The sequence below is a fragment of the Mustela lutreola genome, chromosome 9 (assembly GCF_030435805.1).
Source record: "Mustela lutreola isolate mMusLut2 chromosome 9, mMusLut2.pri, whole genome shotgun sequence".
In the NCBI taxonomy this organism is placed as follows: Eukaryota; Metazoa; Chordata; class Mammalia; order Carnivora; family Mustelidae; genus Mustela; species Mustela lutreola.
Genome location: NC_081298.1, coordinates 44,527,974 through 45,104,689, shown reverse-complemented (window position 1 = coordinate 45,104,689; position 576,716 = coordinate 44,527,974). Strand labels below are relative to the sequence as shown.

The 576,716-nt window shown below is 41.6% G+C and overlaps 5 protein-coding genes and 1 long non-coding RNA gene across 13 annotated transcripts in view; 3 read left to right on the top strand and 3 right to left on the bottom strand.

Annotated features, from left to right (window-relative positions):
• The window catches only part of RALGAPA2 (Ral GTPase activating protein catalytic subunit alpha 2), a 322,357-nt gene extending 103,951 nt beyond the window's left edge, over positions 1-218,406 (top strand). The window contains exons 13-41 of one of the 4 annotated variants that reach the window (XM_059134173.1): positions 1,861-2,009; positions 6,480-6,591; positions 12,200-12,437; positions 14,635-14,799; positions 18,321-18,461; positions 24,643-24,777; positions 26,244-26,302; positions 31,201-31,273; positions 32,709-32,885; positions 44,568-44,761; positions 45,595-45,693; positions 45,928-46,083; positions 70,477-70,605; positions 75,899-76,027; positions 76,886-76,944; positions 88,745-88,853; positions 95,017-95,127; positions 96,830-96,898; positions 97,249-97,386; positions 99,741-99,924; positions 103,918-104,689; positions 105,508-105,579; positions 109,775-109,898; positions 112,024-112,179; positions 117,935-118,093; positions 135,388-135,515; positions 195,147-195,268; positions 211,664-211,703; positions 215,051-218,406. In XM_059134173.1, the coding sequence (XP_058990156.1) occupies positions 1,861-2,009; positions 6,480-6,591; positions 12,200-12,437; positions 14,635-14,799; positions 18,321-18,461; positions 24,643-24,777; positions 26,244-26,302; positions 31,201-31,273; positions 32,709-32,885; positions 44,568-44,761; positions 45,595-45,693; positions 45,928-46,083; positions 70,477-70,605; positions 75,899-76,027; positions 76,886-76,944; positions 88,745-88,853; positions 95,017-95,127; positions 96,830-96,898; positions 97,249-97,386; positions 99,741-99,924; positions 103,918-104,689; positions 105,508-105,579; positions 109,775-109,898; positions 112,024-112,179; positions 117,935-118,093; positions 135,388-135,515; positions 195,147-195,268; positions 211,664-211,668 (4,164 nt within the window). In that variant the 3' untranslated portion in view covers positions 211,669-211,703; positions 215,051-218,406. Of the gene's footprint in view, positions 1-1,860; positions 2,010-6,479; positions 6,592-12,199; positions 12,438-14,634; positions 14,800-18,320; positions 18,462-24,642; positions 24,778-26,243; positions 26,303-31,200; positions 31,292-32,669; positions 32,886-44,567; positions 44,762-45,594; positions 45,694-45,927; positions 46,084-70,476; positions 70,606-75,898; positions 76,028-76,885; positions 76,945-88,744; positions 88,854-95,016; positions 95,128-96,829; positions 96,899-97,248; positions 97,387-99,740; positions 99,925-103,917; positions 104,690-105,507; positions 105,580-109,774; positions 109,899-112,023; positions 112,180-117,934; positions 118,094-135,387; positions 135,516-195,146; positions 195,269-211,663; positions 211,704-215,050 lie in introns of all 4 variants that reach the window. The other 3 variants (XM_059134172.1, XM_059134174.1, XM_059134175.1) reach the window with 3 other exon arrangements.
• A 15,448-nt stretch (positions 218,407-233,854) lies between these two features.
• Positions 233,855-236,797, bottom strand: INSM1 (INSM transcriptional repressor 1). Its single transcript, XM_059134171.1, has one exon. It carries the CDS (start codon positions 236,535-236,537, stop codon positions 235,002-235,004), a length of 1,536 nt encoding a protein of 511 aa, XP_058990154.1. The 5' UTR covers positions 236,538-236,797; the 3' UTR covers positions 233,855-235,001.
• Positions 236,798-243,939: 7,142 nt separating this feature from the next.
• On the bottom strand, positions 243,940-540,136 carry CFAP61 (cilia and flagella associated protein 61). 5 transcript variants are annotated; one of them, XM_059134154.1, is made up of 28 exons: positions 539,937-540,088; positions 534,332-534,727; positions 532,421-532,572; positions 524,543-524,693; positions 520,944-521,020; positions 520,007-520,074; positions 519,644-519,770; positions 496,956-497,088; positions 480,674-480,833; positions 458,626-458,717; positions 451,833-451,907; positions 448,311-448,489; positions 446,435-446,474; positions 443,660-443,799; positions 417,353-417,479; positions 412,669-412,746; positions 407,373-407,579; positions 404,163-404,297; positions 374,841-374,968; positions 355,997-356,095; positions 350,290-350,458; positions 337,709-337,883; positions 325,911-326,203; positions 315,811-316,138; positions 314,361-314,452; positions 306,722-306,927; positions 252,325-252,415; positions 243,940-244,422 (listed from the first exon to the last, which is right to left on the bottom strand). In XM_059134154.1, exons 3-28 carry the CDS (start codon positions 532,561-532,563, stop codon positions 244,222-244,224), a joined length of 3,714 nt encoding a protein of 1,237 aa, XP_058990137.1. In that variant the 5' UTR covers positions 532,564-532,572; positions 534,332-534,727; positions 539,937-540,088; the 3' UTR covers positions 243,940-244,221. The 5 variants fall into 5 exon arrangements, with proteins under 5 accessions (XP_058990137.1, XP_058990136.1, XP_058990138.1 ...); XM_059134153.1 differs by lacking the exon at positions 534,332-534,727 and having other exon boundaries at positions 539,937-540,089; XM_059134155.1 differs by lacking the exons at positions 534,332-534,727; positions 539,937-540,088 and adding an exon at positions 525,065-525,140 and having other exon boundaries at positions 532,421-532,536.
• Positions 326,079-335,707, top strand: LOC131808179 (uncharacterized). The gene is made up of 3 exons (XR_009344708.1): positions 326,079-326,165; positions 330,967-331,101; positions 335,315-335,707. It is a non-coding gene; the product is annotated as an uncharacterized LOC131808179 (long non-coding RNA).
• Positions 540,137-540,157: 21 nt separating the features above from the next.
• On the top strand, positions 540,158-555,463 carry CRNKL1 (crooked neck pre-mRNA splicing factor 1). The gene is made up of 14 exons (XM_059134169.1): positions 540,158-540,316; positions 541,669-541,821; positions 542,882-542,973; positions 543,787-543,945; positions 544,400-544,566; positions 546,216-546,394; positions 547,557-547,727; positions 549,037-549,228; positions 549,931-549,990; positions 550,697-550,777; positions 551,803-552,042; positions 553,264-553,365; positions 553,836-554,084; positions 555,109-555,463. The coding sequence occupies exons 1-14, from the start codon at positions 540,266-540,268 to the stop codon at positions 555,274-555,276; spliced, it is 2,064 nt and encodes a 687-aa protein (XP_058990152.1). The 5' UTR covers positions 540,158-540,265; the 3' UTR covers positions 555,277-555,463.
• A 2,167-nt stretch (positions 555,464-557,630) lies between these two features.
• NAA20 (N-alpha-acetyltransferase 20, NatB catalytic subunit) lies at positions 557,631-572,016 on the bottom strand. Its single transcript, XM_059134170.1, has 6 exons — positions 571,861-572,016; positions 567,737-567,761; positions 564,916-565,006; positions 564,151-564,286; positions 558,582-558,727; positions 557,631-558,148 (listed from the first exon to the last, which is right to left on the bottom strand). The coding sequence occupies exons 1-6, from the start codon at positions 571,911-571,913 to the stop codon at positions 558,063-558,065; spliced, it is 537 nt and encodes a 178-aa protein (XP_058990153.1). The 5' UTR covers positions 571,914-572,016; the 3' UTR covers positions 557,631-558,062.
• Between the last annotated feature and the right edge of the window lie 4,700 nt (positions 572,017-576,716).

Below are 576,716 nucleotides of genomic sequence, written 5' to 3'. Positions count from 1 at the left end.
AGTATCTCCCTAAGTTCAGGAGATTGTTAATTTGTTTTTTGAAAGGATAAGTTACATCTACTTGGACAAACCAAGAAAAAAATTTTTCCACGTGATTATCGCACAACAGTGTTCAAAATGTTTAGTTTGGATTGTAGTAGCTGTTTTTGTTCTCTTTGGATCTAGTATCTTTGGTCCTTTCCTTAGTTCATTAGGAAAAAGTGGCCAAGTACAGGTTGAATAAGCTAATATTCTTTTCCAGTTGCTGTTGACAGGTATAATTTGGACATATAAATTTATTTTTATCTTAACCAATACTGACATGCTAGTAAGAAATATTCTTGGAGCTGGCACTTTGATCCTCTTAAGAGGATAAAATGAAAGAAGTATATAATATATGAAGACTCCTCACTTTCACTTGGGAATGTGCAAAGTTTCAAATTCAAATCAAGAAACCAAACACACTGAGTTAAAGATCTGTCTTGCAATGGATCATCTGTGCCATATGTCTTACACAAACTTGGCAAGTAGCAGCACATGGGTGGCTCAGTTGGTTAAGCCTCTTGACTCTTGATCTCTCAACTCAGGTCTCTATCTCAGTCAGGGTAGTGAGGGAAAAAAGGACACTAAAATTATATTAAAACTGCTATAGTTCGTTAGTCAAAAAGTTCTTTGTTTTCGTCTTTCCCACTTGAAGTAAATTCTACACAATCGCTGTTTTCATCTGTTAAAGTGTTTATTTAGTAATTCTTTCTAGAAAATTAAGCCATGACACCTTTTTAATCTTACACAAGATAACCTTAGACGCTTTCAATATTTTAGTTCATCCACTTGACTTTTGAGCTTGTTTATTCTAATTTCTTCAGTCAGTTTATATATCTATTTTAAGATATATATGTTGTGTTAATGGATTTCATTCACCGGTGAAGCAGAGAAGATCTGTTTGTTCCCAGATCCTTTGAATTTGTACTATTGAACACAAGGGAGACTTAAGCATAGGATCCAGGTAGATGGTGCACATCCACCTTCATCACTAGACTGACAACTCAGTCTCCTCTGTTGAGGGGTCACTAGTGTTGTCAGTAGTAACTCAGTAGTAACTCAGTGTTACTCTACTGTAGTGCCCCTAAACAGTCACTTACTACATAACAGCCTACATCTGTGCTTCCCACAATTTTCTACTGAAAAACCCCAACAGTGAAGGACAGTGAACCTGGTATCCTAAAGGTCTGAGGTAGAATGTAGAGCGGTCAGCTGATTATCTAAGTTTTTTTAAATCAGTTTTTATCACAAAAAACTTCATAATATAGTTGTCTTATTAAAAGTATATGCACCTGGAAGCTATGTGGCCTTGCCTATTTCCTGGCCCCCTATATCTCCTAGAGATCTTATAGAGATCTATACCCATGTTGGGTGGTGCTGGCCATGCTTTATGTCAGCAAAGTTCATATGCTGGGAGATTCAACAATTATCAGGTGGTTTTTTCCCCAGTCAGTGTCCAACCGCTGCTCCTCTTCCTGACCCTGAAATTTCTCACCCAGAAGCAGTGATCCTATCTTCTTCCATTTTCCCCTCTCCCTTTGAGGGGATGTCAAAAAGAAGTCTTCAAAAGCTTTTCTGATTTATAAATTTTCTAAAGTTGCATCCCTTAATATGTGTTAATAATTTTTTTCTAGGAAAGGTTTTTCAGGTGTCTCAGGTGATTCTAAGAGAAGCATTTTTTAAAAATCTTGACTGTTGGTACCTCTTGCTTTAGCTGAAATAATTCAAAGGTGATCTTTGGTAGAGGGAAATTAATATCATTGTCTTTAAGAAAAATTTGTTCAGATCTATATGTTCAATTACATTTATATGTTTAATGTAAAATTTGTTGATTTCAAGGTATTTTTGACAAATGCAGCAAATGTCTTTTTGCTGGAACCATGTCCTGAAGTTCCCATGCTCTTGAAAGAACAAGTTGATGCCTGTAAAGCTGTTTTGATTATTTTTAGGCGCATGATAATGGAGCTTACAATGAATAAAAAGACATGGTAAGTTTATTTCAAATTAATTAATACTGTAAAACAGATGTTTCTGTTTTTCAACATAATAATTAAAATGTTAAAGCCTCCACTTACTAATGGCTTTACAAAGTTAACAGTAAGGTGATAATCAATCTTTTGTAACAGTTTCTGTGAATTATGAAGAAGGTAAATATCCAGCACTTTGATAGTTTATTTTTATTTTTGGTTTTAAAAATGTTACTGAATTATAATTAGTCATATTACTTAATAGTAGATTTTTCCATTTTAAATTGTCATCAGACTGCTTTGTGGAAAAGCAATATAACTGGTGTTTTATATCATTCTTTGTAAGCCCAGGAGAGGTTGTTAATTGCTCTGAAATGCTGTTAACTAATTTTTATTGCTTCAAATTTGAAGCTTTAAATTCACTTTGGAAAAACAATTATATTAAATGACATATTGTCAGAATGACCAAATAAATAGTACTGTCATACATATTGTGGCGTCATGAAAATGTGCTTATGCAAAATATTTTTATTTTACCCTTTGATTTTGTTTAGTGTCTGTGTGTTTATAATATCCCTGAAAGGAAACAGTGCTGTAGCTTTTTTTTTCCCCTGCTCTTGTCCCATAATGAATGCATCACTCCAGCTTAGGAGATATTTTCAGATGTTCTCAGGAACAGAGACCTCAGAGCCACTTTGTAATCCTCCTTCCTCATGTCCCTCAGTTGTTGTAAAATACCTCTCCTGTCTGTCCTTTGCATGTTCGCCCCACCCAGTGCTGCCCCAGAGCAACGTCGCTGGATCAGCTGGTATCAGTGAGCTTTGGCCTCTGTGCTCAGAGCAAGGGGCCACTACAGACGAGCTCCGGTGGCCACTTCCCTCATGGAAATCCTCGGTGGGGTCCTGTTACCAAGCCTATGTTTTGGATGCTTTTTCCTGGGTGTCCTTGAATCAGCACTAAGGGGGCTTTGGGAAGCTCTGTGTAGACCTGGTAGAAAGCATAGAAATAAGGCAGGACTGAGCTGGCAGGGGTCCCTGCGGCTGTGGAGTCCGGTCTTTTTCTTTCTCCGGTGAAGGGAGGGTGGGCCTAAAGGAATCCTGTCAGGCAGCAAGTTCACTGGTTCAGAAACCACAGGAATCAAAGGGATTATTTTAAGGCAATTCCAGGGTCATCTTTCTCATACTGGAAATACTACTGGGATGAACAACATGATTTAAACAAAGTTAAATGCTAAGTCTGTAACATTGAAAGTAATGCAAAATGCTGGTATGCTCGCAACAGAATCATCTACTCCTCTGTAGTATAGCAATAGTATTTTTTTAATTTAATTTTTTTTAAGATTTTATTTATTTATTTGACAGAGATCACAAGTAGGCAGAGAGGCAGGCAGAGAGAGAGAGGAAGGGAGGCAGGCTCCCTGCTGAGCAGAGAGCCCAATGCAGGGCTCAATCCCAGGATCCCGAGATCATGACCTGAGCTGAAGGCAGAGGCTTTAGCCCACTGAGCCACCAAGGCGCCCCAGCAATAGTATATTTGATGAGTTTTTTCTTTGAAGACTGTGAATTCAGTTTACCTTTATATCAGTAGTATTTTGATCATTTTGATAATCTTTTTTGGTGAGCATTCTAAAATAAAGTTAAGCAAATCTTCTCTGTTCTTTAATTCAGAAATTTCCAGGTAAAAGTATTTAAGAAAAAACCTTATAGAAATAGATGAAAATACCAAAGAATAGTCAGTAGCACATCGGAAGGGATTTGGTTTGTTTCCCTAGCAGAATTTCCTATGCATCTTAGTGTAGGACAGTCCCTGGATTCCTTTCCTTCCTTCTTTTATTCAGTACATAACTACTAAGCTTCTGCTGTGAGGATATAAGGTGAACTGGACAGACAGAGTTCCTGCCCTTGTGAAGTTTCCATCCTCATAGACAGAGGCAGAATGAACACAGCAGTTTCAGTGGTAGAAGCACATTGAAGCTGGGTAAGAGGAAAAAGTGAAGGGTGAGGGAGTGTTTTTCTATGGGTGTCCAGGAAGACCTTTGTAAGCAACACCTGAGGACAGGGACGGGGAGGCCAGGGGGAGGTCTGGGCATAGAGCTTCCCACAGAAGGAACAGCAAGTACAAAGTGTGGTGTGTCTAGGCCACTGTAGTGGAGCAGACAGGAGAGGGAGGGTGGGAGGGGATATGACAGGGACCAACCAAAGGGGTCTTGCTGGCCACAGGAGGGATATTAGCTACTCCTCTATATGTATGCAAGAGTGTGACACAATCCAGTTTATGTTTCTGAAAGATTTCTCAGACTTCCTCTGGAGGAGAGACAGTGTGGGGTGGGGTTGGGGGGAGGGGCACACAATGTCTGGGGCCATAGCCAATGGCAGCTTAGACTAGGGCTGTAGCCAGGGAAGTGCTGAGAAGCAGTCCTGAAATGGTGAGCAGCAGCATTGTGTGAATGGTTAACCGCCTGTGTGAGAAGATGGGGACAGCGTCAGAAGGAAAGACTGCAGGAAACCCTGTTCTTCAAGGCAGGGACAGCATACATGCATAATTTCCCATGTTCCCATGGGAATTTTACACTCTTGGAGCATTTTTGAGGAGGAAGGACCAAAAGTCAGTGTTTCACAAAATACAAAGAAACAAGCTGGAGTCAACTGTTAGGAAGGACTTTTCTAAACTGGAGATGATTTTTTCACCCTCATTTTCTTCCAGAAAACTGTGTAGGAATATCATGGCTTGTCAGGCTTTCTCATAGGTTCAAAAATTAAACCTGTGTCTTTGTCAGTCATTACTTTGGTCAGGTTTGCTTTTTTTTTGAGAGAGAGATTTATTTATTCACTTGAGAGAGAGAATGCATGAGTGGGGAGAGGGACAGAAGGGAGGAGAGAGAAAGAGAATCTCAAGCAGATACCCTGTTGAGTGTGGGACCTGATGCAGGGCTCAACCCCATGACCCTGACATCATGAGCTGACCCAAAACCAAGAGTAGGATGCTCAACTGTCTTAGTCACCCAGGCACCCTCAAGTTTGCATTTTTTTATAGCAGTTCCCATGACTGAGGTTTTATTTGAAAATTGTTATATTTCTTGTTCTTGCCATGTTCATAAGATGAGTAAGTAACCTTTCATGTGGAAAGGATTGTTTTTTGTTGTCTTAAGCATCACATAAATGTGAGCAGGCAGTGGTGATGCTGAGGCCTGCAATGGGCCTGGGTACCCCACATATGGTGAGGGACATGCTCTCCCTAAGTCTGCACCATTTCTTTCCTCATTGTCCCTAAGCTGTCTGCTCCAAACGCATGCACCCACATCTCCCATGACTTGAGAGCTCTTGTTATTCCATGCTTCCAGAAACCATAGATGGTATACAGCACACGCAAACAACTAGAACAAAGTTCCAGATGTTGCCAACAGATAACCCAGGGATGAAAATCAAATGGGGTTAGCTACAAATAGGGTAAAAAACCCTATTTGTAGATGTCATTGTACCATGAGAGAAGCTTAACTAGATTCCGCATCATGTTAAATAGAAAATACTGTCTCAATATGTACAAGAAAAGTATAAAGGAACTGTGATTTGGAGATTTCATCATCTGACCTGGACTGAATGACTCTGTCCAGTTCCCTATCTTCTCATGAGCAAGCATGTAGGCCAATGAGAAAGCTCTAAAGATGAACGAACTGTTAGTGGATAAAGCCTTGAAGGAGAAGTTAAAAGGTATGATTCCCCTCAAAACAAACAGACCTCCCTTATATACAAAAGATATATGTTCTTGGTTTGCATGGAATTCCAGAAAGGGAAAAGTAAGCAAACACTATGAAATGAAGAATGTAACTTAGTTGTGCCCTTTGGCTGTTCTGAAGAACTTACCACTATTAATATAATTAGCAGTGTTACTTTGTGTCTTCAGTGCCCTCTTGCAAACCCAGCACCTTCCAGGCACAAAACTCCATGCCTTAAAGTGACCAAAAATGACCTTTGCAAACCACCCTATTTGTGAGTTCCTCTGGAGTTCAGTCATAGTATGATACCGACTGCATACCTCCCCAGAATGAGGACCAGAATGTCCGTTTTATTTCCTACCACAAAGATAAATGGGGAGACCTCACAGGTTAAGTAAAATAATGGATGGGAAAATTAAAGGTTGCTGCGTTCATTTAAATGGGCACAACTATTCACTGAGCAGTTTTAAGGACTGGTGTAGTTGGAGAAACAGTCTTGCCTCCCTGTTGGAATGGGATAAAATTAGGCTAGGTTGATACCTGTTTTATCCTGCCTATTGATGTGGTTGTAGGTCACATATTTTTAGAACTTTTGTAACATAAGTGGTTTATTTTGATAAAATATGGTATTCTGTAATTAGCACTCAGATTATTAATGCTTTTGAGTAATACATGATTATCATTGTTGCTGAATTCTTAAAAGAGAATTTCTTGTACCTATAAGTTAAAGTGCTTTGAAAATGTGATTAATAACTTGAGCTTTTATTTTGGGTGGCCAGGGAACAGATGTTGCAAATACTACTCAGGATAACAGAAGCTGTCATGCAGAAACCAAAGGATAAACAAATAAAGGACTTGTTTGCCCAGAGCTTGGCAGGGTTGCTGTTTAGGGTAAGTCTTTTTTATTAAAACACTGCAAATGCAAGAAATGAATCAGATTTTATAGAAGAATAGTTTTAATCATTGAGAATTTTGAGAGTGAAATTAAACTCTAAATTTCAAGAAATTTCATTTTAAATTTTCATTTTTGGCTTTGTCTTAAAGGTTATAATCTATTCTTTACAATTAGTGCTTGACTTCTTCTAGGCCTTCCCACCTGTCTGCCATTTACTTCCTCTTTTGACTTGCTTGAGTTTGGTAGAAATTAGGAAGATAACAAGAGCTGATGTCCTTGGTGGAGGGCCAGGAAGATTTGAGGAAGTAAAAGGTAAATGGAAGCATGGGAATGCGGGGGATAAAGTCAGGGAGTGATCAGGCTAGAAATAAAAATGTAAGAGTAATTAGTCCAAGAGTCATTGGGCGATGTGTTTCAAGCCATAGATGGAGAGATTTTGTGTCCTAAAGAGGAGAGGTCCATCTCCATGATTGATAGAGGAGAGGAATCATCTGAAGATGGCAAGAAAAGGTGGCCAGGGAACTGGGAGGGAAACTAGAGAAGCATGTGTCTAGACACCTGGAGACAAGGACTGGGGAAGAGGAGAAGGGCCAGTTGACATTTGCTTTGACAAGATGTTGCTGATTGATAATATTCTAGGCCCACTTGGAAATGGATGGAGGAGAAGACGAGAGCTGGGCAGTAGAGGTAGCAAGTGTAGTTAAGGCTTTGCAGAGGTGGAAGGGAGGAGGAAAAGATGAGCTAGCTGAGTGGACAACATGCATGGAAGCCACAGTTTAAGGTGGGTGGTTTTAAGGTCTTTGCTTGCAGTGAGAAGGGTCCAAGGAGGACAGCCTGGGGGAGAGAGAAGAGAAGTAAAGACATAAAGTCCTGGATAAGGTGAGCAGGACTGGGCTGGCCTTAACAGGGAGCAGAGAGCCAAAGAGATGGTTATGTTTCGTACATCTCACATAATGGGAAGGGTCAAGAACCTGAGTAGTCTGACATCAGACTGAGGGGAAAAGAAGAGGACTTAGATGTTGAACTAACTGCATAGGAAGTAGAAGTTTTAAAGGGTCCTGAGGGTGGTAGCCTATTGCAGTGTTTCTCTAGAAAGCACTAGTATTTATGGGATACACAGAATTTATGGAGCATTTCTGAAGGAGAACAGTGTGAAAGGACTCTGGAAAAGTGTAACATTTTATACAGATAGAGACAGTGCAATAAATGGGCCTGCTTTAAGTAATCTGGTAGAAGATAGTATGGTGGATCATGAGCTAGAAGTGACAGTTGTAGGAAGGAGAAGTCAATTTCTCCCCTCAGTTGACTTGAAGTGATTTTGGAGGATATATACTGAGAGCATATGTAAAATACAGGTAGGAAATAGAGGATGACACAAAGAGAAACTAGTTCTTTAAATAATGGTTATATATTCCCATTGTAACGCAAGAGAACCCAACTCTTCATATTAATTTTTAATAATTTAATATGACTGAATGCTCTTGGCTCGATGAAAAATATATGAGAGGCTACAGAAATAATTGACATGTACTAACTTGCATCCTGAATAGTACAGTCACTCTTACTCTGATTATCTTGCCTAGTTATTAGATACATGAAGTGGTCTATACATCATTTTGTATGCGTCTAACCTTTTGCTAGGGTGGTACTGACCACTTGCTTTGCTTCCCACCTGGAGTACAGATACTCTGCTCACTTGGCTCTGACTGTCCTGGAGAGTTTCACCGTCAGCACCTTCTCAGTCTCCAGCCCTGAGGGGACTAGAGCGCCAAGTGAAGTGGACTGAAGCCAGGCTCAGGCTAGTGGGTGCTTGGCCCTCATTCCTCACCAGTTGTCTGGCCCTGCATGCATGGGATGTATTGGAATTGGAGCAAGAACTTGTCATTGAATTAAACAAGAATCTATTGTGAAGTTGTATTTGTTGGTTTGTTTGATTTAGTTTGGGTTTGGGAGAAAAAGTCCCCTTTATTAATGGAGAATCTTGTCAGATCTTGAAAATTAGTTTTAAGTTCATGATTATTAATGCTTTTGATGTCATCCTTATTATTTTAGCAGTGGTTAGATGGATCAAGAAGAATGCTTAAATTAAGAAGCAGCATAAAATAGTAGATAGAGAATGAGCTTTTTTGGAGGTAGACAGATTCTGGGTTCTGATCTCAGCTCTGGTACTTCCTGGCTCTGTGGCCTTGAGCAAATCACTTCACCTTCCTGAATCTCTTCCCTAATTTGTCACTAGAAGTGACAGACAGAAGGAAAGGATTCCTTCTGACTCTGCAGTATTGTCATAAGAATCAGAGTGGGTTCATCTGGGATTTATGATCATCTGTTGACCTCCCGAGCCCTTTCGTGAGATCCAAGGTGGGGAGAAAAATGTGAAAGGTCTGGACAGCTCAGCCAGGCAATCAAGTGGGCATCATCTTAATTCCGTACTAAAATTAAACTTGCCATCAAATTGTTTGTTCATGTAGACTGTCTATAATTGCCAGATGCTTGATTTTTAAAAAATTTAAATAAGGAAACTATTAAAGGGGACAGGAAATTTGGAGTTGCCATTGTCCATTTCTCTTTTTGAATTTTTCCTCTAGTGTTTATAGTTTCTTCTCTCAGTAGATAACTTGGGTTGGCAAATTTTCTTTAAATGATAGTTGGGTTTTATTTGGATATTTATCAAATAATGGTGTTTGCCATAAGTGATGTTTTAATCTGTTATCAATGCTAAATAAGACCTTATGCTTAAAGCTCTGGAACTATTATCAAGAAACCTGGACTATGGTCCTTCTAGTTACAGTACGGAATTATAGAGTTCCCTAAGTGTGGTGAGTAGAGGAGTGCAGCAGGTGGTTGGTTAGGGAACGTTTTATGAATGAATGTGCTTTTTAATACAGCTTATTTGCCAAGATATATTTGGTAAAACATGAATTTCAGTGCTGGAGGAACTTTGGAGATGTTCTTTTCAGCTTTTTGCTTTTGACCAGAAATGACTCCAAAATAGCTCACAAATCAGGTTAGTGACAGAACCCCGACTGTGGGGCTCCCTGTTTCCCTCCTCTTAGACAAGGGTAACTTGCCGAGAGAGCAGCCTGCATTCATGCGCAAATGTGTCACCCCTGCCACCCCTCCTCTGCACACGAGGTGCCATGGTTTTGTTCTGGATGCAGGTGTGTATAGCTGTGATTTATGATAATGATAATGATTTGCCAGGTCTGTGCACATGTTTCTGAGATTTGCTAAGATAAATTTAATAAACTGCAAGAAGTCTGTGTTCTGTCCTTGTTCTATAATTAGTCAGGAAAGTGAAGCCAATGAAAGATTCCCAGTACAGGGCATCTTCTACCACACGAAAATTCTGCTTTTAACCTGACTGTAATGAGACGTGAGGCTGAGCGCTGGTAGCATTACCAGCCTCTCTTTTCTCCTCTTACTCCGTTGGGATTCTCTTTATTAATTTTATTGCATATGTGCATTTTATGGTAATGCCCTCAAACTCATTTTGAAAACAGGAGTGTAAAATGGAATAAACAGAAGATGGCATTTTAGTCATTAAAATATATGTGATAAGGTCTTGGTAAAAATGAATGATAAAATTATTTTAGCTTTTTCTTTTGCATTGTATTTTTGCATTCATCCATCTTAGAATTGGATTTTCAGTATGAATATTTAAAACCTTGTTTTCACTATATTTAATGACTTTAGCTCAACTTTCACATTTTTACCCTTTTAAAACATGTGGAAAATGTGAGTTAAAACGTAGAGAACAGGTACATTGCATAAGGGTCACTTTAAATATGATTTTTCAAGTGTTTGGAACAGATCTGCCTGATTACTGACTGTTTTCTATTTCTCAAAGTTTTCCTGTGTGTATGTTAAAGAAAAATTTCTCTTGTAATTAAAACACCAGTTTGCCCCTATCACATGCATAGGACAACTCCCATTGATTGTGGGAGTCTATTTGTATCTGGGGTGGGCAGAAGTATTTGCAGGTTGGCACCTTAAGGAGCACATTTAGCTCTGATAACAGATCAGGGAAGTTAACACAGACTTTGAATATGACTATTTCCTCTAGTAAGATTAGGAAAGCCTTTGGGACTCACCTGTGAAGGACTTGGCACTTTTTTCAAGGCAGATATATTTTGATTTGGATTTTAAAGGATGTGGAACATTTTGGTGGAGGTAAGGAACTAAGCCATTTCAAGGTAAGGAAATATCCAGAATATATGTATAGTTGTCTGGTAGGGTTGCCCATGTGACTATTTATACTGCCTTGAACCATAAGGCTAGAAGAGGGACAGAGAAGTAAATGGACTCTTAAGGAAAGAGCTCTGATAGGGAAATGCAGAGAGTGTGGGAATGGAGGCTACTTACTGGTGGCTGGGTTGGGTAGCAGTCAGGGACACCTTGGAGGAAGTAATATCCACACTGTGCCCTGAAGAATGAGAGTTAAAGAGTTAAAGTTAAAGCAAAAAAGAAGGGAAGAGAGGAAGGAAGACTACATGCAAATGCCAGGAGCAGGAGAGACCAGGTCAGGGAACTGGAAGAATCTCAGCAGAAGCATTGAATTCTTTTTACTCTTATGCTATATTAACAGGTACCTGAAGAACATGCAGCTGGAGTTCTCTAGTATGTATGTAGACAAGGTCAGGAAACCAGAGAGGTCTGGGCTTAACATGGAGATTCAGAAGTCACCAGTATATATATATAGTAATTGGAGCCATGAGAATGGAGATCAGAACCCCTCAGGCAGAGGTGGGGTATGCAGGAAGGAAGAAAGCCAGAGCAGTTGGTTGACTGGGGAATGAGGAGGTGCACATGCAGTGAGTGTGGAATATTCTTTCAAGAAATTTGGCTTAGAAAAAAAATTTTTTTTTGGCTTTAAAAGTTCTAGGTTGAGGGGAGAATCTGGCTGAAGGGAACTTTTTTGTTTTTTGTTTTTAAGATGAAGTAGACTTGGAGCATGTTTAAATACTGATGGGGAGTTGCTGGCAAAGTAGGATAGACTGAAAAAGGAAAGGCAGGGCTAATGGAAACAAAGACCCAGGAGGAGGTTCAGAGCAGAGATGGGAACAAGCATAGAAGAGTAGGAACTCCTCTTCACTTACAGCCTGCAAATAAGGAGAAGCTGGGCAAACACCTGTGCCTTGTGGGTAAAGGTTGAGGGCATTCTTGCTTAATGGATTCTGTTTTCTCTGAGGTCTGCAGTGAGCTCATCTGCTAAGAAGCAGGGAGGAGTTGGTGGGGCTGGAGGTTTACGTATTTAAGAGGAGGCTAGAAACAGCCACAGTAGAGAGTGCAAGAGAGAGAACTGTCTCAAGAAGTAGAATAGTTGTTCTGAGAGCTTTGTCTTCTTCCCAGTTACAGCAGAGGACTAGCCGCAGGCACTAGAGGGATTTTGAATCAGTAGCTTTGTTCATGATGAGAACTGATTTTTCTGTAGCTCAGATCCTGGTTACAGTTGATCAAATGAATTTTGAGAAACTAAAAGAAAAACAAAATGAAGTGCTTTTTTATTTTAAAGTTCATTTTATTCATAGTAACTTAAAATGTTTTGTTAAAAGTCATTCTTCTTCCAAGTGAGGGTGATTCAATTCTCCTGTTGCTTGGTTCTAGACGCTCATGGTGGCGTGGATCCGAGCAAACCTCTGTGTGTACATTTCTCGAGAGCTCTGGGATGACTTTCTTGGTGTGCTGTCCTCCCTCACGGAATGGGAAGAACTGATAAATGAGTGGGCCAACATCATGGATTCCTTGACAGCAGTGCTTGCAAGAACTGTTTACGGAGTTGAGATGACAAACCTACCTCTGGACAAACTAAGTGAACAAAAGGAAAAGAAGCAGCGAGGCAAAGGTACTTTCACTCTCACAGAGTACCACTGATGTCTGAGACCGAGGAGGAGTGTGTATCTATACATATAGGCATTTCATGAAATTTCATAAGAAACAGAACCAGCCATACAAGTGGTGTCTTTTTTTCTTTTTTTGGATTTTTATTTGTTTATTTGACAGAGACAGAGATCACAAGTAGGCAGAGAGGCAGACAGAGGCAGGCAGAGAGAGAGGGAAAGCAGGCTCCCCATGGAGCAGAGAGCGTGATGCAGGGCTCGATCCCAGGACCCCAAGATCATGACCTGAGCTGAAGGCAGAGGCCTAACCCACTGAGCCACCCAGGTGCCCCAAGTAGTGTCTTTTTAATGGTGGTATTGGATTGTGTTTTGTAGCACTCTGTCTTCTTAATGAGGATGATGAATTTATGAAGGAGCTTTGAATGAAGAAGAAAGATGAAGGAGAGTAGCAGTAGTAGCAACAATAATAATAATGGCTCGTGCTTGTATGTATTCTCTCTCTTCACCCTCATGGTAACTTCTGAATTACAATCCCAGTATCATAGATAGAAAAACTGGAGTACACAGAGTCCATGGTGATGGACTCATTCAAGTTACACAGCTCAGAAGTGGGAAAGCCATTAATCAAAGCTAGGCAAGTCCAGTTCCAGGCACCACACTAGAAAGACGCATTCCATTGCCTGCTTAGGATAGTTAGAAAAATTCTGAATGTTTCAGATGGGTGTCATTTTGGCCTTTTTTGTGTTTCTGGCTTAAAATTGTTCTGACACCTAGAGTCTGATCAAGGTGGAAAACATCAGTGGTGGATTAATACAGTTTTACTCCAATTTATTATGTTAAGATTTTGAGGCATATCGTAGAAGTATCTATAATACAATAGATAAAATGCATAAGGACACTGGGGAAAAATTAAAGGTGGTAGAGTTGCAGGAGTGGTTAAAATGCCAGAATGCATGCCAGAAAACCTCCTATGCTTGCTGGGCAGGGGGACAAGCTTAGATTTTTATCTTCACAGGGTTACAGTAGAGGATCATAGATTACAAAAGGGAAATATCCATAGCTTTTCCTGGTCCTAAGACCTGGGAGGAGTTTCTCCTCCAAAGATTCATAAAGTGTGCAATGCTTGTTGTGGGTAGATTTCATCCTCAACAATACCCTTATTATAGACTGTATCAGCTTTTCCTGTGTGACAGATCACCCCAAAGCATAGTGGCTTAAAGGAACAGCCAATTGTTTAGATCATGATTTTATGAGTTGGCAATTTGGGCTGGACATAGTTGGGCAGTCCTGCTGGATTCATTCCTGTGTTTGCAGTCAGCTAGGCTGTCAAATAATCAGCTAGGCAGCTCTAGGGTTGGCCAGCTGTCAGCTGGGGCAGTGGTGTGGGGACTTGGCCTTATACCTTTCACCACCCAGCAGGCCAGCTCAGGCTTTTTTTTTTTTTTTTTTTGGTGAGGACTTAGGGTTGTAGGAGCAGCAACAGGACAAGCCCAAATTTTCAAGTGTATTTCAAATCTCTGCTTGTTCAGTTTTGCAACCAAAGTAAGTCTGGTGATGAAGCCCAGGGTCCCTGTGGAAGAGGACCACAGAGGATGTGGATGTGGGCAGGTACAAACCAGTATGCTGATAATTTTGCAATACAGATATGTAATTAATTTGACTGATTCTTATAATATTTTTGCTGCAGTCTGTGAGTGGCTTTATTTATTTATAGGAAGATAAACAATCTGAAAAACATTATTTATGGAATGGTACAGAATGAATTTAATTATTTAATTAATGACCATGGCAAATATTTCTCATTTATCTATTATATTGCTTTATTATAAAAACCAATTTAAATATTCATTATGGAAATACTTGCCTTCTAAGCACAGGAATTGTGGAAACAAAATACACTCTCAGGAGCCTGGGTGTGAAAACAACCCACAGCGGGTAGCCACCAGCACATTACCTGTACAGAAATCTCTGTCTTATTCTCTTTTTCTCCTGTATTTCTTTTGGACCCTTGATCACTCGTTTGAAATATTTGACCAGAACTCTGTGAGAGGAAAGCAGAGAAGTAGTATCTAATTTTGCAACAAGAGAAGCTGCTCATTATATACAGTTGTATTTATGAAATTTGCTGAGCAACACAGGCTGTGGAATGAATGATAATGAATTCAGCCTTTAAATTATTTTTTTTGTCTTATACTTTATCAGGCTGTGTTCTAGATTCTCAGAAAGGAACTACTGTGGGGAGATCCTTTTCTCTCAGCTGGCGGAGCCACCCAGATGTGACCGAGCCAATGCGATCCAGGAGTGCCACCACATCTGGGGCACCAGGAGTTGAGAAAGCAAGAAATATCGTTCGTCAGAAAGCAACCGGTAAACATTTAACTATTTCTCTAAGGTCTAGTTGCTATCTGAAGTGGATCTATAGGAATAAAATGTTTTAAAAGTTTTAAAATTCCACTCAGAACTTAAATACATGGCCTTTTATTAAATGGGATATTTCCATATCTTTTAGTTGTCTGTTCCAGTTACTTCAGATCCATTTTTTGATACTTATTTCTGAATCTTTCATTGTGAAAAAGAAACTTGAGATGTTAGTATTGAGTGAGATATCTGTGCAAAAGAGAAAATAGATATTTTGTTTAAACCCTGAAGAAAATACATTCTCTGTCATCACACAGTTGCACCACTGTTGTTGTTGAGCACCATTAATCTTAGTGTGGCACTGTTCCAGCAAAGAAAAAGGGAATAATGTACTTCCGTTTGCAGGACTGGAGGGGGAGAGTTAAGTGTTTTGCTTCTTTGGGGAAATAGAGCTTTACATGCCTGGAGCTGTTGTCCTTCTAGCCTGTTAGAACTAACAAGAACTTGACCAAGAACCCACAGTCTTTTTGATTGGTTTGCTACACTTTTCTTTAAAGACCGAAAGAGAAATCTTTAAAAAGTAAGCTTATATCCCGTATTTGATAAGAACAAATAAAGGCCCTTCTCCCTTACCCCCAATAATTTTGAGGCTATAACTACATTTAAAACAAATTTATCTGAGTTTCCTGTGTTTTTTCATTTCAGTAATACCATGCTGCTATAATTGATATTTAGCATGTTGACTGAAGAAAGGCACGATATTCTCTGGTCATAAATCAGAATCATTTCTACTCAGTGATTTTACAGTGCTTAGTATAGTACAGATGGCTTGGAATCCTGTTGGAGTCTTTATGAAAATCTAGTATACCTAATATATTATAGCTTAACCCTAACTGTCTAATGCTCCTTGCCATAAAAAATTTGTTGATAATTATCACTTTATCTACATTTGCCTCCTATTCTACTTTTACTTTTCTTCATCTTCTCCCCTGAGGAGAGATTCATTTCCTAATAACAGGCAACTTTGAGGAAGGTTTACTCAGTGATTTCCATTCTTGTCCCAACTCCTAAAAACTCCTTTTTTCCATTTTAATCAGAGCAGAACTTTGTGACAAAGTGGCATCATGCCACAGCTGCCCAGACTCCCTGATACCCCTCAGAGCCCTAGAACTGTAATGATAATAAAAGTGGTCATTCAAAACACTGTGTAAACTCTACATTCACATTTTAATGAGCAACAAACTATTGTATATTGCATGCTCCTTATTCCCCTACTTGGCCAAAACACAGCTATAGATGAGATTGTATTTTAGTTTTTCAACAGGTTTCAGACCAACAATACAATAATGGCACCGGTAGCATTCTTAGTAATCTTTGGTGCATTTATGCCAGCAATCTTCTGTTCATCAGTGTTCTCAAAAAGCCATGGTATTGCAGCAATAAATACTTTTACAAAATCATGTTAAAGACATTTTAGAATATGTCACTTTAAAGTCATAAACCTGACCTTTTTAGGATTAATTAAATTAATTAAATTTAAATTAAATTGAATTTAAATTAAAAACATTTGGAACCATAATCCTTAAAAGATAATGAGATAAGAGCTATTGAGTTGGACGGGCCTATTACCTTTATGTATTTTGTACACACATATGTGTATCTTTTTTTTTTTTTAAGATTTTATTTCTTAGTAATCTCCACACCCAAGTGGGGGCTTAAACTACAACCCTGAAATCAAGAGCTGCATGCTCCACCAGTGCCCCATGCATTTCCTATTCTGTTTTACACATTTATCTTTTTAGTTGCCTGTGAAAACAATAGTCTCTGAAGATTTTATTATATCATGCTGTTTTATAAAATTAATTTATATAGACTAATAGTTACTATATAAATAAACTGGTTTTACTCAGTTTTTTTATTTATATATTGTGTAATAATTCACCTTTCTATCTTTTAAAAAAGGCCCAGAATACTTTCATGGTAGATTTTGACTTGTGTGGAGTCTCCTGTTAATGACCAAACAGCAGCTGAGGAAGTTAGTTTTCACCACATTTATTTAGCATTAAAGTGCTTATTATGAAAGACACGTTTGAAAGTGACTTTTTTTTCCTAATCCCAATACAAGAATAATTTAAGACCATTATAGTATAATCTGGCTCACAGACTACATGTAGATTGGGAAAATGTTAGTGATGGTGATAAGATGAAAATAATAAAATAATCAATTGCGGAGTAGGGAAATGGCAATTAATAACAGAGAATCAACTACTTTGCAACTTAAAGGAAACTGACAAGGAGAGTCTTAAAAAATTATAAAGGAAAACTTTGTTCCTGAGTGTGAATTATGCTAAAATTTTAGGTGTCTAAAATGAATGATTAAAGCAAGTCAGTTTCCACACAAAAAAGTTATCCTAAGTTTTATTATTTCTAAAATATCTAGTGACCAGTTTTGAGAAAATGTAGTCATTTCACTTATAAAAGGAAAGCTCTTCTAAACACCTCTGACATTGAGAGATGAACACATCTTTTAGGAAATTTGAAGTAAGTCAGTTTGACATTTGCATGGAAGTCATTGTCCCTTAAGTATTATCTTACCCATTCATGAAGTATACTATTAATCAATTTAGATGTGGGAGAAAGAACTGGGAATTTGCCAGAGAATGGGGCCCGTGAAGATGCAAGGAAGAAAAAAGTTTATTTCTCTCTTTACAAATGTATCATTCTTATTTGTATTTCTGCTTCATTAATGTGAAATAAAATCATGTAAAAATAATAAAACAGCAAGTAAACCTTTATATTTAGTTTTAAGAATAAAAGTGATCTTATTGATGGTAGTTTCATATATATGAGGTGTATTCTCTTCCTTTGTTTTCTTCCTCTGTTTTCTCAAATGGTCATTTCACTAGCAGTCTTTTGAAAACTTAAGAGCATTATAAAGTTCATACTAAGAAATTATGGATTTAATAAGCACTAAGTGTGTTATGAAAGGATGAGTTTCATGGAAATTCCAAATCTTTTGATGTTCAACTTGACTTTTATGTGTTTCTGAGGTTTTAGGACATTTAATTTTCTAAATGATTTGCTTTTGAATACAGTCAGCTCTCAGTAAACTAATTTTTGAATTACTTATATTTTAGAGCAATTTTAGTCTTAGGCTAGATTTTTCCCTCCCTCCCCATGGTCTTCTCATATGTGTGTCCTTTAGGAAGGGAAAACGGATTATAATGTCTTCCCAAATAAAAAACCCAAATGTGAGTCTGATACACAGGAGGAAAAAAGAAAAGCTAAACATGTAAAGCATTGTAAAATAAGATTATTTGTGAATTGCCCATTTTCCCACGTCATGGGAATGACTAAAAGTTGGCTGTATTTAGAGACTACGATTAAATACTCTGCTTTGTACTGCCTTCCTGTATGTATAAAATGACTTCCTTTAAATATTGAAAGAAAGACCAGAAAAATAGAAGTAAAAAAAAGTGAAAGATCCTGATGTGCTTTTGACATAATTGTTACTTTATCTCTCCTGGAAGCTAAGCGAAGCCAGTCTATCAGCAACTGTGTCCACCTTTCTGAGGCTTTGCCTGCCACTAAAAGCGTCCCGCTCCTCCTTCACACCGTGAGCGCTCTCTTACCTGGTCTCTCTTACTCCTCTTGCTCTCACAGGCTGTCAGGTACTGTAATGCTGTCTCTTGTGTCCGTCAGTGTCCCTGGGCTTCTCCTGCTTGCCACTGGGCCTTGCCTCCTTTGTTAAACCCCTCCAGTCCCCCACCATGCATGCGTGCCTGGCCATTGCACTTTGCACTTACTTTTAATGAATATTAATAATTGTTTTTATGTAGTTAGATGTTTAGTAGCAATTAAACAGTCAAGAAAATTTCTTTAACACCACTGTTCTTTGCTTTCCCAGTTAAGAAGGATACAGGATTTTGTGGCCCATAGTTTTTCACAGTGATGACTGCCTCAGTGTGCCTTCTGTACAATGCCTGCAGAACAAAAGTTTTGAGTGTGTTAGTGTCTGAATGCTTTCAGTGCCTCTCCGAAATGGATAAGTGGGAAAATTCATGTAGGCAAGAACTCCTTGGAATTAATAAACCATAAACATGTACAAAGTAATAATGTTTATGGAGATTCACACTGATTATTAAGATCTGAGTTTAAAAAAAGATGCTAAAAAGTGCAATTTTCAAAACAAGGAGATGTTGTTCTTGGGCTCCAGCCGATTAAAATTGAGTTTAGCCACATGTAGTTTGCACACAGTGTTCTTCTGGATTATTAAGACATTATGGCACCAAAAGTGGTGATTTTTGGCACAGACCCCTCAACAATGGATCTTCTTTGCTCTACAATGAATAATTAAGCCCATGTCGAGTTACTTTGCAATGATTCTGTAATGAACTGAATCTTCATGTTAAAGAGGGACATGTTTTCGTGTTCATTTTTCAGAAAGATGGTATTATAGATAGTATTTATTTAGTATCAGAGATAGCCTGCTTGTGACTTTTTGTAGCACTTAATCATGCCATACGGAAGTGAAGCAAAGCAGAATCAAATCTTCATTTCCCTGATAAGTGTGTAAGATACCGTATTATTTAATTAGCAGAATATGAGGGAAGAAGTCCATTTTATTGAGACTGAAGAGTACATTTCTTAGAAAATACTTTTCTGTAGTAAGTACCAAAGGTGAAACACAGTAAGAATGGTAATATATATGGTCACAGGTCAGTTAAATTACTCATGAGCATTAACTAGTTGATAATTTGGTTTTCAAAAAAGTACTACTGCCTAGAAATGATTAATAAAGCATTTTAAGTAGTTTGCTTTCTATTTGTCTGATATTCAGCTGATACGTACCCAAAAGGAGTTCTTTTCATGGTGGAAAGTTTTTGTTTCACATTCCATATTTTCCCCCATATAGTTCCTTTCATAAAAGTTTCTACTAGTGTGTCCAGAATATTTTCTCACAAGAAACCTATTTCTGTTTGTAATAATTTTAGAAACTTTTTTCTCATTCACTGCTACATTTTAGTTTACTCAGATTCTTGATTCCCATATATAGGTACATAGTTCCAGCAGAAATTAAATGTAGGGGCGCCTGGGTGGCTCAGTAGGTTAAAGCTTCTGCCTTCGGCTTGGGTCACAATCTCAGGGTCCTGGGATCGAGTCCCACATCAGGCTCTCTGCTCAGCAGGGAGCCTGCTTCCCTTCCTCTCTCTCTGCCTGCCTCTCTGCCTACTGTGATCTCTGTCTGTCAAATAAATATTTTTTTTTTTTTAAGAAAAATTAAATGTGGTTTAAAACAGTGGTTCTCAACTGGGGATGACTTTGCCCCCCAGGGAACATTTGACAGTGTCTAGAGTCCTGTTGTCACCGCTGGGGCAGTGCCACTGACATCTAGCGGGATGCTGCTAACCAGCCACACTGGCTCCTCAGGATGGCCCCCTCATGAAGAATTATCTGACCCAAAGTATCAATAGTGCTGAGGTTGGGAGACCCTGATTTGGAGTGAAATGAAGCAGGACATGCTGAGTCAGTATTTTCCTGCCTTTGTCGTCCTTATTTCTGGTTTTATAGCACAAAGGATAAAGGGACTTAGCAACATAGTGACATTGAGAACAATCTACTTTTCCCTGTGTTTCATCTGACAACTATCGTAGCAAGCTTCTCCTTAGTCTGATGCCATTTGTTCTTTACTATTAAGGTGATGCGTTTTCTTTTGGAATTGTCCTATCAAGAGACTAGGCCAAGAACAGTGTGTATCAGTCCTGTCTTACATTGTACATTCTCACTAGAGAATGTTGGCACTCTAGAGTATTAAATTTGTGTTCCAATTTAAATCCTAGTGTGTTGACATATCTTGATTACTGTTGCTAAGTATAGATGTGGGTAGATAGATGTATAGCCACCTATCCATAGTATGCAGATACTATGAATGTTGACTTTCTGGCCACAAGTTCTTTACTATAAAAATGATTACTAATTTTGTTTTCATTTGTTAACATTTCTTGTTTTGTTTCTAGTCTATAGGACTATACAACATGCCAGAGTTGCTTTAAATAATATAAATAGTAGAGAATTACTTACCTTCAGCCACTATTATATTTATTCTAGTCCCTATAGGGTTCTTTATTTGGTGGCATCAGACTTTTGGTTGGGAAAGTAATAACCACCTGTATGCCATTTATATGAATAGCTACATAAACATCTGGGAGGTAGAACTGACAGTTTCAGTGATTTTCCTCTTTCTCCTTTGTGGGAACAATTCTTTCCAGCAGTTTTACAATTTTAACTGGCTTTATGTTGGGACATTTATCAATCTGTAGTGCTCATAGGCCATGTAAATGATAGATTTTATTTTTGTTTTGGGGCCACTGTAATAGTAGTAATTAGAGGATCAATGATCTTACCTCATTCTAAAAGAGACTCAGTGGTACCTAAGTGAAAGCCTTGTTTAGCTGCTTCTGCTTCTGTTTCTCAGGCTTTCAGCTAGTACCTGTGTATGAACTGACTCATAGTTGGACCTCCTAAGAAACCCCAAGATGATGAGTTGATTTATATCTCTTGTGCTTTTTATAGGGCCAAGTCAGTATCATGTACCATACTTTAAAAGCAAATTACACTATTAATTTTGCCTTTGCAACTCTGTATGAGGGGTAAATGAAACCCAGAATTTTGGTAATTGAAGAATGACTCTCACACTTCATTTAATAAGATTGGTTAAGGAAGCCTTAGATTAAAGAGTGAGTGAAATTTCTTTGAAAAATAGTCAGACATCTGGAATAAATAGAAGTTTCTAAAGACTTTGCATAGTTAATTTAATCATGTGGATTTTTCTCTCAGTGGGAAAAAAATGAAGTAATTCTAATTTGGTCATTTTCCTGGTGTTTTGAATGGAGCTTTAGAAAGCAACAATTTAATACTAGTGTTGTGTAACTTACACTGTCAAGAAGCTAGAAGGTTAGTATTTTTAAAATTTGGGTTATTGGGTTAGCAGTGCTTGAGAGAAAGTGAATGATTTGGTGAGCCTGAGATAGAATTTAGCTCTTTGATATGATTCAAACAAATTGTGTGATACTCAAAAGAGAAAATTCATTAGACCTACCAGAATGTATACTGTAATTTTTATATAACTCAAATTGTTCATTTCTGTTTGATTATCAGATAATCCTATATCTTGATATTTGTATATTGGTGTTAAAATAGTCTTAATTTGTTATGAAAAAACGACTGCTCCCAGCTGGAATGGGAGCAGCTTTAACAAGCAGCTTTCTTAAATAAAAAGCCAGCAGAGGGAGCTCAAGAACTGTTTAAAAAAAGAAAAAGTACTAACAAAATGTTTTTGGTATTCATTTGTTCATTATGCAAGACATATATTGAGTATATACTTAGCACAAATTGTGAGAAAAAGCCAAGAAATGTACATTTGCAAATCAGGAGATTGAGTTTTAATTGTGGGATGAGAATTTATTTTTCCACACTCTGTCACTTAACAGTCAACTCTAGGAGTAGCTCAGAGCACAAGTGGCACAGCAGCCCTAACAGCACATTTGACACTGTGGTTCTTCTCTTCCTTTCCATTTTCATCATGGATGTTCCCATCCTTACCACTACTGGTGATTTCTGTTGTCTTGGACTTGTTCCATCTGAGAAGTCCCTACCAACAGTTTTACAAAAACAAAGCCTTAAAGCTGCATTAGGCCAGTCTGTTGGGAAGGCACACCAGCTGGTGATGGCAGGCTCTTGGCCCGTCTCTTGTGTTGAGAACCAGTGGGGACACTCGAATTTGGAAGCCATGGTGCTGTGGCTGTCCTGTATCCCACCAGATGGCGATGTTCTTTATCTTTGAAATGATGCTGCCAGTGTTGGCCTTGCTTTTATTTGTTTCTGCTTCTAGCCCAGAAGCCAACATCTACCAGCTTTTGGCACCAAGTTTAAGCGAATTAAACCAACTCTTCCCACTGTCCATAAAAGTTGACATTTGCCAATTATTTTTTAGAGAATTAGGAAGCTCTTGGGCTCCCTCTACTGATATTAGATTAACAAGTAGGTTCATTAACAAATATGAACACTACCCAGAAGGTTTCACTGTCTTGCATAATTAGAATAAACAATGAAGGAAGATAGCCGGAAGGGGCTGGTCCCATGGTATCTTTTGGCTTCTGTTGCCTAATGCCAAAGAACCTAGAAGCAGACCTGTGAAAAGGGCCTAGTCTGTGCTTGGGGCCATGTGGGGACATCACAGAAATGTACACATGTCTTGTGTCTCTCTGCGGGAAAATGAACAGTTGACTATTCAAGAGAAGAGAAGGGCAAAGACAACCTGGAAAAGCCGTGCTTTAATGGATCTGTGTGTTCTTGCTGCCTTGGCCTTTGTTTGCTCATGCCCTAAGTTCAGTTTCCCTTGGGTTTCTAAATTTAGACTGTGGCCTGGTACTCTGAATTATAAGTGAAGCATCACACAAATTTTATAGTTTTGAAGTCTCGTAACTTGTAAAAGTGTACTTTAAAATGGAATTTTTATTTGGATAGTAAAAACAGCAAGTCCTGTGTATTACAGTTAGAATCTTCTGACTTCCTGATTAGGGAGAACCAGCGCTTTGGCTTATCTTTGGAGTAAAGGGTTAAACTGAGGGTGGAATGTGGGCAACAAGCCTCATTTCAGGTGAGAAAGTGGGTAACACTGCCAGGTAGGATGATACGGGCTAAATTTGGGTCTGTCTCTTTTTAGAAGTAGTGAAACTTAAGTTAATTAAAATTTTTGGAAATATGTTCTAGCTATATAGACGTAAAGTTTCACAGTTCTCTGAGTGAGTGTGGAGTCTGCTGAGGGCTGCAGTGGTGGGGTTCATATGCAGGACCACATGGCAAGTCCAATAGGAGGGGCGTCCCAGCAGCACAGGAGGCAGGGAGGCAGGCAGTAACAGGTCAGAAGTTAGCATGGAGGAGTGAGCAGCCGAAGGAAGAGAGTAGCAGACACAGGTGAGCTAGCACTGCTTGAGACTAAAGTGAGTGAGGGGGGCCACCTGTGTGGTGTGTTACATGTGTAGGGGATCACATATGTAGGGTGAGGTCAGGGGAATCCCTCTATTCACTGTGTGCAACATAGGCTTGACTGTACAGTGATGGAGGACCACAGCAGGAGACAAGTGGTGCAGACAGATCTCAAGTTTAGAGGGACCTCCCTGGAGCCACATAGAGTATAGAGAACTCATTCTCTAGGAGCTTGTATTTCATAATAATGCTAGCTGACATTGTCCAGTGGTCGGTACTCATCTGTGGTTTTCTATTTTATGGCATTTATATATTGATTCTTTAAAAATACAGGTGGATCATTTTTGTACTTTAGTGATTAACTTAACTTTGCATTTGGTGGTATAAGCTATTGAAGAATTACCCAGTATTTTATTTTGGACACTTGTGCATTTATCTGTTAAAAGGAGTAATGAATTGAAATTCCCATTTCCTAGAGAGGGGTGTGTATGTGACTTTCTCCTCTCCTCAAGTGTAAATTACCTATTCCGTGTATCTCCTCATTCTCTCATTCCTTGGCATGCCTGTCCCTAAAATTCCAACTGACTTTTACAGTTCATAACCATTTCAGCAGATTTTTCTCTCTTTTTTTTTTCTCACTTTGAAAATCAAAATGTTTTGCAGAACTTAAAATGTATTCTGGGAGTGGAATATCACTGTTAACAAGTGTAGAAAACTTTACGATGCAAATGCAGATTGTCTTACTGTATAGTTTTTGTTGGGGGGTATCTAAAACTACTTTTTTAGAATCAGTTGGTTCAGTGGTGAAATTATTTTGAAAAATCTTGAAATACATCTCTGCATGTTTTGTGTTCACGCCTACAGAGGTGGAAGAATGTCAGCAGTCAGAAAATGCACCTGCAGCTGAATCGGTCTGTCTGGCAGTGGAGCAGCAGCACCTCACGCGGAGTAGCAGCACACCTGACGTCACTGAGCCGCTGTGCTCAGATTCTCCTCAGGGTATGGAGTAGCAGCAATTCCTTACACAGGGCTGCAGGTCCTGGCTGGGAAGGAGCTGCAGGCCGGACTGCATTCTACATTTATTCTAACCTGACTTCATTTATTTTTAAGGGAACTTTCTTTTTAAGTTTGCAATGATGTGACTTCTGGCAATGAAACATTTTCAGTTTATTTTAATACATTTATCTAAATTATATATAGTTAGGTGCACCTCTTTTAAGAGTAGCCTGTTTGAGGACTGGAGAGAAGTCCAGAGGGACTGCAATAGGTGGGATGTGAGAATGCTACACCACGGGGTCAGCAAGAGCAGCAAAGTTGGGCAGGGGGCGGCGAGGGACGCATGGGAAAGGGCTGTGTGAGGAGAGCCATAAAAGGTGACCATGAGCATGGAGACCTGGCCAGACTTGTGAGAAAGTTTATTAGCAGCTAGTGGACTCTGCTGAAGTTGAAACAATAACTTGGGATAACACACAGTGTCTCCAACACCTTTCAGCAACAGCAGGGCATGGACGACAAAGAGCCAGATGGCTAGACCTTTAAACAGCAAACAATGTATTTTTCAGTGATAGTGCGTGTTTTAGTTGTGTCAGTGAGTGTGCTTATTATCATTTAGTTCTAGTTTCATCAGTTAAGTAAATAAACCAGCTTCTTTATCAGTAAGTTACCTCATAGCCTCATCAAAAGAGTAGGCAAGTGTTCCCTCTTAGAGATCTTGTTGAAATAAGAAAATACAATTAAGAAATAACTTGAGAGATGTATTATCTGAAAGATTTTCTCTTCTCCAAAAGGTTTTGTGTAAGACTGCTGTGATTTTTTTTTTTTACCCCTGAAATATTTTGTAGATCCACCAGTTCCCTGGAGTTTTCTTCTAGGAAGATTTTTAAATACCATTCAAATTTATAAATCATTTTAAGACTATTGAGATACTTCCTTATTTTGATTCAGATTGAGATATGTTTTTCTGGGAGTTTTTTCCATTGATATATATTTTTTTTTTTTCAAATTTATTGGCCTCTTATCATTTGAATGTTTATAGGCTGTGTGGCAATACTCCCTTTTTTATTACTGATACTGGTTATTTTTGCATTTTCTCCCCAGTCTTTATTCTTGAGTAATACTGAGCCACTGTACTGCTCTATTTTCCTGTCAGTTCACCTGGCCAACTCAGGTAGCTTTCCGCTGAGATCCCTCTCTGAAGGCCCCCAGGAGAGGTCTTGCTGCCCTCCCTTGCACTAACATAATGTGCTAAGTGGACCTTGTTGGCAACAGTGAATAGCATTCAGTCCACTCCCCGTGGGGTCAAAGATTCTGTAGAGTAGGTTTGACCCGTAGGCTACCAGTTTGCCAGATCCGTAATTTCTGTTTTTACGTATCTTAGGATATCTAAATTTGATTTATTACTCATACATAAAAATCTTTTTCTAATTTTATCATCTGAAATTTTATTTTATAAATTTTCCCCTCAGAGTCCAAGGCTATTCAAGAAAATAAAGGACATGTGAAGAAAGAACATGAAGGAATAACAGTAAGATATTTTCGAACTATAGTTTGTTGTTAAAAATAAACATAAATTGTTGGCAAAATAAATTTTTTAGTAGCAGTGATACTTTAATTAATTAATTTATTTTAAAGATTTAATTTATTTATTTGATAGATAGCGAGAGAGGGAACACAAGCAGGGAGAGTGGGAGAGGAAGAAGCAGGCTCCCACTGAGGAGAGAGCCCAAAGCAGGGCTTGGTCCCAGGGCCCTGAGATCATGACCTAAGCTGAAGGCAGATATTTAACCTACTGAGCCACCCAGGTGCCCCAGCAATACGTACTTTTAAAACATTTCTCCCTTTGGATGGGTTATTGGCTATTGGTTATTGTGATTGGTGATCAGTTACTGAGATCTCTTAAGACTTGCTTGCTTTCTGTGTAAAATTACAGTCACATTACAAAAATAGAAAAAAATAGTGGGAAAATGGAATTTACCTTCTGGTCTGTACATATAGCACTCTATATTAAGTAGGTATCCTTTCCTGTCAAACATTTTCAGATTCCCTCTTCCTGATAACTGCTTTTAGTAGTATGTTCCACCTAACATGAGATGCTAGCTAAGTGAGTTTTTGCAAAGATCAGTTATGATTTCTTTTTTAGAAAAAGGTAAAATAGCATGTATTGGTTTGTTTTAGACTGAATATAAAGTATAAAGAAGAACATTGAAAAGTAGTCCATATCTCATGCACTCAGATAACTCCTGCTTAGTCATTTTTAAAAATATGTAGTATATATTAATGGAAAACTCAAACATTACAGAAAGGTGCAAAATAAACAGAGAAATCTGCTCCCTAGTCCTCCTGCATAGAAGATAACCAGTCTTTATTTCTGTCTTTATTTTTTAAAGGGGCATATACCAGTTTATGTATGTATATTCTGGATATATGTGTATGTATATTTCAACAATCAAACACCTACACATCCACCGCCCAGTTAGAGAACTAGAATTTTTCAGATGCTGTGCTTTGGCCTATAGGTTCTTTCCTTGTCCCCTCAGAGAGCAGCATTATGTTGGCTTTGTGTTTATCATGTCTTTGCTTTGCTCTGTAGTTTTTCTCTATATGTATGTATTTCCAAATATTATATCCTTTAGTTTTCCTTATTTTTTTAATGGGAGAATGTGTATTTTCCGAAGTGATTACACCACTTATTTTTTTGTCAGCAATGTGTCAAGAGTTCCCTCCCATTCATACAAATCAACACTTGCAATTGTCCGATTTAAAAATTTTTATGAGTCAGATGGGTGAAAATGGGATCTCATTTTATTTTGTATTTCTCAGACTAATAAAGTTTAAAATCTTTCCACATGTTGATTGACCATTGTTTCATGTGGTATCTTTGCCATTTTCCTATTGATATTTTGTCTTTTTCTCTTTTATTTGTACTAATTCTTTATACAGCCTAAAGACTGATCCTATTTTGGTTATATTTCTCCAAATACCTTTTTTTCTAGCACATGGCTTACATTTTCAGTCTCTCAAGGGTGTCCTGTTGATGAACAGAAGTTCTTTTTTTTTTTTTTAAACTGGGTATTTTTAACCATTTTTGTGGTTAGGTTTTATGAAAATCTTAAAATGCCAACTCTACAAGCATAAGAATACTTACAAGTATTTCAGTTTTGGTGTACACGTTTAGGTCTTTCATCCATCTGGAGTTGATTCTTGTTTATGGAGTGAGATAGAATCTAATTTTATTTTATTTTTTTCCATATGGATAACCACTTGTCCTAGGTCTCATTTATAACTCATTTTTCCTTCATTGATCTGAAATGATACCTTTCTCTCATATATATTTATCTTGACTCATTGGTACTTTGTCTCTGTGGAGAGTAGTATAACATCTTAATTACTATAGTTCCCCTATTTCTTTCTCCCTTCTGCCCACCTTCTTTTGAAAACTATTTTTCTACTATCTTCTGTCTTTCATTGTTGCTATTGAGAATTCTTCTGTCCACTCTGTCTAGTTGTTGTTCTTTGCTGTTCTTTGTCCTTGCCCTTCAGTCTTCCTACATTATATTTAGGTGCATTTCCTTTTGGTTTATACATTTGTCATTTTTGTATATGCTATATGTCATGCATCTGTGAATGCTTGTTCTTCCATTGTTTTGGAGAATTCTTGATAATCGTTTCTTCAAATATTGCCTCTTTTTGTTCTTTCAGCTCTTTTTTTTTTTCCCCTGGAATTTTGAGTAGAAATACATTTGGACTTTCTCATTTTTATCTTCCATGTTCTGTCTCCTTTCATATTTTCCACTCTTCTTGGCCCTCTTCTACATTCTAGGTAATTCATCAGATCTGTCTTTCATTCAGTTTGATAGTTCCTCTCTTTACTTATATGGAGTTGGCTATTTAATACTTCCCCTGAGTTTTTTAGTTCCAACATTATAACTTTTGCTTCTGAAAGTTTAGGTTAATTCTTTTTAAAGATTTCTTGCAATTTCTAATAAGTTCTTTTGCTTGCTCACTTTTGTGATTCCTATCTTTTATTCCTTTAAAACAGTTACAAATTACAATTCTAGATTCTTTTTCTGATTATCTGAAATCCTTAGGGGTGGGAATGGGGTATAAGCCTGATTGATATTTGTTGTTTCTGAAACTCTTGTACATGTGATTTATTTCCTTGGGTGCTTGGTGATCTTTTATTGGGAGTTCCTAGCTGATGGACCTTAATCCACAGAAAATCTGAATGTCTGAAGTGATGGAGTTTCACCAGGACAACAACGTGTATTTGTTTCTTCCAGGAACCAAGGAGTGCTACTTTAATCCTAGACTCTTGGTCCTTTTGCCACTGGCAGTGGTGATACTAGATTTACCCTTACAGCAGCCCCATTTCACTGCTCTGGTTTCTGCTCACTTTGTGGGAGGGGTTGGGGACAGAGTGTGGATCACTGGAAGGTTTATTCTACTCCTGTGAGCCTGAAATTTTGGTGTAAAATCTGTTTCTATGGCTGGAGGAAATGTAGTCAGAATCTGACGTGCCCGCATTCTGCTTTTTAGTTAAGGAAAGATCCTGGGTATATTTCTGTTATCACATTAGGCATATATTATCCTTCTTGTTTTTAAGATTATTAGAGAGAGAGAGAGAGATTGATTAAGAGAACTAGTGGGAGGAGGGGCAGAGGGAGAAGATGATTCCCTGCAGAACAGGAAACCTGTTGTGGGACTCGTTCCCGGGACCCTGGGATCATGACCTGAGCCGAAGGCAGACGCTTAACCGACTGAGCCATCCAGGTGCCCTGTATCATCCTTCTCTAAGGCTGGGTAATATTTTTTTCGTGTGGTGGTAGTCTTCTGAAAATTTAATCCATGACATACTTTTTTGTTTTAGCTTCATAATTATTCTGTTTTTTAATTATATATCTCTGCCCCTCTTTTTCATTTGTTTGCTTGTTTAGTGGTCTTCCCTTTAGTCAACTCATTGAACCCCAGGTTTTTTATGCACTTTGCCCTGGAGGACCTTAAATGTTACATCTTCATTCCTGAATTTCTCCTCTCTCTCACTAGTCCTAGAGTTTTGGTGCCCACTTACAATATATTTGCTTTGGACATTTAGTCCAAAATATCAAAATATCAGAAATCTTCTCAAGTTCCTTGGTTCTTACGCTTCCTTCTTTCCTTCTTTCCATCCTTCCTTCCTGCTGTTCTCCTTCCTTCCCTCCTTCCTTTGTCACCATCGTTCTCATGTCCCCCTAGATTCATACCCTTTTGTGATTTAATTTTCCTCCACTCCCATATACAGCTCTCATATAAGCTCTTGTCTGTCATTCTACAGCATTTTCTTATTTGTCTTTTCTCCTTTTCCACCATCAAAGCCTTATCCTCTCATTCCTTAGTCACTATAACAGTTCCATAGCAATTCTCTTCTGAATTTTAATCTATCCCACAGATAACTGTGGGATAGATTATCTTTCTAGTTATATTTTTAATCACAGTAAACTATTGTCTGGAACATACAGTTGTTCATTTTATCAATATTGGGTTGAAATTTGTAAGCCTGATGTTGAAGGCCAATTGGCAGCTACCTCTTTTAGAGGGTGGTCTGCATTTTCTTCTTAACATTTTCCTTCTTCACCTGACTGCCTTGCATGGCCTGCTATATAATCAGCTTCTTTTCCTGCACATAGAACTTGCTGATTACCACTCAGTGCTTCCTGCCTTGAATCCCCTCCTGCCTTCTCTCTACCACTTCATGTCTGTTGCCTTCTTGAACAGCTCTCCTGTAACTGTGAGCCAATTAAGGTAACACTTTATTCTGCATACCTTTTAGAGAGAGTTTACTTGCATATTTTGCTTGTGTACACTGTAATCATTTTGTGTAATGTGTATGTTTTGTCTCTCCAAGCAAGTTACAAATTGTGGAGCATAGACATTGCCTCCAAATGTTTTAGTCCTTTCTATTTAACACAGGGTTCAGTGTGGAGTGGTGCTCAGGAAAGTCTGTTACACATTTAACAAGGAGGCACTGAGTGACCTTTAGATGTCTGGGTGGAGTTTACACCTTTTCTGCCAGCACCCTCACCATTCCATGGTAACTTAGGCCTTCTTCAGAATTGGTTTCCTTATGTACATGTGCTCAAGCAGAGGTACAAATAAAACTTCAAAATAAATTACTTCCATAGAAACTGGCATCCCTTCTCAGTAGATCAATTTAATTGGATGTCACTTGACAAAGGAGAAGCCAAAAATTTCAGATCTTGAGTAATTTATAATTCAATTATAGTAACTTGTGAACACATATCCTTCAAATGGAAAACATCATTTAATTTTTTGTTGCTATTATTATTGTTTGTTTCTTTTTCTTTAGAAGTGTGGACTAGAAACTTAGCAGTCTTATAAAAATTAGAACTTTCCTATAACAAATGCATTATTTCTTTTTGTCTGAAGATCTTAGTTCGAAGAAGCAGCAGCCCTGCTGAATTGGATTTAAAAGATGATTTGCAGCAGACACAAGGAAAATGTAAGGAAAGACAGAAGAGTAAGTTCCAGGAATGGCAGTCTCTGTTCGTCCAACTTTAGAGTCAAATCTATTTTGTTTCCTTCTACTTTCTGACTTGTATGGTATCTTATCCTTTGAAGAGACATGGCTGTGGAGTGGGACATCTTTTTTCCTGGAATCCCAGGATTGGTGGATGGTTAGTCCACATATACAGTAAAACAGATCCAGTCCATTATATGTGCCATAGAAGCCTGTCCTTCCACCCTGGGCCTTCGTCCAAGTGAGAGCACAAGCAAGACCAGTGGCTGGTTGAGCAAACAGACCCAGAAGGAAAAACGATCGTCCCCAGGAAGTTCCCACAGGCTAGGGGCAAAATGCTTCAAAAGTACACTGAAGTCAATGGTATAAGTATTTAAAAAAATGAAATTTGATTCAAATCCTTAGAGATGTTATATACTGTATGCAATCTGTGCCCCTAATAATCTGTTTCCCTGAAGTCAGCTTCCTGCCTGCCCCCTTCTTAGAAGCGTAGAAACAACTGCAGATCTAGGGTAGTTTGGTAGAGGTAGAGGAGTTCCTCTTAGGCTCTACCTTCAGACCCTGTTGGCTTAGAGTTCTATGGCAAATGAAGTAGGGACCTGACAGGTTGGTTACTGGGGCAGCTTTCAGTTTACCTGGTGGCTGGGACAACTTGCAGCTGTTGGGACGTGAAGAGAGGACAGCAGATTAGAAGCAGCAAGGCTGAGGGACTGTCAGCAGCGAGTGCAAAGAGCAGACAGAAGAGTGAGCCGACAGAAAGGGTAGACACATAAAACTGGTAAGAAGTAGACAGAAGACTTGGAAGAGCAGACTGTCTAGGTCTGTTTTGTGTCAGACTAAATAACTCTATTAGGCTTTAATAGCCTTTGAAAGCATCATTGTATTATGACAAATTAGAACTTTTTAGTGTCTAAGGGGAAGAATTTCTTTTAGAAAAAGTCTTTTGCAGTTGGACACCTCAACTCCTATGAGCCTGGGTGATTCACTCTGGGTTTAGGTCTAAACCTTAAGCTCAAGGTAAAAAACATCCTTAGGCTATTGCGGCTGGTAGAATAAACTTGAATTTGTGGTGAAAGGAATTTCCATCTTCTCCTTCCACCTGTGCACATATCGTAGTTGAGTCGGTTGCAGTAGAAAGCTGAAGGACTTGATGTAATCTTTTGGGGATCTGAGATAATGGAATTGAAGCCTCCCTTGAAAAGACTGTAACTTCGTGGTAGGTAGGGGAGCTCTTGATGACCATTAGTGCCCTGCATCTGGAGCTTTGTTTTGTTGACCAAGATCCCCACAATGTCAGCTTTTAAGCCCCTAGACTCTGAACAGTTCCTGCTTGTCAGCTTAGTTTCATGTTGGTAATTGGGAATATTCTGATTTCCAGCTATTTGTATCTCAGACTTCGGTTCTTCCATTGTGCCAGGTGAAAGTATCAGTAGTGACACAGCTCTGGGCTATAACAATGAGGCAGAGCTGTCTATGAGCCCATGGCCAACCTGTGAGGAAGACCCAGAACTGAATACTCCCACAGATGCTGTGACTGACTCCGATGCCCGCCATTGGTTACAGCTGAGTCCCACTGATGCTTCGAACTTAACAGGTAACTGCTCTTTGAAAAAGAGTCACCAGTGTTACCAGTTGGGAATCCGAGAGTTTCCCAGTTGCAAGAATTTTAGTAATCCTTTAGCACAATGATGGTGGGGTGCTACCTCTGGCCAAATTGCTGTGGCGGCCCCAACCACCTGTTCATAATCAGTCATGAATTCTCAGAGTCCTATGTGGAGAAGATCCTAAAACAGAGGTCAGACATGGGAGGAAGCAAGCCATGCTGATGCCAACTGACCACCATGGGAGGGAGTAGTGAGTGATATTCATGCCAAGCCTTTGCCTTCCATGACCAAATTTGCTTGACTTTGGAAACAGAGAAGAGTGATTTATCCAACTAACACATATCACAAATCCAGAATAAGTCAAAGAGTCTGAACAGCTTATAGATTAAAATTTTCTTTAATTTTTACAATAAAATGCTGTGACCGGTATGTAAGTAATAAATGGGCCATAGTAATAAAATGATCACCAATGAGCTTACTACCCAACTTAAGAAATAGAATGGCTCCCACACCAGTTCTCTCTAGGCCCTTCTCAGGTCTCTTCACTTCTTTTGTCATCTGGTCACCCTAATTTATTCAGTAATAATTCCCTTGATTTATCGTTTAACCACATATATCTGTATCCTTAAACCATATATCATGTAATTTAGATTTTAGACTTCTAAAAAATAATATATTCTGTGTTTTTTTTTTTAATTCAAATGTACTTCAATTCCATTTGGCTTTATTATTATTCAATTTTTAGAACCCTAATGCACAACATCAAGATAATACTGTTTTTCAGTTCACAGCACATGTTCATTGGTCCACATAGCCCCTTTTATTTTACTTTGATCTTTCATCTTTTATCCTCAGTCCCTTTCCGCTTACATCACCCAAGCTAATGTGTTTACTATAGATTCATAGTGTGATTGTATTCTTTTTTTCCCCATTTTATTTTACTTCTTTTCAGTGTTCCAAAATTCATTGTTTATGCACCACACCCAGTGCTCCATGCAATATGTGCCCTTCATAATACCCCCCACAAGGCTCACCCAGCCTCTCACCCCCCTTCCCTCCAAAACCCTCAGTTTGTTTCTCAGAGTCCACAATCTCTCATGGTTTGTCTCCCCCTCCGATTTCCCCCAACTCACTTCTCTCCATCTCCCAATGTCCTCCATGTAATTCCTTATGCTCCACAAGTAGGTGAAACCATATGATAATTGACTCTCTCTGCTTGACTTCTTTCACTCAGCATAATCTCCTCCAGTCCCGCCCATATTGATACAAAAGTTTAGTATTCATCCTTTCTGTTGGAGGCCTCATACTCCATTGTGTATATGGATCGTATTTGCTACTTTTCTCCTGAGTATTATATTTTTAAGATTCAGAGGCATACTTCCTGGATCTGCATCCAGGCTTTGCCAGTGAATTGTTGGGTGGCCTTGAGCAAGTTACTCTCTCTGTCAGTTTCTTTTTTGTAAAATGTGGATAGTGATAGTCCCTATTATAGGGTTGTTGGAGGAATAAATATGAAAACACATAAGCCAGGTGCACAGAACAGTGCACGTGGAAGCACTCTGCAGTTTTAGCCACACACATGTGCATGCATGCACATACACACACACGTGTGCTCACACCCACATGCACACACACACACACATAATCATGCTTATGTGCAGTTATCTTTTAGGAAGACAAAAACAAACTAGAAAGCACAAGTTGAGTACAAAGTGTTATTAAAATGTTAAAAATCATTTTAAAATTATAAATGAAGGCTAAAATTTTGCCTCAGTTTTTTTTTAACCAACCAAACTTCAGTTTTCATTAATTATTTTGTAACATTTAACCAATTTCTAATGTTCTTGGAAATTGTTGATGGAGTAACATCAAAACCTTATAAAATTTACCTAGATTGTTGAATAAAATAATTTATCTATGAAATAGGTAAGACCAAGAAATATGATCTTAATGTGTATTTACTGTGTGCATTTTAATTTAGAATAGATCATGAACAAAGAAGAACAAACCACTTAGCCATAAGTGAATAATGCATTCATTGCCTTAAAATATTGCAGTGTTGTCCTTAAGAGACAGTGGACATCTTTGGTTTATATATTCAAAGCTGCCAATGGTAGAAGCTTTGCAGAGTCAGTGAGAAAATGAGCGACAAAATTTTGTGCTTAATTTTATAAATTATTGAGTAGCAATTTGTGCTTCTCAAATTTTTGATTCTTTTAAAAATGATTTAAAATTCTATATATATATAATGATATATAGATATATGTAATAATTTTAAATAATAATACTGTAAATTTATAAGTGATTTGACAGTTCACAAAGAATTTTGAGGCATCCTTCCTGATTCTGGGTGGTAAGCAAGCCAAGTCTTACAAATGCTGTTTGAGGAATGGAGAAACCGAGATACAGAGAAATCATATTGTCTGGCTAGAAAGTAATTACCAAAGTTGGAACTAGCTTCCAAAGTGTTTTGACTCCAGTGGTAGCGCTATGTCTACTCCTTTCTACTACACTACTGTTCAAATTACAACTGCAGACTCTTTTAACTATTTGAGAATTATTTATACATTATGGAATAAATGGCTTCTTTGGGTCCAATATACAGATTATCCAAGGGAAATCATCATTGTAATACTGTCAAAGGCAATAGTGAATTTTCAGTAAGTTGAATTTACTTAAACAAGAACAAGTTTTAATTATTTTTACTGAAAAGAAAGAAAATTGGGTGCCTACTTCTTTTGTCTGTCCTTTGGAAAGATTAGTTTTGATCCCATTTCAGAGTATGCATGGGATAGGTCAATTTAATAAACCTGTGTAAGGTAATTTTATATGATGCACTCTGTGTTGTGATTAACTTCTCCAAATACTTTGTTCTTCTTTGAAATACTAATATAGAGAATCAGTACACTCAGTTCAATAGTTCATCTTGTCATCTGTGAAAAGGACAAACTGTAATATGATAAGGTTTAAGGATTATCACAGTTCTGAATTTAACTTTATGTTCTTCAGAGAACAATTTCTTCATAAATGTGCAAAATAAAACTCACGTTAGCCTGATCTTTAGGACATGCAAAGAGAATGATCAAACAATTTCAGTGTATTCTTCTTTCTCGTTGAATAATCGTACAATCCTATCAATGTTTAAGATAATAAACTGCTTCTAAAATCTTGAATTCCTTCATCCCTGGCAAGCTAACAGTATTTGTTTTCTCATTTACATTATTACATGTTTGCTGAAAATAACAGCTAAATTTATTTTTCTTCATTTTAAAATGGGAATTTGTTTTAATCAAGTATGGCGAGACATGAAGACATGGAAATGATTGTTGTGAAAAAAGTTTATACTCATAGGTCCATAGAAAGAGGGCCATGGTATGCCTTGCTGGTAGAGGGGGATACATGGGGAAGCATCAGGGTTGGTCAGGAGAGGGAAGAGAGAAAGAAAGAAGGAGACAGAGGCAACAGCCTTTATTGTTGTTTCAAGGCAAGGCTGGTGAAGCACATTTAGGATTGGCTAGTTTGAATAAATTCAGCTGCTTTTGGAGCATTGACTGGTTGCCTGGTTCTTGATCCTGGGGTGCTTGGGCTTTGATGTGCAGCAACTAGATAAAGGAGGTAATTGGGAAGTATGAGTGTTATTTTGGTGGGTTTACATATGAAAGACACAGGAACTATTTGCTATCCCTAGAAGTTAGCTAACCCCGGGAGGGGCAGTCTCTTCCTAGTCAGGAAAACCCTAGGTGGCAGAGCATCAAGAATACAGAAAATAATAAAATACAACTAATACATACATGAATTTTGTTATGTCCAGGTAATGATTGTAGGGGGGAATGTTTATGACTTTATAGCTAGGAAGCAGTATTGCTATTGACTTCAATAATTTGCAATCTAGAAATACTGATATTTATGCTATTAGAAGTAAAAAGATGAATAAGTCATAGCCATGTCTGATTTAAGAGCTTACCAAAAAGACAGAAGACATTTATTCTGATGGCCACAAGCTGTGTGATTAAGTGTTAAAGAGTTTTTTAAAGAAAGTTTTAGTCACAAGGATAGATAACTAAAACTAATGGAATGGAATATAAAATACATATTGAATCCACACAGGCATGGAATTGTGAAATATGAAAGACTTGGCATTTTAGCTCTGACAAGGAAAGAAAATATTGTTGAACAAATGCCTGTGGACAAGGATTCAGCCACACGGAGAAAAATTAAATAGAATTCCTACCTCACACCATGCTCACAGATGGATACAATACTGAAATGTGAAAAGGTTTTAAAATTGTTAGAAGAAAACATTTTTCTAAAAACACGTCTAAGACCTTGAGTTAGGGAAGATTTTCTTAAACAAGATGGAAAAAGAAAAGCTATCAATCATTACCAATCGATATCAGTAAGATAAATATCAATCATTAAATTTAACTTTAGCATACTTAAAATTTTTTCATTATCAGAAAAACTTTAAGAATCCCAAGGGTTTGATGAACTCCAAAGGTACAAGCCATCTTTGATGCTCTTTCCAATTTCCAGGTTCCTGTCAGGTCAGCAATACATTTTAAGATAAGGTTTGTTCAGTAAGATATTGTATCAAACAGTTTAGTTTATTTGGAGGAGGCTCCTTGGTATCCCCCACTGGAATATAAGCTTTAGGAGTGGGACATTGTTGGTTGTGGTCACAGCAGATTCTTGGCTCCTAGAATGGTGCACTGCAGGAGAAAACATTCAGTAAATACTTGAATCAATAACTGAGTAAACTTTAAGTTGCAAGCTACTGGTTTATTTGTTTTGTTTTGTTTTGTTTTGTCTTGTTTTCAGTTAAAAAGAGCAATTAAATTTTAACCTTTTTTAAGAATAAAAAGTATGTAAGATTCAGTTTCTAAATCTTTTCCATTTTGTGTATTTATCAAGTCCTGCCTCCCAAGTGTTATGGAAATCTTTTCACCACTTGTACTTTTATTAATAGTTGTGCATGTGAATTACATTCCCTGTTACCTGCCACCAAAACTCTTCTCGCAGGAACAAGGTTTGTGAGCATTCTCTGCCGTTGTGCATACTTTCAGCATTTTCACTAGGCTTTGATCTACTTTGAAGACATGAAATAGTATAAAGAAAAATAACAGTGATAGACTATGATGGGGTTGGTTACTCACCTTCTAAAATCTTTAAAATGAACAATATATTCTGGAAAGCAGATGAGGAAGAAGAGGAGAGCCAGGCTATAATGGTGGTCAACAGAACGCCAACTTGCTACTTCTCCACTTTTGATCAAAATAGAGGCCTGATTTTTCTGGTCCCAGAATGAAGGTGTTTTATTCAAGCCTTTGGATTTGTGCCTTTTGTTTAGTTTTCAGATTGAAAGAGAAATTCATCTGTAAATTTCTGCTATGCATCTGCAAGTGTCCGCTATGTTTCTTCAACATTTTACCAAGTCTGTATAAAATTGCAACCATGTGAAATCTCCAAGGGCCCGCTTTACCAATTACCAGAACATTTCATGGCTAAAATCCTTTGCATATTTGCAAAGTTTTATATGAAGTATAGAACTCTGCTAAAATCATGTGTGTTTGGAGAAAGATGATATGATTTTGTTTGAGAGACTTTCCACTTTAATAAAAATTTTTAAATGGCTCTATACCATTTAGTAATAATGAAACAGAACAATACTAGACTAGCATGCTAGCTTACTCATAAAAAAGAAAATAAACTAAATGGTTGGTATTTTTAGGGTGAACATGAAATTTTCTGAAATCTCTCAAATCCCCATTTTTAATTAAATGCTGCTTCATTGAGGAACCATCTACATGTAAAATGTCAGCATCTGTTCTGTTACTTATGCCATGAGTGGAATAATTTGGGGCAAAAACATTTCAATTCTTTTTTCAAATTTCACAGTAATTTTGAGTGTGCAGTCACTCCAGATACTTCTAAGGGTCTCAACATACTTTAGTAATGTGGTAAAAGATGTTTCCTAGGATTTTATCACTGAGGTATAAATTTTTCTGAGAGCAGAGCAGTATTAGAAACTTTCTACATGGGGTTCTTTCATAACTGAAACTGTATTAGTTGGCAGGTAGCAGAGACATACAGGTTTTGAGGTACCTGGTCTACATTTACTTGGAGTTGTTACTCAGTTGGAGTTCCAGTGTGACTGGAATGCTGGGAGCTGATCTCTCTTTGGATGGCTGCATTTTGGTTGGTAGTAGAGGATGAAACAAAACTATAAATCATCTAATCCCCTTTCTTTTTTCTTTTTTTTCTTCTTATCCCACAAGAGATTAAAGACATAATGACATTCTTTATGAGAAAAATAAATGCCATATTATGCCATTTGTTCACTTGGGGGTTTATATTGATTTACAAGCATTCATTAAGGCTTCAGCATAAGTTCTCAGACTGACAGATGCACTTATTTTACTGATTAAACATTAGGAATGGGTCTTTCTTCTGAGGCTTTCTAGAAGTCAGGAACCTAGAAGGCCTATAATTAGGATTTTGGTGTCTCTAACTTCTGTCTTTCAGGCACAGTATGTAGGAATTCCAGCCTGGATTATATCTGCACATTGTAATGTGTCTCCTCAACTGATTATATATGATATCACTGTGGGGAAGTACAGATGTGTTTTCCTCTAAGAAGGAACAGTGCTTCTGTGTTCTGGAAGGCCTTTCCATGACACTGTGTGCCATCCTTATTAAATCCTTTGTTCAGTGTCTTGGGATCTTTCCATAACTAATATAATAAGCTATCAACAGCTGTTGTGGGTGCAGTGTTGGAAGGATACAGAACTGGTTTTGGATCTGCAGTGGCTCCTTGTCAGCTTCACTCCTTGCTCCTTGTTGGCTACTTGATTTCCTCATATCCATAGATTGTGTTTCAGTTTCTTTGATTAGGCCCTAAAAACACCAACAACTTATATACTGAAAATGACACTCAGTGGGTGTTGATAATTGCCCGGAAATCAGTCTGTCTCCACTTGGGTAAGGAACAGAACTTTGGGAATGATTACGTTAACGTATGTTGTAAGACAATAGATGAAGGGGATTAGTGGTGGAGGTGAGACACAACTCTTTTTAAACTCCCTCCAAAGGTTCAGAAGACAAGCAAATCGCGGAACTGTCTAGCTGGCTCAGTTGGAAGAGTGTGCTGACTCTTGATGTTGAGGTTGTGATTTCAAGCCCTATATTGAGTGTAGAGATGGCTTAAATAAATATAATAAATAAATAAATAAACTTAAAAAGAGAGAAAGTAAAGGTGACTTAAGCAGGAAGCTGAAAGTAAGCTGTTAGAAATGAAATCAAGTAAGTCGGCAACTACAATAAAAACCATGGAAACTTGCAGTTAAAATAGATTGAAGAAATAAAGTCCTGCCATATGATGTTTATGAGAGGTAACCCTAATACATGACGTACAGGAAGATCCTAAGTAACTAAGTAAGTAAACAAATACATGGGTAACAAGGAAGAAAGACAGACTGGTGAGCTAACTGTATGTATGTCAGTCACATAAACTTTAAGGCAGAAATAACTTATTAGAGCAGTAATTCTGAACTTATATGAACTTCATAGCCTCCAGATGCATGAAGCAAAATTTGAGAGAATTATAAGGAACTACTGATAAAACCATAATCATAGTAGGAAATTTTAATGAGTTCTTACTAATTGACGAGTTAAGCAGAAAAGAAACATTGGAGGAGAAAAGTACAAGATACAATTAATCCTGATTGAATGGATATATAAAAAACATTGAAATTAAATAAAAAATGTGTAATTTTTAAAAGCACATGGAACATTTACAGAAAGTGACCAATTAGATGATTAAGTCTCAACATATGTCCATGCTTTGAAACTATACCACATCCTGTGAATATGATGAAATAAATTAAGAACAAAAAGATAAAAGAAAATACATTAAGAAATTAAAAACTGCACTTAAAATAAATCCAAAAAGAAATTAAGTTGTGAATTAGAAAATATTTCAAACTGAACTACAGTGGAAGCTGCATACCAGTATCTCTAGATTGTAACTGAAGACTGATATGGAGGAATATTGATGGCCTTAGGTGTGTAAATGAGAGGAGAAAATTATTGATCTGTGTGTCCTATTCAAAAAATTAGGAAAAGAATGGCAGAGTAATAATATATAGAAGTTAATAAAAAAGGAACTAATAAAGCTAAGAGCATGCCCATATACACTAGAAAGCAAAAACAATCAAAAGCATTAATAAAATACACAAGTAGGCAAGATTAATCAAGGAAAAGATAATGAGGGTGAAAAGGAAACAGATCTATAAACTATAACTTTTTAAAAATAATACAGTAGGTTAATTTGAAAAGATTTATAAAAATAAGGGACAATTCTGTGTTTACTGAAGCTTCACATAAAAGAGAAACTATCGTTTCCTGTTCTAGATATTAGAAAGAAAGCTCCCTAAATTCTGTTACTTACCTTGACAATAAAACCAGACAAGGTCAGTATTGAAAAAGAAAAACTAATCCATCTCACCTTTTTTAAAAAAAAAAAAAAGATTTTACTTATTTATTTGAGAGAGAGACAGTGAGAGAGGTCATGAGAGGGGAGAAGGTCGGAGGAAGAAACAGACTCCCCGTGGAGCTGTGTGCCTGATGCAGGACTTGATCCCAGGACTCCAGGATCATGACCTGAGCTGAAGGCAGTTGCTTAACTAACTGAGCCACCCAGGCACCTGAATCCATCTCACTTAAAAGAGTATCAACAAAAGTCCTAAATAAAGTTTTAGCAAATGAAGCCCAAGAATATTGGGAAAACATCATACATACATCAGAACTAAGAGAAGTTCACTTCAGAAATGCAAAAGCAAATAATAATAATGATGATGTGTGTGTGGGGGAAGCCTATCATTGAGAAAGACAGCTGACAAATTCCAGTTGAAGAACATTCTACGAAATACCTGATCAGTTGTCCTCAAAACAATGAAGGTCATCAAAAATGAGGACTCAGCCCAGAGGACATGAAGAAAACATGACAACTAAATGTAGTGTGGTATCCTGGATGGAATCTTGGAACGGGGGTGGAAAAAGACATTAGGTTAAAAACTAAAGAGATATAAAGTATGGACTTTACATAAATGTTTCAACATTGAAACATTCAACATTTACACAATGTTTCAACATTGGTTCATTAATTATAGCAGATGTATTATAAGGGTGTCAGCAGCAGGGGATGTTAAATTAGACATTGGTGTAATGTTAAGTTAGACATAAATCCACAAGGACAAGGATGGCAAGAAAAAATACATAGTGACCAATGTGACTAAGGCATCAGCAGACCTGAGAATACCGAATCCTGTGTCAGTACTAGGGAAAGCCTGACTACAGCTATTGCCCGTTCCCTAAAAGGGTTAGAAAATTGCCTGTAAGAGGTCGCTATAGAAGTAGGAGGAATTGGTGGGGTTAAAACCAGGAAGACTAAGTCTGTTTAAGAAATAGTTAGAATTTAATCCTAGAAGGAAAGCAAATAAATTGGGAGGTTTCTCTCCTAGAGTCACCAATACTGAGCTGGGTGTAGTGGTGCTATCTTGAAAACCAAGGAACTAAATAAGAGTTTGCATACTCTGAGCAGTAGAGTCTTTTTCGTAAAATTTGAGTTCGGGGGAAAAAAAACCCCTAAAGATACATATGTCTGAGGTTCTCTGAGAACATGGTAAAACTCAGCAAATATCATACTTGTGCGCTATACTTCCAGTCAACTCTTTGTGGACCATTCTTAAATATGAACAGATAGCCAAGGATCCCCAGCCATTTGAAGAGGATGTTTAATATGAAAACTATGAGACAAATATAAGAATATGGGATGAAGTAGGGTGGAGCAGATCTTAAAAGGAGTCTGGAAAAAAAGGGGAGGAGAGTCTGTTCCATACATTCCTCAGGCAAAGGAATTCAGAGTGCACTTAAGCTTGATGAGCACTGAGTCATGTATAGAATTACTGAATTGTTATAATGTACCCCTGAAATTAATATAACACTAAAATTTTTTAAGATTTAGAATAAAACAAAAAAGGGAATATGGGAAGAAATAAAATTTTAAAAAGCTATTAATATCTTTAGAGAAGTAAGAATATATTGCATCCATGAAACAAGGATAAAGAGTATAAAAATGAAAAGAAAACAAAGAGCTTTTGGATATTAAAAATACGGCTGCAGAAATAAAATCAAGTCAATGGAAGTCAGTACAACACATGAGTATTATAGTTGAAAGCACCGATGAACTGGCAAATACAGTGGCTGGAAATAGATACCAGGGCACTTCTCAAGGCTTCTGAACACTAGGTACAAAAAAGAGGATACTAAAATTTTGCAGAGTTAATAATTCTTCATGAAATAATTTCAAGCATCAGAATGCTGCTGACTTTAAAATCACAAAGGAGACTATAAAAAATTGGAGCAAAGAACTTACGTCACAGAATTCTATACCCAACCAAACTGTGGACTGTAAGGGAACAAACACTTCGAGATATGTAGGGGCACGCCCTTTCTCAGGCACCCCTAAGACATAGTCCGCTTAAAGGAAGAAATATCAAAGAAATTCTGTCTGCCATTTTGTGATTCTGGTCTTTAAGAAGAGAATTATAAACATGCGTTCACATAAAATCCTGTAAACAAATGTTTATGGTAACCTTATTTATAATCATTAAAAAGAGGAAACTAGGGGCACCTGGGTGGCTCAGTAGGTTAAAGCCTCTGCCTTCGGCTCAGGTCAGGATCCTAGGGTCCTGGGATCAAGCCCCACATCGGGCTCTCTGCTCAGCAGGGAGCCTGCTTCCTCCTCTCTCTCTGCCTACTTGTGATCTCTGTCTGTCAAATAAATAAATAAAATCTTAAAAAAAAAAAAAAAAAAAAGGAAACTACCCAAACATTCTTCAGCAGGTGAATGGATAATCAAAGTAGGATACATCCATAAAATGGAATATTCATCTGTAATAAGAAGAAACCACCGCATGGATGGATCTCAAGTGCATTAAGCTATGTGACAGCCCCCAGAGTAAAAGGATATATATTGTAGGATTCCATTTATATGACATTCTGGAAAAGGCAAAACTGTAGGGACAGGAAACAGCAGTGGTTGCAAGGGGTGAAGAACGTGGGGGAGGGGACTCACTCTAAAGGGGGCACTTCTGGGGTGATGAAGTTATTCCTTGTATCGATTTTCATGGCAGTTTGTGGTAACAGTTACCTGATTGTATACACTTCTGAAAACTTGAATGTGAAAAGGATAAAATTTGTTGCAAGCAAATATACCCCAGTAAACCTGAGTTAATAACAGCCACCACAGATGTCACCCCAGCAATAAGGCCTTTCCTGGTCACCTATTTTTAATGGCCTTTTTCCCTATCCATCCTCCTGAAGGTTCTCCTTCCACTCCCTCCCCTGCTTTATGAAACCTGTCCCAGGATCTCCAGAAACTGTTTTATCATATCTAGGCTATTGCCCTTTTAGTTTGAAGAATCAAACTCATTTGACCTTTCTTCATTGATTAAGCTTTTCTATCCTTTCAAATCATCAGCGATCTGACACTTTTCATCTGCATTATTTTACTCTGAATACATAAATTGTCAAGCATGACTAATTTGCATTAAAGAGAAAAAGCTGTAGTGATGAAATCAAGATTGTGTTTGCAGATGTGTTTTTCTCTGTAGATAGCAGTGAGTGCCTTGCCGATGACTGTAGTATAATTGCTGGAGGGAACCTCACTGGTTGGCACCCAGACTCTGCTGCTGTATTATGGCGAAGAATCTTGGGAATCCTCGGGGACGTGAACAATATCCAGTCACCCAAGATTCATGCCAAAGTGTTTGGGTATCTCTATGAGCTCTGGTACAAACTAGCAAAGGTATGTCCTGCTCCATTAACTTTTATTCTAATGGAGGAAACTGATTTATCATGTAACATAAAAACTGTGTTGCAGTTGATGTATTCTGGAACACAGATTAGGTGTGTAGACAAAGTATGTTTTATTGGCAAAGGATAAATAATAAAGAACTTACAGTTTGGGCATTTTATAAATGCAGAAGAGTTATTTAATGCATATAGAGAATATTACTATAGGACATTAAAAGGTAGGGTGTTGAGTGGTTTTTTTTTTTTATAAAAGTGATACTTTTTATTTTTATTGTACAAAATTTGAAAAATATAGAAAAATATAAGAATAAAATTAACATCATCATCCCACAGAGATAACCAGTATAAATATATTGTTTTATTTTGTGGGTAAATACATTTACAAAGTAGAATTTTAGAATATATACAGTTTTCATTCTGGTTTTTGTTTATAAGGTATGATTTTTCTAGGTTATTAAGTTTTTTGTTTTTTACTTTTGTTTTTAAAAAATGATTTATATTTATACAGTATAACTTGTTAAGCCATTCCTTACCATGTAGAGTTCAGGACCTCCCCCAGCATTCACACTCAAGGGAAAACAAAGCCCTAATTTTGTATTAAATCTAAAACCATGTCCAATAAATGGAACACAATTGAAAATGTCAGTAGATCTCAGTAAAAGAAAAAATTGTTAATGTTGTAGGTTTTTACTCAGTGTACAAAAATTTAGTGAGAAGCAGCTCTTTGGCTGTGGAACATTGGCTACATTTGGCTACACAACATTGAAATATTTTTGGGATAAGCTAAGCATGGCCTTTACTAAAATTCTTCTCTCTGTGACTTAGATACGGGATAATCTGGCAATAAGCCTAGATAACCAGTCTTCTCCTTCTCCACCGGTCCTGATCCCACCACTCAGAATGTTTGCATCATGGCTATTTAAGGCAAGTGGATATGTGTTTATTCCTTTATTGCAATTTCCTCTTCCTTTCTGAAATTGAGTTTAAAAAATGTAATTGCCCAAGACTGCACGTTTTGAAGACAAACTGAATCTTACTAAAGCCCCTGCATCCCTCATCTCCATAAAAAACTCTTATGGAATACTAAGAAGTAAATGAAATGTTGAAATGCTCTGCATCTGGAGTTAATTAAATATTTAAGCCTCATCTCCTTGGCAGGCGACGATGTTGCCAAATGAATACAAGGAAGGGAAACTGCAAGCCTACAGACTGATCTGTGCCATGATGACCAGACGCCAGGATGTTCTGCCAAACTCGGACTTCCTGGTGCATTTTTACCTTGTGATGCACCTGGGATTAACCAGCGAGGATCAGGTATTCTGTGACTCTCCTATCACGGTAGCCCACAAGGTGGAAAGTGCATATGACTTTTTGCAGGTTAAATTAGGGTTCATGAAAATACATCAAACACAGAAATTCTCAGTAGTTTCAGCTTATCTATACACAGCAACCACATTGATTTTTCAAAATTGTAAATCAGCTTTCATCACATCCCTGCTGCTTTTCTCCATTGACCTTGCATTGTGCCAACCGAATTTGAACTTTATTCTGTGCCTTATATAGTGCTAGATGAGCTAGCCTCAGCCTACGTTGTCATATCCAAAAAAATGGTGTTGGGATTCTGCAATAGATATTGTTCCAAGAAAATTATTCTGGTCACTTAAAACTGTTTGAAAAGTATTGTTTTAGTAGTCAGGGTGTTTTTTTACAAGACCACAGTCATACATTAGGGGTCCTGACATTTCTAGATGAGGAGTTATCTTAATTTCTTCCAAAGAGGGGTTAAAAAGGAAACAGAAAGGTCAATGGAGCTACTAGTGACAGCCCATCCTTGGAGATCGTGGGTGTGCAGGGTAGGATGTGGCCAGTCCCTGGCCTGTCTCCGTTGGGAAGAGCCCTGCCTCTGGGCAGAGGGCAGGGAGGGGAACAGGAACTCAGTCGTGATTTGCTGTATGAATATCAAGCCAGGAAGTGATAAGATTGGTTTGTATTTCACAGAGATTATTCTGAACTCAATTTGAAAGATGAATTTGAAAATGTGACAGTGATAGGATAGAGTGGACGGTTGGGCCTGGAGACAGATTAATTAGGACGTGGTTAAACTTTAAAATGATGCGAATTAAGATGTTAGCACAGGGAATGGAAAGGAATAGGAAAGATTCAAGAAATTTCAAAGCATTTCATGTTGTTACTAGGTCTTTTTGACCAATTAGAGGTATGGAGAATGTTTCAGGATTTACCCTTGAAATTATACCTACTTACCAGTGACCCTGAATCATTCATGAACTACCAAGATGTCATCCTTTCTGTATTTGTTTCATTCTCTGAATGTATAATACAGACACACCTTTTTGATACCCTTGAGATACACGTAAGAGGTCATTCTCCAGAATACCTAGTTTTTCTCTATTGCTTCACAATATGCTTCCTGAAGCTTCTAGACCCTTCAGCCCTATTTCAAACTCTTGGATACATCCCCTGATATACGATGATGAGCTTTCATCATGGAGCTTTTATCTAAATTAATAACCATACTGTCCTACTGAGTTGTCTTTGTCATATTTGCTCTGATTCCAGCAGTGCATAGAGGACATTCTGTATAATAGACTGGACTTGGACCCACAGTCTCATTTATTTCCTAAAAAAATGCAGAAATAGAGATGTGAAAGCAGAAATGTTTGTACTCTGCTCAGATATTTGTAGCCATCATTGCAGGTGAAATCGTCTTTCACAGAATGATGTAACAGGGTGTGTGGAAGATTGAGGGATATAAATAGGGAAGAGAATGAACTCTCACAGATCATAATGAAATCCCTCAGTGACAGAAGGTTTAGTTAACACAGTACTTTAAAGAAGTATTTTGCTAAGATTTTATAGGGAAAAAAATTTAGTTGGAAATTATCAACTGTAGTTTTCTCATTCAATGAAAACAAGTTAGAAGTCAGCAGCAAACACTTAGTATTCCTGGAATGAGTTCTCTAGAAAGTGACATAAATAGATATGAATTTAAAACCCTCTTTCAAAAAATAAAAATAAAAATAAAATCATCTTTATTTTAAAGGCTGTTGGAGTGGAAATGAAACAATAACATGAGGTGAAATAGAGTTTGAGAACCCAAAACATAATTTCAAAAAATACAATTTTATAGTGTAGAAAAATGAAGTTTTCAGATTTTTATACTTAAAATTATTTTCATTTTAAAATTATTTTAATATATGCCATGTTTTGGTTAAGTTTGAGCTTTTATAGTTCATTGCAGAGTACATAAATCTTAAGTGTTGGTCCATTGCTAGCAGTGATCCCAATATCCAGACTCCTAAGACAAAACTGGGATGTAAATCTCTGTTTTATAATCAGCCTATTGTCTAGCCATTAGACACTTGAATTTTTATGTGTGTTAAATAGAACTGGCTGTTCTGATATAAACTTAACAATTATTGGTATATGTTTTAGAATCCCTGACTGTCTGCCAAACAGAATTACTCTAAATAAGCCTTATTTCTTTTCCACAAGAAAATTATACAGAATACCTTCTAATGAAAGAAACTTTCTCATTTGAGTAAGAAATGTCTCTGATAATTAGTTTAACTTTTGGTCCACATGCCTAAATGGATCATGGTGGTTTTTCCAGAACTTATATGTTCTTCTGGAAGCAGATATTATATTAATTATAAAAATACAAAAAAAACACTTACAGTAGAGAATACAGTTAAATCAGTTAAATTCAATTTTTTATTGACCAACTGTGCACCTGTGACTAGTACCATCTCAGGGCTTGTTTCCTAATTGTGAAAGCTCTCAAAGAGTCACTAGCCTGCCCCTAAAAGACTTTTTTCCTGCATGGAGAACCTTTTAAAAATTTTCCTTATTTCTTAGTAAAATAAGTAATAGCAAATAATTTTAAATGGTCTAACATTTATTAGTTTTGTCTTACAAATAAAATTCAAGGTGAATATCCTCCTTTCACCGTTAGGTGGAACACTTGTCTACACAACTCTCACCGTGTGGCTCCCTCCCTTCTGTTGGCCTTTAAAAGGGAGGCAAGGCCCAGAGCCCTGTGAGCCTGATGGTGTGGCTTAGTCATTTTACAAATGCTTTCCTAAATATGAGAGTATCGAAATTATGTCAGTAGTGGCTAATAAAGTGTTGAATTGGAAATAAGCTTTAAGATGTTAAAAATCTTTTTCTCATATGTAAGGCCGCTTCTAGTAATTGAAGACATTAAAAAAAAAAACAACTATTTGTAAAATAGATGTCTCACAGACTGTTCTGTGATACAATCAGATAAATCTATGGTTTCATTTAATATGGTAGCCAATTCATTATGGAAACAAATGTAGACCTTTCTGTATTTAAAAATATAATAATGATACATAGACTGAACAGCCAAAATGTAGCACATTCCAAGCCAGCTGTTTTTATTTGGGCCAGGTTTATCTATTCTAATAACTGAATAATTTACTATCTAAAATAATGACTTTACCAACTAGTATTTTCCCAACTACCTGTGCGGTTTGAGTTTATGGTTTATTAGCATGATTGAGAAAATGCTTTGAAATAACTAAACTTCTCCTACATTCTGAATTATTTAAAAAAATATTGCTACTGTTACTTGTTTAGAAAATATGTAGGATCATAAGGACTTTCAAAATAACTCTACATTATGAATAAAATTTGGGGTGACATGAGGAACTGATTGCTCAGCCTGCCTATGATGGGTCTTCCAGTTAGCTTCCACTCTGCCCAGCTGCTTCATGTCTGGTTGGCTGGTGAGGGTGGGACAGAGGGTCTTCAGTTCCCTAGCACCCACACACACACAGCGCCAGATTCTGTACTGGCACCTGCATGACGTTGTCCTACTGATTTTTCTCTGCAATTCATTTAGATTAATATCATGACCCATTGTTTAATAGCAAAAGTTCAAAAAATATTGAGAACTTTTGCCCAATGCCACATATTCAAAAGGCTGATAGAATTTACAGGCAAGACTTGGCTTATTCCAACAGGGTATGTCTTTCCCCTTGATCCATAGCCAACAGGCTGGTCAAGCAGTCCAGTCCTTGATTCTGTTTCTCTTTCCATCTTGTTTGACCTAGGCTCAAGCCTTGGCCCCCTCTCCTCAAACCCTTCCGGACTGGAGTGCCTTCCCATCTCCAGCCCCAGATAGCTTTCCATAGCTGCCTTCCCAGCATCTCACCATCTTCCAGCTGCCCTTCTAAAGCTGTTCCTGGTTGTTCTTAGTTTTTCCTAATGCTTAGGCAGCTTTTTCACCTCAGTCTTCCCCAAAATATTTGGACTTGAAAAGCACCGTGATTTGGGTTTATTGAAAGCAGTTCCTATTAATTTCATCATTATTTAAAACATATGGAAAGATCAATATGTGTGAAATGGAAAAGGACAGTTGAGGAAAGGAATTTTATTTTCATGTTTTTAAGAGCATATATCAAAGACTGGAACGTTTTCTTTGCTTAAAGTAAGTGAACTGTTTTTTTAACAATGACTTACAGATTTAATGTCTTTATGCAGTTTGTTACACATCAAAGTTAAAATTAAAGTCTCTTTTAAAGGCAAAGCTTACATTAATGTAAAATTATTGTTGCAAATTTGCATCTAGAAACTTTGGGATATATAAGTCTTTGTCATTTTCATCTGTAATTTTGTAACACAAGCAAAAAAGCATGAGGCCTCTCTCAGGTGGAGAAATATATGTTGTTTAGCCTGGAGGTAACTGTCAAGTGACAAATTAGAATCATCACAGTATAAAGTCATGGACTAAGTGTAATGCAGTATGATTAAAAAGTGTAATAGTTAAGTGCATGGGCTTTAAGACAGCCTGTCTGCGTTCTAGTCTTGGCTGTTCCTCTTATTAGCCAAGTCATTTGACCTCACTATGACTTCCTCCCCCTATATGTAAAATGCAGGAAATTAGGGTTCTTACCTCCAATAGTTGTTTGAAGACTTTGAGAAGGTAAAATATGTAATGCAGTCACCTCAGAGCCTGGACACACCAACCCTCAGTAAAGTGAGCCCTTGTAATGATACTAAAGAGTATGAGGAAAAGAACAGCAGCTTTAGTAACTGGGTGTATTTTATTTTCTGATATGTTAAGATGTTAATGTTTTTCTTTCCCCATATATTTTCTTACTTTTGAACGTAATGGTTTTACTGAAAGATAGAATTAGGCATTGTGAAATTTCAGAACACGTGGAGAAATACCCACTCCCCATGCTGTAGGTCAAACTTCACTAAAATGTTTATTTAATCCACTTGTGATTCATAAACATTTTTTGTGTGTCTCCTGCCACTGACTCACTTTCTAGCCATTCTTCACCCGGCTCGCCGTGCCTTCTCTATGATGGAAGCTAAAAAGCTGAACTGTATGTGTCCCAGCTCCTTGCAGCTGGGTTGACATCCACCCAGGTCCCATCCAGCAGAGGCACGGAGGTGGCAGAGCTGGAAAAGTATGCATAGGGAGTGGTGGGCGGCAGCTGTCATGAGGAGGTTCTACTCTGGAACCTGCATTACTGTGACCAGAGCAGGCAGCAGCATCTCTGCTGGAATCACTCTGGAAGATGGCTGGACGAGTATGCTTGCCACCTTGTTCCTGGCTGTGGAGGGTTCATGCTTGGTTCGCTGACACTTCTAGAAACTCTATAAGCCATCTCATGCCCCAATATAAATCCCCTTCGTCTTCATCCCCACAGGGTGGATTCTATTGCCTGCAAGTAAGAACCTGGCTCAGACAGTGGCTACTCTACAATGTACCACGCTGGGTGCTGGCGATACATGATCAATGTGGTTCATATTTCAGTCACTAAATGCACTTGTAGCATTTCTTTTTTTCCCCCTCTAATTTTAGCCACTTGTTTTGTAGCCAAGAATATTTAACTTGTTTTAGGAAACTTTTGCTTTCATTTGACTTCATATTTTAGTGAACTTTTTGCTACACCAATGTTAATACATAATTTTAAACAACATATATAGAGTAATGTTCTTAGAAGTCAAAATAGCTCATGATTTTCTTAACGGATGTTACAACCTCCTCTCATGAGGTATATGATGGAATAATATAATAATAAACAGTCGTTTGTAAAAAGATCCCAAGAGACCCCTCAGCGAGCATAAGACTCAGCAGTGAGCTATGAAAGCAAGGTGCAGGGGTGATACTTGTAAATTGGTCGTACCTGACTCTTTTAATAACCCCAGACAGCCTGTATCATGCAGTGATATGTAATAATTGCATCACCTTTTTCTCAGACAAAGAATTGTTCTTTGTTGAAAATTCAGACTTATAACTAAAACTGTGGGTTCAGTACACATAAGTTTATAAATATATTTAAGGCTAAACATAAACGAGTATTCATTTTCAGGAAAAGTGCAGAATTAAGATGGCAAATTAGGGACCTTGTTTTATCTCATGTCCAAGGAAGTAATTCTAATGTATCTCTAAAGTGCTTGTTCTGTACAGCAAGTGATTATTATTTTTTTTTTAAGATTTTATTTATTTACTTGACAGAGAGAAATCACAAGTAGACGGAGAGGCAGGCAGAGAGAGAGAGAGGGAAGTAGGCTCCCGGCTGAGCAGAGAGCCTGATACGGGACTCGATCCCAGGACCCTGAGATCATGACCTGAGCCGAAGGCAGTGGCTTAACCCACTGAGCCACCCAGGCGCCCACAGCAAGTGATTATTACCAAGGTTTAAATTCATGGGATTTTGATTCAGTGCTACCAGCAGGATAAAGTGCATATTTATAAATTTAATGCTCTAATTGATGTTTAGAGGATTAAATAATAGCCTTGATGTGTATCAGTAGAGGAACTCTAGAAGGCTAACTTAACAGCTTCATTTGCCTGAGCACAAGAGACCAATGAATGGGTTGGACCAGAGGACCTCTACATCCTTTCCCATTGAGCCTTCTTGGATCATCTAATCTATTTTTAAGCACTTATTATTAGGGTCACATTGTTAATTCATAAATATAGAAAAAGGTTAAATAATCTTTTCATATTCAGTATTTTTCCTCACCATTGTAACAACCTGTCGGGTTCTGAAGGCATATGTAACATCATGATACGCATGAGTAGATACGGTATCTATCACCTTGTGCAAAGAGCCAAATAACTGGTACACACCTTAGAGGATTGCACTGGGTTGAATACCTTTTTAGTTGAGTTTGAAAACAGCTCACAGAGGAGTTGGAACTGATTTGAGCAGAACTTTCTAGGATGAATAGGATTTAAATAGTCGGACAAGAAGCAGGTTAGAATTTCACATGTCAGTGATATAGACCTTCTCAGGCCATCCATGTTCAAGGAACAGTAACTGAGTGGTATGTATTAGTTCTAAATATGTGCCTGAAAATAATGTGCAGACATGAATCTAGGCAGCACTGTAGGGAACCTGATTCAGCATTGTTTTTATCTCATGACTAATGGGGAGCCATTGAACGTCTTGGAACACAGCACTCAACATTGTCAAAAAGCATTTTTAAGAAGCTTAAAGCAGCATACTTTTTGGGGCACCTGGGTGGCTGAGTGGGTTAAAGCCTCTGCCTTCGGCTCAGGTCATGATCTCAGGGTCCTGGGATCGAGCCCCACATTGGGCTCTCTGCTCAGCAGGGAGCCTGCTTCCTCCTCTCTCTCTTCCTGCCTCTCTGCCTACTTGTGATCTGTCTGTCAAATAAATAAATAAATAAAAGAAACTTAAACCAAGTTATATGGGGTAGGTTATAATCAGGAAGGAATGAGGGCAATAAGCACAGAGAGGGAATTGTTGAAACAATCCAGGGGCAAGGTAATGGGGGCCTAACAAGGACTGAAATGCAAATGGAGTTTATATGCATAAATTCATTTATTTATATGTGCATATATGAATATTTCTGTGCATGTGTATATAGGTTTTGTGTACTTCGTGTGATTGTGTGTGTGTGTGAGGAGTATTTTGGACAGATTGGGTATAGTGCTATGTGTAAGTGCCCTGAGAAGATAGAGCCTACTGGCAGTATTCCCATTATCTCTCAAAGCAGAAGTCAATTCAGAGAGGCAAGATGGGGATTTGAGAAAAGGTGGGAGGCTAGATAGGCTGGAACCTCTCTCTTTATTGTGGGCATGGTAACACAGGGGCAGGCAAAGCAGGTGTATGGAGGATACACTGAGAGGTGTCCCTAAAGAATTCTTAACTGTTAGGAAGTTGAAATGTGTTGGAAAGGTTTCCAGGTACATTTCTTCTCCACTTAAGAGAACATTATGTCTAACCCTGTTTAATTTTGAACAGTTGACATCCGAACTGTGAATTTTTTACAGTTATTAAACTAGATTTCTAAAGGTCTCTGTTATCTTATTTTTTGTTAGCCAGTTTTGTTACTATTTTTTTTTGAAGTACTTTGAAACTTTAAAAAATCTTTATTTTTCTAAAAATATTATCTGTGTGTGAATTTACTTTTTTTTTTTTAATTAGTGGGATTTTGTTGAATGTAAAGTTCTCCTATAGCAATAAATAAAAAAACTTACAAGTTTGACTTAGGTTTGATGGAAGACTAATGCTTTCAAGGATGAGTGGTATATATGAACCCTGTCCTAATGTGTATTGATAAACTAATAATTCTCACTGTGTCCTTACTGTACAAATTCAGAGTGATGAAATGTAGAACTTATCACATGGTTCGTGTTCTACCACCAGGTAGTATCCGGTGGTTTCTGAGTGTTTCCCATAAGGTTTCATGAGAATGTACAAACCAAAGGTTAGTCAAGTTTTACCAAAGAAAATTTTATTATACCTTTGCTTAACTATTAATGACCATAGATAGAGACTTGAGACAGATGACCACACCAAAATCATACCTGGAGGGTTTTTTTTTTCTTATATGGCTGAGTAACCAATAATTATTTTCATTAAGCTATAGACCAAGCCCACTTACCCCTCGAACACCTAAATAAGGAAAGTAGAAATATGTAGAAGGTAACAGATGGTAGAGATTTCAGTTAGGAGGTTTAACACATGTGCAGTGAACTTGTTTCACAGCTTTAGAAAGTGTAAGATAATAGCAGGGGAGGCTGACCTGGCGAGGGAGAGGTTTACCTGAGGCCAGAAACTTGAGTCTTGTTTGATTTTCCTTTTTGGAGTTAAAGCTATAAAGACTTTCTTTTAAATAAACACTGTCAGTGAAGAGTCTGAATTATGAATTTAATTACAAATTTAGCCATACATCTTTAATAAGCATATGCTACATGAAATAAAGCATAAAAATGAAATATAATAGCAACTCAGTGTATGTGAGTGTATGAAAGATTTTGTCCTTACTAAACTGTTACCATATGGTAAAGTGTATAAGCTGACCTACATCTTCCACTAGAAAAAAATGTTCTTTTGTGTCCCGAGGTCTCTCTTTGGAAGGAAATCCTACAGTGGCTTCTAAGAAGGCCCATGTCACCAGAATCTTCCTTAATAGACTCACTGGAGTCCATCATGTCTTTTCCCAGGCAGAGTAGGCACTCAATAAATATGTTGATTTATAGGAGTATAAATAGGAGAAAAAAAAGAGGAAGCCCTTCTCAAATCCATGTGGCATCATGGTGAAGAACAGATAAACAAAGTACCTGAGCCAAATCATTCTGGTTGAGACTGTGGCTCTAGTGATCAATTTCAGAGCTGACATGAACTTTCTGCTTTCTTTTTTTCTTTTTTTTTTTTTTTTAAAGATTTTATTTATTTATTTGACAGAGAGAGATCACAAGTAGACGGAGAGAGAGGCGAGCAGAGAGAGAGAGGGAAGCAGGCTCCCTGCTGAGCAGAGAGCCCGATGCGGGACTCCATCCCAGGACTCTGAGATCATGACCCGAGCCGAAAGCAGCGGCCCAACCCACTAAGCCCCCGAGGCGCCCGAACTTTCTGCTTTCTATAGTGGTGATCTAGCCATCATTCATTACCCTAGAATATTGATTCCTGGGATGGCAGGGGAGGTTGCCACACCCTCCCCTCTAGGGGCACTGGGCAATGTCCAAAGATACTTGGTTGTCACTGGAGAAAGGGCATATAGTGGGCAGAGCCCAGGGTTGTCGTTACACATCCTACAACATACCGGACCACAGCAAAGAATTTACAGTCCAGTGTCAGTAGTGCTGTGGTTGGGGGACCCTGCCCTTGAATAGTAGCACCTATGTAGATGACACCAGACTAGGAGAAGATTCGGGCGATGTAAATTAAATGACTGAACCCAGCAATCAAAACAAGTATGAAAGACTAGCTTTCTCAACTTAACCAAGGAAATTAAACCCCACAAAAATTTAACCAGGGAGATTAAAGAGAGGCAAATGTTTGAGGCCGAACATTATGAAAATTGCTAGCAGGGAACTCTTCTTCAAAAAGGGGGGATTCAATTTCATATGGTCCAATTTATTTTTTAAAAAGAAAAACAATTTTAGAACTCCCAACATGGAGTGATTACATTAATTCAGAGTTAACATGACAAATACCTAAGGTGCATTTTGTACAGAAGCTGAATCTGAATGAGTGGTGTGGCCTGCAGCCCCAGAGCCTGAGGCACTGCAAGTGTGTGTGGCAGCGGGGAGGGGTTCTGGGGGACTGTTCTCCCTGCTGCACGCTGTAGTGCACACTGCCAAGTGGCTGAGATGAGAAAGGATGGCGAGAGAACAGCTTGCATGGTGAGGAGTTGGCACATGGGCACAGATCATTGCTTCCTTCAAATATCTGGAGCCCTGTCTATGAGGAGAGAGAGATCAGGCTGTCTTACCTCCTGAGCAGGGACTGTTGGTAGACTCCAGCTCACCACCAGGAGCGCATTCTAGCCAGGTGTCCAGTTCAGACATGGCTGGTGATTGATCAGGGGTTTGTAAGCCTCTCCTGCTCTGTCATGTCTGTCCACAACGGCCTGCTGGTCTGGCCACCTCCTGGTGGCCTGGGCAACAGGGCCATTCACTCGGGACCTTGAACCCTGATCTTCACTGGAGTTGCTGTGTGCATCTTGAGTCAGTGACCACATAGCTGCCTCTGGCCTGAACTGCTTGTTCTGTGAAATGGAGTTGTAATGGCTGTCTTTGGGGCCCTGGAAAAATGAGGGCAGTTAGGCTTTCAGTAAGTGCTACTTGGATTGCTGCAGAAGAGATTCCCGTTGTTTGGAAAATGGCTTGTTGACCTACAAGAACTTCTCTAACCCTTTAGAATTCTATGAAGATTTTAAGAAAATTTATTTTTTTTCTTTAGGCAGAGAAGAACTGAGAGGCTGAGAGGTGGCATGTGGAAGCATTGCAAATACTGAATTGTACTTGGGGAAGGGGATACCTTAACTCCTATGTGGGAAGGATTGGTTTTTGAATATAAGAGATTTTAAATCATGACTGTGGTTTATAATCCATAAAGGATAGGTTTGGATACAAGGAAATAACATCAAGAAAAGCATTCTAAATTGCAAGTTTTGTTTCTGTGAGAAAGTGCTCTCCTTGTGGAGAATAATCTCTTTTTGTCTCTTGATTCCTTTTTAATACATAACAATAAGTGGGAGTGTGGTAATTGCAGACTGTTCAGCTATTAATGCTATTTACTGGAACACATTTTAGAGAGAACATTGTTTTCTGAAGAAACAATAAACAACAGTTTTTCTTTTGTTCTTCCATGGAAAAATATTCTTTAGTGGCTAGAGAAATTTTAGAAGAGGAGAACCTTTTAATAGTAAGACAAAATAAAATACCTACCTTCCTCCCGCCCCCAATACTGGAGTCTTGCATTGAATGTGTGCAGCATGGTTCTTTTGTTAAGACTCGGGGCCTTTGTGTCACCTATCTGCTTCTCTCCCTTGGGTCCTCATGGCTGTGCCCCTGGAGGAGCCCTGTGCTCTTGTCTTGCCCTCACTCTCAGCTATGTAGAGGTGTCCCCCACCCCTGAGGGGTCATTGCTGGAGGGCAAGGGCCATGCTTTATTCTGCCTCAGTCCCCTCACAGCAGCTGACATGGTACCTACAACCAAGTTAGCACTTAAGAACTTTGTCAATTTATTGTGAAATGTTTTTGTAGAAGACAAAATGTTTTTGTAGAAGACAAAATGATGTGGCTCTCATTTTGGACTCCTTTTAAATGAGTGGATTATTTTTAAACAAAAGGACTTTATTTTATTACTGTTATTATATTTGTGTATATTTTTTAGAGAGTGAGAGCATGAGCAGGAGAGGGGCAGAGGGAGAAAGAGAATCTTAAACAGGCTCCATGTCCAGCATGGAGCCTAACATGAAGCTCAGTCTCACAACCTTGAGATCATGAACTGAGCCAAAAAGAACGGGATGCTTAACTGACTGAGCCACCCTGGCGCCCCAGTGAGTGGATTTGAAATGAAATCTGTTTCAAGTCTTCTTTTTCAGTTAGCCCTAGAAAAATTAATATTTTAATAAGATCATAATTAAAAACGCTGCCATAATTTAATACAAACAATGATGTATGAGGCTTTAGAATTTACAAAATGCTTACCAATCAGTCTCTGTCACCCTTTGTAAGAGCACTGTGGGGTAGGTTGCATTTTTACAGATGAAATTGATGCTCAGGAGACAAAGTACTTGCCCAAGATCAGAGATCAAAGTAGTGGTATCTTTCAGGAGTCTTGTGTCCAAATCCATCCTCTTCCTTCTTCCTCCTTCGCTCCAACATCTGCCTGAAAGCAACTTTGTTTAAAGGAAGTACTTTTTAAGTCCCCCAAATAAATTTTATTATGTGTAAATCAGAAGCCAGAATGTTAAACACCTGTTCCTAGACTTGAAGCAGCAAGTCATTTGACCAGTTAAAGGTGGTTTAATTATTCTAGATGGTCTAATTCCTTGCCTTTACCTCTTTCCTTCCTCCTGTGGTGGGATTCACATCCACTGGGCTCTCCATCAGTGGAACAAGCAGGCTAGGGGATGTCTCAGTTTTGCCAAAACTGCTGCTTTCTTAGTGGTTCTAGCCTGAGCAGTGGGTTGAGATAGCTAGCTCCCTTTGGGAATTTTCTCTCAGACTTAAGCCGTTCTTGGGAGCTCATTGTCCAAACACATATTTCATTATAAAATATAAAGAAGACAATATAAGTCTTTTGCCCAAGATGAAACTAAAAATGTTCCCTGTTGGGATGCTCCACATATCGTGTCCAGACCTCCATGTTGGTAGGATGGGTTTGTAGAGTCCCAGAATTGGATGACCAGCACATTGCTCCTCTTTCTCTCCCCACCCTCCTTTTTTTTTTTTTTTTTGACAGAACACAAAATATGGGTAGCTTTGATTTTGCTCCCACACTCAGGTGGAGCTATTTTACGTACAAGGAAACAAACTAGAGAACATGTATCTTAGGTTATCCTAGAATAAAAAGAGTATATAATAATCATATTCCAAAGCCTATTTCTTCTCCTGTGTGAAAACACATGAGAGGACATGGGGGGCTCAAAAAGGAAGAGCGTTTCCTCTTTAACCTGTTCTTGGTCATGGGCTAGCAAAGAGCCCGGAGAACCAATTCCACCAAGCAGACTCACCTTCATCCACACCTGAGAACCAGGCTTCCCAATCTCAGTAAGGGAGAAGGAAACACTTTTAAATGCACCGGACACTGATCTTTAACAACATCAGAAGCTCTAAGTCTTTTAGCAATATTAAAACACAGAAGACACAAATGATGTGGGTTTTCTAGTATTCATTTGAGGGAAAAACAAGAATCCTCATTTCTTATTGGGTTCCTAGGAGATTTCTTGGTGTTTTTCCATAGAATCTTTCTAACTACCACCTCTACACACACAGTGCCTCTGCCTCAGGCATGTGCATGTGTGTATGTGTGTGCACCAGGACATACACACACACGTGTGCATGTGCAATTTCTGTCCCAGTTTCCTAAGAATATTTTGGTGGGAGGCTCATTTCTATTTTGAAGATAGCATTTTATGACCCAGTTTTTCATTTGATAGATAATATTTCTATGAGAGTGATATGTATATATTTTGGAAGCACATTTTTAAGCCAGAGCATTTATTGACTTTACTTGGAAGTATAGTTCTAAAAAAGTATTATTTGCATTTATAAATGATTATTAGGCAGAGTGAAGGGATGAAAGAGCTAAGTAATGTCCTTAGAATGATGCTCTGGCTTTACATGTGAGGCCCGCTATTCACCAAAGTCAAATGGTGCTTCACTGACCCTGCATTAACACTTAACTCCTTCCAAAGGAGGAGGAGCATGCTTTGGTTTGTGTGCAGACCTTGGGACAGTTTCTGGCCGTTGTCGATCTCCTATTCTATATGTGTAAATGAAAAAATTGAATGATGATCTCTTAGATCTTTCTTCTCTAGGTTTTCAAAGTTCCAAAGGAACACATTAAATATCCTTGTTACCCAAATTCAGTAGAAAGATGTTTCCCTTACTACATTTCTTTACTTCATTCTAAGGTAATACAAGTATGCAGTCAGATCCTAACCTGGATTCCAGCATGAGAGTGACTTGTGTATTCCACTTGGCATCGTAGGCAATGTTGACTGAACCTCACTGTACCTTGCAGCCTTGGCATTAGGCAGCATTTGAGTATATTAAGTCTATGGTTTCATCCAAGAATTTCTTTTTAGTATTCTAAGAAGAATATATATCCAGCTGACTTATTCCTGAAGCAGAATGAACACCATACCTGGGAGCAGAATGGCTGCCTGTTGCTGTAGTACCCATATTAATTATATGAGTGCATGTTTCTCTCATTGCAGTAATTCCTACCTTAATGATAATACTTGCATGATTATGCTCACTCCATAAGTACATTTCTAACAGTCCTGTAGTCTGTGATGCCAGTGACTCTTTGCCTTTGCTTCTGCTCCAGAATGTCATAAAGGCTGTGGAGGAGTTCGTGGAAGAGCCAGTGGAGAGGCTTGAGCTGGCTGCCTTAGAAAAAAACACATTTGAGTATCCTCCTGGCCCACCCCATCCACCCTGCTTCCTAGCCCTTATTACAAATGCCTTTCTGTGTCTACTGTCCCCGAACTTGGGCCGCCAGGTTTGGTCCCATTTTAGAATGCCGCATCCATGTCCTGCAATCTGAGTATACTCTGCACTCACAGAAGTCTGCACAGCCTCGACACTTTTGCTGTTATTACTTGCCAGCAGCAACTCACTAAAGCCCTCATTTGCTGAAGTCCAATTGTCAGGAGTTAATAACTGCTCTGAGCATCTGCATCAACCTCATTAAACCAGCCTGTTGTAGAAACTGTAATGTTTTAGATTTGAGGTTCATCAGGGTCATGACTAAGACAGTCATTACATAGTCAGGCCATGGTGTCTTCAAGGCATGATTGGTGCAGCTGGTAACTCACATCTCTCCACAACCCTCCAACAGTTTTTTTCATCTTATGGAATCATAAATGTGCCAGAATTTCCTGACGGGTTTGCCATCTCTCTGTTAGTCTCCCCAGTGAGCTGTGAAACGCCCTGTATAGGAAGCCCCTGTGAAAGTGGCTTCTCCTGATCTGTGGACTGCAAACAGGGTTTTGTTGGTCAGAGTAAAGGGGGTTGTATATTTCATTCATGTTGCTAAGGACTTAGGGCTGAGAGAATGACTTCATTCATATGATAGAGGGTAAGTTCTTTCTCAGTGCATCTGATCTCCAAGTACCCTGAGCATCCTTGCACTAATTTGCTAATCTCCAGAAATATTTAGAGAAAAGTTTGAATGCCACATCATAGGCTCTGGCTTTCTTCCCATCCCAGAAACAACATGCTTTCCATTTTTTCCTTTTCCATAAAACTTCCACAGTCTCCTTAAGATGAGGAAGGATGTTCATTCTTATAGCTTTTATCCAGTGGTGTACTGGAAATTATAGCCAGGGCAGTTAGGTAAGAAAATGAGATAAAAGGCATGCAGACTGGAAAGCAAGAAGGAAAGCTGTCTATAATCACAGACAATGATCTTGTGTATAAAAACCCTAAGGGATTGCCACACTCACTAAAAACTTCTATTAGAATGAAAACATTAATTAAACAAAGTTGCAGGATATAGGATCTATATACAAAATTACCTGTGTTTCTGTACACCACAATGGACAATATGAAAATGAAATTAAGAAGACAATTTCATTTATCAAAATGAGCAGAATATTTAGTCACAAATATAACCTAGGAAATGAAAGAGATACATTGAAAACTATAAAACATTCCTCTATGAAATTAAAGAAGGCACAAATAAGTGGGAAAATGTCCCATATTCCTGGACAATTAATTTTGTTAAGATAACAATATTCCCCAAGTTGATCTGAAGATTCAGTTGGATCCTTATCAAAATTCCAATGGCCTTTTTTACCAAAATGGAAAAGCTGATCCTAAAATTCTTAGGCAGTTGCAAGAAACCTCAAATAGCTAAGACAGTCTTGAAAAAGAGCAGAGCTAGAAAACTCACAATTCCCTATTCAAAACTTACTACAAAACTACAGCAATAGGAAGAGTATTGGTGCCGGTAAAAGATTAGATATATAGATCAATGGAATATAACTGAGTGTCCAGAAATAAAGCCATTTATCTCTGGTCAACTGATTTCCAACAAGGGGGTCAAGATAGCGAAGTGGGAGAATAGTCACTTCAACAAGTGGTACTGGGACAACTGAATATCCACGTGTAAAAGGATCCAATTAGATTCCTACCTCACACCATATACTGACTTTAACTCAAAATGGATCAAAGACCTAAATATAAGAGCTTAAACTATGAAACTGTTAGAAGAAATGACTAGATATGCCATCAAAAGCATAAGCAACAAAAGAAAAAAGTTCAAAAAATTATACTTCATCAAAATTAAAAATTTTGTACACCAGAAGACAGTATCAAACAAGTGAAAGACAGCCCACAAAATGGTAGAATATATTTGCAAATCATGTATCTGATAAGGGTCTAGTGCCTAGAATACATAAAGAAGTTTTATAACTCAGTAGCCAAAAGACAAACAGCTCAGTTTGAAAATGGTTGAAAGATTTAGACACTTCTCCAAAGAAGATATCATAATGGCCAACAACTATGTGGAAAGGTTTTAAACACCATTAATCACCAGGGAAGTAAAAATCGAAGTCACATGAGGTGTCACTTCATACTCACTAGAATGGGTATAATTTTTAAAAAACATGAAAAATAAAAAAATGTTGATGAAAAGTGGAGAAATTGGAACACTCGTATGTTACTGGTAATGTGAACTAGTAGTGCTGCTATAGAGAACAGTTTGTCACTTCCTCGAAAGTTCAAGCATAGAATTACCATATAAACCAGCAATTTCATTGCTAGGTATATACCCAAAAGTATTGAAAATAGGTATTCAAACAAAAACTGGTACACATATTTGCATAGTAGCACTGTTCGCAATCACCAAAAGGTAGAAACAACCCAAATGTTCATCAGCTGATGAAAGGATAAACAAAATTTGATGTATCAACACAGTGGAATATTATTGGGCCATGAAAAGGAATAAAGTATTGCTACATTCAAGGATAAACATTGAAAATCTATCAAGTAAGAGAAGCCAGGTTAAAAAAAAAACTGCCACGTATTCCATATTCTCAAATACTCAAAGCAGGTATATCCATAGAGAAAGAAAAGTAGATGAGTGGTTGCCTGGTGGGCAGGAATAGAGGATGACTGTTTGTGGGTAGAGTGAAGATGTTCTCAAATTAAATAGTGGTGATAGTGCACAATTTTATAAATATACCAAAAATGACTGAGTTGTATACTCGGGGCACGAGCAGGGGGAGAAGCAGACTCCCTGCTGAGCAGGAAGTCTGATGTGGGGCTCCATCCAGGACCCCAGGATCTTGACCTGAGCTGAAGGCAGTTACTTAACCAAATGAACCACCCAGGTGTCCCTGAGTTGTGTACATTTTAAAGGGTATGTGTGTGTGTGTGTGTGTGTGTGTGTGTGTGTGTGTGTATTTATTTATTTATTTGACAGAGAGATCACAAGTAGGCAGAGCAGCAGGTAGAGCATGGGGGGAGAGAAGCAGGCTCCCGCTGAGCAGAGAGCCCAATGTGGGGCTCGATCCCAGGACCCTGAGATCATGACTTAAGCTGAAGGCAGAGGCTTAACCCACTGAGCCACCCAGGCACCCCTAAAGGGTATATTTTATTACAAGTAAATTATATCTCAGTAAAGCTCTCCCAGGTGGTCTGGTGGTTAGTATTCAGCACTTTCAATATTGCTCTTACAGATAACAGAAAGAAAAAGAAGCAATTAGGATAATCTAGTGACAGGGCACCTGGGTGGCTCAGTGGGTTAAGCCTCTGCGTTCAGCTCAGGTCATGATCTCAGGGTACTGGGATCGAGCACCGCATCGGGCTCTTTGCTCGGCGAGGAGCCTGCTTCCCCCTCTCTCTCTGCCTGCCTCTGCCTACTTGTGGTGTCTCTCTCTCTCTCTATTTCTCTCTCTCTCTGTAAAATAAATAAGTAAAACCTTTGAAAAAAAAAAGATAATCTAGTGACATATCAATTTCAGTATAAACTAAAATTCATACAGTGTTTCTTAAAACCAGTCAGTCAACCAGTCAGTCCCCCATTTTTCCTGAGGCAGTTAGATAGTCTTCATCAGTTTGAAGGCTAGTAGAGTTCTTCCTCACAGATATAGGATTAATTTCAAGCAATCATAAAAAAAAAATTCAAGGCTCTCCTTAGAGCTGATGGTTGCAGTGACTTTCTCTGCCATCTGCCTGATGTTCTGTCACTTCTGAAATCGTGATTTCATGCAAATGGTGAGAGCAGCTCCTGTGGCCATCAGAAGTTCATTTCAGGTTTTTCACTCCCTTTATTCTTTGCACGCTGCTGTCAGGGAAACTCCATGTCTTCTCCATAGCATATTGCATGGTGAGAAGTACTAGATGACTTTGCTTCTCCAACTACAGAGCCCAATTACTCTGTCCTGACATATTTCTTCTGGCCTTGGTAACAGTTACACCCAGAGAGGTCACATTTGTCAGCATTCACAGAAGTCTCTGCTTTTTCTCCAGAAAGTTCATACCATACTTGGCCCTTTTAACATACAATGCATAGCACATACCACATACTCTTTGACTCAGATCTTGAAAGGAATTTTTAGCTTTCTTCTGCTGTGTTGTCTTTTCAGCAACTCTTGCAGAAGCACAGTGCTCGTGACATGATCTGCTATGCTTTTTTTAAAGGCTATAATCAAAAAGATTTTATTTTTATCAGCAAAAAGTCCTGTCTGAACCAATGTAGAGTATGAAGAGGCCAAGTAGCAGGTTGTGGTGTGTAAAGCATGTCTTTTACACAGAACTGGAGAAGCAAAGGCCTACTAGCAGAAGCAAGAGGCCAAGGTTTCGGGACCTGGAGAGAGCTGCTCTTCTGAAAACTAAATTTTTAAAAATGTTTTTAATTTTATTTATTTATTTATTTTTGGTCATTCGGCATTTCTGAGCTTCGCTAAGGAGGAGATAATTGATACTTACAAATATGTCCTCAAAGTACTGCAAGATTATAGCTGCCTTTTTAATTGTTAAAGTTTTGGTCATATCCAGAGTTACTGTTAAAAGTATCCTTTTGCATTCAAATATTTTGGTAATTAGTAATTCTGCGTGGGCGTGGAATGAGTTGAACCTTTTCATTAACTGGATTAATGAGATAACCAGATCTGTACATTCTCCCTTTTACCAAACAAAAGAGCTCCCTTTAGAATTTTCTGCATAAAAGGCAGGTATCTTCTCTGAAAAACAGTGAAGTGATTAATTTAGCATTTTATTTTTCTTAAAGTAAAAAATTAAAGAAGGATTTTGTATACATAAATTGTATTTCTTAACAATTCTGTTTGGCCTCCTGGAAGGTCTGAGTGACTTTAGGTGGAATAACCGGATCTGTTTGCTACTGAGGAGCAGGCACGAGTCCGCTAAGGAAAGGCGGGGAGACAGATGGTCGGCTATTGTGTTACAACCATCATCTGCTGGGCCCTGAGCAAATATTAAGTGAATAATATATATGTAATTGGTGTGAAAGTACAGTTGCAACATTTCTAATTCCGTTTGAACGATGGCTACTTCTTGAACATTTGTGTTTCATAGAATACTATATTGAAATGTTTTTGTTTACAGGGTTAATCCATTTTAAACTGCTTTAAAGTGAATATTTTCCCCCATTTTTGACACCACTGTGCAATATTTTGAATTGAAATGGCCTGTAATGGCCCTTTTTTTATTTTCCATAACAACACGAGCACTAAATTATAGCTGTGCAATTATGTAAACAATGGAAATGCTTCCAGAATGAATCCTTCCTTTTAAATTTTCATTTTGTGTAATTGTTGGAAGGTTTGGAGCCATAATAAACAAAATTATTTTACACATTTATCGTTCTAAAGGTCAATTATAAGAGAACTAAAGAAACAACACTATGCAAAATGAATAAACCAATTTCTGTTGCCATCACCATATGTTTTTCTTATCACTTATGGTTTTTCCAGTTACTGTGTACATAGCATTCAATTAAAGCGATTCATTTACCAGGCTGAATGCAGTTCGTGTTTATAGAACGGTGCTTTGGAGGAGAGGAAACAACACGCCTCTATTTGAATTACCTGATTTTTTGTAAGATCAGTGATAAGAGACAGATGTTCTCACCAGTTACTTTCTCATAAGCCGGAATCTTTTGATAAGCTGCAAATTCACAATTATCATCACACAATCCACTTTCACACTCAGTGTGTAGCATGCATGTGGACTTTTAATCAAAAACAGAACAAAAATACTACTTTGGTGGTCTCTTTGCTATATGTCAGCATTTTGCTGAATGAATTTTATTTCCTTTGAACAAAAACGTGTGGAAGAGTTTTGTCTGTGCCTTATACTGGTCAATTTTCAAGAATAAACTTGATTCCTGTTTTAGAGTCCATTTTTCATTGGACTTCTTGTTTAGCTTAATGTTTTTAGTCTGTCAAGAGTATGGAAAAAGAAGGTAATTTTTGCTCTCAGACTCACTTGTTTCTGGTAAATTCTAGAACTCCTTAGAAGAATGAAAGCTAGAAAATCTAAACATATCATTTTCCTGGTTTTATTTTATTATTTGCCTTAGAAATGATATACATTATAGCTAATGGCTAGAATGCTTTGGTAAGAATGTTACTTGAGAGCATTAATTTCAAGAGTTTTTTGATATCTGGGACAATGTAATCTGAGAGGTTTATTTTTGCCACCTTTGAAATCTTTTGCTCTTTTGAATATCAGCAAAATAATAGTCCACCGAATTCTACAAAGTAAACCTATAAAGTAAATTCTAGAAAGTAAAATCCTTCAGAGTCTTTCCCTTTTTGAAGGAAGTTTTTTATTTATTACTCTGTTGATTTTTGTATGGCCCTTTCCAGTTTAGAAAGACATGTGTTCACATCTATACCATTAGGTGTGACTCGTATCCATCTTTAATGGAAGAGAAACATGAAGTCCTAGGCATGACAAGATCTGCCTGCAGTCACATACAGAACTCTTTTCATCACGCCAGAGTTTAAGTACAGGGGCATTTCCAAACCGTGATCACAATGGAGGTTGCACTAAACAGCATCTAGTCACCCAGTAAGAACGATGGCCCCTTTCCTCACCTCCAGCAGTCCCTGCAACTCTCTCAGGTAGGCCCACTGGAGTAGGTAAAGAACTCTCACACAACCCTGAGGATAAAGCTACCCTTCATAACAAGGGGAGCCTCGGGATGCCTGGGTGGCTCCGTTAGTCCCGCATCTGTCTTAGGCTCAGGTCATGATCCCAGGATGCTGGGATCAAGCCCCATATCCAGCTCCGTGCTCAGCAGGGAGCCTGCTTCTCCCTCTCCCTGTGCTGTTACCCCTGCTTGTGTTCTATCTCAAATAAATAAGTAAATAAAGGGGAGCCTCTTTCAGGCTGTACTATTTAACAAAAATGCAGTAGCCTTGGCTTACTCTTATTGTATTCTATTTGTGACACAGAATACTAGTTTTCCAGAATAATCTTACTTAAGTTAAAAAAAAAAAAAAAGTGACTTGCTTTCAAAAACAGGCAGATAATGCTTGCTTTGGACATGGATATGGCAAAAGGCATGAGGTCATACATGAATAATTAACATTTGGGAAGCACTGTCCTATTCTATCTATACGTGAAGCCCTAGAGACAATGTAGGAAGTTTCAGAGTCTCCAGATTTTTATTTTCCAGTGATTTTACCATTTGGAGAGGAGGGTGAAAGAAAGATTCTCCTAGAAATGAGTGGAACCCTTATATCCTTAGTGGATATCCCTCTGTTGGGAATATGCATGGCTCTCTTTTGAGTACCACACAATTATTCCTAATTTTAACATGTTATCACAAAGATAGAATCTTTGGGTTGTCCCTTTTTCAGTGTGGATAAGCAAAATGAGTAGGCATATGGCCATAATTTGGCTGACTGGCCTTATAGTTCCCTCTTTGACTCCAACATTACCCCTATCCCAGTGCCGCCTTTAACTGGCGACAGCTACCCAGGCCCCGCTTCTCCTCAGGGCTCTGTTTTACGTGGGTGGCAGGGTAGGGTAGGCTAGCCATCTGTTATTTTGCCCTCTCTTTCCAATCTTCTTGCCCATAGAAACAGGTTCCGTTGAAGTGACTGGCCCGGATCCAGGGGTTGGGGAGCCGTGTGACTTTATCTTGGCTCCATGCATTTCTGCTGTCTTTAGCATCAGTGGTAACTTAGTAATTTTTTGTGAATGCCCCCTTTACAGGGCATTACCTTTATACATATAAATGAAGCAAAATGGATTTCATGTACAGATCTAGCCTTAGCTTGTTAAAGGATTCAGTTCTTAATTCCCACAAACTTGCCCCAGAAAAGCATTTTTTAAAGGTTAAAACTCTAAATTCCAGTGATGAAAATGGCTTATTTAAGTAGTATGCCCAAGATTTTTAAAAATTGACAGAGTTCAAAGCTTAGTTCCTCATCTCAACAGATGGAATTAGCACACACATAACAAAGTTAACATCATGGTTGTTTGCATTATTAATCTTCAGATGCATGGCATTCTGCTACCTTGCTGGCCAGGTTTGCACGAATCCTTTCACTGCAGCATATGTCAACAGAAATGTGCTCCCATCTGCTGCTGGGTAGCTTGATGCCTGATATTCCGAGACAAGGCCCAGCACAATGCGTACCTCTGTGAGTAATTACAGGTGTGTGGTGAGGAGCCCAGGGCATTAATCAGAGGCTTAATTATGAAAAAGGTGGATCTTTTGTTCCACTCTTGGAGCATGAGTTTACTACACACTTTCTAAACTGCAGCATCCATCTGCTGAGCCCCTTAGAATGTTTACTTTGGCTGATATGGACCCTAAAGTGTATCAAAGGACGTGATTAAAGCAGGGTTAAATATTAACTTAGGAGAAGTGTGGTTCAGGTTTTTCTTTCCTTCCTACCTTCCTTCCTCTATCTGCCTGTTTATTGTTGGTATAGGGCAAATTCTGCTGAAATGCTAAAACTTTAAATTAGTACTTGCTAAACTACTGACCATATTCGAGCTCTAAAAGAGTAAGCACTGTACAGTCATTTTAAGGATATAAACAGACAATTTGTAGAAACTGAATGAATCCACTGTGTAAAGGAAAAAATAAGTCTTGGAAAAATAATATATTGTGAACACATAAAAATTCTCTTTCAAGACTACAGGTTGCAAAATGAGGTTATTTTTGTCCAAAGTCCTTTGTTAAAAGGTCTTAACATGTTATCATTTAGCATGTTGCTACTGCTTTGCTCTAAATTAATCAAATTAAACCAGGATTATTTTAAAGGGTTTCTTAAATAGCCGCACTGAAATCTGAGAAAAGAAACCAGATTTTTTTTTTTTTAATTTTGCAACTAACTATAGGTTGAATAACTACAAAACACATAAAGTCTAGTACTTCAGTATGTTTGATTAACGTGCATGGCCTAGAACTGCATAAAAGAAGTTTGTGGTATTCTGACTAATCCCCCATGCACACACACACTTGCACAGATGGCTGTGGAGATGTGTCCTGGCTGTGGGTGGCAGAACGCTGTCCAGTAGAGGAGCCCTACTTTGCCACAGGCTGGAACATGGTGACTGCCTCACAGCAGAGTTGGCGGCCAGGCGCCGGCCTGCCACCCACCAAGGATGGGCCATTCCAGACACAGCAACACCAGGTGTCTAGGCAGTCAGTGGTCTTTGTGCTGCACCCATGTAAAAGGCAACTGCTGTATTTGCACTTTGACCTCACAGTCACACTTGTACCCAGAGCCACACCAGCTCCCTGAGCTTAGACTCCAATCGTACTCCAGTCCCATTGTTTTAACACAGAGTTATCTAAAGAGTGAAAATTTCCAGCTCTTTGCCTACTTGAAGACTTTTTAATGTATTAGTGTGCTTTAACTTTTGAAAATTGAAAAATACTGAAGTGATAGATGTTTGTAGACTTTATTTGTGTATCCACCTCAACACTCCAGTAACTTGTCTGAAGAGCTCAGACAAGGTGGAAAACAGAAGGAGTGTGTAGTCCCAATGCCATGTCTTAGATTTTGGGCATGTAATCTTACAACTTAGTGTCTGTTCTCTTACCTGTAAAGTGGGTACAATAGGCCTTGGACCAACTCATCTCTCAGTACCCCTTTTACTGAAAAATTTCTGTGACCTTTGTTCTCTCAGATTACCATACAGTGGCTATATGTACAAATGAGCTGACTACATTGTTGAAAATTACACTTGTGTTTTCTCATCTTCCCTTTTAGGATATCTTAAACACCATTATAAGGCACTGTCCACCCCGCTTCTTCTCCCTGGGTTTGCCTGGCTTCTCAATGTTGGTGGGGGACTTCATCACAGCCGCTGCCAGGGTCCTTAGTACAGACACGCCGGCGGTGAGTATGACAATGCTCAGCATCCAAACTCCCAGGAGGCTTCACAATCGCTAACAAGGTTCAGATTTCTCCACTCTTAACAGGTGTTGACTCATTAGTGCAATGTGAAACCGGGCTCTCGGGTAGATGCCCTGGCAGCTGATGTGTGAAATTGTAGGATAAGATGACACACTGGTATTGGGAAGGCGTTTCATCAAAAGGCCAGAGTGTGAAAAATCATATCCTCACTAATATTTCAGCACATTTACACAGTCAGAAGCAGGACTTGTCTCTTAAAGTCTATTAGCATTTTCCAGTAAATGGTGGCACAGAGGAGCCGTCTGTAGTAAAGAGAGCATTTTAAGTGTACATTATCAATAATTTTTCAAATAATTATCTTGCTTATTATGAGTTTAATAGAAAATATTTTTGGAAATATTGGAAATGTTAGAACACTTAAATTTTAAGCAGAGAGTGAGTATATATTATTAATGTGCAGTAAAACTCTGACAAAATTCTAGTATTAAAAAATTATAATCAAGTAGACTAAGTGAACATTTAGGGCTGCAAAAAGAAATTATTTGCAGTCTCCATATTTACCTCCACTATTAGGGCAATGTGTTAATGCCTTTTGAAAGAACACTCTCTTCTACGTTTCAATTTAAAGGGCCTCTCACTTTTGTGCTCTATACAGCTGTTACCTGTTCAGACTCTTTGTTTTCCTCTGCAAATGGTGTGAATGAAATTAGCTTTATTGTTTACCAGGGACTTGTACTGAAATCAATATGAGTAGCTAGCTATGTAAATTTTGGGGGGCATATTGTTACTTTTTCACTCCACTTATTTCTCTGGTACACAGTAAATTCAAACTACAACCCAGATTTTAAATTAAGTTGTTTTTTATTACTTTGTATAGTTGATATTTCACACAGGTATTTTCATGTGCTAACTTCTTGTGAGGATAAAGTAAAAAGCAAAGGGAAGGGAAAGAAAAAGCAAAGACAGGAGCAAAAGGGAGGAATGAAAGAAGAAAAGAAAGGTAGAAAAAAAGGAAGAAGAAAAATGTTGAGTTTGTTCAACTTTTTTTTGTAAGGAATGTGACAAATTTTTATGCTTCTTTATTTCCAAAAATGATTTTAGGATAATCATTCTCAAAGAGCCTTCAAATTTATTTTTAAGTATTTAGATTAGCATTGAAGAAACTCACAGGATACAGGAAGGAAAATCATACTTCTTTATTGATGATTTCCTTACTTGCTATTTGAGTCTCCTGTAAAAATGCCAGCACCATTTCTAGAGATAATATCATGCATGCCAGTCATTCTCTGAAAATTTATCTCTTGACTAGATAAGCTATTAAAGTAGCTTCCCAAAATTTTTCTTTTCAAAGAAAGAGAAAGAAAATAAGATCATGTGGAAGTGAGAGTTATATGAAGAAACTGTAACTCTGAATTACTTTGAGTTTCTCTCTTAGTTTCAACTTGAGATTTAAACTTGTAAGGGAACAGATGAGAAGTGTGTGAATGCGGCACACATACTCAGTCATAATTTTTGATTAACACAAGTCAATTACAAGTTTGAGTTACCCCCACTGTGCAGATCTGTCCCATTGAGGTAATGGGGAAAAGATATATACATACACAAGTCTCCAAGAGATGGGCAGGAACTTGTGCTCAGTAAACTTCCTTTGTAGTAGCCAAAAACTAGAGTTAATCCAAATGTCCATCAACACTGGAACAGATAAAGTGTAATGTGCCCATAAGATAATGTATTACATATAATTCCCTTCTCATGCTAGACCCTGGAACTCTGTAGGGTCAGACCTGGGTTCCATCCCAGTGTTGCCATGTACTGTACTGGTTCTCTACCCTAGGCAATATGCTTAGGCATCCAGGCCTCATTCTCCTGTGTGGAAATTGGGGCTCACCTTAGGCTCGGTGCTTAGACCAAAAAATTATTTAGATTTACCACATTCATTGAAAAAAGCTGTGTAATCCTTATTTTGTTTAAGATCTAATGTTTTATATCTGATTGTGACATAGTCTAGCATGCAATCTAAAAGTCCGCAGTTCAGGGGCACCTGGGTAACTCAGTTGGTTAAGTGTCTGACTCTTGGTTTTGGTTCAGGTCATGATCTCAGGATTATGGAATCAAGCCCCAAATCGGGCTCTGCACTCATCCTGGAGTCCTCTTGGCCCTCTCCCTTCTCCTCTGCCCCTCCCCACCCTCATAAATTAATGTCTTAAAATAAATTTCAAAAATTAAAGTCCACAGTTCAGGCCAGTCTTGCACATGTCACAATTGTTAAGGCCACTCAGAGAAAGGAATCAATGTCAGTGAAGTCTAAACCAAGATTGTCTGGGAATAAATGGCAGCATTTAGAGAGGACTGACAAAGCAAGGCTGTTTGAGAAACAGTTTCTGTGGATCCACTAAATGCTGGGACTTGGCCTGGATGAGTATGACAGGGGCCCTACCCTCAACAAATCAGCGGGGTAAACTAAATGTTATTATCTGTGCCTAAGTTTCTAACAGCCACAGTAGAATCACATCCAGACCCCAGCAGGACAGCAACAGAGGAATGGTTCATTCTGCTTGTGAGAAGTGAAGGGAAAGACATGCATTAGAAAGGTCTTCATCAGAGAAGTGATGCTGAAGCAGAGACCTGAAAGGCCCTCAATGTTCGTCAGATAAATGGGGACAGCAGCAGCCACCCCTTATCTTGAGATACTTATTGAGCACCCACTGGGATAGAAAAGTGCTGAAAACAATCTAACCCCCATCTTTTTGGTGTTGCAAACACAAAATAACTATGTAACATGTCAGAAAGTAATGTATGCAAAGAAAAAACCCGAAGCGGGGATGCTGGGTTCCATAGAGGTGGGATGACATAATGTCTTGAATTCACTTTAAAATATTGAAAGTGGAAACTTCTTAGTGATTTTTAAATACTGAAATGAAAAAAGTGAAACATACAGATAAAGCAAGAGTAGTAAAATCTTGAATCCAGGTGTTTGGTATTTAGTGTAATACTCTCTTTCCCTTTTCATTCCTCTTAACATAAAACTTGAGGAAAAGGAAAGCAGCAGATGAGGGGACAGAATGATGGAGGTGGGGTAGTGTTGCACAGAAAGGGCGGGACTCTGGTCAGGTGGAGCTCATGTGAGATGCCTCTGGACCCCTGAGGGGGCACGCATACAAACCCGGACTTCGGGGGTAGGGTGGGGGAGCGTCTAGTCTACAGAGAAATGATGGGGAGTCCAAAGTCCAACATGTAGGAGGCGTTGAAATCATGTGTCTGGATATCCTTTGGGAGTGAGTATAGATCTGGGAGAGAAGAGGGCACAGGACCACACTCAGCATCACAGTTTGGATCCTGAGGAAATGAGGCATCCCAGCATGGAGACTGTTAGATCGCCTCAGGTAGGAGCCACGAAAGGTGTCCCAGGGCCAAATGGTGAAAGTGTTCCCAGGCCCAAGAGAGCTAGCACCTGCGTCTGACACTGGCCAGAGGTCAGATAAGGAAAGGCCTGGGCAGTGACCACAAGGCTTTATGTGGTAAAAGTCACATAACAAGATACTGTACTCACTGACCAACTTTGGCAAGTCTTAACATTTTCATTTTGCCTTAGTGGTTTCAAATCTTTGTATTTTAAAAAATGAAAGAAACCATTAGGAATATAGTGACTTTATGCCTGATGCCATGGCTATGGCTACAGTCAGAGCTGCTGTCACTCTTGCCTGCACTGGGCTTCAGTGAGCACCTGACACTCTGCTCTTCCTGAGAGCATCCATCACCCCACACTACTGCTCCATTCTGATGGCACTACTGGTCGCCTGGAGGAAAAAATGAGATGGGCACTGTGCCACGTGTGGCGTGGGGGTTGCTACCTGGGAGTCCCAGTGCTTTTCTCCTGGAGCTCCCCTAGTCCCTGCAGCACACCTGCATGGCCTCTGGGCCCTGTGCACCTGCATTTTTTACAGGTCCATGGGTGCCCCTGGGTCTTCTGCCTTTTCCATCCGCACTGCCTGCACTGGCCTCTCGCCTCTTACCTCGCTCCCTCACTCTGCCAGCCTGGCTGGCTCCCCTGGCACTATGGGACTTCAAGCAGCAGTTTGTCTTAGTGTCCCTAACCATCCTGAGCAGAACAAATTATTGCCACATTTTGGGTTCCAGAGAATATCTCTGTGTTTTATATTGTCTTTTGGACCTGTGTGCTGATGAAAATGAAGTGAGATTAAACATGAATGTTCTGGGCTCCCATAACATTCCCACTCTCTGGTTCTCACAGCCATATCACCGAATGGTGTATCACCGCTATTTGCCTCTTCTCCCATACCCCACACACCACACCGCCATATCCTGGGGGAGGGAGACTCCCTTTCATTTCAAACCCAGAAGTGCTTAACAAAACAGGCCCAGTGCAAATCAGGGTCTGTCACTTGACAAGCCATTTAATTTCCCTGAGCCTCAGTTTTCTCACTTGTAATGTAGAAATGATAATAGTATCTACTTCATTGGATTGTTGAGGGTATTTTATGAGGCAGTGCTTGTATAGCATTTAGAACAGTGCCTAGCACTGTAAGTGTTAGCTGCCATTGTTATAATTATTAGATAATAGTAGACAGAAAGGTAGATGGCAGGTGGGTAGGTGGGCGAGTGGCAATACCTTTGTAATCCTGGTGCCCATTCTTGGCTAATCATAGCTGCTAATTGTTGGCTTGATTGAAATCTAGTGAAGTTGGCTAGATTGAAGTCTAGTAACGTGTAGTAAGAATTATACCTAATTCCAATAATAGACAAATAAGTGATTTTGTGTCTCCCTATATATCAAACATTATATGTTACTTTGCAAAATATTCATGATGAGATGGGAAATTTGGTGGATAGTGTCTGCTCTCTTTCTCTGCCTTTTGAAATTCAACCCAAACCCCTCTTCTTTATGAATTTTTGTTAACTGTCTTCACAGCAAAAATAATATTAAGTTGGTATCACTTACCCTGCTTTGTCAAGAACATGAAGACTAAAAAGATAAAAACAAAAAGTGAAAGTCATGATTGAGTCATTTGCTTTTCTGACCCTGAATGCATCTGCAGACCACTTTTCACAATGCTTTTTATACAAGTATAGTGATAATTTCCATTTCTTGGAAATTTGCTTTTTCATCTAGACAAACCTCTCTTGCTTAAATGGTTGCCTGGAGGAAAATAACCTGGCATAGTTTGATTACATCTTATCTAGGATATAGTAAGTGTAAAGATTCCCTCTCAAAATCATGAAAAAGTAAAGCATGTTTTCACTTCTTTGTGTGCAGACACCTCATTCAGAAGCTCTCACCATTCTTGGTTCTCTAGTCTGCTTTCCAAATACCTACCGGGAGATCCCTTTACTGCAGTCTGTGCCGGAAGTCAGGGAAGTCATCACAGGAACTGAAGATGTCAAGGTACCTCATGCATTTGATTGAATCTCAAGTTTAGCATTTTATAATTCTAGCTATATGGTCCTCTCTTCCATTATCATACAGTGATCTACTTATCCCTGAAAGTTCTGCTTTATTGTTTAAATCTTTCAATAGTAGTTGTTGTTGTTTCCAGAAGGCTCTTTTAGAGGGATTAAATGTATTAGATTCAGAGCATATGACAGTTATAACTGATAGGTTCCTCTGGTGTTTTTTATTAGATCTGTTTATCATGCCTATGGATTGTAATTATATAATAATTCATCCTTTGTAATAATTTTAGGTTTAATTGTGCCACATTAGTGTATCAAATGAGTTTATAAGAAATAATTAAAGTTAGCCAAATATTCAGTCCCATTGTTAATCTGATTAAACACTACTAATAATTTGAGATGTCAAGTTATTAATTCTTTAGAGAATAAAAGTAAGCATTTGTTCCCCCCCTTAACTGACTTTGGGGCAAACAAAAATTCTATTCAAATCTCAAAATCAATCTATCTAATTATGGTACATAATTATAATATATAATTTAGCCTACAATATATAATTGAAGTAAAAGAAAACTGAGCTTTTACTATCTGAAGTCTCAATGGCTTTGCAAGGTTTTTATTGCATGCCCAGAAACCCTCTTCTCTAGGCTGCCTTACTTGCCCAGGGAGGTCCTGGCTGAGACCACTACAGGCTGCTCCCTCAAGCCCTGTTTCCTTCCCCGCCTCCCAGATTCTCTCTGTTGGGACCAGAGTTCCCTGGTCCTTCAGTAGCTCCTGACTTCCTGGAACACAAAACATGTGGGAAACCAACTACTAAACAAAGTTTTTATTTTACTTAATTTTGTGTTTTTAGCATTACCTCATAAATATTTTACTGAAGAATGCCACAGAGGAACCAAATGAATGTGCAAGGTAAATGTTGACTAAAGGTAAACTATTTTAGGATTTTAAGATACAAATTTATATGTAAAAAGTTAATGTTAAAAAAAAAGCACTCTTCCGCATTACTTGTACAGATACTAAAAAATGTAGTAAGAATTATGTCAAGAAAATGCTTTACTTAATTTTTTTAGAGTGTGCCACTATTCAGTGAAAACAGTAAGATGCAGATTATAGCATGCTACATTTTGTAGAAGAGAAAGGATTTTGAATATATACAGGTATTCCCTGTTATTTTTTTAATGAAGAAGAAAATGGAAGGATAAACCAAAAACTTCTAAAAATTGGTATATGTATAAGGTTAGTAATTCTCAACCAGAGGTGATTTTGTACCCCAGGAGACATTTAGCAATGTCTGAAAATATTTTGGTTGCTTCTGCCGGGCATCTGAGTTTGCTAGCAGTCTGCTAACAATATAGAGGTTTTCTGGACCACCTGCATAATGAGAAATTGCATACCTGGCCTTCCAAAGTAAAGCCCAAAGCTGGGAGCAGTGGTAGAGGGCAACACCACTTTCTCATCATCCTCCTCCAACCTCATAAAGTCACCAGAAGCCTAGCTCAGTCGCTTGCTGCCTCCAAGGAATCAGCTCCTGCCCTGCTCTCTCTCTAGCAGCCTACCAACCATCACTGCCTTTCCAGCTCTTTTGATATTTTTAAGGGTTTCTGACTTGTGGGGTTTTGTTTTGTTTTGTTTTGTTTGGGGGGAGTTTGTATTTTGACTAACTTTTTCAGTGGTCTTCTGTGGGTGGCTTAGTCCACCTTTCTGGTTTCCCATTACCAGAAGCTATATATTGACTATCAATTTGTTCATATTAGAGTAACCTTAAATTTTGGGATAAACTCAACTTGGTTTATACAGGACCAGATCTTATTTGGCTAATATTTTGTTCAGGAAAGTTGCATTTATATTTATGGCCTATAATTTTCTTTCCCAATCCAGTTCTTATCAGGCTTAATTCAGGGTTAGATACTCTTACAGAATGATTAAAGTATTGTTTCATTCTCTGTAGTCATCAAGAATTTTTGTAAAATTAAGAGTTCATGCTCCTGTGTATTTAGACCTCGATGGTAAAACTATCTAGGTCTGGTCATTTATTTATGAGAGGTTAACCATTGACTTATTTTCTTCCAAGATTTTAGGAATATTAAGGCTTTCTTTCTTTTCTTTTCCTTTCTTTTACACCTTGGATAAACTAAACTTGTACACAAATTTGTCCATTTCATCTAAGTTCTGAAATAATATTGGCTATCTTATGTTTCTTTCACTCCAAGAGCTATATACACTTCTTAATTCCAGACGCTATTATGTATTCTCTGATTTTTGCCACTAGTCTTGCCAAAGATTATCAACTTTTCAAAGAACTTGTCTTTGTTCAGCCTCTTTATTCTAATTTGTTTTTTTCCTCCCATTCTTTTGTCTGCCTTTTAATTTTTTTATTTTTTATAAACATATAATATACTTTTATCCCCAGGGGTACAGGTCTGTGAATCGCCAGGTTTACACACTTCACAGCACTCACTATAGCACATACCCTCCCCAAAGTCCATAACCCCACCCCCCTCACCCAACCTTCCTCCCCCCAGCAACTCTCAGTTTGTTTTGTGAGATTAAAAGTCACTTATGGTTTGTCTCCCTCCCAATCCCATCTTATTTCATTTATTCTTCTCCTACCCCCTTATCCCCCCATGTTGCATCTCCACTTCCTCATATCAGGGAGATATGATAGTTGTCTTTCTCCGATTGACTTATTTCACTAAACATGATACGCTCTAGTTCCATCCACATTGTCGCAAATGGCAAGATTTCATTTCTTTTGATGCCTGCATAGTATTCCATTGTGTATCTGTACCACATCTTCTTTATCCATTCATCTGTTGATGGACATCTAGGTTCCTTCCATAGTTTGGCTATTGTAGACATTGCTGCTATATATTCAGGTGCATGTGCCCCTTCGGATCACTACGTTTGTATCTTTAGGGTAAATACCCAGTAGTGCAATTGCTGGGTCATAGGGTAGTTCTATTTTCAACATTTTGAGGAACCTCCATGTTGTTTTCCAGAGTGGTTGCACCAGCTTGCATTCCCACCAACAGTGTAGGAGGGTTCCCCTTTCTCCCTATCCTCGCCAGCATCTATCATTTCCTGACTTGTTAATTTTAGCCATTCTGACTGGTGTGAGGTGGTATCTTACTGTGGTTTTGATTTGTATTTCCCTGACGCCGAGTGATGTAGAGTACTTTTTCATGTGTCTGTTGGCCATCTGGATGTCTTCTTTGCAGAAATGTCAGTTCATGTCCTCTGCCCATTTCTTGATTGGATTATTTGTTCTTTGGGTGTTGAGTTTGCTAAGTTCTTTATAGATTTTGGACACTAGCCCTTTATCTGATATGTTGTTGGCACATATCTTCTCCCATTCTGTCAGTTGTCTTTTGGTTTTGTTAACTGTTTCCTTTGCTGTGCAAAAGTTTTTGATCTTGATCAAATCCCAATAGTTCATTTTTGCCCTTGCTTCCCTTGCCTTTGGTGATGTTCCTAGGAAGATGTTGCCGCGGTTGAGGTCGAAGAGGTTACTGCCTGTGTTCTCCTCAAGGATTTTGGTGGATTCCTTTCTCACATTGAGGTCCTTCATCCATTTTGAGTCTATTTTCGTGTGTGGTGTAAGGAAATGTTCCAGTTTGATTTTTCTGCATGTGGCTGTCCAATTTTCCCAACACCATTTATTGAAGAGGCTGTCTTTTTTCCATTGAGCATTCTTTCCTGCTTTGCTGAAGATTAGTTGACCATAGAGTTGAGGGTCTATTTCTGGGCTCTCTATTCTGTTCCATTGATCTATGTGTCTGTTTTTGTGCCAGTACCATGCTGTCTTGATGATGACAGCTTTGTAATAGAGCTTGAAGTCCGGAATTGTGATGCCTGCAACTTTAGCTTCCTTTTTCAATATTCCTTTGGCTATTCGGGGTCTTTTCTGGTTCCATATAAATTTTAGGATTATTTGTTCCATTTCTTTGAAAAAAATGGATGGTATTTTGACAGAGATTGCATTAAATGTGTAGATTGCTTTAGGTAGCATAGACATTTTCACAATATTTGTTCTTCCAAACCAGGAGCCTGGAACATTTTTCCATTTCTTTGTGTCTTTCTCAATTTCTTTCATGAGTACTTTATAGTTTTCTGAGTATAGATTCTTAGCCTTGTTCGTTAGGTTTATTCCTAGGTATCTTATAGTTTTGGGTGCAATTGTAAATGGGATTGACTCCTTAATTTCTCTTTTTTCTGTCTTGTTGGTGTAGAGAAATGCAACTGATTTCTGTGCATTGATTTCATATCCTGACACTTTACTGAATTCCTGTACAGGTTCTAGCAGTTTTGGAGTGGAGTCTTTTGGGTTTTCCACATATAGTATCGTATCATCTGTGAAGAGTAATAGTTTGACTTCTTCTTCGCCGATTTGGATGCCTTTAATTTCCTTTTGTTGTCTGATAGCTAAGGATTGGACCTCTAGTACTATGTTGAATAGTAGTGGTGATAATGGATATCCTTGCCGTGTTGCTGACCTTAGCGGAAAAGCTTTTAGTTTTTCTCCATTGAGAATGACATTTGCAGTGGGTTTTTCATAGATGGCTTTGATGATATTGAGGTATGTGCCCTCTATCCCTACACTTTGAAGAGTTTTGATCAAGAAGGGATGCTGTACTTTGTCAAATGCTTTTTCAGCATCTATTGAGAGTATCATATGGTTCTTGTTCTTTATTTTATTGATGTGTTGTATCACATTGATTTGCAGATGTTGAACCAACCTTGCAGCCCTGGAATAAATCCCACTTGGTCGCGGTGAATAATCCTTTTAATGTACTGTTAAATCCTATTGGCTAGTATTTTGGTGAGAATTTTCGCATCTGTATTCATCAAGGATATTGGTCTGTAGTTCTCTTTTTTAATGGGATCCTTGTCTGGTTTTGGGATCAAGATGATGCTGGCCTTATAAAATGAGTTTGGAAGTTTTCCTTCCATTTCTATTTTTTGGAACAGTTTCAGGACAACAGGAATTAGTTCTTCTTGAAATGTTTGGTAGAGGGGCGCCTGGATGGCTCAGTGGGTTAAAGCCTCTGCCTTCGGCTCAGGTCATGATCTCAGGGTCCTGGGATCGAGCCCCGCATTGGGCTATCTGCTCAGCGGGGAGCCTGCTTCCTCCTCTCTCTCTGCCTGCCTCTCTGCCTACTTGTGATCTCTGTCTGTCAAATAAATAAATAAAATCTTTAAAAAAAAAATTTTTTTTTAAATGTTTGGTAGAATTCCCCTGGGAAGCCTTCTGGCCCACGGCTTTTGTTTGTTTGGAGATTTTTGATGACTGTTTCAATCTCCTTACTGGTTGTGGGTCTGTTCAGGTTTTCTATTTCTTCCTGGTTCAGTTTTGGTAGTCTGTATGTCTCTAGGAATGCATCCATTTCTTCCAGATTGTCAAATTTGTTTGCATAGAGTTGCTCATAGTATGTTCTTATAATTGTTTGTATTTCTTTGGTGTTAGTTGTGATCTCTCCTCTTTCATTCATGATTTTATTTATTTGGGTCCTTGCTCTTTTCCTTTTGATAAGTCAGGCCAGGGGTTTATCAATCTTATTAATTCTTTCAAAGAACCAGCTCCTAGTTTCATTGATTTGCTTTATTGTTTTTTTGGTTTCTATTTCATTGATTTCTGCTCTGATCTTTATGATTTCTCTTCTCCTGCTGGGTTTAGGCTTTATTTCTTGTTCTTTCTCCAGCTCCTTTAGGTGTAGGGTTATGTTGTGTACTTGAGACCTTTCTTGTTTCTTGAGAAAGGCTTGTACCACTATATATTTTCCTCTCAGGACTGCCTTTGCTGTGTCCCGCAGATTTTCAACCATTGTGTTTTCATTATCATTTGTTTCCATGAATTTTTTCAGTTCTTCTTTAATTTCCTGGTTGATCCATTCATTCTTGAAAAGGATGCTGTTTAGTCTCCATGTATTTGGGTTCTTTCCAAATTTCCTCTTGTGATTGAGTTCTAGCTTCAGAACATTGTGGTCTGAAAATATGCAGGAAATGATCCCAATCTTTTGATACCAGTTAAGACCTGTTTTAGGACCCAGGATGTGATCTATTTTGAAGAATGTTCCATGTGCACTAGAGAAGAATGTGTATTATTTTGCTTTGGGATGAAATGTTCTGAATATATCTGTGATTTCCATCTGGTCCAGTGTGTCATTTAAGGCCTGTATTTCCTTGTTGATCTTTTGCTTGGATGATCTGTCCATTTCAGTGAGGGGAGTGTTAAAGTCCCCTACTATTATTATTGTTGATGTTTTTCTTTGATTTTGTTATTAATTGGTTTATATAGTTGGCTGCTCCTACGTTAGGGGCATAGAGATTTAAAATTGTTAGATTTTCTTGTTGGACAGATTCTTTGAGTATGATAAAGTGTCCTTCCTCATCTCTTATTATAGTCTTTGGCTTAAAATCTAATTGATCTGATATAAGGATTGCCACCCCTGCTTTCTTCTGATGTCCATTAGCATGGCAAATTGTTTTCCACCCCCTCACTTTAAATCTGGAGGTGTCTTTGGGTCTAAAATGAGCTTCTTGTAGGCAACATGTAGATGGGTTTTTTTTTTTTTTAATCCACTCTGATACCCTGTGTCTTTTGATTGGGGCATTTAGCCCATTAAAATTTAGGGTAACTATTGAGAGATAAGAATTTAGTGCCATTGTATTGCCTGTAAGGTGACTGTTCCTGTATATTTTCTCTGTTCCCTTCTGATCTACTACTTTTAGGCTCTCTCTTTGCTTAGAGGACCCCTTTCAATATTTCCTGTAGCGCTGGTTTGGTGTTTACAAATTCTTTCAGCTTGTGTTTGTCCTGGAAGCTTTTTATCTCTCCTTCTATTTTCAATGATAGCCTAGCTAGATATAGTATTCTTGACTGCATGTTTTTCTCGTTTAGTGCTCTGAATATATTATGCCAGCTCTTTCTGGCCTGCCAGGTCTCTGTGAGTAAGTCTGCTGCCAGTCTAATATTTTTAGCAGTGTATGTTACAGACTTCTTTTCCTAGGCTGCTTTCAGGATTTTCTCTTTGTCTCTAAGACTTGTAAATTTTATTATTAGGTGATGGAGTGTGGACCTATTCTTGTTGATTTTGAGGGGGGTTCTCTGCACCTCCTGGATTTTGATGCTTGTTCCCTTTGCCATATTAGGGAAATTCTCTCTATTAATTCTCTCCAATATACCTTCTGCTCCCCTCTCTCTTTTTTCTTCTTCTGGAATCCCAATTATTATAATGTTGTTTCATCTTATGGTGTCACTTATCTCTCAAATTCTCCCCTCGTGGTCCAGTAGCTGTTTGTCCCTCTTTTGCTCAGCTTCTTTATTCTCTGTCATTTGGTCTTCTATAGCGCTAATTCTTTCTTCTGCCTCATTTATCCTAGCAGTGAGAGCCTCCATTTTTTATTGGACCTCATTAATAGCTTTTTATTTCAACTTGGTTAGATTTTAGTTCTTTTATTTCTCCAGAAAGGGCTTTTATATCTCCCGAGAGGGTTTCTCTAATATCTTCCATGCTTTTTTGAGCCCAGCTAGAACCTTGAGAATTGTCTGACATATTACCAATGTCTCTATTGATTAGGTCCCTAGCCTTCAGTACTGCCTCTTGTTCTTTTTTTTGTGGTGAATTTTCCCGCCTTGTCATTTTGTCCAGATTAGAGTATATGAAGGAGCAAGTAAAATACTAAAAGGGTGGCAAAGACCCCAGGAAAATGTGCTTTAACCAAATCAGAAGAGATCCCAAATCATGGCGGGGAGAAAAGGGATAAAAAGAGGTTCAGGAAAAAAAAAAAAGAAAGAAACAATTAAAAAAGAAAATGAATAAAGAAAAAATATATATATTAGATAAATTAGTTAAAAAATGTTAAAAAAGAAAAGGGTAAAAGCTAAAAACAATTTAGCAGAAGAAGAAAAAAAATTAAATTAACTGCAAGACTAAAGAACCATGGGGAGAAAGCCATGAGTTCTGTGCTTTGCTTTCTCCTCCTTTGGAATTCCGCTGCTCTCCTTGGTATTGAACCTGCACTCCTTGGTAGGTGAACTTGGTCCTGGCTGATTTCTTGTTCATCTTCTGGGGGAGGGGCCTGTTGTTCTTTGCCCCAGGCGGAATTGCACTGCCCTTACCAGGAGCTGGGCTAAGTAATCAGCTCCCATTTGCTTTCAGGAGCTTTTCTTCCCTGAATGCTTTCCGTAGAGTTCCAGAGGACAGGAATGAATATGGCGGCCTGGAGGAGCCGAGAGCTTGGGGCCCCCCTCCTCAGTGTGCCCTCAGAGAATAGTACCCAATTACTCCCGTCCCCGTGGCCTCCGGCTGCACTCCGAGCTCACCCAGCCTGTGACTGGTTCAAGGTAACCCCGAGCTGAGAGCTCACTCCTCTGCTCTGTCTCTGTAGCCGGCTTCTCCGTTTTAATACCTGCAAGCTCTGTGGCACTCAGACACCCCTGATCCTTCTGTGACCCTGCAGGACCTGAGGCCATGCTGACCCCACGTGGGCTTCACCCCGGTTTAGCCTCTGGAGCGATGTCCCTCAGCGGAACAGACTTTTTAAAGTCCTGATTTTGTGCTCCATTGCTCCATCACTTGCCGGGAGCCGGCCCCTCCCCCCGCAGTCTATCTTCTCGTCGCTTTAGATTCACTTCTCCGCCAGTCCTACCTTTCAGAAAGTGGTTGTTTTTCTGTATCTAGAATTGCTGTTCTTCTTTCTCTTCGATCTCCCGTTGGATTTGTAGGTGTTTGCAATCTTTAGATACGCTATCTAGCTGATCTGCTACCTGATGTAGTCTCAGCCTGCTACTTCTCTGCTACCTTGACTCCTCTTCCTCTAATTTGTTTTTATTTTCTACTTTCTGCTCTTTTCCCTTTCTTTCTTCATATTCTTCATTCCTTTCCTTTTTATCAGCATGTTAATTCTGATATATTAACATAACAGTATACTAACTCCACATACTAATTCAGACTTTCTCTTTTACAAATGTCAACATTTAAGTTCATATGTTTATTTCTAGGTCCTACGTCATCTGAGTTTGGTACGTTTTGATATGTAGTATTTTCTCACTACAGATTTTTTTCCCCATTTCCATTATGATTCCATCATTGATTCCTTCATATATTTCTTTATGTAGAAATATATTTAATTTATAAACACATAGTTATTTTTATTTAACTTTTTGCTATTGACGACTTAAATCCAATACATTGTCTGTCAAGTGACAGTCTTTGAAATTGTTGAGATTTGCTTTATAGCCCAGCAGATAGTCAGTTTCTGCAAATACTCTGGGTGGGCTTGAAGAGCATGCATATTACCCTTTCTTCGGTAGTTGGGTGTACTGCTCTGGATATGTCCATTTGATTAATTTTTTTAATAGTGTGTTTCAAATATTTTACATCATTTCTAATATTTTTACCATGTTAGTCCATTTACTGAGAAAAATAGGTTAAAATCTCCAATTATTGTGGTGCATTGATTTATTTTTCCTTGTGTATCTGTCAATCTTTGTTTATATACTTTGAAGCTATATTATTAGCAGTATAGAACTATAGAATTATCAAATCTCTATAGAGAATCATATCTGTTAATTTACATAGTGATCCTATTTACTTCTAAGCATGATTTTTTTTCTCTTAAGAACCACTTGTCTCATATTGATTAATATATTTGTAAATAATACTTTCCATCCTTTTGTTTTTTTATTTTAAATTAAATTTTATTTTATTTTTTCAGTGTTCCAAACCTTTCTATATTCTTCTCTTTAGATGTCTTTGAAAAAATTGTACATTCTTTATTTTATAACATTTATCTTGTCTGATCTTGATCTTATAACTGAATCTTTAGTTCATTTCCCATTTACTGCAGTAACTGACATACTTGGATGTATTTCTTCCATCTACCTTTATGTTTTGTTATTGCTCCTTATCAGCATTCTCTTGTTTTGTCCCCATTCTTGCCTTTATTTTTCCCCTTTCCTTTTCTTCCTTCCTTCCTTTCTTTCTTTCAGATGATTTTTTTCACATTCCACTTAATATCTCTATTTTTGCAGAAGTCATAGATTCTCAGTTTTTTAAGAAGTTGCCTTAGAAATTTTAATGTTGCATACTTGTCTTACTAACTCTGAAATTAGTCTGCCTTTACCCTTTTCCTGAACAATGCCATTTCCTTAGAATATAATCTTCTGATTTTATTCCTATGTCACCATAGCTGCTCCTGTTCTGTCTCCCTCCTCCACCTAACCTCTGAGTGTTAGAGTGACTTGAGGTTTAGGGCTGGTCCTCTTCTCTCTCTGACTCTCCTTGGTGCTCTTATTCATTCTAACCAGACCTTAAATACTGCTGAATTTATGATACTGATGCTGCTGAATTTATTTGCCTAGCCTCTTCTGTGAATCCCGTATATATTCAGGCTTATGTATTAAGCTGCCTACTTGGTATCTCAGCTTGGATGTCTTAACACATGCAAAGCTAACACGACCACAGCTGAACCCTTGAGTCCCCTGACCGTCCCTCAGACTCCATCTCCATAAAGGTCACCATCATCTACCCAGATTTTCAGTCGAGAAACTTGGAAAAAATCCTTGATTTCTCCTTTTCACTTACCTGTCACATCCAAACCTTTGACATGTCTTGGGAATACCTCCCCCACCACCACCTTTTTCTTTACTGTAGAAAGCCAAACTTCTGTGGAGTGAAAAATGGAATAGAAATGTGTGTGATATGCTCAGTCTTTATCAGCCATATATAAAACATGAAATTGAGGTCACACAAGGGCAGATAAGCAGAAATATGACCAAGATTTCAAATAAATGGAAGATAATTAAGAGGGAAGTTAGTTATAATTACAAGTGATAATAATGTAGAAAACATAAGAAAAAATATTAAGTTTCTGTTACATAAACTGGAGAGGTGTGAGATGGCAGAGTAGCAAACAGTCTCCAGAGGGTGTGTTGGTATAAAAAGGAGAGTGAAGGTGGTGCTGCCATTAGCTAAAAAAAAATCTTGAGAGATAGAACTCATTTGGGATCACAAAGGACACATTTGGGACAGAGAATTTAACTGACAGAAACTCAAAGCCAAAAGGAATACCTGAGAATGCCAGAATATGCAGATGCTAAATGATAAATTTCAAAGGCATAAAATAGCATTGAAGACCTGCTATAAGCTAGTGCAGCTTTAAAACTCAAGGCAGGTGAGAGTAGTTCACATTATGAAACCATTTTATGGGTCACAAATGTTTTCTGTTGTGCAAGGCTAATAGTTACAGAGTAATGCAGGTGTTCCTAAGAAATGAGAGATCTTTGCCCTTAATAAATTACATTTAACAGATAGGTTAATGGGTTGTTTAAAAAAAAAAGTATGTATTAATATACACAGAAAGAGACACACACACACATGCAAGTCTGTAAGGGAAGAGAGTCTCTTAAAGTGGTATAATTGGGTATAATTCCAAGTTAGATTTTAGTGGGTTGAACAATCAGAGTCTGAGTTAAGCTGGAGAAGATAATGAGGCAATTGGAAAGCATACAAAATACATGACATTGAATGCAAGCTGAGAATATGAAGTACAGTTTCTGGACTGAGACTCAGTATAGGAATCAGGCAAGAGGAGATAGTTCTGTACAGTAAGGAAAGCTGAGGGTTTGAATTGTGTGTAACTCCTGTATAATGTTGCTGTTGGAGAATCCAAGAAGCCCAGGCATGCCTTGTAAAGGGGGCTGCACGCTGATCCTGAGTGCATTTTCGTAGAAGGTGACATAGTCTCCAAAGAGCTTTTAATAAACGTGTTCTGAAGCACTTCATCTATCCTAACTTAAAGAGGTGAGAATCCAGTGAAACATGGTGGTTTTAAAACCTCAAAATATATTTATTTTAATAGCTGAATTATACTGAATACAAAGAACTTTCACTGTGGAGAGCTGAACAGTACATTCAGTTTAATTGGCACTGGCGATGTGACCTCTTCTTACAAAGAACAACATATATATACCACAACTAATGTCTGGTTCAGAGTAGTGGCTTGAATCCCCTTTTGTTTGGGAAAGTGACCAGGTTTGGAAGTATTTTAATTTTATATATGGGCATTCAGAAAAAATTAACAGGAATATGACTTTTTGATCATTGTGAAAGATAGTAGGATATATCAGTTTCAAAGATAACTACCACTTAAAATTGATTTATAATTGAAGAAGGTAATTTTTAAAGTAATGTGCAACTTGAAGAAGGCTTTGTCCTAAAACATTGTTTAAAAGCAGTAACAGTGCAGTTGATTCTGAAAGTTGTATTCCGATATTCTTTACAATGGAATGTGGGGTTTGTCTTCTGTTTTAGTAAGTGTTGTATATTTTATTGTAAGAAAAACAATTACAAGCTTGATTTCCAACCATTTTCTAAGATTCATGGTTTTGAATCTTCTTCAAAACTGCCTTGAAGCAGTACAACATAATTTAAACTATCAGCAAAAATAACTGATATGTGCTTTGTGACTACTAACAGGAAATAGATCATTTATTTCATTAAATATGTAATTACTAACCAATATCAGTATTTCTGTTTGTCCTGAAAACTGAACTATTGAGGAAACCTTATCTTTTTCCTCAGGAAGACACTCTGTTAACATATCTATAATTTTGGCCACTTTGTAAAAGAAGATTTAAAATACTTTGTCACTTGAAAATATATTAAATTTTTTGAGAGTTTCCCTCCTTTTTCTTCTTTTTCAAAAGGTGCATTGCCATTTGCTCCCTCGGAGTCTGGATATGCGAAGAACTGGCACAGTGTACAAACCATCCGCAGCTGAAAGAGGCCGTCAATGTGATAGGTGTCACTTTGAAGGTATTACCAATTCGTGATGTGTATTCAACAGTAAACTGTATCCCAGATAGTCATCCAGTTCTAGTTTGAATTAGCCCCATTGTTATTTGTTTGTACATGAGAGATTTTGAATCAAAAATTATTTTTCTGAGAGCCATGTTGAATGTCCTGTGAGGCTCCCAAGAGAGACCACCAACAGCTGCTTCCCCACTGGTGGCTGCAACCTGCCATCCATCCCTGAGTGTTCCTCGACCAAGCCCTGCAGCTGAACAGGCTGTCTCTGGTAGCTGGCCGCTTCCTGTAGCAAGCAAAACAACTGTCCTTTGTGGGTAATAGTGACAGGAAGGTGGGATCTCATGCCCTGTCCTACAGTAGGACTGGGAGAGACCTGACAGCTCCTGGTTTTCAGTCCTGAGTGCTCACTGTCTGACTGGGTCTTGGCACTTTAAGGACGGCTTTCTTCCTTTGCTTTGTTAATGAAAGGAAGAGTTGCCATTCACTAAGTGGTTACGTGGAGCTGGATTCATGGTAGATTCTCCAAAACCTTCACAATGGCTGCTTTGCAAGGTGGATAGTATAATCCTGATGTCACACCAGAGGAAAGCAAGGCCCAGAGGAATCAGGTCATGAGCTCACAGCCATGCAGGTATAAGTGATGGCACCAAGAGCAGATCTGCTTACCGTGAAAAACAAAACCTTTATACATACTGTTAGGCCACTTTTCTAAACCAGAGCTCAAATCCTTCAAGGTTCTTTTCAGGCTCCTACTTAAAAAGGATGGTAATAATTAGCATTGTTATCATTATACCCCCCCCCCCCCGAATCAGTGAGTGCCCAGTTCCTACCAGGCACTGTGCTAGGATTTTATGGAAGTTCTCAGCTGTGAGACAGTTGTCCCATTTTACAGTGGAGGAACTGAGGTGCAGAAGAGCTAAGGAGCTCATTCCAGGCTCTAAAGCCTTGCCAAGCCAAAGTTCAAACCATGAACTGTTTGTCTGACACCAGAGTCCAGGCTCAGGCCTGGCCTTCTTTACTGCCTGATGTGTGCTGCTGCTATAGTCATCCCCATTGTAGCTGACAACTGGTACAGTCATCACCAGGCCATTGACAGCCCCTGTGTCACCTTTTGTGCTTCAGCCCACAGGATAACCAGCCGGGGCATCCCCTGCCCATGGCTTGGCATCCAGCTCTCTGGTCTAGCCCCTGCCTGCTTGTGCAGTCTGATTTTGTGTCAGCCCTCCTCACCTTCTTTCTGGCCAAAAGAAAGCTCTGCTGTTCTCTCTGCCTCCATACCTGGGTGTACCGGTTCTGTCATGAGAGCTGGACAAACACTTGCTGCTGATCCCTGTGGTGAGGAATGGAAAATTGATTGAACCAGGATCAATTAGGAGTGCTCCCTCTGTTCTGAGCGCGGCGATGACCTTTGATACTACTTTTAATCCTTAGAACCACCCCATGAGGTAAAGGGTTATGGCCACCTCTGCTTCATAGATGTGGGAAATGAGCTGATTTAGGGAGTAAAGAGTTGGCCAGGGTCAAACCCAGGACACCCTGGCCCCTTATCTGGACTTTGGCACAGTTGCAGAAGCTGCGGTGAAATATTCATATGTAACTATTAAAGTGAAAAAAGTTGGCAATTGTATATCTATGCAGAGTCTAATTTTTTAAATATTCTCTTTCCTCAATTCTAAGATCTGTTTTTTGAATGTTGAATGTAGTGTGGCCTCCCCACCTCTCCCCCTTTCCTGGAGAAGCTGTCAGTAGCTCAGTGGTATCCGAGAATGATTGAGATATGTAGATACAGTGATATAGCTATCCTTCTACCCTATATGGTTCTATATAGTACAGCAGGGAGATGGAAATTGATAACAAAAGTAGAAGGATATGAGGGCTTACATTTTGTCGTTGTAGGTCTCCACATTTTCAAAAATGTCTTTACTTTTGTGTAAAGATGAGGACGAACATAAGGCACCATAGAAAGAATACATGGAGCCCAGACTCTGCCGGAGGCATCCCAGCACAGTGCAGGGACTGTCTGGTGGAAGCCCCGCCCCTGTAGGTGCTCTGGCTCTCCCCATTTTAGAAATAAGAGAGAAGGCAACTAAAGAATGCCAAGAAACTCACTCCAGTTTGAATTGTGAAGAGATCAGAGGGCCAAGATCGGCCAAATCAGCCTCCCTTTAACTGTTAGGAATAGCAGAGGGAAACTCACAGATGTAATTCCAGGACCCTGGGATGAGCTGTCTGCTCGTCCCTCTGACATCTGTGTTCCTGCCTGCCTCTCTCTGACATCTATGTTCCTGTGCCAGTTGGCACTTTTACTGAAGGAGGTGGCACATAAATCTCAGAGAACTGAGGGCCTAGCAGGGAGAGCATGGCCACAAGGAACAGCTCTAGAAGAGGGGCCTCAGGGAGCCTCAGGGCCTGCTAGGAGGAGGCCCAGCCCCAGCAGCACGGGGAGCATGAGCCCTGCAAGGGCTTCCTGCCGTATGGTTTCCACATTGCTCTGGACACCACTCTGCTCTGACCCTGCCCTTCAGGAACACTTGACAAGATTGACCTGGATGTTCCATCTGATGTGGGAAGGCATGGTCAGAGAAGGCTGGGAAATGCTCCCCAGGGGGTATCAATGAAAACCAGCCTGTAGCTCAGCAGTAAATGAGAGCAGTGCACCACATAGGCACCTGCAGATTTCCACCCAGCTAATTATGTCTGGTGGGATATTGTTGTGGGCAGCACAGGTGGCAGGTGAGTGTTCTAAGCCTGAGCTGTAGTTACTTAGGTATCCCATCCTGGATGTTGGCCAAGGAGGATGTCACCTTTGGCTCTGGCTCAGGTGAGCTACCAACCTTGCCTCCCCAGCCCAGCCTGAGCCCCTACCCTCAGCCTCACCTGTTGTTCCTTCTTTTACCCCATCTTAGGAGACATCATTAACTGTCTCCTCCTCCTTACCCTAGCACCGTCTTGGGTCATAGAGTCCTGCTGCCCTAGGGCCATCCCTCACTCAGGCTGGCTACCTATGCTAAAAACTGAGCCTCTGGGTGTTCTCCAACCCCATAGCCCTAGTCTGGCCCCCACAGATCTGTCCTCCATACTGCCACCAGAGGAATCTGTCAGCACAAGCCCTCACCAGGTCACCCACAAACTAGAGTACTAAGCATGGCATTCAGGAATATACACAAATAGGTCCCTGCCTATTCCCAAGATTGTCAGTCTTTCGGAGTAGGGACGATATCTGCCCTGTTCATCTTGTGCCCTGTGCTTTGCTCTTCTTTTTTGGCTCAAACAACATGGGAATGTATTAGTTCTTATAGCCGGAAAATACATGGGTATGGAAGAGTTTGAGTCTGGTTGATCCAGGAGGTGAACAGCATCAACACTGACCTAATTGTTTGAGTCCTCTGCTCTGTAGTCCACAGAGATGGCTTCCTTTTAGGGTGGGATGCCCGCACAGTTGGAGGATGTCTGCCAGTAGAAGTCAGGATCCTGCGTGTCCTTGTTCATGTTCAGCAGGACTTCCCTCACAGCATTCTAGTAAGTGGTACTGAGATGCATTAGCCAAGGTTTCTCACTCATCCTTTTGCCAGTGACTGAGGCTGGGAATAAAATCTTTTGATTAATTTCAGTCAGTTAGGGCATATTCCTGGAACTGGGAGAGAGGACTTGCACCTGGAAAAAGATCTACTGTTAGTTAAGGAGAGAGGGGGAAATTGACACTGGCCAAGCAACTACACATGTTCACTTTAGAGAGCATCCAGAAGCAAAAGATCCTCTGTAGTGGGAGGAGGTGGCCTGTGAGTGCAGAAATGAATAGTGAGAAGGAGGTAGGCAGTGTCTGGGGAAAGGGCACTCCAGGCAGAAGGAGCATCAAGTACCAGGGCCCTGAGGTGCACATGAACTGGTATACATTCAAAGAGCAAGATGTTGGTACATGGAGCAGAGTGCGCTGTTGGGGCAGCAAGGGAGCTATGGCCTTAGTACTTGTCAGTTTAGCTGAGCCTGGACAGCATTTCCCAGAATTCTTTTCCCCTTATGGTTTTTGGAGGGAGTGGGTCTATTGCTCTTTTTCTTTTTTTTTTTTTTGAGTATAGCTGACACATAATGTCATGTTAGTTTCAGGTATAGAACATAAAGTGATTCCACAACCTGTGAGTTCTGCCGTGCGTACCACAAGTTTAGCTACCGTGTGTCACCATCAGTGCTGGCACATTGTCCTTGTTCCATGAGTATGTGCGGACTGAGTGATTAATTCCCTGCCCCAGCCCACAGCATTCGCATGGGACTAATACCACTCCACTTGCAGCCCTCCAGCCTAGCTTTGCTTGTCGCAGGGCCCTGCTGCCTGCTGCCTACACAGAGACACTCTTTCTCTACCTCCTTCCGAGTTAGGCTCAGCTCTCCTGATCCCCTCTCCCCCCACAGCCCGTCCTCTTTGCGGTCTGCCCCCTCTCTCACACCTTACCCCTCTCTGCTCAGAGGCTTATTGTCTGGTCTACCATAGCTCTCATTTCCTCATCATCCTCTTGTGTGCTTCCATCTTCTAGATGTAAGAGCCATGCCAACCTTCTGCTTCCACCCCATGACTTGACCACTGTGATGCAACAGAAACACACCCATTGCCTACTCATGTTCTTCGCTCCCTCGGTTCCATCTTCACCTCAGACTCCCCTTGTGCTACTCCTCAGGGGGCTGTGCGAGACATTAGGAATGATGAATGAGTGATATGAGATGATGAATGGTGAATGAGATGTGGAAAAATTAAACACATGAAAGAATAGGCATAGAAATACCAAAGATCAGCTTGATAGCCCTTAATGCCATAAGGGAACTATAAGTGGGAAACAGGATGAAGCTGAAGAGCTGGAGCAGGTGGGCTGCCACTCCTTTGGATGGACATGGTGGTCTCATAGAGGAGACATTTAGGGCCATGATCTGAAAGAAGTGGCAGTGCCAGCAACATGCAGACCTGGGGAATGAGTGTCCCAGGCAAAGCAGGGAGCAAGTACAAAGGCCCTGGGGCAGAAGCAAGCCAGAGTATTTGAAGGATTGAAAGAAGCCTATGAGCATCAAGTCCCCTGAGGCCTAGAGGCCAGGCTCTGAAGAGCCCCTTGAGCACAGACGCTCTTGCCCTGGTGCCTACCAGAAAAGGGCAATCAAGAAGTGTTTATCCTATTGAATTCAAATGAATCCCCTTTGCCCTAACTTCTTCCTTGTCCTATGTACTTACACTGAGATACTAAATGTTGACTTTTCTGTATCTGTGTGGTGCTGAGGTCAATTAGGATGTGTTTCTTGGGACTTGGAACTCCTGGCAAGGAAACAACTAAGCTACGTATCCAGAGGTTTCCCAAAGCCACATATCCAGAGGTTCCCCAAAATCAGTGACAAATCTTTTCTTTTGTAGATAATGAGGTATGGCTAGCAGAGTAGTCCCAGGTTCTGGCCAGGGAGAGAAGCACAGGATGCCTTCATCTGTTTCATCCACCCCAGCCAGCAGTCCTTGTAAGCACCATCCCTCCCCTATTGACATGCCATCTCACAAGAAATGGGAGCATCCAGAGGACCTTGGACACACTCCAGACTCCGAAAACATACTCAAAGTAATTGAATACACCAGAGCTTGTGAATCATGTTCTTGGAGTCATCAAAGTTTCACATTTCTTAGTACATTACATGTGGGCGTTCAGTTTAATTTTAGAAGACAGAAAGTCACTTGCTCAGTCCGTTTCTCCAGGTGCAAAATGAAGATCACGTCTACCTTGCAGAGCTGCTAGTGAGGATTTATCAATGCAGAAATGAGGAAAATTCTTGTAAAAGGTCCAGCACATAGGGAATGCTCAGTAGTCGACTGCATTTTAATTTCCTCTAGTTGTCAAAACTATAATTTATGCGATCTGCATGAGGCATCTGAAATTACAGTTTTAATTTTCCTATGACTGAACAACAGCTACTTGTTTCTGCAGAACATTAAGTTAATACAGCTAGTCTGGACGAGACGGAGTTACAGGATGATGATCATACACAAGCTATCTGGTACCAGGACACATTTTTCAAAAATTGAATGCCAGACAAGGAAACGTATCCCTAAACATCACTAGAAAGAAATGCCTCTTCTTTTCTTCCTTGGAACAAATGTACGTGTTAAGTTCAATCCTTTCGTTTGGGGTTTTGTTTCCTTTTATAGTTTTCTAACAAAATCGTGGCTCAGGTGGCCTGTGATGTTCTTCAGTTGCTGGTTTCCTACTGGGAAAAGCTTCAGATGTTTGAAACCTCTCTGCCTCGGAAAATTGCAGAAGTAAGTCTTTTCCTGTAATGCTAAAACATAAGCATTTCCCTCTCACTCTATTCGGTATTTAATGAATTACAGATACTCAGATAATTGTTAGAGAACTGTCTATTACATTGCCATACAAGTCATTCGTTTTAAGATTAAATCGCACTGGCTCTTCTCAGCTGTGATTTCAGGCACTACGTAAAGAAGCCACCAGTGTTCATGGCAGAGTCTCACACTTGGGGAGTTTGAAAAGCAGACACGACCACAACAAAGAGACCTTTTGTAGATTGGGCTTCATTCATCGAGAGTAATTTGGATGGTGCCAACAAGGAGTAGGCAGCTGGTTATGATGCCCTCCATGCAGGGGCGGGGGGCAGGGGGACTGTTGTGTGAAACAGGAGTCTCTTCCAGACTGAGGCCCCGGACCACGCTTTCTGCCATAGCATGATTACCCAGCTGTAATGAGATTACTACTCTAATACCCGCGGGCGGGGGTAGGAGGGTAGTTGCTGGGAGAAAAGGACAGAAGGAGCAGAAAGAATCGTCCCAGTGATGATATCCTGGAGGCCGGTTATATCTGAGGGTGCTTGCCTGTAAAGAAGAGGTACCCTCACCTCTGTAAGTGCCTGCATATGAGGCACATCCATTCCTGCCAGTTTTGAAAGCTGCCCTTTCTGAAACATGCCCTGTTCTTTACACATGCAGTGGTAACTTCTCAAGGAAATTTGACTTATCTCTGTGTGTTATTACAGGGAGAGAAGAAGTGATATTGACTTATTTTCTCTCCGCCCTAGGTAGATTTCACCAGTGAGATCACTTTGTTCTCTCAGGGAGACGTTAGGTGACCTAGAGTGGAACGGAGCTCTGGACATAGGAATATCAGATGCTGCAAGCTGTAAAGTTGTGTTCTAGGGCAACTATGTACAGTTGACCCTTGAACAACATGGGTTTGAGCTACATAAGTCAATTCGTATGTGGATTTTTTTTTTAATATAAATACAATAGAGGACTGTAAATACATTTTCTCTTCCTTATGATTTTATTTTCTTTTCACTAGCTTACTTTATTTTAAGTCTACAGCGTAGAATATATATAACAAAATATGTGTTGATCATCCATCAACACATGGATGATCCATTAACACATTGATGACACTTCTGGCCTGTAGTCAGCTAATAGTAGTTAAATTGGGGGGAAGTCAAAATTTATACATGGATTTTTACTGTGTGCAGTGGGGAGAGGGTACAATACCTGGGTTGTTCAAAGATCACTTACAGTTTATCATCAAAAGATAAATACCTTTGAGTATTTATACCTTTGGGTACTTTTACACCAGGACAAGAGATAGAGACATGAATGGTTTATAAGAAAATCAAATGGTAGTATTTTCATAGTTATTTTTGAAAATGATTTTTACTTTCATTGTGTAAAGTGTGGAGACTGATGAAAGGACTTGTGTGACCACAGAGAGAAATGTCCCTTCCTCTGGGGCCCCCAATTTCAGCACCAGTAGGGTGGAATGGAGACTAGGTGTGGGTTTGTCACTTTCTCTTGATTTTCAGGACCATAGGGAGCTCTAAACTGTTCTCTGCTTTTTAATCACCTTCCTCTAGCAAGGTGGCACCAAGCTGGGTTTAGTGCAAGGCCATTTTGGGAATCTTATCATATAGTTTCCCAGACTATTGCTATGGTCTCTTTCATTGGGGATTTGTCTTTTATGCAGATCCTTGTGGCCACAATTGCTTTTCTTTTACCAAGTGCAGAGTACTCCTCAGTGGAAACAGATAAAAAGGTAGGTGGCACATCATCTAAGTTTTTTCCAGAGGTTGGATTTTTTTTTTAACGTAAAACAAAATTATAAATAATGTTCTATGTAGGGATATCCTTTGTAGTTTTCTTCTCTATTGGTCCTAATGGTCTCCCCTGTGAAAACTTTATTTATTCATTAATTGTGCATTTGTGTGCCCACTGAATAATTATTATTGTGTAGGGACTGTTCTGTTGTTTGCTATTACATGTAGCAAAGTTTGAAGGATTGCTGAATAATTATTATTGTGTAGGGACTGTTCTGTTGTTTGATATTACATGTAGCAAAGTTTGAAGGATTGCAGTATATGTTACTGGGCCTGTTTCCTCTTCCAGTTTATTGTGTCCTTGCTACTCTGCCTCTTGGACTGGTGCATGGCATTGCCAGTGAGCACCCTCCTCCACCCAGTGTCCACAGCGGCCCTGGAAGAGCAGCACTCGTCGAGAGCCCCTTTGCTGGATTATATCTATAGGGTGAGTCTCTATTTGGGCCTCAGGGACATAGAGTATAGACTTAAGCATCAGAGAATTACCAAAATATGTTCTATACATTTACTTATTTGTACCCTTTTGAAAAGCATATTTGGGGGCTGAAACATGTTAAAAGAAAAGAATAATTTAAGTAGTGAAAACAGAGCAGATATTCTTGTAGAGAAGCAATGGTTACTCAGTGAAAGAAGCTTGCATTTTCACATGACTTCCATCTTTAAACAACTGAGGTTTGACCAGAAACCACCGCTCCCCACCCCCTGTCAATTTTCATATAACATGGTCTATCTGTACTTATTTTTAAAAAGAACTGTTAATGCTGTAGGAATATTTACAGCTGTAGTTTGACAAAATCTGCTTATCAAAGGAAGAAGAAGTATAAAGGACTCAGTACTCTCTTTGCTTTAAAAGATCTTAAGAAATAAATTTTTTTAAGGTTTTTTATTTATTTGAGAAAAAGACAGAGATAGTGAGAGAGGGCACAAGCAGGAAGGAGAGGAAGAAGCAGGCTCCCCCACTGAGCAGGTAACTCCACTCAGGGCTCCATCCCAGGACCCTGAGATCATGACCTGAGCTGACACTTAACCAACTAAGCCACCAAGACACCCCGAGTCTTAAGAAATAAATTAAGGAAATATATCACTTCAAAGTATTTAGCCTCGTCATTTTTATAGTACTTAAAATATTTGAATTTCACCCCCTACTGATGCCTAGGTTTGGTGTTTGCTCTGGACCCTTTATATTATCCTTCTGTATTGGCTTTACATTCCCTCCTGTGAAAGCCTTATTTATGAGTTTAGCGTTTGTGTATCATCGAATAATTACTACTAGGTAGAGACAACTCTGTGTATTGTTTTAGTAACAAAACTTTACTAATTTATAATCTTTACTTTTATAAAGGTTATAAATAATTTATACTTATAATTTATATTTACATATGTCTATATATATGCCAAATATAATTTATATTTATAACTTAAAACCTTTACTTTTTTTAAAGATTTTATTTATTTGTGAGAAAGTGAGCGAGAGAGCACAAGCAGGGGGAACAACAGAGGCAGAGAGAGAAGCAGGCTCCCCTGAGTAGAAACCCTGACGTGGGGCTTGATCCCAGGACCCTGAGATCATGACTTGAGCTGAAAGCAGATGCTTAACTGACTGAGCCACCCAGGCACCCCTACTTACTAATAACCTTAAAAAATATATATTCCAAGTCATTAACTTATTACTCTGTTGCCTTTTTTAAAAATGTATTAAACACAAGGGAAGAAGACACTTAACATGGTTGAAATTCTACTAAAAAGTATTGTGTATTTTTAAGTTGTTTCTTAAAAACAACTTAAAAGTTGGTCAAAACTTTTAATAACTCTGTTAGGATTCATTAGATACTTCTGTCATCTCTGTGGCTTATAAACGAGGCCTGGCTCAACCAAATAAAGTAGCCACAGTCATTTAAATTTATCTCTTTTCTAGTATTTTTTTTTGTTGTTAAAGATTTCTCTTAAAATTGTTTTACCAATGAATAAGTCACCTCCTCGTTAACACAATTCACAAATTTACTGAGTAATGTTATTTTATTTTTAAAGGACTCTTTTAATGAAGTATGATATGCATCCAGAAAACTGTATTAGTCATAAGCTCTGCTTGATGGATTTTCACAAAGTGGTTACACCTGTGAAACCAGATCCCAACTGCAGAAACTAAATAGTCTTGGTATCCCAGAAGTCCCCATCATGCCTCCCTACTAGTCACTATCTCCATACACACACCTGGGGTAACTGCTAGCCTGTCTAACAGTGTAGATTTTTTTGTACTTTGTATGGCTGGAATTATGCAGTATGTTCTTCTGTGTCTGATGTCCTTCACTCAGCATTATTTCTGAGTGATTCATTTATACTGTTGTGAATAGTTGTAGATTTTTCGCTACTACTGTTTGGTAATACACAATGAGAGTATGCCATGATTTATGTATCTGTCCTACTGATGATGTATATTTGGGTAGTAGAGCTTTGGACCCTAAAAAGAAGTTCTATGAACATTCTGGTAGGCCACAGCAGGACTTAGCTGTGTGCTCCCACCTAGAATGGCAAAATAAGCACTTTTTAACTTTCACTTTCCTTTTGTCTTGAGAATATATTTATTGGCATTGTTGTAAACGGAGCAGAATAAACTTGCAAATACCAAGAAGATGTTTTAGAATGGAAGGGATTCTATGTCTTCAAGTATTACCAACCCTATCAAGTATTACCTGCCTCCTAAGTGCTGTTGTGGTTTGGCAGGTTGTCAGGGACAGGGGGTTAGTCACATCCATGACACACATTCCCTTCTGTTTCTCACAGGTTCTGCACTGCTGTGTTTGTGGCTCAAGCACATACACCCAGCAGAGTCACTACACACTGACCCTGGCTGACCTGTCCTCCCCGGATTACGACCCTTTCCTGCCACTGGCAAATGTAAAGAATTCGGAGCCAGTCCAGTATCATTCTTCAGCAGATTTGGGAAACCTGCTCACAGTTGAAGAGGGTGAGATTCTTCAGAATAATAATTCTCATGGGTGGGAAAAGGAAAGATTGTAGCCTTTGCCCAAGCTTGCTACGTTATTTTCAAAAATTAACTTGTTTCTGCTTTCTAGACTCCTCTGTGATAGTAAGTTCTGCCTGCCTTGCTTCTTTTTTTCTGTTTCTTCGCCCCCTCTCCCTTTTCCTCTCTTAGTTGAATTTTGTGTTGAGGACCTATATGTTTCAGACCTATGAGACCCATAGAAAAAGTCTCATTTTCTACCCCAGAGGAACTTTACATGTATAGAGAGACAGGATTAATGCAGGACCCATTCATGAACCAGTAGCACTGTGGCGGGTTGCTGTGAGGAAGGACCTAAGCCAGACTTAGAAGGATGGGCAGACTTCGAAAGGATATCATGGAGGGTTGCAGACTAGGAGAGCATTGTAGAGAGGTGGGGATTTGCATGCCACAGTATGAGGATCACTCTGCTAATGGCAGGGGGACTATTTTAGAATATGTGGGTATTGTCAGGATTAGGAACTGCTGTATGATCTCCTCAACCATCTTCTTCCTGAAAGGACAAAAGCCTATCTCTGGGCTTTGAGATGTGAGTCCAAAGGTAGGTATATCACCTGTACATGTGAAATACTCACGAAATGCGTAAACTATGAATATTGATGAATCATATCAAATATGGCATATCATATCAAAATACCAATCAAAATTTCCTGATTGTGATACTGTACTATAGTTATGCTGTGTAAGATATTACCAGGGGAATGAAGGCTATTTGGGATCTCTCTGTATTTTTCTTACGAGTGCATGTGAATCTTCAATTGTCTAAAAGTTAAAAAAAATAAAATGTGGGTGTGGAGTTTTAGATCATCCATGAAAATGTTACGGACTTTGCAAGTTAAAACCTAGGTCCAAGGATGGAACTGTAAGGGGGGAAAAACACTGTAAAGAAAAGGAATGAGATAATTTCACCAGGTTAGTGGAAAATGCACATTTAAATTTTGGGACCACCTTGCTTTCAATGTACAACACTCTTGGACTTTATTTCCCAGAAAACCTCAGACCTTGTGCAAGCTGCTTGTCCTAACATAGTTCTGTGGTACTAAAAGTAACTGTTTGAACTTCAGTGGCAAAGGAGTTTTAAAATTCACTAACACTCTAACTAGATAAAAAAGCAAAGCAGCTTTAAAACATATTGGCATGCACAGACAGTCTTGTTGTGGGTATACAATCTTAAGAATGAGAGGAAAATTAAAGATGATAGCTGAAGTATTTTAGGTTAAACACAAATGTGCTTGTATTTGAGAGTTTTTTGTTTTCATTCAGTGTCATAATTTATCATTCATAACCAAACTGTTTTTTCTCTCATGTTTCTGGGAAGTAATACTGTATTTTTATCTATTATATTCAAGTGACTCTTTCATTCCCTATTATGTACTATTTGATATAAATACTACTTTCAAATAGTTGTAAGCAAGAGACACATTCAGTTGCCTCCAGCTGAGGTGCCTGCTGGCCTAGCTCAAGGAAAAGCCACTGATGGTAAACACAGGTGCTCAAATTTCTCATCATTAATACCTAATTGCTTTAAAAAGAAGGAAAGAGGGGAGCTTTAAAAACTGAAATTTAAAAGGCAAAACTAAAATTACTGCCTTTCTGTTTCATCTCTAAATTTAGCGAAGTAAGATAAATATTTAGATTATATTTTTCATAGTTTGTGGAAGCTATGAGATTTTCTCATGAATGGAGTCTAGTTTTCTCTTTATTTTTCAGGGAACCACAGGCAATAGATGCAGCTGAAGTTTTTCTGTCAGGAAAAACAATTTTTACTTCACAAATATTCCTTTCCTTACTTTTCAATACCAAAAATATTTGGAGTTTTTATTGGGTGTGTCATGGTTTATGGCTTGATTAGTGTGACTCCACTTGATTTCCCACTGTAGAATTCAAACACATTCCTTAAAATATAAATTTGTATGTATCTCAGATTAAAAGCACAACCTATGTAAGTAAAAGCAGAGGAAAGTTGCTTTTCCAGTTATAATTGTCTGCATTGGGCTTTACCAAATTGGACCTTTGTCCTCAGTTCTGTAGCCTGCTCTGTCGAGTTATCACCATGCGCTGTCACCATAGCCTCCTGAACCCCCAGCTGGCCATGTCTTTGTTGTTTGGGGCATTAACATTTCTGACAGAGCACATATTCATATGGAATGATAAGCATGAATAAAAAGCATCTGTAACTTTTGAAAAAGTTAATATGGACACAAAAGCAAAGGCATTCATAACTGTGATTTCAGGGGAATTAGTTGAGGTGCTTAAATTTCTCAGCTGTATGGAAATCATACACTTTTCTACAAGGGTCAGGAAGGACAGTTGAATTTGTCAGAGATGGATGTAAATGACCTTTGGTTATGAAAACTCAAGTTTTCATGTAAGATTTTATTTTGCATTCTTGCATACAGTGATTTCTTATTCACTGAATAACAAAAATTAAGAAGAAATTCAAGAAAAAGGACGATCTTGTTCATCAGTCATCACACTGAGGTTCCTACACTCTAGGATTTGATTGTTTCTTGGTAGGATTTATACATCATACAATTAATGTTTCATAGATAAGTTCATTGAATTTTTAATATCTGAGAAGGAAGTTGTTTAGCATCAGAAAGCATAATTTAGAGTTATTTGTGTTTAATTAATATTTGAGTTTTCTATTATGATTTTAGAAACCAAGTATTTCTTAAACCTTTAAGCCCAAAGTACAAGTCTTACTTAAATATCTAGTGATATTTTTTATTGAAATTAAAAGAGTTCATTTTCAGTTGTTCTTCGATTAATACACAGTTCTTTTCTAACCTTGGCAAATTACAATTTCTCTGACTACTCTGAAGCTTAAGTGGTTGTTTCCCTCCGTGCTTACCAATTGTTTCTCTGCTTCTTCCTTTACTCCTGCATTTCACAGAGCCCACCTTCACATGCTAATGTCAGTCTTCCTATACTTTTGAAGCCTTAAACATTTTGTAAGTCACTTGCTCTTAGGCCTTTAATCATCAACTGCAAATTCAGTTAAAGCCTTCTATTTCTGTGAGTTAATTAATGAATCAGATTCCATTAAATATTTAAAATGCCCAAGCAACAAAACATAAATTGTCACAAAGATCTTAAAGCAGATTTCGTCAATCCATCCGCAACATCACAAGCTTGATTCATTTCCTCATCAGCATCTGCCTTTACCCTGGTGAAGGGAGTGGAGTAACCTCTGTGACCTGGACCTCCAACCCACCACCTTTCCCACCGGATCCTCTCCAGCTGCAGGTTCCACCTCCCAGAACTTCCTGAACCATCAGCTCTTTCAGGACAGGGAAATTCTCTGGTTTACTGCTGTATCTACAGATTTTTAAGTGTCCCTAGAATGAGATCTTCATGGAAGTTGGTTCTTTTATCAATCTATTTATTTGCTTTCTTGTTTGTTTATTTTTTTAAATTAACATATAGTGTATTATTTATTTCAGGGATACAGGTCTGTGATTCATTAGTCTTACACCCATCACTCTGCCATAGCACACACCCTCCCCAATGTCCATCACCCAGGTACCCCATCCCCCCACTCCCCTCCCCACCAGCAACCTGTGGTTTGTTTCCTGAGATTAAGAGTCTCTTATAGTTTGTCTCCCTGGACCTTTGTCCTCAGTTCAGTAGCCTGCTCTGTCGAGTTATCACCAGATAACTGCATTTTTGTCTTGTTTCATTTTTTCCTCTCTTCCCCTATGATCTTCTGCCTTGTTTCTTATTCCACATGTCAGTTCATATGATAATTGTCTTTCTCTGATTGACTTATTTCTAGCAATCTATATAAATTGTACTTATAATTCACATAGAATTAGTGTCAAAAAAGAAAATAGATGAAAAAAATGCCCAGACTAAAACAAATTCAACATTCTGAGTACAGATTTTGACCTTCCTTCCCCATTGTCTGCTATGTTCCCTTATCCTGGCTCACAGAGCGGAAAAGGAGGAGTTTGGAGCTGATCCCCCTGACTGCCCGCATGGTGATGGCCCACCTGGTGAACCACCTGGGACACTTCCCGCTGTGTGGGGGCCCCGCCGTGCTGCACAGCCTGGTCAGTGAGAACCATGACAACGCACACGCCGAGGCCCCCGAGCTGTCTTCCGAGGTGTTCCGGAGCCCAAACCTTCAGCTCTTTGTGCTGAATGACAGCACCCTCATCTCCTACCTTCAGACACCCTCAGAAGGGCCAGCAGGTGGCTCACGGGGGGGGGCTTTGTCAGACGTCAGAGTAATCGTGCGGGATATCTCAGGGAAGTACTCTTGGGATGGGAATGTTTTGTATGGACCATTGGAAGGCTGCTTAGCACCCAGCAGCAGAAATCCTGCATTTCTGATTTCGGGCTGGCAACCTCAAGCTTTGGGAGCTCAGAAGGATTTTTCTCAAATTGAGGAGGGAGATGATGTCCTCGACAAATTACTTGAAAACATTGGCCACACAAGTCCCGAATGCCTTTTACCATCACAGCTAAATCTAAATGAGCCCTCCCCACCCCCACGGGGAATGAACCGTGACCAGGAGAAGGAAATCATTGAGGTCATTTTGCGCCAGAATGCCCAAGAAGACAACTACATCCAGAGGTGTAACTCTGACTCAGCCATGAAGATCACCAGCCAGGAGCAGCCCTCACCAGTAGAGCCACGAGGACCCTTTTATTTCTGCAGGTTGTTGCTTGATGACTTGGGGATGAATTCTTGGGACAGAAGGTAACAATCCTCTCTCAACCTTCACCTATTTTATCATTATTTTTGTGTGTTTGTTCTTGTTCTCAGTTTGGGAAGCAGAGAATAGAAATGGAGGTTTTTCTTTCTACTTTTACCGTTTATTCTCTGCTGCTAAGTTAAAGCTACAAGTGGAACTAATTCTGCTCTACTGATGCACATACTGAATTTCAAACATCTCTTACATTTTAAAGAGTATCAGATGTTTTCTGTGTGCATGTGTGTGTGTTTTAATTACTGCTCTGTCCATTATTGCTTCTGTTGTCACAAAAGATGCAAATGGACTCCAAAGATGAATAAGCCACCATCTCACCTGAGGTCTGGTGAAGGAGGTAGACTTGGCACAACTCTGATGAAAGATAGCACGACATGGGGGTCCAAGAGGAACAGTTAACCCAGTGCAAAGTGTGGGATAGTAAGGGAAGACTTTGTGAAAGGGCTGGGCTTGAACTGGATCCTGACTGTGGAGTGGGGTTTCTAAGGACAGATATAGGGAAAAGGGATTCACAGCAGAGCTGATAGTGAAAAAAGACACAGACAGGCACACACACATCAGTGACACACTTATTCACCTCCGAGCCATCCAGTGGATAGTGATGGAGTGTCATGGAATTTTGATGCCTTCAAATGTCTTAAGGAGAATGGAGCTCATTCTGTGGGTTCAGATCATAAATCTTTCATGAATGAAGAGGGTTATGCATAGGTATGTGGATAGATGAGTAGGTAGGTTTGTTGATTGATTAGAAAGGGAAAATTGGTCTGTAATGATTATATATCTTTTCTTCCATCTCTTTTTTTAATAGAAAAAATTTCCATCTGTTGAAGAAAAATTCCAAACTATTGAGAGAGCTAAAAAATCTGGACTCCCGTCAGTGGTATGTTGAAGTATATCATTCTACTTCCTTCCTGCCTATGAGAATATGTGCTTGGATGACAGAGCTGCAGGAATGAATACACCTGCAGAGACACCCAAAGGTCATTCTGTAATCAGAATCTGGTAACATCTGCACATGCCATACCTTTGGTGTTTTCCCCCTTGAGGAGTAAGCTTACATGCTTACTATGCTGAGAAGAAGTCATTGCTCCTATCCAATCTGTCTTTGGTTGAGGACCTTTTCATGGGGCAGCCAGTGGACATTCATTCTCGTTTAATCTCTGTAGAGATTAAATTCCTCTTTCTCCAGTGAGGAACAGAGGCTTACCAGACTCAGACACCTACCTGTGCTCACATGTAACCATGTTGTTTAAACCAAGCAAGTCTGACTGTATAACCTGTGTTGTGTCCCAATGCACTGGCTGCAGTCTCTGCTGTATAACGGGGGCAAGCTTAAAACCAGTGTGTTTCAGTTAGTAATTTCCTAGTAGTGAGGCTTCTTCTCAAAGCTGGTCAAATCTCAGGTGTGCCCTTTATCTGTACAATCTTGGAAGTAATTGTACAGATGAACTCAGGACCAGTTTTTGATTTGGGGGAAATGTGTGCTTCCAAAAACATCTTAGGCAATAGTAAGTGTAGTGCTTTGTACATAACAGGTGCTTCAAAGTCTTGAATAAACTGCTTGTTTAGTATTAGTTTTTAAAAAACTCATTTTCTAAAAAATAGCTTTTTGTTCCTCTCTTATTCCCCATAGAATATCATTAGGTATCTCATTACAGATGAAAAACCTGAAGCCATTATTCCTCACATTACCCTTCATCATATTCAGTTTCCCAATTGTTGTTATGCTTCTTTTTCTCTAGAGGCATAGAGACCAAATTCTCTGTGGAAACTCTGTGAGGGGTTTCTTGTGAAGGACTCAGGGGTTCACTTCTCTCTCCCTCTTGTCCTTCAGTATTAAACAAGCAGTCACTTGGGCTCCAAACTCAGCTTTTCAAGCATATGTTGAATTATTCCATGCTTCCTAGTATTAAGTGAATACATCGGTATCTTGTAATTGTGGCCAATTTGAGTGTTAATGCACTTTAGTTGCATGCGGTACCATTGGATGAGCTCCCTGGGGTGCTGTTGCAGTAAAATATGGCTTTGGAGAGCTGATAAGCAAATCTTATGTCCCTTGATTAACCTTTGCTTAAAATCCAAACTCCTGGATTTAGTATCTTCTTAATATCTAAAAAAGGTATCAATTTACTTTGTTAATAGTACAGGGTGTGTTTGAGGTTCTTTTTGGAAAAAAAGAAAAGTGGAAATAAGTTGGGGACTCTAGGTATGAGAAATCTAGACAGTCCATGTATTGGTTAGTTAACAGGTAAGAATATACCTGTCCTTCAACTTTTAGTTAGGGTGGCTGTGTTTATTTCTGATACCAGTTTATCTCCCTGCTGTCAAGGCATAGTTCCTGCTTAGCATGTTCTTAGGAAAAGTAGAGACTGCGTGGGAACTATCATCTATATATCGTGAAGATAATGAAGATGTAAAAGGTGTCATGAATGCACATGCAAATTACAGTGGTTTCTCTTTTAAATATTAATACCTCTTGTCACCACATGGTAAAGTGAAAGTTAAACTCATGGTTTTTTTTCTTTGTTTGGCTTTGTAATATGACAGCACAAGGAAACTGAGCTATTTTGGTCTATTCCTAATAAGAAAGAAAAATGCATTCTAATGAAGAAGAGAAAATGTTGATTTTATGTGCCTGCGTTCCTGAATTACCTGCTCCTTCATGCATTGGTGGTGCAGCTTATGGATATGAAGTGCTGTTGCTAATTATCATTTCAAAAGCCTGGCTCTAATAAGACCAGACACGGCGTCTGATCCTGGCAGGCTCTCTGTGGTGCTAACATTTTGGAGGATGTGAAATTTGATGAATGTTTACAGCTAAAGGTCACCTTTCCTTACACCTACATCAGTCAGGCAGTCACTGGGGCTTAGCTCTTGTGCTCCCATGTTGTGTTAATGAGGACTCGAGGACCTGCAAGCAACTACAAGATAAAAAGCTTGGACTTTGAGGAGAGTCAACAAAAATGTTTCAGATAAACCTGAGATGGTCTTGTTATATGTATAGAACAGAGAACAATCACATGCTGAGGACTTCTGAATATATAGAGAGAGCTACAGAAAGGAATTGAGTGACTATACTTTTTCTCCTTTTGTTGAAAAAGACAGTCTTTCAGGTCATAAGTCATGATCTCTGTCATCATCTGAGCCCCCAAATTATTATAGCTCTGAGAATAAGCTAGTCAAATTCTAGTGGGTGTGTCCTGCCTGTCACTCAAGGAATAAATGGTGTGGTAGTTTTAGGGCTCTGTACTACCTGAGAACAAGCTTTCTGACAGTCTGAGAGCACATGGTCTCTACTCTAGAGCATCAGTCCCCTGGATCAGTCACCATAAAACTTCCCTCTTCTCACAGCAATGGTTGGTTCCCATTAAGAGAGGTGCCGCCAACTGTGTGCTTGTGCCATGCCAGTCAGAGCATTCAGGATGTCCACTTTCTCCAGAGGTAGCAGCATAGCGCTCATCAAAAGCCTTAAAAGTAGGCAATGACCAAGATTCTTTTTCTATGAATGTATTCAAAGGACATATCAAAGATAATGTTATAGTGTCTTTAAAATTGGAAGCAACTTAAAGGTCCAATGATAAGGATTTGGGATAACGTATATTCATATACTGGAACGTTACACAACCATTAATAACTTTGTCATACAAACACGTGATATAAAAGTGTTCCCGCTCAAAAATGGTTTACATGGTGACTTTTATGTTATGCATATTTTATACAGTAAAAGTATTCACAAATATTTTGAGTTAAAATTATCAGTTGCAAAACAGGGTGTAGTAACTCACTTTTGTATGTGAAAATGCATCTTAAAATCCCAACAGTTGCAATTTCAACATAGAAGCAGAGAACATAAGTGAATTTTTATTTTTCTCTTTCCTTTCTGTATTTTCTAATTTTACTCATGAACTGTGGGAGAAATGAATCCTTGATTTATTTTTATGACTTTTTAGTTCAGTTTCATTTCATTCTGCTTATTAAGTAAAAACACAAGTCCTACAGAAGGAAATATTTGTAAATATGTTAAAATATAGAGCCTAAATTCCACTAGTATAGGTGTCTAATCAGATTATGGTGTTAAGATGTTGAACAATTAAGACTGTAGAAACATTTCTTTATGTTTGACACTTGGTAGTTTTTCCTATGAGGTTTTTCAGAATGCAATGCAAAAATAATAAGGAAGGTAGAACTGCTCTGCTGGTGATAATCCAAAATTTTAAAAAATAGAGACTTGAATAAAACTTGGATGATGGGGCCACAGAATGAGTGGTTCTTGATGAAAGCTCTGAATTAGCACAGTGCCTTCATCTCTAAACCATCACCAAATTGCCAGGTAAAAAAGTCTAGTTATTTTAACACTTTAGGGTATAATTTGTAGAAATTGGTTATTAATATATTATATATAGCATTGGGTCTCTTGTCAACAGAGATTTAACTGAGCAACTACTATATGCCAAGGACCAGGGTACATATACAAAAGGCAAAAAGGCAGGACTCCTGTCCTCAGAGTACAGATCATGCTAACTTGATTTAACAGTAAAGCACCCAAAATCCATCATGGAGGAAGTGGATGAATGGTACAGTTCCAGTCAGGGAGCTATCTAGTATCCTTCTTTCAAAGTGTATTAAGTAAAATATAGGCAGTCACATAGACCTAGTCTCAACTGGTATCTATGTGAAATGCTTTCACATATATTTTTTTTTTACACCGAAAATGTAGAGAGTTTGTCCAATAATGTGTTCTAACATGCTGTTAAATATGTCACATGTTCTGAGAGTGATCTCAAGAACCAGACTGCCCTGCTTCAATTCCTGGCCTCCCACTTGCTGTGTGCTTTTTGTTTAATTTTCTGTGCCTCCTTTCAACCACCTCTACAAGGGAAGTGATGATAATTGTCTCTTTAGAGTGTTTGCAAGAGTGAATGAGACTATGTGTTGAACCTTGTCAGAACAGTGACTGACCCCTAGTAAATTCTCCGTAAATGTAAAGCTCTGTATTAGGAATCATGCTGGTAGCTGTAGTGAAATAAAATTTTAAATATGAGAATTCTAACTCCTTTAAATTGAAAAATTTATAGCCGTGAAACGCACAAAATTGCAGTGTTTTACATTGCTGAAGGTCAAGAAGACAAGTGTTCAATCCTCTCTAATGAAAGAGGAAGCCAAGCATATGAAGACTTTGTTGCCGGACTTGGATGGGAGGTAATTCATTTCATTTGGGAGCTGTTTATTGACCAGCACTATTTAAGGATATATATAAACTGAACATCAATCATACAAGATTTTACGTTCAAATCCAGTACAGATAGTGTTACAGAGTTGATGCATGTATTGAATTTGGCATCTTCTGTTAGTTGCTTTTCAGTACTTCCATACATGAACTTTTGTTTCCCTTAACTTTTCCTTTAATGTTAAATTTCATCTTCTTTTTATCCAAAGCGAGTAGCCAAATTGACTCACCCAGCCATAGACAGTATATGGGAAGAGAAGATAAATATGGGCAGAGAAGCATTGGTTTTAGCTGCAGTATGAAGATTGGAGAAGAAATAAATGACTTGGTGGGTGAAAAATACGAAGAAAGAGCTGGATGAAGTCAAAAATTGTCATGAAAATAGAATAGAGTAGCCATTATGGTTTATCAGCCAACCTCTTTCCCTAAGGAAGATCCCAAGATGACTGATACTGAAAGAATTTGCTTTTTCTCTGCTGAATAATAGTCTGACAGACAGACATATACATTTATACACAAGTGTGCCTGCACACACACCTATCTGTCTCTTGGAACATAAATCTAAAGGAAATTATATCTCCAGAATCCAAAAGAACTCAGAATAGTTATAATGGAAATCAGCATATCTGAAATAGTTCCCTTACTTTTCCTTACTTTTGTTTTGGTTTCTTGGTTATCTGTGCTGTGGGAAACTTTCTAGGTACATAAATAAGACTTGTCTCTGAGAGTTAAATGTTAACAAGGAAGCTAATATGAAGATGGGAACAGGAGAACCCTACATCAAGGTCAAGACCATGTACTTTATAAAATGTCAAGTAGATTTTAGTCTGAAAGTGTTAACTGTACTCCAATAAGTTGTCCTTCTTACTAAGGAAGTGACTTTTTACTTATTGTAGAATATACTTAATCATTTTAACCAATATACTTTTTAAACCAACACATTCTTAACTGGAGTTTTAAGAAAAGACTAGAACATTAATTTAGTGTATATATTGATTGTATTTGGCACAGAAGAGATTCTTCTATTGCTTTTTTTCAGTTGTGTTACAATAAATGCTTTACTGAAAGAATACTAGTTCATGAAAAGTTAAATTTTAAAAAGGGGGTATGGGTCCTAGGCAATGACTAAGAAGTGATTATTCACACCATAACGTGAAAAAGAAAAATAATAATAAAAGAATGATAACTTCCAGACTTGTAGTAGTGGTGTAAATCAAAACAACCCCTTTGAAGCATAGTTTAGCAATGGCTGTTAAATTTTTTTTTTTAAGATTTTATTTATTTATTTAGGCAGAGAGGCAGGCAGAGAGAGAGGAGGAAGCAGGCTCCCCACTGAGCAGAGAGCCTGATATGAGCCTCGATCCCAGGACCCTGGGATCATGACCTGAGCCACCCAGGTGCCCCATGGCTATTAAATTTTAAAACATCTGGAATCTTTGATATAACATCCTACCAAAACATTCCTTTGAATGCTCCTTGTGATTTGATGATACCAGCACTGTTTGAGAAAGCAGAAAATCCCATAAATCCATCAATAGGGAAGCTCTGTGTGTGTGTCTGTGTTTGTACATAAACACATATAAATACACATACATACACACGTATTCATATGTCTGTATGTATAAGATGGAAAAAAGCTAGAGAAATGTGCATCAAATTTGTGATGGTGCTTTTCTTAGGTTAATAGGATTTTGGAGCACTTTCATTGTAATGGTTTCTTTTTTTTTTTTTTTTAAGGTATTATTTATTTATTTGACATAGAGAGAGAAAGAGAGAACACAAGCAGGGGGAGAGGCAGAGGTAGAGGGAGAAGCAGGCTCCCTGCAAAGCAGGGGAAGCCCGATACAGGACTCTATCCCAGGACTCCGGGATCATGACCTGAGCTGAAGGCAGTGGCTTAAACAGCCGAGCTACCTAGGCATCCACATTGTGAAGGTTTCTTTAATGTTTTGATTTTGTCTAATTTAGTATTATATTTGTTTGTTATCAGAAATCAAAATGAAAATAATTATATTTCTTTAAAAGAAAGGACATTTTTGCTTGGTAAAAACAATTTAGGGTTGACCCTCACTCTTCCCTCTTTGTTACCTGCGTCAGGTGGATCTCTCAACCCACTGTGGGTTCATGGGCGGACTTCAACGCAATGGCAGCACAGGGCAGACTGCCCCTTACTATGCTACCTCGACTGTGGAAGTGATTTTCCACGTTTCAACTCGGATGCCATCAGACTCAGATGATTCACTCACCAAAAAGGTAAGAAGTCTCTTTGAGGATTGAGGACCATTCTTAGCCACCATGGTTTATAGGTGAGACTCTTATAGTCCAGTCAAAGCCCTTGGCATGACATGCACCGAGACTGATTTCCTCTGGGTGCAATTTCAGTGTATTTCTTCTCAAGCTACAGTTGTAATTAATCTGAAATATCTAACTTGGCAAAATTAGACAAAGAAATAAATGAAAAGTTTGAGTCTTAAATCCTAAGATTAATAGGAAAAGGAAGGGTCTTAAATGTTGTTAATTTTGGATCTTCCTTCATCTGACAGAAAATAGCATTCTTGACCTCTCAGGTTGGCAAAGGTCTTAAGATGCAAGGACTCTGTCCTGACAAATTGCTGAGAAAGCAGGCACCTCCCAGGCTTGCTGGGGGCAATTGGGCAGTATCTGTGAAAATCACAAGTACAGGTGTGCTCCTGCCTAGGGGTCCCACCTTTGGCACTGACCTTGTTTCTCTTCCAACTTGGGCCCAGGAGGCAATTTTCTCTAGAATTGAGAGGAAACCTCCTCCACCTTTGAGGAACTCCCCAGGGGTACATGGCCCTAAACTTTCAAACCTGCAAGATGGTTACTTCAGGTAACCCTCTATTAGAGGTGAGGAGCACCTTAAAAGAAGAGGAATTTTAGTCTGGGAAGGAAGCCTAGAAGTCTGACCCACTTCTCTGAGTTTCCAGATGAAAGGAACAACTGCAGCTAGCCTGCTCTAGTGGGTGGCAGAGTGAGCCTGGAATCCCTACCTCACACCCACTCACTTCCTACAAGGATGCAATAAAACTACAGCAGCACCTCAGTGGATGGGAAAATAGCTCATTGAGGAACTAAAAAATCCATTAAAGGATTGAAAATAGCTCATTGAGGAACTAAAAAATCCATTAAAGGATTAAGTGTGGTGGTTATAGCCAGGGTCTAGAGACAGGCAGACGTGAGCTCAACTGTTAGTAGTCTGTGCCTCAGTTTCCCCATCTACTAAACGAGATTAAAAACAGTCACAGGGTTGTTGCGAAGTAAATGGATAATGCTCATACAACTGCTTAGCATGGTGCCTGGTGTAGGATTTCTAACATCAGCCCTCATCATTGCCCACTGGTCTAATCGAATCCTTTTTCTCCTGCCGCATTAGGAGTGACTAATATTGGCCAGTGGGCCCCACTGTTACCACCTCATCTCTTCTCTCTGCAGTTTTGCTTTTTCATCACTACAGCTCCAGATGTCTAGACCACCTATATCGTGGGCGGTGGTATTCATAAAACCTCAGAACTTGGGTCGCAGCACAATCACAGACAACGTATTCACAGTGACTAAGTGTCTGGGACATGCAGAGCATGACGGCCATGTGCTGCCTCCTTCAGGCATGGAGGAGCTGCCTCCATGGCTTAGGTTTTAATGGCCACCCTGGTGGCGATATTCTTATTGAAGGGGGACCCTGCTCTGTTTCAGATTATCAGGACCTTGGGCAGGGCTTCTATATCCTTTATACTTGCAGTGCCTTGTAAATTACTGCTAATCTGCAAATGTGTTGCCATATTCTATGACTTTTTTATGACTGAGAACTATTTTGTTAATAGGTTTATTTAAAATATTTTTAAAAATTATTTCCTAGATAGGATTCTTTTGGTTTTTTACCTCTCTTCCTTTTTCTCTTCTTTTTTTTTTTTCTTTCACGAAAAGGCATCATGTTTTCTTGATAAAACGCCTTGCCATAAATAATGTTGCAAGGCTTGGCCTGGTTGAAAGATTCCCTACTGTAATAATCAAAATTCAGCTGATACCTTTTGCAGCTCTGAGATTTAGCATCATTAGTGACAACTCTCTTTATCAGGATGTCTCACAGCCAGACTAAAAATCAGTCACAGTAACAGCAGCCCACAGTTCCTTGTCTTATTCTAACTAAATTGTCCCTAACAGCTTAAAAATGAGCTGCAAAATTCTAAAGTGATTCATGCTCTCTTCTGCCCCTGTCATGGGGGCACTTTTTCAATTCCACAATCCGGTTGCAACCCCATACTGAACTCTTGATCCTTCACTGCAGAAATTTGTTAGCTCTAGCTAGATTAGATTTTTCACAGCTAATCTAACTGCTGTAGGGGTTTGCAGAGTGGGGACAGAGCTGTGCTATTGGATTTGTCCAATTCATTTGACTCCAGGACTATAATTGCACTTATGTCTTACAAGGCTTTTATAGCCTCAGGCTGGCCAGCCGCATAAAAAACAAATTGGCAGTGATACAGTACGAGTGAAAAGGGATGAAAGGCCCACATTATCAGTCTCCAGGCAGCACTGTTCTGGCAGGAAGTTTCTTGGTTAATTTACAAATAAAACTTAGATTTTAGGATGGGCACACTGTCAGCTGAACAATGGGGATGTCAGGCCTGACTGTTACTTAGTAAAAGTAGCAGCCGGGCCTACTGAGGAGCAGGAATTCTTCAATCAAACAGACGACTCCTTCTGGAGCCAGCTGGCGATGTAATGCAATTAGTCGGGAAAGGAGGTCAGCCTATTAGGTGTGTACCATGACCAGTGTCACCAGTGCGTGCCGCCTGGCAGCAGCAGGCAGAAGGGCCCAGGCGGAGGGACTTTGAAACTCTGTCAGGACAAGAAGTGGCAGGACATGGGGTTGATTTCTTAAGACTGAAGAAGCAAGCATTTGTTCTGAGCCTGTTAAGCATCCGTGCATTCTGGAGCCTGTTGTGCAACTGAAGCAGTAGCGAGCATGAGTGACAGCTCCGTCCCAGGACGAGACTCATCAGTCTCTCCCAGACTATACATGAGTCATACCAGCTTCACTTGTGTGCACGCAACAAACTCACTGGTGGATTTTAGATAGGGGGCCCTCTGTTCAGAATTCTCCAGAACTCACAAAATGACATCTCTGTCATGAAATCCCCTTTACACTGAGCAACACATTGAAGCTTCCAGAGTATTCCTTCCTATTTTGACATGGCCGGGTTACCTTACTTATTTCACCTGCTTGTGTTCTTGTCTGAGGCAGAAGAGGGCATATTTTTGCTCTTTGCTCAGATCTACTAGTCAGTGGGTCCTGTGGCCTTAGCTCTTAGTTTTGTGAGTTAGCCAATTAAACTGTGACTTGTCCAGAGATCTGGAGCACATGATATTGAAAGCAGCTTTGAGATGATGAAAATTGTATCATTACCACACAGAAATAGCTTTTCCTTAATTACAGAAATGCCACACTGGGAGGACAGGTCTGTCAGTGTGATACTATTCTCCCTTGCTATGGTTCTGAGAACACAATCCAAACAGAATTAGGAGAGACTTATGTGAATTATATAATTGAGGAACCTAATTGAGGAAAGGGAAAGTAACTGGAAATTTCAGTAATCACTGTATTACCTCAGAGCAAATGCCTTGAGCAACTTATGCTTCTGGATTGAAAGGAGCCATCACAGGTTTTAGGGTGCTAGCATTAGGTGGTAGCCCCACATTTGAAGGGTGTTTAGTAGGTGTGTTGTTCCCATTGTGACTCTTGTGCCGGCATTATGTCAAGGGGCACAACAAAACCACCTGGCAGTTTGCCTCTCTTGACAGGGTGATGGCAGCCGTACTGTCACAATTTTCTTCTGCTAGGCTAAATTTCCCCCAACCTGCCTCCCACCCCAGCAATGTTTCAATTTGATACAATTCCTATTTCCCTTGAAAACCTGCCTTTATTGTGTTGCTGATAATGCTGACTATGTTTTCACTCCAAAACGATTGAATTTCAGGAGTGTGTTGTGAGATCCTGGCATGTTTTATTAAAAAAGAAAGAGAAAAGAAAGAGAGGTGGAAACAGATGAATATAGAGAGACATTCAGTTTTGCTATGAGAATTTGGTGTCTTTCTTTTTCTTTTAACTATTTATGGGTGGCGATGGCTGCACCTTTTGCCTACTACCCTTTTCACCTTTATATGTGATGGGGGAAGAGGAAGAAAGATATACTGGGTAACTTCACATTTAGAAAGTTATAGATGCTGTTAAATTGTTCTAGATCATCATGACTTGTGCTCAACACCCACAGTTGTGTTTATCCCAGTGCCCAAGCTCAGACACAGCTGAATCATGTGCCCCTCTCATAGGGGTTACCTGTAATCGCACCTGTACCTCACTGTAGTACAAAGGTCAATTTTTAAAAATTGACTCAAACAGTCATTCCCAGAAGCACAGAAGAGTGAAGAACAGGAAAGCATTGCAGCAAACCAACTTCCTTTGTAACCTTGTAAATGGAAAAGAGGCCATGTTGGGGGTCACCTCACAGTTTTCTTTTGTGGTCAAATAGTGTGTAAGGAAAATTTGCTTTATACTAACGTGTTTTAAATACATGGTACTCCAGAGCATCTTTTTTTTTATTTTTTTTAAATACAAAATTACATTACCTTTGGTGCAGCATCACTATTTTATTAATAGTGCCTCTGAATTTAGTCATTATTGGGGTTCGTCTATTAAATAAGCTAGGAAGCAAGAAATGCTTCCCCAAGTGATGGTAGATCACATTCTTCTGCAGCATGTGAGAGAACCAAACCTCAGACTTTCAACAGGTGTCAGAGGGCCTTCACCAGTCAGCCTTTCTGGTTGTAGAACTTTAATTTTGGCCAACATTTTAATCTTTATAATCTAGTCTGTTTAGTCACAGTCTCCGGCTTATCAGACAATTTCATGCAGGGCCTTCTCCAGCCCAGGATTCACAGTCAGTACACAGGACCTTCATCAAGGGTGTTCTTGCGGCCAAAGAGCTCAGCCCAGGAAGAAGTCTCAAAGAGTCTCTTCCTTGGAGGCATGCTAAGCCTTTCTTAGAGATCCTGGGGGTAGCTGACTTGTTTTTGGATTTTATGGCCTCTTTGTCTATAAAATGACCCAAAAAAGTGGGTTACGCTATTTGAGCAGTGACAGTACAACTGGCTTTTGTTGTCAACTTTGATGGCTGTGAACAGTAGAAATGACACTAAGTTAGAGGCCCCAGCCCAGATTTCCAGGCCTGCTCTGTTCCTTGCTATTTGCACACCTTGTCAGGTGGTGCCTTTCTCTTTCTGAGCCCCATCCCTTCCCTGTCAGATAGCACAAAGATGATGTCATCTGCCTCAGAGAGTAGGAAGATTTAACAAAACAATACATGTGAACATACTTTCTGGATAGTAAGACAAACTCTCTGAAAGCTAGTTACTATTGTTGTTATTAAATTTAAGTAATACTTATTAGTTTCTTAAACAAAGGTAATTTTATATGTACTTTTTCTTAAAGCTTTGTCACAAATCTAGTTTTTATACATTTGGTAACAATTGTGTTATAGTAGCTTTTGGTCTCATATTCATATTTTTTCTTAATAACCATTGAATTTAGAGTTTTATGAAGCTCTATTGTAATATGAAATAAAAGGCTCATGTTGTTAATTGTTTGGAGACATGCTCAGCAGTATAAAGCATAAGGCTTTATTTAATACAGGAGTAAAATTCAATTTAAAAAAATCCTTGAAAAGGTCTCATCCCCTTCTAGCAGTAATGTACCTGCCATGCTTAGATGCATCATCTCAGTGCCAGTGTATTTCCATAGAAAGTAAGTGGTAATGAAAATTTTCATGTGTTTATCTTTTTTTCAAATCGTCATAGAAGACAGTGGCATTGTACCTTTTTTTAGTAGTGAAATATTCTTGCCTCTGAGTATTATAATTCAATTTGTTAGCCACGACCCCTCATAAATTGCTGTTATCACTCTGATTAATAAAGAGCCAATTGGCCATTGCAGCTCCGTCACTTGGGGAATGACGAGGTCCACATTGTCTGGTCTGAACACTCCAGGGACTACCGCAGGGGAATTATCCCGACTGCCTTCGGAGACGTTTCAATCATTATTTACCCAGTGAAGAATCACATGTTCTTTATCGCGATCACGAAGAAACCCGAGGTACGTTTTCACCACATTATCACTCTGACTCATATAGCATTTACCATATGATTCACTGTTTTTGAAAAATAATGATATAAATATGTTAAAGGGGACTTTTTTCCAACTGGTGAATGTCTCACATATATCTGAATTACACATGCCATATGGAAATTCAGTATGAATTGGGATTTTCACAGTGTCTTTCCTCAGGAGCACAGAATTCTGTATTTTTATGTCTAGACTCTTTGGGAATTACAGTTTGAAGATATTCATGGTATTTGAAATGTTTTGAATTTAAATTTTTTTTTTAATTTTAAAAAATGGTAATTTTAAATTTGGGACATATTGATTAATAATTATAAGAGTTGAATGAGCCCTATGTCACATCTAGCGTTTTGTGGATGGCTGTGGGTATAGAATTCGACCTTGCATGACAAACAGGCACTGCTCACCAAGCCTCTGACTGCTGCTAATGGGGGTCAATCCTGAAGGATTGTGAGCATGGCTGTGAAGAAAGCTAGGCCTCTGCAGCACAGCCCGCCCATGTGATGATTTTTAACAATTGAAGCACCTTGCCACAGAATCAATGTAGCCACATCAATTGGTATTGATCATGAGAATGGCTGGAACAATCCAATGGTTATGTGCTGTGTACTAAATTGGCTGCACTTTCGATCCTTGCCATGCCTTTAGTGGTATTTTAGTGGTGCTTTATATAGGGACTTGTTTTTGTGTTGGAATTATTAGTAGAAGGGTTTGCTTTTACATTTTTTTTAAAGATTTTATTTATTTATTTGACAGACCGGGATTACAAGTAGGCAGAGAGGCAGGCAGAGAGAGCGGAAGGGAAGCAGGTTCCCTGCTGAGCAGAGAGCTGGATGTGGGGCTGGATCCCAGGACCCTGGAATCAAGACTTGAGCCGAAAGCAGAGGCTTTAACCCACTGAGCCACCCAGGCACCCCTGCTTTTACATTTTTAATTAAACATTTAGCATAGTTAAGTCACTTCTCGAGAAAATGACTTGGTGCTCCAGGTTGGTATTAAGTGTAATCTTCATTTTCATTCCAAATTGTTCTCTTGAAGGAACTAAAAGTTATCATTCTACATACTCTGTATTTTGAGCTTTAAAATAATAGGTAACTGAGATTTTCTGGGATTTATAGCATAATCAAAAGTGTTAAAGTCATGCAGATTAAATGAGCTAAGAAGTGAAAGGTAGTTGGTATTTTGGAGGTATTATGCATGTATTGCATGGAGCACTGGGTGTGGTCCATAAACAATGAATTTTGGAACACTGTAAAAAATAAAAGTAAATTTAAAAAAAAAAAAGTGAAAGGTGCTTCAAACAGTGGCTGACTCAAGAATAAAAGCTGTAAGTGTTAATTGCTGCTGTTGTTATTACCATTGCTGGTAATTTTTTAGTTATAGTCACTACTATGAAAATAGAATAAATAATAAATCATTTCTCAGACTAGACACAGTGTGGGTCACCTCCTGAATTCAGAAAAGCCCCACTCTGGCTGGTGAGAAGCCTGACATAAAGGGAACCCTCTTTTCTATTCAGGGAGTGAAGATGCCACAAGTTCTTCACACTAAATATTTGTGTTATCTTTGATTCGTGTCTTTTTTGTATAAAATTTTCATTCTTGTATAAGAAAATGGCTCTGAGTACTAATAATGTTTGTGTTTGTCCGGGAAGAACACTGACTTTAAGAATTAAACTGAAAATGTTGATATTAGACAACCAACAGATTTAGTGTCCTATAGCTTCCAAATCTGCAAAACATGATTCTTTATTATTTAGTATGGATTAACTGGCTTTATTAGTTCATTTTCAGTGTGGTCCTCTAAAATGTCCTAAAAATGTCACCATTATTTTTTGTGGCAAAAAAAGAACATAAAAGGTATTTCAATTCACTTCACAGTGTCAAAAGGGTCACACTTTTAACTTTCTTAAAAAGTGGTTTTTTAAAAAGGTATTACACTTCCAACACATGAAAACAAGTATTAACATACCTTTTCAAAATTTCTTTAGAAAATGTACGTTTTACAAATTTGGTCATAAATTTTGACAAGGTGAATTGAGCAAATCACTGTCTGAATATTTCAATCCAAAAGCCTTCCCTTTAGGGAAGAAGAGAATAATAGCCAACTGGAAATTTAGTGTTATCCCCACATTTAAAGTACAAACCATTACAATGTAATAAAATTAATCCAGACATTTCCAGGGCAAGTGTGGCTGACCTTTTGTTCACCAACCACTGACCCCAGGGTGAATGCAAGAGGCTTGTGGAGGGAAAGTCTGTTTGTTTGGCTTCAGTCCCTGGTATTTAAATTGCATTCCCTAATCAAATGAAAAGGCTGTCCTCTCTATCAGGTTACAGAATCCATGGCAACATTTGGCCTTTTATATCCATAATGTTAGCCTTTTTGTTTGCATCTAAGTAGAGACACCTGGAGCAATGTTAACATTAACCGATTTAGCATTAATAGCTTCATTATATAAGAATTTCTGATCAGATAGCTGTTACTTTTGTTATATTGCTTCAGCTTGTATTGTTGTCATTTTTTATCTCCCTGCTTGGCAACCAGGCAATGATTTGCAAATTTTTTTTGTCTTGATTAATTAAGCAATATAATTATCAGTAACCGTGATGCAGTCTTTGCTCAACAAAGCTTCTGAGAGAAAACAATGGTAAGTCTGTTAGTATGAATGCATTCCACGCGTCCCAGATGCATGAGGATATTATGGACAATGAGGGGAAAGGCCGCCTGTGAGCGAGGACAAAGGGTGCCACGCAGACTCGACACACTGCACATACCGCCAGGGACATGCTGCGGGCTCCCTGGGACACAGACGCCTCGTTAGATTACAGCTAGTCAGCAGAGATTAATTCTCAGCCATTTGGTGCAATAATTTACCCATTCCCCCGTCTTTTAACTAGTGCTCCTCACTTGGAAGTAAAGGCTTTGTACTCAAAAGGTTTATTTAACCTTGTCTACTTTTAGGGATCTCCACCAAAATCATTATTTTTGCTTAGAAATTGTATTGACGCAGCTGCTTGAAGTTGAGGAATATTCCTTTGGAGGAAGACAGAATTATGCACAAGTTCCATGAATTATAGGTAGATTAAAGGCATTCTTTTAGCACCTGTATATTTCATCTGAATATAGTATGACTCTGGTCTAAGTAAATTTATTTTACTGGTCTCTGGGCAGCCATACTTCTTTAAGAATAATTTTAATCCTTTTTTAGGAGGGGGGAAAAAAAACCTCATCAGTACACAAAAGTCCTGCTCATTGGGTAGAGTCATGCATATTCAAATTGTACTTTCATTCACTCAGCCTCATTAATAGCGTATGTAATAATGTAGGGCTATTTGTAATACATGCTCACAGGCAGCATTGCTTCCAAGTCCTTTGAAATTTAACATATTTCGCTTTTTCATTCCATACACCTCCCTTAAATATACAAATTATGTGCCTGGCAGAATCCGCCTCCTCTTAATAATACACAGCATTTGTGAAATGGTATGTTCAAGAAGTGTGGGCGTGCTGTATGAGCACAGAAAACCCTTGCGTCTGAGAGGGCCTGTTCACTTCTTGAGCTTTTTATTGAACTTTAAAAATAAATAAATAAGTAGATAGATAAATAAATAAATACCTGTGTATTCGGTAACGTGGTTTCATTGTGAAATTATTTTCAAAGTAAGTTCATCTCTGTAAATATCGACACAGTAGTCTTTGATCATGAAAAAGAGATGTACTGTTGTCAGATTGCTGGGGGCTTTTTATTTCTTTTTTTTATTACTAAATCACTAGTCAGGGAAGACTTGCATATAGAGCAGAGCATGAAGGCTTGAAAGAGTTTGTTTAAATGCCCAACTTATTCTGCAGAAAAGGGGTTCCTAGAGCTTCCAAATCACAGTGAGAACCCATGTTGCTTTTCTTTTTTCAGCAACTAAATATAATTTGGTATTCAAAACATTTGCTTTTATGAATTTGTGAAGGTAGGTTTTAGTGTTTCTGTCATGTTTATCTCCAGGTACATTAGCACGTGGCTAGTGACTGTCCAACCAGAGGGCAGACATGCCAAAGCAGCCTTGACCGGGTGCAGTTAAGACAAGAGAAGGCTGAGTTCTCCTTATCACCTCAACCAGAATGTCAGTTTTATAAGTGAAAGACCTGTTAATGTCCTCCAGACTCTCCTTACTTGGCCCTGGTAGATATGGGTAGGGGAGGAAAATAGATGATTCAGCCATTTCTGAGAAGTACAGGCAGGAAAGAATACCAGGATAGAGTTCCAGTTCTAGTTCTAGTTCTAGTTCAGGACCCCAGAGTTCTAGTTACAGTGCTGCCACGAGTGGATACAGGTCTTAGGCAGGTCTCTTAATTTCTTCGGACTTTTTTTTTCCTCAGCTATGGCATTCAGGTTGGGGACCAAGTACTCTCTGCAGTCCTTTTCAAGGATTCTAGGTACCCCTCTTAGATGATGGGCCCTGTTTGAGCCTCCTGTTCCTAGATGCTTGTCCTTTCCCTAAGTTGCTCCAACCCACCAGGTTGCTGTCAAGGTGGTATTTATCTTCCTTGCAGATTCACAACTACTGTGAGTGTGTGAGCGTGTGTGAGCGTGTGTGTGCGTGTGTGTGCGTGTGCGTGTGCGTGTGCGTGTGTGTGTGTGTGTGTGTATTCTCATCCCTCTTAAGGAAGACAGCTAGTCCAGGACCTTCACCTGGAGCCAGTACCCAGAAATGCTGGTTAAGGCTGATGCAGCAAAAATCACAAAAACATTTTTGCATGTGTAAGATGAAGAGTAGCCAGTATTGGCATCTCTGTTTGAAAGGAAATCTTTTACTAATGTGGCTTCATTATATATGGGGTGTGTTTGACTGCAGCATGGTTATGGAAATTTCTTTTTTATTTCCTCTATTCAATTTTCTTAAATATTTATCTCAACCCCAACCAAATAACCTTCTTGAGATAAAGCATATCCTTTAAAATATTCTGGGAAATTCTCAGGGAAAGTAAATTGTTAACTTTTGAATATGTGAAGAATCATTTATTCTAAAAGATAATTGAAAATGCTAAATAGCCAGAATTTACTAAAAGACATTATTTTTTTAAGTAATCTCTACATTCTACATGGGGCTTGGGCTTACAACTCTGAGATCAAGCATCACATACTCTACTAACTGAGCTAGCCAGGCACCCCAAAAATATGTTATTAAACCTATTTTCACAATATGTTGTTTGGGGAATTTATTATTGTTGTTATTGGAGTTCTTTTAGTAAAGGAATGACGTTGAGAACTCTGTGAAAGGCATTTGTCATTTGCAGATGTTATATCAAAAACAAATTTCTTCTCTAATTTATTGCCACTCCTAATTAGAGGAATTCCCTGAATACAAGGGATTTATATTATTTCTTTTGCCCAGTTTTTGAAAGACTACCTGAGTCACCCACAAGCAGTTGCCAAAGAATAATAAAGCACATTTATTTATAAGATAAGCCCCAATACAGATGGAAAAAATCTATAGCCTATTATTAACTCCTAGCTCCTATTTTATCCTTTACAATAATTTGGCTATTGAGAATTCTCTCTCCATTGATTCACCTCAAAAGTTGATATTGTTGGGGCGCCTGGGTGGCTCAGTGGGTTAAGCCGCTGCCTTCGGCTCAGGTCATGATCTCAGGGTCCTGGGATCGAGTCCCGCATCGGGCTCTCTGCTCAGCAGAGAGCCTGCTTCCCTCTCTCTCTCTCTGCCTGCTTCTCCGACTACTTGTGATTTCTCTCTGTCAAATAAATAAATAAAATCTTTAAAAAAAAAAAAAAAAAAAAAAGTTGATATTGTTTTACTTTTTTTTCAGTTGGCCTTTGATATATACATCTTTCTCTCCTTTGCCTTAACGTCCCTCCCTCGGCAGCCAGAGCCAGCCTGTGTAAATGCATGCTGAGTGGCAAAAAGTAGAGCCTACTTTGTGTCAGAAATCAAGACCATTCTCATCCTCCATCTCTGAGCTACCTCAGTAGGAGGGGCCTCTGGGTCAAGAAATGGGGTGGGTTCTCCTGATTGTTCCATCAGGGTGTCAGAAGTACACAGAACTCCTCTGCGACAAAGAAAACAAGGCCCACTGCCCCCCAGAATTCGAGAATTTCTCCTGAAGCGTGTATTTTCTGTACTATCCTTGATACCCATTAGTTTGTTGTTTGTTGTTGTGGGGTTTTGTTGTGTTGTGTGGTTTTCTTCATATGTACTTCCATCACAGCTGCATCTCACTGATTATGAACTGCTTCTAGTGTAAGTCATAGGAAGAAGTGTACTTATTGTTTTAAGGAATGTATTTTAAATTGTCCTAAGTGTGGTGTTGCCAAAAATAGGAAGAAAGAGCTATTCTCTCTTATTTTCCTTATTTGTTGGTTGTCATTTTTGCCTGGACTAGACAACTCTGAATAATTTTAGACTGAATAGCTCCTTGATTTTCCTCTTTGGAATTAAGGTGCCCACTCCTCCCACTTCCAACCCCAAGAGTACTGTCATAAGAGGGAGACACTCATTATTTTTCATAATTAGTGAAACTAACAGTTTCATCTTTCTTTGCTCTTTCCTGAGTCTCCTCAAGTGTGACTGTTAATCTGTGCTCTAGGTGCTGATCTCAAAATAGATTTAGTCAATCTTTGCAGTTTTTACATGTCTGTGTTTTGCCTGTGGAGCCTTTTCTCAATCCCACCAAACAGAAGAAGAAGAAGAAGACATATAACATCAGAAGTCTGTTCAGGATCCTAGGACTATACTGTCACCCTTTCATCCTGGCCTATCGAGCATCTCCATGAAGCAAAAAGATAGTCACAGCAGATCTCATTCTAGAAATGTTCAGGGGCTCAACAGATTTGGTTAATGTCCAGTGGTCAGAGCCTCAGAAGCTGGAGGTCTTTTCTCACTCATTCAGGCAATGTATCTATTGAGGCCCTTTCGTGCCAGATACTATGTCAAGGGCTGGTGGTCTCATGATCCTGGAATCTCAGTTTTAGTAAGGGAGACAGCCAGTAAATAAGTAGGTAAATGGTTGACTAGTTAGGAGCTTTGGTATTATAAAGAAGATAAAACAAATGGGCACCTGGGTGGCTCTGCCTTCAGCTCAGGTCATGATCTCAGGGTCCTGGGATCGGAGGCCCACATCGGGCTCTCTGTGCTCAGCAGGGAGCCGGCTTCCCCCTCTCTCTGCCTGCCTCTCTGCCTACTTGTGATCTCTCTCTGTCAAATAAATAAAATCTTAAAAAAAAAAAAAAAAAAAAAGATAAAACACAGCGATAGGATGGGCAAGAAGGAAACTTCTTTAATTCAGGTAGGGGAGATTCTAGTTTCCAGTCCAGCATGTAGGGAGCGTGGAAGTCATCACCCTCATCCTAACAACATGAAAAAAGCTAAACAAACTGAAAATCAACAGCTTTTCTTTGAGCCATCAAAGAATTAAAGTCACAAGGAAAACACTGTCCCCCAAATTGGAGAGACAGGCAGACACAGAGAATCATAACTTGCCATAGCAGAAACCCAGGAACAGAAACCCCTGGGGAATCAATAACAGAGTAGGAAAATGTCAACTGTAGTTGACCAATTGCTGGAGGCTCCATGTACACAAATTTGTGAATTAGAGTCAAGATGGGCCTGGTCTTTGGGAGACCCCCCACCCTTCTGTGTTTTCCCTCTGGTTGCCCTACCACTTTCTCACAGTGAGGATTGGAGGGGGGGTGGGACCCTCATGCTTCAGCAGAGGGAGGGAAAAGAAGTCATTTTGAAATACACCTGGAGTGTTCTGTTCTTCTTAACCAGGCCTATCCTCAAGAGGAAGTGTTTTACCAGAGCTTTTACCTGCTGGAGTTTTACCAGAACCAAGCCAAGCTGGGGGGAAAGGAAGCACCCAACTCGAGTTCCCTCTCACTTTGCTGTCTCACCTAAGGGGAAAGTGGGGAGGACACAAAAAAACAAAACTGAGAAGCACTTGTGGAGGTCATAGCCCAGAGATCCAGGCTCACTAAAAGACTGAGATCTGATCATAGGTCTGTGGAACACTTCTCCCCCATGCCTTATCACAACATCAAAGGACTTTTATATAGTAACAACTGAAAGAACTGCACATCTAAGGCCTTATTTAGGAGCGACAACAGGGAGACAAAAAAAGGAACATCCACATGCAGAAAAATGAAATTGGGCCATTTCCTTACACCACACACAAAAATAGACTCAAAATGGATGAAGGATTTCATCTCTATTATTAAGAATTATAGACTCCAAAGCCATCAAAGAAGAATCCCTGATAGGCCCAGTTAATCCATCAGCCTACTTTAAAAGACATTCATGGAGATGCCATGATTGTTCCCTAAGGGGACTTTCTCCCTATTTGGAAATTCTTTTCCTGTGTCTACCCCAAGTTCTGCAAAATAGAGTTTAAGTGTGTTTTCACTTATTTTTCGAGGAACTAGCCCAAGTCCAGTGAGTCATTTTTCCAGCTGGTCCCTCCTCAAAGAACATTGCCCCATTGGTGATCTTGTGGAGCTGTGTATTCTCAGAGGACACTGCCATGCCTTCCCCTTTCCATATCTGTGCATAAGGAAGGTCAAAACAGATTATCTTTTTTTTTTTTTTTTAATTTTATTTATTCCTTTGACAGAGACAGATCAGAAGTAGGCAGGGAGGAAGCAGGCTCCCTGCCGAGCAGAGAGCCCGATGCGGGACTCGATCCCAGGACCCTGAGATCATGACCTGAGCTGAAGGCAGAGGCTTTAACCCACTGAGCCACCCAGGCGCCCCCAAAACAGATTATCTTTAAGGGCTTTTCTATCTCTGCCATCTACAATTCCAGGACCAGCTACCGTTTCTCTCTCTGGGAAGTTCACAATCCTGTAGTGTGAACTTATGAACTGAAGGAGTATATCTGGACCCATAAATTTAATCTTGAGATGTCAAAATTAGTGACAATAAATCAATTAAAAATTTGCATTGAAGTACAATAAATTTCCCACTGGAAAAAAAATAGCAGTTATATTTGCTGGAAAGACTGAGGAGTCCATAGACTGAAAATTTTGTTAAAATTTTATAAAAATAAAATGTGTTAAATTCTTGGACGCCTGGGTGGCTCAGTTGGTTGAGCAGCTGCTTTCGGCTCAGGTCATGATCCCAGCGTCCTGGGATTGAGTCCCACATCGGGCTCCTTGCTCCACAGGGAGCCTGCTTCTCCCTCTGACTCTGCCTTCCACTCTGTCTGCCTGTGCTCACTCTCACTCTCTCTTACAAATAAATAAATAAAATCTTTAAAAAAAATAAAAATAAAAAATAAATTTAAAAAAATGTGTTAAATTCTAAGCACTCTCATGGGCTTTGTGGTTGCATAGGTCTTGTACAGATCAATTCTTCATGGAGAACCCCTTATGAAGGGAAGTCTGGCTTTGAAAGAACAAGTCAAGCCTCTCCAGAGGAATGGTCAGGACAGGCTATTACATGGAAAGCCAGCTTTGGCCAGCTCAGTCCCCATGGCTGTTCTTTAGTCTTTTCATTTGCCTCTGAATGGTAATGATGCTGCATGCATTTCCCTAGATAGCTGTGGCAGAGCTTTCCAGTCCTCCCAAGTATGTAGTCCAGCCTCCTCTCCTGCTTTACTCCCTTTAGTGGCCCTGTCTCTGACTTCCCACCGTGATAAAAAGTAAATCCCTCACCATCTGCGTGCAGCCCTTTGCCTTATTCCAGCCACAGTCTTTCTCTTTATTTACCTGTAATGCGTATAACACCAACTAATGCTTGCTAGATTGGCACTTCAAGGAATACATTGTGAGAACACTGCTTTAGCAAAGAGAGCCAGTGCCACCTCTGTTTCTTTCTTATTTTATACCATCTGCTTGGAGTGCCCCTTTCTTCCCACAGGTCTCTGCTAATATCCACAGTCATGCCCACCTCCAATACAAAGACATCTGTGGCTTCTCTCCACTAGCAGAGGACTCTCTGCAGCTCCAGAACATTATATCTGTACCTGAACCAAAACTTTTTTTCTCTTGTCTTTTTTTTTTTTTTTGTCTTCTTGAATACATATTTTATCTCCCCTACAAACTGCATACATATAAGGGTTCTGACATATTTACCTCTGAATTTCTTTACAGCCCTTATTGGAGCTTTGATGAAAGCAGGCAAATATGTAACTATTAGACTGATAAAATCATGGAGTGCCTGGGTGGCTCAGTGGTTTAAGCGTCTGCCTTCAGCTCACATCATGATCTCAGGGTCCTGGGATCAAGCACCACATCGAGCTCTCTGCTCAGCAGGGAGCCTGCTTCTCCCTCTCTCTCTGCCTGCCACTCTGCCTACTTGTGATATTCCTCTCTGTCAAATAAATAAGTAAAATCTTAAAAAAAAAAAAAAAAAAACCTGAGAAAATCTGAAATCTCTTCCATTTTTACCTAGAAAGATTTTACGTAGACTTCAAAATTTTCAGGAAAAATTTTAGAGTCCTTTATCTATTTTTCCCCCAAATGATCCTCTGTTATTTAGAGAATGAATATGTACAATATGAAGATTAAAATATACGGAAATAAATATTCTCTTTCTCAGAAGCATATCTTACATTTCTCTTAAAGTTTTTACCCTTGTCTCAATATTGTATGGTTTTTCTACCTTGTCTTGCATTAGGACAATAGTATTTGCAACCCACTTTAGGGATTAACATAGCATTTGAATGTTTCAGCCACTCTGTAAGGAGAGTAGGGCATACCTCATCTTTCCTGGGCTCCAGATACATCCATGTATGTAACTGTAGTAAGTTACCAAGGGGACTTGGTTTCTCGGCAGCCAAACCAAGTCCCAAATTTGAATCTCAGCAGTCTCAACCTGTTTTAAGAGTAGAAAGGTGTTCGTTTTCACTTTCACCTCAGTATGTGGATTCTTATTCATGAAAGCCTGTTTACATGTGAGTGCTTCTCTGTACACATCCTGTGTACACTTTGTGGCCATACATATGGAGTCCAGCAGAAACTTGAATGCTGGATCTCTGTGCTGTCACCCACCCCTTGCTTGATAAAGGTAATGCCAAAAAGCTGAGTGCAGAAATCCTAGTCATATCTTTGCTATGAACACACGCCCCCCAGTTTTTAAAGGGAATGCATTACTGGCCAAACTGGGTAAGTCAAGCCACCTGTTCTCTGCATTTATTGCTTTCAGTGTGGCTTGGATCTCAGGAGACCTGTATGTGGCAGTGTTCCGTTTCTGGAAGCTGGAGGTTATCCGTGAGGAACTTAAATGGAGCTCAGCTGTTCGTTACCTTGCTTTGGAGCATCCAGATGTCTTGACTGAGTCCATGAAAGATTAATTCCCACAGATCAAGTGGAGATTTCAGCTAGCTTTCTGTGTCCCAAGGATTCTCCTCTGTGCTGGCTTCCACAGCTGGACGCCTCCTTGTGTTGGCACACTAAGCAGTGTTGCAGCATGAACTTCAGTGCAATTCCCCGTTTTCAAAGAACTTTCTCTGCTTTCAAGCTGTCTGGGCAAGAGAACTTTGATGTGACAGTGTCCTGGTCTACACCCAGGCCTGATAAGGAAAAAACCATTTGGGCTGCACTTTCTAGGTTTGTGCTTCCTTCTCAGATGTGCTTCCTTTAGTGATGGGAGCTCCACGTGTGCCTCTTAACTTGCAGCTGGTGAGGAAATCTTACTAATCTCAGGCTCTGGTCATCATGCTAGGGGAGGCCAGTTGTGAGTCATCCAGGAACTTTAGTTTGTTGTGAACACACATGCTCAACAGGGATGAAATGCTGAGTTAAGGTTCTGATTATTAATTGTATTAGCCTTTCTCCTAAGAACCAACTTTTGGTCTTGGTTGTCTGTATGCTGTATTTGTTTCTATTTTATTAAAGCCTACTTTTGTCCTTACTATTTCTTCCCTTCTTGTCTCTTTGAGTTTATTTTTCTTTTGGATTTTAAGTATTTCTTGAGACAGAGGTGTGTCTCATGAAGTTGAGGCTTTTATTCCTTGCTAAAAAGAGCATTTAATCCCACATATTCCCTCTCAGTCTGCTTCAACATCTAATATCCACTCTTCTCATGACTTTTTAGCCTAACATATTTTTAAATAAGTATTTTTTTTGACTGCTGAGTTATTTAGAAGTATCTTTCTTGATTTCTAATCTTAGAAATTTGTCCTAGTTATCCTTTGGTTGCAAATTTTAACTTATTAGTTCTTTGGGCACAGAATTAAGATTGTATGATTTTAGCCCCTTGAAATTTTCAAAGACTTGCTTTATGACCTAGAATAGGGCTTAGCAAACTTTTTCTGTGAAGAACCAGGTAGTAAACCTTTTAGGCTTTGTGGCCCACACAGTGTCTGTCACAGCTACTCAGTACTTTTCTGTGTGAAAACAGGTATAAACAGTATGTAAGTGAAGGTTTATGGCTCTGTTCCAGCAATACTTTAGTTTTTGACTGATTTTGAATTTCATGTAATTATTATATGTCACAAAATATTTTTATCAACCATTTAAAAAAGTAAAAACCATTCTCAGCTTATAAGCTATACAGAAAAGTCACCAGGCTTGAAATCAGGCCTCATAAGGCTCTACTTGTAGATCCTTGGCCTACAATATGGTCATTATTTTTTTAAGATTATATTTGATTATTTATTTATTTATTTATGAGAGAGAGAGAGAGAGCATGAGAGGGAGCATGAGAGGGGAGGTCAGAGGGAGAAGCAGACTGCCCATGGAGCTGGAAGCCTGATGCGGGACTCAATCCTGGGACTCCAGGATCATGACCTGAGCCAAAGGCAGTTGCTTAACCAACTGAACTACCCAGATACCCCAAATATGGTCAATTTTTTAAAAATATTCTAGGCATGCTTGAAAAGAATGGGTCTTCTATAATTGTTGGGTGAAATATTTTGTATGTATCCATTAGGATGAGTTTTTTTGTGTTTTTCAAATCTTTTATATTCTTTTTTTTAAAATATTTTTAATATAACGTTAATCAAGAAAAGGGTACAAATTTAAGTGTACAGCTTGATGATGTTTTCAAAGCAAATGATTTAATGCTTCCCAGATGTAAACATAGGATATTGCCAGCTGCCAGAAATCTCTTTACACTCCCTCCCAATCACTAACCCCCCAAAAAGGTGGTCACTGTTCTGATGTCTGTCACTGTTGATTAGTTTTACGTGCTTTTGAACTTTCTGTGACTGGAACTACATGGTGTGAACTTCTTTGTGTTTGTTTCCTTCACTCAGCATAACGTTTGGGTCATTCCCATGATGTTACATGTAGTTATGGTTTGTTCATTTCATTACTGTGGAATTTTCTGTTGGTTAAATGTACCACAAATTGTTTCATTCATTCTCCTATTGATGGACATTGAGGATATGTCCAGTTTGGTGAATATGTGTGCCTTGCCTTTTCACTTTCATTATGAGCAGAACGTTTTACATTTTTATTAAGACCAATTAATTTTGTTTCTTTTATGACTGTTGCCTTTTACACCCTAAGAAACCCTTTCCTGACCCCAAATTGTGAAGATATTCTCATGTGTTTTCTTCTGGAAATCTTGTGGTTTTCGGTTTAATATTTTTTTAAGGTTTTTTAGGTTTAAGATTTTATTTATTTATTTGACACAGGGAGAGAAAGAGAGAGGGCACAAGAAGGGGGAGTGGCAGGCAGGAGAGGGAAAAGTAGACTCCTCGTGGAGCAGGGAGTCTGATGTGGGGCTCTATCTCAGAAACTTGGGATCATGACCTGAGCCGAAGGCATGTGCTCAACCAAATGAGCCACCCAGCACCCCTTAGCTTCACTATTTTGATCTATAATCCACCTAAATTTTTTTTGTGTGAAATGAGTTAGAGGCCAAGATTCACTTTTTAAAAATAGCTATCTGTTTGTTTCAGAGCCTTTTTTGAAACAGACTTTCCTTTCCCTATCAAATTGATACGCTGCTTTATTGCCAATCACCTGGATCTATTCTTGGACTCTATGCTCTGTTCTGTTGATATATTTGTCTGTCCTGGTACCAACATTATGATATATTAATTACTGTAGTTTTATAGTATCCCTTGAAATTAAGTAATATAAATCTTATTGCCTTGGCTAACTTAAGTTTTTTCATTTTAATATAAATTTAGAATGAGCTTATCTATATCTATAAAAACAGCTTGGTAGAATTTTTATTTGGTTTGTGCTGAATCTCTTGTTCCATTTCAGCAGACTTGATATCTTAATAGTATGGAAACTTCCTATCCATGAACATTGTACATCTTTCCATTTCTTAGGTTGTCTCTAATTTACCTCGGTCATGTTTGGTTGTGTGTGTGTGTGTCCTTTGTCAAATTTATTTCTAGGCACTTGATGTTTTTGATGCTATTATGAACAGTATTTGTAAATGTCATTTTCCAGTTGGTGGTGACTAACATTCAGAAGTGTAATTGATTTGGAGTGTATATTGTATCCTGTAGACCTTTCAAAATCCAGTTCTAGTTAAATTCCTTTGTGTTCTAAATCCAGTTCTAGTTAAATTCCTTTCTCATGTACATAATAATGTTATCTGTAAATAAAAATAACTTAATTCTAATCTTTATATTCCTCTCTTTTTACTTCCTTTCTTTTATTTTCTTTATTGTAATGATTAGGATATGTTGAATAGAAAAGGTGACATAGACATCCTTGCCTTTTCATATCGTAAGTGGAAAACATTTATTATTTCACCATTAATTATGTTACAATTTTTTTTTCCTTAAAGAGTTCATCAAATTGAGGAAGTTCTCTTCTATTCCCAGTTTGCTGGGAATTTTTTTTTAATCACAAATGAGAGAGGAATTTTATGTGTGCTTTTTCTGTATCTATCAAGAAGGCCATACGGTTTTTCTTCTTTATTTTATTAATGTAATAAATTGCACTAGTGGATTTATGATTGTTAGACCAACCTTGGTTTTTTATGCAAAATATGATTTGATCAAGATACAGTGTCTTTTAAATATATTTCTGGATTTAATTTGCCAAAAATTTGTAAGAGATTTTTATGTCTTTGTTTAGTATATGTGCTGCCGAAGCGAGCACTTTTACGTCTTTGTTGAAGGATGTTAGTTCATAGATGCGTTATCCCAGTTCCTCACATCCACTCCTTTGAGCAGAGACAGTCTTCTGTTTACCATTGTATCTCCAGCCCCTCTCCCAGTGCCAACCACAGAAGAGATATTCCACAAATAAATAGCCTTTGACACAAATTAAAAGACCTTGATGGAGACCTGCATTTATTAAATAATTTAAATTATTTAAAATAATAATAATTTCACCCATTAAACCAGTATTTGCTTTCCAGCTGTGTGCCAGGTACAGTGGAGGTTTCTCTCTACCATCTCCAACAACTCCTCCCTAGTCTTCTTTGCTAATTCTTCCTCATGTCTCCAACCTCTATAAACATTGAAGGGGCATGAGATTAGTCCTTGAACCTCTTTTCTTGCTCATCTGATCATCCAGTCTCATGGCTGTAAACACCATCTGTAACTCTTATGAATCTCCAACAGGAGCATCTCCCTTGACTTCCAGCCTGATCTGTCACCTGATTTGCCACCCCCATACATCAACACCGATATCTAATAGGCATCTCACACTTAGCATATTTAAAATTGAACTGGTGACCCTCCCTTTTAGTCTTCACTTCAGGAAAAGGTGGCTCCAAACTTCGAGTTGCTGGGCGTAAACCGTGGCATCAACCTTAATGCCTCTTTTTCTCAGTCACTTCATTAGTAATCCTCAGCAAATCCTGTCTGCCTTCAGACTATATCCAGACACCTACCACTTCTGCCTCCATTCTGATCCAAGCCATCGCCCTCTCTTGCCTGGATCATTCACCAACTCCCTAACTGGTTTCCATAATGCTTGCTTTTTGCAATTTTCCCAACACAACAGCCAGAACATACTTTTGAAATGTAGGTGAGATCAGATCTCCCACTTCCCTAAACCCTCAGAAGGCTTTTATCTTGCTCAGAGCAGAAATCCAGAATCCTTTAAGGCCCTTCTTATTAGCTTTCCCAACTTTATTGCCTTTTGTTCTTTTTCTTGCTCACTCAGCTCCAGTCTCTCTGGCTTGCTTGCTATTTCCTAACCATAGCAGTTACACTCCCACCATAGGGCTAGGTATTTGCTGTTCCTTGGCCTGGAATGCTCTTCCATCAGATGTCCTCATAATATGAGGTTCATTCCCTCATTCCTGTCAAGCTTTTACTGAAATGTGATCTTATCTTTGAAGCCCTCTCTGGCCATATGTTCTAAAATTGGAGGACTTATCCCCTCAGAAAGAGTCCTATTGCTCTTCCTTGCTTTTATCTTTCACCTTAGTGCTTTTCTACCTAATACATATTTTATGTATTTATACTGTTTATTCTCTCACACCTCCAATAAATTGTAAGGTCAATGAAATAAAGAATTTCATTATTCACTGTTGTGTGAATAAAACACAACAGAAATAGAAATGGTGACTAGAACAATGTCTTCCACATAAATATTTTTGAATAAATGAATAAACAAGTGAGAGAGTGAATAAATACAAGGGTTACAAGGCAGACCTAGTCCTTGACCTCATGGAACTGACATTCTCCATATTAATAAATGGAGTCGATGAATTTCTAATGGAGGAAAAAAAAGAGTGAGAGTGAGAAAGGACAGGCACCAGAACTTTGTGGCTTGCCCCGGTAGTAAAAGTGGGTCCAGTGAAGGAAAGTCAAGCCTCTAAAAAGGAAGCAGAAAAGAAATGAAGATAACACAGTTATCTTAGAAGCAGAGGAAGGAAGATTCAAGAATGAGGACTATAAGTAGGATCTTATAGTTGTTAACATGATAGTCATCATCTCCTTTAAGAGGCCTGGTGTACACACCAGGATCCATGCAGAAATATTGCCAATTCCAAACTGGTTTTAGAAGGATGCAAGGCTAGGAGGATGCAAGACTAGGAGGTGCACAGTGAGACACGGCTGTATAGTGTGCATAATCCACACAATGTAGGCACCTAGAAAGAATAATGCTATTTCTGTAAGTGGCAACATAAGGGAAATAAAGAATAACCTAGTGATAATTGTCATGAGAAGTTTTGCTGAAGAGTTCAAGGTAGAGGAGTATTGTGGAGCAGACCTGTGTTGCTTGATTTGAAAGCCCTGTACCCTGCTAAGGTTAGCATCACTTCCGTGGGTGATAGTCTAGGTGGTCATGACAGGTCTGACACATCAACCAGTTGTTCTCGTGTCTTTGGTTTGACTTTTACTGGTATTGGAAAAGTAAGTGTTTTTCTGTTTTGAATCAACAGGTTCCATTTTTTGGGCCTCTGTTTGATGGAGCCATAGTGAGTGGAAAGCTGCTGCCAAGCCTTATATGTGCCACATGCATCAATGCCAGCAGGGCCGTGAAGTGCCTCATCCCACTCTACCAGAGCTTGTATCTTTTTGCTTTGAGCATGTAAGCTATTAACCATGCCAGAATCCTGATTTCCAGCAGTTTGTCATGAGAGGTGAGTATTCACTGGGTTGAAGAGGGAAGAGAGAATGTTTTTTCAGTGCGTGTTGAAAATAACATTGTGTGATCTTTATACCATCTGTTAATTTATATTAAATATAATAATATTGTGCTTCACCAAACTCCAAAAGACTTTATTTTCATACTGTAGACAAATAAGTCTGTGCTAAGACGGTCTGTGACCGTCAAGAGAGGCTCATCCCTTCTCAGTGTTTTGCCTGAGGTCAGGTTCCCTGCTACCTATCCCTTTGGGTTGCAGTCTGAAGTGTAGAAGGTGGGATGCTGAGGAAACTGTAGTGGGGTCACCCAGAATGCCTACCCAAAACCAACAGCAAATGAAATGATTCTAATCTGTCAAAGAGTGGGACAAGTGCCACCTGAAGTTGAAATGGACTCCTAGGAGGTCAGAGGAGGGGTCAATTGCACCTGGCTGCGGGGACAGGGAAAGGCATCCTCAGTGAAGTTGCACTGGAACTTGTTAGTGAGAATGGCTAAAAGTCTTATTGTAATTTTTCCCATATCTTCACCAACTCTTGATCCTCTCTCTAAAACCAGAAGAAATTTCACTTTTGCAATTTTTTTCTCAGACGTCAGTTGGCACACTTTAATCTTTAAGTCCAGGCACAATGTCTGACTATAAGAAAAAGAAATTAAGGTGACTTCATAGAATTACTACAAAAGGCATCTGACCTCCTAGTAAAACTTGGAATCTCTTTTGTTTCTAATTATTATTGACAATGAGTATAAACAAGTGTTCGACTTCTCTCTATACTTTTTCCACTCCAACCGTAGGGGATGTTGCTAAAGGGTGGGGGTGAGGGTAGGTGAGAAATCTCATGTGTGAATAGATACAGTTCATGAAAAATACCTTTCATTAAAATCCTGGTCACTGCATTGACTGATATTCTGTCTTTAGATTAAAAAAAATACATATGCCATGTGGCAACTTGGAATTATCATAGAAATTAGTAGTAGAAAAGAGCTATTAGGTCCCATCTGGTCCCTCCCTGGGGGCCAGGGCAGCATTATTCCCTTCTGCGTGCTCCCTCGCGCTTTGTCCAGGCCGGTGGTACATGTTTGGGAGATGGCATTCTTCGAAGTGATATCCGCAGCACTCTAGTTTTACTCTTAGAGCGGATGTCAATTCAGCCTTCAGCATGGGGGTTTTATTTCACAAATGCTTGAAAGAGGTTCTTGGCAGAAATGAGAAAGACCTATTCAGCAGTTGGCTTGTCAGTTTGCATGTCAACGAGGATGAGCTGGACACTCATCAGTCAAGTATGTTGGACCAAGGCAAGGAAAAATCATCTGCAAATGAGAGAATTCTGCTTTCTAGAAGTCCATTGTGATTTCTGTCACGTCACCTTCCCCACTTATCAAGCTTCTCATTACAAAGGACATGCTTTGTTATTTTGTTCGACACTGCTTTCTCAAATAAGAATGAATATAGCACCAGAATAATCAGGTTCAGGGAAAACAATATTGTTACAAGTTCAAAGGATAAGATTCAGCATGACTTGAAAACTTTTTGACAAACCACATTGGACTGATGTGGATGCCAGCCAGGGCTACTTATACTAATGTGGGTGAGTAAATACTGTATTCTCCGGGACTCGTGAAGTAACCAGGTTGACATCTCAGAGTTCAACTTGGTATAGAAATTAAGAAAGGGAAAGTAACAAAACCTATCATGTCGATATTATAAAAATTTAAGTATTTTTCTTTTATCTTATACCTTGAGAAGATTCAATGCATGCTGTTCAAATAAATTACTTAAAACAATTTTTATAAAGATGTTATCAGTAGGGAAAACTTTGCAATCACTGAACTACTCTATTATTTAATTTCTACCTGCAAAAGTGCTCATGTAGGCCAGAAACCAGAGTATAATAAGAAGAAAAGTTGAGAAAAGTAGGGCAAAAAAAGAAAAAGGAAGAGTGGGGTTTGGGGATTTTTGTTGTTGTTGTTGTTCTTTAGAACATTAATAATGAATAATTTTTACACTTTTTAAATAATTGTGTAGCAGCTGATGTCTGGAATTTGCTGCTTCATTGAGATAAGCCTTAGATCTGAATTTTGAAAAACACTGAATAACCTAACACATCCTAATCACAGGTGTCTTCTTGCATTCTCATTTAGCAAACAAACAGTGTGGACTGAGCACCAGGAGCTTGGGATACACAAGGGAGCAAGGCAAACAGGGTTTTTGCCCTATACTTCAGAGAAGATACACAAACGAATAACGTTGTATAAAGCAACTAAATAGAAGGTGTGGGTAAAACAGGGCCAGGGAAGAGGCTCTCTGCAGAGAAAGCAGCTAGGCTGAGTTGGAGGGATGACAGGGAAGCTGTCCCCAGGGAGTTGGGATGGCGTTCCAGGCCGCCTGCACCATAGCAAGAACAGGAGTCTGAGTGTCCTCAAGTGGGAAAGTTGGGCTTTTTAGCATTTAATGCGTGGTCAGGCCCATCAGGGTACAGACAGGCACAAAACCAAGCTTCCAGCAGAGGTGGTTTTCTGGGTGATTCCTGAGGAAGCCAAGCTTCCCCAACCCTGTCACCTCATGGCCCACCTTGAAAGTTCTAAAATTAGCCCAGCATCAAGGCTGCTTGATGCCAGGGGCAACTATCTCAAGCCTCTGTAGATCCCCCCAAGGGCTAAGAAGACACATCTAAAACCAGGGCTAGGACCTAGGGGTCCCAGAAGAGAATGAAAATATGGGGCCCCTTGTTCAAAAAGTAAGGAAAGTGCCTTTAAACATGCTACAGTGTGAAGCTTTTTCCATTCTTTTGTGCTTTTTCTCTCAGCTTGTCATGGTGTTTTTTATTTGCTTATTACTGTTACTTTAAGTCAAGAAATACTAAAAATTTAGGTTATTAGCATTAGTTTTATCAGTCCTTATGTTGTTTAATAGACAAATAAAAAGCATTTAACTCATATATGGAATCACCACAATGACACAGCTCATATTTTGTAACTCATACATGGATATTTCTGTTCTTAAACAATGAAAACACCACACAAACTAACTTACCTGTTTTTATCTTATTCTTCGTACGTAGATATTGTACCAGGACTCTTACTTCAGTTTACTGATGAGTAAGAAAGGACTGACAGGAAACGGAACTGTGAGTCCCCTGTTTTTCCCTCTCCTTCTCTGTCATCATTTTCAGAGTGAGTTGGTGGCTAACACAGGGAAGTAACACAAGTAAGGATATATAGGATTTCTTGGTTATTCTTCTTTCTTAGGACAACGCTGCTTTCTTTCTGCGCTCATAGCAAGTTCTGGTTCAGGTAGAGTATGGCCTCTCAGGATAGTCTCTTTCCCCACCTACTCAGTCTTCCCCGTGTGCTCTCTCTGAGTCTCTCTGACCTTCCAGGCATTGTGGCTCTACCATAGCCCTGTCCTTGGGCCTCTGCTTAAGACTTATATACAAGGAATCAGCAGAGCACATGTTCTGTACATTTCCTCTATGCATGCTCCATTGCCTCATCAGACTTCAATTGCAAGACACAAGATCAAAGATAAAATTATTAAGAACTTCAAGAGAGCAACAGCAGAGTATTAAACCAAGCAGGGCCCATTGCGAGCACTGTGCAGCTGCTCAGGTCACATGCCCATGAAGGCCTCCCTGGAACCCATTCCAAACCCTCCCTCTACCCCCAGTATGAGCTTTTCCCCCCATGAAATATATTAGATTTTTTTTCCTTTCCTAAAGCCTGACAGTATACCCGGGCAACATTTTATTGTCATATGAACCAAGACCTAGTAAGGAATGAAGCATCTTGCATGCGTGGCCCTAGAAGACACAATTCATATATGAGACCACATTTCTGAGAAAGCATTGCTCTTACCTGTTACCCTGAGATATTAGGTATAGTAATGAATGCTGACAAAGAATGGTAAATTTATTTGTCAACACCAGTCATTATATGGGCAACCTTGTATCCCCATTTTCTTTCTAATATTGAGGTCACGTTGTTAAATAGAACATTGCCAAACTGTTCACGGCATCCAAATGTCACTCAGGTATCAGAATTACTATTGTATGAACAAAGGACACATTGTTTAGTTCAAACCTTCTTTCAGTCCTTTAGAGAGGAGTGCTTGTTTTTTCTGTATTGACCATAGATAGCCAACCATTGAGCCTGATGACAAATAAAGAAAAGAGGTAGTTTGCATCTCTTGTGCCCTCCCCACCTAATGACCAACACTTCAGTGCCCTAAAATAGTGTCAGTTGCAATTCAATATTTAACTCGGAGTAAAAATGTGAGCAGTAAACATATCAAGTTTGTTCAGTAATGTTCAAGAAAATAAAACATTTATGAAACAGAGGAGTGGGCACATTGTTAGAACGGATTTGCTTCTCTGCAATCTTTTTGAGCAGTAAATCAATATCAATGGAGAATCAATATCAATGGAGTTCTTGTTTGGGGTACCCTTGGCTAAATGATCAAACAGTTGGAACTGTGTAGTGACGGCTCACAGAAGACTGAAGAATATACTATTGTCATACATGATCCAAAAAAAAAAAAAAAGTGAATACAGTAGGGATGTGTTTGGAAAGCACCCTCGGTAACAGTTCAGTCCAGCCCCTTTGTCCTTCCTGGGTTTTCTGGTAACTTCCTCAGCAGGCTAAATCAAATCTGTCAAGTGGAGCCCTTGTCCCGTGGCCACTGCTCTTCTGAGTGACAAGGGACAACTCACCTGCCATCTGCTTTTTCTATCCCTCGTGGGCAATCAGGGGGCCAGTCCCATGCCTAGAGTGTTGTAAATGGGAAGCTTGCCACATGTTATGTTTACAGTTCCCAAGCCAACTAAAGATTCCAAAATCAAATCATGCTCGGCTGGTAGAAATTCCCCAGATCGTCAGAACCAAGGCTCTCTCATTCTCCTCCTCAGCTAACTTGTTTCAGGGACGAGATTGCCACATGATGTGCAGCGTGCTTGTTAGGAGGAGCTCACCCTGAATCAAACAGATGGTGGCTTTTTAAAATCAACGTCCACTTCAATAGAACAATAGCCACAGTGGCATTTGCCATCTCTCCTCTCTGGAACTATCAGCATTTGATGGAGAGAACTGAGCTGCCTAAGGAAAACTAATTTTGTACCTCTTCCTTAAGTGAAATTTAGTTTCATTTTCAATTAATGGATATAGTTGATAATACTCTAGCTTCTCCCTTAGACTCTTGACTTCCTAATACCATTGCTAAGTTCTGGTCTCAATTTATACACCTTCAGAAGTGGCCTCTCTCCCTAAAGCTGTAACAATTCTGTTTCTTACTTTTCTGGTAGGATCTTTGGTTCATTTTCCTGGGAAGATCTTTAATTTCCTCTATTTGGTTCTATCTCCTCAAGAAAAGTTTATGAAAAGGAGTCAGACAGTGCCATCTAGTTTATTTTGCCATGCAGAACGAGTGGAAATATGAATAAGATATTCCAAGTGATGGGTCAGTATTTGCTGTTTTGCTCTAAAAATGCACATCACATCTGAGAACCACAGAAGCTTCCACATGGCAGAGAGGACACACACACACACACACACACACACACACACACACACGGTGGGGGTGGGGGTAGAGGTGATGGAGGCATTAAAGGGGCAGTGGGAGGAGTTCTGAGAGAAGGGGAGGGCCTGATCTAAGGCAATGAATGGGAATGGCAGGGGGATGGATGGGATTCCTGTGTAAAACTGCTAGACTAAGTCAGAATGGGGCCTGCTAGATTTGCTGGGGAATGGAGGGTCGTGAGAAGACAGTCAGGGACAGACCTTGCCGGAGCATCATGTTTGAGGAGTAGGCTTAGGAGGAGGAGGTAGAGGTAGAGAGGGAGGCAGAGGAAAAGGAGAGAACAGTGTCATAGAAAAGCGAGGAGCAGAGAAATGAAGAGTTACCTTCAGCAGAGTGGTCAAGCAGGACACACCTTCCTGAAGGGTCTTCTCCATAGCTGATTCTAGCAGTCCCATGTCTTCATCCAAAGCATTGAGTATGATAGGAGCTAGAACTGAATTATCTCAAGAAAAGAAGCAAACATATCATATGATAACAGCTCCGAGAAAAAGATGACACTCCTGGGTGCAATGGAAGTGCTTGAGAATGGGAAAAGCATGGGAGGGGGCCAGAATTAAGAGCCGCCATCAGAATGGAATCATGCCCCAGATGGGAGGGCATAGACGTGCTTTCCCAAGCCACACTTCTAAACAGGCCCAAAGGCAAAATGTCATTGTGAAGGGATTTGCACCACCCCGTATCAGCTCCCCCATACATTCTACTAAAGGCAACAAGTGTACGAGAAATTTGGGGTAGGTAACAATATCCTCTTCTCAGAAGACAGAGGAAGCAAAGGAGGGAAACTCTTGCTTTAGATCTGTTCCTTAGCAGTTTGAAAGATGAGATTTGTGACTTTGAATATTGCAGAAGGTAATGACTTTTTACTAGATTTCATGTAAGAGCAGGAGAAAAGCAAGTAGACCTGTACCTTGACGCTTGGGAAGCACGTTTCAGAAAGTAGGGTTCAGGTCAAGGAATGGCAAATTCCGATGGGTGGGTTGAGACTATAAAAGGGAGTAAGAAATGAGAGATTTTTTTTTTTATTGTGAGGCTTAAACTGTCTCTGAGAGAGAAGGGGAAGCACAGAAGAGCAGCCTGTGTAAGTGCCAGCGTGGGTTCCGATGAGTGCATATTTAACACCGGTGCATCAGTACTGAAACAGGAGTGCCACGCTGCCCTGACAGAAGCGTGCCCTGTTAACCTTTACCCCACTTGTCCTCCCATCATCTTCAAATGGCAAGGGACAGAAAAGAGTCTGAAAAGTGTCTGATGAAAACTCAAATCACTGAGAACACAGTAAGAAGGGAAAAAAAGGAAAAAATAACTGGGCCCTGAAAGTAAGGTCCAGCCTTTAAGGCCAGTATATGTCTAGTTGTAGAACAAATTTCCAACAATGGTCTCATATCCATGAGAACTATTTTTTTTTCTTTTGAGAAATCAAGTAAAGTAAAGGATGCACCCGAACTGAAAACAGGAAAATGTTTTCCTTATTTTCAAATAGGACTATATGGATGAATTTTGAAATGTTGCATGGACCCCTTGTAAAGTGTTAGACTAGATTATTAAATAGCTTCTGAGCCTTCAGAAAAGAATGAGTATACAAAGAACAAAATATCCCCAAATATACTCATGGTGTTTGATAAAATTACTATTTTTAGAGAGTAGAGAAAGCTATTTATTTACTTATTTTAAGATTTTATTTATTTGAGAGAGACAGACAGAGATAGAGCATAAGCAGGGAGGAGAAGGAGAAGCAGACTCCCCACTGAGCAGGGAGCTTGACCCCACCTGCCAAAGTCAGACACTTAACAGACTGAGCCACCCAGCAGCCCCTAGAGAAAGCTTCTAAATATAAAATATTAATTTCAGTAAAACACAAGATAAAGTATTACAGTCATCTGGCAAATGGGAGAGAGAAATCTGGGCCCTGGGAGTTGGGTGACTTCACTCTGGCCAAACATGCAATGCATTAATTCATGGACCACTAGTCGACTGGGCCTTTGTGTCTCTGGTACTGTGTGGGCACCACAACTTTGTCCTACCCTTCTGCCATGCAACAACTTTTTTATCAGTAACTCTCACAGAAGTCTAGACACATGTTTATCAAAATACCATTTGTCAGAAAGCTAAGAGGGTTAACTCAATTGATACAAGGCAAAATAAGAAACTGGGATTATATCAAAAGATGAGACTTGGAGACCTAAACCAACAAGGTGAGATTTAGCAGGGTAGACTAATGCCATGCGCCTGTTAGATGATCAGCTGTGTGTGTACAGGATGGGGATGATGGGGCATGACAGCAGTCCCCGGGAAATATCTGAGGATTTTGCTTAAGCACAGACTTGACCTCAGAGGTGATGCAGTGGCCTACCAGTGTTCTCTCGGACCACAGCCTGAGACACCTGAGGTGCGGGTCACAGAAACAAAGGCATGGTCCCTCTGCTCCTGCTGCCTCAGACTGCACTGTGAACATGGCGCTGCTCCGGGGCCCACACTATCAGGAGAGACCTTGACCAACCTGAACCATGTCCACATAGATCGTAACCACTGCATCTAGAGGTCTCAGGGAGCCACTAAAACAAGAAGTTGTTGTTTCAGGAGCGTGTGGGTTTTTTAAAAAGGAGACAATGCTACAGAACTGGGACCAATAAACAGAGGCAACCAGAAAGCAGCTTTTAGTTGAAAGCCAGTGTTCAAAAACCAGAGCCGACAAACCAGCTGCCTGCAGGCTGAATCCAGCCCCCAGATGGGTTTTGTTTGAACTGCACTTGGCCTCCAAGATTGAGTTTGTCAGCCTCGTTGAAAAATCAGGAGATTTTACATTTTCAGAAATTTAGGATTCTGACTTCTCTTCAAGAAATAGAGCTTCTGACCCCACCGGGCCGCCTTTCTTGCTGGCAGCAGTCAGTCTCCTTATAGGCTGTGTGCTCCCCCCCGTCACCATAGCTCGCCCGGTCCACATGTGGCCCAGTGCTGAGGCCTGGTGGCAGGCAGCACCCCCCAAGCCCAGCTGGCTTCTGTCTTCAGGATGGGCCAAGCAGGTAGCACGGTGCCTCATCTTTGGTGAGGAATCCGTAAGTGTCACCCTGATGTTTATTACATCACTAGGCTGGAGTTTTAAACCTCTGTTGTCAGAACTGGAACCACACAGCTGTGGACTTAGGTCTCTGGAAGTACTTCTTTTTTCCCATCACAGGTGTTAAAGGTTGGAGACTGTCTTCCCTCCGTGACATGTGGCATGCACTCCTCCTTGTTAAGGCATGGCTCCCTGTAGTTGGGGCTGACCCCCACCTTCGTGCCTGATGGGGCCTGCAAGAAGCACATGGTGTGGGGAAAGTCTTCAAGAAGGGGGACCAAGAAGCCATTTTGCACTTCTTCGCTATAAAGTGACTTATCACTATGAGACAAAAGACCATCCCTTGCAGAAAAGTTAATGTAAATCTCACAATCTGTGCAGAAACCAGGCTGGTGGCAGCGTGATTAGGGAAATAACTTTCTGTTCTGCCCCTCTCAGTTCCATGGCTGTGGGGTCACAGTGTCTCAGAGCCAGTTCTTCACAGGCCTGTGCTCCTTCCTACAGCAGGACCTAGGGTGAGCTCCGCTGACCCCAAACACTCCCTTTGTGTGTCTCCTATGGCACAGATCACTAATCCCCCCACCCTGCCCCCCAACAGCCATCTAGGCTTCTGACACTCTCTCTGCCAGACAGGGCCTCCCTCTATCCTCTTCTGTCTTTTGATTATACTACGAGCTGCCAATAGGGACCTTGTCTCCATTTGGTTGATATCTCTGTCTCATATACCTCCTGGTACATTATGACTCTGACTGTGAAGAAAGAGAGGGAGGGAGAGAGATTGATTTGATAAAAGAAAAAAAAAATTGGTACACAGAAACAAAAACAAATCATTATTTTACAAAACTGAATTTTTTCAAAATTGAAAACCTCATTTATCCAAGAAATATGGCTCTACAAAGAGAATATCTGTGTAGGTTTATATAGATATATCCTCAAAAATCCCTTTTATTCCACTTCTGCGTGCTTAAGTTTACACCCATATCCCCAACACTCAGAAGAACACGTGGCTCATAGCGGGTACTCAGTAACTAGTTTTTGAGCAAACCATATTGGCAAAAATACATACATGATAGTATTCAAGAGAAAAGTGTTAGAATTTTTACTGAAAAACTGGATTCCATGTGTATTTTTCTTTTTAGTGAATGATAGTGTTTTGTGCATATTTTGAATTCCTTTGCATTCAAAGTAATAATCCATTCATCACCACCCTAAAAAGGTATTGAAGAACATCATGTGAAAATCCTGACAATTAGAATGGTGACTTTATAGTTGGTCTCAAAATTAATGGAATCTTCCGGAGAACCATGAAAAGTAGATTTCCAAATCCTAGGGATGTAGTTGTGGGGTTTTTTTTTCTTTTTTTTTAACGTTCTTAATTGTATGTAAATTTTATACACGTAAATAAAACGCCTGCAATGCCTAAGGGAAGCTTTCCGCATGTCTGAGACCTGGAGCAGGCTGGGCCCTGGCTGCACATGCAAATACTGACAGCTGAAGTCACTTGTTGGAAAGTCCGCAAACTCTGGTTACAGCTGCATTTGTCAGTAGCTTTAAGGGAAGTGTAATCAGCCAGAGAGATTAATTTGCATCTCAATTAGAAAAGAGTAGAGAGGAAGCACTAGGGTCTGGTGCTGGAAGGTTGTGGAAGAAATCTCACCAAGCACAAAAGCCTCCCTCGCTCCGTCCTCCAGCTGAGTGGAGGACAATATCTGAGGTTTCGTTTCCATAGGGACCAGAAGCCTGCTGGGCCCCAGAAGAATCTCCAGTTTGCACCGTAATCATTTGGTCATGATGACACAAATTCCACTGTTGTTCCCAAATACATTTTGCTATTAGAAAGCTGTTAGAAAAGTGGAAATGGTCATCATGTCAAAAGCATGCAAGAGGGTATTTGCTGACCCTATGTACCTTTTTCCATAGTGCTGCTACAATTTCTAGGCATTTAACATTTGTTCATGTCTGAATATTCAAAGAGCAAAAGGTCATTCCATAAATGGCAATATTTCTTTAGCATTCAGATGGTTACTTTGGGAATGACACAGCTTCAAAGGGAGCCCATTATTCCTGATTCTCCCACACTCTTCAGTAGTAGGCAAACAAGATTATGAATTTAAAAACAAGGCGAGGAAGAAACATAGAGTCTTTTGGCCATGGAGCACAGAAAACTTCTGAAAATTAATAGTCCTTTTTATAATCCTGGCGAAACAGAAAGAGGTAGCCCTAACCTGAACTTTAAAGAGCATACTGCAGTATTAATTTAAAATTTTTCCTTCAGATATTATCTTGTCATTTTCACAAGCTTCTACGTTTATAGCCAACAGGTCCTTTGTTTTCAGAGAAGTTCATCATAATTTTCAAAATTCTGTACTTGAATCTAGTAAGAGCTGAGACTGTCTGAATGATTTATCTATGCCAGGTTACTCTGCCATAACCAGGAAGGGCTCACCCTTGGCATTTTTGGAGGAAGACTTTTATTTCTAGTTTATTTTGTTCTGTCTCAAATAGTTAATTCATTGGCTCCAGCTTCAAAGTGAGAAAACAAAAAAGTGAGGAAAAAACTGAATCCTACATTTCAAACTGTTGAATGAAACTGAATTCTTAAAAAAAAAAAAAAAAATCAGGGTTTTAAATTAATCTTCCCATTTTGGAAAGGGGAAAGAAGCAAGTTTTCTAAGGACAGTCTCTTCCAGTGCCCACAGACTGAAATAACACATTGCAGCGAGACATCAGAACCTCTTAATCCAACATTAATCAAATTTCAGTTTACTAATTATCAGTCCCATTTTGAAAGGAGCATAATGCCATAAACAGCATCCGCAGAACATTTAGTAGACTCTGGGATTATAAGCAATATATTTGAAAGTGAGACTTTCTGTTATTCAAATCTCCAAAAAGGATAATACATGCCTTATTATAATAAGAGATTGTGCAAAGCCAAAGAAGGACAAAGCAGGCAAGTCCAAATGGTGATCCCTTCTGTGCCCGTCTGCCTTAGTGTATGCAGCGAGCTCCCTGCAGGTTTCTGAGCTAGAGTAATTTGCAACACACTCAAGTAAATTTTTTAATCAAAGCAGAATACTTTTTTTGGTAACCTGTGGGTGAGTGCAAGCCAAATGCCATCATTGTTAGCTTCCAAAGGGTGTTTTTTCTAGTTTACTAATGTCGAGTTTTACCAAACTCTAAAATTTGTACTTTGAATGTTATACTTTAAATATGTTCCTGGGGTCCTGTGCTTTGAAAGTATTTGACTTTATTCTCTGAGACTCAATATATTGAAACCAGTGGGGCCGGGGGCCAGGAAGGATGGGAGCTCTGAGGATCAGTGCTAATGCCCGCCCCTCTTCTCTTCCGCTTCCCCTCCCACCCCTGTGATCAGGTGTCCAGTGAGCAAGCCACTAGGGAGTGAAGATTCATTTTAATGTTTACGTTGTATTTTGCACATGCCTTTAACCTAGCCAACTTGAGAAGTACACAACTGCTTTAGTTTCCAACTGAGTGGCATGTTTCCAAAATGCCACGGTATTTTAAATAGACACCACCTTGGACGCTGCTCCTCATTACTTACAAACCCACATCGGATATTATGTATGTCCAGATGATCTTGTCACTTTTATCAGAGTCACAAAAATGAAGTAAATACAATACTTAGAGGCTTATGATGCTTATCTCCAGCTGATTTCTTCTAACACTTAAGTTCAGTTTTCAGTCTTGCTAATTTGGTCCTAGGACATACAAGAGTACAGAATTTGTGTCCCTCTGCCGTGCCCTCATTTAAACTCTCCAATACAAAGCTTTGGTGTTAATCCATGAGTGATCAGTGAAGGGGCTGCCTTCTAAAAACTGAGGGTCTGCTTGTCATGGGACAAGCCAGCCCTTAAGATGCCAAACCCCTTTGGTTTTCCCTTCATTTGCCTATGAAGTGGGATATAAGTATATCAGTGCATCCTGGCTTTGAGGCAGATGTGTGCCTGGAAGTGCAAGTCTCATACCTCCACAAAGGGTAGGCAGGCTCACTAGCTGATGGGATTCTGAATTTATAAGCAGAGTTCCAGAATTCCCCCAGGGCCTACTTTTCAAAGGCAAATTAGTATGTTTGCAACTTGATCCCTAGGCAACTTTTGACAGTTGTTCTAAGAATAATAAAACAGATGGACAGAATAGATTTTGGGGTCTCCATCCAAACTGCCATCCTCAGTGGAATTTAAAGAAGGCGTGGAATTGATGGGGGGAGCTGCTGCTACTTATCATTATGTTCTGCCTTTAACATCCCAGAACCATAATGTTCTCCCAGAAGAAGATGAAAATTGTCCTCACATTATATTTTCCTGGTGAGAGTTCAGTTTCACTGTGATAAAAAAAAAAAAATATATATATATATATATATATATATATATATATATATATATAGGATGTGTGTTTCCTTCATATATTCAGAATTAAAGGATTAAAATTAAATGAATTGAAATTACATTTATACTACCAAGAAACCAATCTTAATATGAATATGAGAAGAAATGTAAATGAGCTTTAACTTTAGCGGGTATTTTTACAGGATTTTTGACTCCTTTAAATAAAGAAGAGCCTCTTTAGAATGTCTTAGAAATACGGTCTTCTCATTAATTTGGGAAAATAGAATTTAGGCCTAACAGGATAAACATTCTATGCATATAACAACATATGTGCACACCAGAGGTCTGTATCAGAAACCAGCATTTAACTTATCTGCATGAAGATTATTTCTGTATTTATACAGTCTAATTTTGTCAAGCAAATGTCTCTCTCTATAGTTGTGCAGATACACTTCACATAAAGTCCACTTTCTGTAGAATTTCAGGCTTCTCTTAGTGTTGGTTTTAACTCACATCAGGTCAGAATGGACATTCTTACCTTCTAATATATTGGCATCCTCTGAGATAAATTTACTTAATCTTTTCATTGCTCCTTTTCTCCTTTCTCTGGATTCATTAGCCCCAGGTATCACATGTTAGGCGGTAAAGATTAGATAAGGGAGCAGATCAGCTGTGTTTTTGGGGTCCCAGAGCTGCTCCAGCGACATGCACTAGGGGCCCCCCAATTTACTCAGTGGGTTGTCATATTGACCACTGTTTTAACTACTACGGATCATAAAGGAGAGCAAACTTCCTTCCCCCACCCGCCCCCCCCCCCCAAAGCCACTTGAAAGCACCTTAAACCCTTTGTCTAGATCTCCTGTGAGGCAGTTACCAGTGACACAGTGGCAGGGGACCCTCCAAGCTTCTGTTTTCACTGAGAAGCATCTGAGGACATTCTCTCTCATCTGTCCTCAGCAGCAATTTTCCGACAAGCACCCAATAAAGTGTAAGGTGTGTCTTGCAGTCATAGTGCTCAGATTAGCAGGTGATGTATGGTAGCCAGCCTCAGACAGACGTCTGTTGGGTAGTTTCAATTTTATTTTAAATAATAACTGGTTCTTTGGCTTTGAACAAGTATCTTTACCTCTGGCAGTTTCCTTAACTCTAAAATGAGGACCATAATCCCTCACAGACAGATTATTATTAGGATTTATGGAATGAATATATATATTCATTCCATTCATACACACACACACATAAAATTAATCCACACAACATAATGGAAATGTAGCTGTTTCTTACCTCCCCATCACCCCGCCCTGGTCCAGGCACCCTCTTCGTGGGCCAGTGTGGCAGCCTTCTAGCAGTCTCCCTGCTTCTCTCTGCTCTCCGTGGAATACTCTCCAGTAGCCAGAGCTCTCCTCCTGAAATAGAAATCAGAGCATGCCAGAACTCAGAACTCTCCAGTTACTTCACCCACAGAAAAATCCGGAATCCTTACAAGGATCCACAAACATATTCCAGCCTCAGGAACTGCACACTGTGCAAGGAATTATCCCTGCTCCCCACAACATCTGCACAGTTCACCCTTTCCCTTCCCTTAGGTCTCTGCTCAGCAGTCACTCATCAGAAAGTTTTCTGTCAGCATGCCCTCGGGCAGTCTCACCAGTGTCCTCCTCAGCATTTATCGCTTACTTAATGCCTCTTTCTCCTACTAGTATATAAAGGGCATGAGAGCAGGAACTTTGTTTTGTTCTCCGCTATCTCCCCCACCCCTAAAGGCCAGGATGAGACCTGGCAGGAGAAATGCATGCATGTTGCATGGGCAAACTGCTAGGAGAGGAGGGCCCGCACCTGCATATTCTTTATATGCAAGAGCAGCCGCCCCATGCTCCCAGCAGAGGAGAGCAAGTCAGGTCCAGACTGCCGCTGGCACCTGGTTAACTCCATGTTCCTCCCTCCACCCACGCTGGTGGTGTGGCTGTGGCAAGCGCTGTAGGACGCAGAGATGAGTGGCCTTGCCCTTAAGAGGCTTCCCAGCCAATACGGCAGTTGTGACTGTGACAGAGGCTGGAATGTGACCCTTGCTCTAGGAGAGACCTGCAGTTAGTGCCCAGTGTGTATTTGTGGAGTCACTGAACACAGAAAATCAGAAGGTCATGGGAGCTCTGAGGGGAAAGCTTATTTCTGGTAGCATCTTCAAACTGTTCACATAGTTTTGCGTATCTCTTCATATGTATGCCATCTACAACTCGAGGCCAGAAATTGCAGGTGTTTTTTTTTTTTGCCTCTTTTACAGAAAGATGGCCATAAGCTGATTAGAATTGATTACATAAATGCCCATAGCCTTATTCCAGGGTGCGGAGGCAGTTTTCAGTATTTGAGGTTCTTGGTGAGCAACCTTTCATTGTCAACCTAGACAGCCACTACTCAGTCCATCGCAGAGCAAAGGGTGGTGGTCAGCCTGAACGGTCCTCCCTTCAGTGGCTGAGGATACCCACCTTGAACCTACTTCTAACTCTGTCATCTCTCATCTTTTTCTTACTACATATCCCATCAAAAGACAGGAAGGAAGGAAGGAAAGGAGAGAGAAAGAAAGGAAGGGAGGGGAGGGAGGGAGAAATGAAGGAAGGAAACTTGTAATCATGCCATTGAACCATATGCATATTGATTTATTTTAAAGTATGCACAGGTTCTACTATAATATTTTATGACATTATACTCAAATGAGAATTTGAAAGGATGTGCTGAAGATGAAATGGATAATAATTTGAATTATTTTATATTTAATAGTATAAAATTATTTTACTTTTATTAAGATATAAATAGTATTTTAGTAAGAGCAATGGGATTAAATGTTATTTTTATAACTTTGATTTTATAATAGTTCTGTGATTCAGGGATTCTGAGGAGTCCCTCTAAACTCAGTTTGTTTTAATACTTGGTTTTATAGCTGTAAACAAAACTTGCAAAGATACATAGGCCTTGGGGAGCAAAAGATCATTGTCTTGGCCTACTGACGCTCAGTCTTAGCCACTGATTCTGTGAAGATATGTATTGGCATTTGACAGGAGATTTCCACCTTCCATGAGGTCATATTAGTTGCTGATTATATTTTTCAACAAAGAGATTGAAAATGCAGTCAGGTCTTCCTTGGGAAAGTTAGACACAGCTCATGAAATTGTGAGGTTTTTGGTAGTACAGAACAGAGAGCTTTCTGGAAACAAACCATCTTCAACAGTAAACTCCCAGGCTGAAGGCATCATTTTCCAGCATTTCTTGTCAAGATCTTCTCTCTATGACATATTTCCTTTATAAGCAGTGACTCTCTCAATGTCAGAATGTTACTTTGAGGGAAAGGTAGGGTCATTTTTCCTAGAATAATGGCTAAGGATGTACTGTTGACCAACCATAGCCTCCTGGCTTTGTTTCCTGCTTCCAGTCCTGCCTCTGCCCAGGAGGACAGTCAGCCCAGCAGCCAGAGCCAGCCTACTAAAATGTGGGTCAGGTCATGTCACTGTCCTATCCACAGCCTCCAGTGGCCCCCTACCTCACTCAGAGTCAAGGCCTGAGTCCTGCCAGCAAGGCCCGAATGCTCTGTGCCCTCTGCCTGAACCACTCTTCCCCAGATGTCTACTGGGCTTCTTCCCTCATTCCCTCTCTTGTGCCTCTAGCCTCTGGGGGGGCATAGTGGCCCCACACCTGCACATACCTGCCCACCTTCTCCCGCAGCACACCTGCACCCTTTATTTTCTCCACAGACTTCATCATCCACTAAGCTACTGTATAAGTCACTTACTCATTGTACTCATTTTGTACCCCCTGCATAAGGGCAGGGATTTTTTGTCTGTTTTGTTCCTTGATGGCTCCAAAGGTGATAGTTGAAATATTTGACTGTGGGCATCACAAGGGCAGCAGCAGACACTGGCCAGGATGCTGCCCAGGCTGGTGCTTTCCAGTGGCGCTTTCCATCCAACCCTGGATGCAGCCTCAGCACCTGCCACAGAATAAACATTTGTTCAATAAATACTTGTTAAATGAATGAATAAATTCAGCCCCTTGTCATTACAGAAGCAGTCACCAAATTTAGAACATTTGTCCTTCTATGAAAAAGATGAGTAATTCATCTTTATGTTGAAGAGCTTTAATAAGAACTTTCCTGTGAGATCAAGAACAAATGTTTGTATGGTACGAAAGATTTTCATGGTCATGACCTGCTTCAGTACAATGTATTTGAAAGGTGGTCCCATTTATAAGATAATAAAATTCAGAACTTCAGTATAAAGGGTCACGTAAACAGCGATACATCACAAGGTGTTAAGAGTGAATGAGGGAGTCCCCTCCCCCACCCCTTGTCTCACCCTTGGGACTGGTCCTGACCCTGGACCGTCTAATAGATGATGGAGCTAGAACAAGAAGGGAGCCAGGTGTTAAGTCTCGGTAAACATGAATATTCTTCATAATTTTAGATAAAAAAAATACATATAAATAGATATCTGAGCATTGTCTTGTCACCTCCCACTTTGGAAACCTGCAAGATAAAGTCTGAAGACTTGTGCAGAGTTTTTAAAATTTATTTATTTATTTAAGAGTGAGTGCTGCAGCACAAGTTAGGGGAGGGGCAGAAGCCGAGAACCCCAAGCAGACTCCCTGCTGAGTGCAGAGCCCACTCAGGTCTCCATCCCATGACTGAGGAGATTGTGACCCGAGCTGAAACCAAGAGTCAGACACTCTAACCGGCTGAGCCACCCAGTTGCCCCAAGTGCAGAGGTTTTTTAACGGGGAGATGGTAGAGAGAGGACCTCCCATGGGGCTGTGGGTTGACTGGGCTTAGCTGGGTGATTCAGCAGCCTCCCCATCTAGCTAGCTTGAGTCTTTTCACAGCAAAGTAACCAAGAGTGGCTACTCTGGGCTCCTAGACACCCAGGTAGAAGGCATCAGGTTTCACAGTTCAACCTTGGAAGTCCCAGAACTATTGGCCAAGGCAGGTCCCAAGATTCAAGGGAAGAGAATCCACCTGCAGAGGGGAGCAGCTACCTATCTATGCAGGGAGGGCAGGAGGCCAATGGACCTCTCTGCTGTCTTCCACAGTGGCTGTGTTGCTGACCACACAGGGCAAGGCCCATTCTGATGCACCTGCTCTCTCAGCTGGAGAGCATGCTTCTTGAAGGCAAAGATTGGTCTCACTTGCCTTTCAGTCTTCCTGCATCCAACATAATAAGAACTCAGTAGGGGTTATTTAAATCAAAATCTGAAATGCAAACATTTTAAGGAATTTCTAATTAAGGGAAAATAGACTCTAGCACCATTTATTTAATTACACCATAAGATGTCTTTATGCCTGCATAAGCGGAAATGACTTATAATGGATACCAAAAAGAGAGAAGTGATTTAAATAATGACTGCTTAGGCCAAAGAATTTAATCACAAAAGCAGTAAAGTTGAGTTCACTGTGCCTCCATGTCCACAGAAACATACATTTAAAGGTTACATTTTGTTCTTAGCTTGACTTCTTTGGGTACCTTATTTTCATTTTAATCTGTCCTTATTAATCTTTTATTTAATATTACATTACTTTTGAGAATCATGAACTATGATGGATCTCATAATTTTACTTGACTTTTGAGATGAGATTATGTTTTTGTGCCTATAGAAGTTTGTCTCCATGAAAATCTTTTGAGAATCATTTATATTATTGAAATTTCTTTACGTGGAATGTCTGCTTGGGCACCCCCCTCCCCTTTTTTTTTAAATGATCAACCATAAGTGGGGGAGTGGTCAACTCTTAGTGGGGAAAAAGTTTTTATCTTTTGTAGCAAGAGCTGTCCTTCTGGCTTTGGTGAACCTCTCAGACATTAGAGGGACATTTTTGAAGCTGCGTACACATTGCTTTGACAGTTTTTTGATGTGGCCTCTGGCAGCTCTCTGCAACAGTGGTGCATCATGCCCATCCTAGGCTTCAGTTGCCATGATTTTTTTTTTTTTAACCTGAGATTTCATGTGGCCTCTTTGGCTTCTCTGAGAGGTATTGTGACCGGCTAACAGGAGAGAAGGTGGCCTTGAGACTGGCATTTGGCCCGGTTCCCCTATCTCTCTGTGCCCTGATGCAAAGCAGAGTAACTCTCCTAGGTGGTGTGAAGGAGTGCTGACCCTCATTTGGAAGCGCAGCCCCCCCCCCCCCCGCCAGAGCTAATCAATACTGAAGCTGTCTGTCTCTGCCATTTACCTTCCTTTCGCACAGCACAGCGAGACCCTTCTGCAGGGAGCGATCGATAGCTCTAATCTGCGGCAGCCTGCAGCAAGTCATGCAAGGCAGAGTGCTTAGGTGACATTACACGGGACTGTGGAGGCGGCAGCTTTATGGCTCAGATTCATAGCACCCTTGCTAGGGGCACATTCCATTTGTAATCTGTGCATCTTACTATCTCTTACATGGATCATCATTCCTCTGAAACTTGATTCAGGAAGATGGACTACTTGGTACAGTGTGTGTGTGTGTGTGTGTAAATTTCAGGCACATATTTTGCTCCCTTCCAACGTCTACCAATTTTGTCCTGTGCTGATCCTGATAGTTTCATCTACTCTTGAGACTTGGGCTGCAAGTATTTCTTTTCTAGGAATTTTTTAAATATCCATTTTTTTTTTTAATCTTTGAAATCCCAGTGACTAAAGAGCATTCTTATTCTAGCAACTGCCTCCCCACAAAAGATCAGTAGAAGATACTAAACATTGTGTGTCACTCTAGTCTTTGGATGGCTCTGAACTGTGAGGGGCATAGGCCTGAATACCTGGCTCTTCCAGGTCCACTGAGGCCAGTGACGGGGGAGGGAGTGCCTCTGCCTGAGGGTCTGCTCTCAAACTGCTCATGGGCATCATCTGTAAGCAGGGTGGGAGTCAGGAAAAGCCCTTGCATTTCTCCACCTCGATTTCTGATTTTCATTTAGCATGTCAAGTAATCCTGATTTTGTCTGTGGAACTCTGGATGCAACAGAAAATCGAGAGCTGATGATAAAGAAAGCAAATATATGGGAAACAACAAATTCAAATCAGGGTCAAGACTGGTCACTGTGCAAGGCCACCCTGCCAGGAGCAGACAGCCAGTGGCAACAGAGCCGAGGGTCTAATGCCTGCTGCATGTGAGAGCCTCAGCAGCTGCCGGCCAGAGAACTACAATTTCCTCCATGAATGCACATTTCCAGATTAAAACGTTCTTGAAATCCTCATGAGTTCCATGCTGTATTTTGCACAAAGTTCCTTAGGATGTTTGTCATTGTCCTTCTTTAAATTCAAGTTTATCTCTCCTGGTCTGTAGTCTTTTTGTCAGTCTTTATAGCCCTTTAGACTCTGAGGCGGAGATCACTCTGCACTCGGCAGGCAACTGCATGTTTTGTATTTTTCAGAAAGTACTGATGTCACCTTCAGGTTGACACCCCCAGAGCTGAACTGAGCTTGTAGGAAGACTTCAGGGAGACAATTCTCCCGCTGTATATACACACACCCAACCTCAGGAATAGAGATGGAAAGTACATTCACTGCTGGAGATGATCTTGGAGCTTTTAAGAAAATCTTGGCAAAAAAAAAAAAGTGATCAACAGATTCTGATCATCTCATTCACACTCCCAAACACCATTTCTGAAAAGGACACATCTAAAAGCCATTTTTTTCCATTAGTTTATTCATTCAACCAAATATCTATTGGCCATTTCCTGTACACCAGGAACCATGCTGTTGCTGAGGGCACACAAATGGAGGGAAGGCACAGTCCCCATCCTCAAAGGGCCCTTTATTGAGAATGGAAAACATAAGGAAAAGAGAAGTCCATGCAGTTTCATAATGGACATGATGGAGAGTTCAGCCCAGAGCCCGAAAAAAGGCATCCTCAGCAGGGGCCTTCTACCTGGCATTTGGAGAGTCAGTGGGAGTCACAGGGACTTGATCAAAGCAAGGAGCATTCAGAGAAGTGAGCTCCTTTCAGCAGAACAGACCCTCAATAAGGATCTGGGGAGCGTAGATGTCAGGGCAGGCACCATACCTCGCTTTCAAAGGCCTCCCTACCCCCACTTCCTTGTCGCCACTGGTCCTACTGTAACTGCCTGTCCTCTGCTCCACCCCCACGTAGCAGGCCCTTCACTCCTAAGGAAATGTGCTGCATCTTACGCAGTGAGAGGAACAAGGCTAGGAGGTTAAGGAACTCGCCCACTACCATAGTTCTAGGAGAAGTAACGGAGCTCAACTTTCAGATCACCTGGAGAGTCGGTGGTTTGCTTAGCTTCACCCGCACTTGCTCCGTCCCGGGCACTTTGAACCTCCCACATAGAGTCACTCATCTGATCCTTGCCGCAATCCTCTGAGGAAGATATAGTGATTGTCCTATATCAGGTTGTTAAGCAAACACACTGTCTTGAATAAGATAACCTATTAAATGTGTTTTATTATATCTGAAAAATACAGTTGAGGGCACAGAGCCCCAGGAAGGTTAAATAAGCCACCTGAGGCCACACAAGTCATGTTAGGGGTGAGCTGGGACCACGACCCCATCGCAGCTGCTGCAGCTGCACTGTTACCCTGCAGCCCCCAACTCCCCACAATCGGTACAGATGCCCATGGAAATTGTAAGTGCACTTCGGCCCAACTTTTTCAAGCATGTTAGATCTGTAAGTTGTGACTTACAACTGGTTTTGCTAAACCACAAATACCAGTATTGTGTTTTAATGAGACTGAAGGCACGAACGAGCAGATTCTACTCTTGAGGCTGTTGTGGGGACATGCGGACGTTGCCATCCTCCCTCTGAAGGCCGGCATTGTCGCCAGGCTCATTAGCATCCGCGCTCCGCTCGGCCGTTGCTGCTTGCTAGCTTACCAGCTGTTCCTGCTGCTCCGTACAATGTCGGATGTGTTCAGCTCACTGGGTTCCTGTCCTCGCCGCCGGGAGGAGACAGCCCTTCCACTGGGGATACCCACGTGGCTGCCTGTCAGCGGTGGCACCGAATAAAGTAATAGGCCTTCGCATGGCATATGGTGTCTGGATTCATACAAGATGCAAAACTCTTCTGCTGCTAATGCATGATGACTCATAGCATTGCTAATTTTTCAAACAAAAGCTGACTTCCACACCCACACTTTTAACCCCTCCAGCTAAAAAGTCTTTAGTTGCAAGGCTCTAGAAAGGTGGCTTCTGGATCCTTATATAAAAATGTGGTACACTTATTGAAAGCATATGAACTGTCTTGCTTTGCTTTGGGTTGAAGTTATTTTAAATGTCTGGACTAGGTTTTCCCCCGAACTTCAGAGAAGGGAAATTTTTAAGCTTACACTTTGTCCCTTTCTCACAATGGGAGGGTTTAATGCTAGCTTTCTCTTAAAACTTCCATAGAACTATTGCCTGATAGTAGTACATCAACTCGATTGCAGACCATTTCAAAGCTCTTCACATTAGAATATTAGCTATAAAAGAATGTTGATTCTTTTGTGGAATATGATATTTCATAGTGTCTCCTAGTATACTAAATGCATGGCTCATTTAAATAATCTTATAAATTTACATTAGAATAACATTTTTTCAAACTGCAAAAATAAATATGGGGGGTCCTCTAAAAAAATGTTCCTACTAAATTATTTAGAATCAGTTGGGCTAATAGATGTCTAAATTCAATCTGAGATTTTATGTACTAAAATAAGGCAGTTATCTGCATTTGTACAATCAGGCCTCCTTTTGAATTCTTGATCAAAATATTGGTTCTTTTCATAAATAATCCTTTATTGAACATTTTATTTAAGCATTTCAGAGTCAAGATTGCCAACAGAAAATGATTAGACAGTTTCTAATTATGGACCTAATCACTAAGTGTTTTGTAGTCAGTCTGGCACATGAGAGCTCTTGCAATCAGATTTTGGCGAATACATAAATTTTTAAAGGAACTTCAACCTAGGAGGATAATACAGATTTTTTTTTTTTTTAACAGATTACTTTGTATGCCCCCAGAAGATTTCTTTGGGGGAAGGGACTGGAGACTCATATTCTCAATATTGATATTTCATTTTGGTTACATTTTCGAATCCAGAATTTTTGTTTTCTTACCAACAGATATGAATTCAAATGTACATCTAATCTCTTATAAAGGGTGTTCTTTTTCCAGATAATGAAACAAAATATATAAAATTCCTAAATGTGCCTCACTTCCCAGATCTTCATGTTTGATGCTGTTTACCCAGCATGTTCTCAAATGTTCTTGCCATTTGCCACTGGAAGTCAGCTTGTGTATATTCAGTGAGCCTAAAAATCCATTAGACACTTTTAACGTTCACCATGACAGTTCAATTAAAATTAAATTAAACAGATACCGAAGTTTTTAAAATGTTTTACTTGAGTTTACCAGGTACAGGATTTTCAATTTCCAGTGCAGGGAAATATCCAAATACAGAAGTAGGCACACCACTGAGACTGAACTCTCATCAGTAGTTAGTGTCCACATGTTAGCCATAAAAACGCTCTCTCATGAGCTGACAGACCAGAGGCTACCCTCGTCATCCAAAGGGCAGTTTGGGACAGCGGTGGATAATGTGCCAAGAAGCACAGGCTAGTCAAAGGCACACAGAAGAGGAGGGCCATTGGTCCATTATTCCGGCTCTTGGTGACAGCACTGCAGAATATCACAGATGGAGAGAATGAAGCTTCAGGAAACGGGGCTTAGCTACGTCCCCACAGCCAGGGTAGGGCCAGGATGGAGGCCCCCTCCAACCCTGGTTCTGAGGCTCCCATCCGTCCCCCCCGTTTCTCAAAGGTCCGCATTTCTGACCTGAGAACAGGAAGCCATCGAAATTACACAACTTCGAGAAAGTGAAACGATTCGATTACATTTTAGCCTATCCTGTCATTGTTCTTACCAAGAGGATATTAGCCATTTAAACCTTGATTTTATGAAATACACTTGATCTTAGCCAAAAGGCCGAGAAGCGATGATGATTTTATGAAATAAAGATGAAAGCAAAACTCTTGAAAATTGCAGTGGAAAGGACTCCATTTTGATATCACATATCCATCACTTGTACGTAATTACATGTGGCTTCCAAATTAAACACCAGTGAAAACATTCAGTATAAATATTCTCAATATCATTTCTCCCAACAGAGTCTAACTCAAAACAAGGACCTAAGGGGTATAACTCCTTGTGCTTTTGCCTTGGTGAATATTTGAGAGCACAGTTCCATCGTGATGGTGTTTCTGATCTTTGCAAACAAGACACTGATTTGTATATGTTGAACCTATTTATATTCTACCTCTTTCAGAAATGGATTTAAAGAAACTTATGGTAAAGGACATGTGTACAGAGAAAATCAAAGCCAAGGAAATCAGGCATAACGACATGGGGCATCCCAATGGGGGCCACAGGACAGAAGCAGGGGGTCTCTATTAACTACTGCCAACCTCTGAGCTACACTATAATACATGGCTATCCTGTGTTCTCTGGGTACCCTTGTTCCAAAGTTCTCAATTACTGTTAATGAGCTTATATTATGCCTAAACTGGAAACCATAACAGATCGTTCTAAAGAGGTATAGTCTTCATTTCAAAATTTTAAGTTCCAGAGAACAACAAATATTCATAGCAAATTTTTAATATCAAAATAAGCTTCTATTTTACCTATGAGTCTAAAAAATTTCTTTTGAGTGTGTATACAAGTCCATGTGCACAAAGGCTAATTAGGAGCTCCCCCGAAAGTTAAGGGTTTGAGATAGCTGAAAAAGTAAAAAATTTAATTAGTGATAAGAGAAAAAAAATCATTAAAAAATCATTAATGCCCACGTTTTCTGGATAGCTGCTTCTGCTAAGCCTTTTAGTTTAAAAATCCCAAGTACCTGACATTTTCATCTCTTTTTCTGTGAAGATAAAAGGAATCTTGAGAGTCTCATTCTCAATAATGCACTTAATATGTGACAAAAAGGTTTGTCTCCCATTCATTTTCATGGCCGGGCATTTTCATAGTCTTGCCCCACTGTCATTTCATGCTTAACCCTTTGTAGCCTCATACGGCTTTCCTCAGCCCCTGGAAGCGTCCTGTGAGTGAATGACCTCCGAGGTGTTTTTGTGTATTGGATACTTCCACTCACGTTGGTCTTCTTGTTACCATGTTGCAGGACTTGTTGCCCTGATAATCCCGCTCTCCTCGCAGGCTTGTTTACTTGTGATCACTATGTAATCATTCATTTTATGGAGCCTCATTAAGGACTGCAAACCTCTGTCCCAATTTAGCGTCATTCGACCGTAGGTAGCATCCATCTGCTTCACCCGCACTGTTTAATTAATGAACTTCGTAATGTGTTCTTTGCCTGTGAAAAGCGCTCTGTCTTCTCAGGTTGTTGAATGGGACTTGCATTCCAGGTTTTCCTTGTTGAGATTCTAGAAAGCCCGCCCGGGTAGGTGCTAATTATGGACTCAACAAACTTCTGTTAAGTCTTAACTTGAAAGCAGATTTACTTTTTCCTTCATTATATATTCATAAACTCAGAGTCAGATCACTTCTTAAGTAAGTGAATTATTAATCAGTTTTTATCATTTCTTTCTCTTAAGTGGGAGTAAAGATTCAAATTTTTAAAAAGCTACATTTCCTTTCAATGCAGTGAAAATATACCTGTTAGTTTGAGCTTCTTCTGAAATTAAAATTCTAGAAATGCTGGAACGTCAAAAATAAAATGTCATTACCATTTTCCAGTATCTCCTTTGTGGACTTGCCCAAGAAACTTTACAGCATAGATTTTATTAAAAGTAATGGAATAACAATTGAGTTTGTTTCTTCTGGGAAAATGGTAACACTCAAGACAAATACTTTTTAAACTTCCATTATCTCTTTAATTTTTAGTGTGTTGTAAAATTCTGTCCAGACATAGAGGTGATTTGTTATTATCTATTCAAGACCTGACAAATTTGATATTTTATGACACATGGTGTAAAACTAGCCGTGTTCATTCAAAAAATCTATTACAGACTAAGATCGGCTGTTTAACTCTGATCTTAAAAAACAATGCCTATGGTTCATGCCTTTTCTTAAAGACTATTTAATATTGGAGGTTAAATTCCACTCTACCCTGTTGGATGCTCCCAAGTCGTAGAATTTCTTTCTATCCTAACACAGGATAGAGTCCCACATTCAGCTTGTATTTCTTCATCACAATATTAACTCTTGTTCCTATAATGGTAAAATATGTATTTATATATATATATATATATGTATATATATATATATATATTTACCTATAATATAGGTATTTTAATATATTTACCTATAATGCACGTATATGTATGTTTGAATATTCATTTCCTCAAAATATTTTTACCCCATGAGAACTAGAAATTGTATTTGTGTTCCCATTTAACAATTATAAAGTTAATAAATTGAAAATCAATATTATAGTTGTTCCAAACTATGTTCCCCCTGCACAGTAAAGCATAAAAACAAAAAGGATTAAGAGAAGAATAAATGTGTAAAGGGCAGCTAGAATGCTGTTTAGATGTATGGGATTGCGACATTTAGAAGAGCACCACATGTTACCCTCCCGCCATGAACCTTTGTTGAGCAGAATGTTGTCTATAGTCGGGGCATCCTCCCTAGAGATACCATTAATAAGGGGCAGGCATCCTCTGATTCTGTTGATGTGGCCTGATCAGGAACTGTCCCACCCTGTCCCCTCTAGAGGTACTCTGAAAACAACTTTTTTTTTTTTTTAAGATTTTATTTATCTGTTTGAAAGAGAGAGAGAGAGTGAGCAGTGGGAGCAGCAGGCTCCCTACTGAGCAGGAGCCCGATGTAGGGCTCCATCCCAGAACCCTGGATCATGACCTGAACCAGAGGCAAATGCTTAAGCAACTGAGCCACCCAAGTGCCCCTGAAAACAGCTTTATGTTGGTGAAAAATGAGAGGTAATTGTGGGATGAACTTCCCACTCCTTGCTTTAAACTGGCTTGAAGTAAATGAAATTGTTGATATTTGACTATTTGGGGCCTAGTCAAAAATGCATTTTCATGTAGTTCAACCTAAGTTTTTGGATTCTCAAAATGTGTATTATATACTAACTCCATTAACTGTGCAAAGAAACCTGCGTGCACGGTGGTTTGGGGGGGAATGGGTGGGAGTGGGCTGTGAGGAGGGTTTAACTGCCAAACAGGACATCTGCCAGAGCTCAGGGCTGCGTCTGGGAGGCCACTTATTCCGTGGAAGTCCTAAGTGTCGACGTTGCCACGTCTTGAACCATTTTTGTCTCTCTCTGAGATCATCCTTTTCCTTTTGCCTTGTATTTGTATAGCTGGTTTCTCTGGGCATTGTGCCCAAAGAGTTATTTTATTATTGTTATTATATGCAGTGTTTCCAACCCTGTTTTGTGATAAGGGCTTTAAAAATCAATTCCAGAAAAAGGTTTATAACCTGCCACCATATGTTTTGAATATAAAATTAGTTTAGAGTTGCTTTTATTTCTCTAAATGGTTCTCACTTGTTTTTTTAAGTGAAACCCTCAAAATGTGGACATTGTGAGAGAACGAAAATCTCAGATTTTGTTGTTTTGTCCTCTCCACTTTTACCTTCGTTTTCCTGCTAACTAGAGACCTGCACGTCCATGCAACAGTCAGAGGAGCTCACAGGTTCGATTTCTATTATAAACATGTAGTTAAATAAAAATGTCAAATTTTACTGACCACAGCTCTTGTCGAAGGGAGGGAAAGGTCCTTCAGCAGGAGAAATACTTTTGGCGCTAAGAAGAAAATAGACTTCGCTTATAAATCCTCTCATTAAAAATCTTTTTTTTTCTACATCCAAAACAGAAGTTCATTGTTCAGGGCTAGTAGGCTGCATTAGTTTTAGCTGTGTCATGATTTCAGCTTTTCAGAAAATAACCTACAAATTCAGACCTCTGTATAGCGTCTTTCAAAGCCATTGCTGGATTTGGCCAGTTTTTCTTTTCTAGAATATAGTTCTTACAGACTGATTCTAAGAATGGTAAAGGCATCGGGCAAACTGATAAAAATCTGTTTATAATTAAAATCCCACTGAAATGTGAGTCTTAAACACCTGTTTGGTAGTTCAGGGTAGTAAGTGTTTCGGTGCTGTTTGTGGGGAGGCTCCATGGAGAGGTTCTTCAACATACCCCCACCACGTAGCCACGGGTAAGATAGCCCTGCCGGGGAAGAGGGGTTGGAGGTTGGTCTTTTTTGCTTTTGGTTTTTAAAACAAGCTTTTTTCAGGAGGAGCCCTTTCTGGGAGATGTAGAATAGTCAAGGCCACGAGCTGAGCCAAAGCTAGGATTAGGTTAAAGGCTCCCCTCAGCTTCCTACTCTAGAGCAGAGAGAATGTCACCCAGGGCCCTGCACCCAGAGCCAACCTCTGACCAGTGTGTGTGTATTTGTCCTGTCATCTACCCTTCCATCACCCTCACTTCAGTCCTTTGGAGAAAACAGGCTTCTCTCTCTTCATGAACCTCCTCTCGAAACTCAAACACTCCTAGGATGGCCAGACATTACATTAGAGCTTCTCACATTGGGAAACCGGGCGATGAGCCAGTTGGGTCCCATGAGAAGCCAAATGTATCTTTGCAGATTAGCAGCAGTACTGGGTGTTTAGTCATTTACAATATTTTTATTAACGTAAACACACACCAGGAATTTGCATTGTTTTTAAGATAAGAAATCAAACACATCTTACTCGCAGGTCCCTCCGGCCTGGCTTCTGGTCTCCTGAAGGTCCTCCCCTCCCATTCTGTGCCCCTCTGCAGAAGGGGAGGACTCCAGGGGAAATGTTTGTGTCGCACTGCCCTCGGCCCTGGTTCTCAACCCTAGCATCCCGTGGGGAAGGGCAGTGTAGACTGATGCCCGGGACCTGCTCCAGAGATTCTAGTGACTTGGTTTGGAGTGGGGCTTCATCAATGCAGATTAATCCCTAGATTATTCTCACATGTGGCTTGGAATGAGTGCTGCTGCCATGCGACATTAGCAGCTTCCATAATGGGGATTCATGGATGCCCAAGACATAGGAAGAAAGGCTTGTTGCTGCTTAGTGGGAAATGGGATCAGGAACTTTCATGGTTTCTTCCCAAGTCAGGAGTGGCAGGTAGTGGCAAACATCTGTCTAGGGCTTACGTTGTGCTGGCCACCGTACTAAGCAATTTGTATAGGATCACCGTTTTTACCCTTAGCCCACAAGGAGACTGAGGCTCAAAGAGGGGGATTGATTTCCTCATGAGCACACAGCTGGACGAGTGGTGATGCAAGATTAGAGCACCAACAGTCCGGCCGCAAAGCCTGGACTCCACTGGCAAGACTGTCGCATGAGACGAGGAGCTGCCTGGCAGGCGGGAGCAAGTGGGGGACTCCAGGATGCTGGCTGGAAACTGAAAAACAAGCAGCACCAACTTCACAACTAGGGCACTTGTTATGGGATACCCAAGACTCAAGAGGGACCCAGAGGTCCAAGGAAAGGAGAATGGAGATCTGAAGACACTATTTCATAGCCCCCACAACCCTCCCAAACAGCTCCGTGTGAGAAGAGTCACTGCTTGGATTATCTCCATTCCAAGGCATCTGTTCATCAGAGGACATTTCCCCCATTTCTACCCCAAAACGTGCTGCTTCTGCATCCTTCTTCATCCAGGAATTAATGTGACCCCCTTTGAATTACATCCCTATACCACTGTATTTTTATAAATCCTTGTGATAGTACCATCTTACCTTCTTAGACCTTTGTGAAATTGATCAAAGGGTTAAAAGTATAAAAACTATGCAGCTTTAAAGAAAGTGTGGATATTAATGCTATTCTTTAATCTATAATAATGAATGGTTTTAGTCAGAATGCTTTAAATGCAGCTATTGTAAAATCTCTGCCCTTGTATCAGTGGTTAAGTATCATGGCCCATTGATACAGCTTTAAAAAGTTCAAAGGCTATGCTAGCATATCTTTGTCTCCTTGTCTTTTAACTGTAAAGAAAAAGATGTCCTTGTTATCAAGCCTTAGCATTTATGTGAAAAATGAAATTGAGTTCAGTTTGTGCATAGATTTTGAGAGAGATTAAAGTGGACATCACACAATTTTTCTCCATAAAAGGCTGCCTTTGATGTGCTTTCTGTCTATTCATACAGAAGCGTCAGCCATTGTTTTTGAGCTGCAAAAGAGCGTCTGCTTGTCACCAGCACATTCTAATACCTTTGTGCTGGAGCCTTGTTCAAGGTGGATCTTATAATTCAGAGATAATGTTACTAGAACCGTACATTGTGACCAGACACCAGCCTGCCTCAGGAAGATAAATGCCAAGGCAAAGCCAAAGCGTTTATCGAAAATGATCAGGAAGCAAAACTAAAACATTTATTTCTGAGTGTCCGATTGTAATCTGTGCTCTTGATATTCCATCAGCAGTATTACAGAAGGTTATTCTTTGGTGCTTTGGTTCTGGCACTGGGTTCTAATTTGCTTTTGCTTCAGGCATTTGACTACAAAAGAAATCCATGCAGTGGTTACATGACAGGGCCGAGAGTGCCTGAGTGTGTGCTCCCAGCTTGAATAGGGCTAGGATGGCAGAGAGCAGAGTGGAGGCACCTCAGCAAACTGGAAACTGATGACATCTACTAGCCAGTCATCCTTACGTGAGTTCCAGGGTTGTGTGTAACGGCCGCACTGCTTTATGTGCATTTCATTGTAACTAGGGTGTGGGGTTGTTGCCCATTCTACATGAGAGAAAACTGAGGCTCAGAAAGACTTGCTTGTGGGGTGCCTGGATGGCTCAGTCAGTTAAGCGTCTGCCTTAGGCGAAGCTCAGGTCGTGATCCCGGAGTCCTGGGATTGAGCACAGCGTCAGGCTCCCTGCTCAGCAGGGAGTCTGCTTCTCCCTCTCCCTCTGCCCCTCCCCCACTTATTCTCTCTCTCTGTCTCAAATAAATAAATAAAATCTTTAAAAAAAAAAAAAAGAAGAAGAAGAAGTGCAGAGACTTGCCCAAGCATCTCAGCCAGTAAGTGGAGAGGCATTCACACCAGTGCTCTCCCCCTAAGCACTGTGTTGTCTCGTGCCTTCCTCCTCTGACTGTGCCTTGACTAATTGCTACAAATATTCTCACACAGTACTTGTAATTGCATATCAACTAAAATTTAACACCTTTCTCCCTAAATTTATTCAGACGTTCTTTTCATCTCTGAAAAAAGGTAGGGTTCCCCCCTTAAATGAAAATGAAATTCAATAGAATTTTTTTCTTTGCTTGGCTTATGTTCTTTTGGTACCTAATATGTACCTAATATCTAAGGCTTTTTGTTGATTTTTTAAAAAAATATTTTGTTTATCTGACAGATCACAAGTAGGCAGAGAGAGAGAGGGAAGCAGGCTCCCTGCTGAGCATAGAGCCTGATGCGGGGCTTGATCCCAGGACCCTGGAATCATGACCTGAGCCGAAGGCAGAGGCTTTAACCCACTAAGCCACCCAGGAGCCCCTTTTGTTGATTTATTTTTTTTAAATGCTTCCTCTGAGTATAAATAAATAAATAAATAAATGATCTCCCAAACAGCTAAGGCTAAATTCCTGGGAAAATATTATCTAAACAACTGTTAGAGCTCTCTGTACGTCTGTTTTCCTTATATGTCTTCCACTTCACCCTCTTCCAACACGCTCAGACTGTTGAGCTGTGTGTCCGAGGCTGTTGGCTCAGGTATCTAACCATCGGCAACCTAAAGCACCTGCCGCAGCAAGAAAGGAGGGCTCCTCCAGGGACCCTCTGTCGATAGGGGCGGTGGGGAGAAAAGCAAAAGAAGACAGGGCAGGGGTGCTCCCGTCGACTGCTATCCTGCCCGTCTGTCACGTGAGGCCTGCAGGGAGCAGCTCTGGTGGGTGGGAGGGCGCCCAGACCACACATCTAACTCAGTCACTGTGTGCTGTTCCATCTAGGCTCACCTCCACCTGAGCCTCGGCCACAGTTCCCTGACTGACAGTTCAGCGGCCATTCGAGGCCCCCCCCACCTCCTGTTTCCATCTATCTCGTTTTCTGTTATAAAAATGGTGATCATACAAAAAAGGAAAAGCATATTACGTAAATTCATGCCAATATATTTGACAGTCCTCCTGCAAAAGAAAATTGGAATATGAATTCTGAGTTAAAATGACACTGACTCTTCTGGCCAGTTTTCAATTCAGTTCTGCTTTTGTTTGTTTTTTTTTTTTAATTTGCAAGCGAGCATTAACCCAAATTAAAATGAAGGCAAAGGCACACTGTTCCATTCCAAAGAAACATTTGGCCACTAAATGAAAGAAGAGCCAGGATTCATGTATAAATTATTCAGAAATTTGGTAAATAAACGTGCAAACTTCTCGCTGGGGCTATCGCGACTGCATTATGCAGTCCAATAAAGAGAATTTAATTTAATGGATTTTCAGCAACATTGTTCAGTGATCAACAAAAGGCATACTGTCCTTTATGAAGAACTGATTTTCCCGGGGCATTCTGAAGAAAGTGGGTCCTCGTTAACCCTAGAATGGCTAGCTAATGTAATTGAAGCGTGACCACCTGGCAGCGAGGTTGCCCGTCAGCTGCCAAGGAAGGCCCGGCCGGGAGGACCAGGTGCTCCGCTCGCGCCGTCTGATTGTTACAGTGGAATAAACAGCGTGATTGCACAGTATGGCCGGGGGCGAGAATCCAAGACCGCTGCCAGCCAGAGAGCCTGCTTTCTTCCCTGGTTTTTGACGAAGCGGCCCAAGAGTGCTTCTATTCAGAGCAGGTAATGCTGACAAAGCTCCGATGCTGTCTGCTGCAATTAGGGGGGGGGGGGGGGGGGGGACTCAGACCGGCCTGAGAACGAAACAGCAGTGAGCCTCAAGTACCTGTTCCTGCATCCCACAAAGCCTCCGCGTTTTTAATACGGGCTCAGTGTAAAGGAAATCCGAGCAAAGGCACCCAAGTGCGGAGTGGCCACTGTTGCTTAAAGCATGTTGGCTTTATGGCTGCTCGTTTTGAAGCATCACACCGACTTCACACCAAACGATAAACTTTACTGAAGCCCGAATTCCATGGCAACCCAAATTCTGTGGTTCTTTGGTTATATTTAGTAAAATGCTAGGCCAGGTCTTTGCTCTCTCTGTCTTCTTTAATAAAGCCCTACAAGCATCGATCTTAACTCACTGAAATAGTCCTTCGCTCAGTGCTGTTGTTTGTTCCGGTAATTTTTTTTTTTTTTTTATAAACCACTGCTCCCCATGTGGAGATATAAAAGAAAATTAGCATTATTTGACTTTAAAAAAATTTAATTGGGAAATAGGCATTATGACCTTTCTAAGGGGTTCTGAATGTGAAATGGTTCATTAAGTTCATGTTAATAGAAAAGTAAAGAGCTCTTCCCCCCGAAACAGCAAGGAAGAAAAAAAAATCGCTCTCTCTTAAACACATTGATTTATTTCATTTACTGAGCACAGGAACCATGAAATGTTTCATCCCCAGCAGCACATTAAATATGTGCAGAAGTAAAATTACAGTCGAACAGTACCTTGTACTTTGTCCTCGTGGTGTGTACATTTCAATAGGCTGGGAGGAAAAAAACAAACTGTAGAAAGATCCTTTTATGAAATTAAATTACCTGTTTTGTATTGCTCTGAAGCTGAGCATGTGGCTGTTGACTCAGAGGGGCTGTAACTGTTGCCTGGAGCTTTTCCACTGGTGAATCTCACCCCTGCCCCCAGGGCAGTAGCTACCATTAGAAAACCGAAATGAGAAAAATGTTTCCAGCCCAGCACAGGGTCTGAGGGGTGGTAACTAGTTTTGAAGCACTACTAGGTTTGCTTAGAAGGACAAGTGTTATGGGAACCTGGGGCGGGGTAGGTGCTGTCGGTTAAGCGTCTGCCTTTGGCTCAGGTCATGATCCCAGGGTTCTGAGATGGAGCCCTGAGTTAGTCCGACTCCATGCTCAGTGGGGTACCTGCTTCTCCCTCTCCCTCTGCTGCTCCTTCTGCCTGTGCTTACTCTCTTTCTCTCTCTGTGTCAAATAAAGGAAAAAATAAAATTAAAAAAGAAAGAAAAGGACATGTTAGGTCTCAGGTGTTTCTCAGTATATTTATTATCAAATGGCAGTCAAGCTACTTAGATGTAAAATGGGAGAGCGACCTGAGCTGAGTTAGGTCATTACTCCTAGGCTCAGTTTTCTCATCTGTGAAAAGGGATGGCAAGTACAATGGTATGTAAAAAGCTATGAGTGCAGCAGGATCTGTTTCATAAGTGTTCCCCTTCCTCCTCCCTACACATCGGATCTTTCCCAATGGAAAAAGACCCAGGTCATGCCCTTTTTTCCTGAATAATTTATTTTTCAGGCTCCATTCTACATAAGTATTATGCAAGGACAAAATAAATACATTGAATTTAGTCGTTAGACAAAAAGAACGTGTGTGTGTGTGTGTGTGTGTGTTCCACTCAAGTTTAGAAGTCCATTTTGTTTTGCTCAAACTGCAGAGTCTTATGGGCAGCCCTTCTTGACACTGGCACAGGATTCTAGAGCTGGAAACCTAGATCTGAATCCTGCTTCCCCTTGGACCTCAGCATCCCCCCCTTTCCATGGCTGTTTCCACATCTGTACAATGAGCGGATGTCGGTCATAGATAGGGACGTTGGATAGATGTGACAGCACTGACCCATACTGTTAGTGGTAGGGGCTGTCACTCTTGTCACTCCCTCTGAGGACTCAACCTTGCCCGTATACCCTAGAACTTAACTAAAGGCTGTCCCACCAGCCGGGTCCCTCAAACTTCTTGGTGCCATGGACCTCCTGCCCTTCTCAGAATGTTTATAAATGCAGAAAACAAAAGACATAGGATTACAAAGTAAGTCAGGTGTAGGGAAATACTTTCTAAATCAAGCACATGTGTAGTCATATATTGCCGTTGTTATGCATGCATTAAATACTAAGCTCTAGCAGTGCACATCGTAACTACTGTAATTTTGAAGCAGTGATGAGCAAAGCCAATATTTTGAGACATTGGCAGCACCATGATGTGATAGAAAAATATCTGTAATTTCCGCTGGTGACAAAGTCACAGATAGTACCCCTGTGGTTCATTGTCCATATTCATAATGGAAAGAATTGCTTAATTTCAGTCAGAGGAAAGTGAAAATAAGGATGCAGTTTGTACCCTAAAAATCCAAGGGTCAATTCTGATCATCACCTGAAAGAGACCCCTGGAGTGTGTCCATAGACCTAGATTAAGACCCTCCCCCAACCTTTGAGGATTCACATGAATTGTGGAAGCAGACTCCTCCTCGCCCCAGCCTTATCTAGATGCTCTGAACAGGGGCAAAAAGCCAGAGTCAGTCACTGCCATGTTCCTTCAACCAGCCAGCCACACGTAAGGTGCTGTGGCTGCAGGTTGCAGGCCTGGGATAGAATGATGACCAAGACAGCCCACGGTGCCTGCCCTTCTGCAGGTTCTATCTAGTGCAGAGAGGCACATAGCCAGCAGGATGAATCATGAAGATGCAGAGCACAGTAGAGTGTGAGGAGTGTGGAGGAGAGAGAAGGGACTAAATCAGGGTGCCTCCCAAGAAAGTGAGGGGGATCTGGAAAAAACATTCCAGGCAGAAGACACAGAATGGTCCAAGGTGATTGATGGCAAGGGCCTAATAGGGCAGGGCCTCACCAACTGCCATAAAGACGTCACTTTTTCTGTGAGATGGTGTCATTGGAGGGAACGCCATCCCATCATGACCCCCACTGCCAGGTGCAGAGAGGCTAGCAGAGCAGAGAGAGGGTCGCAGACATAATCCAGGGACAAAGAGACAATGGCTTGGCTCAGGGGTTGCATGCAGTGGTGACAAGTGGCCAGGTTCTAGATTTGGATTTGTTACCTGATGGGATGTGGCATGTAAGAGGGATTAAGTAGAGTCATGGGTGTCCTAAGTCACCAGGTCTTTGGGACATTCAGGGCTGTTGGTGCTCACTAGTCTGACTTAATTTCCCCATTTGCAGAGGATAAGCATCTGTTTAATAACAATAACCAGAATTTAGCTAATGTTACATCGTACAAATTATGTATTACACATATATTAACAATCAAGTTCTATAATATGCCCACCTTACAGAGGCAACAGGGGTTTCAGGGAAGGTGGAGACCTTGCCAAGATCCTGCATGCAGCATTCAGAACCCTGAGCTTCCCATGAGCTATCCAGGACCTCTCCGGCGATCTCGCTCATGCACAGACTCACGGCTGTCAAGATATGGGTGGATAACTGCTCCCAGCCTTCCAGGGGTCTGGGACATAGACTCCCCGCCTTTCCTAGACCCGACAACCCTACCAAGGCCAGGGCTTTATTCCTTTTACTTGGATGACTCTCCCACCTCCAGTGTTATGGTGGCAGAGTCAATAGGGTCAATGGCTTATAGTCTTTGCAAGCAATGGGTGTTTGTCTTCTTGGGGGAGATTGGCCATGCCCTCAGCTACCATGGTGCTGTGTCTGTACCTCTGTGCCCTGGGCAGGGATGCTTTGCCCTATTACTCTTTCATCGTCGCAACACTTGAGTATACCTCCATCGGCCACCAGTTCGTTCTGCCTTTGTGTTAGGAACAGCATCAGAAGAGGGAATAAGTAAATATTATCTTGGAGCTAGGAAAGCTCTATCTTATTAAGTCGTTTGGCATTGTGGGGCCATTATTTACAAACAGCCTGAGATCTCTTCAGAAAACCCATGCAAACCCCTGAAGGTCTGGAATTGATTCAGTAGGACATGGAAGCATTGGGGATTTTAGCAGTGCTGAGGTGACTTTGTGGGGTGGTTCAAGGGTTCGGAGAGCAATGCATGCTGGGGACCATCCAGCTCCCTGGTGAGCTCATGGCCTGTGGCCTGAGAGGGAAGAAGACATACCCATGTGCAGGTCTGTGGCCCAGGCCGACGGGGAACTCACACAGCCTGTGGGCCTTCCAGAGTCATCAGTGAACACGTGAAATTTCCATTTTTGTAGGTCAAGAACCAGCCATTTTGTATGATTCAGCCTAATACATAAATCACCCCATTTTCAGACTTCAGTGGCTACAATACAATATTTCTGGGGCTATTCACTTCCACAGAATTCAGAGCAAGACATCTCCAGAAATTTTACTAATCCTGCCCACAGACTTCATCTTGATTCTTGTCCATGTAAGTTCCCTTCCGAGCGGTCCCTGAAAGGAGAGTGCTGTACAGCCCTGCCCACAGAGAGGACTGCAGACCTATGCTAGTATCGGGGTCCCTTGTTCCCCTGAGCAAGAGAACAGAGCCCCCGGATTGACTGTACCAGGACTCTGGCCGCCCTCAACAGCTCCACCATGAGCCCCTGGATTCCTTCTGTGCTAAGCACAGTGCTCTGACCTGTCTTTTCTCCCGTGGAGTCCTTCCCTTCTCTCTACCTTGGCAAAGGAGAGGGTGCTCAGCCCTCTGCTTCAACAGCCTCTAGAGCAGGTGACCCTGATCCCCTACTCTTCTCCCTCAGGTAGCATTTTGATTAAAAAGTTTATTCTTGGGGTGCCTGGGTGACTCAGTGGGTTAAAGCCTCTGCCTTCAGCTCAGGTCATAATCCCAGGGTCCTGGGATGGAGTCCCGCATCAGACACTCTGCTCAGCGGGGAGCCTGCTTCCTCCTCTCTCTCTGCCTGCCTCTCTGCCTACTTGTGATCTCTGTCTGTAAAATAAATAAATAAAATCTTTTAAAAAAAGTTTATTCTTCACCATCCCTTCCTTTTTGCTCTGCATTAGCTGCACGGGTGTGTATTGTCCTCCCTAAAAGATGGAGCCACTGAAAGCAGGGACTGTTGTTCACCCCCTTTGTCACCCCTCCCAGCAATGTCTGCTCAGGCATGGCTGCACAGGTGACACTTGAAGGCTTACTTCTGCCTCTCTGTCACGGCACTCAGTTTAACATTTTTGTACATTTCGTCTCTCCCTCCACTGCCTCCCAAGGCTATCTCTTCATCCTTGGCTGAGCTCAGTGCCCCAGATGCAGCCACCAACAGCAGTAAGCAGATTTGTCATTGGTACACAGCACCCTGGCATCAGCACTCAGGCTGCTTTGCAGGGGCCTCTTGCAAAGAAATGGAGCCACAGCATCCCCTGATCCCGGGTATCGGGTGGGTCCCTTTGCACCTCAAGTGTTGGGACAGATGGAATTCTGGAAGTGTAGATGAAGAACAGATGCACCTCCAGAGCCATCTCTCTGTGCTGTTTTATCTAATTTCTGAGCACAGGGTGAGAATAGCAGAAGAATAACTTGTGGAATTACTTCTTGTGTGTTCCCTTGGAATGGCTTTCCGTAGGAGGAATGTAAACATAGGACTCTTGCCTCATAAGATGGTATGAGATAAAAGACGACACGCTGCTTTGAAACAAGTGCACCCCATCAAGGAGATGGCCTTCCCCTGCCTCATCTTCACTTCAGAGCGTTTAGTCTAAAACATCTGTGTGCCTTGTGTGGGGATGTCTGTGACTTGCTCTTCAGGACTTTGGTCGGGTTCAGCTGAAACACCCCCAAGGAGCTTGGAGGGGTTGAAAGCATGTCCACTTGTGTGGACATGCTTTTATTTTTGCCTGTCTACTCTGGCTTTGAACTTCTTCCTTTAAAAGCCAGGCCCTGTTGCTGATGGTGCAAACCCTCAGTGCAAGTTGCTGCTGGCCCTTCTAGTAAATCCTCATGAGAGGCCTGTGTGCGGGATAGGAGTGACTTGTGTCACTGTTTTTGCACTTACCTATGACTTTGACACAGAGGTGCCTCTCCTCATTCTTTAAGAACACTGTCTTGGTTCTCAAGCAAACATCCAGACCTTGTAACTTCTCAGGTGACCTCGTCTCTGTAATCCTTTGCATGCGTGATGCCAACTAGATTTACAGTGAGAACACGTTAATTATGAAATTAATTAGTAAGAGCTTGCTTTCAGTGGGCTGAGGGGGTTTGTTCATGAATATTTGCAGTTGCCAGACCTCATGTAAAAAGTAGCTCAGCTCCATAAGATAGGTCAAACTGCGGATGGTGTAGCTTGTACAGAAATGTACAATGTGTTAAAATTGAATTTGTATATATTGCTTACATCAAAGAGCTTATTCCTGATTTCACAGACTAACAACCTCTGGAGATGGTCTCCTGTGCCTGGCCCCAGCTTCTCTCAGCTTCCCAACTGTCCACCCTCCAGCTGTGTTGAGGTGTATCTGCTCATAACTTCCACCTCTTTCAAATTATTCTATAGGAAGAGTGCAGGCTTGTTCTCTCTCACTTGTGCGCGTGCTCTCTCTCTCTCTCTCTCTCTCCTCCCTCTGGCTCAGGACACATTATTAGGTTGAACCTGAAGTTGCCAATGTTGGCCTAATCTTTAACTTCTCAGAGCCTTGCTTTCTTCAGCTTTAAAGTGAAAATAGCCAATCCCTTCTTCATAGAATTTCCTGAGAATTTTTCCAAATAATCTTGGCAATGATTGGCACAGAATAGGAGTAATAATTATGTTTGTGAATGGACAGGTGGATGAATGGGTGGATGTGGAGGGATGAATGGGTGAATGGATGGATGGATGGATGCATGCATGTATGGGAATGTCTGCTTCTTGGCATGAAGTGAAAATGGCCAAATGGATAGTCACTAAATGTGCATGGTGTTTTCTTAAAATACCGGCTCCTTAGCACTAGCGGAATTCACTTAGCAGATGCTGGGGGCATAGCAACAAACCAGATGTGGGTCACCAGCTGGAGCGGAGGTCCTGGCCATGCCCTGCCAGAGGGACCCTGACAGAGAGAAGCTGCTTTGCATGCTGCAGCTCCAGAATGGGCAGTTTGAGGAATTCATGCTTTTAACAATGATTATGATTCTCCCTGGCAGAAGCAGGAGGCCAGCTAACAACCACAAAAACAAAACACCCAGGGACAAGGCTATTTGGAGAGAGATCAGAGTTTGTTCTTTCATTGGTTTCCCAAGTACATGTACGTTGTGGGGTCGATTTTCATCATGGTGAATTAATCTGCTCTTTCGTCTCCTTTAAATCAATAACTCTACATACCTGTTTTCTAAGGAAATGCAGTGGACTTTTTTTTTTTTTAATTCTCTTCTAACCAAGGGAATTTTATAGCATTACTAAGTGATAAAAAAAAGTTCAAGTACTGCCTTTAATTTGTCCTTCAGAAAGTTCAAAGGTAAAAGCCCATTAGGTGGCTGATGGCTCACCTTTAATAATATTAGCATTGTCACAAAACTTGTGGGGAACCACTGCTCAGTAATTTTGACCTCCCCCCGTTTTTGTCCCATAGTATCTCTTGGCTCATGACACCAGGCAGCTAATGATTGTCACCCACAGAGGGCCCTGGCAATCACTCACGGATAGATTCAATGAGACAGTCAATTCTTGGACCATCCCTATAGAAAATGACACAGGCCTCTTACTCTGTAGTGGTCAGATCATCAAGGTGGGGGGGAGCTAATGGCTTCCTCTCATGGCGACTTCTGACAGTGACCAGTGATCCTGGCCCTTGTGCCACAATGGCTCCTTTCTTCCAGCCCTCAGAATGCCTCTCAGCAAGTGCTTTTTCCGAAAGATAAATGATTTCAGTGACCTACATATCATTTGTTATTAGTCACAAGTTAACCCATTTACTCTCTCACGAAATCTGTACAAGCAATATTAGTAGATTCTCTCCAATAAAGATGGCCTCCTCGGGAGCTGCACATGGAGGGAAGACCAGGACACAGTTGCATTCCAGGAACTTCGGCCACACCCAAAGGGGCACTGTAAGTGGCATTATGACCTGGCGACATACTGCCTTTGAGAATCGCAGAAACAAAGATGCTTAAAATTATTTTCCATGGTTCCGTCCCTCATCTCAAGAATATTTTTGGAGTAATCTATTGCCAGTTTGCAAAAATTCTTGCAAATTCAGTAAAACCCTTAAAAATTATAAAATGTGGTGCATGATTCAGTTTTCTCTGCACCATCCATTAGACCTGTCTGCTCTTTGTTTTTGCTTTTTTTTTTTTAAAAGACTTATTTATTTTAGAAAGAGAAAGAGGGCTCAAGCAGAGGGAGGGGCAGAAGGAGAGAGAGAGAGAAGTAGACCCCCCCCAACTGAGATCTGAGCCTCTCACAACCTTGAGATCATGACCTGAGCCAAAATCAAGAATTAGACACTTAACCGACTGAGCCACCCACGTGCACCAAACATCTTATTTTTTTTTTTTTTAAGATTCTATTTATTTATTTGACAGAGCGAGATCACAAGTAGGCAGAGAGACAGGCAGAGGGAGAGAGGAGGAAGCACGCTCCCTTCCAAGCAGAGAGCCCGATGCAGGACTCGATCCCAGGACCCTGAGATCATGACCTGAGCCAAAGGCAGAGGCTTAACCCACTGAGACACCCAGATGCCCCCAAACATCTTATTTTATTTAAGTAGGCTCCATGCCCAATGTGGAGCTTGAACTCATGACCCTGATATTAAGAGTCAGATGGTCTACCAACTGAGCCAGACAGGTACCTCTCAAGACCTTTCTGCTCTTTGAATATCCTCTACCTCTGTGGTTTCCTCTCTCTGTGCCCCGCTATTTTTCTCACCCAGAGGCATCCCCAGGACTGTTTCAGGGGCTTTCTGTGCCAGATGCCTGTGCTGTGTCATCTCTCCTTCCCCTCAGCCTGTCTGCCTGACTGCCAGACCGACCTCCCCGCATCATCAGTCAAGCTTCCTTCTTTGGGGGCCACTATCTCTTCCTGCCAGTCACATCTAGACTTCTCAATCCTATTCCTAAGAAGTCCTGTTTTCTTGTAAACTTCTTGTAGACTGCTCATACTGCCCCCACCTCCTCTTACTCCTCCTCCATCATTCTTACCCTGCCTATTACGCAGGCCATCCAAGTCTCAGAGCCATGCTGTGGAGAGGACCCTCCTCACAAAGCAACCCAGCTACCCCAAAGGGCCCAGCGGGTCCCTGCTCTCAATACCTGGAGCATTTATGGGCACTACCTGAGAAACGTATCCTGCAGGTCAGTCCTGCTGCACCATGTAAGCTGGAGAGAAAACAGGGACCATGAAGTAGATGTCTTTTATAGTCTCCATGAACTCAAAAAATAATTACTCCTGATTGAGGAAGTGTAGACTTTTTTTTCCTTTTAACATTCTCTCATTCATGCACTCTCCTTGACCCGTCAGGGGCCAAGTCAAATACATACCAGCACAGGGGAGTCCAAGGGCCTGCTTACGTGATGTCTCATGAAAGCAGTGGGACCCCATCTCTATGATCAACATGTGGCTGTGAGGAAACCTGGAAGGCAAGAGTGGTAGCCAAGTACCAAGGGAATTTCTAAAGTGATATTTCTAAGGAGTCATGGGGCAAGAAGAGTCAGAAACATCAGTTCACAAGTGAATCACCCATATATTTGATGAGATTCAGAATCCACAGTAGGCAGCACTCAAGTTTCCATAATTTAAAACAATGACTGTCCTTGTCCCTGGTCCTCCTGTTTCAGTTTTTAGTTGAGAATAACATTTCCCTTGAAATGTTCTTCCATCATTGGAAGAAGCAGTGGGACAAGGCAATGCCTTAGCCCTCATCAAGGCCCATGACTCTGGGCCAGATATTTGGCCGCCATACAGGCTACTGACCAGTCCTCAGCCCCAGTGCCATCCTGCCTTCCGTCCTCTGCTCTGTGATGCCAGGGCTCCCCACCCCACAGTTATCCCTTGCCAACTGCTCTTCAGTTCCACTAACAGGTGCTGCTATGGTCATGAACAGCATTCCACCTGGACCCTGGACTCCACACCCATATGACATCATTCCCCCTCACTGCAACATGGCCCTATGGGTAAGCCCTGAACCCTCTTTCCCAGTGAGGAACTGAGGGTCTCTGAGTCAAGCTACTTGCCTACGGCGACGTGGCCCTGAACACAGAGTTGGCTTAGACCATGCTATTTGGCACACACACGTGTCTCTAATCTGTCTTTTACTCAGAGTCCTTGCAAAGACCAGTGTACCCTCTTCCATGGTTTTTAATGACACCGAGTCATTCCAAAGTAAGAATTTGCCAGAAGTTTTATTACCTTTGAAAGATAACAGTTGAGGCTTAACAGTCCCTTCTTATTGCCTCTCAGTGTTTTGATTATGGAGCAGAAGCCAAATGGATGTTGCAATGAGAAACTGCATTGTTCTCCGGTGTTGAAGCATGTTTCAACTTCAAACGTATCTAAGTTATTTTCTCATTGAAAATATCCATTTGAAATAATTAATAAAACTTTAGAATTATATACTGATTCTCTTAAAGATGTGACCAGAAATAAGCAGAGTAAGATCATTTTTGTTTAAATGGACTCATTTAAATTTCCCAATCCCTCCCTGATCCATAAATGAAAGAATTGAATTAATACAATTTATTACTTGAAATTCTGGCCTCTTATATCAATAATACAGATAATAACTCAGCTTGGTATTTCAGTTTAGCTATAAAAATTGCCAATTTATTGTGTACTAGTCTTGGTTCTAGAGGGAGAGGAAAGAATCTAGTTTCCTTATTTTCACCTTCCCTGTCAGCAAATAAGAGTATCTGTGAATTAACTTAGCATGACAATTGCAAATTCTTAACTAAAGTAATATTCACATTAAACTGAGACTGCAAAAGAGAGTAGAAGGGGCCAACATTTGAAACAAATCAGCCTGGGCTTGAGTTCAAGCCCTGCTCAGTACTAACTGGGTAGTCTCAGAAGGATTATTTCTGCTCCCTGTCCCTGCTTCAGCTTTTATGGTTTGAGATTTCCAAGAGGACCCATGGGTTCATGGCTACAAAAGGGCAGAACAGTATGCCAACACCGGGCGGGTCATTCTTGTTTATTTCATAAGGATTGTCTTTTATTCTAAGTGAGGTTTACCCCACTAGAACTCAGGCTAATTATAATGTAAACTCAGAGCCATAATGTATTTTAGAATCCCCCACAAAATACTATAACACTTACCGTGATATTTAGTGTTATATATTATAGAAGCCAAGACTTAGAAGAGAATTGAAGAGCAAGGAAGTTTTGTTTGTTTGTTTGTTTGTTTGTTTACATCTGAAGGGAGAATAATAGATTTACTCTAGAAAGCATTAAGTAAGTATCGGCTGGGGCACCTGGGTGGCTCAGTTGTTAAGCGTCTGCCTTCAGCTCAGGTTATGATCCCAGGGTCCTGGGATTAAGTCCCACATCAGGCTCCCTGCTCAGCAGGGAGCCAGCTTCTCCCACTCCTACTCCCCTGCCTCTTTTGTCTCTCTCTCTGTCTCTCTGTCAAATAATAAATAAATAAAATCTTTAAATAAAAAAGTAAGTATCAGCTGGATGGTTTGGATGGATAGATGGTTAGAAGATTGGGTAGATGGAAGAAAGGAATGTTAGAAGGTGGATAAATGGATGGATGGATGGATGGATGGATGGGTGGATGGATGGATTGGGGAGTGGCAGGCATAGTGATTGGAAATAATAAGGAATTGTGGGAAGAGGAACCTGGGCTTTCTGTTATGGGGTCTATTTCACAGGGATCATATCTGCCTTCCTGGTCTGGGGACATGCCGTACAATTCTACTTCGTATTTGAATTGTGAAGAACATCTCCAGCTCTCTTTAAATAAAATACAAAGTGGCTCCAAAGGACATTTTCCTCATCTGGGCCATGTTTCATGCCATTAATAATATAAAGCTGGTGATTTAATGGAGCTGCTTTTGATCTATCGAGAAAAGACACACCTAATTCAATTTAGGTTTTTTTCAAGAGTAAGTATCTTAATTTGAAGGAGAATGATTTGATTATAATTTTAAGTAATACTGCAGTTTTATTTTTAGTCATGACAATGATATTGGGTGACTTTATGAGACGCAAATGTGGAAAGTCCCAGAGAATTGTGTGAGTTGGGAATTTGATCTTTACCAGCATTCAGGGCTGTTTCTGTTTGTAATGTGACAAATATATTTTAGTCAGAATGAACAGGATTTCTGATAGGGAATTTTGCATATAAAATATAAAAGCAGGCAGTTTTCATTTCAAGTGTGAAGTAGAATAATTTCAGACTATAGACAGATGTCATTTTTTATCTGTACGTTTTCTTTTTTAAAGCATCTGTTATATTATGAGAGAATTTCTAATTCTGATCTTTGCTCCCACTGGGTTAGCCTTGTTTCTTTATTTCCTTCTGCATTTTTCTGAAGAATAGAAAATTTCTAGACACTCAAAAGTACCTACTGAAATGTAGTATAGATGTTGAATCTGTTAGCCAAATGTCCCACTCAAATGGGATCGAATATTCACTACACCTGATAACATATATTCTCCAAGGACAGAAGAAAACACATAAAAAAAAAAAAAAAAAAAATCTTCCCTCCCACAGTTTACCCTGAGCCAGATTTAGCCACAGCTCACATAGAAAATTGCTTTCCTATAACTGACAACTGTGGGGTCGTTGACATGACACTATCCAGCGTCAGGTGAAAGCCATGGAAAATATCACAGCCCGTGAGTGGGAATATGACCAGAAGCACAAAGAATGCAGTGGTCTCCCCACACTGTCCACCATCAGATACAAGGTGCCAGGCCCTGGGGGGTGAGGACGCCAGCATACAGGGAGGCTGCCCGGGGTGGGAAGTAGTTTTAATCAAGAAATGAGCGACAGACCCAAGGAGGCATCTGCATTGCCAAGTGCTGCAGAAGTCCCACCCTGCAAGACAGAGGATTTGTACACCAGCGGCGTTTAGTGAAAAAGTCCCCATGTCCCTGTCCTAACCCACAGGAATTTCTCTCACTGACATGTTATAGCTGGAAATACTTACTTGAGAGCTAAGCACTGAGATTTATTTAATTGGCAGGAGGAAAAATCTTCCAAGATTTCTTTCCCCTTAAGTTGTTGGACAATAATGTTTGAATTGGAGGGGATAGGAAAAATCTCCCATCTCTTCCTTCAGGCTTCCATAAAAACACCAGGAAAGGGACAGAGCTGGGCCTTCTGTTCATTGTGGCTACACAGGGCTTTTCTCTTTGAGGGAGAATTCTGACCAAGAGGCAGGGCCATGGCTGAGAGTGGGGGCTCCAAAGTCAGGCTGCTGGGGTTGAGTCCAGGACCTGGCATTTACCATCTGAGGGTCCTGGAGCATGTTTTGCTCTCTGTGCTTTGGTTTCCTTCCCTAATCAAAAGAGTAATAGAAAAACCATACAGGATGGGATGCGATTCAGCCTATAAAATGTGCGTGGCCTGGGGAAATCATGCGATCATTGTAGTTGGCATAACTCTCTCAATATCATCCTGTGGCCGGTACCACATCAGCAGAGGTGTCTTGGGCCTAGGGCTGGCTTACACTCGGGATGCAGTCTGATTCATGTGTCACAAACAGACATCCCCCCGGAGGGCTGTCAGGACCAAGAATGCTTTTTGTAAAAGGGCATCCTGTATACGGTGTGTTTCTGATCATCTCTGAGACCATGCAGCCACTGTGCTCAACCCTCACGTCAGACTTTTCCCTGACACCTCTGCCAGTTTCCTTGTGGGCAGTTTCCCTTTCTCCCCAAGGAAGAGGAGTGGCACAGGAATGCACAACTGCCTTGCAGGCTCCAGGGCCCAGTGGAAATGGGTTGTTTCTCTACACTACTTTCATCTACACCCATGCAAGGGCATCTCCTGGTCCATGCAAAGCAGCTAGACCTTCATCCAGACAAACAGTTAACAGAAATGAAATCAGAGTCATTCCATCAGCCCCTGGGAATTCTTGTGACCAACCTCAAAAGCATAAAAGTTTGCCACTATGTTATTTAACTTTTATATATATCTATGGCCTTTTAAACTTAACACTGACCCAGTTGCTAGAACCGATGTTAAGAGGAGTAAAAGGTGCTTTTGGCCTTCCAGCTACTGAATACCCTTTCCCCTTTCATGAAACCAGCATTCTCTGTGCTCATCTGACCATTTGGGGGTTTACTGTCAACAGCCGTGGCCATGCCTAGGGTTGAAGCAGTTCTACAGTTCGCTGCATCCATGCATGTCCCCTCCCCCTACCCTCCATTGCCTCTCAGTGTGACAGCTTGACAGCCCGACTCTTGTGTTCCCTTGGTGTAGCTTCTGCTGAAGTGAACCATTTGTATCACTTGCTGTCTTCAATTGCCAGAAAGCAGTTGCTTTAATATTAAGTGGCAAACGTAGTTTTGCTCCTTCTGATTATGGAAGAACTTTGTATTTGTAGAATTTCCCCAAATTTCCAGTTAGGTTTCGGTAATTTTTTGGCTCTAACTGCTAAGTCGGTGGGTGTATTGAGTTTCAATATACCCTCCTGGGTTGGCAGTCATAGTTATCACTCAGGTGTGCTGAGGTGATGCCCTTTTTCACCCAGAGTCTGCATAGGCCAAAGGAGGCCACTTGGCACCCTTCATATGAGCTGATTTTCAGTTTCTGGGTTGCTTGCATTTGGTAACCCCCTAGCTTTTCTTGGAGTTTCTCTTTGTCATCTGATAACTGGTGTTAAGATAAGTATCTTCCTGGAAAACTCAGAAGCCATTAATCCATTGTAATTATGTTTATAGAACTATAGAAATATTCTTTTGTTTTCAGATGTATTTGTTTGTTTTTAAATGTTCAAAAAAAAAATACAGCTCAAACTTATAAACATAATAAAAAGGAGTATTTCACCCAAAGTATTTGCAGAAATGAAAAATTTAGAAAGCCCGTATAGAGCTTGGTGCAAATACTTTGGGCCAGGAAATTTAATTCTGCCATGCCTGAGCCCTGTCCTACTTCATCGTGCCCAGTGGGTTGTTGATGGGCAACTGGAGAGGATATTTCAAGAGAAGGAGAACCAGAATATCTGCCACAGATGATTTTTTCTTATCCTTGTTGACTTTATTCTCTTATTATCTATCATATATCATCATGAATCTGTTTTATTTTTAGAGTCAACCTAGATATAAACTAATCTGTTAGGTCACATGGAATGCACTTTCACCTCCAAAGCGAGCGGGCTTGAAGCATAAATACTGGATGATTCAGTTCAAATTACATTGTACTAAATAATACCTGTAATACCTGTAATGTATTCATAATAACTGTCCTCTTAAAATCAGTGACGATAAAGTAAGAGTTGAAAAAATCCATGTTTATTGCCATTTCAATTGTCTGCCCTTTCTCTACCTCACAACAAAGTACATTCCAGACTTCGAGTCCATTCTTCACTTCTCACTGTTTTACACTTAGTTGTGACTTCTACATGGATGTGGAATGCCAACAGTGTGAGAGGTAGCCATTTCTCCAGCTAAGGCTCAGAGTACGTTTTTTTAGCCCTTCGCATGCCATATCTTTAGGGTGAATGAAAATCTGTGAAAGAGAAATAGTTCAAGTGACATGGACTCCCTTCCTCCCAGAAACCACACTATTGGCATCAGCATGGCAGAGCGCTTGGGCTTCTCGCTGTTCATATTGATTCGTCACTTCTTGGGTGGTTTCCATCATCACTCATATTTTTACTGCCAGACACTTGGAGAGGCAGTGTCATGGGGTCCTTTCTCTCTTGGTGATTTGCCAAAGGTGTGGTGTACTCACAGCACCGGAGGAGACGGAAACGGCAGTGCTCCTTTCACAAATCAGTCCCCTGAACAGAGCTGACATGAGTAGAGATCCGGTCCATGGACCCCTTGGAGCATTGGAAATCCTGAGAGGGAGACCTTCCATTCCCTGTGCCAAAAGGATGCAGAACTATGGGAGCAGACCTCCAAAAGTCTGTAATCTAATTGCCTGAAGCAAACCTCTTTCTGTCCCATTTCCACTTACTCTTGTCATTTCCTCAGAATTATTCTTAAACCTGGTTATATGGATATTTTCTTCTTTCTTAGCAGAAGTAGACTGCTTTCCTCTCAAAGAGTGTATCATTAGAGTTTGAAACCTAATCGAATATCTTATACCTCCGTGTGTTTAATTTCCTTTTCCCGAACATCCATTTTATTTGGTTACATTGTTCAGTAAAGTCATCCTCTTCATCCGTTACCAGGCTGTGACATTTACTTTGAATGATTCATTTATTTGGGGTCTTAAACAGTCCTAGAATTTAAATTTGCATTATATTGAAAGACAAACAGAATCTCTGTAAAAAATGATGTATGCCTTTAGGCTGTAGCTGGCATCTGTTCCTGTCTTGATGATTATGGAATTTCATCCATTTATTTAGGATTATTGAATGCCAACCAGCCCACCTACGGAGTATTCCCCAGGGTGGCAGATACCGGGGAAGATGTTAAGGATAGAGAAGTGCATTGAAGCAGAGTCTCCTCCTTCCAAAAGCGCCCTTCCCAGGGCTCTGTGACATGGTTCTCTTCCCACTCCCTCCTCCATTTTCCTTTCCTGCAAATGTACTCCTGTCCCCCACCATGGAAGTGGGCAGGAAGGAGTTCCTAGCATTGCATACTCCGCTTTTCTCCTTCAAGAATGTCTCCAAACCCATGACTCATCACTCCTTACCTTCAGCCCAGGAGTCTCTGCCGGGACACAGTTGTCATCTGCCCAGTATTTCTCCCGTGACATCCCGTCTGGCCCCTCAGACTCCACTGTTCCCCTCATTGGTCACCTGAGCCCTGATCCCTGGAGTTCTGTCCTGCCTTCTCCCTCTGTCACCAAGCGTGACAGCCCTACAGTCTGACACCCCCTCTCCCTTCCCTCTACCCCTGCTTTCTTGAGGCCCATGTCACATCTCTCTCCATTGACTAGTTTCTCTTCCTCTAATCTCTCTCCCTTCTAGGCCCTTCCACACACCATAATGCTCTCCTCCGCCATTATCTCTCAAGTATCGGTCATATCTTGCTGTTCATCTGTTTAAAAGCTCCAGTGATTCTAAATGCTAGAGACTGTCCTTCCTCCTGCTGTGATGGGCTCTTTGCCGTCTGACCTAGCCCACTGTCCATCCACAAGCACTCACACATCCTCTGGGTCCATTTGACCCATGGGGTGCTTACCACCTCACAGGTGATGGGTGTTTGTCTTCCCAGATAGGTCACAAATGCTGTAATCTTTCATCTTGCCCCTTCCAGGTCTTAGAACATTCCCCGGCACCTGGTCTGCTCCTCTTCGGGAGTCTTCCATGAATAAATGACCCAGCAACAGTGCCTGGAGGGCTTAGTTCTCTGCCCCAGGTTACTGTCCATCTGTTCCAGAGTGTGGTCAGTGAGGACCTTTTTATTCAGAGACCCTGCCCACAACACCTAGTGTATACCGCATACCATAGACAGCTGGAGGGACAGTTTTTCATTGAGGTATAATTCACATACCGCAGAACTCACTCTTTTAAATTCCGTAGTATGGTGGTTTTTAATATATTCACCAGACAGTGCAACCATTAGCCTTGTCCAATTCCAGAATGTTTTCATCACCCCCAAAAGAAACCCTTTATCCACTGGTACTCACTCCTCATTCCTCTTCTCGCCGCAGCCTCTGGCAATTACTAATTTCTTTTCTGACTCTGGGGATTTTCTTATTCTGGACATTTATATAAATGGAGTTACACAATATGTGGCCTTTCGTATCTGTCACCTCCCACTCAGCACTGTTTTCAAGGGTCATCGTTGTTGTAGCACATTCGGTATTTCTTTTCTTTTTATGGCTCTCCATTGTGTGGATAGACCACATCTGTTTATCCATCAGATTATGGACATTTGGGGTTGTTTTCACCCTTGCCTGTTGTTAATATGAATAATGCTGCTGTGAACATTTGTGGACAGGTTTCTGTGTGAATGTACATTTTCAGTTCTCTTAAGGAACTGCCGAGCTCTTTCCCTCAGCAACTGTACCATTTTACGTTCCCATCAGCAAGGGATGAGAATTCCAGTTTCTTCACATCCTCACCAACACTTTCCACTTTCTCTTGTTCATTGTTCATTCTTGTCCTTTGGATTATAACCATCTTAGTGGTTTTAAAGTAGTATCTCAATGTGGTTTTAATTTCCATTTCCCTAATGGCTAATGATGTTGAACATCTTTTTATATGTTTGTTGGTCATCTGTCTATCTTCTGAATTGAAGAAATGTCTACTCAAATCATTTGCCAATTTTTTACTTGAGTTGTCATTTTATTATTGCATTATAAGAGTTCTTTATATAATCTAGAGATGAGGCCTTTATCAGATAAATGATTTGCAAATATTGCCCATGGAATGACTGGTGGGTTGTCCCTTCACTTTTTTTTTTTTTCCAGTCCCTTCACTTTCTTGATAAATTTTCCTATGTTTTTATTTGGTCGCTTGTGCTTTTGGTGTCATATCTGAGACCAGTGAACATTTTGAAGCTTTATCCTTTGATCACTGTTCAGAACACTGCCCAAGAAACAAAAATGGATTATCACCATCCTCCACATCCTTTCTTCCAAAAACTATTGGTGGTGGGACCAGCAGAGGAAATCGGATCATTAATTTCCTCACTTTGTAAGTTATTCAGTTGTCCCTTCTCTGAGCTCAGACACTCCGCAACTGCTAAAGCATCTTTTTGCTAGGTTTAAAGTATATCTGTAGATGTCTTTTAAGCATTTGATTCAGGGTAGCATTCTTCAATCCACCGCTGTCTTAAATGATCTTTTTTCTACCAGACTTCTGTGAACATAGCATTTGTCCTTGTGGAATGTGCCCACCATCTAGTTTATAACACTTTGTTCTCTGCTTCACCTGGGAGGGCTGCTTCCAACCCGACCTGTGCTCCATCTCCTCTTCCCTCCAAGTCAGGCACATCCCCCATCTAGACCCCTTGTCAGTCAAGACCATTCTCAGAGGTTATGGTCATTTCAGATCTGCAAGTAACCTTCTTACCATTTCCACGTGCTCAAAATGTACATGTCCTGGAAATAGGCAAAGAACAAGTACAGAGTACTGAGACATTTCTACAAGCCTATGGATTGATCATATAGACCAAGTCAGCATTGACCTCTTGAAACTCGAGGGCACTCTAGATTCTCCTTAGTGGTGGCAGATCTTCTCAGAGTGATCTGGAAACCTAAGTGAGGCCATATTGCTCCCTTGCCTCAGACCATTCAGGCCTCCTGTGACCCAGCCACAGCCAGTCTTTCAGCTGAGCCTCCTGCCCCCTCTTACTACACTGGGGTTCCCGTCTCCTTTCACTTCCTGAACCTCCCCAGGGTTCCCTCCAGCTCATGCCTCTCTGCACCTGAGTGCTCTTACAGAGAGGCCTGCCCCCACCCTCTCTTGGCTAACCCTTTTTTGGCCACCCCTTCTGAGGCTGCCGTGCCCTTTTGGTCCCTGCTCTCCTACCTGGCACTAATGGACGAACAGTTTCCCTTATTCGACATTTGTCCATGCTAGAATGGGGGTCTGACTAGGGTAGGGGTAGACTGGTACATCTGAGCATATTCAGCTGTCCCATTCCCCAGTTTTGTGCCCATTGCCAAGCACTGATGGGCACTCAGCATGTATTTCTTGAATGGGTGAATGCTTGAGTGAAAGTGGACTTGCTTTCTGAAAAGGGCAGATTCACTTGAGATCAAGTGTACTAAGCAGAGCAGGATGATCTATAGAAATTGTGCACACAGAATATGTGTATGTATGTGTGTGTGTGTGCACACACACACACATATATATACACACACATATACACACAGTATGTTGACTTTTCTCTAGTTCAGCCCGTTTCGTCATTCTTAGTGGGCGGTCATTCTAGCACAAGTATCTTTATAGGAAAACATTTTCTCTGAAGCAATACCCTCCTCCCCATGAATGGCATTTGTATCCAACGTTTTCCACAACTTTCTGAAAATCTTGAGCACTCATGTTTTAGTCTGTTTCTGGAACTAAGGCCTTAGAAATGGCACTGCCTCTTTTCTGCTTTTTCTGTTTCTGAGTCAGACGGACCTGCCTACCATTGTTATCTCTAACAACTAAACTTAAACCTTTCCTATCTGCCTTTGGCTTAGAGAAGTTCATTCTGTCCTTTGAATAGGTGAGAATAGATCTCTTTGATTAGCAGTATATTCCATTCTTATCAGAAGGTTTATTTTCATTATGAAATATTTTCTACAGACCAGAAAACCTTGGACATTTACAGAAGTCCTAAAGAACAATGAACTATGCCCCATCCTAACCCCCCATGTGTACCGACCAATGTATTTGTGACCCTTCCATGCACTATCTACCTCTCCTCTACCCCAGAGATAGTGTAGGTTAAGTTTCACTGCATGTATCTGTATTCCTAAAGCAGTACGTTTCACTTTGCCTCTTTTTAAAAAATGTTTGTAGTTAGAATGATCTTCAGTGAGTTACTTTTTTCATTAGCATTGTTTTAAGTCTCATTCATTCTAATAGACATACATAGCTATAGTTTATTTTCACTGCTGTATAGTATTCTACTGTGTGACTACACCTATCATTAGAAGTTAAAAATGGTTTGTCTCTCTTTTTTGACTTTGCTCTTGTCTGTAGAATATGATAAACATTCTTACCTGTGGAATTGCTGCCCTTTCCTTAATAATGTCAAATTGCCTTCCTGAGAAGTTAGGCCAATTATTTCCTACCAGTAGGCTGTGAGAGTTCCTCTGCCCCACATCCTCTCTGACACTTGGATTATTAGATTTTTGTTTTGTTTTGTTTTGCCAATCAGGTATATATAAAGTGATATCTCATTGTGGCTCTAATAATCCCTGATTTTTAGTGATGTTAAGCACTTTAACATCCATTCATAGTTTATGTTCTAGAAATGTTTATGTCTTTTGCCCATTTTTCTAATAGATTATTTGGTTCTTTTATTGATTTACAGGAGTTCATTATCTATTCTAGACATTTAGCCTCGGTCAGCTAGGTGATAAGACGACTTCTCCCACTTTGTGCCTTGTAGCTTTACCTTCTTTATGGTGTCCTGGCAAACAGTAGTTCTTACGTTGAATATGCTCAGATGTACCAGTCTTTCCCCTCATGGTTCATGTTTTTTTGTTTCTTGTTTAATAAATTATTCCATATCCCAAGGTCACAAAGCGTTTGGCCCATACCTTTTTCTAGAAGCTCTGTATCATTGGTTTTTTTAATCTATGCAGAATTTTACTTCAAATGGAAAACTCTAATTTCTCCTTCTACACTGCCTTTGCTTGGAATATATCTAGCAGTATCACAGCCCAGAACAGTGGGCACAAATCCCAGGCAGTATATTTAAGCTAGGTAGCAAGTAATGTAAGGATGAACCTGACTTACACTCAAGAAACATAGTGGGCTATGTGGTGGCCCCAGAAAGGTATGTCTAATCCCAGAGCCTGTGAATGTTAACTTATTTCAATAAGGGTCTTTGCAGTTATAAGTAAGTTAAGGATCTTGGGAATATCATTCTGGATTATACAGGTGGGCCCTAAATCCAATGACAAGTGTCCTGGTAAGAGACACACAGAGAAGAGGGGGGCAATATGGCCAGAAAGCAGGGATAGGAGTGATGCAGTCATCTGGAGTCTCTGCAGGGAAGAAGGCCCTGCTGACACCTTGATTTTGAACTTCTGTCCTCCCAGAACTGTGAGGAAATAAACTTTTGTTGTTTTAAGCCCCCCAGCTTGTGGTCACTTTTGGCAGCCACAGGAAGTTCATATAAGGATGTTGAGGAAGAGATGGTCCTCTACGGTAACTATAGCAGGTGGTTCTTTTCTCCCCCATCATATTCTCAAGGGAAAGAACAAGCAGCAGTGGCAAAATCTGCAAGTGCCACAACTTATCCAAGGGGCTGGAGGTTGACCAAAGCCTCCCAGATGGTGCCGAACGTGGCTTCCCTCCTTTTGTGGACCACTGCCATGGGAAGGGGAGTCCGCAGAGTCCCAAGAGGGCCCAGCTCTGGGCAGTCTTGTGTCAGCAATAAGGGACTGCAAGGATTTAACAAAGAAAACCAGGGACAGGTATGGGAACCACTGCAGAAGACACACATCCTGACCTCAGGAGGTGGCCTCTTCCAAGGCTGCTTTACTAGGCTGGGTCTGGTGTCCAGTCCCTGGAAATGTAGAGAAGGTCCTGGCAAGAAGAGTGTCAAGGGTTGAAAAAACATACAACCTGCGGTAGTGTCTTGCCAACAGTTCTCCCTTTTTCTTAAAAACAAGCAAACAAAAGATAAGGAGTTATTACAAAGAAGTTGAGCATCTTAAATAGCAGTCAACAAACACATAGCCTGAATAAGTTAAAAAAAAAAAATTAAAATGAAGTAATTGTTATTTTTTCTGAATTTATAAAGTCAGCGTAGTCTATGGGTATCAGTGCAGCTTAAACCTATGGACTCAGGTGGATTTTCAGACCTCTGTATAGTTCAGTTGCTTGATTTATTATCCTCACTGCTGGTTTAGTTCCCAACCTTGCATGGGATCCTGAACTTAATCCCATGGACCATAGAAATCAAGATACAATAGCCAAAAGCAGTAAAGGTTGGAAGACCTGGGTTCTGGTCCCAATTGTACCACCAAGTAACTGTGACTCTGGAAAATCACTGGACTCTTCTGTGCTTCCACTTGCTGACCAGTACTGTGGGGCCCATGGCACTCCCCTGGCTCACAGAGACCTAACATGAAGGAGGCATACTCGTCCTAAAGCCTGACACAGAGGCTCCTCCTACTTTATCCACTATGCTCTTTCCGGGAGAGGAACCTAGAAGCCCACATTAAGGGAGGAAGGAGAGCAGGCAGTCCACATCTATGGTGCTTCTCCTGTGTGCTAGAACCAGAGTTAAGGCTTCATTACACAATTGCATCTGATCCTCAGGGCAGCCCCAAGGGCAGGTGTCAGCATCACTGCTTTACATACAAGGCAGCTGGTGCTGGGGCATTGGAGCAAGTTGTCCTGGGTCCCCCAGTGGGTGGAAAAGAGGACTGGAATTCCAACCTAGACCCGTCTTCCTCCAAAAGGCAAGTTTCTTCCTCACATGCTCCTGCTGCTGTTTTGGAAAATAGAAGCAAATAATCATCAAAATAAAATTTGGGGGAGTTGGGTTTGGATTCTTGAGCTTTTGCAACCCAGCTTGAGTGTGTCTTGAGGGTCTCAGAAAGTTCTCTTGGATGTTTTGGTTAAAGTGTAAGCAGCAAAGATATATAGCTTCTTCATTCAAGTAGAGAAGCATTGGTAAATGATAAAATTCTTAGATGACAACATAGCCACAGTGGGTCACTGAAGAAGCTTAAAATACTTAGAAACCAAGAGGGGTTTCTAGATAGTAATTTGAATGCTCTCTGAATTGAGTAATCAAAGGGAAAATTTTCTCTTTAACAGTGTACTTTACTATGTGTGGTTTTGAATGAGATAGTAATTCAGGACAGCATTTAAGTTTTACATCTGTTAGTGGCCTTTTTAAGAGAACAGCAGGGCAAAAGCCAGTATGAAAACAGGTATTGAATGTGTGACCAGGTGCCTGTTTAGCCACCTGCCTTCAGCCAGAGGCACTGACCATCCACTCCTGGCATTATTACAGCGTTTGGTTCACATCTTAACATGTCTTATGCCTGAGAAGAACCTTAGAAGCATTTTGATGTCTAAGTTATAAATGCCCCCTTTTTTTTCCCCCATAATATATATACAAAGCAACCAGCCCTGAAGCCCTAAAGATGTTAGGGAAGAAAATGTCAGGTAATACTGCTCCTAACTGCCCTTGCTAGTAGTTCTAATACGTTCCGTTAAATCCCAGAGCTACGATTTTTAAAAGCTACTAAAAGAAATGATTTTTTGGCACCCTGAGCTCCTTCTCTGTTTCTAAACACTGCCAGGATTGGGGTGGTGTTTGTTTTCTTTTTGTCATGGTGTTTACATGCCCTGGCGTGGGCCACGAGTGAAAATGCATTTGGTGATCTCCTGGTCTCCCTGCAGTCCCTAATGGATGTTTGTCTAAATGACAACACCCAGTTTAGCACTGTTAACGCCCCCGTGACAGCATAGGACCAGCCTGGGGGTGGGGAAGTGTGTGCTACATGTCACAGTTGGGGGCATGAATGTGAGATCGGGAATCTTCTATGAGGTAAACACTTCCTCCTCTAGTATCTGGTTCTGGAAGCATCTTTTTGTGCTGTCTTCCATAGTGCCCTGTTTTAGGAGTCAGACCATAAATATTCATTGAGCCAGAGAATCTCAAAACTTGATTATCACCCCACTAACTCTAGCGCAGGACTTGCTCTTAGGCACCTGGATTTCTCCAGCCTGACAAGGACAAGCTTCCAAATTGGCTAGTGTCATCCTGGATGAGGATGACGGGCTGCTGTCTGAGGTCAGTCTACAGGGTATTATACATGGCATCTCTTTGTAGGATTGCCTGTGAGCTCGATTAACATAGCAGCCACTCTTCCAGATACACGGCTTCCAAAGCATATTTAGCAAAATGCATCCGCACTTCTATTTTGTTCGCCATTGTCCCGAGCACTGTATGTGGACGTGTTGGACGCAGTGGGGCCTTTCAGGAAACAGCAGGACCATTCTAGGCAGAGCATGACCGGTCTTTAGAGGGCTGCGCCGGCTCTAACCCGGGCCCTCAAGCAGACTGCGGCCTGAAAGGGGGAGCCATGAATTGCGCATTGACAGCGGGCCACGGCTGTCCTAAGGCTCAGGTGGTTGTCAGCCATAAGTTTAGCTCAGCTCTTTGAGTAATTTGTCACGCCTCGCTCGGCCCCTGCTGGGCCAGCACGTGCCAGCTTAGTGTCAGAGAGCCTGTTCGCCAGACGGCCACTCAGGCCTAACGTCCTGCTGTTCCCTGGACCCGCGGCTCGCTGGGGCCGTGCTCAGAGGGTCGAGCCGCGCGACAGCCAAGTGCTGTGCAGAATAAGCGTGTTCATAATGAGACGTGAATGGCATTAGTGGGTCCCTCTAGAATTGGGCCTGAGAGGACGCCTCTCACTGTGAAAGTGCGGCAGCCTGTTCATTCGTCAGGGTGTCACCCGGAGTTCAACGTGCATTTAAGAAGCCACTTCAGGCTCCCACCACCCAGGCCTTCAGCTGTGGTGACCTTCTATATAACGCACTGGGAAGCCGTCAGAGGGGTCGCTTTTGATATCCTCAAATGCATTTTGCTTTTCTCAAGTTGCGCAGAGTGACCCTAAAGAGAAATTCTGGAAGCGAGCTGCCTAGTAGCTCTTTCCACGACGAAAGGCACGTCCTCTGTCCGTGCCATCCAACCCAGTAACCCCAACTCATGTGTGTGTGTGGCTGCTGAGTGCTTGAAGTACAGCTAGTGGGACCCTGGAAGGGAATTGCTGGTTTTTGTTTTTGTTTTTGTTTTTGTTTTTCATTTTAATTAATTTAAATTTAAATTTAGATAGCCACATGCGGCTCCCCGGCTACCACTTTGGCGGGCAAGGCCCCAGGATGCCTCTGGTCTCACCCTGTAAAAACTCTTTCTCTGACTATAATTAAAGGAGGAGGAAAAGGAAGGGCCTGCATTGGGAAATCTGTGTGCATCCTTGGACAAAAAGAAAATAGAAAAATATTTTCCTATCTTAAATCACATACTTCCTACTGAAAGCTGATTAGAAAAGCATCATTTTCACCAACTTTGATTTGTGAAGAGGCCATTTTGGAAAGATAGTTTTAAAATCCAGCAAGAAATGCTAGAAATTACTTTGGCTCTTCCCAAGCAGCAAATAATGAACTGATTGATGGTGATCCATGTTCCCTGTGTTCCTGGAGAATTAGCATGATTTTCAAAATGACTCAAACACATCTTTTAATTTTTGCATTGATAACTGGGAAGGGGAAAATGAGACGTCATGCCGACTTCCCCAAGTGTTAATTCATAAAGTCATACGTGTGGGGCCTCCATCCGCTGTCGAATTGTTCTGACGTTATCCTGTTATTGGAAGTGCGTGATTCACCTTCTGAGGAAACAGAAGCCATACACAAAAGGGGAAGATTTGCTTTCTGCCCTGTGAAAGGCTGCCACACGCAGGGGTCCTATTAAGACAGCTGGAAAGTTGCTTCAGCGTGTTACGCTTGTAAGTTTTATTGGTGACTGGTTTTTGATTACACATTTGAATGTGTGTGTTCCAGACTGCAGTTTTAATTAAAAGGCAATAGTCTTTTCTTTTTTAAATTGCATTGTGCCTTCTCTGCTAGAATCTCTCACTTATTAGCTCCTATTTTCTCATGCTCTAGCCCATCCTGGCTGGAGGCACTGGTACCCTTTCTGAGCATACCTTCCCCGCCTCCTGCCTCCCTCTTCCCCAGGGAAGCACATCCTCTCACCTTTTTTTTTTTTTTTTTTCCAAGTGTGTCACCAATTCCTGCTTTAAGCGTTAACTCATTCTCTAGGAGACTGAGAAGAACGTTGTATATCCACTGACCCGGAAAGGGATGGTCCGACACTGTCCCACAAACGGGTGTCTCTGTTTTTGTTTGTTTGACTCAAGCTTAACGACATTTTGCTGTGTTTCTATAACCATTGATGTACATATTTTTCAGGAATGTTGCTGTTGGGTGTAACCATAGTCTAAGAGGGAGTTAGATCTCAATATCAGAATCTTACTGTTAATTCTGAGTCATATTTAATTCCCTGGCAGGATGGTAATGGACTTGCAAGGTACTTTTCTCCCTCTCCCCACTCACCCACGTCAAAGTTGCGTAACTGTATTCCAACCAAAGTGAGCTGTCATTGTTATGCATGTCATTCCACATGTGCACTTGCTTCCTTGACCGGTGACTGCAGCTACGAAGAACGAGCTCTGTACCTCGAAGCAATAATTCAGAACCACCGAGAAGTCATGACGTTTGAGGATTTTGCCGCCCAAGTCTTTTCTCCCTCACCCAACCCCTCCCTCGGCGGAACGGGTGAGTGTCTGCATTATTCTGCCCTCCCGCGCTTAGGACGCACTCGAGCAGCAGATGTACACCTGTTTTTCACAGATAAATGCTTGCAAATTTAAGAAGAGCATTCTCCCTCTGAATCAACTAATGAATATCAAAAGGAATGATGACATTCATTTTAATTTGTTTTGTATCCGAGCTGTTCACTCAGTGCTTTTCTTCAGCTATCCTGTTAACCCCCGAATCTAGCAAGGTTAATGAACTTTTTCTCAGTAATGTGCTCCAGTTCATTCAGGAGTGTGGGTTTCTTGCTGAGCTGGGAATATGTTGTTTAAAAGCGATGCCCAAATCAGTGCTTACTTATCAAAAAAGTGTTCCTCACAGTCGAAGCCGTTGCTACTAATGCTAAATGGGGATTATGCTGCCGAGATACTCGGGTCAGGGATTAATGCAAGAGAAATGGAAGGACAGTGTCCCCTGGTCCATCATTACAGCAGAGCGGCGTGCACGCTTTTCTCTCTGGAGTGGTCTGTGTCACATGGACAAGCTGCCGACCAGAGCAGCACCTGGCGTGGAACCTGTTTAGCAACTGGCTTTCAATCATTTTCATTTATTACGCCAATGGAAAATTTCAGAAATTTCCATACATGTCTTTGTTTTTAGGTTTTACTCTTCTTATATTTCTAGTTTGAAAAAAAGAATGGATACTACCACTTAAACTGATTATATGATTACTGTGGGTTTTTTTTTTCCCAAAGAATAGAATTACTTGTGAATTTCTGCATGTAATTACAGATTAATTGCCTTTCAGAGAGTAAATGGGATATTTAGTCAATGCATGTTGAAATTCTCAATGAGGGGCTTCCCTCTTCTTCCATCGGTGTAGACACAACTGTTAGCATGCTTAATAGATTTCTAACCTGTGTCAGTTGTCTCTGAACACCGCCTTACTTCTCCGATTCTGACTTGTTAACAAATATCTTACACACAAAGTGAAAAAAATTAAATTCAGTGAAATAAATCACTTACAAATAAAATCAGCTATGCATCATTGTTTAACATCGCTGGCTTCAATCCTTGCTGTTCCCGAGCTTTGTTGGGAGATAAGAGGGAGAGGCTTGCTCTTGCACAGGGAGCCAGGAGCAGCAGGCAGAAGGCCTGAGAGATAAGCAAGCTGGCCGAGGTGCGGGAGCCCTGCGATTTACATAATCACGCCTCTGCTTCCTGGTGAGGCGTCAAGAAACACAGGGATGGCCTCTATTGATCTTTGTTGAACTGGAATACTAAACAACATGAGAAAGCTTATAACTTAAAGCTTTGATTAATGTTTCTTACATTAAAAAAAAAAAGTAGAACAGCTGTGAATTGAATTCTTTTATACACTCTGCCAACATTCTATCTAAACCAAAAAAAAAAAAAAAAAAAAAAAATCGGTTTCAAGGGAAATGAAGATTTCACACCACTCTGGCTGGAGGTTTAAAATCATTTCTAGTGTGTAGGTGAAAGAACATGAAGGATCCATGGCAAAGCTAATTTTTTTTAAAGATCTTAGTCAGCTCTTTCTCCTCCTCATGAGGTACTAGGGCTTAATTTTTCTGTGTTGTTGCTGTTGGGTTTTTTGGTTTTGTTTTGTTTTGTTTTAACTCTTGAGAAAGCTTTGTTTCTTAAAATTAGAAGAAATTAAATAATAACTAGATATTGGCATTCCTTAGCTGCTACATTCTTAAGGCTCCAGGTTAAGATGTTCCTGAAACAAATATTGATGAACTTTGTTTCCTATGCATACTTTAGCATCTATATAAATTAATTTGATCTTTTCTTAAAAGTCACAATGACTTAAATCAATTCAAATGAGCCAGTGTGTAGGTAACACGTTAAGTGAGTCTCAAGAAGTGATTTGGGTTTTCTAAGACTTGCTATTTGGAGGCAATGGCTGACAGACTTCTTTAAGAGCATCACATTTGCCAAAGTCACTTAGCAGATAAGGGTCTGACAGCTCATGAGTGGGCCCTGGAAGCGGTACAAAGGGAACGTGAAACCAAAGATGAGATATCAAGACAAATGCTGGGCTTCCTCTTTCCAAATTATTAGCATCCGGGTGGCATTTCACAATGTTCAGGGTTTAGGGCATTCAGTGTTGAGTGATAAAATTTTGGGTACACATATCATGCCAATCCATGAACGTGATTTTAAGTCTGAACATAACGTTCTCTGTCATCACTTTGCATATATATGCCTACAACAAAGATTAGGAAGGAACTTGGAAAGAACTTGATGTGCACTGAAATTTGGGGGCCATGCAGTGAGGGTGGAGCATTTCCAGACCATAAATAGGCATGTTTTCAGAAGCACATCCTCTCCTCCTTTCCCTGCCAGTTTTGCTTTTGAGGAATCCCTATCCGGGCCTGGTACCACTTTTACAGATGAAAATATTTTTCATTTATTCAGTGTTAGCCCTATTTTCTTGGGACAAGTACAGTCAAACCCAGATGAGCCAGCTAGCTGAAACGAAGAAACAGAGGTAGACTCTGCTCTTCCAAGCAGCAAGCCAACTGGAAAAATTGACCCTGAGCGGCTTAAGCCCCCACAGTGCACTTAGGACCCAATCAGACCATCTCGGCCAGCAGTGCCATCAAAGCGGGGCCTTGGGCTCCTGCTCACATGCATATGCACAATCTGAGGAATTAGGGACTCCCAGGTTTCCTTTGTATCCTCCCTGCAAGGGGCTTTGTCGTTAATGCAGAGGGAGAATAACCTGAACCCTGTATTCTTTCCATACTATATTTGTAGCAGCAAGCAGCCCCCTTTCCTAGAGGGAAGGCTTATAATATCAGCCATGGAGTCCTATGCATAAGTAAGAAGTATGCTCAGTGGGAAGGGCTCATGCCCAAAGATGCTGCTGTGGGAAAATGCCTTCTCCTCAGACTCCCCCTGCCCCAGTGCTGTTACTTGTCACCCAAGGAAGCTATAGAGGGCCACACTGGCCAAGTATACATGCTTCTCTTCATGATTCACTGTCAGCCACCCATGAAGATGTCAGATCTTCAATAATTAGGCTCATGGGTGGGTACTGAGCTTTTTAAAAGGAGATTTTAAAATATATATATTTTCCCAGTCAGAAAATGTTATTTTAAAACACCACCTACCTCATACCTCTTCTGTCCACTATCTGTACTGGTAATAATACTCAGTGTATGATAGGCATTTGAGCTGCTTTCTCTTAGCCCTGTAATTTGTGTTCCTTGTGATTCCTTCCCTTTAGGCCAACAATTTCTATAAGGTAGCCAGTGTGAAAATATTGGCCACAATTAACACATACGTGTGTATGTGTGTCTGTGTGTTTGCATACATGTATATGTTTATGCATGTATATGCATGTGTTTAACACACACACGCACACACTTTGGGGTGAGAGTCTCAGCTTGTGTTTTCATGCACGTTTCCAAGGAAGGGGGGCCGGCAGAGAGGCCTTCAAAGGGTTAACTGGAATGGGCGCCCTTGACTGCTGGGCGGGACTGATGTAATCACTGCAGCTCACAGCCAAGTGCATCTGTTCACCATGAGGTCATTCTTCTGCATGCTAATGATTTGGAAAATCAAGTCTAATGTTTGACATTATCAGAAAGGATATAAATAGTATAAATCTTTACTTTGTGGAAGCTGGTCTTATAAACAAGAGGAAAAACAAAAAAAACTTGAGCTAGAACCTGAGATTGCCTCCCCCCCCTCCCCAGAACTGCTTTAAAGGTTGTGTCTAGACCTTAAAACCTTGGAGGAATCCACTTGTGTCTGTTGATAAATGAATCCTCACATCACGATTACAGTCACAGCTAGCAATTTGGTAGTGGAGGACTACAGGTATGTCGAATTTAATAACTAATTTTAATAATTTCCAAGTGCCTTGTTCAGACTCTCATAAAGATTAATTTTTTCCAAAGATTGTCCCAAACCAAATTAAACAAGTTGTTCCCAGTATACGCAAATCAACTGTTTGCCGAACATGCCAACACTGGTTTGGGTTCCTTTCTACTTTAATATTGCTATGGGGAGCCAGCAGAGGGAGCACAAATCTTTGTTTATTTGTGAGCCCTACATAAACATGTTTGATTTCTCCATGATATGGTCAGAAATACTTCCTCCTTCATGATAGGCCATATTGTAAAGGTTCCAGGATTTAGAACAAGTGGGAGGAAATTCCTCACTAGGGCTCCACTAGATTCTGCCACTTTTAATGTAGGTCATATTTGGAGCTTAACCCAGATTAGTCTGAGTCAGTCTTAGGATGCTGCTGCCAGCGCGACTCTTGTACTGTAAGCTTTCATCAGTCACACTCACGACATGAATGGTACCCTCTTGGAAAGGATTATTATGCTCACCTGCCTGATAAACAAGACTCCTGTAATTTTCTCCTACAGCAAAATCAAATTAAGTTCATAGAGACTATCAGAAGACTGGTGTCACTGGATCATTCTGGTGACCCTTCTAAGACTGCAGGTGTACTGGTCCCAAAGTGAATCGGGCAAGTTGATGCTACACAAGCTCCTTTTATAACCCACCAGCCTCTGGCAAGAGGAATAAAGCTTCTACTTGCCGGAGCCCTGAACCATGTGCAGTGCTCACCTGTGCCAGCACATTGTAGGCTTGCCCTTCTGCCCACAGATCCCACTGTGGCCAGTTTGCTGGCAGTTAGCCATCAGGTTGATTCCCCAGACACTGTACAAGGTAGCCTCTAACTATAACCCCCCAAAAGATGACAGATTTCCCCCATTCATTGAGGGTGGTTATGTTACAGATTCATTCCATCTCTCTGTCTCTCCTACTCCCCTCTCTGCCCTCCTTTCTCTGTTCTTCCCTCCATGGTAAAGTGTTCTTCATAAGGTTTTGATTGATAGCATTTCTTACGTGTTCATCCTCCTCATAAACTTGCTGAAACCAGCAAAGGATCATAGAATGTTCGAGGAAGCTTCAGGAGATATCAAGCCTAACCTCTTCACATTGATTTTGAGTAGGCTGAAGACCAGGCCATGAATGGACAACTGAAGGCCATGTGCAAGTTGGCAGTGGGGCCCTCACCCCTTGTTCCATACTCTCTTTTCTTCCCAAAGTGGAGTCAGGTGTCAGTGACGTCATCCAAGACTCAGATGGTTACCACCATCCCCTACTTCATAAGCTCTCGCCAAACATTGGCTGTCAGGCACATTGGTTGCAGAGTCCCTAATCAGCCACTTTCAAGAGTTTTTCAATGTCCAAAACCCATGTCGCCTCTGAGAGGAGAGAAGCGATACTAATTCAGTTTTTTTCCAACAGAGCTTGTTCAGGAAAGCTGTACCTTCCTCTTGTTGTTTTTCAAAAAGTCCTCATAGGATGAGAATGAAGTTTGGGAAATGATAGTGCTAAGAACGTAAACAGCAGAAGCTCAGATTACCAGAGCTGTTAGTATACACTGCTGTGGTTATTGGTCACTTGGGTGACCAGTGATAACTTCACTGGCCAGCACACCCATGTCATTGTGCCAGTCTGTGGGGTGGCCTCATAGCTGTGGCTGCAAAAGCCTCCCAGGGTCCTCTCATTCCTGCTTCTAACCAACCACAGGGAATGGATGAGGGAACCGAAGCCCAGGATATATTCTGACTTCATGTAATGAACAAATGTGCATCAGAGGTTTCCACATGTCCTGGCTATATCAGTCCCAAAGGTTTCCTAGACCTAGAGAGGCTTCTGATATTTTGGGGGTGCTAGAAACACAGCCGCAACCTGGGCCCAGAGCCCATGCACCCCACACTGCTACCAAACCATAGAATAGCAGCAGAAGGCAATAGCCATCAGCAAAGCTTTAATCCTTCATACTCCATGGCCAGCGTTTGTAGTTTCCTCCCTTGGTATTTAATACAGCCCAGGTTTTCCTTCTTTTGCTTGTCTTCCTCACATACAGCCACCTCAGTCTCTCAGATTCCACTGTCTTTCTGTCCTCCTTGCTCAACGTTAAGCAGAACCTTCTACCTGGCACCAGCCTTCCCAGCTGCCTTGGAGGCTCCTTGCAGGGAGGAGGGATTCCCCGAGAAGGCCGGTTTCCACAGCCGGATAGCTGGAGTCATCTGTGTTCCAGCATGTGGCCTCAGCCCAGTTAGCTGTCATTCTGTGGCTCAGCACGATTCTGTAAGATGGGTTTAATAAAAACCTTCCTTTAGGGTATTCATAAGGATTCAGCAAATTAGTATGTGTAAAAACAGATGAGCACGGTGCCCGGCCCACAGGACCCCTCAGCCAGTGTTTGCTGGGCTGCCGTGCCCACGTTTTCCCTCACTCCATACTATGCAACCCTCTACCTCTTCCAGCCAGTCTTGCTTCTGCCTTCCTCCTAGAACATGTGCCTCCTGAGTCTTCCTTTCTCATCCTGGAGTACACTGCTGCCTGTCCATTGGCCTGTCTCCTAGAAGGGGAGCACAGGCCAGGGACCATGACTGTGGAAATGCCATTGCAGCACCCACCCTGTGAGGACAGTCCCATTCATCAGAGCCATGGCTGCTGACTTGCTATTCATGTTAGCTAAAGACCCAGATGAAAGCTCAGAATTCCATTTAGATCATCCAGAAGTTTCCCTAAATATAAGTGCTCTTTTATCACTGTCTATTTAATAACTCAGGGCCACCTCCACTCAGCACCCTCAAAACACTTGATTGTAGCCAAGTGAGTGTTGCCACGTGGCCTCCAAATAGCTAACGACCCCACTCAATCGTTCCATCCCAGTAGTTCCTCACAGAGCCAGCCCACATCTTCTGTCCACATCACCAGCTCAACTCTGACCCCCTTTCCATATGACATATATATATATTTTTTAAGATAGAACTATTTATTTGAGAGAGAGAGCAGGGCTGAGGGACAGGAGAAGGAAAGAGAGAATCTCAAGCAGACTTCCTGCTGAGCGTGGGACCCGATCTCACAGACCTGAGCCAAAATCAAGAGTCAGATCAACTGACTGAACCACCCAGGCACCCCTATGATGTATTTTTTTTTTTAACTAAAAATGTATTCTTCTTGAAAATGTGATAAAGCATTCATAGGATTTCTTTAAAACACCCATAATCCCATTACCCAAGCCCATCTGCAAATCTCCTCTTGACCCTCCGCCAGAGAGGTGTGTATCTCGGTCTGGGGTGTGGCCTGGGCATGAGGACTTCCTTTTAAAGACTCCTGAGGGCATTTTACTATGCAATCAGGGCTGAGAAGCACTGTCAAGCCACCTCTGTAATGCTTGGTTCCTCATTTTAGTGCCATTGAACTTATCACTCCTATCTTTGTTTTCCTTAGCCTGTGTAAATTTGTGTGCTAGCTATAATGCGGTAAATTCTTTAGAGAATGACACATGTATGGCTTCTTTCTTAAAATATATGCAAGAGGTGAGAATGGGGTGGGATTATGGACATTGGGGAGGGTATGTGCTTTGGTGAGTGCTGTGAAGTGTGTATAAACCTGGTGATTCACAGACCTGTACCCCTGGGGATAAAAATATATGTTTATAAAAAATTAAAAAAAAAATATACACTGGAGTTGTTATGTTATCCAGGAAACCGCATTTAATAAAGTCAAGGTGATTTTATGACCATGCTCAAAAAAAAAAATATATATATGCAAGAGGAATACAATAGAAATGTGGATAGAAAGATTCAGACTGTTGTTTGTCTCCAGGTCACAGATGTGTGTGGGGCCTGAGGCAGAGGCAGCACGAACTCCTATGATTGTGTTTGGAGGCTCCCTCCCTTCCTAGTCTCCTAGTGACGGTGGACTGGTGATGAGCAAGCAATATGGCCAAAGCCTGGTGTGAGAAGGGGCGGGGGGAAGGGCCTGAGTACTCCTCAGACCACATGATGCAGTTTGAATAACTGAAATGTGTTGCAGGATACTTTCATAAGCAGTATTGTGGGTTTTAAAGAGAATTCTTCATTGTCCTGTTTAGCACCAGATTTTGCTTCATGCTTTTCATCCCTTTTTCCCTCTTAAAATGCTTTTATTCTCCTCAGTGTCTACTCAGGGAGGGGGAAGAAAGAAAGGAGACAGACATTTGTTCCAATAGGAAACGATGGCACTCCCTGGACCATGGGGCCATCTCTGAATTGGCCCTGCCCTCCCCCACCCTTGGGACTGTGCTGGGCACCTTAAGGCAACATGAAGGCTCTGGAAGCTTCATTTTCGATGTGTCCCCTATCCTTCTGGAGCTTGCAGTCTTGTTAGGGGAAAAGCAGGTATTTGAACTACTAAAACATGGCTACTTATGAATATGTCCAGATGAGTTACCTCTAAACTGTCACCACATATTAAAAAGATACAGTTTAAAGAAAGAAAGATACAGTGAGCCAATGATTTGGGTCATTTGGGTTGAGATTTCCCTGAGATGAGCTGTACCATCTATCTCCTAAGGCTGGAAGAGACGGGAAACTTATGAAATGTGTTAGATACACTACTAAGTCTTCCTGCCAGTCAATTTTCAACTTTCCCACATTGGCTAAGACTTGAGATGTCCGAGAACTGGAAGGCCATGGACAAGAAGAATAATATGAGGGACAGTCAACGTGGAAAGAGCACAGAGGAAGAAATGACTCCTTTCAGAGCCCGTGTAGGGACCCTCCTGCCCCTGGGGCTGGTACAGAGGTTAGGGTTGTTCACAGATTCCCAGAAAAAGAAGGGACCCAAGATGATTCATTCTTAAGTATTGACATCACATTTAAATTGTTCTTTGGAAGAACTTGAAGATGCTTCTTTTTCTGTGAAATGCCATCTTCAGTTTAGTTCTGATTTCTCAGTCCTTACAGGGTTTTAAATGCAAGTGGCATCTTCCTCCCTCCCTAACTGCTAATTACAGTACCCGTGACACTTTCGCAGTTGCCAAGAGATGGCCAGCAGATACCAAGAATTTTTCTCAGAGACAATTTTTGGAAATTACTCTTATTTAAATCTTATTTCAAATAATCTTCAAGATTTGTTTTAGAAGAACCTGGAGTTTTCCAACACCCCATGTTCATGTTCCTTGTGAACCACAGCTGTGATGGTCATGTTCTCCCAGTTCTAACAGGTGGAATAGGTGCAAACCTCAGCCCATAGGGTGGGTGCGAGGAAAACTCCATGGTTTTGCTTGAGCAACAACTAAACCAAAGCAGAGGCCAAATGGAATCTCTCTTACCAGCATTTAAGTCTGCTGATGGAAAAAAGAAAGAATATTTTATACTGTCCTTTTCCAGAAGGCTATACAATGATGACTAGGAAGTAAACCTCTGCATAGCATAATAGACAGAAAAGCTGGTTACTTTTCTCCAGTTAACCTTCAAAGACCCTCAAAAGGCCAGGGAGGAAAAAAATAATCCCTAAAAAATGGGAAACATGCCAGTCAATTTTGTTTAAAAATAAATAATATAAAAAACAGATTTACAGGGGTGCCTGCGTGGCTCAGTTGGTTAAGCAGCTGCCTTCGGCTTGGGCCATGGTTCCGGGGTCCTGGGATCGAGCCCCGCATCAGGCTTCCTGTTCACCAGAGAGCCTGCTTTTCTCTCTCCCTCTGCCTGCTGCTCTGCTTACTTGTGCTCTCTCTCTGTCAAATAAATAAATAAAATCTTAAAAAAAAAAAAAATACAGATTTACAGCATTGACATGGCCAAAATTCATTTCTCAGCACAGAAGAAACCTTACGACATCTCTGTAAAGAGTGCAAAGAGAGAAAGAAAAGGCAAAACCCTATTTTTCAGGCACTTCAGGAAAATGAGACAATAAAATCCCAGATGCATAGAGGACACATCCCATTGCCTATGTCCCCACACCAGGACCCTTCGGCGTCCCCCTCCACCATACCCCCCAGTGCTCAGCCATTACCTGTGGCAGCGTCCTCGTCCTACATAGTCACCCAGCCTCTCTTCTCTCCAGCAAGGTCGTCTGACCTTGGCATTGCCCGAGGTGAGGAAAGCTGCTGCAGGTCTTCCAGGACTCAGATGGCAGGGTCCTGTTCCCCCCGCCCTGATCTCAGGCAAAACCACAGAGTGCAGGTTCTCCTGCCATGGCTGCTGAGATACGTCCAGGCAGACCCTGAAGCTGATTTGCATCCCAGAGCCCATGCGTGGTAGTTAGGGAAACCCTGCTCCCTAGCTCTGTCCCCAGGGCTTGGAGAAGCAGCTAGAGAAACAGCCCGACTCCGGTTAACGGCAGAGCCCTGTGTAACATCTGGGCATGCAGCATTCTGAGCCCAGGCTCTCCTGACCTGGGGATGTTGGCCCACTCAACATCAGGGCAAGAGTCCCAGAGAAGAGGTGACCACAGAGAAGAAAGGAAGAAGCCAGAAATTGGGCTTTTCGGGTCACTGGGCTGACTCTGCTCTTTATTCCAGTTACCCAAAGCTGGTGACTTGCCAGACACCATATTTAGATATTAAAACTCAGACCACCTCAAGTCCTGGGGACACACATGTACCTTTGGTACAGCCTAGGTAGATGGGAACTGTAGCTTCATTCCTCAGAGCATCGCCACATAAGTCAGGGACTTCAGACATTCGTTCCATAAATATTTACTGTGCACTAATGGAGAAGGTATAGAAATGGGCAAAACAGCAGTCCACCCTTCGTGAGGCTTATCTTTTAGATGAGTGAAGATGCTGGTCTACTGTCAGGAGCTATGGGGTGCCATTTAAAATGGGGGATGAGAGAGTGCCTGGCTGGCTCCGTGAGTTAAGTGTCTGCCTTCGGCTCAGGTCATGATCTCAGGGTCCTGGGATGGAGCCCCACATCAGGCTCCCTGCTCAGCAAGTAGTCTGCTTCTCCCTCTCCCTCTGCACCCCGCCCCACCCATGCACTCTCTCGCTCTCTCTCAAATAAAATCATTGAAAAAAATAAAATGGGCCTCACTGAGAAGGTGACATTTGAGGAGAGGCTTGAAGGAAGTGAGGGAGCAAGCCATTTAAATCTTGGGGGAAAGCACTCCAGGCAGATAGAATAGCAAATGCAAAGACCCCAAGGCTGATGCTTTTCTGGCACAACTGAGGACAGTGAGGGGCCCAGTGTGATTAGGGTAGAGCCAGCAAGGGGGTGAGGAGGAGGAGGAAGGTCAGAACAGCCTCACAAGCCTAGAGAAAGACCTTGGCTGTTACTCTAGTGAGCTGGGCATCTCCTGGAGGGTGTTAAGCAGTGGGGTCACATGGTATGGTTCTTGATTAAAAAGATCACTGTGACTCCTGTGGGGAGGATATTCCAGGGGAGGGGCGGGAGCGAAGCTAGTCAGATAATATTTTGTTCCCCATGTATTCCCATCCCCTGCTACACAGCAGGCACAGAATATATGTTGAGTAATGAACGAATGTTGTGATCCAAGAGATGTTACCCCGAACATTCTCCATGGGGCCACTAGAGGGGCCCCTGATGACAATCCCTCCCCCTGGTGCCACAGAATGCAGCCCCTAACTGGAATGGAACAGGTGAGGGGAGCACGTGACACCCACCTCTTGTAGGGGAAGATTTGCGTGGTGGGAAGAAGAAAATGAAAAGGGGATGGGGCAGCACTTTGACCTGTGATCATTTGTCCCCCACCTGCTTAAGACTCGCCTCCGCCAAACTCACACCAGAATCCAGTAGTCAGGAACCCGTGGGCTAGCATGGAGAATCATGGTAGATAACCATCCCCGGTGCACAGAAGACACATAAAAGGACTTGCGTTGAGCCATAAGATCTAGGATACAAGAGAGAAGATTCCTTGGCATTGTTTTGCTCTGAGAAAAACAGTCTCTAGAACAATCGATGAGTAGTAAAGGCTCTTTACCTATATGTAGAAATCACATGACTGCACACTTTCCCCCACAGTCTGCCCTCCACAGAGCAAGATTCATCTCTTTGGCAGTTTGGGAACTGAGGAGTGTTGGTTTTTTTCATTATCAAGCGGCTGGTCCTGTCAAGACCAGGGCTCAGGGGCTTGGCCAAATGAGATTCTTTGCCCTCCTGGAGAGGCCCCGTGCTTTTTGGGGCCTGCTTGTGGCGGGGGGAGCCCTTCTTTTGTGGTAAAGGCAAAATGCTCCTCCCAAAAGGCCAAAAGGACTATTTTATAGGACTTCTGACCTCTACAGTGTGTCCAGTGGCAAATACACAGCCACTTCGACACAGATAACTGAGAAATGTAATTGAAAGTTACCAAAGTGTTGCCTACCTTAGGAGGCAAATGAAACACCACAGAAAGAATTCACATATAGAAAACATCTTAATTATGGAATAAAACTGCTTCCTTCCTGTCTGAAGACAACAGGGTGGCTTTCGTCAGTTTAACAACCAGACAGTCCCATTGTTTCTTTGATGTTTCCTCAGACACCTCAGACAGATACCTGGAACTCCCTGTCTTCCCTCAAGTCGCCACAGACAACACTGCTAAGTTTTCCTGAGCAGCTGATTATTAGAGAATATAAAAAGTTGTCCCAAGCTGCACACAGAATCCTAACGTGTCCTGAGGAGAATTACACTGTTGTCCTACCTCACCACCCGAGGCCACTCCTGGGTGTTTAGGGGATGGATAAACTCAAGTTATGATAAACGCAAGAGAACCTCGAAGGAAAGATTAGTGTGTGGTCTGAGAGACAGCCCCATTTTCTTTGCTCTCAGGATGGTGGGTTGAGAGTTTGTGGTGTGACACAGGAGGAGAGTTGCTGCTGGCATCCGCTAGGTGACCCTGTCCCCCTGCCTAGCTGGGCATCCACGGGGTGGTGGGGAGAACCTGCTTCTTCCAAAACTTGTAGCCACTTCTGCTGTATCACTTTGGGAAAGGAAGTGACAGGGCTGTTGCCCAGATCACCTTCTGTTCCTTTTTGCCATTTTTTCCAAACTGCATTATTGAGATATAATTCACCTACCATATAATTCATCCATGTAAATCCTTTCATCGGTTGATGGACATTTGACTATTCCTTCTTTTTGGCTGTTAGGAATATTGCTGCTATAAACTGTCTATACTGTTTTGCCACTTTCTGAGATGTGAATTCAGTCTGGTACAGTGAACAGTCCTATCATGGCTAAGATGTAACCAAGATCTTTGTATTCATGTTCTGTGAGATAGCAAGATGGTCTAGAAACCTCTGTCTCTGCAAGGGCCTGACAAGAAAAGCTGAAACCAAGATATTAATCTTAAATGTATAATTTAGTTCAGTTTAACCATGGAGCCATATAAGTACATTATAGCTGTGGAAGAAAAGAGAAGAGTGTTAGAGAACTCCATGGGCATCCCACTTGCTTGCTAAGTCCCTGCACAGGTGCTTATGCACGTGCAGACACACAGGACCTGCGCTCTCTGCCTGCCTGCCTTTTGGTCCAGCTGTCCCAGCTTTCTGATTCAGAACCAAAGTTGATGGGCAAGACCAACGACCAAAAAGAAGAAGCCAGAGCCAGGGCCAGGGCCAGGACACAGCCAATGCTGCTGGGTTGGAAATACTGGAAGCCATCCTTGGGCCATTTGGAAATGTTAATTAAGCTGGCTAATTCCCACTGGTCTTGAGTTGCCAGTGTTGAGTTGAGCATGTAGGCAGGCTTACCGCATCCATGGCTGCACCTGTTCCCTTCCTCAGAGCCATTCCAAGGGGTCTGAATAGCCCAGATAGCTCTCTGATCTCCCACTCTGTCCACCTTCCTGCTGGGAGGATACTTAGCGTGCGCCTGAAGCTGGAACCGCGGTCCACTGTCTCTCTCCCTCAGCCATGCCAGCTCGCAAAACCAGTCCCTTCCTCAATTATCTTGAACCAGTTCATCATTTTCCACACTGACTGTTCAATAATAAGGACCCAAGGAGAAGCTTTTCCTGTCCGATTCTGCCCACTGTCCTCCCAGGTGGCGGTCCCGGATGGCAGCCTTTCCTCGGAGATGAGAAGTTCCATTCAAATCCTTGCTCTTCCGCTCTCCCGGTGAGGCCTGCCCGAGTACACAAGCCTCAAAAAGACCACAAGGCAGAGCTGTGTGGAACACAGCTCTCCTCCAATCAAGACTATTGTTTCCTGTGTTGTAGCAAATCCTCGTTGATATCCGGAGTAGCCAAGAAGCTGCAAGAGGCCCACGAAGCAGGACATCTTTCTCTACGAGTGGCTTCTGGATTCTCCACTCAGAGCCACCAAATGCCTGCATTTTAGCCCCTTGGTGTGTCGTGACACGCAGAGGCTTCTCCCCTGCTCTTAGACGCGAACAGAGTCTCTCCCACCTGGTGTGGCTCCAGTCCCCACCGCAGAGGTCCCCAAGACATTTGGATTTCCTCCTTTGTCTCCTCTTCCCAAAACACCAGAAATCCCAAGTGTTTGTTTAATTGCCATACCTATATCTGGGCTTTCAGCATATAAAAAATAAGATCTTGCCGCCCACCCAAGGGGTGGTACCACTCTGCTAGAATGCAGGCCACAGCTCAGCCACCAAAGGCCCCCACAGGCAGGAGCTTCATCTGCTTTGTTCACGGCTGTAACCAAGAGCCTGGAACAGAACCTGGCACATCTCACGTGCCCAGTTGATGAAAAGATGAAGTAATTACGCTCTGTATCTCTCCCACATCCCCCTAAGCATCACAAGCCTACTGTTTCCTTCCCGTCCCTCCTCTCCACACCCCATGTACTCTCGACTGGTGCCTTCCAATGCTGCCCGGGCTAGCAGGTACCTCACGCTCACCCCCAGGGACGTATCAGGAAGCTGACAGCCCTACTCCTCTGTTCCAAGTGCAGGCCCCCACCCTTCAGTAGCACTGCCTGTGTGTCAAGGGCAAGTGACATTTGAGCCCCACGGAATAATTAAGGCAGCCTCCAACTGTCTCTGTCTTTGCATCTCCTTAACTCACCCATGGACTGGCAGTTACTGAGACATTCTGTTTGGTCCAGCACACCACACCAGGCTGCATCTGGGGACGCACTGGGGAGAGGAGCAAACCAGTCCTCATCAGCAATTACAAACAAGTCATCCATTGTTAGCTGCGCCATCTGCTTTCTTGGTACGCCCAGCATAACCAGCGCTGAAGAGGTTGCAGCGGAGGGAGGCCAAGGAGTCCCTTCATGAAGAGACCCTTTGCTCACACTGGAGAGGGTAGGTAGCGGGGGGCTACCCTGAAAAGCTGGGCCTCCCCAACTGAAAGAAGAGAGACCTTCGGAGAGATGTTGTACGCCTGCCATTTTCCGTGCACAGAAATGGGTGCCACACTGTGCACAGCACAGTGCATTGGGAGAAAGCAGGAAATCGAGATCATTGTGTTATCCAGGATCCATGGAAAACATTCTAGTCTGTTACCAGCAAGCAGCCAGTCGCAAGCACTTCCTCTGGGCTAGAGCACTATCAACGTATAGAGAAGGAGCAGGCCATTTATCCTGAAATTCCTAACCCCAAATAATTCTGCAAAGGGGATGAATTTTCAACAGATTGTAGAGGTGCACATTTCTTCTGGAGAACGCCACTTAACAGTATGTCAGTGGTCCTTCTGACAGCCTTCTGAACCATCGTCTTAGAAACTGGCCCTGCTCCCCGTGCCAACCTTGGCAGGCAGGATCAATAGACAATCCAAGTTTACAACTGCGGCTGAGCAGACAGCAGTCCATGTCACTGATGAATATCCTTTGTCCAGATTTGATGGTGGTCTAGTGACACTGAATTCAGGAGTGGCATGGGGGTTGGGGTGAGGAGCTATGCCTGGTAGAGAATGAGGCTGAGGACTTGCTAAGGGAAACCCACTAGGAAATATACTGTCTGTGGGAGGGGTGGGGGAAATTAAGAAAACCTGTCACCAAGTCCATAAAACTCGGATCCTATGTCGGGGTCAGCTTGACTACTGAGATCCTCCTGCTCTGGGCGGGAGGGTGAGCTTGCAGTCCGATCTCAACCACAGCAGGGCCCCCTTCCCAGCTGCCTACTATGCAGCAGGCTGCCTGCCTCCTCCCTGGGGACTGTCACATCACCGTTGACACTAGTACTGAATTAACACACTGTGTACACCTCAGAAACCTGTGAAATGAAATGAAGAGGCACACAAACTTGCACACTTAGAGCCTGGCAAGTATTTTTTTCAGGTCATCTACTGAATTCCAAATGCTCCTCTTGAACATTCTTATTTTTGATGTATTTTCGACCAAATCAGTCTGCAGATAAGGGGTGACAGGAAAAGGGACCTGTGGTCAGTGCTGCCTGGTGCCCATGGAGTTCCCAGCAGCATCTACACAACACATCCTAGAAACGCTATTGTCTTTCTCATTTCACATCTATAAATGTGATGGCAGCTAGAATTCTGTCCTGCCAAGGAGAATTTTAAGTGCCTTTTCAGTTCGTAATGATCTCCAAAGCTGTGACAACACCCAAGCAGCACAGGAATAAATGTATTATTAGCACTGTGTTCATTATCAGGTTGGGCTGTGGGTTTACTGGGCTTGTATTCATTTGATTTCATGTTCTCTCCTTTCAGATTAAAATATGTCAAGATCTCATTGCCATGTTTGAGCAAGGTAAGACTGAGGCTTGGGATTTGCCCAGCCACTGTGCTGTCGGGTAGGGGTGCATGAATTCACTAACCCGCCTCCATCCAGGGCTAACCCCGTGCTGAAATGTCCCCTCGAGTGCCTGCTGCCTCCCACCTTCCCTCCCGAGGGGCCCTGCCCACACTCCTGCCCCTGCATGTCTGTGCTGCCCGGGGAAACCCAGCCTCGCCTTTCTTCTGCCCGTGCGCTCTGCGGGGAATCCGACACCAACACCTGCCATCCCAGAAAATGTCTTTGTCACCCGCCCTTTTGTGTGCGGGGCCACGGGGAGCCCGTGGACCAAGGGGCCGCCCTCTTTTTTGTTGCCCAAGCCAGGAGGAGCAGGATGTTGAGATGGGCTGATAAGATGTGGCACGTGCTGGGCCGGCCTTTGACCGCTTGCCTTAATGGGCGCCTCCGAGGCCTCCGTGCAGGGAGGGCAGGTTGTCTGGGGGGCTGTTGAATGGAACAGCTGGGGGAGGAAGAAGACAAAAGCTGGGGGAACACAGAGGGTGGAGAACCGGGGATGGGCTGCAGTTGAGGACCCAGAGGGCAGGCTGGCGGCAGCAGGTGTGACCTCCGTGGGCTTCTCCTTTCTGCCCTGGCTTTGAGGTCCAGGCCCGTCCCGGTGCCACCTTGTAGCAGTGCTGGCCGGAGGCAGCCGGGGCTGCACCAACTCGTGGGCTCACAGGTGGAAGAGAGACCAGATGGTGATGATGTTCACAATAATACGGGAGGACACCAGTGAGCTGTCATTTATTAACCGTGTCATCACAGAGGAACGCATGGCACAGATGCCCATCACCATCTCAGGAGCTACGCAGATGGAATGTTAGCATCTAGACTTGTGGGTTCATCCACAGCATCACCCTCCTCCACCTGCAGAGCAGACGAGCAGTCCCTGCCACAGCGAGCCGACCCTACCGCCCAGCAGCCCTTTCTTGTGCCCTCAGCTGCAGCTTTGGCTCAGTCCCAGAACTGTTCCAAACCAGGGCAACTGGCTTGAGCTCCCAGAGGCAATGTGCCCCCACCAACCCCAGTGCTCGTGGTGGGTGGAGGAGAGTGGGGCTATCCAGTGCTCTCCAGAGTGGGGGCCTCCTGCAGAAGTCTTTATGGGCTGGGACCCCATATGCATGCGTCCTCTCCCGCTCCTACTACAGAGCAGCCAAGTGGGGCTTGAGTGCCCTTGGAACAGACCCCCGGCTTCCAGCAGGAGGAAAGGGCCGAACAGAGTGGAGCGGCTGTCGGCAGCTTGCGAGTGGAATTACCTCCTTTGTGGCCCACCAACCCATTCCCCAGCTGCCGCCTCCCCATCAATCACGGGGTGCAGTGGGCACGGCAGGAGCCATCACAGGCTGGGGATGTGCCAGAGTGGGGAAGAAGGGGACTGGAGGAATGCAAGGGCACTGCCACGCAGTCTCTGGCTGTGGGGGGGGGGCTCGGCTTTCGTTGCGGGGAGGGGGGGTGGTGGTGGTGTTCGTTTTGCAGAACTTCATGCATTCCTCAAAGTCCGCTGCCTGCCTGCCGTCCCTCTGTCTACCTGCTGTCCGTCTGTCTGCCTGCCATCCTGCCCCACTGCTGGAAAGCAGCATGCAACACCCCCCCTTTGCCCTCCCCAACTGGGGGTGTTCGATATTTCCTTCCCATCTACAATTACTCTTTCATTTAATATCATAGCTTTGAACATCATTTCATCTTTTTCATTTGCTAGCTTTTTATTTTCTTTTTCCTTCCCTCTCTCCCAATCGATCTGATTACAATACTGGGTAGAGTGGCTCCTAGTGAGAAATGCAAAATCTTAGACAATTCAAAGTGAAAGTGTTTCAAAATGGAACATCATCTAGGATTGAATCAGGTTTGTTCACCCCTGTGTCCAGAGGGGACAGAGAGAGAGAGACCTTTTACCAATGCCATCTCTGTCATGGAGGTCAGTATAGCTGTACTGCCTTTGTCAAAAGCAGCCTGTTTTTTAAAAGATGAGAACCCCAGACATTTCCTCTCTCTGCCCGGCCTTACAGGGACCAGACTGGCAGTCAAGAGATGGTAGAGCCGGGGCGCCTGGGTGGCTCAGTGGGTTAAGCCGCTGCCTTCGGCTCAGGTCATGATCTCAGGGTCCTGGGACCGAGTCCGGCATCGGGCTTTCTGCTCAGCAGGGAGCCTGCTTCCTCCTCTCTCTCTCTCTCTCTCTGCCTGCCTCTCTGCCTACTTGTGATCTCTGTCTGTCAAATAAATAAATAAAATCTTAAAAAAAAAAAAAAGAGAGATGGTAGAGCCGCCCCCCTCCACGGTGGGCATCTTAAGGCGCTGGAATTGGGAACCCACTAGGGAAGGCCATCTTCTCAGGCCCAAGCATGTTTGTGGGTATTGATTTCAGAGGCTCTTCCTAGAAACAATAAGGTAAGGTCAGAAAATGAGAAAAGATGTTGTCTGTGAATAAGACAACTTACATCAGTTAATCGCAAATGCCAATAATAATAAAAATTTCAAAGGCCAAAGCCCTGGAAGTGAAGCATGCTGGGAGGAGGACAGAGAGCCTGCTTCTGGGGTTTGTTTGGAGCCCGGAAGCTTGGGGTATAACACAGCCAGCTTAAAAATAGCTTGCGGGGGAAGAGGGGTGATGAAACAGAGCCTCTCCCTCACAGCCCGGCCCCGGGGGGAGACCAGACTCTAGCAGCAACTGGGGCTGGGTGTTGCAGCAGGCTTTCCTGGATTCCTCTGAGCACCCTCGCAGCTGCCCTGGGGAGGGGGAAAGGTGCAGACACGCACGCTTGGATTCTACTCCTCTTCCCTCTAGTGTTAAATAGCGCTATGCTCATCTGGACCCATTCTGGCAAGCAATTTGGTCCTGAGCCCTCTCTCAGACCCTTTGGGGAAGAATCCAGTTGTAACTCATCAGGTGAATATCAATATGTAAATGCACGTAAATAATAACACAGGCAGGGGTCCCTGAAGCTGTCCATCAAGTTGTCCTGGCTTCTTCATGGACTCTGTCTGGGCCATGCTGCTGCCTCCCTGGCTCCTCTTCCCCTTACTGCAATGAGGGGCTTTGTCTCTTCATTCTTCGCTTGTGGATGGGATGGTGAGGCCAGGTGAATTTCAGGAAGACTCATAGCTTGGTTCTGCTGCCCGAGAGTCTAGAGTAAAGATCCGGAGGACAGACATTCACGTGTTGATTCACTCAGCAAACATCTCTGCCCCAGTGACAAAGGGAGATCATCAAAGCCTTTCTGAGGAAGTGGTGCCATGTGTCCTGAGGACCACAGGTTCTTCTTGGATCTGTGCCCTCAGGGCCTCTCCTGGTGCCGTGACTTGGCTTTTCTCTGCTTCCCTTGCAGGACCCTGGCCGCCAGCCTGAGTGCCTACTCATGGCACCTCTTGGCAAGGAGGAGATCAATGAGACGCCCCCTTCCCCCACCCCGAACCCCCAAACACAGAGACTCCGGGAAACATGACTGCTCTGCCGGTGTCCTCGACACATCTTCCCATTAACAGGCTTCCGAAATTAAAGGGGAACCCCACCAGAATGCCGCAGGCTGGATTTTCTCACCGGGCCGTGTCGTCTTGCCCTAGAACCTCACGAAACTTGAGCTTCCAAAGAAGAAGAGGGGAAGGTCGCCAACAACCAGAGACAGACCCACTCTCGTGGGCATTGATGCCACTGCTCCCGGCTGGGATGACAGGAGAAGATTCTGGGCTTTAGGGAAGGGGTGGAGAGCAACTGGTTTCTATACCCTGAGTTGTTTATAAACCCAAGCAAGATTCACAGAAGGGCTGGCAAAACAGCTGTTAAACTGAGGAATTTTCTCTGCATTGATTTCACTAGGTCTTAATGTTAGGATTTATGGTTTACTCAAAAATTTCATCATCATGGAAATTGGCTTTCCCTAGGGTCTTTGGCCCAGGAGAAGTTTTATCTGAGTTGCTGAGTGTTTTCCACCTGGTGCCTGATGCCCACTAACTGGGAAGAGGTTTTTCCAGCCATCCTGGAGGAAACAGGGTCCTATCCCTATGAAAGCACCTGTAGGTCAGGAAGCTTCCAGGGCCCAGCTCAGCACAGCCCCCACATCAACACACAGGAGCACACCAACACAGAAGCTAGTTTGAGACAGTCCCCCCCACCCTTGTGATGTCCCTCTGCCTCCAGAAGCTTTGCCCTGCAGTTGTGCTCTCCTGTCCACTGCTGGGGGAGGGCCATGGCACAAATGGGGGCTTTCTACCCCTTTGATTCCAAGAAAGGCATGTTGAATCTGTTTAAAAAGAAGAAAAAGAAATGAAAAGCTCGAACTTCCAGCTGTGCTTGGCCAGCATCCTTGCTGGGTGTCTGAGGGTGTCAGTGACAGGAACTTCAGTTAGGAAGAGCTCTCTGGCCCTCTGCCTCTCACCTAGGCCTGCAGCCCATCTCCAGAAGGGATGGGTGGGCAGCACATAGAACACAGGCACTAGGAACCCAAGAAAGATCGGTCCCTGAAAGGGTGCTTCCCTGCCTCCCTTAACCCTCTGCCTCTCTGCTCTGTGCCCACTTATGTGTCCCCCCTGGCAGCTTTGGTCCCCTTCCTGGTGAGTCCGCTGAGCCCTCTCAGTCCATCAGAGTGGCCGTTTTCACTGACCAGTCACTTCTTTCCATCCGCCGTTGTGTTGTTTTGGCTGGTACCTGACCCTTGCTGGAGAGAAACAAGCAGACCCAGGAGCCAGGCTTGCTTACGGGACAATTGAGGAAGGATCGAGAAATTCCTAGGGAAGGATAGACCTTCTAAGTCTAGAGAGAACTTGTTTTTCAGCTTTAGAGAGGACTGCAGGTAGGGCATGAGGCCCAGGCTCACAGACAGTGTCTTGGAGGTTACCCGAACCTGAAAGAAAGAGAAGTAAGCCTTGGTCACTTTGGGCTGTTCGGTAAATGGGCCCAGTTGGTTGGCTCACTGGGGGCTTCGTGGCATGAAGCCACGAATGTCACAGCATTTTCTGTTGTGTCAGCAAATGCCACGATTCTTATCTTCTCCAACCCTGCCCCAGCTGCCCACCGCTATCTTTTTAATAATTTGGACTTTCGGGTCTGCACAGTTTGTCCGCTGTCGCTCAGACTCCAGACTCGTGTTGAGTTGCTCCACTGGATATTTACAAAGTGCCCAGACCTCATTCCTGTAGGGGAGCACATCACCCGTACCTGGGCTCCAGAATCCCAGGCAGGCTCTGACAGCCAGTAGCTTCTGGGAGGACATTTCATTTCCAGGCTCTAGAAATCCCCTGTGGCAGAAGTCGCACTGAACTTCCCTATTTCATGATTCCATTTTATCTCTCAGAACCAGTCCTCCTATCCTGCAAATGGGAAATTAAGTTGTAGGCAGCAAATACCTAGACCTTTCCTGTCATTCCTACTGATTTTAACATCCCTAAGACCCGCGGTTTGGGGACTGGAGCTGCTTCTGAGCCTACTGCTGTCAGCAGCAGCATTGGTGTGGAATAGGGAAACAGGAAACCTAGCAGCCAGGTTTGCTTACAATCACGTGGACCTGTATCATTTTTGTTATTTGGGGTGGAAAATTGAGATGATCAAGTTCTTTTTTTTTTTTTTCTTCACTTAGAAAAGCAAATATTGTGCTTTTTGCAATAAATGCCTTTCCAGCAAAATAATGGAGGGTCACTCATCCAGCGGGGACCCACCTGAGTCCCAGTGCTGACTCGTCAAGGTCAGCCATCTGTGAGCAAAAGTGGCCCTAATCAGCCCCAAATGGGTAAGATTTGCTGGATCTTGGGCAGGGCCAAGCCTGTCCCCCCACTTCTCTTCACACTGATCTCTGCACACACTGATTTCCGTCCAAAGCAAAGCTGATGTCCCATAGCCTTACTAAGAAGGTTTTTGTACTTTAAAAAAACAAAACGATGACTTCTTAAAAATAGTAAAATCTGAAGTAGTAGACAGTAGTAGTAAGGAAATTTCGCTTGGGTAAGTGACTGTCATGGTGTCTTCATGCAGTGACGGCTGCAGTTTGCTAAAAGCCAAGGGAGGAAGAGGAGGCAAGTCTTGTCTTCACAAGAGGGGCTGACAGACGGGACCCCCAGCCTTCTGAACAAGAGATCACTCAGATCCACAGACCATGCAAATCACGTCTTCCTGACCTTCCTCCCAGTGTGGCAGCCTGCGCTTCCCTTCCAGGTCCGTCTGTATCGTCTGGAAGCTGGAGCTCAACTTACTGTGACGTCTCACATTGGACTGCGTCGTGTCTGTATCTACTGGAGGGAAATTCGACATGAAACAACCACTGTTCTAGCTGCACTCAGTACCTGTGTATGATATACACATTAAGTGAATGTTTTCTTAGGAGTTCAGGTCGACAACATTTAGTTTATGTAAATAAGAAAGAGAAACCGATAAATATGGGGAATTAAGTTATAGGATGTCATTTGCTCTTTATTTTGCTCTCTCTTATTTAATTGCCTCATGCCCCACATCTGGGTTTAGGCCTCGGTGGGCTGGACCCCTTCATACAGTCCGCCCTTGCAGGCGTGTGCCTACCCGGAAAAGCACACAGCTCCGCTGATGACTGCCGCTCGACTCTCCAGTCTACCCACCTCTCTTTCATTCTGATTTACTGTGATGATTTAATAAAGTAGAAACACAGCACTTAGGTGCATGTTTCTTTCGTTTTCATTATAGTTTCTAGGAAAATAAAGTTTATCCTGGCATCTCACAAAAGATGGCTTGTGTTCTGTTTTATCAGAGTTGCTCAAAAGCCTTTTTTTTTTTTTCCAAACCAAAACTTAATTATGTATCCAAAATGGTAGCCAGTACCACTCCGGGGAAATTTACAAATGTGTTTACGTAAAGTCAGTAGGGAATCCCCAGCCCTGATGAGCAAGAGGCTGACTTTGAGTGTTTGTCTTTGTGAGTAAGTGGTGATAAATGGTAATACCAATCCCTGTTGGTGTGGTTGAGGCCCCATTGATGGCCCTGTCTCACCTCTCCAACCGTCACGTTTCAACGGCCTGGCCAGATGGTCTCCACCAGCGTCTTAGGCTAGTCCATGCTCTGGGCACTGGGGAACTTCCAACATATTGGACAGTCGAGCTACCTAAAAATCAACCATTGGTCCATTTCACAAATAGTTATTGAGTCCGTAACACAAGACATTTCAGGGACCTCAAAAAGGGTCCAGGTTCCTTCCCAGGAGCGAGGAAGAGCCTGAACTGATGTGGCCTTTTAAAGCCTTGGACTGGTAGGAAGTGCTTGTACCACTTGGTTCCTCATAGAACACAACTTGATGCAATCTGAGAGCTCTGTTTTCTAGAAGCCATGGTTACCAGCCTTGTTGTGCACAAGAATCATTCAGGAAGCTTCGTAGGTATTTCCGTCTAGTCTACCATGTCTGGATAGAACCTCAGTATCTAATTTTTAAAGTCTCCCTTGCCCTCTCAAGGACCTTGACCTACATATAGATGTGGATTGAGACACTGAACCAACACCATTGTGATGCTTTGGGCAGCCCGTACTCCCCATCCCGCACAGGTACCCTGGAGTGAAGGGAACAAGAGCAAAGAGCCCCTGAGGAACTAACTGCTCAGTGTAGTGTCCCGCCCTTCCTAATGATCCCACTTCGTAGATGGCCCCATCCCTCCAGGATAATTTATGGATTCTTTTCAGATCTAGAAATAGTCATTTGAATTTCACAGGATAGTGTTATGGAAGTCTCACAAAGCAGTTTATTGTCCTATTTATAACAAAAAGACGGGGGAGGCGTTGGGGAGGGTATCCTAGTCATCATACTTCCAGTCATTCTCAAAAATTGCTCATCAAATCTTAGACCAAATTATGCAAGACCTTCAGCAGAATTTCAAAAAGAATCCAAATTCCAATTGTTCCAAAAGGACCATTGCTACAAGTAATGTTTTCCTCGACCTTTCTTGGCTTTTGCCAGATGCCTAAAGAAAGAGTAACTTAAAGGTACACCCTGGCCAATAAAATACTCCATTACTGGAAAAATGCCTTGTTTTTTACTTTTGCTGCAGAGTATCCCTCAGCAATGAGACTCGGACATTTATTTGTTCACATGTGTACACATTTGAGCTAGTGTTATAGTCTTGTGTCTGTGTATAATCTAAATTGAGTCCCCTTTGATTTATTAAACAGTTTATGTCAAGGGGAACTATTATCATTTACCTTCTGTAAATGGAAATGGTTTTAACTGCATTTCATTTTTCAAATCAAAAAGCTAAGGTCAGGGAGATGGAACACACTGTAAACGTCATCCCTGTGTATCTGGTCTACCAGGATTATCGGCTAGACTGTCAAGCGTGGGCTCCAACCACCTCCTTCTGTGGCTACTGAAACTGAGGACCAAAGATGGCTCCCTGGGGCTCACACAGCTGGAAAGTGGAGCTCCAAGAAGGAGCTAGGTTTCCTAGGCCATTTTTTTTTTTACCACACCTCTGATCAGCAGCAATCACAGATCTTCATCGGTGCACAGACTGTTAGTAGTTTCCATGTTCCTTCTGGTCCCCGTGAAGGTTTTCCTGGGGCCAACTCAGGAGCCACCCTGACCTTTCTCTCACTTGGATCAGGCACAACAGTGACCAGCATTTTCCAGCATCGGAGAGCTTGTTTTACTGGGATACTCCCAAAGGGCAAAAAAAGATGATGCTATTACTGGCCTTTCTCTATTACTCTGAAAACCTTTGGGGTTTTGCTCATATCTTCAGATCTGAAACACAGATGATGGCAAAGAACCAGAAACAAGAACAGATAGGTCATTACACGGTGATTTGTGCCACACTCTAGAAGGTCCCACTGCATTCTATACACAGAGATCCGCAGCATGATTGAGCTCTTGCCACAGTTTGGTCACAATATTCTGTTTGTTGTTTCCGAGAAAAGGTTTATGTTTGAGGAGTTAAGAAGGTAAAGACATCAATGTCATTACATGCCCCAAAAGATGGCCCTTGAGCAAAGCAAAAAGAAACTGGCTCCTAAAACTGAGGTCAGAGTCTCCCTGCCCACTGCCTACTGCAGCTTAAACCACATCCTCACCCCAGACAACAAGCCCTGCTGATGGCCCCAGAAATCAGGGGCATTTTAAACAAGAGCACCACCCTCTTGGTCCCAAATAGGCTCTCAGATGTGCCCTCCAAAAACAGCCGATGACAACCACCAAAACAGCAGGAACTCTGAAATGATGCTCTTTCTGGGTGATATAAAAGAATTTTCTGGAACTGGAGATTGCTTCTTTTTTAATTGTTATCATTTTAAATTAAAAGTACTTGGAATACCCAAGTCTCTACCATCCTAAATGAAATTAGATAAGCTGAAGGGGGTGAGAATATGTAACAGGCTGCCACGTCTAGAAATACTTGTCTGGAAGATTTTGCCTCTTGAAGCACAAATGAGAAATCAGGGGTCCCAGTTAGCATCCTCCCTTTTGTACCATGTCTGACAAGAAAAACACCGACTAGATGTTCGGTTTTGGTTTGGGGTTTTTTTGTTTTTGTTTTTCGTACATTCATACCAAGATATTCCTGCCTTATATATCAGAGGACATTGTGTCTGTAATCAAAAATTCTATTCAAAACATTATTTGGGGAAATAAAGAATAAATGAATAAATTCTCTCAGGATAAGAGTTCTCTTCCAGTTCCCTGTGTCCAGGTGTAATTTTTAATCTCCCACTTCTATTTACCACCTATCCCTCCAGCAAAATGCTTGTTGAGTTTGACGGAGAATATTCTACATAAAGAGGTCACACTTGTCAGCTTCCACCTTGACGTGGGGTCCTGGAGGTCTGAAAATTGGAGTGTGCCTCTCACCGAGGGTGTGAAGTGGGAAGGGGCTTGCTATTATAGCTCCTGAAAGGATCTTTTTGACTTCAGAAAATAGCCTGGCGAAGAAAAGCTTTTTTTTTTTTTTTTTTTTTTTCACATGAATACGCAGGGACTGCATTAGGCTCCTGAGATGGTGGAGGTGAGTACTTTTGATCAATATTCCCTGAGAAATGGCCGCTGGGCTAAGTGCAGGCAGAAGGCCTCAATAACAGATCTCCCTCCTGCCAAGCCTACAGAGCACTGGCCGCAAATCGGCCGTGAACAGTTTGAACCAGCCAGGGCTGCACGTTAATGGTCTCATCTTCTCCTCCTTTTACAAAATGTCACCCCATTTCTTCTTCCATGTTGATGGCCGATTATGGGTGCGCTAGAAACAGTTATTTCTACAGCCTGCCTTCAGAGAAATCTGGGCATCTTCACTTTAAGGAACCAGGAAAAGGCCACCTTGGAGCTGTTTCTACTTGAAGAGGAGGGCAGGATGCCGGTAAGAAACCTCAGATCAGGGAAGATGTATGCACTAACCACCTATGAGAGTTTAACAAAATGGCAAAAGTACAGATTTGTATTTTACACCGCGTATTTCTATATATGTTTTCCTTCAAAAACTAATGATCTGTCTTCTTTCTAACCCCCCACCCCATCTAGTCGACAAGCAGATACTCTCCAGAATAATGCAAACACACATGAAGATAACAGGGCTTTCTTATGTACAGAAGAAGCACCATACAATACATGCCATTCTAACTTCTTTAAACTTTGCAATATGTCATGGGCACCTGTCCTCCTAATTTATCCTTTTTAAGTGGTGCGTATTATTCCTCCAAACAGAGTACCTTTCTTAACCCATCTGTAGGCATTCAGGTGGTTTCCAATGTCTGTTATAACAGATGTGCCTGCAGCAAACACTATCCCACGTAAAGCCTGGCATACCATTGCTTTTCATTCTAGAACACAAATTCCCAACAGTGAAATTACTGACTCAGAGAGTTTATGTCATTTTAGCCCTCACAGACTATTTGATTGTTCTAGAATTCTATAAAGTCAGTTTTGGAGTTGTATATTTAAAGGGGGGGGGGCAGGGAAGGGGGGCGGCACCTGGTGGCTCAGTTAGTTGAGTGTCTGCCTTCAGCTCAGGTCATAATTTCAGGGTCCTGGGATCGAGCCTTGCTTTGAGCTCCCTGCTCAGAGGGGAGTCTGCTTCTCCCTCTCCATCTGCCCTTCTGCCCTGCTCATGCTCTCTGTCTCTGTCTCTTTCTCTCTCAAATAAATAAATAAAATCTTAAAACAAAACAAAACATGAAGTTAGAATCTATGTCTTCCCATGTTTGGGGACTCATTAAATTACCTATCAGCTTCAGAAAAGGAAAAATATTTTAAAGAGGGGCATCCACGCAAAAGGTAGAATTTCAGCCACACTAAAATGAGATATTTGTTGGGGGGAGACTGAGGCCTCCGGCTTTGCACTCTCAAGGTGGCCTGGAGTCCCTGAGCGCCAACCATTCTGACTCTTGCTTCCCCACCTGTGTATTAGGATAATAATATTGATCGTGGTGACCAGCATCAAAGATGGCCCCAGTGATCATAGCCTCCAGGCCTCCATACCGCTGTGTAGTCCCTACCACACCGATTCAGAGATGACTGATGTGGCCCCTTAGAGGATACAGCAGAAGTGATGGGGTGGCTTCTGATATTAGGTTGTAAAGGTAATGCAGCTCCCACCGTGGCCCCTTGGATGGCTTGCTCTGGGGACAGTCAGGCACCAGGCAGTGAGGACACCCAAGCGGTGCTGTGGACATGGACAGCCGTGGGAGGGAGTCATTCCAGAAGAGGGTCCTCGGGCCCCAGTCAATCCTGCATGGGACCGCAGCTCCAGCTGACATGGAACCATCCTTCCATGAGGGAGCCCAAGCCAGAGTCCTCCGCCAGGTTGCTTCGGAATTCCTGATGCACGGAAACAACCTAATGTAGCAAATGACTACTGTCCTTCTAAGCTACCAAGTTTGGGGATGATTTGTCACTACATGGTCATGATAATTGACCTAATGGTTGTCTGAAGATGAGGGGAAGACAACACGCAGAAGACACATGCAGACAATGGCGCATTCTAATGGCGCTTTCAGCAGCACAATGGCGAAGAAGATGGGTGAAGACCCTTTTCCTCCAGACCCTGACCACATCAATTTACATCACTATATTGTACACCTGAAACGACTGTAACACCTCTGTTAACTACAGAGTCTCCTCTGTTCTCCCCAGGGCTTGCACACAGATGTTCTGAGGCTGGAGGGAGCAGGCATCAGCTCCGGGTCCATAGTCAGTGCTGACTGTCAGCAGGACCCCTACAACGTGGCCTCTGTGTGCAGCTTTGGCTTCCCCACAGCACGGAGATGAGCTCCCCAAGAAAGACCCAGGTGGAAGCCACATGGCCTTTGCTAACCTGGTCTCAGAAGTCACACAGTGTCCCTTCCACTGCATTCTATTTGAAGAGCAGTCACAAAGGGCATTCAGTTTCAAGGGAGGGTCACAGACGCCACCGCTCAACACAAGGCACGTCAGAGAGTTTGCAGAAATGTTCTAAAACTTGCACCACATGGCATTAACATTATAGGAAATTTAGAATCAGTATTCTCTCACATCCTGTGGGGGGATCTAATAGACATCAAAGAACTCAAAATAACAAGAATGAGTTCTTATAAGCACTTGACCTAAATAACTCGGTCGCCACAACAGCCTTGGGTGGCACCTCGTGGCAGACAGCTAAATGCATTTTGGTGAGCTGAAGTAGATAAAGAGCTTACTAAATGCTCTTGGCTACCTTAAAGGGTCCAAGAGGGCCACATAAAAGGCTTTGGGGCAAAAAGAGCCAGGAGCAACACACCAGTCACCGTGCCAGACAAGTCCAGCTGCAGCTGGCACTCACCACCTCTGAGAGACAGATGTTCTCCACGTCTCTCACCTGTGCCAACTGCACCTGGTGCACCTCCTTCCTGTCTCTTGTCTGCATCCATATCTCACGGGAACTGGTTAGCGGTTGAACCCCTCTACCCCACGCTGTGAGGAGGACCTTATTGGAAGATGATGATCAGTTCCATTTTCTTCCAGCAGAGTCTAGCTGCAAGGGAGTCTGGAGAAAATGATTTCTGGGTCCTGCTTTGGGGAAGCAGGACTCATGGAATGGGAAATTATCCAAACAGAGGAAGAGTGTTCAAAAGGTACAGGGTTTGCAGAAAGAGTGATCAATGTCCAGTATGAGTGGGTCCTACTCTTTCTTCCTTGCATCAGTGAGAAAATGGGTAGAGAGATTAACTCACCCAAGGCCACATGGTTCTTAAATAGTGGAGACAAGATGATGACAGCAGGCATTGGTGCTCTGAGCCCTGGCACCTGACTGCCACGGCATGCTGGAGAACAAACAAGGTCCCGTTGCTCGTGAATTTGTGAAATCCCATCCTAGGGGGAGGATAAAAGGAGACTACTGGTCTCAACAGAATCCATTACTTGGAAATTACTTTATTTTAGAGTCACAACATTAAATTTTTTATTGACAACTTTTCTTCAAAGTGACTCGGTTGTGAGCCTCAGACTGGGAGTTTGGGACTGGCCCCTTTTCTTCTCAGCATTGGCTGCCCTTGGTTGAGGCTGAGCAGGAAGTGCTTAACAACGCGTGCTCAGGGATTTTTCCTTCTCTCACTCTTGCCGGTTGCCATGGTTCTGGGAAGGTCTGTTAACTTGCTGGCAGGTGTGGAGCTGTGTTTTCCACAACCAAGTGCTTTTAGAACCAAAGTAAAAGGTAGAGAATGGACAGAAGGCACGTGGGCGTGCTAGCCCCAACTGATGTCTTCACTGTGGTGCTGCCTAAAACTCCATTCATTGTTCGCCATGAATTTAAACATGTCTCCCTCTTGAGGTTCGCTTCTTCAGCCCGTGAAAGCAAAGCCAGAGTGATTCCAATCTACGAATTTGGTACTGCAGATGTGCCAGTGTGAGGGCCTTAGTTACAATGCCCAGGTGCTGAATTACCCGATTTCCCATGAGTGCTGCTTAGTTGTATTTGCAGGGTGGGTCACACAGAAGGAAGAAGTTTCTCCAACGTACAAGAAAAAGCTAGCTTGAAATGGTGACCTACGTGCCTCCTCTCCCTGAGGTGGAAATTCCAGGCTATTCCTTTAGAGTCAGATTGTCAAAACACAAATCAGGTGTTTCCGTGCTTTAGGGATTAGAACCCTATATGTTCTTATGCCACCAGATCATGCTCCATGTTTTGGTAGCCCCTTGACAAGAAGATGGAGTCAAGACTCTTGTATTTCACTATCACTGAATTCTCCCACACTGACACACTCATCCTCTTCAAGGTTTATCTCTGTGAGCCAGTTTCCCTCTTGCTCTCAACTAAGTGTCCCCACTTACTGGTCATGTTGTCTTCTGGGGCCTTCCATTTCCCCATCTATTGCATGGGGGTAATCTGCACAACCTCATAGAGTAATTGTGAGAAGTCAATGAGTAATTCATATTAAGGCCTTAGAGAAGGGAGGGAGAAAGTTTCAAAGAATTTTAGCTATTCTTGCTGTTACAAATCCACCAGTAGTTGGGGTTCATGGTTTCTGGTTAAGACTTCATGCCATCCACCCTTCCCAGGCCAAACTTACTGCCAGTGGCAACAACTGAGAAGATTCCACATACATCAAAGACCTCACACTCTCAGCCGCACACATTAAACACCAACGTGTACAGGGACCCACTGGGGCTCTTATGGAAATACAGATTCTGATTTGGTAGATCTGGGGTGGGGACTGCAAATCTGTACTTCTAACCAGCTCTCAGGTGGCACCAATGCCATGGGCTCACAGTCTATACTCTTGAGTCGCCAGGCTTTGAAAGGTACAAAGAATGTTCTCCACTGTTGCTGCCATAGTTGATACACTGGTGAGGCTGGGTCAGAAAAGTACTTCAGGAAACGTTTCAAGTAGAAGTTGGGAACCGCTCATCAGAGCTGACTTCCCACTGTTGGACATCGGATCTAAATGTCCCAAATGCCCAAATATTTGCAAAATTAAGCAAGGTCAGCCATTGTCATGGAAGTGTTTGCTGCTTTTCAGTTAGTATTACCTTAAAACTGATCAATCTAGAATTAAGGTTATCTTCTGGCTTTAAATCAAATTGTCAAGCTGATGACTACCCAAACCCTTGAAATGTTAGATTGAACCATATGAAATGGTTGCTATTAAATTTTTGATTTTTACCAATCAAAACTAATTCACTGTGACTCAGTCTAACAGTTGTCATTTCACTCAACAAATTCAGCCATGTTTGCCCTGAGGAAAAGACCTTTAAACCAGGAGACATTTGTTTGGGTTTTTGTGGATGACATGACAGAGGAGAAGTTGTATGTATTGCCCAAGATCCACTCCAGCTGACATGACAAACAGGAAAAGTGTTAAGAAAACTAACTCGGAGGCAGCTACCCACTTAGTTAAATTCCTCATTTAAGCATTTGGGGTTTTAAAGGTGGGGCCTAGGGGTGTGTGGTTGGCTCAGTCAGTAGAGCGTGGGACTCTTGATCTCAGGGTTGTGAGTTTGTCGAGCTCCACAGTGGATATAGAGATGACTTAAAAATAAATTAAAAAAAAAAAGTGGTGCCTGAGGCAGTGGCACTTATAAAAACAGGCAGTGACACCTCAATTTTGCATCTGTGGCAGTCAAGGCACAGCTGAGCCAAGCCTACTTCTCATTAGGACCATGTTTCCATCTAATCAAGGGCAGGCATGTCAGAGTTCTATAAACCATTACTGCACAATTCTTTTGTCTGGTACAGGAGAGGGCAAACCTTTTCCATCAATGGCCAAATAGTAAGTATTTTAAGTTTTATGTACACCCATAGAGTCTCTATCAAGATGACGAATCTCTGCCATTGAGGTCTGAACACAGACATAGACAATAGTAAGCAAACGAGGGTGGTTATGTTCCAATAAAACTTTATTGAGAAAAACAGGCTCATGACCAGATTTGGTCAGCTGACTCCTGGGTCAGCTGACTCCTGGGTTAACTTCCACTGTTATAATGGTAGAAATAGTGAAGTGCCACAATAGTGGCAATAATTCTGGAATCTCAGTACAGCCTTCGAAGGTTGAAGATCACAGTTGCTGCAACAAACAAGTCTAGATACTATATAATATGTGTTTAAATTTTTTTGAGTTCTCTTTAAGCCAAATCCCCAAATTTGAAAGTAAAATGGGGGAAATCACGATTTTCTCTATGATTAATAAAGCAAAACATTTTCTGATACAAATCTGAACTCTTCAGTAGGTAAATGTTTCCCTAAAAATAATTTAAAACTATAATTGGTGTTTGGTGAATTATCAAGATATTCATGGGAAAACTCTCAAGAAGATATCAAGGATAAGAACACTGCTCAAAAGAAGCAATAAAGGTCTTTTATTGAAGAGATGAGTGAAAGGAAGGAAGGAAGGAAGGAAGAGAAAGAAAGAAAGAAGGAAGTGTAATATATTTTATGAGATCTAATATGATTCTGTTTGGATCTGGACAAAGACTGCAATCTGGTTTGTCACCTTGTGTCCCTGACAGTTCATTTTTATGGATATTATTCCTGTGAGTTTCTGCCCATCTTCTGCCCTCTTAGTAGCTGTATCCTGGAATGATTGAGGTTTGTTTTATGTAAGACGGTAGAACCCAGAGCAGGAGGAAAGAACTGTAATCTGATGGTGCGACAAGCTTTAAATTGGCAATATTGGACACATGGTTTTCAGCCCAAGTTCCCCATCCTTTTCTGTTCTTTGTGCTCACAGGAAACTGTAGCCTATATTTTTTTCCTCCTGTAAAAAGAACCTCCTCTGAAAGCCTTCCGTGCACTGACACGTCCCCTGCTTCCTATCAGATTCAGCAGACAATAGCCTCTTGGCTCAGTCTGTTCCTCCTGTCACCGTCAGGTGTGACACCTGGCTGTGGTGTTTGAGAAGGAGCATTGCGTCGGGGCCCTGGTCCTGAACAACAGAGATGAAGCAGATGTTGCATTAGAATAAAAGGGCCTTTTTTGATGAGTGGAAAAGGAGAATAATGGATTCAGGTTGAAGTTTCTGCCATTATTGTTTCCTGCTCTGTGATGCTCAGTGTCCCGGCTCAAACCAAGTGGAAGGAAAGGCAAACACGTGGGTTGTGGTGGGAAGCAACACGGTAAACTAGGAATGCAAAGTGTGTGGATGAGCTTCCCATAGACACTGGGTATACTGCACGGTGTGAATCTGACCTGCTCCAAACACGAGCTCCCGGCACTCATGCCTCTGAATGTGCTCTGCCCCGTGGTAAACATTCTATAGGTTTCATTTCCATATAGCAAGCATCCTACTAACGGTTCATCCCCATAGTGCAGCTCATGCCACGAGCTAAGGCAAACACATCAGTAGGGACGCTTTGTGTGGGAATGCCACCAAGAGATTGGCACAGTATAGAAATCTTCAAATAAGACGAACATGCTTATCCCGCACCCCATCTGGTCTCCATATATCCTGCCAGAGGGATCATCGCGTCTGGAATGTTTCACTTTCCAGATGCAACCACCCAAGCCCACAATGAAAGTATGTGGGGACACAGACGATGACAGTTTGGGCTTAAGAGATGAAGGGGTGTGTGTTTGGGTCAGTGAAAATATGTTAACTGGCTTCAAATCAGATGCTCAAATATGTTCTGTGATTCTGAGAAGCATATCAGGCCTTAAGGATGACCAAAAAAAAAAAAAAAAAGAAGGTTGTGGATGTTAAATTCGTGAGCCAAGTTGTTTCTCTCACCAGCTGTAAGAAATCAATTCTCTTCACCACAAAGGCCCATCAGAGGTGCCTTGCTGGTGACACCTCTCATTGGTCTCTGTTGCTTTCCAGATCCAATCTGGCATGTAGTACTCCCTGCCCCGCCCCCACCCACAGTTCCTCATAAGGAATGTCCAAAGACACAGGATTCATTTGTCTGCAGAAAATCCTCTTGCTGGGAAATTGCCTTGGTGATACCCAAACCTATAGCTGGTTGCTTGCACAAGACAAGATGTTGATGAATCCTTGAAAATTATTTAAGTTTCCTTAGCAACCTCAGAAGGAAGCAGGAGTTCCCTAGTTCTGGTGAAAAAAAAAAAAAATTCCCTATTCATGGAAATCCCTGGGAAGTTAGGTGCTGTCTTCTCTCATACCTTCTTACTGTGGTCTCGACACACCTGGCCTCACTTGACTGACCAACGTGCCAGGGGGGCACGAGGGTGCCCAGGACCTTGAGCAATCCCTCAAGACACCCGGGGTGTCTCCACCCTGGGTATTTGGGAATCGTTCTTTCCCTAGGGCCACTGGGTGCAGACATTGTGGGCAGAGGGACCAGATCTCACTTCTGAACTTCTCTTGTGATGCTGATGTAAGTCCCTGTTAGAGAAAGAGCCTAGGAGTCGTGAGTATACCACACATTCCCTCTTTTGGCCACTTAATGCTGCAGATTGGTAATATAAAACAACAGGGTTCTTTCAATATATTAGATATATTTAACTTGAAGATGCATTTGAAGTTTTTCTCAGCTGAATGGGACTTTCAGGCGATTGCCTTCCAGTTAGAGTACCAAAACATTAACCAAATTATTCCATAATTTAGGGTTAGAATCCCAGGGGTCTTTAGACTGCTGTACTGTACCGAGCTTTGGTACCACTTTGGCGATCAGAGGGGGGTGGAGGTGCTCGCCTGCTGTTCATTTCACTCTCCCATGCTGGGGTGCTTTGTCACTGTATGGGGGCTCTCTCTACCACTCAGTTTTCCCTGTGGCCTTCTCCAAACCTCACAGCTTGTACCTTCAACCACCAAGCTGTACAGGTCTCTCTGGCCGAACCTGGTGCTGTGAGATGCTGTGTGATGCATCGCTGTGTGTGTATGTCATTCTAAGTGACCCCACACACTAAGGGTCAGTTAGAAACTTCCTCCAGGAGACCCAAATGTCCCTTCCTCAAGAGGATAGCAAGTCTTGCTCAAAGCCTGCCTGCTACAGACCAGCGGATTCATAATTAATCCTAAACCTGGAGAACACGCTCAGGAGAAAGGTTTGCTCCTGCCTGTACCGAGGACCCTTGCTCCCTTTCCAGTCTTTGCTGCCTTATCCTCTCCCGGCCTCAGAAACCCTCCTCAAATGGCTCATGGACCTTGCAGAGCCCCACTGTCTCTGGCTTACAGATGAAGAGCCAGAGGCCGGCAGATAACAGAGGGACCTGCAGAGCCAGGGAGATTGCCAGAGCCACATCCTAGACCCTTTCTCTTTTCGCAAGAGATTCAATGGTTGAAGAACGCTATGGTGTTATCTATTCACTAGGACTGTGGAGAGATGCTCCTGCCTTGCTTTGTTCAAAGACTTTGTGGAGGGATGTAGAACGAAGTTCAGGGAATGGAGACAGGGGTGTAGCTGCTGGGAGGAGGTGGCTGGTCCACTCGGGAGCCCAGCCCCGGAGGCCAAGGGGAGATGCTGGGCCCTCATGGTCAGCAGCCTCCAGCACAGATGCGCTGGGCAACATCTGCCTGCAGACTGGCATTGCCTCACACAAACTTATGCACCCTGGTCCCTGCAGGAACCCTGCCAGCACACAGCTGCAGTCCTGCCAGGCTCCAGGCTTCCACTCTGCTCCCTGATGGGTCATCATGGGCTGCTGGGGAGCCTCTGGCCTGGCTTCTCCCCCCCCCCCCAGTTACCCTGGAGCCCCTGTGTACCCTGGGGACTCCCTGACTGAGCCCAGCAGTGGGCCCTGGGATCCTCTGAAGGCAGGGGCAGCGCCTAATGGAAGGTGGAACACAGAAGGAATCCCGGATCTCCAAGCAGAGGCCTTTGAGTAGGTGGGCCCCCGGTCAGGCCACTGCAGCCAGGCATTGCTCCAGTCCACTGTTTCTGCTCTGAGGCCTGGAGTGGCCCTGACTTCTCCAGGCCTCCAGGGAAACATGAATCCGGAGGACATTATCAACTCTGGAGAAAGGGGCAAAGCTGCAGGCTCACTTCAGAACCAGGGAGCCCGGAGCAGCTTTTTGCTTTTATGACACCACCTCTGTGTAGGAATAGAACCAGCAAAAATAAAATCCTTTCCTGTATTTGGCCCCCTCTTTGAGCTCCTCCCTCTTTGGTCTTGCCCCTTTTGCTTACCCCCATTCCCTCTTCCCAATCCCTTGCTGCAGTGGGCATGGCTGTCTCCGTGGGTTCCAGGGAAGCAAGTTGTCCAAGCTTGGAGCAGGATGTTCTCAGACACACGGGGTGTTCTCGGCATCCTTTGCATATTTATAAAGAAGGTGAGGCCATTTCCACTTGGTATTGTATAACAAGGACCCTTGTGAACATATTATCCAGGGAGGGATGAAAAAGAGAGAGAGAGAGATGGAGAGAGAATCTGATCTCCTTTCTGTGGAACATCCTAATGACCCCAAGGACATAACTTTGAAATAGACAAACCTTGTCTACTTCTTGGACACCATTTAGTCAGCTTTAATGGGTTCAATTTTCTTTTTTTCTTTTTTTAATTTTTATTTATTTATTTGACAGACAGCGATCATAAGTAGGCAGAGAGGCAGGCAGAGAGAGAGGAGGAAGCAAGCTCCCTGCTGAGCAGAGAGCCGGATGTGGGGCTTGATCCCAGGACCCTGAGCCACCCAGGTGCCCCTGGGTTCAATTTTCTATATAATTTCCCCAAAAGTATCACACCAATGAAATTCTAGTTTCTATTTTAGAAAAGGTATATTTGGTCCACAGAAATACATTCCCGCCGGAGATGAAAGACCACATTTGCCAACAACCAAATTTTGTTCACCCTCATGAATGTGGATCTTAGAATTTATGCTTTATGATTATGGACAAGAAAACCAGTGAGCCAAACACAGATGACAAGCTACCATTCCTGCAGTCAGGCCTCACTTGCCGTGTGTGGCCAACCGTTGGGCCTTCCAGGAAACTTTCTGTTGGCATCGAACGCGCACTGAGCCTCAGTAGGAGGAATCTTTGAGCATACGGTGTGATGTAGAGAGGACATTGAAAAACTCTCAGGTGAGTGTCCCTCAGGCAGGACAGCCAACAGCCTGCAAATTTGAGTTTTATTTTGTTTCATTCAAACTTCCCAGGATGTTATAATGTTTTTTTCCCTCGTGCTTTCATTTTGTGCAAGCACGGAGATTTTTGTCCTCCAGTATTTTCCCCAACTGCTAATAAATATACAGTCATCAGCAATAAAGGGCAATGTGTAATCTGTCCCTGAACCAACTCACCTGTAGTGGCTTCTCCATTGTCATTCTGAGCCTGTTGCCAGGCGCTCACAGGGAGGAATATTCAGTGTTCCTGACAGCTGGGTCTTTTACTAATCCTCTCCTGCACCACACTTGAGGCTCAGAATCTGAGAAATGATCTTTCCCAATTCTTCCAAGTTTTCTCAGGGACTGTCCTTCCCACCGTCAGCCTGTCTACGCCCTTCAGACAGGCTGCCCTTTCCGGGCAGATTTCTGAAATCCCTTTGATGGACAAACGTTCAATTTCAGGTGGGGCCTCAGGGAAAAAAGTAGCAAAACACACCACAAAAGGAAATGTACACTTGTGATGTTGAGCACAGCACCAAAAAGGAGAATTTCAAAGAGAGGAAAACAACATGAAATATTAACTGGTGAGCATCGTAATTGTTCTTCAAAGAGCTGAGTGACACATTGTAATGACCTGTTATTAAATCTAATACCTCAAATAGATGGTGTTCCATTTTTCCCCCCAAAAGCAGATTGCTCACCTGATTGAAAAATCATTTTTGAGCCTTTACCCCAAACCCAGTTGTTTAACTTCTGTTGTGATCTGGTTTGTTTCCCTTACTTTGCCAATCTATTTGTTTCTACCTTTTTCTAGTTGATACTCAAGGACCCAAAACTACCCACCTTATTTATGTGAGGAGTTACTGTTACCCCAGGCCCCAAATTGTCAGGACTTCTGAAGGATCTTCTAAGTTCAAGCAGTGTCTCTACAATCTCCTGGTCAAAAGGGTAGATTCTTGTGGACACTTATGTAGATTTCCCTGAAAGTCTCCACAACTTTCATCCTAACCCCACCTTCCAGTGCATTTCCAAGGGTTCCTGACAAGCCTTCTGCTCCAGTCAGCTGTTTCAGAGGGACACCCTTGAAGGGGCAGAGGGTAGAGCCTAGAGGTTCAGGCTCTAACGCCCATGATCCTAGTGAGGGTGGCGGGACTTTTTTTTCTTAAATAAAAAAACACGCATTTTAAGAAATAATTTCAGATCTTTATGGAAGCCGCATGGTGGAGAAATAAATCCATCTTATTTTGACTTTGAAAATATTTTTATTTGAATAGTAAATAGTTATACAGTTGAAACAGTTCTATTGAAGCTTTCTATAAATAGCTAACAATTAAGAAAATAATGTATGTAGAAAAGAGATTGCATTTAAAAGTAAGAGCTGTCGGTTGTATGAGGGCTCCAGGGTCCCTCCAAGCAGAATAAAATGGTAGGTTGTCTGTAATTCGCTCAGATAGGTATAAAAGTTAAAACTTTAACAGATCCCTTTAGAAAAAGGCTCTCTTCTAAAATGCACAGTGAAATGTCAAGAGTGGCAAGGGGGGGAAGCGTACCAAAAGAAAAAAAAAAAGACCTGCAACCAAATAATATCATAATCTTCATAATTAATATAAATAAATAAAGAATAAATAACAATTACTCATAAATCAACATATACATTTAGAGAGAACTCATATAGTCCTACCTCAACAAAGATGATCAAACCAAAGAGTCTTATGTGAAGTATTGAGGCAGTTTCTACAGCATTTTCTGAATATTCCCTTCCCTCCCCCCCAAAACAATCCCAAACAGACAACAGTTCAAGGCATTTGTGGCTATACTAAAGAAAACTCTTTTTTAAGCAATTTGATTTGTTCACATACAAAAAGGTAAAGCCAGACTCCAGCAGTTCACAAGCCATAATAAAGCTAATCGTGTGGGAAGTTCAATTTACAGCCTGTGAAATATAAAGGCATTTATTCCTCAAGATTCACCCAAAACAACCCGTACGCTACATACATAGAGAGCGGAGATTGGTAGGCGAGAGCAAACCGCATTTCTATACCATGAACACAGCGAATACTAGCAAGAAAAACAGCTCTCCGCTCCAAGGGGGAAGCTTTCAACCACGAGACAAACGCGTACAGCTTTTCCCTCTTGTACAGAAAAGAGATGGGCTCCTGTTGCGCCAAGTGGGGAAAGGGGACACAACGCAAACGGGGTGGGGGTGGGGGTCCAAAAGGAGTCACAACCAGAGGACCGGGGTTACCGTCACGCCACACCGAGAGAAGCGGAGACAACACTTTCACCGGGGGTGGGCGCCCCCGGCGCGGACGCGGGTTCAGGGCGCGCAGGGCGCGCTCTCCTCGTGGGTCTCCAAGAGAAGGCACAGTTCCGGGGCGGGGAGTGGGGGCCGGGGTGGAGGGCGCGCTCTAGCAGGCCGGACGCACGGGGACCTGCAGGAGGATCACCTGTCTGTTCTCGGACGGATGGCACTTGTTGATGTGCCGCGTGAGACCGGGCGAGCTGTAGAAGGTGGCCGGGCAGTACTTGCAAGGAAACACCTGGGCGGCGTGCAGCAGGCGCAGGTGGCGCTCCTGGGCTCCCTTGCTGGGGAACGTCTCCCCGCACACCGGGCACAGGTGGCACTCGGCCGACGCGCTCAAGCCCAGCACTCCGGCTGCCTCGCCGTCGCCGGCCGCCTCCTGGGGAGCCTTTTCGTCAGGCCCAGGGTACAAGGCCAGTAGGTCCTCAGCCGGAGGCGCAGGCGGCGCGCTCTTGGCCTGCAGCGCCTGGTGGTGTGCCAGCAGGTGCTTGCGCAGATAGGCCTGGCGGCGGAACTTCTTGGCGCAGTGGTGGCACTCGTAGAGCCCGTCCTCGGAGCCCGACTCGGACACGCCGCCGGGGCTCGGCGTGTCGCGGTCGCTGCCGCCGCCTGTCGCCTCCCGCGCCTCAGCCCTGGCAGCGGCTTCAGGCTCGGACGCGCGGGCGGCAGCGGGCGCAGGCCGCGGTTTGTGCCAGCGGCGGTGTGAGGCCAGGTTGGCGGGGCAGCTGAAGACCTTGGCGCACTCGGGGCAGCGGTACTCCACGCGCACAATGCGCGAGCACTTGTGCTGCGCCAGCGCGAACGGGTCGGCGTACTCCTCCTTGCAGAGCTGACAGATGAACTCGCCCAGCGGCCGCGCCGCGCCCCCCGCCCGGCCCCGCGGCGCCTCCACTGGGCCCTCCTTGATCTTGAGCCCCAGCACAGGCGACGTGGTCACCTCGTCCTCGAAGTGCAGCTTGCGGATGGCTTTGGGCTTCTTGGCGCCCGGGGCCTTGGCTACCTTGGCGGGCGGCTCGGCGGCGGTGGCGGTGGGGGGCGCGGGTCGCTTCCCCGGGGGCCGCAGGGAGGCTGCGGGGGGCAGCGGGGGACCAGGACCTGGGCCGCGGGCCGCCTCGGCGCCCGCGGAGAACGCCGTGCCCATCTTGAGCTCGGCGGGCGCAAAGAGCAGCGGGTCGCCGCCGCAGGTGCCTCCGCCGCCCGTGCCGTTCGCGCCGGCGCCGGCGCCGGCGCCGCCTCCGAGCAGAGCGGCGGGCGTGGGGAAGGACTCTGCGGAGACCGGTGACCCGAGGTTGAAGCTGCGCTCGAAGTACTTGTGCTTCTCATGCTCGCGGCTCACCGGCCGCGTGGGGCTGTAGAGCGGCGCTGGGTGCGCGGCCTCGGGGTTGCCGAAGTGCGCGGCCCGCGGGCCCGGCGGGGGCGGCGGCAGGCCCGGCGCGCAGGCGAGCGCGGCAGCGAGCGCCGCATGGGCGCGCTCGGCGGGCGGCAGCAGCGGTCCCGGCCCGGCGTTCGGCGCTGGGGGCGAGGCGCGGGCGCCCCCGCAGCCAGGCGAGAGCAGCAGCGCGCGGTCGCCGTCCTCGCCGCGGACCCGGTAGGACACGGGCGTGGACTTCTTGCTGCGCTTCACCAGGAAGCCGCGGGGCATGTTGGCGCGGCGCGAGGGCAAGGCACTGGCTCGGTCCCACCTCCGCGCTCGGCCCTGGCGGCCCTCAGTGCCCCCGGCCCATGGCCCGGACGCCGCGGCTGCGGGACTCGCGTGGCACTGGCGGCGGCTCGGCTCAGCTCTGCGCCCTGCACGCGCGTCCCTGTCCCCGGGCCCGGGAGCCGCTCCCTTTTAACTGGGGGAGGGGGCCATTGTTCTCGCCTCCCGCTTCCCCCGGAGCCAATCAGCGCGCCCGCAGCTCCTCCGCCTGGTCGGGTGGGAGGGCGGCAAAAAGGAGGCCGGGACTCGGGGGTCGCCCGGTAGGTGCGGCAGATGTACCTGAGGGCGCGGGGCCCCCGCGCGCGCCCCGCTGCCGCCCCGCCCGACGCCGCCGCCCCGCCCGGCCCAGGCACACGCCCGGCCCCGCCTCCCTTCACGGTCTGCTGCTCCTCTTTGGGGAGGCGCACGTGCCTGGGCTTTGTGTCTCTCCTCCGGGGGGCGCGGAGCCGCCAAATGGGCCCGTCCATCAGCACGACAATGCACGCCCCCCTCCCGCGCGGGGATTACCCGCGGGTCGCGAGCAAAATAGCAACAAAGGAGAAGAATGGCCCCAAATATGTCAGGAGGGTTCAATCCGCGAGCCGGAGCGGAGGGGGAAGTTGTGCGCGCTGATTGGGTAGGGGCGGCGGTGGGCAGCAGCAGGCGCCAGGGAGATCTGAGTGCGGCTGCTGGGGCGGGAGAGGGGTCGGGGGAGGCGCAGGGACTCCGCCCGGTGCTTGGGAAATAATCAAAACTCGAAAATAGCGGCAAAGCCGGGACGGCCGAGAGCCTCGGCCGGGTGGGCCACGGGACTGAGGACTTAAGCGAAAATGGGACCCTGGGCTTCCAAACTTGGGTAGAGGATTTGGCCTTCAGGCTGCAGCCAGGGACGATGTTTGCGTCCACGGCCTTCGTGCGCCCGTGTGCGTCTGGAAGGTTTCATCTGTAGTTTTAGGAACAGTTGGCACCGCACTTTAATCGCCAGCAGACGCAGCCCTGGGGCGGGGCGCGGTGACGGTGGGGGTGGTGGTGGTGGTAAGTTAGGCTGGGTTCCAAAAGGAACTTGAATTTATGAACTTTTTTTTTTCTTTCTTTCTTTTTTTTTTTAAGTTCTCAGAGGCTCAAGGATTGGCACCTAGGCCACTCCGAGCCTCCGTGAGGCGCGGGGCTGGGTTGATTCGGGAGGAGTTGGCCAAAGGCCGAAACGCGCCGTCGGCCGCGTGCGCCCCACTGAAGTTGGTTTCCGCTCTCCTTGCGCCGCCTCATGCATTTTCATTCGGAGCGGGCATTTTGTCTGCCGGCTGACATCAGATGCTAAATCAAGGGCTCCAATCAAGGCGCAGCGGAATAAAGGGGCCGCCTGTCTGGGCGCGGGGCCCCCCCGGAGCCGTGCCCCCTTCACCTTTGTGAAGGAAATTAACCTCCCGCTATTGAGCGCGGGTCGCGGCCAATCTGGACGCAAAAGAGACGCGTGCTGCCGGCGGGGGGGAGGTGGGGGCAATCTGTCCTTAGAGGCAGGCTTCGGCCTCGGAGAGGACAAGCTGCCTCCCACCCTTGCCACCAGGAAAAGACAACAACGAAGATCCACACACTCACAATCCCCTACCCACCACCTCGGCAGCCCCGTTTGGACCCAGATCGGGCACTTTGCCTTCGTCCTCTTTCCAGCCCAGCCCCATGGAACACAAAAGGCAGAATCTCCGGGGTACCTGGGCAGAACCCCGAGTGCAGAGTGGGCCCGATCACCCGTCACTAGAGAACAAATAGCAAAGCCGCAGAAAATGTTATTATGTTGTGTCACTCACTTTATTGAGAAAGAAGGAAACGGACAATTTTTTTTTCTGGAAAACTCTGTGCACCTATATAGATTATGCTGAGTTTTGTTATGTTTAATGCCACTGAAAGTATTTAATTGTTTTTGGATTTTCCCTCTAAAAATACCCTGGTGGGGAAATTAAGCAGATTTTTTCCCCCCAGAATCCATGGGTAATAAGTTGTAATGGGGAAATTTGTTAGGCTTATTTAATCAAAGGGTTAATCAAGTTGGTTAATCAAAAGGAAAGATGTTTGATTTTATGTTTGTGATCTTTTTTTTTAAAACTCAGACTAAAAAGAGTAGAATACATATAATGGAATATATTTTGAAAGCTCACACCCTCGTTTTAAAAATGCTAACTGCGGTGAATGCTAGTCCTCAAGAAAAGTTAGAATCTAAAATGAGTTTATATGAAAGTTATAAATATGTTTTCATCTAAAAGAAACTGATGTTATTTCCTTGCTCTTTTGGGCGCTGATTAATACTACTGATGTAATTAGAAGTAGGAGAGGGATTCCGGGACAGCTTTGGCCAATTTTATTTTCTAATCACGAATCCCATCTGGATTGTGGAATAATAGGGCGGGGGCTCTGCCCGCTGTCCCCAACTGACTGCGGGGTATTTGGTTTTGCATGTGTAACACTGCTTTCATTCAACAGATAACAGTGAGTTAGTCACCTTGTGAATCCTTTAAAAATAACAACACCCATAATTGTAAAGAGGGCTGGGGTGGGGGTGGGGGGCAAAAGAACCAAACCAAAGCAAAATCCTTCCTGAATGCAGCGAATTCAAACGGGTTCTGAATTAAGCCTAGAGGATCTATTGAACACTATTGAGATACTGAGATTCAATGGATCTTTTGCTTAGTTTGTGGTTTTTAGTCTTGCCAGGGAGAGTGAAATCTGCTTTCAGACGAGAATGGCCAAAATAAATGGAAACTTGAAAGGTGCTAGTATTAGAAACTAATTTCAAGTCTCAGGACTGGGGAAGAATTAGGCTGAGAGCGAACGCACACACCAGCAACCTCCAAGTAGGTACAGCCTTGCACCTGGTCGTTAAGTTTCGGTTGTCTTCTGAGTGATCTCATTTCTCAAAATCTGCGCGCCTGCAATCCCGCCCCCCCCCCCCCCTACGGGGCCATCGGGTTGAAACATTTGTCTTCTGGGAAGAGCAAAGCACCACCACGCTGCGCCCCAGCGGCCGGCCTTTAACGCACTGCGATTCCGAGTGGGCGCCGCGTGGAGTTGGATCGGGGAAACACTGAGCCGTGCTTTGCCTCGCTCCAGAGGATCTACACCAGAGTCGGCGAGCAAAGGGATCCAAGGCAGGTCCCCAAGTGTCCTTCCCAGGCCTCAGGCGACTCCTCCCCTTCCTGTGGGGTCGGTCCTGAGCTGCGCTTTGGAAACACTCGGCAGCCTCAGTGCTTCACATCCTTGCAGACCCCGCTGCGGCTTCTTCCTTTGACAGCCGAAGGGCTGGAGGCCGCGGGAGCCCTATTTTTTTTTTTTTTTTTCCGGTACTGGTGTCCTAGACAGCCGTCGGGGAGAGCGCCGGGGTTCACTGTGAACCCCAGCTCAAGAGTCTAGCTCCGGGGAGTTTCCCGAAAGCGCGAAGCTTGGAAATAGGCCCCCAAAGCCGGGGATTTCGGCCTAGGAATTGCCCGGTGGAGTGTCGCGCTGTCCAGGCGGTCACTGAGCTCCTGAGAGGCGGAAAAGGGAGGGTCCGCAATCCTACCGCGCTGCGCGTTTAGCGACATGCCCAGGGGCGACGGGGTTGACAGCGCTTCCCCGCCAACACCCCTACTTCCATTCTGCCGTGGACCCCTCTCCGGGACTCACAGAAACCGCACCCCAGGCCCTCCCTGCCCACCTGCCGCGACCCGGCCTGAACGGCGCGTTACAGCCGCCGAACCCGAAGTCAGGTCCCGGAGGGACCCGCTCCCTAGTGCGCGGGGCGAGCGCGGGGCCCGAGCCCGGGAGAGGCTTTGTGTTTGCAGGAATGAGGGGTTGTTGTGTCAGTCCCAGGGGCACGCGAGAGACACGCGCAGCCCGCCAGCCGCCCCACCCGGCCCGGTCCGGCCTCCAGGCACCTTCCGGGCACCCGCCCGGGGGCCGCTGTCTTTGTTCGGCACATTAGCATAAAGCTGCCATGGATCTCTCGTTTAAATAATTCCACACAAAAGGAGAGTGCATGAAAGAGAGCGAACAAGGGAGAATCCGCGAGGCTGCGCCTTCCGCGGGGCGCGGGGAGAAACCGCGCTCAAGTATTTCCCTCCCCTCGAGTTTCGAGTGCCCCCGGCAATCTGCTGCGCACCCATTATTCGGCCTGGGGCCGACGGGGTGGCTGGCTGCCCCTTTTATCCTCCCGAGTGTGCCGTCGGGGCCACTGCACGCTCTGTGAAGTGCCCTCGGGGCTGTTTTGTTTTTGCCTTGGGTGGGACCCTGGGAGCGGGGCCAGAGGCTCCCAGACCCCGCAATGGAAAGGGTGGTGCTGGCGAAGCCAGAAAATGTGGAAAAGCCATAAGCAGAGAATTATGCCAATTAGAGCTGGAATGTCACAGAACGGACCGGGATGACACAACGTGGGGCGCACGAGGGAACTGCTTACACCTGTGAAGCGGCGGCCGCACTGCACGCGCGCCGCCATCTCAGAAAACGCAGCACCACCCGCAACAGAAACTGACCGGAAAGGGCACGCGACTCCGATCCTCCTCGTCGCCCGCCCCAGGCGAGACCAAAAGGTGCCCAGGCCCCCGCGGGCCAGAAGGGGCGCAAACTTCGCCTTGGCCTCAGTATCCCTTTTCTTGTGGCTGCTTTGGGGTTTGGGTGTAAGTGTTCATTCCCTGCACCCACTATCCCTCTCCTATCCCCCCCCCCCCCCGCGACTCCTATCTCTGGCCTCCCTGCTCCTCTGCCCCACTCCCTTCCCTCTTACTCCCCCCTGCCCTTCTTCCCCTACTCCCCTTGCCTCTTTCTCCACCCTCCCTCCCCTCATATCCTGAGCCCGCCCCCCGCCGGTCTCCAGCTTTCCACTTCCAGTCTAGCCACCCTCAACTTTCTCTTCCCTAGACTTTCCCCTTTTCTCTCTCCGGTTCTACCCTTGCGGCTCCCTCTCCCCACCCCCACCACCCATCCTTCCCCCTAGCGCTCTCTCCTCTCCCCTCCCGTCGGCCCGACCGTCCCTTTCCTCCCCGACTCTTCTCTCCCCTGCTCTTTTCCCTTCCCCCCTCCCTCTTCCCCCACCCTTCTCCCCCTCTGGCTCTCCCCCTCCCCGTAGGCCAACGTGTGTTATTTTATTTGTCTAGAGAGAGCCTATTTGTTCAGTGATGTGTGGCCTCCTGGCCGCCGGCTTTAATGGGGAATGCGGAGGCTTGGTTTCTGTGAGCATTAGCATACAGCTGCCGGCTCGCGGCCCCGGCCCCGGCGCGCGCCGCATCCCAGCCTTATCATCACCTCTTCTCTCAACCAGAAAACAATCAACAGCTCCTCACAAGCGGCACTTTCGAGCCCCTCTCCCTGCTTCTTAGCTAGCGCTCTCTCACCCGGAGCTGGGTTCTCTCTCACTCTAACACACACACACACACACACACACACACACACACACACACACACTCTTCTTCTAAGAGTAAATATTGACTGGCTGGCTTTACGTTTTTTCCTCCATGCAGTGCTCCCTTTCCCCTACCAGCTTCCTTTTGGCCTTCCTGTGATATTTGGGTGTAATACAAGGAGCCATTTTTGGAAACGGGGTGGGTATCCTCTATCACACACCCACATACCAGCGTCAGAGGCCTCAGGAAACATGGTCAGGTGCATGTGATTGCAGGCCTAAGACTTGGGGAAATTGACTTTGGTGTTTTCTTGTCACTGTGCTTTGTTCAAAATGATCGAATTCGAAGATCTGCCTTCATTTGAGCCCAAAATGTCCCCAGCTCAACAGCAAATGCTGAAATACTCAGGGAGTTCAGGCATGCATCTGTCTCGGCAGAATCTTTGCTCGCACACTGAAGTCCAAATATTGTTCTCTCGGAAGCGCTTTCTTTGGCAAGGCTTTATCATCAGTGAGGAGTAAATACCTTTATTCTCTTGAAGTCCTAAACATAGCTAGTGTCAGGCCCCAAATCAATGACCCCTGGGTTCTTCTCTATTCTTCTTACCGAAGTTGTCCCTGGGTTTGGTAAAATGCTGAAGTCCACCCAGAGATGCCAAAGTTCCTGCTCAGACTTGGGAAATTACTCACTTTGTGAATGTGGGACAGTTGTGAGAATGACCTCCTCAGACATTTTGTAGACTAAAGCCCATTCTGCACATTTTTCAAATCCCAGCCTACTTTTTCAAAAGCAGCAAAGAAAAACTTACTGTCACATGAATGTGTGATTCAATGTTAAGGTCGGCATTGTAATGTGGGATCGCATTTGTGTGACTAAAAGGTTTTCAAGGGTAATACTTGGTTGCAGAAATCCTAACCCTTGATCCTTTTTGAGGTGGTTGTTAATCTCCACCCACGGGTCCCAGGGCCTGTCTCGGAAACTTACTCTTTTTTCTGATGAGTTTCACCCACGACCTCTCCGGGAAGGGAGTTTGGGGGGGTGAATAGATCCTCAAGCTGACTTATGTGGTGGCCCCTGAAATGTGGTTTCAGGTGTGTTGGTTTGCAGTTTGAAGAACCAAAGGGTAGGTATTGTTCTCTCAGTTACATAGTTTGTAGTATGTGGCTGAAGCTGGGCCTCCCTCTAAGTGACCCACACATTTGTGTAAAACATACAGGTGTGAACGATTAGCGGACTTTATTGCTTGCTTTTGCCTGCTTCAGAAAACTCAAACCTAGTGTTCTGGAACAATTGTCTTTTTGAGACGTATCAGTTTGATAAGGGGTGTATAATTCTGTAACACCAACTATGATTTTCCCTCCTAATAGCTGAGTGACAAGTGTAATTGTGCCAACTTTGGCTGAATGTTGACATAAATAAAAAAAAAATATTTGAAAAACCAGAATTGCACCCATGAAAACGATTTTAAACCCTGTTGATCAAAAAATTCGGTTGTGAATTGTGTCACACTATCTATTAAAAGAGGTCCAAATAAATGAAAACTATTGTTGTTCCTGCATCCATATGTTTTCTAGTGGGCACTAAATTTGCTTTATTTATAAGAAAGAGGGTTTTGGAGCCATGTTACAGGTGACATGTACCAGAGGTCCCAGTGCAAAGCATGTGCTAAGGGTTAAAGGAAATGAACTGCATTGATTGGCCACTAATATTTTTCTCATCTAAAACCTGTTAAAACATGTTAGCCAGTGTGACCTTAAGAGTTTTTATTCTCATAACCTATAACGTCAAAATACAGAAATTGGATTACAGGGCTAATTCCTCATCGTCTCTTTCACCGATTTTCCATACTGGGCTCATGGTTTTCTTTTCTTTCTTTCTTTCTTTTTTTTTTTTTTTAAATCACCAAGGAGTAGTACTGGATAAACAGGTGAAGAAATGAGAAAACTGGCGGCAGGGCATTTAGGGAAATCTATCAGAATCACACCCAACGTAAAAACAAGTCTTGCACAGTGTATCCCATTTTATTGCTGAAATGGATTATTCTGCACCGGAACTAGCCTGGTGTTCAAAAGCATCTCCCTGCCCCAGAATAGAGACCCACGGCTGTGCGCCACCTACTGGAACGATAGAAAACTACAGGCGTTTGTGGAGGTGGAAAAAGAAGTCCCAAAACCACGGTGGTGCTTGGTTGTCAAGCCAGGCTTCAGAGAGGTTTCCTTTTTACACCGAGCACGTCGCCGAACTCCACGTGGGAACACAACAAAGTGGAGACGTGGCCACCCCTAAATGATGCCTGGCCACGCGTACATGGGCAGATGGTAGTGGTTATAGTGCAGGTAGTCAAGAATGCTCTTCTCCACCAATGACTTGTAGATGGTTTCCTGGTAGACTCTTTTGAGATAATTCCGGGGCTTCTCCTTCAGGTTAATTTTCTCATCTTCTATTTGCCGGGCTAACTGTTCTATGGAGGGAAGGTCTTCCTCCTGGAAAACACAGGAAGAGACCAGATAACAGAAATTACTTGGACAATAATAGGGCAGTTTCAGTAAAATGAAAAAAAGCACTCATCTTCCCAAGGACGGTCTTCGCCACCCCACCCCCAGGTTTCTAAATTTTTATTTTTACTTGTGGGAAAATACACATAAGATTTACCGCTTTAACCCTTTTTAAAAAAAATAATATAAAGGTTAATTTATTTAAATAGTAACCCAGGACACACATATAAGAAAGCAGAATTGTGCCATGTAATCCTACTTTCTGTCTGTGAATCTACTACTCTGGATACTTCATGTCAGTGGGATCAAACAGCATTTGTCTTCTTCTGACTGGCCTATTTCACTTGACGTAATGTTCTCAAGGTTTAGCAAGAATAGTAATGTCAAGTTCTTAATACTCAGATAAAAATTATAGATCACCCTTGTTTTAAAAATAAGAAAGGAAGTGATTAAACATTTTTACATGAAAACTTCTAGAAGTTTTGTGTGGCTATAGTTCTCTCAAGAAATAGGATTTAAAAGCCCTAAAATTCAGGGCTTCTGGGTGGCTCAGAGGGTTAAGCCTCTGCCTTCGGCTCAGATCATGATCTCAGGATCCTGGGATGGGGCTCTCTGCTCAGTGGGGCGCCTGCTTCCCCCTCTCTCTCTGCCTGCCTCCGTGCCTACTTGTGATCTCTTTTTCTGTGTGTCCAATAAATAAAGAGAATCTTAAAAAAAACCCTTAAATTCTTAGTCAAGTCAAATTTCATTGACATCTTTAAAGATAAGGCTCAGCAAGAATAGTTATTTAAAGTTGAGATATGCTGTGCATATCTGTAATATAGTACGTGTTTTCCTGACATTTTATTATAAAAATATTCAAACAGAGGCATGTTGACTGAATTGTACACTTAGCACCACTGCACACACACCATTGGATTCCACGGCTCACATTGTACCCTATTTGCTTCATCGTACACCTGCCCATTGATAAGAGGTTATGTACGTCACCAAGCTTTGAGCTGAACGTGTTTTGAACACCACAGGAATTCCAAATTACCCCAACAGAAGAGTCGCGGGGACTTTCATGGTATATTTGCTTGAACTTCCAATAATTTTTCTTTTGAACAAGAAAAAAGTACATGACTTGCAAAGTTCTAATGGATACTAATTTAGTAATAGTAAGAATTTTATAGATAGGAAAATAGGTTCAAAAGATATGGAAGCAAAACAGTTAACACTGGATTATTTAAGTGAGACCCCACAAGGTGTTGGAGATTACACATACTTCACCTGGAAGAACAGTCAGTGGGGCTCAGAGGACTTCAAATTTGTATCAGCTCAGCAAAACAGTGACAGAGAAAACGGCACCCGATGCCCAGGACTTAATATTAGGGGGGCTGAAACATTTGAGGGCTGCCAGAATGATCCCAAGCATGATTTATGATCCACATGATTCCTTAGTTTTTCAGAGAATTGTATCAAGCAAATATGACTTTACAAAAATTATAGAAGATTTGGGTCTCATGGTATATGGTGCTTTTCTGACCATGGGGTAAATACTATAAAATCACAAACTGGAACTTTTATCTAAGGCAAATATTGCTCTAAACCATAAACAGATTTTCTGTGCATTTGTCTTTCACAGTGTGTCCTCTCTGTGTGACCGTCTCCCCTTCATGTGACCATCTCTCCCCTCAGTGTGACCATCTTCCCTCTTCAGTATCATTATTTCTTGTCAACACTTATTTCCTTTTTTTTTTTAAACAATAACCATCCTAGTTGGTGTGAAGTGGTAACTCACTGTAGTTCTGATTTGCATTTCCCTAATGATTAATGATATAAATCTTTCCATGTAAATGGTTTTACTTCTGGATTATCCATTATTTTATTCCATTGCCTATATATCTGTCCTTATGTAAGTACCACGCTGTCCTGGTTACTACTGAATTATAGTAAGTTTTCAAATTGCAAAGTGTAAGTCCTTCAGCTTTTTTTTATTCCCAAGGTTGTTTTGGTTATTTGGAGTCTGTTGTATTTCCTCTGAATTTTTCCATTTATGCAAAAGATGTCATTGGGACATTGATAGGATTGCATTAAACGTGTACATTGCTTTGGGGAGTGTGGCCATTATAACTATATTGAGTCTCCAATTCATGAACACAAATGTCTTTCCATTTATTTAGTTCTGCTTTAATTTCTTTCAGAAATGTTTTTGAGGGGTGCCTGGGTGGCTCAGTGGGTTAAAGCTTCTGCCTTCAGCTCAGGTCAAGATACCAGGGTCATGGGATCAAGCCCGCATCAGGCTCTCTGCTCAGCGGGGAGCCTTCTTCCTCCTCTCTCTCTGCCTGCCTCTCTGCCTACTTGTGATCTTTGTCTGTCAAATAAAACAAAAAAACAAACAACACTTAAAAAAAAAAAAGAAAAAAATGTTTTTGAGGTTTTCAGTGTACAAATCTTACACCTCCTGTTTAAATTTGTCCCCAAGTATTTTATTCTTTTCGATGCTATTGTACATAGAATTGTCTTTTTAATTCCACTCTTGGATTATTCATTGCTAATGTAGACAACTGATGATTGTGGGTTGGTGTTGTATCCTGTAGCTTTGCTGAATTCATTTATTAGCTCTAGTATTTTGTGGATTCTTTCAGATTTTCTACATATGAGATCATGGCATCTCAGAATATGGTTTTACTTCTTCCTTTCCAATGTGGATGTCTTTTGATTCTTTTTCCTGCCTAATTGCTCTGGCTAGAATTTCCAATACAAAGTTAAATGTAAATGGTCAAAGAAGGCCTTCTTGTCTTGTCCCAGACCCCAGAGCTAAAACTTTCAGTCTTTCACTGAGTGTGGTTTTAGCTGTAGGTTTTTCATAAATACCTTTTTATCAGGTTGAAGCAGTCCTCTTTTATTCCTAGGGGTGTGTTTGTGTGTGTGTGTATGTGTATGTGTGTTTTACCATGAAAGAATGTTTGATTTAGTCAAATGTTTTTTTCTGTATCAATGGAGATAACAGCATTTTTTTTCCCTCTCCTCATTCTATTACTGTGGTGTATTACATTGGTTGATATTTATATAGTGAGCCACTCTTACATTCTTGGGGTAAATCTCATTTGCCCATGGTGTATAATCCTTGATATACTTTGATATACTGCTGGATTTAGTTGGCTAGTATTCTGTTGAAGATTTTTGGGTCTAAATTCATAAGGGATATTGGTCTGTAGTTCTCTTCCCCTTTGATGTCTTGGCTTTGGTATCAGGATAATGCTGGCCTCAAAGAATGGGCTGGAAAGTATTCCTTTCCTTTTTTTTTTTTTTTTTTTGAGATGTTAGATAAGGATTACTGTTAATTCTCTTTTTTTAAAAAAGATTTTATTTATTTATTTGACAGACAGAGAGGCAGGCAGAGAGAGAGGAGGGAAAGCAGGCTCCCTGCTGAGCAGAGAGCCTGATGTGGGGTTTGGTCACAGGACCCTGGGATCATGACCTGAGCCGAAGGCAGAGGCTTTAACCCACTGAGCCACCCAGGAGCCCCTGTTAATTCTTTAAATGTTTGGTAGAATTTGCCAGCAAAGCACTTGATCTTGAACTTCTTTTTTTTCTTTTTTTTGTCATGAGATTTTTGATTGAGTCAATACCTTAACTTACTATAGGTCTGTTGAGATTTTTAAAATTTCTTTTGCATCAGTTTTGTGGTTTGTATGTTCCTATAAATTTGTCCATTTCCTCCAGGTTATTTAGTTGCTTGGCATACAATTGTTCATAGCATTCTCTTATAATCGTTTGTTATTTCTGTAAGATCAGCGGAAATGTTCCCACTTTCCTTTCTTCTTCTTTCTCTTTAAGAGATGGAGAGGGAGAATCTTAAGCAGGCTCCATGCCCAGTGTGGAGCACAACTTGGGACTTGCTCTCACAACCCTGAGATCATGACCTGAGCTGAAATCAAGAATGAGACACTTAACTGACTGAGCCACCCAGGCATCCCTTCCACTTTGATTTCTGATTTTAATAATTGGAGTCTTTATCCTTAGTCTAGCTAAAGGTTTGTTAATTTTGTTGATCTTTTCAAAGAACTATCTTTTGATTTCACCGATTTTCTCTGTTGGTTTTCTACTCCCTATTTTACTTCTCTACTCTAATTTTTATAATTCTCTTCTTTCTGCTAGTAGGGGTTTAGTTTGGTCCCTTAAGGTATAAAATTCAGTTAGTGATTTGAGATACTTCCTTTATATAACTCCAGGTATTTGTAACTACAGTTTTCCCTCTGAAAATGGCTTTAGCTGTATCTCATTAGTTTTGGTACGTTGTGATTTTTTCATTTGTTTCTAAGTATTTCTTTAAAAAAAAAAAAGATTTATTTATTTATTTATTTGACACAGAGAGAGAGAGAGAGAGAGAGATCACAACTAGACAGAGAGGCAGGCAGAGGGGAGGGGGAAGCAGGCTCCCTGCTGAGCAGAGAGCCCAATGCAGGGCTCGATCCCAGGACCCTGAGATCATGACCTGAGCCAAAGGTAAAGGCTTAACCCACTGAGCTACCCAGGCACCCTGTTTCTAAGTATTTCTAATATCTCATTGATTTCTTCTTTAAAATCAAAGAAGTTGCTTAAGAGTCTGTGTTTAATTTCCACAATTTTGTGGAATTATTTCCTTCTGTTTTTGATTTCCAGTTTTATTCCATTGAAGTTGGAGAATATACTTTGTATGATTTAAGTCTTTGAAAATTTATTGACACTTGTTTTGTGGCCCAACATATGGCCTGTCTTGGGCAACGCTCCATGTATGCTTAAGAACAATGTGCATTCTGCTGCTGTTGAGTAAAGTGTTTTGTGTGTGTCTATTAGGTCTATTTGTTTTATAGTGTTGTCTAAGTGCCCTATTTTCTTATTGATCTTCTATCAATAAGAATATCAATATCAATATCAATATCAATAAGAAAAATGGTTGTTCTATCCATTATTGAAAGTGAGATATGGAATTCCCCAGCCCTTAATTTAGAACTACTTCTTCCTTGATTCCTATCAACAGTTCTCTCTCTCTCTCTCTCTTTCTCTCTCTCTCTCTCTATATATATATATATATATGGATTTTGTTGTTAGGTGCATATATTTTTATAATATTTTTCTATAATTGTTATCTTTTTGAGAAATGATCTTGACTATACAAAATTTCACATTGGTCAGTGATTCTTTGGCTTAAGCTACTGCTAAAAGCAGTCCCAGTGGGTTTATAATATGTTCCTCTTTACTTCCATGAAAGGACTTGTGAAGTCTTACAATGAGCTTGTTTTTAAAATAAAACAGTCAAAGATAATAGTCTTTTACTCCCTTTTCTTCATGTAGAGGGAGAGCTATAGGATATCATAGTTGATGGGACTGGACTCCTGTAATTTCCTAAAGCCAAGCTAGAAGTGAAATGAAGTGGGTCACGTTCATCTCAATATTTGAGGATAAGAATTACCATCATTCTTTAGTGAAGGCTAGCTCTTTCTTTTCCTATTGCCAGATTCCTTTTTTTTTTTTTTTTAAGATTTATTTATTTATTTGACAGACAGAGATCACAAGTAGGCAGAGAGGCAGACAGTGAGAGAGGAAGGGAGGCAGGCTCCCAGCAGAGCAGAGAGCCTGATGCGGGGCTTGGTACCAGGACCCTGGGACCATGACCGGAGCCAAAGGCAGAAGCCCAACCCACTGAGGCATCCAGGTGCCCCCTATCGCAAGATTCTTAAATGAACTCCTGCATGTCTGCTTATCTGCTTATCTGAGCCCTCTTTCCACTGCCAGCCGGTCTCCACTGCCATTATTTGTGGGGGCCAGCAATTCCTGGGAGCTGTTCTTCTGTGACATTTACTTGCATGTGATCCCTCCTTCACTCCTCCCACAGCTCTCTGAGGTGGGAACAGGTCATCTCTGCTCCGCAGAGACGGGTCTGAGCTAGAGGCAGACACCATTGTGGGCACCACCTTTCCCTGTAGCTTTGCCTACTTGACAAATGGAAATGCAGAAAGCAGTGCAAGGTATCGGTGGAAGCTCTTCTTCCAGAAGTTTCATTTCCCAGAAATCTAGAAAAGCCACAAGAATGGTGGGGGAGCCCTCAGTGTGTCTTCCACAAATGTTCATGGTCCCTTCTGGTCTACTGAAAGGGCCTGTTGTCCGTGCTGACTTCACACATAACAAACTGACCCAGAGCAGATGTCTGTCTCTGGATAAAAGGTTAAGGGGTCTCAGGACCGTGAAAAGCGACTATTGTTGGGTTTTGTGGTTTACTTGAAAAAATGAGAGGACAGCTTCCCTTTTAAGCTTGACTTCTAAAACTCCTTGGCTCTGTGCGAAATATTAACAGAGGAGCTCGATTCTGGGGGTGTAGAAGGACTTAGGCACAGAGTTTTGATGGAATAACTAGAAAACTAATGAGTCTTTGCTGTGGTGCAGTAATGAACCACAGAATGCATTTTGAGAGCAAGAGAGGGGCCTAGGATTTGAATGAAATTCAGTAAACACCAGGCTCACAACTCGAGCTCATGTTTCAACCTCAGCTGACTCCCTCAGTTTTAGCATGAAGTGGGGGACCTGTTAAACCTGTAGCATTTATTCAGATTTGAGTGACTTCAGCAGGGGATGACCTTTGCATGGTCACAGTCCCCTCGGCCTCCCTCATGTACCTTTACCTGCCTGGTTCCTATCTGTGTGGGTCCTAAAGACAACTGAGTTTGATTTATACTTTAAACCTATTTCCCCCAATTTGAATCTGCTTTGGATTAGTACAGTTATTTCAATTTCCCATCTTGGACCCCCGGCATAAAACTGAAAAGGGGGCAGGCGATGAAGAGGAGATACCAAGCCCAGCAGTTTAGTCCATATGGCTCACTGCCTGTATACCTGGCTTCAGGCCAAGGGATCCTTGAGTCTGAAACTTGCTGGCCACAGCCTAGCTGTGTAACCCATAGCAGGTCATTTAAAATCTTTCAGCTTTAGCCCCCTCATTGATAAAGTCAAAACTGTAACAGTAGAGTGTCCTGAATGGCTCTCATTATGGTTAAGGGAGGTGGTTCATACCGCTGGGGCTCGGCACATGATCTGTGCTGCCCAAGATGGTGGCCTTCACCATGGGAACCTTCGAGGGGCACAGGTGCTCTCAAGTGGAATTGATAACAGAGTCGCAGGACTTGACCATGAAGACAATAAAACACAGTGAGGTTAAGCTGTGCCCCCGCCCTTGTCCAAGTGGAGCAAGGGAGAATCTAGGATGGATATCTGACCACTTTTTGAGCATAGATGCTAACATTCCACAGCTCCCGTAAGGACTCTTGTGTTGAATGAAAGATCTGAATTTGAAGTTTCCCAAGTATTTCATGATTGACATTGCAGAGTCAAATTTCTTGCTGAGCATGGAGACTTTGGGAAATGTAGCCTAACTTCCAGTCAATTATCACTTTGAGAAAGAGGTTTTGGATATTAAAGGGGTGTGTTTGGACATCTTATGTCTTCCCTTTACATCTTATGTCTTCCCTTAACAACACACGCACACGTGCGCACACACGTGCACACATGTTTAGTGAATGGCTAGCAAGTGTGGGCAGAAACTAAAGGAATTCAATGTTCGTTCTTGAGAACAAGTAGATAAAACTCAGACCCAGTTTCCAGCGGACACTGTTAGCTGATAATGGAAATACAGTTATGTGTAAAAAGGAGAAAGAAATCTGCCTCTCCCAAAAAGATTTAAATAACACACTTTTCCAGAAGTACCACGATGTTCGTGCTCGCATGCTCCCTAGCTTGTTTATAGGAAGTATTGTTGGCCTTAAAAGTAAAACCGAAAAGGAGACTGTAGACAAAAGTCTAAATGATCAACGACTATAAACTGCTTGTAATTTTCAAGGAATAACTCACATATCTATTAATCACTCTTACCTCCTTGGAGGTCAAGATCTGGCGTAACTCTTTCCTTAGATCAATAAAACGATCGTGAAAGAGGGCCATGCACCATGGCTCCATGAAGTAGCTAGGGAGGAAAGAAAAGATTCAGTTAGCTGGAAACCCTCTCATTACCACTAATAAAGTATTTACCTGCTTTTTTGCCTTTATAAATTACAGTTCTGGCCCCTTTGCAATCGTTTGCTCATAAAATGCCTCGTGGAACAGCCTAGCCAATCAATTTTTTAAATGGATGTTCCTGATGTAAGGCCAGGTTCCATAATTACATTTAAAGTGGTTTAATTCAGAGCTGGGGCAAGACCCAGCGAAGAATCCTGATTTTATCAGAATTTAAAAGCCTGAAGACTTGTAAAGAACGGTGTCTCCATTATCTGCCCTCATTTGAGAAAAACAGATTGCAGGATTAGCTGAACTGCTGCATAAACAAATTACATTTGGGTAGACAATGACACAAACGTTGTGCATCATTAAGATCTCAGGATTAATAATGACCAGAAAAACAGGCCACCTCGGTGTTCAACATGGTCTCCGTACAATTGCACTGATGCTTAATTGAATCTCTTTTTAGGAGAGCAGCTCTTTTGGTGTTTATATTGGCTAACTCTTCACTGAAAACTGTTTGAATAAATGCTTTCTTACCCGGAGAACAATAAGGTCCTCCTCTATTTCCAGGCGATCTCTGAAAATCTGATGCATTCTTGGAGGACCAAGCACATTTATTGGTATTTTAACTCTTACTTTATCTTAACGCCAGGTGTCTGGGAACCAGAAACCTCACTTCTTCAGTGCTGGGGACACACCGGTCATGTGTGTTTCCCTCTTTTCTGGATGTGTTTGTCATGCCCATTACGGCTAATGGATGTCATGTGTGCATACAGGGGAAGAAAAAACGGGCCCACGTGCAAACGAGCACCTTCTGTTTCCCCAGACTTAAAGTTAATTCTTAGAGAAGAGGTGATGAGTCCCAGGGACCGCTGAGGCCACAAAGGACAAGCATCATGACAAGTCTGTGCTACGCTAAGCATGGCACTAAGCTAGATCAGTTATTACCTATCACCTATTTCCTTGGCCAGAATGTGACCAAATTTCATGCTTAATTACCTCCTTTGTTGTTATTCGTTCAACTATTAATTCCACTAATATTTATTGAACATTCACCAGTGCCCAGCACTGTTCTGGGTGCAGAGGAAACAGTAGGAACCAAAAGAGACATGCATCCTGCCACTGGGAAGCTTCCATTCAAGTGATGAATAGTGAGTGAATATATAGCGTGTTAGATAATGAGAACTGCTTAGGAAAAAAAACACAAGTCAGACAAAGATGTTGGGGGGGGGGGACAAAGGAAGGCTCAGGGAGTAAAGACCCGAGGGGAGGGAGAGAGGGAGTCACGCAGAGATCTGGGGAAAGAGCTTTCCAGAGAGAGGGAACAGCAGGTGCAAAATTCTGGAGGCAGGAGTGCATGTGCAGAGCACTCAGGAAGGCAGAGTGGAGAGAAGAGGGGGAGTGGTAAGGGGTGAGCTCAGGACGGGATGGGCGGGAAGGATGCTCCCAGGGGAAGGAGTCCAGTCCGGACTATGCTGTATAGTAGTCTCCCCATATCTGTGATTTCACTTTCCGTGGTTTCAGTCACCACGAGATGAGCTGTGGTCTGGAAGCAGGGGATCCCGTCCTGACGTGTCGTCAGAAGGCCAGCAGTAGCCTCACACTATGTCTTAACGCCCGCTCCCTTCACGTCCCTTCACCTGGTCATGCGGGCATCTCCCGTCATCACAAGGAGGACGATTACAGCATGATAACATTTCGATAGAGACCACATGCACATACCTTTTATTAAGTAGATGGCTGTAAGTGTTCTGTTATTATTTGTCATTGCTGTTAATCTCTTACTATGCCTAGTTTATAAATTAAACTCTATCGTAGTTATGTGTGTGTAGAAAAAGCCAGTGTATGCAGGGCTCAGTACCACCCCTGGCTTTAGGCATCCACTGGGGGTCTTGGAAGATATTCCCTCCGGTAAGCGGGGACCACTGTCATCACTCTGTGGCCATCTAGCTCAGCACTTGCAAGCGACAGGTATCTCCCAGAGCTCCACGAATGAATGAATGCACGTCACCCGAGTACATTATATACTGCCAGGCCCTGATCGGTCTTCCGTTAGGACAGAGGCAAGTTCTGCCAAATTAAGAGGTGACAACTCGGTAAAGTGCCCCAAGACGGGCAATATTATGAAAAAGAGAGCCTTGCTGGGAAGAGAGGGAAAGACATAGGTGAAACCAGGATTTCGGGATGGTCTTGCTAAGCCCCACAGCAAACAAGGCTGAGGGTGTCGGAAGGGCACTTTGTGGAAATTTGCTGGAGGAAATCTGCTTGCCTCTGGAATTGCTCGAGGCCACCTAATTTGTAGTGAGTGGAGCTGAATTGATGGGAGTTCTGGCCGGGGTTCTGGGCCCCTACAAACCCTGGCCAACGTCCAACCTCCATCTAATTCCTGGAGCAATGGCATTGGTGCCCAGCTAGCCACCTCAGAGAGGATGAGCCCAGAGGGGTGATGTTTTGACACGTCTTGGAAGAGTAGCTTTCTGGATCAAAATATCGATTGTAGCCTATGTCCAGACACTAATGCACAGCCTTGCCTGGATGGTCCCTACTTCAGGGAATTTTGGATGTTCCTAAGTGAGGAACCAATGGGTTCCTTTGTATATTTTTAAAATCTTTTATTTATTTATTTATTTATTTATTTATTTATCCATTGACCAGAGCGGGGGCGGAGGGCAGAGGGAGAGAGAGAGAGGCAGGAGAGAGAATCTCAAGCTGACTCCCCACTGAGCGTGAATCCTGACTTCAGACTCGATCCCAGAGCCCTGAGATCATGACCTGAGCTGAAATCGAGAGTTGGAAGCTTAAGTGAGGGCCCCACCAATGAACCCTTTTAAATTTTTCCAGTGTGTTTCCACCCTTTTGATCTCAGGGTCTACAGCCACATCCTTCTAGGTGCCACATCCTTAGTCTCTCTGCCTTTCTCAGCCTGGCACGGCCCTGTGCCCATAACCCAGGTCCCACACAACATCTTTGCTCCATGCCCTCCCCCCCCGTCTGCTTTATAGAGAGAACTCTGAGGAAACTCCACTTCCAGAAGGTCCCAGCCCACCCACCGTCTAATGCCCACATTCTATTAGCCTCTGTCCACAGAGCCGAACACTACTGGCTGGAGAAACCCATGATCCTTCATCTTCCGAAAATGCAGTTGCTAAGCCGCTCTGTACAGTCCCTGACGCGAGGGAGGGTGGCGTAGGGGGAGGACGGAGGGGAGGCACGTAGAGGAAGTTGGGTATTTTTGCAAAGTTTTTCTTTGCTGCCTTTGAAACTCTCCATGACTCTCATACCAGTGTCCAGCAGAAAGGGCACCTGGGCATTTGATGACTTCTGGTCTTATCACAGTACCTCGAACAGCTGCAGACCAGTGGTCTGGGAGACCTGAAATCTTATTTCTCTCACACTTCCTACCATTGTCTCCCATCAGAAAACAATTTGGGATCCTGCTCCAGAAGGTGACAATCCCTGTAGCGAACTATTTGTTACCTATATTCCTGGAATTCATCTGTGACAGCCATTTTTACTTATAAAAGGGAAAGGTTTAAGAAGTCTCTATGGCTTTTCTTTCTCTCTCAAGAAAGAACTCCTGGGTTCCATTAACGCTAAGTGTAGTAATGAAAAGAAACACCCTAGAAGCCAAACCAGTCGGCTGACTTCCGAAGGCTCCTTCTCAGTTTGAGTGCAGCTTCATGCGATGGACATGGGGTCATGAAATGCTAAGGCTCCTGCCGCATGGGGGCAGGGGGAGAGAGCTGGTGCACCAGCAAGAGGAGGAGTGTGTGGGCCCCTACCCTGCGTGGAGACCAGCTTCTGCACACCTGTCTGTGCCATCAGATTCTCACAGCCTGCCACCCGGATCAAGCTAAAGATGCATGAAGTGACATCCTTAGCCTGGGGTTAAAACAATGATTTTAGACTCGGGTGGACCCCTGAACAGAAGTCCCACTGGAAGGTCATCCATTCCTTTTTTTTTTTTTTTTTTTTTTTAAAGATTTTTATTTATTTATTTGAGAGAGAGAGAGCACAAGCGGGGGAGAAAGGGGCAGAGGGAGAAGCAGACTCTCCGCCGAGCAGGGTGCCAGATGTGGGACTCGATCACAGAACCCTGAGATCATGGAAGGTGATTTCAACTCTGATCAGATGGAATGCAGAAATGAATGGGATTTAAGAAGAAAATGACTAGCAGATAATCTGCAGTTTCCAATAGTCCCTTTGATTAAGAGAGGAAAAAGTGTACTCAAAAATCTACCCGGAGAAGAATCTCATTTGCAAGGTTCCTCCCCAGTGCTTACAGAAACTGCTTCTTCTGGTAGTGATTTTTAAGGGCTCACCAGATGACCTCAGAGCAGCCACTATGATGAAGACCCCTGTCCCTTTGTTCCCGTTATGGGCTGTGGTGCTTGGTCATTTTACATTCTTAGCCCCAAGTAGCTCTGTCTCTCTCTATAAGCCACTTCCATACTCCCCCAGACCTTGTTTGCTTCTGGCAAATTAACATGTTTTAATGAATACGTTTTATTTTTAGAGCAGATTTAGGTGTACAGAAAAAGTGAGAGCAGAAATGCAGAGTTCCCATACATTGGCCCCGCCCTCGGTTTCTCCTCTTAACCCCTTGCATGATGGGTAAGGCACATTTGTTCCAGTTCCTTCCAGTTGATGAACCAGTATTGATACATTGTTCTTTTTTTTTTTTTTTTAAAGATTTTATTTATGTGACAGTGACAGAGAGAGAGACAGCGAGAGAGGGGACATAAGCAGGGTGGGTGGGAAACGGAGAAGCAGGCTTCCCACCGAGCAGGGATCCTGATGCAGGGCTCAGTCCCAGGGCCCTGGGAGCATGACCTGAGCGGAAGGCAGAGGCTGAATGACTGAGCCACCCAGTCATTTCATTACTGATACATTATTCTTAACTAAAGTCTATAGTTTACACTGAGGTTCATTTGTCTGTCCCGGTGCACATTCTGTGGGTTTGACAAATGGGTCTGTCATATAGCCACCACGGCAGTGTCATACCGAAGAGTTTCATGGCCCTAAAAGTTCCTATGTTCTGCCTATTCATCCCTCCCGCCCTCTGAACCATGGGCAAATTAACATTTTAGGAAATTGACTTGAAGAGAAAATGGGGCTGTGTAACAATTTTATAAAATTTTTTAAATAACCTTATATTCCAGCATTTCTCTCCAAACAGAGTAATATTCTCCCATCACAGAACACAATGCCTCTCCAACTCCCCAGCCGCCCCTCAGAGGCAGGGCTGTGGGGCCTGAGTTTTCTAAAGTGCTGCATGTGGGCATCAGCTTAAGATGAAAGCAATTTGGATTTCTCTTTTCTATAATGCACAGGGGGCTCTACTTTTTAGGGGAGATTTTTAAAGGCAGGCATTATAATCTACTTGCTAAAAATCCACGTGCCCTGTGACCAAACCAAACCAAACCAAACCAAACCAAACACACGTGTTAAGCTGGAGTGAGGTTTGTTCCCTAAGAATTTCCGAAGCTGATTTGTTGTGGTTGAAGGATGCTGAGAATGTTAATTTGCACACCCTACCCAGGCAAGAGCATCTCAGGTGGGTGAAAGCATCCCAACAGCAGGCTATCTGAGTCCTGATTCCCTCCAGCAGGGGCTAATATTTTTATTCAAAGAAGGCCAGTACAATCCCATTATGGGAAAGAATGAAACAGGTGTGCATTCCTTTTCCCTTTCCATTCTGCATAGGAAGGACAACGCCAGCCGCCAGCCATAATGGCAGGGGCACCCAACTGAGCATCTCCTATGCTGACCCCTTCATCGGCATGGGGACTGGAAAGCCATGGTCAACTCCCTCTCCGCCCTGGCCTGTAGGTGACAGAGCTCCTGCGTGTCCCTCATCTGCAGGCTGGGGGTAGAGAGGGGAAGCTCAGGGCGAGTAGCGGTGGGGAGCTGACAGCTTGAGGGCGCACACTCAGAGTCTCCAGCTCAGGTTTCTCCCCAATCCAGACTGCGCCTCAGTTGCCCAGTGCTCCCTTTGCCGCCTCCTTTCTGTGGAGGGCCTGAGATTCTCACTTCCTCCGCCCCACTCCGGACACCTTCCACTCTGGTCTTCCTGCCTGGTGGGCTCTGTGCCATCTCTGCAGCCCAGAGCAGCCTTCTCCACATTTGCATCTTCCCTGGTACTGTCCAAAGCTTGAGGCCAACACAAACATCCTTTTTGAAGCTAATTCTTGCCCCAAGGGCTTCCACTCGCTTTCTCTGCGCTGGTTTCACTGCCTGGGGTAGTTCTGACCTTGCAGGGAAGTTGGCACTTGTCCTTTTCTCTTACTCACTGTGGGGTCTGGGTTCCCACAGCATCCGGCTGGTCCCAAGGAGACGGAGGGAGCCGTGGGGCCCAAGTTTCCGAAGACACCTGCGGGTGAGGGCAGGGGTCCGCCTCAGGCTGCCCTCCCTCCTCTCTATAGAGAGCCTCTGCACCACCTGCTAGGACCCTGTTTAGATGATAGAGGGTGGCACAGACCCCTTTGGGCTTCCTTTAAGCCATCCTACACAAACAGCGGGCTTCCTTATTAAAATTAGAAAAGCTTGGAATTGAACTAAACTCCTTTTGCAATTGATAAGAACATTGAGTCAAACTGAGCTGATCTCCTTTTGATAGAAGGATGAAAAGATGTAGGTCTAGTTTTCTCCCCACAAACTGAAGGAATTCTGTACTTTGGTTTCCTGCCTTCTCCACAGGAAGGAGAGGAGCATCTGGAATCCTTGCCAAGGCTGTGGTCAGGTTGGCACCGACCGCCCCGAGGGCTATGGATACTCAGCATTAGTGATCAGCTTTCAGGAAACTTCTATTTCCATGAATACTGATTTATTTATTTATTTATTTATTTATTTATTTATTTGGAGAGAGAGAGAAAGCCAGAGTGAGTAGGGGGGAAGGGGAGGAGGGAGAGAGAGAGAATCTCAAGCAGGCTCCATGCCTCAGCACAGAGCCTGACATGGGGCTTGATTCCATGAGCCTGAGCTCATGACCTCAGCCAAAATCAAAAGTCAGCTTCCTAACCGACTGAGTCACTTAGGAGCTCCTGATAATAATTCTGAAATTATTCAAAATTATTGAACTTTTAAAAATAAGAAAATATTGGGGTCCCTGGGTGGCTCATTGGGTTAAAGCCTCTGCCCTCGGCTCAGGTCATGATCCTGGGATCTAGCCCTGCATCGGGCTCTCTGCTCCTCGGAGAGCCTGCTTCTTCCTCTCTCTCTGTCCACTTGTGATCTCTGTCTGTCAAATTAAAAAAAGAAAAAAGAAAAAGAAAAAAGAGAGAAAATATTAACTGCTTTCCCAGTTTATGTTCAAAAAAGAAAGACTAACCAGAGCTACTAGGTAACCTTCCTAGCTGGCTGCCTAGAAATCTTGAGGAGGGAATGTTAGGTAGGAACACGGCAGCGACGTGACTTCTCAGTGGCTGTGTGGGTTTGGGTGTTAATATCACACAAATCATTTCTACGCACACATCTGGCCATGAGAAAAAGTTTACACAAATTATCCAGGACCCAAACAGAAGACACTACAGTCTCTAGTCAATTTGCCAATGACTGGCCTGGCTTCTTTGGGGGGACTTAAATTTTCCATCACTTTTGCAAATGATACACTTTTCTCAGAAGCCCCAGGAAATGTCAACTTGTGGAACTCTATTAACCATTCCTGATCGATATGGCCCAATCATTAAGCAGTTGATCAGACTTCCTCAGAGCTCATCCTCAACTGGTCAATCAGCCAATTTTATTGACAAAATCATATAAGCTGGGTGGGGAGCTGGTAACTAGCCGAGCCCGTGGCTACACTGAATGCTGAGAAAAGGAAGTCCAGAGGACAGGCTGGAGGAAGCTGCATTTGCTGACCTTAGGAAAAAGACTAACATGTATAAGGGAAAAGACTACAGTGGGTAAAGGATGGTGTTCTTTCAAGTCCTGGATCTTAACTGCAAGGCAAGGCCTCCCTGGCAGGCGGGGAGAAAAGGAGAAGAGGTAGGCTGCATTCCCTACCCGCAGAGGTTCAAATGGCTCAATCACGCAATAGTTAGGAAAAAGGAGGCAGGTGGACAGAGAAGAAATCCATTACCTTTCTCCAAGATCGATCAATCTTTTTCTTTCTCTCTTTCTTCCTTCCTTCCTTTCTTCCTTCCTTTCTTTCTTTCTTTCTTTCTTCTTCTTTTTTTTTTTTTTAAATGAAAATCTTTCTAATTTTATTCTGGAGAGATAATAGTTTTTGCTTTTAGACTCATTAAGTGAATCCCCAGCTGCTACTCACACCCGCACAGAAGTTTGCTCAAGCTGGAAATTCACCCAAGGGTTGCCTTTTCTCCCTGTGGGAAACTGCACAGGGGGTAGGGGTGGGGGGCTGCAGGCTTTCCTGAGAGAATGAAATTCTCACTGTCCAAGTCCTTTCTTGTACCAACAGCATCTTTGATTCAAGGAGGAGGATAGACGGACAGCTCCCACAATGCCTAGTTGTAGGTCACGCCCACAGCAAGTCTCAGCCTTGTGTAGCATGGACTGGAGCATTGGCTGCTAGAACTCGTCTCTCCCATTTATAGTCTAAGAATGCATGAAGTGACAGATGTCAGGGTATGTCATCGTGGTTGCACCCAGACACAGCTGTTGCCCCCTGTGACTCATCACTGTCATTGCCAGCCTGGCCGGTATCACTGCTCACCTGAGGGCCACAGAAGACATGTGGTGTGCAAAGCCTGGTGAAGGGGTCTGGGTGAGGTGAAGGCAGGCTTGTAAACATGTTTTCAGAAGCCATCTGCCCCATATCTCCTTCGCCATGCTGGTATAGGCGCTAAGAACACATTCTTTGTCCTAACTTCCTTTCTTCCATCCATCTGTCCATCTGATCATCCATCCTTCCATCCATCCCTCCACCCACCTCGCCACCGTTCATGCATGCTTGCATCCATCCATCCTAACAGGTCCAGTGAAGACTTTCAAAGTCCTGTTTCTTTATTTCCAGCACCTGTTTTCCTCTGGCTCTCTGTTCTCTGCTGGCTCAACTGAGTCCTCATTTCTTCCCCACTGTCCTCCCATGAGTACTTTTCTCTCCCCTCTTTTCTCTGTCCTCCAGGAACCAGTATCTTCCAGGGCTCCTGACTTCCACAGCTATAAAGTGGCAAGGTAGAGGTCATTCTTGGCCACTAATCAATCACAGACAGACACTTTTTGGGCACCGAGAGAACCACCATGCAAGTGTGATCCCTGCTCCAGAAGCACACCCCGCGGGGAGGGTGGCATCGTGTAAGGGAAACTGAGGCACATGCAGGCAGCAGAGGGGCATAGTGTGGGAAGGCAAGGCTGGAGAGAAGCTCAGCAGGATGAAGCTGCTGTCCATTTGCCATCAATTCTTTGCCACTGCATTTCTAAGTTCACTTCTCTTGGCTAGTGTTTGCCAACCTTTAGTCACTTGGGAACCGATCAGTTCTTCATGGACATTATGCATTACTTCAAAAATCTTCTTTAGATTGATTACCCTTAAAAAAAAATAAGATATAACTACTTCTGCCTTGTCCTAAGCCATGATATCTGTGGAATCACAGATTTGATGTGTTAGTACTGTTTTTCTAATTCTTATTAAAATTATTCCATAATTAGTAAGTTGTGTCTACTGCCTAAGGTAGCTTACATACCACCTGGCAGGGACAAGTCACTCCAAGACAAGTCACTTTTTATGACAGCTTGATGGCAAGGTGCTGTTGTATTCTTCTGGGGATGCAAACCCACGGACACTGTGCTAAATAGTTTCTGTGTATTATCTCTCTTCAACTTAGTTCTAGACCTCTAAAGTGGGACTTGCCAGTCCACTTTACAGAAGAAGAAATAGATTCAGAAATGTTGTCCAAAGTCACACAATTAATGAGGATGAACCAGCTCTTAACCATTATTCTGCTCGACCTCAAAGTTCATGTTCTGAACAACACCACAACCAAATCTCATTTCTTTATGCTCATTTTGGAGCCTGTCTAGCAACTTTCTGAATCACCTCATTTCATTTGTATCCCCTGCATTAGCTAAGATTAAATTTGATTACAGTTGTAAAAGTTTTTTAAATAAGTACTTTTTTTTCACACAAAGAATGGTTAGGTGAAATGTCCAGGATGGACATGGTGGTTCCACTGACATCAGAGCACAGTACTATGCATAGGGCATTTGGCCTCATGGTGCAAAATGGCTGCCAAGCTCCAGTCATCACATACATGTTCTTAGATAGATAAAGAGAAAAAGAGGGCCCTTCCCCTCACTTTTAGGGACAATTCCAGAAATCTCACCTAGCACTTCTATTTATGTCTTACTGGCCAAAGATTGGTCATATGGCTTCCTTGGTTGCAGAGGAGGCTGGGAATCATTGCCATTTATTTTAAGTACAATGTAACATCCTATAAATCAGGATTCCGTCTCTGAAGAGGAATGAGAGAAAGGATGTTGTGTCTTCTATGATAAGCCAAAGACTCCATAGCATCTGCATGGAACAAAAATCTTTTCTTACCATTAAGCTTATGAATATTGGGAGAATGTATTTATTTAATTGATGTTCCAGAACTAGAGCGTATCTATCAGTCTACATTCAAATTAAACAATCATAAAAACATCCCACACAAAGTGTTTTCCATATGTGACCCCCACCTCCAAGCCCCTGGGAGAGCCGCTATTTCTTGCACACCTGCATCTAACCCAAGTAAGCTTAAAGGCAGAGAACAGGGAACAATTTGTGTTTGAGTATAAGATTGTATTCTGGTAATTTTATTCTGCCCATGAAAGAAAGTGGATTTGTGCATTTCAACACAAAATTAAAAATAATCATAGCAAAAAGTATTTCCAGTTAACCCTAGCTTTGTTCAGAAGTTATATTACATATCTCTGGGGCAGTGGAGTTACACAGGAGCAGACAAAAACAAACAAACAAGCCCCAAAGCCTGAAATGGAAGTCTGATTATAAATATTTCCTGTCCAACTTTACTTTGCCAGAATCTCTATTTGGTCAATTTCCTGCTTTGAGACATCTCTGGAAAGGTCAGATTAATGATTTTGAAGGCAAAAGCAACTAGTTATTTGATAACCAGTCGTAACTGTCACTTGCTAAAGATCGGCTATGTATTTGTTGTCACAATTTGGACCTGGCCTCAACCAATGTGGGTGTTTAAAGAAAAATGGTTTGCGACGCACGAGCACTTAAACCCAAATTCTAATGTTGGGCGGAAGTCAGCCATCTCCCGAAAGCTGGCAGAGAGAGAGAGGAAAGCAGGCTCTCTGTTGAGCAGAGAGCCCGATGCAGGACTTGATCCCAGGACCCTGAGATCATGACCTGAGCCAAAGGCAGCAGCTTAACCCACTGAGCCACCCAGGCTTTATAGTGTTTCAAAGAACACAGATTCCCAGAGCATGTTTGTCTGACTATGTGTCAGCACCTGGTTGGTACTGAGGACAGCGCCCAGACTCCCTGCCTCCCTTGCCACTGGAGTCCTGCTGGTTTTCAGAAATACAATTCATAGAGGTTTATCTGGAAGATCTGTCTGCTGTCCATTTGTTTTTCTGAGTCCTGGATGCTTAGACCAGGAGAAACTGCTTCACCTGAGAAAAAGCAATACATTTATCTTGTGGTCCTTAAAAATCCAACTACTGATGAGATTTCCGTCCTTATTTCGACCTTGATGGAACTCAAAGCCAAGCGTGAGAGTTTTTACACAAAGACCTGTGTGCTTGAATACCCAGCCTTTGCGCTGCAGCTCAGCCTCATGCAGCTGTCCTGCCCCTAGTTCCCCATTTCCCGATGCCTTTTTCTTTTTATCCCAGTTGCGCCCCTTGTTGCTTATGTAATCTCAAGCTGGTTAGCTTTCACATCTCCCAGCCTCGGTCTTCATAGCTGTACAATGGGGGAAAAGGTGGTTCCTTACCTCAAAGACTTAGTGTCAGAATGGGAGCAGCCGATCCGTGAACATGGTTGGCTTTATGATCGGCACAGGGAGATAGCTCCATTTGTATCGTGTGATGATGATTGTTCTTACTTATATCTTATTGTATATATTTGTGTAAGCTACCTCAGATTTTTCTGGGATGAATTTGAGACGAAATAATTGTTGTTTAACTGGAAGAGAGTCTTTTGCAAATTTCTCCTCGGGGACTGCTTTTCCTACCTTCAAGGGCATCTGCATTAACTATTTTAGCTGCTGTTTTATGGCAGCATGAATTTTAGCTGCACCAAAGGTAAGAGAGACTTCATAACAAGCCTTCATGATGTTTGTCACACACTAAGGAGCTCTGTGGGAATCAATAAAAATAACATAAAAACAGTTAAACCAAGGCCTCGATATATTTTTTTCTTGTCTGAACTGATGAAGCTTCAGTAAAAAGAGGAAAGATGGAATTTCTTGCTTTTGCTGGTTTATTTTGAAGAGGGAGGCAATTAAAACAAAAGGGGTGAACTCAGTGGCTCGTGGGATGTTACCAAGATGGCGGTCAGGAAAGCAGGCTGTGGCCAAGGTGCAGACATGTCAAGGCCCAGCTGGGCCAGATTGTCTTCTGACCTGTCTGCCTTTTTGCCTAACTTGCCAGAGCAAACCTGTCTTCTTATAGAAAGAGGGTAGATTTTGTATACTTCAGAGTTGTCCTTCTATTTAAGTTTACTGGTGAAAGCACAGGGGCCACGCCATCTGCCCGGACCCTTCTCCACAGCGAGCAAGTGGGTCTGGCAGTCTCTTAGGGTGCCACCCGTGACCGCAGTCTGAGCATGGGGACGAGTCTACTCTATCCAGCGCTACACGTCTGGCCTTTTGTTCCATCTGTGGCATTTCCTTGCACATCGCTGGTTTATTAGGGGCTGCGTTAATTGAATTTGCACAGTAAGTCTAGTGCCCTGGAAGTTGTCTAGCTATTTACACTGATTTGTTATATAAATTCAGGCCGAAGAGTATGAGGCAAGGTTAGCATTTAATGCTGCAGCAAAGGGAAAGCTCTAAGTGCTCAGCTTCACTTCCTGTGTCCCTCTCTTGTTATTCTGTGTCTCTCTTCATAGAAAGCACAACCATTTTCCTTTAATTAGGCTGCAGAGAGCACGGGCTAGCATTAGGCCACTCAGCCACTCAGCCACGCTCACGGCCATGGCCATTTCCTATCTATTTTCTGTAGGAAAAGGGAAAAAAAAGTGTATATATGCACATATAAGCCCCTGCAAGTCCGAGGGTTGGGGGAACAAAGGAACCAGGTGGAATTACCTTTTGTGAGACTGAGGTCACAAGAACTAGCCAACACCAGAAAAACAAGGTATTGTGCTGCCTCGTTCTTCCTTTGGTTAAATGAATTGCCCTTTTGAATTTTAAAAGAGTGCTTAATAGAAATATCACTCACTGGTACAGAATATATAGCACGTTTAATACACATTTATAGTAATTCAGTAATTAACACATGTTTAAAATAATTCTTTTTTATGGGTGCCTGCGTGGCTTAATCAGTTAAGCATCTGCCTTCGGCTCAGGTCATGATCCCGGGATCCTGGGATCGAGCCTCACACAGGGCTCCCTGCTAAATTGGAGGCCTGCTTCTCCCTCTCCTCCCCCCTCGTGCTCTTTCTTTCATGCTCTCTCTCTCTCTCTCTCTCTCTCTCTCTCGTGTAAATAAAAAATCTTGGAAAAAACGAATAATTCCCTTTCATAACGGGCTTTTCTAAGTAACATGTTTATTTATTTATTTTTTTGACTGAGGCTTTTATCAGATATAAGGAGAAACTACAGACTGTTCCTTCACTTTGTCACTCTTACGTTTTCAGGTTTGCAGTTTCCAAAAATCAAGTATTAAAATTTGACAAACAGTGGGGTGCCTGGCTGGCTCAGTTGGTGGAACATGCGAACCTTGATCTCAGGTTTGTGAGTTCAAGACCCACACTGGGTGGCGAGCCTACTTAAAACAACAACAACAAAAACAAAACAACAACCAACATAGTCCCAGTTCTTACTTCTCACACACACAATAATGAGGGTGATGGATTATGACCCATGAGATAGTATGAGACTCTATTAAGTCCACACTGATATGGACAAATGAAAACACACATGAAGGAGAGGGATAGCTCTACCTTACAATCAAAAGCTAAGTGCTACGTGTAGAATGAATGAAGGAGTTGCAATCTCTCCCCATGACACCAACACAGTAACAGAAATTTCCAGCAAGAACTGTTTATGGGTGCAAAAACTAGTGGGGGAATAAAAGGATAAAAAAACAGAACATCACATGGTCTCAAAATGCCACTAATTGATTACGAAAGTAAATAAATACTACAAAGGAACCTACAGCCTCCACCCCAACCACGGGGCCACGGTTAACAATACAGTGAGAGGGTAGATCCGTACCGTGTGCCTCCTGAGAGGCTGCCCTGAGAGGGACACAAAATGGCACCCGTGGTTCGCTGAGAAGGCATCACCTGACAGGAATAATGAGGGAATGTCAGACAGACCCAAAAGGGTAGACACTCTACAAAGAAACAGGCTGTGTTTTTCACAGGTGAAGGCTCATGAAGATAAAAGCCTCAGGAGCCATTCTAGACTGGAAACGATTCTGCAGACAGAACTAATCTTAGATCAGTAGGGAGAGGTCAGTGGGACAATTGGCAAGACTAAGACTGAAAAGTCCATTTATACCATATTCGTGTGGTTTTTAAATGTTGACAATTGTCCTATGGTTATGGAAGGATGTCATAGTCTTAGAAGTGTATACTGAAGGATCTAGAGGGCAGCGTGTCTCTGCACTCTACTTACAAACATTAGGAAAACAATTATGCCTTCCCATCCATAAAGTGTGTGTGTTTGTGTGTGTGTGTGTGTGTGTGCGCACGAGTGTGCATGTGTGTGTGTGTGTGCGCGAGTGTGCATGTGTGTGTGTGTATGTAAAGACAGAGAGGGAGAGAAAGAAAGAATGATACAGCAAGGACAGGAAATGTTGACATTTAGGGAAACTAGATGAAGAGTATGCAACTTTTTACTTTGTTCTAGTTGTGTAGACTTTTCAGAAATTTGACTTTATTTTGAAATAAAAATTTAAAAGAAATCACTAATTGTTTAGCCTCTTGATTGTGTCACTGTGAGTAAAGAAATGGTCAAGGAGTTAAGTTTTCAGAGCTGAGCCCACAGAAGTTCCGTGGCCAGACCTTGCTTCTGAGGGCTTTATATACCACACACTGAGCACAAGGGACAGGGAAATATAAGGAAATGGCCGGGTCCATCTGGTCTCTGGTGGAAAGACACTCTTTACTCTCAGAGGGGGATATTGTCTTTCTTCATCAGGAAATCCTAGAAGCTCCCCCACTTTTTTTTTTTTTTTTAAAGGAACAGGAAGACATATGAGATGATAGTTCTTGGAGACCTTCCTGTTTTGTAGGTAAGAAAACAGAGGTCCAGAGCAGCCCCTCCCAATACCCTAGTTGCCCAGTCCAGGAGCCACCAGCCACCAGCCACACGTGGCTATGAGCACTTGCAATGTGGCTGGTCCCAACTGAGTTGTGCTATAAGGGCTAAAGAGACACTGGGTTTTTAAGACTAGTACAGAAAAAGAGAGAACATAACACATCTCAACGTGTTTATATTGCTAGAATGCTGAAAAGAAAACAGTTTGGGTATAGTGAGTTGAGTAAAAATATATTATCCAATTAATTTCATCTCTTTCTCTTTATGATTTTCACGTGTCTACTAAAAAGTTTCAAATTACATACAGGGTCCATACTATATTTCCACTGGACAACACTGGTCTAGAGTTGAACAAAAAAATAAAAACCAGCGTTTGCTGAATGCCTACGGGGAGAAATATTCCAAATGCAAAGACAAAGATGCCGTGAGCCTTACTGTCAGAGGCTCCCTGACAAGAGGAGGCAACAGACCTGCGAAAGCTAATGATAATAGTGGGCGACAAGTACCCTAAGAGCATGGACAAGCTCCGGTGATACCCCGCAGGGAGCTGATTACTGAAGCACGGAAAGGGACTGGTGTTTGCCGAGGGCGTGCCAGGCAGAAGGAAGAGCGCGGGGAGATGTGGAGGCAGGAAGCTGCCCAGGGGGTTCTGGGCAAGACGGTGCAATGCGGGTGATGATGGGGGAGGGAGGGCGGTGAGAGAACAGGGCTTGTCCAGGAGCCTTAGACTTTTGTTGCATAAATGATATAGAACCATGGAAAGGTTTTAGGCCAATGAGGGGTGTAGGCATGCTATTTATGTTTTTGATCTGCTACACTGGACTAGGATACGGCCAGGTGCCGAGGGGCTTGCTAAACACTGCCGTGATGGCTAAAGGCAGTGGTTGAGGGAGATGGAGGAGGGGAGGCATGGGAGGGAAGGGGCATGTCTTTGGCCCCGGGTCCCACCTCGGGCGACGAGGTGGCCAGCGGACTCCGGGAATGGGGGGAGGACGGGTGGCGGCAGCGGTGGTGAGCTCACTCCACGTTTCACACGAGGCAGAGGCAGGCTACTGACGTGTTGATGTCCGGTTGGGCAGGATGAGCAGATGAGAGTCCCAGGAGAGAAGGGGTGGCCTGAGGAGATGACCAGACAAAGCCAGGGAGACACCAGAATATTCCAAGGTGGCTGGTGGGACAGCGGGAGCGGAGGGACAGACTGGAGCAGAGAGCCATCAGAAGGGACAAGGACTACAGGGAGGGAGCCAGGAGCTCCGAGCAGAGGAGGCCCGCTGGGAACGCGCGGTGACCATGGGGCGAAGTTGGGTTTCTGTCTTGCTGTGGCAGGGAGCGAAGCACCGAGGGGTGTCTGGGTCAAGGAGGAGCTGGGGTGGGCTTGCCACGGAATGTGGGCTTGAGCGGGGAGGTCCCTAAGAGGCTCAGGGTGAAGAGCAGCCATCGGTGATCGGCTCTCCTGCTAGTTTCCATGCAGGAGGCAGGAGGCTGAAAAACAGGGCTGGAGCTGTCGCCCGCAGCCGCTCATGTGTTTCGCAAGACAGGGAGGGTGGTGGTCCTGGCTGCAGCGTTCCGTTCTCTGTCTTGTCTCCTAAGGGGGACACACGGGCCTGGGCCAAGCACAGTGTGTCCCGGCTGAGCCTTGTTTATCACGGATGTGGGCTTCTGGAGTGACGATTCGCTTTCTCAGAGTGGAGCAGGAGGCTGACGTGAGAAGGGAGGAGTCAGTGGCCAACAGCATCAGCCACTCCTTAGGCTGCAGGGTCCCTCGCGGGCAACACCCTCCATCCCTCACTCCCTTTCCCTCCATGCCACCCGCCGTCTGCCTACTTCTCTTCTGTGCCCGAGAAGCCAAAGAAGGATAGGAAGAAACTTCACACAAGCCCACTGCCGCCCCCCGCCCCGTCACATTTACCCTGAGATCTCTTCTGTGCTCTCAACACTGCCCAGTGATCCTAAACCCTGCAGAGGTCAATTCACTTTTTTGACCTCTGAGATGACTTTTTCTCTTTCCTCAGCCATCCAAGTCCCCTTTCTGCTTGATGGTTCTCAGCGGATTGAGAAAACAAGCAGTCGGGCACTGCCCCATCTTCTTACCCGGAAATCCCCGCCCCCCCCCATCCCCGCCAGCCTGTTCTCCCCAGTGCCTCTCCCTCTGTAGGTGTTAGGATGGGAATGTTGTCCCAGCTCTGCCAAAGGCCTGCTCTCATCTGCATCTGTTCTTTGCTCATGAACACGTGTCATCTCTCCTCCCCCTGCCAAATATCCCCCTGTCCTCTATTCAAGCTGACCTCCTCACAATTTGGCTCTATTGACTGCACTTCTAGTTTCTCGGGTAACATCCTCTCTCTCGAGCTCTTTCCAAGCTCTACCACCTTAGAAGCAGCCCTTACAAAAGCCAAATCTGGTGACCAATTCTCTGTCCCCAACTTACTTAGCCCCGCAGTGGAATCCAACACAGCCGGCCACTACTTCTCTCTGGAAGCTTCTGGGAAATCCCACATCGTGTTCTACTTTTTGAGCCACATTTCCCGCTGGACATTTAATGTTAGGATACTTGTCTCTTTACTCTGAAGTCTCTGTCCCCCGGGGTGCTCATGAGAGGGACAGGGAGGACAGAAGGTAGGCCAAGGGAGCAGGAGGGGCAGGGAAGGAGCTGAGCGAGAATGGGCCTGAACTGCACTGGGGCTTCAGCCTGGGTCCAGGGGGAGTTTTTGGAGTGTGAACTACATCACAGAGGTGGCTGGACCTTGAGGTAGGGGAGGCCTCTTAGAGCCCGTGCCTGTCATTGGCTGTGGTCTTCTGAGGAAAGAGCAAAGCGTCCCTTTCTGGGCAAGGTGGCTCCTTGTTCACTATACCGCGGGGGTAGCTGGAAGCGACAGGCCAACATTCACACGCCTGGGGGATGGGGACAATGGACCAGTGGAGGGAGGAAAGGGGACCCCACAATGCCCACTGCTGAGGTAGATCGTGAGTCCTGTTTGACCATATTAAGTTTGAAGTTCGAGTCAGCAGTTGAATACTTCGCTTGGAGCGAGTCTTGTACACTTTGATGCTAAAATGCATCCCAAATCTGACCACTTCACGCTGTATCTACTGGGTCCAAAGCACCATTTCTCACCTGGGACAACGGCGTGAGTCTCCTCATAACGACTACTGTCCACTTTCCGTGGCAGCCGCTGTAAACTTCTAAAACATGGGCTGGCAGGTCGCTATTCTTCATACATGGAAACAAATATCAAAAGCCCAAAGCTCCACCTACAAAGACTACATGATACAGCTCCGCTGCCTTCACTTACTCTGCTGCGGCCACACCGGCTCCTTTTTGTTCCTCAGATACACCAAGACTTCCCCTGCATCAGGGCCTTTGCACTGCTGGTCTCCTGGCTGGCCTCCTCTCTCTCCTGATCCTCTGTGTCTGCCTGCATCTCACCGAACCTTTGGCTCAGATATTCACTCCTCAGAGGGTCTGCCCTGCCCCCCTCAACTCCTGGCCACATTTTCTTCTTTGTTTTATAGCTCTTACTGCTCTTTGATATGATCTTGTTTTCACATTTATTTACTTGTATGTGGTCAGCTGTCCTCCTCTACAATCTAGAATCCAGAAGGCCCTCTTCACAACTCTACCTGCAGAATATAGTACACAGCAGGTGACTGACACATATTTACTAAATGAGTAGATGAATTAATAAAAATCATAAACCAAAAACTATACTGTACCTGGTCATCAGGAGACCATTAGAATCTTAACTAGGAGAAGCTTCAGTTGGAATGAGGGAAATGAGATGATTATTGTCTATTCACACAGCCAAAGACAGAGACAGACACGATAGGTCAGGGTCAGCCACACATTCACTGATGTCCAGCACTATGTGCCACACACCACACCATGTGCCAGAGATCCACAGTTGAAGGTGAGTTCTTGTCCTGGGGTGCTCTGAGACCAGGACAAGACAGTGACACATGTCCCAGTGCAAATGCCGTGAGCTCAGTGCATGCAAAATCACGGTCCCTTCACTGCTGTGGAGCACACAGTCAGTGATTTTGTTACATGGGGTCTACCCACATACACAAACTGGCTTTGGCTGGTTAGCAGATTTAACCCAGTGGAGTAATTTAAAATAATCAAGTGAATCTTTAAAGTTGAGGTTTTAAAACAGACTTGCTTATGTTACAGAGTGGAAAAGCCATGAAACCATCTCGTCTTCCTGTGTCCACAGGACCAGAGACATGGCTTCTTTGGAGACAGACAATGTCTGAAGACAAGGTGGGATGACTGCCAAATACTGAGCAATCACCCAGGGCAGGTCAGACCTGATGTTGTCATGAGTGAGTGCCCAACACTTCCTATCGCACATAGATCTGGTCTACCAGGAAGAAAGATTTGTAAGAAATCCTGTGGATAGGTGCCACTACACATCAATTAAAATGGCTAAAATCTCAAACACTGCCAACACCCAATGCTGGCGAGGATGTGGAGCAACAGGAACTCTCTCTCACTGGTGGTGAGAGTGAAAAATGCTTACAGCCACTTTGGGAGACAGTTTGGCAGTTTCTAACAAAACTAAACACACTCTTATCATACAATCCCAAATTGAACCCCTGGGTTTATACCTAAATGAGTTGAAAACATCATAGTCACACAAAAACCTGCATCTGAATGTCTATAGCATTACTGTCATTGCCAAAACTTGGAAGCAACGAGGATGTTCTTTGACAGATGAATGGATAAACAAACTGTGGTGTATCCATACAGTGGAATGTTAGTTAGTCTATGATACAAAAGTGAGTTATTAAGCTACAAAAGCCATGGAGGATCCTTCAATGCACACATCTGAGTGAAAGAAGCCAATCTGAAAAGGCTATATACTATGTGGATCCAAGTATATGACATCTGGAAAAGGCAACAGTAGGGATGCTGTAAAAAGATCAGTGGTTGCCAGGGATTTGGGAGTATGGAGGAAGGGAGGGATAAATAGGCAGAGAAAACGAGACTATTAGGATAGTTATACAGCAATGATAGACACATATCACTACACATTAGTCAAGACCCATAGAATGTACCACACGAAGAATAAACTGTAATGTAAACGATGGGCTTTAGTTAATAATAATCTACCAATATTGGTTCATCCGCTGTAACAAATACACCACACTAATTTAAGATATAAACAGCAGAGAAAACTCTGCGTGTAGGGGGGAGGGTATATGGAAACTCTATACTTCATGATCAATTTTTCTGTGAACTTAGAACTTTTTAAAAAAGATTTTATTTATTTATTTGAGAGCGAGAGATAGAGAGAGCACAAGCAGGGGGAGGGGCAGAGGGAGAGGTAGAAGCCAACTCCCTGCTGAGGCTGACTCCGGGCTCGATCCCAGGACCCTGGGATCATGACCTGAACTGAAGGCAGACACTTAATCGACAGAGCCACCCACACACTCTGAACTTAGAACTTTTCAAAAAAAAAAAAAAAAAAAAAAAAGCAGTCTGTTACCTTAAAAAAGTAATATACTGGAAAATATTTGCCATATATGTATGTAAATAGATTATTAGCCTATGTTATTATAAATACCCATAAGTTAAAAAAGAAGGCAACCAATAGAAAAATGGGTAAAGGATAGGAACAAGTAGTTTGACACTAAGGTAATGAAAGTTGTGTTTTTTTTTTTTTTTTTTTTTTTTTTTTTTTTTTTTAAAGATTTTATTTATTTATTTGACAGAGAGAAATTACAAGTACACTGAGAGGCAGGCAGAGAGAGAGAGAGAAGGAAGCAGGCTCCCTGCTGAGCAGAGAGCCCGATGCGGGACTCGATCCCAGGACCCTGAGATCATGACCTGAGCCGAAGGCAGCGGCTTAACCCACTGAGCCACCCAGGCGCCCCGAAAGTTGTGTTTTTACCTTTTCTTCTTCCTACAGGTTGGGAAAATTTAAAACATGGACTATATCCAGTGTTGAGGAGGAAGGGGAGAAACAAGCCTGGTCATAACTGTTGATGGGAATACAAATTGAAGTAACCCTTTTTGAGGATAATTTAAGCTAATGTCTTAATCAAAATTTCTTTACGTATTTATTTTTCTTGATAAATGTAAATGCACACACCTGTTAGCGAAATTTCACCCATGGTGAAGACAAAGTAATGAACACGTACTTACAGTAACATGGAAGAAATGGAAAACAAACTGAATGTTCATTAATAGGAAAATAGTTACGTCAACTGGGATTTAGCCATTCCATGAAGTTAAGAATGTGATTAATGTGTAGGGCCGCAGAAAGATTGTCAATGTGTATCATCAAGTGAGAGAAGAAAACTACGTGCAGTCTATATGAGAAACACACACTCACGCATCTAGAATGTGGTCAGTGCCAGGGACTAGAGTAGGACTGGGAGAACAGGAACACTCCCTTGGGTGGTGGTAGAATTTTTTTAAACTACAGTTTAAGATTTTTTATTTCTGCTGCTTGATTTTAAGCTCTGTGAAGGATGGAAGCCTGGCTTTCTTGTTGGTAGCTATACCCAGACAGCACACTGGTGTTCAATACATACATGGTGAATGAAAAGAATGAATGACACTTAAAAACTATAATGGGAGCCATCAGGGATATGGAAAAGCTTTTCCACTAAGGATGTTTGCTGCAGTGTAAATTATCAAAACAAAAAGTCCAAAGCACAGAGGTATGGTATATCCTCTTTCGTCATATTAGACATAACACCATTAAAATAATATTTCAAGAAATGGAAAAGTGGGGGCGCCTGGGTGACTCAGTGGGTTAAGCCTCTGCCTTTGGCTCAGGTCATGGTCTCAGGGTCCTGGGATAGAACCCTACATTGGGCTCTCTGCTCAGCAGGGAGCCTTCTTCCCCCCTCCCCTGCCTGCCTCTCTGTCTACTTGTTATCTCTCTCTCTGTCAAATAAATAAAATCTTAAAAAAAGAAAGAAATAGAAAAGTGTTCAGAATATCCTAATAAGCCAAAGTAGAAAGCTGTAAGTCAGCATGTAAAATACTGTAAGCATATATAAATATTTATATATTCAGAGAAAAAATATTGGAAGGACATACACCAAAAAATTTATGATAGGTGTATTTGGGTGATTGTTTATGGATAACTTTTAGTTTCTTCTTATCCTCACCCTCTTTGAGTTATGGAATGATCACACATTACTTTTATAAATAGAAAAAAGAGTTTTGTAAAAAAACAATCTCCTGAAATATAACTTTGCAGTTAAGATTTTTGAAAGGTAGAAACCTTTCAAAATGCCTCTATAAGCAGCCCTTGACTTACAGATGTTGCTTCTGTGTATTTGACTATAATATCCAACTTGTCTGTCCATATCTTAGCCATTGATACCTCAAAACTCCTTTCTGTGTGCTAAATTGAGATCTTTAAATACTAAAGAACATTTTGAACAATTACAGTTTAACCCTCAGGGAAGGGAATTACCTTTGTAAGATATTAATCTGTTACCTGGCTTTTGTACATTTGAATTCCATACATGTTTTCAGGAAAAAATTGTATTTGAGAGTAGGGGACTGTCTATTTCTTATCCTCTTTTAGTGCCTGATATACTTTGCTACCCTTATTCGGAGAGAAGCAGATATCTGACGAACTTCTAGTAGTTCCTCTCATGCTTATGATGATATGAGGTCCATTTAATCACTGGGGCCTTCTTGAAGCTACAGATGTTCCTTTGGTCTTCTGTCTCTGAGTTCCAAAGAAAGACATGGATATTCTAGAAAATATACTAGCTCAAACCAGAGTCTTCTCCTAGCTGAGGTTTTGGAGATAAGAAGTTGGGTGGTAAATAGTTAGCTGGCACTGGGGGCTGGGCTTCTAGGGAGGAGGCTTTGTCTACGATCGTGATCGCAGGGTTATAGCTGTGTAATCACATCATTAACAGTCATCTGATATTATTGAAAACAAAGTCATTATTATGATACTTTAACAGTCTCAAGCCTGAAAACCACTCATAGTCTAATTCAATAAATAAGCTACTTAAGTATAGAAAGTCACAAGGAAGAACAGATTTTGTGTCGTATTAGCAAATTTGATTTTCATTAATGCGAGATGAATGTCTTCTATGAGACACTTTCATATCATATTAATGACATGATAGCAAACAGCATTCATGGGTTGCTAGGCAACACGAGGACCCTCTAATGATCTTCTCTGTACTCGAGAGGCCACAGAGGGAAGATGCCAGAGCTCTGAGGATATCTCCCATTTCTTGGCAACTGTTTCTGCTAGAAGACCATTGTGGGGCTGGAAGCGAAGGGAATTCAGGATGCCATTTACCATGGCAAATACACCTCTTCACTCTTCCCTCCTTTTCATTGGCTTACTGTGTGGGAGAGCATGAACTGAGGCCTGGGTTCAAATATAAGAGGTCAAGAGTTCTCAAACCATATGCCTTCCCTCTACTTAGGGATGCAACAGGCTGCTGTGACACCAGGACAAGAAACATAGTGAACAACTTGAGGGTTGTTTGTTAAGCCATAGTTTGTTGTGGTCGGCTCCACTCTTTGCTGGTCCCTCCCTCCTTGGGGGGATAGGTGCCAAGCCATCGTGCTGTGAGCTCATGATTCCATGTAGCAGGGACAGTCCTCTGATCCAAGCATTGAATACTGATGTGCAACAATCACCCCCAAGTTTAGTGGCATGGGGCAAGAGCAATTTTATGATGCTCATGGTAGCTTGGCTCTGCTCTGCGACTGTAGGGGCTTCAGATGGGAAGATACATGCCTAGGAGCCACTCAGATGAATGGGGCTGGAATCATCTGAAGGCTTCTTCACTCACATGTCTGGCACCTGGGCTGGGATGACTTGAAGTCTTGGCTCAGCTGGAATTTTTGCTAGAGTGGCTGCATGGTCTTTCCACATAGCTTGGGCTTCCTCGAAACATGGCAGCCCCACGATGGTTGGACTTCTTATAGGACAGGATGTCCCAGCAAACAAAGCCAGAAACTGTGTAGCCTTCTATACCTCAGCCTCTGAAGTCACACAGCCTCACTCCTGCCATACTCCATTGATCAGAGCCATCACAAGCTTGCCCAGACTCAAGGGAAGGGGACATAGAGCCTACATTCTCCATGGTAGGCATGCCAAATAATCTTCATAGTGTGAAACTGGCTCACCAAGCCATGCCAGTCAGTCACTCTCCAGGAAATCTGGAGTTGGGATGGACACGCATCTGGTTAGTCTGCGGGTTTGATATTTGTAGCATGCAATATGGGAGGTGAGGGGCTAGCCAAGAAACCTCCACAGCTTGGTTACCAGCTGCCTTGCCCCTCCTGACTCTGGTTCCTTCTCAAGGCCCAGCCATATCTCTGCCTTTTGTTCCTGTGAGATATAACCATGAATCCTGAAAATGAATTCTTTTTAGCTTATATCTAGCTTTGCTTGCTTTCTGTTGCTTGCAACATAAGATCTTAAGTCACACAATCAGCTGATTTCCTCAAGTGATTACTGATATAAATGTGATTGCTGGTATATATGTGTTATAAATTCTCATTTATTAATTCCAGGCACACCTATTGACTTCTTGTTATGCAAATGAGGATTTATCTTTTTAAACACAGGCCCTTCCTCCTCTTTATCCTGAACTTCCCAAAGAGTTTGTATTGCAATTTTTGGTTAAACAGTATCTGTGACAATATTAACAATACACATATTGTTTGCAGATAGATAACTTTTTGCTTTTCTTGGAAATAAAGAACGTCCTGTTTTTTGGGTTTGTCTTTCTTAGCTTTCTATGAATCTAGCACATTTTCACAAGATGTTCTGGCAGTTCTCTAAAATGCCCCCTTAATGTTATCTTCCACATAAACATCAAATAATCAAAATAATTGATTTTTTCCTCCTAGGATCCTTCCTTCATTGCTCCTGCCTGCCTTAGCCTGGCTGTCTCCTGGATCCACCGAAATTGCCCTGCTCTTCTCCAGTGGTTAAGCACCTGCTTTACTCCTTTTTAGTTTACAACTTTGGTTGCTTTTTAAAAAATGACACTTCATTATGCAGAATTTTAAAATATGTTTTAAATAAAATTTTAAAGACTGTTCTAAAAGCAATTTTAAAATATGCTCAAGGGCATTATGTTAAGCAAAATAAGTCAGAGAAAGACAAATACCAACCATACAGTCTCTTTTTATCTGGGATCTCAAAACAAAACCAAACAAGACAAGACATTAAGCTCAATGATACAGAGAACATATTGATGGTGGCCAGAAGTGGGGGGGCAAGAGGTAGGAGAAATGAGTGAACTGCTTTTGGGTTTGATTTAAATAATTGTTTTTAAAAATGAAAAATAGGGGCACCTGGGTGGCTCAGTGGTATAAAGCCTCTGCCTTCGGCTCAGGTCATGATCCCAGGGTCCTGGGATCTAGCCCCACATAGGGCTCTCTGCTCAGCAGGGAGCCTGCTTCCCTTCCTCTCTCTCTGTCTCCCTCTCTGCCTAGTTGTGATCTCTCTCTCTCTGTCAAATAAATAAATAAAATCTTAAAAAAATAAAAATAAAATATTTAAATTGGAAGGATAGTTTACTAAAAAATTTTAAAATTACAGAAAAAGAAGACGAGCATGCTGAACTCCCTCCCATTACCCATCACCCAGTCCCAATAGCTACCAACCCATGGCCAGTCTTGTGTCACCTCTAGCTCTACATATTCTTCTTCCTCCCGGTCTACTTTAAAGCATATCCCAGATATTTAAATATGTATCTCTCTAAAAGACAAGGTTTTTATTTTTAAAATACATATATAACTGCAATATGGTCTTTAATGTAAAGAATTAATAATTCCTTAACATCATCAAATATCCAGTGTTCAGAGTTTAAGTCAAGTCAGAAATGGCATAATTTCTTTTTATAGCTTATTTGGCTCAGGGTAAAAATAAGTTGATATGTTTTTAAAATCTGTTTTAATTCATAAGCCCCACCCCTCCAACTTGGTTTCATTTTTCAAAATTTATTTGTCAAAGAGCTCAGGCTCTTTACCATACTCTGAATTTTGTGGACTGCAGCTCCATGGTATTATTTAAAATGTTCCTCTGTCTCCTCTATTTCCCACAACTTGGTGGTGGGTCTAAGGTCCTGAGCAGGTTCAGGTTCAATTTTTTTCAAGGTGGCACTTCCCCACATGAAGCACATAGTATCTGGTTGTCTCTTTCTCTGTGTCAACACTTCTGCCTTTAACCCGCTAGGAGTTGCAAAAACCATGATGCTCTAATTACCCCATTCCTTCTTCAGTTAAGAGCAGCAATAGTTCTATCCCTTTGGCACTTCCTTGATGGGTGGCCATAGAATTATTGTTTGAAATTATTTCCTTTCAGAATTTTGAAGACATTGCCCCGTTAGCTGTCAGGTTCTGAGGCTGCTATTGAAAATCCTGATGTCATTTTGATTTTAGTTCCTTTTTAATGTGTCTAGGGACATGATTTCTTTTCTTGATTTGGAGAGCTCCTCATTACCTTTGCTGTTCTTGAATTTCCTGCTAGAATCCCTTTGGGCTATTGGTCATTTATTGGGGATTTTTCGACCTGGAGATTGATATCTTTCAGTTCTGGGAATTCTTCCTTCTCTTATGCCTTTAAAAGACCTACAACACTGTTTTCTCTGCTCTCTTTTTGGAATTCTCACTAGTTAAATAGAGGGCCTTGTTTTCTTTTTCATGACATTTCCTTGACTATCTGTCAATACCTCTGTTCCTGGTGGCCACCATTCTGGAAACAGGGTAGGAGAAGCAGACTAGGGGCTTTGCCAGTAGTATTGTGCTCTTACTCAATTTCTTCTCCTTTTAGCCCCACACCTCATACTTTCCTTCGGTTGGATCTGGTGTCCCCACATCTGGAGTCTGTCCAGGTCACATGTTCCAGAGAAAAACCTCCTGTTCCCTACAGGGAGGAGCAGTTATTTGGCTCTTACAGGAAGGGGAGAAGACTGGCAGAGGGGTCACCTTATTTACTTTAAATCTGCCTTGTTCTCACCTCATACCTCATCCCAGCCTCTGTCATCATTCATATCTCCCAGGGCTCCCTCTATAGATGCTGCTACTGTAGCTTTCTCTGCTTTGCTCCAGCAAGCTTCACAAAATCTATTGTCATCTCTCGTTCACCGGCAACTCCTTTCCAGTTTTATTTCTCCTTATGGGTAGATTTATACATTTCTTTTCTTGTTTCATTCTCATCTTATGGAGGTTTCAGGAGGGAGAGGAATTAAATGTATATGTTCAGCCTGCCATACTTAACCAGAAGCCCCTAAATTATTTTTCAATACATTCCTAAATAGGGAGTCTTTCCCCCAACCTCTGATCTAAATTTAACCTAATGGAATCCCAATTCTGAGACAAGTTTATTGGAAACTCTCTCCAGATCAGGCTGAGTTCCTTCGTTCCCATGGATTTGGGGGCTTTAGGCATAATTAAAAAAGCTGTGTTCATGATTTTCATCATTTTTGTTATTCTAGTGTGTTCCCTGTCCTCCCAAGGAAGCAGAGCCTCAGGCAAGGATTAAGTGTTAATGTTTTATTGGGAAAGTACAATCCACAAACAGCCAGAGTAACAGGAAGAGCAATTGTAATAGTGAAAGATGGGGAACAACGCAGGATTATGGCTGCTGTTCCAAACTAGGGACACCTACGTAGCCCTGCAGGATGTCTCTGGATGGGCTATAGGGAGAAACTGGATCCTGAGATAGTCTATCGGGACCAAAGAAAGGGGGTTTATCTTCTCTGGCTCCTTCCTCTCCATGGAGAATTAGGCTCCTGCACTTTTTTTTTTAAATTAATTTATTTGACAGACAGAGATCACAAGTAGGCAGAGAAGCAGGCAGAAAGAGAGGAGGAAGCAGGCTCCCCGCCGAGCAGAGAGCCCCATGCAGGGCTCGATCCCAGGACCCCAGGACCACGACCCGAGCCAAAGGCAGAGGCCCCAACCCACTGAGCGCCCGGCTCCTGCACTTCTGTCTTGCATCACGCGACCTCTTTGACAGTTGCTTGGGAAACAGATCCTATGGCCTGTGGCACAGGTATTTATCCAAGTCCAGAAGTGGAAGGAGGAGCTGGAACTCTCAGGGGAACTAGTGAGGCTGGGAGAGTCTAAGGTTGTGGGCCTGAGGGCGGGGACATGGCCAGCCTGGTGGTCTGAATGGATGGGCTCACTGTAGGAGCCAGACCGTTCTGAGTTCTTCTCCAGGAATGTTTCAAAGTGGCACCAGGAAAAGAGAGACCCCTACTCTCTAAATACCAAGTTATGAGGTGCACAAGCCTGGGGGTTCCCACCACTTTCACCTTAGGGGGATGATGGTCTGAGAGGGGAAAGGCAAAAAGTAGGGACAAGAAGTCGAATTTTGGTGGGGTTTCAAATCCTGGCTCTGGTCCTACCAGCCCCTCGCTTGGTGTAGTTCTACAGGACATTCTAGACTTTCCTGGGATTTCATTTAGTCTGACCTGGTCTCCCATCACTCGCAGACCGAAGTTCTCAAATGATGGTAGGACCAAGAAGAATGTGAACAAAACCTTTTTAAAAATCCCTTTATCCAATAGCAGTTTGAAATAGATTACATATTTTTTACCTCTGAAATTAAAACTGCTTTTCCACTTCAAATAGCTTCCTATCTAGAGTGCTATGGGGGTGGGGGGAGGGGACCTGTTGCCATTAAGGGCTGGGTTAGCACTTCGGCCGGGGCATAATTGGAGAAGTCAGGGTGGGTTCTATTAGTTTATCTAGTGAACCTTTGCCAGGACCCCAGCAGCCTTGGACCCTGCATCTGGAAAGGCCCACTGGCAGATCTGCCCAGAGGGCAATAATTGACCCAATGAACATCCTCCAAGGGTGCACTGTCGAGGGTTCAATTCGGGGGTCTGGCAAGCCCGGCAGATCGCTGGTAGAGAGTCTGTGTTAATATCTTGAATGAATCCTAGCTTTGTTCAATTATCACGTGCAGGAAGCCTACAGCTTGCAGGCGCCGCTTGTCAGCTGGGGCTGCTAGTGGCTGGGAACTAATCATTAAGACTGCCACAGAGCAGACAAGCCACCTCCCAGCAGCCTCGCGGCCTCCAGCATGGTGTATATTTTCCTATTTCACTTGGATTTGCTCCTAATGATTGAACTATAGATTATTAATGCTGCGAGCCTCCGGGAGCCCAGCGTGACTGTGCAGGGCTCTATTCTGCCCTTGGAGCCTGCAGCACGTAGCCTGGCCTGGCAGACAGCGCGCCCGCAGCTGTCCCAGCCGCTGGGGCCAAGCCTGTGCCGTGGGATCCGACCCGCACCTCCTATTAGCAGCGGCGGGGGCATCTTTGGTGGCACTTGGTGCTCTCTTCTTCCCAAATTACCAGAAAGAGGGAATAATAAGTCACAATACACAGCTCAGTTTGCTGGGTGGGTGACAGAGAGTGTCCGTGGAGGGAAGGAAAAGCGACTGGGGCCCTGCTGGGGCTCTACCATCTGTCACTCTGCAGAGTTTTCCCGAGCGGGTACCGGAAACCGCTGGGCAGCGCACGCAGAGCCAGGTTTAAGAGTGCACAGGGCGAGTGCACGGGGCCTGCAGCAGCATGAACCCCAGGGCTTTAGAAGCTCAGAGCAGCTCCTCTAGGACAGACTCTGAGCTGCATAGTTCCTGCTCCTCCCCAAGAAGCAGTTCTGAGCTCCCTTTCACAGATAAGGGAAATGGAGCTTGGAGGAACGGAGTGACTTGGTGCATGGGGCAGCCCGGGTAGGCGAGGCCTCGCTGGGTATTTCGGAGGAGGATACACTCTCCTTCCTCCTGTTAGCACCATCCAGTGAGAACCAGGAGAGTCCCCTTAGGTGGAAGCAAGGAACCTGAGGCTGGTATGAGGGCAGGAGCAGGGGCTGAACAAAGGACTAGCTGACACGGAGGTCATTCCCGAGGTCATTCCCTGTGTGGCTGACCTGGAGTGCCGGACGAACGTGGCCAGCCACTGTTGGAAGGAGTACAATCTTCTGCCTGAGTGGATGGCAGCCCAGTGAACTGTGAGGAGAGGAAGCCCACCAAACTTAGGGTGTAAGTCTGTTTTAGTTTGCTCAGGCCGTCACAACAAAATACCACAGACTAGTGTATTTCTCAAAGTTCTGGAGGCTGGAAGGTCAAGATCAGGGTGCCATGGTTTCCAGGTTCCAATGGTTATCAGTTTCTGGAAAGATTTCTCCTGGTTTGTAGATGGCTGTTTTCTCATTGTGTCCTCATGTGAAGGAGAGAGAGATCTCTCTTTCCCTTTTTGTAAGTCCACAGTCCTACCAAATAAGGGTCCCACCCTTGTGACCCTCACTTAACCTTAATTACCTCCTAAAGACCCTATTTCTAGATAGTCACATTGGGGATTAGGGCTTCAACATATTAGTGCTGGGGAACACAATTTGGTCCATAGCACTGAGGTTATCCACCGAGAGTGTAAACTAACAGAGAAGTTAAAGAGGGTAAGAATAGAAATGACTCAGAGATGGTGGCAGGGGATGGATATGGTGGTCTATGTAATATGAGGGAGGTGTTATGCCATGTATTAGGTTGGAGATGTTATAAATAGGTAATAAATGTGTTCTTGGGGCACCTGGGTGGCTCAGTGGGTTAAGCCTCTGCCTTCAGCTTGGGTCATGATCCTGGGCTTCTGGGATCGAGCCCCGCATCGCGGCGCGCTCTCTGCTCCGCAGGGAGCCTGCTTCCCCCTCTTTCTCTCTGCCTGCCTCTCTGCCTACTTGTGATCTCTGTCAAATAAATAAATAAAATCTTTTTAAAAAATTTTTTAAAAATGTGTTCTAAATTGTGAAAATTTTTTTCAGTACTTTGAAGGTGTTGCTCCACTGACTTCTCACTTGTATTGTTTCTGATGAAGAATCTGTTGTCATTCTTATTTTATTTTATTTTAATTTTTGTTACAATTTTATTTACTTATTTGACAGAGAGAGAGCGTGTGCACAAGAAAGCAGAGTGTCAAGCAGAGGGACAGGGAGAAGCAGACTCTCCACTGAGCAGGGAGCCCAATATGGGGCTCCATCCCAGGACCCTGGGATCATGGCCCAAGCCAAAAGCAGACACTTAACCACTGAGCCACCCAGGCTACCCTGTCATTCTTATTTTTATTCTTGTTTTCTCTTTTTGCTTAAGACTTTCTCTTCAACATTGGTTTTAAGAAAATTTGTGACATGCCTTCATGTAATGTTTTTCATGCTTGAGATTCATTGAGTTTCTTGGATTTGTGGTTTTATAGTTTATATCAAACTTGAAAAAAAATGGTCATTATGTCTTCAGGCCATATGAAGTTGTCCTATAGCTCACTGACATTCTACTCTTTGTTTTAAATTCTCATTTTCTCTTTGCATTATCATTTTGGGTAGTTTCAACTGTTATATATTCAAGTTCACTAATCTTTTCTTCAGCAAGATCTAATCTTCATTAATCCCATCCAAGATAGTTTTTCATCTCAGACATTATAGTTTTCGTGTCTAGAAGTTTGGTTTGGGTCTTATAGATACCTTCTACATCTCTAATTAACTTTTTGAATACGTGGAATACAACTACAGTGATTTTGAACATGCTTGTCTGCTAATTCTGACATTTGGGTCAGTTGTGGATTGGTTTTAATTGATTCATATTTCTCTTCATGATGGGCTGTATTTTCCTGCTTCTTTGGATGCCTATTGGTTATTCTCACTACTGAGGGGAGACCACAGTGTGTACTCCATCCACTGCCCCATAAATCTGGAACTTCTTCAAGCTGGCTGGTTGGAGTAGGTACTCTTCCCAGCCCTGTGTGAGCATCAGGCACCATGACCTTTAATCCCTTTGAGTGATACTTTCCTGACCTTGAGTAGTTTCCTCACCTGCAAACACTGAGTGCTCAACTGGATTCTCTAGTGAAGCCTTCTGCAGATCTCCGTGGTTGTCTGTCTGCAGCTTTCTCCTCCAGAGAACCCTGTGCTGAGAACTCTATTAGCGTTGGCCACCACCCACCACCCCCAGATTCACAGCTCCATTCCTCAATGCAGGGGGTCCGCTGGGTTCCACCCCTTGCCCTTGGCCTCAAAACTCTCTCAAGGCAGCAAGCTGGATCGAATGAGGGCGTACCTTATTTGTTTCCAGTCTCTCAGGTTTCACTCTCTTTCACTGCCTTATATCTACTATGCTTTATTTAATCCTTTCTTTTAAAACATTTTGGGCAGTTTTTAGTTGTTTCAAGTGAGAGGGTAAATCTACTCCCCCCAATTTTTAAATTTTATTTTATCTTTTTACATTTCTTTATTTGAGTATAAAGATTTTTTTTTTTTTTTTTTAAATGGAATGCTACAGCATCTGCTCCCAGGATTTTGGATAAGGGTTTGTTGGCCTGTATATAATTAGGGCAAAGCTCATCCTTACTGATAACAGACGTAAACCCAAATTTTAAGTAGTCTTCTTGATGATAGTTTTGCATTTGGAGGACTGATTTCTGGTAATCTTGATTAGCCAGCTATTGGAGATAATGCCGACTAGCTCAGGCAGCTGCATCTCAGACCCTTTGTAGCATGAATTATCCGAAATATCACAGGCAGTAAAATGAAAGACTACCTTTCTCAGACATTGGAAATGTGGATTCTGCATGGAACTGAATCTGCAATCTGGGTTCTACATGGAACAAAGCTTCCTCCAAAGAGACACCTTCATGCAAGACTTGAAAGGTGGATGTGAATGCCTCCACTGAGATGGAGACCCTGCTTCCACTATTTTCCTTGCTTTTCTGGTAAGCCTGGTCATGGTATTGTCTAGCTCTGGCTGTAGCAGAATCTTATAGGCAGCAAGAGGCAGTACTTAGAGTACTCATTTTGCTGATGTGGACTGTGGCAGAGAGGTGTGGTCACAGAGTCGGTCCTCACTGTGGCAAAGGTCAGCCAGGTATGCAAAGCCATTTTCTAAAATTTTCCTGGGAGTCAGATTAGGCCTTCAGCTCATTCAAGGATTTTTATAAACTACTCATGACTAGTAGTACCTCATTTCCTGTTTGAACTAGTCTATTGTCTGCAACTGAATTCTGCTGGATTAATCATCATACATACTCCTAATGAGGCTGGTAAAGCTATCTGAGGAGTAGGAGACATTGGCTCTGCCACTTCCTGACTCACTCATGCATGCTTTGTGAGGATTTTCAACCTGTGGTTTCTTGGAGGAGTCCTTTAAATGATCGTGTCCATTTTGCAGAGGTTAGTTTAGTTAAAACCAGCAAGTATCTATAAATCCAAAGAATAGATACACAAAAGCTACAGTACAATCCAAAGTTCACTTATAAGGTTGATCCCTCTTTGCTGTGACATCCCCCTGCAACCCTGGATATCCCCCTGAGTCCCTGTAGGACCTACTCTGTCTTTCATCTGGCCCAAGAAGGTGCCATTATCTATGATTCAAATACTAATAAAGTTTGATGCCTATTTTTTAAAAATAAAAATACAAATAGAGGTTCTAATATTTCTTTCCTGCACACATGAATTATCCTGGGCATCTCCTGCAGTATTTTGTAGAAGAGAAAAATTACTCTCATGTTCCAAGCAGGTGCTTTCTCTAAATGATGTCACAGAACAACAGAGAACACATTCCTTCTGTCCCTGTATAAAGGGTTTGCAACTGAGAGTCAAGGGCTATAGTTCCACTATTATTGATGCCAGTGTCTTGGTTGTGACTGATGGTGAGCCCTGCCACTTTGGGTTTTTCATTTATGAGATGAGTGTACTGGTCTGTGGTTAAGGTCCTTCCTAGCACCTACTTCCAAAAGAGGGCAGTCATACTGTTGATGAACTTGTTGCAGGTCTTCTTTCTAGGAGCAAACCGCAGTTATCATTCAAATCTTCTCATCGAAAATAGCTTAATATTCCATAATATGCTCTAAGTAGTGAGATTAGGATGGGTTTTGTATTCCTGTTAGCTTTTAAAATATTTTTCTAAATTTCCTGTAATAAGCATGTATTGTTTTTGTAATAGAAAATACTAAAAAATAAACAAATATGTACAAAATAATCCTCAAAAAGAAACATAAAAAGATCCAGGCTTAGGAAGAAAAGAATGAGAATGTTTCATGCATGATAACCCCATGCCGGCCAGTTGGCTTCAAAGCATCTTTTTGCAATTGTTAGTTTGCCATAAAAAATTCAAGCAGACAGGCCAGTTTCTTCTCATGGTTCAGTAGAGTGAAAACATGATTTCTGAAATGTATTTATTTTAACAATTCCAATAACAATAGAACAACTCAGTTGCTTCCTGGAGCTTGGTAAAGAGGTATTTATCCTAAAGCAATTTAGTAAACTTGTAGATAACCATTGGCTCATCAGCTATTAATTTAGACTCATAAATAATAACCTTCAACCCACATGCTGCCAGATGAGAAGGAGGAAGAAAATCTAGAAAGAACTTTAACTTCTGCAGCAAAATTTTGAAAAGTGATATTGCAGAGATGCTCAGAGGGACAAAAGTCAGTTCTGAACATACAAGTCACATCTCCTGAACCCCAAGCCAAGACCTGAATCTGATAACAGGATAGGATGTTAGTTATTGAGGCTGCCATGCATAACTGGTGAGGAAGTGGCAGGCTGGTTGGGGTTCAGCCAGTTGGGCTGTACACAAACATAAATGGGTAGGAAGGACGTATGTGGTGCCTCTTGCCTTGACTACACTGTGACCTAATATGCCGGAGAGCTTGCCTGCTCTGCCTTTCTCCCACACTACGCTCTCCATCTGTTCGCCTTTGGCATGTGATCTGGGGGTAATTTTCTTCCCAGGTGACCCCACATAGCAGGTATGGACAGAAATTACTTTCTTTTTCTACCCACTGGGCCTTCACCTGAACACCCACCTGTTAGTACCATATCTGCACATCAGGGGCTCACAACCAAATGGGGCTGGTGATTAACATTTTAGGAAAGGGTTTCCATAGATAGGCCCAACACCGCCCATTACGAATTCCATGAATGTGACTGGTCTGTAATAGCACTGTTCAAGAGAACTTTTCACAATGATGTCAATCATCTATGGTGGGTTGTGCAGTGCGGTAGCCACTAGCCATGTGCAGATGTTGAGCCCGTGAAATACGGCAAGTGTGACTGCAATACTGAATTTTTAATTTTATTTAATCTTTCTATTTCTAAAATCTAAACTGTCACATCTGACAATTGGCTATCATTTGGACAATGCACATCTAAGGTGTTCATAACTGTAGACAATGTGTGAATTTTCCAGAGCAATTTTTTTAAACTGTATGTTAGATTCTAGACCTCCTTTGTAACCCAGATGGTTCAGTTTCAACTTTAAATGATATTCTAAACCTACTTGGTTGCTTTTGGTGCCAGTGGTTTGAAATGAAATGTCTTCAAGTGTTGCTTATATAGAAACCTTTGATCCATTCCTCTGCAGTAAAGTACCCTGGGAGGTATGCTATTGAGTCTAGTCTTCATATATTACTGATTGAATTACTGATTGAAAGCACCTGATTTCACACTTATTTAATTCTTGATAATGACCTCTCCCTGAGTAGTTTTTTTCCCCAGAGTATGACTCTGAAAAAAAAAAAAAAAAAACAGAAGGATGTGAAATCTCATAGGTACCTCCAAATACATATTAAAAAAATAAAGTACAGTAAGTGCCTATATTAATGCAATCTGAAAACATTCATTAACTTGAATTTTTTAAAGAAGCACTAAATTTTCCTAAATTTATATTAATTTTGGATGGAGAAGAAATATTGCATAAAAGCCTGAAAAGGTCTTCCATTCCATAAAAGCTAATATGGACTTGTAGCAAACATGAACACTTGAGCTAAAGTAATTACAACAATTTAAATCTTTCAAATACTTTTACATCATCATCTATTTTTACTTTGTGATGTGGGAAAGTTTATCATAAATTATATCACCACTTCATAAATGAGGAAATTGATGCTCAGTGAGGTAAGACGGCTTGCCCCAAATTCACAAAGCTAATAAGCAACAGTGCAGGAATTGAACCCTCTGTTTTAGCCTAGTGTCCTCTGCATTTTAAGGAAAGAGAATAATTCACTTTTTAACACTTTTGAACTAAATTCTCTTAGAATATATACCAAGAGTATACAGGTACAGCATGACAAAGATGGCAGCCAGCCATCTGGCTGTATGGAGGTGGGGGCTACAGATAACCTGTTGGTGGCTGCAGTGGTCTTGCCACAAGATGTTTCCTTGTTTTCTTAAATCTTGGTGAAAAGTTTGAATTCTTAAATAACATTGTAGATCGGTCCAAGAGACATATATGTGAGTTATGTCTTACACTTTACATGATTTATTCATGTACAGTTCACATGCAGCACAGTCTTTTGGGATGCAGGGTCATCCCTGCACTGAAATTGTCTCCTCAGGTATTAATATGTAATTTAAACATACACATTTCCTTTCAGATAGTGAAAACACTAGTTTTCTTTTATAGTATGAAAACTATCAGATTACTCTCTTTTATGAGGTAATAATGCCCCACTTGGAAGGGGTGATACAAGGACTATGGGAGTTCACATTGGATAAAGTGGGTAGAGAGATCTGGTGAAGAGTGATCCATTAATCAAAGTGAGTTCCTTTCTCTTGGGTTGCTAACTAGGAGTGGACTTACTGAGTCCTATGGTAAGAAACTGGGTCATAATGTGAGATACTGGCAGTTCTCCAAAAAACAGATGTGCCACTTTACATCTCTGCTAGGAAGATGGGGGTTCCAGTTTCTTCACATCTTCACCATCACTTGGTTGTTGTCAGTTTTTTGTTTTTGTTTTTGTTTTTGTTAGCCATTCTTGTGGGTATACAATGATTCCCAGTTTTATTGTTATAGGATTCTCCAGGAGATGAGGAAGCAGAGGGAGGTGAGGGTAACAATGGAAGTAAAGGGATTATTAAAAATCTGTCCCTCACTATCATCCTGCTTTCTCATCCTGAGCCTGTCCTCAGGACGCACAACAAGTTTCCCCTAGAAATACTTTTTTAAACCCCTAATATTCTTTTTTCCCCCACACATGGGCTGAAATATGATGAACACCTGATTCTAAAGTGCAATAGTAGCTAGCTAGGCTAAGTAAAATCCATGCATGCACTTTTTAAACCTTCATTTTAGCTTGTTTGAGGTAGCTTTTTACTTTCTCCCACACCAAATTCTTTTATTATTATTTTTATTAACATATAATGTATTATTTGCCCCAGGGGTACAGGTCTGTGAATCATCAGGCTTACACACTTCCCAGCACTTACCATACAAAGATTTGTAAATGAATTTTTAAACAGCATTATTCATCATAGTTAAAAACTGGAAACAATCCAAATGTCCCATCCACTGGCAAACGATAAGTAAAATCTACATATTCATGCAATGGAATACTACTCAGTAATAAAAAGGAAAAGATGAAAGATAATGCCACAGCACGGGTGAACCTCAAAGACAGTATGCTGGGTGCAAGAGGCCATACATGAGGTATGACTCCATTTATATAATGTTTCTAGAGAAAGCGGATCAGCGGTTGCCTTGGATAGGAGCAGGAATGGGGATGATGGCAACAGCCATGAAGGAACCTTCTAGGGTGATGAAGATAAAAACTGGACTGTATTATTGATCGAACAATTGTACAAATTTACTAAAACTACTGAACTGTATACTTAAAATGAGTGATTTTTATGATCTGTGATTGTATTGTAATAAAGCTGCTAAAAAATGAAAATAAATAAATAAATGTGAGTTCCCACCCCTCATCTCCCATGTTAGATTTATGTTAATGGATACTGAGCCAGCTGGCTTTAAATTCTTATTAATAAAAGCCCTTCACATTAAAAAAAATACCTTGGCTGCGAGATGGGTACTCATTTCTCTTCCATTCATTCACAGGCACTATCTTCAAGGGAAAGATTCTGACCAACATCAATAAGACCAAGGCACATGAAATAAGAATTTATACCTTCCTGTAAAAAACTAAGAACTTTTCCCCTAACGTAACGAATAAGACAAGGCTGTCCACACCCATCACTTCTATTCAATATAGTACTGGAAGTCCTAGCCACAACAATCAGACAAAAAAAAGGAATAAAAGGCACCTAAATTGATAAGGAAGAAGTAAAACTTTCACTGTTTACAGATGACATGATACTATCTGGAGAAAATCTTAGACACCTCACCAAAAAAAAAAAAAAAAAAAAAAGCACTATTAGAACTGATAAATGAATTCAGTAAAGCCACAGGATACAAAATTAATACACATCTGTTGTATTATTATAATATACCATATATATTAAACTGTACCTGTTGTATTTCTATACACCAATAATGAAGTAGCAGAGAGAAATTAAGAAAACAATCTATTTACAATTGCACCCAAAATAATAAAATACCTAGGAATAAACTTAACCAAGGAGGCATAAGACTTCTGTTTTGAAAATTATAAAACACTGGTGAAAGAAATTGAAGATGACACAAACAAATGGAAAGATATTCTATGCTCGTGAATTGGGACAACCAATATTGTTAAGACGCCCATATCACCCAAAGCCATCTACAGATTCAGTGCAATCCTTATCAAAACACTAATATTTTTCACAGAACTAGAATTATCCTAAAATTTGTATGGCACCACAAAAGACCCCAAATAGTCAAAACAATCTTGAAAAAGAGGAACACAATGGAAGGTACCACAATCCCAGATTTCAAGATATAATACAAAGCAGTAGTAAACAAAACCAGCCTGGTACTGGCACAGAAATAGACACATAGACCAATAGAACAGAACAGACAGCCCAGAAATAAATCCACCCTTTTATGATCAGTTAATATACAACAAAGAAGGAAAGACCATCCAATGGGAAAAAGACAGTCTCTTCAACAAATTGGTGTTGGGAAAACTGAACAGCTACATGAAAAAGAATGAAACTGGACCACTGTCTTACACTGTACACACAAAAATAAACTCAGAATGGGTTAGAGACCTAAATGTGAGACCTGAAAACATAAACTTCCTAGAAGAAAGCATAAGCAATAATCTATTTGACATCAGCCATAGAAACATTTCTCTAGTTGTGCCTCTTTTTCCAAAGTAAACAAAAGCAAAATTAAACCACTGGGACTACAGCAAAATAAAAAGCTTTTGCACAGTGAACGAAACCATCAACAAGATAAGAAGGCAACCTACCGAATGGGGAGATATACGCACATGATCTATCTAATAAGGGATTTGTATGCAAAATATATTTAAAGAACATATACAACTCAACACCAAAAATAATCCAATTAAAAATGGACAGAGGACATGAACAGACATTTTTACAATTCATCCAGATGGCCAATAGACACATGAAAAGATGCTTAACATCACCCATTTTCAGGGTAATCAGATCAAAACCACAATGAGACATCCCTTCACACCTGTCAAAGTGGCTACAATCAAAAAGTCAAGAAATAAGTGTTGGTAAAAATGTGGAAAAAAAGGAACTCTCGTGCACTGTTGGTGGGAATGCAAACCAGTACAGCCCTTGTGGAAAACAGTATGGAGTTCCTCAAGAAATTAAAAATAGAATTATCATGTGAGCCACCAATTACACTATTGGGCGTTTACCCAAAGGAAATGAAAACACTAATTTGAAAAGATATACACACCCCTATGTTTATTGAAGCATTATTTACGATAGCCAAGATACAGAAGCAATCCAAGTAACCATCTATAGATGAATGAATAAAGATGTATTGTACAGCAGAGAGAATATAGTTTCATAATATTATTAAAAACATCGTATGGTGACAGATGCTAACTAAACATATTGTGGGGATGATTTCATAATGCATAAAAATATTGAATCACTATGATATACACCTGAAACTAAGAGGATATTGTATGTCATTTATAATTTGATTAAAAAACTCCATACTCTATGGTGTTCATTGCTGACTATGTGAATGGATATGTTTATTTTTCTTTCACATTATAATTATAATATCTGAAGGGACTTGTACTGGCTATAATTTTAGGATGGTTCAAACCAATCTTGCTTTTCATCCTAGGAAAGGCTAATTCTACACAAATGTCACAGTAGGAAGGAGGGAGGTGACATATACTAGGAAAAAAAAACCCAAATTCTTTTAATTAGAGAAATATTACAAATAAAAATGAACATACATTGTGTCACACAGAATTCGGTCCCCACACTGATCTATACTTCCAGATCTAAGATTCACCATCTCAGTACCAGGGGATGTTCAAGGATACGGGTTCAGCTTCAAGGCTATGTGATTGTATGAGAAACAGCATTGGGTAGGAAGCTGCCCGTTAAAGGAAGGGGGACTGGGAATGACCAGTGAGGAGCCCGGGATGCAGCATGTGAGCATGCCCATTCAAAATCACCTTTCACAGGGTGGAGAAAAAGATTGTAATTAAATGACCAGGAAGCAAATTGAAAAGAAGGGACTTTGATTTCAGCAAATCATCTGAAAAAGGATTCCTATTTATAAGGTTATCAAACGTAACTGGTGGCAGGTGAAATGAAACAGACAAGCAGGAAACAAGAAAGGCGAAAGAGTGATTCGGTAAGTGGCCAACAGAGAAGTCTGCATTCTGGGCGAATAATTACCCAGCAATTTTTAGGTACATAGGGAAAAAAATTGACAAGCTGGAGTGGGCAGTCATATTTCAAGAAATTTTGAGAATTCTGGAAAAATGGACACCTAGAATTTAGTGTGTGATTTTTCTACTGGACACAACAGAAGGCCACTGACTACAGAGGAACAGAAAAGCATTTAAGTCATGATTAAATGACTCCAATTGGAGTCTAATAAGTGAATTAGGAGACAATGTGTGTTGGCAGCGTCCCGCTTAACAGTTCCAAAGACAGCGGCTGCACAAGGCAGCTTTCCTAAGGGAGTAACTTCTGGAGCTTCAGAGTTCAAAAGGTAATGGCAGCCTTTTACAGGGCTTCCTCAAAGCCCATTTAGAATATTGTGCACAGCAGCACTTACCCACTAAAAATAGGCCATTCGAGTGTTTGGGGAAGTGTGGAGGGCGGCGGGGCTCTCAGGAGGAGAGGGCCGTGTGAGGGCAGTCTTTGAGAGCAGAGCATGTTAAGATGTGAAAAGAGGTGATTTAATCAAGGTTTACGAGCATCTGATGGGCTCACACAAAGAAGCTAGGGCAAGACCTATTCACGCCGCCAGGAAAAAGGATGCTCCAGACTGTTAATTAATATTAGTGGGGAGGGATTCAGTAGGCAAGACCTTGTTTTTGCAGAGCCATCCATACGTGGGGGAAAGGAAGGTGGAGTAGTGCGAAGCAAGGAGAGCGGGCACAGGACATGCCTTGTTAAAGCCTGCAACGGACTCTGGGGAAGCAGCCTCAGCCTCTCTACGCCTTGTCCCCTCCAGCCCAGGTTCCCATTTTGTGACTTCTCAGCAGCCTCAACAAAGCTCCTACTGCCCTGTTCCCTCCACCCCGTGTCCCAAAGGAGGAACAGTATCTGCAGGGTAGGAGGGGCTGCTCATTCTAAATGCCGTCATGGGACTCAGCACCAGGGGTTTGCAAGGTTTGCGGTAGGTGTGGTCTACTTGCCCGGGACACGCTGCGGGACACAAGCGCTCCTCGGGGGAAGAGTACATTCTAGTTACAGATTTGTTACGTGACTTTAAATGCAGACTGATTCGTAAAGGAACAAATGATAAAAATGGCCTCCCTTCTTTCCCCAAAGTGGTAAGCCAATCAGTTGATGAATTTATTTCTTTGTCTCATACACACTCGCACACTCACGCACACACACAGGGATGGATCTGTGCTCTTCATTGTTAACGATCTGTCCTGGCACTGCAAGGTGAAAACAAAGAATAAGATCCAAGCCAGCCTGGGCCCCAGACCCTCAGCTGTGCTGCCGTCCTGTGGCAGCTGTCCAGCCGTGCATCATGGTGGCTGACTGCTCAGCCGCCACCAGCACCATGGGATTCCACATGACTCCAAGCAAGCCCCTCCACGGGCAGCCAGAGCCAGCACTCATGAGGCCTCGACTGCTTGAGCATCTGCCCCCATGGCTGCCACTGTTCCCGCTGGCCCTGCCAGTGCCTGCTCTGTCCCGGCCCTTGATGGGGTGAGAATGGGTTGGGGGAAAATGAAGGGAAAGGCTCCAGAGAGGTTCTTTGAACCCGAGGAGGAGCCTCGTTTTGACATCTCGTCCGTCTTGCAGAAGACAGAGTGGCTGGTTGACGGTCAGCCACCATCCCCCCTCCACACACACATACCCCTCACCCCCAGCATGGAGGATGGCGGCCCTAGGCATGGTGGACCGACATGGCCTGGATTCTAACAAGCATACTGCTGAAGCTGCCGAGGTCAGGGCAATCATTGGTAATCACACTGCAGCCAAAATAAGCGAAGCCATTTGCCCTTCCTGCTCGCAGAAAGCCTTGCCAGGCTGTCTGACAACAGACAGGGCAGGCGGTGGTGGGCCAAGAATTAGCATCGGGGCCTGGCAGCATTTCATGGCACTTGAGAAGAATGTGGCTGCAGCTGCATGTACACGCTAATGCACGTGTGGGAGGGACTGACAAGGCCAATGGCCTCAGTCCGTCACTTGACCATGAGCAGTGACCTCTGCTGATCAGCCATTGTCTTGCCACCCTCCTTGCCTCTTTCTTACAGATGGCGGTTGGCATAACCGGATATGGCCTGTCCTAGTGTTGTCTCATTTTGCCATCCCAAATATTCACTCTTAGAAAATCAAATTAACTTTTAAAATTATTACTATCATCAGTCAACAGCTGCGCCCCAGCCAGTGGTCCCAAGCTTGCAGAGTCTGTCTGTGTTAGCACCACCTTCCTGTCCTTCCTCTCAGGGAAAAACAAACCAACAAGGGCTTTTGGATTTGGTCAAATGTGAAAACATTTTTTTTTCAGAGAAGACTTTTGACATAGGCTCCCCTTCGAGTAAAAATTTTCTTGAACTACTGACTGATTCCCCTCTAATTCAAAATTTTGGGGGAGGTTAAAGCAACAATAAAATCTTATGTATAAGCTAAGGAACAAATGCATTAATTTTTACAAAGACTTGTATTTTTCCTTATTTAAAAAAAATATTGGAGTCAAGTCTATAAAGTTTTGAGGAGGGAAATCCTTTGATTAAGAAATTTGGTACTTCACCAAATTTGATATTATACCTAAATATAGTTTATGATTGGAGGCATATAGGAAAAGATCCTCATCTATGAAAGATTTCAAAAATTAAGTACTCTTTGTGGAAAACAATAAAAATCCATGTGTGATAAAAATGCTAATAAAAATAAAAATAATTTAATAATAAAAATATTTTATTTTTAAAATATAAAAATTAAGGGCTGGGACAGAGCAAGCACTGGCAGGGCCAGCGGAAATGGTGGCAGCCATGGGGGCAGATGCTTGAGCAGTCGAGGCCTCATGAGTGCTGGCTCTGGCTGCCCGTGGAGGGGTTTGCTTGGAAACTTTCTTATTTTGATAAAGGATATCCACAAAAATATACGGCAAATGTCGTACAGTTCATACTGAACACATATATTCCCTCTAAGACTGAGTGAGGCTAGGGGGGCTCCTGGGTGGCTCAGTGGGTTAAGCCTCTGCCTTCAGCTCAGGTGATGATCCCAGGGTTCCGGGATTAAGCCCTGCATGGGGCTCTCTGCTCAGCAGGGAGCCTGCTTCCTCCTCTCTCTCTGCCTGCCTCTCTGCCTACTTGTGATCTCTGTCTGACAAATAAATAAATAAAATCTTTAAAAAAAAAAAAAAAAGAGTGAGGCAAGGATGCCGTCTCTCACTACTTCTATCCTACCTTTTAAGGCAAAGCTTAGCCACTGTAGCAAATAGGAAAAAGAAACAAAAGCTACAAAGATTGGAAAAGAGGAAACAAATTGTTATTATTTGCAGATGATACAATTTTTCTGTGTGGAAAATCTAAAACAATATAAAGGAAATGATATGAATAAATGAGAGAGTTTAGCAAATTTGTAGAATGTGAAAACATACAAAAAGTGCATTTCTGGAGGGAGGAGTCAAGATGGCGGAGAAGTAGCAAGCTGAGACTGCTTCAGCTAGCCGGAGATCAGCTAGATAGCTTATCTAAAGATTGCAAACACCTGAAAATCCATCGGCAGATCGAAGAGAAGAAGAACAGCAATTCTGGAAACAGAAAAACAACCACTTTCTGAAAGGTAGGACTGGCGGAGAAGTGAATCCAAAGCGACGGGAAGATAGACCCTGGGGGGAGGGGCCGGCTCCCGGCAAGCGGCGGAGCAACCGCGCACAAAATCAGGACTTTTAAAAGTCTGTTCCGCTGAGGGACATCACTCCAGAGGCTAAACCGGGGCGAAGCCCACGCGGGGTCAGCGTGGCCTCAGGTCCCGCAGGGTCACAGAAGGATCGGGGGTGTCTGAGTGTCGCAGAGCTTGCGGGTATTGGAACGGGAAAGCCGGCTACAGAGACAGAGCCGACAGTAAGCTCGCAGCTCCGTGTTACCTTGAACCGGTCGCAGGCTCGGTGAGCTCGGAGCGCGGCCGGAGGTCAGGCAGACGGGAGTAACTGGGCGCTGTTCTCTGAGGGCGCACTGAGGAGTGGGGCCCTGGGCTCTCGGCTCCTCCGGGCCGGAGACCAGGAGGCCGCCATTTGTATTCCCGTCCTCTGGAACTCTACGGAAAGCGCTCAGGGAACAAAAGCTCCTGAAAGCAAACCCGAGCGGATTACTCACCCCGGCCCCGGGTAAGGGCGGTGTAATTCCGCCTGGGGCAAAGACACTTGAGAATCACTACAACAGGCCCCTCCCCCAGAAGATCAACAAGAAATCCAGCCGAGACCAAGTTCACCTACCAAGGAGTGCGGTTTCAATACCAAGGAGAGCAGCAGAATTCCAGAGGAGGAGAAAGCCAAGCACGGAACTCATGGCTTTTTTCCTGTGATTTTTTTTAGTCTTGCAGTTAATTTAATTTTTTCTTTTTCATTTTTTTTTTTTTTCTCGCCTTCGGGTAAAATTTTTTTTTTAACTGTTACCTTTTTCTTTTTTAACGATTTATTACTAGTTTATCTAATATATATATATATATATATTTTTTACATTTTTCTTAGGTGTTTTCTTTTTTTAAAAATATTCTTTTCTTTTCTTTTTTTTTTTTTCTTTTTTCTTTCTTCCTTTTTGAACCTCTTTTTATCCCCTTTCTCCCCACTCACGATTTTGGATCTCTTCTAATTTGGTTAAAGCATATTTTCCTGGGGTTGTTGCCACCCTTTTAGTATTTTACTTGCCCCTTCATTTACTCTTATCTAGACAAAATGACAAGACGTAAAAATTCAACACAAAAAAAAGAACAAGAGGCAGTACCGAAGGCTAGGGACCTAATCAATACAGACATTGGTAATATGTCAGATCTAGAGTTCAGAATGACAATTCTCAAGGTTCTAGCCGGGCTCGAAAAAGGCATGGAAGATATTAGAGAAACCCTCTCGAGAGATATAAAAGCCCTTTCTGGAGAAATAAAAGAACTAAAATCTAACCAAGGTGAAATCAAAAAAGCTATTAATGAGGTGCAATCAAAAATGGAGGCTCTAACTGCTAGGATAAATGAGGCAGAAGAAAGAATTAGTGATATAGAAGACCAAATGACAGAGAATAAAGAAGCTGAGCAAAAGAGGGACAAACAGCTACTGGACTACGAGGGGAGAATTCGAGAGATAAGTGACACCATAAGACGAAACAACATTAGAATAATTGGGATTCCAGAAGAAGAAGAAAGTGAGAGGGGAGCAGAAGGTATACTGGAGAGAATTATTGGGGAGAATTTCCCCAATATGGCAAAGGGAACGAGCATCAAAATTCAGGAGGTTCAGAGAATGCCCCTCAAAATCAATAAGAATAGGCCCACACCCCGTCACCTAATAGTAAAATTTACAAGTCTCAATGACAAAGAGAAAATCCTGAAAGCAGCCCGGGAAAAGAAGTCTGTAACATACAATCGTAAAAATATTAGATTGGCAGCTGACTTATCCACAGAGACCTGGCAGGCCAGAAAGAGCTGGCATGATATTTTCAGAGCACTAAACGAGAAAAACATGCAGCCCAGAATACTATATTCAGCTAGGCTATCATTGAAAATAGAAGGAGAGATTAAAAGCTTCCAGGACAAACAACAACTGAAAGAATTTGCAAATACCAAACCAGCTCTACAGGAAATCTTGAAAGGGGTCCTCTAAGCAAAGAGAGAGCCTACAAGTGGTAGATCAGAAAGGAACAGAGACCATATACAGTAACAGTCACCTTACAGGCAATACAATGGCACTAAATTCATATCTCTCAATAGTTACCCTGAATGTGAATGGGCTAAATGCCCCTGTCAAAAGACACAGGGTATCAGAATGGATAAAAAAACAAAACCCATCTATATGTTGCCTCCAAGAAACACATTTTAAGCCCGAAGACACCTCCAGATTTAAAGTGAGGGGGTGGAAAAGAATTTACCATGCTAATGGACATCAGAAGAAAGCAGGAGTGGCAATCCTTATATCAGATCAATTAGATTTTAAGCCAAAGACTATAATAAGAGATGAGGAAGGACACTATATCATACTCAAAGGGTCTGTCCAACAAGAAGATTTAACAATTTTAAATATCTATGCCCCCAATGTGGGAGCAGCCAACTATATAAACCAATTAATAACAAAATCAAAGAAACACATCAACAATAATACAATAATAGTAGGGGACTTTAACACTCCCCTCACTGAAATGGACAGGTCATCCAAGCAAAAGATCAGCAAGGAAATAAAGGCCTTAAACGACACACTGGACCAGATGGACATCACAGATATATTCAGAATATTTCATCCCAAAGCAACAGAATACACATTCTTCTCTAGTGCACATGGAACATTCTCCAGAATAGATCACATCCTCGGTCCTAAATCAGGACTCAACCGGTATCAAAAGATTGGGATCATTCCCTGCATATTTTCAGACCACAATGCTCTAAAGCTAGAACTCAACCACAAAAGGAAGTTTGGAAAGAACCCAAATACATGGAGACTAAACAGTATCCTTCTAAAGAATGAATGGGTCAACCGGGAAATTAAAGAAGAATTGAAAAAAATCATGGAAACAAATGATAATGAAAATACAACGGTTCAAAATCTGTGGGACACAACAAAGGCAGTCCTGAGAGGAAAATATATAGCGGTACAAGCCTTTCTCAAGAAACAAGAAAGGTCTCAGGTACACAACCTAACCCTACACCTAAAGGAGCTGGAGAAAGAACAAGAAAGAAACCCTAAGCCCAGCAGGAGAAGAGAAATCATAAAGATCAGAGCAGAAATCAATGAAATAGAAACCAAAAAAAGAATAGAACAAATCAACGAAACTAGGAGCTGGTTCTTTGAAAGAATTAATAAAATTGATAAACCCCTGGCCCGACTTATCAAAAAGAAAAGAGAAAGGACCCAAATAAATAAAATCATGAATGAAAGAGGAGAGATCACAACTAACACCAAAGAAATACAAACTATTATAAGAACATACTATGAGCAACTCTACGGCAATAAATTTGACAATCTGGAAGAAATGGATGCATTCCTAGAAACATATAAACTACCACAACTGAACCAGGAAGAAATAGAAAGCCTGAACAGACCCATAACCAGTAAGGAGATTGAAACAGTCATTAAAAATCTCCAAACAAACAAAAGCCCAGGGCCAGACGGCTTCCCGGGGGAATTCTACCAAACATTTAAAGAAGAACTAATTCCTATTCTCCTGAAACTGTTCCAAAAAATAGAAATGGAAGGAAAACTTCCAAACTCATTTTATGAGGCCAGCATCACCTTGATCCCAAAACCAGACAAGGATCCCACCAAAAAAGAGAGCTATAGACCGATATCCTTGATGAACACAGATGCGAAAATACTCAACAAAATACTAGCCAATAGGATTCAACAGTACATTAAAAAGATTATTCACCACGACCAAGTGGGATTTATTCCAGGGCTGCAAGGTTGGTTCAACATCCGCAAATCAGTCAATGTGATACAACACATCAATAAAAGAAAGAACAAGAACCATATGATACTCTCAATAGATGCTGAAAAAGCATTTGACAAAGTACAACATCCCTTCCTGATCAAAACTCTTCAAAGTGTAGGGATAGAGGGCACATACCTCAATATCATCAAAGCCATCTATGAAAAACCCACCGCAAATATCATTCTCAATGGAGAAAAATTGAAAGCTTTTCCGCTAAGGTCAGGAACATGGCAGGGATGTCCATTATCACCACTGCTATTCAACATCGTACTAGAGGTCCTAGCCTCAGCAATCAGACAACAAAAGGAAATTAAAGGCATCCAAATCGGCAAAGAAGAAGTCAAATTATCACTCTTCGCAGATGATATGATACTATATGTGGAAAACCCAAAAGACTCCACTCCAAAACTGCTAGAACTTATACAGGAATTCAGTAAAATGTCAGGATATAAGATCAATGCACAGAAATCAGTTGCATTTCTCTACACCAACAGCGAGACAGAAGAAAGAGATATTAAGGAGTCAATCCCATTTACAATTGCATCCAAAACCATAAGATACCTAGGAATAAACCTAACCAAAGAGACACAGAATCTATACTCAGAAAACTATAAAGTACTCATGAAAGAAATTGAGGAAGACACAAAGAAATGGAAAAATGTTCCATGCTCCTGGATTGGAAGAATAAATATTGTGAAAATGTCTATGCTACCTAAAGCAATCTACACATTTAATGCAATTCCTATCAAAGTACCATCCATCTTTTTCAAAGAAATGGAACAAATAATGCTAAAATTTATATGGAACCAGAAAAGACCTCGAATAGCCAAAGGGATATTGAAAAAGAAAGCCAACGTTGGTGGCATCACAATTCCGGACTTCAAGCTCTATTACAAAGCTGTCATCATCAAGACAGCATGGTACTGGCACAAAAACAGACACATAGATCAATGGAACAGAATAGAGAGCCCAGAAATAGACCCTCAAATCTATGGTCAACTAATCTTCGACAAAGCAGGAAAGAATGTCCAATGGAAAAAAGACAGCCTTTTCAATAAATGGTGCTGGGAAAATTGGACAGCCACATGCAGAAAAATGAAATTGGACCATTTCCTTACACCACACACAAAAATAGACTCAAAATGGATGAAGGATCTCAATGTACGAAAGGAATCCATCAAAATCCTTGATGAGAACACGGGCAGCAACCTCTTCGACCTCTGCCGCAGCAACATCTTCCTAGGAACAACGCAAAAGGCAAGGGAAGCAAGGGAAAAAATGAACTACTGGGATTTCATCAAGATCAAAAGCTTTTGCACTGCAAAGGAAACAGTTAACAAAATCAAAAGACAACTGACAGAATGGGAGAAGATATTTGCAAACGACATATCAGATAAAGGACTAGTGTCCAGAATCTAATAAAGAACTTAGCAAACTCAACACCCAAAGAACAAATAATCCAATCAAGAAATGGGCAGAAGACATGAACAGACATTTCTGCAAAGAAGACATCCAGATGGCGAACAGACACATGAAAAAGTGCTCCATATCACTCGGCATCAGGTAAATACAAATCAAAACCACAATGAGATATCACCTCACACCAGTCAGAATGGCTAAAATCAACAAGTCAGGAAATGACAGATGCTGGCGAGGATGCGGAGAAAGGGGAACCCTCCTACACTGTTGGTGGGAATGCAAGCTGGTGCAGCCACTCTGGAAAACAGCATGGAGGTTCCTCAAAATGTTGAAAATAGAACTGCCCTATGACCCAGCAATTGCACTATTGGGTATTTACCCTAAAGATACAAATGTAGTGATCCAAAGGGACACATGCACCCGAATGTTTATAGCAGCAATGTCCACAATAGCCAAACTATGGAAAGAACCTAGATGTCCATCAACAGATGAATGGATCAAGAAGATGTGGTATATATACACAATGGAATACTATGCAGCCATCAAAAGAAATGAAATCTTGCCATTTGCAACAACATGGATGGAACTAGAGGGTATCATGCTTAGCGAAATAAGTCAAGCAGAGAAAGACAACTATCATATGATCTCCCTGATATGAGGAAGTGGTGATGCAACATGGAGGCTTAAGTGGGTAGAAGAAGAATAAATGAAACAAGCTGGGATTGGGAGGGAGACAAACCATAAGTGACTCTTAATCTCACAAAACAAACTGAGGGTTGCCGGGGGGAGGGGGTTTGGGAGAAGGGGGTTGGATTATGGACATTGGGGAGGGTATGTGATTTGGTGAGTGCTGTGAAGTGTGTAAACCTGGTGATTCACAGACCTGTACCCCTGGGGATAAAAATATATGTTTATAAAAAATAAAAAATTTATTAAAAAAAAAAAAAAAAAGCAATGTGAAAATGCCATTGAATCTCAGATTTGGACAATTTTATAAAAACAAAATGGAATAGATTGGATCTCTTAATCCCAAAATATCTATTTTTTTCATATACTTAGTAATTTCTTGTATTTTCAGTTTTTGCTAAATAAAAGTAATTTTAGATAAAAAAAAAAAAAAGTGCATTTCTATGTACTATATAGCAGCCATCAATAAGCAAATGCTTAGGGCGCCTGGGTGGCTCAGTGGGTTAAGCCGCTGCCTTCGGCTCAGGTCATGATCTCGGGGTCCCGGGATCGAGTCCTGCATCAGGCTCTCTGCTCGGCAGGGAGCCTGCTTCTTCCTCTCTCTCTCTCTGCCTGCCTCTCTGCCTACTTGTGATTTTTCTCTGTCAAATAAATAAATAAGATCTTTAAAAAAAAATAAGCAAATGCTTATTTACAACAGCAATAAAAATTTAAAACCACTTTGGATTATATCAAACAAAAATTTTGCAAGGCATCATGGAGAAATGGAAAACATTTTAAATCTTTATTGAAAGATACTAAAGACACCTAAATAAATCAAGACCCATACTATGTTATATCATAACATATGGGCTTAATATCAAAGATGTCAAATATCAAAAATGTCCATTCCTACTGATCTAAGGTTCAATGCATTTCTTATCAAACCCAATGGGGCTTTTCAAGGGGCTTCACAAGTGTACTATAAAAACTACTGGAAGAGGGAAGGGACAAGAATACCCAAAACACCCTGAAGAAGATGAACAGATTACATTAAAATTAAGAATTTCATTTTAATTCTGTTAACTGACACCGTAAAGTGAAAAGACAAGGCTCAAAATGTTAAAAATATACAACTAACATGTATATCCAGAGTGCATAAATGACTCCTGTGAATGAGTCATTCACTGGTGTTTCCCAGAAACTATTACAAATGGCCCCTGAGCAAATGAAAAGACACTGAGATGTGTTACTAGTCAGGGCAGGGAAATTAAAACCACAGGAAGATACTTTTTCACATAACCAGAATGACTATACTGCCCAGTCCCAATAGTGCCACAGGTTGACCAGGCTGTGGAGGCATTCTCTGGTACTGTGGGAGGAAGTTTACAGAGACACAACTAGTTGGGGAAAATTTCAGCACCACCTAATAAACCCAAGAGAAGTTCTCACATGTGAGCTGTGCCCCAAGTGTCCACAGCATTGTTTGTGATGGGAACAAGTTAAACATCAATCAAACAGACAGAGGAGCGGAGACAGTAGTATGAGGGAATATTTATAGCAGTCTAAACAAATGGTGTGAGGGGGAGTGTTGACTTTTTCTACTCTGCCATGGAATTGACTCAAAAACAAGCAAAACTAATTTACTATTTAGGAATTATGTGGTATAATTCTAGAACAAGGGTTGGCCTGGAGCTTTCTTTGGTATGAAGTTTTACTGGGACACAGACATGTCCATTTGCTTGTGACACAGACATGTCCATTTGCTTGTGTGTTATCTGGTCACGCTTACAGTACAACAGAAGAACTGAACACTTGTAATGAAGTTATACGGCCCTCAGAGCTTAAAATATTTACTATTTGGCCCTTTATAGAGAAAGTTTGCTGATCCCTGCCTTACCGGAAAGGCAGGGAGTGATTAACCAATCCTTGTGACCTCCACGGACACAGAGCAATGTGATGAGAGAAGACTTGTAACATTCTCAAGTAAGAAATCCTCTTTTTCTTTCTTTCTTTTTTTTTTTTTTTTTTTTTTTTTAAATTTAGAGAGAAAGTGGCTGTGAGCACAGGTGGGAGGGGCAGAGGGAGAGAGAATCTCAAGCAGACTTCCTGCTGAGCATAGAGCCCAACATATGCTCAATCTCTCAACCCTGAGATCATGGCCTGAGCAGAAATTTGGAGTTGGGTGCTTAACCACCTGTGCTACCCAGGTGCTCCCAGAAATTATTATTATTATTATTATTATTATTATTTTAGATTTTATTTATTTATTTGTCAGAGACAGAGGGAGAGAGAGCGAGCGAGCACAGGCAGACAGAGAGGCAGGCAGAGGGAGAAGCAGGCTCCCCGCCGAGCAAGGAGCCCGATGTGGGACTCGATCCCAGGACCCTGGGATCATGACCTGAGCCGAAGGCAGCTGCTTAACCAACTGAGCCACCCAGGTGTCCCCAGAAATTATTTCTTAAGAAAGGTGGGCATGCCAGGGCACCTGGGTGGCTCAGCCAGTTAAAATTCTGTCTTTGGCTCAGGTCATGATCTCAGTCAGGGTCCTGGGATCAAGCACCAGTCAGGCACCCTGATCGGTGGGGAGCTTGCTTCTCTCTCTTTCTGCCTCTCCCCATGCTGTGCTCTCTCTCTCTAATACAAACAAATAAAATCTTAAAAAAAAAATGGGTGGGAGGGACACAGAATTCTAGTATTATTATCCCTTAAAGTGTACACACGTTTTATATGCTTTTTTGTTTGTATGATATAGTCTGCAGTTTAAACATATTTTTTAAATTATTTATTTATTTATTTGAGAGAGAGAGAGAGAGAGAGAGAGAGAGAGCATGAGCCCAGCGGGGGCGGGGGGTGGCGACAGGGTGGGGGAATAGACTCCCCACTGAACATGGAACCCAACTCAGGACTTGATCCCAGGACCCTGAGATCAAGACCTAAGCTGAAGGCAGAAGCATAACCGACTGAGCCACTCAGGTGTCCCAATTTAAACATATTTTTAAGAGGAAAGAGATTGCTCCTGATTCTAGCAGTCACTGCTTTGGGTATCAAGGACACTGGAATTCTACGATTTATGTCCTACATCTGTATCTGATACCGGCTCTGTCATTATCTTGCTTTGTGCAGAGAAGGAAGTTCTTCTAACCTTTTGAAGCAACATACTTTCCAAGAATAGCTTTCTACCTTAAGATTCTAGTCCTCCCAGGGACTAGAACATGTCTTAGCATTTGAAAAGACAGGCACAAATCACAGAGTCTAACCACCCTACTGTGCAGAATCCCCTTAACAATGTCTTATACAAGTGGCCTCCCCCTTTGCTTTAGCACATGCTGGGAGGAAGGCTGGGGCCACAAATAGCTTACCTGTGGTTGTGGAATTCCCACCAGGACCACGTGCTCTCATATCCTGCTTCCAAATCACCCTCTTCAATTTCTGACCACTCTCAGCAGCCCCATGTTGAAAGGGACTTGACTATCATTTCATCTGGACCTGGCTGTGGTGTGAAGGCTGTGCTTGGATGCATCTGGGATCCAGGCCTGTGTGTAGCCATGGGGACCACATATGGACACATCAAGAGTCCATGCACTTCTCCATGTGACCCTCACTCTCTTCAGTGCTAATGGTCAGATAATCTCTTTTATCTTAGAATAAAATTTCTGCCCTTCTAGCCTCTCCCATGGGTTCCCGTTTGGCTTTCTGGTGTATCACAAAACACGTCCCTCATTCACAAGACATTATAAATGTTTGCATCTCCTCTTAGTAAAGTGTAATGTTCAACTTACCTGTAGAGATCTGGGATCAGCTTGTCCTCGTACCGATTACACAGGTTGTTGAGAAGTTGCTCATGCTGGCCAAAGAGGCGGATGTAATTGGAGGCAGGGAAAGGCTCTTTCGAAAGGCACGTGATGGTTTCCACCATTTTATACTTGTTGATATGTATCCGGAAGTAAGTCCCATTTTTTGCATTACCAGTTACTATTTCTAAACCCTGGTGGCGGGGGGTATGTGTGTGAGGGAAATCAGAAAAAAAAAAAATTAGAAACATTTCTGGACTTTGGGAACTTTATCATAGCAATTTATTTTTCATATATAACACACAGGTTGCATCTTATCACACATCGCAAATGACAGCAATAGATATTGACTAAACTCAACAGAAGCTAACCCTGTGTCTGTAACCACATACCGGACTTAATGACTAAATGTTCCTTGGGATATTTTAAACTGTGATTGCATTGTTCCACGTTTCTAAATCAGTTGCTAGGTTACAACCAGGTTCTCTGCTATTCAATACCTTGCACAGATAATACAAGGAACTGGGTTTATTCTCTTCTGTGAGGTGTGTTAAGACTGTTAATTTTAAAAAATTTTTTCACAGCCCCATTTTGAGAAAAACCTCCTAGTCTCTGGTGATCAGAAAAAATTTCAGGTTTTTTTTAAAAGAAGTTTCTGTAAGTAAAAGAAACAAGTGAAAGGTGATTCCCTGCCAGTTAGGTTTGAGGAGGGTCAGCTGTGTGGTCAGGTCCATTCCCAGGAAGAAGGTTCAAGTTCATGGGCAGGAAGTACACAGGTACATGCTGCGGGCTACTTTTTAGTTCATAAGTTGTCAAAGGTGAAGATGCATAGCTTTGTGTCTCCTAGAAGCTGGCTAAAACTGCTGCATGAACCCACATGAAAAGGGAATATGCTGCCTGATAAATCCCATGTCACGATCCCTTTTTCTATTTCAGCCCCTAATGGCTATGGACCTACCAACTGGAGACATGCTCCCCACCAGCTCAGGCAACCAAACTGAGAACCATCGGTGGAAAAACATGGGGTTCTGTTGGTGGCAGATGAACCTGCACTTTGCCCCTAGACTCTGAACTTAGTACAGTTACATTCAATAAAGCTTTCCTGAGAGCATATAGATTTAAGCTTTTGCTCTGCACTTAAATGTGGCATTTTAGAAATCCAAGGCGAGTTGGACTACACTGATCTCAAACATTTACTTAGTCCTGGACATCCCTGGGGATTTTGTCTAAACAAGGACACATGGTTTAACCAAATTTTTAAATAAATTGAAACAACTGGTGGGTATTTGGGCATCATGTGGCAAAGCCCTGGGGAGGAATCCGCCAAAGGAAAGGGCATACAGTGACATATACCGGAGGGATGTCAGGTAAACCCTGGGCCAACCCCACATAGATGTGTGAAATTGGGTATCTAAGGGTCAGGGGGAGAGCAGATATATAGCTTAGGAAAGGGGTTGGGTGTGGCACCTCAAGGTAGGTGCCGGTCATCCATCACTCACAAGATGGTTGGATACAGACAGGAAATCTACCTCCATAGCAATGCAGAAGGCATCAGCTAACAGGACAATGGGACATCCACACAATGGGATGCAACACGTCCAACAAAAATCATTGGTAAACTATATTCCACATCAGGAAAATACGTTTACAGTACATTTGATACTATATAAGTATAGTATCAAAATTTGTATAACTTATACAGTATCATTCTATTTTTATAAACATACATGGTATCATTCTATTGTTTTACTGTCAACACTTTAACACACTGTTCAAATGGTCAATCTGTGGTTGACAGACAGGGTCACTCACTCTTAGTGTTTCTCTTTCTGCTCATTTGACTATCTGTTGTTTCTATTTTTAAAAAATGACTATCATTTTTGGGGCGCCTGGGTGGCTCAGTGGGTTAAAGCCTCTGCCTTCGGCTCAGGTCATGATCCCAGGGTCCTGGGATTGAGCCCCGCATCGGGTTCTCTGCTCAGCGGGGAGCCTGATTCCTCCTCTCTCTGCCTGCCTCTCTGCCTACTTGTCATCTCTGTCAAACAAATAAAATCTTTTTAAAAAATGACTACCATTTCTAACATGATAAAAAGTTATTTTTAAGTACAGTGGCTGTGCTGTGGCAGGGAATCAGACAGGGAGAGAGAGAAAGAAAAATGAAACAAAGTAGAAGGAGCAGGAGAGAATGAAGGAAAGAGGGAAAGAGGGACCCTGGGAAGGAAGGATTTGGGTGTGGAAGGGTGGGGCTCGTCTGGACTCCAGAAGAGTCTCAAAAAAGCCAGACCCCGAGCCACTGGCTGTGGACTGCCGGCTCTCCTTATCTGTATCTGATTATCCCCTCACGCTCTGCTCCTGATGCAAGTTACTTCCCTAGTTCTAGATGGTCCCACAGACTTTATTCCATCAGGTGTGTTTCCTCACGTCTTGACTTCTCAGACTAAATAGCAAACACCTCCCAAAGTAGAACGTGTGACATCACAGGGTCAGCTTTACCTGGCAGCCCACTGGAACAAAGGCTATTTCTGAATTAAATACACTTGGAGCTATGAGAGTGAAGAATGTGCCAGCCATGTGTGTTCCTAAGATTAAATACAAAACTAAAGACCCTCTGAGTTTGGCACTCACAGCTTTAGGCTTAGACTCCCTTCCACCCCAGGGGTGGAAGGCCACCTTTATTCTCAGGAGGGGTGCCTAGGTGGAAAGTCAAGTGAGTCTCTGAGGAGAGGCTTCTCCCTGGCTTCAGGGGTAGGGCAGCTGGGGGTTCCAGGAGAAAGGTCACTGACAACAACTCCATAGATTTAGTACCAGGTTTCCTCAGGGCTCACTGGAGGGCAGAGTCCACAATCCTACAAGGTCTTGTGGGATTTAAAATTTCTTTAAGCTGAAGGATTAAGGAAAGGAACCCAGGCATCAAAGGGGCATACTTTGTGATCCACCCATATGATGGACTTGGACTTTGCAAAGCATTTCACTTCTGCTCAGGAGGACTCTTTGTTTAGAGAGACTGATTTGGACAAGGCCAACCACCTCAACACAAGGGCCACAGTAACTTAGTTGGTGGCATCTTGACATGTGTTTGCAGAGCTGGGCCACGTTGTTCCACAGAAGGGGGATACGGTCAGCATCGCTTTCAATGATTTGTTATCATGCTATCTGTTGGGAGTTGTTTGGTCTTACTTTTTGATTTAAAGATTGAATGACAATCTTTGGGTGGCCTCTGTGTTTTCACACATTAATCTATGAGGGCTTTAAGAGGGCAGAAAATGGCCATATTGTAGTGGGAAAAAAAAAATGACCATGCTGTGCTACGAGAGCCAATCTCAACTACAGAAATAATTTTGTCCATTTTAATGAGATCTGGCACTGTGTTAGCATAACCAGGGGGCTGTTCTGGGAATGGGGAACACATCGAAATATTTTGCATTGACATTAAAGACAAGTCACCTACAGATGGATCTCTCAGACTACAAATTACTCTGAGAGGACCAGGCAGTCTTATCTGAATTTCCTAGGTCATTCCTAGGTGCAGTTACTGACAGGCTAGGAAAATACAGTGAAGTCCAGAATTCTTCCCGCCTATCATCACAGAAAATCGCTCCATAAAATAATGGCTTGGGGCAACTTCCAGCCCTGCCACTCCATAAGGGATTTTGAGGGAATGATGATGATTTCATACACTTTCCAATTCTGTGGGATGTGTCTAGTTGCTTGCTTTATTTTAAGTATATAAGTAAATCATTAGGAAATGTGGATTTTTTTTTTTTTAATGTGGATCTTGAATTTAAGATTTTGGCAGAGTCACTGGTTCTGGTGTAGTACTTTTCCCCCTTCCTTTTCCTTTTTTCCTGAATACAATTATCCTTTTGCGTTCCTTTATGATTTTGACAAAGGTTGGAAAATGGCTGTAGAATTCATGCCAAATGGAAGATACAGGAGTAGTCAGACTTGGTATGCAAGAAATTAAGTCCCCAGCTCTCATGATGAACACACAATTTTAAATTTGATGGTATCCAAGGCAGAATTTGTTGTGACAAATTTCTTTATTCCATGGTGTATAAGCCAACAAAGCATGTGGACTGGAATCTGTAAATTAGTTTATTATGTAGGGGTCCCCTTTCTTCTTTTTGTCAGGTTACCTCTCAGAGAGCTCATGAATTACTAAAGTGTCTTCTTACTTAAAGATTCCAATTAGTGAGTGCTATAAAAGTCTGATAAAATTCATCTGCTCTATATTTATTGGAAGAATAGCGATTCAGTTTCTCTTATGAAATATTGTTCAATGGGCTCCATTCTCAATCAATTGGTTTTATTTAGGTAACTGCCTGACCATTTTGGCAACAATTTTACTTAATCAAATTAATTCCAACCCTAAAAGATTGCCATGGAACCATCCTACATTTTTTTTTCTTGGAGAATAAAATGGGAAAAAAAAATCTGTTTAGATCTTCTGTACTAATTAAAGAGGAGGCCCACCTGGCAAAATGGTTAATTAAAGTCAGGGGTCCTGTTCAAATACTGTCATAGCACCAGCCAAAGAATCTATTTAAGTTGCATTCTTATTAAAACTCATTATCTTAAAAAAAAAAAAAAGGCCCTTTTTAAGGGGTCCTTATTAAAAACCTTCTCTGACTTTATTCAGAGAGAGGGCCAGGAGTTCATAAATAAATGACACCACATGCAGGAAATCACACAGTGTCCTTGAAGAATCTGGCTCTGTCTGAAACCAAGTTCAATATTTTCTAGCTCTTGAACGTAATATTTGGGTCCAATTATTTATCTCTGATGACCAAAGTGCTCAGCCCCTGAACACAACATCTGGGCTTCATCCTATGTAACGCCTCATGTCATTGGCAGCAGACTGTATTTTTGAAAGATGACCACAATGACGTCCCCAATCCCACATACTCACCTGCAATATGACCTTGACATTGAGAGACCTCTGTGTACTCTCTTCATGGTGTTGGAGGCTGTGACTGCTCCAATAGATGGTTGGGAAAGGGACACTATGTGACTATGAAGGATGGGTCATAAGAGGCACTGCAGCTCCACTTGCACTCAGAGCCCTGAGCCATCACACAAGAAGACTGACCCCTCTGGGGCTGCCATGCCGTGAGGAAGCCCAGGTGACCAGGATAGCACAGGTGGCATGCTCTGGTTAGCACTCCCTGTGACTGAATAATTTCAGCCCAGGTGAGTACAAGCCTTCATAGGATCCACCCACTGAGTCACAATTAATCTTCCAGTCTTCCCAGATGAGGCTCTAGATATTGTGGGGCAGGGAGACAAGCCATTCCCACCGACTGTGCCCTGTCCTAATTCCTGACCCACAGAATCTGTGAGCAGAACCAAATGGCCGTTTCATGTTGCTAAGTTTTGTTACACAGCAATAGACACCAGAACACTATTCCTCTATGATCTTTCCTTTATTTGCAAGAAAATCTGTAATCAGACCATGTATACAGGATATACCTAGAACAATCTGAGAGAAGCATAAGAGAAATAAGTTTTAAATACATAGCTTCTATCCTTCCCCTACAAGAATCACGTTTCATTATTTATCTGGACCTATAATTGACAACAACATCCACCATGGACTAGTTACCTGTTTTGTTCCTTAAAGGCACTGTTACAATATATGTAATCCCTGATAGAACCAGAAATACAAAGAAGCTGGTAACTTGTTCTATGTCCAGAGGAAATACACAGAAGGGTGGGGATTCTTATTTCCTTTCTAGGTGAGAGGCGAATAGCCTGTGCCGTTTTGAGTCTGCCTCCCTAGAAGGATCTTTCCAACAGCTTCTACTTACATCTCATTGGCCAAAACCTACCACAGGGCTAACACTATTTCAAGGAAATCTGGGAAATGTGTTTCTTTTACATTGGTCAGCCTGTTAACTCTTAAAAATATTCAGGATAAAGAAAATAGGCAACTTACAGTGTCTGCCTCACTGACAAAAAAGCAAACATGACAAACACCCGTTCGGTACCATCTGCCAGAGGATCTAATCTGAGGAGGTTGCCTATTGACCAACCACACTGTGTCCTTTCTAGTTACCTTGAACCCAGGGGGGATCCTACCCCACAGCTTCTGCTTTTCCTGGATGGCCCTTCTGGGGTAATTCAGGCAGGGAGGGAGAACAATGGGTTCTGGATGACATCCCAGACCCTGAACAATGTATTTGTACAATGCCGCAAAGGGGGTTAGTTATCTATTGGTGCATCACAGATTACCTCAAAAGTTAGCGACTTACTGTCCTTCCGCAGGTGAATGGATAAATAATTTGTGTTCCAACCAGACAATGGAATATTATTCAGCACTAAAAAGAAATTCCCTCTCAAGCCATAAAAAGACGTGGAGGAAACCAAGGCACATTACTAAGTGAAAGCGGCAATCTGAAATCATACTGTATGATTCCAACTATATGACATTCTAGAAAATGAAAAACTATGGAGACTGTGAAAAGATCAGTGGTTGCAGGGGTTTGTGTGGAGGAGTAAATGAAACAGGCAGAGAACATGGGAATTTTAGAGCTACAAAACTCCCCTGTATGATGCTGTAATGGCAGACACATCATTATACATTTGCCCAAACCCATAGAATATTTAACACCAAGAGTGAACTCTGAAGTAAACTGTAGACCTTGGGTGACAGTGAGGTGTTGATTTAAGTTTTATCCATTGTGTAACCACATCCAGAGTGTAGCCACTCTGGTGGGGGTGCTAATCACCAAAGAGGTTCTGTGTAAATGGAGATGGGGGTACATGGGAAGTCTTGGTACTTTCCTCTCAATTTTGCTATGAACATAAAGCTGCTCTAAAAAATAGTGTTTTTAAAAAACACTATCTTAAAACAATGATAAACTATTACCTCAATGTTTGGAAGTCAGAAATTAGGAGCAGTTTAGCTGGGAAGACTCTGCCTCAAGTTCTCCTATAAGTTTATAGCAAGATGTCTGCTGGGGCCACATCATCTGAATCCTTGACTGGGGCTGGAGAATCCACATCCAAGGCAGCTCCCTCACATGACTGACAAGTTGCTAATGGCTGGTCAGGAATCCTCAATTCCTTACAACACTAGCTTCTCCAATGGGTGGGCTGGGGTCCTTACAACATGGCAGTAAGTGATCCAGGAGGGTGCAAGTTAGAGCTGTAGTATCTCTCATGACTTAGCCTTGAAAGTCACACACTGGGCGCCTGGGTGGCTCAGTGGGTTAAGCCGCTGCCTTCGGCTCAGATCATGATCTCAGGGTCCTGGGATTGAGTCCTGCATTGGGCTCTCTGCTCGGTAGGGAGCCTGCTTCCTCCTCTCTCTCTCTCTGCCTGCCTCTCTGCCTACTTGTGATTTCTCTCTGTCAAATAAATAAATAAAATCTTAAAAAAAAAAAAAAAGAAAGTTACACACTGTCATTTCTCCAATATCCTGTTGGCTACATAGGTCAGCCCTATTTCGTGTGTGAGGGGACCACACAAGGGCCAGAATCATGGGACCATCTTGAGAGCTGGCTACCACAGTGGTTTTTCTGATGGAACAGTACATTATACTAAAGACTCTGAATAGAGAATTTCATCACCGCATAAACAAAGTATTATATTTGAAAGTAAAATGAAATTCAGGGATAATACTTACAAAATTAGGCTGGGCCATTTGTACCTCTAAGGGAGTTGGAATGGCAGGTTTGGCAATATGCAGATAATGGTAAGACCCAGGAAGAATGCCTCCTACAGGAAATGGCAAATTTTCCAGATTTTAATTTAGTTGTTAATGAAGTGGTAACAGAGTTTATTTATCTGTATATAGCACATAGGACATAGGATAAACAGAGATGCCTACCATAGTGTATGTTACTCAATCTATCCCCCTAAAGTATAGTATTAGCAAGAAACTCCCTGAGATTGATGTTATTTAACAAAATAAATGTGAATGTGTCATCATACCCCAGCAATGTCCCAGGAAGATGTGCCAAACTAATCCTGTGTATCCTGTGATTTCCCATAACCCCTAGCACTCTAATCTATGCCTGTCCAAGACAGACTAAGACATACAGAGACCTTAAATGTTGCAGTGATATTCCCATACCCTGTCACTCTTTCATTATATAACCAAAATATTAAAGGGGATGTTATTAAAGAAAATCAACAAAGTTCTTATTCAATCCTTTAAGAAACTATCATTTTGAAATTCTTACTATTTCTAGCTTGTCCCATAGTATGAGCTTGATCTAACTCTGGTCTTTCACACCCATCCCTTTTTTTCCCCCATAGCTACCACCTTTCCTAAATTCTCAATCCAAAGTGAGACACAGAGGAGGATCTGTCAGAATTCATTTAGTTAGGTAGAAAATGACAAGGACTGGTATGTACGGCTTGTGTCTCTTTATCTCATGTTCTGTTTACTGGATTAGGGTCAATGGATACACTAGGGGGTCCATGGATGGCTTCTGAGGTTGGTCTATCAACCTCCTGGAAATGAACTTACAGTTTCATAAATAGCATTTTGTGGTGGAAGGTCCACAATATTCAAAGACACTACTTTCAGTGATATTTCTCATCAGTCAAACACGAAAAAATCCTGTATTACTCATATGATGATCTCCTTAGGGGTCAATATGGCTTAGGGGATGGAAGTAGACTGTTTTTACAGTTGTGAATTGTTTGGTTTATTCATATAGATAAAAGGCCAAGGCCTGGGGTACTTGGAATGGTCTCCTTATCTCTGAGCTTATAGTGGGAACAAAAATTTGGCAAGATGTCAGGCATTGTCCCACTAACCAGCTGTGAATAACCTTTGGGCAAGTTACTGATTGTTCCCAGTCTCTCTTTATGTATCTGTAAAATGGGGACCACAGTTATGGTGTGATCCATACTACATGCTCAAAATACCAAGGACCACAATAAAATGCCAGGTCATTAATAAATGTTTAAAAATGAGACTGAGCCCTTCTCTGTCTCTGTGCAAACCCACTGAGACAGAGGAATCTCCTCACCAAGCCTAAGGGAAACATGGAGGGCGGCCCTAAGCACTGATCCAGATCCAATGGGTAGCTTCATCAGAGGGAAGAAGGTGGCCTACTACACACCTTGGATCTTGGCTCCCTTGTACATGGGGATGAGTCGGTCAAGATCAGCCGGTGGCTCAGTCACAGGTTCAAGGGTTGGGTCAAAGAGAGTGAGCATAGCTGCTGCCAGCTGGAAGCCAATTTCTTTGGAACTAAAGTTGCTATGAGTCCACTCATTTGAGTAATATTTATTGGAGAATTTGGTGAGGGAGCCAGCAGCTCTGATGGCTATGTCATTGGTGTGGAAGTTGGTATCAATCACAAGTCGGCCATCATAGACAAGACATGCATCATTCAGTGCTTTAAATGTTTCATAATCCACATTCTTCTCACAGAAGCTGAAGAACATCTACAAAGCAAAAACTTATGTTATTACTCAGTTATCACTCTTCATTCACTGTCAAGAGTGTGAATGGTCTGCAGAGCCCCTTATTATTAGGGGCATACAAAAAACCAAACCAAACCAGCAACAACATTTAATCTACTAAAATGTCATAATGGTATGGGGTGTGTGTGTGTGTGTGTGTGTGTGTGTGTGTATGGAGAGAGAGACAGAGAGAAAGACAGAGGGCAAGAGCCTGTCTTTGGTATGAAGAACAAATTAAGATACCTAATATCACTCTTTTTTGTAATCACTCAATTTAGACATCCATGAAGAGAAGAATGCCAGGTGATGGAGTATATCTCAGAAAAGTAATTTTTTCCCCCTATAAGGAAGTTGACATCCATAAAGACTACTTTCCCCTCATTTGCCTACATTTTTAATAGCTCTATCTCAGCCTTCCATTTTCCTTTTCCTGTGTCTGACACTTAAGTCTCTCTAGGTTCCCTCCTGGGGTCACCTCATTCTGTCTCAAGTCTTTAGAGTGCCTCATTCCTGCCTTTTTAAGCCCAGAAAGCCCACCCTTGAAGAATGGTCCTGAGAGAACGAGAGCCTCATCAGCTTCAGTTCTACCAGGTCTGGTCTCCTGCCTTGCCCTAGCATGGATGGTCAGGCAGTAAATATTTATAGTGTGCCTCCCTATGAAAGGCACTGTGCCATAGAAGGGCCCAAAACACACCTGCATACTCCTTAGAAGTGACCTGTATGCCCCCTCTATTTTCTGCCCAAATTTCAATGCTATCTTGTGCTTAGCTGGATATCTTCTTCCATAGTGATGCTGAAAGTCATTAAGGTAGTCCAAGTTAGATGTTTTTAAGTCTTCACTTGTCGTTGAAATAGTTTAGTCATTTTTATCTTTACCTAAATATAGTTTGCCACCTTATTAAAAGTCTGCTAAAAAATGAACTAATGACACGGTTCCTCATTCTTACTGACAGACATTATGCTCCCTGCTTCCTTCACATGCCTGTTTATGCACCTCACTCACCTATTACGTACAGACATTGGCTGTCTTGGGCCAGAGATACTTCTCTTCCATATCCTTTCTCTGTGCCCATGAATGGTGCATGAAAGATGAATGATCCTGCAGTAGCCACAGGTCATGGGTGACTATATACATTTAAATCCAAATTAATTAAAATTAAACAAAATTTAAAATCCCAACCCTCAATTGTAGTACCTCTTTCAAATGCCAAAAGCTATAGGTGGCTAGTGGCTGCCATACTGGACAGCACAGACATAGACCATTTCTATCGGTTCTATTGGACAATGTCAGACACGGATCTATCATCTCTGTGATGTCCTTTGTTCTCCCTCAGGAAGCTCCTAGGGCCATTGCCCTTTTCCCTGTTTCTATTCCTTCAGCTACCTAACCTTACCCCAGTTACATCCTAGGCAGCTTCCTCAAGTCTCTTTAGAACTTGTTCTGTTTTATAACACTTACTCAGTGACCACAGGAAAATACATCTTTCCAAGTTTTTCTCTGACTCTGGATCTATCTGTCTCTCTACTCCTCTTTTTTCTCTCTTCCACTCTGTTCCCATCATTATAAAAATAGTTCTCCTAGTCATATAATAATATGGAAAGCCATTTGATTTGAATTGAAATTATACATGAAAAAGAGTACCATCAACCTCTTGAGCCCCTGAAAATACTCAGGAGCCCCCTTCAGCATCCCCACAAACATTCTTCTACCTATCCAGTTTTTTCCCAATTAAACCCACTTTTAATTAAGTTGCATGTTAAATATATTATCTCTTATTTACCCAGATTTTAAAGATTATTGGTACTGCAATTGTATTATATTGTTTTGGTGTAAGCATTCACAAATTAGTCACACTGGGAATTACATAGGAGTTTGTGAACCAGACTAAAAACTGAATAAGCAAGTCTAACACAATTCGAGGGAACATATATTCTAAGTTACAAACCTCTCAATGCAACTCATGTACTCCTTTAATGTCAACTTAACATTACAATACTGGATAAAAATACGAAGTAGAAATATCTGGCCACACTGATGTTGTTCTGAATGAATATTTAAGGGTACTTGTGTTTATAATTCTGATTAGGGAGAACAAAACTCCCTAGTTAGCAGATCAGGAGTCAGTGATTTGATAAACCTCATACATTATGCATTTACACAAACTTCCCATGTTAGGCCCAAGAATATCTTGGTGAAAAGGATAAACACGGAGTTTATAATCTAATTGGAGAGATGGACACCAACAAAGTCACCCCCTTGACAAGGATTTCAGACTGTGATAAATGCTGTATAGAAAAAGGAGATAGCTGGTTGGAGGCTGGAGCATCTGGGGAGCACCCAGGAGGCACTACCACTGGGTAGAAGGAAGCAAGGTATTGACATGAGTTCAAAATACCAGCTCAAGAGTTCTGTTTCTGGTATAATGATATAATCCTCTCAGACTAATCCTCTAACTGATATAACTATAAATTCTGGTCAAAGTACAAAAACTACTACCCAAAGATTTCAATGAGCATTTAAAAGGATATAGATGGTGTAGGGCAGTAGACACTTGGAACAATGATCAGAAGGAGGATAATTTTCCTCATTTTGGTGGAAAGAGGATGGACTATAGTCACTTTTATGCTAGCAGAAGAATAAAGATAGTAGAGGAAAGAGTCAGTGAACTTGAAGTAACATCCATAGAAATCACTTAATGTGAAGAATAGAGAGAGAAGATACAAAGAGATTAAAACAAATGAATAGGGCCTTAAGGACTCATGCAACAATAAGAAAAAGTCTAACAGATGTTATTAGAGTTCCAGAAGGGGACTCTCGAGGAGGAGAGGAAAGAAGAATGAAGCAAGAAATAATAACCAAGACCTTGCTGAAATTTAGCAGAAGTTATAAGTGCATGGATTCAAGAAGCTCAGTGAATGAACTCCAAACAAGAGAAATTCAAGAAAAACCATGCTTTGAGACAAAATAAACACAGAACCCCCATAGCATCAAGCTGCTGGAAACTGAAGATAACGAGAAAATTCTGAAAGCATCCAGGGGGAAATGATACATTAAATACAGGGAAACAATGGTTTGAATGATGACAGATTTCTTAAATCAAAATTTTCTATGTCAGAAGATGATGGAAATGCTGAAAGGAAGAAAAAAAAAAACCTCTCAGGCCATGATTCTATATGCATTGGAAATATCTTTCAAGGACAATGGCAAAATAAAGACATTTTCAGAAAGAGGAAAGCTAGAGAATCCATTGCCAGCTGACTTGCAATTGTATGTACTCTAGAAGGCATTCAGGGTAAAAGGAAATTATATTGGATGGAAATCTGGATCTTCAGAAATGAAGACAGAACAATAAAATTGGAAAATACCTGGGTAAGCATAAAAGTCTGCTTTTCTTCTTAAATTTTTAAAAATATGTATGACTGTTTATAACAAAATTTATACTTTTGTTGGTTTTTCAGTGTGTGTAGACACATGTCAAATGTATCTACATGAAAAAGCTATCCAGAAAGTGGGGAGAAGGGACCTGTACGGTTGCAAGGTTTTTATATTTTATGTGAAATGGCACAATACTTTTATTTATTTATTTATTTTGACACACACACAGAGAGAGAGAAAGAGAGAGAGAGCAAGAGAGGGAATACACACAGGGGGAGTAGGAGAGAGAGAGAAGCAGGCTTCCCATTGAACAGAGGGCCAGGGACAGAGCTCGATCCCAGGACCTCAGGATCATGACCTGAGTTTAAGACAGATGGTTAATGACTGAGCCACCCAGACACCCCTGAAATGGTACAATATTAACTCTAACTAGATGTAAAAGATTACTGATATATATTATAATCCATAGAGCAGCTGCTAAAAAATAAAATAAGATATACACCAGAGGCCAACTGAAATAGAGAACTAAAAAAATACTCTAATTTTTAGAAAGGAGGCAAAGGGGAATAGAATAACAAAAAACAAAGGAGACAAACAATAAACCAATACCAAAATGGCAGACCTAAATCTAACCACATAAATAATTACATTAACTATTTGTGGTGTAAACACTTTAATTAAAATGCAGAAGGACTAGAAAAGCATGGGGTAGGCAGATTTCTAAGCTGGTCCCCAAGATTCCCATCTCTCCCTTGGATTGTAAGCATGAACTGGGACTGTGATAAGATGATCACCCCCATGATTAGGGGGTGTTCTATGGCATAGCTGATTTTAAGATATGCTCTGTGGGTCTGACCTAATCAGGTGAACCCTTTAATAGACATATAGCTGACTTTAAGATATGCTCTGTGGGTCTGACCTAATCAGGTGAACCCTTTAATAGACACCAGGCTTTTCCTGAAGAAGATCTAAAGTGTGAGAGGGATGTGACAAGAGAGAGACTCTCCATTGCTGGTTTGAAGGTGGAAGAAGCCATGTGGCAAGGAATGCGGATGGCCTTTCAGAATGGAGAGTGGACCTTGCCTGAGCAGCAAGGAAACAGGGACCTCCCGTCCTCAGCTGCAATAAACCAAATCCAAGCTCCAGATAGAGCGCAGCGTGGTGGACACCTTGATTTCAGCCTTGAGAATCCCTGAGCAGAGAAGCCAGTTACACTGTTGACTTCCAACCTGCAGAGCTATGAGCTAACAAATGGATGCTGCTTTGTCAAACTTGTTACGGCAGCAACAAAAATGTTAACAAAATCTACTTTATGATACCTTGAGAGGCACTTTAGATATAAGGACATGGTAAGTAAATAGATGGAAAAAAATAAACCATGCAAACAGTAAATATAAGAAATAGCAGATAAAGTGAACTTTAAAATAAGGGATATTTGGGGTGCCTCGGTGGCTCCGTTAAGCATCTGCCTTTAGCGCAGGTCATGATCCCAGGGTCCTGGGATTGCACCCTGCATTGGGCTTCCTGTTTGGCAGGAATCCTGTTTCTCCCTCTCCAGCTTCCCCTGCTTGTGTTCCCTCTCTTACTGTATCTCTCTCTCTGTCAAATAAAAAAATATATATATTTTTTAAAATAAGGGATATTATCAGAGTTAAAGGAGCACATTTCATAATGATAAAAAGCATAGTTAATGAGGCAGATATGACAATTAGAAATGTTCATGTTCTTAATAACAGAGCCTCAAAAAGAGCAAAAATTAACAGAAGGGAGAAGCAGAAAAATCCCACAACAGTAGTAAGAGGTTTTAATATCTCTCTTGGCAATCGATAGAACTAGACCATAAATATCAGTAAAGACAAAGAAGATCCAAACATCACCGCCAACCACATGGAACTAATTGTTACTTTTACACGTGGAATCACTATGTTGTACACCTGAAACTAATGCAGCATCATTGTGTGTCAACCATATTTCAATTTAAAAAATTGTTATTCACACTATATCCAACAGTGGCAAACTATATATTCTTTATATGTTCACAAGGTTAGTCCATATGCTTGGACATAAAACAAGTCTAAATAAACCATAAAGGACTAAAATCATACAGAATATGTCTCTGACCACAATGATATTAAATTAAAAATCAACAAAAATATGACATCTAAGAATCACACACTTATGGATAATCCGAGGGTCACAGAAGAAATCATAGGGAGATTAGAAAATTTTTTTGAGCCAAATGATAATGAATACTCAACATATTAAAACTTGTGGGATACAGCTAACACAGAAGAAATTAGCTTTAAATGTGTATAGAAATAATGGCTTAAGGTTCTACCTTAAGGAACTAGGAAAAGGGCAAAGTAAATCCAAAGCAAGCAGAAGGAAATAATTGTTAAAAGCAGAAATCAATGAAAAGAGAAAACTGACAGACAAGAGGAAATTAATAGACTTGAAAGCTGGTTCTTTAAAAAAGGTCAATAAAATCAGCAAACATCTAGCTAGACAGAAAACTTCAAGTTCTGTGTCTCTCTTCTCTCTCTCTCATCAGCTGGACAGGGAGAGATTGAACACAAATCTCTAATACCAGAAATGAAACACAGGCTATGGTACACATTTTAGACTTTAAATAGATAATATAAGAGTATATGAACAACTTAGTGCCAATACTTAACCAATTTAAGTGAAATGGACAAATTTCTTGAAAAATACAATATACCAAAATTGACATATGAAGAAGCAGAAAATCTGAGTAGCCTTAGAGCTATTGAAGAAATTGAATTCATCAAAAACCTTCCCACAACGTAAACTCCAGGCCCAGATGGTTTCACTGGTGAATTCTATCAAACACTTGAGGAAGAAATAATACCAGTCTTACACAATTTTTTTCAGAAAACAGAGGAGGAGGAAACATTGCCTAAATTATTTTATAAAGCCAGCATAGCCCAAATAATGAAAACTTATAAGGACATTACACAAAACCAGGAAATTAACCAAGGAAAATTACACAAAACTAGGGGAAAAAAGGATGAAGAACCCTCATGAATATAGTTGTAAAATAGTTTCAAAAGCTCTTTAAACATTAGCAAATCAAATTCAATATAAAGAAGGATAATATATCATGAATGACTAGGGTTTATTACAGAAATGTAAGGTTAGCTGAACATTCTGAAACTCAATCCATGTAATTCACCCTATCAACATCACTAAGGAGAAAAGAATATGATCTTTTTTAATAGACATGAAAATAATTTGACAGAATTCAATAACTATTCATGATAAATCTTTTGAGGCAAACTAAGAATGAAAGTTTACTTTCTTAGTCAGATAAAAGGGCACCAAAGAAAACCACACAGATAACCTCATATAAAGGGGTGAATGTCTAAAAGTTTTCTTTTGAGATATGGAAAAAGGCAGGAAGTTCCATTTCTTACTTGCAGATGGTATATTTATGTATCTAGAAAGCAATTACTAGAACTAATAAGTGAATTTAGCAAACGTCTCAGGATACAATGTTTATATACAAAATCTACTGTATTTCATATACTAGTAGCAACAGTTGGAAAACAAAATTTTACAAACCGACTTGCAAAGGCTCAGATACTGTGCAAAGGGAGATATATACCAATGCTCAATAAGCACATGAGAAGATGCCCAAACTCAGTAATCATCAGGAACTCACAAATTAAAATCACAATGATTTTATATACAATGATTTTATATATATATATATATATATATATATACACATACATCATATCATACCCACTAGAATGGCTAAAATTAGAAAGACGGATAATAGCAAGTGCTAATAAGACTATAGAGCTACTGAAACTCTCATACATTGCTGGTAGAAATATGAAATGATACAGCTACTTTAGAAAACAGTATGGTGGCTTCTTTAAAAGGCAAACATTCACTGACCATATGACCTAGCCATTCTTTGGATGTATAGCTACGAGAAGTGAAAATATGTCTACACAAAGATGTGCACAAGGATGTGCATAGCAACTGAATGAATAAACCAAATGTGATAGAGACATGCAATGGAATACTACTTAGCAATGAAAAGGAGCAAACGAATGCTACATGGAATAATACGGATGGATCTCAATACCATTATGCTGAGTGACAGGAGGTGGATACAAACTAGTACATAATGTATGATTCCAGTTGTAAAAATTTTAGCTTTAGCAGGTGCATATGCTTGTGATAACATCTGTTTTAGTTTACCAGTTCTGCTGCAATAGAGTATTATACACTGGGTGGCTTAAAACAATGGAAATCTACTCTGTCACAGTTCTGGAGATGAGATGTCTGAAGTCATGGCACTGTCATGAACATGCTCCCTCCTAGAGCTCTATGGAAGATCCTTTGCTTGTCTTCCTAGCTTCCGGGGGTGGCCAGTGGTGCTTGCTGCTCCAAGACTGGCAGCTGCCATCACTTCATCATATGGCCTCTTTCCCCAAGGGTCTCCTCTGAATCAAACCTTTCTCTCCATAGATGGGCACCAGTCCTGAGATTCAGGGCCGTCTCCAATCCACTAAGACCTCCCCTTTAGTTGATAACATCTATAATGATCCTATTTCCAATGAGGTCACATTCACAGGTACTGGGGATTAGGACACTATCTTTCTCGGGCGGTGGGGCGGGGGGAGACAGAAGGCAACCCACAACACTGTGACCGCAGTCAAGACAGTGAATGCATACATCCCCACTAAAAGTTTCCTAGTGCCCTGACAGAGATGCTACTCAAAGCTGACAGTAGGAGGGTAGAAATCTCCTGCTGGTACCTACCGTTGGCCAAACAGATGAATGTCAATGAGCAACCAGGGCTGGGCAATGTGACCTGCCAAGGCCGTTCTTTGCAGTGCAGAGCAGAGTGGGGGAAGTGGGAGACTTTCCCTGGCTCTGTTTATTTTAGGATGAAGTTTCAGCAGGAAGCTGTGTGAGATCTGAGGCAGCTGAGAGTATCTGCAAAATGTCTTTGCCCTGATTTCAATTTTGATCCAAATAGGGAAGTAAAGGCCCACAGGGGCTGCTGGAGACAGCTAGCTAGATTGCTCTCACTCTCACAATTAGGACAGAGCCTAAGATCTAGCACGTGTTCAGTGAATACTTGTGGAATGAATTAATAAAAACATGTACGAAGGAGCAGAATGCAAAGTTTCCATAGATTATCAGGATAGAATGAAGGATTTCAGAGAAATTTCTTTTGTGCTGGTGGTCTGCTTTGAGCTCCTGTCTAGACAGACTGTGGGGCAGGTAGGGGATGAGGGTCACCTTCATTTACCTGTGGGGCCTTGAGTCAGAAGACGTGACTTAGGTAAGGGATTGCTATGAGCCCACAGTGACTTCCCCCAACCCGTTTGCCCACTAAATGTGGCTAGCATTCTTTACCACAACCGATAACAGCCCAGCCCCATACTCACACTGAACTCAGCCGCCCTTTTATAAAGGGTCTCCTGCTTCTCTATTAGATTGACTGGCCCCATCCCTCTCTCCCCCTCTGCTGGCTTCTGCTAACCTCCTGGCTGGCAAATCTGAGGACATGTGTTGTAAATCAGGCTATTACACACCTGAGAGAAAAGTTCTTCTCTGGAAAGAAGATAGGTAGATAAGAGAGAGTGCTAGAGAGAGAGATCTTCTAAGTCTCTATTCCATGTGGGAGAAAACCTTATTGCTGTTTCTAGAGTCTTACAAAGTTAATAGCAGCATAGAATTTGGGGCGCTTCTGAACTGGGTTGGGAGGCCAACATACCACTGACTTGGGGTCAGAGTGTTCTCATCTGTAAAACGGGGATGCTTTCCTTTACAGGGCTGTTTTGACTAGGTGACAGAATATACTGCAAGCAAGCAGCATGGTGCCTGAGACACGGTGAGTCCTTGGTCAAGGTCAGTTAGCACTCTTCAAACCTTTGACACTCCCGCCATGAAGAGGCAGGGTCTAATTCTCTTCCCCTTGGATATGGGCAGGTGATACAGTTTCTCTCTCCCACTTGCTCTTAGAACCAAGCCACCTGGCCCAGATGAAGCATTCTGGACGAAATCTCAGTTGAAGCCAGAGGCGGGGATGAACAGGACTCCAGGCTCCACCCACAATCTGACTTCAGCCACATTAGAGACCTCAGGTGAGAACTGCCCAGCTGGGCCCCCTCCAACCCCAGCACGGAGAGATAATCATAGTAAACGACTGGTATTTTATGGCGCTAAGTTTGGGGTGGCTTGTCGCTCAGCAAGAGATCATCTGAACCGTGAGAAAAGAAAAGCCAAAACCTGTGGCTGTAAATCCCCCGCGGGCCATCTCTCAGACCCCACATCCGGGACAGGTGCCGGCTCCCCGCGGGTGGCGGGTGAAGTCCACGGAGACCTACTTACAGAGCACGGGAGTCTGAAAGGCTTGGTGGGCGTGGTGAAGCAGGCGCTGTGAATGGGGTCCGGGTACCGGCCGTCGTTCCACTGAGCCAGGAGCGCGTCGCAGTAAATGGTCACCCCCGAGGCTCTGAGCGCGTCCTGCACCGCGCTCTCCACGGAGTAGTTGTTGAAGCAGGTGATGGTGGAAGTGGACGGGGGCTGCACCAGGTGGATATAGGAGCCCCTCACACCGATGTTTAAGAGCGTCTCCACTGTCGTGTAAGTGTCAATTGTATTCCCATAGACAATGACATTCCCTAGAGAAGGGGGAAATGCTAAGATATACGGTTGAAACAACAACAAAAACAACAACCTTCATAGTCAAATGGTAATGATGCCGAATTGTTCCCTATAACCTTCTCCTCTTTTCAGCTGCGGGAAGCTAGCGGTGTAACCTAGCAACGGTGACCAAGATAATTTAGTAAAGAATTGGCACAAAACATCCCACAAAGTAGTCAAGTACTTTTAACACAGAAGTAGGACATTCATCTATGGTCCTGTAATTTGAAAGTTGAAATTATGCTAAATGAAGCCATCTGGAAGAAAACCTTTTATCTGGTCTTTGTTCCCTAGTTGCTACACTTATTAAGGAAAAAAATTACTGAAGTTTGCAGTATTTGCAAGTTCTGTGTAAATGATGAAAAGGATATGTTTAGAAAAAAAAACCCCACACACATAGTCCTAGACATGATGGCACAGGTATTTTAATATTTGAGTGTTGAATTGGGTTGATTTCATGGAAATCTTTCCCTTTTTTAAGATCTAAAGACTAGAACATTCTGCTTTTCAGTAGATAATTTAATGAGGATTCAGATTCTGATTTTTGAGATTTAAGGAGTCAAGACCTGGCAAAAGGGACGGCAGGTATTCTTTCAGTCGGTAAGAATGAAATCACAACACAATCTTGAAAGATTTCGCTTGTGTAAGAGCATTTAGTTGGTAATAGTCTAAACTAGTTAGATCTTTTCTGAAAAATATTACAGAAATAATTACAAATGTTATTCTACTAATTTCATCAGTTTTAAGATCAAACTACCAAATGAAAGAAATGTATTACATGCCAATTACATGCTATTTTTGACACTGAATTGGCATTTTTACCTTTTTACAAGGGAATCGCTGTAGACTCACTAATCAGGCAACTTGTAACAATTTTACAACAAAATGATAGATTCATTGAAAATCTCTTTTTTTCCCTCTTGTTTATGAAATGGTATTAAGAGAAATTCTACAAGGCAAAATAAATGGTAAGTGTATTTATTCGATTTGGTTGAATAAATGATGCAAAAATCTATTTCCATCTAAAACTGAAAGGTGTAATGGCTTGCTTGTCTCATTTGCTTAGGGAAAAAAAGGAACTGGAATAACTTTCAGATAGCTTCTTTGAGGGTAACAGCATCTAGAAAGTTCTCCCATACTTCCTGTTGCTCAAATATGGAATGGCAAGAAGGCTCCAAAGCGGGGGTGGGGTGTGGGGTGTGGGGGTGTGTGGGGGTCCTTTCTTCCTGCCTTCACTAGGAGGCTCTAATTTTGTGGCTATGAGTCCCTCTCTATTCAGAGGCTCTAATGCAGCATTCCTTGGTGGGCTGCATTTTCCTTGGCTGAAAGAGTCAACATTTTGCTTAAATTACTGAGGCTTCCACCTGCTGTGAAACATGCATCATAGCTGTCTGGCACAACAAAGAATCAGCCTGCCAGGGAAGCTGAAACTTGAACCTGAAACTATCAAAGGCTTGAGGTCTTCTGCCCTTTTAAAATATGCATGTCAAAACAACATTCATTTTCAGGGAAACAAATTTAAGCATTTAGGCCCCCACACAATTCAGAATTGAAGATTTTTCCAGTCTCTTTCATGTTAGTTTCAAGTAACCATACTGTGAGATGGGCTTTATGATGAGAGGCTTATGGAAACCAGGGCAAACGCGATGTTGCCCTGGACGATCTCGCAGGGGTTGCCCCCAGATTGCAGGCAGCTGAAGAGGACATTGTTTTTCACCTCGAAAGGTAGCATAATTTATAACATCTCTCATATTTAAATTAGATGTTTAATATTTTAAATAATTTAAAATTTTAAATGTATCGATAGATATTCTAACTTCAGAATTTATTTGCCTATCTTGAAAGAAGGTGTAACGGCTTCAGTTTGAAACAAAATCCACCCCTCCCTTGGAGACTTTGGTCATCCTAATAGTTGCAATAATGCTGCATCACAAACCGCCCCAAGACTCCGGCCTACTGTTGTAGGTCAGCTCGCACATGGGCACACGGGCTGATGACGACTCATCAGACTCCACACTGTGATTGGATTGGGCCTGCACCATGTTTCATTCTCCTTGGACCAAGAGATACCTAAGGCCCATTCTATTTATGGAGAAAGGCAGGGGGACAGGACAGCAAGAGCAACTGCTCACTTTTCAAGCCTCTCTGTGCAGTAGAAGGTGCACTAACATTCCACCAAGCAAAGGAAGTCAGAAGACCAAGCACATGGCCAAAGGAGTGAGAAGCACACTCTGCCTGAGGTAGGAGGGCAGAGGGTGTGGCTATTTGCTGAACAGTAGTCCAAACTCTCACAGTCATCTTGGCCATTGGATAGATGCTTATGTGATGCCATCTTAAAGTTTTCATCCAAACATCTTTTATAAGATGGGTTACATATATTTCTCTCATTTCCCATATTAGAGTAAAATCTCTTTTAATATAATCTTGTACAACATAAATAAGAACCTGTCACTGGTCAAATCCCATCCCTTCACAAATAAAACAAGACCCAATGGGACGAAGTCAGCTCTGCCACTTCCATCTCTTGCCCTTTAAATGTTTGCACTCTGCAGGGGTGCTTGGCTGGCTCAGTCGGTAGAGCATGCGACTCTTGTTCTCAGGGTTGTGGGTTCGAGCCCCACATTGTGGGTATAGAGATTACTTAGAACAATAAAATATTTAAATGTTTGCACTCTCAGGGGGGATTATTCTTTCCATGATATTTGTGCAGTTGTGAGTTCTTTCTACATCTTTTTCACTTTTACTCGGTAAAGAATTTTTAGAGTCCATTTGCATTTATCTTGTGCCTCCAGGCCAGGCAATTTGGTACACAATCCATTATTACTTTCATCTTCATCAGTAACAGCAGCCTAAGCTATAGAGTTGTGACCTATAAATGTACACCTTAAATTAATGTAACATTGTGTGTCACCTGTACTCACACACACAAAAATAATATTTAGAGCTGTTACCAATAACATTGGCTTCACTCAAATGCCTGGAAAGTAATTTTTTGACAAGCTAACAGCAAAAATAGAAGCATGGACAAAATTCATAGGATAAGCAAAAGTCTTATGTTTTGGGGACTCTCTCAGAATAAACCTAGTAGAAAAAGATGTTGATTATTGATTTATTTCAGGACAAATATCAACCTAGGTGTAAAAATATGATTAAATATATTTATAGAAGTAATTTTCTAGCATGGTTGGGATAGAACTAGTGCTTTTGAAGCTCCCGTGTCAAGATCTTACCACAGCTTGTGGTTGTGCCTTGATCTAGGCAGATGTCCAGCCTCCACCCGGGGGAGGCCTCAGGGGGCCCATGGTAGCCTCTCCCTTTCCTTCCTTGTCCTCACCACAGTCTACATGCCTAAGACTACCTGTGAGGTGACCTCAAGTTGGCCCTGCCTTCCATGTTACCCCTGGAGCCTTGAATAGTATGTCACCTACGATGGGTATAACAAACCGTTTCCTGACTAGGCACATGGAAGAATGTTTGAGGTTTATCATACTGTTGATCATAAGTTAATTGGGTCTTACTTTTGTGCCCTCTAAAATATTTTTTGAAGACCAACCTTCCTGTGGCCAGATTTTCCCATTATATATATTTCTACTCGGTATTCACCTATAAAGTTGGCACTACTTCATCCAACCACAGGATAAGTTGTATACCTGAGATTTGTAAGACAGAGATAGGTTTCCCTTCACAATGTTAGATCTGGTTATTAGGTTTCGAGTAAGACTCCCCAAATCCTACATAATCTTAAACATAACCAAAATTGTGTGTGCCTGCAACACAACAATATAAAATAACACTTCTGCCATATTGGTACACTCTTAAACCCAAGGAAATAAAAATGTTTTATGGGAAAGCTAACCCTTGTATAACATGTTGTGACGGTTGGATCAAGTTTTAGCCGAATCAAAGAGGCAAAATGTGGAAAAAGGAAATGGAGAGAGAAAAAAGAGGGGGCAGAGAGACAGAAGAACAGAGAAAGCCTTGGAGATACAGAATTCCTTTGATCTTTGGGTATGCAAGAAGAAAGAGTTTTAAAGTAGGTGAAACACAGTGGTTGCCAGGGGAGGGGAGAGGATGGGTGAACTGAGCCATGGATAGTAGCAGAGAAAAGGGCCTTTCCTGTGGGAGACGCTGGGTCTGACAGCTTTTTCCCACCCAGAATATATGAAATGGGGTGAATGGGGTTCCATGAGTGCCAAACATCCTGATAACTGGACAGAGGGGTGAGGAAGCCCCAGGTTATGTGGGACCGATGATATACATACATGTATGAGATGCCTTTTAATGTTAGGTAACTTCAGTTAGCCAGAGATTTACTTTAATGATGAATTTCTACCACTTAGTGTTTTATAACTCCTGTAGCCTTTGCAAATGGTTAAAAGGAGGTAACACATCGCAGGGACCTCCTTCACATAACTGGGATATCATATATATTCTTCTGACTTTTCTATGCATAAGGGATGCAAATAGAGTGGGAAAGCTGGGGATTTCCCCTGCCTATCAGTTTTATGCTAAAAAAAATCTGGCCACTGTCTTCCCCACAGCTCAGTTAATCTAAGGATATGAAATAACCCGTTTTTGCACTTGATCTGATAGGTGACAGAGGTAGCACAGTGGGCTGCCCTGCTCTGAAATGGCAAGTGGGATGGGACGATTAGAACAGTCTGGGTGAATTTTCAATAAAGGCTCATAGACGACAGCCATGCCGTTTTCATGGAAGTCCAATTTTTGTTGTTTCTTTTAGGGAATCAATGATGCATTACTAAGGTTACAGATCTGAAACAGGAAACAGCACAAGGAGGGCATAGCACAAAGAGGACCCTATGAAAGCTCCAGAAGTAAAGGCTGGCAAGAGGAGCACGCAGTCATTCCCTTGCAGGTAACCTGCAGCCACCTTCCTGGTGAAACGAACAAGGGGGCTGCCAAGAGGAGAGTGGGGGTTTTGGTATTGACAGCCCAGCTGGGGAGAAGGAAAGTGAGGTCTCAAATCACCCTCTGCAAGCCATTAACTCTTCACCCCAGATCAAAAAAGCACTAAGACTTGTCACTTAAAATGCTGGCAGAAATGGAAAGGTGATCTTCTTGCTTTTTGATACATGCTCTTTGAAGTTATAAATGAATACACTCGCAACTTCGATTGTGATCACCAAAGTAAGGCAATGATCTTTTAACATTTCAACTACCATAATGCACCTAGATTTTGGAGGTTCTTCAATTTATCTTAATCAGAGGGGAAATGAGGCCAGTTTCATCATCCTAATTCCTGGAGGAGATAAATACTAGTTTCAGAAGTTAGATAATTTCCTAATATTTATTTATTTAAAAGATTTATTTATTTGAGAGAGAGTGAGAGAGAGCATGGGTGTGGGGCTTCAGAGGGAGAGAGAGAATCTCAAGCAGACTCCCTGCTGAGTTCTGAACCTAATGTGGAGCTCAGTGCTGGGGCTCGATCTCATGACCCTGAAGTCATGACCTAAGCCAAAATCAAGAGTTGGACACTTAACCAACTGAGACACCCAGGTGCCCCCCAAATTTACCAATATTTAAAAGTAACATGGCAGGGCACCTGGCTAGCTCACTCAGTTAAGCATGAGCCTTCATCTCAGGGCAAGATCCAAGGGTCCTGGGATCCAGCCCCATATTGCAGTAGGGGGGCTCTCTCTCCCTCTCCCTCCACCACTCCCCCTGCCTGTGTTCTCCTACTCTCTCTCCATCAAATAAATAAATACAAATCTTTTTTTTTTTAAAGTAATATGGCTTTATAGAAATGAAATGCTTAAGGTGATCTCCCTGTTAAACTCAAAAAATAAAATATGGTTTTATTAGACACGATTTGCCCTAAGAATAATGGAACAACCTTTTTAACATTTTTTTCAGTAGATGCTAAAAAAGTTATTTCATCCTTTTGAATTAAAGTGCTTTAATTTTAACTACCTATACTGTAAAGATGAAGGATTCTTAAAGATTTTATTTATTTATTTGACAGACAGAAATCACAAGTAGGCAGAGAGGCAGGCGGAGAGAGAGAGGAAGGGAAGCAGGCTCCCTGCTGATCAGAGAACCCGATGCGGGATTCGATCCCAGGACCCTGGGATCATGACCTGAGCCGAAGGCAGAGGCTTTAACCCACTGAGCCACCCAGGCACCCCTAAAGATGAAGGATTCTTCAGGAAGAAAATCATGTTGTGAAATGAAGAAAAGGAAGAGATTTCCCGATTTAGTAGACTGGGCATGAAGTCACACCTCAGTGTATGTATATGGTCTGTAGAAGTCAAATCAGGGTTTATGCACGCCGATACTGATAAGCATTTTTTTCCTAGTTATTATATGTTTAAGGCTAGAGAAAACAAAAACAGTATGTTACATTTACAATTTATGTATTTTTAATTATGTCTATGTGTATTTACATAGTCCATTGTATTTAACGAAGAATATTTCCCTTTTCCACTTCAAAGGAGACATAGAATGATTATGTATGACCTCATTCATCCTCAGAATAGTCCCAAAAGATATGTTTTACTATGTTCTTCAGAAAACTGAGGACAGAGAGGTTAAGGATCTAGCTCTAGGTCACACAGCAAGTAGATGGTTCAGCAGAAGTCAGACCTGCTGAGTCTGGTTTCGGAGTGCTCATACCACTCTGTTACATGTGTAACACACTTCTAAAAAAACAAACAAACAAACAAATAAACAAACTCTAATTGGCATTTAATCTGTATAATTAACTTAGGCAAATAACTAGATAATGAAAGAATTTAAAATAGATATCATAGAATATTAGTAAATTATGAAATAAACATCCACTTTAAAAATATCATGTCCACAAATAGACCAGAGAATGTTCTTTTTATTTTTCATAAGTCGAAGCATAAGATTTCCATGACCCAAGCCTGACCTGTCTCATTTTGCTCTGCCAAATAAAAAGGGAAGACTGTATTAGATATAACATAACAAAGGCTTTGCTCAGTGATTCATGCACTGGAATTTTAATGTTATGCTTTTCCTAACATGCTTTTAATAAGGCAGTAAACTGTATTTAGCTAACGATGAAAATAATTGATCCATTTCAGGCCATTAAGGCTGTTTTATTTATTTATTAATTTTTTACTTTACTTTCATCTTACTTTTCATTTTCATGGAAAGTACAGAGGTAATAGCAGATGAATTTCAATTAGTTTCAATTAATGCCATAAACTGTTGTAATGCATTAGGTTGCCGGGTTCCATCTGAAACCCCCATTGGAAACCTCCCCGTTTTGTTTGCAGTTGAAAGCAGCATTTGAGCCTGTGATGTGAGCTATTTTCCAGGACAGCGGAGCAGTTCTAATAGTTTAGGATAATTTATATCTATAAGCCTAGCCAACTCTGGAGCCCAGAAAACGATTTCCTTCAGACTGGCGAATTCCATCACAAAACCACCATTTCTCCTTTGGAAGCAGAGGCAGGCAGCAAAAAATAGTGAATGGGGGTCGGGGCAGGGGGGCAGGTGGACAGTAGTGATGTTTTGGGACCATATCTATAGTTTTAATGGGCAGACATTCCAGAGTTGACTTCCTCCAACTCACCATTCATGGCTTCTGCTACCCAGCATCCACCGGTCCTTCTAGAACAATCCCATTACCATCCCCAACAAACAAGCCCCTCCCCTCAAGTCCTGGTACTTCAGCCAAGTCAGGTCGGGGGTGTCCCAGGATTCAATGTGTGATTCCCTGATGGACTTGTGACCCAGTCATAGCCACAGAGACACAGGAGATTTTTTTCTCAGACTTCTGTAGGAAGGACTCTGTCCTCAGCTCTCTCCCGCCAGCCCTGCCATGAACTATTGAGCACTGCTAGAGCAAAAGCTACCTATCATGCAAGATGTCCATATTCTTCCTGGTGGTGTTATGGTGCCAGGAAGAGGAAGCCAGGGCTGGCAGGCAGAGCGACAGCAATGGTACAGACACGCAGCCCTGCTCAGCTTTCATGAAGGGCCAGGCTTCCAGTTTCTAGCTTCAAACACCATCATTCCGTAACCGACTGGAGTAGAAGCTAGAAGTGTCCACAGCAGCCCACACCTGCCTGCATGACCACCACACCTGCCTGCATGGCTACATGGTCTTCCCCAACCTGTTCCTTCTGGATCTCTTTCTCCCTACTTAGATGGGGTGCCAAGGACGGGAGGTTCACCTTCCTAAGGTGTTGTTTTGTGCACTGATTATTCCTCTTCACTAGTTCCCCAGCCCCTAAAAAGTAACCAGTTAAAGGACACCGGGGAAGCTCAGCTGGTTAAGCGTCTGCCTTCAGCTCAGATCATGATCCCAGGGTTCTGGCATCGAGTCCTGCATCTGGATCCCTGCTCAGCACAGAGCCTGTATCTCCCTCTGTCTGTTCTCCCCCTGCTTGTGCTTGCTCATGCACTCTCTCTCACTCTCTCTCTCTGATAAATAAATAAATAAATAAAATAATAAAAATGTAATAAAAAGTAACCAGTTAAAATTGGGCGTGGTTGGGCCCTGAAGTCTTCCACCAGCTGCTCTCCAAGGGTCTGCCCAATACAATTCACACTCTCTCTGTTTACTTATCCTGCTCTTCTTTAAGGCTGAGCTCAATCCTCTTTCTCTAAACTTCAGTTTCCAGGACTCTTATGATGGACACCATGCCTCTCTACAACTGGACAGGCCCCTGGTGAACACGGATCCCCATTTTTTGTGTATACTGTGTCCTAGACCGTGCCATCACCATGGGCTGAGATTAAGCCCTGAGGGATCTTTGGGGCATAGCAACAACCCCATCACACATAGGAGTAGTAACGCCAATGGCAGCCTATATTATTGATATATATATTGATATATATACATATAGATATTTGATATATATATATATGCAGCCTATATTATTACACTTATACTCTGTATGACACTCTGAGTTGAGCATGAAATATCTTATTTATTTCATTTAATCCACACAGCAACCCATATGAGGAAGATATGATCTGGAATGGGACTAATTCAATTCAAGTCTGAATAGGACTCTAATTGTGGAAAAGCTATGAAGAGAAAGAGCTTCCTTTAGGCAAGAGGTTAACAGTTTACTTTCTAACTTTTCTTACAGGAGAAGTCATTTGAAAAGGAGCACCACACAGAATTGAAAGAATCTGGCAAGGCTGAGTTTCCCTGATTTCTCCCAGAGCTCTGGGGCCCAGCTTCTGAGAGTTAAGAGCACCTCCTTGAGAGATGCCCTGGGAATGGGAATGTCATTAGCACTAGACCTGGGGGAAATAGCTTATATTTAAGACAAGAAGCTCATTTCTACACACTCTTATCTTGGCTGTTCAGTGGCCAAAAGCAGGCCCGCAAAGGGGTTTTGTGCAGTGGCAGATGGGAGACATTCTTAAATCTTCCAAAAGCATTTATTTTCCTTTAAGCGGACAGCAGAGTGACACCACCTCTGAGAAGTAGTCAAGTCATCAGAATATCACAGATGCTCTTCCCCCATCTGACAACCAAAATCATGGGGGAAAAAAAAAAAGGAAACTGAAAGAGGGCACAGTGTTTGTTGCTCTGGGATTTCTAAATTCTCTGCCATAAACATTCAACCTCAATAACCTGTACTGTCACTTTCAAAGACTCCTACCCCCTCCTTTTTTTTTGGGTCAAAATGCTCCTTCTTCCTAACATCAAAAATAGGCAATTGTTCGAAGTTAAAACACTGCATTATGCTAGGATTGGTGATAGTCCTAAAACACACTGTGTATTTTGTACTGAACCATGCATGGACTTTTGTGCTTTCTGGGAGTTTAAGTTACAATTGGAGACCTACACGTGATGAAATGGTAATGATTTGTTACAAATCCTATGCATAAAAGCAGGTTCTGCAAACTATGTCTTCATCAACTATTTTTGTAAATAAAGTTTTATTGAAACACAGCTTTGCCCATTTATTTATGTATTGTCTTTCTTGCTGCAATGGCAGAACTCAGTGGATAGGACACAGACCATATGACCTGCAAAGTCCAATATATTTGCTACCTGAACCTTTACTGTAAAAGTTTGCTGGTCTCCAAATTAAGAATTATTTAAGTCTATTTAGGTTGCAGGGCAGTGATTAAAAGATGACTAAAATACTGAAACAGTTTTAAACACATACATATGCAAAACTGAAAATAATCCAAGTTCGGAGGGAAACAGGAAACATACTTTGACAAGTTTTAAATCTGAGTCTGGTATATATCTACATATCCCACCTCTACCCACAGGTTCCAGACACACTTGGTTTTATGAGTTATTTCTGTCCAACGTTTAGACCCTATTTCCATATTTCAGACCCTAGAAAAATACAGAAAGCTTCCAAAAAACCCTTGGTGAGACTAGAGTACCCTTAATTCCCCAAACTAGACATGTAAAGCTTATAAGAGAAAATCATAAGCCAATCTCACTTACAAATTTAGATCAAATAGCCTATAAAACATTAGCAAATTGAATCTAACAGTGCATTGATGGTCGCGTGATACCTCTTTTTTTATTTCTAATGGACTAAATGTAGTAACTTAACAAAAAGTCAAATAATCCCTAGTCTTCCACACAAAGTCAGAAGAATATGTATTTAACTTTAATGTTAATTATATTAATAACATAATTAAAATAGTACTTAAATAAGTACATTAAAGAGATAAATATACTTAATTTACATATGGATCCCCAGATGACAGGCTCTTAGTGTTTTTCACCTCCCCAGACCACACGGAACCCCAGCCTGGGCAGCGTAGAAGCTAACTGAGTTGCCAAAGCTCCCCGAGCTGTAGGCTAACAAAGCGGCTGCACTTGGTCATCTTCAAAAACTTGACTCCCAGGTTTCAATTAAGGACAGAGAGGTAGCCAGGCCCCATTCTGGTCATCTTGCTAGTCAACCAATTTCAATTTAATCCAAGCAACAGAGAGGAAGATGCTTGAGAAAACACTTTTGAGTGGCAGAGGCATTTGTTGAAATGGTTTACTTTCTCGTTTTGATTCAAAAAGTGGCATGCAACTCGAAAACGTGTGTTTGTGGGAAGGACTGTGCACACACCACCAAGAAAGAGAACAATGGATCAGGAAGGGAAGAAAAGAGCCCTTCCAACGCAGACCTTTCTTTTTTTCTTTTTCTTTTCTCTTCACAAAAGGAGACATATTTTCCATATAATTGCTAAACATGTTTGCTTATTAAATTATTCTTTAATTAGTTAATGATTTTAGCCATGCTTTGCTCTTCGGTTATTCATTTTGTGTAATAAAATAATTATAGATAATTAAACTATCTCGAGCCTTTTTCTTTCCCCCAGCAAACATGCTGGGTATCCAAAAATGACAACAAGTTGTAAATTAATCTGGAAAACAAAGCATGACAGATGAATGATTTGGTTGGAATTAATTAGGCACTAATTATATACTGGAACTAGATGAAGAATGAGACTCATTATAAAAATAAAAAGCGATTCTGCAAAGAGGAACAGTTAACCAACATCCTTACCTTCTGTGATGATGGAGTTGTTCCTTATCCAACTCAGGGCCTTATAGCAATCTTCTTCATCGTTGAGAGTGAAATGATTGCGAGGAACTTTATCAGTGTATCTCTGCTTCCCGCTGTTTGGAATCTCTCTGTTTGTCACGTGTTGACTAATATCAGCCCCTGTAGGGCACGGGACCTAAGGTATGTTACAGAGACATGCTTATTTTGATGGTAGTAAGGGAAGCATGGACACAGCAAGAAATACATTTGTGAATTTAATAAAATAAACATAGCAATGTCTGATATAGATATGCCTTTTTCAGTCATTAGATACAATCAGGTTTTAATTGAAAAATAAAACACAAAAATCAGGTGAAATGACCACTCAGAGACAACTCTTAAAAGGCATCACTCTGGTTATCTAATGCCACATAATGAATTATTCTAAAATTCAGTGGTGCAAAAAACGACCATTTATGAGGCTCACACATTCTGTAGGTCAGCAATTCAGATAAGGGCAAGCTGGAAGGTGTCAGAGACCTCAGCTGGGAAGACTTGTAGGTTGTAGGTGACTTGATGGCTGGGGGTTGGATTCATCTGGAGATAAACCATCTCACTCCTTCCCCCCCCCTCTAAAAAACATGCCAGGTATTCAAAAATGACAGCAAGTTGTCCTTATATGTCCAACAATTGATGCTGACCATGGACTGGGATCTTGGGGGGATTGACCAGAGCAGCACATGTGGCCTCTCCATGTGTCTTGGGCTTCCTCAAAACATGGCGCCTAGGTTCTGAGGGCAAGAGTCCTGAGGGAACAAGTACAGAGAGCTCCATGTTCTTTTCTTTTCTTTTTTTTTAAAGATTTTATTTATTTATTTGACAGAGAGAGATCACAAGTAGGCAGAGAGGCAGGCAGAGAGAGAGGACGAAGCAGACTCCCTGCTGAGCAGAGAGCCCGATGCGGGACTTGATCCCAGGACCCTGAGATCATGACCTGAGCCGAAGGCAGCGGCTTAACCCACTGAGCCACCCAGGCGCCCCTCCATGTTCTTTTCCAACCTAGTCTTGGAAATCTAGGAGTATCTCTTCTACCCTGTTCTATTCATGGAGATCATCATCAAAGCCTGGCCAAGATCAGGGAGAGGGAACCTAGACTCCATCTTCATGCAGGAGCGGCAAGGCCATGGAAGGGCACATGGAATCGGATTTGACATAGCCATTTTTGGTAAAAACTAATCTGCACAAAAGCAATATACTAGGGGCTGAAATCCAACTGCACAGAGGGGTGAGTCAGAAAAGAAAAGGAGGGAAGTAGACTATTATTTACTTACAGAAACTATAGAAATATTCTTCACTTTGTCAGAGAAATATTCTCCCTCTCCCTCTGTCTTTCTTCCTTCTTCCCTACCTCCCTCTCCTGTTTCTGTTTCCACACACAACCCTCCCAGCATAACTTCTGTTCTCTCCCTTTTGACACAGACATGAGTGGAAGCAGACACTTTCCTCTAGTAAGGGAAAGCAACAGTAAAAACATAATAAAGGCTAACACTTGTCTTCAGTGTCAAGGATACTGTGGCAAACTCGAAGGCTCCATGCCCTGGCCAGAGTCTGGTCACAACTCAGCTCTGTACAGTTGGTGCCAGGGTAGAGTATGGGTTCAGTGTGGCCAGATCTGGAAATACCAGGTACTTTTCTTTTTTTAAATGTGGACTCAAGTTTTTCATTATTTTGGCTCAAATTAGATTCAAACAAATGCTACCATGACAGCCAAGTAAAATAGCACAGTAGCATGAGTATTCCCAGTGGGCTAGTACCTAATCCCTCTGATTTTTTATTTGGTGACCAGGAAAGATTAAGTGGAAGATAATGAGGCCAGCACCACAAGCAAGACATAAAGGCCATGTAAGGTCTCTGTTAGAAGGCTTACACCGGCTGCCTTGTGAAATCATGGTGTGAGGCCCATCAGCTGTGAGGCAGGGATCAGTTTACAGCGATGATGGGCAAAAAGTTCACTTGCAGTAGAGACTACTGTGGGTGCAGAGGAGATTCTTATTCCCTTGACCAGTGCAGAAAATACATTTTATATGGGGTAGATGGGAATGCCGGCTGTGCTTGAAGAAATGGGGCTTCACTAAGTCTCAGAGTACATCTAGGAAACTTTTTGGTTATGTCCTTCCTCAAAATAAATGGTAAGCCCTGTAGATTAATGTGATGCACTTAATTCATTTTCAAGCTGATGAAATAGCTTAAAAAATAATCAATTTTAAAACCTAGATGTCCTTTCTCTATAAAGAGCCTGCAGTAAAATTATATGTAGTAAATATAACAATTGGGAATTAGTGGTCATTTACCACAACAATAATTGTGGAGGTAAAATTTTCTTATTAGCAATATTATTTGTTTAGCAAAATCACACTAAATTTTGGTATTTTTATATTCACAGGTATTATAAAGCAGTCCACATAATGCTCAGGTAAATGATTTGACTTGATTTTTTTGAGTATCTACCATCATTTTAATAATTGTTTCGGCATGTCCTATGACAATTATCCTGACTTTCCTCAAAAAAAACCCTAATAGCACCACCCCTATGTTCAGCTTGTTCATACTGCCTTCATACTTCCCTCTGTTACTATCACTGGTATATCTGCTTGTCCTTCAAAGTAAAAAACAATTCCAGATTACAGCAAACTCAATGGCCTTGCTCCACAGTATGGCCCCTGCTGAAGAGACAGAAAAGGAAAGAAGCATGAAGAACCATGATGGGTGGAAATCAGGCACTACCAGAAGCCCAGCTTGTGTTTTAAAAAGAGGCTCTGAGACATGTTCCCAGCAGCTAAGTCTTCCCTGGCTGGGAGAACAGGAAGGACGCCTTCACAGACACTTGTGTTGGAATTTCTGGAAGCCACCCAGACCACAAAGACATCCCTACAGCTCTTCATCACACATTCATTAATGCAGTACTCACTGTCCCAGTCCTTCCTCACAATGAGAGGCTTCTCATGACCAGACACACACATCGAGGCTGGGGTGACAGCGTCACAGGAGACCCACTCAGCAATTCAACATCCGTCTGAGAAGGAGACTCAACATCAGGAACCACATCTGTGCTCATCTCACAGACTGTCTCAGAGAGGTTTCCTCCACAGTATGGACCTCAGGGCTGTTGTTCACAGGCCACTCAGGACTACTTTCCACAGCTGGTGGGACTGAGGGTGTCTGTATTCTCAGGAGACACAACCTTGATCTGCAGAGGAGGTGGCTGTTGCCATAAATCGATTCGAACTTTCTGAGGTGGAGTTTGTGGCATGGCCTGAGGTGGGGGAGCCTACTGGGGATGGTCACTTGCTGCTAAGTAAGGGGCTGAGGTATGTGTTGCCATGGAGAGCAGGGGGTGTTGTCAGTGTGGAAGCTGCTGCTGCTGCTGCAATACTGAGCAAGTGATAATTTGGCCTTGTTGACTGGGCTGGAGAGTGGCTGCACTGGTTTGACCTGGATGGATCCCCTGGGAGGTCACCACTGTGGTTGGGATAATGGAAACCATCCCTCCTTGAGATATAGTCATAGAAGAGGGCAACAGCTGTTTGGTAATAACCAACATGGTGACATGGAGCTAAGCCCCAGCCCCAGAAGATGCTTGGTTTGCCACATAGGAGGAAAGAGTGGAGTTAACAATGGGAGGGGACAGGGCAAGGGGCTCTGTTGAGGCTGGTGCTGGAGACGTTGGGTCAACAGTAGCCACAAGAGGTGGAGGAGTCTGTGACAGCAGCAATGGGTCCAATTCTCCTGTTCCCACAGTAGCCTGACACTCTTGAGTGTCTTTATGTGCAGTCAGAACCTTCAGATGCTCTTTCTTGGCAGCTTTGGTTTTTCTCTTACACACCTGATTTTGCTCCTCACTAAGACTATCCCACATGGCGGCCACAATTTTTGAAACCTCCCCAAAAGTGGCACTGGGATTCTGTCCCTTGATGGCAGCCTGGGTATCATGGAAGACTAAAGCAGATGCTGAATCTGGCTTCTGAGGTTCATTAGGATCTTTCTTTTTTCTCATCTTTGGGGCCTTCTGCTTTTTTCCTGATTTCACAACTGTCTTCTGGCTGGTTGCCTCTGGAAATCCTCAACACCAACCTCGTAAAGTGAACTAGTAAGTGAAGTGGTGGCTGAAAGACAATTTGTGGGTGACTTGGCAGGTGGCAGAATGCCACCTAAGCTCAAACTGAGTTGAGAACTTGGTTCAACTGATAAATGGTGGTCAACTGGCTATGCCCCATCGCACCAGAGGCACGTCTGTCATTGATACATCTATTGTAACAGGTGGGCTGCACTTCTACTGAGCTCCTAAAGAGTGGTCCAAGTCCATGGTCAAGCCCCCAGTCAGGAGCCTCCAACCTTGCTCCATCAAGCCATGGGTCATGGCTACAGGCATATCCAATGTCTAGACCCCATACTGGGCTGAGAAGCTGCCATCCTGAGAGGGGGAGGGGTTTTCCAGGTCTTCAAAGTGACCAAACACATCTGAGATAGTCAGTGAGGGAACAGAATCCAAGGAGATAGGTGGGGTTTCAAATACCTCATCTCCCAAGCTTGGTGTATGGAATGTCCTGGCACCTGAGAGGAAGGGGTGTGAGGACCCTGTGATCATCAGGTAATTGTCATTTCCTTGGCAAACTCCATCTTTACACAATGGCTACCACCATCTCTGTCCCCTCATCACTCCCACCACTCCCATCAGTGGTGAATGACTTTAAATACTGAATGCTGTGCTTTGGAGGTTCAAAACCTCACCAGAACTCCAATGAGCACTGGAGTATAAAAGAAAATGTTATTATACCCATTTAGTAGGGCATGCTTTAATTAATTAGGTAAAGTCCTTGGCAGAAAATGGCAGGGCTAAAGAACAAATTGAGAGCTATTCAATTTATAAAATGTTCAATGAGTTATTATTCCAAATAACAAGTGTTTAGATAAAAACAAAAACAAGGAAGGGGAGGGGCAAAGAATAAAGTCTAAAATGAAAATCAGCTTACCTACTGTGATCCTAAAATGTCATTGCATTCTGATAACCTGTATAGTTCTTGTGTGCACTGGAATGTGTGGGATTGTTTTTACACAATTCTAAATTAAAGAATTAGAGAAATTAAAGGAAAATTAATGAAAGTATTTTTCATATTTATACAACGGGATTTTCACACACTCGGCAAAACTGAAGCTAGGATTGTAAATCCCAAGGCCAATTAATTTGTCCGCACAGAACTGAGCAGAATTCAAAAAGTGATAAAAAGGTCTATGAAAGAAAAATCACATTATATCCTCAAAGTAAGGGGGAGAATAAGGTTTAATAGGAGAGCATGAGTGTATTTCACCATCCAAACTAGAGAGCATTCTGCCATTAACTAAATTGCCACTAGTGATTGGTGAGTAGTGGATGAATTCTCGACCATTCCATCAGATGACTGGAAATTGAACATCCCAGCATCCCTGACTGATGGGAAACCCTTGACCACGCCATTTCCCTTAGCAAGTGAATAACTTATTATGTCAGTGACTGCTGGTGGCCTCCTCAATATTCTGTCTCTTTTTGTTTGTTTGTTTTTAAAGATTTTATTTATTATTTTGACAGGGAGATCACAAGCAGGCAGAGAGACAGGTAGAGAGAGAGATGGGGAAGCAGGTTCCCCGTTGAGCAGAGACCCTGATGTGGGGCTGGATCCCAGGACCCTGAGATCATGACCTGAGCCGAAGGCAGATGCTTAACTGACTGAGCCATCCAGGAACCCCCCTCTTTTTTTTTTTTTTTCTTAGTAACAGATTCCTGTTAAATACACCCAGTCGAAAAACTATATTTCCTAACTAGTGACCTAAGAGGTGGTCAGGAGATTCATAAGCAGGAATCCTTGTATGGGGCAATGGGAAAAGTCATTTTGCTCTAGTCCTTTGTCCTTCCTGCTTCTTATTAATGGATGGCTGGAGCCACAGCAGCCTCCTCAAGATGCTGAGTATGGAAGCCACATGAAGATGGAAGAGAAAAGACAGAAGGGCCTGAGTTTCTGATGACATCAAGGAGCCACCTTCCCAGACCTAGGCTGCTTTTGTCCAGATATTTAAAAAAAAAAAAAAGACTTTTATTTACTTATTTGACAGACAGATCACAAGTAGTCAGAGAGGCAGACAGAGAGAGAGAGAGGAGGAAGCAGGCTCCCCGCTGAGCAGAGAGGTCGATCCCAGGACCCTGAGACCATGACCTGAGCCGAAGGCAGAGGCTTTAACCCACTGAGCCACCCAGGCGCCCCTGTCCAGGTATTTTTAATGAGAGGAAGAAAGGAAGGAAGGCAGGAAGGAAAGGAGGGAGGGAGGGAAGGGAGAAAGATGTTCCAGAATTTTTGTGTTGTGAAGACTTTTAAAAACCACCAAATGTAATTCCTGGATAACATCTGTGAGAGAGGGGAGGGCGGGGAAGGGAAAGGAAAGAGACAGAGAAAGTAGGAGAGAGGAGAGACGGGGGCAATGGCAAAGAACTCACAGTCTGGAGCCTGCCTTTAAATCCCAGTCTGTCACTTGATGTCCTCTGACCTTAGACAAATCACTTCCGCATCACTGCCCTTTGGCTCCCTCATTCATAAAATGGGGATGAATCTTACCTTTTGAGATTTACTCAATTTACTCAATTGATGCAGAGAACTGCATCAACTAACATGTGTGGCGTCCCTCAACGTCTCTTGGGTGTTCCTATGACCTTTTGAGGGTCCTGGCATGCCTCACTCGCTGTCTCTTGGGCAGGACATTCCCCCATGGAGGAGACCCTGATTTCTTTTTTTTCTTTTTTAAAGATTTTATTCTTTTGAGAGAGAGAGGGAGAGTGCACAGTGAGGGGAGTGGCAGAGAGAGAGAGGGAGAAGCAGGCTCTCTGCTGAGCTGGGACCCTGATGAGGGACTTGATGCCAGAACCCTGAGATCATGACCTGAGCTGAAGGCAGTCGCTTAACCGACTGAGCCACCCAGGTGCCCAAGACCCTGACCCATAGGAAGGTGTTTCGTAGGATGAATAAGCACTGTATTCTCATTGCTTCTGGTGGTCTGTCTTCCATTGTCTTCCCAGGTCCATGACACACAAGTCTGAGCTGTTTTCTATATTGTACACATCCTTCAAGTATTTGAGGACAGCCATCCTGAATCTTCACCCCCGTGGCTAAACACCAGAGTCTCCAGATGTACGTTAGCTTGACTTTTCCCATCTTCAATGTGACTGCAAGAGCACATACTCCAGGCACCTCTGTTTTTGTGACATATTCTTTGGCACGATCATGTTCAACTTGTAATGAGCTCATCACATCTATATTGTTGTCACAAACTATACCCTTTGTCAACATTAGTGCTTTTCTTTCTCCAGTTAATTTTGCTTTGTTGGATACTAATTTACTAATACTAACTCAGATGACTCTTACCTATCTTTTTTTTTTTGGCTCTTACCTATCTTAACTATCACTTCATTTTGAAACTTTGGGTGTCATTTCTTTTTGGTATTTGTCTTGTACTTTGAATTTGGTACAGACACAGAGGCTTGCTGTTGTAACAGCAAAGTATAAAACCACAGCATTCACCATTGCAATTGTTTTTTCCTAATGCCATTCTGGTTTATACTTGTTGAAAGTACTGTGGCTGTTTCTTTGTTTTCCTCCCTGTGTGTTTTCTCCTGTCTTATCTCCTTCGAGGTTTGGAAGGGGAATATACTCACGCTATTCAAAAGCATTCATTTGATCTTATTCCTCCTATATGTAAGAGTCAAGACCCAAATATTACCTTTGGGTTTCCTCTAAGGCAATTCTTACTTGTCCCTGGCCACTTCTCTCCCTATTTTCAAACAACTTGGTCTGGATTAGATTTAGATTAAGATTTGTTATTACTAATTTTGCATTTAGTCTCAGACTTACCAGCAGACTTACAGACTTTTTAATTGTTTGGTTCTTGTCATATATATATATATTTTTTAAATACACACACACACACACACACACACACACACACACACACATATATATATATATGATCTTATCTATCTGACACAGATCACAAGTAGGCAGAGAGGCAGGCAGAGAGAGAGAGAGGAAGGGAAGCAGGCTCCCCGCCGAGCAGAGAGCCCGACACAGGGCTCCATCTCAGGACCCCGAGATCTTGACCAGAGCCGAAGGCAGAGGCCCTAACCCACTGAGCCACCCAGGCACCCCTTGTCACTTATCTTTTTAAACAATTGTGAAGTCCTATATTTTCCTTTCTGCCTTGCTTATTGGGAGTACACGTGAAAGAATGAGGAAGATCATTCTTTTGAGAATGATTATACACAGAATAAGAGATTTTTACTGTGTTCAAATAGGAGAGACTTAGGTGGGCATATAGTTATTGAATCACTACAGTTTCTTCAAAATTCTATGAGGCTAAGTTCATGTTCTTGTGCCATTTCCTCCTGGAAAGGTAAGTTTTGGGTGCCTATCTTCTTTTTTGTTCTATTTGTGGGGGAGGGTTGGTAATCTGTTATTTTTCTCCTGAAATTTGTTCATTTCCCCCCTACCATTCCCACAGAACCAGCATTCCATCAGAATATAACACCAAAATATAACTGGCTGAGAAATTTTGTCTTTGATTTTACCCGGAATATATGCCTGGATATGGTGTTTAAGTAAGGAAAATTTTCTTCTAGCATATCTTTACTATCTTTATTCTATTTGTGAGGGTGTCTTCTTTGGGTAAAACAATGATCTACAAGAGACACCTTCTCGTTTCTTATGCCAAAGGTATCCTTTGCCCTTTGCCCTCTGACTCAGCCCTCCAGGGGAACTTTATGCTTTGTCTTCAGCCTCCACACTAGACAGCAGCAGTCCTGTCTCTTGACAGGGATTTAATTTCAATCCTTTCTTACCCATCTTCCTTTTCATCTAAGAATTTCACGGCCTTGTCAGCTCAACTTCTGATCTTCAGATGGCTTCAGCTCCCATTTCAGAGGAAATGAATGGTTCCTGTAGTGTGTGTGTGTGTGCATATATGTGTGTGAATCACACATTTTGGAATTTGTCAAGCGTGTGTTCTTTCTCTGATTTTTTCCAAACGTGGTTCTCTTTCCTTCATTCCATGGTACCCTTTGGTTCCAGGTGTCTCTTGCTACACAACAAACTCAAACCGAAAGAGTGGCTTAAAACCACTATTTTATTACTTTCCATGATTTTGTGGTCCAGAGATGTGGGTAGGGTTTGGCTGGGCAATTCCTTTATTCTATCTGTTAACAACAGAAGTCACTTGGTAATATTCAGCTGGTGGGGGGGTCAAAGATGGCTTCATGCACATGGTCTGTTGCTTTGTCAGTGATAGCTGGAAGGCTGGACTCAGCTAGAACTGTCAGCGGGAGAACCCACGCATGGCATGTCCAACATGGCCATCACAGGGTAGGCAGCTGGACTTCTTCCGTGACCTCTCAGGGCTCCAGGAGCCACTGCTGTCACAAATAAGGAGACCTTGCGCGGCCCTTTGACCCAACCTCAGAAGTCACACCACATCACTTCCTTTGTACTCTTATCCGTTGAGACAGTCACAAGCCTGCCCAGATTCAAGGGGAGGAAATGTAGACCCCATCTCTTGGGATGTTATTTTCCCCCTTTAATCATCCCAGACCCAGGGAGCTCTTTTCATGGTAAGTGCTGTTCTAGACATTGGGGAGTGCCTCTCAGGTCTTACATGGGAAGAGACAAAGTGGTGTACACAACTCTCTTTTTGGCTCTTTGTTGCAAGCTCTCAGCTGCGGCTGCACCGTTCTCAATGTCCTGCTCTTATTTATCCCACCAAAGACGGAATTAGCTTCTGTGGAGATCATGTCCTATTGCTGACCCACATCACCTCAATAGAAGGAGCATCCCAATTCGCTCTCTTGCCTGGTGGGGTGTTCTTGCCCCACCTGCTGGCTTCTAGGGAGCATCACCCCTTTAAGAGGCCTTGTGAGTTAACACATTTTTTACTTTTCCTCTTGTTGAGAAGACCCAAAACCAGGCATGGGGAGGCATCTCTCTGTCTCTCTATGACTCTCCACATGCCATGGAGGGCAGCCCAGGACCTCGGTTGTAAGCTATCCCTGAGTTTTGTGCATGAGCACAGGCATGAGCCCACCAAAAAAACAACCTAATCAATAGGCAGGGTGGGGAGGGGAGTTAGAGGGTACTGAATAGGAGGTAGATCTTCATCTTCCAAAATGGAAAGGCCATAGATATTGTCAGGAGTTGAAAGATCAAGGATAAAACTTCCATAAACACATCATTTGGAGTTCTGAGGGGTAACCACTGAGGAACCAACAATAGAAATGCCTCCAAGTGGTTGCCCCTAGAGGGAGGGCTTGGAAGGCAGAGACCAGCCCACCTCACATGCAGTCCCATAGCCCAATTTAATCTTTTACTTTGTGCATGGATTTTCAGATTAAAAAATTAAATGATATGTATTGTATTTGGATATCAAAAATACTATGTAATATTTTAGAATGACTCATGTCATTTAAAGTTCTAATTAGAGTTAAAGTTTGTAATGATATTTTATAACAGGTTGTTTTCTTGCTTTGGATTTAAGCTTTATTTTCATCGTTAATTTTTTTTCCCCAAGTCACAAAACTGGGACAAAACCATGAGAGAGTTGAAGAGAAGGAAATAGGAAAATAAATCAGAACTCGAAGCCCTCCCCAGTGAATTCAGCAGCCTTTTTTGTATCACTCTATGTACCTTTAATTTTTATGTCCTTCTGGAAAAATTAAATTGGAACTCCCTTTATCACTTCTTCATTTCATTTTTCCCGTTGTAAAAAGGGCAAGAGCTTAACGTGCCACAGACTAAAGCTGCAGGGGCAGCTGGACACACATGGGCAGATGCCCGAGTCTCTGGACAGCTGGCCGGGTCTTCCACTCACATTTTCCAAAGTCCACAGTCCCAGGCAGCAGCTGGAACTCAGTGGGGTGGGGGTGGGGGATGGGGGGGGACAAGCTTACGGGGTGTATGGTGTTTTCCTCTGGTTTAATGTTTACAAAGAGGAATACTTAACTATCAGAATAAGGTTGTCCTCCAGTTTGTGTTTATCCTTTAACCAGAAAAAAAAAACCAAAACAAAAAACCTTTCCTACACTGTGAAAACTGGATTTCTTTAGCAGCAGCAGTAGTGGTGGTGGTAGTCCTGGAAGGAGGAGGAGGAGGGGAAAGAAAAGCAATCACTCAGAGGCGGAGCCATACTCAGAGGCGTGGCCCACTCAGGAGCAGGGCTGGCTTCACCTGGCCTGATAACAGCAGGATATCAGCCACTCCCCGGCTCCTGCTCAGAATCTGCCTTTTAACAAAATGGGGCTGTGTGGGTGTATTACAGTATGAGAAGTGCCACTCTAAGGTACAGAGGAGAGATTCTAGGTCAAGAAAATTCAAGTCCTGGTTCTTAGCCTTAGCTTAGAATCATCTGGGAGGTTTTTGTTGTTGTTGTTGTTGTTGTTTTTGTTTGTTTTTTGTTTTTGTTTTTGTTTGTTGTTATTGTTGTTATTGTTTTTAAATACTGATCACTGAGCTCCACCCCTGAATAATTAAAACAGAGCCTCTGGGGGCTGGGACCTAGGCATGGGTATATTTCAAGTGTCCCAGCTGATGTCAGTGTGCAGCCAAGGCTCAGAACATGAGGAACGTGATGCTGGGAGCTGCTCAGGAGCCTGTGCCCCCCACCACGTGTCTGCCACTTCCTAGCCGGGCTCTGTGAAGAAAACCTGCACACGCCTCCCCTTGTCAAATCCACGGGCATTCACAAAATGGCCTCACCCAGGACCTTTGATAAAGCACGGCAGTGCCTGGGCTGGGAGCGGATTGCTCCGTACTTGTGAGAAACAAACCCAGCACGGGAAGGCCCATCCAGGTTCCCAGGAGAAAAATGTAATTAAAAGACCCCATCTTGGAGTTAAAAAGTCAATCTCCTTTCATTAAAGAAATGCCCCTATTTTTGTGGACCACATGAACTGCTGATGTATGGTACAAAGTGAGAATATTAAAATTTGCTTCCCTAAGACATCGAACAGCTTCCGTTGTCTCCAGTAACGCGCGCCTCAAATGTGGTTCGAGAATTTAATCCAAATGGAAAGCATGGTCACTGGGTAATCAATCAGTCACATTTCCTAGTTTTATAACTGAGAGACAAAATAAAATAAGGGTTGACAGAAGGTGCGCATGTTTGAAATACTTTCGCATGAGCCCGTCACCACCGCCAAATGTTAGCCTCTTGAGGCATAAATTAATTCACCACAAACGCATGCCGGGTTGCGTCTGGATTCTGCTCTGGTGAGCAGGAAGTGTTAGACTTTTGGACAACAGCTTCAAGAATGACATATCTCCAACTTGCTGTGATTTTTTTTTTTTTTTTTACCCTTGAGCAGAATGTTTTTCTTGGAATGGATTTCTGGGAGGGGTTGCGGACGCAATCCTGGTCGCATGCACAGGCCATGTGGGCACTTTGATGGAGAGAATGGCAGCTGTCCCCGTGGGAAGGTTTGCTCCTAACCCCAAGGACACGTGTCGTGGTAAACCCCCAGAGATCTCCGTGTACGACCTCACCTGGTACTGCTGCCCAGTACAAAGGATGAGATGGTCGTAGAGCACAATTTCCTCATGGGAAAGCACCACGTGCTTGGCTGCTCGGTCTATGGCAGTCATCCTACCCACCACCACATTGACCCAGGAGCACAGTGACATCAACGCGTAATCTCTGTCCTGAAAACAGTGGCTGCGGAGAGAAAAGTGCCGTCGGTGACATTTGAGTAGCTGACAATGGACATGAATTAGACATCTGGTGAGCTGGTTCGAGTCCCCTAGTGGGCCAAGTCTGTGCCCCTGACGTGAGTTTCCCAGGACCCCCGCGAGACACCGGGAGATTTTTCGTTCTGAGACATGTAGTCACAGATTGACATCTTCCCATTAGAGCTAAATTGCTCCACCTGGTATAGGCCAATCTATAACAGAGAGGGTGTGTGTGTGTGTGTGTGTGTGTGTGCGTACGCACAGGCATCTGTGTCTCTGTGAAATCATTAATATATACTCTTTCTTCTGCTTCTATTTTGTGGTGGGTGTAAACTTCCTTTAGCTGTTGAAACGTCATGTTGACCACAGACTCGGAATGAGGATGAAGAAAGTGACATTGCTGAGGATTCCCAAAGGCAGTGGTCAAGGTCTTGAATATTGAGAACCCTTCATATTTGCTTTTTTTTTTTTTTTTTTTTTTGAGAAATGACTCATTCTCAGAATTAGTGTATGGATTCATGCCCCCCAAAACTACACATTTTATTTATAGAAGATGTCAATTAGGGAATTATGTTTGCAACAAGTACAGTCCCTGGAGACTTTTGGGATTCACTCTGTAGGGCAAAGGCAATTTTTGGAGAACTGATACTTCTGCTATCAGTGGGTCCAGAGTGGGTAGGTTTTCTTCCCTGGGTTCCATCTGAGTTTGAGCATTCTACTCTAACATGAGAAAAGTGGGGTTTTGATAGCTTTGGGTTTATTTAAAGAGTTTTATGAGGGTGGTTCCAGAATTTCCTGAAAGTTCTGACCTCATGAGCATGAACTTTTATTGTTCCTATTCTGAAGATCCAGAGTATAGGGTGTTTCATTTACTTTTTTAAATAAATTTATTTCTTTTAGACAGCAGGTAAGAGGGGGAAAGGGTAGAGGGAGAGGGAATCTCAAGCAGACTTTGAGTTGAGCATGGAGTCCAACACGGGGCTTGATCTCATGACACTGAGATCATGACTTGACTCAGATGCTTAACTGACTGAGCCACTCAGGCACCCCAACGTGTTTCATTTAAATCTAGGCTTTGCTATGCCATGGCCTATGTCCCTGATTTGGCACCAATGAGACCAGACCCTGGGGATTCTGCATGCCTTTTCAATACTTAAGTTTCTTGCCCTCTCGACATGAGGTAACTGCCCTCCTCACATGCCTTGACCATCATACGGGATGAACATGAGAACATAAAAGATGCTGTTTGGTCAAGTGGGATGCGTATGTGAAGGGTAGTATTCTAAATAATATTAATGATGCATAATCCTGTTTACTTTCCTTGGAGGCACACAGGATTGTGAAGTGGTAATGGGGGAACATTTTTTCTTTTTGATCCACACATGAATCTGCTCTCACCACACAAAAAGAATTCTCGTAATGGATGCACATTAGACCCCGTTATAAGGGCCTGTGAAAGAGAAGGGGGCTCCGGGCTTTGTATCTTTCCATGAGACAACACTTAAAAACAAGAAAATTTCTTTTTAATAAGAAAAAAAATCAGGGACTGGCCTGTCACCAGAATATAATAGATAGTGGGATGAAATTCTCTTTTAAAAAAACCTTTAGGTAACTCAAAGGAAAACAGGAAACTTCACCGATTTCACACATTTGTGAGAGACTCACAAAAGACTGTCCTTATTGCTACACCATCTCTTCATAATAGGAATGGTACTGTCAGTCATCCAAGATGAGGAAAAATTAAATATAGTTACTGCACAGGGATTAGTCTTATGAGGGTTTGCTCAAAGATAAAAGTTCTCAGGGGAAATTTGGGGAAGGTTAAGAGAGTGTTATTTTTAAGGACAGCAGGACAGTGATAATTTCAGAATGCATATTTCAGAGTTAAAATCTGAAGGTCTGTCCAGGGGGAACTGGCACCAGGAACACTGTTTTATTTTGTATTTTTTAGGAAACTTCAGAAGAATCGAAGAATGTGGGGTGCTTACTTTTACTGTCTGTTACTACACTGAATGACATTTGCCAGTTTAAAGTATTACTGTGTAGGCAACTACTGTCCATTCTGGGTCTTCGTTAATTTACTCAGCAGGTAGGTGAAATTAGACGTTGGAGGCTGTTGGTGATAGTTTTCCAGAATTACTTCCTAAGCAAAGTTAAGGATCATTAGGATTCTAACATGGTAGGGACTGTCTCATGGGTTGGTGACAAGATAGATACCTACACTAGAGTTCTCTGGAAGAGAGAGAAAGAACCAAAGAAGGAACATCAATAAAACTTCATGTTTCTCAAGTGAGCTTGACCCTGACTCAACACTAATGTCAAAATTTGTCTTCTTAGAACATTCTGGAAACAGGAGAAGAAAGCATAATTGGAGGATGGGGAAATTTTTGGAAGGGGACATATGTACACAGTGGCCAGCTTGCCCCCAAAATCAGTGGTCAGAAGACTTAGGCCAAAGCTACAGGTGCAAAATTAGAAGCCCACTCTAGGGGAGCAATTATAAGCAGGGTAGAAATATGCACTTCATGAAATCAGAGCCCTTCAGAACTGGAAAGAACCTTAGAGGTTTTCCTAAAGGATTTATTGTGACACTCTAAAGAAGGAACATCACAATTAACATTCGTTATTCAGGGCTGATTGTCCAATTAGTGGATTTCTCTGCTTCCTGTTTCTCCTCTCCTCCCACTGCCTTTCTTTCTGCTATATCCCAGCATGTCATTAGCATCTCTACAAGACACTGGACTGGGGTAGGTAGGGGGGATGGGGAGACAAAAAACAGGTTCAAAAATTAATAACAACAATTATCAAAACACTGGTTAGGGTGAAGTTCAACATTTGTATTTAGAATGAGGACTTTAAATTATTAAATTTATGGATGTCAAGGCATTAGTTATTTTTAAACTCCGTGACCAGAGATAATTTCCCTTATTGAGGTAGGAGGATCATTTGAAAGGCAACATCCTGTTTACTTTTCAATTTGTGGTTTCTAAGAATTATGATAACATGCAATCTCCCACCCAGAGGCATCTGGCTGTTATTTAGTCCGTGTCTATAACCTGATTGAGAGAACTTTTGCAGGTACTTTTGGATGTAACTTTCATCTGTTTGACATTATTTATGGAGCACCTGCCATGTGCCAAGTAGTCCCAGATGTTGGGAACACACTGTGAACAAGACAAAAAAATCCCTGCCCTTATAGAGTTTACATTAGAGGTTAAAGATTCAGAATATAAAGAATAAGTGTGATTTTAAAAGGCAAATTATCAAATATTTAGAAAAACTTCTGCAGCAAGAAAAGAACAAAGCAGAGAAAGGAGGACTGGAGTGTGGAAAAGTTGACATTTAAGCCAAGAATCCCAGGGGAGACCTGCCTGCTGTGGTTTAGGAACATCAAGGAGGCTATGGTGGCTAGAATGGCAAGAACAAGGGTAACAATGGCAAAAGACGAAGTCAAAGAAGTAAGCAGACAGGGTTGGAACATTCTAGAAATTTCTGTGAGGACAGAAATGTTCTGTAGCTGCACTGTCTGATACGGCAGCTACAAGCCACGTGGAGCTGTCTGAACACTTGAAATATGGCTAATGTAATTGAGGAGCTGAATTTTTAATCTCATTTAATCTTACTGAGGTTAAATTTAAATAGCCCTGTGTGGCTAGTAGGCACCATATTGGACAGTGCCGTTCTAGGCCATTGATAGTTGACACAATCTGATTCATGTTTGTGTGGCATTGCTCTGGCTATCGTGTTGAGAAAGTGGAGAGGCAATGACAGAAGTGGGGCCACCAGGTGACTCCCCACCTAGTCACAGGCAGATCCCATGCGAAATCAAACCAGCAGAAAGCCATTTGCTAACTGTTCTCTCCTGTAGCATACCCAACATTGGCACTGACAAAAACCTTCATCAAGCTGACTGAAATGTTCCTCATGAGACGTTAATCAACAAGACCAACATTTCCTGGGAATTGTGTCATTTGGAAGACAGGCAATGAGAGAAGGAGATGCACACGGGTTGATCCTCTGCCCTTTGTCAGAACTTGCTGTTATAGTAATTTTAACAACAACAAAAAACTCCAGCAAGGTTGACTTTTCATACACTTTTCACTGTCAAAAACTCCGAAGCTCAGAGACATGAAATCCCCTTAATAATAGGGACATCCACCTGAATCCGCATTTATCTGGCTCAAAACCCATATCTTTTTTACTACCCTGATGATGTCCTTCAAGAAAAATAAAAGTTCACCATCTGATAGAAGTGTTAGGTCAAAGGGAGCCTGGTTCTGCTGGCAAGGAAGCTGCCGTTTTTCTCACTGTTTGAAGATCCCTTCATCCTGGGTTCTAAAATGAACACCCCAAGAGTGAACAATTTCCTTCCTCCTCATTGGAAAAATTGGGACATTGTTTCTAGAGGCAGGGAGCCTAGTAATTCTTGTACCCATGCTTTGCAACAGGAAATTAAAATTAATGCAAGCTGTGTGATAACGAAATGGCATTTTCTAGAACAGATGTTGACAAATAGTGATTCTACTAGGATACAAACAATGAAGCTCGCTATAGAAGGTCATAGCATGATCAGCCCCTCGTGACAAAAGGTCAGGGGGTTGGGGTAGAGGGTGCCCCATCTTTGTCTCCCAACTTTGAACTTTTGGGGAGTCGCCTAGTCTGATGCAAATACCAAGCTTTCCTGTGCTGTAGGTCACTCAAAAGCCAAGTGCAAGAGGTAGCTGTGTCAACAGGCTCCATCCCAGCTGTTTAGAGGGTAGACATCTTCCCACAAATACAAAATGGCAGCCCAACTCTCTATTCCCTCATTAACAGATTTGTACTTGTATGTTCTAAGTGAGTTTGAACTCCAAGAGAAAAGCCTGCTACTCTTCCCTTTCCAGTCTGAAATCTACTACAGTTGACCCTTGAACAACATGGTTTGAAATGCATGGGTCCACTTACACATGAATTTTTTTTTTTCCTCCAGAAATATAGTACAGGACTGTAAATGTATTTTCTCTTTCTTGTCACTTTCTTAACAACACTTTCTTTTCTCTAGCTTACTTTAAGAATACAATATACATTACACGTAACATACAAAATACGTGTGAATTGACTGCCTACATTATCGGTAAGGCTTCTGGTCAACACTAGGATATTACTAGTTAAAATTTTAGGGGAGTCAGGGGTGCCTGGGTGGCTCGGTGGTTTAAGCCTCTGCATTCGGCTCTGTTCATAGTCTCAGGGTCCTGGGATTGAGCCCTGCATCGGACTCTCTGCTTGGTGGGAAGCCTGCTTCCCCCTCTCTCTCTCTGCTTGCTTCTCTGCCTACTTGTGATCTCTCTCTGTGTCAAATAAATAAATAAAATCTTTAAATATATATATATATATATATTTTAGGGGAGTCAAAGGTTTTATGCAGATTTGGGACTGCATGGGGGTCAGTGCCCCTTGTTGTTCAAGGGTCAACTCTGTTTAGCATAAAGTACACACAAATGAGGACATTTAGGCATCAGAATGAAAAAGCAAATGAAATTCTTACTCGCTTGCTAAAAATTTCCTTTGTTCAGTGCCCAGAAGCCTTTTTCCAGGGAGTCCATGGGTTGAAATCAGGGTGAGATTACTAAACTTCAGGTGGGAGCTAAGGAGAGAGAAGAGAACACGTAAAAAAGGAGGTAAAGCTTGACTTGGTGAATTATTATAATTCCATTTAACTTTATTTCATGTGTCATCCAATTGTTGCATTTTCTTTTCAGCAACTCTTTTGCACAAACCTTCCAACAGAGCTGACCATTTCCACGAAAGAAGGAAGATGGCCCTGAAGCAGCTAACTGCAGAAACTTCCAGAAGCTACAATACTGTTGTGCCCAGCACCGTTTCATTTTTTAAAAATTTGCTTCTCAGAGTAAAGCAAAATAAAGCCCAACATTGGGAGGAGGGAGGAAAACGGAGTATGAATTAATGCAGAGTTCAAATTGCAGACTACTTCCAAGAAGTTGCTTGGGATCACAGCCACTATGGCTAACATAATCTGAGTGCTTACCCTCAAGAGCTTGGTGTGTCCCTCATTTGGTCCTCGAAGCAGCAATACCATAAGGTCAGTAAAAATATCCCTATTTATTATGTGGAATTGTGGCAAAGTGATGTGCTCAAGACTAAACAACAGGGAAGTCTCTAGGCAGGGCATGAACCCAGGCTCTCTGGCTCCAGCATCTTCTCACCTACCCTCGGTCTCCACTGCCCCATAGACATCAAAACTGTTGACAAGGATCCAAAGACCATCTAATTCCCATTGGTCAACATTAACTTTATTATTTTCAGATATATATACATATGGCAACCTTGCATTTACTACAAAAGCTATATATATATTTTTTCAGATCTGTCATATATATATATATGTATATATATATATATATATATATATATATATAATCTCAATTACTCAAATCAGATACCAAAGTATCACCTAGCAGAAAATTCTAGGTTGCTTTTAGAAGTGAAACTGCTTTATACTTGCCTCAGACTTTCTAGGGCCGGAGACACATTCATGGACATTACCACAGAGATTAATCTTCAAGACAGTTTGTGCCAGGACAGGGGAAAGTGGTTATTATGTGCATTTCATACAGAGGAAAATCAAGGTTGGCAATACTAGGTAATTTTTTCATGGTCCTGAAGCTCACGGGCAGCAGGTCCAGAGATGAGAGCCATGTCTCCTCCGACCTCCGGCAGTGCCCTCTGCACTCCCCCGGCTGTCCTCTGACCAGCCTTGTGAGCATTATTAGGTACGCGGCACATAAGCAGAGGCCACTAAGGGACTGACGTGCTCAAGAGTCACTCTATGATTCCCCTTACATATTAAAATATTCATGCTGCAAATTCGCCCTCCAGCTAAAGTCAGCAAAATTTTATGGGCGAGTTGATCTTTTCCTAGGATGGTGAAAAAGATATTTCTCTCTAAAATCTCTTCCGAGTTCACACCTCCCCTTAAAAAAACCAAATGCCAAAAAAGAATCCTTCACCAGGTTCGAGGGGAATACCTGTCCTCCTTTCCCAGGAGGAAACTGGAAATTTTCCAAACATGGAAATGCTATCAATTTACTGACAATCTGTTAAGTACCACTAAAAACAGGAGACTTTTGGTAATGGCACAGGCCAGCAATGTAATAAACTCAATAGCACCTGACATTTAGAAATAGCTAAATATTATGAAAGGTTGTGCTCTAAGTCTCTAAGGAGGCATGTCATTTAAGAATGAATATTCTTATTTGATACAAAGAAAACCAAGCACGTCTTATCCTCTAATAATAAGAATAAAATTTTTGAATATGTTCAAATAACATAAAGGTCGCAATTAACCCCAGCTACTTAGGGCTGCCAGTCTGCAAATGCACACTGATGACAGGTCTTTAATCTAGTTCCATTTAACAGAAAATGCAAATAATAATACATGTTTGTACCTCGTGAAGCTAAAATTTATTTTGGCTTTGGTGCCTATGTGATGGAAATGTGGTTTATGTTGTACTAATAATACAGTTACATACAGGCCATTTTTATAGCTCTATGTGAAGAGGCGGTTTAGTAATTATACAGCTATAGTTTTTACCACAAAAACAATCCCTTTGGCACTGAATAATTTGAACGATCTAACAACATGGATCAAATGACTTCTAAACTGCCAAATTGTCACACTGTAATATCCTGAATTATGCAATTGTGCAATTAAAGACTTCTCCAGAAGATTTTGAGTGGGGGGCATTGTCTGGATTTTTATCTATAAGGGCACCTGCCTCCCACTCCTTTCCTTTCACCTTAGCCAAATACCTTCTGTGTTCTGCACTGTGGCCGCTCGGGTCCTTTATCTAGTCTTCAAGGTCACTACTTTAGCCTTTCTTGCTCTTCCTCTGATCCCCTTTCCTCATTCACCCACCTCATAAATAAAACAGAGACCAGCCACCAGGCCCCCTCTACTCCGTTTCCCTTCTTGTTACTTCCAGCAACATCGACAAGAATATTCTTCCATTCCCGTTAATTCAGAAGACAGGTTCTCACCAATAACCCTGTCTCCTCTTCGTGTTCCTCCCCTATCTCTCCCTGCTTCTATACCAGCACATTTGTCTTACTACTGTACTTGATAAACCTGGAAGTAACCAGTTCGTGCTGACAAGGAGGAGTCATGCAGTCAACAGGGGCCATATCCCTGTTGACTACTTCTCCAAGATGTCTTCCATTATCAAGGTCCCCTAAGGCCCAGAGTGGTTCCTGGAGCTCCAGACATCACATCTCATATCCACATTATAGCAGAAGGGAAAGAGGCACGAGTGGAAAGGGCTGCCCATTAAGAAGAGACTAAAAGTCTCACATGACATTTTTGCTTACATTGCTGGAACTCAATGACACAGCCACATGTGGCAGAAAGGGAACCTGTAAAATGTGGTTTTTCAAAAACCACATTGCCCAAGGTTCTGTTATCAAGAACAAAGTGCAGAATACATACTGGAAGGCAACTAGAAATATCTACTCATGTCGACTCATGAAGGAAGGGTAGGTGGGCATGTGGGAAGATCCCTCTATCAATCAGGGTCCAGGCAGGTAATAGGTGGCTAACTCCAAAGGGTTCAAATGAATAGAGGCAGAGGTGTCTGTAGAGCTCCGGGAACTGAAAGAGGACAGGGAGTCATCCAGGGTAGGATGCTATTACTGATGTGAATGGAGGAAATAGGAACAGCCAGAGCCATGACAGAGACCCTGGCCATAAGTTGCAGCCATAGAACATGCTGTCTGGGACAACATTATCTTAAGGTTCTCTTCTATGATTGCTTTTCTACCAGCTCCTCTTTGGCCCATCTATCCCTGCTCACAAGCTTCCAGTCTTCATGCCTGCTTCCTGGGCCGTGCTACCTACCACCACGACTTCCTGTTACATATTTACATTATAGCTTCCTTCTGAGCTTGAAACCCAATTTCCAAAGTCCTAATGGGGCTGCTCCACAGGCATCTCAAATTCAGTATGTGCCCAAACACAAGTCTTTGGAGCCCCATTCCTTTGCTACTTTATCTCCATCAAAGGCATGACCAACTAACAATCTCTCGAGTTAGGGGATTAGAGAGCCAACTTCAGATTCCTCTCTTTCTCACTTCCCACAGCTGGTTGCTATGTCCAGTCACTTTTACCTGGTCCATATGTCTGGAATGTGCCTCACCCAACATTCCCGGGACACATTGCCTTAGCTCACCCTCTTGCCTAGAGAAATGGTCCCAGGAGAGTTTTTCTGGCGCGAGTCTCTCTCCTGCCCATCTTCTGCACAGACACTGGAAACCTCTTTCTAAATTAAATCAAATCTCAATCATTCCTGGTTTTAAGTTTCCATGTTGGCTCACCACTTTGATGGCAGTAGAGCAGAGTGGCTAAGACCATGGGCTCAAGAGTCAGATTGCCTCAGTTGGCCCCAGGCACCAGTACTTTCTAGCTTTTTGACCTTGGGAAAATGGAAACTTATTTAACCTATCTGCTGCTCAGTTTCCTAGTCTGTAAAATGGGAATAAAAGAACCTAATGCTTTGTAGGGGTGCTGCAAGGATTAGATGATAGTATCGGTAAAAATGTTTAGAATATTGTCTGCTGCATAGAACATTTGCAATAAATAACAATTTTAAATAAAGTAAGTTAATACATTAAGTCCAAATGCCTGAGCATGGTATGTAAGGCCCTTCTATCAGGGGTAACCTAAATTCATTAACCTTCTTGTTATTTAATGAAAGTTCCTTGCCCCTTTCATGCCTTTATATGAATGTGTCCACATTTTTCCTCCAACGCTGTCTTTTTTTTAAGATTATATTTATTTATTTGATAGAGAGAGAAAGAAAGAGATCATAAGTAGGCAGAGAGGCAGGCAGAGAGAGGGGGGAAGCAGGCTCCCTGCTGAGCAGAGAGCCCGATGTGAGGCTCGAGCACAGGAACCTGAGACCATGACCTGAGCCGAAAGCGTAGGCTTAACCCAGTGAGCCACCCAGGTGCCCCTCCAACCCTGTATTTTTTTAATTTAATTTTTAATCTGGTTCAGAAACACCCCAATATTTAATTTCTTAAATTGATAACTATCTAAAAATTTGGGTCTGAGGCTCCTGGGTTGCTCAGTCACTTAAGCATCTGCCTTCAGCTCAGGTCATGATCCCAGCGCCCTGGGATCGAGCCCCATATCGGGCTCTCCCACTCAGAGGAAAGCCTGCTTCTCCTTCTCCCTCTGCCTGCCGCTCCCCCTGCTGTGTTCTCTCTCTCTCTCTCTCTCTCTCTGTCAAATAAATAAATAATGAAGTCATTTTTAAAAATAAAAAAAAGAGAAAAATATTGGTCCAAAAAAAATTGGTCCAAAAGAATAAAGTTTATAACGTACAATTTTAGTAGATTTTAGCTTTTCTGAGGATTAAATGTGGAGATCAAATGTTTAAGATTTTTAATTTGATGACCTATGAATATTTTAAAAGTTCCTACAAACAGAACAGTGAGTCACGGAGCACATCTTGGATTTGGACACACAGTAGACAAAATGGCAGGAAGAACAGGACCACAGAAAAGGCATGGTCCTCAGATCTAATGGCGTTGGCTTTGTGTACATAAACAATTTCTAACATCACTGTGAGCCCTCTGCTCCAAAATCAAAGGTCACGGTGCCGTGGAAAAAAAAAAAAAAAAAAGTTCAAGTTAAGTGCTCAAGTCAATGAAACATTAAACAAGTGCACCTGCATTTTCACAGCAGATAATTCCAGTGGGGATTTTATGTTGCTGTGGATACAAGGGGAGGAACAGCTCAAAGATACTTGTAAAGCAGGGAGGGATTAGAGTATCCAGGGAAATAAGTAAAAGGTATTGCGTTTCATTCCATGCTTCAGGAGGACAGCTACAAAATTAGGTCTAAACATCCTTATCCTTCAAATAAAGAGGGTCACATTGCCAATTTATTGTGAATACGATGAAAGAAACATAAAACTTTTCTTGTTGCTTACCCTTTTGGGTAACAGAAACCTGTCAGCCTGCCAAGTGAATGCTTATTATTTTTGTTTTTAATTTTTTCCTGTTTTTTTTTTTTTTTTTTTTTTTTGGCATAGTAAGGGCAACCAAAGCCAGTGATTTAATTAACTGCTTTCATTAATGCTTCTATTTGAATAAATAGATAATATATAAGAAAATAATTATCCTACATCAATTTAAATGTTACCATTTAATTTACTGAAATCTCTGCTTTCTGAATTGTTCACAAGAATGACAAAAATGTTTGCCAAAACAGTAAATCCTAGCTCTAGACAGGTATTTGACCTAACTGTTTATTTAAAGAGTCAAAGAATAACTCAGATCTGATTCGGTCTTAATGATACTCACGCAATGTCACAAAATTCATGGGGAGATGATATAGATGGAAATTAAAAGTTGGGAGTTATGTGAACTTCCAACACCAAAAGAAAAATATAGGGCAAAGCAAGTCAAAATATTTATGGTACTTTTATTAAGACAATCTACCTATTCTTCCCCTGAATTTTTTTTTTTTTTTTTTTTTTTTTTTTTTTTTTTTTTTACTTTCTTCAGCAATATTGTCTTGTTTAGATCACAAAAGAGATTTTTTTGGACAATGTCTTTGGCTCCTTCATGTTTGTTGTGTTAGTAAAAACAGCATAGCCTCTGCATCCATGCCCATGCTGCTGTTAGTAATGGTGCACTTGCACCTCCGGGTGGAGGGGGGAGACCAAAGAAAGAGAAACCCAAAGAGGGTGGGGTTAAGGATTCTGAGCACTTCTAAAAGTGGGTGGAGTATTCATGGGGTGAGGAAGAAGTTCAAAGCTCTCTCCCTAACCTGTTTTCTCTTTTCTCTTGGGTGCCATCTTGCATGGTTCTCCTATTTATGGAAGTCCCCTGTAGGAGCCAGCATGGTGCCTGGAGAAAAGGACCAAGGAGAAAGTCTCTTAAATCTGCCTGAGTCCAGGCTTGTGTCCTGGGACAATGGATCTAGAATCAACACTGAACCCAACAACAAGGTCTGGGTGCCTGTCTAGAGCAACATAGGTGCTCTGTGAATTCTCCAGGGACCCGTCAGGGGAGAGGGATGGTGCCAAGGTAAGAAACTGGAGGGAAGGTGTGGGATTCAGGATCTCAGATGAATAGTTTGTGCATCTCAGCATAGAAGTAAAACACAAATCCTTACTGAAAAAATGAAAACGAATGTAATGTTTGAAATGGTCACTGAACGAAGAAGAATAAAATTTGGAAATTCTAGCAAAACAAACTAAGATGAAATTGAATTTTGCTTTATAATGTATGGGGAACGATCATATGTGTGTGTGTGTGTGTGTGTGTGTGTGTGTGTGTGTATGAAGTAAAAATGTTATGCATTTATACTTTGAACATGTTTTTATATACATGGAGCATGTACAAGATGTAATAACAAGACAGCAGTTATAAAAGACCATCTGAAAAGCCTCTGCACACAAGAGATGGCAAATTAGAAGACACCAATCAGTCAGGTCCCTAAGACTGAAATAAAGCATTGTGGGGATTCCACAGTGAGGGAGATCACTTCTGGAGGTGTGGGGGGTGGGGATGAAGATGAGTTTTATATTTGGGGCAAATGCTGGTGAATACAAAGTTTTATTAACACAATACAGGCAGGTTTCCTCATGCTTGGCAGATAGCTCTTGTTGGACCTTTATTCTTATTGGTGACAGTTTAAGCATGAAGTATATGAAATGCTTTCTGCTAGGTTCAATTTAGTGCGTAAATACAATGATATGGGGTAATGCCTTTAGCTATGTCATGTTTAATGATAAGTTAATAAATATGCCTGGTAAGCCCTGAAGTAATGATATGACCTAGAAGTTCCATGATTTTTTGAGAATTAGAAAATGTGGTTTGAAAAACAAGCTTGTAAAAACAGGTTAATTACAATGAGCAGTTACAGGGGGAAATGGGTTTCCTTACAGATAAGACCAACAATTTTGAGGAAATGTCTACATAACTGGTTACAATACCAAGGGTGCATGTCAGAGTTAACATGGGGAGTCTTAAAGATACATTTCCCTAGACTCACCTTAGCCTGGGAATTATAGCCACAGGAACAGGGGCCCAGGAAACTTTAAAACTACTACCCCCACCCCGACAAGTAGCTCTGATGTACAGAGTTGTTGAGTCTGGAATTTTCACAATCTGTTGCTTATAGAAAAAGTTACTCAACATTAACCTCACGTCTAGGAAGCCGATCTCAACATTTTTCTCCAGCACAAGGATATGCAAGTCTTTAGCCCAAGTGCCTTACTATGATGATATATTGGGAAGATTCTGGTTATCCCTTTGAAAGAAATTCTCTTTGGAGAACTCAAGTTAGAGATCAACATGGTCTCCAGAGGCCAGGTGCCCAGTAGCGGGCCTTGCCTGGTTTGGGTCTTATACAGTGGCTCCAAGTGGTCCAATTCTCCAGAGAGGAAGGGTACCTGACAGCCCTACAGAAGGACCATTCCTGGGTTCCCAGGCCTCTCCTCCAAATTTCCACCCAATATCAAATGGTGTAAGGGAAGTGACATTTTGATATATCCTTATTCCTTCGAAGTGCTTGTAGCCACTTTTATTTGCTTATATCAGATCAACAGAATTCAGTTGGTGGGCACTATGGGAAAGCAAGAAAGTGACTAGTAGATTCAGAGCTGAGGCTGGTCGGGGAGATGTGACTAGGAGCATATGGTATCGTCAGTCTTTTGGGGAGTGAGGCTGCATATGAGAAAGGTGGGGACAGTAGGATGGAGATGGATAATATTGACCAGCGCCAATGATATCCAAGTAGTGGAGGACTTGTTTAAACAGAGATCTCTGGGTCCCATTCTCCAAGTTTCCAATATAGTAGGTCTGGGATGAGACCTGAGAATTTGTATTTCTTTTCTTTTTTTTTTTTTTTGCATATTCTTTTTTTTTTTTAAGATTTTATTTATTAATTTGACAGAGAGAAATCACAAGTAGATGGAGAGGCAGCCAGAGAGAGAGAGAGATAGGGAAGCAGGCTCCCCGCCGAGCAGAGAGCCCGATGCGGGACTCGATCCCAGGACCCTGAGATCATGACCTGAGCCGAAGGCTGCGGCTTAACCCACTGAGCCACCCAGGTGCCCCGAGAATTTGTATTTCTAACAAGTTCCCAAAAGATGTCCATGTTGGTGGTCCATTTTGAGAACCACTGTTCTAGGCAGAGAAAAATGAGAGGCTCCCAGGGGTTTTGGGTGATTAAGAAAAGTGGAGAGAGTTTAAGATAAGTTTTATTTTATTTTTTTTAAAGATTTTACTTATTCATTAGAGAGAGAGAGAGAAATCAGGGGGAGAGGCAGAGGGCAAGGTAGAAGAAGAGGGAGAAGCGGACTCCCCACTGAGCTGGGAGTCTGATGTGGGGCCTGGGATCTCAGGATGTGGGATCATAACCTGAGCCAAAGGCAGATGCCCAACTTTCTGAGTCACCCAGGTGCCCCAGTTTTAATGAAGGAAATATATGATCCCATTAAGTATTTGAGACACCTGAGTAAAGATTGAAATTTTTGTCTTGGCCTTGCTTTTTTTTTAAGGGAACTCCTGGATTTGGGGTTGGGAGTGTACTCAGAGCCCCCTAAGACTTACATGATCAACTTGAGGTCAGTGGCAGAATAGAGGACCCAAAATATGTCCAGATTAAGGTTTGCAAAACATCCAAGTATCACAAAAGGGCCTAAGCAACTTCCAATTGCAGCCCATAAAGAGTGACGGTCAGTGGGAGCCAGAGATGTGGCCCCTACATCCCTGAATCTGGGTAGAGAGCTAAAAGGGCAGGGAGCAACTCCAGTTTTCTTCATAGTCAAGCAGCTTTGCAAAATGGAAACACCCCAGAGTGTTGGTCAGCTTGCTTGGTACTCCTGATGTTAAACCAGAGACCATGGCCATTTTAACTGAACTTCAAGAGAAGGTCTTTGCCAGACCAGAACTTTTGGAAGGAACAGACACATAGGGTGGCAGGAAATACCCATGATTCATCCCTAATCCTTGGGGAAGAAAGCATCTTCCATATTAAGGCTCTACCTCCCCAGTCTCTTCCCTCATAGGAGAGACAATGCAAAGCAACCACAAGGGAACTAGATATGCAGATTTAATTAGTGGGGCAGTGTTGGTCTAATAAATTTTGAGTGCTTTTCCAGATGCTTAGCATGCATCACCTGATTTAACCCTTGTGCCAGGGAAGAGGGTTATGCAAAGAGGGGCCACTCTCGGTTGTGTCCCTTCAAGGGCCCCAGTATGGAATTATGTCTCAGTTGCACACAACGACCAACTGACCAATGCTTTCTGGGGGTGTTGTTAACCTTCCTCCCTTTCCCACCCCACCACCCTGCAGTCTCAGGTAGTTTCCTGGAATCACCCCCAAATAAACTGCCTGCACCCAAATTCTTTGTTTTCAGCTTTTGAAGGAATGCAACCCAAGACAGGCACTGACATCATCATTTGAAAATGATGGAAATGATCTGATAGTAGAGGGTGGGGAGTGGGAGAGTCTATTACTCAGTCTTCACATGTGGTTTGTACTTTCTGTGACCATGAAGAATGAATGCCCTACTTAACCCCAAAGAATCACAGAAAACACACACACACGCACACAAATTGACAATAAGCTTATCCCCGCAAAGCCCTCCTATTGCTCAGAGTCTCGCTTTTCTTTTGTTCCGGGAGTCTCTAAAGTGGGCAGTAGTAGATACGAAAAGTTATCCTGAAATGAGCAGGAATGGACAATTTCAGTAAATGAAGACTTTTCTCACTGAACATTAATTACATTTAAATCTTGGAATCTGATTAGGAGACTCAACTGTGATTAGCAACACTAGGGAGTGTGGGTCATCTTTTTCTGGGGGAAGAAGGTCTTTCTCTGAGCTCCACCCAGAGCTGGCCCTTCTCTTCCCTCCCCCACCCGACCCCAGCCACCAGACTGGGGCCTCGGTGTGGGCCCCCTGACAGGTTCCACTGTGATGTCAACAGAACAAGAGGCAAGAAGCGACCTGCTCCCTGTTGATCTCTGCCTGCTCCCTGGGCAAAGCGGAGGGCAGCAGCTCACACCCGTGCTGTATTTGCCTGGGTCTCTAAAGGACAATCTGGGAGAGGCCGTGTCCGCCCGTTCAGGGCGGGGGGAGAGGCCGTGTCATCCATTCAGGGCGCGGGGAGAGGCCGTGTCATCCATTCAGGGCGGGGGGAGAGGCCGTGTCATCCGTTCAGGGCGGGGGGAGACTGACAGGACAGAATAATGACAACCACCAACCTGGTCACGGGGGTTTAGCTCTGAGATCAGCAAGTAAGCACTAACTATTTAATTAGTCACCTAATTAGTGACAGGTTACACTGAAGGTTTCAGATGTCCTTAGACGAATGGGGAGATAAAAAGTCTAATTAAGCTGCCAGCGTTGGGCGGGCGGCTGCCAGAGCCCACAGCTGTGCCGGATGTGTGGCCCGCTACCAGGAGGAAAGTTCATCTGGTCCCCACTGAGGCTTCACAAATATGCCCTCCACGGTCCCAGCTTCCCTTAGTCACTGCAGCCCACCCAACCAGATGACGGACGTGGGTTTAGGCAGAAAGGCAGAGATGTCCCCCCTCGATGAGAATATTCGGTTGTCTTTGTTGAGAAAACTCTTCCGTGTGGTGAAAGTGGAAGAGAAGGTGAGCCTGGGGCCTTCGCAGCCACCAGCTGTTCTGAGACTGGAGAGTGGGTTTCTCTAGGCACACAAAGGGTCGTCGGGACACCACCCTGGGCTGCTTTCAGTCACTGGCATCCCAGGATGCCACCGCAGGCTCCTCGAGAGATTCTTTACCTCAGAATTTAATTAGGAAGGATTTTAAAATAATGGATTAAAAGGGACTGCTCCATAATTAGGAGTAAATAATATGATGCTCAGAAGCATAGAGACACACGAGCTGAAACAGAATAAACCCGTAACTGCTTCAGCTCAGTGAGCTGATGCCCAAGAGATGGCGAAGGAGCTGTTTGTTCTGTGTAATTCTTGGCTGGGGGCGGGGATTGGGGTGGGAACCACTTTCTACCAGGGACACTGCCTGGGCCTGAGGTTCTGCATTGTTCGTGAGCTCCCGGATGACTGTGAGGATATTGCTGCCGCTCCACAGACCTCACCGTGAGGAAAAACGATGCAAAATGTTGAGTTTATAGACCTGGCTCCTGTCTTTTATTTTATTTTATTTTATTTTTTTTTAGGGAGAGAGAGCACGTGTGAGCAGGGGAGGGGCAGAGGAAGGAGGAGAGAGACAAGCATAAGCATGACACGTCTCGATCTCACGACCCTGAGCTCATGATCTGAACTGAAATCAAGAGTCAGACACTTCTCCGATGAAGCCACCCAGGCGCCCCATCTGCTCCTTTTTGGGGGGGCATACCATTTCCCTATTTGTCTTTAAAAAATGATTTTGGACGTGGTGAATAATCTTTTTAATGTACTGTTGAATCCTATTGGCTAGTATTTTGTTGAGTATTTTCGCATCTGTGTTCATCAAGGATATCGGTCTATAGCTCTCTTTTTTGGTGGGATCCTTGTCTGGTTTTGGGATCAAGGTGATGCTGGCCTCATAAAATGAGTTTGGAAGTTTTCCTTCCATTTCTATTTTTTGGAACAGTTTCAGGAGAATAGGAATTAGTTCTTCTTTAAATGTTTGGTAGAATTCCCCCGGGAAGCCGTCTGGCCCTGGGCTTTTGTTTGTTTGGAGATTTTTAATGACTGTTTCAATCTCCTTACTGGTTATGGGTCTGTTCAGGCTTTCTATTTCTTCATGGTTCAGTTGTGGTAGTTTATATGTTTCTAGGAATGCATCCATTTCTTCCAGATTGTCAAATTTATTGCCGTAGAGTTGCTCATAGTATGTTCTTATAGATTATTCACCACGACCAAGTGGGATTTATTCCAGGGCTGCAAGGTTGGTTCAACATCCGCAAATCAGTCAATGTGATACAACACATCAATAAAAGAAAGAACAAGAACCATATGATACTCTCAATAGATGCTGAAAAAGCATTTGACAAAGTACAACATCCCTTCCTGATCAAAACTCTTCAAAGTGTAGGGATAGAGGGCACATACCTCAATATCATCAAAGCCATCTATGAAAAACCCACTGCAAATATCATTCTCAATGGAGAAAAACTGAAAGCTTTTCCGCTAAGGTCAGGAACACGGCAGGGATGTCCATTATCACCACTGCTATTCAACATCGTACTAGAGGTCCTAGCTTCAGCAATCAGACAACAAAAGGAAATTAAAGGCATCCAAATCGGCAAAGAAGAAGTCAAATTATCACTCTTCGCAGATGATATGATACTATATGTGGAAAACCCAAAAGACTCCACTCCAAAACTGCTAGAACTTATACAGGAATTCAGTAAAGTGTCAGGATATAAAATCAATGCACAGAAATCAGTTGCATTTCTCTACACCAACAGCAAGACAGAAGAAAGAGATATTAAGGAGTCAATCCCATTTACAATTGCATCCAAAACCATAAGATACCTAGGAATAAACCTAACCAAAGAGACACAGAATCTATACTCAGAAAACTATAAAGTACTCATGAAAGAAATTGAGGAAGACACAAAGAAATGGAAAAATGTTCCATGCTCCTGGATTGGAAGAATAAATATTGTGAAAATGTCTATGCTACCTAAAGCAATTTACACATTTAATGCAATTCCTATCAAAGTACCATCCATCTTTTTCAAAGAAATGGAACAAATAATGCTAAAATTTATATGGAACCAGAAAAGACCTCGAATAGCCAAAGGGATATTGAAAAAGAAAGCCAACGTTGGTGGCATCACAATTCCGGACTTCAAGCTCTATTACAAAGCTGTCATCATCAAGACAGCATGGTACTGGCACAAAAACAGACACATAGATCAATGGAACAGAATAGAGAGCCCAGAAATAGACCCTCAACTCTATGGTCAACTAATCTTCGACAAAACAGGAAAGAATGTCCAATGGAAAAAAGACAGCCTTTTCAATAAATGGTGCTGGGAAAATTGGACAGCCACATGCAGAAAAATGAAATTGGACCATTTCCTTACACCACACACAAAAATAGACTCAAAATGGATGAAGGACCTCAATGTACGAAAGGAATCCATCAAAATCCTTGAGGAGAACACGGGCAGCAACCTCTTCGACCTCTGCCGCAGCAACAACGCAAAAGGCAAGGGAAGCAAGGGAAAAAATGAACTACTGGGATTTCATCAAGATCAAAAGCTTTTGCACAGCAAAGGAAACAGTTAACAAAATCAAAAGACAACTGACAGAATGGGAGAAGATATTTGCAAACGACATATCAGATAAAGGACTAGTGTCCAGAATCTATAAAGAACTTAGCAAACTCAACACCCAAAGAACAAATAATCCAATCAAGAAATGGGCAGAAGACATGAACAGACATTTCTGCAAAGAAGACATCCAGATGGCGAACAGACACATGAAAAAGTGCTCCATATCACTCGGCATCAGGGAAATACAAATCAAAACCACAATGAGATATCACCTCACACCAGTCAGAATGGCTAAAATCAACAAGTCAGGAAATGACAGATGCTGGCGAGGATGCGGAGAAAGGGGAACCCTCCTACACTGTTGGTGGGAATGCAAGCTGGTGCAGCCACTCTGGAAAACAGCATGGAGGTTCCTCAAAATGTTGAAAATAGAACTGCCCTATGACCCAGCAATTGCACTATTGGGTATTTACCCTAAAGATACAAATGTAGTGATCCAAAGGGACACATGCACCCGAATGTTTATAGCAGCAATGTCCACAATAGTCAAACTATGGAAAGAACCTAGATGTCCACCAACAGATGAATGGATCAAGAAGATGTGGTATATATACACAATGGAATACTATGCAGCCATCAAAAGAAATGAAATCTTGCCATTTGCAACAACGTGGATGGAACTAGAGCATATCATGCTTAGCAAAATAAGTCAAGCAGAGAAAGACAACTATCATATGATCTCCCTGATATGAGGAAGTGGTGATGCAACATGGAGGCTTAAGTGGGTAGAAGAATAAATGAAACAAGATGGGATTGGGAGGGAGACAAACCATAAGTGACTCTTAATCTCACAAAACAAACTGAGGGTTGCCGGGGGGAGGGGGTTGGGGAGAAGGGGGTGGGATTATGGACATTGGGGAGGGTATGTGATTTGGTGAGTGCTGTGAAGTGTGTAAACCTGGTGATTCACAGACCTGGGGATAAAAATATATGTTTATAAAAAAATATATGTTTATAAAAAATAAAAAATTAAAAAAAAAATTAAAAAAAAATGATTTTGGAGTACTTCAGTGGAAAGCCTGAAGTAGTCAAAGCATGACATTTGGGGAGTTCGGCAGAGCTGCACTGGGTCCGTGAAGCGATTGGTAAAAATAGGACTTCCTAAAGTTTTGTGGGAAAGGGCCTCCTGCTTTCTGAAAAGAGCTTTCAGACTTCGTTGCGAAGCTCTTCTTTGGGAAACACCGTTTCCTTGACAAGATGATAGACACTCACCTCCATATCTGGGCTGTTGATCCAAGAAGAGGAAGTTCCCTTCAGGTCCCAGATGCAAGTGGTGGAGTTCCTAGGGGACAACACCTTTGGGCTGGCAGCACCATGGGGGGGGGTCCCTGCCATGACCCTCTCAGCACGGGTGGGCAGCAGAGGGGGACTAACAGCTAACACCAAGTTCTTTCTGCTCTTTCACATGACTGGAGTTTTAGACAAGTCTTTTTACTAACAGTACCAAAAGGGCAATGTCTATGAAATACTTAACTGTCCAAACCAAGAACTTTCAGTCCCAAAGAGCCAGGACAACCAAATGAATACCACCTATCAGTTATGAGAAACATAACTTAAAAACAGTTCAGGTCCATGATGTAAATGTCTTGGAATGCTAAAGAACCCAGATGATTCACAATAAAATATCTTAAGAGCTGCCTTGCCCCCCTCGAATTCATTGCTGTCTACACTACAGGATAAGTGAGGGTTTCCTCCTCATCAGCCCCTACCCGAAGAAGGCTCCGTTGGCCCTGACTCCATGCTTGCTGTTGGTCCCCTGCTCAGCTCCTGGTGATCACCATGGGAGCCCATGCCCTGGCAGGGAAGGTGATGGGGACAGGCCAGAAGACACCTGTGGCCAGAGCCCATACTGGTCATAGGGTGGGGTGTGGAGCCTAAACACAACTTCCTCCTGGGCTCTTCTCAGACACAGCACTTTCTTGGACACAGCACTCTCAGAAGACAAGGCAGATGGCCCCTGGGGGTGGGGTGCTACAAATGACCTGAGCCTCACCCTGACCTTGAATTACCCTATACCCCCAGTTAGGAGCCGTAGGGGGGTAGATGGAGAGTGCAGGAAGCTCTGAGAGCAGGACTGCCATTCTTCAGCCCAGCACTGGAGGACTGAACAGGACTGGGAGGACAGGGACACACCAATGGATGCTGGTATGTGTCCCTAGGAAAACACCTGTCACCCATATCACTGGGAACCGAGGGGCCTAGGAGGCCTTGCCCTAGCAAGGACAAGGAGATGCAGGTGACTCATAGGCCTGACAATCAAAGACAAGAAGGTGTGTCTGTGCAGATGTAACTGGATGGGTAACAGCTAAGGACTGGCTAGAACGTTGCACTAAAACAAATAAACAAACAAACCGAACCATTACCCTCACAATTCCCCCCTCCCTCAGAGCTGCGTCCTACTGGATTAATTGATGACTTAGAGCAAGTCCTTTCAGCTGCCCCAGCAGAGCCTCAGCACTTCAGGAAAGAAGGACGTCACAAGGGAAGAGATGTTACGTAGCGACTGCTTTTGGTGTCCTTTGAAGGAGACAAATGCTTCGTAATTTTTTGGCATGTACATGATGTGAGGACAAAGAGTTGTCTGTTTTGTCACCAGATGACAGAATTACCAAATTTTCTGGAAAAAGAGGTTGATGTACTGGGCCTCACGTGGGCTTTCCGGGAACCACAGTGTCCCAGCTGAGTCTAGTAGTGCAGTGCAGAAACATCAGGAGGACGACTTTTCTAAATCTTGCCTCCAAAACGTGAGTTTAATCCTCACTGGGGGGTCAATGTTTGGTGATCATTTCCATTTTATTTCAGGTCAAATCATTTATAACATCTAGTTCAAATAGCAGTTAAGCTGGTAAAGTAAAATATGCAGTAGGTTACTATGGTGATTGCTAATTTAAAATAATTAGGGAAATAATGAGAAAACTATTTCCTCTGTGAAGGATTCAAGATCCGTAAACTGATACCAGTCTATTTTTAGCATCTGTAATCTGTGTAATGATGACAGAGAACTAGGAGTACTTTAAAATGCTTTAAAAAGGTCTGTCTGATTGAGGAATTTAATCAACCAAGTACTTATATCCAAATTTCTACTTGTCATTATTAAATTTAAGTTGATTCCACAAAAAGAAAATTATATGTATATTTCTTCAGGTAATCATTTAAAATAAGATGTAATGAATAAGTATGTAGGTGAACGAAGACTTCAGACCTGTTTTTGCTAACCGCTTGACTACTATAATTTCACAGTCCACACAGATAATTTATCATTCAGAAATGGTCACATGTGACTTGCTGTTTGGAGTCTTAAAGAAGAGAAGAGACCCCTCAGCACGAGGCAAGCCCTCAAACTGTAGTGTGATTTACATGTGAAAACGAATATTTCCAGATGCTTCTCAGTATTTCTTTCTTGCAATGAAAGATTGCTATAGACTGACTATGATATTTAAAGCATGTGAGCTCTCTTGCTGATTTCAATAATGACATGTGACTTATTTCTGATTAACTAGGGGTATGTTCCAGATAATTGAACAAATAGGCTGGGAAGTGGAAAAAAAAAAATCTTTATCTGGTTAATGTGATATCAAATGAGCAGAGTAACCCTGCAAGGTTAGCTCATCTCCTTATCAACCAGGGGCAAACACCTGTTAGGGGTCATTTCCTCCCTCCCTTTCCTTGACTGACCCCTTCCAAGGCCTCACGCTTGGGCTACTACCTTTGATGGCTTCTGGAGGAGTTGGGGGAAGCAGGCTATTGTTTCTCACCTTTTTCTTATCTCTTAGCATCTATAGTTTTAAATAGGAACTAAAATTTCTCATGTGATCCTGAGCAAAAGATTTAGAAAAAACCGGACTCATTTGATTCAGGAGTCTGTGGTTCTCCAAAGTTAGGGTGTTTTAAGACATCCGTGAGACTTTAAAGAAAAAAATAAATGAGGAGGGGTGCCTGGTTGGCTCAGTCGTTAAGTGTCTGCCTTTGGCTCAGGTCATGATCCCAGGGTCCTGGGATCGAGCTCCCTGCTCAGCGGGAAGCCTGCTTCTCCCTCTCCCACTCCCCCTGCTTGTGTTCCCCCTCTCACAGTGTCTCTGTCAAATAAATAAATAAATAAAATATTTTAAAAAATAAATAAAATAAATGAGGAAACCAAGTCTGAGAGAAATGAGGCAAGTCATCTAGAGTCCTGCATCAGGTGGTGATGATGCCAGACCATGACCTAAGTGCTGGGACAACAACCGAGGGCTCTACCTGTCAGGGAGGGGCTGAAATTCAGTGAGCAGATGGAGAGCTACTCAGGGGAAGCTGAGAGCCCTTGGGAATCCCCTATCAGGAAAATGGGCTCTGAAAGGAAACCCGTTTAGAGCTGTGAGTGTAATAAAGCAGCACTGGAGAGACACATGGGCCTCAGTCTTCCCTGTGGGGTTTTTCTCTGTTCCTTGGCACCCAAAATGCAGGGGCTAGAAGAAAGGTCCCAACCCATCTTCCATTACTGAAAGCCTCTTTGTTATATGCAGTATCAAAATTGATTTCCAAACCTTCCTGATTGTATGGAGCACCTGCTAAAATACAGAGTCCGAGAGCCATCCCGAGAAGTTTTGGATTCTGTAGGTATGGTGCTCGGGCTGGGAATCTACCCTTTGACAAATGTTGTAGGTGATTTTTATGATTCAGCCAATAAGGGAAACACTAGTATAGATTGGGGTTGGCAAACTTTGGAAAGGGTCAGAGTGTACATATTTTAGGCACTGCTGGCTAAACAGCCTCTCAAATCTGCCACTGTATCAAGAAAACAGAGACAACATAGAAATGACTATGACTGTGCTCCAATAAAACTTTATTTACAAACACAGGTAAAGCCACATTTGACCCAGGGCTTATAGTTTGCCAACCTTAGGTCTAGAATATTTCACTGATTCATTAATCCACCTAGACAGGGTGTGTAGGTGACCAAAAAAACTCGGGGTTTTTTCTTTCAAGAAACCATCTCAGGTGTAGAAGAGAAGAGCTCCTTTAAAAACAAAGAAATCAAGTAAAACAACTCACCAAAATACCAATGTCTCTAGGAAGGAAATTCCAACATTGGATGCACCAACCACAACAATCTTGGCATTGACAGTTATTTTAGGTTCCAATGTCAGTTTTCTGTTCGTATGGTTCAGGGCATAACTCAACTGTAATAAAAGATACAAAGAGGAAGAGAGACTTGAGGAAAATATTGTCGAGTCTGTACTCCTAGACTGACAATTATGTGGAGTTGTTTAACCAGGACATTACCCACAAATCAGACTGAACAGTGACCATGCACAGCTATGGTGACATTTAGGGAAAGGTATATTGAAGATATTAATGTAAGAAGATGGGACTACATCTAAGACCTGGTCTGGGTCACATCAAGATGCTTGGTTTACATCATTTTTGCCTTATTGTTGATGGATGTTTCCTATAGAGCTGAAACCCTTTATGATTAGAAGCAGTAATGTAAAAATAATCCCACAAGAAGATAGGCAAGTTGCTCCTTGAGAATCTGGAGTTTCATGAAGGGTCCTTCTGTCGAAGATTACCTTGAAAACTTGAACAACAACTGGATTGCAATTGTTGGGTAATTTAAGGCAAGTATGAACTCTTTCCATTCTGGATCCATCACGCTACTTAACACAGTGCCTTGCGCACACGGGCTCAGTAATATTTGTAAAATGACAATCTTAGTTGAATGACAAAACATGTTGGATGATAAAGGTTAGTCAATCTTGTAGATTATCTGAGGTCAGGGAGGACTCTTAGAAACAGAAAAAGTAATTGGTGATCATTTTAATGTCCATATTTGAAAAATGTTTCTGAGTTGATTTATTTGATTCACTTTCCTGCAGAGGCTTCAGTAGAAGCAGTAAATGTACAGAGGAAGGTTTTACAAAGCGATGGTGGGGTACTCTTGAAAGAATGTTAGATCATGTCAGAAGACCATGGTTCTATTTTTAATTTATTAATTCAACACACATTTATATTTGATGCTTACTCTGTGTCTGGAAGAACTACAACTGACTTCTCATCAGAAACAATGGAGGCCAGAAGACAGTGGAATGACATCCACACCAATGCACCCCGCTCCATTGAATTCTGATTACATTAGCATTAATTCATCCTACAATTCAGACATCTTCAAATTCCAATAGACCAAGTTTATTTTGCATTTCTTAAAACCCTGAGTTACTAGGAGTTTGGGAGTCCAATGGTAAAGTCCAATGGTAAAGTCCTATTTAGAGCACCTTCTGCTACTTGAGGTAGCATGGGTATGGTCACATGCTTTGCCATTTACAAAGGAACATGTAAAATTTAGAGGATAAATCTCTTCTCTCTAGCTGTAGCTAGCCTAGCAATATGGAGGTAGAAACAGTCTTGATCCAATGTAATATAATATTTGGAGACTTTAGAGTCTCCATAATTAATGAGGCTGATGCCTCTCAGCATGTTCCCACCTTTAATGAGGCATACTATGGATTGTGGAAGAGACGGAGCTTGCCTCCATCTTTAAGAGGGGACTCTGACTGATATAGAGGGGACTCTGATTGATTAATTTCACTTAGAATAATACAGTCTAGTTCCATTCATGTTCTGGTGAATGGCAAGATTTCATTCTTTTTGATGGCTGCCTAATATTCCATTATATTACTATATATTCCATTATATATGTATATCACCTTTTCTTTATCCGTTCATCAGTTGATGGACATTTGGGCCCTTTCCAGTTTGGCTTTTGATAATCCTTCTATAAACATCGGGGTGCAGGAACCCCTTTCAAATCTGTATTTTTGTATCCTTTAGGTAAATACCTAGTAGTGTAATTGCTGGATGATAGGGCAGTTCTATTTTTAACTTTCTGAGGGACTTTCTGAGGGACTTTTCTTTTTCTTTTGAAAAAGAAAAACCTCTTATCTTCTAGATAGTACTGGGGTATAGGTGTGAAGCCTGAAGTTGTTTAGTCATCATGCCACCAAGAAGGAAACCATCCTGGTTGAAGCCTCAAGAGAAACACTGAGAAGTGGAATAGGAATTCCTTTCAAACTCTATATGGAGCCCATGCTACCTTTGGAGTCTTCAGTTATATGAGAAACAAATACCACTTAGCTATCGCCACAGTGGGGCTGCATAACAAACTACCACAAAAGATATGTTCTCACTCACATATCTCTGGGTCAGCTAGAAGTTTGTTGTTGAAGGCTGGGTTCAGCTGGATGTGGCTCCAACTTGGCTTCCATGTCTCTTACCTTTATTTTGATGAGAGATAGCTGGCGAATGTGTTTTTGGCAATGGTAGAGTGAAAAAGTGAAAATTGGCAATACTTCTTCAGCCTGGCCAAAGCAAGTCGTGTGGCTGAGCCTACCACCCACAAGATGGGGAAGTAGACCTGCCTGTCATGAGAGGAACCTCAGAGGCACCCAGAAAGAGCACAACCTAGGGAGGGACAAATAGCTGGGGAGAAAGATGCAGCCCACCCCATTTCCTTGGTTGTTTAGGACAGTTTATTTCTTTTATATGCAACTGAAAATCCCTTAAGTTGACACATTTTCTAAATGACAATAATGGATGTATCATTTGGGTGAAAAAATGTCTGTTCTTCAAATAAATATCACTCTAACCTGCTCGATAAGAATTTCCCAAGACATGTCAAGGAGGATTTTTTTGAGAAAAGTAGTTTATTCTGGTATCTGTGGGTACCACCATGTACTGTGTGCTAATTACTTTCCAAGATGAGCAGGATGGCAGCCGATTCACTCTAGCCAGCCCAGGGTCTAGTGGTTTACAGTGAGGAAGACAGGAAACATAGATGTTGGTATGATGGCATCTGATCACAGGTCTAATTAACAGACTTAAAATGCCAGCATCTTAACAGAGGTCATTACTCCAAGATTCCTTCTGTAGGAGGTATTTTCAGACATTCCCCTCTGCTATCCAGAAGTGCACACAAAAAACACTGTAGCATGGGCAGTAATGAAATTCCCTGGTAAAGAATTAGACCCCATTTATGAAACAGCTCCTGTATCAATGATACAAAGGCGGCTGGGGAACAGAACAGAATGGCTTCTGTTTCCCACACAATAGCTTTCACGCCAACAGCTGCCAGGCCTCAGAAATCACCTTTCTAACTGCTGAATACACAAAGTGGCCTCAGGGTGTCAAGAGTTAGCCATCAGTACCAAGGATGGTTGGGTGTCTCGGGAGAGTGATCAGGCATCACAATGATTTTCAGTAAACCCATGTGTGCAGGCTTTAATTAAAAACATATTCATCATCAGGTATGATGAGCTGACCTGAAAAAAACACATTTTTCTTTTGTTGGGAGAGATGGTTTTTAAATACCTTGAAAAAAATTCTTCCCAGCCTGAAAATGTCTTTCAGTGACAACTGCAAATGAAAACTCCTTCAGCTGCTTTATAAAGGGATTATTTTGCCCATAAGCAGGAGTACAAGTCATTTTTGAAGGAAAGCAGAATATTTCCTTCCTTTCTGTTCCTCCAACTACAGGTTTTCTTCGGGGTTGCGGGGGCGGGGGGAGGAGAACACCAGGTATGTAAGATTTTTAAAATCAAGTGAGCTCTTCCTTTTCTTCGTCTGAATATCTACCAAATATGTGCCACACATTGGAAGCACATATTTTATTTTTATTTTTTATTTCCTTAATAGTGAAATAAAAAGAAAGCTTTCTTTGCTGACTCATATTTTATAAACAGAAATTAAATGTGCCTTGTGGTAGTAAGTTATTTCAAAGATAAAAGAGATGAAATTCTGTAAGCCATTTAATTACATACCAAACCAGCGACAATATGGGGGGGAAAATAGATTCTTACCTCCATGTCTTGGGAAGACATTTATAATTCTTATTTTTCTAATGACACTAAGTTAGCATTTTTAGATAAAAGGATACTTTTTTTTTTTCAGATGAATTTATTTATTTGAGAGAGAGCACGAGAGAGAGTGAGCAGGGGGAGGGGCAGAGAAAGAAAGAGAGGGAGAATCCTCAAGCAGGAGACTGAACATGGAGCCTGGAACTTGGAGCCTGACACGGGGCTTGATCTTATGACCCTGAGATCATGACCTGAGCCGAAATCAAGAGGCGGACATTTAACTGAGCTACCTGGATGCCTCAGACAAAGGGATAATTTTAAATGTAGAGATCAACATGTCCCAGCGAGAAGGAATAAAACACATATGGTATGTAAGTAGACCTTCTAAGGCTAAAGGAAGTGTTCCTTGAAATTGACAATGAGTCTTCTAATGAGTTTAAACTGCACACCTTCCATTCAACCCCAGACAGGAAAAGAAAGAATGATATTATGGGATATCCCTGTTAGAAAATTCTAGAAAACTCTAGAGCTTGAGGTGGGGGAGGGAAATTACAACAAAGGTCAGGTTAAGGGGGATACTGAGTTGAGTTGAGAAAACAGAACAGAACAGAAATGGGCACAAGATACAGTCCTCACCTATTCATCTGTAATTTCCTGTGAGCTTCTGCAACAGAAGACTTAAAAGTGAATGAGCCACTAGAGGAGGTTTTAATTGCCTTTGTCAATTTAGTTGGTTTGTTCACTGCCCTTCACTTAGACTGTTTGCTTCCTGAGGTCAGGAACTACATCTTTGCTTTTTGAGGCATTTGTTTCGTTTGGGTTTTGTTTTGCTTATTTTATCTGAGTTATTCCTGCTATACATTTTTTGGAGATTTAATAAATGGCAAAAGAATTGATACATTAACTTTTTCATGGGCCCTTATTAAAGAGGGTTGACATAACTTCCACTGTTCCAAATTATTTCAGCTGGTTCTTAAATGAGCCAGTTGCTTAAATGAGCAAACAAATGACTTAGCTATAATTAGAACAACTTCTTATTAAATCGGATCTTTTTAGTAGAAATGACATTGATGTACACAGTCAGTTGAATTGATGCCCTGATTCACATATAGTTACCAAGAGACATTAAATGTACAGTTTTGTGTTTTATGCATGTTTTATTAACTGTTTTGTGTTTACACGAAATTGGTCAAAATGTAATTTTCCCTGATATACGCAGACCTTAGTTCAGTGTTTCCACATCTGATTTGGTTTCTCTTATGCACTTAGAATGAGCTAGAATGAGTACAAAAACATTATTGAAACTCAATTTCAGTAATAGATCCAAAATCAGAAGTTACTAAGATTACAAATAGGCCAATAAACTAGGAAGCAATCAAAATAAATATAAATGATCCTACATAATAAATGCAAGGTTCATACTAAAATGGAACATGACAATATCTATGGTGATTTTTTTTCTAATGGTACCATTTCATTTGGGGGTTACCTTCAACCTCCAGGATCATTAGACTGGGCACCATTAGCCCAGTGGTAATGTTTGGGCTTCTTTTCTTAATTCTGCCACTGGTTGAAATTCTGAGCCTCTTTTCCTTAAATATCAGTTTCCTCAGGTGTAAAATGGAAGTAAATTACACAAACCTCTGCCTTCCTCAGCAGGCAAACATGGGAACTATTCATTAAACAACGTCTACAAATACTTTGAGCTTTTCAGGCAAAGATGTTACACAAGGTAAAATTGCACATCCTCTCTCCTGTCTGCAATATGAAAGGCAAATCTTTGAAAAACACATTTTAAAAGGGCAAAACAATGAGCTCAATTTTCAGCTCCACACCCATGTGTATATATTTTTTCTTACAGAAAGCTTCCAAAGACTTCAAAGGGAGCTCTGTCCATGCAAGAAAATGGAACATGGAGAGATTCAAAGCCATTAGGAATAGAATTTCTGAAATTCTTAATAAGCCCACTTTTGCTTTATAAATGTAATTTTTCCCTTATACTTCTCCATTCTCTTTGCTTTTTGAGAGGCCTTCTGTTTCCCAATTGGATCAAAACAAATGACAGATTGATATCCGTGTTAGTTTCGAAGTCCCAAGTTCACAAGTTGAGCTCTTTGGGGCACGGTATGACAACCCTTACCAAATAAAGAAGGGGTAGCGAGGTACAGACATGTAAAAGAGAACTAATAAGTTAGAAATCACTTTCACAGATAAAAAATAAAAATTTTGAAAAGCCAGCCTTTCTGTTAAAATCATTACAAGTGTTCAAGAGTCTGATAGGAACACCAAGGCCACTGTCCTGGGAAAGCAGGAAGAGGTTGTGAAGAAGAGGCTGTGATTTTGAGCCTTGCTTTATGAAGGATTCTCTTAACTTTCCCAATACTTTTTGTAGCCCCAGCACTCCAGAAAAAAAGTGAGCTGTTCAGCCTATAGTATCTGCTGAAGGCAATGATGAACCAAGGACACTTTCTGGCTTGCATTCATCACACAAGAAGAGCATACCCAAATTGTGCCATGTGGGCAGGGTGGGCTGTGGTGCAGGATCTGCTCCAGGTACACTCTAGGTCCTCACAAAATAGTTGGGAGGTGAACGAAGCGCTACTGTATTGCCTTGGCGGATTTATTAGTAACATATACCCACGAAGAATTGTTATTTCAAGAACCATATGCCTTTAATTCCTTTACATTTTCCCCACTATCCTGGGCAAATAGTGGAAGTTTAATAGATTTCTTGTGGCATACTCCCACAGAGATTGAATCCTAGCAGAAGAAAGAAGATTCCTATATCAGTTAGGGTTGGGCTTGACTGCATATGACAGAAAACCCAGCTGAAACAGAAAACAGTGGCTTAAACAGGATGGAAGATAATTTCTCTTTTATGCAAAGGAAATCTGGAAATAAGTATAGTCCAGAGTTATTGAAGCAAGTGCCATAAACTTATCAAAGACCCAGACTTCTCCCTGCCTAATTCCCCATCCCAGTGCAAGGCTTCCATCCTCATGGATGGCCCAGGATGGCTGCTGGAGATCAGACATTATACCCTCATTCCAGGTAGCAGAAAGAAGGGAGGAAAGAAGAAAAAAAGGAGCCTTCCTTTACACAGCCTTCCCAGAATTCCCACTCCAACTATTTCTACCTCCATCTTGGTGGCCAACGCTGAGTCACACAGTCTAGTCAAATGTAAGGGAGAGTGGGAAATAATCCTAATTGGGTGCATCGCTGCCTTGAATAAAATTGAGTTTCCATTAGTAAGACTAAAGGGAGGAATGGCTATTGGGGGCAACTAGTGGTCTTTGCCATAGTTCCCGAAGCCACTATAATTCATTGAGTAAATTTACTCAACTTGCATTTTTCTTATATTTCTTTTATCTACTCCTCCTGTACTGATGATCCTTCATATACTCTTATTCCTCACCTGGATATTATCACTATTTTGCAAACATGATAAAAAATTAAAATTGTGGCCACCCTCTGACCCTAACTTGTGACCATTCTTATACACTCATATAGGGAAAAAAAAGGGGTTGGGACGTTGAGTTGAGTGATGTCACTGGATTTCATCAATTCTAGGATGCGCATTTTTCTTACACATTGGCATCCCTGAAATCAACCTCACAGTCAATATCATTTTAACCATTGCAGTCAGCTGGGCAGCAGCAGTGACACAATTCCTTTCCTGAGTGTAGGTGGCTTGGTCATGGCTAGTCATTGACATCACTTCTGGAGAGTTCTCTATATTATGTGTACAACACGTGTGGAGTTTAACTGCTACTGACAGTGTTTTCAGAAAGATTACAGCATGATTTGGCATTAAAATGAACACTTGTTGTGTTCCCATAAAGGCTCAGAAACTGAACAGCAGGGTGCAAATTTGATATTAGTGAAGCAAATATTAGTCATTGGAGGAATAGCCTTAATTCCGTATTTTCTTGCAATGCAACAATCAAGTGCTTTATGGGAGCAAATGAAAGATGACAGATGCCCACAAGTAGGTATCTGTGTTACATTTTGTTGCTAAGACACATGCAAAAGTTTTATTCGCATCACATAAGAAACAGTGCTATCGAAGGGAATGTAAATTGCTTCTCCTTTTGGAATAGGTGAAAGAAATTTCAAAGCAATAAGACTTACATGACTGATTCATATTCTATCTGGGACTCCCATTAAATCATTGTTTCATGGCTTAATTTGCCACTTTTTTTTCTTCCTGGTACATAAAATAAAGGTACACCTTATAAATGATGGTGCCTTAGATTTGATACAGTGATTAACTCACTTGTTTTTAATTAAGAAACCACCCTGAACAAGCCTCTCATAAAATCACTAGAAGTATGATTGCTTTGATGCATATATGAGCATTGGCAAGGGAGATCCCCTGTTGGCTTTTCAGAGACATAGATTCTCTGATCCCCAATGTCGGACATGCTGGCACGTGTACCAAGATAATCTTGAATGGCTCCACGTCCCTCCCTTCCTACCACGAGGCAAGCATTTAGAAATGTCCTTGGAGCCTCTGCATCACACTAATTGAATCTTGCCTGGCATGTTTCTAGCCACTCAGCACTCTATGTATCATCTTCAGTACAGTGTCATGCACAAACGGAAGAAATGACTTCTCTAGTGAGAACTCACAGGGAAAAGCAAATCCATGGCAGGGAAATGGTGTGTGGGATCAACGACCTGACTTTGTATTTTTCTCAAAGCACAAATTACTAATACATTACACATGTAGCTCCTGAAAAACTTCCTTGCTGCTTAATCATTCTCAATTTCTAAATCCCCATGAAAGACCTGTGTGTGAGCAAATGAAGTTATGGTCTCAAAGGTTTTGCAAACACTCAAATTCAAAAGTGATGGTGGGCGCCTGGGTGGCTCAGTGGGTTAAGCTGCTGCCTTCGGCTCAGGTCATGATCTCAGAGTCCTGGGATCGAGTCCCGCATTGGGCTCTCTGCTCAGCAGGGAGCCTGCTTCCCTCTCTCTCTCTCTGCTTGCCTCTCCATCTACTTGTGATTTCTCTGTCAAATAAATAAATAAAATATTAAAAAAAAAAAAGTGATGGAAGACACTCTTCCTGTTAAACGATGCCCTTCTGAAAAGATGGCATTCTCCTCCTACAGGTATTTGAAGATAAAAATGGTTCTTCAGGCATGAAATGAAAAATGCATGTATGTGTATGTTTACAATATAGAATTTGACTCTGAATGTCTTACTAATTATGTAAGGAGTCCGAGAAATATATGAAATAATCTGTGAGAAGTTTACTTTGAGATTTTTGTTAATTTCAAAGAAGAAAGAAGCAGCAGCAGCTATATCATTGGTTATTTTCCTTGTCTAAAAAAGTAAGAGTAAGGTTTGTGGAGAATGCGTGGTGTATCATCTGTCTGAATACACCTTAAAGAAATAGGTGCTTAAAGAAACAGGCTTTCAGGTCATCCTTCTCTTTCCATCCCACATCATAAAGGGTGGGACATGTGGTTTATCAGGAATGCCCAAACAGTTGAAATGCTTGCCAGTATTTTGCATTTAATATCCTAGAAGTAGACTGGAATCTGCCCTTATTTTTATAGAAACAACTGACAAATACACAGCAGAGAGCTACAATGTCACAGTGTCTTGTCCCCAGTCAGAGAAGTACCTGGAAAAAGTGTTTGAATGAAATCAATATTCTAGCAACAAAGCCAGTCTAACTTGTTGGAGAAGGCAGTTGGATATGTGAGATGATTCTCGCCTTGGGGCATCAGGATAAACCCATTCAGTACTCTGATGCCAGAGATTCTGCCATCAAAACTTTAACATAGAGCTTAATGCAACAATGTCAACTCAACAAATACATCTTGAGCGTCTACCATGTGCCAAACATTGGTCTATGGTCTATGTGCTGAGCTAAGAATGAAGCATGGTTCCCATCTTTAATTAGCAATAAGTCAGGTGACAGACCTATAAACAAGTAAAACACAGTACATAAAATGCAGTGATAAGGGGAGTGTGTCAGGAACCCATTGCTATGTAACAAACCAATCCAAAATTTAGTGGATCAAAAGAACACACATTCCTTTAGTTCATGATACTGTGGGTTGGTAGCAAAGGCTTTGCAGAGCTAGGCAATTCTGGAAACAGCTGATGTTTGGGTGGTCTGGGATGGCAAGGAAGTCTTTCTGGAGAAAGTGCCAACAGAGCTGGATTTAGAAGGAACAATAAATGTTCAGATGGACAAGGGAGAGAACTTTCTGGGTGAGAGGGAAAAGCCAGGAAAAGGGTCTGGAAGGGTGACACCTCCCACTGAAATACAGATTAGTCTCTATAAATGTATTTTCAGAGGCTGTCCAGAGAAGGCAGAATGGTTCTGCCTGGGCAATCCAGGAGGTGAGTGGGACACAGACCGGGAGGGAGAGGAGGAGCAGAGGTCAAGAGAGAAGGCTGGGAGAGAAAACCCACAACCAGCTGTGTTGGTGCTGCCATCTCCCACCTCTGGGCACAGAATAAGATGAGAACTTTTCCATTCTCCTAGGGGAGAGGCCTTTTGCTCAGGTCACATACGTGACTATTTGCACTGCCGGTTTAGACCTCTGGTTCATTTGTTAGGAAAATGACAACCATGGAGGAAAAGAAGTAATTTTCCTGAGCACCTCTGTCCAACTGAGTGCTATTCCCAGATACAGTTTTTCAGTCGCACTGTCTCCTTACTATTTATTTTCACCCCCGGTGATTTTCAACTTGCTTGCTTGTCCTGGGAGCAAGCTAAAATGCCTGACTCTCTTTTTCATTTGGAAGGTGTGCCTGTAAGCGCACTTTCAGTCTTTCAGTTAGACTCATTATTCCTGTTGACTTCCAACTGTACCTCTGTTTGAAGGAATTAAGTCTATCTCTTTCAACTCAGTGCAAACAATGGTTTGTATTCTTTTTCACATGACTTAAAAACTCTGCACACCAAAAGTTTCCCTGGGCTTTTTTGTGAGAGCAATGCACAATGATTGTTTGGAGAGAAGAAGGCTTTCTGCAAATTCCTATGGAGAATGCTAAGGCTAAAAACAAAGTTCAAAGGAATTTGGTCAGAATCAATGGGTTCAAGAGGAAGGAAGACAACAAACCGGTTTCTTTTGAAATTGAAAAGAAGGGAGCTAAGCAGAAACCGCCACAGGAAGAAACTGACAAACAATAAATGGGAGTGGCCACTGCCCAGTTAACACAGAGATACATTTTAATCAAACACGGGAGGCTAATTTCAGTCATTCAGATGCTTCACTTTGGAGCAGGGAAAGTCAAGGTCTTGATCCCACTGCTAATTCTTACGAACAGATGAGCCCATTGCATGGAAGAAATTAGTTCAGAAAATTTTCACTTTCCTTCTTCTCCTCATTCTTTGAATCAATTCCTAATGATTCTGAACACTTTTTAGAAATGCCAATTCCATGCTCTCAACAGAACTTTTCCAAAATAAGCATTTAAATATCTGAAATTACAACACACACACACACACACACACACACACCACCACCACCACCACCACCACCACCACCACCAACAACAACAATCCTGCTATAATTAATTAGTACAAAAGGCCTTGCCATGCCTGGAAGAGAAGCTGGCTTGCCACTGATGTGGGAACCACCTATGGGATGGCAGGTGTGAATTCAGGGTACTTGAGACCCCCCCCACGCACAAAATCAAGCAGGAGTCCTCAGGAGAAGGTTCCCCTTTGCTTCACCTTGTTCTATACTCAAACATAAAACTATTTTCAGAGAGAAATCCCTCTTGGTGGGATGGAAGGGAATAGGCAAGCATATTGCCCTGTCTTTACACCTGTGCACCGCTGACATCATGCTTCGGTGCAAAGACAGGCCCGCCCTTTTAATTTCTCACATGCACGTCAGCGGTAAACAGTCCCAGCGTTGGTGTTAATGACACCATCTGGCGCCTCCCATAACTGTGTCGCGTTCGGCTTCCAAACAAGATGTAATGGCAGCAACACATGAAACCCACTGACATTTACAGTAAGGAAATTTATTATCAGTCATCGGTTTGGTATAAATGTGTTTGCATGACTGCTGGGGCTATAAAATCATCACCTTTGCCAGGGAAGCGAAGGTGCAATAAATAATGGATTTTAAGCCATGCATGTACTACCAAATCATTAAACATTTATCACATGGGCACAATAGCATCTTCAGCAACAGTTACCACTTGAAAAATTAATGCCACTTTGGAGGGTTAAGTGAAAACCACTTAGTCTGAACTTTAATGATTTTTAATAGGGTTTTTATAAAATACAAGGATTTTTTTCATTTTGAATTTTTTAGCTGAATATGATATATATGTAAATATCTCTTCTATGACAATTTTCTCATGAGGAACCACCACCCCATACCCTTTTCTTAAAAAAAAAAAAAAAGACTCAAAGATATAAGCTGAAATCTTTCTTGAAAGAAATCATTGTTAAAACCTTTTCAAAACTAGAAATGACACAAGAAAGGTTATTTAGGAATCAGATGGCATTCTTCCTTTTAAAATCCTTGATGGATTAGTCAGCATGGCTGCAATTAAATTATTTTAACTTTGAATTAAGGAAATAAGTAAGTATTAAGTCAAAACCCTCCAAATCCCCTGAGAAATCTAGCCACATTTGTCCCTATTACTTACTCCTTTAAAATACTCTCCATACGGGGGGCCTAATGATTTTCTTTTATATATTTGTTCATTGGGAATCCATGGCTTAAAAAGAAATCCACAGAAGTAATAATTCAAAATACAAATAGACTGGAGGATGGTTATTTGCTTTATGGAGAATTTATCAAAGAAAATTCTTCAAAGCAACAGAGAGGAATCTAGGTGGGAACTAGTGATTTATTTTCTTCCTGATCACGGAAAAGTGGAGGTGGGAAGTCAGTGACTGCCCCTACACAAGCCTCCCGGGATGGGAGGTCAACCAGCAAGCCAGGCCTGGCCGGAGCCATTGTGCCCAAGAGGCTCCATCACGGGATGCAACGAGAAGAAGAGGTCATTAAACCACCGCCATCTTAATATGTGAAACGCTCACCTAGCAAGAGAAAACACAGCCAGCTTTATGTTTGGTGCACGGCACTGTTTTTAAAAACATAGCCTTAGGGGTGCCTGGGTGGCTCAGTGGGTTAAGCCTCTGCCTTCGGCTCAAGTCATGATCTCAGGTTCCTGGGATCGAGCCCCGTATCGGGCTCTCTGCTCAGCAGGGAGCCTGCTCCCCCCGCCCCCCCCCCCCCGCCCCGCCACCTGCCTCTCTGCCTACTTGTGATCTCTGTCTGTCAAATAAATAAATAAAATCTTTAATAAAAAATAAACAAACATAGCTTTAGGCAGAAGTCAAGAAATGACTGAATAAGAGATTTCTAGCTCAGCTTGTGAGTGAGGCTTAGCTCCTTGGTGAGAGTTATTCTGCAGTTTTTATGGGCCCCCAGCTCTGGGATTTCCCTTCCCTTCCCATGCACACACCGGGAACAGGGAGCAGGGGAGAGAGCCCTGGGAGGGTTCTCCCTGGAAGGAGGGGCAGGATGGTCTGCACAGCACATCAGGAGGCCTGCTCCTGATCTTGAATCAATGGAAGGAAATGTGGAGATTTCAATGCCTTCATTTCCAGTAAGGACTACCGTCTAAATGGGTCAGGGGGTTGCCCCTCTTTGTGTGCCTTAGAACTGAAATCTAAGGTCTGGTCCAGGTGAGGGCTTCCTTAATTGTTGGGGAGAATTCCTATAGGGAACATCCATCCTCTGGAGAGCAGGAGTGGAGAGATCCCTGCAATGCCCCCCACGAATACACACATGTGCCCCTTCTGCTGGTCCCAAGTCACAGAGAGAGAGCATCTGAGCCCAGCCCGAGTAGACAGAGGAGTGGGTGGCCACGTGGTCTGCATCGCTGTCCATAAATACCCGGGAGCCATCATCGTTTCCATCCATTACATGGTAGAACGACTTGCATGACTAACTAGTGGGATTGGGCAGAAGGTAAGCCAATCCACTGGGATTGCTGTACTATCATGAAATACCACGTATTGCTTGAGCCTTGACATTAAAAGTACCAAGCAGGGGAATTCTTCTAAAGCGGCTTCTCTTTCCAATATCCTGTGTGAGGGCCACACACCCCGGCCTGGTCCTTCCATCTGTCACTAATTAATTTAAATATTTCCTAGAGTTCTAGCTGTCATATTATGTGTTCTGGAAATGACTATCAGGGCTCTCCCAGTGGTAGAGAATCAATGAATAATACCTTGAAGACCTTGCTCATTTCTTTCAAAGTTATGTCAGCTCCCTGATACTTTATTAATCACTCTGTGTGTGTTCATGTGTGTGTGTATGTGAGAGAGACAGACAGACAGAGAGAGAGCATGCGAGAGTATGCCATGGCAAAAACAGCTCTCCTGGGGGTGTGATACAAGCCAACAGCCTGAATGCAACTGTGAAATGAAAAAACAGTTAACAATGAAGGAAGAGAAACAAAAAGCAATTCAACAGATGCATGTCATTTTTACTCTTCAGTGTGGATCGGTTTTTCTTGTTAATTATATCACCTATTCTTTCCTTATATTGATAATTACATAATTACATGAAACAGATGGGTGACAGAATGCACCCAGATGGCGAGAACGTAAACAGGCTTACAAATTGCTTATTCTTGAGCATATTATAAAGAATTATTTAATAATACATAGATTTCTATACTCTACACATCTGTCAAGGAAAGCCTTCAAAATAGCAGTTACTTTGTCATTTTTTCTTAAACAGATACAATGCCCTCCCCAGGAATTCCTAGGAGGCCAACTGCCATCTAGGGAAAATATTTAATCTTTTCCAATCATTTGGATACCTGAAATTCTGAACTCTTATCGGAGTTGGGTTTTTTTTTGTTGTTGTTGTTTTGTTTTTTATCCTTTATTAAGAAACAGAAGTCACTGCTTCAAGGGGCGTTACAACTCCACAGGGCTCTGGTAGTGCTTTGAGTAAGCTATGGGAGGTTAACAAGAAAAGGAAGGTTTAAGTACAAAATCTGAAATGTTTAACTGCATCTGTTGGGCTTGTGGCATGCAATTCATTTAAAATAACTGTGAAGGGCACCTGGGTGACTCCTTCTGTTGAGCCTCGGGCTTGGGCTTAGGTCATGATCTCAGGGTCCTGGGATCAAGCAAGCCACATGTCCGGCTCTGCTTGGCAGGGAGACTGCTTCCCCCCCCCCCCCCGCCTGCCTCTCTGCCTACTTGTGATCTCTCTCTCTGTGTCAAATAAATAACATCTTAAAAAAATAAACAACTGAAATCGGGATGCCTGGGTGGCTCAGTCGGTTAAGCGGCTGCCTTCAGCTCAGGTCATGGTCCCACCATCCTGGGATTTGAGTCCCACATCAGGCTCCTTGCTCAGCAGGGAGCCTGCTTCTCCCTTAGCTTCTGCCTGCCACTCTGCCTGCATGTGCTCTCTCCCTTTCTCTCTTTCTGACAAACAAACAAACAAATAAATATATAGTCTTAAAAAAAAATAACTGAAATCAAAGGCAAAGCTTCAGTGCTGTCATTGGGTGTGTCCCCATGGGAGTGTGCCCAGGTGGTGGAGGTCCTCACGTGCAGGGAAGGGGCAGGCCCTGGGACTGCCTAGGTTTCAGACAGGTATGAAGAAGGGAAATCAGCTCCTTCCTCCTGGCCCCCACACCACCCCTCTACCCCTCAGGTCAGGTCTTTGCTTAAATGATCTTTACCAGAGCGGTTTTCCTGACCCCACTCCCCCACCTCTCATCTTCCATCTCCTCCAGGCTTTCTTGTTTTTATTTGCAGAGAAATATAATGAAACCAATTGAACAATTTCATTGAATTATTTAATGTTTTTCTATGTTTTATTTTGCAAAAGATGATATTCAGAGCTGTTTTTTTTTGTTGTTGTTGTTTCGTTTTTTTAATTCCCTCTAACACTGGGGCACCTGGGTGGCTGTCGGTTAAGCATCTGCCTTCATCTCAGGTCATGCATGGTCCCAGGGTCCTGGGATCGAGTCCCGAATCGTGCTCCCTGCTCAGCGGAGAGCCTGCTTCTCTCTCTGCCTGCCACTCCCCTGCCTGTACTCTCATGCTGTCTCACGCTCTCTCTCTCTCTGGCAAATAAATAAAGTCTTTACAAAAAGTTTCCCTCTAACACCAGCACAACTATTTTTTTTTTGTATGTGTTTCTTTCCTGCTTTTCTTATATGCATGTCTATTTTTATATAGTTGAAATAAATCCCTAATTAACCAGAACAAAATAAACAGATGCATTTGGATACTTAGGGCCTGGAGATTCTTTTGGAATTTGGGCTTGGTGGGCTGTCCTCCAGTGGGGCAGGTCACCAGAAGGCAAGCCACTCATGTCCTGTCTCACTTCATGCCCAAGGGAACCTGGATCTCAGCCTGGCTGCCTTGAGAGGATCCAAGGGTTCCTGGGCCCTAAGCAGCATCCTCCAGAACAAACAGCCCCCGCACAGCAAAACACTAGAGAGGGGAGATGGTAGGAAAATCCTCATGAAGAATAGAGTCAGGTGCCTACACCTGACAAGATAGAAGGGGTGACGAACCAAGGTCATGGACAGGGCACTGGGCATAGAGTTGAATCTAGCCACCCAAATGCCTTCAGAGTCTGGCATTTACCCCTGCCTTTGGAGTGAATCAGATCACACAGGTGTGTATCTGTCTGCGTGTCTATCCCCCTATTGATGACACAAAGGGAGGGGTGAGCTGTTAGAAGTCACCTGGCCCAGGGGACCACTAGTTGGGGTCCTACTGACACAGTGTGATTCCAGACCCAGGTGTGTACAGAGGGAGGCTGTCTAGTAAACTAATTAAAATAGTGGCCGATTATATATACTTCCATGGGACACTATCAGACATCATTTATGACCAGCTCACAAATTAAAACTTGTGATAGAAAATGCCTAGGGGTGCCTGGGTGGCTCAGTTGGTTAAGCGTCTGACTCTTGATTTCAGCTCAGGTCTTGATCTCAGGGTTGTGAGTTCAAGTCCCCTGCTGGGCTCCATGCTGGGTGTGGAGCAGAGAGAAAGAGAAAGAGAAAGGAAGGGAGAGAGGGAGGACGGAAGGAGAAGGGAAGGGAAGAAACGGCACAAGAAAAGAAAGCGTGTGGTCCAATTCTTAAAATCAACCACCACCTCCGGTTTCACTGCAGCACCGTACTGAGGGTCAGTGCATGGAGGTGACAACGGGGACAGTTTCGGCCAGAGGAGCTTCACCAGGGTGACGGGAGAGCACTGTCCCAGACTGGCTCCCTAGCAGCGTGGCTCCTTTCAGTTAAACACATAAACTGCCATAAAAACCTTGATTATAACGACTACCATGGTGATCATTTCAACGCACTGAATTATATTACAACAACAGAACAAACAAAACCCAGGACACGACTGAAGAGCGCGAGAAGTAGGAGCAAGGGTATAGGATGTAATTCACGTTTATAAAGGGGTTCCAACCGCCGGAACGGCCCGTGCTGTTGTCGACTCGTGTTTGAGATCTCCAACAAGTAGCAATAAAAAACCTTTACGGCTCCCACGCTCCTTCCATACCTATTTATTCTATCTCTCTCTCTCTCTTTTTTTTTTTTCTCCTGTTTTTAAGCTGCCCTTTTTGTTTTCTTTCTTGCTTATTAAGTTGGTTACCATGGAGATCATGACGTCAGTAATCTTGACTCAGCTTAATGGTCTGGAGGCAACAGACTGGATAATGGTTTTTATTTTTCCTTAAAGAGCTTCGACCCCAGAGAAAGGCGGCAGTGTGAGGATGGAAGGCAGAGGACTTGGAGCTGCCTCTGGGATGGGGGCAACGTGCGGCGGGGGTGGGGGGATCCCCCGGGGCTGAGGCAGCAGGGAGCAGGCCAGAGCGGGCAGGAAGGTAGCCAGCACTTTGGCTTGCTCCTTTGCCTCCAGTTGGGGCAAATGTCACTTTCCCTCAGAGCTGGTGAGTGTGTAAATGAGGACAATTGAACTCAGAAGCCTTTATGAAAATTACTAAATTGTAGAAAACTTCAAAGCTGCCTGAGCTCCATGGGAATGTATGACCTCTCTAGGTTCCTGGCTGGCTTGTCTGTTTCCCTAGTCTTTTGCATCTTCTAAGAAAGTGTATCTTACTTTTTAAAACAAGAATTTATTTATTTTTAAAATCACCTTACTTATTGTCATCTGGACAAGCATATTCTTTAATTCCTATCCCCTATTTCTCCCCTTCCCCGACCCTCTTCTCTTCTGGTAACCATCAGTTTGTTCTCTATAGTTAAGAGTCTGGGTCTTGGTTTACCTCTCTCTGTCTCTCTTCTATTTTTTTCATTTTTAAACTAGAATTTATTAACAAGATACAACATCTAAAAGCTTTCATGAAAAGATCTAAAAGTTAGATTTATAATATGTGCATCCATGGACATAAAATCACTTCATAATGAATGGAGCTTTGTTTTTCTAATTCCTCCATTGGCCAGAGGCAGTGAGCCAGCCCCACAGGGGCCTTCTTGGTCTGCAATCTGTGTGTGTATTATTGTTATCATCATGGAGGAGTACTACTTCATATTAACAGATGTATTTCATTCCTGTCCTGTTGACTCATGACTTCTCCTGACATCTTCAGGAAGCAGTCAGGGGACACCAGCCATTGGACAGACAGCTGCAGAAGAGTGAGTAGGTCACTTCTTTTCAAAACTCATGGCAGATTGAGAGAAGATTTTTGAGTCTCAGAAAAGCCTGACTTTTGAGTATCAGAAGTCAGAGTTGATGCCTCACTTCTTAAATGATAGATTTCAAAAGAACACATGGTGACAACAAAGTCTGTCTTCCCTATACCGGAAGAGGGAGGAAAAGAGGAGGGAAAGAGAGACAAGTATAGAACAGGCCTCTCCTTCCCTCTGGTTAAAGCCATGAAAGTGGAAGACAGGGAAAGGATCCTCAAAGAGGTTCTGGAAAACATGGGAATATGGGAGCAGAGCAATCTGTGCCTCACAGGGATGCCCTTGCCACCTGTTCCGAGAAGGGTGGAGATGGTTGAGGGCGGTGTCAGGGCAAGAAAGAAGATGAGGCAGGTCATGAGCTTCCCAAAGTCCAGAGGGGGGCCAGAGGGAGAGAGCCAGAGAGGGAAGCATAGGGGGTGAAAGAAAGAGACAGCGGGGTGTGGGGGAGAAGGATATATACTGAGAAAGACAGACAGGAAGAGCACACTCCAGTCAACAGCCTGCCTGACTCGAACAGTTCTCAAGGTCACGAAGAGAATGTCCCCACTGTAAGTAGTTAAGGGCCAGCTGGGGACCTGGATGACAAAATAAGGGATGTGTTAGGACAAGCTGAAGTTCTGAGCACCAGACCATGGCTCCCCAACCCCTCCATGCCTCCGTGATGCCAAGATGCTTCATGGGCTCTCAAGAACTGTAATGTCTTCCCCACTGGGGTGGGGGGGAAGAGGGAAAATTCCTGAATGAACTCCATTTAAACATTAAATGGTAAAATTTACTTGGAACTGATGGAGATTACTTCTCCCTTCAGGTGGAGTGGAGACTCCATGGAGAGATTCAGTGGAGCCCAAGAAAAATGGGAAAATAGACCTCATTATCTGACTCCAAACATTTATATCTGACAATAAAAAAGGGCTTCCTGCATGCTGGTGGTTTACTTAGACAAAGCAAACCCACTGCAAAGAGAAATGATCTTTTCAAAGGAGGGAATCATAATTTTTATTTTCCTAAATTCTAAAACTTCATGTTTTTTGATTCCAGAAAGAGTAGCTTTACCTTTGACCTAGCAAAACAGTTTCCAGGAATTTGCTGAAAGGACATAATGATGAATATCCTCAAAAATAACAAGAATGGACATGGCAGCATTGTTCATAATGATATAATTTGGATAAAGACTGAAATGACCAACATTAGGGAATTGGCTAGCAACACCAGTGGTGAATCTTGGGATCTGGCACAGGATGCTGCCGTCCCAAAGCCTGCGCCTGGCAGCTGTCTAGCCTCGGGTAAGTTATGTCACACAGGACATCAGAAGCTGAAGACAATGGGTGCTACATTCCAAAGAAACTCTTCTTGTGAAGAATGTCAAAGCAGGTGAACAAGTACTGGTTAAATGACTTTTAAGGCTGTCACTCACAATGAGAATATAAAAGGGTAAGAAAAATAGATATAAGAGAAGATTCTTCTGGAGATTTCCTCAGTGAGCTACAATGATCTGCTTTGGGTCAGATGCCACCCCACCCCAAAGAGGAGACATGGGGATGGCCTTGTCTTTCACTTTAAGTCTCAAAAAAAGGGCATGGGGGCCCTCAGCCACCCTCACATTAGCTCCCACAGTGGACTGCTACTTGATTTCTGCCCGAGAGATCTGAAGGGCACGTCAGGTGGGTGGCTGCTGCTGGGCAACGAAGTGAAGGTGGCCTGCAGCGGCCATCTGTTGACAGGTGTGGACTTTTATCAGAGGTTTTTCCTAGGGGGCCATCTTGAGGGGAGATTAAGACTCAGGCTGCAGAGCTAGAGGGTTTTTGTTTTGTTTTGTTTTTAAGATTTTATTTATTTATTTGACAGACAGAGATCACAAGTAGGCAGAGAGGCAGGCAGAGAGAGGGGGAAGCAGGCTCCCCTCCCCACCTAGCAGAAAGCCCGATGCAGGGCTTGATCCCAGGACCCTGAGATCATGACCTGAGCTGAAGGCAGAGGCTTTACCCACTGAACCACTCAGGCGCCCCAGAGCTAGAGGGTTCTTGCCTGCACGAGGGGTTGGGGGTGGGAGGTCCCCAGTGACAGGAATCTCTGAGGAAACCAAGCACGGCTATGAGAAGAGGAGTCCGGCCCAGAGAGCAGGAGCTATCCAATGACAACAGCAGTCACAGAAGGAATCCACCACCCCCACACCGCCCCTCCTCCCTGCCCTGGCCCCCCAGTTTCACAAGGACCAGGAATATAGCTAAATAACAAGAAACTAACAGGCTTAAAGAAAAATACCCCGAACTGTAATAAGCTAAAGAGATGCTAAATAAGTGGGAGCTTGGTGAGTTAGAGAGAAAAGGGCCTCTCTGCCCTCCTTCCCCAGGCTTCAGCTGGGGAAGCAGGAACTCTAATCTTCAGAGGAAAATGGAGTTTTGATTATTACAGGAAATGAAACTGGACATTTCGTGGAATGAAGATGAGGTTCTGTGATTTGGAGCGGTGACCCATGCAACTTTTGTTACCTAAAACTGACCAGAAAAGTCACAGGCCTTGCCTACTTTCTGCCTGGGAACCGGGGGGGGGGGGGGGGGGGGGGGGGCGGCAAACCCGGCCACAGAGAGCACATTTACAGAGCGGCAGAAGGCAGAAATCAAGCGGCTTTGTCATTAGTCCCACAAGTCCTGCTGGGCTTAATGCTCTGCTACATAACTGAACCTCTCTTCACCTGTTTGCTCCCCTGCTCCCCTGCAAATCGGGGACAATGACACCCCGACTTCTGTGAGTCGATCCGTGCAGGTGTCTGACACAGAGCCCAGCATAGGAAGTACTCACGGACGGTTAGGGGGTCGTTCATCACAAGGCAAGTGCAACCACTAAAGGGACATTCTGGAATACTTCGTAACATGCAAAGACATTCACGATATATTCAGTGTAAAAGTGTGTTTCAAAATGCCGTATTTGATCGCCATGTATTTTTTTTTCCCCACAGAAAATAAGCTAAAAGTAAAAACACCAAAATATTAACAAAGGTAACCTAGTGAGAGAGGCTTGCAGGTTGTAGGGATTTTCTATTGATTTTTCCTAAAATTTCTACTATCAATATGGACTGCTTTTGTAACAGCCTATTTTTTTTTTTAATCAAGAGGAAAAGAAGTAACTTCCTGAGTCAGAGTCAGCATCTGCAGGGCTAATTGTCCCCTTTGTCATTTTATATCCCAAGCTATTTAAAAATACACAAAGCAAAGCCTCCTGTTGGTGCTGCCTTGCCTTTTCCTCCCTGAAGGCGGATTGTGAAGAAGCCACTTAGCCGTGAAGGCCAGTTCCTGCCCCAGGGAGCCCAGGTCCACCCAGGAGCCGGGCTTGGCTGGGGCCCTCCAGAGCAAGAGCAGGCAGCTGATGTATCCCGAGGCGCTTTTGGACCTCTGTGGTATTCATTACTCTGGCTCTGCAGGGAACAGAATGCATTTTTTTTTTTCTTCCTACAGGGTTATGGCAAGAACCTGATCAGCATCCAGGAAAGCCCCAGGATTCTCTCTCTCTCTCTCTCTCTCTCGCTCTCTCGCTCTCGCTCTCTCTCTTTTTTTTTTTTTTTCCTGTTCGGAGCTGTTTTAAAAGGGGTAACACTAGGAAAGGTGGACTCAAACAAAGGACAGGCTGGTGGTTTAAATACCAGAAAGTTCTCCATTTCTCTCTTGTGGTTTGGATGGGCTCCCCCCCACCCCCCCTGCTGCTGGAGCTCTTCTAACTGTGCATGGAGGCCTATAGAAGGCTGATGAGCCAGCGAGGGTAAGGCAAGGAAGACAAGATCAGGAGAGATCAGATTTTAGGAAAAATTCTGCTTTCAGAATGACTGAAGCTAGTATTGTGGGTGTACAGTCAACCAAAAATGATGCTCTCCAGGAGTGGTGGAGAAGCCCTGCTTCCGAACTGAAAGAAGAGTTAGGTACACTGCCTGGCCATGGCCTTGAGTGGACCAGCACTTGGCCACTTATTAGCAGGAATGCTGGGTCTCACCCAAGAATGAGAGAGTGTAAAATGGTGCAGTCACTGGGGTAAACAGTTTGGAAGATCCTCAAAATGTTGAACATAGAGTTACCATATGAACGAGCAATCCTACTCCTAGGTATACACACCCATGAGAAACAAAAACATATAGCCACATAAAAACCTGTGCAGGAATGTTCGTTGCAATGAGATGGAAACAACTCAAATGTCCATTGACTGATGAATGGATAAATAAAATGTAAAATGTAGCGGACACATATAATAGAGTATTCTTCAGCAATAAGAAGGAATCAAGTAGGGGCGACTGGGTGGCTCCGTGGTTAAGCATCTGCCTTCAGCTCAGGTCATGATCTCAGGGTCCTGGGATTGAGTTCCACATCAGGCTTCCTGCTCAGCAGGGGTCTACTTCTCCCTCTCCCTCTGTGTTCCCTTGCTTTCTCAATCTCTCTCCCAAGTAAATAAATAAAATCTTAAAGAAAAGGAATCAAGTACACAAGAAAATGGATGAAACTTATAAACATGCTAAGTGAATGCAGACAGTCCCAAAATGCCACATCGTATAACTCTACTTCTACAAAATGTCCACAGTAGGCAGATTCATGGAAACAGAAAATAAATCATTAATTGCCTAGGGCTGGGGAAAGGGAGTAGCTACTAAGGGCTTTCTTTCCTGGCGTGACAAAAAAAGTTCTAAAATTAGATGGTATTGTTTGCCCAACTGTGTAATATACTAAAAACTAATAAATTTCATAATTTAATGGGTGAATTGTAGGGCATATAACTTATGTCTCAATAAAGCTGTTCAAGAGAAAGGGAGGGAGGAAAGCACACAGAGAGGGAGAGAGAGACAGTGATTGTCCTATGATATCTATCTTAGAAAATGAGGATAAGACGTAGGATTGATTTTTGATGATGTTGCGATTGTTAAGAAGTAACTTTACTTTTCACAGTGTCTTAGCTTATCACACCCTGAAGATCTCATCCTGGCATTCGATCACAGGTCAATTTCTAAACAATGTCCAGGCTTGTCAATTATGCCACTAGAGTATATCCTATCCATCCCTGGCCTCCCGGGCAAACCTTCAGTCTCTTTCCCAGGGCATTTATTCTAGCACTTTCTAAGAACACTGTGAAGCCCGATGTAGCACAGAACTGAATATCGAGAAATTTATAACATAACGTGACCTATGTATGGGATCCCAATTTTTCCTCCTTTCCCCGCAGCTGCCACTATCATTTCAAAAGGTTTGCAACAATAAGCTAGAGAGAGAAGTACCAATAGCCTGATCAGTGGGTGTTTAAAAATTGACCCTGGCACACCAGCCTGGCCCTGTGCATCTGTTCCTTCCCAGGCAAGCCCCGGCCAGAGTCAGGCTGGCCCAGAATCAGAATCAAGAATGAAGGACTCAGCCAAGAGGAAAATCCAAACCTCTCTGGGGGAAAGACCGTTATCTGTGGGTCACCTTTTGACTAAGGATCTGGTGCCAGAGATCTGGGAGATAGCAAAAGGTCTACTGTCAAGCCATCTTCTTTTTCTGTAGTTTTGGTCTTCCTACAATGACTTGTGATAGCAGCACTTTTGCTTTTTAGATAAGAGAATATATATATCATGATGGTTGAAGGCAGGGTTCTGGCAGCAGACCATCCAGATCTGAAGCTCTGCCAATGAATTAGTCTTTGGACAAGTCATTTACCCTCCTTCCCTGCAAGCCTGTTATCTTTAGGTACCCTGAGGAGGGGAGTAGCTGTGACTCTTCACACGTGCTGATGGGAGCGTCAAATGGGATGATTCATGGCAAGCCTTTAGTAAGGCTGTTGGGAGAAATCGCTGCTGTTGTGATTTTTCTGTAAATTTAAAAGGAAGGAATTATGAGAATAATGAGACTAAATCACTGATGCACATGAGTCATACTGCTGTATACATGTATACTGCATATAATACTAAACTAGATAGTGTTCAGAGAACTGGAATGAAATGACCACAGAACTTGTACTGTTTGAAGGAGGAAAAAAAAGAGCTCATGAAGGAATGTCTATAAACTATCCTAAGAATGTCAGAGAAAAGGGTTCAAACGCACTTCCTATAGGTAGTGCAAATGGCTAAGAAATGGCTTGAAAAATCACCCTTGACTCATAGGCGTGATTTAAAGTGCGTTAATTTCATTTCAAGATCCTATCACCATGGTCACACTGAGAGGATCAGGGCATATACGATGTTGAAAAACAAGCGTACGTATTTTTAGCAACTTCTATGGAGGAGAAGCCAAAGGGCTGATTTCAAAATACACCACACAATCTGACCACAACTACAACAGTGGAGTCTAACCATGGGCAGCCAAATTTCCCAAGTTTAAAGAAGGGGTTGGGGTACAATCAAGCTGGGGAAAATTTAGCAGGTGCTGGAAGAATAATGCAATTTCCTAGGGCAGCAGATGCACAAGTGAAACAGTATCCAGTAACAGTCCATCAGATGGTAATTACCGCTGGACTGGGGAAGAACAGCCGAGATGAAAAGGGACAATTCAAAGGGTAACTGAATGCCAGTCAGTGACATCTTCTTGAGAGATCACATACCAGGAAAAAGCCGGCCAGCACTTAGCTCTGAGAAGGGGGGGGGGGGTAAATAAATCGTCATTTTCCTTTGTAGAAGGACAAAGGGAACATGGAGGCCTCAAAGAATTCATTAGTCAAGACTTTAAAAGACCATCACTAATCAACCACCCACCCACCACAAATAATAACCATAGGCATCGATTGCCCTGAAAATGAGATTCCTACATCATCTGAAAGATAATAGCTTGGTTTTGTCCCAAAAATTTGGGGGGGAAGAAAAGAAAGAGAGATGAGTTCACACTGTAATTCTATGGATCCCATAAACCAAGATGAAGGGCAAAAGACACCGAAATGAATGATGGGGAGCATGTATGAGACTGAAGTGAGCATAGGAGCTGTTTCAGCTCAAAGCAGATTTTCTGGTATTTCATATCATAAGTAAGACTCATTTGAAATGAAACAGTGTGTCAGAACAAACGCATTCCTGACCAAGTGATGGTGGAGACCCAGTGTGGATCCTCCCCCTGAGTCTGGCTCTCAACACCGGGGCCAGTGTGGCCCTCTCCCATCCCATTCAACTAGCCACAACAGTCCCCACATTAACACGGGCACCAGTTTGTGAACTTCCAGAGGGCAGGGGTCACAGTTATCTCTGAATGCCTATGTGGGAGCAGGCAAGGAAAGAAAATAGAACCATCCCACAGTCAGTGTGGCTCAAACTGCTCCACGGTCTTTCATTAATATGGCCATTCAATTAATTCAGCCACATTCTGAGTATTTCCCTGGCTGTGCTTTTCATGCATGTGGACCATGCACTGATTCATTACCAAAAAAAAAAAAAAAAAATCCGTCGCAATAATTCTCACAATGTGAGACCAAGATGGACAATTCTAGCTGAGAAATGAGTCTTCCAAGCCTGGCCCATGTGGTTATGGTCTTGGTCAGAAAAAAAAACCTTGTCTCTTATCCATGAATCTACACTGGTTGACTGTGGAGGTATTATGATGAATCTTTGAGACCTGCCTCTGTAATAGGTGATGAAAATCATTTATGTGTTTTCCAGGTCCTTTCTTAAGACCCGATATGGGGCAGGCAGTCAATTAATACAACAATAGGGTGTATTACGGCAGAGACACCTATCATCCAAACCAGGCAGAAACCACCAGGGCCTTGGGGTGGGTGGGGACATATTTCCCTGCCAACTGTGATGAATTTCAATCACTGCTGGCTTGTGCCAGATTCAAATTGGCAACCCACCGAGATGAAACACTCTCTATCCCATTACTCATGCCTGGAGTGATCTGTTCCCTTGAAGACTGGCTTCCTTCGTGAAAGCAAGGGAATGGATGGTCACCCTGAGATGGTTTAAGTAGGATAAAAGGTAAGAAAGGCAAGTACCCAGCCAGGGAAATGTGCGGACACGGTGAAGGAGCCATATAACCTCCATCTGCTAGGGGGTATAGCAAACTTGAAGGGAAAATAAAAGGAGTTCATTTAGTAATGACAGTCACTCAATTTCACTAAGTTCAATGGCTGCAACACTATTGCTCTCCTAAGAAAACCATGCTTTTAAGACTCTATAGAAATTCGTCCTAGAAAATTTCTATTTGGCTCACCCTTGTCTCAGATAATTGGCCTAAAGCATGAAATCTAACTAAAATGTTGAAAAGAAAAAAAAATTTTAAATAATATAATTTAGCATTTTTACTTTTGAGTATCCAGTCCTGTCCCATGTGGATTATGGTCTTGATAATCCCTCAATAAAACTTTTAAGATTTCTGAAATATTTACTAAATCATGTTTGCTTAATTTAATTCTTTACTAGAACCTTCTCAAGGAGGAGTACAATAAGTAGCTGCAGAAGTGTTTCCACAAAAGTCAAAATTCACAGATACAATAGACAACACGGCACAACATGGCGGTACCAAGCACCAGCCCCACCCGCCTGGTAAGTGGTTGTCTCCCTGGACCAGTGATTTAAACAATCTATCTCTGTTGTCCCTCGAAATGAGCTTCGGCTCTACAGGGCACACACGGCACACTGAGATTACCACAGAAAAGTTTATGAAATGTAAGTAATGATTTTAACTCATACCAACCTGGGAAGTCATGATAAGATTGTACTGAATGAAACAAAATGTGTTTTTTGTTTGTTTGTTTGTTTTTCTGGCTTTATCCCTACCTGGAACTCCAGGCTCTGGAGATTCCTTGGGGTAGAGGTGGGGAGAAGTTGCTGGTATTCATAAAAACATTGTTCTTGGTAACCAGGTGACAGCTTTGCATTCTGCCTTTCCTTGGAAGGGCTAAAGGCAATGGAGTCCCGTGAGGGCTTCTCCTGGCCCAATAATATGGTCTGTCCATCCTTGAAGGATTCTCAGCAGTGAGTGCAAAAGGGCAGTAACTTGATCTGACACAGAAGCTGCATCCTTGGGAAGGGAGGCACCTTCTCCTGGGGTCACCATGACTCTAGGGAAGCTGTTGTAGGGCGTGATAGAAGAAGCCACCCTCTATGACCTCAAGGCACTCTCTTTGTGCTAAACCTGCGGGTCTTGGCTTTCATTCCAAAGGAGTCCAATCCGAAAACAGCCCATCTGGTAGCCGTCCCAAAAGTCCTCCAGATGGGCTTGGCCACTCTTACCTTCAGCGTGAACAAACCGTAAATTGCAGTGCTCTGGGCCCTGCTACCTAGAACCTACCCATGATCCTGGATGAAATATATGTATCTGAGAATTGCTTCAAAATGATAAGGAGGAAGGAGAAGTGGGTGGGGGTGTAGATGATTCAAAATTGGCCAAGAATTGCAAGAAGAGGACAGTTTTGAAGCTCAATGCCAAGTATCTGTGTGTTTCAGTGCTACTCAACATGGGGTCCAAGACAGGTGCCCATGGGCAAACTGTCATTGGTCTTGGAAGATGTAAGCACAGAGATGGAGAGAAGCATTCAGCAACTTTTATAACCATTGAAGAGCGTAATTGTGTTTGTTTGATCTAATAAGAAAATAATTGGACTTGAGTTCTGTCTTCCTTTGTTGTTAAACTCATTCTTAAGGAATTCACCTTTTACAAAGCTACTGGTCTATGTTGGATTGTACCTTTAAAAAAAAAAAGAGAGAATAAGGTCCCTCAGCACAGACAGGATGAGAAGCCCTGCTTTATCTGGTTCTCTCTACTTCGGTATATGCTTGACCTTTTCCATAATAAAGAGTTAAGGAGGGAAAGAACTGCTATTGATTTTTAGTCACTCCTCAAATACAAATTTAGATCTTATCAGAAAAGAGATATAAATTTATTGTCCATTTTACAAATGTAAGGATGATTGCAGGATTTAAGCAGCCTTGGTTACGGTGAGCAGGTGCCACTCAGCCGGGTCTTGATGGAGACCCTCCCACGCCCCACCCAGTGCACCCATTTGCAGACCGGGAGCTGGGGGCAGCAGAATGACATATTTCCTGCAGTGCTGGGGTTGCCCAAGCTCTTTATTTGAGCACCGTATCGAGCAACTCCTTGGCTAATCTTCTGGAGAGTTTAAACCTTCCACTTTCCTCTTTCCTCTCTCACAACAGACCAATGTCAGCACACTGAGGGAATTTTTTTTTCAACTTATTTAAATGGAAGTGCCTACAAATACTACAAACCCACATATGCACATCAGTTTGACAAGATCGTGGGGTTTTTTCCCAGCTAATTCATTGAACACGGCTGTGTGTACACACACATGCGCATTTTCAGTGAAAGTGCAATCTAGGTTCTATTTGGGTTTCTTCTGTTCTGGTAATAAAACGCATCCCGGGGTTGTTCATTTTAAGGTTAAGCCCCGTGCCACCCCTGGGCAGCTCATAGGGTCCTGTTAATCATCCTGGCTCCCCACAGAGGGGTTAAAGCAAACCCAGCTTAAGACCCGGCTCTGCTGTCTCTGTCAGCTTTGTCCGACTTGTGAATGCCCACTTCTGCCTTGCAAATAAAACATCAGTGGAAAGGGGGATCTTGCGTTTGAGGAAGGAGAAAGAAAACAGAAATACGTCAGGAGTTTGACTCCCGCCCACCTGGGCAGAGACATAAAGCGTCCCCGTGGGGTCTGTCGTCCAGGGATCAGGCCACCCCTGTTTCAGGTTTCTGTGAAAGAACCACCTGAGGGAAAGGGCTGCAGGGGGGCCTGGGCAGGGAGCCCCTGTAAGGGCACGAGCTCCAGGCTCCCTGTAATTAAGAAGCAGCCTACTCCCTAGAAGACGGCACTGCTACCCCATCTGCCACGCCCGCGCGACTTGGCTCGGCGCCTCCCTGCCTGCTGCCGCCCGGCTACCCACCGGATCCTTGGAGACCGCCTTTGATGGAGCGTTGATGCCAAGCTTTTCCAGAGGATAGACAATCTGTCGTCGTGGCCGCACGGGAACCAAGTAATGAAGGGCGGATGTCAGGGAGTGGGCAGAGGAGTTCTGGAACTGAAAGACAGCAATCTCTGTTTTAGGGGAGAGAATGTGAGGGCAGTGCTGCACAGATGCCTGCGTGCGGCTTTACAAATACAAAAGTCTGAACTCGGCCAAATTGTAGAGGGGGGAAAAATCAGCAAATAAACAAACAGACTCTTCGAGCAGAGGAATGAATTGTAGATAATGCCTGACACTAATGAAGATAATTACGAGAGTAATTACATTACTATCTCTGTGGGAATGACAGATAAACAAGTGGTTTGGTTTATGGGATTTTTCAGTACAAGTATTTTCCCCAGGAGGATATTCTTCTCCATAGTGATCATGAATCAGCTTGATTTGACCCCATTAAGCTCTGTTATCTGCGTCCTGTTAACCTTTGCGTGTTTGGCACAAGCTGCTTTAAGAAGGCACATAGATAAAAATGTCATCTGAGGGGAGGCTGAGCGCCGCCGTGGAGATCCTCCTGTTTGTGAAAGGCACAGCTACTTCAAATGGATCTTTGTTGACAAAAAGAAGGGTTTTAAAACAAAAAGGTGAAACTGGAAAGTGGGGTGGGGGTTAGGGAAATTGTATCATATTATTTTGACTTATATTAGTGCTAAATTATGAGGCGGATTTATGCTTACTGTAACAGACTATGATAAATCATGTTTTAGGAGAATGTGTTAAATATTCATTTTACCCCATTTTTAAAACTTGGCAGAGAAAACTGAACATGGTGATTTTTATTCCTTTCACATTTATGAAATCTGAGGGGGTTCTGGTGAAACTAACTCAGGGTATTTCAACCACTTAAACCTCAGGAATTAAACTGTGACACCAAAATTTCTAATGACATGTTTATGGAATTTAAACTGGAAAACAAACAAGTAAAACTCAACTAAAACTAGGTGTAGTTTAATAAATAAGATGGTTTACGTATGACTTAGCTGCTGTTCGATAGCCCCCCAGCCCCAGCCATTTCTGAGAGCTTCAGAAAGGGATTTCTAAAATCCTTCACTGTTGAACTTCACACCCTGACCTTGCACACTGAAAAACAGAAGCCAGGAATTCCTAGCCAGAGTTTTTGCTTTTATTCCTGGAGGATCTCCTACCACGAAAGTATGGGTAAAACCATCTTCATAATGAGAGCCCAATGTTCACTTTTACTATAGTCAAGGGATTTATAGCAGAACTTGTCAATTCTTACCTAAATTACCTGGTATGGCTTCTGACCCTTGTTTAAACGTATATGTGTAAATCAGCTGGAAGTGCAGAGAGGAAAAATCTGTCTCCAAATGTGTTTCTATATGCTACGTGAAATAGTGCGTAACACGTTCCAAATTCTGTACACGATTGAGGTAAATATGCGAATGTTCAGCAAAATGTCAAAGATACTATTTTTTATTATGGATGCAAAAAGACTTTCTGGCCCAACTGGGCACATGCAGGCAACATCATGAATAAAACGTTAAGAATTTAATATCACATCCTGAAGGTCACCGCATTGGCAACCTGCCAAATGCAAAGTAAAAAGAAAATGTGCGGGACCAGGATTTTCCAGCAGAACCATTCCCTTCCATCTCCTTAAGTTCAAATTTAAGACATTCGCATGTCTATCACACTGCATTTTGATAGGGAAAAAAATCATCATTAGAACATATTCTACCTCTTGCTGAAAATCTTTTCCACTTTTTTCTTCTTCCCCATTTCCTCTGTACTTCCCCAGAAGGCTTTTGTTAAATAAGATACATTGGCAAAATTACTGGTTTGGGGAATGTACCGATAGCCTTTAGACTGTTTTTAAGTTTAATGAATCAGAGTATTTTAAAAATCTGCTTAGCTCATTTGTGGTAACAAAGAAGAGACATGACAACATCCTGGACTCTGAGCAGAGCATGAGAAAGATTTTGGTCATGAATGGGACATGATGCGACAACTTCGCACTGGCATACTGATTGCGTCTCATCCCCTTTCAAGTCTACATGGAGCTGAGTGATGGAGGGATGGACTTGCCAGAAGCAAGACCTTGAGAAGCCAGCTTGAAGAGACCCTTGCCTGTGGAACAACCAGGACACTGTGTGTGCGTGTGTGCGTGTCTGTGTGATGTGTGTGTGTAGACACACTGATGTGGGCACGCACACGTGTGTGACCCTTCTCGGCACTTGGACTGGGATGCAACTTTGAACAAGACAGACAAACAGGGGCACCTGGGGGCCTCGGTCAGCTAAGGTTTGCCTTCAGCTCAGGTCATGATCCCAGAGTTCTGGGACTGAGCCCCATGTCCGGCTCCCTGGTCAGTGGGTAACCTGCTTCTCTCTCTCTTGTTCTGCTGCTCCTCCTGCTTCTGCTCTCTCTCAAATAAATATAAAATCTTTTAAAAAAAGAAAAAAAAAGACAGACAATCACTTCTGCTTTCATGATAGAAGATAATTTAGCTAGTGAAAAGTGCTCTGAAGACTAAACAGGATAAGTGAAAGCAATACTGAGGCACATGAAGAGCTTGCTATCTGTGCATGTTTGGATACACTGTAGATGGCTTTTACTGCAAAAGGATTAGTTTACGTAATGTGTTGGGCAGAGTTATACAGGTATTTGCTACATAAAGATTACATTACCTTCATACATCTCCGCTTTTTATCCATCCCTCTTATGGCAGTTGTTACAGGGTTTATTTGGAATGCTGAGAGCACATCGATCTTACAGGATTGAACTGATTTGTTCTATGAGTTTAAACAAGAGTGTTCTTTGCTTGAAGAACTCAATAGGATAATTTTGGCATTTCACTAAAGCCCCATCAGAAATTATTTGACTTCCATGCCCCTTAGAGCAATTTTGCACTTTTCAGTGTCTCTTTTGTCACTAGGAAAAGCCAACAAATTGTTCTACTAATTATAATGGTTATAAATGTCTCTGAAATTCAGTCTGCTGGACTTTTCACTATAGTGTAATAAATAAAAGGGCCAATGTGGCCATTTGAAATTCAGAGGCATGTTATAATCCGAATCCATTCAGTGAGGCAGGAATGAAGTATGGCACACAACACAGATGATGTCGCGAAGGTTGACGTGCTGGAAAATTGAATGAATGGTGACGTTCTTTTACCTTGCCTTCCCTGGCCTGCGGGTAAACAGGGTAGTAGAGACAGGACTTAAAGCCTAAACGGAGGATCTCCTTTAGGAAAAACTTGGTGTAGTGCCGAAAGATAGGATTCAGGGCAAAGTGGTACAAGTGCCCATGTTCTTCGCGCTGGTGGTGACTGAAGTAGATGAAATCTTCAATGTTGTAATGGGATCGTATGTACTCTACATCCTAAAACAGAGGAGGGGAAAGGACATCTAAGGATGTTTTAAACAAATGGCATGCATTTTGTCACAAAAACCTTGTAAAAATTACCTGAGGTACTATAGTTAGGAACGTGCTTTTGTCTCCTGTGATTTACTACCTCATTTCACTGTTCAGTTTTTAAAAATGGAAAATTACGTTTCCTGAAAATTCTGATGGCTTGTCTCTGAGGGGTGACAACACAGCTTTGGAACTGGTTCCTTACAGTCACGGCTGTTAAAAACCCAGAGAGCCTCGAGTCTCTGCTAGTGGCCAGGTGACAGGATGGCAGCTCGTCACCACTGCTGGAGAAGGGGAGCACCAGCTGGTCAGTGTGACTGACTGAACACATACAAAACTCAGCAGCAGGACAAACACCGCCACTGGTGTTCTCTGGACTTTACCATCCTCTCTTCACCCATTAATGTGGAAACGTGCCGTCCCACAGGTCGCATACTTTGACTGGCACGTGGGTTGGGTTGGTCTACAATAAAACCACAAGACTAGACCTTGTCTATAGGCATTCCTTAAACTTTCTATGTCTCTCAAGTATTCTATTTTTAGACTGTGGAAGGTAATTTAAGGTAATTTAAAGGACTGGTGTTTACTTATACGAGAAAATATCAGACATTTTGCTTGGCTTCTGTGGTTCTAGTTCCAACCATCACTCCTGGTCCCCCACACTGTGGGCAGAGAAGCAGGGACTCGTCTTCTCTGTGGGCAGAGAAGCAGGGGCTCTGCTAACTGTGCACAGCTTCTCTTCCCCGTAGTGCACACGGTGGGGTGGGGGCGCCGTCCAGAGTGAGTGTGACTTTCTCTCATGACAAGAACAGTAAACACACCTGGTGTGCAGGAAGTTATCAAAGTACATACACATTGGAAAGCACTTCTATGTCTTCTTGTTTTCTACAGTAGAATTGTCCTAAAAGCACACTTTCAAAAAGAGGAATTGGAGTAGGAGCCTGATTTGCTCTGTGATCAGCAAAGCTGGCATTAGAAAGTTCAGAAAACCAAGTCTGTATTCAATCCCATCGAGCTTCTCTGTCTTTACAGCCTCTGCCACAAAGCACAGAGGAAAGGTTGCTCCGGGCAGTTCTGGCAAGGACTGACCTTTCCATCTGCACTGACCCTATAATTGTCTTAATATCCTAAGACTTTTCTTTAATTACCAAGAAGGCATCCCTCATTATAAGAGAAAATGAGTAAAAAATGTAGGGCTGAGAAATCATTGAAAAACAAGGAGTGAAGAGCCTACAGAGGTTACTAGCTCAAAACAGCATATGGGCCATTTTCTTCCCATCCCAAATCCCTTAAAATAACAACAAAAAATTATTTTTAAAGTATGAGGTGGTGTGATGGAGGACACAAAAGTAGTCTATGGGATGCCTGCGCGGCTCAGTAGGTTAGATATCTGCCTTTGGCTTAGGTCATGATCTCAGGATCCTGGGATCAAGCCCCAAGTCGGGTTCCCTGCTCAGAGGGGAGCCTGCTTATCCCACTCCTCCCGCTCATTCTCTCTCTCTCTCGCATGTGTGCACACATGTGTGCACACTCTCACTTTCTGTCAAATAAATAAAAATCTTAAAATAAAGAAAAAAGCGAAGGAGTCTTATCCTGGAAAGAAATGTATCAAAGTTCTCTAACACTAGCTTACACCCTCTTAACCTGCCTACCACCTGCCAGAATCACCTACATTGAAAACTACAAGAGGAAGCCAGACAACTGATGCCCCTTCCCAGATGCAATGGGGAAGCACATCTGTCATGGATACTCATGCCAGCAGCCATACTGATACTATAATCTTTCATTCATGACTTTGGGGGAAAATTGACAAATGCAAAAGATCCGAATAGAAAAACTACAACTTCCTCTAAAGGAACAGAAGAGAGGTTTTTTTTTTTAGAAATAATTTCTACTCAGTGTCTCAGAGATACAAAGAAGGATACTGCATATAACATTAACAAACAAGCTGCTACAAAAAGGAACAAGAAACAAACAAGGGAGAGACTTGGAAGTTAAATATATGAACCTTGAAATGAAAATTCAGATAGAGGGGCACCTGGGTTGCTCAGTTCAACTCTTAGTTTCGGCTCAGATCATGATCTTATGGTTGTGAGATAAGCCCTTTGTCAGGCTCTGTGCTCAGCATGGAGCCTTTCTGAGATTCTTTCCCCCCTTCTTCTCCTCCATAATGCTTGTTCTTGCTCTCTCTCTCTCTCTCAATAAAATCTTTTAAAAAGAAAATTCTGACAGAAGGCCTGCATAACAGAATGGACATGGCTGAAAAATGAATTAGGGATCCAGAAGACAAAATCAAGGAAGTCCCCTAAAATAAAGAGTAAGAAGTACAAGAGATAAAGAAGTGAGAAGAAAGTTAAGAGACACTGAAGGACAATTCCAAAGGTCCAACATCCCTCTTAAAAGGAATTTAAGAAGAGAATGAAGAATCTAAAAGGGAAAAAACTATGAAATGATAGAAGAAAGATATTTTCAAGACTCAAAAGAGGCGTAAGTTACTCTTTAGTAAATTTCAGAATTTTGGAGATAGAAAGGAAACTAATTATCAAGACAGAAAGCAAACAAACAAAATTTAATTATATCAGATTACATTTTATCAGTGACACTGGAAGACCATGACAGTAAAAACTTCAACAATCTGTTGAGAAGGAGTTGGAATAAGAATTCTATAAACAGCCTAATGAGTACTCAAGGGTGAAGACAAAATGAAAACGTCTTGAATATGTATGTATGTACCAATATTTCTAAAAGAATATTTCTAAATATTTCTAAAAGAATTACTCAATATTTCTACCAATATTTCTAAAAGAATTACTCAGAGATGTACCAAGTCAAAAAGAAAAACAAATCCAAGAACAAGGATGGTGTAGGATACATTAATGGAATAAAGCCATATGGTCATCTGAATAAATGTCAAAAGCACATCTGATAAAATTCAACACTCATTCAGAATAAAAATTTTTAGTAAACTAGAAAGAGAGGAGAACTTCTTTAAGTTGATAAAGGATATATGCCAGAAACCTGCAGCAAATATTACATACTAAATGGAGGAAAATATAGACTCATTCCCATTAAAATCAAGAACACCTCAATAGTACCCATTATAAACACTACTACTCAATGGTATTCTAAACATACAATAAAACTCAAAAAAGGAATAAAATATAAATACTTTTAGAAGGAGGTGTGGCAGATTTTATTTTCCAAAGATGGCCACAAGAATAATTTGCACCCCATGTGCTCTTTGGTTGACAGACCTTGCCACACCCACATCAAGAAGTGGAGTCCATTTCTCTAACCCTGGAATCTGAGCATGCTCTGTAACTGCTCTGACCAATAGAATATGGTAGAAATGATGCTGTACCAGAAAAGAGAATCTGAAAACTCTCAGAACTAGTAAGAGACTTCCAAAAGGTGGCTGGATATAAGATCTCAGTACAAAAATTAGTATTTTTCTCACATACCAAAATAAACATTCAGAAAGTACAATGGAAAAAAAAGTATTTAATCACAATACTTAGAAAAATATAAAACAAGTAGAAATAAATCATAAATGTTTAGGACTATGTCAGTCAGGGTCTCAGCATGAAACAGATGGTATGTTCAAATTAGGATAACTGGAGATGGGTTTAACAAAAAGACTCTTTACAAGGCAGGGCAGGGCATCAGTAAAGATAGTGTAGCAGAAACTTCAAGCAATCACCACCCCTAGATGGGTGGCATGGGACGTACTACTTACTAAAGTCCAAACTGAGAGGGTCCTGGAAAAAAGGACACATTGGAAAGGTCAAGGAACTCAGTAAAGACACAAGCCAGCTAAAGGCATCCCAACCACACTCTCCTCCTTTCCTCTCCTCAGGGTTCGCCATTGGCCAAACCCAATTAGAGGATGACGGGTGAAGGCACCCATGATGTTGCCCACCAGGTCAGGCTCCCTAGGACAGAACAGAACAGAGAGTAAACCTATGGGGGCAAACAAAATACCTGGCACAAGAAACCTGTATGCTAAAAGCCACAAAACTTTACTGAAGAACCCAAAAGAATTCAACACCACCACCACCACCATCAGTATTTTAACTGTTGGCCTAAGTTATTCTATAAAAACCACCAAGGTGCAAATAAGTTCATAGTAAGTGTTATAAGGCTCATCTGGAAGAGGAAATAACCAATTAAATGCAAGAAAATTTATATTAAAAAAGAAAGATGAGTGAGAAAAGACTCCCCTACCAGATATCAAAGTACATGATAATACAACAGATATCAACAACAGCAACACAAAATATCCATGGAACAGAACAGAACAGAGGGTTTAAAAATAGACACAGGCACATGGAAATGTCATCATGTAAAGGTGGTATTTTAAATCAGCAGGAAAAGAATGAACTATTCAGCAATAAATATTTAGGAAGAACTGGCTGTGCGTTAGGAAAAAAATAAAATCACATGTCCCATTGATACCACACACACACACACACACAATGCATGCAATTAAGTGCAAGGAAGACTGTAAAAAAGGATTGATGCCTAATTATTTTTTTTAAAGATTTTATTTATTTGACAGAAAGAAACACAGCAAGAGAGGGAACACAAGCAGGGGGAATGGGAGAAGGAGGAACAGGTTTCCTGTGGAGCAGGGAGCCTGTTGCGGGGCTTGAACCCAGGACCCCAGGATCATGATCTCAGCTGAAGGCAGATGCTTAAGGACTGAGCCACCAAGGAGCCCCTGATGCCTAATTATTAATAGTAGTAATCCTTTGGGGAGAGCAGTTAAGACTTTTTTGGGGGGAGGTCCTGATGGAAGGTTAACTGAATTCTTAAAATGTGAACATTTTCATATATTCTCTGTCATATTTTAGACTGAAAAAGAAATGGGATATTGAAAGTCAACCAAGTGGGATGCAAGCAGATGATGATTTATATCCTTCCAAAAAAAATTATAGCCTTCAGAAAAAAGATATTTTGCATATTAAATATGCAAAAATGAAAAAGAGGCATTGTGTGCTAATTCATGATATAAAAAGGCATAATCCAGGAAATCAATGTCTATTTCACAGTTTACCATTTCATCTCTGATCACTGCAATGCCAACTATTTGTTCTGCAACTTCAGCTACAAATGCCTTCATTGGTGTTCCATCCTGAAAAGATAAGCATGTATTTTAAGGCCCTTAAAAATATAACTGTCAAAGTTTCTGTAAGCAGTCAATAGTGAGCCTTAAGCATGGTCACCTAATGGCAATGACAGTCAGAGCCAACATCCACCAGTACTTACCTCTGGACTGTGCACTAAGTTGAATGTCTTCCCTGTGTTCACTGAAGCCAACTCCTACAAGGTAAATATTATCACTACCTCTATTTCACTTTAACAAGAAAATAAGGATCAGGGGCTGAGGAACATGCCAAGATTTCCAGCTCCTAAGGGATGACTCTGTGATTTAAACCACAGTCCCTTTGACTTGGAATCCATTTTCTTTAGCTCTACATCAGTGGTTCTTAAAAATTGTGTTCTCAGGATGCCTAGTCCCTGTGACTCCGAAGAGCATGGGGTATGTGTGTAACAGCTATCTAACAGTAGTTTCTGCATTAGAAATTAAAACTGAGAAAAATTTTAATTTGTTTATTCATTTTTGTTTAATTTACTAATTAAAACAAAATTTAAAATTTGACAAAAATATTTAGAGAGAAAAGTAGCATTGTTTTATATTTTTGCAAATCTCTTTAATGTCTGGCTTAATGGAAGACAGCTGGATGCTCATATCTGCTTCTGTATTCAATCTGTTGCAATATGTTATTTTGGTTGAAATATATGAAAAAAAAATCTGTCTTCACAAAGATACAGAGTTGGAAAACAGAGAAGTATTTAAGTCATCTTTTCAGATAATTATGGATAGTCTTCTCTGATGTTCCACCAAAACTCAACAAGTGGTACTGTTTGAAGATGAGCTGCAATGTGGAATCGGAAACCATATCAATAAACTGGTATACATTGTTACGTTAAAACCCATCTGTCTATCCTGTTATTTGAATGAATCTTTTACCTATTGGTGATTTTGTAACATCATGTTATATCTGGAAAATATTGGTTCACCAAACTTAACATAGATTTCCCAAATGCGACTTATGACAAAAAAATCAAAGTATCACATTTGGTAATATCACCACCAGCCTCATTAGAACAATTTTTAAGTTTTTGGAAGCCGTCAAGCTCATGATGAGAGATACTGATTTTCCAAAATTCTGATTTTTTACTGAAAGCTTGGATTTTATCAGAGGGAACAAATGCTGTCAGTGGTTTCCTTGGAGTGACAGCCTCACTTCATTCTTCTTTTTTTTTTTTTTTTAAGAAGATGATATCCAGGACTTTTATTTACTTTTTAAAATTTTTTTTGATAGATCAATATGGCTTTTTATTTTTTTTTATTTCTTTTCAGCATAACAGTATTGTTTTTGCACCACACCCAGTGCTCCATGCAATACGTGCCCTCTCTAATATCCACCACCTTGTTCCCCCAACCTCCCACCCCCCACCCCTTCAAAACCCTCAGATTGTTTTTCAGAGTCCACAGTCTCTCATGGTTCACCTCCCCGTCCAATTTCCCTCAACTCCCTTCTCCTCTCCATCTCCCCTTGTCCTCCATACTATTTGTTATGCTCCACAAATAAGTGAAACCATATGATAATTGACTCTCTCTGCTTGACTTATTTCACTCAGCAAAATCTCTTCCAGTCCCGTCCATGTTGCTACAAAAGTTGGGTATTCATCCTTTCTGATGGAGGCATAATACTCCATAGTGTATATGGACCACATCTTCCTTATCCATTCGTCCATTGAAGGGCATCTTGGTTCTTTCCAGTTTGGCGACCGTGGCCATTGTTGCTATAAACATTGGGGTACAGATGGCCCTTCTTTTCACTACATCTGTATCTTTGGGGTAAATACCCAAGAGTGCAACTGCAGGGTCATAGGGAAGCTCTATTTTTAATTTCTTTCTTTCTTTCTTTCTTTCTTTCTTTCTTTCTTTCTTTCTTTCTTTCTTTTTCTTTCTTTTTAGTAGTTATCATTCATTTTAAAGAAAATGTCTGCCAACTTTCTAAGACTGAGTAACCGTATTTTGTCTGCCAGCTTTTCTTTCAAGTAAAAATGGTGTTCTATGAGAGCAGTGGCTGGTTCAACATGAAGATCAAGCAATTGCAGAAATGATTTTTTGGGAACAACCAACAACTTCAGTCTACAGCAGAAGAGCTTTATGTACATTTCTCATTTTGCTACAACAGAATACTGAAAATACATGTGCCTAAGGATTGAAGTTTAATAAAGTTAATAATTTTTACTTCTTTGAATGAAACTGGCTTTTCCTTTTTTTTTTAATTGAAATTTATATGGAGATAGCTGTAGACTCATAAGCAATTGTAAGAAATAATACAGAGAAATTCCTCATACACGTTGCCCAGTATCCCGTCACAGTAATGTTCTGCAAAACTTTAGTATGATAGGACAAGCAGGGAATGCATACTGATGTGATTATGTGTATGTGAGTCAAGTTCTACCTAATTTTATCCTCTGTAGAGGTTCATGTATCTACTACCACAGTCAAGAGACTGAATGGTTCCAACACAAAGATCCCTTGGGGTTGCCCTACAATAACCATATCCATCTACTCCCTGCCCTCCTCTCATCCTTAAACCCTGGCAACAATCTCTTCCCCATTTCTAAAACTGTGTTATTTCAAAAATGTGAAGTAAGCAGGATTACACAGTATTTAACCTTTAGGGTTTAGCTTTCCCTCCGCCCCCTCAAATCAGCACAATTCTCTGTAGATACATCCAAGTTGATACACGCATCAACAATTCATTCCTTTGTACTGTTAACTGTTACTCCATGGCATGAATGTGTCACAGTTTACCCATGCACCTGTTGAAGGACATCTGGGCCAATTCTGACTGCTTATGAACATTCGTGTATGTGTCTTCATTTGTCTGGGATAAATGGCCCGAAGTGCAATTACTAGGTCATATGATTGTTGCACTGCGGTTTTTGAAGAAATAGCCAAAACGTCTTCCAGAGCAATGATATCATTTTATAGTCCTACTGGCAACATACAGATTATCCTATTTCCCTGCATTCCCCCTCCTAGCATATAGTGGTGCCACTCTGTATTTTAGCCAGTCTGTTGATGTGCAATGCTATCTTTACTAGCTAGGCTCTCTTTCCCTCTTGTTGCCAGGAGTGAATGGCAATGAAGAAACCAATGAAATCTGGTGCCCACGGCCTTGATTCACACTAAGGCTCTCAAGATTCTGCCCACATTGTGTTTGCACCATCAGTGTGAATATCAATACAGTGGAAAAGGAAAATAGTTTCTTACTCTTATGATGGAAATGGGTTTTACTTCACAGACACACCTGAAAATTGATGTCTCAAAGACCCTTTTGACTCCTTAAACCACACTTTGTGAGTCAGGGTGATTCGTCACACTGTACTGGCAGGTCAGGAGGAAAGGAGCAAAAAAATCAAAAACACTAAAAGATCAAGACAAACCAAAACAAAAAAAAACATGTGCTGAAGAGAAGTTTTATTTTAATTTGATGCCTTGATAAATAGCAACTATTTCACTGGGTTTAGGTATTTGGTGTCTCCCTCTTGATGACTTTAAAATTTAACTAAAGTGCCTATTCAAAAGAGCCACTAACTGGAAACTCCCTCAAATGACAGTTGAAAGAAGAAATAAATTCTGTTATCTTCATGCAATGAAATACTTTACAGCACAATATGGGCGAATCTCACAAATGTAGTGCTGAGCCAAAAAAGCCTGATATCAGAAAACATACTATGTGATCACTTTTAATAAAGTTCAAAACCAGGCATAACCAATTTATGATCTTGGAAGTCAAGGTGGTATTAACCTGAGGAGAAAGGAACTGAACGGGAGCATGGGGGGGGACTTCAGCAGGCTGCGGTTAGAAACAGGTGCTCATTGATTACACGGTATATTCAAATTGTGAAATATATCAAGCTGTTTATTGGTTATGGTTCAATAAAACTTCAAAAAAGTAACCAAGCATTTCTCTAACTACGTTCACTGTTCCATGGGTTAAGTTAACTGTCATGGTCCTTAAGAAAGCAGTATTAACATTAGGACCACTGTGAGATTGGCCTTTGCCAGGGTAAAGGTATAGTATAGTTACTATCCTAGAAAGAGAATGCAACACTTGTCATACAGGTGTTTGACAGCCCATCCATTACCTGAGAATGTAGGCAGCTGAACAAAGAAGTCTAGCCAGAATCATCACCCAGTAAGGTCAAATGGGGTCCCACTGTCCTAAGTCTGATATCCAGGGCTGCTAGGTGAGCACCAGGCACCCACAGATTCTTGAGCTACCATTCCCTAACCTCAGTCAGATCTGCCTATTCTAAGCCCTGAGATCTATCCTGTTTCAGGATACTTGTCCGGACCAAGTCCAGGTTTTCCATGCCTGTGATAAGGGTTTAGAATATCTGTTCAGCACCCCACCTTGGGGGCACCAGTGAAAAGAACACCCTCACATCCTTAAACCCCAGTCTTCTCAGTTCTTCTTTTCTTGTTCCCATCTTCCAACTTCACCTCTGCCTACTTCCCACCACCATACAATTCTCCAACTATCCCCAACTGAGATTGAAGGAAACTTCAAGGTTGAACCTATGTGGGTCATAATGGTCCATATTACAAGGAAAAGGAAGGCAATCTGGTCATAGCAGGTACTTACATGGTCTTTGCGAGCCTCATTGTATTGCTTTAAATCCTCCAATATACTCTTTTTCAGCATGAGCGTGCTAACAAGATTTTCAACACCAGGAGTATCCAACAAAGTGGCTAATCTTATTTTAATAGACCTGGAGGAGGAGAGATATGTTTTTTAGGTTAAAGTACTAAAATATGTATTCATATTTTATGAATATGAATATTCATTCATATTGAATAAAGATAAAATTATAAAATATCACATATACATTAAATAATATCTAGTATATCTATCTATATATATCCTTAGGGTTTGATAGATTATAGAAGTAACTTATTTCATTTTAAAAAATCAGTAAAACACATGCAAAATAGTATAGAGACTATGGTAAAAATCACTGATATTTTCATTAACCAGAGACAATACAAAGTTATATTCTAAATGCATTTAATTTGAAATGTGCAAAAAGATGGGGTGTCTAAGATGGAGACATAGAAAGATCCTGAACTCCTCTCCTCCCACAGACACACCAAATGTAGAGCTACATATGGAATAATTTCCTCTGAAAAAGACCTCAAAATGAGCTGGATGCCTCCTTCACAACAAGCAATAGGGGCCACATCAAAATGGTAGGACAGGCAGAGATGCAGTCTTACCAAAAGCCTCACCCTGGAACAGTGACCCATGATTGGGAGAGATCTCACAAATATGGAGCTTCTCCTTGAGGAGTGAGGAGTTAGTGCCCCACCGCAGATACCCCAATTCTCGGGACCTGTTCCAAAGAGATGAGCCCCCAAATCTCCTGTCTTTGAAAACCACTGGGGCTTATACCCATAGAGACCTGAAGGGCTGAAGGGACCTAAAGATATTGCTCTGGAAGGGGTCACATGTAGACTCACTCACCCTGGGGCCCAGTGTAAAAGCAGCAGTTTCAAAACTACTTACATCATATGTGAAGGAGATTCATTTGCTAATCTTAAAGCATCTCCTGGAGGGGAAAGGAGCCTGTTGGAACTCCTTCCAGAGACAAAGGCCTGAGAGGTGTCATTTTTGTGCTCCCTATTTCCTTTGTTAGTACCAGGAGGCACACACAGTCCCTCTACTCTTCCACTGCCCCACTAAAACCAGCAGGCACATGCGGCCCTGTGCTCCCCTGCTGCACACTAAAGCCAGCAGGCACACCCCAGCCCTGCACTTTCCTGCTGCCTTGCTAAAACTTTCGGGCATGCGCAGATGACACGGGATGCTCTCCTTGATCACATGGCTCTGGTAGCCAGGGAGGCTTCTGTTCTTGGGTCCCATGGAACTGTAACAATCATGGAGCTGGTTCTTGGCAGGCTACCACCCCCAAGGGCATGGCACAGACAGTGACCTGATACACACCCCATTCTTTCTGTGTAAAAGGCGTATGTACTTGTCCTGGAGCTCCAGCCTGAGGGGCAGGCCTCAAGACACCACACATCTAGCAGCTATGGAGTATTCTCAGAGAAAGTAGGCCAAGGGATGCCAGCTTTGTGCTCTCCCTCAGCCTTGTTATAGCTTGCCCGTAATTCCCAGAAAAGAGCTTACACACTCATTTGAAGCCCCAAATTTTATAAATGTCACCCAAGAGACATTTCCAAACTACCTCGTCTGAAGGCCAGCAGGATTTATGCTGCAGTTGCACAGAACTGCATCTATTTGCATACCCTGAAAGCTACTGCTTGTGGGTCTACTTGAGAGTCTGGCTTCCAAACAGCCTGAAAGTCGGCAATGAATGAAGTCTCCCTTTGGAACACTGACAGGCTTTTTGTACACTCTCAACAACTGGGACATATCAAGAATAAATCAGGCTGCTTAGACAATCACAAAGGGTTGAGAGACAACCAAGACCTAGGGAAGGTTAAAAAATATGTTCCCTACACAAGGTCACTCCTTTAAGATTGGGAAAGTTAGCTGTTTTGCCTAAAACACAGAAACAAATACAGACAGAGTTAAGCAAAATAAGTAAACAAGAATATGTTTCAAATGAAAGAACAAGACAAAACCTCAGAAAAACTCTTAATAAAATGAAGATGAGTAACTTACCTGATTAAGAGTTCAAAGTGATGGTCATAAAGATGCTCATCAAACTTGGGAGAAGTAGGAATGACCACAGTGAGAACTTCAACAAAGACAGGCAATATTAGAAAGTACCAAATAGAAGTCACAGAACTGAAGAATACAATAACCGAACTGAAAAATATACAGAGGGGTTCACCAGCAGACTAGATGAAGCAGAAGAAAGAATCAGTGATGTGGAAGACGGGCAATGGGACTCACCCACACAGAGCAGTGAAGAGAAAAAGAAATGTAAAAAGTGAAGATAGCTTAAGGGATCTATGGGACATCAAACAGAATAAAGTTCACACTATAGGAGTCCCAGAAGAAACAAGAAAGGGAACAGGGCAAAAAAACTCATTTGAAGAAACAATGGCTGAGAACTTTCCTAACCTGGGGAAGGAAACAGACATCCAAATCCAGAAAGCACAGATTGTTCCAAATTAGATAAACTCAAAAATATGCATATGCATTTAGAACACCAAAAGTTGAAGATAAAGAGAGAATCTTAAAACAGCAAGAGAAAAACAACTGGCTTCCAATCAACCTGAAAGTCGGCAATGAATGAATTCTCCTTTTGGAACACTGACAGGCTTTTGGTACACTCTCAACAACTGGAACATAACAAGGATAAATAAAAAGGGAGAAACCTTAAAATGATCAGTAGATTTTTCAGTAGAATCTTTACAGGCCAGAAGAGAGTGACAGGATACATGGAAAGTGCTGAAAGGAACACACTTCCAACCAAGAAACCTCTGGCCACCAAGGCTATCACTCAGAATTGAGAAATGAAGAATTTCCCAGACAAGCAAAAGCTAAAGGAGTTCATCATCATGAAATTGGCCTTACAAGAAATATAATAAAGTGTACTAATTAGCAACAAAAAAATATATGGAAGTAAAAACTCAATGGTAAAGGTAAACATATAGTAAAGGTAGTGGATTATACTTATAAAGCTAGGATGAAGGTTAAAAAACAAAGGTAGCAAAAATAGATATAACTTCAATGAATAGTTAAGGGATACACAACATAAGATGTAACATATGATATCAAAAACCCAAAACATGGGGGTGGAGGGAGTAAAAATCTAGACTTTTAGAATATATTCAAGCTAAGCTGTTATGAACTTAAAATAGACTATTTTATATCATATATATATATATATATATATATATATATATATATATATATATAGTGCTCCTTCCTTTCAGCTTAATGGAGTCCCTTTATAGCTTGCCTATAAAAGACTCACTTCAAAAGTAAGGACATACACAGACTGAAATTGAAGGCATCGAAAAGATTTTCTATGCAAATAGAAACAAACAAACAAACAAAAGCTGGGGTTTTATCAGGCAAAGCTGTAGGTATATCAGACAAAACAGGCTTTAAAACAAAGACTGTAACAAAAGACAAAGAAGTGCATTAAATAATGATAAAGGGGTCAATCTAACAAGAGGATATAACATTTGTAAATATTTATGCACTTAACAGAAGCACATAAGTGCAAGAAATTTATAGCTATACAATAATAGCAGGGGACTTTAATATCCCACTACATTAGTGGATAGATCATCCAGACAGAAAATAAAAAAGGAAACATCAGCATTAAATGACTTACTAGACCAGATGGACTTAATGTAAAGATATTCAAAACATTCCATCCAAAACCAACAGAATGCACGTTCTTCTCAACTGCACACAGAACATTCTCCAGGACAGATCATATTTGTGGCTAGGCCACAAAACAAATTTAAATAAATTTAAGAAGACTGAAATCATATCAAACATCTTTCCAACCACAATGGTATAAAACAAGAAAGTTATTACAAGAAAACTGGAAAAATCATTAATACATGGAGATTAAACAACATGCCGCTGAACAACCAATGAATCAACAAAGGACCAAAACCAAACCAAAAAATACCTTGAGACAAATGAAAATGAAGATAAACCATACTGAAATCTATGGGATGCAGCAAAAGCAATTCTAAGAGGATGTTCATAGTGATAAAGGTCTAACTCAAGAAACAAAAAGAATATTGAGTAAACAATCTAATTTACACCTAAAGAAACTATAAGAAAAATGAAGCCCAAAGTTAATAGAATAAAGCACATATCAGAAAGATATCTTTTGTTCTGATCAGAAAGACCAGAACAATTCTTAATCTCACAAAACAAACTGAGGGTTGCTGGGGGGAGGGGGGTTGGGAGAAGGGGAGGGGTTATGGACATTGGAGAAGGTATGTGCTATGGTGAGTGCTGTGAAGTGTGTAAACCTGGCGATTCACAGACCTGTACCCCTGGGGATAAAAATATATTATATGTTTATAAAAAATAAAAAATTTTAAAAAAAGAAAGACCAGAACAAAAATAAATGATTTAGAGACTAAAAAGGCAATAGAAAATGTCAATGAAACTAAGAGATGGTTCTTGGAAGAGAAAAACAAAACTGAAAACCTTTAGCTAGTCTCACCAGGGAAAGAGAGAGCTCAAATAAAATCAGAAATGCAAGAAGAGAAGTTACAGCTGATACTGCAGAGATACAAAGAATCATAAGGGATTACTATAAATAATTACAGGCCAATAAATTGAATAACGTACCAGAACTAGAAACATATACTCCTCTAAGACCAGATCGTGAAGAAATAGAAAAAAAGAAAAAAGAAAAAAAAAAAACAAAACTCCCAACAAAAAAGGCCAAGGACTAGACAGCTTCACTGGTGAATTCTACCAAATATTCAAAGAAAATGTAATACCAATCCTCACAAAGTAAAGGAAACAATCAATAAAACTAAAAGGCAGCCTATAGAATGGAGAAGATATTTGCAAATGACATATCTGATAAAGGGTTAGTATCCAAAATCTATAAAGAACTTATCAAACTCAACATCCAAAATACCCCAAATAATCCTGTTAAGAAATGGGTGGAAGACATGAATAAACATTTTTCCAAAGAAGAAATCCAGATGCCCAACAGACACATGAAAAGATGCTCAACATCACTCATCACCAGGGAAATATAAATCAAAACCACAATGATATACCATTTCACACCAGTCAGAATGGCTAAAATTAACAACACAAGAAACAACAAGTGTTGGAGAAGACATGGAAAAAGAGGAATCCTCTTATATTGTTGGTGAGAATGCAGCCATTTTTGAAAAATAGTATGGAATTTCCTTAAAAAATTAAAAATAGAACTACCCTATGGTCCAGGAATTGTACTACTAGGCATTTACCCAAAGGACACAATAATATGGATTCAAAGGGCACAAGCACACTGATATTTATAGCAGCATTATCAGCAATTGTAGAAAGATCCCAAATGTCCATTGACTGATGAATGGATAAAGAACATGTGAAATGAATACACACACACACACACACACACACACACACAATGGAATATTACTGATAAGAATGAAATCTTGCTATTAGAATGATATGGATGGAGCTAGAGTATATTATGTTAAGTGAAATAAGTCAGTCAGAGAAAGACAAATGCCATATGATTTCATTCATGTAGAATTTAAGAAACAAAACAGATGAACATAGGGGAAAGGAAAAAAAAAGAGGGGGAAACAAACCATAAGGGACTCTTATCTATAGAGAACAAACTGAGGGTTGTGGAGGGGATTTTTTTTGTTAATTCTTGTGTGTGTTATAAGGTAGTGGTCCATTTTCATTCTTTTGCATGTGGCTCTCCAGTTTTCCCAAAACCATTAAGACAGAGAGAGAGAGAGAGAGAGAGAGAGTGCACACTGTATATTCTTTACCCATTGTATAGTCTTGCCTCCTTTGTCATATATTAACTGATCATGTAAGCATGGGTTTATTTCCGGGCTCTCTATTCTGTTCCATTGATCTGAGTTCGTTTTATGCCAATACTATACTTATATGAATACTGTAGCTTTGTCATATAGTTTGAAACCAGAGAGATGCTTCTAGCTTTGTTCTTTGTCAAGATTACTTTGGCTATTTGGGGTCTCCTGCAGTTCCATACAAATTTTAGGAACATTTGTTCTATTTCTAGGAAAATGCCATTGGAATATTGATAGGGATTGCATTGAATCTGTAGGTTGCTTTGGATAATACGTTTATTTGAACAATATTGATTCTTCTAACCCGTGAGCATGGAAAATCTTCCCATTTATTTTTTACTTCAATTTCTTTCATCGAGGTATTATAATTTTCAGTGTGCTGGTCTTTCACCTCCTTGGTTAAATTTATTCTTAAGTATTTTATTCTTTTGATGCAATTGTAAGTGGGATGTTTTCTTAATTTTTCTTTCTGGTAGTTCATTATTAACGTATAGAAATGCAATAGATTTTTGTGTATTGATTTTGTGTCATGCAACTTTATGGAGTTTGCTTGTTAGTTCTAATAGTTTTTGTTGGAGTCTTTTAAACTGTCTTTCAAATAGTGACAGATTCACTTCTTTTTCACTTTTTCTGGATGCTCCTGTCAATTACAGTATAAAGCAATTAGGCTGTGTGACTATTACCACATTTGTATTTTCTGTCTGCTGGCCACAGGTCCTCATCCTCTCATTCCAGGTAAAGGCAGAACAAACAGGCTGCCATCCCGAGCACCTGATGTGTAAACAATCATATCCACACTGGCCATTTGCCTCAAAGTCCTGGGTGATGAGCAGGTCACCTGTGGAATAAACCTACATTTGGCTTTTTTTTTTTTTTAAAGACTTTATTTATTTATTTGACAGAGAGAGACACAGCGAGAGAGGGAACACAAGCAGGGGGAGTGGGAGAGGGAGAAGCAGGCTTCCTGTGGAGCAGGGATCCTGATGCGGGGCTCGATCATGACCTGAGCCGAAAGCAGACACTTAACGACTGAGCCACCCAGGTGCCCCTACATTTGGCTTTTTAAACCAAGCAAGAAACAATGGAAAAATTGCTCTCAGAGTCAAACACTATGCAACAGAGAGCAGCCTTGTCCAATAGAAATACAGGGTGAGCCACATATATAATTTTAAATGTTCTGATAGCTCTATTAATTAAAAATTTAAAAACAGATACAATTAAATGTAATACTTACTATTTAGCCCCTAATAGCCAAAATATTTTTGTTTCAACACATTATTGCTATAAAAAGTATCAGTGAGATACTTTATATTCTTTTTTTTTGTACCAAGTCTTCAGAATTCAGTGGGTATGTTACACATACAGCATGTTGCAATTCGGAGATGCCACCTGTCAATGGCTCAGCAGCCACGTGCAGCTTGCGGCTGCCATATTGGACCACGTAGCTTCAGAGAGAGCACAGACACATTTCCTCCCCATGAAAGTCTTGGGACACATGAAGACTGTGAGCTGTTCCTCTTTGGCAAACATAAATAACAGAGATGAGAGCCTCATAGTGCAACACAAAATGGTTATGTCCTCTGATCAACAGTACATTTTCATAGACAAACTGGAGGAATTATGTCCATGTTTTCATGATCATTGGCAGGCAACCAGCCTCACAATCCAACGAATGTTATTGAGAACTGCTGAAGGCTAGGGAAAGTCCTAGTCTTTTAGAGTGGACCATGATGTGGTCCTAGCTTTGAGCCTTGCCAGATCAAAGATGCCACATCCCACAAAGCAGAGAACATGATAGAGACATGGAAAAAATGTCATATGCTTGTTTCACCCTTCTGGTTTCACAATACTCTCAGTACCTCTGTTGTAGCACTGATCATCCACAGAAGCATGGGGGAAAACTCTGAGGCCAGTCTGCATGCAAACTGCATAATTCATTCCTTTCACAGATATGTATCTGGTTCCAAAACATTGTCATCATCCCAAAGGATACCCAGTACCCATTAGCAGTCACTCTTATCCTCTCCCCTCAGACTCTGGTGGTAGCAAATCTACTTCCTATCTCTATAAATTTGCCTATTCTGGACATTTTGTGTAAGTGGAATTATATGATATATGACCTTTGAGATGTGGCTTCTTTCACTTAGTGTGATGTTTTCAAGGTTCCTCCATGTTGTGGCCTGTGTTAGTACTTTGCTTCTTTCTGTGACTGAATTTTACTTCCACTATGGATAGACCACATTTTGTTTATCCATTCAGAAGTTGAAAGACATTTGGGTCCTTTCCACCTCTGGGGTGATTGTGAATAATGCTGTTGTGAACAGTCAGGTATGGGTTTTGTGTGGACATATGTTCTTAATTTCCTTGGGTATTTTCCCTAGTGTTTTTGTGGTCTTTGTTTTTACATTTAGATCTTTAATCCTTCTGGATTAGATCTTGGCATAAGTGGCCATATCAGAGCAGAGTGCTTACCCTTCACTTGAAAATTGCTCATAGTATTTATATTACTAAGGTGATGTTAATTGATCATCTTTATACCAGTTAATTGTAGATGTAGATTGTTCTTTGCAAATATGATACTTTGTTCATAGTATGGAAGCATGCATTAAAATGTAAGTATAAAATATTCACTATAATTGAAGGCTAAGTACGTTAGACTATCACTTTACCAATGATAGGAGGAAGAACACTCTCCTATTTAGTAATAACACCCTAATGACTGGGAGTGTTCAGTGCAAGGCCAGCTATGTAATAGGCAGTGTAGGACGCTAGCACAAAATGGAGAAGTCATCTTCCCATGGGCTTACCACTCTAATCTGAGGCAAATAGGCATTCTCTAATGGCTTGCAACCTCTGCACGGGATGCACAACTGGGGTTGGGAGTAGGCGAGAGATGCACACTGAGTTGCCAGCTGAACACCACATGGTATTGCCTGCCCTGGGTGAGGCTGGCCACTAGTTTGCTCTGACTAGAGACTCTGTGGGGCATGTGTGTGGTCCTTGACCTTTCCCATGTCCAGGACCTCATGAAGGGAGAACATAATAGCTGATCATCGGCCTCCCCCAACCAATGCAACCAGTTTTCCCCTCTGGCAGGGGGCCACAGAAGTCTTGAGGAAGGGATAGGGAGGTCCCGTGGAGCCAAGGTACCAGCAGCAGGAAACATGTGGGAGTGAACCTATGGAGTGATGGTGGGAAGTAGGTGCCCTGCATGAGCTGTGGCTCTAAACTCCTGGACGTGCTCTATTTTCTTACTTGACTGCATGTAAAAACACAAAATCAAAGATTAAATTAATAAGAATTTTAAGACTCGTGAAGCCAGCCTAGGTTCAATGTAATTTCTTAACTTTTTTTTTTTTTTTCTGAAGATTTTCTGTATTTATGTGAGAGAGAGAGCAAGCCAGCACAAGCAGGAGGAGTGGGAAAGGGGAAAGCAGCCTCCCCACTGGGCAGGGAGCCCAATATGGGGTTTGATCCCAGGACCCTGGGATCATGACCTGAGCTGAAGGCAGATGCTTAACTGACTGAGCCACCCAATAATTTCTTAGAATCTGAGCACCCCGTAATTCCTTAACTTCTTAACATACCTTAAACTTTTGGGGGAAGAATTTGGCTTTATATATGAAGTAAATATGAAATAAAGCATGATGCTGAACTATTTACTTGTGATTTTTATGTCTAGCATCCTTTTTTATTGAGGTGTGATTGATGTAACATCATCTTAGTCTCAAGTGTACCGCAGAATGGTTCGGTATTTGCATGCACTGTGAAATGATCACCACAGTTAAGTCTAGTTACCACCCATCCCCATGCAGAATTACATTTTTTTTTTCTTGTGATGAGAACATTTAAGACTTACTCTCTGGGCAGCTTTTAAATATGCAGTACAATACTGTTGACTATAGTCAAAATGCTGACATTACATGCCCATGACTTTGTTATTTTGTAACGGGAAGTTTGTGCCTCTTGATACCCTTCACCCATTTTACCAATTCTGAATCCCCTCCCCTCTGGCAACCATATTTAGTTCTCTGTGTGAGTTTTGTTTTGTTTCTTTGTTTTGGTTTTTAGATTCCCCATATGAGTGAAACCATACAATATTTGTCTCTCCCTGCCTGACTTATTTCCCTTAACATAATACTAAAACACTCTTGATGATACGTAGGCCCAAAATAGGTATAAGAGTGACAGTCTAGAAGAAATGACAATCAGGCACAACAGAGTCACCCACAGAAAAACATATAAAAGAAAAACACTGAGGGGACAAATCATTTAAAAGCCAGCCACCTAGAGGCATTTTCATTTACGAGCAAAGTTGACAATTAGTGGTATGATTTAATTTAGTAGTAAATACTTACTCATAGGAAATAATTTCTAGTACAATAAATAAGCTTGCAATATAATCCTCCAAATTAAAAGTGGCAAATTTCAGAAAACATGGTTTGAAAGAGCAGGAAGATGGAATGAGGAGCAAGTTCATCCAGATGTGTCCTCCATTCATGAATAAACAAGAAGAAAAAGACTGCATGAAAGCTAAGAATGGGCAAGCCTGAGCAAAAGGAAAATGAATCATTTATACCACATTCTAACGTAATATTAAGTTTAGAAACATCCTAAAAATTACTATAGAAGGTAAAAAGTGCTAAAAAGCATTTCGTGTATATACATTTATAAGGAAAGTTAACATAAATAGTATGTTTTCTTTCCAAAGTCAAAAGTGAAGTGACAGGGAGCCATGGCGTGGAATTTGTTGATGGAAGAGGTAAGCACCCCTAACAACTGAATGAATGATTTGTTCCAGGGCTCACCAGCATGGCCAGAGGACAGATGACAGACACAAATATAATTTCCCAAGGGAAGAAGAGCGAGATTGGGTGGGAGACCAGGACATGAGGTCATGAAATTTAAAGTCACCAAACTTAAAAGCAAGAACAATCCATCCCAAATGTCAAGAGAAGTGAAGCAAAAAATGGAAGAACACAACACATTCTAAAACCATGGCATAAAAAGAGTAGGTGTTGAGGACTTGTGCCCACGTGGTTGCCACCTCACCGCCTTCCCCAAGAGGCCTCACCTCCACACCCCGAGCCCAGCTTGTCTTCTTTCCCTCATCTGCTTATTCTGTGCATTCCCCCTCATCACATACACACTTCATTCGCTCTTACCTTTATTTATGTCTTTCTCCTCTAACTAGAATGCAGGCCCCATGAGGGCGAGGAGTTTTGTCTGTGGGGGTCCCTTCTGCTTGCCCGGCACCTGGAATGGGGGCTGGCACACGGCACAGCCAACATGTGGTACTAGATAAATGAAGGAGGCTCGCTGGGACCTCTGGGAAAGAAAGTCTTCGCCTGCAGCCAGCTCCCTCCCTCTCTGCAGCGGTGTCTACAGCCTGGAACAGCAGCAGTCACTCTGCCAATGGGATGGAAGCCAGCTTCAGGCTGGAGCTGACACCAGGAAAAGCAGAAAGGAAAAAGGAAAAAAAAGCAAACCCCAAAGATTCAAACCCTGGATGTCTCCAGACATCCCAGCTATCTGAGCCAATAAAGGCCCTATGGCTGAAGCCATTTTGAGTTGGGTTTTCTTTCATTTCCAGCAGAAAGCATTCCCACTGACCATCTACGTTTTGAAATCTGAAAAAAAAAAGATTTTAGGAAAACTCAGGTTAAGGAGAGGTTGTGTATGAAAAGATAAGAATTAGAAAGAGATAAGAGAAGCAAACATTACTTGGTATAAGTAGACAAAAACCTCTAAGACTGTCATAGTTCACCTATTCTTGCAAGATCTAGCCCAGGGGTCTGTTTACACCATATGAAAAGGCCTTCATACCTCAACAGAACCAGGAATTACCAGATAACAAAAGGTTTAACGTTGATGTGGCTTACAGGGTTCTAGAAAATCTATATTTGGAGAGGAACTAGAATACCTATCCTTCCTTACCAAAAGATACACAGGGATCCTCCACTTCATTTTTGTTAACAGAAAGAAATCTAAAGATCTTTGCTGTTTACAAAGAAAGCCGTCATCACACTAACGATGGTCTTTCAGGAAAGTGAAGTGGCAGTAACGTGAACTTCCAGAAAGCAGGAAATGCACTTCGTTTTCCTAATGGGGTTTTGGCGTATGACATGTTCACAGGAACAATTTGCTTTTGGATCATGGGGGAAGCTGTAGTCCTTGAAAAGAGAAGCACCCCCAGCACTTCTCAACCTTTAATGTGCCTGAAAATCAAATGGAGAGCTTGCCAGCCATACAGAGTCCCAGGCAAACACAGTCAGAAGGCCTGGGCAGGGCCTGAGATTCTGCATTTGAGCAAGTTCTCAAGGGCTGCTGCAGCTGCCAACTGTGGACCACGCCTGGAGTAGAACCAAACAGCATGTAAAATACAGAGTTCTTCTGGAGGAAACCCAGGTAGACTTGAGAGGGAAAGCCATGCGCTATGGGGGAGGTGGGATAGGGGGAAATGCCAGATGCCATGTCCGTGCCAGCCTTGGGGAGCGCCGGCCACCCCTGGATGGTCTTCCTTGACAACAGGGACAAACAAACCCTTATAAGTTCTTACTTACTAAAAGCCTGGTGTGCCTGTCAGAGGTAAGGGGGATGGATGCATGTCACAGAGCTTCCCAGTGCAGGCCCTGCCTTATGAGGGACGCCAATACTGTACCTGGTCCCCTCCTACCCTCCCGGCTGAGATGCAGGTGTCAGGGTACAGGAGCAATAGTGAGAGCATCCTGGAACTTTGAGAGAATATGCTAGAGACACAGGGCCAGAAAAGGGAGGCCCTGTCAAGACAGTGCTGCCTCAGGAAAACTGACACCAGGGGTCAATAAGAAGTGACCGCTGGACTGCTGGGAGGTCACTCATACACTCACATTTCTGAACTACATTTTAGATGACATGAAATTCCTCCAAACTCACTCTTTAACACCAATAATGTTTTAATGGGATAGAAGAGTGGGAGTTCATCTTTCCTTCACATTTTTGTAGAAACACCTTTAGGTCAGCTGGCCTCCTTCTGAGACAGCCAAAGTCAGCTGCCTAAAGGGGCTGTAGGGTTTGTTTTGTTTTGTTTTAAAGATTATTTATTTGAGAGAGGGGGCGCACAAGCAGGGGTATTGGTAGAAGGAGAGAGAGAAGCAGGCTCCCTGCTGAGTAGGGAGCCCAACACGGGCCTCTATCCTGACCTGAACTGAAGGTTGACACGTAACCGACTAAGCCACCCAGGTGGCCTCTACAGGGTTTTTTATACATTCATCTGTTGAGGGACATCCTGGTTGCTTTGAGGTTTTGTGTTTTTAAAGTAAGCTCTTGGCACAACACAGGGCTTGAACTCACAACCCTAAGATCAAGAGTCATATGCTCTAGTAAGTCAGCCAGGTGCCCTGAGTACAGGTTTGTTTGTTTGTTTGTTTGTTTTTTTAAAGAGAGCAGAGGAATGGGCACGCCTGGGTGGCTCAGTCAGTTAAGCATCTGACTCTTGTCTCAGTTCAGGTCATGATCTCAGGGTCATGATCTCAGGGTCATGAGTTGGAGCCCCAAATCAGCCTCTGCACTCAGCATGGAGTCTGCTTAAGATTCTCTCTTTCCATTACAGACCAATATCCTTGATGAACACAGATGCAAAAATTCTTAACAAAATACTAGCCAACAGGATCCAACAGTACATTAAAAGATTATTCACCACAACCAAGTGAGATTTATTCCTGGGCTGCAAGGTTGGTTCAACATCCACAAATCAATCAATGTGATACAATACATTAATAAAAGAAAGAACAAGAACTATATGATACTCTCAATAGATGCTGAAAAAGCATTTGACAAAGTACAGCATTCTTTCTTGACCAAAACTCTTCACAGTGTTGGGATAGAGGGTACATACTGCAATATCATAAAAGCCATCTATGGAAAACCCACAGCAAATATCATCCTCAATGGGGAAAAACAGAGATTTTCTCCTAAGGTCAGGAACAGGCAGAGATGTCTATTATCACCACTGCTATTCAGCATAGTACTAGGAGTCCTAGCCTCAGCAATCAGACAACAAAAAGAAATAAAAGGCATCTGAATCAGCAAAGAAAAGTCAAACTATCACTCTTTGCAGATGGTATGATACTTTATGTGGAAAACCCAAAAGACTCCACTCCAAAACTGCTAGAACTCACACAGGAATTCAGTAAAGTGTCAGGATATAAAATCAATGCACAAAAATCAGTCGTATTTCTATACACCAATAGCAAGACAGAAGAAAGAAATTAAGGAGCTGATCACATTTATAATTGCACCCAAAACCATAAGATACCTAGGAATAAACCAGGTGCCCTGAGTACAGGTTTGTTTGTTTGTTTGTTTGTTTGTTTAAAGAGAGCAGAGGAATGGGCACGCCTGGGTGGCTCAGTCAGTTAAGCATCTGACTCTTGATTTCAGTTCAGAGGCAAAGAATCTGTACTCAGAAAACTATAAAATACTCACGAAAGAAATTGAGAAAGACACAAAGAAATGGAAAAATGTTCCATGCTCATGGATTGAAAGAACAAATATTGTGAAAATCTCTATGCTACCTAAAGCAATCTACACATTTAATGTAATCCTTATCAAAATACCACCATTTTTGGAGTGCCTAAGTGGCTCAGTCATTAAGTGTCTGCCTTCAGTTCAGGTCATGATCCCAGGGTCCTGGTATCGAGCCCATATTGGGCTCCCTACTCAGTGGGGACACTGCTTCTCCCTCTCCCACTCTCCCTGCTTGCATTCCCTGTCTCACTGTGTCTCCTTCTGTCAAATAAATAAATAGAATTTTTTAAAAATATACCATCAATTTTTTTCAAAGAAATGGAACAAATAATCCTAAAATTTATATGGAACAAGAAAAGACCCCAAATAGCCAGAGGAATGTTGGAAAAGAAAACTAATGTTGGTGGTACCACAATTTTAGACTTCAAGCTCTGTTATGAAGCTTAAATGATTACAAAGTAATCATCAAGACAATATGATACTGGCACAAAAACAGACACATAGATTAATGGAATAGAATAGAGAGCCCAGAAAGGGACCCTCAACTCTATAGTCAACTAATCTTTGGCAAAGCAGGAAAGAATGTCCAACGGAAAAAAGACAGTCTCTTCAATAAATGGATGTTGCGAAAATTGGACAGCCACATGCAGAAGAATGAAACTGGACCATTTCCTTACACCACACTCAAAAATAGACTCAAAATGGATGAAAGACCTCAACATGAGACAGAAATCCATCAAAATCCTTGAGGAGAACATAGGCAGCAACCTCTTCGACCTCAGCCACAGCAACTTTTTCCTAGGAGCATCGCCAAAGGCAATGGAAGCAAGAGCAAAAATGAACTATTGGGACTTCATCAAGATCAAAGGCTGTTGCACAGCAAACAAAACGGTCAACAAAATCTAAAGACAACTGAAAGAATGGGAGAAGATATTTGCAAATGATATGTCAGATACAGGGCTAGTATCCAAAATCTATAAAGAACTTATCAAACTCAACACCCAAAGAACAAATAATCCAATCAAGAAATGGGAGGAAGGCATGAAAAGACATTTCTGCAAAGAAGACATCCAAATGGCCAACAGACACATGAAAAAATGCTCAACATCACTTGGCACCAGGAAAATACAAATCAAAACCACAGTGAGATACCACCTCCCACCAGTCAGAATGGCTAAAATTAACAAGTCAGGAAATGACAGATGTTGGCAAGGATGTGGAGAAAGGGGAACCCACCTACACTGTTGGTGGGAATGCAAGCTGGTGCAGCCACTCTGGAAAACAGCATGGAGGTTCCTAAAAAAGTTGAAAATAAAGCTATCTTATGATCCAGCAATCCACTACTGGATATTTACAGTATTTGTTTATTTATTTGTTTTATTTATGTATTTATTTATAAAGACACAAATGTGATTTATTTGTGTGTTTTTTTTGTTTGTTTATAAAGATACAAATGCAGTGATCTGAAGGGGCACATGCACCCAAGTGTCTATAGCAACAAGGTCCACAATAGCCAAACTATGGAAAGAACCTAGATGTCCATCAACAGATGAATAAATGAAGAAGATATGGTATATATATACAATGGAATACTATGCCGCCATAAAAAGAAAAGAAATCTTGCCATTTGCAATGATGTGGATGGACTAAAGGGTATTATGCTAAGCAAAATATGTCAATCAGAGAAAGACAATTATCATATGATCTCTCTGATACGAGGAATCTGAGAGACAGGGTGGGGAGTCGTCGGGGGTAGGGAGGGAAAAATGAAACAAGATGGGATCAGGAGGGAGACAAACCATAAGAGACTCTTAATCTCATGAAACAAACCGAGGGTTACTGATGGGAGAGGGATAGGGTGGCTGGGCTATGGACATTGGGGAAGGTATGTGCTATGGTGAGTGCTGTGAAATGTGTAAGCCTGATGATTCACAGACCTGTACCCCTGAAGAAAATCAATCATTATATGTTGTATATATGGTCCATATATACAATGGTGTATTATGACTCCATCAGAAAGGATGAGTACCCAACTTTTGCATCAACATGGACGGGACTGGAAGAGATTATGCTGAGTGAAATAAGTTAAGCAGAGAGAGTCAATTATCATATGGTTTCACTAACTTGTGGAGCATAAGGAATAACACTGAGGACATTGGGAGATGGAGAGGATAAGTGAGTTGGGGAAAATCAGAGGGGGAGACTAACCATGAGAGACTGTGGACTCTGAGAGTTTTGGAGGGGAGGGAGGTGGGGGGTTGGGTGAGGCTGGTGGTGGATATTATGGAGGGCATGTATTGCATGGAGCACTGGGTGTGGTGCCTAAACAATAAATTCTGGAACACTGAAAAGAAATTTAGAAAGAAATAAAAAAATTAAAAAATACATTATATGTTAATAAAAAAAAAGAATGTCTCTCCCTTTGCCCTCCCTGCCCACATGTGCCCGCACCCATGTGCACACTCTTTCTCCCTCTAAAAAAAATAATCACCATAAAAATAAATTAAAAAGCAGAGGGAAGAAGGCAGTTCTCGAGATCACATTCCCTGTAGGAGCTGAGTACTCCTGACAGGCAAAACCACCATGTCTAATATTAAATGTGTGATTTTTCTAAAGAATTCTTTGTGCTTACAAATTAGTTAAAGAATTAAAGAAAATACCTAAATGGCTAAAATGAGTAACAGGAGAAACAACAGGTGTTGGCAAGGATGCAAAGCCAGGATAACCATCTTACGTTGTTGGTGGGAATACTGTTATGGTGCAGCGACTATGGAGAACTGTATGGAGGTTCCTCAAAAAATTAAAAATAAAACTACCCTACAATCCATTAATTGCAGTACTGGGCATTTACCCAAAGAATACAAAAACACTAATTCAAAGGGATACATGCACCCCAATATTTATAGCAGTATTATTTACAATAGCCAAACTAGGGAAGAAACCCAAGCGTCCATGGATTGATGAATGGATAAAGAAGCTGTGGTATACAACAGAGTATCATTCAGCCATAAAAAAGAACGAAATCTTGCCATTTGCCATAACAGGGATAGAGCTGTAGAGTGTAACTGTAAGCAAAACAAGTCAGTAAGAGAAAGACAAATACCGTATGATTTCACTCATGTGGAATTTAAGAAACAAATGAGCAAAGGAAAAAAACAGAGAAACAAACTGAGAAACAGACTCTTAACTATAGAGAACAAGCTGATGGTGACCAGACGGGCAGTGGGTGTGGGAGGGGAAACAGATGACCAGGATTAAGGAGGGCACTTGTTGTGATGAATCACTATATTGTACACCTGAAACTAACATGATGCTGGAATTATAGTTAAAATGAAAAAAAAATTAAAAGATCTAAGCTTTCTTTAGAAAACAGCAGCCTGTGGCCATGTCCATAAAAAGAACATGGTATTGGTGATGTACATGTGGGTTTTGAGGGATGCCTCCCCCACACAACCAGGAGTAGGTTCTTACAAAGAAAGGGGCATGGGAACCAAAGGAACAGCACCAAGGAGATATATGCATGGACAAGCTGAGAAGCAGTGTAGAGCGGTGGCTGGTCGGCCACAAAACTCACAGAGGAACAGAGAAAGGTTCTTGGTGAGGGCTTAGATGGGAGCAATGACAAAAAGATCATGATCTTCTAAGGGTGCAAAAACTACCTTGGCATATGAGACTTAAATTTTCCAGAAAGAAACCCAGGTGTATATGGTTTACTCCAACTTTATATGCAAGTGATAAAAACAAAAAAATGAAGCTGACACTGCAGATGGGTACAAAGTACAAGGAGAAACAAGGGCCTTGTTGCAACAAGGACTAATTTCCAGACAAATGTTCAAAGTCTTATTATTTTTAAAAAATTAAATTTGATTCTTTGAAGATCTTATTTATTTATCTGACAGAGACAGCACACGCAGAGGAGAAATAGGCAGAGGCAGAGGGAGAGGGAGAAGCATGCTCCCCACTGAGCAGGGAACCTGACGCAGGGTTCCAACAACCCAAGGACCCTGGGATCATGACCTGAGCTGAAGGCAGAGGCTTTAACCCACTGAGCCACCCAGGTGCCCCTATTGTGCTTTTATTAAAAAAATAATTTATTATTATTTTTTTTTAGGGGCACCTGGGTGGCTCAGTGGGTTAAAGCCTCTGCCTTCAGCTCAGGTCATGATCCCAGGAACCTGGGATAGATCCCCACATCGGGCTCTCTTCTCAGCAGGGAGCCTGCTTCCCTTCCTCTCTCTGCCTGCCTCTCGGTCTACTTGTGATCTCTGTCAAATAAATAAATTTTAAAATCTTTAAAAAAAATAAAAGCACAATAAATCATAGTAAAAAGACAGAGAGAGAGAGAGAGAGAGAGAGAGAAAAGAATACAAATTAAGTAATGAAGCTACTACGAACAAGGCCATTACTACAGCCAGACCCCCTGAGCCATTCCTGATCCCGAGTCATCTGGTTGCTCTCCATTTCCAGTGTATATTTATTCATAAAAAGAATCCCAAGTCATAAGGAAATGTCAAACACACTCTATTTAACAATGCAGACAATGTAAAGTGCACTTTAATAAAAAGTTCTACTTGAGACATAATAAAAATTTTAAATATCAGTATATAAAAAAAACTAGATTTTCTATGATAGAAGTAATGCATGCCCATGATTTTTACAAATCAAACAAACATGAATAACCCAATTAAAAATGCATGAAAGATCTGAACAGATATGTTACCAACGTAGACATACAAATGGCAAGTAGTATCTGTAAAGATGCTCAGTAGCATTCATTATTATGGAATTACAAATCAAAACAACAAGATAACCCTACACACCTATTAGAATGGCAGAAATTTAAGACTCTGACAGTGCCAGTTCTGGTGAGGATGGGGAGCAACAGGAACTCTCAGTCACTGCTGATGAGAATGCAGAATGGTATAGCCATGTTGTTAGACAGTTTGGTAGTTTATACGAAACTCAACACTCTTGGGGGCCCGGGTGGCTCAGCGGTTAATTGTCTGCCTTCAGCTCAGGTCATGGTCTTGGGCTCCTTGGATCAAGTCCTGTTCCTTGGATCAAGTCTTGCTCAGAGGGAAGACTGCATCTCCCTCCCCCTCTGTGCACTCTCTCTCTCTCTCTCAAATAAACAAATAAAATCTTTTAAAAATAAAAAGCAAAACAAAACAAAAAACTTAACACTCCTACCATATGACCCAAACTGTGCTCCTTCGAATATACTTGAATGAGGTAAAAACTTATACCCATACAAAAACCTGCACACAAATGGTTCTAGAAGCTTTATTCATAATTGCCCAAACTTAGAAGTCACTGAGATTTTTTCAATAAATGGATGGGTAAATAAACTTGCTACATCCAGACAATGGAATATTATTCAGTACTAAAAAGAAATGAACAATCAAGCCACAGAAATGTGGCTTTGAAATGTGTATTACTAAGTGGAAAAGGCCAATCTGTAAAGGCTACATACTGTATGACCCCAACTATAGGATTCTAGAAAAGGCAAAACTGGAGGCAAAACTTTTTACTGGAAACAGTAAAAAGATCAGTGGTTGCCAGGGGTTGTGGGGAAGGAGAGAGAGAGGAAAGAGATGGAGCACAGAGGATTTATAGGAACTACTCTGTAGGATACTAAAATAGTGGACCCATGTCTTTATGCATTTGTCAAAACCCACAGAAAACACAACAGGAAGACTAAACCCTTGATGAGTTGATTTTGATTCATCAATGGTAACAACTGACAGAACTCTGGTGTGAGATGTAAACTGGGGGAGAGTCTGTCTGTGGGGGTGGTGGGGAAAAGGTATGTAGGAATTCTCTGATTTCTGCTCAGTGCTGCTGTAAACCTAAACCTGCTCCTAAAAGGAAGGAAGGAAGGAAGGAAGGAAGGAAGGAAGGAAGTTAGTTAGTTCATTAATGAAACAAAAATCAAACAACACTGGTAAACATAAAGCAAAAAGTAAGTCACCAGATGTGCCCCAACCTCACGGCTTTGCTCCTCAGGTTAATGAAGTCTTACGTACACAAGGTTAATACAGTTAATAAAGTCTTGTGTATCCTGCTAGAACTTCTGTATATATGCAAGATAAAACCTAGACATGATGGGTCCATGGTATCCTTTCTTCCCTTCTTCTTTTTAATAACAGAACCAACTCTGGGGGCACACCTAACCTACCAGTGACAGACCCCCAGCTTCCCTCACAGCTAGGAGGGCCAGGCAACCAACTTTCTGACCACAGACTATGCACAGAAGTGATGCAAGTTCCATAAAAGGGACTGCTTCTTCATTTCTCTTCCTACCCTTATTCATGGGCTGGAATGTGGCCATGCTCTGGGCCAACTCGAAGCATGAGAAGGAAAAGAGCCCACTCCGGCAGTGGTCTAGAAATTCTGGGTACCATGGACTCCTCTGACAGTCTGGTGATGCATGGGATCCTGCTCAGACTAATGTCTTTAACTGTGTAAAATAAAAGACAATGAATTATACTGAAATAGAGTTACCAAAATGTTTTAAAATGTGTGTTTTAGTAATATCTATGCCTCCTAATTAATACACTAAGTACTTACTAAAATTTCAAAGTAGAATGAGCATACATATTTTGAGATATCTGAAACAACTTAACCTGATATAAAAATATCCATGATTTCCGCTTGTTACAAAGTGGCTTTGGGAACACTTCTGAGGCTTGTTGCCTCACCACGGAAGCACATGCTAAATTTCGGTTAGAGGTTAGTAAAATAAAGATGTAATTTTTCTTTCCATCCAAATTCACAGACCCCCTGACTCATTATGCAGATGTTAGATAAACACCCTTACTCTACCAGATGAAGAAGCAGTCAGAGAAGGAATCTGGGTCCCCACACAAATTCATGGGGAAAAGTCTGCTCTTTTTATTTATTTATTTTTTTTTAATTTTCAGCATGACCGTATTCATTATTTTTGCACCACACCCAGTGCTCCATGCAATACGTGCCCTCTATAATACCCACCACCTGGTACCCTGACCTCCCACCCCCCGCCCCTTCAAAACCCTCAGATTGTTTTTCAGTCCATAGTCTCTCATGGTTCACCTCCCCTTCCAATTTCCCCCAACTCTCTTCTCTCTAACTCCCCATGTCCTCCATGCTATTTGTTATGCTCCACAAATAAGTGAAACCATATGATAATTGACTCTCTCTGCTTGACCTTTTTCACTCAGCATAATCTCTTCTAGTCCCGTCCATGTTGCTACAAAAGTTGGGTATTCGTCCTTTCTGATGGAGGCATAATACTCCATAGTGTATATGGACCACATCTTCCTTATCCATTCGTCTGTTGAAGGGCATCTTGGTTCTTTCCACAGTTTGGCGACCGTGGCCATTGCTGCCATAAACATTGGGGTACAGATGGCCCTTCTTTTCACTACATCTGTATCTTTGGGGTAAATACCCAGTAGTGCAATGGCAGGGTCATAGGGAAGTTCTATTTTTAATTTCTTGAGGAATCTCCACACTGTTCTCCAAAGAGGCTGCACCAACTCGCATTTCCACCAACAGTGTAAGAGGGTTCCCCTTTCTCCACATCCTCTCCAACACATGTTGTTTCCTGTCTTCCTAATTTTGGCCATTCTAACTGGTGTAAGGTGATATTGCAATGTAGTTTTAATTTGAATCTCCCTGATGGCTAGTGATGATGAACATTTTTTCATGTGTCTGATAGCCATTTGTATGTCTTTATTGGAGAAATGTCTGTCCATATCTTCTGCCCATTTTTTGATATGATTGTTTTGTGTGTGTTGAGTTTGAGGAGTTCATTATAGATCCTGAAGATGGAAGACCATTCCATGCTCTTGGATCGGAAGAATAAACATTGTTAAAATGTCTATACTGCCTAGAGCAATCTATACTTTTAATGCTATTCCGATCAAAATTCCACCGGTATTCTTCAAAGAGCCGGAGCAAATAATCCTAAAATTTGTATGGAATCAGAAGAGACCCCGGATCGCTAAGGAAATGTTGAAAAACAAAAATAAAACAGGGGGCATCACGTTACCTGATTTCAAGCTTTACTACAAAGCTGTGATCACCAAGACAGCATGGTACTGGCATAAAAACAGACACATAGACCAGTGGAACAGAGTAGAGAGCCCAGATATGGACCCTCAACTCTATGGTCAAATAATCTTCGACAAAACAGGAAAAAATATACAGTGGAAAAAAGACAATCTCTTCAATAAATGGTGCTGGGAAAACTGGGCAGCTATATGTAGAAGAATGAAACTCGACCATTCTCTTACACCGTACACAAAGATAAACTCAAAATGGAAAAAAGACCTCAATGTGAGACAGGAATCCATCCAAATCCTAGAGGAGAACATAGGCAGTAATCTTTTCGATATCAGCCACAGCAACTTCTTTCAAGATATGTCTCCAAAGGCAAAGGAAACAAAAGCGAAGATGAACTTTTCGGACTTCATCAAAATCAAAAGCTTCTGCACAGCAAAGGAAACAGTCAGGAAAACAAAGAGGCAACCCACGGAATGGGAGAAGATATTTGCAAATGACAGTACAGACAAAAGGTTGATATCCAGGATCTATAATGAAAAGTCTGCTCTTCTGTCCAGGTCTGCCCTTTTGTGTGATAGAGGTGGAATTTCTATCTGGCTCAAGTCACTGTGTTTTGGAGCTTTGGGGTCTCTCTGTTATAGTAGCTTTACCTGAAAACACAGTAAAGAGAAGCAGTATGTGAAGGGGTGATGAACTGACTCTAGAAGCTAACTGCTTTAGTTCTTTTTTTTTTTTTTTTAAGAGAGAGAGAGAGCGCCGGTGTGAACAGGGTGGAGAGGAGCTAAGAGAGAGGGAGAGAGAGAATCTCAAGCAGACTCTGCCCTGAGCAGGGAGCCTCATGGGGGGCTTGATACCAGGACCCTGAGATTAGGACCTGAGCCAAAATTAAGAGTTGGATGCTAAACTGACTGATCCACTCAGGTGCCCCAAACTGCCTTAGTTCTAGTACCAGCTCTGCCACGTCCTGCTGATTCACTTTGAACTAATTACTTAACCTCTCTCCGTCTGTTTCCTTATCTGTAAGATGGGGATAATAATAATGGTTCCTAGCTAATAAAGTCACTGCGCATATTGATACATGGAAAGTGATTAAGAAAGTGACCAAAATACTATAAACCTACCATACATGTAAGATATCAGTACTAATACTATTACTGTTTGACTACTTGCTTTTTTCACCATCCTAGACATCATTCCATAGATCTGTTTCTATTTTTTTCAAAATCTGCATAGCAATGTGCTGAGTGAAGATGCCAAAACTCATTTAGGCAGCCCCCAAACATAAAGATACCATTTAGGATGTTTCTCCAAGTTTCACTTAAAAGGCTAATACATCAGTTATAGAGAAAGCTCTCTAGAACTACTCTTCCAACCCCTTTGTCATAAGATTTTGCAGCAACTTTACTAAGGTCTCATCTATATTCTATAAAATGCTTGCATTTTAAACGCACAGTTTGATGAACTCTATAATATCTTATAAGAATAAGACTACATATATATGACAGTAGCTTGAAAAAGGTAAATTACAGGAAATGCGAAGTATTGATATTATTTCTATCACACATATACTGTTTATTTTCTATTGATCAAGGTGGTCCTGTCCTGAAACAGAGCTGTGGGGAGCAGCTCAACTGCCCGTTTCTTCAGTGATGCCCCCAGACTGGTGTCTGGCAATGCACACCTCTAACTCTTGAGCTCCGGGAACACACCTAAGTGATGCCAGACAGCAGCCTTTGGCCCAGTGATGGGTCAGCATAGAACACAATCTGAGCCAATGAGAGGCAAATAGACTTTTGTGTTGGGGCTTCTGAAAAGAAGCCTACCCACCCCTCTTTTCCCATTGGACTGAGTTAAAGTGTCTAAAACTACCTCACCCATTCTGCAACTACAGAGGAAGCACTGGGCTAAGAAGGGTCAACCTGGAAGAGGCAGATCAAATAGGGCTAACTAAACCCTCTGTGAAACCAGCATCGCCATTGGTTGGATGGATGGATTCTTCACTTGACTGGATTCTTCACTTGACTCTGTGTGGTAATAAATTCTCCAGTTACTTAAGCCAATTGGATGGGTTTCTGCTACTTGTCAGCACAAGAATCCTAGGCAGTACTCAAGCTGGGTATAGAATTCCAAATTTTAGGCAATGTAAAGAAGGGAATTAAAAATCATCCCGGATGCTCCTACTACCCCCCGGGGAAGCCGGTGACCCCCTCTAGTGTTGCAGGCCAGGCTCTCTGGGAGGCAGCCTCACACAGTACTCTACAGGCCGGGATTTTGGGGGTGAGCTCTTAGGACCCCCCCCCCCCGAGGGTCTGAAAGAGCTGACAGAAGCAGGACAGGGCAGAGGGAGAAAGACTGCAAGCAGTAGGGTCACAACAAACAACAAACACCCGGCAGATCCCGCTGGGAGTTCTGGGAAGACCCTTCAGAGTTGTCCCTCCTTTGAGGGAGTCTCTGGCCTTTCATACTGCATCTCCTCCCCTCAACCTCCCACATGCAAAACTAGTCACTGGATGCAGGCTGTTCTTTGGGAGGTACAAACTTGGGCAAAGCCCTTCTCTTCAGTCCTGGGTGATCTCTTTCAAGTGGGACCCAGCTTCAAACTGTTCACAGTTAGAAAGTGAGTTCTTTAGTTCTGAACAAGAGGAATCAGGTGGCATAGCATAGTAGTACATCTTCATGTCCCCCCTTACTCTAGTTTAGTCATGTTTTGTCTTTCTTTAGAAATTTAGGTCATGTTTAAATGCTGTTTTATATAATGGTATGAGCCTAGCATTACATTCTGAGCATTTTCCATTCATTAAATGTTCTTTAAATGAATTGCAACAGAGTTATAATTCCTTCATACAGTTACGATATAGTATTTAAACATTCTTTTACTTTTGGACATTTAGAGTATTTCCAATATCTTTAGTCCTTATATATAAATTTTTCTTTGCATCTCTGCAACCAGTTTTTAGGATATATTTCTAGGAGTGGAATTAAAGAGTTGACGGATATGAACCACTACAGCATTCTGGCCAAACTGCCCTTGGAAATTTCTTGTCAACTACATTCTGACCACTGCCACATTGTTTCATTAGAACTGAATGCTTGGGTGGGGGCGGTGGGAGGTTGGGGGAACCAGGTGGTGGGTATTGGAGAGGGCACGGATTGCATGGAGCACTGGGTGTGGTGCAAAAACAATGAATACTGTTACATTGAAAATAAATTTTAAAAATTAAGAAAAAAAACTTAAAAAAAAAAAAATCATCTCCAGGGTGCCTGGATGGCTCAGTGGGTTAAGCCTCTGCCTTCAGCTCAGGTCATGATCTCAGGGTCCTGGGATGGAGTCCCACATCGGGCTCTCTGCTTAGCAGGGAACCTGCATCTCCCTCTCTCTCTCTGCTGCCTCTTTGCCTACTCGTGATCTCTCTCTGTGTGTCAAATGAATAAATAAAATCTTAAAAAAAAAAAAAAAGGAACTGAATGCTTCTCTATTTTAGATCTTACCAATATGATAAAAAATGATATCTCTTCTTGTCTGGGTTTCCATTTCCCTGGTGAATATGTTTGAAGATTTTAAATATCTATTATTTTTTGTTTGTTTTTCTTTATATGCAAATCATCTGGCCTTTTTTTTTTTTTTTTTAAAGTCAGTTTTTCTATTTTGGTATCGTATGGTCTTTTATTGACAATAAAATATCTGACTGGACAGATAACTTTTTAATATGACTTTTTCCCTAACCCAAAGTTAAAATCACTTGATCAAGCTCTCCACCAATTAAAAAACAATTTTTGAAAGAAACCATTAAGTTAAAATGGCAGCAAGCTCCTTGTTCCATTCTCTTTGCTTAATTTCATGGATTGTCTTTTGGCCGAAGGTGCGTTCACTTACTTGAGCAGTCCAGCCCGATGGAAGACATAGAGATCCTGCTCCAGCGTACAGTTGTTGAAGGGGACAATCTTCACGAAGTTCTGAACGAGGGCAAACTCAGGCGTGAGGTGTGGCAGGGAAATGATGCAGAAGTTCTTGTCCTAACGTGATTGGCGACCAGGACACACAGGGAGAGAATTGGAAACCATTCATCACTAAACAAATTCCTGCTGCCAAACACTATAGAAAATAGGAGGTAAAATGTGTAAAGTACAGGGTATTCAAGTTCAACTTTCCTGTAATTTGGAAAGTAATCATATGAAATTCAAGAGGATAAGGAACTATAAGCACATTGAGAAAATCTCTGCAAGTCCTGCTAAAACCTACATGAATGAACATTGTAAACCATGGGACCCATTCGCATAGCCCTTCTGTGGAAGTCAGTTTTGAAAGTAAGGTTCTTTGTGCTGGCAAATTCACTTGCACCCTGGAGGCAGTGAAGCAGCACGGGTATCATAGCGAAGTCTCCAGGCTGGCTAAGTGATAGAGCACTAGCCTGGTTCCCTCCTCTAAGATGAGAGGGTGGTGATCCTGGACTTTTCTTTTTTAAAATCTTGTATTATACATGAATGGACATCTGTATTTTATCATGACATGATCCCATTTAGGCGAACAGAGCTAAGGATGTGTTTAACCTGGGAAGTGTGTTTAGTTAGCAGGCGTAGGAGGAACCAGATGTCCTCAGAGCTGCCACTTATCCCTGAGATCTGCACTGCCCAGTATGGGAACCAGCCGCCATGTTTGGACAGTGGGTTTTGGGGAATGTAGCTAGTGTGACTGGGAACTGAGTTTTTAATTTTATTTCATTTTCCTTAATTTAAAATTTAAATTAAAAAACTGATACTCAGCTGTTGGGAAAGTTTTATGTTAGGACAACTTGGGTTTATGAATCTACTTATTCAACTGTAAATTTTATGAAATCTAAGCACAGATCAAGTATTCCTGATAAAAACGTGGTGTTTTCATTGAAATGTGCTACAGGTGTAATAATATATTTCAGATTTCAAACACTGGGGAAAAGACCGTAAAATATCTCAATAGCTTTTCATGCTGATTACAGGCAAAAATGATTAAATTGGGGGCATATTCAGTTAAATAACATATAGTATTAAAATCGAATTCACCTGTGTCTTTTTTGTTTTGTTTATTTATTTATTTTAATGTGGCTGCTAGAATAGTTAGATTACTTATTTGGCTAGAATTTGTTGTCTATCAGACAGAGCTGCCCTAGACCATCTGTGTTCCACACAACCCACTTGACCCTCTGCCAGGTGCCTGCAGGAGTAGCTTGCTCTTCCCAGAGCTAATTTGTCCCTTTGGGATCTCGCCTCCTCCTGAACCCTGTAAAGGCATTACTTGTGCTAATCCAAACCCTGGGGATGTTAGTGCAAACCAAAGGAGTGAATCATTGTTTGACCTTATCTTCCTTCTTTCTAGCAAAATAACACAGTTCCTTTTGGGGAACTTGAAAGTCAAGTTGTTGAAAAACTCAAGCTGAAAGTAAGGAATGGGTGCCAACTCTCAGCGGACTTCTCTGGGAGGAGGAGACTACAATGAACTGCTTTGACTTGATTTGAAGGATTTAAGGATGCACAATAGAAGTATTTTGTTCCTATTTCCACATAGTCTGAAAGACAACAGAATTAAACTGTAAAAGTGTCTTTTGCCTTTTTAAAGCCAGCATTGCTTTTGTAATGCTGGAGCTCTGCCTTTATTTGGACTTCAAAGTAGGAGTGAATTTAAATGCAGGAAAATTACTTTGGGGCATCTCTGAGGGAAATTGGCTTTGTAAATCCTACCTTAGGATAATCTACTTTGCTTTATGAGCTTCAAAATGCCTTAAAAATTAATCCCCAAAAGTTACGAGAACAATGGAGATCATTACTACAAGCCTTCATTATATTAACAAAATGAGGAAATACAACCTATAATCACATAGGCTTCAGGAAACATTATTAAACCATATTTGTTTTTTGCCTCAGTAGAAAGAGTATCAGGAAAAATAAGACAATAGGTATTTTGTTTGTAATTAACAAAGTGAAGAAATCTAGTTATTGACTTAACTGATAGGTGAAGGAGGAAAAACATCTTTGTAAAAATCCATTTTTTCCTCAATCATCTTCCTTCTCCACTTTCTTCCCTCCAATAAAGTGAGAAGTTGATTAGAATCTCCACCCCTCGACGACAGTGAATCAAAAATGGAGGCAGAGGACAGGAACGGAGTATGTTGTCTGCACTGGTCTGTTTGCCTGGCCCATTCGCCAAACCTGTCATAGTGTGTTGAGTGCCTCTTCCATGTCAGACACTGTGTCGGGCAACGCCCACCAAAACATCGGTCACAAATTCCTACTTGCCCTACTCTCAGAAATGCAATCTAATGATTTCAGAATTCTTTGAGCCACTGTAAACTATAAAGTAATATGGCAGTCTAATACACTTTTGTGTCGTTTCTGACATTTTCATGTACTTGCAGCATTCTATTAATGATCTGATTCTAACAAAACACCGTTAAAGCTATCCTTAAAAGAAATTGGACATTTAAAGGAACAGAAACATCAATATTTTGAAGAGTTCATGATATGTCATTCAACCTTATTTTCAGAAAACGAAAGCAATCCAAACCTTAACATTCATGGCGATGTACATGTTTGGACAGTGAATATGGCATTTTGCTTTTCTATAAATTTTCTAGCTTGCAAAACCAATTATATTACTCAAAATTCAGCATGTACTTACAGGGAAGAGACTGAAAACAAAATTCATAAAGTCCAGTGACCTGTAAACAAGACAGTAAGCGTTGTCACTGACCCACAAGCAAAAGCAGTATCAGTATATATTTTAAAAAGATTTATGGCTCTCTTCCTGTCAGGCAGTGATAGCCAACCACTAGTCAGAATTTGTGTCTAGCTGAACATTAATCAACTTGCAGAAAATCATAAGCTTCATATTTCAGTAGTAAAATATTTTTCTATAGCTAAACACATTTACTATAATAATTAATAACCTGTGCATTCAAAGAGGTTCAACAGTCATTCTGTGAAATAATCTCTCCCTTTTTTGTTAGAGCTGTCAGAGAGATGTGGGTTTATTATAAGCAATTCTGATCTTTTTCTCTTTTACATGCAAAAGATTTTCTTACCACCTGTGGTTCTATACTCACAGGTAAACCATAATGGTTCATCAAGTTGCTGTCTGAAAATTCAAAAGTCACATTCTAAGCACAACCATATCTGTATACACAGGGAAAAATAAATATACACAACAAGTCTAGAAGGGCTTATAGGCTTTTTAGATGTCTACCATGCAAGTAAAATAAAGACATCCCTTTTCAACTTCTAAGATTTCCAAAGAACATGAAAACTTAAAAGGAAAAAAGTACAAGTAAAACATTTTAAGTGAGATTGAGAGACTGGAAGTATGTTTAAACACATTCTCTAAGAAGGAAATGTCTAGCAGCACTCTTGGTCATCCAAAAGATACCCTGAACGTTCTGGTCTATCAAAATGGGCCGACCTTTTCTTCTTCCAGATTGTTCTGTGCAATAAAATGGTGGAGTCAGTGGGAATTCTAAAGGATATGTGGAATCTGGGCATCAAGGTCAAAGGTCCATTCTAGACTACAGACAGCAGAAGTACTGAACACACAGGGATAGGAAGTGGGATGACTGAGTGGTCTGGTGGGCACCCAGGCTTTGTCTGGCACCATGCCTCCTCCTTCTAGCAGCTCTCCTGGAATGCTGTTCAGTGTCCTACTAGGCACCCTCAGATTACATGTGTGTAAGGCTCCAACCCCACATTTGCAGGTGGTAGTGAGGGAGGGAAACATGAGGCAAAGGACTAAACTGTCATCAAGTCCTGGCCTGGCCCCATCCATCAGCTCAGGAATGAGCCCAGACTGATCAGGTCCGATGGGGCTTTAACTAGAAAGCCAGGCTCAAAGTCATCCGCACTAGCTTCTGGTAAAAAGCCTCAGCCCACTGCCCCTTTCTTTGGTCCCAAGAAGTGACACTGCTCTGAGAATGGGGCCAGCAGCAGAGAACCAAAGGCAGGAGGCAGAGAGAGAAAATTGGAACTTGATGGGCTCATCTTGAATCAAGCCACATTAAAAATCAATCCCACCAGTAGACTTAACCTTTGTGATATGAAGCAATTATTCCATTTTTTAAAAGCCCATTTGGGTCGGATTTTCTGATACTTGCAACCAAAAGACTCCAGACAAGCAACCACCTAAATCCAAAGCCTTCCCCCTCCCGCCAATGCAAACTTTAAAGAATGGAGAGCAGCCAGTGGTTACATAAGTGATGATTGTCCAGATCCCCAACTGTTGTTAGACAGGTGAGGCAAAACCTGGGCAGTCTGATTCTGTGGTCCTTCCTCAAATTTTATGGACTGAAACCTCAGGGACTTGGGCCCAGAAATCTGGACTTAAAAAAGAAAAAAACAAAAACAAAACAAAAAGCAAGCAAACCAACCAACCAACAAACAAAAACCAAGGGAATTAGGATGTGATGCCACGTTTGGAAACCACAGGCTCCATACAAATAAAATGTGAGGCCACCACTGCCTTAAGAAAAGTCTTACTATATAACAGACAACCCGGGATCGGTACTTGCCTTGCTTCATATTTCTCCTCGATACAAAAGAGCTGAATACAAAAAGCAGTTGAGGCTCCCTTGTAGATGGGGCGGAAGTTGCTGGTCTCCTTGGGCAGTGAAATGGATGCCAAGCTCAGACAGCTGACATGGCCATCTGTATCACACACAGTGGACTGCTGGCTGAGGTTTTCTATGTCCTACAGCACGGAGACAAGAGGGACCAAGCAGGAATCCTATTCATTTTCTGCAATTTAATGGGCTCATGGTGCCATCGTGTCTACATTACCTGGTCTCCTTAGGCCGGATGTGACAGTCTCACCTGAAACAAATCATCCTGAGCCAGGGCTAGTTTCAATGAGATGTTCCTAAAGAGATATTCAAGATTCATAATGGGATTGAAAGACGTCCTCGTGTGAAGGTCAGGAAAGGAATGGTTTCCACTGGTCTTTCCCATTGGATCCACATTTCAACTATAACACTGGGTGTGGTAGGGTTATATACCTCTCAATTCTGTAAGCAAAACACCTGTCTCCCCAAACATTTTCACTGTGATTTTGTGCTATAAGAATTTTTGAATCTTGGGACTGTTTGGGTGATTTGGTGATGAGGTGGAGCCCAGAGAGGTCCAACCGGCAGGAACCGTCTGGGAAGTTGGCATTAGACCTTCCAGTCTCATTTTAGGGGTGTCTAAGAAGGTATTCCAGCTCAGTTAGAGGAAAATGATTCATACTGAGATCCTTCTCAGAGTTCTTTTAAATCAAAGTAATGCATCCAATATTAAAATAGTATCAGCACTAAAACCTTATAAAGAAAATCAGGAGTCCCCTGTCCTGTTGATCCCTCTTCCTATTGGCTAGCCTTTTCAGCTTTCTCATTTCTTTGGCATTTACTCCCATGTTTCTGAATATGTGCTCAATCTTTTGGAGACTGTGATAGGCAGAACAGTGGCCCCCCGAACTATATATGGCCCAATCCCTGGAACCTGTGCATTTTACAGAGCAACAGGGACTTTGCAGAGGTCATTAAGTGAAGATTTTACAAGATTTTAACTTTAACACAAGTGAAGATTTTAATGCAAGTGAAGATTTTAACACAAGATTCTAACACGGAGATTATCGTGGGTTATCTAGGTGGGCCCCATATAAGCAGAAGCGTCCTTATATTAAAAGAAGGCAGGAAGGACAGAGTTAAGAGACTGGAAGATGTTATCAGCTTTGAAGATGAGGGTATCACATGTCAAGGAATGCAAGTAGCTTCTAGAAGCTGGCAAAGGCAAGGGAGGGATTCTCCCCAGAGCCTCAGAAGGAACAGAGTCCTGCCTGCACATGGATCTTAGCACTCGTTTGGGGTTTCTGACCTCCAGAACTATATAATAATAAATTTATCTTGTTTTAAGCCACTACATTCATGGTAATTTGTTACCACCGTGATAAGAAAAAAACTTCTACAAAGACCTGGCTTCTGGCATTCAGAGAACATGATAGCAGGAGAGGACAGGGTTTCTACCTTTGACATGGAGAGTTCCACTTTCCCGGCTGTTCTGTTCTCCTCCATTACACAGCCTCACACAGTGCAACCTAAACCTGAATTTGGAGCTGTTTCCATCCATCTATCTAGAGAATGGTCATTTAGTTACTTCACTTGAGCATGGTAGACGGGCCAGGAGCTGTCTGCTAGCAGTCTGTCAGACCCCTCACTTCAGCCCAGTCTTTACCCTTCCTTCCAGAAGTCCCAGGCCTTTTGTGGACACAGGAGGAAAAGGCTTTCTCCACTGTGCTAAGCCAGTGTAAACTCCTCCATTGATTTTCTTCATTCTCAACATTTTGAAAGGGCTCACTGTCCAATATCTTCTCTCCTAGTCGTGTTGTCTTTGTGGATTTGTGCCCCCCCTTCTTATTGCTTTACTGTCATTTCTGTGGCTTTTTTTCCAGAAGGGAGAGGAGATAAACATAGGACATCAATCTACCTTGTTGACCCAGGGGCCCTCTGGGGGTTCAGTATGTCTAATGCAGCAGGGACCGTCCTGTCCCCTCCTCCACATCCACATTCTGGTTTGGGGTCCTACAGGAATAGCGACCTCTTACAAGTATAGCATGCCTCACCCTCTGCTTCATGCCTCCTTCTCTCCTCCCCAGAGCCTGAGGAGTCAGTGCCCTGGTGTGGGTGTCCCCAGAAGCAAACTCTGAGCTAAGTTTATCTAAGGAGGGATGAGAGGAAATTCTGCAGGGAGAGTGGGGAAGGGAGGCAAGGAAAGAAAGGACAGCAAAGCAGAGTGTCCCGCTCGATCCTGCTGAGATCCCGGGAGACCCTGGAGAATACATCTCAGAGCTGTCTCACCTAAGAGGCAAAGAAACTGAGGTACTGCTTCTCCAACTACGTTCAGTCATTATCTGATGGCTGTTCCCCAAAGATTCTGACCTGCTTGCAGGCACGGCGCCAGGAAAAAACCAGGCACCTGAAGTTCCCATCCTCGGGTACTGAGGAATGACCAGTGCCAGAAAGACATGGGTGGGGTCCCATGGCAGGTGCTAAAGTGAGATTCAGAAAATGGACCCCTGCCTGCCTGATGCACTCTATTCCTAGCAGCATATCTGGCTCCTGACTGCATGAGTTCCCCTGACCTCCACACACTCTGCCTAGCAGGGCACACCCCTCTCCAACAGTGAAGACGCCTCCAGCCAGGTGTGTACACTGAATTCAGTGGTGGGGAACTAGGAAATACACTTGTTACAGGGCCAACATTTTCCCCCCAGTTCAGTTTTGGCCAACATCAAGTGGCACCTTTACCCCCAGCTGACTTCCATGTAGACTTCCTAATGGCTCAGAATCTGGAGAAGAAAGAGGTACCAAAATCTGGCCCTCTCTCAGAATTCCGATGTTTGAGATTAGTGCTCCATTAATGTGGTCCTCCGTGGAGATGACCTGACTTCGTGTTTGGTCAAGGGCTCTCCAGACTTCTCAGGTTGGCTCACAAGCCCAGAAGAGGCACCAGGGAACCCATTGAAAGCTCAGAACTGGGCTCACCACTGGGGCATGAGAGTGTCTCATCATGTGAATCTCCCACTTACAACTTTCAAAGCCCTCGTCTGCTCCTTAGGAAAAATTTGAAATCCCGAGCAGGGTCCACAGAGCCCAGCCAAACGACCTGAATCCTTGAGTTTCTAGCAGGAAACAGAGGACACACCCCACCAGAGAGGGCCAAGGAGGTTCAACAAAGGAAGGTGTGGGCAAGGAGAAGGAAGCCAGCAAAGGATGAAGAAGTGGACCACAGGTGTCAGCTGGCAGAAGATTCTACCACCCCTTGGCCTGAATCTCTAACAGTATAGCTTCTAGGACCAAGCTGTACAAAGGATACAGAACAAAGGATATCTTGGTGGAGGAACACTTCACTGAGGGAGGCTTTGGGGAATCAGTGCTAAAAAAAAGTGGCAGCTCTGAGCTGGTAGAGAGAGGCAGGGAGGCCTGGAAGAGGAGCAAGCCCACCAACACTCAATGAATAGTGACCCTTGTGGGGCCAACCAGCCGGTGCTCGAGTCCTACCTCCATTTCACTACTGTTTCCGCTGTGGACTGCTGACAAAAGTTCCTCAGCTGTGGCTTCTTCTGTGATTCTCCCCTGTGGATCACAAAGGCAAGATATTTCATCAACACCTAGAGTGGTTCAGAGCCCCAGCTCTGGAACCAACTGCCTTGGGTTCAGATCCTGCCTCCACAGCTTACTGGCTTGGGATAGTCATGGAGTCTCCACAGCTTCATCTGTAAAAAGGGGCTAAAAGCAGCACCTACCTGACCAGGTTGTTAGGAGAATAAAATAAGGACAGATAGATAGAGTGATGCTAGCACACTGTCGGTTCCTCCTAGTTCCCTGTAGATGTTAGTTATTACTTCATTATTCTTAGTCTTCTGTATAACTTGAAAGCTGCACTCAGTCTTTTTTCCAGTTGCTTTATTGAGGTATAATTGACAATAAACTGTATATATTTGAAGTATACCTTTTGAAAAGTTTTAACCTATGTCTGCCTCTGTAAAAATATCACCACAATAAAAATAATGAGCATATACATCACTTCCCAAAGCTTCTGTGTTTCTAGTACCCCTCCCTTCCCTGCCCCGTTCCACTTGGTCAACCACACGCAAACGGTTGTCTGCCTTTTGTCACTATAGATTATAGGCTGAGTCTATTTCTGGGTCTTCTATTCTGTTCCATTAATCTGTCTGTTGCCCTTGGCATTGTTATCACAGGGGCTTAATGACAGGAACTATATAGCAAACCTTGCAATCAGTAGTATTAGTTCAACAACTGTTCTGTTCCAAAGTTGCTTCAGTTATTCAAGGTCCTTTCCATTTTCCATATGAATTTTGGAAGCAATTTTTCAGTTTCTAGAAAAATTCCTCCTGAAATTTCGACTGAGAATGCATTGACCAATTGAGGAAGATCTGACACTTTGACAATATCCAGTCTTCAAAACCAGGAGCATGGGATCTCTCTCCATTTATTTAGGTCCTATTTCATTTCTCTCAGAAACATTTTGTGGTTTTCAGCATACAAGTCTTGAACATCTTTTGTCAGGCGTATCTCTTCATATTTTGTATATTTATACTAGTGTAAATGGCATTTATTTCCATTTCTGGTTGTTAATTGTTATTACATGGAAATAAAATTGAACTTTGCATGTTAATTTTTGTATATATTGAGCAAGAGGCTAAATTATTTACTAGTTCTAGTAGCTGTTTTGTAGATTCTAGATGACTATGTTATACCCGCAAATAAAGGACAGTTTTAATTCTTCCTTTCCAATCTGGATGCCTTTTACTCCTGTTGTCTTGTCGTGCTGGCTTGAACTTCCAGTGTAATTTAAATAGAAGAAGTGAGAGCAGACATTCTTGCATTGCTTCTGACCATGGTGGGAAAGCATTTAATCTTCTATCATTAAGTATGATGTTAGCTACAGCGTTTTCAAAAATAGCTCTAAAAAATTGAAGAAGTTCTTTCTGATTCCTAATTTTCTGAGAGTTTTAATGAGGAATTAATGTTGAATTTTCAAATGCCTTTCCTGTATTTTTGAGAGAAACATTAGGTGATCTTTTATCTTGTTAATATGGTGAATTACACTTTTTTTTTTTTTTAATAGGTTCCATGCAGAGCGTAGAGCCCAGGGAAAGGCTTAAACCCATGACCCTGAGATCAAGAGTTACTATGTTTAGCTGACTGAGCCACCCAGGCGCCTCTGATTTTTTATGTTAAACTAACCTTGCATTCCCAGCATAAACCCTACTTTGTCATGATGTACTGTCCTTTTTATGTATTAATTCAGATTACTCAGGGTTTTTTTGAGGATTTTTCCATTAGTGTTCATGAGAGCTATTAACCTGGAATTTCATCTTCTTGTAATGTCTTTGTTGTGAGAAGACATACTTTAGATGACTTAAGTTCTTTTAACTTTATTTAGATTTATCTTGTGGCCCAGAAAATGGTATACCTTGGTAAATGCTCCATGTGCACAGAAGAAGTATATATATTCTGTCATTTGGGGGGTAGAGTGTTCTATTGAGTGTCAATTAGGTCAACATTGTTGATAGTGTTCTTAAAATCTATATTCTTACGGATTTTCTACTTGTTCCATCAATTATTAAGGGAGGGATATTGAAATCTCCAAGTAGAGTCATTTATTTGTTTGTATTTGCAGTTTTATCAGTTTTTGCTTCATGTGTTTTAGAATTCTATTAGATGCATAAATATTTAGGATGTTACATTCTCTTGATTTTGTTACTTCTGGTAATATTCTTTGTTCTGAAATCCACTATGTCTGAAATTAATAAAGCTACTCCAGCTTTCTTTTCATTAGTGTTAACATGCTGTATCTTTTTAATTTGAACCTATTGTATCTTTGTATTTAAAGTTCATTTTTTGGGTCCCTGGGTGGCTCAGTTGGTTAAGTATCTGACTTTGGTTTGGGTCATAATCTCAGGGTGCTGGGAACAAGCCTCAAGTCAGCCTACACACTTCATTAAGGAGTCTGCTTCTCCCTCTTCCTCTCCCTCTGCCCCTCCCCCTGCTTGTGCTTTCTCTTTCTCTCTCTCTCTTAAATAAAAAATAAAATCTTTTTTTAAAACAATGCATTTTTTGTTGTTTGCATATAATTGAGTCTTGCATTTTCATCCAATCTTATATAATCTTTGGGACATTCAATGTACATTACATTTAATGTAATTATCAATATTGTTAGGTTTAAGTCTGCCATTCTGCTATTGGTTTTATATTTGTCCCTCTGCTCTTTAAACCCTTTTTACATCTTTTTGCCTTCTTTTGGATTATTTATATATATATATTTCATAAAAGATTTTATTTTTAAGTGATCTCTATACCCAACATGGGTCTTGAACTCACAACCCTGAGATCAAGAGTCACACACTCTACCAACTGAGCCAGCCAGGTATCCCAGTTGTATATTTTTATGGTTCCACTTTCTCTCTCCTGTATTTTTATTAAGTATAACTCTCTGTATTTGATTTGTAACTTCAATATTTTTTAGGGTTTATGATTACATCTTTAACTTATCACATCTATCTTTTTTTAAAAAGATTTTATTTATTTATTTGACAGAGATCGCAAGTAGGCAGAGAGGCAGGCAGAAAGAGAGGAGGGGAAGCAGGCTCCCTGCTGAGCAGAGACCCTGATGTGGGGCTCGATCCCAAGACCCTGGGTTCATGACCTGAGCCAAAGACAGAGGCTTTAACCCACTGAGCCACCCAGGTGCTCCTTATCACATCTATCTTCAGGTTATACTATACCACATCAGTTATGGCAGAAGAGACCTCAAGTAGTATATTTACATTTTTCCCCTCCTGGTTTTTATACTGTTCTTGTCATACATTTCATTTTAAAATTTTCCAGAAGCCCCAGACTATGTTGTTTTTATTTTATTTAAGCAATCAACTATCTTTTAAAGAGATATAAATAATAAAAACAAAATCTTACACGTGTACCCATCCTGCCACCATTCCTCATTCCTCTGTGTAGATCCACAGTTCCATCTGGTATTGTTTCTCTTCTGCCTGAAGGATTCCAACATTTCTTGTAGTATGTGTCCACTGGTAATGAATTTGTTCACCTTTTGTGTGCAGATTAAAATTTTACTCTCATTTTTGCAAGACACTCAATGGGTATAAAATTATAGGTTGATAGTTTATCTTCTTCCAGGTCTTTAAAGATGCAACTGCACTGTCTTACTGCTTACACTGTTTCCAATGAGAAATCTGCTGCAACTATGATCTTTATTCCTCTGTTCCCAGCTTGCCTTTTCCCCCTTTCTGGCTTCTTTTAAAATTCTCTCTTTATCACTGGTTTTCCACTATTTGATTATGATGGGCTTTGGTATAGTTGTCTTCCTGTTTCCTGTGCTTGCTGTTTATTGAGCTTGTGTCTGTGGGATTACTATTTTCATAAAATTTAGAATTTCTTTATAGGCATCATTTCTTCAAATATTTTTTCCATTCCAACCTCTCCCTCCTCTTCTTTATAGACTCCACCTGCACACATATTAGCTACTTGATATTGTCCCACAGCTCACTGATACACTATCTTTCTTATTGTTTTAATTCTCATTTCTTTTTTTTTTTTTTTTTTTAAAGATTTTATTTATTTATTTGACAGAGAGAGATCACAAGTAGGCAGAGAGGCAGGCAGAGAGAGAGGAGGAAGCAGGCTCCCCACTGAGCGGGACCCGATCCCAGGACCCTGAGATCATGACCTGAGCCGAAGGCAGCGGCTTAACCCACTGAGCCACCCAGGCGCCCTTAATTCTCATTTCTATTTCAAGTTTACTAACCTTTTTTTTTTCTGTGATGTTTAATCTACAGTTAATCCTTTCATGTATTTTTCATCTCATGAATTGCACTTTTTATGTTAGGGGTTTTATTTGGGATGTTTTTATATCTTTCATGTCTCTCTTTGAACTTTGGAACTTATGTAGTTCTAACAATTGTTTCAATGTTCTCATCCACTAATTCTAATATCTGCTTCAGATCTAGGGTAGTTTCAACTGGTTATCCTATCTTATGCATTATACAGTCTCAGCTTTTTTCAGTGCCTGGTAATATCTTCTTGGATTCTAAACCTTATAATTTAACCTAGTTGGGTGCTAGTTAATTTTGTACTCCTATACTCATTCTTGAACTTGGTTCTGGAACTCAGCCACTTGGGAGCAGTTTGATCCTTTTGGTTCTTGCTCTACAGATATGTTAGACACAACTGGTGCAGTGCTCTCTCTAGAGCTAATTATTCCTTACTACTGATGCAAAACTCTTCTGCGCACTCTTCCAATGCCCTAAGGTTCTCCAGTGAGCCCTAAGGTTCTCCAGTCTGGCTGATGGGAACAGGCAGAGCTTCTAGCTTTGGATAAGCACTGGGCAATGTGAACTTGAATCCTTTTCTGTCCTTAGCCTGACCTTCACTAGTTCCTCACATGATGATTGGTCTTCAGTTCAATACTCAAGAACAACCCTCTGTTGGTGTCTCATACCTCTCCCTGTGCAGCTCTTTCTTCTCTGATACTGTCCCGTAGACCTTAGCAGCTTTAGTCTCCATAGACTTACAGACCTGCCTCCTCAATTCAGGGAGTCCACTGGGTTCCCACTTGGTTCTCCTGCCCCATGCCATGGCCTAAAGCTCTCTCAAGGCAAGAAGCCAGGGCAATTGGAGGACTTGCCTGGCTTGTTTCCCATCTCTCCCATCATTCTACTTGGTTACCTGATAAGCAGTGTCTTAAAAACTGCTATCTCTTACATTTTGGCCACTTTTTGGTTTTTCCAGCAGGAGAATAAATCTAGTCTCTCTTACTCTGCCTTTGCCGAAAGCAGAAGCCCTTAGCACTAAGTTTTTCTTTTTCATTAACTTCATTCATCAGCTTCATTTCCCTTAACTTAATCCATGTCATACAACCTTCTTTAAAAGGTCCCCTTCTCTGGGATGCTTCCCATCCTCCTTTCCACATACTGAATTAGGCTCTCCTCTCCCACAGCAAGTCACTACCTCTTGAAGGCTGGGGTTGTGTTTTGGTCTCATGAGTACCCTCCGACACAGCATAGTGCCTGACCATTGTGCATGCCCAGTCTCCATGCAGAGACTAAATCAGCGCTTGAAATATAATAGCCAACCACCTACAGGTTGGAATTTTTTGTCGTTTGGGTTTAAGAATACATTTTTCATAGAGACAGTGTGGAAATCTGGAAGGACAAGACAGGTGGACTAGTGTTGAGATAAAAGTCTTCCCTCCATCCTCCTTTTCCCAAGATTTTATTTACATGAGTTTATGGGCAAGGAGGAACACTGTTTTTTCCAAGAAGCAATGGCTCAGCACCTGCCCCCCCCATCCTGGGCTCAGGGAGGGGTTCTGGACCCAGCTGGGTGGAGAAGTCAGGCAGACCAGAAGCTGAAGGAGGTGTGTTGGGAAACACATCTTGGGATTCTGGCCACACGCAGATGTAGGACCAGGCCAACAACATTAGCCTGGAGGTGAGCCTGTTTTCCTGTCCCACCCCCTACATGAGGCCTTGTTCCTAAGGACACAAAAGACATGCTCTGAGGTTCTGCAGGAGCATGTGAAAACCCAGAGCCCAGTAAATGTGGGCATTCATATTACTGCAAACCCATCAGCGGTTAGAAGTTGGCAGAGCTGGAACACAGGACTGGATCTATTGGCTCGTCTGCCAAATCCTACATAATCTATTACACGGCTGACTGTGGCCCCTGTTGCTGCAGGTTTACCCCTTCTTTAGGTGAGGGCAGCAGCAGCACCCGCAGAGTCTTGGCAACAGGAAGGTGCAGGTGGTGGCGGGGCTCCTGCTGAGGCCAGGCAGAGACAAGTGAAGCCAGCGGCTGTGCAGGAAGCTGTGGAGGGCATCTTGTTAGCTTCCAAGCCCGATCAGGCAGGAAGGAAAATAGGGAAATAGGTCCTCGTGTGAGTATGCGGGCAGCATGTAAGGCTCTTCAATAGGTCTGGATGGTCTACCTGGCTTTAAATGAGCAGTTTTATCTGCCTCAGCCTCCTGGAATCAGGAACGGTGAGAAAAAAGGAGGAGAAGGGATGAAACTCCATTCTGACCCGTATTCTTGAAGCCAGCGATGCAGCTCTGATCTGTCTGTTATAAACACGCACCCAGGGCACCCTCCCTGTTATAAACACCCTCCAAGCCTGCTGTACCCCCGGTCTGAGGACTAGTGAGGACTAGTCTACAGCAGGCATCAGAACTCGGTCATGAGCCAGCCCCCCACAACACAAGCAGCCCCCACACCTGCCCCAGGGCCCCAGGCATGGGTGAGTGACCTCTGTTACCTGAGTGCCTTCCATGGCCTGTGGAGAAACAGGTTCCCGTGGCTCCTCAACTATTTTCGGGGGACTGTGGTTGCTAGTACCAAGCTCAGCATCTTTGAGAGAGAGAATGGCATAAGGACAGAAAATAGATGATAAACATCTGCAGAGCCGCGGGACATGGAAGACAGCATGGTAAACTGGTGTGTTTCTTACCTGGGGCATATCTGAAGAACGACAGAGCAGAGGACAGTACCACAGGATGGGGAGCCCACCCCAATTCTGACCTGTTAGGGCCCTTAGGCATGTGATGGAGACAAATTGATACCTGCCCCTATAGAGTTATGGGGGAAACATGATGCCAGTCATGGGCTGGGGCCTGGCCCGGCCCACAGGGGGGCTTTCACCCTCTGCAGCTCCTGAGCCAGTGTTCCTTTCATAGGAGCCCCCCTTTAAAGTCTACAAACAACTGATTAGCAACTTTCTGGGCCACAGACTTTGAAATGATTTAAAGGCCAAAGGTGGGAAAGATCACAATTAACGATGTCAGTGCTCTCTGGACACTGAAGCTTGGTTAGCACAAGGGCTGCTTTTCCTTCTTTTGAAAATATTCTAGCATGCAATCTGACAGTGACTGCTATTTCTACTTCTCGACTTTCTAAGCAAGAGAAACTGGAGCTGAGCATTACTGTTTTACTATGTTCTGGAAAGGCAATAATCAGGCTAGTGTTCACATCTTTAACTTTCAGTAATAATTACAGTAGGAACGAAACTTTCCCCCTTCGGTCCACAAAGCTCTTTCTCCCCCTCCTCCTTCTCCTCCTTCCTCAGTTCGCATTCTCGACCTTCTGGGCCTTCGTATTTTTCTTCGGGTCTTTCTGCCCCCAGCCCCCTTCTTTTTTTTTTTTTTTTAAATATTTTATTTATTTATTTGACAGAGAGAAAGAGATCACAACTAGGCAGAGAGGGAGACAGAGAGAGGGGGAGAAGCAGGCTCCCTGCTGAGCAGAGAGCCCGATGTGGGGTTTGATCCGAGGATCCCGAGATCATGACCTGAGCCGAAGGCAGAGGCTTAACCCACTGAGCCACCCAGGCGCCCCCCCCAGCCCCCTTCTATCTTATCAGTCTCTCTTCACTTCCCTGTTCCCTCTCCCTCCTCTCTCCCACCTCTTCCTTCTGGGTCCCCTGCTCCGCTGGAGGGTTCTCAGCGGTGACAACTGTTCACAGCTGCCCCCACATGAGGATGCTCTTGCCCAAGGGCTGCCCCTGCACACTGCCAGCATAGGCCTGCCCCTCCGTCTTCTTTTCTCTGATGGTCACAATCAGATGCTGTGGAGAGGCCAGAGCTGGCCTATCCTTTGGACTTCTTCTTCTCCCACTGGGCCAGCCAGGGCAAAGACTCCACCCCAAGTTCCCAGATTATGCATGCCCTATGCCTGCTTCTGGCAAAGATGGAGCCAAGTGAAACAGAATGACATCCTAAGAGAAAAACTGGATGGCCAGGGACATGGAATGGGCATAGATGAAGAGGTCCGTAATGCTGGAGGTACAAGGAGAGAGAATCACTTCCCTGGGTCATGGGTAGCTCTTTTGGCAAAGGGAGAAAATGTCTGGTGAGAGGAGCAAAGGACCTAGAATTCCTCTCCTGAAGAAACATGCTTGAGGGAATGTATCGTGTCTTAGTTCCTGAATATGTCCTGCTTCCTGCAAAACTTTTCAGAAAGCTATATGGGGTTTCTGATGTACTCATGATGAGAAGAGCCACATGCTTTTAATGTTAATTTGCTCTCTTGATCTAACATGTATTCAATAAAAATGCATGGACTTCTACACATATTTGTTCCCACGTACTGATCACTCAAATAAATACCTAAAGCATTCCCAGCACCCAGACGTTTCCCCCACTTCTCTGTCCAGCCAATATACCATTGAAAGGCAGGTGTTCTTCTGTCTCCTGCCATCACTGATGTGTTTTTGCTCAACAGCAAAATTTTTGAATTAAAAAACAACAACAACAACAACAAAACAACTATCAATAACTCCTTACTCTTAAGTTCTGCTTTATTTTTTTAACATAGATTTTCCTGTTTTGTCTTACATTTGCAGAACTACCCAAAAAAGCCACTAAAAGAAAAACACTACTACTTTTATAATTAGGACAAACTTAACTAAAAATGTGTAAGAGACCTTAAGAAATGGATTTCATTGGTAATGAATGGATAATCCTGCTGACATCACTGACAGTCTAATGTTCTTGAGACAATTACCAACTGCAACAGCTAATTGTCTTGGCTAAACGGTCGTGGGGTTATTGCAGTTTATTAGTAAGCAGCTGCCACGCTGGTCCCCAGAGGCGGCTGCATTTCAGAACTGGGCGAGGTGATGCTGTATCTTTCTTTCTCATGTCTCTAGGGTTTTGTGAGGTTTAATTAGTTAATGTTCATAGTGCGTACTGAGATCCTCAAATGTGAGGTGCTATTCCAGGGAAAAGTCAAGGCACTGGTATTATATAACACACAACTGAAAACATGACTGAGGCTGCAAATTTAATTGTTATTTTATTCCTTACAGTACCTATATAGATTAGAAGTTACAAACGAGTCAGGGTAGAGGCACCATTTGCTAGGACTTTCTCTGTTTTTGAGATTGCTTACATGGCATGGGTTTACTATGAGGCTAATAATGCTAGAGATATGGTACCTCCCCCAACTCAGTACAGGCCCCTCCCAAGACACAGCACCTATGACTGCATTCATAATTTTGCATTTGTTTTCTTAAAGAGGGCTCTCAGATTGTATCTACTCCAGGTCCCACAAGACCTGGGTCTGCCCTGCTCTATCTGATTGCAGCAATACACAGGAAAAGCTAACAAATACATTTTGGTGGTTTTAGGAATAAATAAGAGTAAACAATCTGTTGGGGTTTAACATTTATTTTAAATATAGGTCAAAACTCCCAACAAGACTTTTTCTTGCAAAATGAAATAAATTGATTCTAAAAGCGTAAATATGGAGGAATAGTTTTTAAGACATTTTAAGAAATAATCAATAACAATATTTTAAGAAATAGGAACAAAGAGTGGGCTAAATTTCCTAATGAATATTAAGACATAAAGCCATAGTTACTAGAACCGTGGATTATTCAAGTAATAAAACAGAACGGAATCCAGAAAAAAGCCAGACAATTATAAAATTATTGATACATGTTAAAGGTGGCATTTCACATTGGGGGAGAAAAAATAAACCATACAAATAAATAAATAGTGCTGGCTCACCATATGGGATAAAATTAATTTGGGTCCCTGTTTCATATAATACACAAAAACCGCTTGCAAATATGTTAACAGCCTAAAGGGTTTTTTTTTTTTTGTTTTTTTTTTTTTAACTTATAGGATACTACCTCTATGATCTTGAGGGTGAAGAAATTTTTCCTTAAAAATCCATCTGAAAAAGGGCAGAATATTTTTATTTATTTACTTGTATATGTGCCAGACTTTTTTAAAGTTTTCATTTTCATTCCAATTAGTTAACAAACCTATTCAACCACATCAAAACCTAAAAAGTCTGTCAAAAGTGCCCTAAAAGGAAATTTTTAAAAAATTAGATACATGGAGAAAATATTGGCAACACAGAAAATAGACTAACAATCTAATTACAGAAAAGAGAAATAACCCATTAGGCAAAGGCAATGAAGATCCAGGAAATGTAAACGACCAATAAACATACAAAAGTGTTCGTCCTCAATAATACTCAGAGAAATAAAATTAAAACGGTATCTCCTTTCATACCTATCACACTGGCAGAAGCTTAAAATGCTGACACTGAGTATGAGAGAGCTGTGAAAAGGTCTGGAGGAAGATCACTGGTTTGTCCACAACCATGGTGACATGTGAGTATTTCCAAGCCCAGCAAGAACAAGTCCAGGAACAGAGCCTGGGGGAACCTGGCAAGGGGTCCAAGGAGACATGCACTGGGATGTTTACTGCAGCAGTTTTTACAATATCAAAATAACAGAAAGAACATTCATGTCCATCTAAGGACAAGTGTGACACATTCCACATGATGGAATATTGCCCAGAAGGTAAAAGGAGTGTCCTAGATCTCAGTGTGCCCACATTACTAAATCTCAAAGAATTAAGAAGTAAATTTCAAAACATCACATATTCCCAAAGACACCATTATATTAACAACAACAACAACAAAAACCACTACCACAAAATGGATCTATGAATACATGAATACATGGACTTCACATAAAAGTATAAACAACTGGTCTGGGTAGACACATAATAAAGTTATTACAATGGCTCTTTCTGGGGAGGAGAGGAAGAATCAGGGTTAGATGTGGTTCAGTGGGAACTCAACTCTAAGGACCTTATTTTAATTTTTTAAAGGAGGACAGTTACATGCGTTACTAATGCAATCAAGATTTTTAAAATGTCCAATTATAAAAGTGAAAATGTCTATCTCCAAAATACTACAAAATAGCCATTCTTGTTTATTACTAGCATATCATGGATGATTTCAAAAAAGCCTGCCGAATGAATTTAAGTCATGCAATTTTAAGAAGGGGAAAGACTAGAGGTGCAAGTTAAATCATTCATTCAACTAAACTTCAGTGGAGAACAAAGAGCAGCAAGCACTCTGAGATACTCAAAAGTAAATAATGAATAAGATGTAGCCCCTCTTATTCTATGCTCACAAGTGATCAGAGTACACACACACACACACACACACACCCCTATCTCACAGTGTGAAAGGTGCTAAAGCAGACATATGAACAAAGCACAGTGAGTGCTCGTTTATTCATTCATTCATTTAAAAATTTGTATTTCACACCTACCATCTGTTAGACATTAACATTCTGGGGATTTCAGCAATGAACAAGACGATCTTCCACAACCAAAGCAAGTGAGTAAATGAACAAGAAAATACTAAGTTATGATAGATGGCATAGAGAAAATATCCCAGGATCTGGGGCATCTGTGTGGTTCAGTGGGTTAAACCTCTGCCTTTGGCTCATGGGGACTGAGCCTTGAATCAGGCTCCCTGCTCAGTGGGGAGCCTGCTTCCCCCCCACTCTCTCTGCCTCCCTCTCTGCCTACTTGTGATCTCTGTCAAATAAATAAATAAAAATCTTTAAAAAAGAGAGAAAAGAAAAGAAAGTATCCTAGGATCTGCTTTAGATTGAGTGGTCGAAGTCTTTCCAAACATTTAGTTTGAGACCTGAAGGCTAAGAAGTAGCCTTGAGACAATAAAAGAGAATGGAAATAATGAGCAGACAACTCTTACTAGGAGTTCTGCTGAAGAGTGAAGACATCCTTATTTCCTGGTATATTTTCCTTCCTTGATTTTTCTCTTGTCCTGTGGTCTTTGCAATTATGTTACTTTGCTGGAGCTGCTGTCACAAATTACCACTCACTTGGTGGCTTAATGATAGAAGTGTATTCTCTCATGGTTCAGGAAGCCAGAGTCCAAAATCAGTAACCCTGAGCAGAAATCAAGGTGTTGGCAGGGACACACTACTTCTAGAAGCTCTAGGAGAGAGGCTGTTTCTCTCTCTTCCAGCTTATGGTGACTGCCAGCAGTCCTTGCCAGATGGCCATCACTCCAACCTCTTAGTGGTCACAGCCTCCTCCTATCTGTGTTACCTTCCTCTGTCTCTCTCTCATAAGGACACTTTTGATGGCATCCATCCATTTTGATGGGTCCCTTTGACAACCCAGGATAATCTCATCTAGCAATCCTTTATCACACCTACAAATACCCTTTTTCCAGAACTAAGGTAATAGTTATAGGTTCCAGAGATTAGAATGTGGACATCTTTTGAGAGGTAATGTTTCACTCTACCTCAAAAGGCACCTGTCCCTGAAGGAGTGCTGTGTATCCATTCAAATGCTTATTAGGAAGATAAAACTCAACTTATCCAAATATACAGCATCTCCCCATATAATTCATTCACTCTTGTTATTCCCACTTTGCAAAATGGTTCTACTATCCACTTCATTTTTGAAGTCATCCTTGATTTTTCATTTTCCATAAACCTTATTTTCTCCAGATGCAGTAAAACATGAAATTCCATTAATTCTCCAAAATATCTCTTTTTTTGATTTGTTCCCTCCTCACCTCTTTCCTGGACACTGTAGTGGCCATTGGAAAGTCTTCCCGTGAACTAGAAGTTGATCATGCCTCCCTTTCTAATTAAAGATTCCCAATAGAACACCATCCATTATGTTGTGACTAGATTAATCTAAACTATTTTGCAAGGCACGAAATCTTGATTATATCACCTCAATCCCCTGTCCTGCTTCATCTCTTGTCAATCCCTCACTTCATGCTCTAGCAACCCTGAACTTGTACTTTCCCTTAATAAGCGATGGCTTCTAATACCTCCTTATTTTGCACATTTTGTTCCCTCTGTTAGGAAAATCTTTCTGCTTATTTACCTAGAAAGACCCAATTTGTTTTTGAAGTTTTGACTCAAAAGCTTTTTTTCCTGTGAATTCTAAGCTGATGCTCTCAAGATGACTTAAGTATAATTCTGCTGCGGTCCCACCACAATTTTCTAGCCTTCAAAACACTTCTCTTATTGTAAATTAATTTGTCTTGCTTATTTATCCTGCCATTAGACAGTACTAGACTCACCAGTACTAGACTAGACTCCTAAAATCTGGTATATGGGAAGTACTCAGTATTTACTGAATGGCGGAATGAATAGCAAGAGGCTGATGATAAAGTTCACAATGATACAAAGGAAAACACTAGGCAGGCTGCATGAAAGGAGGATAAAGGGCTTTTTTCTTGTTTTTCAAGGAATCTCCTCCCCACTGGACTGCAGTGCAGACTCCAAGCTATACAGTATGATCAACTTGAGCTTTGTGTCCTGGTAATTCCCATATCACTGTCTTGAGATGAGACTCTAGGTTTTAGCCTTCTCCAGGCTAAATTGGAGTTTGTGTCTCCAATTAGACAGGAGAAAGGCCATGATAAAAATCATCAGCATTATCTCTTTTTTTGTGTGAACAAGAGTTGAATTGATGATGCTGATTTTTCACCCTCCCTGGATGTAGGCCCTTTGCTATGTAGTATCCTATCCTTCTGATTCTGGGCTCAGCCATGTGACCTCCTTTAGATAAATAACATATGTTAGTCCAAAGCCTAAACCTCAAGAGGCCATGTGTGTTTCTTTTTGGTCTCCTGCACCTTTGTGGTCACCATAAGAACATGCCTAATCTAGCCTACTAAAAGGATGAGAGGCACATGGAGCAGAGTCAAGGCCAGCCTGAATCAGCCAAAAAACCGACCCCAGACATGTGAGAAGACCCAGTTAAGATCAGGAGAGCTGCCTAACTGAACCCAGCTTTATCAGCCAGCCAAACATGCTTATTGTGGCAGGCCACTGTGGTTTTGTGGCTGTTTGCTGGTAGCACTATTGTGGTAATGGATTACTGATGCAACCTCAAAAGATAACAGAGAAACTCAACCAAATCCTAAGTCTGGTTCTTTAAAAATACTGATTAAATTGACACTGGTAAGATTAATAAAGGAAAAGACACAAATAAATAATGCCAGTAATGAAACATAAAAACATAGGAGACATCTATAAAGTAAGGTGGTAGATATAAACCCATAAGGACATTAAATATGAATGTTCTAATTAAATATTCTAATTAAAAGACAGCAGTTGTCCCTCTGGATTAAAACCAAAAATTAAACTCTATGCTGGTTATACACCTAAAATATAAGGAAATAGGAAGAATGAAAATAAAAGAATGGAAAAAGAGAAGGTATGCAAATATGAATCAAAGAAAGTAGTTACGGCCATATTAAAATCAGAAAAAGTAGACTTTAAGGCAAAAAAAAAATCACTAAAGGTGAAGAGGATACTTCATAACTGATTTTTTTTAAGTCCAAAGAAGACATAATGAATTAAAAATTATATGCCTAATAACAGAGATTCAAAATATATAATGAAAAATGATAGGCTATGAGTAGAAATCAGTACAACCACAATCAAGGCAGGAGATTTTTAACACATCTCTCATTAATTGATCAAATAAGTGATGCCGTCAATAAGAATAAAATATTGGACTTCATTATCACATGTGACTAATTTATGAAAAACCCTGCACCTATCAACTGTAGGATATATACTCTTTTCATGGACTCAAGGAATATTTTCAAAACTTGACCATATGTTCAACAAAGTTTAAAGGATTAAAATCATACAGGTTAGGTTCTCTAACTTCAGTGCAATTAAGCTAACACGCAATAATAAAAAGATAACTGGAACACCTCAAATAGATAAAGAAAAGGTGCCGTACACACACACACACACACACACACACCCCAGAATATTATTCAACCTTGAAAAAGAAGAAATCTTGTAGTGTGTAACAACATGGATAAACCTAGAACACATTTTCCTAAATGAAATAAGGCAGTCACTCAAGGACAAATACTATGTGACTGTACTTAGAGGAGGTATCTACAATAGTCACTCACAGAAGCACAGAGCAGACCGGTGGTAGTTAGGATGGGAGAAGGGGGTCATGGGGCGCCGCTAGCCAACAGGGTAAAGTTTCAGTTCTACAAAATGAATACGTGTTAGACATCTGATGAACAATACTGTGCCTGTAGTTAACAAAACTGTATGGGATACTTAAAAAACTTAAGAAGGCAGTTCTCGTGTTAAGTGTTCTTACCACAATAAAACTAATAGAAAGATAAAAGATATCCCCCACATGTTTGAGAATAAATAATTCTCTTAAACAATTTGGCCAGAGAGTAAAATAAAGTGAAATTTCAAAAATACTGATAATGAATACAGTACATAACTTGTGAGCTGCAGCTAAAGCCAAGCAGAGAAGAATGTTTATAATTTAAACACTCACATAAGAAAAGAAAGGAAAACAAAAGAAATAAAAAACCCTGAAACTCAATGAGTTCAGGCTCCATCGTGAGAGAGGAAAAGAAACATCAAAATAAGACCAAAAATAAAAAGGAAGAAACGAAGAAAAGAGCAGAAATAAAATAAGTAACAAACACAAAATAGGTAGGACCAAACAAGCTAATAATTTGTTCTTTGGAAAGACTAATAAAATTGACAAACCACTAGCAAGACTGTTTGAGACAGGAGAGTACACATAATCAAGGTCAGCAATTTTGAAAAAGGCAGTGTCACTACAGAGCTTATGAATAGTAAAAGTGTAATAGGGGGAAAAAATGAAGAATGGCTTCAGTGTTATCCTACTGTATTTGAAAATGTAAAAGAAATGTACAAGTTCTGATAAAAAATTACAAACTATCAAATAGACAAAGAAGTTCTACAACATTCAAAAAATTGAAACTGCAATTAAAAAAAAAAAAACCTTCCCCCCAAAAGCCCACCAGGTTTAGACAGCTTCCCTGGCAAATCCTATAAAACATTTAAAGAATAAATACCTCTAGCTTTGCATAAACCCAAAAATAGAAGAAGGAAGAATACTCCTCAAATTGTTTTATGAGGTCAAAAGAGCCTCATTTTCAAAGTCTGGCAAGGACATCTCATGAACTGAAAGTTACAGACCACTCTCGCCGTAAAAATCCTCAATATAACATTAGCAAAGAATCCAGCACTTCGTAAAAAGAATAAGAAGTCTATTACTAATAGTTAACATAAAAAATTAATCAATGTAATTTACTTCATTAACAGAATGAAGAATCATATGATCAACTCAGCAAATACAGAAAAAAAGTATTTACAGAATTCAGTCAATTAAAACCATTCTTGATAAATTTCTTAGCAAACCATAAATACAGAAACTTTCTTAATCTGATAATGAGTATTCACAAAACCATCCTTAATGGTAATATATTCAGAGCTTTCCATTTCATATCAAGAACAACAAAAGGATGCCTGCTAACACCATTTCTATTCAAGTTATTAATCAGTGCCTGAAAAAGAAATAGAAAGAATAAGCATTGGAAAATAAGAACTAAAAACTTATACAAAAAAAATTACAAAAGAATCTGCAGATAAATTTACAGAATTAATAAATCAGTGTGGAGAGATTGTTGGATATAAAGTCAATATCCAAAACAAACTGCATTTCTACGTAATAGCAATATACAATTTGAAAACAAAAAATTTTAAAGATAAAATTTCCAAAAGTGTGAAAATATTAAATACCTAGGAATGAATCTAACAACAGATATGAAAAGCATATGTTGCAGAAAGTATAAAACCTTGTGAAAAGAGGATAGAAATAAATTGAGGAATATACTATGTTCATAGATTAGTTATCTTACTACATTGTAAAGATGTCAAATCTCCCCCCCCCCCCACACACACACACCGATCTATAGGTTCAAAGCAATCTCATTCAAGATCTTAAATTATTATTTTGGGGGTGCCTGGGTGGCTCAACCAGCTAAGTATCTGCCTTAGGCTCAGGTCATGATCCCAGGGTCCTGGGATGGAGCCCTGTATCACATTAGGCTCCCTGCTCAGTAAGGAGCATGCTTCCCCCTCTCCCTATGCCTCTGCCTCTGCCTGCCACTCCCCCTGCTTGTGTTTTTTCTCTCTGTCAAATAAATTGTTTTTAAAAATCTTTAAAATTATTATTCTTGAGGTGACTGGCAAGTTTATGTGAGAAATCAGATAAACTGGGTTTTTAAAATTTTTTAAAAGATTTTATTTTTTTGGATAATCCCTACACCCAACATGGGACTCAAACTCACAACCCCAAGATCAAGAGATTCACCCTCCACAGACTGAGCCAGCCAGGTGCCCCATGGATAAACGGGTTTTAAAATGTCTTAAGGCAAGTTTGTTTGTTTGTTGTAACTATGTTATCTCCTGTAGTTACTTCTGAGTTATTTGTAGTTACTTTGCTTAAATAGGTAATTAAGTATTTTTTAAAGATCTTATTTATTTGAGAGAGAGCACACACCAGAGGTTGCAGGGAGAGGGAGAAACAGATTTCCCACTGAGGAGGGAGTCTGACTTAGGGCTCACTCCCAAGACCTTGGGATCAGGACTTGAGCACAATGCCAACACTTAACCAACTGACCCAAGGTATCCCAGTAATTCAGTACTTTTTCACAGCAACCTGTAATCCTATAACATCAGGAGTTCAAACCTTTTAAGATATTTGACAACTTTTGGCATTATGACTTCCCAAAATTGAATCCTAAGTAAAATCTTGATCCTTAACTGACTTCCCAGAGGGTTCCTGGAAAATCTCAAGGGACTTGTTCTTTTCCTTGCAAAGTGAGAGATATCAAAAATTAGATACATTGAATAGGATAATAATAAAAAGTGCTGTTAAATAAGAAGAGATGTCTAACTTTCCTTAGGTTATATTTGTGTGGGTAAATGTTATTAACGTAAATATTTCTGGGATTATATGACGCTCCTAGAAATTTATCAATGTCCTCACTGTCCCTAGTTAGAGGAGACAGTAGTGCCCGCTAGGGTGAAGCCTATTTTGGCTACAAGCAGAGTCAATGGACCACACAGCAGCCAGTATTGGAGGCTAGACACAGATGCTTCACACAGGGACTGACTCACTGGGACACCGAGATCATTACCTACCCCAGGAGACATCTGCGGCAGCAGCAAGTGCCTGTGCTGATGCTGGGCAGAGCAAAGCTGAAATTCCATGAGAGGGCTAAAATAGCATCAGCAAAAGCTGCTAATTCCAAATGTGAATTAGGGCAGAATCAATATAGAGATCAGGAATGGCGAAATTATTATAGGTCTCTGTACCAGCTAGAAAAAGCTAAAACAATCTTAATTCTTCACCTACAAGAGCCACTTCAATCAAATGATCAAAGCGACCACACACCATTAGTAATGGGACAGACCAAAAGTCTGTAATACCAGATATGGCGCAGTGAGAACCCAGTTGCTTCTGTGATAGCCTTCCCAGGTGTGCACAACTTGAATCTCATCGGGACAGCAGACACACACAGATTCAAGTACAATCTACAGAAGCAGGGGCCTATTCATCTTCAAAAGTATTTAGCGCATCATATTAGAAGCAACTCAGAGGAACAGTTCCAAAATGAAAGACAACAGATAACTCAGGGTAGTTTGTCATTCTGGACTGGATCTTTCTGCCAAGAAGGATGACATTACTGGGACAAATGTGGGAACTTGAATAAGGTTTGTGGACTGTGGATTAGTTGGGAGTAACATGTTCAAGTTAATTCTTTGATCTTGATGGATGTTTGGGGCTGTAAAGGAGACTGTCCCTCTGTAGGAAACACACACTGAAGTATTCACAACTGACTAAGCAGGATGTCAGCATCTTATTTTCAGATGGTTTAGAAGAAAAAGTATGGGCAACTTTTATGTAAATTTAAGATTGTTTTCACATTTTAAAAAATGGAGGAAATAAAAGCATTGCCCTTGTCTTATTTCTGTGACTCAGTTAATTTTGTCATTTTAATTCATTCTCTCCCAGGGCTCTTCATAGCATGTGGTTCTTAGGCAGTTTTATTCAGATTTCAATTCGTTTTGCATTGATTTTTTTCACATGAGATTATATCATTTCCCTTCACTCTTTGTAACCTTTTAAAAGGCTACTGTACAGCCTTCCTGTGGCTACCCACAAGTTTAGCCATCCCTCTCCTGTGGGAGAATTGGGGTTTTACAAACTTATTTGCTTATTTATTTGGATATTTGTTTATCCATTTTTAGTATTCTGATTAAGCTAAATACACATTTAGCTTAATCAGAATGTGTATCTCTTTACAGACTGAGGAGTCTTTCCTCAGACTTGCTATAGCTGAAGTCAAAGAACAGAAACTATTTCTTCTTTTTTTTTTTTTTTAAGATTTTATTTATTTATTTGACAGAGAGAGAGATGGAAAGAGATCACAAGTAGGCAGAAAAGCAGGCAGAGAGAGAGGAGGAAGCAGGCTCCCCACTGAGGCTCCCCATCGAGTCCCTGTGGGACTTGATCCCAGGACCCTGAGATCATGACCTGAGTCGAATAACCCACTGAGCCACCCAGGTGCCCCCAGAAACCATTTCTACCCTGTATTCCAGAGTATTCTATCAGCCAACCTTTCTATCTGTCAGAAATCTGAAGTACTAGTTGATAAGCTCCTTGCTCCGGAGGAAGTATCTTAATTATAATACATACTTATAACTTAGTATGCAAAAAAGTGGGAGAAAAAGATCTCTGGTTTTTATGTGCATTTCAGTTTTAGGAAAGCTGAATATTTTCTCATGCCTATGATAAATTTTTTTTCATAGTTTGCTTTGTGATTTATGTTTCTCTTTAAACTATTTCAAGATTGAAATCAGAAGTCTTTTTCCACATGGAGTTAGACATATATAAATAGAAACTGAAAACCAAGTAAATATAAATATGTTATTTATAACTTAATAATTATAATAATTATATATAATGTAAAATATTGTGTATGTATACACACACACACACACATATATTTACACTACTGGGGTGCCCCATCAGCAAACTGACACTTATATAATCTTCTTGTCCCTAAAGTGTTCCACTTGACCAAAAAGGAAGTATATCCAGTCAGTCAATCCCCAAAAGCCAAACCAACTCTGGGTTTTCTTACCCCAAACAAGGCTATGTGGTCCATCCCAGCCCATCAGATATATTTTGTTTTTCTTCTTCCTTGTTCTTTATTCTTTATTCTGTAAAAGCTACTGCCCCATATTATAGTTCTCCAAAAAAATATAATCCACTTCATGAAGTGTTAAATAAACTTTTATTTAATAATTTTTAATAGTATGCATGTGTACATATATATGTCTGGCAAACATACATATATATATGTCTGCGATGTGGGAAACAAAGGCAGAAGAAAAAATTATTAAATTTCTTTACTACTTAGAGCCCACTGACAAGTCCTTGAAACAGGCAGACGGACATTCCTCCAGCAACTCAACTGCCTTGGTGTTAATGCTTTGCTAAGGGCAAAGGCAATCTTAGCCTGAGCCTCTCTTCCCCCAGGATCCTGTAAGTCTACTTAAGCATATAAAAGTTCCTTTAGAAATTTTGTTTATCTCTAACCCCCCCACCAGATACATGTTGGCAATCATCCCCCAAGCATATGGCCCACCGATATACATCTTATGATTAAGGTCTTAATGATTAAGGTCTCATGATCAAGGTTTTATTAGACAGTAATAAATGACCTTTTCCCAACAATAGCTAAATCCCCTCAAGGTCCTAAGAGCTTGTTTTCCAAAATTCCTTAGGGACTTTCACTATCTCTAAACCCCCTCCCAACTTGTAGGTATATAACCTCCACCCCTCATGACCCCACTGCAGCTCTTTCTACTCACGGGTCCTGTCCTCGTGCTTTAATTAAATTACCTTTTTGCATCAAAGACGTCTCAAGAATTCTTTCTTGGCCATGGGCTTCAAACCCTAAGGTCTTTCCTACATCACATGTACATACACACTGGAGATAAACACACACACACATAACTTTAATAATTTTTAAATCTTCTTATATGAAGTGATGCTTTCCTAGACAAATCTAATCTCCTAAAGCTGATTCAAAAAAAAAAAAAATAGAAAATCTGAATATATTCATAACTTGGAGGGGAAAAGAGAACGTTGTCAAAAACAAACCTCAAGTCAGAGCCAGCTTCCAAGGTGACTGTCCCAGGTCTTCCACTGAGCTAGTTATGCATTCCTTGAAGACTGAAAACCCCAAAAGCCAGAGCAACATGCAGTAGAGAAGGGGTTTGCAACCCAGTAGCAAAATAACTGGCTTCATGTTGGGCTTAGAATTAGTACATTTTCCTTTGTTTGTTGTCATCTGCAAAGACTGTGATTTTTAGTAATTGCTTCCTTAGCTGCTTTGCTTAGATTAAATTTGGTCCATGATACTTTAAGAGTTGTCAAAAACCCTGTGTAAACAGACACAGAGCTCACACTGACCCCGGTGCAAATGGGTGCAGCCCACCGGCAGCCGATTTAATCAAGGGGGAATTCAGAGTATTCACCACAAGCAATTGATTTTCAAGAGAAAAGTCAGCAGGATCAAACAGCCTGTTGGGATGAAAATCCCCCTGAATCACCCCTATCACCGTGTTTTCTAGCAACTAACTCCTGACTCCATATAGAGTAATAGCCAAATTACTATAATTATCCTGCAACACAAGTGGCATATCAACATTATTTTAAACGTGGATTTTTTGCATAATCTTTCATTATTATCATTCATCCTCCCATTTGGAAATGGCAAACAACAACAAACTGTGATCTACCCCCCAAAGAAGAAAGGTCACCAAAGAGAACAAATGAAAGGGCTATTTACATGTGAATATACTAAGAGAGATGTGTTTTACAGGCAAATACACTCTCGAAATTCATTAAATGCCTTCTCCCCTGCATCATAAAAATGGGCAAAACAGACATCACCTACTGAGAAAATAATCCCAGCACATAATGATCATAACGAACATAAATAAAGACACTTTTCTTTCAAAGACCTCGGGGCCCTATATAAAAATGTGTTTGTATTTCCACCATGGTGAAATGACTGGTAGCAAGCACGCCAGTCATAACACAAGTCCTTCCTAGTGTTGAGCAGTAGACTATGAATATGGTCCCCAGTCACCTTGCTCTCTGCAAAATAACATTCTTACCTGGGTGCCATCATTTGTTGCTGCTCTTTTCAAAAGCATTCGAAAGGACGCAGAAATCAGTACTTGAATTAAGATGGAAAAATCAGCAAGAGATTTTGTTAAATACAGCTGATCCTTGAACAGGGGTGTGAACTGTGTGGGTCCAGGCACACACATATTTTTTTAATATGTATATAAATACGGTACAGTGCTGTAAATATATTGTCTCTTCCTTACAATTTTAATACTACTTTCTTTTCTCTAGCTTACATCACTGTACGAATATAGTAGATAATATACACAACATGAAAATATGTATTAATTGACTATTTATGTTATCTGGAAGACTTCTGGTCAACAGTAGTCTTAATTAGTAGCTAAGTTTCTGGAGAGTCAAAAGCTTTCCCGGGGGGTTGGGGGATTGGGGTGGGGAGAGGGCACACAGAGATTCTAACCACCATGTTGTTGAAGAATCAACTGATATTAAAAGGCTCACCAAGACTTTTGAGACAGTGTCCCTGACAACAAAACTGGGTTTCAAGTCTGCATCATCTTCCTGGTAGGTTACCAGTCCAAAGGCTCCACCTTAAAAACCACTTTAAGAGTTCATGCTGTCAACCCTGGAGATAATCACACAAGCTGGGCATGGGTCTGGTATTATATAATTGTTTTATCAACAATTTCTAGCAAAGCATCAGAACTCACACAGTTAAGTCTAGAATAGCAAAGTTGGCAAGAGTGGCTAAAGCTTTGAAAGAATGCAATTTTGTTACCTTCATATACCAAAAACAAATTTAGTGGCTACAAAAAGACAACATTCTGAGTGTGATAGATATGAGTTGGTGTCTCAGGCTTTGTATGAGCATCATGTAGAGCGGACTTTCTTGCCACTATCTGCATAACTACCATGACCTTGTAGTCTTGTCCACAGGGCTCCAGGATATGGTTAACACACGACCCTAAGTGTTATGGCTGAATTGTGTCCCCACAAAATTCATATATTGAAGTCCTCACCCCCAGCACCTCAAAAAGTGACTATATTTGGAGATAGTGTCTTCGATGATTTCATTTATTTATTTGACAGAGATTACAAGTAGGCAGAGAGGCAGGCAGAGAGCAGGCTCCCCACTGAGCAGAGAGTCCAATGCGAGGCTCGATCCCAGGACCCTGAGATCATGACCTGTGCGGAAGGCTGAGGCTTAACCCACTGAGCCACCCAGGCAACCCAGGAGATAGTGTCTTTAAAAAGGTAATTCAAGTAAAATGAGGTCATATGAGTGGGCCTCCTCCAATATTACTGGGATACAAACAGGGAAAAAGAGAAGATCATGTGAGAGACATGGGGAAAAGACACAGCATTGACAAGCCAAGAGGAGAGGCCTCAGGAGAAACTGATCTCACCTACACCTTGATCTTGGACTTTAAGCCTCTGGAACTGTGAGAGAATTAATTTCTATTCTTTAAGCTGGTATTTTGTTAGGGCAGCCCCAGCGAATTAAGTGGGTCACTTAATAACTACAGAATGTACTGGGTGTTAAAATAGTGTTCTGAGAGATATAATGCAAATATTTTGGCAAAATACTGCTATGCTCTAAACACAAGTGTTTCATCCATATTTGGTACCCATGTCAATAAATAAATAAATAAAGTGAAACAGAAGGCAACCCAGGCATATAAAATGGAACCTTAGGAAGAAAAGCTAAAAGGCAATTTGAAACACAATAAGGTTTGATTTAGCTATTGTTTTTTAACTCTGGCACTGGAAACTGGTTTCAGATGTTTCTTCCTCCTGCAGAGAGAATTGGAGGTAAGAAGAAAAGGGAAGTCCAAAGAAATGTAAGTAAGACATAAAGAAACATGTCTGACGAAAAGTAACTTTTTTAAATTGAAATTGAAATTTAATTTAATTTTAATTTTAAAATTTAAAGGGCAGCATTGCTATGTTTTATATGGATACATTAAGAAAATCACATTTGAAGGGCCTTTTAAATATGCAGTAAGCAACACCTTTTCTGAGTCTTTTGGTTACAGAGAGCTACACTGATTCTTCTTTTGAAAGCCCACAACTCTGTTATATAGAACCAAGTTTCTCCCTGTCAAGGGCACATCAGTACCACAGAGATTCTGCACAGTGGGCCCTGCGTACAGAATGACATTCACAGATCTGAGCCCGAGACTTCTGCTCCCTGGGTCACTCCAGCCTGCATGACAAACAAAAGTTGCTCTTGGCTTTTTTTTTTTTAACCAGTAAATGTGGCGATGCCAATACAGCTGCAGAAATGCAGGCTGCGCCCTATTTTGCCTTATGCACTACCAAGAAATTTGCCAGCTCGATTCTGATTCCAAAGTCTTTGCTGTGATGATGCAGCAGATAAAAGACACAGCGTGATTTTCAAACATTGGGCAGGGCCAGCAGTGGGGCCAACTGGAAAAATAATACCGTTTTGAGCCATTTTATTGTTATTGGAAGAAAATACACATAAACTACCAGGCATATGCAATATCCTAATGTATGTTTACTGAGTTTTCACAGAGTCATAGCATCTTAGGGGATCTTAAATATCATTTAGTACAATCTCCCACAGAACAAGAAAATCTTTCCTAAACATCTATGACTCTTTCTTAACGAATTCTTCGCAAATTGGGAGGAACTGCTACTTCTAATCTAGGCTTTTCACTACACACAAAAAAATAAGTAAATAAACTTTTACTAGACTTTGTTTCTGTTGGTCCCAATTTAGTCCCAAGGTTTAGTAGATTAAAAACTAAAGTTTGTGAGTGTGTGCAAAAGGTTATATATGCAAAATGAGTGGCTGAAAAATGGAAGTAAAATGTAAATTGAAGGTGCAGGGTTAAATTTTTCAAATCCAATGAAAACTTGTGATATGGCTGAAATAACAAATAGTAGGCTGATTAGAATGTGGGTAAGTAGCTAAAGAGGGAGGCCACTGTATTGGCTTAAGAGTGTTGAGCCTTGACATTCATCTGCTCAGAAGGGTTGAGATTGGTGTGATATTGCAAGTTTCACAGTTGGTGGGGAAAGTGTAGACCTTGAGCCAAGGATCTGAGAACAAGTGGTTTATTTGGGAGGTGATTCCAGGAAGGATCAGTAGGAGGGTGAGGAAGAGAGAAAGGGAAGAAAAGACAGCTAGTAAGCAATGTGTCATTACAGAGATTACCACTGGAATAGCTGGAACCCAATCCCATAGAGGGAAGGAGGGACTCTGGAAGACAGTACAAAACTAATGTCAAAGAGTTATCCCACCTAAGAAGTGAGGGAGTTGGGGTATTTATACCTGAACTCCTGACAGGTGTGTAAAAATAAATGTTGTCACAGCTGATGGGAAAAGACTAGACAGGCAGTGTCTAGTCTTGAGTAGATCTTGAGTCAAGGACTCAAGTACAACTATTTATTTGGGAGTTGACTGAGAAAGAGGCATAGGGGGACAAGGACATAAGCCAGGGAAGCAGAGGCTGGTCATGGAGTGTTAATTTCCTGGCCCTTCTAGCCTGCCTCTTGCATGGGGCAGAGAGGCCTTCTACAGTTCTGGCAAATCCCATAGACACAGAGGTGAAGATTCCAGGACATGGAAGTTGTCCAGAGGGTGTGTGTGCGCATGCGCACACGTACTCAAAAGCTTGAAGGAAATGGGTGGGCCACCGAGAACTCCTTAAAGTGGTAACTCATTACACAACTTCACATAAATGTGAAGAAAGCTCATCAAGTATCCAATATAGGCGACACACCATTGGAGTTTACAAAGCCATCCAAGATAAAAAGTCACCTTGCCAAGCAGAGAGGGCTGGGCTTCAGGTCCGTCCACCCCTGATGAGCTTGAAAACCTTGCGTGAACTTGGATGGGTATAAAAGAGAAAAAATGTCACCTGTCCTAGTCTCCTGTATCAAGTTATGATGACAAAATGAGATAACATATACAACAATCCTTTGAAAAGTAGAAAGTGCTAAACAGAATACAAGGTATAAAGCACAATGATGTGTGCTCATTTGAAACAAGAATTTTAGTTCATATTTTAGAGAAATTATATTTTTTTTAACTTGAGACTTTCATCAGAAAAACAATGAACAGTAGATAATAGCACATTTAGAATTTTCTCTGGAGTCTCATTCTTTGTTGTTGTTGAAGGAAGATGGCAGCAAAATGTGTTGATGACTCTTTTCTTAGATATAATAAGCTGTTGATGATTTGTGAATCCATCCCTGAGTTATTTGGAAGCCTATCATAGTGCTCCCTGATGACAATTTCATAATCATCTTTGTATCCGTGAACAAAAAGCTGGATTTTCAAAAATAAACAAGGCACAGAAGATAACAAGAGCTTTCCTATTTCCTTTACTTCCCATTTTGTCCTAGAAAAGGAATTTTAAGTAAAAATATTAAAGGTGGTAGAGAGAGGTAGGACTTCCTTCAGCTCCCATATCTGGGCTGTAAAGTGTGTGTTTTAAAGTCCAGGGTTCAGCCTCAATTTTGAACTTTGTTTCCCCATATAGTTTCTAAGATTGGAATTTTCCATTCGTTCTATGTATGGAACATCATAGTAGTCTCAGGGATACTCAGAAACACACTGGAAAGAACTTTAACTTTTCAATTTGTTTTTTATAACCATAGTCACAGGCAGAGATACAAATTTTTTGAGGCCTTACCCTGTGCTTGGCACTGAGCTGAGCACATCACATAGATTCTAACAGTTAGTCTTCCCAACAACTTTTTGGGTTAGATGCTATTTTCATCTCCATTTTATGCATGAAAAAATTGAGCCATAAAACCTATATAATGCTGCCTTCAAGAAGAATCTATGCACTCGCAAGTGACAAAGATAACTTTATGGTTCAGGATTGTGTCATGCTGAAAGGCTCTTTTTTTTTTTTTAGATTTTTAAAAAATGTATTTATTTGTTAGAGAGAGGGAGAGAGAGCACGAGCACAGGCAAGCAGAGTGGTAGGCAGAGGGAAAAACAGGCTCCCTGCCGAGCAAGGAGCCCTGCGTGGGACTCAAATCCCAGGATGGTGGGACCATGACCTGAGCTGAAGGCAGCTGCTTAACCAACTGAGCCACCCAGGCATCCCTGAAAGGTTCTTTAGAACACTCCAGTATCTCTTCACTGAGAAGCATGGCAAGCCAGCTTTCACTCTTAAAAAATAATGACTTCAAACCTTTCTTTTAGAAAGACTGTGGTCATCAGTACAAAAAGGAAACACCTCTCCATCTGTGGCTCTGTAAGTTCTCTGTAAAAAGTGTGAACATTCAGATGTGTACATCTATGCACGTGGTTTTGCACTGAGGGGGTAAGATCAACCAGATAGACACCTGCCATTGCTTATACTGACAAGTGCTTTGCCAGTGCCTAGTGTGTTCCTCTTCCTATTTTTGAACAATCTTGACATCATCCTTCAGACATGAGAAAGCAGAGCAATTCAAAATGCCTTGACTTTAACCTTAGAAAGCTCAAACAGGTGAAAGGCCAATTGCAAACAAGTAACTATCACTGACAATGATGGTCAACATTTAATGAGCACTAAGTCTGCTCAAGACACAGAGTAAAGGGATGCCTGGGTGGCTCAGTTGGTTAAGCGCTGCCTTTAGCTCCGGGCATGATCCCGTGGTCCTGGGATTGAGCCCTGCATCCACTGGGCTCCCTGCTCAGTAGCAAGCCTGCTTCTCCTTCTTCCTCTGCCCTTCCCCCTTGCTCATGTTCTCTCTCTCTCAAAATAAAGTTTAAAAAAAAAAAAAGACACAGAGTAAAGCCCTTGACATGAGTAATCTCAGTGAAACTTCACAACTCCCTTATGTAGGAGGTTTTATTATTATTCCTATTTTACAAAGAGAGAAACCCAGGTTTAGAGAAGTGAATTAACATATGCCAGGTTTAAGATGGAAACACTTTACCTGGAAAGATATCCATTGTGTAGGAAGATCTCATCAAAACACCAAAGTCTGAGATTACCTAATTTTTTTTATTATTTCATATGGCTAGAAATAATTTAAAGCAAGTTTAAAATGACTATACTTGCAGTAGACTTGTACTATATAATTTGTCAAAGACACAAACACAAAAGCATTAATTGGTGGGATTGAAACTTAAAACCATACAAAACTTCTCAAATTATTGACCTGAAAAAAAAACATTCTATTTTGATGTGTGTGTGTGTGTAAAAATGCCAAAATACTATCGATTATTCACAATGACTGTTCTGAGGCAGGAATTCCGAATTTAGGGAACCTTAAGCTGTAGAGCCATCATCTCAGTCTACACCTGTGTGCTTTTGGCCCTCTGTGCTCACAGATGAGAGCACCTGATAGGATTAACCATGGAAACTATACCTTCAAGGGAATTGGAGAAGGAGACATAAAATAAGCCATCTAGTTCTCCCACTCTTCAAAACGCACAATGGTGTAGAAGGTATGGATATAACTGCTGATGTGTTCCTGTGATAGCCACTGTACCTTGATTTCCTTTAACGCTCTGCTCTTCCGGTGGCTGCAGAACATCATCAGGGTGTGGGGTACAGAGTCCGTGGAAGGGCCCCAGGTCAAAGCATTCATGCAGGAGTTGCATGTTCACTCTTGAGCACACACTCATGAACCCAACAGCTACACCTTCCACCTGAAACACCCAAAACATTTCATTACTCTATCAGACTCCAAATGAATTCTCATCACAACACCTCCAGGAGCCTACAGCATGTAGGCGGTTGGTAGCTTGGCAGGCACCTTGAGATATTTAAGGGAGAAGCTCTAGTGTCCAGCACTATGCATAGCACATATAACACACATATAACATGCTCCAAAAATGTCCAGTGAATGACCTCTGTGAACAATCCTAGAAGTGGATACGTAACTTGAAGAAGTTGCTAGAGTTCTGGAGGGAAAGAACATGTGCTCTCTTTGCCCAGACCTGCCCCATACCTTTTGATTATCCCACGGCGAGCCCATCCTTCTTGTCCACTTTCTTCCCCTCTAGCATGCACAGTCTTGGTAAAACCAGCCATGATTCCATCCAACTGACCCTGGATTCAGAGATGTTCATGGTCACCTACTCTTTCAGAATGGAACTTTGATTTTCTTGAATTCATTCATTTATTTGATTGGATGGTCTTATGGGGAAAAGATGTGAGCAAAGAGGTTTGGTGGGGATGTCTGAGCGAAGTAAACTCGCAACACTGGTTCACCATGTGGGTATGATTTACAAATACATCACCTCTTAGGATCGGAAGAGATACCTGGCTCTGAACCTCTTACAACAGTCCCATGATTTTAGGTCTCTGATGAAGGATACACAGGGAGGAAGACACGTGGGACAGAGTGATACAATAAGAAATACATGTTTGGTCTTCATCCTTGGTTTCTGGCACAAAGCCCCTAAAACACTTGTAATTTCCCAAAAGGAACATCTTTTGTTTTTCCTAATAAGCTCCTTTTGGTAATACCTATGTTTATGCTAATGAGGTGACTCCTGGAGAATGGGAGCTGATTGTCAGGGAAACCAAACGTGTGATTAATTAGAGGGTTGGATCTTTCAGCACCTCCCCCTGACCTCTGGAGAGGGGGGAGGGGTTTGAGATTGACTTCAATCACCAATGGCCAATGATACAATGAATCATTAATGGAACCACCATAAAAACCCCTCAACAAGAGAAATCAGGAGTTTCTGGGTTGGCGAACACATGGAGATGCTGGGAGGAAACATGCCCAGAGAGGACATGGAAGTTCAGGGCCCTTTCCCCTGTACCTTGCTATAAGCATCCCTTCCACGTAGCTGTTCCTGAGTTGTATTCTTTATAATAAACCGGCAACAGTAAGTCAAGTGCTTGCCTGAGTTTTGTGAACCATTCTAACAAAGTATTGACCCCAAAGGAGGGGGCTGTGGGAACCTCTGATTCATAGCCATTCAATTAGGAGTACAGGTGACCCCCTGAGACTTATGACTGGCACCTGAAATGGGGGCAGTCTTGAGTGGCCTGAGCCCTTACCCTGAGAGGTCCACACTACCTCCAGGGAGCGACAGCACTGAACTGCAGGACACCCAGTTGGTTTCTAGGGAGCTGAAAATTTGGTCGGTGTAAGCAAAACCCTACACATTTGGTGTCAGAAATGTCAGAAGTTGAGAAAACAAATTATCTTGTAACGAGTAATTAGCAGATCTACAACTATTATTGGTAGGAACAAAGCAACAAAATTTAACTCTATCATAGTCCACACTGACAAATATCTGTGACTGAAATTCTTTATGATGTCCCTTCAATAATTCTGTATGTCATTCTTCCCTGCAAGGAAAGCATTTAAAATTTTAAAAGGGAGCAGCAAAGAATGCCTAGTTTTTTAGGTAACTAATCTCCCTATAGTAATTATTGTGCAATATAATTACTTTTATATATATCATATAACATACATATGTATATGCATATCATCCATATATATATCAAGTTGCTATGTTGTAAACCTTAAATTTATGCAATGTGATACAATTATATTTCACTAAAATTAGAAGAGAGCAAACTAAATTGTGCATAAATAACTCCTCCTGTGAATTATAACAGGGGTTTTAAGCAGATTCTGGTTGATTGATTTGACTGACAGCTCCTGTTAGAAACCAGCATTACTAGGTTCTACTCTTCAAGTATTCAGGCTGCATTTCTTGAGACGACCATTCTGTACAGAAAGCAGAAGAACTCATCATAGGCATTCCCTAACCCCAAGAATGCAGCATCATCCCATAAATGACAGTCAGAGGAAACAGTTAATATTTTAACCTGCTGAAGCACAAAATTAAGCTGCAACAATACTTAGTTTTTTTACATGACACATAGAAAAATTAGGCATTAAAGTATTTGTTCTCAAATGTGTCTTGTAGTTGAAAGTCATTTGTTTTCAAACATAGGTTTGAAAAATAGCTGTGAGACTCCCTTTGTTTTCTCCCTAATACTGGAATACAAGAGGAATTCTTAAAAATTGATTTTTCCATGCATACCCTTTTCTTTAGAGCCCCGGCTCCCCACCCCCACAATGATACTGGCTGTACAAGGTAGGATTTACACAGCTGTTTTATAAAGCCATTGACACTTTAATAAAAGTCCAAAATAAACATTTTAATTTTTTTCCCAAATAACAAGTGATTGTTTGTCTTGTTTGCACTCATGAACAAAGGCTGCGTAGCCACAGTTGTCTGGCTTCTCTGTAATTTTAGGCCCAAGACTCAGCAGACGCTGATTAACCAATCCATCTACCATATGTGCAGAAAGAGACGGCCAGCCTCACTCTCGGCAGGGAAAATTGGCAACCATCTTGGTTCACATGGAGATGTCCTTCTAATCTACAGCCACGCTGGCGCAACGAAACTTTGATGGCCCGAAATACCTTTTGCTGGCTTCACGGCAAGCTGCATGTGCATGGTAAGAATGTATTATTTATAAGACCCCTGTTAGTAATGAGCTATTACACTAATGGCTCATTGTGTTTGGAATTTGATTTCAAATGGCATGGATCACACATTCTGATGAAAATGAGAAAAAACATGTTTTGCCATTAGGAACAAAGATGCAACGCTCTCCAATCCTACAACCTGTTATATTCCCATCATTCATCCTGGGTTGTGACAATTCACAAAAGTTCACAATTATGAACTGCAACAGAGCAAGGACATATTGTGGAAATGTCTCCTTTTTCCTTTGAGTTTCTTTCAAATAACTATTCAGAGTTGAGAACCACCATTCTGAAATATGAATTTGTGGGAGTATTCAAATTCATCTTTGTGTATGTGTGTGTTTTCTGGAAAAACAGAGTCAGCAAACCTTCTTTACTTGAATAATCAAAAGGCATCGATTGTTGACTGTTGTCTGACAGAGCTAACTATCCACCACAAAGGTGTCTTCTGTTCTCTTCGACTAAGAGAGCAAAACTGAAAGTTTTGCTTTTTGTTTTTCTTCTTCCTATGAGGATATATATTAGGATACATTAAGCTCTGGTTGCTAGAAATCCCTACATGCGTGGCCGTATTGTCACACACAGGTCCATCGAGAGACATGTGTGCCCTGTATCATTTGCGCTTCCTTCTAAAAAGCCCTATAGTCACTCACCCCTTTTGGTTGACCATACTCAACAATGAGGGGGCCTTTATTGTGACCACTGCCAGCTTTGATCCCCTCTGCTTCATGCCATTGGCAGGGCTGAGTTGGCAGGCTCTGCCCACCCGCAGGTCAGTGTGTCTATTCGGACCACTGCTGCCCATGCTGTGGATGATGCCAGAGCAGACGCTCTGCCCATCTGTCTCTAGGAGCCACCCTTGGCCTCCAACCACCCTTCCCCAAAATCTCAGTTTGGAGTAAACACCAGACGTCAAGGTAAGCCAGGATAAAGTTATGAGAAGTAATTTCGGCAGCACAGTGATAACTCAAAACTCCTCCCAAGTAGCTATCAAGCCAAAGAAAGTCTGCACAGTTAAAAACCTTTAACTAGTCAAGAGTTTCCTACTTGGCACAGGCAAAGGTCCCAGGCATTCTATGCGGATGGCCTGTAACTACCAGGGGCCAGTGTGGGAAGAGACAGATTTGACGCACTCTGTTCTGTGATCTCTGGTCAGCGTCAGTCACCTGTAAGCACGGTGTGTTGCCCGTAAATGCTTCATCAGCAACTGCGGGGAAAGCCCTGATTTAGTAATTTGCCAATCTCTGTGGTGTAAATATTCCCATTGTGGCCAATTTTAAGCTACCAAAGTGATGTTACTGAACAGGGAGTTGGGAAGGGATGCCCAGTAGCCACTATTATATAGTAGACGATAGACATAAATAATCTCAAGGGCAAAGATAATAATAAAATAATTAGGAAGTGATGAATGTTGAGTATTAACTTTGTTTTTTAGTATGGCTGTGCTGCAAGTTTATATAATTTAATTTTTAACCCAAGGCTGTTTAACAACCAGCTTGCAAGGTTCCTGAGGATTGAACATTCTGTGAGGCAGAATGAGCTAGTTCCTGCACACCACTGCTTACAGGGCTAGCCAAGGCAAGTCCAGTGGTTGGGAGAAGGGTTCAGGAGGCAGGTGGGAGGGGAGTGACAGTACTGATCTTGTACTCAAAAAGGCTTAAGACACCAGATTAAAAAAAAGCAAAAAACCCAAAACAACAACAACAAAAAAAAGACACCAGATATAGTTCAGTAGAAACTGGAGATGTGCTCCCATGTCCTGGACTGGCTTCCTTCCTGTTAAGGGTGGCCCCCTTCTGCCCTTCCATTTAAAGATCAAGGTCCAGAGTCCATGGTCGCTTCTGCACAGAATGGGAAGCGTCTGATATATGAGGTAACATGGCCTCTCATAAATTGGGCCGGACTCCATTTACCTCTTTAGAAACACCAAAGGATCCTTGCAGAGTTGGAATCACAATTTTCAGCCTGCAACTTTCCTCTGATGTTACATACACTGAAAATGTGTAACATGTGACTGGAAAGGAAAATACGTGGAGGTAATCACTGCAGCTGTTTTTTATAACACTAACATAAGTGATATGGGTTGAAACGGGCACCTTAAAATGAAAGTATTAAAAGCATCCTTCAGAGTGACATCAGCGTCATGATGGCATAAAGATGTCCATCGTTGTTGTCCCCGAGCTCAACAGTAAACATCTGGCATCCAGCCATGAACAAAAGAGCCTCTGCAGGAGCTGTGGCATGCAGCACCATACACCAAGGGATCTGGAAGAGTTTTGACCACTGAGCGTGAGGAAATAGGCAGACACACTTCGATCTTGACTATGAACTGGCTCTAGCCTGTCTTGGCCATGGTACAGAGGCCCTTGGAGAATATAGACTTAGATAGTCATTTGCAGAGGAAAGAGTCTTTGTAAAAAGTATAGTTTCCAGAGAAGTTCCAAGACTCCACCGGAGCAAAAATTATGAGTTTGGATTCACTGAAATGAATAAGAGGAACAGTCTGGCTTTACCCGTCTCACACATCCCCAGGGAGGCACAGCTTAGGGGCAAAAAAGATCTTTCTTGGCCCATGATTTATCCAATGGGAAAAAGGGAGAGTGTGTGAGTGTGAGTGAGCACCTAGCTACCACAGCTGTGTGGGATTCTTCCAAAGAGGCCCATTTCTCTTTTACTTCAATGAGAGTACTTAATTGGGAGCTCTATGACAAGGGGTGCAGAAAGAGGCTAGGGAGAGCAGCAAATAGTACTCTTGGAGGGCAATAAAGGGACCTGGTTCCTAACTGCATTGTGGATTGCATCAGAAGCCTGTCCACAAATGGCTAGGAATATCTTGCCCATGAAACCCCTCAACTGGCCCACAAGAACTCCCAGCAACCTGTGTGCCTTACCCACACATCATCCCACCCTGTGGCCAGCTCCTATGCACACTCCCAACAGCACCACAAGCAGGCTTTAGCAGATGGTTAGTGAGGACTGCAGAAAATCAGTCTGTGACCAGAGAGAGAATACAAACTTGAGCAGCTATCTCTGGGGAAATAAAAGAGGCTGTCAGCACTTGGCCTGGTGTTTTGTAAGAGTCAGAAAATGCATATGAGCTTAAAAAGTCTGCCACAAGAGGAAGCAAGAAAAGTGGAGCCAATTTATCCATGGAATGTCTGAGAACTCTTCAGGATCTCTAGCAGGGCTGACAAAGATATATCTCCTCTGAATAAAGTAAAGACTGGAGGAGGTAGCTGCTACTTCAAATGTGAAGACAGTAATGAAGAACTCCTAGAAACATGAGAAAATCAAAAGAATGCCATAATTTCCTGGTAACCAAACCCAAAGACATTGAGACTTTTAAGTTACCAGATAAAGAATTCAAGATGACAGGGGCGTCTTCTCAGTCAGTTAAGTGACTGACTCTTGACCTTGGCTCAGGTCATGATCTCAGGGTTGTGAGATCAAGCCCCATGTTGGGCTCCATGCTAGGCATGGGGCCTGCTTGGGATTCTCTCTCTCTCTCTGCCCCTCCCCCACCACTCATGTTCTCTCTCTCTCAGGAAAAAAGAAAGAAAAGAAAAGAAAGAAAAGGAAAGGAAAAGAAAAGAAAAAAAAAAAAGAAAGGAAAACAAAGACCCAGCTATTTGCTGCCTAAAAGAGACTCACTTTAGGTTTAAGGAAACACATAGGCTCAAAGTGAAGAGAAGGAAAAAGATATTCCATGCAAGTGGAAGCCAAAAAAGACTTTAAGCCAAAAATAGAAACAAGAGACAAAGAAGGTCATTATATTAATGATAAATGGGTCAATTTGTCAAGAATATATAATAATCATAAATATATATAGACTCAATCTCAGACCACCTAAATATAACAAGCAAATACTAAAAGATATGAAGGGAGAAATAGATAATACAATAATAGTAAGGGACTTCAACCCACTTTCAACAATGGATAGAACATCCAAAGCAGAAAATCTACAAGGAAATCTTGGGCTTGAACAGTAATTTAGACCAATGGACCTAACAGACACACATAGAACATGCCATCCAATGGCAGCAGACTACACATTCTTCGCCAGCATACACAGAACAATCTCCAGGATAGATCATATATTAGGCCACAAAACAAGTCTTAGCATGGGACGCCTGGGTGGCTCAGTTGGTTAAGCAGCTGCCTTCGGCTCAGGTCATGATCCCAGCGTGCTGGGATCGAGTCCCACATCAGGCTCCTTGTTCAGCGGGAAGCCTGCTTCTCCCCCTGCCATTCTGTCTGCCTGTGCTCGCTCTCTCCCCCTCTCTCTCTCTGATAAATAAATAAAATAAAATAAAAAAAGTCTTAGCAAATTTAAGAAGACTGGAATCATACCAAGTATCTTTTATATGTTCTAAAACAAAAAATCAGTAACAGTAGGGAACCTGGACAATTCACAAATATGTGGAAAGTATAAAAAAAAAAGTTCCAAAGAAGAAATAAAAAAGGAAATTAAAAAAATATCTTCAAACAAACATTAATGGAAAGACAAAATACCAAAACTTATGGGATGTTGAAAATGCAGTTCTACAGCTAAATATATGGGACAGGGAAAAAATTAAAAAAAGGAGAGAAGGAAACAAACCATATGATACTCTTAATGATAGAGAAGAAACTGAGGGTTGATGGAGGGATGTGGGTGGGGGATGGGTTAGATGGATGATGGGTATTAAGAAGGGCATTTGTTGTGATGAGCACTGGGTGTTGTATGTAAGTGAGGAATCACTGAATTCTATTCCTGAAACCAATATTGTATTTTTGTTAACTAAAATTAAAATTAAAAAGAAAAAGAAAAAGCATTTCTAGGAAGTAAATGTATAGCAATAAATGCCTACATTAAGAAAAAAAGATCTAAAATAAATCTACAACTAAATTTACATTTTAAGGAACTTGGAAAACGAGATGAAATTAAGCCCAAAGTTAGCAGAAGGTAGGAAATACAAAGATCAGAGCAGAAATAAATGAAATAGAAAAACAGTACAAAATTTCAATGAGTTGATTTTTATAAAGACAAACAAAATTGATAAACCTTTACCTAGACTAAGAAAAAAAGAGAGAAGATTCAAAATCAGAAATGAAAGAGAAGACACTGCAACTGGTAATACAGAAATATAAAGGATCATAAAAGACTACTATGAACAAATGTATGGCAACAAATTGAACAACCTAAAATAAATGGATCAATTCCTAGAAAAATACAACCTACCTAGACAGAAACATGAAGAAATAGAGAATATGAACAGATGAATAACAAGTAAAGAGATTGAATCAGCAATCAAAAACCTCCTGCCAAAGAAAAGCCCCAGACCAGATGGTTTCACTGGTAAATTCTACCAAATATTTAAAGAAGAATTGACACCAATACTTCTCAAACTTTCCTAAAAAATTGAATATTTTATGAGGCCAGCATTAGTCTGATACCAAAGGGTATTACAAGAAAACTATAGACCAATATCCCTGACAAATACAGACACAAAATTCTCAATAAAATATTAGCAAAGTGAATTCAACAGCACATTAAAAGGATCATACACCATGATCAAGCAGGATTTATCCCTGTGATGCAAGGATGGTTTAATATACACAAATCAATAGAAATGATACATTAATAGAAAAATAAAAATCATATCATCTCAAAAGATGCAGAGAAAGCATTTGACAATGTCACATCCCTTCATGAGAAGAATGCTCAATAAATATAGTAGAAAAATATTTTACTTGAATAAGGGCATTTATGACAAGCCCATAGCACATCATACTCAACAGTGAATGGTTGAAAGATTTCCTTCTAAGATCAGCAAAAGGACAAGGGTACCTACTCTCACCCCTCCTATTCAACATAGGACTGTAAGTCTTAGCCAGAGAAATCAGTCAAGAAAAAGAAAAAAAAATCTTCAGAAAGGAAGCAGTAAAGTAGTAGTAAGTAAAATAGTAGAACTGTCTTTGTTTGGAAAATGATATATGATCTTATATATAGAAAATCTTAAGAACTCCACCAAAAAACTGTTAGAACTGATAAATGAATTCAGTAAAGTGGCACAATATGAAACCAATGCACAGAAATCAATTGCATTTCTATACATCAACAATGAAATACCTGAAAAAGAAATAAAGAAAACAATCCCATTCACGATAGTATCAAAAACAATAAGATTAGAAGAATTAACATTGTTAAAATGTTCATATTACCTAAAGCCATCTCTAGAGTCACTACAATCCCTATCAAAATGCCGATGGCATTTTTCACAAAAATAGAACAAACTACCCTAAAATTTGTATAGAACCCTAGAAGACACCAAAAGAACAAAACTAGAGGGACACCTGGGTGGCTCAGTCAGTTAAGTGACCAACCCTTGATTTCGCCTCAAGTCTTGAGCTCCAGGTCATGAGATCCAGCCCCATGTTGTCTCCACACGTGGCACTGAGTCTGCTTCAGATTCTCTCTCCCACTCCCTGCTCCTTCCACCTGCATGTGCTCTCTGTCTCTCTCAAATAAATAAATAAGTAGATCTTCAAAAATTAAAATAAATAAATCTTTAAAAAAAAAAAGAAAGCTGGTTTCAAATCATATTACAAGGCTATAATAATCAAAACAGTACAGTACTAAGATAAAAGCAGACACAGAAACCAGTGGAACAGAATCAGGAGCCCAGAAATAAACACCCATATATAAGCAACTAATATTTAACAAGGAAACCAAGAATACTCAATGGGGAAATGACCCTCTCTTCAATAAACAGTATTGGGAAAACTGATAGCCACATGCAGAAGACTGAAATTGGACTCCATCTCACACCACTCACAAAAATTAACTCAAAATAGATTAAAGACTTAAACATAAGACCTGAAACTGTATGACTCCTGGAAGATGTAGGGAAGAAGCTCCTTGACATTGTTCTTGGCAACAATTTTTTTGATCTGACACCAAAACTACACTAACCAACAAAAGCAAAAATTAGTAAGATGACACCAAATTTGGCAAACTCTTGGCAACAATTTTTTTGATCTGACACCAAAACTACACTAACCAACAAAAGCAAAAATTAGTAAGATGACACCAAACTAAAGGCAATCTGCACAGTGAGAGAAAGTATTTGTAAACCAGATGCTGAAATATTAGATAGGGGGTTGATAACCGAAATGCATAAACTTCCCTACAACTCAATAGGAAAAAAAAGATCCAATTTAAAAATGGACAGAGAATCTGAATAGATCTTTTTTTTTTCCAAAGAATACATACAACAGGTACAACAGGTACATTAAAAGATGCTCAACTTCACTAATCATGAGGAGATGAAAATCAATGCCACAATGAGATATTTCCTTATATCTACTAGAATGGTTACCATTACAAAAAAAAGAGATAACAAGCATTGGCAAGATGGTGGAGAAAAAGTAACACTCATGAGGCCCACAGCTGACTCAGTTGGTAGGGCATACAATTCTTAATTCTTAAAAAAAAAAAAAAAAAGTAACCCTCATGCACTGTTCATAGGGATGTAATTTGCTACAGCCAGTATGGAAAACAGTATGGAGGTTTCCCAAAATATTAAAAATAGAACTGCCATATAACCTAGCAATACTACTTTTAGTTGTATATCCAACTTTTAGTTGTATTCAAACAGACATTTGCTCTCCCATTTTCATGGTAGCATTATTCACATATGGAAAGATATGGAAACAAGTGTCTTTCAACAGATGAATGAATTAAAAGATATGCATACAATGGAATATTATTCAGCCATGAGAAAAGAAGGAAATCTTGCTATTTGCAACAACATGGGTGGTCTGTGATGGCATTATGCTAAGCTTAAGTCACAGAAGGGCAAATACTATATGATATCACTTATATGTGGAATCTGAAAAAGAACACATAGAAACAGTAAAATTATAGATACCAGGGATTGGGAGGTGAGTGAAAGGGGTAGGGGGGGTTTGTCAAAGGGCACATACTACCAGTTGTAAGATGAATAAGTTCTGGGGATCTAATGTACAGCATGGTGATTTTAGTTAACAATATCGAATTAGATATTTGAAAGTTGCTAAAAGAATGAATCTTAAACATTCTCACCACAAAAAGGTACTGGTAATTATGTGATGCAGTGAAGGTGCTAGCTAATGCTATAGTGTGATCATTTTACATTATATAAATGTAACATATCAACATTGTGTACGCCTTAAACTTACATAATCATGTATGTTAATTACATCTCAATACAGCTGGGACAAATAAATAAAAGCCTTCTCTAAAAAAACAAAGGCCTGACTAAACTGGACTGTCCCTTTTGGTCATTAAAAGGCCTGACTGGGGTCTGCATGAGTCATTACTTCTCAGTAGTTTTGTCTCATCATGTAAAGACATAGTCTTCAAAATGTTGCTACTGGGCCCAAATATTCCTTGACTTTTCCTTTTTTCATTAGCCTGAAGGTAGAGGTCAAATGAAAACATACGGAAGTCCTTAAAGGAGAATGCAAAAACCTAAAAATGAAAAATAAAACCCTTTCAATGGTGAAGAAACAAATATTATGGATAGGATCTCAGAATCTAATATTTAGGGCCGGTTCTCACCTTAAGAAACTAATGACTTTATCTCTCTAAGGTCATCCTGTCCTTCACATTTTTGTTGTCCAGCATGTAGATAACTGTTTCACCACTTGGACTGCACACTGGGACCATATGAGGAGTGTTTTAGAAATGCTGATTACGTCTCACCATGAACAACTGATCTACTTGATCTAAGTATATCCCAGCATCAGGACTTTTAATTGAGATATAATTCACCTACCATAAAAATAAACCTTTAAAGAGTATACAATTCAGTAGCTTTAATATACTCATAAAGATAGATACCTTCAACCACTAATTCCAAAAAGTTTTTGTCCCCTGACCCCCCATAAAAACCCCATACCCTTTATTAATTATTCCCCATCCACCTCTTTCTCCAGCCACTGATCTATTTTCTGTTTCTATGAACTTGTTCTTCCTAGGCTTTCATATAAATAGAATCATACAATACGTGGTCTTTGAAGTCTGGATGCATTTCACCTGGCATAATGTTTTCAAGGTTCAAACATGTTGTAGCATGCATAGTCTTTCGTTCCCTTTTATCTCCTAATAATATTTCATTGTGTGGCTATACCACCTTTTTGTTTATTCATTCAACAGATGGACATTTGGGTCGTTTCCACTTTTTGGCTATTACAAATAATGCTGCTATGAATGTTTGTGTACATGTCTTTGGTGGACTTGTATTTTTAATTTAGGAGTGGAACTGCTGGGTTAAATGGTAATTTTATGTTCCAGTTTTTGAGAAAATGCCAGATTGTTTTCTAAAGTGGCTGTGCCATATTAAAATCCCACCTTTAGTCTATGAAGGTTCCTTCCACTTTCTCCACATCCTCACCAACACTTGTTATCATCCCTCTCTTTTATTACAACCATCCTAGCAAGTGTGAAGTGGTATCTCATTGTGGTGTTGGTTTGTATTTTCCTGATGACTAATGGTGTTGAGCATCATTTCATGAGCTTATTGGCTATTTGTATACCTTTTTTGGAGAAATGTCTATTCAAATCCTTTGTCCACATTTCATTTAGATCCTTTTTCTCTTTATTACTATATGAGTTCATTATACATTCTGGATACAAGTTTGTTGGCATGGGGATAGTCTAAAAGTCTCCCAGGTGGTTCTCCTACAAACTGAGCTTGGGAACCACTGATGTAGAACCAAGCCTCAAACAGATCATGTTATCAGAATAAAAGAACTTTTGATTCCAAGTTTCCCAAGAAAAGCAATATTCTTTGAATAGCTCTTACAGTTTTCTCAAATAGAGAAATCAGTGTATGAAGAATCCCTGAATGATCATCCTAGAAGTAAAACTGCTGAATTCCACCTTTAAGTACTTTTCAATAAACTGGCACAAAGCAAAGGTCAAATATCCACTTGAAAAACAAAAACAAAACCAAAACAAACTAATTTGTGGTCATCTTTGCCTGAACCTTGGGATTCTATGAAGTATTCACATATAGGGCTGGGTACCCAAGGGTTCTATCCATGTTTATTGATTATTATGATATGCAAAAGGTAACACAAAAATTCATTCAAAATAAGATTTTGCTGTCAAAACAATCTTCATTCCAAGCTTATATAAACCTCTTTTAAAGGCCTTTACAGAAGCTGCCTCTATATTTCTCATGTGATGCAAAGAGAACATCTTCACTCACAGTTCAATTGCTTTCTTTTCTTGATTACTAAAATCATCAACAAAAGGCTGCCCTTGTGAGAGTCCTGTATATAAGTCAACAGTGAGCCATTTGGAGGAGAGCGTCAATCCTTTAAAACTGAGTGCACAAATGTGGTTCCTGAACCAGCAGCATCAATATCACCCAAGAACTAGTGAAAAATGCACATTCTCAGGCCTATCCCAGACTTACAAGATCACACGGAGGGTGGGTCCCAGGAATCTGTATTCTAATCACCCCAAGAAGTCATTTCAACATATGCTCAAGTTTGAGTACTTATTTCTTTAAAATCTTTTCCTCGCATTTCTTATATACACACAAAGCAGATGCCATGGGTCATGGCCCTATCCTTCCTAAAGATGAACAGTCACCACACATTTCCCTGATTACCCTAAGGCACCAAGTCTCAATTTTTTTTTATTTCCAGTCAGACAATTTCTCCATACCACTGAGCAGATGCTGTGAATATCCCTAGTGCAGCATTTTCAACCCTTAAGAATGCCCAAAGCTTCAGACGGAGTAGGGAATGAGGTAGAATGCCTTCCCGGTATTTTTCAGGAAGGCCTATTTCAGCACACTTCAACCAACACAAAGGGTTAAAGATACCTCTGCACACTGATATTCAGCTATCAGAACTGGGATCGAATCCTCATTATCAAATCTTGTGGGGACAGAGGCAGGGAAGGAAGCCACAGCTAGTTAAAATTCTGTGAGGGAGGAGTGTCCCTGTGAATGCTCTGGGGGCAGGGCAAGGATGAGTGACCACCTCAAGAGTTGCAGAGTTGCCCACAGTGGCTGCCTCTGGGGCCAGGTCAGCCTGCTTGCTGCTTTGAGCTGAGACACACTAAAGCTAGCTATCTTGCCAGCTCTCACCTGGGTCTCTTCTCCCCTCCTCCCTTGGGTGTAGGTGGACCCCAGGGTCTACAGCTGTCAAACCAGAGAGGGCAGGTTCCATCTTTCTTTACTGCCATCCCCACCTCCCATCTCAGTAAAGCCTTCCCGGATGGATGCTGTGGAATTAGGACCCTTGTGAAGCATGTTCTGAAACAGTGGTCACAACTACCATGCTAGCAAAGGCCACACTGATATAAACTGACCCTCCTTCAGGGGCAGGAGGGTTGCGAACCCCCAAGGCACACAGGGAATGGTGATGGGCTCGAGGGTACCTACCTGCACTGTCTACAGCAGCAGCTGCTCCAAAGGGCCAACTCACTGGGGTCCAACAGCAGGCCTTCCAATTTTTCCAGAGAAGCTAGATGTTCCAGTTGTTACATACACCCTCCTAATTTTGAAATACTGGCCACTCATACAACGAAATTTAATCATCTACACCCTAAATCAAATCATGAGAAAACGAGAGACAACTCCAAATTGAGACACACTGCACAAAATGACAGACCTGCGCTCTTCAAAACTATCATTGTCCTGAAAAACAAAGAGACTGGGGAGTTGTTCCGATTACAGGGGACTGAAGACACAGGGCACCTGAGTGCAGCAGATGATGAGGAATCACTTCTGCTGAAAAGGACTGTGAATACAATCGGAGTAAGGTCTGTAGTTAGAATAATGGGGTGCTCCACCTGAACGTGGTACCACAGTTACGTCAGAGGACATTCTTGTTTTTAGGAAATACACACTGAAGTATTTAGTGGTGAAGGGGGCGTAGCATCCACAGCTCATTCTATTTTTTTTTTAAACGATTTTATTTATTTATTTTACAGAGAGAGAGATCACAAGTAGGCAGAGGGTGAGAGAGAGAGAGGAGGAAGCAGGCTCCCTGCCGAGCAGAGAGCCTGATGTGGGACTCAATCCCAGGACTCTGGGATCATGACCCGAGCCGAAGGCAGAGGCCCAACCCACTAAGCCACCCAGGAGCCCCACAATCATTCTTGAATGTTTCAGAAAAATATATAATAGTTCTAATATATATATATAGATAGATAGATAGATATATCTAATATATCTAATATATATATATATATATATATATATATATATATATTACAGTGTACATACATTTATGTTACCAGGTAACATAAGTAATATAAATATATATGTTTATATATAAAAACAGACAAATATAGAGAGAAAAAGCAAGCAAAGAGAATGAAAAATAAAGCAAATATGTTCAAATGTTACCATTTTGAGAATTGGTGCCTAGAAGTTTTCTTTCTTTTTTTTGTCTTTCTTTTTATTTATTTATTTATTTATTTATTTTTTTAAAAATATTTTATTTTTATTTATTTGACAGAGAGAGATCACAAGTAGGCAGAGAGGCAGGCAGAGAGAGGAAGGAAAGCAGGCTCCCTGCTGAGCAAAGAGCCCGATGCGGGGCTCGATCCCAGGACCCTGAGATCATGACCTGAGCTGAAGGCAGAGGCTTTAACCCACTGAGCCACTCAGGCGCCCCTCTTTTTTTTTTATTAACATATAATGTATTATTTGCTTCAGGGGTACAGGTCTGTGATTCATCAGTCTTACACAATTCACAGCGCTCACCATAACACATACCCTCTCTAATGTCCATCACCCAGCCAACCTATTTCTCTTACCTCCTCTACTCTATGAACCCTCAGTTTGTTTCCTGAAATTAAAAGTCTCATGGTTTGTCTCTAGAAGATTTCTGTAAGTGTGAAATTTTGGTAAAACAAAAGAAGAATTATTTTCCAAGTCAGACAAAATCCATGTGCCAGCAGGATGCTGGTCTGTGGTCTCTGGGATCCTGGGGGGGGTCTCAGAAATTCCCCCAGGTGCCCTCAAGAATCTCTTCCTTTCACCCCAACTTCCATCCCTACCTTCAGGGGCAGGGCACAGAGTCCACAGCAGCCTAGTCTCTGGAAGCATCTCACAAAAACCTATAAACCTAAAGCCAGGTCACATGGGGAAGGATGTCACCACTATGAAGGGGCCCCGGCAAGCCAGCTGGAAGGGCTTCAGGAAACAGGGAGGGGATGGCAGCTCTGGAGGAGCTGAGCAAAAACCAGGAAAAATGTTGCTTGTTTCTTTCATTTCCCTCACTAAGTGCATCCCCAGGCAGATTAATCACCAACCTCACACACGATGGCATGATTCTCTTCATCTTGGGCCTCTATCAGTTCAGCCAGGAAGTACTCGCCGTAAGTTTCCTTAAGAAGCATGTCATGGCGCAGAAAGATTGGCATGAGGTCATCATGATCTTCTACCCTGTTTAATGCGAAGGCTTCATTAGGTTGGGTCTTCCTTCCTTCAGCGGAGCACCTATTACGTGCCGGAGCCCATTCTAAATGCCAGGGACACAGCAACACACAACATGAAGTTGCCCTCAAATAGGAGAAACAGAATGACATTATGACATCCCTTCAAACATTTCAAATAGGGGTAAGAGCTCTGGGTTGGAGTGACAGGGTCAAGTGATCAGGGAAGACCTCTCTGAGGAAGAACATCTGAGCTGAGACCTGGATGAAGAGAAGGGCAGAGAGTTATGTCAAGAGACGTGGGGGTAGACAATTCCAGGCAAAGGGAACACATTCACTTACTTGGATATAGAATATAAGGCAGTATTTGTCACGAGACAGGACAAAAAGCTGGGGACAGCATGTCCCAATTGTGTTTCAAGGAGCACTACTTCCATGACCTTGTCCTCAGCATCCCCTTCCTCCCCCAAAAAGAATTCCACTGTCTAAAGACAATTTCTTATTATCGGTTCCTCTGGAGTGACACAGTTATGTATTAAAGACTGAGAAGTACCAGCATAAAGAATATTTAAAGAATATTTAACCTTATTTATGCATTTACCCAGCTCTGGCCCATGGTACCCTTTATTCCTATCAAGGTAGATGGGGAACAGAAACCATCGTGCTCATCAGCTCTTCTGACTCAGAGAAGGTTCCAGCAGCTCCCCTGCCATTTGGCAGGGTCCTGGGGCTGGTTCCTTTATATTCTAGTTGCCCTTTTAAACTGAGGCTTTTTTTCTGTGGGCAGATGAGTCTGCTCATGGTTCCTCATACTATCTCTGCCCACCTAAGTCCACAGCATCCAGGGTGGGGGCTCCCTTCATTCCTGTATCTCTGTCTCTCGTGCCATTCTCTTTATGGTCCCTCTGTTGTTCGCTGTGCTGTTCAGAAGCTGTTCAGTCAGTCCTCAGTTCTTCTTCAGGAGGGAACTGCTCTGATATAGCCATTGATTTGGGATGTCCATGGAGTGGGGTAAGTTCAGGGTCTTACTCCATGGCCATCTTGAACAGAAGTCTATCCTTTATTCCTTGAGACATCTCTCCATTTCCCATAAAGGGGGAATGCTGGTTAAAAATAATGAAGTTCTGCTCACCATCTTGGAGACATTCACGTCAAATTTCCATTGTCAGGATTCTGTACCAGTATACAGAACAACCAGTGTGGGAGGAGAGAGGGAACCAAGAACCAGGCTTATGGTAGCGTGGTAATGCTGGCCTTGGAACTCCAATAATAGTCATTTCTTCTTTTTAGTATACTCTTAGTTATATTTATATTTAGTACACTCTTGGTTATATCTATTTTACCTGTCTAGGATGCTCTTATACTTAATTCCTGGTACTTCTCTTATTAAAATGTTCTACCTTGGGGGTGCCTGAGTGGCTCAGTGGTAAAGCCTCTGCCTTCGGCTCAGGTCATGATCCCAGAGTCCTGGGATCGAGCCCCACATCTGGCTCTTTGCTCCACGGGGAGCCTGCTTCCTCCTCCTCCTCTCTCTCTCTCTCTGCCTGCCTCTCTGCCTACTTGTGATCTCTGTCAAATAAATAAATAAAATCTTTAAAAAAAAAAGTTCTACCTTTTGTTTGTTTGTTTCCCTGTAATATATTTGATCTGGCTACTAACTTCTATCTCTTCTTACTTTACTTCCTTACCATGCCATCTTTATCACCCTATTTGATCTTCTTTTTCTTTTTAAGATTTTATTTACTTAAGAGAGACAGAGAAAGTATAAGTAAGGAAAAAGACAGAAGGATGGGGGAGGGGCAGAGGGAGAGGGAGAAGCAGGCTTCCTTCTGAGCAGGGAGCCCAATATGGGGCTTGATCCCAGGATCTGGAGATCATGACCTGAGCTGAAGGCAGATGCTTAACCATCTGAGCCCGGGTGGCTCACCAGCTGTGTCTTTAGGATGGATGGGACTATATCTGACACCATAGCCATTTCACAAGCTATTTCAGCTCCACACTAATTTCTTTTTTCTTTTTTCTTTTTTTAAGATTTTATTTATTTATTTGACAGACAGAGATCACAAGTAGGTAGTGGGGCAGGCAGAGAGAGAGAGAGAGGAGGAAGCAGGCTCCCTGCTGAGCAGAGCCCAATGCGGGACTCGATTCCAGGACCCTGAGATCATGACCTGAGCCAAAGGCAGAGGCTTAAACCACTGAGCCACCCAGGTGCCCCCCACACACTAATTTCTTAAAGTAGTCTTTGCCTACCTGCCCATCTATATTTGTGGAAACACAATCTCTGTGAGAGCTTCCAGCAGCCACCTGTGGCTGGGTACACCAAAGATCCACAATAAATGCACTGAAGGCTCACAGTTCTCTTTTGAAAAGATTGGAGAGGGGCGCCTGGGTGGCTCAGTGGGTTAAGCCGCTGCCTTCGGCTCAGATCATGATCCCAGGGTCCTGGGCTCTCTGCTCAGCGGGGGGCCTGTTTCCCTTCCTCTCTATCTGCCTGCCTCTGTCTACTTGTGTTCTCTGTCTGTCAAATAAATAAATAAAATCTTTAAAAAAAAAAAAGAAAAAGAAAAAGAAAAGATTGGAGAATAAATGATACTGTGTAGTGGCCAAAGTCTGGACTGAGAGCCAGAATGCCTATGTCCGGATTTCATAACTGTGACCTTGGGCAAATCACTTAACGTCTCTGTGCCAGAGTTTTCTCATCTGTCATAAAGACAATAAATTAAATGGTGAGATAATAATGCATGATGTGCTACTCTTATTAATATTACTACTACTTAGGAAGGAAGGGTCAAAAGAGCAACCAAAGAACATTTATAATCAATGCATGAAATGGGAGAAGTCATACCGTAATGCTTGACTCATTGTGCTGGTTGCCCACTGGCCACTGTGGATATAAACTCTTTCATTCTGTCCAATATCACTAGTCTGTTTAAAACTCTACTTTCCTGAGGGAGGAGCAAAATGGCAGAGGAGAAGGAGACCTAAATATCATCAGGTCTCTGGAGTTCAGCTAGATAATCATCAAACCATTCTGAACCTCTACAAACTGAACAGAAGATTGAAGAGAAGAGCAGCAATTCTAGGAACAGAAAAGCAACTGCATTCTGGAAGGTAGGATATGTGGAGAAGTGAATCCGAGGTGACACAAGGGAAGAGAGATTATAGGAGTAGGGGCCGGCTCCCAGAAAGCAGTATAGCAGCGAGCACAAAGTCAGAACTTTCAGAAGTCTGCTCCACTGAGGGACACTGCTCCAAAGGCTAAGTGGGAGGTGGAGCCCTCACAGGGACACAGTGATCTCAGGACCTAAGGGTTCACAGAAAGCCCAGGGGTATCTGAGGGCGGCAGAGCTGCCAGATATCAAAGTGTGGAAGCCAGCTGCAGAGATGGAGCCAAGGAGGGGCTCTCAGCTCAGGGTTACCTTTATAGTCATATTCTTACAGTCATTACAGTTATCTTTACAGTCATATTCCATCCCTACTATGATCCAAGGCACAGTCCAGCCATTGCTCTTTGAGCGGGGAGCCCACAAATGGCAGATCTGGGGAGACTCTCCTTCCTCCTCCAGAAGGAGCAGTGTGGGAGCACATGGCAGGAATCTGCTGGGTTTGGCAACTCCAAATGGGACCGTGCACCAGATATAGAAACATTCGGTCACAGGCTGGGTGAGCTTAGAGTGTGGCCGGAGATCAGGGAGAAGGGAGTGATTGATTGCATCTCTATGAGGGTGCACTGAGGAGTGGGTCCCCAAGCCCTCAGCAACTATGGGCTGGAGACTAGGATGCTGCCATTTTCACTCTCGTCCCTCAAAGCTCTAAGGAAAACATTCAGGGAATAAAAGCTCCAAGAGCGAACCCCAGCAGATCGCTTAAATTGGCCCCTAGTAACAGTGGTGCAATTCCGCCTCTGCAAAGACATTTGAGAATCACTGCAACAGGCCCCTCCCCCAGAAGATCAGCAAGATCACCCAGCCAAGATCAAGTTCACCAATCAATAAGAACTGCAGAACTCCAGAGCTAGGGGAAAGCAACACATAGAATTCATGGCTTTTTTGTGTGTGTGTGATTCTTTAGTCTTTCAAAGTTAAATTTTTAAAATTTTATTTTGTCTTATTCTATTTTTAAATTTTTTTCTATTTTAATGTTTTTAAACTATTTTATCTTATCAATACCTTTTAAAAAATCTTTTTATATTTTCATTGTTATAGTTACATTCTATCCCTTCATTATATTTAACCTTATCTTTTTATACATATAGGTTTTTCTTTCTTTAAAATTTTGGGATACAGTTTTTTTCTCACAGATCAAAATATACCCTAAATCTAGCGCATGGCTTTGTTCTAGTCTCCAGCCTGATCACATTCTTTCCTCTTTTTTTCCCCCTTTTTTCAACCAACTTATCAATTCTTTTATAATCTTTTTAAATTTTCATCTTTACAGTCATATTCCATCCCTTCATTATGTTTACCCTTATTTTTGTATATATATAAATTTTTCTTTCTTTAAAATTTTGGGAGGCAGTTTCTTCTAACAGATCAAAATACACCCAAAATCAAGTGTGTGGCTCTGTTCTATTCACCAGTCCACAAATGTGTGTGTGTGTGTGTGTGTGGTGTTTTTTCTCCTTTTTTCTCCCCTTGGTTTCAGGTCTCTTCTGATTTGGTTAGTGTATATTTTGGGGAGGGGGGTCATTGCTACCCTTTTAGTATTTTGTTTTCTCATTCATCTATTCTTATCTGGATAAAATGACAAAGAGGGAAAAACTCACCTCAAAAAAACAAAAAACAAGAGGCAGTACCAATGGCTAGGGACCTAATCAATACGGACACTGGTAAAGTGTCAGAACTAGAGTTCAGAATGATGATTATCAAGGGGCTAGCTGGGCTCCAGAAAAGCATGGAAGATACAAGAGACTCCCTTTCTAGAGAAATAAAATCCCTTTCTGGAGAAATAAAATAACTAAAATCAAACCAAGTTGAAATTTTAAAAAAGCTATTAATGAGGTGCAATAAAAAATGGAGGCTCTTACTGCTAAGATATATGAGGCAGAAGAGAGAATTAGTGATATAGAAGACCAATTGGTGGAGAATAAATAAACTGAGAAAAAGAGAGATGAACAACTACTGGACTACGAGGGGAGAATTGAGAGATAAGTGATACCATAAGATGAAACAGTATTAGAATAATTGGGATGCCAGAAGAAGAAGGAGAAAGAGAGAGGAGGGCAGAAGGTATATTGGAGCAAATTATAGCAGAAAACTTCCCTAATTTGGCAAAGGGAACAAGCATCAAAATCCAGGAGGCACAGAGAACTCCTCTCAAAATCAATAAAAACAGGTCCATAACCCATCATCTAATAGTAAAATTTACAAGTCTCAGTGACAAAGAGAAAAATCCTGAAAGCAGCTTGGGACAAGAGGTCTGTAACATACAATGGTAGAAATATTAGATTGGCAGCAGATTTATCCACGGAGACCTGGCAGGCCAGAAAAGATTGGCATAATATATTCAGAGCACTAAATGAGAAAAATATGCAGTCAAGAATACTATATCCAGCAATTGCATTACTGGGTATTTACTCTAAAGATACAAACGTAGTGATCTGAAGGAGCACGTGCACCCGAATGTTCATAGCAGTAATGTCCACAATAGCCAAACTATGGAAAGAACCTAGATATCAACAGATGAATGGATAAAGAAGATGTGGCATATATACACAATAGAATACTGTGCAACCATCAGAAAAGGAAGTCTTGCCATTTGCAATGATGAGGACAGAACTAGAGGGTATTATGCTAAGCAAAATAACTCAATCAAAGAAAGACAATTATCATAGGATCTCTCTGATATGAGGAATTTGAGAGGCATGGCATGGGGTCGTGGGGGTAGAGATGGGAAAAAAGAAACAAGATGGGACCGGGGAGGTAGACAAAGCACAAGAGACTCTTAATCTCAGGAAACAAACTGAGGGTTGCTGGGGGGTCGAGAGGAGAGATAAGGTGGCTGGGCTATGGACATTGGGGAGGGTATGTGCTATAGAGAGTTCTGTGAATTGTGTAAGACTGATGAACAGATCTGTACCCCTGAAGCAAATAATATATCATATGTTAATAAAAAAACAAAACAAAACAAAAACTCTACTTTATTGATTATGTAGAATGGTATTATTTCTTTAAACATTTGGTAAAATTCTTTTTTTTTTTAAGATTTAATTTATTTGACAGAGAGAGAGAGAGCAGGCACAAGCAGGGAGAGCAGGAGAGGGAGAAGCAGGCTCCCCACCAAGCAGGGAGCCTGATGCGGGGCTCAGTCCCAGGATCCTGGAATCATGACCTGAGCTAAAGGCAAACACTTAACCAACTAAGCCACCCAGGTGTCCCTTTAAACGTTTGGTAAAATTCTGCAGTGAAAACATCAAGGCCTGGAGACTTTTTTTCCAGAGGTTCTTAAACCATAAATTTAATTTCTTTAATAATATTAAGATAATATATTACTTCTTGATTGAAGAAAAAAACCAAACAACCTTTGCTTTCCTTACCTCATTCCCTCACTAAAAAACTTTGGATACGAGGAGTCAAGATGGCGGAGAAGTAGCAAGCTGAGACTGCTTCAGCTAGCCGGAGATCAGCTAGATAGCTTATCTAAAGATTGCAAACACCTGAAAATCCATCGGCAGATCGAAGAGAAGAAGAACAGCAATTCTGGAAACAGAAAAACAACCACTTTCTGAAAGGTGTTTTCTTTTTTAAAAAATTCTTTTCTTTTCTTTTCTTTTTTTTTTCTTTTCTTTTTGTTTTTTTTTTTCTTTCTTCCTTTTTGAACCTCTTTTTATCCCCTTTCTCCCCACTCACGATTTTGGATCTCTTCTAATTTGGTTAAAGCATATTTTCCTGGGGTTGTTGCCACCCTTTTAGTATTTTACTTGCCCCTTCATTTACTCTTATCTGGACAAAATGACAAGACATAAAAATTCAACACAAAAAAAAGAACAAGAGGCAGTACCGAAGGCTAGGGACCTAATCAATACAGACATCGGTAATATGTCAGATCTAGAGTTCAGAATGACAATTCTCAAGGTTCTAGCCGGGCTCGAAAAAGGCATGGAAGATATTAGAGAAACCCTCTCGAGAGATATAAAAGCCCTTTCTGGAGAAATAAAAGAACTAAAATCTAACCAAGGTGAAATCAAAAAAGCTATTAATGAGGTGCAATCAAAAATGGAGGCTCTAACTGCTAGGATAAATGAGGCAGAAGAAAGAATTAGTGATATAGAAGACCAAATGACAGAGAATAAAGAAGCTGAGCAAAAGAGGGACAAACAGCTACTGGACCACGAGGGGAGAATTCGAGAGATAAGTGACACCATAAGACGAAACAACATTAGAATAATTGGGATTCCAGAAGAAGAAGAAAATGAGAGGGGAGCAGAAGGTATACTGGAGAGAATTATTGGGGAGAATTTCCCCAATATGGCAAAGGGAACGAGCATCAAAATTCAGGAGGTTCAGAGAACGCCCCTCAAAATCAATAAGAATAGGCCCACACCCCGTCACCTAATAGTAAAATTTACAAGTCTCAATGACAAAGAGAAAATCCTGAAAGCAGCCCGGGAAAAGAAGTCTGTAACATACAATGGTAAAAATATTAGATTGGCAGCTGACTTATCCACAGAGACCTGGCAGGCCAGAAAGAGCTGGCATGATATTTTCAGAGCACTAAACGAGAAAAACATGCAGCCAAGAATACTATATCCAGCTAGGCTATCATTGAAAATAGAAGGAGAGATTAAAAGCTTCCAGGACAAACAACAACTGAAAGAATTTGCAAATACCAAACCAGCTCTACAGGAAATATTGAAAGGGGTCCTCTAAGCAAAGAGAGAGCCGACAAGTGGTAGATCAGAAAGGAACAGAGACCATATACAGGAACAGTCACCTTACAGGCAATACAATGGCACTAAATTCATATCTCTCAATACTTACCCTGAATGTGAATGGGCTAAATGCCCCTGTCAAAAGACACAGGGTATCAGAATGGATAAAAAAACAAAACCCATCTATATGTTGCCTCCAAGAAACACATTTTAAGCCCGAAGACACCTCCAGATTTAAAGTGAGGGGGTGGAAAAGAATTTACCATGCTAATGGACATCAGAAGAAAGCAGGAGTGGCAATCCTTATATCAGATCAATTAGGTTTTAAGCCAAAGACTATAATAAGAGATGAGGAAGGACACTATATCATACTCAAAGGGTCTGTCCAACAAGAAGATTTAACAATTTTAAATATCTATGCCCCCAATGTGGGAGCAGCCAACTATATAAACCAATTAATAACAAAATCAAAGAAACACATCAACAATAATACAATAATAGTAGGGGACTTTAACACTCCCCTCACTGAAATAGACAGGTCATCCAAGCAAAAGATCAGCAAGGAAATAAAGGCCTTAAATGACACACTGGACCAGATGGACATCACAGATATATTCAGAGCATTTCATCCCAAAGCAACAGAATACACATTCTTCTCTAGTGCACATGGAACATTCTCCAGAATAGATCACATCCTCGGTCCTAAATCAGGACTCAACCGGTATCAAAAGATTGGGATCATTCCCTGCATATTTTCAGACCACAATGCTCTAAAGCTAGAACTCAACCACAAAAGGAAGTTTGGAAAGAACCAAAATACATGGAGACTAAACAGTATCCTTCTAAAGAATGAATGGGTCAACCGGGAAATTAAAGAAGAATTGAAAAAAATCATGGAAACAAATGATAATGAAAATACAACGGTTCAAAATCTGTGGGACACAACAAAGGCAGTCCTGAGAGGAAAATATATAGCGGTACAAGCCTTTCTCAAGAAACAAGAAAGGTCTCAGGTACACAACCTAACCCTACACCTAAAGGAGCTGGAGAAAGAACAAGAAAGAAACCCTAAGCCCAGCAGGAGAAGAGAAATCATAAAGATCAGAGCAGAAATCAATGAAATAGAAACCAAAAAAACAATAGAACAAATCAACGAAACTAGGAGCTGGTTCTTTGAAAGAATTAATAAAATTGATAAACCCCTGGCCCGACTTATCAAAAAGAAAAGAGAAAGGACCCAAATAAATAAAATCATGAATGAAAGAGGAGAGATCACAACTAACACCAAAGAAATACAAACTATTATAAGAACATAGTATGAGCAACTCTATGGCAATAAATTTGACAATCTGGAAGAAATGGATGCATTCCTAGAAACATATAAACTACCACAACTGAACCATGAAGAAATAGAAAGCCTGAACAGACCCATAACCAGTAAGGAGATTGAAACAGTCATTAAAAATCTCCAAACAAACAAAAGCCCAGGGCCAGACGGCTTCCCGGGGGAATTCTACCAAACATTTAAAGAAGAACTAATTCCTATTCTCCTGAAACTGTTCCAAAAAATAGAAATGGAAGGAAAACTTCCAAACTCATTTTATGAGGCCAGCATCACCTTGATCCCAAAACCAGACAAGGATCCCACCAAAAAAGAGAGCTATAGACCGATATCCTTGATGAACACAGATGCGAAAATACTCAACAAAATACTAGCCAATAGGATTCAACAGTACATTAAAAAGATTATTCACCACGACCAAGTGGGATTTATTCCAGGGCTGCAAGGTTGGTTCAACATCCGCAAATCAGTCAATGTGATACAACACATCAATAAAAGAAAGAACAAGAACCATATGATACTCTCAATAGATGCTGAAAAAGCATTTGACAAAGTACAACATCCCTTCCTGATCAAAACTCTTCAAAGTGTAGGGATAGAGGGCACATACCTCAATATCATCAAAGCCATCTATGAAAAACCCACCGCAAATATCATTCTCAATGGAGAAAAACTGAAAGCTTTTCCGCTAAGGTCAGGAACACGGCAGGGATGTCCATTATCACCACTGCTATTCAACATCGTACTAGAGGTCCTAGCTTCAGCAATCAGACAACAAAAGGAAATTAAAGGCATCCAAATCGGCAAAGAAGAAGTCAAATTATCACTCTTCGCAGATGATATGATACTATATGTGGAAAACCCAAAAGACTCCACTCCAAAACTGCTAGAACTTATACAGGAATTCAGTAAAGTGTCAGGATATAAAATCAATGCACAGAAATCAGTTGCATTTCTCTACACCAACAGCAAGACAGAAGAAAGAGATATTAAGGAGTCAATCCCATTTACAATTGCATCCAAAACCATAAGATACCTAGGAATAAACCTAACCAAAGAGACACAGAATCTATACTCAGAAAACTATAAAGTACTCATGAAAGAAATTGAGGAAGACACAAAGAAATGGAAAAATGTTCCATGCTCCTGGATTGGAAGAATAAATATTGTGAAAATGTCTATGCTACCTAAAGCAATCTACACATTTAATGCAATTCCTATCAAAGTACCATCCATCTTTTTCAAAGAAATGGAACAAATAATGCTAAAATTTATATGGAACCAGAAAAGACCTCGAATAGCCAAAGGGATATTGAAAAAGAAAGCCAACGTTGGTGGCATCACAATTCCGGACTTCAAGCTCTATTACAAAGCTGTCATCATCAAGACAGCATGGTACTGGCACAAAAACAGACCCATAGATCAATGGAACAGAATAGAGAGCCCAGAAATAGACCCTCAAATCTATGGTCAACTAATCTTCGACAAAGCAGGAAAGAATGTCCAATGGAAAAAAGACAGCCTCTTCAATAAATGGTGCTGGGAAAATTGGACAGCCACATGCAGAAAAATGAAATTGGACCATTTCCTTACACCACACACAAAAATAGACTCAAAATGGATGAAGGACCTCAATGTACGAAAGGAATCCATCAAAATCCTTGAGGAGAACACGGGCAGCAACCTCTTTGACCTCTGCCGCAGCAACATCTTCCTAGGAACAACGCAAAAGGCAAGGGAAGCAAGGGAAAAAATGAACTACTGGGATTTCATCAAGATCAAAAGCTTTTGCACAGCAAAGGAAACAGTTAACAAAATCAAAAGACAACTGACAGAATGGGAGAAGATATATCAGACGACAAACGACATATCAGATAAAGGACTAGTGTCCAGAATCTATAAAGAACTTAGCAAACTCAACACCCAAAGAACAAATAATCCAATCAAGAAATGGGCAGAGGACATGAACAGACATTTCTGCAAAGAAGACATCCAGATGGCGAACAGACACATGAAAAAGTGCTCCATATCACTCGGCATCAGGGAAATACAAATCAAAACCACAATGAGATATCACCTCACACCAGTCAGAATGGCTAAAATCAACAAGTCAGGAAATGACAGATGCTGGCGAGGATGCGGAGAAAGGGGAACCCTCCTACACTGTTGGTGGGAATGCAAGCTGGTGCAGCCACTCTGGAAAACAGCATGGAGGTTCCTCAAAATGTTGAAAATAGAACTGCCCTATGACCCAGCAATTGCACTATTGGGTATTTACCCTAAAGATACAAATGTAGTGATCCAAAGGGGCACATGCACCCGAATGTTTATAGCAGCAATGTCCACAATAGCCAAACTATGGAAAGAACCTAGATGTCCATCAACAGATGAATGGATCAAGAAGATGTGGTATATATACACAATGGAATACTATGCAGCCATCAAAAGAAATGAAATCTTGCCATTTGCAACAACATGGATGGAACTAGAGGGTATCATGCTTAGCGAAATAAGTCAAGCAGAGAAAGACAACTATCATATGATCTCCCTGATATGAGGAAGTGGTGATGCAACATGGAGGCTTAAGTGGGTAGAAGAAGAATAAATGAAACAAGCTGGGATTGGGAGGGAGACAAACCATAAGTGACTCTTAATCTCACAAAACAAACTGAGGGTTGCCGGGGGGAGGGGGTTTGGGAGAAGGGGTTGGGATTATGGACATTGGGGAGGGCATGTGATTTGGTGAGTGCTGTGAAGTGTGTAAACCTGGTGATTCACAGACCTGTACCCCTGGGGATAAAAATATATGTTTATAAAAAATAAAAAAATTAAAAAAAAAAAAAACTTTGGATACCCCCTGCTGTTTCTGAGATGAGCCAGAACGCTTAGTCTCATTTTTAAAGCCTCTTTCATTATGAACCAACAATAACACAAGTTGATCTACTCATAGTCCCTAGAAGGGAACCTCAACATTTTTCCTCCTTCTGCCTCTGTCCCTAATCCAGCACCGTGAGTCCCTCAGTTATTCAAAATCCCAGCATCCTTCAAGGCTTAGTGCCCCTCCACCCCCCACCAACACACACACACACACACCCTCCTGTGGTTCATCTTCCCAGACTCCTTTCCCAGGAACCTAATGACAGGGTCAAAACTGGATATCTATTGTTCATTTTTGTGTTAATGTCAAAGAAAGGCATGTTCCCAAACAAAAAATATGCTCTTTGGGGACAGAGATGGAGAGTCCTGTTCTCCTCCATAACAAAGGTTAACCAAGACACTCTGAATCCACTTCTTGACTAGACTTCAACCTTGGTCTATAAAAACTTGAACAAACACCCACATCGCTTTTCTGAGCTCAATGCCACAATAACCCCAGCCCCACTTGAAGTGCTTTCCTGAGAAAGCAAGGCTGCCAGAACAACTTCCTACTTGTTCTACCCCACACCTGAGGGTGGGCCCCTTGTCTCCCAGTCTCTGTGGGAGGGCAGGAGCCTAACTTCAATGAGCTCCAGCTAGCAAACTCAGATGGCTTTTACGAGGAATGAGCACACTTCCTATGTCTTATAATTTTTCATTCCCTGACTACTGAGACTCTCCTAGCCCCCTCCCAATATCCTCATTTTCTCTTTAAAAGGCCATCACTTGTGTACAAACCAAAGTTGAGTTCAGTTGACACTGCACACGTTTCCCTATTGTAATAGTTATTACTGATTAAAATCTGTCCTTACCACTTTAACCAGTCTGGCTTTGTTGACCTTTGACATCCGCATCCCCTGTAGGCCTCACGGAAGCAACTGTAGCAGCCAACATGGGCAGGGCCCTCCGCATCACCAGGATATATGGGGACCTGACAGGCACTGACGGTGCTGTGGGGTACCATTGTGAAGTCCGGTTTTCTAGGTGAGCGACGTGTGGCCTGAGGGGAGACCACAGCCCTATACTGATAGGAAACCTGCCCAGCACTTCAGCGCTAAGCCTTTGTTTCTCCTCTACTAAACAGGTAGGGACAAGGACAGCAGGGAGGGTCCAAGGTACAAGGTACAAGGGACTCCCTGCAGGCAGTAAGCCCTCAGCAGCACGTGCTCTGGGGAGACTTCACATTCCCCTGCCACAAACCACACCACCCAGAAACCCCACCAACTGGCTCTCCCCAATCCACCCCACCCCAGCACTCAGGACCTCTGCTCAAAGAACCTAGAACACCCACTGCATTTCAGAACCCACTTCCCCACTTACACTGCCAAAAGGGTGCTGAGGGCTTTTCCCCTTAACAGAGGAGGGCTTTTCTCTATAAAGAGCACTGAATGATACTTGTTTGGGGGAAAAAAAAAAAAGATTCTAAAAGAGAATAGCCAATAAATCCATTTTCAAACACTTTGCCAAAAACAAAACTCCACATTGATATTAATAGAGATAATTGTTGTAAATAATGGGAAAATAATTCAATATCCTAATCCTTTTAAGTGAATTTAAACATCTATCATATAGAAAACTCTAAAATCAACTGTGTACCATGGGCTTTGGTCTACATACGATGGATGTAAAAATAATACTTAATGGATATAAAAGTCCGAAATAAAGGCTCAAAGAGACCCAAGGCCATCCGTATACCTAATCATGGGCCCTCTGCAGCCTTGTAACAGTTATCCATATTCATGCCTCTGTACTCATTCTTCTGGGAAAAATAGGAAGAAAATATCCAAACTGTGGCATTCTACAGTCTCTCTCCCTTCAGCTCTTCCCTAAAATGGATAGAGTGGAACTTGTTCTGCCAAATACATTCCTTGGGGTAATTGATAATTTATGATCTTGCATCAGCCCCAGTGTTAATGATAAAGTATGACATCAGCCTTGCAGAGTCTCAAATGGCATACGACAAAGTCCAGCCCCACAGAAACAAAACACCCCAGCTACAAAAAACAATTCATCCAGGAAAATGCTTCAATTCGAGCACTTTGAGGTGATGAGCACTGCCTGCCTCTGGGACAGGAGAGTGGCGACTGTGAATTCGTTTGGCACAGCACAGCCACGTGTCCGGCACCTTTTTGACCCACGGTATTTCAGGGCTAATGCCTATGTCAGGTTATAATTCATCAACATAACATACAATGGGAATGATACCATTTTTTGGGTGAAAAGCAACATTATTCTATATCTTCCACTTGGGAAGTGGCTTGGAAGAGTCAACAATGTGCTTATTAATGTAATCAGTTATAGAATATTCCATTTTACCTTGTTTGGAGGAAACAAAAGGTCCATCCCATAAAGACTGATTGATTGCTGAGGTACCTAAATGTCTATCAGACTCTGACAAATGCGCCAGATGCAAATGGAAGTAGAATCCAAAGCATGAGGAAATCAACAGCCTCTCCAGGACACATCCTTGGGGTGTGGGTGTCCTCTAAACCCAGCGGAAGGGAAGGTGGAGGATGACAGGAATGGAATGGCTCTCCCTTGCTTCCTGGGAGGACAGGCTCTCATCATTTCCACTATGTCAGTTAGCTGGGCTTTCAAGGAACACCAGGATGCCTGGAACCTGCAGAACTTTCCCAGCTGACTGGCATGGTCTCTTGGTGACAGGGAGACCCTCAGATTGTTTCAAAGTGTCAGCATACTGACCACTCTTCTGTATAATTACAATCCTAGAGGAAAGCTACATGCTAGCTTCCCTCCACAGGGCAGGGGATACATATTGTTTCCTTGCCAGTAAAGAAAGCATTGCAAATTCACAGATGGAAAGTTCACACTTAAGGACTGGAACGACAGCAGCAGCAGGGGCGCGCCCAGCCACCTTTGCAGTCAGAATATTGGCACGGCCTCTCCTCTCCTGTCTGACGGTATTTTCCACATCCAGAGAGGATTTGCATTTCATTAGCTAGTCTTAAACATGTACTGTTGAAAACGTGATTCTGATGTTACTTGAAATGCCATAAATACTGTATTTCTTCAAGTCCGAGAGTGTGTGTGTGCCTGTGCTATAAGAAATCAGTGAATAAAGGGGGGAAAAAAATTCACAGAGAATCTAATTTAGTGGTAGTCCTAAAGAAAGCAGTGTGTTTGGGTTAAACCAACCTTTTGCCATGAACACTGTTTCAACTTGAGATAGGAGATCCTAAAAGGTCAGTCTTTTTCTTTCAGACAAGGAAAACAAAGCACCTGTTTTTTTCCAAGATCTCTTGTGACCTCTAGTGGTCTTCTTTAAGAAAATCAAATCCATCTTTCCTCAACCACATATTCCATTTTAGAATTTGGAGATGGATTTTGGAACCGTTTAGTTTCTCCTCCTTGGAAAATGTCGTGATTTTTTAAAATGACGGAGGATTTCAAGCCCTAAATGACTTCAAAGCACGTGCAAAGCCAGTAAGAGGCCCCTGCCGTTTATACCACCAGGATCTGATCCAAAAGTCCGTCTTGGCACGCTGTCACTCCAGCTGGATTGTTAACCAGATTTTATTGGCTGGGTCACTTACCGGGACTCAAGACAAGCAACGGTGAAGCTCCTAATTGCGCTCCCCCGCCATTTTTAATGCTTTAGGATTCTAATAACTTACGCCTCAGAACGTTTATTTCTATGAAATTGCTCAGAAGTCCAACTTAAGCAAATCCAAAAAAGCAACTGCTTTAAAAGGTGAAAAGTTCATGTTTAAAAACCAACAATCTTACATTTTAAAGCCCGCAATTGTCTTTCATCTATTTTACATAGCAATAATGTTGACACAATCTGGTTAACCTTTATTGCCAGCAGAAAAACAGCAGTCCATTTTAGTTATTTTACAACACTGATTGACAGCACATAACCCTTTCCTGGCGAGTCCTTCCCAGGACTCCCCCAACCCCCATGAAAGATTTGAAAAGGGTAGGTTTTCCCCCAGAAAGACTATTCCAACAGTCTCTCAGTCTGAGAACATCTCAAACCCACCGATGAGTATTAATCAAGCCCACTATAGATTATAAAGTTATGTCCAGAAGGAGTTACACTTTAGTTCAAATATTATGCAAAATATAGAACAGTAACTATAATAGTTACTGTCTAAGTGGAGGGGCTGATTACAGCACAATTTTCCACATGGGTACATCAAAGAACCAGGACTGGGTATTACAGTGTTAATTTCCTGGTTCTGAACATGTTGCTAGGTAAACAGGGCAGGATAATTACATCCCAAACCTTTCTCTGGTCTAGTGTTTTAAGAACTGTGTTCTTCACTGTTAATTATCAGAGCAAGTAACTATTGATGAGACAAATGTCAAAAAATCAATGTGGGGGAAATAATAGAAAAGCAGCAGCCTAAGAGAATACATGGCCTCGCTCATCTGACCTTCTGAAAAATCTTTTTTCCTCCACCCTTAAGGAAGGGACGTGATCTATATAAGTGCATTTTCTGGCTACCTGAAATTCTACACCTGCTAGTATCAAAACTTGAATGTGAACATTTTGAACAGAGGGCTTCTTAAAATGTGCCATATTCCTTTACCTTCCAACAAGCAAAACCGAAAATTGTCATAGCATTACCATTCCCTCATGAATTCACTACTATATGCTAAATTGTCCTTTTATAAATGCCTCTTCCTCCTTACAAAGTAAGGAAAATTGTGCTGTAATCAGCCCCTCCACTTAGACAGTAACTATTATAGTTACTGTTCTATATTTTGCATAATATTTGAACTAAAGTACTGTCATCTCTTTGCCATCAGGACTTTATTCCTCTTGGGGCTTGCTACTTGCAGATTTTCTGTGGGCTGGGCAAGCAGGACGTTTCACCCTCAGAGGCTGAAGGAAGAAGACCTCAAGGTCAAGAATCAGGAAGGTTTACTTCAGGCCAGGACAGCCTTGTCCCCTTGAAGTTTGTAGCCCATAACTCTAAAGTTTTCAAGGGCAAAGGAGGAAGGGAAGGAAGGCCTGGGATGGAAAGGAGGAAGGAGAGAAACTAACTCAAAAACATCAGTTTACCATGTGCTTACTAGGAGCCAGCGCTGGGCTGGGCACAGTCTATACATTTTCTTGAGCAACATATACCCCGAAAGCCAAGTGGGGCATCAGTGAGTAGATTAGCAAAGACGTCAACTTACTAAAAAGTGAAACAGGTCATTTTTAAATATGCTACCTCTGTACATGTCAGTTTCAGTATAGATTTATATACTATTTTCTATTACAATAATAGAATATATAAAATTATCTGATTCTACAGGATTATCTTTTACAGTAATAGATAATAATACCATAACGTCTTGCCAAATATCTATGCTGGAAGTAATTAAGCTTTAAGATTCCTCAAGAAAATGCCAGCTGCCAAGATCCAAATTTGGTATACTGCCTACACATTTAGAGAAAATATGGAGCTTCTGGGTTGGTGAATGCATGGAAATTTGGCGAGAGTGGCCCACATGGAGAGGGCATAGAAGCTCTGCTCTCTTTCCCACACCTCACCCTGTGTATCTCTCCCATCAACTATTCCTGACTTACATCCTCTTATAATAAATTGGTGACCTAGCAAGTAAAAAAAAAAGAAAATACTTTTGGAAATGTTCCTCCCACACCTGCTGTTCCTCTCTACCCTCCCAACCAAGACCATTTATTTTGTAAACATACATTTAATCAGCCATCTCGATAATTTCTAAATTGGAAATTATTTTAAATTCAACTATTTTATTTCAAACAAAGACTGTAAAATGGCACTCAAATCAATAGATATTTAGATAACTGCAAATTAAAATAACAAGTTATTGGCTTGACCTAAGAGACTGGAAACAGTAACTGAAAACATCCAGCATTGGTGAAGTATAAGGAAACTAGACTCCACTGGTTAGAATATAAAATTTATGAATATTTTGGTTGAATAATTTGGTAGCACCTGTTCTTAAATCTTAGTATTTAATGCACTCTTACCCAGAAATTCCACTTCTGGTACCTACACTACAGAAAAGAAAATAGCATGAGTACCCGAAGATACACGTACAAGGCTGTAGTACTACTTGTTTTAGGAGAAAAAAATAAGGACAAATTTCCATAAATTAGGAATAATTAAATGAATAGTAGAGCCACATGTTGAAATACCATGCAGCCATTCAAAAGAATAAAACTGATCTGGAAGGATGATGAACAGTTATATTAAATGAAAAATACAATTAACAGAACATATGATCATTACTGTATACAGACAAAAAGAGAGACAAAGAGTGAATATACATATACTGGCACATGTATGCACAGCTATATGCTCACGTAGAAGAATGCAACAAGTAATTTTAGTCTAAAAAATTGTTCTAATTTGAAAATATAATTCATTTTATTAAATGAACCCATCCCTCAAGCTAATTAGCAAAGGGCAGAATAAAAGGAGAGATTTTTAAATGAAATGAAGACAAAAATTCAGCAATTATTAGACTACTTACAAGATCCTAAGCAATAAATTTATGTAAATTTCTCATAACATAATAAAGAAACTGCCTCCTTGTGAATACTTTTACAATAAGACTTCCTTAAAGACTGTATTTCATGAAGGGCAGGAGGACCTATTTTCCTGTGCTGATACTAACAAGACAAACTTCATAAATCAAGAAGGAGGATTTGAAAAGTGAGAGAATCAATTAAAAATGTTAGTAAAAATTTTCTTCACTCCCAGCATTCCTTTTCTTCAGAATGCACTTGGCTTGCATTAGCATTTGTATCCTGACCAAAGGGGTTTTACAAAGAGAATTATGATGCGTGTATTTAGCTATGGATTTTAAAAAAAAAAAAAAAGGAAAAAAGGAAAGGAAAATGGTTTTCTATAAGGAATTTTCTTCTCTCTTGTCCTAAATTAGACAGATAATTTATATCGCTTTATTTTACTGCTCGGTAATGTTTCTTTAGACACATGCTGTCTGGATCTCAGAATACAACGTAAATTCTCTACGTGGATAGTAAAAATGGAATCACCTTACATTGTTTGCATAATGTTCATCATCTGCCTTCTTCTCTTTATTTTCCTTCATCACCAAACTTCTCTAAAGACCAGGGGATATCCCCCTGCTTTCCCTTCCTTACCTCTCAATTATTCAGCTCACTGCAATGTGATTTCTAAAACTCAACTCTGCCCTTCAAGGAGGGACAAGACCAGACCCCAAACCAAGGGGCTGAAGGTAGGTCACTGGTGACTATGTGCCCATTGTTGGCACAGAGGAGTCAATGGGATGAGCTTGAGAGAAAGCTGAGGCCCAGGTCCTAGAAAGACAGAGTTCAGAGCCATGAGGACAAGAGAAAAAGGAGAGAAGCAAACCAGGATGGAGCAGGGTTAGGGCTGGAGACTGGGAAGAGGCCAGTGGAGGGGGGCAGCCACCCTCCCTCTCACCCAAAGTTCATTCAACTTTTAATAGATACAGAATTCTCCCAAGTTATCAATTTTTTTTTCTTAAATGAGTTTTGGCAGATTGTGTTTTTTAAGGAATTGACCCATGTCATCTAAATTATTGAATTTACAGAGTCCTTATCCTTGTCTATGAGATCTAGAGTGGTATCACCTCTTTCATTTCTGGTATTGGTAATTTGTCTTTTTTCTTAGTCAGTTTGGCTAGAAGTTCATAAGTTTTATTCAACGCATCTGTATCTTTTTAAATTTCTAAATCCAAAGGCCTCTTCTTTAGACACAAATTATTTGATTTCCCCACATTATTTGCCAGACTTAAGAGTCTGACTTCTCTAAGACTTCTCTCCCTCTCTTCTAGCTTTCTTCCTTATTATCCTGAACAGCTCATTTTTCACCTTTCAAAATTCTGCCCTAGGCCTCTGCTTTTTCACCTTAAAACCTCCTCCTCAACTAGACAACCTCCTTTATTTTCATGACCTCCTCACTCATGAGAGGACCTGTTATTACCACCTCCCACCTAACCATCTAATGTTCTTATTTCTACTCTCGGCTAAGGAACCCACCACCATTCCCACACACATACTTGAAAACCCAAGTCACCGTTAACTTGTTCTCATCCATCAACTTCTCCACCCAGCTGGCAACCAAACTACACTTTCCCCCTCAGACATTTCCTTGCATCCCTGCACCCCTTGGCCCCCCCACCTGAATCTCTTTGACTTGTCACTGCCTGAATTCCAACTAGGATCATTTCTTGGCCAGACTGTTCTGTGCTCCTCCTCCCTTATAAGCCACGAACCACATGACAGTCAGTTATCTTTTATACCCAGGCCATATCATGCCTTTCTCCATCAGTGTTTCCTGTTGGCTCCACGATAAAGCCTTCTTATCATAATTCTTTCTTTGCCATCCCGTGGCCTGCTCTTCCTGTCCACACCTCCCACAGCTGCCACACTTGTCTACTGCCTGCGAACAGACATTCCAGGTGCTCCCCTGCCTCCACAGCTTTGCTCAATCTGTCCCTTTGACTATCCTCTGGCTAATCCTTGCTGACCGGATTCAGAAGCTCCCTTCTCTGTGAGGCCTTATTTTAAATTATTTTTTTAAATTGAGGCATAGTAACATAAAGTCAAATGCACAGGTTTTAAATTGGGTGAGTTCTGGCAACTGCATACCCTCCAATCAATACACAGAACATAACCACTGCCCCAAAATACCAGTGTGTTCCTTCCAGGTGCACTCTTCCCTCCACCAGAGACAACCACTCACCTGCTCTCTCTCCCTCCAGATTACCCATTTGTGCATCACATGAGAGGAGTCAATAGTTTATGGTCTTTGTTTCCGTGTCTGCCTTCTTTTACTCAGCATGAACGGAGATTGATCAGCCCTACTGTGTCTATAAGAAGTTCATTGCGTTTCACTGCTGAGAAGCAACCACTGCATGGATGCACCACAGTTTGTAAATGTAAACATCTACATATTGATGGGTATTTAGATCTGGGGGTGGGGGTGGGCCACAGAGGTTCTCTCTGAAGCTATCTTCCTCCTTCTCTGTCCTTTTCTTTCCTAAGCCACCCAGCATTCAAGTTCATTGTAGCTGGGTTTGTCTTCCCTATTTAATATTTTTTAAAGAATTTATTTATTTATTTGAGAGAGAAAGAGAGAGGTGGGGGGGTGGCGACTGAGAAGCAGGATTCACGCTGAGCAGGGAGCCTGATGCAGGGCTCAATCCCAGGACACTGGGATCATGACCTGAGCCAAAGGCAGACACTAACCAACTGAGCCAACCAGGCACCCCTATTTAACTTAATATTAATAATATTTCATTTCCTTGAGCACTAACACGTGACTGGAAGTGTGCTAAGTACTTGTTCTAACTACTTAGATGATCCGTCAGCTCATCCAGTCATTGCAGTTATCCCATGCAGTAGACAATGCCCCAATACTGGGAGAAAACTGAGGCCTGAAGAGGCCAAGCTCCTTTTTTAAGGTAACCCATTTGGTCAGTAGTTGAATCAAGAAGAGAATCTGTATCTCATGCTGCTATTGCAAATTCTTAACAATTATGCTGTAATACCACATGACTGGCAAAGAGTAAGCTCTCACTTCTTAAAAACTTAATACTTTCTAAAGAAATCCAGCATTTGTGGCAACAGTTGACCCAGTAAAACATAATTTATTCTTCACTGATAAAACCAAGTGATCAGCTTTGTAAAATGATTTCATATGCACTTTTATTTCAAAAAAGCCCTTTTATTTTGGTCACAATTTTGTGAGTCAGAAATCTGGGAGGACTCAACTGATCAGTCCTTGCTTGGGGTCTCTACTATTGCTGCAGTCACATGTCAGCTGGGCTCCAGATATGGAGGGGCTGTCCTTGGCTGGACGTCCACAATGGCTCATTCACATGGCTGGAGATCTATGCAGACTGTCAGTGGGAGTCACACTGGGGCTGTGGACCCCAGGGCCAACATGCAGCCTCTCCAGCACAATAGTCTCCCAAGATCACCTTGTAGGAGAGCTTGTGGGATGGAAGATGGTGTTGCAGCCATCTTTGAAAATGGAATGTGCCAGAGCCATCTCCTTAAGGCTGCTAAACTTCGGGGCATGTCTTTGGGGCCACTGACAGTAAAGACCTTCAATTTACAAAACTCCTCTTTGGGGTCAATCTCAGAAAACAGGTGGGCTTTACTGGGAAAACTAAACAGGCAGGTTTATTTTTAAGTATATTTGGAAGTTATTTCACCCAGTGTGGGATCGAGGAGTGCATGTTTTCAGAAACCCCTTCGGTAGTAAATGTGCAACTTTGCCAGCCACACAGTACCAAATGAGTCTTGTCAGATATTTAGTCCTGTAAATTAAGTTAGCAGGGGGAACTGTAAACATCTCCAAAGGCATCATAAAATAATTTAATCCAAGCTACACACACTCATGTAAGAATTGGCAATTTCTTTGTACAGTAAGTGTCCAGGTTCACGTGAGGTCAGAAAAGGCGCTGCTCCAGGCTTACCTGGCCCTGCGGATGTGCAGCTGGGGGTAATGCTTCTGCCTGTGACATATATGCACAGCGAAGTCCTCATCGTACGTCAGACTTGGAATGTTCCCCACTTGCTCAAACACGGTTATGAGAGTTGAGCCTAAATCATTCAGAGAAAGAAATGTGGCCTCGTTTTACCAAGGGATAACTTTTGGACTTCAGAACAAAATATAACTTCTGTACTAAGTGGTATTTTAATTGTTTTATGATCAAATAGGCACATGATACATTTAGGGCCTGGTGACCCAGCTTATTGCAGTTCCCCCAGAGCGCCACTTTCAGCATGAGTTTCCCACCTTGGCAACTGCGGACAGGAGGTGGTTGCGTAGACCTTACCTAGGCTCATATAGGATGGCACAATGAGGAATATGAAATGCAGCTCCGGCACTGCCTTAAACACGCTCCTGGCAAGGGGAAGAGAGGGCGACACAGGTGTTAGGACCAAAGCAATTCTACTAGCTGGCACTGTGTGAGACACAGGCCTTCACTAAAAACATCAGCTGTTCATCAGTCCACCTGGGCCCCTCTGCTGCTTGCCTGCAAAGGCAAGAACATCTTCAAGGTAGTTTCTCTTCCTTCTCTATGCATCCTGAAATTCCAACTGGCCTCTTTTTTGTCTGTTCTATGGAGGTAGAGTGAAGAAAGAGTGCCACATTCATGTGGCACACCAGATTTCTGCTGACATTAACCTTTGACCTGGCATCTGGATGATCTGGTGTGACATTACAAAGTGACTTGAAAGCGGAGGCCACCACCCCCAAATGTCGGTGCAGGCTGTCAGAGACCCCGCACCATCACCAGGTAGCCTGACGGATCATGTTTCACCACGCCAGATTATTCAGGATGCTTCCGCAGTCTGTCAGGTTAATAAACGTTTCTAAAGATAAGATGGAGGAGAACTATTTTTAGAAACATCCAAACCTGTGATGCTTTACTCCCCCTCCCCACAAATCTTTTTTTTTTTTTTTTTTAATGACTGTACTACCTGTTTGCCTCAGGGATGATCCTGAAAGATGTGTGTCAAAGGGAGTGTTGACTCAAAGAAATGTCTATGGTTTTCTTTCAGAAATAGCACAGCTATTCAACATAGAGGCTTCAATACAGCCATGGGTTACAAGCAAATTAAACACCTCAAAGGATCTCATGTCCTTTGAAAATATTTTAAAACGAGGCACACGGTCTCTTTCCTGTCATTTTGGCACTAACAGGTCTTGTCTGCGGTGTGTCGGCCAGCCCCCCTGACGTCCTCCTCTGCAAGACCCCAGCCACTCACTGAGTAATCTCTCTGCAACAGCCAACAGAGTACTCGTCCACGGCCACAAAGAGGTGCAGGAACAACGTGTTCAGAGGCTGCACAAGAAAGAGAACAGGATTAAAGGCTGAGTCAGCATTTGGGCCGCCTCAGGGGTGGTCAGGGGGACAATTTGGAGGTAGCCACAGTCTTGGAACTGCCTGGTTTTGGGGGTGAGATTTTATGTGTATGGTGATGAGACACTCAGGCAGTGTTCAAGCTATCTCACTGACTCCATTTGCTGCCTTCTGTCCTCGTAGCTTAGAATTATTCAAGGAAACGGGGATTGTAAATGAGTCCAATGCATCCAGCCCTTCGTCCTGCCCTCACGAATGGGGCTCGGGGCAGGGAAGTGCCTGCAGGGGAGTGAAATCGATTATTAACTCAGTAGTCTTGTCCTCGGGGGGTGTCTATGCCAAGTGAAAGACAATCACCCATTCCCTGGGGCTCTTGAGTCAGCAGCTGCTGCTCTATTCAAGTGACACAAGAGAAAGATTCTCTTATGAATTTGAAGGATGGAAGGCAGATGCCACGTTATGAATCCAATGGCTTGTTTTGTTCAACATTCCCAGAGTCAGAATCAAATATTACTCTTGGGATCCAGAAAACCTGAGAGCTGGAAACAAAGTAGCAAGATTAGAACTGGACTTCAGGTTAAATATTTCCAGTTTTTAAAGAGCTTTGTCCCCTACTTCTGAAGACATTTAAAGTGGCCTCAATAGTGAGCAGTTATTCCGTACATCCAGCCATGGGTCCGCTCAACTCGGTACCCAGTGTTTATGGACAAATCTTCCAATTTCAGAGCTAATGCAAATGTGAGGGGGTTTACTGGTGAGGGTGCTGCTTGCACCTAGATCAGGACAACAGGAGTGCTTTCTGTGTTTCTCGTCCTCTGAGCAATGTTTTTAGGCAGCCTTGGGTTACCACCCACACAGCTGTGTGCCCCTTCTGTTGGATAATGCATACCTTAGGAATACTCAGAAGGGGTGTTTATCAGACATAAAATGGCAAGAGAAGAATCATGAGCTTGGTTCAGGCAAACAAGAGAAACCCTATCATTGCGATAGCAATAGCTACAACAGTGCTGTGAGCCCTCCCGTGTGTTACCGGCTCACCCCACAACCACCTGACTTAACACCTGCTTCAGATTCTGAACAGGACTAGTCCTAGGAGTACACAGTTTATTATTTGGCTGATTTATCTTCCAAATTCTCTCTTCCATCAAAAATATAATAATTCAACATTTATTCTTTAGCTTTACGATAAAAAGCATTACTTCAGTTGCAAATACCCCTGGGCTAAGTAAGACATTAAGCCTTGAGGCTTTATATCAATGCTGTCCAGTAACAAAATAACTTGAGCCACAGAAGCTGCATATGTAATTTCCTAGTCGATGTATAAAAAAAGAACAAAGATAGATATGTAAAATTCATCTTCAATATATTTCATTTAACCTAACATACTTAAATTATCATTTTGACAAATTAGGAATTGTGAGACATTCTACACTCTCTTTTCCTACTAAATATTTGAAGTTCAGTGTCTATTTTATTACACTTAAAGCACACCTTAATTCAGACTGGTGCACTTCAAGTACACAATAGCTACACATGGCTGATGGCCACCATAAGGGATGGCGGAGCTCTGCACTGCTGAGGAGTTTAAAATGTGTTCAAAGAGAAATAACCTTAAGAGAATAAACAAAGGAACCAAAGGGGAAAGAATTTATGAATAAGGGTGTTGAATTAGGATGTTTGAAAAGGTAAAATCGTGGTCCTAACACAAACATCCAAATAAACACAGAGTTAGTCACAGAGTTAGTCAACCCGTCCATTAAGGATCTGATCAGTGGGATGACAGAAACAATTTGCAGTACCTGAGGAGCTGGTTACCTTAGGTATTTTAATGAGGGAATTCTAGAATAAGATTGCTGGGCAAGAAACAAAAGAGTTAATGTCCTGCAAGGCTACCAACCATAACTTCTGAGAGGATCTCTTCCACGAAACAGAAATTTATATCTCGCATGGACAAAAATCTACAAAGTTAATCACTGTTCCTGTAGAACTGTATCATAGCCCGGTCAATAGATAATCGATCAAAGATACAAGCATTGGACCAAAAGCATCTTTTTAGCCTATTTCCAACTTTAAGATAATTTTTCTAAATATGACAACTGGATGTATAGAGTGGTGAGGGAGAGAGAAGCAAAGGACAAAGGGAAGACATTATTTAGCTGAATAAATGCCGGATGATGTGTTGGGGCACATGTGGCCGTGTGTGTGTGTGCACATACAAGTGTATATGGGGAGGTGAACTCACTCATTCACGCCATCAGCATTCCCTAGGGCTCTGGGGACACACTCTTGGATTCAACTGACAGACAAGCATGCTATCCCTGGTCATAGCCTCTAGCTCTCCACAGGACTGGGCCCATATGCAGGCCTGGCTCTGGCAGGCTGAGGTCAGAGAAAGCTCAGACTCGGCACCACCTACCAAGTCAGGTTGCCAACAGGTTGTAAAGTGCTCACAGCTAGAAAACATCAAATGAGCCAGAGTCCACCAGGGCACCTTGAAAATTACAGAGTGCAACAGGAATCTGAGGCTCTATTATCACTGTTATGGGAGCAACAGTGTAAAGGCAGGTGCCCTCCCAATATATCAAAGGCTTTAGACACTGAGCCTAAGTGTCCACTGACAGATGGGTAAAGAAGATGTGGTATATATACATACACACACACACATACACACATGCATGCACATATATACACATATAATGGAATATTACTCAGCCATTAAAAAATGAGATCTTGCTATTTGTGACAAGATAGATGGACCTAGAAGGAATTAAGCTAAGTGAAGTAAGTCAGGCAAAGAAAGATAAATACCAAATAATTTCATTCATATGTAGAATCTAAAACACAAATGAACAAATAGATTAAAAAAAAAAAAAAACAGAAACAGACCCATAAACACAGAGAACAAACTGGTGGTTGCTAGAAGGGAGGGAGGGCGGGAGGCAAAATAGATGAAAGGGAGTGGGAGGGGCAGTTCCAGTTATGGAATGAGTAAGTCACGGGGATGAAAGATACCGCATAGGGAATACAGTCAATGGCTACACTTGGGGTGAGCATAGCATAACACATACAGCTGTCCATCACTGTTGTACACCTGAAGCTAATATAACATGTGTATCAAATATACTTCAGTTAAAAAAATTAAAAAAAAAAAAAGACTTTGAACATTGATCCTGGGGGGCACAGTGTGAAGACCTGAGAAGCACACATCTGACATCCTCACTAATTCCCTGCTCCCTCTTAGTCTTCACCAGCAGAGGTGAGTGAGGCCTTGCCACCAGATGACTGATCTGGCTATGACCGTCCCTTCTGTATCCTCTCTGGCCTCTTGCTCTTAGACTTGCTCTTCTTCCCCACTAGCTAACTTTGTTTCTAACTATCATGATGTCACTTTCTATTGTGAGTCTTGCACTGCTCGGTCTCAAAACTGGAAAGACATATGTGCAAACATAGGACTTCCCTTCAAAATTAAGGCTGTTCTAATAAGAACTGTGTGTAATTGCTTACTGTGCATGGGATTTCACTGTCAAGCTCCCGGAACACGGATACCCAGTTGTCCTGATTGGAGACATTCCAGTTGGGATAGTCCACGAAGGTAGCCTGGGCCATGATTTCCTCCTTGTCATTGCAGAGGGTAACAGCAAGGTTTGCCTTTTCCCTGTAGAAAGGATTAAAACTGCACACATGACTAAGATTATCAAAAGGGAGAGGATGAGGTGTTATCTTTTCCCCCTCCTTTGGCTACCCAAGTCTTCCAGCCACTGCATAACCTTTGGAAGAGGTGGGAATAGTGTGGCAGCAACTATGAGATAACAACATCATTCAGGACATCTGGGACTACCAACTAAATTTTGATTGAAAATTACATTTTGTTAGAAAAGTGTTGTATGTGAAGTGTGCAATACCCTTCCCTTGGAGATTGGCTGGGGAAATTGTCTGACTGTCATTTTCCCGATACTTCCCATGTTGCCAGTTCCACTGCACTGGCCTAAACATGTCAAGTTAGAGTGGCCACCTGTCCCCACTTACCTGAGACTGAGAAGGTTCCCAGGTTATGGGACCATCAGGGCTACAAGTCCTGAGAAAACCAGAGTGAGCTGGTCACCTATGTAAAGCAATGAAGTGAAGAGTTTAGACCCACCTCCGGGTCTCTCTTAACCAATTTCTCCAAACCCTGAGCCCAGGTCCTTGGGCTGATGGATTCTAACGGGATGTGAACATCTATCACCCGATCCGGCTGCAGAAATGGAGACCCTGAGGGGTCTGGCTTAAGCCAAGGCAACCCGGCAAGTTAAAAAAAAAAAGGCAAGGGTGGAGAAGCAGGTCTTCCAACTCTTATTCTGGTGGTTGTCCCAAAGGGACATCTTGATGGTTCTCCCCAACTGATCCCCTGCCATGCAGCCTGGCATGAGCTCTGACTTAGAGACAGGATATAGTTTACCGCATGGAGAACCATTTGTATAGAAATTGAGATGTCATTTTCACTTTTTCAGCTGAGTGAAATCTACTGATATCTTAAGTTGGAGAAAAAACGATTAAAATGCTCCTCCAAAAAAACCAAAGGTACAGACATCTTTGGGAAACACTGTGCTAAGCATGTTGATCTCAGTACCTACAGCCACTGTTCCTCCTCAGCCACTCCTCAGCCATGGGGGAACTCCTCTGGGTGCACCCGCCACAAAGGCCCCACCCTAGCACTGGCTACCATGGAAAGAAGACAGCAGACTGCCCTCTGGTCCCAAGAATATATTATCCTCACAGGGGACTCATTAGCAAAAGGATGCAGCCCCCAACCTCTCCACTCTGATTCACTGAAGCTCTGCCCCTCTTCCCATTACTGCACTGGCTCCCCCAGGCTCTTGATCCTCTGGGCTCCTCTGCCCCAGGTTCCCAGAGCCATGACCTACAGCTTCACAGTGATAGTCCTCACTCTAATTCAGATGAGAAAATGCCCAAGGCACAGGACCCAGCAATGACGGTGGTGGAGGAGGAGGAAGTGGGCAAGAGCTGGGACAAGGCAACTGCCATCCCCTTAGGGAAACAAGGGAAATGTGTTACTGGAATCCTAATTTGAACTTGAAACACATTTATCCATGGGAACCTAGGGTGGTGGTTGGGTTCCATAGTATAATTAGCACAGTACTATACCACACAGACATTATAGATTAAATAGGCTTTTGTGGGTTGGCCTGGGAAGCCAGCCATGAATAACGTTGTTTCAATGGGAAAATGCACTTCAATTTCCAAATGGCTGAGTGCAAGAAAGTAACTTTTGTAGCATTATCCTTTTGTATCTATAATTTCCATTTCTTATTACCTCTTAACATTACTCCTATATGGGACAGATTAAAAAAAAAAAAAACCATTGTAGGAGAAAAGAAGGGAGAGGAGGAAAAAGGTAGAAGGAGAGTCTTATTTTTAAAAGTTGGATTTAGAATTTTTCTATGGAATAACCCAAATCAAAAGAATATATACACATGTATATATTTCACACAAAATATGTTAAAGCTCAAGGATATTTTCCAGCAAGCGAAATCAGAGTTCTTTTCATTAAAGTAATGTCTCATTTGTTCACTTGGTTTAGCGAATTTTCCAAGTTCAGCCAAAACTCATTTTATTTAACTACACTTGATGGAAATCTTGGGTGAAACAGTATCCCCATTTTCTGCTTTATTAAGCAGCACGAATGGCACAGATCCGGGTGTTCCCAGAGTCTGTCACGTTCCCCCCCCGTTCCCCCCCCCCCTCCAAGCCCCCTGTACTGTGACACATGCACTTGAAGTGGCCTATTCCTTTGGCCCTATCCCCACTCATCTGCTATGCCCTATCTGCTCATTTTCTCCCCTACAATTTAGCAGGGTTTTTAGGTGAGGTCAGTTGTATTTATTCCTATATCTGTGACTGAGCCAGCAGGTAATATAATGAAATGCAATAAAACTGGGGAAGAAACCTCCAGTTGTAGACATGCTTGTAAAATGGATCTCTGAGTCTTAAGGTTGGCCTGGCAAGGGGTTGGGAATTACCTAACAGGAAAACAGAAAGGTTGTATGGGCTGGATATATGCTGATGAAAATGTAAATTTGCTTTTACTTCTGAAGATATGCTGGCTTCTAAGGTAGGTCACAGCCTTTTTAGTTATTAGGATCCCATTTTAACATTTAAAAAAAAAACCTTTTGCTACTCCACTCCCATGTGGCAAAAATTATGCTTTTCATATCTGCCGATTCAGAAAATACATAAACACATGAGATGTGTGGATTTGAGGTACCCTGACAGCCAAGGCCCAGCAACGGTGTGAAGCTCATCTTCAGAAATAGGCTGTTAAGAACTTTCTGATAATTAGTATGTGACCGTGTACAGGATTTGAGATTTGCAGAAGGCTTTTGAAAAAAATCTGTAGGAAGTCACCAGTTGTAACCCGCCCCCATCCTCCATGCCATGTTCTGAATACCCCCTAAAAGGATGGGCCCTTGACAAATGATCTCATGGGTCACTGGTGATCACCTGCACAGCCCAACCATGTCCCCTCCTGCTCAGGCCAATGGTGACACACTTCACTCCAGGAGGGGCAAGTCACAAGCACACATTTGCTACCAAGCTGGGGGGTTGTAATTTATTTGCATCCAGAAATTTATCCACATGGGAAAGATTCAAGACTCATTAAGGTATACAGTGGCCCCTTGCCACTTGCTTTTCCATCTCAGAGGCAATCATGCCTCACTTTGTACCATGTTCTGTGGCTTGTTGATTTCTTTTAGCAATATATATGGAAGAGAATTCCATATATAAAGCAGTCCTTTCTCCTATTCTATGGCTGCCTGGTTGCTGAGAAAGGAAGAGAGGAAAATGATAGAAAAGCCTGCCGCTTTCTGACCCTAGTCCCTGCTCCCTTATAGGCAAAACCAGAGGGAAGGTGGGAAGCAGTTCTGAGCACCTCCTAGGAGCTAGGCTCCGCCCTGTATTTAAAAACTATTCTCACTGTCCCATTCATCCTGCAAATTAGGTATAACTGTCCATTTCGTAGATGAGGATGCTGGGGCTTAGGCAGGATTTATTCATTAATGCAATAAACATTTGTTGAATACAGACCAAGGGCTAAGTTTTTTCCTAGGTTCTGGGCACACAGCAGAGAACAGGCAAAAATCCCTCCCCTCGTAGAGCCGACGTTCTAGTAACTGGAGACAGAACAATCAAAAAAAAAAAAAAAAACTAAACTGAAATGCACAGAATGTCCAGAGGGACAAGTGCTATGAAGAAATACTGGGGGAAGAGGATGAACCGCGCAGGTACATGTAGGTGCGCTTCCAGGAGAAGGCAGCATTTGAGGTGTGATGGAAACGCCTCTGTAACTGTAGGATGAGGCACACCTATGCCTGGGGTGCTCCAGGGGAAATAAAGGAACTCAGTGGAGCTCCAGGGAGTGAGGTCAGAGGGAAAAGGGTGGGCCCCACACCAGATCATGGCAGGCATGTGGCAGACCAGTGGAGGGTTCTGAGCAGAGCACAACAGGATCTGGCTGGTGTGAACAGTGTTGCTCCGGCTATTATGTTGAGAATAGCTTGCTGGGATTGGGGGTGGGAGGGGGGTGTTGGGCAGCAAGAGCTGATGCCAAGGTGGAAGCAGAGACTAGAGAGGGGCTGTTGAAATACCCAAGTGGGAATGCTGGTGCTTCATACCTCATCTCAGCAGGAAACGTGAGGCGGAAAGAAGAGGCCAGGTTCTGGATGTGTTCTGAAGGTGGAGCTGACAGCGCTGCTGGTGTGGGAGGTAAGAGCAAGAGTGAAGGTGACACCAAGGTTTTTGGTCCAAGCAAGTGAAAGTTTGGAGCTGCTGGAGTTACCGAGATTGGGAAAGAAAAGACAGAGTAATCCAGAGGCAGGTGGTGATCACTCTGGGTATAAAGTACCTACTAGGTATTTGAGGGGTGACATCCATCAGGAAGCTGGATAAATGAATTTGGAATCTAGGAGATTCCATCAACAATGTTAGCTGTTTTTCACATTTACATAATAAATTAACCCAGAATTGGGTTTTTTTCTTTCTTTTTTCCCTCCCTCCCTCCTTCCCTTTCTTTCTTTCTTTCTTTCTTTCTTTCTTTCTTCTTTCTTTGACAGGAGGTTGGTCTTTACATTTATTCTTTTTTCCATATGGATAACAAATTGTCCCAGCACCATTTATTGAGTGGTACATCCTTTCCCCACTGGCCTGGTCATCAAGTTTTCATATAAGTGTGGGTCTCTTTCTGGGATCTTTAATTCCTTGGCCATTACCACATCATCCAGGTTACTATAGCTATAATGACTCTTTAGTTGGGCAAATCTCTCCACCTTATTTTTCTTCTTTCAAGTTACTCTGGCCCCTTTCTCTCCCATATAAATTCACACCCATATTATCAACTTCAACAAGTAATCCTAGTAGGATTTTAACTGGAGGAGAACTGACTTCTTTACATTATTAAATATTCCTGTGTATACCTGTTCATTTATTTAGGTCTTCCTTAATGTCTTTCAATAAAAATTAATAATTTACCCCATCGTAGGCTTGGACATGTGGTTTCTGGGAAGGAAGGGAAGTACCTTTGAATCCTACCCTCCTCTTGGATAATACTTTAAGAGTACTTTCATTCTAATTATGCACCTGCCAATTTATCTTCTATTTTTGTTCTGAATTTTACCTGTTATTATTTATATCTTATAACTTCCTATTTATATTTAGTATCTATACTAGTCATTTTTCTTAATGCTTTATGCAAGTTTGATTTTTTATCTTAGAATTAACATATTTGCACACATATTTACTTTCTTGTATCCTTGGCTTTCCAGCTGAGATATTATTTCTGCCTACAGTATATTCTGAGGAATTCCCTTTATTCAGGATTCATTGATAAACTAATTCAGTTTTTGTTGGCCTCAAAATGCATTTATTTTCCTGTAGGTATTGAAAACCTGTTCCCTCAGTATACAATTTTAGTTTGGTGCTATTTTCTCTCCAATACTGAATATATTCTACTATATCTGGTTATCATGGTTGCTAGTGAGAAATCATTATTAGTCTAATCTTCAATTGTTTGCAGGCAAGTTGTCTTTTCTTTCTGATAATTTTCCAAATCTTCTCTCCAGCTTTGGCATTTTTCTGTGCATTATGATGTGCTTAGTCGGGAATTTCTCTGTGAGTTTATCCTGTTTGGGTTTCACTGAGTTTTCCAGATCTAAGAATTGGTGCTTTTCAAACATCCTGGAAAACTGTCAGCCATGACTTCTTCAAATATTGCCTCTTCTACTTCCTGTTACCTCCTTCTAGAAGTCTGATTAGACCCAACTGTAACTGTTAACTGTTCCATTCTTACTTTTTTGCCTCTGTCTCTTTGTGCTGAATTCTGGATAATTCAGTGGCATTGGTCCTCCAGTTTGCTACTTGCTACCTCTGTCTTCAATTGTGTTGGTTATGATGTTTAATTCATCCAATGAGCTTTTAACTATATTTTCATTTCTGGATAGCTTATTTGACTTTTTTTTTCAAATCTCATTATTCATTTTTATGGTTTTTAAAAAATATATCTTTTCACTGTAGATATAGTAAGCACAGTTGTTTTCTATTCTTTGATTGACTTAACATCTGAAGTCTTTGAGGGTCTGATTCTGCTGTATATTTTTGGTTGTTGGTTCTCCCTAATGGCGCATGTTTCCTTATATATTTTGATTTTTGACTGTAAGTGCATTTTGCTTAGAATTCTATCTGAGTGCATTATTGGAAGTCTGGGTTGAAGCTCCATCCTTCAGACCTGATTTGTGTTATTTCAGCCAGTTTCCTGGACACACTACTAATTTGCAACCACTTTTAATCAAATTCTCCATTTTATTTGCTTTATTCTGTCTAATGATAAACAAACATAGTTTTTCTCTGAAATGTACTCATTATTTAGGAAGTTTTGAAGCTTTTTGGGAGCACAAAGATAATCAGCATGGACTTTAAATCAACACATGCTTACAAATTCTTAAAGGCTTTGTCCCCCTTCATTCCGTGCTGAGGTTGAAAAGGCTACTTTCCCTACCGTCCCAGCGTCAGCAGTGGGTTTATGTCTCGTGCATCCTTACAATGAGCAACCCAGTTTTATACAAAAGGATCTAATACTTCCCTCCTTAGGTGGGGGGTGTATTTACCTTCTCTTCTTTGCAAAGCTGTCAAAACAGAAGCTGGAGGTTTCTAGAATGTAGCAAAAATCCTCAAGGAATAGGTGGCACTGGTTCCTGCTGTTTTCTTAAAGTTTCTGATTTCATGTTGATAATGCTCTCTGCACAGTCCTTACCTTTTGTGTTCGTGTGTGTGTGTGTGTGTGTGTGTGGACATCATTACGGTGTTTAACCCACCACAATGCCAAAAAGTGGAATCATTTCATTGATATACACATTTTTAAAGCATTTTATACTTGTTGCCTTGCTGTTCTCCCACAAAATTGTGAACATTTGCTTTATATTCATCAGTGCAATAATCAGAAACTACAAATTTTAATGTCTTAGACTGGCCTTACTTTAAACATTTCAATTCTATTTAATATGAAGCTTTATAAAACCCAGAATACTGAGCTATCTTTTATCTTTTTCAACAAAAATAATAAGGAACAGATTATAAAATGCATACATCCTAGTGTCGAAAAAACAAACAACAACAACAAAAAAAAAAACAAGGGAAAAAAATCCGTGCATATTTTGAAGTTTAGAAGACCATTTTAATAGCAATGGTTAAGAGCAAATCTGGGCTTTGTCACTTACTAACTGTTTGACCTTGGGCAAGCCTCCATTTTCTCAACTGCAAAATGGACTGGATAAAGCACAGCCCCTGACAGAAAATAAATTCTCAAAACTAGCAGCGGATATTATTACCTTACCCCACTCTACTAGTGGGTGGGGCAGTTGAGATTTGAACTCAAATTTGCCTGAATTCAAAACCCTTTCAATTTGCGGTTGTTATAAGACTTAGAGATTGGTTGCTCCTGGAGATCTGCTCAGCAGGACAGATTTTCTTGCTGCCCATTTCCTCACCATAAAGCCCCATAAGATAAGGAGTGGGATCCCTTCCTCGTGTGTGATAAAACTGATAAACAGCCTTTTTCTCAGTGGCCAGGAAAATGGCAGATATTCAGACTGAGGTGTCTGTCAAAAGCAGCCAACCATCTTTCAAAATAAGAAGAGAGTACTGCTTGGGGAAACCAGCAAGGAGAAGCTCCCACCACCATACTACCAAGACATCAGTCTGGGCTGCTGGCATCAAGAAACAATTCTAGAAGTTCTGAGACTAGACATCATACCCCCAAATAAAGTGAAGTTATTTTCCCAATTAAAAAAAAAAGTTGATAAACATTCTTGGCTTACTTAGCTACATACTTACAGAAGATAGATGATATTAAGCCTCCCAAACAGCTTCTGGGTAAACTTTCTAATGAGGTTTTTGATACAATAAATATCCTGTGATTCTGTTCTTCGGCAATGAACCACTTCTACCTTTCCTCTTGGAGAAGTGAGCACTGACATTTTTTTATCCTATCCCAAAAAAGAAAGAAAACAGTCCACCATTAATCTGAGATGACAAGCCTGTCTGGTTACAGTACTTACAAAATCAGACATTAATTCAATTTCCGAATGGTCAGAGTGAACATGGTATTGAGTGCTGGTGGTACACACATGTTCCCCTGGAGGTCGGCTGTGACGACGGTCATCACAAACTAGCCACATGTTTCTTTCCAGTTGAATGGTGTTTCTGAGAAGTGGCCCATCTAGAAATTTCTGCAACTGTACTCTTTGTTCCCAACAAAGCTGCTTTAATATTCTAACAATAGGATTGAAAAACATTGAAAGGAGTTATTTACTGATTCAAAATCCTTTTTATTTAATTGGCCACCATGGCATGTGGTCAAGAGTTATAGGGGAAATACTGGCAGCTTCTACCCATGTCCCAAATAGAGTTCCTCAGACTGGAGCCCTGAAAAGCAACAGTCCTGAGAGACGTTCTGAGACAAAAAAGAAAAAAAAATTACTGCGGTCAATTAAGTGTAGGAAATGCACTCTTTAGGATGGCCTTTCTGAGGGGCCACCATGCCCATTAAAGTCCTTGAGAAGTTCCAAATAAAGTGCCTCCCTTTCTTTGTATAATCCAGCCTTTCCCACACCCTTACTGAGGAGAATTTCCAATGATAGCGACAGTGGAGAATCTAATATTCCAGAAAGACACTTTGGGGAATGCTGCTGACAGGAACAGCAGGCCACAGACGGATTTCAATCTCTCTCTTAATGTCTTAATATATGTGTGTGTCTATTTTCTTCCACCCTCTGTCTGTCCCTCCATTCCTTCCTTTTTCCTCCTTTCCTTTTTCCTCGGGATAATCATTTTTTAAAAATTTTATTTATTTTTTCAATTTCTTTTCAGTGTTCCAGAATTCATTGTTTATGCACCACACCCAGTGCTCCATGCAATATATTCCCCCCATAATACCCACCACCAGGCTCACCCAACCTCTCACCTCCTTCCCTCCAAAACCCTGTTTTTTCCTCAGAGTCCACAGTCTCTCATGGTTCATTTCCCCTCCAATTTCCCCCAACTCACTTCTCCTCTCCATCTTCGGGATAATCATTTTATTATGTATTAGCCCGTATACCTGAAACAGGCACATTAATACTCACCACTGCACTAACCCTAGGAACAATATGGACCATTTCCAGCACCCTGGAACACTGTCTCATGGCACCCCCCAGTTCACTCACCCCTTTAAAGGTAACAATTCTGACTTCAATCACGTAGATGAACTTTGCTACATTTTGAGTATTGCATAAGTGGAATTATATAGTACATATGGTTTTCTTTCAAAACACAATATTCTATCATTTGGCTTTTTGTTTTTATCATTGTTGTTTAGATGCACCCTTGCATAATTTCCAATGTGCCAAAGTACCAAAGAACTTGAGCACCACAGGGATTTGAGACAGCACTGGACCAAGGTCTTCCTTCATCAGATGAGCAAACTGAGGTCCATGAAGTGAAGTGACTTGCCTCAGGACACTCATATTTGGTCAGAAACTGAACCCTGGGCATGGCCTTCTAGTCCAATCCCCTGTTCCTTCCCCATTAAAGTAGACTGTGGGCTGCCTCTGTGGTAAGGGTGCCCTATCCTCCCAGTCCACTGGTGTTCACTTTAACTGTGGGTTGACTGCTCTTAACTATCCACACTGGGATGTAAATGGTGCGAGGTGCAGGGTCATGCAGGGAGACTTAGAAAGATGGCAGGTGGCAGCCAAGAATCCTCACCTGGTGGCCTTCTCCTTGGTGAATTCACACCACCCTCCATTTCTGCAGGCCTCCATTGGCGCCTGCCGAGCAGACCCAGCTCTTGCAGATGCCCTGCATTGTCCAAGCTCACAGAAACTGAAAAGAGGAGCCCAGCATGCCAATTTTTCATTTACAGTGGGAAAGTTAACAGTCAGACAGTCCAGATGTTTCTGCAGCTCAGACAGTTAACAAAGAAGTTATGCAGGCTGAATACAAGCCTGACTTCCTCTCCTTTGATAGAACAAGGTGTGCTATGTGGCCACTGCCCCACAGCCTAGGTGTTCTCAGGGGAACTGAGGTGAACTGGGGAGTGCATGTACTCTCAACTCCAGCCTCGTGTTGTCTTGTGAAAATGTGAACTCAGATCTTCACATTCTGCAAAGGAAGAAAACCTTGCTATTTATAACATCTCCCAAATTGGAAATGGTGGATCAAAATTTACTTCACATCCTACAGATGTAAATAAGCAAACATTTCTTTAAGTGGGCTTAACCACCACACCTGCCATGGCAAAAGCCATCCATGCACTCTCTTTACAGAAGAACTAACTGCACAGCTATGAAAGCTCGGCTATCAGAAGGTTGATTACACAGGGTCATGGCCAAGAACACAAGCTGTGGATTCAGAGTACTGGGGATGAGACCCAGTGTCTAGCCCTTAATAGCTGTGTAACCTTGAGCAAGTTATTTAAACTCTCTGTGCCTCAGTGTTCTCATCTGCAAATTAGAGATAATAGGCATACTGTAAAAGGCTTAGAAATGAGTTGATATACGCAAAACACTAAAAGCAGTGTTTGACATGTTCTTAGTAAATATTGGCCATATCATCATTAATGTTATTACTGTTAAGCATGGACACTCTCAGGATTCAAAAGAGTGGACATGAAGAAGTCACACAAAGTTCCTGAGGTCTGGGGGAACTTCGTCTACTGCAGAGATGCCAAGCCAAGGAAACCAGAGATGGCAAATGCTTGGATGACACCTTCACAGTTTCCTGGGTGTCTCTACATTGTTGACAATGACAGGACCGATCAATCCCCTTTGCAATAAACACATTCTTTCTTGAATAAATGAACATAGCATTAGTAAAGTGGCCGTCAGTTCTGATGACCTGATGACATGTCCTTCCTAAGATGGCTTTATACAGCCCAGCTGCAATATGAGCTGATTCCAAGTTCTAATTCTAAAGTTAATCTTTCTTAACATTTAATTTTTAAAAAGCATTTTAAAATACAGCAATGCATTCTTCATTAAACCTTCTCAATGCAAAATATCTTCTCAGCGTGAAAAACAAAAAACTTTACATATAAGGCTGAGGTCATGACTTTTATTGTGGCAAAATACAAATAACATAAAATTTGCCACTTTTACCATTTTAAGTGTATGGTTCAATGGCATTAAGTACATTCATATCACTATGTAATCATCACTACTACCCACACCCAGAATTTTTTCATCTGAAATGCTCGTATGATTTCTCAACTGAAGTCCTATCTCTTTTGGACTTTTGGACAGTACCTTCTATGTTAGGGGAAACACAATACATGCTGGCTGGGCACGATGTCCCAGGAGGGAGATAATCCACTGGAGGATGTCTCCTCTGAAGGCCTTCTTACTCCAAATCAGGGAGAAGAAATACCAAGCAATAAAATGACAGTATTATTTCAAAGGAGGCTAATCGGAACCTGGCTGACTACCATCTGAGCCATTAAATACTCTACTAATTTCCACAGTCCCTGTGAATGTGAAATTTGGTGCCTGCTACAAAGACATGGCATTAGCAGAGACAATAAATTTTCATATTTGCAAATATCCTTTACCTACTTTGGGTAGAAATGGACATTAATAATGTCTATATTCTTGTCAAAGCTAGCCATAAATGTTGTCATTCCTGGTTTTGGTTTTAATTTAAAAGCAAAACTGGAAGGAGACATCCTGTTTGTGAAACATGATGTTGTAGGCTAATGCTACAAATACATATAAATTTTTAATAAAGTAAAATAAAATAAGGAAGCATAATTAAAGAGTTGAGCTTTGGGGAAAAGAGGAAACAAAAGAACAAGCAAAGGGAAATTCCCCCACCCAGGCAATGAGTTTGTGTGCAGTGGCTCAGAGAGTGATCAAATGTGATGCAGGCCCTCAGGACAAGAGTTTGCACCTTCAGTGGGGAGAGCAGAAGCCTCATGCAAAACCAAGACCTGAAACCAAAGCCATGTGTCCAACATGGACTTTGGAGGAGTGAACCTCTTGATAAATGAGGAGACTAAAAGAACTGAACCTACCAGCCCCTGGAAGTGGCAAAGCAGCTTTCTCTACTGATAGCTCTGGGTAGGAGTACAAATCCTAGCCCAATTAGGTATGCATCCCAACCCACACTACCTATATAGTGTGCATTTCCCCAAAATATCAGATAATAGACTGTGAAAGAGATGATGAAATAAGTATGTTTACAATTATTAGAAACAGAGAAAGAGAAAAGTCAAGAAAACAGGTAATTATGAAAAAGAACAAAAACTTTAAAAATGTAAAATATGATTATTAAACTTTAACTGGATGGGTTAAAAACACATTAGACACAATTAAAAAGAATTAATGAACTGGGAAGGCAGCCATGAAGAAATTTTCTAGAAAGAAGCAAACAAAAATAGAAAGAAAATATAGGAACCAGTTAAGAGACACGTAAGACAGAATAGAAAGAATACTTATGTCTTATAGTAATTTCAAAAAAAAAAATGTTGTTTGAAAATAATGGCTAATGATTTTTTTTTGAAATGATGAAAGAACTGAATCCTCAAGAGCAGGAAAATGAAAGTAAATAAAGATAAAAAATAAAAATAAATCCTAAATATATAGTAGTGAAATTAAGAAATGCTAATAACAGAAAGCCTGAAAGCAACCAGATAAAAGACAAGTGTCTATGAGAGAATAAGAATTCGACTAAAAGTGTATTTCACATCAGCAACAATAGGAGTCAGTAATACAAGGATTGGCAAACTCCCTCTGTAGATGGCCAGATGATAAATATTTTAGGCTTCATGAGCCTCATGTTCTTTGTGCAACTACCAAACTCTGCTAATACAGTATAACAGCCAGAAATGATATGAACACAAATGAGCATAATTGTATTCTGATAAAATTCTAGGGGCACCTGGGTGGCTCAGTTGGTTAAGCATCTGACTTCAGCTCAGGTCATGATCTCAGGGTGGTGGGATTGAGCCCAAATCGGGCTCCAGGCTCAAAGGGAAGTCTGCTTCTCCCTCTGCCCCTCCCCCAACTTGTGCACCAGCCCTTGCTCTCTCTCGCTCTCAAATAAATAAAATCATTTTAAAAATTCTACTCATGGACACTTGAAATTAAACCTTTATATTTTAAGTTTAATGTTTATATATTTTAGTGTGTCCTGAAATACTCTTTGGATTTTTTCAGTTGTTTAAAAATATTTTAAAAGAAATTCTTAGCTTATGTGCTCTACAAAAATAGCCTATGGGCTGAATTTGACCTCTGTGCTCTAGATTCCCAATCACCAGAAGAGTAAAGGTAAAAACAACCATTAACCCAGAATTCTATGCCTAGCTAAACAATCACTAAAAGATGAAAACTTAAAAAAGACAACTCACTACAAAGATGGAAAGAAATTACCACTCAAAGAATGTGGCTAAAAGAACTCCTAAAAGGTGTAAATCTGGAAAAATAAAATTAAAATCAGAAGAGAGTGAAATATAAGATAAAATGCTGAAGAAAAAGAAGTAAACAAGCAGGTGTATCTAAAAAAGCACTGATGGCAAAACAAACAAACAAAAAATAATGATGACAACTTTTGCTTAAAAACAAAAACAGCATCGAATCACCGGACAATAAGAACTTGTTAAGAAGGAAGGAGGACAACTAGAAATAAAACATTCAAAGTGTTTGCATCTCTGGAAGGCAGCCAAAGATGATTAACATTAAACTTTGTTAAATCAGTTATGCATAGTTACAAGTTTAAAGGACATCACATAACGGAAGCACCTTTTTACTTTAATAGGTATTTTTTTTATTTTATTAGGTGATTTTATTTCGGTAATATAAAATCTCATTCAAGTTATTTAAAATTTGAAAAGTGAGATGACTTACAAATATTTAAATAATAAAATTGGTAGTAGAGAGCTATGACAAATGTTTCTACCCTGGTTGCAAATGATTTCATTTAAAGTTTTCCCAAAAGCACTGTTCACAGACATAGATGTGATTTTTCTAAATGCATAAAATACACAGAGTATATTTATAAATATTTTTTCTTCTAAACACCAAGAGACGTGCAACTGTCATTTCTTAACCAATGAGCTTTCACGCCATGAAAACATGGAGGAATCTTAAATGCATACTACGAGTGAAAGAAACCAACCTGAAAAACCTACACAGTATATGACGCCAATGATACGACATTCTGGGAAAGGTAAAACTGTCAGACAAGTTTTAAAAACCAGTGGTTGCAGGAGGCGAAAGGGGAAAGAAGAATAAATAGGTGGAGCACAGAGGAATTTTCGGAGAGTGAAACCATTCTTTACCATACTTTGGTGGTAGATACTGGTCATTAAATTCCACAGAATGTGTAACACCAAGAGTGAACGCTAATGTTAACTTGTGAACTTTGGGTGATAATGTTTTACTGTTAGGTTCATCAACTATAATAAATGTGAGAAATGTTGGGGAAAGGGGAATGACAGGCGTGAGAAACAGGAATTCTCTGTACCTTCATTCAACTTCTCTGTGAGCCTAAAAGTACCATTTTAAAAAAGTCTTTTTTTTTTTTTTTTTTAATTCGCTTAACCATTTGCTTGCATATAATTAACTTTTGTTTTGAAGACAGGTCAAGAATTACACCAGCTTGGGGTGCCTGGGTGACTCAGTGGGTTAAAGCCTCTGCCTTCGGCTCGGGTCGTGATCTGAGTCCTGGGATCGAGCTCCACTCCAGGCTCTCTGCTTGGCGGGGAGCCTGCTCCCCCCCCCCCCCCACCCTCTGGCTGCCTCTGTCTGCCTCTGCCTACTTGTGATCTCTCTCTCTCTCTCTCTGTCAAATAAATAAATAAAACCTTAAAAAAAAAAAAAAAAAGAAGAAGAATTACACCAGCTCACATTTATGGAGCACTTTACATAGACTTTCTCTTTTATGCTTATGAAATAGATACTATTATTTTGGTCTCATAACTAAGGACATCAGGGCTAACAGATTTATGTAATTAAGGCACATTCACAGAATATTTAAACATCTGTTTATCTGACCACAAGGGTGGCTTATTTGCTTGTACTCTGATATTTTCCTTTCACTTTTTTCTATTATCTGGCTTTAAAATACCTTCTGTTATTTCTAATTAAAAGCCTTAAGAGTTTATTTGTGCACAACTGTCCAGAAAAGAAGACCACAGAGACTAAAAAGCCCAGAATGCAACGTGTCGCGGGGACACCTAGGGACGCTGCAGCTCCGCCCTTAGCATGCTGGGAAAGGTAGTTTTCTGGCCTGCTTCTCTTCCCCCCCATACCGGAGCCTCCGGATCCGAGCTTTGTTCTTATTCCCCTTCCCCGGCGCCACGGTTCGACCGACCCACCTGTCCACGCAGGTCCTCCTAGTTCCGGAGACTGACCTGGGGATGAGCCCCTGATGCCCTGGACCCTGTCCCCGCGTCCCTCTCGGGCGGGGCAGCTCTGCCCCACCTGCAACTCTGAGACACGGCGCTCGGAGGAGGACGCTCAGCCCGGTTACCACAGAAACGAAGTTGCCTGCGTCACCGCGCGTGCGGGAAGTCAAAGGTCATACCAGCTAATTCCGCTTCCTGTTCCGGGATCTGGCTTGTTGTCAGAAAGCTTTCGGAGTTCCAGCCAGCCCTCGCGGCCTTTTTCTGGAGTCTAGATTGGCGCGAGGTCCGCTGCTGCAGCCATGGCGGCCTCCACCGCGGCCGGGAAGCAGAGGATTCCCAAAGTAGCCAAGGTAGGAGACCGCGAGCGGCTTTGAGGGAGGAGGCCCTGGAGAGGGGCTTGTCCCAGCCTGCTTCGGCTCGCGGCGAGAAAGTGTGATGCCTGGAGCGGTTCTACCCCTTGTGGGCCAAGGGGAAGGAGGAGGGGAAGGGTCAGCCAGTAGTGGGGTGCAGGCTTCTGTCACCCCGGGGCAACCCCCGTGTTGACGTGGCCTTCGTCCTAGGACGTGTTTTTGCTGGGGGAGAAGTGGGGTCACACGGCAGAAATTAGTGCGCTAGGCGCTGGGGAACTATGGTCTAATGCGGGCGATGAGCGGCATTCACTTTATATGAGTCCATATAAAATTGCAGTCTTGCCAAATGCTAGTGAGGCAGCGTAGACTATGTCGTGGAATAATGAGAGTTGTGTGAGGGGTCCCTGCAGAGTAAACTTTGCTGAGGAAGTGATGTTTAAACTGACACTTGATGGCTAACTAGGAGTTAGCCCAGCTGAGAGTGGAAGGAATGAGGGGGCATGGATTGTGTAGTGGCATTCATTTAATTAAACAATAAATTTGACGTTATCTGATATTTCCATAGGTGGCTGATACTTAGTGTTCTATGTGACAGGTTTTGTCCCAAACCTTTTCAGATGCCCTCACTCTAGTGTGTTTCTCCAGCCCAGGTGGCTCTCTTGAGCTTGTCCTTGTCATATCCATTTAGATAACTCCCAGAGATAATTTATATAAGTCACATAGCACAATGTCTGTGATTACATGTGAGCCATCATCATTATTAACAAACTCATCCTACACATAGTATTGAACAATTAATATTTCTTATAATTCAGTTCCATAAATTTTTTAAGATTTTATCTATTATCTATTTGAGAAAGAGAGCACACAAGCAGGGTGAGCAGCAGAGGACAGCACAGCACTAAGTCTTAAAGAAGCTTATGGCCCACTACAGGAATTTACTGAATATTGCCTTTGACTTGACATGCTATGGAAGAAACAGATGCAATCTGAGGCATTATTGAAAAATTCTTTAAATACAAGTTGCAACACTAGAAGAGATATAGCACACATCTTGATAAAACAAAACCTCTAGAGAGAATTTTATCTAACCAGCTTCAGAGTTTATTGTTATACTAATCTAAAAATCTACTATTTTTGCTACCTTTTCTCTTAATACTTAGCTATGACTTTGTAATAAATACCATGCATAAGATTTTGTTTAGCTTCATAGAGAAATGAAAACCTGTTCTACTAAGAGGGCATCTTGTAATAATACTTAGAAAGTTTGCCTCCTAAAAAATGTTTCTTTGCTTCCTAAACCTTGTGTGATGAGCATCTACTAAGAATGAATATGTCTTCTGTCTTAAAAGGTGAAAAACAAAGCCCCAGCTGAGGTCCAGATAACTGCTGAGCAACTCTTAAGAGAAGCTAAAGAAAGAGAGCTTGAGCTTCTTCCACCTCCACCTCAACAGAAGATCACAGATGAAGAAGAGCTAAATGATTACAAGCTAAGAAAAAGGAAGGTCAGTCAGTTATTTTCCACTCTATTAATAACATTGCTAGGAATTTATAGGTCAGAATTTGCAAATTCCTCGTTCGTTAGAGAGGCTGGAAAATATGAGAATAGGTTAGTGTCTCTAGCCAGATGAGTACTGCAACTTCTGGTTACCAGATAATTGCATTTTGCTGAACTTTAGAAAACATGCCAGGAGTTATCTTTGAAAGTATAAAGAAATTAAACCTGCCAGAAATCTCATTTTTGGTGCTGAATCAAAGAGGGATGGAAGTTTAAAAAGTGGAATGTCTTACAACTGGAAGGGGCAGGACTAACAAGGCCACTTGTTATATACTGTCTCTCTACCACCTTCTGTGGTAGGAATTAAGACTTGGGAAAGAGCCATGAGAAGACTTGGGAATCTGACCTCTTCACCCTAGGATCATCACTTTAGGGCAATTTTTTTTCTTCTTTAAAGATTTTATTTATTACTTAGAGAGAGCACGTGCCTGTGTTTTAGCAGGGGGAGGGGCAGAGGGAAAGAGAATCTTAAGTGGTCTCCACACTTATCATGGCTCATGGGGCTCAGTCTTACGATCGTGAGGTCACAACCTGAGCTGAAATCAAGAATCAGATGCTTAACCGACTTAGCTATCCGGGTGCCCCTAGGGCAATTTTAAATCACTAGCCCTGTTGTATCTACCTAACAGTGATGTTCAAAGAGTGATGTGTGAAATTCTGAGACATTAACAAGAGGACTGAAATAGTCAAAAACATCTTCCTACTAGGAACAAGTATTGAGTATATTAAAGTAATTAGTTATTAGCAATAAGAGAAAATATCAACAAGTCTGCTAGTAATTCTTCATATCTAAAGTTTTTCTCTTTGTTTGCATGTAAGACTTTAAAGAAATACCTGAGATTGTAACCTACATTGGTGAGTGTCTTGTTTCTCAAGAATTCTAGGATGGAATTTCTCCTAAATAAAAACGAAATGAATAAACATTTTAGAGCAGGATTAATAGGCGAAGAATGGTGTCATTTTTACTTACTTTCCCCCTCAATTTGACCCATTTTCCCTTCCTCCAGACTTTTGAAGATAACATAAGAAAAAACAGGACTGTGATTAGTAACTGGATAAAATATGCACAATGGGAAGAGAGTCTAAAGGAGATTCAGAGGTAAAATTGCTGAGTGTATAATTTCATATGTAAAGATATCCTAAGTTAAGAGACAAAAGAAGTAGAAGAAGTTAAACACAAGTGAAAGAGTGTGCCTCTGTTAGGAATTTTCCACACTGTTCCGTGGAAGCCTAGGGTTCCCTTGAGCCCCACCAGCACTGTGGTAGATGAGTCCTGCGGGGAGCGGCCAGGGAGACACTGCAGGTGGGTCTCGCCTGCATCACACACTACAGACAGAGAAGCGCACTTTCTTCTGCTTTCTCTGTATTGGTTTGTTTTTTTGTTTTTGTTTTTTAATAAAAATTGTTCCCTGGAAGCCAGTGGCCAACAAGATAAAGGTCACATCCTGGCCCTTCCTATTGCCCAGGCCTGCATTTTCCCAACATACCCACTGCCCCCTCTGTGCGTGTGTACCAGCCACTCCCTGAACACATCGTGTCTCCTTACTCTAAACTAGGCTATTCTCCCTGCCTGCAGTGAGAACTCCTCCCTACCCACTGTGGCCTCTGGAGCTTTCCTCACCTTCATAACTCTGGAGTTACCTCCTGCTTAGCTGTTTGCACCAGACGCTATTTCTTCCCTTTCGCTTCCTTGTGTAAATGTTGACTCACGTTTACCATATCTCAGTGAAATACGTGCATGTCTAGCTTCCTGTGAGAGTTTGTAAGCTTCCTGAAAACATGTCTTTTCTTATGTTCAGAACCTGACTTACAGAGGACACATGATAAAATAGGGTACTGCAGATGGTTTGAGATAGTTGCCCCAGGTGTGGTATGTACTGCTTTTGATAGCCTCCAATTCTGGCTTTTTAAGGGCTCGATCCATATACGAACGTGCTTTAGATGTAGACTACCGAAATATTACACTCTGGCTGAAATATGCAGAAATGGAAATGAAGAATCGCCAGGTCAACCATGCCCGAAATATCTGGGACCGGGCCATAACAACTCTGCCTCGAGTCAACCAGTTCTGGTAAGTTTCTGATCTGCCAGAGCAGCTTTCTGTAGGCTAGGGAAGTTCTGCATTTTTGTGTATTTATTTTATTTACATTGTTGCTGTCACATATATTTAATTTACATTTTACTTTTTCTTTAAATGTACTGTAAGTAGTTTATAATGTCCTGTAGTATATTAAGTCATAATCACTACATGTATTAGCTGTGCAATCAAAACTAAGATTTGGGTTACAATCTTTTTTGCATAAGAAACTTATTGTTGAACTAAGCAATTTTTAAGAAAAATATATCTTTATTTCCTGTGGTTGATCCTTCTATTTGATAAGAAAACATGCTCGATTTAACCTCTGGGGAAGATAAAGCCCTAAGTCTTCACATTTAACAAAGTTAGAACTATACAGTGCCAAAGATCATTTTTTCCCCTAAGTCATTTTGACCATGACCAATGTTTGGGGATGATTTTGTTAAAGGTACAAATACACGTATATGGAGGAGATGTTGGGAAACATTGCTGGCGCCCGGCAGGTGTTTGAGCGCTGGATGGAATGGCAGCCTGAGGAGCAAGCCTGGCACTCCTACATCAACTTTGAGCTGCGATACAAAGAGGTGGACCGGGCCCGCACCATTTATGAACGCTATATCCTTTGAGTGAGTCTGACTGGTGCCGTTACTGTGCTGGGTGCTACTCCTCCCAGGGAGGTACGGTCATGGTTTGGACATAGGAACAGCCATTAAGTACACCCAGAGGTCAAAGATACAAGTTTCATCTGCTTCATGCACTACGTAAGTATTTTCTAGAGACATAGGTGGTCAGAATAAGTTTGTGGTCTAGGTAATTGAGCTTTTTCTGTTGAAACTTTGGGTTTGTTTGTATTTTGGCGCTCCTTGTGGAAAGTGACATACCAGCGCTTTGGCTGCTGTAGCCAGTCCTCTTTCTGTGGGGTTTTTTTCCACTAGGTTTTTCTAGGGTGTTGGTCATTAGCACCATTACTGGACTGCATCCAGAGTATGGAGTTAGGAGGGCAGCATAGTGTAGTGCAGCAGGCTTCAGGGCCAGTTGGATGGGTGTGAGTCCCTTCTGTGGCACCTGTTGAGGGGCAGCCTGGGACAGCTTCCTTCACACTTCCAAACCTCGTTTATTCCTTTATAAAACAATCAAATCTACCAAGAAGAGCTGTTTTTAGGATTTAAGATAATCTGTATGGGGGTGGGTGAGTGGGTGTGTGTGTATACACATATCTCCCTTAGGAGCAATGATTTGGTATTTGCTAATTAAGTGACTTCATAGAACATAACTACCAGGAAAAACAAGCATCAACTTTATTATGCAATTTTAAGGTCTCTGTGATCTCTGCCCATTATTAATATGATTAGTTTAACAGAAGCTTTTTAAAGCGCTTGTTATGTGCTACACATTGTTGTAAACACTTTATAGATATCAACACTTAATCCTCGGAATAGCCCTGTGGTGTGGGAGCGACTCCAGTCTTGGAATGGGAGACACAGGCACAAGTGAGAGGCAGCGTGGCCAGGGTCTCCGGTAGTGATGGAGATGGGTCTCGAACCCAGCAGCAGCCTCAGAGCCTTTGCTTTTAACTTCATTGCCATTTTTGAATGTATTACTACTTTGGAATTAATGATTTCCTTAAACGAGGTAGGTGAAAAATAGATTTTGTTTATTAAGAAATAAAATGTTAATTTTAAACTTTTTTTTCTTATGTCAACTATATTTCAGTAAAAAGAGAAAAAAAGCCTGAAAAAACCTTTTTCTTCTATCTCCAATTAGCAGTTTTGTTTTTGTAACATTTTTTTCTTAATCATTAATTGAAATACTGATGTTCTTGAGCCTGTAATACATAGGTGGCATTTATTGAGCACATTCCTTTGGCCCCAAACTGCTAAGAGCTTTACACATACTTTCTTTTCTTTCAAGTCACTGAAGTTGGGTTAGTATTCTTTTTCTCTGTTTACAGATGATAAAACTGCTTCCTAGACAAGTTAAATGACTTGTCCAGGATACATGGTCAGTAACAGTCTTCAGCTTTTTCATTTCTCCGGACTCCGGTTTGTACCCACTACGGAGATACTGAGTAAGCCCTGGGGAAAGACGATGAACAAGTCACGGCCCCCTTCAGAGGTCACAGTTCAGTGGTTCTTCATCTTTGAATGTATTTTATCAACCTTATAGTCATAGTTTGCATTGTTGGGGGTTTTGATTTTTGTTTGTTTGTTTGTTTTTTGAAAAGCCTTGTTGTCTTGTGTGGTATTTCCTTAATTCCCCTGAACTTGTCCTCGTGCACCCTGATGTTAAGAACTGGATCAAGTATGCCCGCTTTGAAGAAAAACATGGTTATTTTGCCCACGCACGGAAAGTGTATGAAAGAGCTGTCGAATTCTTTGGAGACGAACATATGGATGAACACCTTTATGTTGCTTTTGCCAAATTTGAAGAAAATCAGAAGGAAGTAAGTACCCTTGAAGAACTCAGTTACATTGCATAACAGCTTAGGAAAGACTACTTGTTGTACACGTTGAGTTTATTCGATTTTCTTACCCACTTAACCTTAGGAAAAACATTTCCAAAATCTCTCAAGGAAAACATCATACGTCTGTGGCTTAGCTGCAGATTGGGAACTGAGTGATTATAGGTTGTACTGAAGTTTCCTAATTGTGTTGTGCTTTACTTGAAAATTAAGCCTTTATATCTGTGATAAGAATATTGTGTATAAACTGAGAGTTCTTCATTTGGTCTCCTCATTAAAGGGTTTTACAGGTAATAAAACTGGAAAACAGAAGTCCAGAGCCCTGAGAACAGAGAACAGAATTTGAAATGGAAACAGATTGCCCCACAAATGAGTTGGTTCTGGTCTTCCGTAATATGTATAGAAATAATCCCTTAAAGTAACTTAGATACTACAGAATTGAGAGAGGTAGGCTGAGGTCCAAATACAGGGTCTTGTATATACCATGGTAAGGACTACAGATACTATTCCAAGGCCAAAGGGAAGTACAAAGGGTTCTTAGCAGAAGAGCAGTAGGATGGGATTTACATTCTAAAGACAGCCTCTAGCTAATCTGTGGAGACTGTATTGTGAAGAACATGGCAAAAGTGGAAGCAGGGGAACTGTTGACATGGCCTTGGAAGAAATGGAGATGGTGGCGGGGGTGGGAGAGATGGGGAGAAGAGAAGGCTATGTTGAAGAGGTAGAGGTGGCAGGGCTCTTTGAAGTAGTGAAGTGGGAGGTGAGGACAGGAGAGGAATCAAGGAGGACTCCTAGGGCTTGAGGCTTGGGTTTGAGCAGGTGCACGACAGTAGCTGTTGCTTACTAAGACTGGGAAGACAGAGAGATCCAGGTTTGGAGGTGAGTAACAAGTCAGTTTGGGACCTATTTAGTCTGAGATGCACAGATGACACCCCACTGGCAGTGTCAGGTAGATCGTATGGAGCTCAAAGGAGAGTGTCAGTGCGCCCTGACAAATACCTCAGCAAGGGGAAGAAAAGTCTTACTTTGGACACTTTGAGACCACAGAATCTAACAAGTAATATATTATGTCATAATTACCTTTCAAGTTGTGGCTCAAGTGAGAGTATTGTGTTGTAGAAGTAATCCTCCTGTCTGCTTTTAGTTCGAAAGGGTACGAGTAATCTACAAGTATGCCCTGGATAGAATTTCAAAGCAGGAGGCCCAAGAACTCTTTAAAAACTATACCATCTTTGAGAAGAAGTTCGGTGATCGACGGGGTATTGAAGACATCATTGTGAGCAAGCGAAGATTCCAGTATGAGGAAGAGGTGAAGGTGAGCATTGGTGCAGACGCCAAACCCCGCAGGTGACAGAGATGTGCTGGCCAGCAGCAGCAACGGTGAAGTGAGGATAGCAAGCGAGGGCTCCCAGGGATCACGCTCTTGTTGACGCATCTGCCATGATTGGCAACCAGTGCAACAGCAGTCAGCGGGGCTTGTAGGAAAGCCAGCAAGCAGAGCTTGGGTTTGCTCTCCCACCCACACGTTGAAAGTCACTGTGTTGGTTGCTGATGGGGCGCCGTAGAACTTGAGCAGAAACTGGGAATCCATGTGAATTCGTCTCTGAAGGTGGAAGAGTCAGAGATTGAGCCCAACAGTTTTCCTACACTACCTTTTAAGCTTAAAGGTAGTGAACAAAACACATACTGTAGATATGGTTTCATTCTTATCTCTTTATTTGATGTACTGTTTTGATTTGAGCTCAAAGATAGTAGCATTTTCCTTCACTGGTCTGCTGTGCATCTAAAAACTTTGGCTTAGTCAGATGAATTAGGATATGGCCAAAGGACCGAGTCTGGTGTTAAATAGGGTCAGCAAGGTAACATTCAACATAAATGACTATTAATTGAGAAGGCAGGTTTCACATTTGTGACCACGGTTCTGATTCCACTGGAATTTTATTTTATTCTTTATTTTTAAAGTTTTATTTATTTTCCTTTTTTTTAATTTAAATTCAGTTGACATAATGTTCAGTGATACACTAATTACATACAACACCCAATGCTCATCACATCACATGCCCTCCTTAATACCCATCATCCACTGTAATTTCAAATCTAGACATAACGATATGCAATCAGGCATATTAACAAATAGATTTATTAAAATAGCCATCTAATTATTGACTAATTACCTTGCGGGGGTGGGGGTTGTATAGGAAAGCAGCTTTGCTGTTGGACGCCTGACAAATAGTCTGTCCTCTATGTTCCTCTTTCTTTTCTATTTCTAGAATCTCAGGAATAGTATTTTTTAAGATTTTATTTATTTACTTGAGAGAGAGTATGTGTGCTAGCATGAGTTGGGGTTGGGGCAGAGAGAGAAGACTCCTTGCTGAGCGGGGAGCCCAGTGCAGGGACTGGATCCTAGGTCTCTGGGATCATGACCTGAGCCAAAGACAGGTGCTGAACTGAGCCATCCGGTGCCCCAGGAATGGTATTTTTAAATGAGATAGGTGCTAAACAGTTGCTAAAATACAGGAAGTCAATCTAGTGTCTTTTTTTTTTTTTTTTTTTTTAAACCTCACAGAGTCCAGCAAGTGTAGCTCTTGGTTTGGTTTCTAGTCATTAAACTGTGGTCTTTCTAGGCTAATCCACACAATTATGATGCATGGTTTGATTACCTACGCTTGGTGGAAAGTGATGCAGAAGCAGAAACTGTTCGAGAAGTCTACGAAAGAGCCATTGCCAATGTGCCACCCATTCAGGAGAAGCGGCACTGGAAGCGCTATATCTATCTGTGGGTCAACTACGCACTCTATGAAGAATTGGAGGCCAAGGTAAAAAAGGAATTCTGCCTCAGCTCTTGATGGCTGCCTCCTCCCCAGCTGCTTCACACCCGCATGTACACCTCGGTTGTAATGGGTGGTGGTGGGAGGTACTGACACATGGAGTCCAGGAAACAGGAGCCTAATTCTTGATTTGGCAATTACCTATTCTCTGTGCAGCCTTTTAAACTCGGCATTCTGTCATTGGCCCAGGCGAGGTGTTTTTGTTTTATTGCATTTTGTGTTTAAACTTGAGGCAGAAGATTATCACTTGGAACTTGGAATGATGAGGCTGTCTTTAGCTTATTTTTTATCGTTTTCTGGGCTGCCTCCTAAGTAGGGCTCACAGCTGGATGACACATCTTTGCTTCGAGTAAAGAGCAGGTGGAATTTTCAGAAATTGGTTGTGTATAAATTGGGAAAGACTATCTTTCTGCTGACAGTCTGAAACTATAAAACATCTTTTTTCTTTCTACTATCAGGCCAGAAGCCTTTCTACAGACAAGCTCTCAGAGATTGATGGCTATCTTGTTGGTTCTTTAACCAAAGTCTGATGGCCACAGGTAGTTCATGTTTGATCATAAATGATGAAATCAGAATTTGAGAATAGCACCCTGTGAAAACACTCAGGTTGGGAGTGTACCTTTTTTCTAGTGCTAGTAAAACCAGCATCAGTAACAGACCAGTATTTGGTGAAATTTTATCCTAATACAGGATCCCGAGAGGACAAGACAGGTGTATCAAGCTTCTTTGGAATTAATTCCTCATAAAAAGGTATGTTTGCTTTAAGTGTTCTGTTCCGAAGTGTCAGAATCCTGCTTCTATTACTTGTGAAATAATACTTACTGTTTGAATAGTTAGCTGTGCATGGCACCCTGGAAAACCTAAGTGAGAACAAACTGTCTCTTTGCCTCTGAAAACACCTTATAGTCTGGTTGAGAGGACAGCCTGTATTGACAAATGAACAATACAGATAATAATGCAGAAATTCAGAGGTGTGTGGGTAATTGGAATAGACTGAGTGGAAGGAAGATGAACATCAGAGAGCCACAGCATGTGCAGGAAACAACAAACGGGTTTGTTGGCATCCAAGTGAACAGATCTATGCATGGGTGAACTTGCGTGCAAGTTCTGGAAATGGTTGAGACATTATCTCTGCCCTGTTTTCCACCATGAGAAACAAGTAGAGATGTTGACCGAACAGAGACGGTGTGTTCTGCTTGCTTACAAGCATACCTGCAAAACAAAACCAATTCTCAGTAGGGGCTGTAGGGTCATGCAGTACAATAAAGTATTTAGATTACTGTTTGTAACTTTTGTGAAATAAACAACTTCATACTTGCTTAAAAACAAGAAAATATATCTGTCTTAGTTCTGAATATTTAGGGAAATCTAATTGCATGTGGCCTTTTATTAAATTTTTAGCTTTAGTGTAATTGAAACAACTCTTTTAGATGTGTTTTGTGCTTTTGTTTTCTAGTTCACATTTGCCAAGATGTGGTTACTATATGCACAATTTGAAATAAGACAGAAAAATTTACCATTTGCCAGAAGAGCTTTGGTAAGTAAAGAAAGGACCATGGGGTGCCCCTCAGTGGTTTGGTCGGTTGACCGTCTGACTCTTGATTTCAGCTCAGGTCATGATCTCAGGGTCATGAGATCGACCCCCTCGTTGGGCTCCCCGCTAAGCACAGAGTCTGCTTGGAAGTTTCTGTCTCTCCCCCTCTCCCTGTGCTTGCGTGTGCATGCTCTCATTCTCTCTCTCTTAAATAAATAAATAAAATCTTAGGAGGAAAAAGGAAGGATCAAGATCATCACTGACGTCTTTGAGAAGGAAATTAATTCTTAGTGTTTATAAGTTGGACAGTTCCTACTAAGAATGTGACAGAAGTATTCTGCCTTTATAACTAAGATGTTATAAAGTGTCAGAAAATGCACGGCCTTTGAAGAAAAAAATGGATGATAACATTTAAATTACTCTATTTTAACATTGGAAGCTTTATCTGTAGCTGCCAGTTACCAGATCTTTTCTCAGACTGGAAAGATCTGACGTTAGATCACATTAGATCTAATTCCGCTCTTGAGTAGAATCATCTTGTGCAAACCCTGGGGGTATTACGTGCACCTTCCCCTTAATAGCTATTCTAAAGTCTCTTAATAAGATCAAGTGCTGTTTAAATGCAGATGTCCTTCTGTAAGCCACTCTTGCCCTGGCTGTGGGCAGTCAGGCAGTTTTCATTCTGTGATCACCACTTTATTTATGGGAGGTTTCATCCGCCTGACATCCATATTCCCTAGGTGCTCCTGAGAAACTAAGTAAAATCCAGAGGACTCATGCAGACAGTTCTGCAGCCCTCTCTTGCTGAACAGGCACCAGTGGGCAAAGGCCCTCTTGACAGCGGGGTGCAGTAGAGGGTTTCCGTTGGCCTTCCATCAAGAACCAGTGTGGACAGTGTGATACCACAGAGGGAAAGAATGGCTTGCCACGTTCTTCCTCAGCAGAGAACAGCTATTGAGACAGGTCAGCGACATCAGTACACAGGTTGAATCTACATATCACAGTGGTTTGGTCCTTTTATTTTCCAGGGAACTTCCATAGGCAAATGTCCAAAAAACAAGTTATTTAAAGGTTACATAGAATTGGAACTGCAGCTTCGAGAATTTGACAGATGCCGGAAGCTTTATGAAAAGTTCTTGGAATTTGGACCTGAAAATTGTACTTCTTGGATTAAATTTGCAGAATTAGAAACGATCCTCGGTGATATTGAGAGAGCGCGGGCAATCTACGAGTTAGCTATCAGTCAGCCACGCTTAGACATGCCAGAGGTGAGAATCTCAAGATGAATATTTTGTTTTAGATACTTCCCTAGTATTGCTTTAGATGACCATCTACATGTTGGGCATTTTCGAGTATAAAGATAAACTCACCTGCAGTCTTGTCTTATCAGATTAGTACTTTACTGTTGGGGGGATAGAAGGATGAGAGTGGGAGAAGCAGCCCTCTAGTAGGATACCACAGCCCAGCAAAGCCCCATGATGATACCAGGATGAGTTGGGATATAATGGGGTGGGTGACTGGCTCTCTTCCTCCCTTCTTCACATGGAAGGCTAACCTGAAGGGGATGGGACAGGCAAGTATACAGGCAGCAGGCAGCCCTGACTGGAGAACAGAGTGGATGAAGACTGAAACTGCACATCCCCAGATTCTCCTGGCACAGTTTTTCCCAGATGGGGTCAGCAAAAGAAGCTTTGCCTACACTAGCATATTCCTGAAATTAAACTGCCACTGTCCTGGCCTAAGACCTGAAATTGTCCCTTCCCTATTTAAACTTAAGCCACAAGGTGGCGCCAAACCACAGCTAAGACCTGTTTGAGAGCCGCTGAACTCACCCAGCCTTTTAGTCTTGACCTAATGTGACTCTGCATCTATGGCTTGGGTCCTACGAGCTGCATTAGGGCTGGTCTTTATGTGAAATGGTTCTATCAAAAAAAAATAATAATAAATAAATAAAATGGTTCTATCAGTTGGCCTCAGCTTCCAGGCGTCCGGGCCACATGTTACTCCATCCTTGTTCCCTGACAGGCAGCACCTAACAGGTACGCTGTTTACTGAATAGTCATTGAGGTGAACTCAGTCCTATCAAGGAATTTACAGTAGAGAGTAGAGGTAAGAAGAGTATATCCTGGCTAATTTAGGCATGTCTTCTCCTGGTAAAGTCAGTTGTGTGCGATAGGATCATGGCAGTGTCTGGGAGATTTGACAGGTCTCTGAGCTTTTCTTGGTAAGTCCAGCATTGAAAAACTCTGAAAGAAAATCCAAAGATGAATCCAGAGACTTGTATCTCATAATGTAGAATGGTAGCCAAGTTTCGGCCAGCTTGTAAATGCCAGTGTGTTTACTGTCTCGATTTTGCCAGTACTTTAATTGTTCATAGAAGTCCTAGGTTCCTGGATGTCCTAGGTCAGAATGGTAGTTAAGCTCAGCTTTGGATAGGGACATGTTGCTCTTTAAATGTCAAGCCTGACTTATTAAGTTCTCTTTCTTAGGTGCTTTGGAAATCGTATATTGATTTTGAAATTGAACAGGAAGAAACTGAGAGAACACGAAATCTTTACCGAAGATTGCTTCAGCGAACACAACATGTTAAGGTACCCTGCACTCTGTTGATGATCTTTGATTTTGCCTAAATGAGCAGTTCTGAAGGAACACCATATTTCTGTATTTTAAGTGCTTTGGGGGGTGTGTGTGTGTCTGTGTGTGTTTCAATGCTTTTCCTGCTTTTAGAAAAGGGCCCATGAGTCTCAGAGGACTTTGGAATATAAAGCTTATACCAGGTCAGTATTTATACTGCATAGGAGTAACTTAAATATCACAGGATTGAATAAAAAGTTAAACTCTTTTCAGGATTTTAAGACCATCTCAAACACCTAATTGGATATAGAAACAGACTATAATTCAATAATTCAACATTATTGAAACATATAATCATTACGTTCTTTGGAATACTACAGATGAACACATTAGTATGTTCAGATGTCCTTAACTAGAAATTAGCATGATTACATGATCCTTTCCTGGATGCCATGGTTAGTTTGCTTCTATAATAATTTTTCTTAAGGTATGGATCAGCTTTGCCCAGTTTGAGCTGTCTTCAGGGAAAGAAGGAAGTTTGGCTAAATGCAGACAGATTTATGAAGAGGCTAACAAAACCATGAGGAACTGTGAAGAAAAGGAAGAGAGACTTATGTTGCTGGAATCATGGCGAAGCTTTGAAGATGAATTTGGAACAGTATCGGATAAGGAGAGAGTAGACAAACTCATGCCAGAGAAAGTCAAGAAGAGAAGAAAGGTCCAGGCTGATGATGGGGTAAGAACTGAGACCCTGGAGCTGGTCATCTCATGTCAGATGAGCACTTTCTACTTGTTAAGTGCCGTATGTACAATCTGAGCATCGGAGCAGGCAGCCTGGCTACCATGGAAACAGAGCAGGGTGTATAGATCACCCAGGGGTGGAGATGGGAGACAATTGGCAAAGGTTGATTCCAGGAAGCTATATAAAGTGTGGTATTATTTCTGGAGCATTAAGTAGGAGGTCAGAATAGAGCAAAATGAAACTCCGCTTTTAGGTAGAACCCAATCTAGAGACTTTGTAAGCTATAGGGAGGCTCTTATACACAAAATGACATGACCCGATGGCTGGCTTCAGCAGGCATATTCCAAGGGGCTTAGATCAGAGGAGGACCTGTCAGGAAGCTGTTGTAAGCAGAGCAAATGATGGTAGAAGCTGGAATTAGAGCAGTGCTAGGAAGCCAAATCAGTGACCAGTTTGAGGTGGGGCTGTTAAGGGCAGGGAGTCAGAATAATAGTGCACAGATTTATGACTTTTGCTACTAAGTATTAAGTAAATCTTTAAAAATTTAAAATCTTAGAAAACTCAAGATAGAGGTGGAGATACAGAATATCTTGGTTGGCTAGAGAGGACCTGTGCTTTAATCTTCAGGCTTTTTCCCTGGTTTTTAGCTCTGTGAGCTCCACTTGCAGTAACACCAACCCCAACAGCTACTTTTTTCTTTATTCAGTTAACTAACATATGGTATACTGTTAGTTTCAGAGGTAGAGCTCAGTGATTCATCAGTCTTATGTAACACCCAGTGCTCAGTATATCCCATGCCCTTATTAATGTCCATCACCCAGTTACTCAGCAGCTACTTGTTCACCCCAGTCTTGCAGGCCCGGCCTTTTTTCTGTGATGGGCTTTGATGTTTTATAAATGAACATAAGGAATGCGTCTTGAATCTCTGGGGTTTTGCAGTGAAAAATCTCCACTTTAACTATAGTGTATTTCAGCCATCTTTGGCTTATCTTTTAATTGTTCTACTTTTATTCCATAGTCTGATGCAGGCTGGGAAGAGTACTATGATTACATCTTTCCAGAAGATGCTGCCAACCAACCCAACCTCAAGCTCCTGGCCATGGCCAAACTTTGGAAGAAACAGCAACAGGAAAAGGAGGCTGCTGAGCAAGACCCAGATAAGGACATTGATGAGAGTGAATCCTGATGTTCTTGTTGATATTGATAAATGTTTTATTATTTTTATAAATTAATCATTCAGAACTCTTGTGACTCCATAAGTTTTTGTATATTTCACCATTGGAGTCTTTGATAGCTACTTTCTGAATTATTTTTAAAATGCTCTTACGTTAGTGAGAAGTGGGGGTTGCAAGTAAACTTCTTTAACCACTGGATTTATCGGAGTCCAAACTTTTTTTTTGTCCACATCACGCATTAGGAAATCTAATTGAGGTAATGCCTTCAACTATTTTAGATGGACCTGCACCTTTCAAAGTGTTTTTCGAGAAGTATTCAAGTTACATTCTACAGTAACTTTTAAAGTGTTTTTTTCATCTTTGTCTTCTTTGTAGATACTTAGTGTACTCACCTGAAACTTCTGAATTCTTCACATCTTCAGTCACAGGCTCAAGTTCCATTCCCAGCTGCCACTTCGTTATCTGTAACTTAATCTTTCAGTGCTTCATTCATACGGGCTTCTGCCAACTCATTTTGAGGATTACATTAGAAATCGAATATATCTGGCACATTGTGACTGCTCAGTATAATGTTCATCCCCAGCTACTTTCCTAAACAAATTCAATCTTTGTAGAATTGAATGTGCTTGGATTAATTTAACTTCTAAATATAGTAGCCATCTGCTTTTGAAAACACTAGTTGGGAAATAATTTACAGTTACTGTATTTCTAAACAAGGTGTTTTTGTTACCAGGATGTTTTAGTCAAATTTCAGTTATGCTGTAATCAGTTTCCCCAAATGGTTGAACTCTATAATGGCTTCAAGAATAGTAATACATGTGCTGTGAATAACATTGCCCCCTGCTGAAGTAAGTTTGGGAAACCCCAGATAAAGAGTTGAGCCTTGTTAATCAAATCTCTTTACAGTTCAGCTTCTGAGAGCCTTAGATACATTACTGTACAGGATGACCCCCGTAGCAATGCTCAAGTGTTTCCCAACCTTACTGGACAAGGGCGTCCTCTCTACCTGGAGTACTGATAAACATCCCCTAGTACGTTACAGCAGAAAGTAGCTACCGTAATCCAGGATACATTTTACACTTGGTTTAGAACATGTGAAAAACCTAAAGGTAACCAACTATAATACCAAAAAAGAAAACTTTAAGTAGCACAGAGATAACACGTTTGTTGACACATTGCTCATATCCTCAAGCAAAAAATATTTGCCTGATTTGTTTTTTTTTCTTGTTTTGTTCACTGCCCAACCTATTTGACTTGAACTATCCTCTTCAAGAGTATTTTTTCACCTGGAAGGGCAACTAGCAAATACAGTATTTTCAGACTTAATTGCATAAAACTTACTAAATTTACAAATAATATTAAGGAATTTAAAAAGCAATAAAATAGTAAAAGGGATTTTTAAAAGCTAGTCAGTGTGGTACTAAATTGTGTCTTAAAAGTAAGCTAGTGTTTGAGGGCAGAGGCAGCTAGGACAGCCAGGATCAAAGGCATACCTGTGTTCAACATTGGTGCTTCAGGCTCTGCACCAGTGTCACCCCAGCTGCTGGGTATCATATGGGTCTTGACGATGGAGTACTGAGGTCTGTCTGGTTGGCCAAGAGGAATATTTCTGATTTTTTTTTTAAGATTTTATTTATTTGTCAGAGAGAGTGAGCACAGGCAGACAGAGTGGCAGGCAGAGGCAGAGGGAGAAGCAGGCTCCCTGCTGAGCAAGGAGCCCAATGTGGGACTTGATCCCAGGACGCTGGGATCATGACCTGAGCAGAAGGCAGCTGCTTAACCAACTGAGCCACCCAGGCGTCCCTCCGATTTTTAATACCCTTTGGCTAAGTGCAGAGTCAAGGAGTGAGATGAAAGCAGGACAAAATGCTAATATAAGTGACTATTCAGGGTCTTCCTACAATTTTGTCCTGTTTATGTAAGAACAAAAATTAATGGTCAGATTCCCAATGTAAACTCCTACCACCATGTTCTGGCTAGTGCCAGCATGCAATGCACGAAAGAAAAGTTTACCCTCTCATGGGAGAACATGGACAATATCTCTCACCCTCAACTCCACAAGAGGTAAGTCCTTTCACAGGCAAAAGCTTTTTAGTAATTGTTTCTGTGGGGTTTTCTTTAGCCACTTTTACTCACTGGATATTTTTACAAGTAAAGAAAACTATACATGAAACTACATGGGTGGCCCATGACCTAGTTTTATGGCCTTTCTTTTGGAATTCAGTTCTTTTTTCCCTTTAAAGAAACCTCAGTGTCTTTTATATTTTCAAAGGCAGGATTTAAGCAAAGTGGTGTGAGATTAGACAAGGAAAAGACCTGGGATTAACAGTATGAAAACAAGTATCACACTTTTAGAACACATTCATAGAGTCTACAGTGCATTTTATTATACATCTTAGATTTATACATTTCATATATGCTTTTAAAGCTTCAATTAATAGTTTGATACAAAATAAAAAAAAAATATATGCAGCAGTGGTTCTCAGGCACGGAATTTAGGAGGAGACTGGAGCAAGTTTTTTCCCTAGCATATAGTGAATATTATGACCCAAAATAGCGGAATGTTTCCGTCTGACCTAGCTGCCTTTTTGATTGAATTTTATTACAGTGAACAGCTTTAGTAGGTATGATATTGCTAATTGGAAACAATGAGACTGAAGTTTATAACCTGTATTATCTTGAAGTCTGTAAGACCTAAATGATTACTTTTCTCCTAATAGAGCTCCAAGATCATCCAATGAAAATAATATTGTCCATAAAATATCTGGAGCATCAGCCTAAGAACCACTGCCCATGGTTATTCAATGTCTTCAGGCCTCACAGGATGAGGTAATGGTATGATAGATTTCTTCTCAGTGTCTCTGGAAAGTGCTTTCCTCATATCTGTTAGGAAGCAAAATTTAATGTAAGTACCCAAATACCAAAATATCTTATGTGGAAGTGTGTATGTAAAGTTCCCATAAGAGGTTTTTCCCCTACCCCTCTATTTACTAGGTCCTCAGAAAATGTGTTTGAGACTCCTAGTCACAAACTGAGTTCTATGTACCAGTGTTCTTTTGACAAAATCTTAGTAAAATTAACATGCGTGTATGTAACATAATTAAACAACTGACAGTTAATTAACCACTGGTTAACTTACATTAACCAGTGGTGGGTTCATGAAGGCAGGTTAAAGGAGATTTAATTATAGCTCAAATTTAAAAACTTAAGTCCAACAAATATGGTTCTTTTCAACTTATTAAAATGACTAGTGTATAGAATAAATGTAAATGTTTTGGCTTTTGTGGGGGGGATACTGCCACAGAAGGGAGCTCACCATAGGCATCCTCATCGGGCTCCCCGTTGCTGGCCGAGTAGTACTCTATGACCGTCCTGTACACGCTGTAGCCCAGTTGCTTATACATGTTGACTGCAACTTGGTTAGACACTCTTACAAAGAGATCGACGAAAAATCCACCCTTTCTTTAAATCAGAAAAAAAAGGGGGAAATGTTAAAATGTGGGAAATTCTAGAAAATACTTACATGTTTTGAAACAACACTTGTTTTTAGTTGGCTTTGATTAATATTTAAAGAATGGAAATAATAGGACTTTGCAGCTGATTACCTTGTATCCATTTTTATTTCTGACGATTTATGTCAATTATTTTGACGTACAAAGAGATACTTTCTGTTAGCATACTAACATTTAAAAACCTGTTATTTTCTTTAAAAGATAAACTGCTAGAACATTTTTTAAAATCATAATTCGGTCTTTAATTACTGTATATTTTACATCACAGTAAATGACATGCTTATTTTCAACTAGTAATACAATTATTTTTACCCGTATGTGCAAACTAAAAAGATTTGAGCAATAACAAGCCCGTGTGGCCATGGCCCACACGTAACGACCGGACATGAACTGCCTGACAGTGGCATCCCTAAAGCCATCAGTTCTCTCTGGGCAGTGACAGCCATCCCCCTTACCCAGAGGTCTCCCAAGTTCCAACCCACTCTCATTAGCTCCTCGGGTTTTGCCGTAGATTCACCACCTAGTACAGTGTTTCCTATTGATGAATTTTACATAAATATTATTGTACTTTGCATATCCTCTGGTGATTTGCCCCTCTCAGTAAAGTGCAAGTCAGCCTGGTGTAGCTGGATTTTGTTCATTTTCCCTCTTTTTAGCACCCCCTTATATGGGTGAATACACTACAAGTCGTCCATAGTCCCACAGATAAACATTTTGGGTTATGATTATAAACTGTGCTGCTACAAATATTTTTATTGTATGTCTCATGGTACAGTATCTAAGGTCTACAACTAAGAGTGTGATCACTGGCTCATAGGGGCATCTTCACCTTTTTTAGGTAGTACCCACTTCCCAGCGGAGGGTGAGACTCCATTCCCATAGTGACAAGGCTTGGTGCATTTTTATTTTTGAAAATGTCCTAAGAATCTCAGGGTAATTTTAATTGGCATTTCTCATTACTAATGGGGCTAAATACATTTTTGTAGGTCACTTAGATTTCTCATTTTTTCAGTCCTTATTGGTCTTCACAATTTTTCCCCCCAGCTGTGGTCCTCTGTGTATTCTGGGTAGTTGACATTGCGTAAAGGATTGTTGCCAATCTTTTCCCAGTTTGTGGCTTGACTTGTTATTATCCTCATGTAACTTTTGATGAACAGAAACTTCACTGAAGTTGCATATGAGCCTCTCCTTTACAATCAGACTTTTTATGGCTTATTTAAGAAGCTCTTTTCGACCCTGAGGTCATGGATACGCTCTCCTATATTACTTAAAAGGGCTTTTGAGTTTCGTTTTTCCACATGTAGGTTTTTAATAAATCTGGAATTGATTTGTGTATGGTAAGGCAGTAATCTGGGCAATGTTTTTCCCATGCAGTTATCCAGTCGTGCCACCGTCCTTACTGAGGACTGTATCCCTCCACTGCTGCTCTGCAGTTGCTTCCTCTGAGTTCAGTCAGAATTCACATATCCCTGAGTTATGTCAGGATTCGTGTGTCCCTGCGTCTGTTCCTCAGCTCTGTTCCTCTGGTCTTGACAAGTACTCTAGCACTGACACAGAGCTCACTCATTATAGCTTGATATTTGGAGGGGCAAACCTTCCCACCTTGTTGTTCAAATGATTTTGTCTCTTTCCATTCCCCTGTAAGCTTCAGAATCAATTGAACAAGTTTCACAAAAAAAGACTGGAGATGTGGGTTGAAGTTAGTTTGGCTCCATGGATCTAACACCAGTTTAGCCCTCCCTGCCACTGACATAGTTCTCTCTCCACTAAGAGAGGTCATCTTTTCTGTTTCTCAGGGAAGTGTTAGAAACTTCAGAGAAGTCTTGCATAGCTCTTGTTAGATTTTTCTCAAAGGTCTTAATTTGTTCTGATGCCACTGTAACTGGCATCTTTTCTTAAATTTTACTTTTTGTGTATAAATGAAATTGATTTTTATACTGATTGTCCAACAACTCTGCTTAGCTTTTATTCTAAACATTTGTTTGTAGCTTCTTGTGGTTTTGTTTGTACAGTCTTGTACGTAAAAAATAAGAGCTTTGTTTCTTCTCAATCCTTGTATCTTTTATTTTTCTTGCTGTACTATGCTGTCTAGGATTTCCAGTAAATTACTGAAGATGGGCTGACTGTAGGCATTCTTCCTTGTCTCAGCCCTTTCCTCAAAGGGAAAGCATTCACTGCATCACTGCTAATATTTACTATAGATTTTTGGTAAATATTCTTTTTTTAGGTTAAGGAAGTTCTCCCCTTCTATTTCCTACATTGTTAACCATTTTTAATCAATAGGATTTTATCAAAGCATTTTCTGCACTTACTAACAATTGTTCTCCTTTAATTTATTAATAGGTTGGAATACATTTACAGGTTTTCTCATGTTAAAACCACCTTCCTTCCCCTGAATATCATCCTTTTTATTAACTGCTGAGTCCAATTTTGCTAAGATTTTTCTGGGACTTTTGCATCTATAAAGACTGCATATTTTCTTTAAATTTCCATTCCTCATAGATCTTGTTGGGCTTTCTTATGTATTACTCTAGCCTTTAGTTTGTGTAAAAGTGAACTTCCAATCTTTACACTTCTTAAAATAGTTGGTAAAATTTTGCCAGAGAAGTCATAGCTTTCTGGAAAGATTTTTAGCTACTGATGGTGATCTGTTGAGGAAGGGGGTCCTGCCTACAACCTATTTTTGTACTGCTCTCCCGCTAAGCACAGTTTTTAAAACTTTGAAGGGGTGTTTAATATACACACATACACGTGCACTAGATTAGCTGGCCTGTAAAGCTTAAGTATCTGGCCTAGGAAAAGTAATCACCCCTATTCTGTGCCCTTAATCAATTTGTCTAATTGTTCTACAGTTTGAAAAAGGATGTTCAAATCTCTCATTATGATAAAGTTTACTTATTTCTCCTTGTACTTTTATCAATTTTTGCATTTTTACTTTGAATTTATGGCACTGTGTACATAAAACTTACAATTATTACATCTTCCTGATGCATTAAATCTTTTCACATGTAAGCAGTGACCCTTTTTTTTACTCTGAAAAATTACTGAACTATTATGTGACTCTTGTTAATAAGTATACCAGCTGTCTTTTGGTTAGAATTTGCATGATAATTTTAAAAATTTCTTTCAATCTTTAATCTTTACATATATTTCCTGTAAATACAGTTCTGATGGTCTTTTACTGTTGTAAGAACACTTTAATGTGAGGTTTTTCTCTTTTAATAAATTTTAAATGTATGTTATTCTTTTACTACAGGTAAATTGTACAGCAGACTATAGGGGTTATTCATTCTAATTGAACTTTATGCCTGCTGATTAGTAACTTCCACTCCCCTCTTCCTTAGTCTTTGGCTACCACCATTCCACTCTTTGATTCTCCAAATTTACCTGTTGTGGATATCTCATATAAGTGGAATCACACATCATTTGTCTTTGTGTGGCTGGCTTCAGTTTACCGTAATGACTTCAGGTCTTTGTCTTTTAACTGGAGTAATTAGTCCATTAATCTTTAGTGCTGTATTTACAGATTATATTTGGATTCATAGCTAACATCTCTTTTCAGGCTTCTTATGTGTTTTACCACTTTAATTTTCTTTTTCCACTTTAATTTCCTTGTTTTTAATGTGTATAATTAAAAATACATGTATGTATGTACGTAGGTATACACAAACACACACACACACACTAAGCTTAGCAACTGTTCCAAAATAACAAAGATTTAGAAAATGGAAAAGATAGGAGCGTAGTTGTTTTCTATTCTGAGACTCTGTCCCATAAGTACATAAAATCGTATGTGTAGGGTGATAGCTCATTAGAACCTATTTCTTAACTCCTTGTCTACTATATAATAATGCCAAATACTTTTTTTCAAAAAGATAACAAATGCCATTAACAAATATGTATAAACTAAAATTTTTCAAGTACTAGAACTGATTTATTTTTCAGTTAATACTATTTTCTCTCTTCCTGAATAAGCTCAAGTTCCTTTTAACCCCAACTTGGCCCAGAGTATTTTCAGCTTGGTTAGCTACTTCTTTAAAACTTGCGTTTTTAGGGCGCCTGGGTGGCTCAGTGGGTTAAGCTGCTGCCTTCGGCTCAGGTCATGATCTCAGGGTCTGGGATCGAGTCCCGCATCGGGCTCTCTGTTCAGCAGAGAGCCTGCTTCCCTCTCTCTCTCTGCCTGCCTCTCTCTACTTGTCAAATAAATAAATAAAATCTTAAAAAAAAAAAAAACTTGCATTTTTAAATCCATTAAGTGTAAAACCTCAAGAGCCCTTCTCAGCAAATATTCCCTTTTATATACTTCTAGGCATTTAAAAGTAGAGGAAAAAAATAAGTGGCAGTTTGACAACTGATTAAACTTAAACACACATCTCTTACCTCTTTTAGAATGGGAGCTGGCAGGAGTCTTTTAATTATATTATCTCATATAATGAGGGTGTTTGACCTACACAATAGGTCTTTATTAAAAAAAAGCCCTAAATCCGGCAGGTTTTTTTTTTTAGTGTGTACCCAGAGTGCTCCAAAGTGGCTCAAACTCTTAGAGGTGCTACAGGATACTTCAGATGTTTGGGGGGAAACACAGATAAACCTTACACGTCAGACAATGGCAAACTACTAGTTTGATATAATCACAAATGCAGCATTACATGGCGTTAAGCTTCTTCTAACGACAAAGGTCATCAAAGGTTTTATGAAGCCAGGTTTTGGCAGTTCCTGTGACTAAAAAAAAAAACAACCCAGTACTACAAGAAAATCAGTATGAAATAAGAATACAGGTGGTTGTGTCAAATCTGTTTCTAAGATTAAGAAGTCATGAAATGCCCAAAAGTCACACATTTCATTAGGTAGCCACAGTTATTTAACAATGAAATATTTTTTTCTCTCAATTTGTTTATTTTTCCCAAACAGCTACTAGTTTGTTAGGCCATAAGTATTTACTAAGCAGTTGGGACATAACTGGTTAAGTCTAAACTGAGGGATTTCTTTTTTTTTTATTGGCCATAGGGGCACTATGAAAAAAAAATCACTGAGATGCAAAGGGTGATGTTGACAGAGAATTTGGGAACATCTGCAACAGTGTCAAGAACACCAAAACAAAACAAAACAAAAAAACCTTAAGGGCTAGATTGCATCTATTACTCAGCATATAAGCCCATGGCAGGTCACTTACTTTGCCTGAATTTTCCTCAATGGCAAAATAGGGACAATGCTACTACTCTGAATATGTGAATACACAACTACTGATGAAAATGAAAATCCTGCAAACTGAAGCACAATATTCAGCCTGAACAGAAAAAAAACTTAGAAATTTTCACCGTGATAAAAACCAAATAGGGTTCATAAATTATTACTTGAAAAGCAGGATCTCACCTTTCTGAAATCTCCTCTAATAACTCCATAAGTTTAGCAGCCAAACCAAGGCGTCGAAATTCTGGGGCGACAGAGAGAGCAGTGACGTGCCCGTGCCATTCTTCCCTAGCTACTGAGCCTTCTGCTTTACCCATGACTGCCAATAAAAGATTGCACTCAGTAATTAAACACATGGATTTATACATGAATATAGAATGACTGTTGGTACATTTTTATTATAAAGGACACTAATGACGAAGTTTTAATTTTTAAGTAACACATAGTCTTCTAACGGTTATTAGTGCTCTTATTTGACTCTCACTTAGAGAAAGGTTTTTTTTTTTTAAAGGAATGATACACTAAAAACACAACTAATTTTGAACACAATCAGAATATCTATTTTTTTAAATATCTACATTTCATGTAGGTATGTATGTGTACACAAAACTTAAGAGTCCACAGCTCAAATTTTTGTTAGTAATGCCACTAATTCAATGAAGATGCTATAATTCCTGTGTTATGTATCCAAAAAACCATGCAGAAATAATAAGCATAGAATGAAAGATCCATGAAGCCTGAGACCTTGTCTGTCTGTGTCTCCTGGGGCCTAGAGCACAATGCCTAAAATATAGAAAGCATGGGTGAGCTGTCAGTGGTTAAAGGAAATAAAATTCTAGATAGCATGATTATATTTCCACTTCTGCAATCAATCTAAAACAATCAGTTGAAACCTACATTAAAATCTCAACTGCCTACTCAGAAAAGTTCTAGTGGTATTATACTTACTATAACCCATTAACTCTCCACCAGGTGCCTCTGCAACAATGAAGTACTCTGGCCAGTGGGCGAGGTACTGTAAGTAAAAAGGAATCCCATACTAGAGTCTCGTTAAGGAGTGTGGAAGGTAATGGACAGTACAAAGTTCTTCATAAAAGAAACATTGTGAAGAAAGGTTCCTTTGAAAATATATTGTTACTTTATCCCCAGCTCAATATATGTGTGATCTGTATATTCATGTCAGTACATTATTTAGGTTAGCACTAATAATTTATAACAAAATTGCTTGAATATATAAGTTCAAAAATAGGAGTGGAGACAACACCATCTAACAGCAGAGAACCAGGAGTCTGAAGTTCTATTATCTGTGTCCATACTGATCACAGCACAGCACCTACCAGCACTGGATATTGTTCACTCTCTCCCTCCGCACAGCACCTACCAGCACTGGATATTGTTCACTCTCTCCCTCCCTTTTGGATATGAATGTCATGTTCACTCTATCCCTGGTGCTGAGCACAAAGTAGATGCTCAATGCTTTTGTTTTTCCATAACTGCACTAGAAAATTAATGATTAGTCCTATTTCAGCTGTGTGGCTGTGAAAATAACTAAAATAACTTTAGTATTTCCAGAGTCATCAATTACCTAGTGTTTCCCCTCCACTGATTCAAATTCTCCCTTTCAGCTACTACAAATCAATGCTGACTTAAGAGTAAAAGCCTGAATAATTTGCTCATTATGACACTCTTCAACCCTGGCATCCTTACTGACATATGCTCATTCTAATATCTTCTTAGTGTAAGCTCGCTGATACAATTCTGTGAGGGGCCACCACCAATCACACAACTCTTTTTTTTATTTCTGTAAAATTTGCTCAGTCATAAGTTCTTCAGATTCTCCTCTGAACGACAGCCACTACTTCGAGCACTCTTCAAACATAACCCATAACACAGCACGCTAGCCAGTCTTCTTGCTGGTCAGCCACCGACACACACCACTACCGCCTCTCAACCAGTGTCAAGAGGCCGGGTATCGGCTCAGCAACCATTAATACCTGGCAGGTAACTTGCACACACAGCCTCACCTGGATTATGGGATTTTTACTGTAAATCTGAAGTGTCACTAGACACACACCATGTAAGCTGATTTGCATCCTAATACTTCACCTTATTTACAGTGAAAATTTTTTGTTATTCAAAAATCTTTTTAACATGGAGGTCTCTAAAAAGTCGTAATTTTTTGAAATACAAAATGAAAACTTCAGTGATTTTTCTGCTCTTTCACTCAGCTTTGTTTCTGATTTGTAGCCATGTTATCTAAACGTACAGTTAATTTTTAATAATGTATAGTATACTCCGTCGGGTGATCAATTTAAATCACCTATCTGCTGACAAGGGACATGTTATTTTCAGTGTCTTGAAAATCTTTTTAAATTCCTCACGAATACAGTATATTTTTTCTAACCATTTCCTTGTTTGTGAATGCTATTCCAAATTTTTAATATCCTAACTAATAAAAATGTTGGTAATGACATAACTCCGGGGTTAACATTTCCTGTAACAGGACAGTAAATACTCAAGGCTGGGTGGACCATATGCTCTCTGATGCAACTACTCTGTGAAAGCCATGGACAAACCTACAGATAATATGTAAATTTTTCCGCATGGTTGTGTCTTATTAGACACAATACAGTTTTGTAAACTGTATTTACAAAAATAAAAATAGGCAATGGACCAAATTTGGCCCATGCCTTAGTTTGCCAAGTCCTCACCTGTTATTTTTAGCTCCTGGGAAGTGGAATTACTTAGTATGTACTACACTGCCAAAGTGCCTTCCAGAAACTCTCACAGTTTATACTGTCACTAGCAATTTATGAGAATGTTCCTCTTACCCTCATCAGCATGAGTTTAAATCATTTTTTAATCCCTGATATTGTGATAGGTAAAGCACAGCATATCATTTTGGTTTTAATCCACTTATCTTTTGACCGGTGAGACTGAACCCTTAATATATGTCATTAGCTTCTTTGCCCTCTTTTGTTAAATTATCAGTTAATATTACCCTCCTACTCTGCAGTGGACATGGAGTAGAAGCTAGAAAGCCACTGAGAATGTGAGGTTGTCTCTTAGTGGAACATAACCCACAGCACCCTAACTTCACACATCTTTGCCCACTTTCATTGGGGGACATCATAGATATGGCTAATTATTACCCCCAAATCCTGTCTTAGTAATAAGCCCAAATGGGAAGCTGGGCTCATTCCTGGACTGTTCTAGCTCAGTGAGTGTGGCAGGAGGCAGCTCCTGGTCAGTGGGATACAGAAGCCTGTATGGTACTTCCTAAAGGTACTCCTGAAAGGGAAGGTCACTCTCACCTTCCCCTCTGTTGATCCTCCTGCCAGGAACATGGACGTGATGCCCGAGAAAGCCAAGGCCACCCTGGGAGTGAGATGGTGGTTACAGTGCACAGCCTGGTTGCCAATGACTTCATGAAACCACCACAGACTGCTGCTCATCACCACCAGGCTTCGTTCAGAGAGTAATAACCCATCCTGAAGCCACTGCTTTCAGTTGTATGGAGCCATACTTACCACCAAGGGGAGCTGCACTGCTTTAGTTATGAGGTCATTTTGTTAGCAGCTTGCCAGGCAGATTTAAGACAACTCAGTCCCAGTTTGTTTGGTTTTTTAAATTGCTTTCAATGTTGCTTATGTTTCCTGGCCTGCAAGTTTTAAAGTTTTTCGGTACTCAAGTCATTTTTTCTTTTGTTTCTCCATGTTCCTTACTCTTAGCTTTCATTTAACTTTTTTTTTTTTTTTTTAAAGGATACAGTTTCTGTAAGTGGATCCAAGTTACTAAAAGAAAGAAAAGAAATGTCAGTAGTAAGCAGTGTTGACAAAACCAGTTTAAATAAGCCACTGAAACTAAAAACATGCACCAGAAAAACAAAACACGCTAAATCCACAACTTTAAAACCAACTTTAGGGCTAAGGAAGATACCGAAGGCCAAACTAAGCCACACAGCCACTATAAAGATATCTATAAATTTTTATTTAACGGTTTCTTCCTTACAAGTGACTTTATAGTTCATATACCTGCATCAAAACCTTCCATTTTTCTAAATGGCAGTAAATCATCAATGGAACTGGAGCCCAACCAGGCATGAAAGTCACAGAAAGTAGAACCAGCTCCTGGCAGCATCTGACAGCAGTCCCTCCCGTCTGTCTCTGGGCCTTCAGCTGCTCAGTGTGGGCCTTCTCACCCATCAGTTTCCATCCACTCTTCTACATTCTTACCTCCTCTTCCCCACCATCCCATCCCTTAACTTTTGGAGGAAGACTCCCGGATCTGGCTCTGGTGCTACCCAGCACCTGTCCCACCTGATCACAACACTCCTGAGTCAACAGTTCTTCAAACACACCTCTGCAGCTGGCTGCAAAGAGCTCTGCCTCACTTTCCTATTCAATTAATGGAACCACTATTTTGCCAGGCTCAAAACCAGCCACCCATAACTTCCTCTTGTATACCTAGCCAGATTCTTCCTTGGGACCCTTATCAAGGCACTTCTCCAGGCCAGTAGCTCTCAAAACTTTTGGTTTCAGAAACTGTTCACACTCAAAATTATTGAGGACCCCCAAAGAACTTGTTTAAGTGGGTTATATCTACTGATAATAACATTTTCTAAAACATTTTAAAATAAACCAATTACATGTTAATAACTTTTTTTAAAACCAAAAGTGACTACTTTCAGGAACACAATTTAGCGACAAAAAAGGCTTTGTTTTAACAATTTACAAATCTTTGTTAATGTCTGGCTTAAGACAGCTTGGGGGTGCCTGTGTGGCTCAATGGGGTAAGCCTCTGCCTTCAGCTTGAGTCACGGTCTCGGGGTCCTGGGATTGAGCCCCACATGCTGAGCAGAGAGCCTGCTTCCCCCTTTCCACCTACTTGTGATCTCTCTCTGTGATCTCTCGGTCAAATAAATAAGTAAAATCTTTAAAAAAAAAAAAAAAAAGGCAGCTGGATTCTCACATCTGTGTCTGTTACGCTTGGTATTGCAAGCCACACAGCTGAAAACTCCACTGTGCACTTGTGAGAGAATGAAGAAGGCAAAAAAACCCATCTTGGTGCTTTCCTGAAAATCACTCTGACCTTGCAAAAAGGGAAGAGCGTCAGCCACACCTGGAGAATCACTGTTCCCGTGTGAGAATACAGTCTCCCACACTCCTCAACGACTGCTTTATAGCCTTGCCTCAACCATCCACAACAAGCCACCTCCTTCTCATTATCAGCTGCTTCCTATTTCACAACAGAAAATACACAATAGGAAGAAGCCTTCACCAAGGTCCCACCATGGCACCCACACACCTACAGCGTCTGCAGGCCCCTCTACTCGCTCTCCTGTAACCATGCCTGGAGTGCTGGTGGGCAGATCTGCCCCCTTCCACTGCCCAGACCCCCGTTCCCAAAAGTCTCCCCTCCTGGGATAAAAGTACAGACATGCTGCACACTGGGCCATCAGCAGCTCCTGACATGGCTCCCCACTCCCACCACCTGAAATGCTCTCTTCACAGAGCTTCCAAGACCCACCATCAGCTTCTCCTCCCAACTCAAAGGGACACTAGCTCTCCTATAACACCTGGAGCCTCTTTTTTCCTATCCACACTCACTCCACCACTGATGTCACCTAGCATCCTGGTTTTAATACCATCTACATAGTGTGGGTCCCCCAAATTGCTATCGTTAGCCTAGACACTTACCTGATTTCTGCACCTGGGAAGCTCAAAGCACGTAGTGGAGAAGCCCAACTCGTAGGAGGTCCTCTCTAAGATCCAGCCCTGTTCCCACTTTCTCACTCTGCTCTATACACATCAGCTGCCCCCCACCCCGTCAGAAACAGGTACCTGTGCCCTAACTATTCTCTCTGCCTTGAAGTTCTCCTGCTCCCAATATCCATAGGACTCAACTCACCTCCCTTTCAGTTAAAACAAGGCTTTGCGGGGGCCTGGATGGCTCACTTGGTTAAGCGTCCAACTCTTGATTTTGGCTCAGGTCGTGCATGATGCTCTGGGGCGCCTGAATGTGTGCACATGCCCTCTTAAAGTACACACACACACACACACACACGTTTTGCCAACTACCCAGACTTGCAACACACAGACACACACACACACACAGACACACACACAGGTTTTGCCAACTACTCTTAAAGCTTCCAGGAACACTGTCCCTTCCCGGGCTTGCAACTCCCACACCCAAACCTTTGTCATCATTTCTGGCCTGTTGCCAAGATGTCCTAAATGGCTTATCTGCCTGGTATACCTCCTCCAATTTCCTCACCTTCCACATAACTGTGGTGAAGTGCTCCAGCCCCAGAGCACTGGTCCTTAAAGCGGCCTTAAACAGAATATGCATTTCCAAAGTACTCCCTGATGGTCTGGGACCACTCTTTAAAGAACCACTGTTCCAGGGCCAATATTTTTGGATTAGATTCCTTGCTTCACCCACACCCACCACAGAGCTCTAGCACCTGGGGCAATTCTCTGGTGCTCTCAGTACCTTAGTTTTACTCATACAAAAAATGGGGATAATGAGAGCACCTGCCATAGAGAACTGTGGGGAGTAAATGGATTATTACAGTGCCAGAGCCCAGCAAGCACAGGGGGAGCTCAACACAAGCCACATTAGTTACACTGCTCTGATTGAAAGAGGCCCATTAGAAAATTCTTCCCAACAGTCAAGACTGAAACCTCAACGACAAAGCGAAAGTCCAGTTTCACCAGCTGATCTGATGGCGCAGTTAGAGAAACCCACCACTCCAGTCACACTTGCCTCCCACGTGTCTGGCCGCAAGCTTTCTCGCCTTCACACCTGCTTCCTTCTCCAGAACTTCCTCATCACTGTCAACATTTTATCCACCCTTCAAGGCTCACCCCCTCTTTGCAAGGTTTCTAGCCACCTCCTCTCAAGTGCTTCCCATCCTCCTAACACTTGAATCCGAACCACTTGATCCTCGGTTTTCACACACTGCCCAGCTATCTTTAAAGTGGATTTTGGAGTGGGCGGGTGGATAGATGGATGGATGGATGGACGAACAGATATGCGAGGAAGTCAACATACCAACATGTCCACTGTAAAATCCAGCCGAAATGTCTCTGAGTGTTCAGCGTAAAATTCTGTCGACTTTTTAAACGTTCAGAAACTTATGTAATAAAATGCTTGTTTAAGTACCTGCAAGTCACAATCCTGCCTTAACTCGGACTTACAGCACACACAGTGGGCCTCCATCAGCATGTGCCCGCCCGACTACTTACACCTGCAAGTTGTCCCTGAATGTGCCGCTTCAGCAACGAAACCAACCCGGGCCAAGAAAGAAACGGCGGCTGGTGCCACACTCACAAGGTCTCACTCCGATACAAATGGAACCATCGGCCGCTGGGCTCACCGAACACTTGGCTGTGGACCTCGCAACGACCTCCGGACCTGCCTGGACACTGGCCGCAAGCTTTCTCGCCTTCACACCTGCTTTCTTCTCCAGAACTTCCTCATCACTGTCAACATTTTATCCACCCTTCAAGGCTCACCCCCTCTTTGCAAGGTTTCTAGCCACCTCCTCTCAAGTGCTTCCCATCCTCCTAACACTTGAATCCGAACCACTTGATCCTCGGTTTTCCCCCACCCCCTCGCGCCCGCCCCGGCGCTTCGGGACAGCCGCCGCGACAGGCCGCCCGCGCGCTGCCCCGACTCCGACGAGCACGCAAGGACGCGAGAAAAGTTGCAGCGCCTGGGCCAAGGTCAGCAGGGAGGTCCGCACGTCCGCCCCGCGTCCGCCCCGGCTCCGACTCCGACCCGGCGGCTCCCAGGGACGCACCAGGGGCGGCCGGCGCGGGATAGGCCTGCGGGCCCGGGACAGGGGACGAGGCCACCCACGCCAGCCCCGGGCGCCTCACTCACATGTTGTTGAAGCGGAACAGGTCATCGCACGTGAAGGCCCGGAGCGTAGTCATTGCGCCGCCGCCGCGGAAGAAGGCTTAGGAGACCCCCGCGCCCGCCCTGCCGGAAGTTGTCCTGCGCGCGGTTGCCGCGGGGGCGGGGCGGAGAACCGCTTCCGGGCCACGAGTTGCTCGGCAACCACGACTGCGACAAGGCTCTCTCTGGCGGCGGCGTCTGGAATTGCAGGATCTTTCTTGTAAAGTCACGGGGGTCTTATCCGTCAGAGCCTCAAAAGTCCTCCGTGGGAATTTCTAGTGGAAGTAAATAGGGTGATCTGCTAGAAAGGAGACAGAAAGCTGCCCAGGGGTTAGAAAATTATAGCTGAAAAGCGGGGTTCAGGAACACCTGCGTGGTCCGTAATAAATGAGAAAAATTGTGGACCAGAATGGGAAAATTCATGGTCCAGAGCTGGCCATCCCACTGATCACAGTATGTGATCTCAAATATTCTACTGCCACGTTTACAAACATAAAGAGAAAGGTGAAATGAATCGTAACAGTGTATGTTATTTTACTCCATATATAAAAAAATTATTATTTTACATGTAATCAATTAAAAAAATACTAACAATGTTTTACTTTTTTTGGACTAAGTCTGAAATCTGGTGTGTATTTTACATTTGCAGCATATTTCAATCCAGCAGGTGATCTGTCATCAGAAATACTTGTTCTGCATTTATTTTTTTTTTAAGATTTTATTTATTGTCAGAGAGAGTGAGCACAGGCAGACAGAGTGGCAGGCAGAGGGAGAAGCAGGCTCCCTGCTGAGCAAGGAGCCCAATGTGGGACTCAATCCCAGGACGCTGGGATCATGACCTGAGCTGAAGGCAGCTGCTCAACCATCTGAGCCACCCAGGTGTCCCTTGTTCTGCATTTAGATTTCATCAAATGTATACATAAAATGTATAGTTGAAAAGTAGATTTGCCTCCTCAAATGATTCCAATCATACGAGCTTTCAAATACCTGAAAGGATCATCAGTTTTCACATGTAAACTTAAATTGGTTAAAGTTAAATGAAGTTAAAAATTCCATTCTTCAGTTGCATTAGTCACATTTCTAGCACTCAATAGCCCCATAGGTAGTGGCTTCCCCACCATAGCGGACAGCACAGGTCCAGAGGCTAAGAAATGTGCTGCCTGCTTTTGGAGGTTCTTTCCCCTCACTCCTTTGTTAGGCAAGTACTGAGGTGGTCTTGAGGGACACATTGCAGAGGTCAAACTAACCCACATAACTCTTCAGGAAGAGGTCTGAATTCCAAGGCCCTCACATCTGACTACCTGGGGACCCTCGGACTCTGTAGGGATCTTCAACGGCCCCCCTGCCCAAATATGCAGGTCAGGCATGGAAGGAGACAGCAGAAGGCTAAAGAAATAGGCCTATAAGAAGGATCTCCCAAGGTCCAAGCTCATCACCAGGCATTGTTTCCAAAAATCTCAACAATCTAGCTGAATGTGAACATGCAGGTAATTGTCCCTGGAGCATGCAACCTCAACCTAGAAATGTACCCTGAGGACAGAATATGACCTCATGAGCTCAGCTATTGCCTGCCAGGTGCTTAAAGAGGGCGACATTTTAGAGGCATTTTCCTTTCAGCAAATTTAAGGTGTCAGTTTGAGTGAATGTTAAAAGATAATTTTTAGAAAAGGTAAAATGGTGATTTTCATACAAATATTAAAAAAGTACATGATGAAAATCATAATTCATTAATTAATGAAAGAACCAGTAAGTTGTTACAACTCACTTTCAGGGAGAATTTAAAGTGCACAAGACAGGGTGTCTGGGTGACTGAGTCGGTCAACCAACGGACTCTTGGTTTTGGCTCAGGTAATGATCTCAGGGTTCTAGGACTGGGCTCCGTGTGCAGTGGGGAGTCTGCTTGAGGATTCTCTCTCCCTCTGCTCCTCCCCCAACTTGTGCACCTGAGCTCTCTCTAATAAATAAATATTTTTTAAAAACTGAAGTGCACAAGGCAATCAGGAATGCTGAAATGTACACACAAATAGATGTGAAACTGGTTGATATCCACAGAGCAGTAATCTGTTGCATCATCTGGATGTGTACAATGTGTTTCTTTTTCTGTGAACAAGAAACAGTTTCTTTACTACCAGTTTTCTGCTGCTTCCAGAGCTAACCTGGAAGGGTATCCCCGAGAGAAGACCTAGCCATCTCTCTCTCTCCTCTCTTTCTTTTTTGGTCCTTTAACACTAAATTAAAATCAAAGAGCTCGCTGAGCACCATAGAAATATGGGTACTTAAAGGTTTCCTTTAAAGCCGAAGACTTTGTAAACCTCATTACTCCCTTGTTTTCTGTTTAAAGTTTCTAGGGGGAGAGAGTAGGCCAGCATGATTTTTGTTTTCCCTTTTGTGGGTGACTTAGTTTATGTTGGAGTATCATTTGTCATAACACTTCCAAAAGTAAAACATTCTTAACAGCCCATACATTTCAAACCTAGTGAGTCTCTGAGTGTATCTCCTGGTGAATTTCAGCAGTTTAAACACTGAAATTTAAAAAAAAAAAAAAATCAAAGCGGCATCACTCCCACGTAACCAGTGAGAATGTGAAATAGTGCAGCCTCTCTGGAAAACAGTTTGGTGGTTCTTTAGAATCCAAATAACCAACTATCATTTAACCCGGCAATTGCACTCCCAGGCATTTATCCCAGAGAAACGAAAACTTATGTTCACATAAAAAACCTGTATACAAATGTTGAAGCCAGAGTCCAAATTCTGTGTATGGTATGGTTCCATTTATGTGACATTCTGGAAAAGGCAGAATTATAAGAACAGAAAACAGATTAGTGGTTGCCAGGGACTGGGGTGGGGAGAGCAGAAGGGAATTATGGGAAAGTTTTATGTGACGGATCATCACTGAGTGTTTCTGTCAAAATTCATAGAACATACACTAAAGACAGTGAATTTTACTGCCAGTTATGCCTCGATAAACATGACTTTGTAAAGAATAAAATCAACAGTTTTTACATTATCGTCCCCACCATTTCGATAAAAAGCATGAACTCCATTGAACTCCATAAAGTCTCACGGTTTTTTGAGCTCCTGGGACATGCTGTTATTGATTTTGGTTGCAGTGCATTCAATTTTATTTTTAACATGCAGGAAAAACACTGTTTTCTGTGCTGGCTGCACATTTCCCCCATATTAAAGATGACTCATAGAACTTTTTATTTATCATTTTGCATTGTGTAATTCCTTTTACTGCTTAGTTGGAAAAAAACTACAGGCTTTTACCACATTTTATCACAAAACACTTTCCTGCTCATTGAGACAAAACACCATGTGCTCTTCTGTAAATAGTGCTGACCTGGGTTCGCGTCCACTGTGGCAGAATTCCACATTCAAACAAGCAAACAGTGTGGTGTTTCATCTGTCGTTGCTCCATTTCTTTTCCTTCAGATCATGTGGAAAGGACAAAGAGCACAGTAAATATATATATTTTGACAAGTCCTAGGCAATGTACTTTACAATAAAGCACCTGGGGTGGGTGGTTACCTTCAGATAACAAATTTATTTTTTTTATAAAGTAATAACTGAGCAGGGTAGATGCATTGACTCTGACCATCAGCGTAATAATCTATGCTCTGCTAACCAGGCTTAGCAGAATATTCTCCTAACCAGGCTCTCCACCGTGCTCACCACTCGTACTAAGAGCTGACTACAGGTTTCCATGAATCAAGACAGACGGCAGACAAACATCCCCCACCAATACCTCACTAAAATGAGAATTCAAAAAAAATTTTTTTTCAACTTATAAATTCATAATTTATAAGAATGAAGGAAGAGACAGGAACAGTGAGAACTGGCAACAAAATTATGGATGCTAATAAACTCATTTAGCAGATAGAATAAAGCCAAAAGGCAGCAACCTCTTTGACCTCAGCTGCAGCAACTTCTTGCTAGACACATCTCCAGGGGCAAGGGAAACAGGAGCAAAAATGAATGATTGGGATTTCATCAGGATAAAAAGCTGCTTTTTCTCCTCCTCCTCCTCCTCCTCCTCCTTCTTCTTCTTCTAAGAGAGAGAGCATGCATGCAAATTGGGGGAGGGGTGAGAGGGAGGAGAAGAGGGAGCGAGAGAACCCTAAGCATTCTCCATGCCCAGCACAGAGCGCAATGCAGGGCTAGATGACCCTGCATGCCCCAAGATCATGACCTGAGCTGAAATCAAGAGATGATGCCCAACCAAAGAGCCACTCAGGTGCCCCAGGATAAAAAGATTTTGCACAATGAAGGAAACAATCAACAAAACTTAATGGCAACCAATGGAATGGGAGAAGACATTTGCAAATGACATATCAGATAAAGATAAAGGACTTATCAAATCCAACACCCAAAAACAAATAATCCAGTTAGGAAATGGGCAGAAGACATGATTAGACACTTTTCCAGAGACATCAAGATGGCTAACAGACACATGAAAAGATGTTCAACATCACTCATCATTGGGGAAATGTAAACCAAAACCACAACTAGATACCACCTCAGGCCTGTCAGCATGGTTAAAATGAACAACTTAGGAAGCAACAGTTGGTGGCAAGGATGCAGAGAAAGGGGAACCTTCTCACCCTGTTGGTGGGAATGGAAAGTGGTGCAGTGGAAAGTACAAAAAGTGAAAAACAGTATGGAGTTTCCTCAAAAAGTTAAAAATAGAACTACCCTCCAACCCAGCAATTGAACTAGCAGGTATTTATACAAAGGATACAAAAATGCTGATTAAAGGGGGGAATGAGGGACTCTTGGGTGGCTCGGTCAGTTAAGCATCTGCCTCTGGAAGCTCAGGTCATGATCTCAGGGTCCTGGGG

What these genes read in the sequence shown, in the direction of transcription:
- INSM1 (XM_059134171.1), bottom strand. Translation starts at nt 236,537, where the DNA reads ATGCCCCGCGGCTTCCTGGTGAAGCGCAGCAAGAAGTCCACGCCCGTG.
- CFAP61 (XM_059134153.1), bottom strand. Translation starts at nt 532,563, where the DNA reads ATGTCAGTGCTCACTTCTCCAAGAGGAAAGGTAGAAGTGGTTCATTGC. An exon ending in CAACTCCATCATCACAGAAG is followed by an intron (nt 326,204 to 337,708) that starts GTAAGGATGTTG and finishes CCCCTTCTCTAG; the next exon opens with GGAATGTCATTGTCTATGGG. An exon ending in AGATCTTGACCTCCAAGGAG is followed by an intron (nt 244,423 to 252,324) that starts GTAAGAGTGATT and finishes TGTGTTTTCCAG; the next exon opens with GAGGAAGACCTTCCCTCCAT.
- CRNKL1 (XM_059134169.1), top strand. Translation starts at nt 540,266, where the DNA reads ATGGCGGCCTCCACCGCGGCCGGGAAGCAGAGGATTCCCAAAGTAGCC. An exon ending in GGATTCCCAAAGTAGCCAAG is followed by an intron (nt 540,317 to 541,668) that starts GTAGGAGACCGC and finishes CTGTCTTAAAAG; the next exon opens with GTGAAAAACAAAGCCCCAGC. An exon ending in CCGCACCATTTATGAACGCT is followed by an intron (nt 544,567 to 546,215) that starts ATATCCTTTGAG and finishes ATTCCCCTGAAC; the next exon opens with TTGTCCTCGTGCACCCTGAT.
- NAA20 (XM_059134170.1), bottom strand. Translation starts at nt 571,913, where the DNA reads ATGACTACGCTCCGGGCCTTCACGTGCGATGACCTGTTCCGCTTCAAC. An exon ending in TTAGAGGAGATTTCAGAAAG is followed by an intron (nt 558,728 to 564,150) that starts GTGAGATCCTGC and finishes TCTGATTTAAAG; the next exon opens with AAAGGGTGGATTTTTCGTCG. An exon ending in GCCCGATGAGGATGCCTATG is followed by an intron (nt 558,149 to 558,581) that starts GTGAGCTCCCTT and finishes GCTTCCTAACAG; the next exon opens with ATATGAGGAAAGCACTTTCC.